The sequence below is a fragment of the Manis javanica genome, chromosome 7 (genome assembly GCF_040802235.1).
Source record: "Manis javanica isolate MJ-LG chromosome 7, MJ_LKY, whole genome shotgun sequence".
NCBI lineage: Eukaryota > Metazoa > Chordata > Mammalia > Pholidota > Manidae > Manis > Manis javanica.
Genome location: NC_133162.1, coordinates 31,908,978 through 32,485,128, shown reverse-complemented (window position 1 = coordinate 32,485,128; position 576,151 = coordinate 31,908,978). Strand labels below are relative to the sequence as shown.

Here is a 576,151-nt window from a genome sequence, read left to right as displayed (position 1 = left end):
ATGATTTGCATGGTGCCTAGGTCAACTAAGTATAAATTATGTTTCAGATTCTAAGTAGGTCATCTTACAAGGTTTTTTTCTTGGAGATAAAAAGTTTGGAGCTTAAACCTAATTGTTACCTACCATTGTGACTATCCTCGTATATTACCTTTGATAGGATTTTCACAAAAAGCCCCTTTAATCCATTTCTCCATCCTTTCATGGCCTTGTACCTTGTAATGATCATTTGACATTCCCAGATACCAGGTTTCTGTAGAGGTTTCTCTGGCCAGTTGGTTCCGCTACCCCTACTTCCTATTGAAACCACAACCACGCTGCTGTGCATGACTGGTGTCTGGGACGTAATCATTTCAAGGACTGAATAAAGAACAAAGCACAGAGAAAGTAGAACCAGTTCATACAGTATTTGGGTCAAACCCTTGCTGTTACACAGCAGATGGATTGTGTTCTCAGGAGGTGGAGACACTGAAGCCTTTCTTTGGGCACCAGTTAAGGATAGAGTTAGGTGCAAATACCGAGATACTGGGGCTCAGGCTCTATCCTGAAAGTCTTATTTGTCTCAAGGCAGAGAGGTTCCCTCCCCAGAGTTCTGAAATGACAGAAGCAATGTTTCACCTGGGTCTAAACCACTCATTCCAATCCTTGAGAATTATGCTTTTTTTTTGGTATCATTAATCTACAATTATAGGAACATTATGTTTACTAGACTCCCCCCTTCAAGTCCTGCCCACAAACCCCATTTCAGTCACTGTCCATCAGCATAGTAAGATGCTGTAGAATCACTACGTGTTTTCTCAGTTGCACAGTCCTCCCTGTGCATCCCCACATTACACATGCTAATCTTAATGGCCCCTTTTTTCTTCCCCCTTATCCCTCCCTTCCCACCCATCCTCCCCAGTCCCTTTCCCTTTGGTAACTATTAGTCCATTCTTGGGTTCTGTGATTCTGATGCTGTTTTGTTCCTTCAATTTTTTTTCTTATACTCCACATGAATGAAATCATTTGGTACTCTTCTTTCTCCACCTGGCTTATTTCACTGAGCATAATACCCTCCAGCTCCATCCATGTTGTTGTGAATGGTAGGATTTGTTTTCTTCTTATGGCTGAATAATATTCCATTGTGTGTATGTACCACATCTTTATCCATTCATCTACTGATGGGCACTTAGGTTGCTTCCATTTCTTGACTTTGTAAATAGTGCTGAGATAAACATAGGGGTGTATCTGTTTTTCAAACTGGGCTGCTGCATTCTTAGGGTAAATTCCTAGAAGTGGAATTCCTGGGTCAAATGGTATTTCTATTTTGAGCTTTTTGAGGAACCTCCATACTGCTTTCCACAATGGTTGAACTAATTCACATTCCTACCAGCAGTGTAGTAGGGTTCCCCTTTATCCACAACCTTTCCAACATTTGTTACCCTTTTGGATGGTGGAGAAGGATGCATTTTAAGGGCATACAACATGAGTTTTGACAAATATATATACCTATAAACCTGCTGTATTAGATGGCTGTATAACTACAAATACATATCTTTTTTATCCCTGATACAATACAGATATAATTTGTTACTTACTCCAAAAAGTTTACTTAATGTCAAACCCTATCTGACCTCTAGCCCTAGGCAACCCCTGATATGTTTTTGCCATAATAGATGGGATTATCAGTGGTTGATTTCACCTGCCAGAGAACACGTGGCAAGATCTGCAGACATAATTGGTTGTCACAATCTGGGAGGGGAGAATGTTACTAGAATCTAGTATGTAAAAGCTAGGGTTAATGCTAACCATCCCACAGTGCATTGGACAGCCCCTCATAAAAAACTATGGTCCTCCTCAATGGTTGGAAAACATGTGAACACCGGAAGGTAGGGATTACGGGCTAACTCAAATTTGTCAGCACATGACCCATTTTCCATTCCCTTCTCTTTCTAATGATAGAACTTTTGAATGTATCCTACATATCTTTGGTTCTCTACTTTCATCTTTCATTGTTTTTGGTGGTGAGTCTTTTTCCATTGATCTGTCTTTGAGTTTGTTTATCTTCTGTGTCCAGTGTGCTGCTAAAATCCATTCAAGGATTTCCTAATTTCAGATACTTCACTGTCTAGTTCTAGAATTCTTATTTCTTTTAGTATCTGTTGAAATTCTCCATCTTTTAATCCATTTCCCTCTTAAAACCATGAGGAGCTGATACCTTCAATCAGGGCTCATGGTAGACTGGGTTGGGTTGCAATGTTAGTAAGACTCAACTCACCTCTAGTTTATCACTTTCTTATGGGCATGGCTCTCCCTGGCTTGATTCACACTCTGTAAAATGATGTGCCCTTCAGAGGTTTTGATCTTAGTTCTTGAACCTTTGGTTGCCTTTCAGCTTCTAAATCTGCAGATGTCTTGAGGTGGAGGCCTGTGTATGTTTGATGATGAAGTCCTCTTTTAGCAGGACCTTATTTTCTTCTCTTGAGATTATAAGAAATTTCACTTTGCCTTCTAGAGATCCCAAATTTACCCTCACCTTTCCATTTGCAGCCCCAGAAATTCAACAAATGTCCCGTGGAGAAAACTGGATATATATTTGGTATTTGTAAAGTTTCCAATCTGCCAAGAACCTTGTTTATTCTTCTTTCCCCTTGTAAAGTTCTGTGTAAGCCAAGCCTGATTTCAGTGTGCACCAAAAATTAGTAAATGTTTCAGGGAGAAATATGGTTAGTGCTTTTCTTATTACCTCCAGACTTTCTCTGGAATTCTAGTTCTCATTTTTCCAGTTTCCTGGTGTCTAAAACATGACATATAATTTATCTGGCTGTTTCTGGTTTTTGGGGCAGGAGCATTGGGCTGCTACAACCTACATCTTCCTTGAAAGGAGAAATCCCACCAGTTTTACTTTTTTACAATATAGGGTTGCCATGTAGAAAAGAATTGACATAGTGGTCCTGAGACTGCCCATCCCTACAAAGACCTGCTTACAAGGTTGGTCATTGGCTAGTTTCTGGGAACTTAATTGGTAAACAGTTCTCTACAGAGATATAAAACATTTCCTGAATGTTAAGAGTGGCTCACATGCCTAAACTGTTTGTACATGCACTGTGATTTGTGGTGAATACCCACTTCCTTTCTGAGTGTGTACATGACCAGCTGCCAATAAAAACCTTGGGCACTGACTCACTAATGAATGTCCCTGGTAGACTTCATTTGCAGATGTCACAGCTCATTGCTGATGGGATTAAGTGCATCCTGTGCAACTCTTTTTGGAAAAGATTCTGGTAAGCTTGTGCCTACTTTCCCCCAGACTTTGCCCATTTGTTGATTTTGTTTTGTATAATTTCACTGCAATAGTTCTTAGCTGTTGACTATGCTGAATCCATTGAGTCCTCGTGAGTCACAGAAGTTGGGGCCAGTCTTGGGAACTTTAAACACAGTTCTCAAGATGTATGGTATAAATATATATCCCCTCCTTCTTCTGTGGTGCAAACTCTGTGGGTTTAATTTCACATGGGTGACCTTTTTCTCCCAGCAGAAGGCCCTGGACCAACAGTAAAATACTTCACTTTAATAGGTTGGTGGACATTTATTTTAATCCTTTTTTATAGAGTGAAGAACATGGAAGTTTTATATAGGTGTTTCAAAATTGAGTGCTCCGTTTTGAGGCTGTAACTGTCCTTGGGCTTATGAGTCAACTCTATATTCTACTCCTTTTTGTCTTTTGGTTTGGCTCCTGAATACTTGCCTTTCTTTCCTTTGAGTTTGGCTATGTATAAAGAAATTTATTTTTGGAATGTTTTATGCAACATTTATATGTGTTCATAGTTGATGGGGACTGTTTCATATGTCTGCCGTGTTTCTTTGGGTTTATCTTTATGTTTCTGTTTTCTGATTATTCAAGTTGAATAGTTATTTTTTAAATTCATTTTATTATCATTAATCTACAATTATATGAAGAACATTATGGTTACTAGATTCCCCCCTTCAGCAAGTCCCCCCCACCACAAACCCCATTACACTCACTGTCCATCAGCGTAGTAAGATGCTGTAGACTCACTACTTGTCTTCTCTGTGTTGCACAGCCCTCCCTATGCTCCCCCACAATATACATGCTAATCGTAAGGCCCCCTTTTTTTTCCTTGCCCTTATCCCTCCCTTCCCACCCCTCCTGCCCAGTCCCTGTCCCTTTGGTAACCGTTAGTCCATTCTTGGGTTCTGTGATTCTGCTGCTGTTTTGTTCCTTCAGTTTTTCCTTTGTTCTTATACTCCTCAAATGAGTGAAATCATTTGGTATTTCTCTTTCTCTGCTTGGCTTATTTCACTGAGCATAATACCCTCCAGGTCCATCCATGTTGCTGCAAATGGTTGGATTTTTCCACTTCTTATGGCTGAGTAGTATTCCATTGTGTATATGTACCACATCTTCTTTATCCATTCATCTACTGATGGACATTTAGGTTGCTTCCAATTCTTGGCTATTGTAAATAGTGCTGCGATAAACATAGGGGTGCATCTGTCTTTCTCAAACTTGATTGCTGCGTTCTTAGGGTAAACTCCTAGGAGTGGAATTCCTGGGTCAAATGGTACGTCTGTTTTGAGCATTTTGATGCACCTCCATACTGCTTTCCACAATGGTTGAACTAATTTACATTCCCACCAGCAGTGTAGGAGGGTTCCCCTTTCTCCACAGCCTCGCCAACATTTGTTGTTGTTTGTCTTTTGGATGGCAGCCATCCTTACTGGTGTGAGGTGATACCTCATTGTAGTTTTAATTTGCATTTCTCTGATAATTAGCGATGTGGAGCATCTTTTCATGTGTCTCTTGGCCATCTGTATTTCTTTTTTAGAGAACTGTTCAGTTCCTCTGCCCATTTTTTAATTGGGTTATTTGTTTTTTGTTTGTTGAGGTGTGTGAGCTCTTTATATATTCTGGATGTCAAGCCTTTATCTGATCTGTCATTTTCAAATATATTCTCCCATACTGTAGGGTTCCTTTTTGTTCTATTGATGGTGTCTTTCGCTGTACAGATGCTTTCAGCTTAATGTAGTCCCACTTGCTCATTTTTGCTGTTGTTTTCCTTGCCCGGGGAGATATGTTCAAGAAGAGGTCACTCATGTTTATGTCTAAGAGGTTTTTGCCTATGTTTTTTTCCAAGAGTTTAATGGTTTCATGACTTACATTCAAGTCTTTGATCCATTTTGAGTTTACCTTTGTAGATGGGGTTAGACAATGGTCCAGTTTCATTCTCCTACATGTAGCTGTCCAGTTTTGCCAGCACCATCTGTTGAAGAGACTGTCATTTTGCCATTGTATGTCCATGGCTCCTTTATCAAATATTAATTGACCATATATGTTTGGGTTAATTTCTGGAGTCTCTAATCTGTTCCACTGGTCTGTGGCTCTATTCTTGTGCCAGTACCAAATTGTCTTGATTACTATGGCTTTGTAGTAGAGCTTGAAGTTAGGGAGTAAGATCCCCCCTACTTTATTCTTCTTTTTCAGGATTGCTTTGGCTATTCGGGGTCTTTGGTGTTTCCATATGAATTTTTGAATTATTTGTTCCAAGTCATTGAAGAATGTTGCTGGTAATTTGAGAGGGATTGCATCAAATCTGTATATTGCTTTGGGCAGGATGGCCATTTTGACGATATTAATTCTTCCTAGCCATGAGCATGGGATGAGATCCATTTATTAGTGTCCCCTTTAATTTCTCTTAAGAGTGACTTGTAGTTTTCAGAGTATAAGTCTTTCACTTCTTTGGTTAGGTTTATTCCTAGGTATTTTATTCTTTTTGATGCAATGGTAAATGGAATTGTTTTCCTGATTTCTCTTTCTATTGATTCATTGTTAGTGTATAGGAAAGCTACAGATTTCTGTGTGTTAATTTTGTATCCTGCAACTTTGCTGTATTCTAATATCAGTACTAGTAGTTTTGGAGTGGAGTCTTTAGGGTTTTTTATGTACAGTATCATATCATCTGCAAATAGTGACAGTTTAACTTCTTCTTTACCAATCTGGATTCCTTGTATTTCTTTGTTTTGTCTGATTGCCGTGGCTAGGACCTCCAGTACTATGTTAAATAACAGTGGGGAGAGTGGGCATCCCTGTCTTGTTCCCGATCTCAGAGGAAATGCTTTCAGCTTCTCGCTGTTCAGTATAATGCTGGCTGTCGGTTTATCATATATGGCCTTTAATATGTTGAGGTACTTGCCCTCTATTCCCATTTTGCTGAGAGTTTTTATCATGAATGGATATTCAATTTTGTCAAATGCTTTTTCAGCATCTATGGAGATGATCATGTGGTTTTTGTCTTTCTTTTTGTTGATGTGGTGGATGATGTTGATGGATTTTCGAATGTTGTACCATCCTTGCATCCCTGGGATGAATCCCACTTGGTCATGGTGTATGATCCTTTTGATATATTGTTGAATTCTGTTTGCTAATATTTTATTGAGTATTTTTGCATCTACATTCATCAGGGATATTTGTCTGTAATTTTCTTTTTTGGTGGGGTCTTTGCCTGGTTTTGGTATTAGGGTGATGTTGTCTTCATAGAATGAGTTTGGGAGTATTCCCTCTTCTTCTATTTTTTGGAACACTTTAGGGAGAATGGGTATTATGTCTTCTCTGTGTGTCTGATAAAATTCCGAGGTAAATCCATCCGGCCCCGGGGTTTTGTTCTTTGGTAGTTTTTTGATTACCGTTTCAATTTCTTTGCTCATAATTGGTTTGTTTAACTTTTGTTTCTTCCTTGGTCAGTCTTGTGAGGTTGTATTTTTCTAGGAAGTTGTCCATTTCTTCTAGGTTTTACAGCTTGTTGGCATATAGGTTTTCATAGTTGTCTTTAATAATTCTTTGTATTTCTGTGAAGTCTGCCGTGATTTTTCCATTCTCATTTCGGATTCTGTTGATTTGTGTTGATTCTCTTTTTCTCTTATTAAGTTTGGCTAGAGGCCTATCTATTTTGTTTATTTTCTCAAAGAACCAGCTCTTGGTTTCATTGATTTTTGCTATTGTTTTATTCTTCTCAATTTTGTTTATTTCTTCTCTGATCTTTATTATGTCCCTCCTTCTGCTGACTTTAGGCCTCATTTATTCTTCTTTTTCCAATTTCGATAATTGTGATGTTAGACTATTCATTTGGGATTGTTCTTCCTTCTTCAAGTGTGCCTGGATTGCTATATACTTTCCTCTTAAGAGTGCTTTCGCTGCGTCCCACAGAAGTTGGGGCTTTGTGGTGTTGTTGTCATTTGTTTCTATATATTCCTTGATCTCTATTTTGATTTGTTCATTGATCCATTGATTATTTAGTAGCATGTTGTTAAGCCTCCATGTGTTTGTGAGCCTTTTTGTTTTCTTTGTAGAATTTATTTCTACTTTCATACCTTTGTGGTCTGAAAAATTGGTTGGTAGAATTTCAATATTTTGGAATTTACTGAGGCTCTTTTTGTGAGCTAGTATGTGGTCTATTCTGGAGAATGTTCCATGTGCACTTGAGAAGAATGTATATCCTGTTGCTTTTGGATGTAGAGTTCTATAGATGTCTATTAGGTCCATCTGTTCTAGTGTGTTGTTCAGTGCCTGTGTGTCCTTACTTATTTTCTGCCCGGTGGATCTATCGTTTGGGGTGAGTGGTGTGTTGAAGTCTCCTAAAATGAATGCATTGCAGTCTGTTTCCCTCTTTAGTTCTGTTAGTATTTGTTTCACATATTCTGGTGCTCCTGTATTGGGTACATATATATTTAGAATGGTTATATCCTCTTGTTGGACTGAGCCCTTTATCATTATGTAGTATCCTTCTTTATCTCTTGTTACTTTCTTTGTTTTGAAGTGTATTTTGTCTGATATTAGTACTGCAACCCCTGCTTTCTTCTCACTGTTATTTGCCTGAAATATGTTTTTCCATCCCTTGACTTTTAGTCTATGCTTGTCTTTGGGTTTAAGGTGTGTTTCTTGTAAGCAGCATACAGATGGGTCTTGCTTTTTTATCCATTCTATTACTCTGTGTCTTTTGATTGGTGCATTAAGTCCATTTACATTTAGGGTGACTATTGAGAGATATGTACTTATTGCCATTGCAGGCTTTAGATTCCTGGTTACCAAAGGTTCAAGGTTAGCTTCTTTAGTATCTTACTGCCTAACTTAGCTCGCTTATTGAGCTGTTATATACACACTGTCTGGAGATTCTTTTCTTCTCTCCCTTCTTATTCCTCCTACTCCATTCTTCATATGTTGTGTGTTTTGTTCTGTGCTCTTTTTAGGGGTGCTCCCATCTAGAGCAGTCCCTGTAGGATGCCCTGTAGGGGTGGTTTGTGGGAAGCAAATTCCCTCAGCTTTTGCATGTCTGGGAATTGTTTAATCCCGCCATCATATTTAAATGATAGTCGTGCTGGATACAGTATCCTTGGTTCAAGGCCCTTCTGTTTCATTGCATTAAATATATCATGCCATTCTCTTCTGGCCTGTAGGGTTTCTGTCGAGAAGTCTGATGTTATCCTGATGGGTTTTCCTTTATAGGTGACCTTTTTCTCTCTAGCTGCCTTTAAAACTCTTTCCTTGTCCTTGATCCTTGCCATTTTAATTACTATGTGTCTTGGTGTTGTCCTCCTTGGATCCTTTCTGTTGGGGGTTCTGTGTAATTCCATGGTCTGTTCGATTATTTCCTCCCCCAGTTTGGGGAAGTTTTCGTCAATTATTTCTTCAAAGAGACTTTCTATCCCTTTTCCTCTTTCTTCTTCTCCTGGTACCCCTATAATATGAATATTATTCCTTTTGGATTGGTCACATAGTTCTCTCAGTGTTGTTTCATTCCTGGAGATCCTTTTATCTCTCTCTATGTCAGCTTCTATACGTTCCTGTCCTCTGGCTTCTATTCCTTCAATGGCATCTTGCATCTTATCCATTCTGCTTATAAATCCTTCCAGGGATTGTTTCACTTCTGTGATCTCCTTCCTGACATCTGTGATCTCCCTCCAGACTTCATCCCATTGCTCTTGCATTTTTCTCTGCATCTCATCCCATTGCTCTTGCATTTTTCTCTGCATCTCTGTCAGCATGTTCATGATTTTTATTTTGAATTCTTTTTCAGAAGGACTGGTTAGGTCTGTCTCCTTCTCAGGGGTTGTCTCTGTGATCTTTGTCTGCCTGTAGTTTTCATGGTGATAGAGATAGTTTGCAGAGCTGGTACGAGTGACAGCTGGAAGAGCTTCCCTTCTTGTTGGTTTGTGGCCTTCCTCTCCTGGGAGAATAGCGACCTCTAGTGGCTTATGCTTGTCAGCTGTGCGCAGACAGGGCTTCTGCTACCTGCCTGTTTGCTATGGAGTTTATCTCGGCTCTTACTATGGGCGTGGCCTGGCTGGGGCTGCTCCTCCAAAGTGGTGGAGCCCTGTTGGAGGGGGAGCAGCCGGGAGGCTATTTATCTCTGTAATGGGCCTCTGTGCTCCCTGTTGCCCTGCGGGTTAGAGTGCCCAGAGATCCCCAGATTCCCTGCCTCTGGTCTAAGTGTCCTGCCCTGCCCCTTTAAGACTTCCAAAAAGCACTCTCCAAACCAAAACAACAGCAGCAACAATGAGAGTGGGAACAGAAAAAAAAAAAAAGGAAAAAACGCGATTTTTTTTGTCCTCAGGCGCCAGTCCCAGCCACTCGCTCACCGGTCCTGCTGCTCTGCCTCCCTAGCACCGGGGTCCCTGTCCCTTTAAGGCTTCCAAAAAGCACTCGCCAAAAAGAGAAAAAAGAAGGGGAAAAACGCGCGATTTCCTCCGTCCTCAGGCGCCGGTCTCAGGCACCCGCCCACCGGTCCCATAGGGAAAAACGCGCGATATTCTTTGTCCTCAGGTGCCGGTCCGAGGCACCCGCTCACTAGTCCTGCTGCTCTGCCTCCCTAGCACCGGGGTCCCTGTCCCTTTAAGGCTTCCAAAAAGCACTCGACATAAAGAGAAAAAAAAAGGGGAAAAAACGTGCAATTTCCTGTGTCCTCAGGCGCCGGTCTCGGGCACCCGCTCACCAGTCCCATAGGGAAAAACGCGCGATATTCTTTGTCCTCAGGCGCCGGTCCCAGGCACCCACTCACCGGTCCCTCCGCGCTGCCTCCCTAGCAACGGGGTCCCTGTCCCTTTAAGGCTTCCAAAAAGCACTCGCCAAAAAGAGAAAAAAGACTGGGAAAAATGCGCGATTTCCTCCGTCCTCAGGTGCCGGTCTCAGGCACCCGCCCACCGGTCTCATAGGGAAAAACGCGCAATATTCTTTTTCCTCAGGCGCCAGTCCCAGGCACCTGCTCACTGGTCCTGCTGCTCTGCCTCCCTAGCAACGGGGTCCCTGTCCCTTTAAGGCTTCCAAAAAGCACTCGCCAAAAAGAGAAAAAAGAAGGGGAAAAACGCGCGATTTCCTCCGTCCTCAGGCGCCGGTCTCAGGCACCCGCCCACCGGTCCCGTAGGGAAAAACGCGTGATATTCTTTGTCCTCAGGTGCCGATCCGAGGCACCCGCTCACTAGTCCTGCTGCTCTGCCTCCCTAGCACTGGGGTCCCTGTCCCTTTAAGGCTTCCAAAAAGCACTCGACATAAAGAGGAAAAAAAGGGGGAAAAAACGCGCGATTTCCCGTGTTTTCAGGCACCGGTCTCGGGCACCCGCTCACCGGTCCCGTAGGGAAAAACGCGCGATATTCTTTGTCCTCAGGCGCCGGTCCCAGGCACCCACTCACTGGTCCCTCCGTGCTGCCTCCCTAGCAACGGGGTCCCTGTCCCTTTAAGGCTTCCAAAAAGCACTCGCCAAAAAAAAAAAAAAAAAAAGAAAAACCGCTCCAGTTTCTTTCCACCCGCCGGGAGCCGGGGGGAGGGGCGCTTGGGTCCCGCTGGGCCAGGGCTTGTATCTTAGCCCCTTCACAATGCGCTGGGTTCTTGCAGGTGTGGATGTGGTCTGGATGTTGTCCTGTGTCCTCTGGTCTCTATTTTAGGAAGAGTTTTCTTTGTTATATTTTCATAGCTCTATGTGTTTTTGGGAGGAGATTTCCACTGCTCTACTCACGCTGCCATCCTGGCTCTGCCCTGATGATTTTTATTTTGAACTCCCTTTCAGGAATTGTCATGAAGTCCATATCATTTAAATCTTTCTCGGGAGTTGTATTAATAATTTTACTCTGGACAAGGTTCCTTTGGCGTTTCATGTTTGTATATGGCGCCCTCTAGTGTCCAGAAGCTCTATTCTTGAGCTGCTCAGCCCCTGAAACAATGTTGGGGGTCGCAGGAGAGCACTATTGGTGCCTGGGGGGAGGAAAGAGCTGTTCCCTGCTTCCCGGCTGCTGTGCCTGTCTCCACTGCCTGAACCGGTGGGCCGAGCACACAGGTATAAGTTTTTGTCCCAGAGCAGCCGGATATGGATCCCGGCTTTCCACAAGCAGCTGGAATCCCAGTCTCCCCAGGAATTCTGCCTGTATTAACTTTCCAACCCGGTAGTCATACGAGTCTCATGAAAGCACCATGAAATTTAGGTTCGTGCTCCCAGAGCCGATCTCCAGAGCTAGGTATTCAGCCGTCCCAAGCCTTCCACTCCCTCCCTAATCAGTTTCTCTTCCTCCTGCTGGTGAGCTAGGGTGGGGGAAGGGCTTGGGTCCTGTGGAGCCACAGCTGTGGTATGTTACCCCATTCAGTGAGGTCTGCTCTTTTCTCCAGGCGTGCGCAGTCTGACGCCGTCCTCTTTCCTGTTGCTCTCTCAGGATTAGTTGCGCCAACTATATTTTCTAATTACATCCAGTTTTAGGAGGAAGCCTCTGTCTGTCCTCTCACGCCGCCATCTTTAATCCATAGTGAATTTGTTTACTTGTAATCCACTGTATATATTAATAAACACAGGGACTTATAAATAAATATTATAAATATAAATGTTGAGATTCACTTATAAACAGTTAGGATTTCAATGTAAACATCTTTTCACTCCTACAGTTATTTAGATGTTTTAAAATGTTTTGAAGTGTCATCAAATGATGTGTGAAAATCTTTTTTTTGCTAGACCTAAAAAATTGAACTCTATTTTTATTGTTTTGTGATTAGTGAATATTGCCTGAATAATATCTGCTTTTGATGGTTCAATAATATTTTCTTTGTGGCCTTGACCTAATATTCTTTTTTTTTTCTTTTTGAGAGGGCATCTCTCATATTTATTGATCAAATGGTTGTTAACAACAATAAAATTCTGTATAGGGGGGTCAATGCTCAATGCACAATCATTAATCCATCTCAAGCCTAATTCTCGTCAGTCTCCAATCTTCTGAAGCATAACGAACAAGTTCTTACATGGTGAACGAATTCTTACACAGTGAATAAGTTCTTACATGGTGAACAGTACAAGGGCATTCATCACAGAAACTTTCGGTTTTGATCACGCTTTATGAACTATAAACAATCAGGTCAAATATGAATATTCATTTGATTTTTATACTTGATTTATATGTGGATCCCACATTTCTCCCTTTATTATTATTATTTTTATTTTTAATAAAATGCTGAAGTGGTAGGTAGATGCAAGATAAAGGTAGAAAACATAGTTTAGTGTTGTAAGAGAGCAATTGTAGATGACCATGTGTGTGCCTGTAGACTATGTGCTAATCCGAGCTAGACAAGGGCAATAAAACATCCACGGATGCAGAGGCTTTCTCTCAAAACGGGGGGAGTGAGGTTCTAAGCTTCACCACTGTTGTTCCCCAATTTCTCACCTGATGGCCCCCCTGCGACTGTGCCTGTCTTAGGTTGTTCCTCCCTTGAGGAATCTTACCCGTCTCTGGCTAACCAGTCATCTTCCGAGGTGTGGCTTAATATTCTTACTTAATTTTTAAGAACTTGTGTTTATAATTTCTGTTAGTTGGGTACAATGACATATTTATAATTCATATATATATATGTATACACACACACAAGTTCAAGTTATATATTTTTATTCATTATAGAAACTCAATTTTTCAGGATCCTTTAAAATATTATCATGAATGTGGATTTATATAGTTTTTGTTCATATTGTCTTTCAGTTTTCTGTTTAACCCATGCTGTTAGATGCTTAAAGGCTCATGACTATTATATAATCTAATTTAAAAATAATTTCTAGCTATATAAATTCTCTCCCACAGGCATGATCATTATTCATCCTGAATTCTAATTTGCTTAACATGAATATTGCTATTTTATTTTCATTTTTTTAGCTCCTACCAGAAATATATATTTCCATCTCTTAAGTTACAATACTTTTGTGTCATTTTGTTTAGCTACATCCCTCAAAAACAGTATTATTTCAGCTTTAACTAGAAGGTTTATAGATTCCTTTGCTTCCGACTATATATTGTATCCTGATTTTCACTCTTTTATAGTTCAGGTTTTCATTCTGTTGAAGATATATCAGATGTTTCTTCATACCCTTTAATCCATTTTTATTTTAAATTAAGATGGTTTTGATTGGAAGTAAAATAAATCCCAACTGGTTTTAAAAATAAGATAATTTATTACCTCATATTATAGAAGTCCACATTTGGTCATGCTTCAGACTTGGTTGACTCAGTGATGTAAAGCAGGTCATTTCTAGCTCTCATCTTGGACTTCCTATGTGACAGCTTCACTCTCAGACTGGAGGCAATATGTCTGACACATTTCTAAGCTTCAGACCAGACACAATCACATCAGAGAATGAAGAGAGACTGTATCTTCCTGTGGTGGGCTCCAAGGAGCCAGAGTACTTTCCTTCAAAGTCTCCCAATCATATTTCCCCTTATAAGTCCTTGACTACATTGTCAAATTCCTGAGGCAATCACTGACAATATAGGCAAAAATTATACTTTGTTACTCCTCAGATCTAAAATTGAATCAGCTGCCTCTAAGGCACTTGGCTGTGTGGGGGAGGGGGTGGATAACTATACTACATTGTCATACTCTCTTAGGAAAGAAAAATGGGAGGGAGAGAATGTTGAATAAGCCAGAAAACAGTGCCCACTGTAAATGTTCAAGGATTTTCCTTTCATTTATTTATTCACTGGGTCCTTCAAAACCTCAAGAAATTCTGTTAGTTGAATTTCTTACTGATTCCTTCCTTGTGCATATTAGAAAACAAAAATCCTATAAATAAAATGAAGTGAAATTTATAAAAAATGTTTTTCTTCACATATTTGATAAGTCTTGGGGTTCATATTTGTAGATGAGGATCTAGATTCAGTAGTGTTTGTACCTGCAGTATGTTTCCTCAGCCTTGAGCACCAGATAATGTGTGTATAAATTATTTTAGAGTCTGAGCCAGTCATTGGGCAAGGGTAGAGGATGCGTGGTGTATGGTGGGCTTTTTTCTGTGTTAATGATTTATAGGCTCCCTCTCCTTTATGGCAGCCATATGCTGCCTGTGGCATCATCTTGTCTTTTTGGCTCCAGGGTCTTTGGGGTAGGTTGTATTCCCATTTGCGAGTGCTCCCCTAGCAGCTTTGTCCTGGAACAGATGCTAGGGTCAGCTGTTCTAAAAGCTGACAAGTTTGGCTTAGCTGTTACATTCATTAATTAATGAGGAAGTTGACTCTCTGTGCCCTACAAATTCTCCCTGCTTCCTCTGATTTGGAGAGTTACATGATTCTTTGTGAAAACTCTTTTTAATAACTATCTTTCTTTTCATGTCTGATGTTTTTTGAGGATTCTAAACTTGGTTGTGTTTTGTTGGCATTCTATTTCCATGTGCTTGGTCTTCTAGGAGTCTCTCAATTTTATCTGTTACTCTCAATTTTCAGTGTTGCTATGGGTCAATTTTTACACTTTGTCACTTAAATTGGGAGGGAGAAGAAGTACAAGGGTATTCACTCAGCTATCTTGAACTCGAAGACTTATTTTGTAAATCAGAATAGTAAAGGTCATTTTATTGCCTAAGAAGCTGAAACCTGAATAAAGTAAGCAAAATGCCTTGTGATGGTAATTATAGAATGTATTAGTTAGCTATTGAATGTATTCAATATATAGAATGTATTTAAAATACAGAATGTATTATTAGCTATTGCTGGGTATAAATTCACCCTCAACAACTCAGCAGATTAAAATATTTAATATTCCTCAGGATTCTGTGGGTTCGCTGGGGGTTAACTAGTCTAGAAGGGATTGGCAGGTTGGTTAAACTGGTTTTGGCTGGACTCACACACCTGTGGCCAACTGGTAATGAATCAATCAAGGCTCAGCAGGGTTGAGGAGACTTGGCTGAGAAGTATTTCTCATCCTTCTGGCACCAAAGAGCTAATCAAGATATGATTAGACAATGGCAGAAGCACAAAAGGGCAAGCATAATTTGGTAAGTACATTTTAAACCTCTACTTGCACCTCATCTAACTTCCCATCAGCCAGAGAAGGTCACTCAGGCAAATCCAGACTCATAGAAGGTATTGTCTATGAAAATACAAAGTCACCTTGAAATAGCGTGTTTTTTTCTGAGCCAAATTGAGGACATAAGCCCAGGAGACAAAACTTTTAGGAGGGGGTGAAAGAATGTTCTCAGGGGCTACAGTCATATAAAGGTTTTATATCCTTGAGGAGTCAGGCAAAACAGACTTCAAAGAGGTGTGTTTCATTTACATAAGATACGCAATGCTAAAAAAAAAAAGGTCAGGGGTGATATGCAGCCTGGCACCAAGGGCAGATGTTTTTACTTTGATGCTGATCGGAATGTTGAGCCTGTGTCTTTTTTACTTTTTTTTTTAACAGCACTGCAAAGTTACATGGCAAAGCTGGGTACAGAGAGGGGTGAGGCATTTACGCAAACTACCATCCAGAATTATTTCTTGCTCTAAAATGCAAGGTATTATAAAACCAGTTGAGGATAGCTGAAGTCATTTTTGGAAGCATTGTGGTACTTTGTTCTATCCATTCTTCAACACTTGGTTCAAATACCAACTTTTCCATTAATCTTTTCTGATTCTCACAATAGGAAGTATTTTCACCCCTTTCAGATTTCTACAGACCTTTCTGCTTTTTTTTAAGATACCTATTAATTCAGTACCTTGTAACTCCAAAAATATGCACTATATTCTTGACTAGAGAATAATATCCCAGAGGACCATTTTTTTCATGAATATTTTCCTTAATTCCTACCTCATGTGCAGGTATTGTCCAAGAAATATTTACTAAATAAACACAGGAATTGAACAAATGAAAGAAAGAGCGAGTAACCCTTCCAAGAGGGTTTTCAGACGTAAAATCACTAAATCCTGGGGGGAAAGTCTTTATATATTTATTTTCTATAAACGAAATGCCCAATTTCCATTAAGGCTTTTTTTTCCCTAGTAAGGTTTATTTAAAATTGATCTTACCTGAAGTATTCATTTAAAGAGAGATGGGTACAAATCATAACCAACATCCCAGTGACAATTCATTTCTCCAAAGATTATCAGGGCTAAGATGCTCACGTTGTATTTTTCTGCAATATAAATGTAGTTGATGGTAAAATTATGAAAGTTAGATTTATAGTAACTAGATAGACTTCTGAAACTAGAGGGTTTTCTTGAATTGTTTGTAAAGTTAATCTTAAAAAAACCTAAAATCTGGTATTTACAAAGTCTATTTCATCATTCAAAAAAGTCTATTTCTATGAAGTTCTAGAAGAGGTTAAACTATGGTACTAGAAATCAGTGGTGGTTGCTTCTGAGAATGGAGATTGACCAGGAAGAGGTGTGAGGGAACTTTCCCAGGGGTTGGGATTGTTCTATAGCTTGATAGGATGTGTTTACTCAGGTGTTGGTTTTTGTTAAAACTGACTATACACTCAGTTCTTATTAGAAGGCCCAGCAACTCCAAAATAAGCAAGATGTTTGAGGCTATTCTCAAAAGGGAAGGTGTTTCAAGTACTTGAAAATAAGCCGTTTGTCATATTCATTCTGATCTAGACTGACTATGTTTATATTTGCCCGTTCAAGGAGCAGCTGGGCTTCTTGCTTTGTATTATAATTACAGTATTAATCTTGATAAAAATGATTTCTGACACTAAATAATAAACTATTAAAGACAAGGCTGGTAAGTGCATATGCAGAAACGCTCCAGTCTTAAAATATGAAACTATCCTTCCCAATAACTTAAGCTGTTTTTTCTTTTTTTCCCTACATTGTTAGATGTTGTGTATTGAAAGTGTTAAAACAATACTTAAAAAAAAAATGACTTACAATTTCACCACCCAGACTAGTGTTGAAAATTAGCAGGCAAATCCCTTCCACATTTTTCTATGTGAACATATATGTGTGTTTACATGTTTTCCTTAAAATGGAAGTTCTCTATATGTTCTTTTACATCATGCCTTTTTGGTTTGGTATATTCTGAACATTTTGCAATCAAGACAGTTTCCTGGCTGTGTAGAAAAGGAATGAAGCTGAACTGGGACCAGGAACAGCAGGGAACGAAGAGTTTGAGGAATGACCTGGTGGCATCTCTGTCACTCTGCCTGTCCTTGCCACTGTCCACTTCTGCAGAGAGGGCTGCATCTCCAGGGATGGGTACCCATGGTTCTTTCAGGCAGTCACGGGAGGAAAAGCTGCCTTTCTATCACAGAATCCTGGCTACACTGACCCACAGGCAGCAAAAAGCGTGTGCACAGGGAGAATCTGCCCACGGTGTTTTTAGCCAGTTTTAATTAAAGCCTTTGTCAGGGAAATATAAAGTGGAGTTTTGAGTCATAGGATGTTATGAACACCCAAGGGATAATATTCTTTAAAGCCACTGTATTGTGTATTACCCTACTTCAGAAAGTTTTTGTCAGAGGCCAGTTGCAGAAAAAAAATTTTTTTTTAATTCTAAAATGTTAGCACAATGATAAAGATAGCTAATACTTTTATAGACCTATTGTGTGCCGGGCATTGTTCCAAGAACATTAATTGCACTAAATCTTTCAATATAAATTGTTACAAGGCCATCTGTTAGGGATAACACCATGTCACAGTTCAAGTTACCAACCAATATGCTTTTTCCCCCTTTAAAAATGTCCAATAACAGCATAACTATTCTCTAATAGATGCTTTTATTTTTCTGTATTTTAGGGAAAGGTACAATATAATTTGGGGCTGTCTCTTGTCAGATTTCTACTATTATCAGTTACTTCCTGGATTTTATTCACTTTATTTTCTGTGGATTTGTCCTTAGCTCTTCTTGTTTTTAAAGAAATTGCATTGGAGCTTACATAATCTGTTAATGCTCTGTTTGGGCCTCCAGGTAGGTTGACTGTCTGTACCCACTATCCCCTCCCAACAATAATGACTTGTAATTACTGTGCCTTCAAGTATCTCACGTGGCTGGGCTGGGCTTGGACAGGGCCACTGAATGGCTCCTTTGGTCAGCTTGGCTTCTGAAGTATCCCTCAGCTCTTTAATTTTCCACCTAACAATGAAGGGAAAGAAATTCCTTAGTGATTCTAGTTTTTCTCTCCAAAGAATATAAAAATTTTGCCACCAACTTAGAATTATGATGTTGCAACTGAGGGGACTTTACTTAGGAATTAATTAGCTAACTCAAAAAAGATTTCCCATTATTGATGGTAGTGACTCTAAATACAAACATTTTATTGATGACTTTTAACAATTTCATTTCACACACAAAGTTTTCTTTGCCTCATGTAAGTGCCATGAAATTTTAGAGGGCCTTTTCAGTGTGCAAGCTGGAGATCAGTCTCAAAAAATAGTTATATAGGGTATTAAAAAGAAAACAAGCCCCAAATGGGGTTACTTATATTAGGAGCCCCACATCAGCAATCCAAGACTTAATACCTAACCTAACTATAGTTTCAACCTTGTTTAGGAATGTAACCTTTAACCAGTCGACCTGGAATTTCCTGGTCAGTACTTGGAAATTTACTGATAGGTCCCTTCTAGTACTCTTAAGAGGGTGACTTTGCCTAAAACAATGCGTTCTTTGCTAATAATTTCCTTTTTTCCCACCTCCTCTCTGCTTTTAAAAACCCTTTTCTGCAGCTCAAAAGAGCTCCTTCCTATTAGCTAGATGGGATGCTGCCTGATTCATAGTTCAATAAAGCCTATTTGGTCTTTTTTTATATTGAAGTATCATAGACATACAATCTTAGGAAGTTTTCACATAAACAGCACTGTGGTTTCAACATTCACCCATATTAACAGGTTTTCACACACACCCTGCCCCTATTGCAGTCACTGTCCATCAGCATAGTAAGATGCTATAGAGTCGTTACTTGTACAATCCCCTTCTCCCTCCCCACCCACCTTCCAGACAATTTGGTCTTTTAAGTTAATCAGTTGAATTTTTTTGTTTGTTTTAACAGATTTGGTGGCAGTGGTGAGATCCAAAGCAAACAACCAGTGGCATTTGGGTGCAACAAGAAACAGATGTGGTATCCCTCAAACCCTTTGAGTTCACTGTCTTTCTCTCTATTTCCATGGGCCATAGGTGAATATAATTTTGTTTTAAATAAAGGCTAGTTGCTAATAGGAATCTTGGAAGTTTTTAAAAAGCCACAAACATTGGTGGGCACTGATCAAACATCTAAAGGCACCCCACCTCAAGAACATCTGTGACAGGATAGGTTGGTCACAGAACAGGTTAGATTGACATTAGGTAACCTGCCAGTCTCCAGGAAAGTTCTGTGAAATGAGATGCACATTTCACATCTCAACCCTGCTACATACATATCCCTTTTCAGTATTACTTTGGCTCTGAGAAACCCAAATGCCTAGCTAAAAGAAATAGAATACTTCAGATATAAAGAGCTAAGCAAGCCATCTTCCAGCACAACTTTTTATTAATATCTAAGACCTATAGTCCTGGAAGCCTCAGATATGTAACAAAATATGCAAAATCTTAACAGCTTCTTGTCTCCTAAAGAACTTGGCTTGGTAACCAGCCATGAGGTTGGGGCTCCAAAATAAGGCCAGGCAGAAATGTAGGTTAAATTCCATTTGTGACTAGGGTTCTACCAAACTGCTACTCACCCTCAAGAGAATTAGAACCTTGAATTACAGTGGCCATTATGAGGAATGCTCCAATTAGTTAAGATCATTTAGGAAGTACACTTAAAAGCAAATGCTTCAAAATTCCAAAATAGCTTTATTGAAAGTATCAATGCAAAAAACTGATATTAAAAATTTAAAAGACACAAGATACTTAATGCAAAAGACTTTAAGACTGATGTAATTCTTAGTACTTCCCTCTGTCCTCCTTTATGTGAATACTCATTTTAACTACCCTCCATCTGACTTGCCTTTACATAACCATAAACATAAGTCTGCCAAGTTAATGACTTTACAGATACCCTCATATCTACCTTAAAAGTAGGGTTCCTTATAAGCCCCTCCCAGAGTTGACAAGGCTCTGAGGGATTTTCTGGTAAACAGCTGCAAATCTTTACAAAATTAGAAATGCAGCTCCAATCTTACTACACTGATGGACAGTGACTGCAATGGTGTGGGGTGGGGGGGGACTTGATAATATGGGTGAATGTAGTAACCACATGTTGCTCATGTGAAGCCTTCATAAGATTGTATATCAATGATACCTTAATTTTAAAAAAATGCAGATCCAGAGGCAATTCAGTTCACCTCTTCCTTTTACCAATCCCAAAACTTCTCCTGTTTCTCTCTCAAAGTTTGTAAGTTTTTGGCCTTCGGAAACAGAACTCCTTTTTGGAAGAACTTGCATTCTTTCCTTGTGCTTTGGAGACAAAAATATTAAAAGTATCAACTCCACAGGAGTAATTCTTATCAAAAGTAGAACAAAAGGGTGGAAGGTCATTTGAAATTTACAGAAATGAAAAATCATGTGTCTTCTCTACAAGTAGTACAAAAAACTTTAGTTATCATAATAGATAACTGTAACTTAATCCACCCACCAGGTGAGGATTTAATAATATGAGTAACTTGATCTAACTATTCTTTTATAAACTAGTGAGTTTTGCGTTATAATGTTTCATAGCTAAAATGTTTGCAAATATAACTATAAAATCTCTGTTTACATGATTATGTGTGACTATAATAGATGTGTGGCATTTTCTACCTCTGGAGAATATTGCTAAAATCAACTTTTTATTGCCAAAATTAACTTTTAAAGACCTCTATTTAATTGGCTTAAAAATAAGAGTTTTTACATCCTGCCCAAAGCAATTTACAGATTCAATGCAATTCCTATCAAAATGCCAATAGCATTTTTCAATGGACTAGAACAAATCATCCTAAAATTCATATGGAACCACAGAAGGCCCCAAATAGCCAAAGCAATCCTGAGAGAGAGGAACAAAGCTGCAGGTATCACACTCCCTGACTTCCAGTTATGCAAAAAAGCTACAGTAATCAAAACAGTATGATACTGGCATAAGAATAGACCCATATATCAATGGAACAGAATAGAGAGGCCAAATATAAACCCATGCATATGTGGTCAATTAATATACAATAAAGGAGCCATGAATACACAGACTCTTCAGTAACTGGGGTTGGAAAAACTGGACAGTAAGAGAATGAAACTGGATTACTGTCTAACTCCATATACAAAAGTAAACTTGAAATGGATCAAAGTCCTGAATGTAAGACATGAAACCAGAAAACTTTTAGAATAAAACAGGCAGAAATCTCTTGAACATAAGCATGAGCAATTTTTTGCTGGACAAGCCTCTTTGGTCAAGGGAAACAAAATAAAAAATGAACAAGTGTGACTATATCAAACTACAAAGCTTCTGTACAGCAAAGGACATGAGAACAAAAAGGCATCCTACAGTATCAGAATACATTCATACATGATTCATCTGATAAGGGGTTAATATCCAAAATATATAAAGAACTCATATACTTCAACACTAAAAAAAGCCAAATAACTTGATTAAAAATGGGCAGAGGACCTGAACAGACATTTCTCCAAGGAAGAAGTACCAGATGGCCAACAGGCACATGAAAAGATGCTCCACATCTCTAATCATCAGGGAAATGCAAATCAAAACCACAATGAGATATCACCTCACACCAGTTAGAAGGGCCACTGTCCAAAAGACAAGAGATTTCAAGTGTTGGCAAGGATGTGGAGAAAAGGGAACCCTCCTACACTGTTTGTGGGAATGAATTGGTGTAACTACTCAGGGAAGCAGTATGGAGGTTCCTGAGAAACTAAAAATAGAATGCCATTCGACTCCCAGTAATTCCATCTCTAATAATTTACCCAAAAAAACAAAATCACTGATTCAACAAGATATATGCAACCCTATATTTATTGCCACATTATTTACAATAGCCAAGATATGGAAGCAACCTAAGTGTCCATCAATATGAGAAGATGCACTACATATACACAATGGAATATTATTCAGCATTAAGACAACAATATGGATGGATCGAGAGGGTATATGCTCAGTGAAATAATCCAGGTGGAGAAAGACAAATATCACATTATTTCACCTACTTGTGGAATATAAAAAAAAGCAAAACAAAATGAACAAAACAGAAGTAGACTCAAACACTGAGAAGTGAGTGGTGGTTACCATGGAGAAAGCATTGGGCTACATGGGTGGGAGTGCAAGGGTGATTAAAAGGCAGAACAATTCTCAATCATGATGTAAGTTGGTCACAGGGATGGTAGTGCAGCATGGAGAATATAGGCAAAGATTCCCTAACATCTTCCTATGTTGACAGATAGTAACTGTGCTAGTGGAGGTGAGGATTTAATAATATGAGTAACTTGTACCACCATGTTGAGTGTTTGAAACCAATGAAAGATTGCATATCAACAATACCTCAATTAAAAAAATAAATAAGTGCTCACTATGAAAAAGAGGGCTTTTAAATTAAGTATTTCTAAATCTCAAAAGTATAATAGAAACTAACCCAAGTGCTTTTCAGGTGTATGTCATCTGGGAAGATATCCAGTATTAAAACTAGTTTTAAGTTTGTTGGTTTAATTAAAATAGACAAGTGTTTAGAGTTATCAACATTAAGTGGGTTTACTAATCAAATAAGTTCTAGGTATCTCTGTTATAAAATTTATCAACAAGAAAAATGACCAACTTTGTCTAAAGTCTCACAAAATTTTTGTGGGTAAAACAATTTTGAGGAGCAAATGATTTAGATATATATGAGATAAAAATTTTTAGTTGAATTTTTTAGCAAAAATTATGTTTTATGATATGTGTACTTAAAAATGAGTTCTAAAATCTTTTTGGTAACCTGAAACTTTGAAGTTTTTCTAAGTGATGAGTTAAGTTAAATTCATTGAATATCCAGATCATTTCTAAATAAGATAAGATACTGAAACATTTGTTACTGAACATAGACTTAATAACTTATTGTTTCTTTTAACAGGGCAACTAAAGATATTTGACTCTATTAATAAATGTGTTTTATGCTACATTAGGAAATTTTCTGTAAAAAAGTATATTTCTAGATATCATAAGAAGTATTTATAAGTCAACCAATTTACAGAATGCTAATGTAAAAGTTCATAATCGTTTACTTCTCTGTTAAAGTCCCTAAGGGTTAAGAATTCTAATTAATATATGTGGTTAAAACTACTAGAAATAAGGGAGACATCTCTAAATACAAGAAAAGTAAGGAGTATACTTTTGGCAAAAGAAGGTGTAAGGAATGTAAATGAGTTTTGTTGAGGAAAAAGAAGGTAATTTTGTCTTAAAGTAAGCTGGTTATTTAAAGAGGGAAAATGTAGGACAAAATATGAATGAGTAAAGTGAATACAAAAGAGAAAGTTGTAGAAGATTTGTGGAAAAGTTTTCATGTGTGGTCAAGCTGTCTAAGATAAAGATAAATTTATTTAAAAATGGGTTTTAATATCAATAATACACTGGTACAAAATTAGAATTTGGTTTTTCTCTCTTTTAAAAGGACATTTTCTTGGACTGTTGGTCTGTTCCTGATGAGATTATAAGAGGAAAGCAAATATTTTGTGTTTTATCTGAATAATTTTCTGTGCTTTATCATGTCTTTGATTACTTAAGTAAACCTAGTCTTCTCTAGTTTAAGAGCTAAGTTTTGCTCAGAACTATGTAGCCTTCTATATTTGCCTGTGGAGTCTTTGTCACTTTGGTTAAATTGATAAATGGTTAAATAAGTAATGTTTCACAGTGACCTGTGATTCTGTTAGACCAAGTGTTTTACAACATTTTTTATGTTTTTTCACAAACTTCCCAAGACCAAATTCTAAGTTAAGTATTTTGATCAGAGATTAACTTTGAAGTTTTACTGAGGGCCCTTGGAATATTTCAAAGGATTTGTTGCCATTCCTTGTAAAAAGAGAGATTTAACAAATTAGGCTTATTTGGTATGTTCAATTACATGGCAAGCATTGCCAAATAGGTGATTCTAAACCTTCTTAGGCTAAATTTATGTGAATATATGATATTAATAGAAGTGTCCCAAATATTGTATGAAATTCCTGGAGATCTGACATGTCCTAATATAATATTGATCCTTGTATTTCTAGTTACTCTCTTAAAATGTATGCCACACAAATAACCAAATTTGCTTGTTGATTCCATTGTAATGAACTCTCATCACATCTTTAACAATGGACACTTTTTCAGTCTTGTCATTTACAGGCAATTATTGTTTTACTCAAATGTTTCACAAAAGTTTCTGAAAATGTGTTTCATCGTCAGAGAAATTAATGGAAAGAAATCTCACAAGTGTTTTAGAATACTTCCTAATGAACTGTGTAAGAATTTTTAAACTAGGGGGAAAACTGGATTCAAACAAAACAAGATTTAATAAGATGGGACTAAACAAACTGAAAGATGATTATAATTTTTATGACTCATTGTTTAAAACATTGCTGGTTCTCCAATGTTTTGTTTTCCCAGAATTTAGGAAGCCTTTTTCTCTTTTCTCTTAAGTTATCCACAATTTGGTGGGCTATACCTTTCTGAACAAAGATGAAACATTTACTTTTTCTCCTACCTGATCCTCCAAGAATTAAAAAACTCTCAAGTTTGTGTTTCATAAAAAAAAAAGTTTTTTATATAAGTTCCATGAGAATCTCTTCTCATTATAATAGGACACAATTTAGAAATAGTAGCTATATTACCAAAATTTTGTCTAGAGTATCATATTTGAAGGAAATTGCATAAACTCAGATATGACCAGACAGTTTTAAGGAACTAAGGTTGACCTACAGAGCCCATAAAGCCCCTTAGGGAAAAAAAAAGTCAACCTGGTAGCTTGCTTACAAGGTTCTAGCAAAGCAGTTTCCAAAAGAGCCTATATAGTTAATCACTATTCACACTGCCCTTATGTAAATCATCAGCCCAAGTTTAATATAAACAAATTAGTTTTACTGTGGTTATTTTGGAGAAAAAAATTGGGGTGATTATAGTGAGAAAAATTATGTTTGCACCTCATGGATAGTAGAGTCTAGTCCTATTCATTGTCACTGAGGTTTTGTTATATATCTAAACTGAGCTGGATACTGAATTTTTCTAGTTTGCTCAAAAATCTGGCTACAACTCTTCAAAATTTCCAGTGTTTTCTTACTCTTCTGATTTGGAGTCAGTAAGAACAAAGACGAGTAAGAAACACCTTTTCTTTCTTAACAGTAAGGAATACCACTGGCATCTCCTCAGAGGGGACTGCTCTGGGTCCTCCTATCTACCTAGACGGTGGCCAAACTACAGAGAGTTCACAGCTGAAGAAGTTTCCAGCTGACATTTTGTTCTATACAAGCTTTGGAAACCTCCAAACCAAACTGACTTGGAAGAGAAGTCGCTTACATCAAAGACAAACTGCTTTCTCCCAAGACACTGGATCAAGACTTTAAGTAAACATGAAACCCTTTCTTATTCCCTTTCTTTCCTTTCCTCTGGCATTTGCGTGGAAAGATAATCCTATCATCTCTATCTCCCAGACTTTTGCTAAGGGGAGTAACCTTTGCCTTTCAGACAACTGGATTTGTCATCAAAAACTCCTAACCCTTAACATTGCCACCTAGAGAAAGTGCTTTATGCCCTAACAGAGTCTGTCTTTGTGTGGTTATCATTCTTCTTGGGCCTATCAAAGTGTAGATAACTGGCACATAGCCAGACAATGCCTTGTAGGTTATTTAACTGTGCCTCAAACTTTTCACAAGTGAAATAAGACATCTCTTGGTTGACTCCTCTGGATTTACACTGTCAAGTTAGGAAAAGCCTACCAGGAGGCATTCATGACTCAGGATTCACTTCCTTTGGCAAGGCTATACTTCCCTGGTTAGGAGTAAACATAAATGAGAATATGATTAGGAACCTCTTCTTAACTTTTGAATATTTATCAGATTCTGTTGCGGAGACAATATTGCCCCAAAAAAGTCATTCTTGATCATTGGCTAGCATTTGATTACCTTTTAGCTGAGCAAGGATGTGTCTGTGCCATAACCTCAATTAACACCACTGGCGAAGTTGAAAGTCATTTACATCTGATCCCTGAACAAACCACTTGGGTTAAAAAGGTGACAACTTCAATGGGATCTTTCTTTGACTTATTTGATTTAATTGATTTGGGTCTTGGGCACCATGGCTTTGAGGTGCGCTCTAAAATAAACATTGGGTATTTTTCAGCTTATAATAATCATAATAATCTCCCTGGTGCATTGTATTCTCTCAAAAGCTTTAAATGCGTATTTGCAGCTGGTAACCACCAAGCAAATGAACTAAGAGTAGATTGTCAAAGAAGAAACAAAGATCTAAAATTCATAGGGAATCACAAAAGACCCTGAATAGCCAAAGCAATCCTGAGAAGGAAGAATAAAGGTGGGAGGATTATGCTCCCCAACTTCAAGCTCTACTACAAAGCCGTAGTAATCAAAACAATTTGGTGCTGGCACAAGAACATACTCATAGATCAATGGAACAGAATGGAGAGCCCAGATATAAACCCACACATACATGGCCAATTAATACATGATAAAGGAACCATGGATATACAATGGGGAAGTGGCAACCTCTTCAACAACTGGTGTTGGGAAAACTGGACTATTGTCTAACTTCATACACAGAAGTAAACTTGAAATGGATCAAAGACCTGAATGTAAGTCAAAACCGTAAAACTCTTAGAGGAAAACATAGGCAAAAATCTCTTCAATATAAATACGAGCAACTTTTTCCTGAACACATCTCCTCGGGCAAGGGAAACAAATTTTGGAAAAATGAACAGATGGGACTACATCAAACTAAAAAGCTTCTGTACATCAAAGGACACCATCAGTAGAACAAAAAGACATCCTACAGTATGAGAGAATATATTCATAAATGATATATCTGATAAGGGGTTAATATCCAAAATATATAAAGAACTCACACACCTCAACACCCAAAAAGCAAATGACCTGATTAAAAAATGGGCAGAGGATCTGGCAGATACTTCTGCAAAGATGAAATTCAGATGGCTGACAGACACATGAAAAGATGTTCCACATCACCAATTATCAGGGAAATGCAATTTAAAACCACAATGAGATATTACCTCATACCAGTTAGGATGGCCAACATCCAAAAGACAAAAAACAGCAAATGTTGGGGAGGATGTGGAGAAAGGGGAACCCTCCTACACTGTTGGTGGAAACGTAAATTAGTTCAACCATTGTGGAGAGCAATATGGAGGTTTCTCAAAAAACTAAAAATAGAAATACCATTTGATCTAGGAATTCAACTCCTAGGAATTTACCCAAAGAAAACAAAATGTCAGATTAGAAAAAACATATACACCCCTTTGTTTATTGCAGCACTATTTACAATAGCCAAAATATGGAAGCAACTTAAGTGTCCATCTGTAGATGAATGGATAAAGAAGAGGTGGTACATATGCACAATGGAATATTATTCAGCCATAAGAAGAAAACAAATCCTACCATTTGCAATAACATGGATAGAGCTGGAGGGTATTATGCTTAGTGAAATAAGCCAGATGGAGAAAGACAAGTACCAAATGATTTCCCTCATTTGTGGAGTATAACAAAGAAAAACTGAAGGAACAAAACAGCAGCAGACTCACAGACTCCAAGAAGGGACTAGCAGTTACCAAAGGGAAGAGGGCGGGGAGGGAGGGAGAAGGGGATTAAGGGGCACTATGATTAGCACACATAATGTAGGTGGGTCATGGGAAATCAGTATAGCATGGAGAAGACAAGTAGTGACTCTCTCTCATCTTACTACACTGATGGACAGTGACTGCAATGGGGTGTGTGTGTGGGACTTGATAATATGGGAGAATGTTGTAACCACAATGTCACTAGTGTGAAAACGTCATCAGTGATACCTTAATAAAAAAATAAAAGTAAAATAAAAAAGGAACAAAGAGAATGAATCACTTAAAGACTGTGAACCTGAAGTGGTGTCCTGTGAATATCCCAGGAGTTAAGCAAAAATGTCATGACCTATGGATACCACACAAAAGGAACAACAAAAGCTGCAAGAACTACAGAGCAGTAGCTTTAGGAGTAGTGCTCATCCCTTACATTTTTATCACATCTCATCTAAGCTGAGAGTCTGATCGAAAGGGGGGAATTGTTAGAAAGAAAATCATAGGTCCAGAATGGAGTCAGTTATTTTAGGAGCCCCATGTCAGCAACCCAAGACTTAATAACTAACTCATTGCAGGTTCAACCCCACCAGAAATGTAACCTTTAACCAGTCAACATGGAATTTTGTGGTTAGCACTTAGAAATTTACTGATAGATCCCTCTGTTCCTCTTAGAAGGGTGACCTTGCCTAAAACAATGCATTTTTTGCTAGTAATTTCCATTTTTTTCCCACTATCTACCTCCTTTTAAAAATCTCTCCTTTTCTGCAACTCAAACAAGCTCTTTTTTATTTGTTACACAGAATGCTGTCCCATTCATGAATTGTTCATTGATTTTTTAAATAACATTATAATAAAAAGGCATTATAAGAGAGGACAACCAAAGACCAATATTTCTCAGGAACATGCATGCAGACATTTGTCAACAGAATAATAACAATTTGAATTCAACAATAAAAAGAATTAAACAGAATGACCAGTTATTAGGATTTATTTCAAGTATGCAACAGTGATTCATCATTTGAAAAATCTAAAGTAAATTATTTTCAACTTGAACTAAAAATTCAATGCAATCCCAGTCAAAAATTTCAGCAAGTTACTTTTCAGACACTGACATTTGATTCTAAGTTTATATGGAGATGCAAAAGACTCAGAATTGCCAACATTATATTGAAGGAGAAGAATAAAGTCAGGGTACTAACAGTATCTGTTTTCAAGACTTACTCTGAAGTTGCAGTAATGAAAACATTGTGGTACTGATGAAAGAATAAACAAATGGATCAGTGGATTGGAAAAGAGAGCCCACACAAATACACTCAATCTTTGACAAAGAAGCAAAGGCTATACAATGGAGAATAGATAGTCTTCTCAACCAATGCTGATGGAACCCTAGGTCACCTACATGCAAAAAAATGAATACACATAGATCGATCTTACACTCTACAAAAGTTAACTCAAAATGGATCATAGAACTAAATGTAGAATATAAAACTTTAAAACTTTTAGAAGATAAACTGGAAAAAATCTAGATGATCTTGAGTTTGGTGATGACTTTTAAAATACATCACTAGAGGCATGCATAATGCATAAAAAAAGAAAATTGATAGGTTGGATTTCATTAAAATTAAAAACTACTTTGAGATGTACTGAGAAGTGAAAAGACAAGTAACAGACTAGGAGTAAGTATTTGCAAAAGACATCTTTGATAAAGGACTGTTACTCATACAAAGAACTCTTAAAACACTCTCAGAAGTATAACAACCCTATTTAAAAATGGGCAATAGATATGAACAGACACCTCAACAAAGGCCATATACAGATGGCAAATGAGCATATGAAAAATGCTCAACATCATATATCCTTAGGGACTTGCAGATAAAAACAGCAATGAGATACCACTTACACATGTATAGAATGGTTAAAATCCAAATCGTTGAAAAACCAAATACTGGCAAGGACATGTCATTAGTAGGAATGCAAAATGGTACAGCCACTTTGGAAGACAGCAATTTCTTAAGAAAAACAAAACATACAGTTTACCATGATCTAGCAACTGCACTCCTTGATATTTATTCAAATGAATTGAAAACTTATTTCCAAAACAAAAACTTGCACATGTTTATAGTTCCCTTATTCATAAACTTAGGTGTTTTTTTATTAAGGTATCAATGATATACACTCTTACGAGGGTTTCACATAAAAAACATTGTGGTATACATTCACCCATATTATCAAGTCCCCCCCCATACCCCATTGAAGTCACTGTCCATCAGTGTAGTAAGATGCCACAGAGTCACTCCTTCTCTGTGCTACACTGTCTTCCCCGTGACCCCCCCTACACCATGTGTACTAATCATAATACCCCTCAATCCCCTTCTCCCTCCCTCCCCACCTGCCCTACCCCACCCCTCCCCTTTGGTAACTGCTAGTCCCTTCTTGGAGTCTGTGAGTCTGCTGCCATTTTGTTCCTTCAGTTTTGCTTCATTGTTACACTCCATAAATGAAGGAAATCATTTGGTACTTGTCTTTCTCCACCTGGCTTATTTCACTGAGCATAATACCCTCCAGCTCCATCCATGATGTTTTCTTCTAACTTATGTTTTTGAATAAACAGAAACATTTGTTACTCATAAACTTAATGTTTATAGTTGCTTTATTTATAACTTTATATCAAAAACTGGAGGCAACCAAAATGTCTTTCAATTGGTGAAAAGATAAACAAACTGTGATATTATTCACTGGCAAAAAGAAATGAGCTATTGAGTCATGAAGAGACATGGAGGAACCATATTCATATTACTGAGTGAAAAAAACTAATGTGAAGACTATATGCTATATAATCCAAATTTAAAACTCTAGAAACAACAAAAAACTATGGAGACAGTAAAACATTGGTGGTTTGCCTGGGGTTTAGGGAGAAGGGATGGATAGATGGAGCACAGGATTTTTAGGGAAATGAAACAGTTTTGTATTGTACTATAATGGATACATGTCATACAATTGTCAAAGTCCGTAGAATGTACAATCTTAAGAGTGAACCCTAATGTAATCTATGGACTTTGGTTTGTATTGTGTCGATACTACTTCATTGCCTGTAACAAATATACAACTGGTGAGGGTGGTTGATTGTGAGAGGCTAGGAGTATGTAGGAGCTATGTAATTTTTGTTTAGTTTTGCTGCTAACATAAAACTGCTCTAAAAAATAAATTCTGCTAATTAAAAAGAAAAGCTCTAATCCTCAACTCTAGCCAAAAATGAAGTTTGCATTAGTCTGTGACAATGGGGAGCATAATGTCGATGCCTTGCTGATCATTTGGACTGTGATGGGAATGCATTTCAATGTGACATGATGTCATTTTCCATGACATCACTGAACCAGGAGGTGGAAAACTGAGATTCTAAGGTGAGGTCTTGCACTGATGCACTGGTGACACTTTATTTCACTGAGTTCATTGCTCATTTGAAAAAATAAAGATAAAACTAGTTCATCCCTTCTACCTTTAAATTATCTTTGATTCTCATTATATAAAAAGAAAGGACCAATCAAGAGCCTTAGCTGAAGGGTGAAGCCCAGCTCAGACACTCATTTCTCAGGCAATAAAATTATTGCTATAAAGAAAGTAACTGAATTTATTTCATGCAAAATAAGCTGGTACAGTTCTTTTAGAGTTAGAGCTAATGTGAGTTAGATAGCAAATTACTGCTTCTCTTTGTCTTGGATGAAATCACCCAAGTCTGGACTCAAGTTAAAAGATTACAAAAGTAAACTTTCCTAACTCCAGTTTTCATCAACAAGTGATGTAATTATTAACTAAATTAATATTAGTCACTGATTGGGAGGAATCACAAAATATTTAATCACAGTACTCATTCAGTAGCCTTGATGACCTCAGTGAGCTTGATGTTTGCTTTAAGGGAATGACTCAGGATGTGAGTTTGTCTCAGCCCTACCACCTGCAGATACCATGTGCTTGGCCCAAGTACTGAATCTCCAAGGTCCAATTTCCAAATCTCCAGAATGGGAATATTTTTAACTTAGGCAAAAGTAATTGAGAGAATCAAAAGAGATATGAGGGGTGTGGAAATTCTCTGCTAATGGTCAAAATCCTGTTAACATGAGGAACAAACTATTTTATAATTAGGTTTTGACAAAAGCTTATTTTTTTATTAATAAAAGAGCTTAGAAAATAACTGCACTAATTAGTTTAGAACAAGTGTGGTATTTTTTTAGAATGCATGTTTTTAAAGTATTATCATTAGTGATCTAGTAAAATATATTATTCCCATGATACTGAGATCCTCACAGCCACTCACTGTCTTCTGCTGTCCAGGTCTGCATGTTGTGGTGGTTCTGTGCTGTGGGTCTGTTTAATCAAGTCCCTGTCTTTCATCCTCCACTGAATCCATGTGTCTAAAATCCATTCTGTCTAAAATCTCCCTTCCTTGCTTTGTATACTTGATCATACTATTTCTGGCAAAGACAGACTCAAAAAGGTGACAGAAGAAGCAGTATTTTCAGGCAGTGAGGAGGTTGGGGAAGACATAGTTTCTTCAAGCCTCCCCACCCCTAAATTCTTTAGATTGGCTCTTCTCTCAAATATGTTGAGTAAGTTTCACTTCTGCAGTGATGGAGATGAGAGGATCCCTTTTATTATTTTTTTTCTCTTTAGAATCTATTACCCTTTTATTCCTGAAGTCAAATATTCAATGTGAAGCCTGTTATTTTATGAACCATGAATGAGTGTATATTCAGAGTTATGTGTTTGGGGGTTTTGTTTTGTTTTTCTAAATTGTTCTTGAAGAGCTATGGTGTGAGTGTATCACAGTGGGCATTAAACCATCTCAGTTTAAATCCTAGTTTTGTCAATTATGAGCTGTGTGACACTGGACAGGTCTCCTGTTCTCCCAGAATCTTCCTTTTCCCCAATTGAAAAATACAAAATAATAATCTCTACTTTCCAGAGTGGTTTTTTGTGGGGGCATGGGAGTGATTTCATGGTCAGAGACATGTAAATGTATTTAACTAATTGTGTTTGTGTGTTTGGTCATTTCAGATTTTGAGTTATAGCTGTTTTATGTATAGGCAGCTGTAATCTTAGTATAGCGTTTTAAAATATTTGAAAATCTTTCACTTTCAAAGACAAAGTATCCTAGTATTACATACAGCGTTACAAATAAACATTTTGTATATATAAGGCATAGAATACACGATTGTACTCAAAATCATAAATCCCCGACTAGTCATTGATTTGAATCCAATTTTGAGCCATTCTGGATTATGAGTTCAGTGTTTCTCAATCCTGGCTGCACATTAGAGCCACCTTTTTGTAAAGAAATAATTATCAGCACCTGGACTTCAAGCCAGTACAATTAAACGGGAATCCCCAGAGTAGTCACTGGATAGAAATAAAATAAGACTAAAGGACACTATCAGTGGGCCAAAGTTCACTCAGAAGAGAGTATAAAGTGGATGCTGTTGACTGGTTCCTGTATATTTTAGAGAGGCACAGGTTGAGGTAGCAGGGACTGCTACAAAAGCTTTAGACCACAGGGTTGTCTAAGAAGAGAAAGCTTCAATGGATGCGGTTGTGGTCCTGGTGCTCTGTCTCTCCTGTTGTCTTCTCCTTTCACTCTGGAAACAGAGCTCTGGAAAAGGGAAGCTTCCACCTGGGCCTACTCCTCTCCCAATTATTGGAAATATCCTACAGTTAGATATTAAGAATACCAGCAAAACCTTAAGCAATGTAAGTATGTTTTATACTTCTCCTGTGGCTTGCAAAGGGTATACAAATTAACCTGTTTTTAAAATGAAATAAATTCCTGGGGGCACACTATTAAAATAGGTCATTGTAAAGTAAATAGTCATTTACCTATGATTTATGATGTTTCCCTTGCCTTTTCCAGTGTGTCACTATCAGAAATAGTGGCATGAAATAATATGTTTTGTGAATAGTGGAACATTTAAGTCTTTCTGTGATAGAATCAGAATAATAAAATGGCAAAAGCTGGGACTGTTGCTTCCCTTTGTTTCACAGCCATTTGCTGATACTTGGCTGAAGGTAAATGATAAGGGAAGTGTTTTGTGATTATAGATTTCATTCCAGGTCATGTATATAAACTGTGTGTTTTGTTTAGATAGCCATGAAAACTGCACTTCTCTAAAGTGCATCAGCGAATTTTGTCTGATGTTGGAAATAGCTCTGGTTCAGGACCAGCATGAGTGAATGAAAATAAGTAGTAATTAGAATCCAATTGGAGGTAACAGCATCCATTTGGACTGTACAAACTGCTTCCATGAGATGTTGTATGTCCTGGCCCTGCCTCTGTGAGGCTCACTTTCCTTCTGTGTTAATAGCAGTGACTCACAAGCTAGGCTGGGCACTAGAGTTACCTGAATTGATTTTTAAAATATGAATTTCTAGTATTTATTACAGAGCTACTGAATCAGAATTCTTATTGGAAGAACTCTGAAGGGTATCTTGAAGCAGTCAGCTGGGTATTGGTCTAAAATGGTCATTAAGGATTGATATATTACTGAAGGATCAGAGATCAAATAAGAAGAGGTTCAAACTTAGGTCTTCTATGCAGTAGCCATGGATGCTGGAAGGGAATTGGATTCTCTGACCTCAGTTTCCTTATTTGCAAATGGAGCAAATAAACCTGATGAAGGTGCTCTTTTGAGGATTAATTGTAATCTGGGTACCAATTATCTGTCCATTGCCAGGCACATGGCAGACTATCCATACATGGCAGCTACAGCAATCAACCTCATATTTATGTACTAAATTCAGAAATATTTTAGGCTATGTGTAGCAGAATAAAAACAAAAATAGGATAATAGCATTCTGAATCAGGCACAGTACATTATGAAATAGTGACTTTTGCTATTATTTGCATCTCCTTTCCATTTCCCAGCTCTCAAAAATATATGGGCCTGTGTTCACTTTGTATTTTGGCATGAGGCCCACTGTGGTGCTCTATGGATATGAAGCAGTGAAGGAAGCTCTGATTGATATGGGAGAGAAGTTTTCTGGAAGAGGCAGTTTTCCAGTGGCTGAAAAAGCTGGTAAAGGACTTGGTAGGTGTATGGGTCTGTGTGCAGCATTGATAACAGGGGTGGGACAATGGAAAATAGGAATTTCACCATCTCAGCAGAGCTTGGCCCATCTGCAAGGCTATGAGTGTCAGCATCCTCCTCCTTGTCTAGAGCTTCCCTTTTATTTTCTGTTTCCCCTCTGGCAGGAATCATTTTCAGCAATGGGAAGGAATGGAGGGAGATCCGGCGCTTCTCCCTGATGACCCTGCGGAATTTCGGGATGGGGAAGAGGAGCATTGAGGATCGCGTTCAAGAGGAAGCCCGCTGCCTTGTGGAGGAGTTGAGAAAAACCAATGGTGGGTGATTGATTCTGTACTCTGTAACTCTGGCCTTAACAGACTATTTTCTAATGATGTGCTTGGAAACATTCAAGGGGTGGTCAAATTTTTCATTAGGGGTAGTGATCGTCAGCTCTGGTGAGAGAGGGAGGGTGTGAAGCAGAGGGCCAAGGCAGCTTTTCTGTATCTGTGCACACAAAAGGTTATTTAATACTATTCTCTCCTGAACTTTGTTTTCAAGTCAGAAATCACAGAGTAGTTTTGAGTCATTTTCTGAATGAGAGAACAATGTATTAACTATAACTTAAATGTGCATTCTCTATTGCACAGCATATGGCCAGGAAATACTTGTCAAGTGGACATGGTAGTAAGGAACTTAGTATCCTTTTATGGAGCATGAAAAAAGTGACATGTGCTTTCACTTAATTGAACTATACTTATATGGTCAGCCTCACGGACATGTCTGAGAGCCATCTATGCTTTCAATCACTTAGACATTATCTTAGTGCAGTTCTCATCAATTATGATTTCTCTGTAAAGACAGCACTATTTTAAAAATATCATTATTATTTCTTGTTACCTAATACTCATAGTATGATTTATATTTTTGAATAAATATGTGCTAATCATAATTCTCCAAAATACACAAATACCAAGTTATAAAATATTTTATTTAACTAGATTTCAACCATAATCAATAACTGCTTACCCTGTCTTCTCAAGTAGAAATTTGGCTCTGTCTCCCATTGCCGGTTGGTTATAAAGAGTCACAAAGATTCTGATTTTCCGCCTGGATTACAAATTTTTAATTTTTAACTCTTTCTTCCAAATTATGTGTAAGACTGAAAACCAGATTTTACCTGTTAGTTACATATGGACAGAGATATCCCCAAGGCTTTCCAAATTACCCTCCACCTATCTAGCTAAAATAAAAGTTCTTTTAAAGTTTAGAGCCCAGGAACATTTAAAGGAGCCTGGCATAGAAGCCACTTACTAAACGTTTCTTTTTATAACATGCCCTATCATTTCTTCTCAACACTTTACAAACATTTATAGTAAAAAAAAAAACCCACATAATATGAGAGAAACAAATTATAAAGTATACATTACAGTATTATTAACTATAATCACATTGTTGTACAGCCTGTCTCTAGAACTCTTCATCTTGCATGACTGATACTCCATACCCATTGAACTGTGACTCCATTTCCCTAGGCATTGGCAGTCAACATTCTACTTTTTGTTTCTTTGAGTTTAACTACTTTAGCTACTTCATATAAGTAGAATCATGCAATATTTGAGCTTCTGTAATCTGCTTATTTCACTTAGCACAGTGTCCTCAAGATTCATCCATGTTGCATTTGACAAGATTTCTTTCATTTTATGGTTGAATGATATTCTAATATATGTAATTACTGTATTTTCTTTATTCATTCATCTTTGATAGGCATTTAAGTTATTGTGAATAATGCTGCAGTGTACTTGAGAGTGCAAATATCTCTTTGAGCTCCTGACTGATTCTTTTGGATAAATATTCAGAAGTGAGATTTTTGGGTCATGTGGCAGTTCTATTTTTATTTTTTTGAGGACCTTACATACTGTTTTCCATAGTAGCTGCACCATTTTACATTCTATCAACTGTGTATAGGAGGTCAATTTCATCATACCCTCACCAGCCCTTGTTATTTCCTTCCTTTCTTTTTTTTATAATGGTCGTCCTCTATATAAGGTGATACCTCATTGCTTTTGATTTGTGTTGCCTAATGGTTAGTGATATTGAGCATCTTTTCATATACCTGTTGATTATTTGTATGTCTTCCTCTTCTTTTTCATGAGCACAATATGTTATTTAACTCATTAATGAGGAAATCAGTTATAACCAGCTGTAACAAGGTGTTGCAATCAGTTCAAAGATGAGGGGGTCAAAGAATAAAAACTTATATAGGGTAAAGGAGTATTGATGTGAATGTGCAATGAAGGCAAAACTAAGAAAGTCAATTGAGCGTCTACTGGATAAAACATAATTTGTATATCTGTAGACAAGAATTACTCTGAATTGCTCTCAGTTATTGGTAATTTACAAAGTGGCAAAGTATCTCCCACAGACTTAGATAAAGCTGAAGTATGAGCTATAGACAGTGCATAGTTTTTTGCTGAAGCGCACATTTTCTTTGCACTGTAGCCTAACTACACCTACATATATAGCTTTTTCAAAACCATGAATTTTCCTGAAAGATGGTGGTCTATACTCAATATTTTCCCCCAGCTTTATTGAGATACAATTGATATATAACAATATGTAAGTTTAAGGTACACAGTATGTTGATTTGATATACTCATATATTGCAGTATGATTACTGTACCATCTAAGAACTCCATCAAGTCACATAATTACCATTTCTTGGAAAACATTTAAGATCTACTCTCAGCAACTTTCAAGTATATAATACAGTGTTGTTAACTATAATTGCAATGCTAGGCACTAGATTCCTAGAACTTACTCATCTTCTAACTGAAATTTTACTCTTTGTGTAGCATTTCCCCATTTTCCCCACACCCCAGCCCCTGATAACCACCTTTGTACTGTCTCGGAGTTCAACTTTTTAGATTCTACATATAAGTGATATTATACAGTATTTGCCTTCCTCTGTCTGACTTATTTCACTTAGCATAATGCCCTTAGGGTCCATCCATGTTGTCATAATGGCAGAATTTCCTTCTTTTTTATGGTTGAATAATACTCCATTTTGTATGTATATATTCTATCTATCTATCTCATATCTTCTTTATATATTATCCATTGATGTTTCCATATCTTGCCTATAGTAATAATGCTGCAATAAACATGGGAGTCCAGACATATCTTCAATACCTGTTTTAATTTCCTTCAGATATATACCAGGGGGTAGTATTACTGGATTATAAGGTAGTTCTATTTTTAATTTTTTGAAGACCTCCATACTTTTTCAAATACTGGCTGTATCAATTTCCTTGCCCACCAATAGTGCACAGGGGTTCCCTTTTCTCCACATCCTTGCCAACACTTGTTATCTTTTGAGTTTTGGTGATAGCCATTCTAACTTGTGAAGTGATAATCTCATTGTGGTTTTGATTTGTATTTCCCAATGATTAGTGATGTTGAACACCTTTTCGTGTACCTGTTGGCCATTTGTATGTCTTCTTTAGAAAATTGTCTATTCAGTTCCTCTGCCTATTTTTAAGTAGATTTTTTTCTATTGAGTTGTATGAGTTCTTTACATATTTTGGATATTAACCCCTTATCAGATATATGGTTTGCAAATATTTTTTCCCATGTTGTAGACTGCCTTTTCATTTGTTGATCATTTGTTTTGCTGTGCAGAAAGCTTTTTAGTTTGGTGTCCCACTTGTGCTTTGGTGTCATATCCAAAAAAATCATTCCTAAGACCAATGTCAAGAATCCTTTTTCTCTCTGTTTTCTTCTGGGACTTTCATGGTTTAAGGTGTTAACATTTAAGTCTTTAATCCATTTCAAGTTAACTTTTGTAAATGCTATAAGATAGGGGACCTGTTTCATCCTTTTGCATATGAATATCCAGTTTTCCCATCACCATTTATTGAAGAGACTGTCCTTTCCACATTGAGTATTCTTGACTCCCTTGTCAAATATTAGTTGATAGTATGTGAGTGGGTTTATTTTTGGGCTGTTGGTTCTACTCCACTGGTCTGTATGTCTGTTTTTATGCCAGTACCAAACTGTTTTGATTTCTCAGCTTTGTGATATAATTTTAAATCAGGAAGTTTAATACTTTCAGCTTTTTTTCTTCTTTCTTGGCATTGCTTTGGAAATTTGGAGTTTTGTGGTTCCATATGAATTTTAGAATTGTTTTTATATTTTAAAAAATTCCATTAGACTTTTTGATAAGGATTGCATTGAATCTAGAGATGACTTTGGGTAATATGGACATTTCTACAATTCTCATACTTTTGATCTGTGAACACTGGATATCTTTCTATTTATTTGTGCCTTCAATTACTTTCATCAGTGTCTTATGAGAGAGATCAGTGTACAGATTTTTTACTTCCTTTGTTACATTTATTCCTAAGTAGTCTGTTGTTTTGTTTATTTGTTGTTTTTTGCTATTTAAAATGGGATTATTATTTTAAATGGGATATTATTACTACATGGATGGACCTAGATGGTATTATGCTAAGTGAAATAAATAAGACAGAAAAAGATGAATATTGTATGATTTCACTTATATGTGGAAGCTAAAAAACAAAGCAAAAGTACAAACAAACAAAACTGAAATAAACTCATAACAAAGAGAACAGACAGGTGGTTACCATGGGTGGTGGGGGGGATGAGTGAAGTAGATGGAAGGGGAAAAAAATTAGTGAGATTGTTTGATGTCTTGATCTGGGCAATGGTTACATGTCAATATTCATCAAGCTGTACGCTAAGATCTGTACACTTTATTGAATGTACCTCAATTTCTTTTAAATGGGATTATTTTCTTTCTTTTTCAGAGAGTTTGTTGTCAGTATATAGAAACACGAATTATTTTTGTATGTTGGTTTCCTATGCTGCAAGGTTTCTGCACAGAAATAGTCCTAACAGTAGTTCTGTTGTATGTGAAAAGTTACTTTTTTCTTCCTCTATCAAAATTCTCTTTGTCTTTTACTTTTGACAATTTCATTATAACGTATTGTGATGTGTTCTTCCACATACAACAACAATTATAGTATTATACCCAGCAGTGATAATCGTATAACTAACTCCTTTTGGGTTTCCAGACCCAATTCCAATTTATATGTGTGTATTTTTTGGGACAGGGTCTTCCCACACATTAACACCAAGCAATTCTTGAACACCAGCAGGGTGTCTGAAAACTCAGTTCTGATGCTATTTGCCCAGAGACAACACCAGATTCCCCAGGTTAAAGGCTCTGTCCTACAAGACTGCACTCCCCCTGCCACTCCAGATGCTGGTCAGAAGCCCCAGGCTATTACGTGTGCTTCTGACCTACTGGCTACAGATTGGAGGTTCCAGTGACCTCCCCTTTAGTTCGATTAATTTGCTAGAGTGGCTCACAGAATTCAGGAAAACACTTATGTTTACCAGTTTAATAAAGGATACCATAAAGGATGTAAGTTAACAGCCAGATGAAGAGATGCATAGGGCAAGATTCCAAATAAAGGAGCTTCTATCCTTGTGGAGCTTGGGGCCTGGCTTGCTGGCATGTGGAGGTGTTCTGGTTCCCCAAGCATGGAAGCTCTTTGACAGGGAAGCAGGATCCAAAAGAGCAATAAGCTCTTCTCAGAGTTCTTTTGTGAGGGGTTCATTGCATAGTCATGATTGACTAAATCTTTGGCCATTGGCTGATTCAGCCCCCAGCCCCTGTCCTTGGGTGGGGTCCAAAAGTCACTCATTAACATGACAAAACACCTCTTTCACCTTTACTACTTGGCAGTGTTTCCAGAACTGTGGATGAAGGCCAAATATCTAGGAAATATATATATTTGGTCATCTAGATGACCAAATATATGTATTTCTTAAAACTCATTATGTCACATGTATCTCAAAGTGGATTTCTTTTGTTCATCTTTGTTATAGCATGTTGGCCTTCTTGAATCTGGGTGTCATTTTTTCCCCCCAGATATGGGAAGTTTTCTGCCATTGCTTTTTCATACAGCTTTCTGCCCCTTTCCCTCTCTCTTCTCCCATAAAGTGTATTTTGACCCATTTGTTGGTATCCTATAAGTCCCTTAGGCTTTCTTCACTCCCTTTCATTTTCCTTTTGTTCTTCTGATTAAATAGTGTCTTTGGGTTTGCTTTCTTCTGCTTGGTCAAGTCTGTTATTGAAGCTTGCTAGCAAATTTTTAGGTAAGTTACTGTGTTCTTCAAGCCCCTAAATTTCTGCTTTTTAGTTCTTTTTCATGTGTTCTGTATCTTTTATCACATTCTCATATGCATCATTTTCTGAGGCTCATGGAGCATCTTTTTTTTTTTAAATTCTTTCTTCAGGTAAGTTATATGAACCCATTTTGTTAGCATATGTTTCTGGAGATTCAGTTTGTACCTTTGTTTGAGTCATGTCTCCTGCTTCTTTATGTGTTTTCATTACTTCATGTTCAGATCTGTGAATCTGAAAAAACTGCCACATTTTCCTGTCTATATGGACTGGATTTTTATAGGGCAAACCCATCCCCAAGCATACTGGCTTGAGACTCTGAGGGCCTGTGAAAACGTTTTCTTTTGGTGGATGAAATTCCTCTGGACCTGTGCATACATTTTCACAATCAGAAACACTTGCTGGTTTCTTTTGCAGGCACTAGTAATCTCTTGCTCCCTTTGTTGTCTATCTATAGCAGTGGAATTTTCTGGTTCAAGAGAAATTAAGTTACTAACTCACCTTTTTCTCAAAATTAGTAAGCTCCCCCTCAGTGCTCCAAGCCATGTGAAACAGATACCATACCCTTGGGTAGTACTCCATAAAGCCAAAATGCCAGATGCATGATCCACTTCTCTCCCTTCCCCTTGAAGAATAAGCCTCAAGTTGTGCAACTTTTTTACATCATGCCAAGCCATGCTGGCCAGGGCATGCCACTAGAAATATTGTCCTTTATTTTTAGTGGTCCTGGGCATCCAGACTATGCCAGTTCTATAAGCATTCCAAGTAGGTAAGGCAGAAACCGGTCCCTCAGGCAACCCATTGAAATGCTGGTGCATTAGATGCAGGCTCCATCCTCTTTCCTATGATGGCATAATCACAACCTGGGGCTTTCACTTCCAGCTTGGGGGAGATGCTGATTCAGGTAAAGTAAAATTACTCTTACTAGTATTATTTTTCCTGAAGGTTTTACATATTGGGTGGGCAGGGTACAGGGAGGTGAGCATTCTTTCTATCAGGAGCTAAACTGTCCCACTGAATAGTCACTGTGTATGCCCATTCTTTTCTTTTTTTTTAAATTGAAGTATAGTATAGAATTTTAGTTGAATGTATTTAATTGAAATACATTATATTGGTTTCAAGTATACAACATAGTGATTCAACAGTTATCTACATTATTAGACATTGACCTCAACTAGTATAGTTATTATCAGTCAACAAAGAAAGCTGTTACAGAATTATTGACCATATTCTCTATGCTATTCTTTCATCATTCTAACTATATTATGATTAATATTATATTTATCTTTAAATATATTATCTTTATCCCCATCACCTCTTTCATCCCCCCACCTCAACCATTCTCCCAAGGTAACCACCAGTCACTTCTCAGTCTCTTTTGCTCATTGTGTTTGATTTTTTATTTTTTTATGAAGATGTTGGATTTTTATTATTAAATTGTTCATATTTTCATGCAAGGCTCTTGCATCACTGTACAAAAATAGCACCAGAAAACATAGTATATTGCAAAATTAAGACAGTATTGTTCAACTGGAAAAAGATGGCGACATGAGAAGTGAGGCAGAAATCTCCTCCCAAAACCACATATAATATGAAAATACAGCAAATACAACTAATTCTAAAAGAGTGACCAGAAGAAAGACAGCAACAGACTGCCCATATCTGGGACAAAAAGAAGAAGATCTCACAGAAAAGGGTAAAGTAACAAAGCCATGATCTGGTGGGACCCAAGCTCTCACCCCACCCTAGCTCACTGGCAGGAGGAAGAGAAACAGAGTGGGGAGGGAGAAGAAGCCCAGGACTGCTAAATATCCAGCCCTGGAGATCTACTCCAGGAGCATGAACCCACATTGCATGGTGCTCTGAAGACTAGAGGGGTTGCAAAGCAAAGACAGGCGGGACACTCAGAGAGACTGAGATTCCAGCTGCTTGTGGAGAACAGATACCTACAACCAGCCACTCTGGGACAAAAGAAAGGCAGGTGCTTTGAAAGACTTCTCAATAGTGAGAGGGTTGCTAAAGGGGGAAAGATTACACAGAGCTTGCTGCTCAGGGGAAGGGACAGGTGGACAAAATCATCCTGGCACACTCAGCCCAGCACATTAGGAAATTTCAGGAGCTTCAGGTGCTCCATCCCCCTGGTTGGCAATGTAGCCCAGAGGACCCCCACCACGATACACAGCATGCCACCCCTTCCTCCAGGCTGGCGCTGGCTCACAAATCTGCTGCCTCTGCCATCGTGCGAGGCCAGCTGGAGGGCAGCTCCACCTATGGCAGCTACAAAGGCATAATACAGAGGCTGTTCCCTGCATGCTCAGCCCAGTGGCCCTGGCATTGGAGGCACTTACTATGGCTAGGAAGCAAGAAAGAGCTCTGTCTCCCAGCAGGCACTGGTGCCACTCACCTGCAACCCCTGCCACTCCTCCAGGCCAGCCAGATGGCAGCCCCACTTGTGGCAGCTATAAGGGTGTATTCAAGAGGCTGCTCCCTGCCTGCTCTGCTCACAGGCTCTGGCAATGAAGGCAGGCACTGCAACTGGGAAATAGGAAAGAGCTCTTTTCTACAAGCAGACACTGGTGCCGATTGCCTGTGACCCCCACCATTACTCCAGGTGCTGGGAAGCTCTGGAGAATAGATATTCTGGGCATTACAGGGCACTGCCTCCACAAAGCTATTATTCCATATTATTCTGTAGGATTATATAAAGGCAGAAGAACCTTGTTCAATCTAAAATCCCTCAAAAACCAGAAAGAGGACTCAGTGAAACTGAAGTCACCAATCTTCCTGATAAAGATTTCAAAATAAAAATCATAAACATCCTAACAGAGCTACATAAAAATATTCAAGATCTCAGGGACAAATTCAAGAGACAGAACCTTCAAAAAATACAATATCTGAAATGAAACATACAATGGAAGGACTTAAAAGTAGACTACAAGAGGTAGGGTGATGGTAAATGGAATAGAAATTAGAGAATAGGAGCACAAAGAAGCTGAGGCAGAGAGAGAAAAAAGGATCTGTAGGAATGAAAGAATAACAAGGCAACTCTGACCAATCCAAACAGAACAATATTCACATTATAGGGGTACCAGAAGAAGAAGAGAGAGAGAAAAGGGGATAGAAAGTGTCTTTGAAGAAATAATTGCTGAAAACTTCCCCAATCTGGGGAAGGAAATAGTCTCTCAGGTCATTGAAGTGCACAGATCTCCCAACACAAGGGACCCAAGGAAGACAACAGATAATAATTAAAATGGCAAAGAACAAGGATAAGGACACAGTATTAAAAGCAGTCAGAGAGAGAAAAAGATCACACACAAAGTAAAACCCACCAGGCTATCATCAGACATCTCAGCAGAAACCTTATAGTCCAGAATGGGAGTGGCATTATATATTTAGTGCAATGAAACTGAAGGGTTTGGACCCAGAATGCTCTACCCAGCAAGATTATCATTTAAATTCAGAGCAGGGGTAAATAATTTCCAGATAAGCAAAAGTTGAGAGAATTTACCTCCCACAAACCATCTCTACAGTGTATTTTGGAGGGACTGCTATAGAAGGGAGTGTTCCTAAGACTAAACAGCTGTCACCAGATAAAATAAAACCACAGTAAAGGAATGAGACCAATTAATTACTAAACAAATGCAAAATTAAGTTAACTACCCTAAAGTTAGTAAAGGGATACACAAAGAGTACAGAATATGATACCTAATATATAAAGAATGGAGGAGGAAGAAAAAGGAGGGAAAAAAAGAACCTTTAGATTGTGTTTGTACTAGCATACTAAGTGAGTTAAGTTGCACTGTTAGATAGTAAAGAGGCTGCCCTTGAACCTTTGGTAATCACAAAGCTAAAGCCTGCAATGGCAATAAGTACATGCCTATCGACAATCACCCTAAATGTAAATGGTCTGAATGCACCAATCAAAAGACGTAGTCACTGAATGGATAAAAAAACAAGACCTGTCTATATGCCTACAAGAGACTCACTTCAAACCCAAAGACATACGCAGACTAAAAGTGAAGGGATGGAAAAAGAAATTTCATGCAACTAATAGGGAGAAAAAAGCAGGAGTTGCAGTACTTGTATCAGACAAGATAGACTTCAAAACAAAGAAAGTAACAAGACATAAAGAAGGACATTACATAATGATAAAGGAGTCAGTCCAACAAGAGGATATAACCATTACAAATAATCTATGCACCCAACATAGGAGCATCCAAATATGTACAACGAATACTAACAGAATTAAAGGGGAAATAGAATGCAATGCATTCATTTTAGCAGACTTCAACACACCACTCACTCCAAAAGACAGATCAACCAGTCAGAAAATAAGTAAGGAGACAGAGGTATGAACTACACATTAGAACAGATGGACCTAACAGATATCTACAGAACTCTCCACCCAAGAGCAGCAGGGTACACATTCTTCTCAAGTGCACATGGAACATTTTCCAGAATAGATCACATACTAGGCCACAAAATGAGCTGCAGTAAATTCAAAACGATTGAAATTATATCAACTAACTTCTCAGACAAAAAGGTATGAAAGAAATACATTGTACAAATAAAACAAAAAAAGCCCACAAACACATGAGGCTTAACAACATGCTCCTAGATAATCAATGGGTCAATGACCAAATTAAAACAGATCAAGCATGGACACAAATGAAAACAACAGCTCAACACCCTAACTTCCTTGGAATGCAGTGAAAGCAGTTCAAAGAGGAAAGTATATAGCAATACAGGCCTATCTCAAGAAAGAAGAACAATCCCACATGAACAATCTAAACTCACAATTAAAACAGCTAGATAAAGAAGAACAAATGAGGCCCAATGTCAGTAGAAGGAGGGACATAATAAAGATCAGAGAAGAAATAAATAAAATGGAGAAGATAAAACAATATAAAGAATTAATGAAAATAAGTGCTGGTTCTTTGAGAAAATAAACAAAATAGATAAACCCCTAGCCAGACTGAGCAAGAAAAAAAGAGAGTCTACACACATAAACAGAATCAGAAGTGAGAAAAGAAAAATCACTATGGATACCACAGAGACCCAAAGAACTATTACAGAATACTATGAAAAATTATATGCTAAGAAATTGGATAATCTAGAAGAAATGGACAACTCTCTAGAAAAATACAACTTTCCAGGACTGACCCAGGAAGAAATAGAAAATACGAACAGACCAATTACCAGCAATAAAATCAAAGTGGTAATCAAAAAACTACCCAAGAACAAAAGTCCTGCATGAGATGGCTTCACTGCTGATTTTTATCAGACATTTAGAGAAGACCTAGTATCCATCCTCCTTAAAGTTTTCCAAAAGGTAGAAGAAGAGGGAATGCTTCCAAACTCATTGTATGAGGCCAGTATCACTGTAATACCAGGCAGAAACACCACACACAAAAAAAGAAAATTAGAGGCCAATATCCCTGATGAACATAGATGCAAAAATACTCAACAAAATATCAGCAAACTGATACAAAAATAATCAAAAAGATCATCCATCATAATCAAGTAGGATTTATTTCAAGGATGCAAGGCTGGTATAATATTCAAAAATCCATCAACATCATACACCACATCAACAAAAAGAAGGACAAAAATAAAATGATCATCTCCATAAATGCTGAAAAAGCATTTGACAAAATTCAACATCCATTCATAATAAAAACTCTCAACAAAATAAGTATAGATTGCAAGCACCTCAACATAAGGAAGACCATTTATGATAAACCGACAGCCAACATCATACTTAACAGCAAAAGGCTGAAAGCTTTTCTTCTAAGATTGGGAACAAGACAAGGATGCCCTCTCTCCCCAATTTTGTTCAACGTAGTACTGGAGGTCCTAGCCAAGGCAATCAGACAACACAAGGAAATAAAAGACATCCAGATTGGTAAGGAAGAAGTTATACTGTCACTGTTTGCAGATGACATGATATTGTACTTAAAAAACCCTAAAGAATCAACCCCAAAACTACTAGACCTAATATCTGAATTCAGCAAAGTTGCAGGATACAAAATTACTCTATAGGAATGCAACAGATTTCTGTATGTTGATTTTGTATCCTGTGTCTTTGCTGAATCAATTTTTTAGTTATAATAGGTTTTTTTGTTGATTGTTTAGTTTTCTATATATAGTATCATGTCATCACCAAATAGTGAGTTTTACTTTTTCCTTACCAATCTAGATGCCTTTTATTTATTTTTCTTGTGTGATTTCTGTGGCTAGGACCTCCAGTACTATGTTGAGTAAAAGTGGTGAGAGTAGGCATCCTTGTCTTATTCCTGATCTTAGAGGAAAATCTTTCAGCTTTTCACTATCAAGTATAATATTAGTTGTGGGTATGTCATATATGACTTTTATTATGTTGTGGTATGTACCCTCTATATCCATTTTGTTAAGAGCTTTATCTTGAATGGATATTGAATTTTGTCAAATGCTTTTTCAGCATCTATTAAGATAACCATACAGTTTTTATTCTTCCTTTTGTTTATGTGGTGTATTACATTGATTGATTTACAAATATTGAACTATCCTTTCATTCCTGAAATAAATCCCACTTGGTCATGGTGGATGATCCTTTTGATGTATTTTTGAATTCAGTTGGTCAATATTTTGTTGAGGATATTGGTCTATAATTTTTTTTTTCTCTCTCTTTTTTTGTAGTGTCTTTGCCTGGTTTTGGCATTAGAGTGATGCTGGCCTCATAGAATGAATTTGGAAGTATTCCCTCATCTTCTATTTTTTAGAATATTTTTAGAAGGATGAGTATTAGCTCTTCTTTAAATGTTTGGTAAAATTCATCTGTGAAACCCTCTGGTTCTGAACTTTTGTTTTTTGGGAGTTTATTTATTCAATTCCACTGGTTGTAATTGGTCTATTTAGATATTGTTTCTTCCTGAGTCTCTTGAAAGATTGTACATTTCTAGGAATTTGTCCATTTCTTCTACACTGTTAGTTTACTGGCAAATAATTTTTCATAGAATTCTCATAATCTTTTGAGTTGCTGTGGTGTCGGTTATAATTTTCCCTTTTTCATTTCTGATTTTATTTGTGTCCTCCTCTTTTCTTAATAAGTCTGGATAGAAGTTTGTCTATTTTGTTTACCTCTGAAAGAACCATCTCCTGGTTTCATTGATTTTTTTTCTATTGTTTTATTATTCTCTATTTTACTTATTTCTGCTCTGATCTTTATTATTTCCCTCATTCTACTAAATTTGGGCATTTTTTGTTATACTTTTTCTAGTTACTTTAGTTTATTTGGGTATGTCCTTGTTTCTTGGGGTAGGCCTGTATTGCTATGTACTTCCCTTAGAACTACTTTTGCTGTATCCCACATATTTTGAACTGTTGCATTTCTGTTTTCATTTGTCTCCATATATTGTTTGATTTCCTCTTTGATTTCTTCCTTGATCCACTGACTATTTAGATGGATGTTTTTTAGCCTCCATGTGTTTGTGGGGTTTTGGTTTCTTCATGTAATGAATTTCTAGTTTCATACCATTATGGTCTGAAAAGTTCAATCCTCCTGAATTTATTAAGGTTTTTGTTTTTGTCCTAATATGTGTCTACTCTGGATAATGTTCCTTGTGCACTTAAGAATGTGTGCCCTATTTTGGGGTGAAATGTTCTGTATATATGTGTAAAGTCTAATGTGTCTTTCAATGCCTCTGTTTCCTTATTTATTTTCTGTCAGGATGATCTACCCATTGATGTTATGGTGGAGGGGGCAGTTATAATCCCTTAAGATGAATGTGTTGCTGTCTGTTTCTCCCTTTAGGTCTGCTAGATATGCTTTATATATTTAGGAGCTCCTATGTTGGGTGCATAGATATTTACAATTGTTATATCCTCTTGTTGGACTGATCTCTTTATGGGTATGTAATGTCCTTGTCTCTTATTACTTTCTTTGTTTCGAAGTCTACTTGGTCTGATGTAAGCACTGTTACTCCTGCTTTTTTCTCCTTTTTATTTGCATGAAATATCTTTTTCTATCCCTTCACACTCAGTCTAAATAAGTCTTTAGGTCTGAAATGTGCCTCTTGCGGGAAGCATGTAGATGGATCTTGCTTCTTTATCCATTCAGTCACCCTATGTCTTTTGATCAGTCCATTTATATTTAAGGTAATTATTGACATGTATGTACTTATTGCTAATTTATTGTTTCCTGGATGTTTTTGTAGTTACTCTCTTCCTTTCTTCTTCTCTGGTACTCTTGTTGATGGTTTTCTTTAGTGTTATTCTTGGATTTTAAAAAATTTTTTATTTATCTATTACAGGCTTTAAGTTTGTGGTTACCATAAGACAGATAGTTTCCTAAGTATATAGCAGTCTATAATAAGTTGATAGTTGCTCGATTTCAAACACAATCTAAAGGTACTACTTTTTCATTTGTCCTCCTCCTCACTTTATATGTATGATGTCATAGCCTACATCTTCTGCATATCCTTTGCCTAATTTTGTGTATGTTTGATTTTAGTACTTTTGTTTTTGAACATCCTACTTGCTTTGTAAGTAATTCATCTACTACTTTTATTGTAGGTTTATTTTCACTGATGAAAAATACCTAAGACTTATGAACATTTCCTTCCAAAGAAGTCCCTTTAGTCTATCCTGTATGGTGGTGATGAATTGGTTCCACCTTCATTTATCTGAGAAGCTTTTAATCTCTCCTTCAATTCTGAATGATAACCTTGATGGATAGAGAATTCTCAGTTGTAGGTTTTTCCCTTTTAATACTTTGAATATTTCATACCACTCCCTTCTTGTCTGTAAAGTTTCTGCCGAGAAGTCTGCTAATAGCTTATGGAGTTTACCTTATAGGTAATTGTCTGCCTTTCTCTTCCTGCTTTTAAAATTCTCTCTTTATCTTTAATCTTTGCCATCTTAATTACTATATATCTTGGTGTTGTCCTCCTGTGGTTTCTCTTGTTAGGGGCTATCTGCACTTCCAGGTCCTGAATGTCTACTTCCTTACCCAGATTGGGGAAGTTTGCAGCTATTACTTCTTCAAATAGACTTTCTACCCCTTTGTCTCTCTCTTCTCTTTCTGGGACCCCTATTATTCAAATATTGTTTCATTGAAAGTTGTCATACAGCTCTCTTAGCGTCTTCTCATTTTTAGAAATTATTTTTTTCTCTTGTTCCTCAGCTTGGTTACTCTGCAGTTCTCTTCCATCATGTTTATTTATTCCTGTGCCTCCTCTATCCTGCTTTTCATTTTGGTTAATGTATACTTCAGCTTTAAATGGTTTTAATATTTTCTGTCTCTTCATTGAAATTCTCTTGGAGCTTCTAAATTGATTTCCCCATTTCATTGAGCATCTTTATGACAGTTAGTTTGAATTCTTTATCAGGAAGATTACTAATCTCACTTTCATTTAAACCTTTATCTGGTGTTTCATCTTGTTGTTTTGTTTTGCTTATATTCCTCTGTCTCCTCATTTTGTCTGGGTCTCTGTGTTTCTTCTGTTGTATTAGATAGATCAGCTATGACTCCTGGTCTTGAAAGTAATGGCATTGTGAAGTGGGTGTCCTGTGATGCCCAGAAGCCCAATACTCTCTGCTCACCAGAGCCTGGTTCTCTTTTGTAGCTGAGCTGTGGTTGCTGTTGGTGGGCTATGGGTGAGACCCACCTTTCTGTCTAACAGCAATGGCTGATCCCCACAGCTAGCCCCTGCATGCCCTTTGTGTGACATGAAGTACTTCTGCTGGGACTCACTGAGAGCAGGGCCAGTCAGCAATGTCAGACTGCTGCTGGGCCAACCATGTAAGGTGGGATGGATATACAGGGGGGTGTTAGGGCTGAGCCACTGGTGTAGGTGTAAAGCCCCAAAGCAGGTTCCTTAAAGCAGCAGGCCACTTGCACTGAGGGAAGGCAAGGAAGTCTAGGAAAGTGTGGTCAGTCTGCCAGTTAGCAAAGTTGGACTGCTGCTGGACTGAGAGGGCCAGGCAGGGCAGGAACTCAGGGAAGCACCTCCATCCAGGGCTGATCTGCATGTGAGGCAGATGGAGAGTTTCAGACTAGCTCCCACAAGTGCCTGACCAATTGGACTGAGGGAGGACTGGCTGGGAAAGTGTCATTTACTTGCTGTTTCTCCTCCAGAGAGAGTTCTCTCTTCTTAACCATTTTAGTGTGGCTCTTCTCAGATTTTTGCTTGTTATGGTACCGTGACTTCTTAACTGGATTCTGGAAGGTTCATTAAGGAATTTTATTCTGTATATCATTGCTAAATCATGGTTTGTATGGGGGAACAAGGGTTGGGTTTTCCTGTTTCACCATCTGTCTGATGTCACTCTGCCATAATACTTTTGATTCAAGCTATCCTTAATTACATCTAAAGATGTGAATTTTGGATCTCAATGATTTTTTGTTGATCACTTGATTACAACAATTCTATTTTATAGATCCTTTGCCAAGAAAGAAAACTTTCCCTAAAACACACTATTTTGTTGATGGTTATACAGAACAATATCCCAAAATCCACACATAGGGCAGCTTTGCCCAAATAAATTGCTTTTTGATGGTGATTGGAAATGATGGACATTAACTTCTTAAGAAGGGAATTTTTTTAAACATTGAAATGAAAAAGAAAACTCCATTTATCAATTTACCTTTTTTGTTTGACTTATCTGGTATCTGTGTATGAAATAAAAATTTCTCATTTTATATTTTAGACAAGAAAAAAATCCATGTTATAATAATTGTTTTTTTCTTCTCATACAACATGGATGCTTCCTATTTTTTACACTTATTCCTTTAAATACATGAATTCATCAACAGTCTCTCTTTAGCTTCTCTCTGAAGGTTCTACACATGATTCTGTCAACCATTCGTTATACAAAAAAAAATGTATATATTTTGAGGTCCTTAACTATTCTCTTTCTTTATCAATGTTTAGTTTTCTATAGGTTTTGCAGGAGATAATATTCAGAACTGATAAATTATTAAGTAATATGAAAATGGCCTCTTTAAATGTTTTCTTCCTTTTTCCCTCCAAATTAATAGGTACCTTAGGTGGAAAAGGTATAAATGAAGTCAGTGGATGTGAATTGAATATTTAAAATATGTATATGTATATATATGTATTACATAACTCACTAGCTTGAAATGGTCTACTCAGGTTAAGATAAAAGGTGATGACTTGATTTTATGCACATTGAATATTTTGCTGTGCAGGGAATTTGTAGGTCAGATATTGTTTTTAAGTTTCTAAAATTATCTTTACCTGTTATCTCAGAGAGACAGTGTTTCACATGCATATTTTAATAGTATTTTTAAATTGTTTCTGATTCTTTAGCTTCACCCTGTGATCCCACTTTTCTCCTGGGCTGTGCTCCCTGCAATGTGATTTGCTCCACTGTTTTCCAGAATCGTTTTGATTACAAAAATCAGAAGTTTCTAAACATAATGGAAAAGTTAAATGAAAACACCCAGATAATGAGCTCTCCATGGATGCAGGTAAGGCCAAGGTAGATTCTTCACAAGGAATCATTTATATTCTTTTCTCCAAGAAGTCCAAATTTCTATGTGCATCAAGCTCTGAAGTATACTGTGAACACCACAAATTCCTGCCTAGAGCTTAACATTATGGAGTGCACATGTGGGAAAGATTGCCAAATCCTTTAATGAGAGACAGTAAATATATGCCCATTATAGTGAACTGAAATTTAATTTTACTCACCCTATCCAGTAGATTTTCTACTAAATCCCAAAGTCCACTTTCCATAGAGTACTTAAGTAACTTCCCAAAAACATGCCCATAGCACTAAATCGACTTCTGGGACCTTTATTGAAAGGCTTCCATTACTCACAAATCTTGTCATCCAGTCAACACTTAGCGACTTCTTCAGCACATCAATTGGCAGAAATACCTGCATTTGGGAAGGAAGAGAAATATCTACTTCAAGGAGGGAGAATGTTAGGCACCATAAATGCTGCCACAGAACACTGACTATGATAAGGGTGTTTCATGCCTCACTTGCATCCTGACAAGGTAATTGTTTTGTAGATGACAAAGTAATTGATTTTATGGTGTAGAAACTATACACAATATCTCAATTTTACCCTGTGCTAAGCTGATATGTTCTGTACTCTGCCTAAGATAATGAATGGCATGTTCTTAGAGAAGTCATTTAGCTGCTCTGGTGCACACTTTATACATAAAAATATACTTTATGTTTCATGGTGTCTTCAGGACCCTCCCAGTTCTAAAATACTGATTCTGTGTTTGAGGCTATTAGAAAGAATTAGAAACAGCAGGGATTAACTTCATGTTGTGTATCAGGTTGCCCAAACTCTCTTAGTTCTGTTTTCACCTAAAATATGTGAATCACAGCATTTTGTGCCATTACATATTTCAAGATTGTAGGGAAGAACTGATGTGAAAATGAGAGATTTGATATGAAGAGGCTTTTATATGCAAGTATAATATAAACATGATGTACAAATACAGAAAAATCATTATCATTTGATTCCCTGGTCAGAATTTTCTCTCTTAAATACACCTATCTGCATAGAAAATTAAGTATTTGTAAAATTAAAATTCACCTCAGAGAGAGACCATATTTTACTAGTATCTATAGTGCAGTTTCTAACCAGGGGTTGGCTGGTGGTATATAAGTCTTAAGTGTTTTTTAATTTAATATTCTTTTCTCTTTTAGCTCTGCAATTGTTTCCCTGTTCTCCTTGATTTTTTCCCAGGGAGTCATAACAAAGTACTTAAAAACGTTGCTGATTTTAACAGTTTTGCTTTGGAGAAAATAAAGGAGCACCAAGCATCCCTGGACATTAACAATCCTCGGGACCTTATCGACAGTTTCCTAATCAAGATGGAGCAGGTGAAATGTTAATGACAGTTCACTTGATTGTTTGTGCATTTTATGGTTCATTGAATAGTTCTGTATTTATAGTCCCAATGGTCAGAGAAGTAATGCTGACAGGCACTTCTACTGCTTATTGTGTGCATGAATCTACCCTAAGCACATGGAAGATAAAATATTAAATTGTTGAATAAGTGGAATACATGGGTCTTGTTCTTTACATACTAATAATCTACCTGAGGAGAAACAGAATGATACTTCATATGAAATGGAAAAAATTACAAATTAGGAAATATATAATATATAAATTATAATAATATGCTATAATATGAAGATGGACATGATCATTGAATATAATGTATAAAAGAATGGAAAAGAATGGCTTAATCTAGTTGGGCTTATGCACATCTAGTGATCACAAGTAAATCTTAACATATTTTCAGTGACAGATAGGGGAAGGGGATTTCAAATGAGTGAATGGTGTATCAGGAGGTGCAGAGGTGGGTGGTGGGAAAGAGTAAATAGATGAAGAGAGAAGCCTTAATTAGGAGTAAAATAAAGTGCATTGGCATAGAAATGGTGTTGGAGGTAGGTGTCTGTAACCATGAATCCTGAGCCCCAAAAGACTATTTTTCCTACACAAATCATCTTGGCACCCTTGTCAAAAAACAATTGACTGAAAATGTGAAGGTTTTTTTTGTATGTGTGATCTCAATTCTATTCCACTAATCTATATAACAGTCCATACTGCCAGTAGCATACTATCTGGTAGTCTTAATAACAAGCTTTGTACTAAGTTTTGAAATTGAGAAGTGTGAGTTCTCCAATTGTTATTTTTCAAGATTGTTTTGGTTATTCTGAGTTCCTTTAGTTTCCATATGAATTTTAGGATAACATTTCTGGAAAGAAGCCAGTGGGGATTTTGAAAGGGAGTTCATTAAATCTGTGGATCAATTCATAGAGTAATGCCATTTTAAAAATTGAGGTGAAATTCACATACCTTACAATTAACCATTTTAAAACATTTTAGTGGTTTTTAGTGCATTCACTGTACAACTGTCAGCTCTGTGTAATTCCAAAACTTTTCTATCACACCATAAAAACATACCATGTGCCTTAAATGATCACTCCCCATTCCTCTTACCCTGTAATGGGCTAACCTGTAATCTGCTTTGTGTCGACTGTGGATGTAGCTTGTAAAAGGATTCGTGGCATTGTCATTTTTATTTCTGGCTTCTTTCTCCTAGTATAATGCTTTAGATGCTCATCTAGGTTGTAATATGTATCAGTACTTTGTTATATTTTTTATGGGTAAATAAGATTCTTTGTTATACACAAAGCATAATTTGCTTGTCCATTAATCCACTGATGGACATTTTTGTTTTGACTCTTATTAATAATGCTACTATAAACATTTGTGTATGAGTTTCTTCATGGACTTGTTTTTATTTTTGTTTGGTATATTCCTAGGGGTGGAATCAATGGGACATATGGTAATTTTGTCTCATGTTTTTGAGGAACAGCTAAACTTTCCCACAGTGACTGAAGCATTTACATTTCCATCAGCAACATACAAGGTTCCTAGTTTGCCCCTATAATTGCCAATACTTACTAATTTTTTATAACTATTAAAGCTATTTTAGTTATTGTGAGGTGGTACCTCATTGTAGTTTTGATTTGTATTTCCTTAATAACCAATGAGGTTGGTCAATGACCAGTTTTCATGTGCCGTTACTCATTTGTATATCTTTGGAGAAATGTCATTCAAGTCCTTTACCCTTTTCTAATTAGATTGCTTGTCTTAGTTGTTGAGCTTTAAGAGTTGTTTATATATTTGGACATTAAACCCTTACATAAACTCTTACAAATGCAAGTATTTTCTCCTATTCTGTAGGTTGTCAATTCATATCCTTGATCATGTCCTTTGAGGCACAAACATTTATTTTGATGAAGTCTAATTTATCTTTTTTTGTTATTGTTGTTAGTGGGTGTCAAATCTAAGAATCTATTGCCAACTCTGAGTTTATGAAGATTTACCTGTTTTCTTCTCACACCATACAATTAAGCATTTTAAAGTTTAGTTTAGTGGTAGTTAGTGCACTCACAATGTTGTGCAAATATCAGCTCTCTGTAATTCTAAAACTTTTCCATCACTCTGCAAACCTTTTTTTATAATTTTATAGGTTTAGCTCTCATCGTTAAACTTTTCATCTACTTTGAGTTATATTTTGTATAGGAAGTGAGGCAAGGTTCCAACTTCATTCATTTCTCTGTGGTTACCAAGTTGTTCTAGAACCATTTATTGAAGGACACTTCTTTTAGATTGAAAGTTATTTAGCACACTTGTTGAAAATAAATTGGCCATAGATGTTTTGGTTTATAAATGGATTTCTGTTCTGTTGGCCTTGTTGTCTATCTTTTTGCAAGTACAATCTGTTTTGATTATGGTAGCTTTGTAGTAAGTTTCCATACTGGGAAGTCAAGTCCTCCTCCTGTAGTTGCATATGAAGATTGAAGATCAGCTTTTCCTTTACTGGAAAAAGACCTTTGGGATTTTGATTGGGATTGTGTTATGTCTTTAGATTGCTTCAGGGAGTACTGTCATTTTTCCAAATTTTTTTTGGAAAATTGATTTTTCCAAATTTAATTGAAGGGATAATAACAGGACATATTTATATAATATAGGGGGATGATTTAGAGAAGTGAAGACACTGTGGACAGGAAGACAAGTAATAAAGTAGTGTCTGCATTTCATGGGAGGTTCTTAACAATATTAAATCTTCAAATACTTGCATAGGGGATGGTTTTCCATTTATTTAAGTATTCATTATTTCTCTTAGCAAAGGCTTTTAGTTTTCAGTGTGAAGCCTTTCACCTTCTGTTAGATGACTAGATATTTATCCTTTTGGATGCTATTGTTAAGGAGACTGTTTCCTTAATATAATGTTCATTGCTGATGTAGAGACATAGTGATTTTTACACTGGTCTTATGTCCTGCAATTGTGTTAAATTCACTTATTATCTCTAGTAAGCTTCTTGTGGAGTCTATGGAATTTTCTGTATATGGAATAGTGTTATCTGCAAATAGACACAGGTTTACTTTTTTCTATCCAAATTAGGTAGCTTTATTAATTTTTCTTGCCTTTATTATTCTGGCTAGTTCTTCCAGTACTATTTAAAAATAAATTTCCCTCAAGCTTTATTGTATTATAATTGACATACAAAATTGTATATAATTAAAGTATACAACATTCTGTTTTGATACATACATTTTGGAGGTTATGCTTAGCAGTTGATAGCAGTTGGGCAGGGCTATAGAATATGCTCTACAGCTGCTGGGCATCTGTAGCCAGACTTCCCAGTGGGGCAGGACTGTGAACTTGCTTGGATTAACTGTAATTCTGGAAAATTAATTTGTCAAATAATTTCTTCAAATCATTTCTAGGAAAAGCACAATCACCACTTTTCTTTAGAAAACCTAACAAATACTGTAGTTGATTTATTTGGAGCTGGCACAGAGACGACGAGCACTACCCTAAGATATGCTCTCCTTCTCCTGCTGAAGCACCCAGAGATCACAGGTATGACAAACATGACAGGCAGGGTGAATTTCAGAAAAGATGTTGGAAAGACACTGCAAGTGCATTCCATCTTGTTTCTCTTGGAGAAGCTTCATTATTTAAATATCTATCCAGATAGTTTGATTTTTCCAAATTTAATTGAAGGGATAATAACAGGACATATTTATATAATATAGGGGGATGATTTAGAGAAGTGAAGACACTGTGGACAGGAAGACAAGTAATAAAGTAGTGTCTGCATTTCATGGGAGGTTCTTTGTGGCAGGCACAGCCGGCAGGAATATGGCTAGAACTGCGTATTGGTTATATTACGAAGGTCACTTTGAACAGGTTCTTTCAGAGATCTCTCCTCATTCTGAAAATGTAGTATTCTAAAGCCAAGATAGGAAAATGGAAACTCTCATTATTGAAGCCTACATGGAAATCCTGGAAAGTTAGTGAGGTTGCCTCAGATAATTTCCATGGTCTGGGAAGTATTCTAAAATTATAGATTCACAAGAAATATGTACTATTCAGGCTTAAGATGAGTGTGAAAAAGAATTTTTATTATTCCAGAAGTCTATTTCCAGTGGTGTTTTGCCAAAATAAGAATTTTGGGAGGGTTAATGATTTTATCTTTTACAAGGAACTTTATGTTAGAAATTTACCTTTTAAGAGTTACAGTTATGCATAGCAGTTTAGAAATATACATCCTTTTTTTTAAAACTGAAGTATTATTTATATACAATCTTATATTGGTTTCAAGTATGCAACACAGTATTCAACAGTTACCCATATTATTAAATCCTCACCCCCACTAGTATGGTTACTATCTTGTGCTGTGTCAGGATTACACTGAAATCACCATAACCTATTACAAATGAGAGTCTTTTAAAGTTGGACAAGAGGAGGTCAGAAACAGCCAACAAACCTTCAACAAATTTCTGAAATATAGAGAGCATATTGAGATGTGATAATGAACTCCGTGGAGACAGTGCAGTTGTAACCTATGTCAGAAGAGGAAATTATAATGAGGAAAAGTCATTTGTGTCCCTATATTGCTGTAAGGTTCAGTACTTGGAAGTACCCGGTGTCAGAGAAGGTGGAGGGAGTAGACTGAACAAGGTAGCTTTCCCTGCCCGTGTCCCTTCAGCAGCTCCTTTGGTTAGTGAACTGTTTTTTTTCCCCCAGTAGGATGAGGGTGTTTTACTCTTTAGAGAAACTGAACTTAAGAGGCCATACACTTAGGAACACTGGGCAGAGACTGGGAAATAATGAGGTGTAGGGATGAAAAGAAAGGTCAGGTAAGAGTCCACTTACCGATTTCTGACACTCAGCTCCTTTGTCCATCCTGCTTCATGAAATCAACCAGACAGATCCTTCAGAGAATGAACAGCCCTAGAGAAAAGACCTCCATATTTTGCCATGTAGATAGAGAATTCTTCCCAAGTGTCCAGCAGAATGAGTGAAATAAAAACATCCACCACCACGTCACATGGTCATGAAACTTCAGAATACCAGGATTAAAGAGAAAGTCATAAAAACTTTCAGGTAGATAGATCAGGTCATACATAAAAGATTAAGATTCAGGACAGCATCAAAAGTCTCAAAAGCAACTATCTAATTGTGTACTAATTAAATTAGGGTTTATTCAGACCTGTCTATTTGACAAAACTTTTATCCTCAGTTTTTTCCCTTTCTCATCCGGATATCTGAAGTCATGGCTGCAGGAATCAGGAGAATGCGTGAATGAAGAAGAAAGTGTTAGGGAGGTTGCTGAACCCCAGGCCTAGGAAACATCCATTTCAAAATGGATTAGGTGGATAAAGTGAGTGCGAAGGGAGACACCAAAAACAAGAGCGGTTTGCTAATAATAGGGAAATTATTTTTAGGAGTTTGAAACATCTACCTCAGTATTTGGAAATAATTCTCAAACTACATATAGAAAAGTATGAATTGAACTACATGGTTAAGTCCAATAAGGTACCAAAAATGAGACATAATCATAGTTGTCTTATCTGAGGCATTGTTTTTGTAGTCGGAATGATGTTAAAATGAATATTTTAACAGCCAAAAATTGTGGTCTAAATATACTGAGGGAAATGAAATAGGAGGAATTGTGTGTGTATGTTTGTGTTTCATATAAGGTGGGGATGGAGATGTAATTCTCACCTCCCATGCCAGGAATATCAGATCTTGTCTAAAATTAGTTAAGAAATAGAAACAGTCATTATGTAGAAATAGAACATAAATTTCAGAAGAAACAGCCAGAATGTTCAAAGTGTTAACATTTGTCAAATTGGAGGACAAAGAGAATACCACTGCAAATTACACACACACACATTACACAAATACATAAAAGCCCATACTATAGATCCATTATAATTTAATTTTTCAAACCACATATTATTTTGATATAAAATACTTGATTTCTGTTTTTCTTTCTGTAAAGGTTATAATTTCTTGAGTATGTTCTGTTTATACATTGAAATATTTCACCATTTCTGTTTGTATTATCATGTATGCTAATATATAGACATGTAGAGATGTATCTTAAGTTTAGCTTTTAGGAGAGTTATATGTCTATATTATGGCAATTACCTATGTCTAGGTGTATTTCTAAGCATGTAAATGATATTTATAATGATTATAATGAAGTTGGGACACCTTCATAATGCTTCATATATCCCTGAATTGGTATGCAAATGTATATGCATTTTTCTCCTTTTCCACCAATCTTGTCTTTTATCAGCTAAAGTCCAGGAAGAGATTAACCATGTGATTGGAGGTCACCGAAGCCCCTGCATGCAAGACAGGAGCCGCATGCCTTACATGGATGCTGTGATACATGAGGTCCAGAGACACCTTAACTTGCTCCCTTTCAACCTACCACATGCAGTGACATGTGATGTTAAATTTAGAAACTACCTCATCCCCAAGGTAAGATTTGTTTCTTATACTGACCTCCGTGGTCTTAAAGCCCTTCTTTTTGTAGTATGGGTCCAATCTGTAAACACAGATGAGGAAGAACAAAAAATTGTATGTGTGGCAGTGTGAAGGATTTTGTGTTATTCACAGTTTAGACTATAAAATTTTACAACAGCTTTTGACGGCTGGCAGTGTAGGTCTTCCAAATTCTACTTCTTGAATATTGTTTGATTTAATGTTGTTTAATATTGTTTAATACTAATAGTTATTAGTGTCAGTTTGTCAATTTACTAAAATAATGTTGGGATTTTTATCAGTGTGACCTCAGGTCAATTTGGAAAGGTATCATGACATGTTCAATCTTTCAATTAGTGGATATGGTATATGCTCCCAATTTGGGGGGGAAGCTTTCTTAATTTTTCTAAGTAACTTTTTTTCAGTGCCTTGGCTTGTTGCAGATCTTTTGTTTTTTCCTAGATGCTTAATATTATTGTTCTTGTTGTAAATTTTTTAAATGCCTTTTTCATTTCTTTTATCTGATATATATAATCAGTTTATCATTTTGATGAACTTACATTTAACAACCTTGCTAAATTTAAAATCATTGATGATAATATGTCTCTGGATTAATTTTCAGCTTCTACATACATTTTCCTGTCTGGGTTAATATCTTTGTTTCATCCTTATTTAATTTCTGATCCGCAGAGTAGAGGTTTAATGTTTCACTATTGAGAAAGATGTTTTATGTACATTTTGGTACATATCTGTTATCAGATGAGGGAAGTTTATCCTCTTATCTCTTATGTGCTTTTTGTCATGAATGTATATATAATTTTTTCATATCGATTTCTGCATCTGTTGGTATAGCTGTATATATTGGCTTTAGTTTTCCCACTAAATATACATATTAGATGTACACACGCAGCTGGATTTGATTTGCTACACCCTGTTCAGGACTTCTGTATTTATATTCATGAGTTTTTTGGCCTATGATTTTTCTTCCTCAAAATTTTCTTGTTGGATTTCTGAAACCAATGCTGGCCTCATAAAACTAAGTGAGAAATGTTCCTTAATGTGGGTTTATGTTTACTGCCTTCTGCTCTGTTCATGTGACCAAGAACAGTTGGTGTCTGTAAAATATCTAATAATTTTTGGTTAAATATTGATTATCATATATGAAAAAAAGCAAAGTTCCAGATGATGTTTACCTTCTTCCAGAAAGGGTTCATCCTTCCTCTACTAGGCAATCAGAATGATGTAACGTCTCCTGTTTTGATTAAAATTTGGACATAGACACAGACTAAAATTAATTTTAGGTGTCACCTTACCTCTCAGAGTTTCTTCCAACTATGGAATTTTGAGACAGATTTTTGTCTTAGTAGATATCCAATGTTCTAACATGATTTTGGTATATATTCAGACTATAAAGTTGGCATGCTACAAGCTATTCTATCCCACTTAATGCCAGGACATATTACTATTAAAACTAAAAAATAATATAACTAAAATTTATATTTTGTTGGAGTTAGAAAAGAATGAGATTAAGGCTGCAAGTACTAATGCCAGTATTTGGAGAAGACAGAATGGATGATTGTACTAAGAGGTTATGGGATTTGCCTCAATGATCCCAGATCACTGGTATCAATCCTTTGGTACAAGGATTAGGACTGAGTCCACTGTTTTTTAACTGAAAGACACAATGAGGAGAAGGCTCTTCTTTTTTAATATCAAAGCCTGAGTGTAATAATTAAGCTTGTTTCTCCTATTATTTCTAAGCAAATGGGAAATAATGCACTAGGAATCAGAATGGGATTGCTCATCTCTCCCATCCACTACATATTTGGGAGCAACCATTCCCAATATGGGGACATCCCAATATGGAAATATACAACACTGGGTGGCTGGTTCTTCCTTCTTACCAATCAGATAAGCTATTTCTTCTTGCAAAGACTGGAGTCATTGAGCTGGGTGGAGATATGGTCTAAGACAGGAGTTGGTTATCTTTCCTGTAATGGGCTAGAGTTAAATATTTCAGACTTTGTGGGCCCTGGAATGTCTGACTACACTATTCAAATCTGCCGTGGTATCATGGATGCAGTCATGAAGCATAATTAAACAATTGAGAATGGCTACATCCCAATTTTTGTGGAAACTGGAATTTAGATGTAATTTTCATGTGTCAAAAAATTTTATTCTTCCTTGATTTTTCAAATTAAAATGCTTAGTTCCTGGGCTATACATAAATAGGTGGTAGGCAGGATTTGCACATGGTTTGTTATTTGTCAATGTCCAAGACTGTCTGTCTAAATAGAACAACTTACAATGATGCAAGGTTGATTTTATGCTTTTTAAAAATATCCTATCTAAAGAATATTTGCCATCACAGGGTCCCAAATACTAACTTTATCTATTTTTTAAATTTTATACTTTTCTTGCTTGTATTTAGATCATTGACCCATTCAGGTGAATTTTTACTTACACTGTGGAGTAATGGTCATGCTTCCTTTATTTCTTTATAAATATCTAATTGTTTAAGCAACATTTGATAAAAACATATTGGCTTTTGTGGGACTTTTTGTATATTAAGACTTTCATATGTTACTTGTTTAAACATATGCAAAGGAGTAATTTTTTAAAATTAAAGTATCATTGATATACAATCTTATGAAGGTTTCACATGAACAACATTGCGGTTTCAACATTCACCCATATTATCAAGTTCCCCCCACCCATTGCAGTCACTGTCCATCAGCGTAGTAAGATGCTATAGAGTCACTATTTGTCTTCTAAAGAAGTAATTTTTAAAATAGAGTTATAGACCTTTTATACAATGAACTTAGGAGATGGAATCTCTCATAACATTGCATTAACATTTTTAAAATCTAAAAACATTAAAAACAAGTATATATATGTAATATATGAATTTTTATATATCTCTACTTTTATATCCATCTATCCACTTGTTAATTTAAAAAATGTAGTGGAAGTACAGTTGGTGTACAATATATATTAGTTTCAGGTATACAACATAGTGCACTGGTTACATACATTGCAAAATGCTCACCCTAAGTATAGTTACCATCTGTCCACATACAAAGTTATTATAATATTATTGCCTATATTCCTTATGCTATACATTTCATTTCTGTGACTTGTTTATTTTATAATAGGAAATTTGTACCTCTTTATCTCCTTAACCTATTTCCTTTATTTGCCCCACCCCAGTTCCCTGTGGCAACCACCAGTTTGTTCTATGCATTTATGAGTCTGTTTCTGTTTTGTTTGTTTGCTTGTTTTTGTTTTTTAGATTTTATATATAAGTGAAATCGTACAGTATTTGTCATCATCTATCTAAATTATTTCACTTAGCATAATGCCCTCTAGATCCATTCATGTTCTCACAAATTGCAAATTTCTTTTTATGACTGAATAATTACCTTTATACTTTAGTAGAACAATGATTTTTGTGTGCACAATAATAGCATTAATAATGAAAAGTCATTGATGCAGTAACATTATCTAATATAAAGCCTATATTAAAATTTTACCCATTTTGCCAGTGTATCCTTTACAGCTTTTGTTTCTTTGCAATTCAGTATCCAGTCAAGGAACAAGCATATAATTTGGTAATCTTTTCCCTTTAGCCTCCTGTTACCAGTTCCCTTTGCTCTGTTTGTTTTCTTTCAGTAAATTTAATTTTATGAAATATTCATCAGGCTAGTTTTGTGTAATTGTTTTCTAGAGATTAGGTTCCAGTTAAAATTTTGGTAAAAATACTATATAGGCACTTTATATGTCCCACTGAAATTTACTCAGAGGTAGAGGCACATAATGTCATTTACTCCATTATAGGAGAATATAAATACATAAATATACTATGTTTGTCACATAATATATCTCCATGGCAAAGATTCTGTTTTTGAACATTAATTAATAAAAATATGTGGCATGACACTTTAGGACTTTGTGAATATAATCCTTCCCAATCATTTGCCCAACAGCTTTAGTGTTAATTGATTTAATTATCCTAAGCATCCTTTCTGTGTTTCTAAGATAGAATTAATCTTTTATGAAATCTTCCCCATATTTTTTTTCTTTTGTTATCATTAATCTACAATTACATGAAGAACATTATGTTTACTAGGCTCCCCCCTTCACCAAGTCCCCCCCACACACCCCATTATGGTCACTGTCCATCAGCGTAGTAAGATGCTGTAGAATCAATTTGTCTTCTCTGTGTTGCACAGCCCTCCCCACGCCCCACCCCTATATTATACATGCTAATCGTAATGCCACCTTTCTTTTTTCCCACTCTTATCCCTCCCTTCCCACCCATCCTCCCTAGTTCTTTTACCTTTGGTAACTGTTAGTCCTTTCTTGGGTTCTGTGATTCTGCTGCTGATTTGTTCCTTCAGTTTTTCTTTGTTTTTATCTCACATATGAGTGAAATCATTTGATACTTGTCTTTCTCCGCCTGGCTTATTTCACTGAGCATAATACCCTCTAACTCCATCCATGTTGTTGCAAATGGTAGGATTTGTTTTCGTCTTATGGCTGAATAATACTCCATTGTGTATATGTACCACATCTTTATCCATTCATCTACTGATGGACACTTTGGTTGCTTCCATTTCTTTGCTATTGTAAATAGTGCTGTGATAAACATAGGGGTGCACCTGTCTTTTTCAAATTGGGCTGCTGCATTCTTAGGGTAAATTCTTAAAAGTGGAATTCCTGAGTCAAATGGTATGTCTATTGTGAGCTTTTTGAGGAACCTCCATACTGCTTTCCACAATGTTGAACTAATTTACATTCCCACCAGCACTGCGGGAGGGTTGCCCTTTCTCCACAACCTCACCAGCATTTGTTGTTGTTTGTCTTTTGGATGGTGGCAATCCTTACTGGTGTGAGGTGATATTTCATAGTGGTTTTAATTTGCATTTCTCTGATGACTAGTAATGTGGAGCATCTTTTCATGTGTCTGTTGGCCATCTGAATTTCTTCTTTGGAGAACTGTCTGTTCAGCTCCTCCGCCCATTTTTTAATTGGATTATTTGCTTTTTGTGTGTTCAGGTGTGTGAGCTCTTTATATATGTTGGATGTCAACCCTTTATCAGATCTGTCATTTATGAATATATTCTCCCAAACTGTAGGGCACCTTTTTGTTCTATTGATGGTGTCCTTTGCTCTACAGAAGCATTTCAGCTTGTTCATTTTTGCTTTTATTTCCCTTGCTCAGGGAGATATGTTCATGAAGAAGTCGCTCATGTTTATGTCCAAGAGATTTTTGCCTATGTTTTTTTCTAAGAGTTTTATGGTTTCATGACATACATTCAGGTCGTTGATCCATTCGAATTTACTTTTGTGTATGGGGTTAGACAGTGTTCCAGTTTCATTCTCTTACATGTAGCTGTCCAGTTTTGCCAGCACCATCTGTTGAAGAGACTGCCGTTTCCCAATTATATGTCCATGCCTCCTTTATCATATATTAATTGGCCATATATATTTGGGTTAATGTCTGGAGTCTATTCTGTTCCACTGGTCTGTGGGTCTGTTCTTGTGCCAGTACCAAATTGTCTTGATTACTGTGGCTTTGTAGTAGAGCTTGAAGTTGGGGAGTGAGATACCTTTATTATTCCTTCTCAGGATTTCTTTGGCGGTTCTGTATGAATTTTTTAACTATTTGTTCCAGTTCATTGAAGAATGCTGTTGGTAATTTGATAGGGATTGCATCAAATCTGTATATTGCTTTGGGCAGGATGGCCATTTTGACGATATTAATTCTTCCTAGCCAGGAGCATGGAATGAGTTTCCATTTGTTAGTGACCTCTTTAATTTCTCTTAAGAGTGTCTTGTAGTTTTCAGGGTATAGGTCTTTCACTTCCTTGGTTAGGTTTATTCCTAGGTATTTCATTCTTTTTGATGCTATTGTGAATGGAATTGTTTTCTTGATTTCTCTTTCTATTAGTTCATTGTTAGTGTATAGGAAAGCTACAGATTTCTGTGTGTTAATTTTGTATTCTGCAACTTTGCTGAATTCCAATATTAGTTCTAGTAGTTTTGGAGTGGCATGTTTAGGGTTTTTTTATGTACAATAACATGTCATCTGCAAATAGTGACAGTTTGACTTCTTTTTTTCCAATCTGGATTCCTTGTATTTTTTTGTTTTGTCTGATTGCCGTGGCTAGGACCTCCAGTACTATGTTGAATAACAGTGGGGAGAGTGGGCATCCCTGTCTTGTACGCAATCTCAGAGGAAAAGCTTTTAGCCTCTAGCTGTACAGTATGATGTTAGCTGTGGGTTTATCATATATGGCCTTTATTATGTTGAGGTACTTGCCCTCTATGCCCATTTTGTTGAGAGTTTTTATCATGAATGGATGTTGAATTTAGTCGAATGCTTTTTCATCAGCTATGGAGATGATCATGTGGTTTTTGTCCTTCTTTTTGTTGATGTGGTGGATGATATTGATGGACTTTTTAATGTTGTACCATCCTTGCATACCTGAGATGAATCCCACTTGGTCATGGTGTATGATCCTCTTGATGTATTTTTGAATTCGGTTTGCTAATACTTTGTTGAGTGTTTTTGCATCTAGGTTCATCAGGGATACTGGCCTGTAATTTTCTTTTTTGGTGGAGTCTTGCCTGGTTTTGGTATTAGGGAAATGTTGGCTTCATAGAATGAGTTTGGGAGTATTCCCTCCTCTTCTATTTTTTTGTAAAGCTTTAAGGAGAATGGGTATTATGTCTTCTCTGTATGTCTGATAAAATTCTGAGGTAAGTCCATCTGGCCCAGGGGTTATGTTCCTGTGTAGTTTTTTTATTACCACTTCAATTTCTTTGCTGGTAATTGGTTTGTTTAGATTTTGTGTTTCTTCCTTGGTCAGTCTTGGAAGGTTGTATTTTTCTAGGAAGTTGTCCATTTCTTCTAGGCTTTCCAGCTTGTTAGCATATAGGTTTTCATTGTATTCTCTAATAATTCTTTGTATTTCTATGGGGTCCATTGTGATTTTCCTTTCTCTTTTCTCATTCTGTTGATGTGTATAGATTCCCTTTTTCTCTTAATAAGTCTGGCTAGAGACTTATCTATTTTGTTTATTTTCTCAAAGAACCACCTCTTGGTTTCACTGATTTTTTCTATTGTTTTATTCTTCTCAGTTTTATTTATTTTTCTTCTCTGATCTTTATTATGTCCCTCCTTCTGCTGACTTTAGGCCTCATTTGTTCTTCTTTTTCCAATTTTGATAATTTTGACATTAGATTATTTATTTGGGATTGATCTTCCTTCTTTAAATATGCTTGGATTACTATATACTTTCTCTTCAAGACTGCTATTGCTGTATCCCACAGTAGTTGGGGCTTTGTGTTGTTGTCGTTTGTTTCCATATATTGCTGGATCTCTATTTTGATTTGGTCGTTGATCCATTGATTATTTAGGAGCATGTTGTTAAGCCTCCATGTGTTTGTGGACCTTTTTGCTTTCTTTGTACAATTTAGTTCTAGTTTTATTCCTTTGTGGCCTGAAAAGTTGGTTGGTAGGATTTCAATCTTTTGGAATTTACTGAGGCTCTTTTTGTGGGCTAGTATGTGGTCTATTCTGGAGAATGTTCATGTGCACTTGAGAAGAATGTGTATCCTGTTGCTTTTGGATGTAGAGTTCTGTAGATGTCTATTAGGTCCATCTGTTCTAGTGTGTTGTTCAGTGCCTCTGTGTCCTTACTTATTTTCTGTATGGTGGATTTATCCTTTGGAGTGAGTGGTGTGTTGAAGTCTCCTAAAATGAATGCATTGCATTCTATTTCCTCCTTTAGTTCTGTTAGTATTTGTTTCACATATGCTGGTGCTCCCGTGTTGGGTGCATATATATTTATAATGGTTATATCCTCTTGTTGGACTGACCCCTTTATCATTATGTAATGTCTTTCTTTATCTCTTGTTACTTTCTTTGTTTTGAAGTCTATTTTGTCTGATACTAGTAGTGCAACACCTGCTTTTTTCTCCCTGTTGTTTGCATGAAACATCTTTTTCCATCCCTTGACTTTTAGTCTGTGCATATCTTTGGGTTTGAGGTGAGTCTCTTGCATATAGATGGGTCTTGCTATTTCATCCATTCTATTACTCTGTGTCTTTTAATTGGTGCATTCTGTCCATTTACATTCAGGGTGATTATTGAAAGATATGTACTTATTGCCATTGCAGGCTTTAGATTCGTGGTTACCAAGGTTCAAGGTTAGCTTCCTTAGTATCTTACTTCCTAACTTAACTCACTTATTGAGCTGTTATATACACTGTCTGGAGATTCTTTATTTCTCTCCCTTCTTATTCCTCCTCCTCCATTCTTTATATGTTGGTTGTTTTATTCTGTGCTCTTTTGTGTTTCCCTTAACTGCTTTTGTGAGTAGTTGATTTTATCTTTTGCCTTTAGTTAGTATTTGGTTGGTCTCCTTTCTTTGCTGTCATTTTATTTTCTCTGGTGACATCTGTTTAGCCTTAGGAGAGCTCCCATCTAGAGCAGTCCCTCTAAAATACCCTGTAGAGGTGGTTTGTAGGAGGCAAGTTCCCTCAACTTTTGTTTGTCTGGAAATTGTTTAATCCCTCCTTCATATTTAAATGATAATCGTGCTGGATATAGTATTCTTGGTTCAAGGCCCTTCTGTTTCATTGCATTAAATATATCATGCCATTCTCTTCTGGCCTGTAAGGTTTCTGTTGAGAATTCTGATGATAGTCTGATGGGTTTTCCTTTGTAGGTGACCTTTTTCCTCTGTCTAGCTGCCTTTAAAACTCTGTCCTTGTCCTTGATCTTTGCCATTTTAATTATTATGTGTCTTGGTGTTGTCCTCCTTGGGTCCCTTCTGTTGGGTGTTCTGTGTACTTCCGTGGTCTGAACGATTATTTCTTCTCCCAGTTTGGGGAAGTTTTCAGCAATTATTTCTTCAAATATACTTTCTATCCCTTTTTCTCTCTTCTTCTTCTTCTGGTACCCCTATAATGTGGACATTGTTCCTTTTGGATTCGTCACACCGTTCTCTTAATATTGTTTAATTCCTGGAGATCCTTTTATCTCTCTCTGCATCAGCTTCTCTGTGTTCCTTTTCTCTGGTTTCCATTCCATCAATGGCCTCTTGCATCTTATCCATTGTGTTTATAAATCCTTCCAGAGATTGTTTCATTTCTGTAGTCTCCTTCCAGACATCCTCCCTTAGCTCTTGCATATTTCTCTGCAGCTCCAGCAGCATGGTTATGACCTTTATTTTGGATTCTTTTTTAGGGAGATTGGTTAGGTCTATCTCCCCGGATTCCTTCTCAGGGGAGGATGTCTGGGTTAGTCTGGTCTGTATCAAATTCTTCTGCCTTTTCATGGCGATAGAGGTATTAGTGGGGAGCTGGCGTGTGTGTTGGCTGAGAGAACGTCCCTTCTTTCTAGTTTGTGACCTTCCTCTCCTGGGAGAATGATGACCCCTAGTAGCTTGTGCTGGGCAGCTGCAAGCAGATGGGGTCTCTGATTCTTGCCTGGCTGCTGTGGAGTTAAGCTTCGCGGTTGCTATGGGTGTGGCCAGCCTCGGTCTGCTGCTCCGATATGGCGGAGCAGCATCAGAGAGGAAACGGGCAGGAGGCTGTTTATCTCCATGAGGGGTGTCTGAGCTGTGCTGCTGCCCAGGGGGTTTGGGCGCCCGGAGTTCCCCGGGATTCCCAGCTGCTAGGCTAAGTGTCTTGGGATGTTTCCATCCAGCTGTAGGGTCCCTGTCACTTTATGTCTTTCAAAAAGCACTCACTTTTCTTTGTCCCAGGGGTGACCGCCATGGGGACCCACTCACAGGCTGTACTGTCCTGTTTCCCTAGTATCCAGCACCCCATGCACTGTGTGTCTGTGCTGTGGTGTGGATGGCTAGGGCTGGGTGTTTAGCAGTCCTGGTCTCCCTCTCCCTCCCTGCTCCGACTCCTCTCCTCCTGCTGGGAGCTGGGTTGAGGGGTGCGCTCGGATCCCACCAGGCTGCGGCTTGTATCTTACCCCCTTCATGAGGTGCTGGGTTCTTGCAGGTGTAGATGTAGCTTGTCTATTGTTCTGTGTCTTCTGGTCTCTCTTTTAGGGATAGTTGTATTTGTTGTATTTTCAAAAATACATATGGTTTTGGGAGGAGATTTCCCCTGCTCTACTCACGCTGCCATCTTGGCTCTGCCCCCTCTCTACTCCATATTGTTTAATTAAGATAATCCACATGGCTATGATAAACACTAATAATTATTACTATATTTGTTGTTAGTATCACCAAAGAGGTTATTTTGCATTAGATCAATACCCATTTACAAAAGCCCTATGAAAAGATATCTGCACATTTCAAGCTCTGATAAGAAACTTATACTTTTAAACCATATCCACATATGAATAAAAATTGAAGTGGTAAAATAAAGCAGCTAGTGGGGACATAAACTAGTGTCCAAATGTGCTGATAAACAGGATGGGTTCAGAAGACCTGGCACCCTAAGACCCATGTGCTCAGTCCTACAAATGCTGTTAAGAGTCCGCTTGAGTAATGTCACTGCCACAGGTCTTAATCTTACCCTTCTTTATTACTTGCTCTGTCTGTAAAAATGCCACTGCCCTTTTTTTGGATCTAGGATTCCTCATCTGTAGATCATAGGATTGGACTAAATGATTTGGAACATTTCTTCTGGCTCCATAACTTCTTTATAATTCAGTTTATTGTCATCTGTTCTTTTCAGGGCACGAACATACTAACATCTCTGACTTCTGTGCTACATGATGACAAAGAATTCCCCAATCCAGAAGTGTTTGACCCTGGCCACTTCCTAGACAAGAGTGGCAACTTTAAGAAGAGTGGCTACTTCATGCCTTTCTCAGCAGGTAATAAAAAACTTATTTTTTTCAGTGATTCAGAGGACAAGATACCTTTTTGGAATCAGTTGGGATAGTACCCCCTCTGGGATTGGTAGATTTGCTCTTTGTTCATGATCGGGACATCAATCTCAATGCCCAGGCTTTACATCCTCAGGATACATCCTCATACAGCTACATGCAAAAGAATGAAACTTTCTTAACTCAGAATGGATTAAAGACTTAAGTATAAGACCTAAAGCCATAAAACTCCTAAAAGAAAACATAGGCAATAAACCTTTGACATCAGCATTAGCAATTTTTTCCCCCTGAATATATATCCCCCTCCCTCCACCCAGGTAAGAGAAACAAGCAAAAATAAACAAGTGGGAATACATCAAACTAAAAAGTTTCTGCATAGCAAAGAAAGCCATCAACAAAACAAAAAAACAAACCTACTGAATGCTGGAAGAGATTTGCAAATGATATATATGATAAGGAGTTAATATCCAAGATATATAAAGAACTCATACAACTCAACACCTAGAAAACCTAAATAATCCGATTTAAAAATGGGGAGAGGACCTGAATAGACACTTTTTCCAAAGACAACATACAGACGACCAACAAACATGTTCAACATAACTAATCCTCAGCGAAATGCAAATAGAAACAACATGACATATCATGTTACACCAGTTGTAATGTCAAGTATTAAAAGGACAAGAAATAACAAGTGTTGGTGATGATATGGAGAAAAAGGGAACACTCTTATACTGTTGGTGGGAATGTAAATTTGTACAGCCACTGTGGAAAGCAGTATGGAGGTTCCTCAAAAAATTAAAAATAGAAAGACCATAAAACCCATTAATTCCACTTACATTTCTGGGAATTTACCTGAAGAAAACAAAATCACTAATTCAAAAAGATATTTGCACCCCTTATGTTTATTACAGCATCATTTACAACAGTCAAGAGATGAAAGCAACCTACATGTCCATTGATAGATGAATAGACAAAGAAGGTATGGTACATATGTATAATGGAATGTTGCTCAGCCATAAAAAGGAATGAAATCTTATCATTTGCAACAACATAGATGGACCTAAAGGGTATTATGTGCTAAGTGAAATAAACCAGAGAAATACAAATACTACTAGATTTCACTTATATGTGGAATCCTAAAAAATAAAACAAATAAACAAACAAAACAGAAATGGACTCAAATGGAAAGAACAAACTGGTGGTTGCCACAAGAGTGGGGTTGAGTTGGGTGAAATAGGTGAAGGAGATAAAGAGGTACAAACTTCCAGTTATAAAACAAATTGGTCACAGGAATGAAATGTACAACATAAGGAATATTAACTTTGTGTGGTGAAAGATGGTAACAATGTGGAGCATCTTTTCATGTGCCTGTTGGCCATTCATATATCTTATTTGAAGAAGAGTCTGTTCAGGTCCTCCACCCATTCTTAATCAGGTTATTTGCTTTTTGGGTGTTGAGGCTTGTGAGTTCTTTATGTATTTTGGATATTAACCCCTTATCAGATGAGTCATTTATGAATATATTCTCCCATACTGTAGGATGCCTTTTTGTTCTCCTGATGGTGTCCTTTGCTGTACAGAAGCTTTTTAGTTTGATGTCCATTTGTTCATTTTTATTTTGTTTCCCTTGCTTGAGGAGATGTGTCCAGGGAAAAGTCACTTGTGTTTATATTCAAGAGATTTTTGCCTATGTTTTCTTCTAAGAGTTTTATGGTTTCATGTCTTACATTCAGGTCTTTGATCCATTTTGAGTTTACTTTTGTGTATGGAGTTAGACAATAATCTAGTTTCATTCTCTTACCTGTAGCTGTCCAGTTTTGCCAACACCAGTTGTTGAAGAGGCTGTCTTTTCCCCATTGTATATTCATGGCTCCTTTATTGTATATTAATTGACCATATATGTATGGGTTTATATCTGGGCTCTCTATTCTATTACATTGATCTATGGGTCTTTTCTTGTGCCAGTACCTAATTATTTTGATTACTGTGGCTTTGTAGTAGACCTTTAAGTCTGGGAGCATAATCTTCCCAGCATTTTTCTTCTTTCTCAGGATTGCTTTGGCTATTTGGGGTCTTTTGTGGTTCCATATGAATTTTAGAACTATTTGTTCTGGTTTATTGAAGAATGCTGTTGGTATTTTGAGAGGGATTGCATTGAATCTGTAATTGCTTTGGGCAGGATGGCCATTTTGACTATTAATTTTTCCTATCCATGAGTGCAGGATAGATTTCCATTTGTTGGTGTCTTCCTTAATTTCTCTCATGAGTGTCTGTCTTAGACCTTTCAGAGTAAAGGTCTTATGCCTCCTTGGTTAGGTTTATTCCTAGTATTTTATTCTTTTTCATGCAATTTTAAATGGAGTTGTTTTCCTGATTTCTCTAATTTGTTGTTAGTATATAGAAATGCAACAGATTTCTGTGTATTAATTCTGTATCCTGCAACTTTGCTGAATTCAGTTATTATTCTAACAGTTTTTAGTGGATTCTTTAGGATTTTCTATGTATCATATCATGTCACCTGCTAATAGTGACAGTTTAATTTCTTCCTTACTAATTTGGATGCCTTTTATCTCTTTACATTGTCTGATTGCTGTGGCTAGGATCTTCAGTACTATGTTGAATAAAAGCAGTGTAGGTGGGTATCCTTGTTTTGTTCCTGATTTTAGAGGAAAATATTTCTGCTTTTCACTATTAAGAATGATGTTGGCTGTGGGTTTGTCATATATGGCCTTTATTATTTTGAGGTACTTGCCCTCTATACTCATTTTGTTAAGAGTTTTTATCATGAATGGATATTGAATTTTGTCAAATGTTTTTTCAGCATCTATTGAGATGATCATGTGATTTTTGTCCTCTTTAATGTGATGTATGGTATTGATTCATTTACAAATATTGTACTATCCTTGCATCCCTCGACTAAATCCTGCTTGGTCATGATGGATGATCTCTTTCATGTATTTTTTAATTCAGTTTGTTAATATTCTGTTGAGGATTTTTTTCATCTATGTTCATCAGGGATACTGGTCTATAATTTTTTTTTTTTTGGTGGTGTCTCTGTCTGACTTTGATATTAGAGTGATTCTGGCCTCATAAATGAGTTTGGAAGTATTCCCTCCTCTTCTACTTCTTGGAATACTTAAAGAAGGATGGGTATTAGCTCTCCTTTAAATGTTTGATAAAATTCAGCCATGAAGCCATCTGAACTGGGAGTCTTGTTTTTAGGTAGGTTTTTTATTACCAATTTGATTTCATTGCTGGTAATTGATCTGTTCAGATTTTCTGTTTCTTCCTGAGCCACTCATGGAAGGATATATTTTTTTAGAAAGTCATTCATTTCTTCTAGGTTGTCCAATTTATTGGCATATACTTTTTCATAATATTCTCTAATAATTCTTTGTATTTCTGTGGTGTCCACTGTGATTATTCCTTCTTTGTTTGATTTTGTTTATGTGTATACACTGTCTTTTTTTCTTGATAAGTCTGGCTAAGGGTTTATCTATTTTGTTTCTTTTCTCAAAGAACCAGCTCCTGCTTTCATTGATTATGTCTGTTGTTTTATTCTTCTCTATTTTGTTTATTTCTGCTCTGATCTTTATTATGTCCCTCCTTCTACTGACTTAGGGCTTCATTTGTTCTTTTTTTCTAGTTGCTTTAATTGTGAGTTTAGACTATTTATTTGGGATTGTTCCTGTTTTTTTGAGGTAAACCTGTATTGCTATGCTACTTTCCTTCTGCCTTTGCTGCTTCCCACAGGTTTTGGCTTGTTGAGTTTTTGTTTTCCTTTATCCCCATATATTGCTTGACCTTTGTTTTAATTTGGTCATTGATCCACTGATTATTTAGAAGGATGTCATTTAGCCACCATATGTTAGTAGGCTTTTTTGTTTCCTTTGTGTAATTTATTTCTAGTTTCATACCACTTTGGTCTGAGAAGCTGCTTGATACAATTTCAATCTTTTTGGATTTATTGAGCCCTTTTTGTGGCCTAGTATGTGATCTATTATGGAAAACATTCCATGTACTCTTGAGAAGAAGTGTATCCTGCTGTTTTTGGGTGGGATGTTCTGTAGATATCTGTTAAGTCCATCTGATCTAGTGTATTCTTCAGTGTCTCTATTTCCTTCCTTATTTTCTGTCTGGTTGATATGTCTGTTGATGAGAGTGGTATGTTAATGTCTCCTAAAATGAATGTGTTGCAGTCTTTTCCCTCTTTAATTCTGTTAGTATTTATTTTACATATTTAGATGCTTCTATATTGGGTGCATATTTATAATGGTTATATCCTCTTGTTGGACTGACCCCTTTATCACTATGTACTGTCCTTCTTTGTCTCTTATTACACTCTTCGTTTTGAAATCTATTTTGTCTGATATAAGTACTGCCACTCCTGCTTTTCTCTATTATTTGCATGAAATATCTTTTTCCATCCCTTCACTTTTAGTCTGTTGTAACTCCAGGGGAAAAAATCCTGTGGCAAAACACCTCACTGCAATCAATCAAAGGGAGAAATAAAGTTAAGAAATCCATTTATTTCTTACAAGCAGTCATCTCATCTCTGTCTTGACAAGGCTGCAGCAGAAGAGAGCTCCACCCAACCTCTACAGTCCAGATAAACCCTTGCACACCCTTGTAATTACCTATTGATATATAGACGGACAAATTCTCTCCACCCCTTAGAAACAGCTATTGATATGCAAATGACCTAAAGCCAGGCGAGAGATTCTGGGAATATTACAATTTTACCCACATCTGTGTAGGTCTTTGGGTTTGAAATGAGTCTCTTATAGGCAGCATATAGATGGGTCTTGTTTTTTCATCAATTCTGCCATTTTATGTCTTTTGATTGGTGCATTCAGTCCATTTACATTTAAGGTGAGTATTGATAGATATGTACTTATTGCCATTTTATTAATTGTCTTATGGTTGTTTTATATCTCCTCTCTGCTCCTTTTTTCCTCTTACAGTCTTCTCTTGTTATTTTATGGATTTCTTTAGTGTTGTGATTAGATTTTCTTACTTTCCTTCCTTCTTTTGTGTGTGTGTATCTATTGCAGGGTTTAGTTTTGTGGTTACCAAAGCTTCAAGGACAACTTCCTTACTTTATAACAGTCTATCTTAAATTGCTGATTACTCTATTTCAAACACAATTTGTGGTATTTTTTTCTTCTTTCTCCTCCACACTTTATGTATTAGGTGTCATATTCCATACTTTTTGTGTATGCCTTGACTGATTTTGTGAGTAGTTGATTTAATTTTGTACTTGCTTGGTAATTAATTGGTCTACTACCTTTACTGTGGGTTTATTTTCACCAGTGAAAGCTATTTGGCCTCAGGAACATTTTCATCTACAGCAGTCCCTTTAACATATCCTATAGGGCTGGCTTAGTGGTGGTGAATTCCTTCAACTTTTGTTTAAAAATTGTTATTCCCTGTTTCAGATTTAAATGATAATCTTGTCAGGTAGAGTATTCTTGGTTGGAGGTCCTTCTGTTTCATTATATTAAATATATCATGTCACTCCCTCTGGCCTGTAAAGTTTCTGCTGTGAAATCTGCTGATAGTCTGATGGAGTTTCCTTTATAAGTAATCTTTTCTCTTTCTCTGACTGTTTTCAGTAGTCTGTCCTTGTCCTTGATCTTTGCCATTTTAATTATTATATGTCTTGGTGTTGTCTTCCTAGGGTTCCTTTTGTTATGGGCACTCTGCACTTCTATGACCTGAGTGTCTATTTCCTTCCTCAACTCGGGGAAGTTTTCAACAATTATTTCCTCAAAGAGACTTTCTATCCCTTTGTCTCCCTCTGCCCCTTCTAGTCCACCTGTTACACTAATATTGTTCCATTTAGATTGGTCACACAGCTCTCTTATTATTCTTTCATTCCTAGAGATCCTTTTTTCTGGTTTTTTTTCCTTCATTGTTTTCTTGTTCCCTAATTTTCATATCATTTACAACTTTTTCAACCCATGAAAGTCTGCTATTAAATCCATCCACTGTATGTTTCATTTCAGATACTGTATTCTTCAGTTCTGGTGACTCTTTTGCAGATCTTCTATTTGTTGATGTCCTCCCTGAGCTCCTGAATATTTTTCTGTAGATACATGAGCATGTTTACGACTTTTACTTTGAAGTCCTATCAAGAATATTGGTGATTTCAGTTTCATTCAGCCCTCTTTCTGGTGTTTCATCTTGTAGTTTTGTTTGGAACATATTCCTCTGCCTCCTCATTTTTGTTTCTGGGTTTCTTCCTATGGAGTAATAGCTTTATGAAGGAGGTGCCCTCTAGTGCCCAGAAGACACTTTACTTTCCAGTGTGGGAGCCCCAGCTGTTGGCATGCAGTGGGCGGGGTCACCTTTCTGTCTGGCTTGTAGTGGTCTGATTCCAGGTTGGCAGTTTGTTTTGGCTGCACCTTTGTGGTCTGCACTCTCTGCTGGAGTTGCTGTGGGCAGAGCCACCCTCTGCCTGGCCTGCAGCAGTGGCAGGGGCTGCAGGGTTAATGGGGTGGGGCTGGCTGGTGTGTGTGTCTGCCCAGGCACAGGATCCGGTATCCCTGGGGAGGAAGGAGCTCCCAGGGGCTGGCTCTCACAGGCACTTCCCCAGCTGGACCAAAAATTAGGCAAGAAAGCTGCAAGGGTTTCCCTCTGCCTGCCCAGCAGCAATGTCAAACACTACTGCCAGGCCAAGTGGACTGTCAGTGGATTACATGCACAGGGAGAAGCCTCGGTGCTGTGCCACTGGAATTGCTATGGGCAGAGCTGCCCTATACTTGGCCTGCAGCAGTGGTGGAGCCTGCATGTGGGCAGGCCCAAAGAAAAGAGCTCCCCAGGCGGGCTCCCGCAGGCACTTCCCAGGGTGGGCAAAACAGGGCCATCAAAACTAGGAGGGTCTCCCTCTGCTTATCCTGCAGCAAAGTCTGACACCACTGCTGGAGCCAAGTGGGCCCTCAACTGGTCATGTGTGCAGGGAGGAGCCTCAGGGCTGCATTGCCAGCAAGGGAGATGGAGTGTCTGGGGTAGAGCACTGTCTAACCCTCACCCCTCTGGCACCCCTCTTGCTGTTCAGAAGTCTTTCAAACTGCTTGCTTTGCTTTTATCTCAGGGGGGGGGCACAGTAGAGCATGCTTATTCTTCATAAGAGGCTGTAATCTCAGCCTCCCCTAGTCTTTGTTGTCCAGCCCCACTAATCACCAGTGCACCATGTAATGTGGGCTTCTGCTCCCAGAGCAGATCTCCAGGGCCAGGTGTTCAGCAATCCTGGGCTCCTACCTGCTTGCCACTCTGCTCCTCTTCCTCCCACCTGTGGGCTGTAGTGGGGGGAAAGCTTAGATCCCACTGGATCTCGGCTTTGCTACTTGGTTTCTGTGAGGTCTTCTTTTCTCTCCCAGATGTAGGTAGGCAGTTCTGCAGTCTTTGGGTTGTTTTTCAGGTTAGGTTGTATTTGCTGTATTTTTGTGTTTTATGTGTTTTTGGAAGAAGGTTTCTGTCTTGCTGTCCTATTCTGCCATCTTTTTTCCCAGGCTCCCCCTAACAATTTGTTTTTGTGTTGATGCTTATTGATTCTTTCTTTCACTTTTAATTGAATTGTGTGGCTTTCTTTAGATTCATATTATTTGGAACTCTCCAGGTTTCCTGGACCTGGATGTCTGATTCCTTTCCTAGGTTAGGGAAGTTTTCAACCATTATTTCTTCAAATAAAGTTTCTGCCCTCCTCTCTCTCCTCCTTCTGTACTTCTATAAGGGGAATGTTATTCTGCTTGATATTGTTTCAGAGGTCCCTTAAGTTATTTTAACTTTTTACTAATATAATTTTCTGCTCTGTCTGGATAAGTTCCATTGCTTGAACTTCCAGCTCACTGATTCATTTTCTACTGCATCCAGTCTGCTATTGACCCCTCTAGTGTATTTTTAAATTCAGTTATTATATTCTTTGGTGCTGACTTCTGTTTGGCACTTTATTTTCTGTCTCAATTCATTATAAGTTTGGTGAGTATATTTTTTACTATGACTTTGAATTCTCCCTTTCCCCCTAGTAGTGCACCATACCTGGAGATACTGCAGTACCAGGTCAGTGTGTGGAGTGATGGAGCAAGCTCCTATTCCATCTCCCTGCTCCAAAAATCCATTTAATACATTGTCCTCACATAGATGATGTATCAGATATGAAACTGGTAGGAATAGGTCCTATACTTGATGTTAGCCAAAAGGCTGAAAAATGATACTTTTAATTCTTTATCAAGTAGATTACTTATCTCTGTATCATTAAGATAGTTCCCTGAAGTTTTGTCTTGTTATTCCATTTGGAACATACTTCTCTGTTTCCTCATTTTGCTTGATATTCTGTGTGTGTTTCTACATATTAGGCCAAATAGCTACCTCTCTGTCTTGAAGGATTGACCTTGTGTAGATTATGAGCCTTCTTGTTCAACCTTGCCCCAGCTATTGGTTGTCTCTTAAACCTTTGTGATTGTCTGCCTGATTTTTTTCTTACTATGTCCCCATTGTTGAGAGTATGCCAAAACCCATCTTGATATGATCCTTTTATCCTTTTTATGGAGAGCAGTTCATCTAATTTTCAGAGCTTTTTCAGAGTGAAATGATCCATTATAGCTTTAGATTTGGTGTGTCTGGGAGGAAGTGAGTTCAGATCTTTCTACACAGCCATTTTGGACTCACTATTCAAAAGAGCAGTTATAGTGTGAGAATCCTTAGTGCTTGGTGTAATGCTGATACTCAATACATATCTTCTGGAAGGATACCTGTTAAGATGAGATGTTAGGTGGATAGCGTGCATGTTACTAAATAACTGCTGCATATTTATTTTTGACAGCCAGAAACACAGTGTTCCAGGAGTACCTATTCTGTTTTGTTCTGTTTTTTTTTTTTTTCAGGAAAACGGTCATGTGTAGGAGAGGGCTTGGCCCACATGGAGCTGTTTTTATTCCTCACTACCATTTTACAAAACTTTACCTTAAAACCTGTAGTTGACCCAAAGGACCTTGACACCACCCCAGTTCGCAGTGGGTTTGCTTCCATGCCACCTTCTTACCAGATCTGCTTCATTCCTTTGGAGTAAAGGCAGACCACTGACTTCTACCATGGTATTGTCTGCAATTCCCTCTCCTCTGGGGCCTCATTCACCTTGTTTCATCTTCATTTCTATGCATTTTATGACCTTTCCTCCCCTCATTACTACATTCTCTCAAGATCCAAAAACATCCAACCTCCATTAAAGGAGAATTTCATGAGTTACACTACACAAATGCATCTGCTGTTCTCCATACTCTGTAACATTTGTATTGGTCATCATATATGCTGATACTTACCTATTGTTGGGTAAGTACTATGTAGCCAGTATGAAATAGAGCCAGATGATTAATATATGCCAATGTAAAGCCATTTCTCCTTTGCATGTTCCAAATAAAAATCATAATTTGATGAGCCAGTTATGAGGCTTTCCTTCCTTTGTGCAAAATGCAGGTAAGAAGTGAAAGAATATTCCAGAGGTCATGCTGGTCCTCATAAAGATAAGCACAGAGAAAGAGGCAATGAGAACAGAATAGCATTCTTGGCTGTGTGTCCCCTAGCATTACTGAGTTTTAAATTTGAATGTGGGAAAAATTGTGTTCAGGAACAGCTTCATCCTATAGGGAAATACTGCGATCAGTGATAGTGAAAAATTAAGTCCAAAGTGAGCTGCAGAAATCATTAAAGAAAAGCCAATGAAACCACAGTTGGCTGTTTGAGAGGTTCAAAAGAATTGATAAACCCATAGCTAAATAGCCCCCCAAAATAGAGAAGACACAAATTACCAAAGTCAGAAGTAAAAGAAAGGCCATTACTTTGATGCCAGACATTAAAAGGATAATAAAGGAATATTGCAAATGATTCTATGCCCACAGACTTGATACCTTAAATGAAACGGGTCAATTCTTTAAGTATACAATCACTGGAACTCACGCAAAAATGACTAGCATCAGAAACATAGAAGAAATTACAGAAGAATTCATAATAGAAAGCCTTGGACACTCCTTCCCCCAGTGGAAACACTGATTCACAGCAACACATGAATAAATTACCTTTGTAAAAAATACAGAAACCAGTTGACAGACTTCTGTACTCTGAATGAATGTGAATCCAGCCATATCCACATCAAAGCCAGTAAGAAAATGTAGACACACTATTGTCATAACTTCCAACCCTGGCAAAGTGTCATATAATTGGGCAAGAACCCCCCACCAGTACCCACCTTCTCCCTGAGGAGTAAAGGAGTTAGACTGCACATCTGGCATTCCAAACTTTCACAACATTTGGGAGAGTTGTATGAGGAACTGGCTTTTGTCTTGCTAGTCTTGGAGTTCTAATGGTACTCAGCACACTCTAGACCAGGCTGCTAGAACAAAAAAGCATGCTGAACTAGCATGCAAGTTTGAGATATTGACAGAATTTATATCCCTGCTAACTGGTGAGGTTTTTCTCCTGTACAAGACTAGCTAATGAAGACTGGTAAAGGTGGCTATTTTAGCTAATATGCAGACAGCAACACAGAGTAAAGGAAAATGAAGAAACAGGGAATATATAATTTACCTGAAAGATAATTCAAAGTAACATTCATACAAATGATCACTGAAGTCAGGAGAAGAATAAATAAAGTAGGGATTTCAACAATTAGACAATTTTAAGTACTAAACAAAAATCACAGAGCTGAAGAATGCAATTAGTGAACTGAAATAGCCAATTAGAGGGTTCAACAGCAGGCTAGACCAAGCAGAAAGGAACAGCAAACTCAAAGATAGGTCATTGGAAATTATTCAGTCAGAGGAGCAAAAAGAAAAGAAAGTATGAGGGACTTATGGAACACCAGGAAGTAGACCAATATATGCATTACAGGGGCCCAAGAAAGGAGAAGAGAGAGAGAAAGGACTAGAATGTTTATTCTAAGTAACAATGGCAGAAAACCCCCAAACTGGGGGAGGAAGTAGACATGCAGATCCAGGAAGTTTAAAGAACCTCAAATAAGGGGCAAAAATCAAAGTAATCTACTTGAAGACAAACTATAGTCAAATTGTCAAAAGACCATGACTGGAAAGCCTGAGATAAAATCTCACCACAAACCCCATGGCTGTTGTGGTGGCCCACAATTGGGAGGGAACTCAAAACCTAGAACATCTCTCTGAGAATGAAGGATTTGAACCCCACATCCGACATAACTAATTTTAAGACCTACACCTGAGATGAGACCTTAAACATCCAACCTCCATTATCTTTGAAAACCAATGGGGCTTGCATCCATAAGACCCACAAGCTGTCATGAACTTCTTAAAGGGCTTGCTTGAATTTGTTAGGGTCCAGGCTTCCGAGGCTTCCCCAGAGAACAAACTACACAGGCATAGAGATGTAAATTCAAGCAAAGTCTTTATTCAGCTAGCTAGCTGAGGTCCAAGTCAGCCCGATGCAGCGGGTCTCAACAAGGACCCCGAGCACTCAAAGCCAAGGGTTTATATAGCATTTTCAAAACACTTAACTCATAGTAATTTTCCACAGCTGCACATTATTCTTGCACGACATACATCCTGGGGTTAGGCAGGAGCAAGATAAGACCACTCCTCAATTGTCAGGGAGGTTCTGCACGATAAGCTTGGTATGTAGGATTAGCTGACCAAGGTTAGCTGACTAAAGGCCACAGCTGCCCACTATCTGGTGTTCATGATTAGCTTGTTTTTCAAGGCCTTACCCAGTTCCAGTTTTTCTTTCTAAGTCACATACTCAGAAAATGGCTTCTAGGCCTTTAAGATGGCTATGCTTATGCTAACCTATTTCTATTCTTACAGAATTCACCTGGTTACTCTCCAGGTCACAAAAGAAGTAGCCAACTGAAATGTGCTCAGTCTTTCTTTTCCCAGGCAGCTGCATCTGGGAAGGTCTCTCCCTGTGCACCAGGTGAAACCACAACCTAGATGGGGGAGCGTTATTGACTCTAAACAAGAAAGCTCAAGCAGGTCGGATGTAAGTAAGGAAGGAATTCATTAAAGGAAGAGTAGAAATGAACGGCAGCAGCCTTGCAGGAAGCTGAGAAGAGGAAAGTGCAGATAGGGCAGATTCCCTTGCCAACTCCTAAAGCCAGAGTCATCTAGCGTCCCGTGTCCACTTGGATCTGCACAATGTGGGGATCAGCCCCTACCACCCCAAGATTTGGAGCCACAGAGCACAGGATGAATTTAGATTATGTTCTGAGAACTTCCCAAAGAAAGATTTTCCAGCAGGCTCTTGCAGCTGCAGTTCCATCCAGGTCACCCAGGCAATGGGAACTCACAGGCCCAAATCAGAGCTCTCAGCAGCCCCTCCCTACTTGTCAGGAGTAAAGTGGAGACTAAGTGGAAACTTAGAAATAAAATGAAATAGCAAAGGAACAAAGACACCACTGGAAGAGCACTGAGACAAAACAGAACTAAGTTGATGTCTTGCCAATGGGTTTCAGCCCCGGGCAAGTTCGCTATGGATTCAGTGTGACCAAAGAAATTGACAGCAAAACGTTCTTTGGGGTGAAAAGGTTTATTACCCACCTTGTTCTCCAGCTGTAGGTCGAGCACTAGTGTCTCTGCCTCCGCCCAGAGCACTGGGCCGAGCTATGTATATAGTGTGATAATAGCTTATTGCCTAAAGGTGTGGAAGCGCAGCTCAGCAACAGGCCAGTTACATCATCAGGTGGTTTAAGTTCAGTGAGGATCATGGCCATAGGAACCCCAACCTCCCCACAGTTGAGCAGTGAGAAAGCTTTATTTAAAAGGTACACGCTTGATAAAGTGTGGGCGTCCTCAGAAAGGAGATGTGCTGAAAGGCTGGGGGTTCTGTCTTTCAAGGATTTTTCCAAGGGCCAGTGGGTATAGACTTGTAAAGTGGTCTCAAAATGCTTATCTCTGGTGAGAGACATTATGTCTCTTCTCCTCTATTATCTGTCCTCCAAGCAATTCTGCAAAACTAACAACACAAGAAATTGGTTGGTTCCTCTCCAGAATAGCGGCTTCCCTCTGGGAACATACCAATCAAGACCACCTGCCCTGCCCCCAAAGTGGGTTGAGTTATTGTCTGTTCACTAAATAATATGTTAGGAATCTTCCTAACTTTCTGGTTTTTAAAATGGAATCTTAGCTTTAAGATGGAATCCTTCCTGTTCTTATAATACTGTTTATATCTCAGCATTTTTCATCATAGGCAGAAAAAGTTAACCATGGTGCTTGTCCTACACCCCTGCCCTACATCATTTCTGTAAAGAGGCTTATTTGCTTACCTTAAAGCTTTGTCCTGAGAGGGAGGCATCTAGAAAACCCACATGCAGGAACCTACTGAGATATTCTCCAAAGACCATGGAGGCCAGCAGCTTGGCCACCACCCTTCCCTCCACCTCACTGCAGGTGCTGGTACCCCTGGCCTGTACACGTCTACTGTCCCTGTTGCCACTGATGCCCAGGGGATGTCCCTTGATTGCCTGATGGCCAATGGGGCTTAAGTTCATGGCTGCTAAAGAACAGTAAGAAGTGGAGAAACCTTTCTTAACCAGCTATCCCCCTAGGGCATAGCAGAGAGGCAGCAGACTCCATAAAAGAGTCTGTTAGCTTATCTTTAAAGCTGCCTAAAGGCCAGACTTCTAATTAAACACACATCCACAGGCCAACTGCATTTCTTTACACACTACAGGTTGAATGCATTGACTTTACCTGGGAAGTGAGTAGGAGCCAATGTTATGCTCTCCCTCTGTACTGCTCCGGGTTACTTGTACAAATGGAGCTTGTGCTCATGTCCAGCACTCTGGTTTTGTGAATGCTGGCCAAGGGTTACATCCCTTGAGAGCCAGGCTCTGCTGGTAACTGGGGCTGTGTTCACAGGTTCACCAGGATGATACCAAAGAAACAGTTCTTAACTTGCTATGCCCTCAGAGCTCAGTGCAGAGGGAGCAGACAAGATGACAATCTCCCCAGTCTTCCCCTGAAAGAGGAGTATGTACACACTTAAAAACCTGATGCATGAGTATCCAGCTTCCACTCAGCCTGAATCTGGGTGCTAAATCAGATTATCCCATTTGGGACAATGATAGGTCTTAACACACCATCAATTACTGGAAGCCACTAAACAAAGACTGCTTGGACAATCACAAAGGTTTCAGTTTGAGCAAAACCTAGGGCAGGGCTGAACAAAAAATTTCATCCTACATGAAGGCATTCCTTCAAGACTGGGAGAGGAAGCTGTTTCATCTAATATGTAAAAATCAACATAGAGTCTCAAGGAAAATGAAGAAACAGGAATATATTAAACAAAAGAACAAGATAAAAAACTCAGGAAAAGACCTTACCGAAACAAAGATAAGTTCTTTATCCATTAAAGAGTTCACAGTAATGGTCATAAAGATGCTCAGGAGAACAACAAATGAACAAACTAAGAATTTCAACAGAGATAGAAAATGTAAATGCCAAGTAGGAGTCACAGAGCTGAAGAATACAATAACTAAGCTTAAAAATACAGTGGAAGGGCTTAACACCAAAGTATATGAAGCACAGAAGTATCAGTGAACTTGAAGATAGCACAGTGGAACTCATCATCAGAGAAGAAAAAAAAAGAATGAAAAACATTTAAGATAACATTAAGGACTTAAAGGACATCATCAAGCTGACCAATATTGATATTATAAGTATCACAGAAGAAAAGACAAAAAGAGGGACAGAAAACTTATTTGAAGAAACAATGGCTGAACACCTTTCTATCCTAGGGAAGGAATCAGATATTCACATCCAGGAATCCCAAAGAATTCCAAATAAGACAAATCTAAAAAGAACCATACCAAGACACATTTTAATGAAAATGTCAGAGGGAATCTTAAAAGCAACAAGAGAAAAGCAACTACTTACGAACAATAGAAACCCCATAAGGCTATCAGCATATTTTTTCAGCAGAAATTTTTCAGACCAGAAGGGCATTGTCATGATAAATTCAAAGTGCTGAAAGCAAAAAGCCTACAGTTAAGTTCATTCAGAACTGAAAGAGCGATAGTTTCTCAAATACAAAAGTTAAAGTGAGTTCAGCAGCACTAAACTGGCCTTATAAGAAAAATTAAAGGACTTCAAGCAGAGAAGGTCATAACTAGAACTAAGAAATTATGGAAGGTAAAATTTCATTGGAAAAAGCAAAAATATAGTAAAGGTTGTAAAGCAGCCACTTAAAAGCTAGTACGAAGTATTAAAAGATAGAAGTAGTAGAATCAATTATATCTAAAAAATTAGTTAGGCAAATCACAAAGTAAAAAGATGTGAAATATGACATATACATGAAATATGGATGAAGGGTAGTAAAAATGAAGTGCTGTTAGAATGCACTCAAACTTAAGTGACCATCAACTTAATATAGACTTCTACATACTTCAAATACTAAGGATTTTTTACTAACATCACAGTAACCAAAAAGAAAAGTGGGCAGTTTTTAAAAGTCTTAAAGGGTCAAAGGCTCAACAGCTGAACAAAATCATCCCAGCACATTCAGCCCAGCAGGCTGGTAATCTTGAGAAACTTTGGGCCCTCTAACCTCCTGGGGGGTAAAGCAGTGCTGAAGCCCCTCACGGTGAACCATTGGTTCCCCCTGGCCAGCGATACAAGCAAACTGGCTGACCCACCACAGCTGCGGAGCAGCTAGAAAGTGGCCTTACCCACAGCAACCACACAGAGTCTCCTCTCAGAGCGCAGCTAAATGGCTTAGGCAGTGGAAGCCATAGCAAGGTCTGGAAGGCACGAAAGGGCACCATTCTCACAAAAAAACACACCAGCATGGCTGCAAGTCCCCTCAGTGCTCTAGGCTAGCCTGAGGGAGGCCCCGCCTACAGCAGCTCAGGAGATTGTCCCAGAGTCAGCTCCTGGGGTGCGGGTAACCGGCACAGGCAGTGGAAGGGAAAGGTGACCAGCTAACAGGAAGGGACTTTGATCTTCCAGCTGACACAAATGCAACCTGCCTGTGACCACTGCTATCGCCATGAAAAGGCAGAAGAATGTGGTCCAGTCAAAAATCCCCCAGACAACCCCAGAGAGAGGGTCTGGTGAGATACATATCCAATCTTCCTGAAAAAGAATTCAAAATAAGAGTCATAACCATGCTGATGGAACTGCAGAGAAATATGCAAGAGCTAGAGGATGAAGTCAGGAGGGAGTTAACAGAAATGAAACAATTGATAGAAGGCTTAAGAGCAGACTGGATGAGGTGCAAGAGACTGTTAATGAAATAGAAATCAGAGAACAGGAATACAGAGAAGCTGAGGCAGAGAGAGATAAAATGATCTCTAGGAATGAAAGAATATTAAGAGACATGTGTGACCAATACAAGCAAAACAATATTCACATTATAAGGGTACCAGAAGAAGAAGAAGAGAGAAAAATGGGTACAGAGTGTCTTTGAAGAAATCATTTCTGAAAACTTCCCAAGTTGGGGAAGGAAATAGTCTCTCAGACCATGGAAGCCCACAGATCTCCCAACACAAGGGACCCAAGGAGGTCAACAGCAAGACATATAATAATTAAAATGACAAAGATCAAAGACAAGGACAGAGTATTAAAGGCAGCCAGAGAGAGAAAAAAGATCACCTACAAAGGAAAACCCATCAGGCTATCATCTGACTTCTCAATAGAAACCTTACAGTCCAGAAGAGAATGGCATGATATATTTAAGGCAATGAAACAGAAGGGCCTTGAACCAAGAGTACTGTATCCAGCACGATTATCATTTAAATATGAAGGAGGGATTAAACAATTCCCAGACAAGCAAAAGTTGAGGGAATTTGCCTCCCACAAACCACCTCTACAGGCTGTTTTAAAGGGACTGCTCTAGATGGAAGCACTCCTAAGTATACATAGATGTTACCAGAGAAAATAAAATCACAGCAAAGAAAGCAGACCAACCAAATACTAACTAAAAGCAAAAAATTAAATCAACTATCCACAAAACCAGTCAAAGGAAACAAAAGAGTACAGAATAAAACTCCTAACATATAAAGAATGGAGGAAGAAGAATAAGAAGGGAGAGAAATAAAGAATCATTATACTGTGTTTATAATAGTAATAAGAGAGTTAAGTTAGATGGTTAGATATTAAAGAAGTTACCCTTGAACCTTTGGTAACTATGAATCCAAAGCCTGCAATGGCAACAAGTACATATCTATCGATAATCACCCTAAATGTAAATGGACTGAATGCACCAATCAAGAGACACAGAGTGATAGAATGGATAAAAAAGCAAGATCCATCTATATGCTGCTTTCAAGAGACTTACCTCAAACCCAAAGATATGCACAGACTAAAAGTGAAGGGTTGGAAAAAGATATTTTATGCAAACAATGGGAAGAAAAAAGCAGGTGTTGCAGTACTAACATCAGACAAAATAGACTTCAAAACAAAGAAAGTTGTGGGGGCCCAGCCTACGGCCGAGGCTGAGCCCCACTCTAGCTGGACAACGCCCTAAAGATGGCGCCTGCTTCCTGCTCACCACCCTTTCCCCTCTTCCCTATTGGGGATTGGCCCAGCAGACTTCCGTACCCGTGCACAGATCATGCTGTCCGCTTAGAGTGGCGCATGACACCTATCCGCTTAAAGGTCACGCACAATACTGTCCCGGATTGGTTGGGTGACTGAATATAAGGGAGGCCGCCGGGAGGGAGAAGAGCTGCCCGACAACTGCTGTAACCACCGTGAGAGATTAGACAATAAAGCCTAGAGAAGAATCAAGACCTTGGGCGTGTTGCTTCGGTCCCTGAAGGGTCGTGACAAAAGTAACAAGAGATAAAGGACATTACATAATGATAAAGGGGGAAGTCCAAAAAGAGGATATAACCATTATAAATATATATGCACCCAACACAGGAGCACCAACATATGTGAAACAAATACTAACAGAATTAAAGGAGGAAATAGAATGTAATGCATTCATTTTGGGAGAGTTCAACACACTACTCACTCCAAAGTACAGATCCACCAGACAGAAAATAAGTAAGGACAAGAGGCACTGAACAACACTCTAGAACAGATGGACCTAATAGACATCTACAGAACTCTCCACACAAAATAAGCAGGATACACATTCTTCTCAAGTGCACATGGAAAATTTTCCAGAATAGACCACATACTAGGCCACAAAAAGAACCTAAGTAAATTCAAAGAGATTGAAATTCTACCAAACAACCTCTCACATTACAAAGGTATAAAAATAGAAATAAGTTGTACAAAGAAAACAAAAAGGCTCACAAACACATGGAGGCTTAACAACATGCTCCTCGATAATCAGTGGATCAATGACCAAAATAAAAGAGAGATTGAGCAATATATGCAGACAAATGACAACAACAGCACAGAGCCCCAACTTCTGTGGGACGCAGTGAAGGCAATTCTAAGAGGAAAGTATACAGCAATCCAGGCCTATTTAAAGAAGGAAGAACAATCCCAAATGAATAGTCTAATGTCACAATAATTGAAACTGGAAAAAGAAGAACAAATGAGGCCCAAAGTCAGCAGAAGGAGGACCATAATAAAGATCAGAGAAGAAATAAATAAAATTGAGAAGAATAAAACAATAGAAAAAAAATCAATGAAATCAAGAGTTGGTTCTTTGAGAAACTGAACAAAATAGATAAGCCTCTAGCCAGACTTATAAAGAGAAAAAGAGATTCTACACACATAAACATAATCATAAATGAGAAAGGAAAAATCATGATGGACCCCACAGAAATACAAAGAATTATTAGAGAATACTATGAAAATCTATATGCTAACAAGCTGGAAAACCTAGAAGAAATGGACAACTTCCTAGAAAAATACAACCTTCCAAGACTGACCAAGGAAGAAACAGAAAAACTAAACAGACCAATCACCAGCAATGAAATTGAATCAGAAATCAAAAAACTACCCAAGAATAAAACCCCCAGGCCAGATGGATACACCACTTAACTTTACCAGACATATAGAGAAGACATAATACCCATTCTCCTTAAAGTTTTGCAAAAAGTAGGAGGGAATACTTCCAAATTCATTCTATGAAGCCAGTATCATTCTAATGCCAATACCAGGAAAAGACCCCACCAAAAAATTACAGACCACTATCCTTGATGAACGTAGATGCAAAAATACTCAACAAAATATTAGCAAACCGAATTCAAAAGTACATCAAGAGGATCATACACCATGACCAAGTGGGATTCATCTCAGGGATGCAAGGATGGTACAACATTAAAAAGCCCATCAATATCATCCACCACATCAACAAAAAGGACAAAAACTACATGATCATCTCCATAGATGCTGTAAAAGCATTTGACAAAATTCAACATCCATTCATGATAAAAACTCTCAACAAAATGGGTATAGAGGGCAAGTACCTCAACATAATAAAGGCCATATATGACAAATCCACAGCCAACATCATACTTAACAGTGAGAAGCTGAAACCTTTTCCTCTGAGATCGGGAAAAAGACAGGGATGCGCACTCTCCCCACTGTCATTCCACATAGTACTATTGTTAGTATTTGCAGATGACATGATATTGTACATAAAAAACCCTAAAGACTCCACTCCAAAACTACTAGAACTAATATCTGAATTCACCAAAATAACAAAATTAATACACAGAAATCTGTTGCTTTCTTATACACTAATGATGAGCTAGCAGAAAGAGAAATCAGGAAAACAATTCCATTCACAACTGCATCAAAAAGAATAAAATACCTAGGAATAAACATAACTAAAGAAGTGAAATACCTATATCCTGAAAACTATAAGACACTCTTAAGAGAAATTAAAGAGGACACTAACAAATGGAAATTCATCCCGTGCTCTTGGCTAGGAAGAATTAATATTGTCAAAATGGCCATCCTGCCTATAGCAATTTACAGATTCAATGCAATCCCTATCAAAATACAGACAGCATTCTTCAATGAACTGGAACAAATAGTTAAAAAATTCATATAGAACCACCAAAGACCCCAAATACCCAAAGCAATCCTGAGAAGGAAGAATAAAGCAGGGGGGATTATGCCTCCTAACTTCAAGTTCTACTACAAAGCCACAGTAATCAAAACAATTTGGTACTGGCACATGAACAGACCCACAGACAAGTGGAACAGAACAGAGAGTCCAGATATGAACCCAAACATATACGGTCAATTAATACACCATAAAGGAGCCATGGAAATACAATGGGGAAATGACAGCCTCTTCAACAGTTGGTATTGGCAAAACAGGACAGCTACATACAAGAAAATGAAACTGGATCACAGTCTAAACCCATACACAAAAGTAAACTCAAAATGGATCAAAGACCTGAATGTAAGTCATGAAACCATAAAACTCTTAGAAAAAAACATAGGCAAAAATCTCTTGGATATAAACATGAGCAACTTCTTCATGAACATATCTCCCCGGGCAAGGGAAACAACAGCAAAGATGAACAAGTGGGACTATACCAAGCTGAAAAGCTTCTGTACAGCAAATGATATCATCAATAGAACAAAAAGGCATCCTACAGTATGGGAGAACATATTCATAAATGACATATCCAAAAAGGCCTGACATCCAAAATATATAAAGAGCTCACACACCTCAACAAACAAAAAGCAAATAATCCAATTAAAAATTGGGCAGAGGAGCTGAACATACAGTTCTCCAAAGAAGAAAATCAGATGGCCAACAGACACATGAAAAGATGCTCCACATCGCTAGGCATCAGAGAAATGCAAATTAAAACCACAATGAGATATCACCTCACACCAGTAAGGATTGCCACCATCCAAAAGACAAACAACAACAAATGTTGGCCAAGTTGTGGAGAAAGGGGAACCCTCCTACACTGCTGGTGGGAATCTAAAATAGTTCAGCTGTTGTGGAAAGCTGTATGGAGGTTCCTCAAAAATCTCAAATAGAAATACCATTTAACCCATGAATTCCACTCCTAGGAATTTATCCTAAGAATGCAGCAGCCCAGTTTGAGAAAGACAGATGCACCCCTATGTTAATCACAGCACTATTCACAATAGCCAAGAAATGGAAGCAACCTAAGTGCCCATCAGTAGATGAATGGATAAAGAAGATGTGGTACATCTTCTTTGTGGTACACAATGGAATATTATTCAGCCATAAGAAGAAAACAAATCCTACCATTTGCAACAACATGGATGGAGCTAGAGGGTATTATGCTCAGTGAAATAAGCCAGGCAAAGAAAGACAAGTACCACATGATTTCAGTCATATGTGGAGTATAAGAACAAAGAAAAAACTGAAGGAACAAAATAGCAGCAGAATCACAGAACCCAAGAATGGACTAACAGTTACCAAAGGGAAAGGGACTGGGGAGGATGGGTGGCAAGGGAGGGATAAGGGGGTGCAGTAAAAAAGAAAGGGGGCATTATGATTAGCATGTATAATGTGGGGGGGGCAGGGGAAGGGCTGTGCAACACAGAGAAGACAAGTAGTGATTCTACAGCATCTTACTATGCTGATGGATAGTGACTGTAATGGGGTTTGTTGGGGGGACTTGGTGATGGGGGAGTCTAGTAAACATAATGTTCATCATGTACTTGTAGATTAATGATACCAAAAAAACAACAAAACACAATGAGATATCACCTCACACCAGTAAGGATCACCACCATCCAAAAGACAAACAATAACAGATATTGGAGAGGATGTGGAGAAAGGGGAACCCTCCTACACTGCTGGTGAGAATGTAAACTATTTCAACCATTGTGGAGAGCAGTATGAAGGTTCCTCAAAAAGCTCAAAATAGAAATACCATTTGACCCAGGAATTCCACTCCTAGGAATTTACCCTAAGAATGCAGGAGCCCAGTTTGAAAAAGACATATGCACCCCTGTGTTTATTACAGCACTATTCACAATAGCCAAGAAATGGAAGCAACCTAAGTGACCATCAGTAGATGAATGGATAAAGAAGATGTGGTACATATACACAATGGAATATTATTCAGCCATAAGAAGAAAACAAATCCTACCATTTGCAACAACATGGATGGAGCTAGAGGGTATTATGCTCGGTGAAATAAGCCAGGTGGAGTAGAACAAGTATCAGATGATTTTACTCATATGTGGAGTATAAGAACAAAGAAAAAAACTGAAGGAACAAAACAACAGCAGACTCACAGAACCCAAGAATGGACTAACAGTTACCAAAGGGAATGGGACTGGGGAGGATGTGCGGAAAGGGAGGGACAAAGGGGGAAAGGGTGCATTACAGTTAGCAGACATAATGTAGGGGGTGGGGGGCACAGAGAAGGCTGTGCAACACAGAGAAGAGAAGTAGTGATTCTATAACATCTTACTATGCTGATGGACAGTGACAGTAACGGGGTATGTGGTGGGGACTTGATGATGGGGGGAGTCTAGTAACCATAATGTCACTCATGTAATTGTAGAATAATGATACCAAATTAAAAAATAAAAAATGAAAGAAACAAAGAACATTATGCAATGATTAAAAACTCAACTAGAAGTTGTAACAGTTGTAAATATCTGTGCATCCAACATAAGAACACCTAAATACATAAAACAAATATTAATAGACATGAAGTGAGAAAAGGACAGTAGTACAATAATAGTACGGGGCTTTACCATCCCATTTACATCAGTGGATAGGACGTCCATATAGAAAATCAATAAGGAAACAGTGGTTTTAAACAGCACATAGACCAAACAGATATAACAGATATATATAGAACATTCCACCAAAAAACAGCAGAATACTCATTATTCTGTAGTCCATGTGGAACATTCTACAGGATATGTCACATGTTAGGCTGCAAAACAAGTCTCAATGAACTTAATAAGACTGAAATCATACCAAGCATCTTTTCTGACTACAACATTATGAACCTGGAAATAAATTACAAAAAAAAAAAAAAAAACTGGAAAAAACACAAACACATGGATGCTAACCAGCATGCTACTTAACAACCAAAAGTCAATGAAGAAATCAAAGAGGAGATAATATATACTTGGAGAATAAAAATAGAAACAAAATAATTCAAAATCTTTGGGGTGTAAAAACAGTTCTAAGAGGGAAGTTGATAGCATTATAGGCCTTGTATCTCATGCATTTCTCATATCTTAAGATATAAGAAAAATATCAATTAAACCATCTAACCCTATACAGAAAGGACCTAGATAAATAACAAGCAAAGCCCAAAGTTAGTAGAAGGAAGGGAATGTTAAAGATCAGAACAGGAATAAATGAAATAGAGACTAAGAAAAAATACAAAAATCAATGAAACTAAGAGCTGGTTCTTTGAAAAGATAAAATTGGCAACCCTTAGCCAGACCCATTAAGAAAAAAAGAGGACTCAAATAAACAAAAATCAGAAATGAAAGAAGTTACAACTGACACCATAGAAATACAATTGTAACAGATAATCATGAAACATTTAGATGGACAACCTAGAAGAAATGCTTAAACTCTTATAAATATGCAATCTCCCAAATGTACCTGGAAAAAGTAGAAAATCTGAACTGACTGATTACTAGCAACAAAATTGAATTGATAATCAACAGACTCCCAACAAGTCCATGGTCAGCTGGCTTCACAGGTGAACTCTATCAGACATTCAAGAAGAATTAATATCTATCCTTCTCAAATCATTCTCTAAAATTGAAGAGGGTGGCAAGCTTCCAAATTTATTCTATGTGGCCAGCATCACCTTGATACCAAACCAGAGAATGACACCAAAAAAGAAAATTACAGACTAATATCCTTAATGAACATAGATGCAAAAATCTTCAAAAAAATATTAACAAACTGGATTAATGAATACATTAAAAGGATCATTTGCCACAAGCAAGTGGGATTTATTCTAGGGAAGCAAGGATGGTTAAATATCCACAAATGTAATGTCATACACCACATTAACAAAACAAAGGATAAAACCACATGTTCATTTCAATGGATGTTAAAAAAAGCATTTGACAACATTCAGCATCTATTCATGATAAAAATTCTCAACAAAGTGGGTATAGAAGGAATATATACCAACATAATAAAGGCCATCTATGACATACCCACAGCTAACATCCTATCAATAGTGAAAAGCTGGAAACTTCTCTAAAATCAGGAACAAGAGAAGGATGCCTGCTCTCACCACTTTTATTCAACATAGTACTGGAAGTCCTAGCCATAGCAATCACAGAAGAAAAAGAAATAAGATGCATCCAAATTGGTAAGGAAGAAGTAAAATTGTCACTATTTGCTAATGACATGACACTACATATAGAAAACCTTAAAGACTCCACCAAAAAATTATTAGAGTTAATAAATGAAGTCAGTGCAGTCACAGAATAAAAAAAATTAATATAAAACAGAGGTACAGCTTGGAGAACATAGCCAATGATTTTGTAACATTTTCCTATGTTGACAGCAGCCACACCAGTGGAGGTGAGGATTTAATAATATGGGTAAATGTTGAACCACTATGTTGTATATTTGAAATCACATTACGATTGTATATCAATGATACTTCAATAAAAAAATCAATACACAGAAATCTGTTGTTTCTATATACAATAACAAACTAACAGAAAGAATACAAGAATACAATCCCATCAATCCCATTTACAACATCTAACCACGGAGGTGAAAGACCTGTACTCTGAAAATTATTATATATTGGTGAAAGAAATTGAAAATGACAAAAATAAATGGAAAGTTATTCCATGCTCATGGATAAGAATTAATATTGTGGAAAAAGCCATACTGCCCAAAGCAATCTACAGATTCAATGTAATCCCTATCAAAATACCATTGCCAATTCAAAGCTAGATAAGTAATCCTAAAATTTGTATGGAACCACAAAAGACAAGGCAATCTTGAGAAAGAAGAACAAAGCTGGGATATTATGCTCCCTGATTTCAAACTCTACTATAAAGTTACAGTAATCAAATGGTATGGTACTGGCACAAGAACAGATACATACACGAATGGAACAGAATAGAGGTCCAGAAATCAACCCATACCTACATGGTCAATTAATCTTTGACAAAGGAAACAATAGGGGAAAGACAGTGTCTTTAATAAATGGTGCTGGGAAAACTGGACAGCTACAAGCAAAAGAATGAAATTGGATCAATGTCTTATACCATACACAAAAGTAAACTCAACAAGGATTAGAGACCTAAATATAAGACCCCAAACCATAAAACTCCTGAAAGAAAACATAGGCAGCAAACTACTGAACATCATCATTAGGAATTATTTTTCTGGGTATGTCTCCCCAGACAAGAGAACAAAAGCAAAAATATTCAAGTGAGACTACATCAAATTAATCTCCTGCACTGCAAAGGAAACCATCAGCAAAACAAAAAGGCAACCTAGTATATGGTAGATTATATTTCCAAATGATATATCCAATAAGAGCCTAATACCCAAAATATATAAAAAACTCACACAACTCAACACCAAACCCACAAATAATCTGTTAAATGGGCAACAACCTGAATAGTTTTCCAGAAAAGACATACAGACGGCCTACAAGACAAATGAGAAGATGCTTAACATAACTAATCATCAGGGAAGTGCAAATAAAACAAAAAAGGAGATATTATCTTTAAACCAGTCAGAGAGGCTAGTCTCAGAAAGACAAGAAATAACAAGAGGTGGCGAGTGTGTGGAGAAAAGGATACCCTTGTGCACTACTGGTGGGACTGTAAGTTGGTGCAGCCACAATGGACAGCAGTATGGGTGTTTCTCAAAAACTGAAAACAAATACAATACAACCCAGTAATTCCACTTATGGGAACTTACCTAAAGAAAATAAAAACACAAATTTGAAAAGATATATGCACCTCCTCTGCTTATCACATTATTTACAATAACCAAGATATATGGAAGCCACCTAAATGTCCACTAATGGCTGAATGGATAAAGAAGAGGTGTTTCTTCTCTGGATACATATGGACACATATATACAAAGGAATATTACTCTGACATAAAAAGGAATAAATCGTTCTATTTGTGACAACATGGATGGATATAGAGGGTATTTTTCTAAGTGAAGTTACGTCAGAGAAAAACAACCATCATATGATTTCACCTATATATGGAATCTAAAAAACAAACCAAATTAACAAAGAAAACAGAAATAGACTCAAACACAAAAAATAGTCTGGTGGTTCCCACAGCGGAGGTCGGTGGGTTGATGGTGAAATAGATGAGAAGGAAAGAACATTAGTGAGAATATCTGATATCTTGATGTGGGTGAAGGTACACAAGTGCATACACATGTCAAAATTCATTGGACTATCACTAAGGTTTGTGCATTTTACGGACCTCGGTATTAAAAAATAATTTAAAAATAAATAAGTACCCTCCTACACTATGGATGGGAATGTAAATTGGTGCAACCATTGTGGAAAGCAATATGGAGGTTCCTCAAAACACTAAAAATAGAAATACCACTTGACCCAGTAATTCCACTCTTAGGAATTACCTGAAGAAAACAAAATTCCTAATTTGAAAAGACATATGCACCCCTATGTTTACTGCAGCACTATTTGCAATAGCCAAGATATGCAAGCAACCTAAATGTCCATCAGCAGATGAATGGATAAAGAAGATGTGGTACATATACACAATGGAATATTATTCATCTATAAAAAGAAGGGAAATCCATTTGCAACAACATGGATGGATCTAGAAGGTATTATGCTCAGTGAAATAAGCCAAGCAGAGAAAGACAAATACCAAATGATTTCACTTATTTGTGGAATATAAAAACAAAGCAAAACAGAAGGAACAAAATAGCAGTAGACCAATAGACACAGAAAAGGAACTAGTGGTTACCAAGGGTAGGGGGAAGAGGATAAAGGGGCACAATAATTTGCAATCTCAATATTAAGTTGGTCACGGGGATGGCAGTACAGCATGGAGAATACAATTAATGTTTCTGTAACATCTTACTAAGTTGATAGTAACTGCACTAGCAGGGTGAAGATTTAATAATATGGGTAACTGTTGAATCACTGTGTTGTATATTCGAAACCAACATAAGGTTGTATATCAATGATACTTTAATAAATAAATAAGTAAAAATTGTCCAACATTTTGGATTCTCAGACTAATGAAAATTATGACTTTTTATCGTATTGCAGTATATATTCTGTGGCTTGTATATAAGAAGTAGTTAATCTGTAATGCCTCAGTAAACACTATCATCCTTTAAAAAATAGACTTTTGAGATGTTTCAATGTACTAAAACTAATGTAACTCACAGCTGCTTAAACATAAAATAACTAATATAACTCATACATCTTGAAGGATCAAACATGTATCTCACAAGTAGTATGTGCTGGTTGACATATTTTTCACCATTAAACCTCCTTCAAAACACTGGAAGGCAGGTATTATTATTTTTTATTTTTCAAATGAGAAAGGAGACTCTGGGAGAAGGGTTAACCTGTCCAGGGTCACAGAGCTGGTTGTTGCCAACCACAGACCCCAGTGCAGACCCAGCGGTAACCACAATAAGTGGCTCCAGTCCCACTCACCTAAGATGACAGATGCAATCCCATCAGCCTGGGGAACCAAACAGAAGATCTTCAACTACTGGAACCACTCTGTAAAAACTAGAATAGGTTTTTACAAAAATGAAACAGAAATAGACTCACAGACAAGAGAGCAGACTGATGGCTGCCATAGGGCTGTGGGGTAGGAGAATAGATGAAGCAGGTGAAGCGGGGAAAAGATGTGAGAAAGTTTGATGTCTTGATCTGGATGATAGTTACATGAACATATACGCATGTCAAAATTCATCAAGTTGCACACTAAGAATTGTGCACTTTATTGTATGTACCTCAATGTAAAAAAGTTTTAAAATAATCTAAATATTCTTGAATAGGGAAATAATTTAAAAATTACTATAGCCATGCAGGAGGCTATTATGAGATACATTAATTTATACTGCTTGTGTAAATATCACCACCAAATCATAACTATATGTACAATTATTTCTGCATGAGTGTGTTCAAATATAAGCATACATACATATTACCTTCCTCTCTTCTCTGCCTTAATGTGTGTGTGTGTGTGTGTGTGTGTGTGTGTGTGTGTGTGTGTGTTTAACCTCTAAGGGACAAGAGGGAGAATACCCTTGGACAGGCCAGCAAATTCAAGTTTTATCTCATGTTACTCCCTATGGCTAGAATGATCTTACCCTGTTTTCTCCCTGCATATATGCATGTATGTATAATGTATACATATATGTATATACATACATATATACACCTATACATAAACATACACAGCACATGCACAATTATTTTTTAATAAACACTGGAAAAAGCATGAAGCATACCTGCTGAACTGTCAAGAGATCACTCCCATGGAGAACACGCCAGGAGTAGGACTGAGTGAATTTCATGTTTTATTTTATTTTTTTAAATTTTAACTCATGGGATAGGTCCATTTTTAATTTTTAATAAAACAAAATATGACATAAGGTACTTCCCATTCAGTATACAGTGCAGATGAGATGTAGCTTAAGATTTCAGGATATAATTTTATCAGAGACAAAACAGTGAGCTTTATTTTATGCAGGAAAACTTGAAATTAATTTTAAAGGATGGAGAGAATTAGAATAGCGAGGTGCTCAGCAACATTCTTCTTGCTGTTGAGTGAAGGTGATAGTGGCTAACACAAGACAGGCTTTTTCATATGAGCCTTAGGAGTCTCACACTGCAATCTGGCCACCTGCCCTTTCTTAAGACAGGAAAGAAACACAACTCACACAGGGTGTTACAGAGCCCATCCCACTGGCAGCTGGGGTGGTGTCAACATCCCTCAGGTCAAGGTAAAATGCTGTAAAATGTGGGTCAGTAGTAAAAGCAGCTCCACAAGAGCCAGGCCTTCTCCTACACAAGTTCTTTTTCCTAAAATGACAAATAAATATATTTTTTAAATCTATATCTGAGTTAGAACACAGGAAGGCTTAAATATGGCATGAATATGTAAGTAAATACAGCTTAAAAAGACTAATTAACCTATGGCTTCTCCTGTCTACACTGAAACCAGGTTTTCTTCATTTCCTCAGCACATATTTATGTGCATACTGTATAAAAAATCTTTTCTGGGAAAGGAGCCAAGATGGCAGCATGAGTAGAGTAGTGGAAATCTCCTCCAAAAACCATATATATTTTTGAAAATTCAACAAATACAACTCTCCCTAAAAGAGAGATCAGAATACACAGGACAACAGCCAGACTACATCCACACCTGCGAGAACCCAGCGCCTCATGAAGGGGGTAAGATACAAGCCACAGCCTAGCGGGACCCGAGCGCTCCTCACCCCAGCTCTCAGAGGGAGGGGAGGAGTCAGAGTGGGGACGGAGAGGGAGCCCAGGACTGCTAAACACCCAGCCCTAGCCATCCGCACCAGAGCGCAGACACACAGTGCGTGTGTGGGGTGCTAGAAACTAGGGAAACAGGACAGTAAAACCTGTGAGTGGGTCCCCACAGCCAGCACCCCCCGGGGACAAAAGAAAGCTAGGGTCCTTTGAAAGTCTTAAAGGGACAGGGGCCTCACAGCTGGATGGAAGTGTCGTGGGACACTCAACCCAGCAGCTGGGAATCCTGAGGACCTCCAGGTGCCCTAACCCCCTGGGCAGCAGCACAGCTTGGAGACCCCTCACAGCAATAAACAGCCTCCCACCCATTCCCCCTCTGGCGCAGCCCCACCATAGCGGAGCAGCAGCCTGAAAGTGGCCACACCAACAGCAACTGCGTGGAGCTCCACAGCGGCCCCAGCAAGAATCAGAGACCCCGTCTGCAGGCAAATGCCCAGCACAAGCCACTACAGGTCGCCGTTCTCCCAGAAGACGAATACGAGGAGGAAGAAGGAAGGGATTTTGTTCTCCCAGTTCACACACACACCATCTGCCCATCACCATGAAAAGGCAGAAGAATTTGATTCAGACCAGAATCACACAGACATCTTCCCCTGAGAGGGAACCTGGAAAGATAGACTTCACCAATCTTCCCAAAAAAGAATTCAAAATAAAGGTCATAAACATGCTGATGGACTTGCAGAGAAATATGCAAGAGCTAAGGAGGGAAAATACAGAAATAAAACAATCTCTGGAAGGACTTAAAAGCAGAATGGATGAGATGCAAGAGGCCATTGATGGAATAGAAATCAGAGAAGAGGAACGCAGAGAAGCTGACACAGGGAGAGATAAAAGGATCTCCAGGAATGAAAGAATATTAAGAGAACTGTGTGACCAATCCAAACAGAACAATATCCACATTATAGGGGTACCAGAAGAAGAAGAGAGAGAAAAAGGGATAGAAAGTGTCTTTGAAGAAATAATTGCTGAAAACCTCCACAAACTGGGGGAGGAAATAGCCTATCAGACCAAGGAAGCCCACAGAACTCTCAACACAAGGGACCAAAGGAGGACAACACCAAGACACATAATAATTAAAATGGCAAAGATCAAAGACAAGGACAGAGTATTAAAGGTAGCCAGAGAGAGAAAAGAGGTCACCTACAAAGGAAAACCCATCAGGTTATCATCAGACTTCTCAACAGAAACCTTACAGGCCAGAAGAGAATGGCATGATATATTTAATGCAATGAAACAGAAGGGCCTTGAACCAAGGATACTGTATCCAGCATGATTATCATTTAAATATGAAGGAGGGATTAAACAATTCCCAGACAAGCAAAAGTTGAGGGAATTTGCCTCCCACAAACCACCTCTAAGGGTACTTTAGAGGGACTGCTCTAGATAGGAGCACTCCCAAGGCTAAATGTCACCAGAGAAAATAAAAACACAGCAAAGAAAGCGGAAAAATCAAATACTAACTAGAGGCAAAAAATAAAATCAACTACCCACAAAAACAGTCAAAGGAAACACAAAAGAGCACACACACACACAAAAAAAACACCTAACATACAAAGAATGTAGGAGGAGGAATAAGAAGGGAGAGAAATAAATAATCATCAGACAGTGTTTATAATAGCTCAATAAGTGAGTTGAGTTAGGCAGTAAGATAGTAAAGAAGCTAACCTTGAACCTTTGGTAACCACAAATCTAAAGCCTGCAATGGCAAAAAGTACATATCTTTCAATAATCACCCTAAATGTAAATGGACTGAATGCACCAATCAAGAGACACAGAGTAATAGAATGGATAAAAAAGCAAGACCCATCTATATGCTGCTTATAAGAGATTCACCTCAAACCCAAAGACATGCACAGACTAAAAGTCAAGGGATGGAAAAAGATATTTCACACAAAGAACAAGGAGAACAAAGCAGGTGTTACAGTACTAGTATCAGACCAAATAGACTTCAAAACAAAGAAAGTAACAAGAGATAAAGAAGGACACTACATAATGATAAAGGGGTCAATCCAACAAGAGGATATATATAACCATTATAGATATATATGCACCCAATACAGGTGCACCAACATATGTGAAACAAATGCTAACAGAATTAAAGGAGGAAATAGGATGCAATGCATTCATTTTAGGAGACTTCAGCATGCCACACACTCCAAAGGACAGATCCACCAGACAGAAAAGAAGTAAGGACAAAGAGGCACTGAACAACACACTACAACAGATGGAACTAACAGACATCTATAGAATTCTACATCCAAAAGCAACAGGATACACATTCTTCTCAAGTGCACATGGAACATTCTCCAGAATAGACCACATATTAGGTCACAAAAAGAGCCTCAGTAAATTCCAAAAGATTGAAATTCTACCAACCAACTTCTCAGACCACAAAGGTATAAAACTAGAAATAAATTGTACAAAGAAAGCAAAAGGCTCACAAACACATGAAGGCTTAACAACATGCTCCTAAATAATCAATGGATCAATGACCAAATCAAAATACAGATCAAGCAATATATGGAAACAAATGACAACAACAACACAAAGCCCCAACTTCTGTGGGATGCAGCAAAAGCAGTCTTAAGAGGAAAGTATATAGCAATCCAGGCATGTTTAAAGAAGGAAGAACAATCCCAAATGAATAGTCTAAAGACACAATTATCAAAATTGGAAAAAGAAGAACAAATGAGGCCTAAAGTCAGCAGAAGGAGGGACATAATAAAGATCAGAGAGGAAATAAATAAAATTGAGATGAATAAAACAATAGAAAAAATCAATGAAACCAAGAGTTGATTCTTTGAGAAAATAAACAACATAGATAAACCCCTAGCTAGACTTATAAAAAAAAGAGAGAATCTACACACACACATCAACAGAATCAGAAATGAGAAAGGAAAAATCATGATGGATTCCACAGAAAGAGAAAGAATTATTGGAGAGTACTACAAAAAAATATATGTTAACAAGCTGGAAAACCTAGGAGACATGGACAACTTCCTAGAAATATACAACCTTCCAAGACTGGCCAAGGAAGAAACAGAAAATCTAAACAGACCAATTACCAGCAAAGAAATGGAAGCGCTAAATCAAAAAACTACCCAAGAGCAAAACTCCCAGGCCAGATGGATTTACCATGGTGTTTTATCAGACATTCAGAGAAGACATAACACCCATTCTCCTTAAAGTCTTCCAAAAAATAGAAGAAGAGGGAATACTTCCAGACTCATTCTATGAAGCCAGCCTCATCCTAATACCAAAACCAAGCAAAGACCCCACCAAAACAGAAAATTACTGACCAATATCGCTGATGAACGTAGATGCAAAAATACTCAACAAAATATTAGCAAACCGAATTCAAAAATACATCAAAAGGATCATACACCATAATCAACTGGGATTCATCCCAGGGATGCAAGGATGGTATAGCATTCGAAAATCCATCAACATCATCCACCACATCAACAAAAAGAAGGACAAAAATCACATGATCATCTCCATAGACACTGAAAAAACATTCAACAAAATTCAACATCCATTCATGATAAAAACTCTCAACAAAATGGGTATAGAGGGCAAGTACCTCAACAAAATAAAGGCCATATTAAGAAACCCACAGCCAACATCATACTGAACAGCGATAAGCTGGAAGCATTTCATCTAAGACCTGGAACAAGACAGGAATGCCCACTCTCCCCACAGACTGGAGGTCTTAGCCACAGCAATTAGACAAAACAAAGAAATACAAGGAATCCAGATCGGTTAAGAAGTCAAACTGTCACTATTTGTAGATGACATGATATTGTACATAAAAAATCCTAAAGACTCCACTCCAAGACTACTAGAACTAATATTGGAATTCAGCAAAGTTGCAGGATACAAAATTAACACACAGAAATCTGTGGCTTTCCTATACACTAACAATGAACTAATAGAAAGAAAAACCAGGAAAACAATTCCATTCACAATTGCATCAAAAAGAATAAAATACCTAGGAATAAACCTAACCAAGGAAGTGAAACACCTATACCCCAAAAACTATAAGACATTCTTAAGATAAATTAAAGAGGACACTAACAAATGGAAACTCATCCAATGTTCTTGGCTAGGAAGAATTAATATTGTCAAAATGGCCATCCTGCCTAAAGCAATCTACAGATTCAATGCAATCCCTATCAAATTACCAACAGCATTCTTCAACGAACTGGAACAAATAGTTCTGAAATTCATATGGAACCACCAAAGACCCCGAATAGCCAAAGCAATCCTGAGAAGGAAGAATAAAGTGGGGGGAGATCTCGCTCCCCAACTTCAAGCTGTACTACAAAGCAACAGTAATCAAGACAATTTGGTAGTGGCACAAGAACAGAGCCACAGACCAGTGGAACAGAATAGAGACTCCAAATATTAATCCAAACACATATGGTCCATTAATATACGATAATGGAGCCATGGACATACAATGGGGAAATTACGGCCCCTTCAACAGCTGGTGTTGGCAAAACTGGACAGCTATATGTAAGAGAATGAAACTGGATCACTGTCTAACCCCATACACAAAAGTAAATTCGAAATGGATCAAAGACCTGAATGTAAGCCATGAAACCATAAAACCCTTAGAAAAAACATAGACAAAAATCTCTTAGACACAAACATGAGCGACCTCTTCATGAACGTATTTCCCTGGGCAAAGGAAACAAAAGCAACAATGAACAAGTGGGACTATATCAAGCTAAGAACCTTCTGTACAGCAAAGGACACCATCAATAGAACAAAAAGGCTTCCTACAGTATGGGAGAATATATTCATAAATGACAGATCCGATAAAGGCTTGACTTCCAAAATATATAAAGAGCTCATGCACCTCAACAAACAAAAAGCAAATAATCCAAATAAAAAATGGGCAGAGGAGCTGAACAGACACTTCTCCAGAGAAGAAATTCAGATGGCCAACAGACACATGAAAAGATGCACCACATCGCTAGTCATCAGGGAAACACAAATTAAAACCACAATGAGATTCACCTCACACCAGTAAGGATCGCCACCATCCAAAAGACAAACAACAACAAATGTTGGCGAGGCTGTGGAGAAAGGAGAACCCTCCTACACTGCTGGTGGGCATGTAAATTAGTTCAACCATTGTGGAAAGCAATATGTAGGTTCCTCAAAAAGCTCAAAATAGAAATACCATTTGACCCAGGAATTCCACTTCTAGGAATTTACCCTAAGAATGCAGCAGCCCAATTTGAAAAGACAGATGCACTGCTATGTTTATTGCAGCACTATTTACAATAGCCAAGAAATGGAAGCAACCTAAGTGTCCATAAGTAGGTGAATGGATAAAGAAGATGTGGTACATATACACAATGGAATACTATTCAGCCATTAGAAGAAAACAAATCCTACCATTTGCAACAACATGGATGGAGCTAGAGGGTATTATGCTCAGTGAAATAAGCCAGGTGGAGAAAGACAAGTACCAAATGATTTCACTCATCTGTGGAGTATAAGAACAAAGGAAAAACTGAAGGAACAAAACAGCAGCAGAATCACAGAACCCAAAAAAGGACTAACAGTTACCAAAGGGAAAGGGACTGGGGAGGATGGGTGAGAAGTGAGGGAGAAGGTGGGGGAAGAAGAAAGGAGGCCTTACGATTAGCATGTATAATGTTGGGGGGGACACAGGGAGGGCTGTGCAACACAGAGAAGACAAGTAGTGATTTTATAGCATCTCACTATGCTGATGGACAGTGACTAATGGGGTATGTGGGGGGGACTTGATGAAGGGGGGAGCCTAGTAAACAATGTTCCTCATGTAATTGTAGATTAATGATACCAAAATAAAAAAATATATATATATATTTTAAAATCTTTTCTGTACACCCACCTCAGAATTGCTTTGCTGAGGCCTGCCAGTGACACCTTTCTACACACTTGCATGCATGCACATACACACACACATGCACCCACTCTCTCTCATCTCAGCTGGCATGGGACACACACTGCAGTTTTCAAGCTATCTCCTACCCAATACTCAACAGTAGATTTATTTCTCCTCATCTGATTCTAAAAGATAATCTTAACTTTATCATGTACCCACTTAAAAAAATGTCAAGAGCTTACTATTGTCAATAAAAAGAAATACCACAAACAAGCCACAAGCATTGCTAACCATTCACTGATCTCCAAACAAAATGGCAATTTCAAATATCTCAGATTCCAATCATTTCTCCAACTGCAGTAGTCTTCCCTCTGTCTGTTGATATTCTCCACATCTTACTAGCTCTAGCTCATATGTCATTTATTCTATGCAAATTTCTTTGATGTGCTCAGGGTACATAATTCACTCCCTCATCTGCTTTCCACAACATTCATTAATGCTTCTAATAAAACATATTTCACATGAAATTATAATTATTCATCCATCTCACAGACTGCAAACATAAGTTCTTAAGGTACAGCTGTAATGATACACACAATGTCAGGGCAAAAACAGGCCTGCAAGCCCTGTGAAATGAACAGAAACTTTGAGCCGTCTCATTACACAATCTAAAATACATGTATCCAAAAAAACAGGGAGGGACATAAGGAAGGGAGGACAGAAGACACTGGGCATTGCACCCAATCTTAAGACAATACCAAGGGCTGCTTCAAAACTATTTTCTTAGATATTCAATCAGGAGCAAATCTTTTCTCATCTCTGTTTCAGTTACTTCTGTAGGAAAGACCCTTCACCCTCTCCCTGTCCCCCTGTTTCTCCTTTGGAGTGTGCTGGATATTCCCCACTTCTCTGTCTTTTCAGATCCGCTCCATGTTTATCTTTTATGCCTGCTCTATGTTCAGGAAGCTGATTTCTATGGACTGCATAAATACAGATGTTTGTTACCTTCTGAGTTCTGAATAAATTCAGAGGATGAGATATTGAAAAGGTCAGAGTATTTATTCTCTCAATCTCACCATTTCAGGCCACAGTTTAGGTAGGCAGTGGCTGTATTCTTCTATCTGTAGATGCATCTCCCTTGAGGCATCTACTCTCTCTTTTCTAAAGGTCTATTTGAGATCTAGTAACACCCTCCCTCCTTCATCCCTTCCAACCTAGGATGCTAATATCTTCCTGCCAAAGCTAATCCCTGAGTACTTGGGCACACCTAGTTACTCCCCTTAATCCTGCCTGTCATCTGTGGTCATACCTGTGACCTCTGGGCACTTCAGCAGGAGCAGGAGTCCATATCCCAGGGTGGTACTTACTGTCTCTGGTCTCACACTAAACACATCCCATACAGTAATGACCAAATCATTCATAGTAAACTCAGATTGTTTATCGCGTTTTTCCTCGCAATGATGTGTTAGAATTATTTGATAAACAAAAGAGCTTTAAATGTAACATAAAATAACTCAAAAGAACATCATTATTTGCTGAATTTGCTTACTTGGCAAATCAAGCCAGACATTCAGGAGTGCTAATAGCTGAAGGTAAAATAAGATGAGTTGTTGGGAGTCCTTCAAACACTGAAAATATAATCAGAGTTACAAACTTCCAACAAGTCCTTTCTCACCCAGTACGGCCAATCAGTTCCTCTATAATTTCTCTGAAGCATAATTTTTATCAAGTCCTCATTGCTACTCACTGTCAGTTCTAGCATCTACTATTTATTTTATCATTCATGTCTCCATCTTTCATTCAAGCCTCGTGAGCTACCTAAACTGCATAACTTTTCCCAGCCTCACCAGTTGTCATACCCATGACACGTCCCCAGTGACAATCAAGATGACCTCTTTAACAATCCTACACACTTGATCACTGTTCTTATCATTCATTGGGCCTATTCTGTCATCTTTGCTAATCTAAGTCAGAGTTTCCTCTAAACCTACCTCATCTGTGAAGATTTCCTGCTTCCAAATGTAATCTTTCTAGGTTCCTATCCATTCTTCTGGGTCCCCTCATTTGTTATGTCTTCCATTCATGGGACATATTTTATAAATGATAATTATTGATTATCATTAATCTTGAATGCTTGTTTGTGTGTATATGTGTATTTCAATCTGCACCCAAAGAACCAACTTTAAATGGTAAATAGAAAATCTTCTAAGTCATTTTCAGTGAGAATTAAAAAATATCTCCAGGTACCCAGTATGGTTTGCACAAGCAGTAGGCTGCAAGCAGTGATGACACCCTCAGGAGAGAGCATGTTTTAATATCCCAGCTTTACTGGGAAGAAGAAAGTTAGTCCATGAGTCACATCACCCACAAAGATGAAGCAGCAAATCAGGGTCACATTGTACCTTTTCCATTTAAATCAGTAAGCAGTCAACAAAGTCTCAATGTTTCTTGAGATCCAGGGATTCTCGGTGTTCTTTTTTTTTTTTTTTACAATAGTATTGTCCGTTTTTATAATACTACAGTATAGGAAAACAATATAATTGCAATGTTTGCCATATTAGCAGAAAACTGGATTTAGACCACATATGTGACTCACGTACATTCTTTTTCCTTAAGTCTTTGGTTTCCTTTCTCTTAGATTTCATGCTGTTGTACAGGGGTCCCTCACTCTATTGTGCTTTTCTTTTTTTTTTTTTTTTTGAGAGGGCATCTCTCATATTCATTGATCAAATGGTTGTTAACAACAATAAAATTCTGTATAGGGGAGTCAATGCTCAATGCACAATCATTAATCCACCCCAAGCCTAATTTTCGTCAGTCTCCAATCTTCTGAAGCATAACGAACAAGTTCTTACATGGTGAACAAGGTCTTACATACTGAATAAGTTCTTACATGGTGAACAGTAAAAGGCCATTCATCACAGAAACTTTCGGTTTTGATCACACATTATGAACTATAAACAATCAGGTCAAATATGAATATTCATTTGATTTTTATACTTGATTTATATGTGGATCTCACATTTCTCCCTTTATTATTATTTTTTTTAAATAAAATGCTGAAGTGGTAGGTAGATGCAAGATTAAGGTAGAAAACATAGTTTAGTGTTGTAAGAGAGCAAATTTAGATGATCAGGTGTGTGCCTGTAGACTAAGTGTGTTAATCCAAGCTAGACAAGGGCAACAAAACATCCACGGATGCAGAAGATTCCTCTCAAAACAGGGGGGTGAGGTTCTAAGCCTCACCTCTGTTGATCCCCAATTTCTCACCTGATGGCCCCCCTACAACCTGATGTGCCTGTCTTAGGTTGTTCCTCCCTTGAGGAATCTTACCCATCTCTGGTTAACCAGTCATTTTCTGGGGCCATACAGGGAAATGTAAAGTTGGTAAGTGAGAGAAAGGCCATATTGTTTGAAAAGGTTAGCTTTTTACTTCTTTGCAGATTTATGCCCTGGGGCTTCTATGCCCAGCATTTGTCTTGAGGTATCTTTACCACTTAGAGGAATTATGATACTCGGTAAATTTGATATGAGGCACGAATTCTATTTAAGGGTTGTAATTAGGAAGGAAGAAGAAAAGCTATAGAAGTAGCAGGTGGAAGAAAACATGGGAAGATTGATTATTTCTTTGACATATCTTCTTGTAGAGTAACTTAAGCATTTATAGGTTTTAAGCTACTAATTAAATTGCGTGCACACATTAACATAATAGGAATACAGTCACATAACCAAAGCAGACCTACAATTACCAGCCATCTCCAGTGAAACCAGAAAACCAGTTAGGCATCCTAGGCATTTGTGAGAATTTATCTATGATACGATGGATATTGTCCAACTGTACTTGAACAGTCTGAGAGAAATCAGACAAATTAAAACAACCCATTCCTGGGAACTGTTCACATCACATATGTTCTTTTAACAGTAGATAGTCTGTAGTTGTAAGATTTTGGAGCGCTACAACTTGCACTTCTCCTAATTCTTGGTTGAGTTCCAACAGTATAGATCCAGTCAAATTTGTTGTTTTACTGTATACACAGGCCAGCTTAGTTATCTCCTTCTTCATTCCCATGGCAAGTCCAGGAACTGGTGGGATGAATGCAGCCACAACTGCAGCAGTGCCTGGATCTTTGTTGAGGTTTTTTGATGATCATCTTCTGGTATGACTCTTCCAGAGAGTGCTGATGTTGGAAGTTCTTCTTCATATCATATCTTCGTTCATTTTCTGGGTAGCCAAATTAGGCTTTGATCCTCTGTATAAACACAAACAGACCCTTTGCCCACACTTTGATATGCCCATTATACCATTGTGTAGAACTCATTGGAGGTCACCACACAGGAACTGCTTTCTTTTTTTTTTTTAAGAGAAAGGAATATTATCAGCAAAGTGTACCTCCATAGCCAATCATCTGACACCCTTTAAGTGATCAAAATTAAGGATATTTAAAGCATGCATTAATCATTGATTTACAGTTAGTTTTATCCTATCAGGGAGTAATCCCCCTTCTCTTTCTTTCTTTTTTTTTTTTGTTATCTTTAATCTACACTTACATGAAGAATATTATATATTATGTTTACAAGGCTCTCTCCTATACCAGGTCCTCCCTATAAACCCCTTTACAGTCACTGTCCATCAGCATAGCAAAATGTTGTAGAATCACTACCTGTCTTCTCTGTGTTGTACAGCCCTCCCATTTCTCCCCCCCACCATGCATGCTAATCTTAATACCCCTCTTCTTCTCCACTCACCCTTATCCCTCCCTACCCACCTATCCTCCCCAGTGCCTTTCCCTTTGGTACCTGTTAGTCCATTCTTGGGTTCTGTGATTTTGCTGCTGTTTCGTTCCTTCAGTTTTTTGTTTGTTCTTATACTCCACAGATGAGTGAAATCATTTGGTATTTCTCTTTCTCTGCTTGGCTTATTTCACTGAGCATAATACCCTCCAGGTCCATCCATGTTGCTGCAAATGGTAGAATTTTCCCTCTTCTTATGGCTGAGTAGTATTCCATTGTGTATATGTACCACATCCACATCTTCTTTATCCATTCATCTACCGATGGACATTTAGGTTGCTTCCAATTCTTGGCTATTGTAAATAGTGCTGCGATAAACATAGGGGTGCATCTGTCTTTCTCAAACTTGATTGCTGCGTTCTTAGGGTAAATTCCTAGGAGTGGAATTCCTGGGTCAAATGGTAAGTCTGTTTTGAGCATTTTGATGAACCTCCATACTGCTTTCCACAATGGTTGAACTAATTTACATTCCCACCAGCAGTGTAGGAGGGTTCCCCTTTCTCCACAGCCTCGCCAACATTTGTTGTTGTTTGTCTTTTGGATGGCAGCCATCCTTACTGGTGCGAGGTGATATCTCATTGTAGTTTAATTTGCATTTCTCTGATAATTAGTGATGTGGAGCATCTTTTCATGTGTCTGTTGGCCATCTGTATTTCTTTTTTGGAGAACTGTCTGTTCAGTTCCTCTGCCCATTTTTTAATTGGGTTATTTGATTTTTGTTTGTTGAGGCATGTGAGCTCTTCATATATTTTGGATGTCAAGCCTTTATCGGATCTACAATTTACAAATATATTCTCCCATACTGTAGGGTTCCTTTTTGTTCTATTGATGGTGGCTTTTGCTGTACAGAAGCTTTTCAGCTTAACATAGTACCACTTGTTCATTTTTGCTGTTGTTTTCCTTGCCCGGGGAGATATGTTCAAGAAGAGGTCACTCATGTTTATGTCTAAGAGGATTTTGCCTATGTTTTTTTCCAAGAGTTTAATGGTTTCATGACTTGCATTCAGGTCTTTGATCCATTTTGAGTTTACTTTTATATATGGGGTTAGACAATGGTCCAGTTTCATTCTCCTATATGTAGCTGTCCAGTTTTGCCAGCACCATCTGTTGAAGAGACTGTCATTTCGCCATTGTATGTCCATATATGTCTGGGTTAATGTCTGGAGTCTCTAGTCTGTTCCACTGGTCTGTGGCTCTGTTCTTGTGCCAGTACCAAATTGTCTTGATTACTATGGCTTTATAGTAGAGCTTGAAGTTGGGGATTGAGATCCCCCCTACTTTATTCTTCCTTCTCAGGATTGTGTTGGCTATTCGGGGTCTTTGGTGTTTCCATATGAATTTTTGAATTATTTGTTCCAGTTCATTGAAGAATGTTGCTGGTACTTTGATAGGGATTGCATCAAATTTGTATATTGCTTTGGGCAGGATGGGCATTTTGATGATATTAATTCTTCCTAGCCATGAGCATGGGATGAGTTTCCATTTGTTAGTGTCCCCTTTAATTTCTCTTAAGAGTGACTTGTAGTTTTCAGAGTATAAGTCTTTCACTTCTTTGGTTAGGTTTATTCCTAGGTATTTTATTCTTTTTGATGCAATTGTGAATGGAGTTGTTTTCCTGATTTCTCTTTCTGTTGGTTCATTGTTAGTGTATAGGAAAGCCACAGATTTCTGTGTGTTAATTTTGTATCCTGCAAGTTTGCTGTATTCTGATATCAGTTCTAGTAGTTTTGGGGTGGAGTCTTTAGGGTTTTTTATGTACAATATCATTTCATCTTCAAATAATGACAGTTTAACTTCTTCTTTACCGATCTGGATTCCTTGTATTTCTTTGTTTTGTCTAATTGCCATGGCTAGGACCTCCAGTACTATGTTAAATAACAGTGGGGAGAGTGGGCATCCCTGTCTAGTTCCCGATCTCAGAGGAAAAGCTTTCAGCTTCTCGCTGTTCAGTATAATGTTGGCTGTGGGTTTATCATAAATGGCCTTTATTATGTTGAGGTACTTGCCCTCTATTCCCATTTTGCTGAGAGTTTTTATCATGAATGGATGTTGAATTTTGTCGAATGCTTTTTCAGCATCTATGTAGATGATCATGTGGTTTTTGTCTTTCTTTTGGTTGATGTGGTGGATGATGTTGATGGATTTTCGAATGTTGTACCATCCTTGCATCCCTAGGATGAATCCCACTTGGTCATGGTGTATGGTCCTTTTGATGTGTTTTTGAATTCGGTTTGCTAATATTTTGTTGAGTATCTTTGCATCTACGTTCATCAGGGATATTGGTCTGTACTTTTCTTTTTTGGTGGGGTCTTTGCCTGGTTTTGGTATTAGGGTGATATTGGCTTCATAGAATGAGTTTGGGAGTATTCCCTCCTCTTCTATTTTTTGGAAAACTTTAAGGAGAATGGGTATTATGTCTTCCCTATATGTCTGATAAAATTCTGAGGTGAATCCATCTGGCCCGGGGGTTTTGTTCTTGGGTAGTTTTTTGATTACTGCTTCAATTTCGTGGCTGGTAATTGGTCTGTTTAGATTTTCTGTTTCTTTCTTTGTCAGTCTTGGAAGGTTGTATTTTTCTAGGAAGTTGTCCATTTCCCCTAGGTTTCCCAGCTTGTTTGCATATAGGTTTTCATAGTACTCTCTAATAATTCTTTGTATTTCTGTGGGGTCCATCGTGATTTTTCCTTTCTCGTTTCTGATTCTGTTGATGTGTGTTGACTCTCTTTTCCTCTTAATAAGTCTGGCTAGAGGCTTATCTATTTTGTTTATTTTCTCAAAGAACCAGCTCTTGGCTTCATTGATTTTTGCTATTGTTTTATTCTTCTCAATTTTATTTATTTCTTCTCTGATCTTTATTATGTCCCTCCTTCTGGTGACCTTAGGCCTCATTTGTTCTTCTTTTTCCAGTTTCGATAATTGTGACATTAGACCATTTATTTCTGATTGTTCTTCCTTCTTTAAATATGCCTGGATTGCTATATACTTTCCTCTTAAGACTGCTTCTGCTGTATCCCACAGTAGTTGGGCTTTGTGTTGTTGTTGTCGTTTGTTTCCATATATTGCTGGATCTCCATTTTGATTTGGTCATTGATCCATTGATTATTTAGGAGCATGTTGTTAAGCCTCCATGTGTTTGTGAGCTTTTTTGCTTTCTTTGTACCGTTTATTTCTAGTTTTATGCCTTTGTGGTCTGAAAAGTTGGTTGGTAGGATTTCAATCTTTTGGAATTTACTGAGGCTCTTTTTGGGGCCTAGTATGTGGTCTATTCTGGAGAATGTTCCATGTGCACTTGAGAAGAATGTGTATCCTGTTGCTTTTGGATGTAGAGTTCTGTAGATGTCTATTAGGTCTTTCTGTTCTAGTGTGTTGTTCAGTGCCTCTGTGTCCTTACTTATTTTCTGTCTGGTGGATCTGTCCTTTGGAGTGAGTGGTGTGTTAAAATCTCCCAGAATGAATGCATTGCATTCTATTTCCACGTTTAGTTCTGTTAGTATTTGTTTCACATATGCTGGTGCTCCTGTGTTGGATGTATATATATTTATAATGGTTATATCCTCTTGTTGGACTGAGCCCTTTATCATTATGTAATGTCCTTCTTTATCTTTTGTTACTTTCTTTATTTTGAAGTCTGTTTTGTCTGATACTAGAATTGCAACACCTGCTTTTTTCTCCCTGCTGTTTGCATGAAATATCTTTTTCCATCCCTTGACTTTAAGTCTGTGCATGTCTTTGGGTTTAAGGTGAGTCTCTTGTAAGCAGCATATGGATGGGTCTTGCTTTTTTATCCATTCCATTACTCTGTGTCTTTTGATTGGTGCATTAAGTCCATTTACATTTAGGGTGATTATTGAAAGGTATGTACTTATTGCCATTGCAGGCCTTAAGTTTGTGGTTACCAAAGGTTCAGGGTTAGCTTCTTTACTATCTTACTGTCTAACTTAACTCGCTTGTTGAACTATTATAAACATGGTCTGATGATTCTTTATTTCCCTCCCTTCTTATTCCTCCTCCTCCCTTCTTCATATGTTGGGTGTTTTGTTCTGTGCTCTTTTTAGGAGTGCTCCCAACTAGAGCAGTCCCTGTAAGATGCCCTGTAGAGGTGGTTTGTGGGAGGCAAATTCCCTCAACTTTTGCTTGTCTGGGAAATGTTTAATCCCTCCTTCATATTTAAATGTTAATCGTGCTGGATACAGTAGTCTTGGTTCGAGGCCCTTCTGTTTCATTGCATTAAGTATATCATGCCATTCTCTTCTGGCCTGTAGGGTTTCTGTTGAAAAGTCTGATGATAGCCTGATGGGTTTTCCTTTGTAGGTAACCTTTTTCTTCTCTCTGGCTGCCTTTAATACTTTGTCCTTGTCTTTGATCTTTGCCATTTTAATTATTATGTGTCTTGGTGTTGCCCTCCTTGGATCCCTTGTCATGGGAGTTCTGTGTACCTCTGTGGTCTGAGAGGCCATTTCTTCCCCTAGTTTGGGGAAGTTTTCAGCAATTATTTCTTCAAAGACACTTTCTATCCCTTTTTCTCTCTCTTCGTCTTCTGGTACCCCTATAATGCGGATATTGTTCTGTTTCAATGGTCACTCAGCTCTCTTAGAATTCTTATTTCCTGGAGGTCCTTTTATCTCTCTCTGCATCAGCTTCTCTGCATTCCTGTTCTCTGTTTTCTAGTCCATTAATGGTCTCTTGCATTGTCCATTCTGTTTTGAAGTCCTTCCAGAGCTTGTTTTATTTCTGTATTCTTCTTCCTTAGTTCTTGCATATTTCTCTGCAAGTCCATCAGGATGGTTATGACTTTTGTTTTGAATTCTTTTTCAGGAAGACTGGTTAAATCTATCTCCCCAGGTTCCTTCTCAGGGGAAGATGTAGCAGATGTCGAAGTTGTCTGGGTTAGTCTTGTCTGGATCATATTTTTTTGCCTTTTCATGTTGATAGGTGCTATTGACTGTCAGCCGGGGTGGCCAAACTTTCCACTAGCTCCTGGCCTTTCTTTACTGGGACAACTGCGCCCCCTAGTGGCTTGTGTTGGGCAATTGCATGTAGATTGGGTCTCTGTATCTTGCCCAGCCAGTATGGAGGAAGCTCCCTTTCTGAGGGTGTGGCCAGCCTTAGGCTGCTTCTTTGCTTTTGCCACGTCCCGGAGGGGTAATGGACAGGGGGCTGTTTGGCTGTTTACCTCTGTGAGGGGTCTCAGAGCTGTTGCCCAGGGGGTTAGTGTGCCCGGTTTTCCCTGTAATTTCCAGCTACTGGACTGTGACCTGTGTTGTTTCCATCCAGCTGTTGCGTCCCTGTCCCTTTAAGACTTTCAAAAAGCACTCGCTTTTCTTTGTCACAGGGGCATCAGCTTCGGGACCCACTCACTGGTCCTGCTGCCCTGTTTCCCTAGTATCCAGGACCCCACGCATGCACTGTGTCTGCGCTCTGGTGCGGATCACTAGGGCTGGCTGTTTAGCAGTCCTGGGCTCCCTCTTCCTCCCGGCTCCGACTCCTCTCCTCCCGCCGGGAGCTGGGGTGAGGTGTGCTCAGGTCCCGCCGGGCCAGGGCTTGTATCTTACCCCTTTCACCAGGCGCTGGGCTCTCGCATGTGTGGATGTAGTCTGGCTGTTGTCCTGTTTCTTCTGGTCTCTCTTTTAAGATTAGTTGTATTTGTTGTATTTTCAAAAATATATATGTTTTTCGGAGGAGATTCCCATTGTCCTACTCACGCCGCCATGTTGGCTCCACCTCTCTCTCGGTGTTCTTTTATCTTCTCCAAAATAAAACTTTTGTTGGTCTGCAGTGTTTTTAAATAATGCATATGACTTCTGGAGAGACAATATATTAAAGAAGGGAAAGTGGCATAGAGCAGAAAGAGGAAAGAATCATCCACTAATTCACTCAGCAGATTTCCACAGGCCCTGTTATGTATCAGACACTTTGCTACATGCCGAGTAGATGAAGGTGAATAAGGCATGCTTCCTGCACTAGCACATGGTTGGAATTTGATGGAGAGGGAACTGAGAACATGGCGAGAGTTGTAGTATGGGCGACTTACAAAGCAATTTCAAAACTATTTAAATTCTCCTAACCATAGCTCTCTGAAGAAATTCAGGAGCATACCACCTCTTTCTAAATGAGGTTTAGAAAGGTTAGCCAACCAATCTAAGAAATCAAACTAATAGACCTGATAAAACTAGAACCCAGTGTTCACCTGTTTACCACACACATATTTCTATGGTCACTGGAAAAGTTTGCTGGGCTCATACCCTTTTTCTGTAATGAATAAACTGCATCAGAAAGATTAAGAAAATGCCCAAATTACCTAGCTGGTTTTTATTTAGGCATTTATACCCTCAGGAATGTGCACATTGCCCTACTCAGCCCTGGACTTCACTGACTCTGCTTTACACAGTGTACCCTCAGGACTTAACCCCCATGGGAGGTAATGAAGAGGTTTATTCAGGCTGGTAGCTTGTATCAAACTGGTTAGAGAATTGAGAAATCTAGAGTCTAGGCTTAGCTCATTTGTTGTCTTAGCTAGGCCACTTTGGAAAATATGCTTAATATCTCTGGATGGCAGTTTCCTCTTCCAAAAAATGAGGTGTAGACTGTTTGTTCTCTAGGGTTCTTCCCAGGTGGAACACATCATGACCTTATGATCCACAGAGAATTTTAGTTGTTAATGATTGTACAACATAGGTTACTCACATTTTCTGACAGTATACCATAGTAAGAAATATATTTTACATCATTACCCTCTTTATCTATAGATATAAAAATCAAGTAAAAAGGTTTCTCAAAAAAATACCTTGCTATAATTGATGCACTACATTTTTCTGTTACTATATTTCATGTTTTAAATTTCATTTCAACACATTAAACTAACAACTCACTAACTGGTTACAAGTGATAGTTTGATAAACATTACCGAAGCCACTTTGAAATGCAGCAAAAGGATGGAGTAAGCATGAGCAACAGATTAGCTAGAAAACTGTTTCCCATTTAAAGTGAACTTTGGCCCTACCTTTATCCAGGAGGAGCCTGAAATTCTGAAGTTTTCATGAAAACACTTTACCAAGGTTAGCAATTTATCATCATTATACTCAAAACAAGTGTGGAAGATAAGAAGCAGATCACACTGCAGGGCTCACAGCCCAGAAGGAGAGTAGGATCATAAAGATGCTAAAAACAATGTAAGTTAAAAGTTAAAGCACCACTTTCATGTAAATCTTAAATTGTTCAAAATAATTGAGGATTGACTTCTAAGATTTTTTAAGTATAGGAACTACCTGGACATGCCATTATCACTATAAACTCAACATAAACATAAAGATGTGTTTCTCCCCTAAAAAAAACTGTTAAACCCAGCCTAATTTATTTATTAATTGTCCCCTCAAGGGGACATCATTATCCATGTAAGGGCCACAAGATAATTCACGAGATGGAAGTAATTAAAAAATATCTTTAAAAATGGGAAATTGAGCTCTCACTGTTACATACCCACTTCATGATGCCCACAGGAAACTGAGCAACCTAAGAAGAAAATCAGGAGAATGAGGAGACTTGAAGTGATATTTTAAAAAATACAGTTGAAAAATGTTGGGTGTGTTGCTCCTGTAGAAGAGTAGAGTGATGAGGGAAATTGGAGTTACATTCATATATTTGAACAACTATAGTGTTGGAAACAGGATTCCTACACATAGTGTTTGTGGACAGTTTTTAAGCCTCACCTTTTCTTCTTCTATTCGCATCTAGATAAACTGATTTAAAAAAAGCTCAAGTCCCCTCCTTTGGCACAAGTGAAATGTTTAACCCACACAAGCCGTGGCCTATGCAGAGGAACCCACCCAACCCCCAACTATCACAGAAACTTCAAGCCAGTTTGCTTTCCCTGTTCTCTCAAGCCACTTTTGGATTTGCTTAAGTGCCACCCTGCCCTCCACAGAAAGCCTGGTTCTATGAGTAAAAAAACTTTTCATATCTGATCCGGGTGTATAAGGCACCATCAATCTCAACATCTAAACCAAATTTTCAATGGGAGGTCCATCCTGTCTCTGAGGTGATGACAGACACAACACTGTAAGTCCAAAAGGGAAACACAGGAGGGATCAAAAAGTAGATGTTACAAAGGAAAAGGTTCTGCTCAACATATGAAAGACTTTCAACAGAGCTAACCAGTGACGAAGTGGGCTACCCAGGAGTATGAGGTCCCCACAGCCAGGTGGGGTCAAGCAGGGTCTGGGTGATCCTAGGTCAGGAGGCTGAGAGAAGGTCATATCACTACAGGAAAAGTTGGACCAGTTAATCATAAGATATGCTTGAAATATAAATTAAGTGCATAAAATCACCTCCCAGGTAATATGCATCAAAACCCAACATTCATTGACTGACTTATTCCATTTCTAAATTTAAAAGACAGATTAACATAAGACAAAAATAAAAGATTAAATAAACTATAGTATATCAAAAATAATGGAATACTGTACTATTTCATTAATTATGTTCTTTATAAACATTTAAAAATTAAACATGAAAACATTTCATATATTAAATTTAAACGTAAGTTTATAAAGCAATATACTCAATATAAGCCTCACGTTACCCCCTCCCCTTCTGCCTGGTTTCCCACCCATTCCTAGGTAATAAGTACCAAAGGTCCAAATGATGTTCACTGACACTTTACTGCCATTTCCAGAAATTTATTCTAAGGAAGAAATCAGAATCATTCAAATCTTTATAATAATTGCATCTTTTATATTAAAAGCAGCAAAAAAGGTGGGGGGAAACAACCTATCTGGACAATAAATTAACATTAGTTAAAAATATGATGGCAACTCACCACTAGAATATAGTATTATTGTTAATAATGTTCTTAGAAAATATTTAGGTTTTGAGGTTTAAAAACTCATGTGTCTTATGCTGCTCTTCTTCCTTCCCTGCAAGTCTCCTGCCCACCCCTTTCTCTCCCACCCCGTCCCAGTCCCACATGTGCAAACACACATATATGCGCTGCGCGGGTCTGTGCTGCTGCGGCCCCTCCCTTCACAGCCACTCCTCCATGAGGGCTGTAATGCAGCCGTCCACAGTGAGGACTTGGCCTGAATTATACCACTGAACCACCAGGGCTGTTTTTGATTTTGTTTTATTGAGATGTAATTGACAGACAGCACTGTACAAGTTTAAGGTGCAGAGCATAATAACTTGACATACATATATTGCAAAATGTTTGTGACATTTCTCAAAAAATTACTAGAGAAGTTACTTCAGTTTTCAACTTACTGTTGCCCAAACTACTAGCTGATTACCAAAATCCATGTTCTCGTATTTTTTCGTGCACACAGATAGCCACACTTCCTGGTTCCTTAGAGTCAGGTGTGGCCCTGTGATTGCGGGGTGGCCCATGGAATGGGAAAGAAGTTTGTGGGCCACTGCTGTATCCAGCCTGTCAAAAACCCTATTGCTCTTTGCCTTGGTGTTCGCTATTTTCGTTGCACTGTGGAGATGAATCCTGGGTGACACTGGAAGTCACATGGTAAATTTACCAAAGCTCCTGTCAACCTTGTGCCTGAAAAGGCTGTTGCGCCAGCCACTTCACCCTTAGTTCTGTTATGTGAGCAAAAAGAAAGCTTTTGCTGTACTTGAGCCAACATCTCTCTCTGTAGTCCGTTTGTAACAGCATTTATTCCACCCAAACTATTACCGCGAATTACATAAAGAAATACACACCACTGAGTTGTTTTTTTTAATGCTTCCACCAGACCCGCAGCTCCTCTTGAATTCTGTCTCCTATACTCTTCACCTCCATCCCCGTATTCTGCAAAGCCATGAGGGAGAAATGCCAGGCTTCCTTCCATTTTTCTCCTCTGCTGAAAACAATTCCTATCATCAGAAAAAAACGTGTAAGAATAACCTCCATTGTCATGAATTCTAGGTGAGAGTCTTTTCCTCAGGAAATGATAATGATGCTTAATATGTTGGTGCCAGCCTAAGGGATTCCCACAGAGCCCTGCTTCTCCTGCCTCCTCTCTAACCCCGCCTGGTATCTTACTATCAAGACTCTTGGTTTTACATCTTTCTAACCTTTTTTTCATCCATTAGCTCCTCTAAACCTCAAAATAACTCTGTGAGCCAAGTGTTTTGCTCCCATTTTATAGAGAGGGATGCTGAAGATCACAGAGACAGAATGTGTGCTGTATGATCACTCAGTGACTAAATCAAGGTGAGTCCAAGTCACAGGTCACATTTTCATTGCTGACTTTTGTGCACCATAAGTGCACATGTAGGAGAAACAGCAGAAAGAATCGTTCTCAAGAGAAGGAGGAAGAGCACTTACGCTTTGGCAGGAAGCTCATGAAAATGTATTCCTCAGATACGGAACACAGCCACAGCCCTTCTCATTTTAATATTTCCCTCTATTTGTTAAATCTTTTACTTGAAACGTGCTCTTCCCACCAAGGAAGTTCAATATCAGACTTCCAGAGCCAAGGGAAACTCAGGGGGAAAAACAGTGCTCATAGGAAACTTATCTGGAAAGACCTTAAAGAACAATGTAAAGGAGGAAACGACCCCATGCGGGCCTTATCTTTATTTGCAGGGACCCAGTGACCCACCAGTGGACTCAACAGTTGGAGGCCAGCTCCAACAAGAAATGCAAAATAGTTCAAGTACTTAATTAAAAAAACTCTAATATCAATTCCAATCCATACTTACTATGTGTTTCTCCATGATCCTCTTTTCAGAGCATATCTGTGCTTTATGCTTTATATTCTATTGGATTCAAACATTTTTACACTATTTTAGAAGAATAGAAGATTGAAAGCAAGGTTGGAAATTGTCCCGTCCAGCGGGACTTAGTTATTCGTGGGGACGAGGGGGATCCGACCTGAAAGAAAATGGGGGCGAGAGAAGAGCGAAGGCAAGACAGTATTCTGATCAAGCCTTCAAATTTTATTGTAAGACGGGGGTAGATATACACCAGTGTTCAGGGGCAGAGTGGGCCATAGGATACTTGTAGGCAGGGGATTGGCTGCATAGCAGGGGTGGCGCAGCGAGTTACATTCTGATTGGTATATGACAATGGGGAAGGAGGGGGAGAAGAGTATCTCTTGGCGCGCGCGGGCTTCCTTGTTGGCGCGCGCGGGCTCGTAGCTAATCTCCAAGAAGTGAAGCAGGAACCTCATGAACTGTGGCCATCTTGTTGTCTTTGTGTGGCTCCCAACATCTCCTCTCTTTCTATTTATTTTAGAAAGGTGGGCCTTAATCGAGTGAGGGAATAGAGGCCTGGCTCCTCCAGCAGGGTAACATTCTGCAAATGCTCTCGGTATCTTTTAGGGAGGAGAGGCAGAGCTGAAAGCCAAATTGACCTTAATATATCAAGGCTTTATGTACATATGGATACCAACCTCTATGCAAGCCAGGCGTATTCTCAGGGAGGACCAGAGAGGTTCTAGGAAGAACCCTCCCTTGCGGTACTTTGTCTCGCACTCATCTCGATGCCCATACCCTCATAGTTAGGGGTATGTCTGGCTCTGGCTGACCAGCATATGGGCCACATTAAGTACGGTGCCAGAATCGATGGTACCATGGTTGAGACGCCTGTAAAGTTGAAAACCGGAGACCGGGAGCATTGGTTGGCTCGGTGTAAGACTCTTCATCACAGGCCGTAAGTCTGTGATAATGAACAGCAACCGCTGGCTTGACGAGCTGGTCAACTTGCTCTCGAATAAAAACTGTCAGTTTTCTTAAGGCCCAAGGGCCAAGAGACACTAAAAGGAAGAATCCTGCCAAGGGTCCAAGGATGGTGGGGATCAGAGTAGTTAACCAAGGGGTGGCAGAGGTCCAGTTTTTATACCAGGCCTCATCCTTTTCTCTTTGTTTTTGCCTGGCTTCTAGGTTTTTCTTAACTTTATCAATGCTATCTTGCACTAACCCTGTTTTGTCTTTATAGAAGCAACATTCTTCTTTAAGAGCAGCGCAGAGGCCTCCTTCTTTCAGGAAAAGGAGGTCTAACCCTCGGCGATTTTGGAGCACTACCTCAGAGAGAGAGACAACAGATTCTTTCAGGCTGTCTAAACCCTCTTGCAGATTTTGTATGTCTTTATCAATAGCTTGACTAAGAGCATAATATTGTTGTTTAGAAGTAATTATGGAGGCAATGCCTGTTCCAGCCCCAGCTGCTCCTAGTCCTAATAATACAGATAAGGTAATGGCGGTTACTGGCTCACGCTTAGTGCGAGTAGAGCCCGAGTAATATGGAAGGAGGTCTTCGGTGGGATGTATGAAAATCTTGGGCATGAGCATGACTAAAACACAATATTCATTGTTAGATATTAATAAGCGCGGGTTAACAGAGGGCGTTATGCCAAAGGAACAAGCAAAATAAGTACCGTTGGGCGCGACAAGGAATTCATAGGACAGCGGGGGTGAGAAGGAGCTGTTACAAATGGGTACTAGCTGAGGGGGTAGACGCAAGAGGGGGCTATGTATACAGAGGCCTATTCCCGAAAGCTGCGTCAATGTGAGACCCGGAGAGGTCTCTGAAAAACGGGAGGGGTCTGACCAGCGAGTCTTGCTGGAGTCATTGGTAAGTATGAGGTCTGCTGAGGTGTTTACTAAAACTGCTATCCCTTCGTAAAACGGGGGAACGGGGGAGAAACATAACCAGCACTCGCTATATCCAGTGGAGTTAAGGGATTTTGCAGTCATATTAGCCAGGCCTTTAAGGATTTCGCCTGTGGAGGGTAAAACCGGGGGGAGCAAGGCCTGGAAAACAGTACTAGTAGACAGGGGAGAAGGGTTAGAAGGTCTTGGGTCTCTTGCCTTAGGGGCAATAGGGCCAAGGACAACGTGCTTGTTGGCGTTTGGAATGGATCGAATTAATTTGATTTTAAAAGTGAGCCCAGGGTCCTTTCCTGAAACATAAAGCCTTAGCCCCCATTCATGTCCCCTGAGCCATCCATCAATAGGGGCCCTTTTTCCCTTGTCAGTAAAGGTAATGGAGAGCGGTGTACATCGCCCTCTTGTGGATTGGGTGCTTTGACATTCTGGGGTAACAGTTGAGTTAGGCTTGGGATTCCAAGCCCTACTTACAGTTATATAATCCCAGGTGGAGCTAGGCTTCCAACTAGCATCTCCCGTAGTCTCACACCCCCAGGAGTCACAGAAATAGGAGTCTCTATATCCACATTTATAGTTAAGGGCTCGATCTCTATGAGCTCCCGGGCAGACATAAAATTCTGTTTCTCTGAGGTAGGTTCTCCTAGGGGTGTTGTTACACCCAGGAGAAGTGGTAGATTGTCCCTCAGGGTAGGTCTCAGGGGAGGTGGAAAAAGGAAAGTAAATGTCTGGGGTCCCCCAGGCCGTAGAAGCTCCAGCGGCCAAGTCACAGAGATCAGGGGCAAGAACAGGCCATGGGGGGGTACTTGCTAAGGTGGAAGAACTGAAAACGACGTCTCCTGCTTCATTGGTGACTGTCCAGGTGAAGTTGGAAATCTGATGGGTCCAAACGGGGCGAAAGGTCATGACGAGGGTCAATAGTGTACATATCTTCATTTTTGCCTCCTGAAAATAAACAGAAAGGGAAGGCTTCTCAGGGGTTAATATGCCCTGGACTGGAATTATTATTGTTTTTGCCTCTATTTGTGTCTAGGAGTTTAATGAGCCTATCTGGGAGCCATCGGGCATTTTGTGCCTTAGCATCATATATACAAGCATGTCCTTTCCCCCATATGAGCACAGGGTCAGGCCCGTGCCATGTGTTGGTCATCGGATCTCTCCACATAGCCTGTGCATAATTATCTGCCGTGGAGGGATGCCAAAGGCGATCAGCAGCGGTTTTACCCGCGGAGTCATAAGTAAGGAAATTGAGAACAAACAGTGCATGATTTAGGAGTGTCTTTGCATTACCTGTTCTCGGATAGAGTACTTCTCCCCCCGACTGAAGTTTGAATAACATGTTTTTAAGGGTTAAGTGGGCTCTTTCAACAATGCCTTGGCCTTGGGGATTATAGGGAATTCCTGTTACGTGCTTAATATCTAACTGCGCACAGAACTGTTTAAAGCTAGAGCTGGCGTATCCAGGCCCATTGTCAGTTTTTAAGATTTTAGGTTGTGGTAGATATGCCAGGCATGAGAGAACATGGGTAATAACATTTTTAGTTGCCTCTCCCGTTTGCAAGGATGCACATAGGAAACCACTACATGTGTCAATAGACACATGGATATATTTTAATTTACCAAAGGGAGGGTAATGAGTGACATCCATTTGCCATATCTCTCCTGGGACTATCCCCCGGGGGTTGATTCCGTTATGAGGCTCTGGGAGGAGAGTTAGACATCCTTGACATTGTCGAACTATTTGGCGGGCCTGTTCTCGGGTGATTGAAAATTTGAGTCTAAGAGTGTGAGCATTGAGATGATGTAGTTCATGAGCCCGTTGGGCTGCAGCCAAGGGTGAGTCTGGCGTGACAGAGGCTACTAATTGAGTCGCCAGATCAACCCTGTCATTGCCTTTGGCAAGCGGCCCTGGAAGGCCAGTGTGAGCGCGTATGTGCCCGATGAAAAAAGGGGCATCGCGGCTTAAAATTAATTTTTGCAATTTTGCGAATAGGGGGGAAGCATTTGTAGAGGGACGTATGTAAGGCACTGTCTCTAATAGGGGAACAGAGGTTGCTACATAGGCACTATCAGTGTAAAGGTTAAAGGGGGCATCTATTAAAAGCTCAAAAACCTTGATTATTGCAGTTAGTTCAACAAGCTGTGCAGAAGAGAGGTCTGTCTGTATTCGAGTAACTTGCCCATTAATACTGAAAGCGGCTATGCCGGAGGAGGACCCATCAGAGAACACCATTACGGCCCCAGCAATTGGCGTGGTTTTAGTCCTTTTGGGAAAGACAACCGGGGTCTTTTGAAGGAACTGGACTAATCTGTCTGCAGGGTAATGATTGTCTATTGTCCCCTGGAAGGAGGTGCAGCTAATTGCCCAATCATCATCATGTTGAATAAGCCATTGTAATTGAGATGTATTGTATGGGAGGGTTATAACTTCAGGGTCTCTCCCAAACAACTTGAGAGCTGCCTCTCGGCCTAAACGTAAGAGGGCAGCAACTAATTGAGGATAGGTAGCTAAGACTCTAGGGGGGGAGGCTGGCAAATGAACCCAAAATAGTGGATGGTTTTGCCAAAGGACTCCTGTAGGGGAGAAGGGGGTAGGGAAAATGAGCAGCCACAAACTTAGATGTGGAGAGAAGTAGCTAATGGTCTGTTCAGAAATAGCCCGCTCTACAATGGTTAATGCCCTTTGTGCTTCTGATGAGAGCGAGCGGGGGGAGGAAGGATCAGGGTCTCCACGTAGGACATCAAACAAAGGCTTTAACTCTCCGGTGGTCAGCTTTAAATAAGGCCTGAGCCAGTTGATGTCTCCTAGCAGACGCTGAAAATCATTAAGAGTGTTTAAGGAGCTTCTCTTTAACTGAATTTTTTGAGTGAGGATTTTATTAGAAAATAATTCAAAGCCTAAAAATAGTTGGGGGGGGTGGACCTGGACCTTTTCTGGGGAAATTTGTAGTCCTCGATCTCGGAGGGCAGTGACTAGCTGTTGACTGGCCGCATAGAGCTGTTGCTGGTCAGGACCGGCAAGAAGAATATCGTCCATATAATGGATAATATACAAAGTGGGGAAGAGCAACCTAAAGGGGTCTATAGTCTGGGCTACAAACTTTTGGCAAAGAGTAGGGCTGTTGGCCATTCCTTGTGGGAGAACTCTCCACTGAAACCGGGGAGAAGGCCCTACACAATTGGTAATGGGTATACTAAAGGCAAAACGTTTGCAATCATCAGGATGCAAAGGTATGGAGAAAAAGCAATCTTTTAGATCAATTACTAATTTGACATACCCTTTAGGAATGGCTATTGGAGAGGGAATTCCCGGTTGTAATGCGCCCATAGGGACCATGGTCTTATTGACCGCCCTGAGGTCTTGTAGGAGCCTCCACTTGCCTGATTTCTTTTGAATTACAAAGATTGGGGTGTTCCAAGGGGATGTAGAAGGTTCAATATGTCCAGCAGCCAGCTGTTCCTGCACTAACTCTATGGCTGCATTTAATTTTGTAGTGGTAAGGGGCCATTGATCGATCCAGACAGGAACATCACTTTTCCAAGTAATCTTGTCTGCCTGGAGTGCAGGAGGAGCAACGGCCCTTACGAAAAATGTTTTTCAAACCCTAAACCTGAGCGGTCTATCTTAGGCGTGGCCAGTATCGGGTTGGGATCTCCCTGTTTTAGTTTGCCCAACCCCTGACCAGGGAGGTAACCCTGTGAGAGCATCTGCTGTGTTACAACTTCATTAGGGCTACACATGATGACTTTCATTTGAGAAAGGATATCTCTTCCCCAAAGATTTACTGGCAACCCAGGAACTACGAAGGGTTGAATGAATCCGGTATTTCCTTCTTCATCTTCCCAGTTTAGTAACTGTGAGCTCTGTAAGGTGTTTCTTGACTGCCCAATTCCTTGTAGATGGGTCAAGGAAGCGTGTAAGGGCCAGCTGGAGGGCCATGAAGCCTGAGATATGACCGTAGAGTCGGCCCCCGAATCTAAAATTCCTTCAAATACTTTTCCTTGGATTTTAAGCTTAAGAGTGGGGCGTTCTTTAGTAATAGCTTGGATCCAATATAAGTCTGAAGAACCTGGGGTAGAGGAGCCTCGCTTCTTATGAATAGCAGGGTGAGATGTACTTAAAGGGAGGGGGAGTGCCTGCGCAAGGCGCTGACCTTTCATAATGCTGACAGGGCACTGGGGAGCACTAGCAAGAATTTTTATTTCTCCAGTATAGTCATTGTCAACTAAGGAAGGGTGGACAATAAGGCCGTTTATTGTGGTGGAAGCTCGCCCTAAAATTAGAAAATAAGTATCTTTGGGAGGTGGGCCATAAATTCCTGTGGAAATAATTGTAACTCCCTCTTCAGGCGTTAATATTGTTGAGGAGGAGGCACAGAGGTCAAGTCCTGCACTCCCGGGTGTGGCCCGATAGAGGGCGGGAGTGCTACAGCTAGGCTGTTCCCCGAGGCCGGCTGAAATGGAATTGGCTGGGGGGCCCGGGGCTGGCCCCTCAGCCCGTTTCCCTGAAAAGGGGGGGTGAAAGGATTTGTGGTACTATAAAAAGGATTTGTTGGATTGTTACGGCACTCTTTGGCCCAGTGCCGCCCCTTATGGCAGCGAGGGCAAATACCGGGGACTGACCCAACTCTAGGAGGAGGAGCTGAGGTAGGGCATTGGCGAGCGAAATGGCCTGGCTGTCCACATTTAAAGCAGTTACGCATAGGCGGTGCGCCCCTGGGGAAGGAAGGAGGATAAGAAGCCGGGGGAGTCTGAACAGCGGCACCTACAGCTAAAAGGGCTTGGACTTTGGATGTAAAAGGATCGACATCTCTACACATTCTCAGCATTTCATCAAGAGTTTTGTCTCGAGTCTTACCGCGGAGGACGGCTCGACATGCCGAATTGGCGTTTTCATAGGCTAGCTGTTTTACAATCTTATCATTGGCAGCCGCGGAACCAAGGGTCCTTTCGGCGGCCTCTAACAATCTGCTAACAAATTCGCTATAGTCTTCTTGCGAGCTTTGAGTGATCTTAGTTAGAGGAGTGTTAGCAGTCCCGGAAGCAGGGAGTGATATCCAAGCGCCCAAAGCGGCATCTTTCACTTGAGATAAAAGACCAAGGGGAAGGCGCTGCTGCCTGGTTTCAGAGATATATCTGCCCTGTCCCGTAAGCTTATCAAACGTCCAGGACGCTGTTGGGGAATGAGGGTCTTTTACATTGGCAGCAGCGATGGTCTGACAGCGGTCAGCAAAATCTGCCTTCCAAGTTAAAAACTGACCACGGGTAAGCACAGCCTGGACTATACGCAGCCATTCACCTGGGAGTAAATGTCCTCCTCGAGACAGCGAATCAAGAACAGAAAGGGTAAAAGGGGCATTGGGGCCATAAGCTTTAACGGCTGCGTTCAGCTCTTTTAAGCTTTTGAAATGGATTTTGTGAAATTCTCTAGGGCCATCGGCAGGTTCGGCCGGCTCTGGCTCAGCCTGCTCTTCCCCCTCACTTTCTAATTCCTGAGCAGCAGGGGCGTCTTCACCATCGCTTTCAAGATCGCCCTCTTCCGGGCTACGTGTTGTGGAGGTGGGGCCAGAGCGGGCGGAGGCCCGGGTAAGAACAGGAAAGAGCAGTTTTTTAGGTTTTGTGGCTGTAAGCGGTTTCTTAGAGAGGCTCCTTTGCGAAGATAATGAGGGACGAACTGGTTGGGAGACTACCAATTTTTGGAGATGGCAAATTATTCTTTGTTCTACTATCTGTGCTATTAGGTCTTCAGTGCTGGTAGGGGGGCTAACAGGACCGGGAGCCGGAGGGGGTAGCGGAGGGGCCGACGGGGGCAAAAAGGCCGGGGCGCAAACATTGGGAGGCCGAATAGGGGGAGTGTAAGAAGGGGGGTTAAGCGACGGGGCGGCAAGGGGCCAATCTGGGTTGTGATACCTGGCCGCCTCGTCTTCTAGTTCGGCCGCGTCTCCCGGATCTAAAGGTTCGCTATTTTGGCTCTTAGTCACGACCGGAAAAACCTTTTGTGTATCGACAAAGTCCGAATTTCGAGGGAGAGGCGGATAAATGCAACATTTGGGAGGGGTATCATGGAGGGCACCGAGCAAAGATGGTGTCAGGCTAGGGGAGGGGGATTTAGCTGATTTTGGAGCAGGGGGATCACTCGAAAGAGACGATTTTGAGGCCGCCCGAGATAGGGGGCGGAGGCAATATTCTGCCACTGACAAGAGTTGACGTTTATCAGGGTCAGTATTTTCAACAATATCTCTGATAAGACTCCAATAGGAAAATACTGAAACAGGAACAGAGTCAGGGCCGTTTTTGATAAGATAATCATTTAAATCTCTACCTACTTTCTGCCATTTTTTAGGATGAATTTCGGGGCCATTAACAATAAACCACGGACAGACTTCATCAACAAAAATAAAAAACTTTACCAAGTCTTTCTTTTTAACTCGAACTCCTCTCTCCCTAAGCGAACTTTTTAGGTCTCTTATGAAGACCGCTTCTTTACTTAATCTAGTTCCCATTTTCTTATAAGGCGGCCGGTACTCACCAGGGACGACGACCTCCGTGAGCGGCGAAAGGCGTCTCCTATTGTTTCATCAAGAAGGGGTCTGGCCAGACGATATCTTACTCGGGGGTCCGCCTGCGAAGGATCCGCGCCTCTGGCCCCACGTTGGGCGCCACTTGTCCCGTCCAGCGGGACTTAGTTATTCGTGGGGACGAGGGGGATCCGACCTGAAAGAAAATGGGGGCGAGAGAAGAGCGAAGGCAAGACAGTATTCTGATCAAGCCTTCAAATTTTATTGTAAGACGGGGGTAGATATACACCAGTGTTCAGGGGCAGAGTGGGCCATAGGATACTTGTAGGCAGGGGATTGGCTGCATAGCAGGGGTGGCGCAGCGAGTTACATTCTGATTGGTATATGACAATGGGGAAGGAGGGGGAGAAGAGTATCTCTTGGCGCGCGCGGGCTTCCTTGTTGGCGCGCGCGGGCTCGTAGCTAATCTCCAAGAAGTGAAGCAGGAACCTCATGAACTGTGGCCATCTTGTTGTCTTTGTGTGGCTCCCAACAGGAAATATTCCAAACCTCTGCTGGTTCTATGCATACTGGGTTAGCTTCCTAAAATAGTCTCTTGGCAACCATGACAGACTGGAAAGAAAAACATCTGGTGACTAGGATAATTTAGTCACTTTCCTCTCTTCTCCTTTTCTTTCCCACTATCTGAACTGGCCATAATTTTAAATGAATGTGGCTCAGTCACAGATTCACTGAATGTCAGTTGTCAGATGTTTGCTTCCTCTGCATTTGATGCTTCATAGAAACACTATGTCACCTTCACACCTTAAAACATGAATTAATGATCCTTTATAGAAAAATGCTGGAACTATGATGTTTTCATACAATCCTCTAAAATAACTTAAAATTTCTCAATTCCTTAGCCTTGTTGGAGTCTTTGAAACTTACAAGCCCAGACACATCCCCCCAAACTGGAGCACCCCTGATCCCTGGATGACTGCACCCCAGGAAACTGCCTCCGCCAGGTCAGCCAGGGCTCCCTTCATTGCGTCGTGTCCACACAGCACCACAGCGGGCTCTGTGTCGAAATCCACAGTGAACACAGGGCCATGAACTTCTGCTCGCTGGAAAAGGGACAGGAGGGGCAAGAATAGTAAGGATTTCAAAACTAAAAATGTAGGTAAGTGGGGGAAATATTTTTTAAGTTTACCAAAGAGAACTTTTAATATTCATTCACCCATTATAAAACATTTCAACTTCTAGAACCAGTAATTTAACAAGATATCACATTATTTAAATGGTCATTATCATTATATTATGAATACTATTGCTGTGATTATCACCTTCAATAGCTCTCCTTTATTCAGCTCCTGCTATGTGACAGACTTCAGTCATATTATTTTGAATTTTTTTCTGCCAAAACTATAATTGTACCAAATTTCTCCTTCTTTCCTAATTACTATAAATGATGTGTTTCCCCTCCTATTTAAGGGAAATTTCTCCATCTTACCCCATGTATAGACTAATAACCATTCCTCATTCTCACATCTTGTTAGGGCCAGAGACTGCTAAATTTTGACGATACATAAGGACATGGTAACATAGTCACGATACTGCCCAGCTTCCCACGTGTGTAGCCAGCCATGTGATTAAGTTTTCATGAACCAATGTTACCAGAAATGATGTGTGCGAACCCTGAACTATTGCATAAATGGTAATTGTATACCCTCTATTTTTTCCACCACCCACGGGCTGAAAGGACAGCCTGAAGATGGCTCCACTGTGACCATGCAAATAAGAACAATAGTCTAGGGACACAGGATGGTAGACCGTTAAGACTGAGAAAAGTGGTTCTCTGAATGACTGCATAGAAGAGAGGCAGCCCACCAGCACTCATCTCTCTTATCGTTATGCAAGAGAGAAATAAACTTCTGCCCTCTGTAAACCATTGTATTACGAGGGTCCTTCTGTGATGGCAGCTTATTTGGCATACTAAATGATACAGGACTTATGCTTTCAACTTATCCAGTGTTGGAGTCCTGCTACGTTGCAATTCAGTCTCCATAAAGTAACCAGAGTGATCTTTTCACAAGGCAAATATTAACATGACAGTCCTTTAAGCACATCAATGGGATCACATTGCTCTTATGCTAATGACCAATATTCTTAAAATCATTGTAGACCTGCATGCCCTGGCCCCTGTTTACCTCCCCAATTTCATCTCATATTATGCTTTTACTTAATCTCTGGGCTGTAACCAAATTGGTCCTCTTCCAGAGATTCCAACAGTCCTCCTCCAGATTAAAGGAAAAAAACAAACTTTTTTCTGCATTTTTATCTGGTTAACACATAACCATTCTTTAGATCTCAGCTCTAACTTTCTGACTTCAGAGAGCCCTTTTTTGGCTGCTCCTCCCACCCCTAGTCCTCCAAGCGACACGGCCTCTTTCTACTGTGTCCCTGTTACATAGTTTGTAACCATACACTTATTTGCATGTTTATCTCATAATATGTGCCTTCTCCCTAGAGGGTAAGTTCCATAATGCTAGGGTCGTTTTTTTCCCTTCACCGCTGAAAATCCTCAGCATCTAACACAGTGCCTAATACAAAGTAGCCATTCAATATCTTGTTGAATATGTGATATACTCAAGGAAACTATGCAAAATATTATTCATATTTTTTAAATGGAAATTGAAGCTCAGAGACATTTTAAGAACTTGCTCGAGGCTTTGACTTAAGAAGTGGATAAGTTGGGGTACCAGTGCAAATCCAGAGCCCAAAACACAGGAAGAAGGAGCTTCCAGGCTCTGGTAACTAGCTCTCTGCGGGAAAAGAGATTTCAGATAATTCTGTCAAGATATAGGGAACTACTGCTATATAAATAGCTAGGAGCAGAGCAATTATTCACTCATTCATTGAGCAAATATAGAACTGTGAAAGTTCTTGAATTTTTGCTAGTCCCTAACTTTAAATCAATGTGTACTTTTAGATTTTAGTGTTGTGACTCTGTAAAATCAGTAGCAAAACTTTTTAAAATTGAAAGCAGTTTTATTGCCATTATATAGTTCACCAAAGAATAATTACGGAAAAGGTGCCCTGATCACGGTATGGACAGGGAATTCCTACTTCGGCGATTTTAACGATCTCCCACAGATCTCGCCCTTCTGACAGCCTTCCAGCGGGATACCATTTAAAAATCATGTCTGGGCGTCCAATGGACACTTCCATTTAAAACCACTTCCTTAAAGCATGGTGTCTGCGAGCGTATTTTAATTAGATAGAGGGATGTTATATTTACTCACTGCAAACAACTGGAAAAAAAATAAACGTACACCTTGGTTATGGATTTCTTGATGTTCTTACTATTTATCTGTAGTATATTTCCAGTGACTGGGAGAGGAGTGGGGCCAGGTGGCAGCTTCCTTTTGGCACAGCTTTGATTCTGTAGAAAAAGGGGAATCACACAAGAAGGTCAAATGACCAGGACTCTGAAAAGACTCATTGATGTGCTTTGCATAAATGCAATTAAAAGCTTGGAACCCAAGGATTCTATAAATACTAAATACTAGCTGATCAGCAAACATGCACTAAGTCTTTGTTTTTGGGAAAATAATGTTTTATCTTCAGTGCATGCTGGACTACTGATAGATAATATTAAAACAGAAACAATCACCTTAGTATTGATAAATATTAAGTTTTCAGTGGAAATGTCAACCAGAAAATAACTCTTACTTCTTCAGAGACAGCCATATTTTATTTATTTATTTATTTTTTTTTTTTTGAGAGGGCATCTCTCATATTTATTGATCAAATGGTTGTTAACAACAATAAAATTCTGTATAGGGGACTCAATGCACAATCATCAATCAACCCCAAGCCTAATTCTCAACAGTCTCCTATCTTCTGAAGCATAACGAACAAGTTCTTATATGGTGAACAAGTTCTTACATAGTGAATAAGTTCTTACATGGTGAACAGTGCAAGGGCAGTCATATCACAGGAACTTTTGGTTTTGATCACCTGATAAACAATCAGGTCAGATATGATTACTCGTTTGATTTTTATACTTGATTTATATGTGAATCCCACATTTCTCCCTTGTTTTTTTTTTTTACTAAAATGCTGAAGTGGTAGGTAGATGCAAGACAAAGGTAGAAAACATAATTTAGTGCTGTAAGAGGGCAAATGTAGATGATCAGGTGTGTGCCTATAGACTAAGTATTAATCCAAGCTAGACAAGGGCAACAAAACATCCACGGATGCAGAAGATTTCTCTCAAAACAGGGGGGGTGAGGTTCTAAGCCTCACCTCTGTTGATCCCCAATTTCTCACCTGATGGCCCCCCTGCGACTGTGCCTGTCTTAGGTTGTTCCTCCCTTGAGGAATCTTACCCGCAGAGACAGCCATATTTTAATAGTGAAATTGAAAGTTATCAGATTTTCAAAGGGCTGGAACTCAAGATCTTGACAAATGAAAGAGGGAAATTCATGCTCTTGACAAGTGAAAAACAAATGTCTCTTGTCAAAATTCATCAGATGAGCAAAAGAAAGAAGCACTCTCTTAGTTCCTTTTCCCAGAAGACCCAGGAAAGGCCAGAATCAGAGACAAAGAAGGCAGCAGGGTGAAAAATAAGAATATAGAGAGTTAGTCTTGTCTTAGAGCAGATCATATATAATCCAAGGCTCCCGACAGAGCCCTTTTCTATAGGTTAGGAGCCCTGACACCACGTATTCCCAGAGGGGAGGCAGGGCGCACAGACACTGGGCGGAGACAGGACTCTACCACGTCAAGGAACAAAATTACTCAAACACAACTGTGGAAAATTCTTTGGCTGCAGATCACGCACCCCTACCCCCTGCACACCCATTTCCTATAAGGGTCCTGTACTGCAGCTACACTGCCTTGCCCTCACTTGGCTGAGGAAATGTGCTCTAGCATTCAATCCTGTAAAAATTTGAAAGGTTCAGAAACTCACACATGAACAAAACTTCAAGACTCAAGATGATATTTGAGGAAATCCAACAATATGACAAATATCAAACTTAAAAATCAGAATACAACCCCCTGAAGACGTTAGAGAAAACAGAAAAAATGTTAAATATAGTATCATCAGATAAATTTAGCCATATAAAAAGAGCATGTTACATGTTTAATTTTAGTAAAAGTAACCATGAGCATTTTAAAAGGGTTAGTATTCTGCAGATGAGTGATTTTCGGGGGGGGGGGGTCTTTTTATTTATTTACTTGTTTGTTTGTTTGTTTGTTTGTTTGTTGGTATCATTAATCTACAATTACATGATGAACATTATGATTACTAGGCTCCCCCCTTCACCAAGTCCCCCCCACATACCCCTTCACAGTCACTGTCCATCAGCGTAGTAAGATGCTGTAAAATCACTACTTGTCTTCTCTGTGTTGCACAGCCCTCCCCATGCCCCCCACGCACTATACATGCTAATTGTAATGCCCCTTTTATTTTTCCCCGCCCTTGTCCCTCCCTTCCCACCCATCCTCCCCAGTCCCTTTCCCTTTGGTAACTATTAGTCCATTCTTGGATTCTGTGATTCTGCTGCTGTTTTGTTCCTTCAGTTTTCCTTTGTTCTTATACTCCACATATGAGTGAAGTCATTTGGTACTTGTCCTTCTCTGCTTGGCTTATTTCACTGAGCATAATACCCTCTAGCTCCATCCATGTTGTTGCGAATGGTAGGATCTGTTTTTTTCTTATGGCTGCATAATATTCCATTGTGTATATGTACCACATCTTCTTTATCCATTCATCTACTGATGGACATTTAGGTTGCTTCCATATCTTGGCTATTGTAAACAGTGCAGCGATAAACATAGGGGTGCATCTGTCTTTTTCAAACTGGAGTGCTGCATTCTTAGGGTAAATTCCTAGAAGTGGAATTCCTGGGTCAAATGGTATTTCTATTTTGAGCATTCTGAGGAACCTCCATACTGCTTTCCACAATGGTTGAACTAATTTACATTCCCACCAGCAGTGTAGGAGGATTCCCCTTTCTCCACAACCTCGCCAACATTTGTTGTTGTTTGTCTTTTTGATGTCTTACTGGTGTGAGGTGATATCTCATTGTGGTTTTAATTTGCATTTCTCTGATGATTAGCGATGTGGAGCATCTTTTCATGTGCCTGTTGGCCATCTGGATTTCTTCTTTAGAGAAGTGTCTGTTCAGATCCTCTGCCCATTTTTTAATTGGATTATTTGCTTTTTGTTTGTTGAGGCGTATGAGCTCTTTGTATATTTTGGATGTCAATCCTTTATCGGATCTGTCATTTATTAATATGTTCTCCCATACTGTAGGATACCTTTTTGTTCTATTGATGGTGTCCTTTGCTGTACAGAAGCTTTTTAGCTTGATATAGTACCACTTGCTCATTTTTGCTTTTGTTTCCCTTGCCTGGAGAGATATGTTCATGAAGAAGTCACTCATGTTTATGTCCATGAGATTTTTGCCTATGTTTTTTTCTAAGAGTTTTATGGTTTCATGACTTACATTCAGGTCTTTGATCCATTTTGAGTTTACTTTTGTGTATGGGGTTAGGCAGTGATCCAGTTTCATTCTCTTACATGTAGCTGTCCAGTTTTGCCAGCTCCAACTGTTCAAGAGACTTTCATTTCCCCATTGTATGTCCATGGCTCCTTTATCAAATATTAATTGGCCATATATGTTTGAGTTAATGTCTGGAGTCTCTATTCTGTTCCACTGGTCTGTGGCTCTGTTATTGTGCCACTACCAAATTGTCTTGATTACTGTGGCTTTGTAGTACAGCTTGAAGTTGGGGAGCGAGATTCCCCCCACTTTATTCTTCCTTCTCAGGATTGCGTTGGCTATTCGGGGTCTTTGACGGTTCCATATGAATTTTTGAACTATTTGTTCCAGTTCATTGAAGAATGCTGTTGGTAATTTGATAGGGATTGCATCAAATCTGTATATTGCTTTGGGCAGGATGGCCATTTTGACGATATTAATTCTTCCTAGCCAGGAGCATGGGATGAGTTTCCATTTGTTAGTGACCTCTTTAATTTCTCTTAAGAGTGTCTTATAGTTTTCAGGGTATAGGTCTTTCACTTCCTTGGTTAGGTTTATTCCTAGGTATTTTATTCTTTTTGATGCTTTTGTGAATTGAATTGTTTTCCTGATTTCTCTTTCTATTAGTTCATTGTTAGTGTATAGGAAAGCCAGAGATTTCTGGGTGTTAATTTTGTATCCTGCAACTTTGCTGAATTCCAGTATTAGTTCTAGTAGTCTTGGAGTGGAGTCTTTAGGGTTTTTTATGTATAATATCATGTCATCTGCAAATAGTGACAGTTTGACTTCTTCTTTACCTATCTGGATTCCTTGTATTTCTTTGTTTTGTCTCATTGCCGTGGCTAGGACCTCCAGTACTATGTTGAATAACAGTGGGGAGAGTGGGCATCCCTGTCTTGTTCCTGATCTCAGAGGAAAAGCTTTCAGCCTCTTGTTCTTCAGTATGATGGTAGCTGTGGGTTTATCATATATGGCCTTTATTATGTTGAGGTACTTGCCCTTTATACCCATTTTGTTGAGAGTTTTTATCATGAATGGATGTTGAATTTTGTTGAATGCTTTTTCAGCATCTATGGAGATGATATGTGGTTGATGTGGTGGATGATGTTGATGGATTTTCGAATGTTGTACCATCCTTGCATCCTGAAATGAATCCCACTTGGTCATGGTGTATGATCCTCTTGATGTGTTTTTGAATTCGATTTGCTAATAGTTTGTTGAGTATTTTTTCATCTATGTTCATCAGGGATATTGGTCTGTGGTTTTCTTTTTTGGTGGGATCTTTTCCTGGTTTTGGTATTAGAGTGATGTTGGCTTTGTAGAATGAGTTTGGGAGTATTCCCTCCTTTTCTATTTTTTGGAAAACTTTAAGGAGAATGGGTATTATGTCTTCTCTGTATGTGTGATAAAATTCCAAGGTAAATCCATCGGCCCGGGGGTTTTGTTCTTGGGTAGTTTTTTGATTACCGCTTCAATTTCGTTGCTGGTAATTGGTCTGTTTAGATTTTCTGTTTCTTTCTCAGTCAGTCTTGGAAGGTTGTATTTTTCTAGGAAGTTGTCCATTTCTCCTAGGTTTTCTAGCTTGTTAGCATATTTCATAGTATTCTCTAATAATTCTTTGTATATCTGTGGGGTCCGTCGTGGTTTTTCCTTTCTTGTTTCTGATTCTGTTGATGTGTGTTGACTCTCTTTTCCTCTTAATAAGTCTGGCTACAGGCTTATCTGTTTTGTTTATTTTCTCAAAGAACAAGCTCTTGGTTTCATTGATTTTTTTCTATTGTTTTATTCTTCTCAATTTTATTTATTTCTTCTCTGATCTTTATTATGTCCCTCCATCTGCTGACTTTAGGCCTCATTTGTTCTTCTTTTTCCAATTTCGATAATTGTGACATTAGACTCTTCATTTGGGATTGTTCTTCTTTCTTTAAATATGCCTGGATTGCTATATACTTTCCTCTTAAGACTGCTTCTGCTGTGCCCCACAGAAGTTGGGGCTTTGTATTGTTGTTATTTGTTTCCATATATTGCTGGATCTCCATTTTAATTTGGTCATTGATCCATTGATTATTTAGGAACATGTTGTTAAGCCTCCATGTGTTTGTGAGCCTTTTTGCTTTCTTTTTACAATTTATTTCTAGTTTTATACCTTTGTGGTCTGAAAAGTTGGTTGGTTGGATTTCAATCTTTTGGAATTTACTGAGGCTCTTTTTGTGAGCTAGTATGTGGTCTATTCTGGAGAATGTTCCATGTGCACTTGAGAAGAATGTGTATCCTGTTGCTTTTGGATGTAGAGTTCTGTAGATGTCTATTAGGTCTTTCTGTTCTAGTGTGTTGTTCAGTGCCTCTGTGTCCTTACTTATTTTCTGTCTGGTGGATCTGTCCTTTGGAGTGAGTGGTGTGTTAAAGTCTCCCATAATGAATGCATTGCATTCTATTTCCTCCTTTAATTCTGTTAGTATTTGTTTCACATATATTGGAGCTCCTGTATTGGGTGCATAATGTTTATAATGGTTATGTCCTATTGTTGGACTGAGCACTTTATCATTATGTAGTGGCCTTCTTTATCTCTTGTTACTTTCTTTGTTTTGGAGTCTATTTTGTCTGATGCTAGTATTGCAACACCTGCTTTTTTCTCCCTGTTGTTTGCATGAAATATCTTTTTCCATCCCTTGACTTTTAATCTGTGTATATCTTTGGGTTTGAGGTGAGTCTCTTGTAAGCAGCATATAGATGGATCTTACTTTTTTATCTATTCTATTACTCTGTGTCTTTTAATTGGTGCATTCAGTCCATTTACATTCAGGGTGATTATTGAAAGATATGTACTTATTGCCATTGCAGGCTTTAGAATCATGGTTATCAAAGGTTCAAGGTTAGCTTCTTTAGTATCTTACTGCCTAACTTAACTCGCTTATTGAGCTAGTATAAACACAGTCTGATGATTATTTCTCTCCCTTCTTATTCCTCCTCCTCCATTCTTCATATGTTGGGCGTTTTGTTCTGTGCTCTTTTTAGGAGTGTTCCCATCTAGAGCAGTTCCTCTAAAATACCCTGTAGAGGTGGTTTGTGGGAGGCAAATTCCCTCAACTTTTGCTTGTCTGGGATTGTTTAATCCCTCCTTCATATTAAATGATAATCGTGCTGGTTACAGTATCCTTGGTTCAAGGTCCTTCTGCTTCATTGCATTAAATATATCATGCCATTCTCTTCTGGCCTGTAAGGTTTCTGTTGAGAAGTCTGATGATAGCCTGATGAGTTTTCCTTTGTAGGTGACCTTTTTTCCTCTCTCTGGCTGCCTTTAATACTCTGTCCTTGCCCTTGATCTTTGCCATTTTAATTATTATGTGTCTTGGTGTTGTCCTCTTTGGGTCCCTTCTGTTGGTATTTCTGTGTAGTTCCATAGTCTGAGTAACTATTTCCTCCCCCAGTTTGGGGAAGTTCTCAGCAATTATTTCTTCAAAGACACTGTCTATCCCTTTTTCTCTCTTCTTCTTCGTCTTCTGGTATCCCTATAATGTGGATATTATTCCTTTTGGATTGATCACACAGTTCTCTTAATATTGTTTCATTCCTGGAGATCCTTTTATCTCTCTCTGTGTCAGCTTCTATGCGTTTCTGTTCTCTGGTTTCTATTCCATCAATGGCCTCTTGCATCTTATCCATTCTGCCTATAAATTCTTCCAGAGATTGTTTCACTTTTGTAATCTCCCTCCACACGTCATCCCTTAGCTCTTGTATATTTCTCTGCAGCTCCGTCAGCATGTTTATGATTTTTATTTTGAATTATTTTACAGGAATACTGGTTAGGTTTATCTCCTTCTCAGGGGTTGTGATTTTGGTCTGTATCAAATTTTTCTGCCTTTTCATGGCGATAGAGATAGTTTGCGGAGCTGGCGCAAGTGATGGCTAGGAGAATGTCCCTTCTTGTTGGTTTGTGGCCTTCCTCTCCTTGCAGAACAGTGACCTCTAGTGGCTTTTGTTGGGCAGGTGCATAGAGACAGGGCCTCTGATTCTTGCCCTGCCGCTATGGAGTTTATCTCCGCATTTGCCGTGGGTGTGGCCTGCCTCGGGCTGCTGCTCGGATATGACGCGGCTGTGTTGGAGTGGAAATGGCTGGGAGGCTGTTTATTTCCGTGAGGGGCCTCCAAGCTGCCCTGCTGCCCAGGGGGTTAGAGTGCCCAGAGTTCCCCGGGATTCCCAGCTGCTGGGCTAAGTGTCCTGGGATGCTTCTGTCCAGCTGTGGGGTCCCTGTCCCTTTAAGACTTTCAAAAAGCACTCACTTTTCTTTGTCCCAGGGGTGCCGGCTGCGGGGACCTGCTCACAGGTCTTGCTGTCCTGCTTCCCTAGTATCCAGGACCCCACGCATGCACTGTCTGCACTGTGGTGTGGATGGCTAGGGCTGGGTGTTTAGCAGTCCTGGGCTCCCTCTCCCTCCCCGCTCTGACTCCTCCCACCAGTTGCTGGGGTGAGGGGCGCTCGGGTCCCACCGGGCTGGGGCTTGTATCTTACCCCCTTCACGAGGCACTGGGTTCTCACAGGTGTGGATGTAGTCTGGCTGTTGTCCTGTCTTCTGGTCTTTCAGAAAGAGTTGTATTTGTTGTATTTTCAAAAATATATGTGGTTTTGGGAGGAGATTTCTGCTGCTCTACTCACACCGCCATCTTGGCTCCCTTTCCAGTTGAGTGATTTTATACACAAACATATACTAGGATGTTATTCCTGTTATTCAAATTTTCTGTATCCTTATTCACTTTCTTTTAAAATGTCTTTGTTTCATTTCTGAACAAAGTATGTTGAAACTTCCCATTCCGAGTATGGATTTCCCTATTTCTCCTTGGAGTTCAGCCATTTTTGCTTAGTTTAATTAAAGATGATGCTATCACATTTAAAAAAAAGTTCTTGGTACTTAAGAATATGCTTATAAAAACATATTTTGAATAAACAGATATGCTGGGTAATAAAACAGATTTAGTGACAGTTCTAGTTAATTAGCAGGAAGATCTTGGGAATCAAGAGTTTCCCCAAGAACAGAGCACAAAGTAGTGATGATGAGAACTATAAAGTGATGTGGACAACTGTTCTAGAAGTTCTAGTAAATTTATAATAGAAGTTTCAAGGTGAGAGGAAAAAAACAGCTTAATTCAAAAAGAATAATTCTTTTTATTTGTAGAATTCTGTGAAGAATTCTGTGAAGTTCGTAAAGTACTTTTGTGAATGTCTTACTAGAAATTCATAATCAACCCATGAAACAGATTATTTTTTTTTATCCATTTTATAGATGAGGAAAATGAGAATCAGAGCTGAAGGGATTTACCCAAATTTTCATTTCAAATCAGGGTAAAGATTCCAGCTCTGTTTTCCAACTTGTGAACTCTCCATTGGGAAGTATTTCAACTCAATTACATTCCACAAACATCTGTTGAGTAATCAGTATATTGTAAGTCTCCCTTTGGGATTAAACAGTTTGTTTAAAATTAAACTGTTTCTGGGTTAATAATTTTACCATGGGTAAATAAAAATGAGTTCAGAAAAGTTTGTCCCTTTGTAATCTTTAGACCTTCAGCAAGCTGGGATTCAAAGATTCAAAAAACTTGACTTCAGAGCAATGCTGCTATTAGCTGTCCAATCCCTAATCTAATATATATTGCCTCCGGACATTTCTGGTCCTGGAAGGAGAACAGATTTTAAAATAATTCTCTCCTCTCCCTCTCTTCTCTCTGGAGGGTGTGCAGCCAGGAGAGAGCACACTGGCAGCCAGGGTCCTGCTGCCTGTGGGCCCAGATTGGCCCCGTCTTCTTTACTAGCCTGCGTCATCCCGTGCACCTGCAGCTAGCTGCTCCAGCACACCCCACCTCACCCCATCTCTGACCTTCACGGCAGCACACGTGGCTGGAGGAAGAATGTGCAGCCACAGGAGGGCAGGCCAACGGCCAGGGCGCCCGCAGCTGCCAGGGTACCCTTAGTTGGCCTGATCCTTGCTACCTACCCTTGCTAAGTGAAATAAATCAGTTACAGAAGGACAAATACTGCATGATTCGACTTCAGTGAAGTATCTAACGTAGACTCCTAGAAAGAGAGAGTAGATGGTCTTTGCAAGGGTCTTAGGGGAGGAGGAAATAGGAAGTTGCTGTTCAGAGGGTGAAGAGTTTCAGTTATACAAGATAAAAATTTCTAGAGATCTGCTGTACAACATTGTGCCTGCAGTTAACAATATTGTATTGTACACATAAAAACTGAAGAGGTTATATCTCATGTTAAGTGTTCTTACCACATTATAAATGAATGAATGAATATTAGCTACAGTCAAGTAACCAGTTGCAGAAATGAGGACTATATTAAGATGAATAACTACATATTGCTATGAATATGTTTATATAGTATGCAGATTTATATATGTATATATAATTTTTATTGTCTTCATTTCCTTAACCTGTTCTCATATAATATGTTATAATAGTTAATTTTACATCACAATATTTAAGTTACAGGATATCAAGGAGAGGAGTAAACATTACCCAAGAACTTTGCATCTTCTTGGTAGAGGGTTAGTTCATTTTCCTTGTAAGCAGGATAGTTGCAACTTGTTGGGCAGAAGTGTGACTTTGTCATTTCTTTATCTGGAGATTAAGTACGGTTTCAGGAGATGTGTATGTATGCCAAGTTTACAAGGGATGAACTGTGAGCCTATCATATTAACTTGACTAGGCAATAGTACTAAGTCATTTAATCAAATACCAATCTAGGTGTTGCTATGAAGGTAATTTGGAGAGGTGGTTAACATCTATAACCAGCTGACTTCAGGCTGACACACTGATTCATTCTACACACATAAAACCCCAATGAAGTAAGTACTGTAGCAATTCATTATCCTTAACACATGAATACATGGAGTTCCCCAGACTAACAGACATGCTCTATATCACAGGGTTAGTAAGCCCCAGAGCTAGGATTTAAATTGACAGACTGGCCCCAAGGTCTGATTTCTTGCCCACCACTATGCTGCCTCTGAATGAGGCAGGTTCTGTAAACTGATGTAGAATAGTTTCCAAGTTATCCCGGTAACTCAAAAACCAGGGTGCAGATCAGGAGGTATAATGCACCAACATTTATGATCAAAGCTATCTAATTTAATTTGATAATTATTTTCCCCAAATTTTATAAAGACATGGCTATACTGTTCGCTGGTGTCCAGTGTTGCTCCTGTACATTCTGAAAGCATTCTGACTCCAAACTCTTAATTATCTTTTATCTTAATTTTTTTTTTTACATTCTTAAACATTACAACTTGGGAGTGCCACATCTAGTGGGTAGAGGCCAGGAATGCTGCTAAACATCCTACTATGCACAGAACAGCCTCCAGGTTACAAAGACTGATCTAAAACATGAACAGCAGTGAGGCTGAGAACGCCTACTCTGGCAAACATCCCATCTCATATGGGAACCAGCACCACTGACTACAAAGGGCAGTGGAAACGTGGGAGGGGCAACAACTATGAATGCAGAATTTCACCCTGCTGTACTGCTGAGCTCCATGTATGCCCTGGCTTCTTTGATAGCTGGTACTTCCAAATGCCAAGCCTCTCAAGGGTTCTGTGCAGGTCATTTGACTTCCTTCTCACTGGTAAACCTCCTCTGCAGACATTTAGATGGTAAATTTCTTCACTCTGCTAAATTAGTTACTGTTCCTCCATCTGCATTTTTTGCCTCTCACAAACAGATTGAAATCTTTTATTGGCAAATCCTGCTAAGTCCTCCAACTACTTTCTTTGAAGATCAGTACTTGTTTTTAATTCCCTTGTAGTCATTGAGTTACAGATGTGTACATTCAGTCTGTCCTATTTCACCAGCATTCCTTTAAAGATGAAATTTATAGAAAAGTTATTCATGAATTAGTGAAATACTTACTCAGACATTTTCAGCCTGGGCTCACCTTTCTGGACACAGTTTCCCTGGATAGTACATTTCTTTCAGCTGCATCTTTTGTCATAGCAATTCCCCTCCCCTGAATCTAATTCTTTAGAATGCTTCTCAGACTGCACAGTCATCTGAGACCACTTCCCAAAATATTTAGAACTCATTTCATTCTTCAGTAATGGAGAGTGAAGTATTCATCTTCCCAACTCCAGCACTGGAATACTACTATGAATGCTTTCACTATGAAGAATGAACTCTGAAAGAATGCACACTGCTCAGCAAAGTGGCCACCTCTTAAGGAAAAAATTAACTCATACTTAAGGAAGATGACTCAAGCTGGCTGCGCTTGCCCCAAATTACTCCCAGGAAACTGGGTTCTGCAAATAGTTGGGAGAATTAGGTTATACTTCAGAATGGAATTGGGGAGACAGTCACCAGTACATTCGGATACCAGAGGGCTCGGAGCCCTCCTTATCTGGAGTCATGAGGAGGCTTCACAGCACCCATGACACCCCTTGACATGTGCACAAAAGACAAAGTGCTGCATGCAAGTGAATTCTTCTGGAAAGGTGGCTATACTTTCTGTGACCTCCTTAGGAAAGGAGAAAGCAGAAACTGGAAGAAATTTGCTTCCTACAGTTCCTTAAACCATGTTTGACCAAATCTCTGCACCTCATCCAGACCACATGACACTGGTGGTTCAGACTAAATGCCACAGAAAATTCTATGAACTTCACTCCTTCTGGCCTTAGACTCTACCCATTCTGGTCCAAGATCCTGCCCACCAACCAATCTCTATTTTCACCCAGTATAACAGAAAATAGTTGGTTAAAGAACTACCAGAAGAAGAAATGTCCTGCCATCCCCAAGCAGCTCTTCTCCAAATGTTGCCTCTCCCATTTCAGTGGAAAATTTGCACCCACACTAACGTCCGTGTAAGTGCCTTTATTCCTTCCCACACAATTATCCCACCTGACCCACCACCATTTAAATCCAACATCCAGATGTTCCCAAGTAGCACCTCTCCCTCCCCACCATCTGCTTCCTACTAACCTACTAACCTACTCTCTGGTTAGGGCCCACTGCCGAACCCTCTTACCCAGTCCAGAGGCCACTCAACATCTCATCTATTCTTTCTTTTTAGTTCTCCTTCTCCTTTGGCTTCCTTAGAGCTGCCCAACTGATTATCTTCCTACATCCATGAGAATGCATAAAGAGAGATGATCTTCATGTAATTTTGACTCCTTTTCTCATCAAACTTCCCCATAATTCCATGGCTATAATGATTATCCACACTCTCATAGTGCTAAGTCTAGAAAACAGATCTCCAGCAGGCCCTTGAACTTGATCCTCGCTGTATTCCAAAACACTTCAGAAAACTTTTGCATAATTTCCCTCAAATATCATCTGCAATCACATCTTTATCACATTTTTGTTCTTGCTAAATTTCTATCTATCAAATAAAAAATTTCAAACTCAGTATTCAGATCACTTCATAAATACCAAACTCCAACTCCTTGTCAGTCCAAAGCTGGATTTCACTAACCCATTTAAAGCCTCCCAGCTCCATTACCCAGATTTGGGGCCTATCTTCACCCCATCTGAAACCCCTCCCCACCTCTCAGGGCCAGCACTTCTTTCAAGTGTACTATGTTCAGTCATCAATTACAGCTTCATTTTAGAGCCTGGTGGTTTGTGTGTGCTGCTTCTTAAAAACTATGATAATTTCATCCGAGATGTACATTCTGCCTTTCTTCAGTTAGATCTTTACCATTTACAAAACAGTTACCACGTTGGGAATGTAAATTGGTACAACCATTGTGGAAAGCAATATGGAGGTTTCTCAAAAAAAACTAAAAATAAAAACACCATTTGACCCGGGATTCCACTCCTAGGAATTTACCTGAAGAAAACAAGATCCCCGATTCCAAAAGACAGATGCACCCCTATGTTTATCACAGCACTGTTTACAATAGCCAAGATATGGAAGGAACCTAAGTGTCCATCAGTAGATGAATGGAAAAAGAAGATGTGGTACATATACACAATGGAATATTATTCAGCCATAAGAAGAAAAGAAATCCTGCCATTTGCAACAACATGGATGGAGCTGGAGGATATCATGCTCAGTGAAATAAGCCAGGTGGAGAGAGACAAATACCAAATGATTTCACTCATTTGTGGAGTATAAGAACAAAGAAAAACAGAAGGAACAGAATAGCAGTAGACTCATAGACACTGAGAAGGGGCTAGTGGTTATCAAGACGGAGGGGTTGGGGAGGGCAGGTGGGAAGGGAGAAGAGGATTAAGGGGCACTGTAATTCACAATCACAATATAGGTAGGTCATGGGGATGGTAGTAGAGCAACTACTTTATAACATCTTACTATGTGATAAGACAGTGACGACCGGGAGGGGGTGAGGACTTGATAATATGGGTGAAAGTTGAACCACTGTGTTGTATATTTGAAACCATCATAAGATTGTGTATCAATGATACTTTAATTAAAAAAATAATTAAAGCCAAAAAAAACCCAAAAGTTACATTTTATAAATTTTAACATTATAAAATTGAAAGCCACGATGATGCTAAGTGTAGGTCCATGTGCACAGCAGCTGCTTCAAGTGCTTGCCAAGTGCTGTTTGCCCAGCCACCTAAATTCCTCCAAAAAGAACAAAATGATAAACCTCATAACCCAGTTCACATTTTTCCAGTTTCATTTTGACCAGACACAGTCAAAGCAGTTCCAATGGTTGTTAGTGGCCACGAATTCTTGGTATTCCTTCACTTGCTCCAAAACGAAACTGTTTAAATCAGCAGCATTGTTAAATAACATATTCTGGCTTCCCTGGATAGAATGAATGAGAGAAGGGAAAGTATGTAAGCTTAATAGGGGAAGCTTAGTTTATCTTACCCCTGTGCCCAGCACTGCCTGAGGCTTCAGGACCACTGAGATAAATATGACATAGTCCCTATATTGGAGATGAAGCTTACTGTGCATATAAAATAATTTCCTGGATTAGAACTCAGAAAGAAACAGGAAAAAACTGACTATAATTAAAGACAGCAATCAGCAATCATTCTTTACACTCATATATCATTTTGCTGTTTATAGTCAATTCACATTCTTTCACCTTTTAAATCAGTTCTTCACAGAATCCTGAGATACTAAGTATCAAGAATCACTATGATGCACAGTTTGCAGATGAGGAGAGAGTTTAAGGAAGATTTGGACAACTCTACATAGCACACAGCTGGTCACTGCTCTTTTCCCTTCTATGAGCTGACTCTGGAAATTGTAGAAATGGGCAAGTTGCTAAGATATGAAATCCCAACCTAGCTGAAGTAACCATGGACCTCAGTCAGGAAATGACATCTCTAAGATCACTCCAGTACAAAGCAGAGTACAAAGCATGTCAGGTCAGCACCTGATAAAACTGTGACATGTGCCTCTGATCCAAACACATCCAGTCATTTTAGCACCCCCAACCCAGATACATGGAGGATGCCAAGGCCCTACTGGAGCCCCAGCCCCAGCCCCAGTCAGTGTGTTCCTGGCACTATCTCTCCCTCCAGTCTCCCCATCTCTTAAACCCAAGCATCTTCTCTTCCACGGTGGTGCTTCCTGCTCCCCAAGGTAAGGTCAGCTAAGTAATTTGAGGACTGGGTCTCCGAAGTGTTGATGGAGGGCAACTTCATGGCAATGGAGGCATTTCTGCAAGGTTTTCGAACCACTCCTGACTCATGTGGGCAGTCCTTTGAAAATCCCAGAACGCCTTGGAGACCCAGCTTCGGAATAGAGTGGAAAACCCCTTGTCCAGAGCCCAGGTAGGACTGAGTAATCCCCAGGATCTTTCCCAGATGGATAACTCTGCGCTCCGGGCAGGAATTTGTTTGTGTCAAAACATTAGATGTCACAGATTGGTCTGGATACATTTCAGACTCGGAAGGGACAAGAACATGAATGATTGCTCAGGAAGGAAGTATCTTGGCCTTACTTGGATCTGTGGTGACTCAGAATCCTGATGTTTTCAATTAATTTCTCCAAGTTAATAAAATTCTGATCTTTATAATCAAAATGTTTCTGAAAAATACAGAAGCAGATCACATTGCAAGTGTCAGTCCAGGGAAAAGAGTAGTACCAAAGGGTGAGGTACATAGTGGAAATTATCTTTTTAAAGGAATAAAGCATACATTATAGTGCTGTCTTTCAGATCAAAGTCAAATTAGCTTGTAAAAGCTCTGTGGAAATGTACACTGAAAGAGCCCGGTATCACCAAAAAGTCAACACATATAAAATCAAACATATTACTTTTCCCCCAAAAGTCAATCTACTGCTCCATCTTAGCTTGTGGAATAATGGTCTTCCAAATACCCATTCACACACCCTACCTTTATTTACACTATTCTGTAACCAAAACTGAAGGGTCCCCACCAGCAAGATGGCAAACTTCCGGCTTCTCTTCGGGGTCCTCAGTTCCCGCCGGCGCCACCTGAAGCCCAATCACCTCTCGCCCCCCTCCCAATCCCAGCACCTAGCCAACAGCCACCAGCCCCGTAGAAGTGACACCTCAATCAATTCATGCCCCCTCCTATATAACCCAGCACCTTTCCCTAATAAAGCGGAACTCTCTGGTGAATTGCTGCTATGTGTCACTCCTTTCCTTTCATTGGTGCCGAAACCCGGGAGACGGGACACCCCAACTGGGCCCCGTCTTCCCCCGACACCAGCAGCAGCTTGCCCTTGTCCTCTTTTTCCAGCGCTGGCTCATCACACTCACCACTCCTCTCTGGCCTTTAGGTAAGTTTTCCCCCCGGAGTGGGCCACTCTTCCCCGAGCTATCGCAGTGCCATTGACCGTGATCGTCCGGCAAGGCCCTGACGCTCGGGGATGAGGGGGGAACGCTCCCCGCCTCAGGCCTTCACGGCTGCGGCGGACCCTCAGGCCCCTCCTCCGACAGTCATAAATCCCCGCCTCAGGCCTTCACGGCTGCGGCCGACTCTCAGGCACCCCCCTCCAACAGCCATAAACGAGGTGACTCCTTTGTGGATGAGAACGCTCCCTTTTCCCCCCTCCTCCTTCTGCTCCATCCGCCGAAAACGCCTAGCGCTAGGTACCTCGTGACTCCGGCACTCTGCCTTCTTAGGGAAGTCTGGGTGATGACCCACACTTCCCAAGAAATTCCGACTCGTATACGAGTTTCCGCAGACCACCAAGGATCATCGGGGACGCCCTTTGTCTCCTTGTGGTCTGCTTCCAGTCCGAGGATCTCCGTTCGTCTTCCCCTGTTTGTCTCCTTCTCTGTCCTTTACCATGGGAGCCTCCTCATCCCTCCCTGAAAGTTCACCTCTTGAATGCCTGCTTAAGCATCTGGCTACCCTCTCCCTGACGCCTGATATAAAACCAAAACTTCTCCGTAAATATTGCTCCCAAGATTGGCCGACATACCCCCTAGACAATAAAAACCAATGGCCCACAGGGGGAACTCTTGATCCAAACATCACTCGCGATCTTTTTAACTACTGCCAGCGCCTGAAAAAATGGAAGGAGATTCCCTATATCGAAGCTTTCCGCCTCCTCCTCTCCCCACCCCCTCCCAAGTTCTCCTAGCCTGCAAGCCGCCGCCCCAGCAGAAGCCTTCCGTTCACTCCCTTCCCCTTCTTCTCCTACAACAGCCCTTCTCCCTTCCTCCCCAACCATCTCCTCCCCCATCTCACCTCCTCCACCTTCATTCCCTGCAGATTAAGCCTGAGCCTTTCAGCTCCCCCTTTAACTAGGTCCCAGGGGCCTCCTCCGTCTTTGCCCTCATCACCTGTTTCTCCCCTGTTAGGGACAGCCTTTGTCTTCTCACATGTTTGTAGAGAGAATGGGAAAGCACCTCCCCCCATGTCTGAACGCAGCATGGGAAAGCACAAGCTAGAGAACAACCGGTGCAGTCCTTAGAAGTTATCTGTCCACAAAAACATATCTTGCCAAGACTCCTCACTCTGAAAATAGGGAGACCTTGAAGATGTGTAGAAACACCGCCCCTGCTTCTAGCTATGCCCTTAACCCACTTGCGATGTGGCAGGAATAGAAAACAACGCATTCCATAAGCAATTAACTGGAGCCCTGCTGTAGCTCAGTAGAGCATGGGACTCTTAACCTCAGAGTCATAAGTTCAAGCCCAACTAAAGCAGCAGAGGCAAGCAGCTGGGCTGCTAGCTGGTGACATGTGGGTCCGATTCTATCTTTATTTTCTTTGCCCCCCTTCTGCACTTCAGGACCTGCTCGACTAGGCACGGCTAGACTGCATCACTCCCCCACAGACTGAGCCAGAACCCTTCAGTCCCCCTCAGACTCAGTCCCGAGAGCCTCCCAAAATTATCGCCCCCCTCCCGGAAGTAGCAGGATCCGAAAGCATCGTGCGCGTTCACGTCCCTTTCTCCTTAAGAGATTTAGCCCAACTAGAGAAACACCTAAGTTCCTTTTCCACTGATCCCATGACATACATCAGGGAGTTTCAATAGACCCTCCAGTCTTACAGCCTCACGCATCATGACATTTTCATGCTCCTGGCCAATACCCTCCTCCCTGAAGAGCGTAGACGAGTTTAGGACTTCGCCCAAATGCAGGCTACTGAAACCCACAGGACTGACCCCACCTATCCCCCTGGCCCCACTGCTGTCCCCGAACAAGACCCACACTGAAATTATAACACCGCCATGAGTCTCCGCTTATGAGATATTTTTGCCTCCTGCTTAATAGCAGGTCTGAAAAAGGGCAGCTTGTAAAGTAGTCAATTTTCAAAAGCTCCAAGACATAATTCAAAAGAGAGATGAAATCCCCTCTGAGTTCTTAGACAGAGTCACTCAAGCCCTATTACAGTATGCCAGCCTGGACCCAGAAACACCTGAAGGAAGACATGTCCTTATGACATACTTCCTAGCTCAAAGCTACCCTGACATTAAAGCTAAACTCAAAAAGTTAGAACAGGGCCCCGCTACCCCACAGACTGAGATCCTAACAGTGGCCTTTAAAGTCTTCCATAAGCGGGAGGAGGAGAAAGAATGCCGTAAACAAAAGGCTGATCAGGCCAATTTCCAGATGTTGGCCCAGCTGATAAAACCACAACCTGGGCGCCCCTCTACAAACAAGCCCCCCCAAGAGCTTGTTTCAAGTGCAGAAAAGAGGGACATTGGTCAAGGGCGTGCCCCTCCCCCAGATCTCCTACCACCCCATGCCCCAGATGCCACAAAAAGGGCCACTGGGGGTCTGATTGCCCAACCACCCGAAGGGGAGGCTGGACGAACAACCCCCATCCTAAGCCCGCCGTAGTGGGGCTGGCAGAAGAAGATTGATGGGGCCCGGGGGCTTCTCGCCCGACCATTTCCATCACCAAACAGGAGCCCAGGGTTACTTTAACAGTAGACGGTCACCCCATCTCCTTCCTCCTAGATACAGGAGCCACCTTCTCAGTCTTGTGAGAATACCGGGGCCCTACCACGCCAGCCATTACTCCTATAGTCAGAGTAGGAGGTAAACAGATTTTCCCATTAAACCCCCCACCCACCCTTTTATGCACAATCCAAGACAATCCCATACCTTTCTCCCACTCCTTCCTGGTTATGCCCCAGTGTCCCATCCCTTTACTAGGACGAGACATCCTTTCCCTCCTCCACGTTTCCATAACTATATCCACTCCCACAGCCCCCAGTACTCCCTTTCTGATGGCCCTCATAGCCGACGACCCCCCTCTACCCAATGAAAGCTCCGGTTCTGCCCTCATACACCCTGTAAATCCCAAAGTTTGGGACATTACAAGCCCCTCCGTGGCCCTATGTCCCCCTGCCTCTATCAAATTATGTGACCCCTCTCAGTATATCTGTCAGGCCCAATACCCCCTAACCACTTCAGCCCTCATAGGCCTCCAACCCATCATTCAAGCAGACCCACTCACTCCCCATTTAATACCCCCATATTAGCTGTTAAAAAAACCAACGGATCTTTCCGCCTTGTCCAAGACCTTCGCCTCATCAACATAGCCATTGTCCCTATCCATCCCTTAGTTACAAATCCATACAGCCTCAGCATCCCACTTCTCAGTCCTAGATCTCAAAGACATACCCCCATATTAGCTGTTAAAAAAACCAACAGATCTTTCCGCCTTGTCCAAGACCTTTGCCTCATCAACATAGCCATTGTCCCTATCCATCCCTTAGTTACAAATCCATACAGCCTCAGCATCCCACTTCTCAGTCCTAGATCTCAAAGACCCATTTTTCTATCCCTCTAGACCCCTGCTCCCAAGATTTTTTCATCTTCACCTGGACGGACCCATACACAAGACATTCTAAACAACTCACTTGGTCAGTTTTGCCACAAAGCTTCCGAGATAGTTCCCATATTTTTAGACAGGTCCTAGCTCAGGACCTCAAGCAGTTTCATCATGATCACTCCAAGTCCACCTTATAATACATAGACAATCTTCTACTCTGCAGTCTCTCGTGGGAACAGTCTCAACTTGACACTGCCTCCCTACTTAACCTTCTAGCTTCCAGAAGTTACCGAGTATCCCCCGTCAAAGCTCAAATCTCTTCCCCTCCTGTCACTTACCTCAGATTCCTTCTATCTCAACAAAGAAAGTCCATTACCTTAGACAGAAAATGGCTCCTCTCTGACCTGCCCATTCCCAAAACCAAGACAAAAATCCTTTCCTTTCTAGGCCCTTTCTAAGCCTAGCTAGATATTTTAGAACGTAGATCCCTAACTTCTCCCTGCACCCTGTTGGCAAGACCCCTATACAACCTCAGCAAGAGCCCCCCTAAAAAACCATTATCCTCCTCACCCCGACACTCCTTCATTAAGCTCCGTCAAGCCCTTGTGGAAGCCCCAGCTCTCCATCTTCCTGATTTGTCGAAGCCCTTCTCATTATGCATTCATGAGAGGTCCAGTCAAGCTCTAAGAGTCCTAGGCCAATATGCTTTGCCCCAGTAGCTTATATCTCCAAGCAATTAGACCCCACAGTTCAGGGATGGGCCCCCTGCCTACGAGCATTAGCCACTAGACAGTTCTTGCAGAAAGAAGCTCATAAACTGACATTCAGGGCACCCCTTACCATTCTGTCCCCACATCACCTAAAAGATCTCTTAACCTACAAAAGTTTACAGACTCTCCCTCCCTCCAGACTCCTGACCTTACTGTCCTCTTTCCTCCAAAATCCCATTCACCCCCTTTGCCATCCATACCCGAATCATGACTTTTTCCTCCTTTACTGCTCTCTCGCTTTTTTTCCTCATTCCTATTGTCTTCCCCACCACCCCAGCCTCCTTTGTATGGCGATTCAAAGTCAGACAGACTTACACACAGCATCAAACAAAAGTTACTGCCCTCATTGCCACACCAGACTGCCCTCTGAAAAGCTGCTCTGAGCCTTTATACCTCCACTTTCCTCCCTCCACTGAAGTGTTCACTAGCAGCTACCCTTATTCTCCCTACCTCTGCTTCCTCTAGGACCAAAAACAAGCCTATTGCAGGCGATGGCCAGACACCTACAGGAAATGTCCCTACTGGTCTTGCGCCATTCACTGCATGGGTAACTTCCAGTACCCACAGTATTACTCCTCCAACCGTTTCATGAAATATCCCAACGGCTCATTCTCCTTATCAATCCCAGATCCCTGGGACTCTCGATGGGCTGCCAGAGTCACAGCCTCAGTTTACTATGGGGGGTCCTCGACCCTCCACAGTACCCTTCATATCTCTTCAAAGTATGTTCCCTCTCATTCCCAGATCTCTCAAGTTGCATCAGATAGCAGACATTCCGAATAAGTCATTATCCAAACTCTTGACGGCGCCTCTTCATCTTCTTATCCCCACCCCTCTTCCCATTTCTCCTACTCTTCATTACAGCTCATTCAGGACACCACCATCTTTCTCAACCACACCCTCAACACCGCCAATTGTTTCTTCTGCGCATCACTAGAGCGCCCACTGCTGGCCGCCATGCCCCTTAATATTTCCAACTACTCCTTCCATGCAGAAAGACAACCCCTCTGCCCCCTGGCAGACATACCCCTATGGGAACCAGAATACGCAGATAATCTCACCATCCACCACTGTGTAGGCCCAACTCCACCCCCTTCCAGCGCACTTCACTGCCTCTCTATCTACACCCCTACCTCCGGCTCTAAGACTTTTACGCAACCGGGACACTTCTTTTAGTGTAATAGCAGTCTTTTCAACTCACTGCCTCTCAACTCCGATACACCCTGCATTCTCGTCACCCTAATCCCACAGTTAACACTTTACAGCATGGCAGAATTCCTTGAGCTCCAACCTCCCTTGCCCTCGCGCACAAAAAGAGCTGCTTTCCTTGCCATCATGGTCAGTAGCTCTTTGATCACCTCAGCCATTGGGGCAGGGTTTTCGAGAGAAGCCTTGGGTCACTCTCTATAGGCAATTAGAGATCTCAACGCCAAACTTGAGGGAGCCCTGACATCCACTGCCGATTCCCTAGCCTCGCTCCAAAGACAGGTCACTTCGCTAGCTAAAGTCACCCTTCAAAACCGGCAGGCCCTAGATCTGCTTACAGCCGAGAAGGGTGGCACCTGCGTCTTCCTCTGGGAAGAGTGCTGCTATTACATCAACGAATCCGGCATTGTAGAAACTGACATTACCAAACTCACCAACCTTGCCTCCAGTCTCCACTCTGCTTCCAATTCCAACCCATTCTCGTCAATACTAACAAACCCCCTCCTCACCTGGCTCTGGCCCATTGCAGGCCCCATAATAATCATTCTTCTCGCCTGTCTCTTCTTACCCTGTATAATAAAGTTCATCAAATCCCAAGTCAGAAAAATCTCTAATCAAGCTTTCAACCAGCTTTTACTCAGGAACTACCAGCTTCTGGCCACAGAAGATCCCTCACCCTCACGTGACCTCCTCACCACACGCTGAGATGGACCCCTCTCTCCGCTGGAAACTGTTCCTGATAACAATAGCCGCAGACGCCTGGCTCCTGACACCCATATCCTCTTGGCCAACCTATAGTTACAGGGAACCTTCATTGATTTCCAAACCTGAAGAAGTCCACATCTACTCGTCCTTACTGCGGGGAGTCCTATCAACCCTTTCCTCCCAATCCTCAAGCCCTCACTCCCTTCTCCGCCCCTGTTCAGCAGGAAGCAGCCAGAGAGAAAGCAACGTCCACAAACCCATAGAGGAGAAAGGGGGGAATGAAGGGTCCCCACCAGCAAGATGGCAAACTTCCGGCTTCTCTTCGGGGTCCTCAGTTCCCGCCGGCGCCACCTGAAGCCCAATCACCTCTCGCCCCCCTCCCAATCCCAGCACCTAGCCAACAGCCACCAGCCCCGTAGAAGTGACACCTCAATCAATTCATGCCCCCTCCTATATAACCCAGCACCTTTCCCTAATAAAGCGGAACTCTCCGGTGAATTGCTGCTATGTGTCACTCCTTTCCTTTCAAAAACTATCTGCAAGGCAAAAGAAAAATATTAAGAGGTTACTCTCTTAAATGCTCACACCTAGACATCACAGCTATCACCACAGACTCAGCTGTCTGCTCAGATACTCTGGGTAGTTAAGCGTTGATAAAAGAACAGGAGAGTTAAGAACCATGAAACCATTTTATATATCAAGAAGTTGAAATAACTGAGTATAGGCCCAGAGAGGAGAGGAGTAGAGGGAGGAAAAATGAAGTCAACTGTCTGTCTGAAAGATTACAAGTAGCACAGAAGTTGTCCATATTGCTCTAGAAGAAAAATTAAGAAAAGTGAGTAGAAATTACTAAAAAGTTAATTTTTATTTTCATTTTTTGAAAGTAAAATAAAATTTATTTGTTTTCAAACTACAAGCATAGAAAAGGAACAGACGGGGAGGAAGTACCGCTGTTTCAGTGAAGCAAAAAGCAAATTGGCTTTCTAGGAAGGTGTCCTGGCATGCCCCAAATTCTGCTTTAATAGGGGAGCACCATCTTGTGGAATTTTAGGATATTGCCACATAGAGCCATTACCAGACCATGGAGTTTACATGACTATAATTTAGCTCAATTTCCTTATTTATAGATGAATTTAGAAGGAAAACAGAAGTTCTTTTGGAGAAGAACACCTGTAAAGTAAGACCATTATAATAGCCTAAAAACTAATTCTCACTCTCCATTCATTTAAAGGATAAGAAAAAAAGGTGGGGGGGGGGGGTAGAAAAAAGTGAAGGGACAATTTGGAACACAAAACATCAATTAGAGCCATTGTGTGAGTCCAGCCAGGCCCTGGCCTGTGGGCAAGCACCATGGAAGTCATTACAGTTGTCAGTGAGGGTTACATCATTACCACCAAGTTTTAACCCATTATCCAATTTAAGATGAACAATCCTGAGACTAGAACCAAATTTTGACAGAGAACAAAGTGGAAGCAGTGATCATTGAACATACACATTTATACCCTGGTATTTGTATATGTTCCAGAATTGTTCTGTGGTGTATCTTTCCTTAAGATATATACAACAAAACAATAATGAGTGAGTAATTTAAAAAGTTGATGTTGTTTTTTATTTAAAGAGAAACCACACTTGATAAGGTTTGTCCTAATAGGTACCTGGACAACAAAACCCCTTCAAAAGCACTCTAAGTGGTCTGATACCAAATCACCACAGGCCTGGACCCAGCAAGAAACAAGAACATACATGCATGGCCATACAGATACAATCCTATTAAGTAGTTAATGTGTATATGCTTGTTTTCTGCTCCACAGGGTTGAGATATCATTCCAACGACTTCCTCATAAAGTATTTGCAGATATCTAACACCCAACCGTCCTGTAAGAAAACCTTGCCCTGTAACTGATGGTAACACTGCATTCACAATGTTATACCTTCATGACAGTCTGTTGAAACTTTAGAAACTGATTTTGGGGGAAAGATACTTGGGTCAGAATGGGAGTAAAATGTGAAGTTCCGTTGTTTAAATGGTAGGTGTCACTAAAGACCATTGTTCCCCTACTAACATCAAGAAAACACTCGATATTTACCTAACGGTGAGTTGAGGCTGCAACTTCATTCCAGAGGAGGACAAACTCTTCCTGGATGAGACATTTTCCCCCTAGTGAGTAAGAAGCAGCTGGCTGAATTTTGAATGAGTGGGCTAGAGTGATGGGTGGTAATCTGGAGGAAGCCTAGACAGAAAGCTAAGCTAGTCCTCACTGCCAGACAATTCCCTGCCACCAGACTTTCACCAAGCCTGGTAGAATGGAGGACCCTGGTTTCGGGTGGGCGGGTGGCTGCGGGAAGAGGAGATCTGAACTGGCAAGCAAAGAGTTCGTATTTTCAGGTGTTTAGATTGCAAACCGTGCTGCAGAAAGGGGCTTAACCATACTCTCGAGAAAATGAAATGAATAGTTAACGGACACTAACTCAACCTGAATCTTAACCCCAGGACAGCCAACTTACAATAACTGCCAAGACTTTAGCTCTTCATTCCGCCCCATAGAGGAAAGGGTGCTGCTTTTTCTGGGGCAAACTCAGAGAAGGAAGGTTACTGGGATAAATGACAGTCCCTGCCGAGGATGGCATGAAGCTGTAACTCATCAGCTCCCGTCTCACTATCCACTCTAGATTCCCTTCACCCTCAACTAGCTCCTCAGCATACAAGTGGCTTACCTGGTGGTATCACCCAGATCAGCACCCCTGTGGGTCCCCAGCCCTTGTCAGGCCCTGGCTGTTCTATTTGCCATCAAAATTAGACAAGGGACTACCAAGAGGTGCCCGAATTTATCATTTAGGTGTCAAAATATTCCTCCCCATACTCAACGAATACCAGCCACAGCCCCAAGTCCTCTGGCGACCAGGGTCCGTGATCCCGCGAGGACAGCGACTCTTCTCGCCCGATGCTTCTCTGGCGTGAGAAGCCTGAAGTACCCGGACGGCAGCTGTAGCTTACAGTGCATGGGACTTGAGCTGTTTCCCTGTGAAGTGTTCTCCCTTTGAGAACCCAAATCTCAAATCCCGCAGGGTCCAGATGTACAGGTGTAAAAAGCACAAATTCCCCAAGTGGGTCCCTGGGAGTGAGATTAGGCAGAGACTCTTCTGCTTCTGCCCCTCAACCTGGGCTGACGTCTTCCACCCCTTAGAGACAGGACACAGTACCACATAAAATTCGTTTAAACTGGGAGAAGACTGCCCACACCCACAAGCTGTCACGTCTGAACTGGCGCGTCAACTCTGCCTTCAGGCCTCTCCAGCTCTCAGGCTGGCAGCTTCCGGGAGCGGCAGTACTCCAGGCTGAGGGCCCGGGGCTGCCCCTCCTTTGCTGTCCCAAGGTCAGGGCCTATAGGTCAGAGTGGTGTGCCGAGCCCTGCAGACAACAAGGGCACGCCCAGATCCGGAATCTCTACTTGCCAAAAGAAATCACTGTGCTTTCCACAATGGGAATGATCTAATGTAGTCAGCCTGCCACCAAGTGGCTACTTGGTCTCTGCAAAAGACAGTGCTCTTCAACTGGCCTTGCGTTTTTTGAAAAGGTTAGACGTTTGGCCGCAGCCACAGCTGGATCAGCACTGGTAACAGAAGCCATCTGTGGGCTCATGCACAGCCCGCATCCTGCCGCCCCAGCTACTCCCTCTGTGCACCCGTGCTGCCATTACAGGGGCAGCCAGCAACAGGCGGGTGACGTCAGCCGGCTACTGTCAGCCTGGCTGCGTGGTCCCTCCTCCATGGCTGATGTTCTCTAGTGAGTGTTAACGAACACCCACCCACCTTCCTCTATCCCAGCCCTCCTCCTTGCCCTTATCTAATCTTCCCCCTTTCAGTCCTCCAAGCAGCCAGCCAAGCCATTTGCCACTGTCAGAGTCAAGCCACATTTAAACTTGGGGCACTCCTTCCCAATGAAGTGGACCATAAGCTGCCCCACCCGAGCTCTGTGCCCAGGATGATGCCTCCCACAGGGCTGCGGGCCCGCCGTGGTGCAGCCTCCATCTGCGTCAGTGCCCCTGCCATGGCAGCGCGTGCCTGGACCAGGCTGGGGTTCTTCCACCCCAGCCGTCACACGGGACCCGCCGTGAGCCGGGGGGCACTTCTGCCACCTCCCCGAACAACCTGGTGGCTTGGCGCCACTGCCCACATTCCCAAGCTCGCTTCCTTCACAAAGGAGAGGGCTTATACGGCAGCAACCAACCTGGACAGGGACTTATTAGAGGATATTTTAAGGCCAAGTGGAAAAACTCCTGATCTCTCATTTGGAAAGCATTCATTGCCTCAGATAAGCCCCAGAGCAGCCAGATGTAAAGAAAACATTGTTTCAATACAACATAACTAAGTATTTTATGTCAGCATCAGAGAAAGATAATTTGGAGCAAGCTTCCAAGAAATACAAGAACATGACTCATCAGATGCCCATTTTCTCACACCTGCAGGAAAAAGCCTGCAAATCTCAGAGGAGTGGGAGCCCCAAAACAAGAGGAGATGCCTCAGAAATCTCACCTGGCTTGAGACAGGAAACAGGACACATGGTCAGATGACAGACACCACACTGCCTTCGAGTCTGTACATTTATTGAGTAAAAATGAAATCAGTGTCAGACATACTAATTCTGGTTTGTTTCAAATTTAGCTGATGTCCAAGTGCAGCAGAGATGAACTGAGAAGAGAAGATACAGTGACACTGTGGTGAGGACAGTGACCGGTCTTCTGCTCATCGTAAAGTGGGCATCACACAGCCAGTGTGTCAGTTAGCAAAGGCAGGGACGCGTTTTGTGAGCACGATGCAGCCAAAGTCAGCAAGAACTCTGAGGAGAGGAGAGGGGAGGGGAGGGCCAGAGCATTCAGAGGCCAGCAGCGACAGGGTGGACCTGCCGGCTCACTTGGGGAACACAGTGACCACATCGTAGCCCTCAGGTGGAGTGACCCGCTCCCGGGCATGCTTTTCACAGTAGATTTGATCCTCCACAAAGAAATGGCCCTTCTGCTTCAGGTTGGTGCCACAGTCGGTACACACGTAACACTCAGGGTGGCGGTGACGGTCACGCAGCTTCACAAACACGCCACTGCAGGAGGAGGAAGGAAAAGGGCCCCGTTAGTGCTGAGCATTGAGAAGGTGTGACATCCAGCCCTTTTCCGAGGCCGCGGCTCACCCAGCCTGCAGGGGTGGCCAATACTCACACGATGCCGGTGCCACATTTATCACACATGGGCAACTTCTGGGCATTTCCGATCGATGCAGCCACTTTGGTGACTGGAGCCTTAACACTTCTGAATCCCGAGGGCTTGTTGGGATCCCCTAAAATGAGGAAAACACCTGGGTTGGCCAGGAAGGGCAGGATTGCTTAAGGATCATTTATCTTTTTCAGAGTCACTTACACAGAAGTTCCAGCAAGGTCACAGGCAGGGGCCAAACTGCCCTGCCTCTGCTGTGTGATCCCGCCAAGTCACTTTGGTTTTGTCTTAAATTTTTACTTTACTGAGGTACATAACATAAAATGCACAAATCTTAGTGTACAGCTCGATGAATTCTGACGTGTGCAAAACTCACGTAACCATCATCCAGGTCAAACATTCTCACAATTTTTTCCCCTACTCTTATTTCCCCCATTCCCCCCACTCCCCTCCCCCATGGCAACCACCAGTCTGTTCTCTGTGTTTACGAGTCTACTTCTGTTTGTTCGTTTGTTTTGCTTTTTAGGTTCCACATATAAGTGAAATAATACGATATTTGTCTCTCTGCCAGGTTTATTTCACTCAGCATAATACCCTCTGGGTCCATCCATGTTGTCACAAATGGCAAAATGCCCTTCTTCTTTTTTATGGCTGAGTACCATTCCATTGTATATATGTGCCACTTCTTCTTTACCCATTTGTCTATTGGTGGACACTTAGGTGGCTTCCATATCTTGGCTGTTGTAAATAGTGCTGCAATAAACATAGGGGTGCTTATATCTTTTCAAAATAGTGATTTTCTTTTCTTCAGGTAAATACCCAGACATAGCATTACTGGCTCATATGGTATTTCTATTTTTAGTTTTTTGAGAAACCTCCAGACTGCTTTCCACAGTATGTGTTTACACTCCCACCGTAGTGCAGGAGGGCTCCCTTTCCCCACATCCTCGCCAGCAGTTGTTATTTTTTGTCTTGTTGACATCAGCCACTCTGGTGGGGATGATATCTCACTGTGGTTTTGATCTGCATTTTGCTGATGATCCGTGGTGCTGAGCATCTTTTCATGTGTCTGATGGCCATCTGTAAATCTTTTTTTGGAAAAATGTCATTCAGGTCCTCTGCCTGGGCAAATTACTTAACCTCTCTGGTCCCCAGTTTTCTTTTCTATAAAACAGGAGATGATTTTTCCTTCCCAGTGACACCAAAAAATTAAAAAGTACACATACGGCCCTCCTGAGTACCTGGCACATGGTCAGCCCTCAAAACACAAATCACATTACATTCTGATTAAATCCATGCAAATGCTGATATGAGAACTTAAAAATGCCTTACATGGATGGAATAAATAAAAACATCTGATAATGAAAAGACTGTGTTTAGATGCCAAAAGAAACCTACATCACAAAGTCACTACAGCAGAGCATGCCACAGGCAGCTGAGAATCACGTGCTTCAGAGCACAGCGAGCAGCCTTCATGCAGGTGGTTCTGTGAGCACAAAATGGGCTCCCAATTGCTGGGTGCTGAAGTGCCTACGGCCCCACTCATCCCATCTTCAGAGCCCTGCATCATGGTAGCTACTAATAACAGTAACTCACTAACATTACTATTATTGCTATATATTCAGCTGGCTATGTGTCCACATCACCTGTTTTTTTACTGTGATGTGACCTAGCAATATTGTTAACACTTGTCAGCTATTTACATACACCTCTCTGACTGGACTGCAAATCACCAGAGCACCAGAACCTGTAAGACTTTTCAGTACTCCACAGAGCCTAGCCCAGGGCTTAGCAAATAACAGCAGCTCAATAAATACACAGAAAGGGATGATGAAATACTAAGACAAATGCATGATGGTTCCTACCTTAGTCCAACATGCTTTGGCCACGAAGCTAGAGAAGTCTCTACACCAGTTCTGAACAGGCATTGTGAGCATCCCAGGTACCAGGAGAGATTTTATAAAATTCACAGACCAACCTCTACCCCAGGTCTGCTGAGTGTGTGTCCCCAGATGCTGAGGCCCCAGGAGATCCTGTTTTATACCCCCAGTTAACACTCACTCTAAAGCAGCTTGCCTCAAACTTAACTGCACATCAGAATCATCCGGAGGGATTATTAAAACACCCCCTCTTACAAATTAAAACCACAATGAGATATCACCTCACACCAGTTAGGATGCCCACCATTCAAAAGACAAACAACAACAAATGTTGGCGAGATTGTGGAAAAAAGGGAACCCTCCTACACTGCTTGTGGGAATGTAAACTAATTCAACCATTGTAGAAAGCAGTATGGAGGTTCCTCAAAAAGCTCAAAATAGAAATACCATTTGACCCAGGAATTCCACTCCTAGGAATTTACCCTAAGAATGCAGCAGCCCAGTTTGAAAGACATATGCACCCCTATGTTTATTGCAGCAGTATTTGCAATAGCCAAGATATGGAAACAACCTAAGTGTCCACCAGTAGATGAATGGATAAAGAAGATGTGGTACATATACACAATGGAATATTATTTAGCCATAAGAAAACAAATCCTACCATTTACAACAACATGGATGGAGCTAGAGGGTATTATGCTCAGTGAAATATGCCAGGCAGAGAAAGACAAGTACCAAATGATTTCACTCATTTGTGGAGCATAAGAACAAAGAAAAAATTGAAGGAACAAAACAGCAGCAGAATCACAGAACACAAGAATGGACTAACAGTTACCAAAGGGAAAGGGACTAGGGAGGATGGGTGGGAGGGGAGGGATAAGGGGGAAAAAGGGGCATTACGATTAGCATACATAATGTAGTGGGGGAGGGGGGCACGGGGAAGACAGTACAACACAGAGAAGACAAGTAGTGATTCTACAGCATCTTACTACACTGATGGACAATGACTGTAATGGGGTAAGGTGGTGGGGACTTGATAATAGGGGGAGTCTAGTAACCATAATGTTGCTCATATAATTGTACATTAATGATACCAAAAAAAAAGCACCCACTCCTGGAGTTTCTAATTCAGCAGGCCTGGGCAGGACCCAAGAATCTGCATTTTCTAGTAAGTCCTCGGTTGCTGCTGCCAGTCCAGGAACCATGCTTGGTGAACCAGAGAAGAGCAGGAAAATGGCTTTCTGTGTAAGATGAGGGGTGACGAGAGGGTCATCCCATAACTGCAGCCATGCTGGGCAGCCCCGGGGCTGACAAGAGGGCCCTGGCTCTCCTCTCCCTTTAGGAGGTGAATCCCCTTATGTTGGCCTGTGCTTCTAAGCCAAAAACTGAGGTGTGTTCAAATAAGGGGCATTTATAATTGGCTGGGCGTGGTGACCGCATTTTGTCCACAACTACCCCACCCTTCGGCCCTTGCCATGCATCCCACTAGGTCAGGGATTCTCTCCTGGGGTGATTTTGTGCCCTAGAGAACAGCTGTAATTGTCAGAACTGGAGGGTATGCTATTGGCACCAAGTGGGTACAGGCCAGAGATACTGCTAAATGTCTTAAAATACACAGGACAGCCCCCGCACAAGGACTTCTCAGGCCCCAGCTGTCACCAGCAGGACGGCCGAGAAACTCCACTCATGGTGTAGTGTGCCTCTCCCGCCCACAGACTTTGGACTTGGCCATGGGACTTGCTTTGGCCAATGGAAGACTAGCAGATGTGCGCCCTGTGGGCACCTGTGTGGTTTGGTCCCGGCGCCCTGAGCTTCCCCTCTGCCCGGGAGACTGGCGCCTCCTTCTGCCGGATTCCTGGAATGAGACGATTCACGGAGGCAGGCCCGGTCCCGCCAAACCCGGCCGAGCCACAGCTGACCAGCAGCCCTCGAATAGGCAAGAAATGCATTTGATGCCACAACCCACTGCTGACTAATAAAACGTGAGAGCTAGACTCGGATGCTCTGCTGCCCTATGGAGGACAGCAGGAGGGAATTTTTAAAAGCAGGTTGGGGCTGTCAATGGCCCTATCACAGGTGTTTATGGGACAGTCTCTCAGGTTTCCGCCATCAGTGCTGGGAACCAATGAACACATGTCCATCTGGCAACATGCGAGTCGGGGCAGAGACGGGGAGGCTCCAGGGGTTCCAGCGTTTGGCTATAAGCTCCACAGACAGGCTTGGGAAGGCCTGGGAGGGCCCCATTCGCAGGCGCACATAGGGGACCCACCCTGGTGCTTCCTCCCTGAGCCCACGGCACAGGCAGACCTCATTTTGTTGCCCTTCATTTCACTGAACTTCATAAATACTGCATTTTTTTTACAAATTGAAGGCTTGTGGCAACCCTGCATTGTACAAGTCTACTGGCGCCATTTTTCCAACAGCATTTGCTCACTTCGTGTTTCTGTGTCACATTTTGTTAGTACTCACAGTATTTCACACTTTTTCATTATTATTATATTTGTTACAGTGATCTGTGATCAGTGCTTGACTCACTGAAAGCCTTTTTTAAGCAATAAAGTATTTTTTAATTAAGGTGTGTTCACTGTCTTTTAGACATAATGCTACTACACACTTAACAGACTACAAGAGAGCATAAACATAACTGTCATATGCACTAGGAAACCAAAAAAATGCATTTGGCTTGCTTTACTGTGATACTCACTTTATTGCTGTGGTCTGAAAATGAATCCCCAATACCTCTGGGGCCTGCATGTACCATCTTGCCTTCCCAACCCTTCTTCCCTTCTTCGGCCACAGTCCTGACTTTGTTCATTACAGATTTTTTTTTGCATTAATTTTGATTAACGAAATATTTCATTAAAGCATCGTTTTTACCTTGGCAATTGAGATTTTTTTGTGTCCCCTTTAATTTTGCACCCAAGGCAAACGTCTCTCTCACCTCACCCTAATCCTGGCCGGGCAGGGATCTCAGAAGGGCCAGGACGGGCAGCTCCATGCCTCTAAGCATCCCAGACAGCGCTCTCATTTTCTGGCTGCCTCCCGGCCCTGACCGGGGGATGGCAGCACCTCTGCACACCTGGACCGCCTGGAAAGAACCTGTGCTGAGGGGGCCAACCCCGTGAAGTCAGTCTTTCAGGCGATGGGTCTGTTTTTAACATAACTTACGCACACAGGAGAAAAGTTACCAGGAAGAAGGGGGAAATCATGAGCCCCATTGGGAGAAGAATCCACATCCCTTTGGGGAATAAAGAGAAGTAAACTCAACAGGCCGGCACGGAGCAGAGGAGGCCGTGAGCCGGATAAAGCCGTCCTCGCTGCGGCTTGTTCGGCCCTGCAGCGCCACCTGCTGGCTCCATTTTCATCCTGCACTTACTCGGCCAATACCGCAAACTCAAAAGAAATTCCTCTTCCTCCTTTCCCCTTGACGAGCTTCCAGTAAAACTATTAGCTCACTTGGCCTCTGGACAACCACAAAAATTTCCAAATTGCTTTCTTCCAGCGAACCTTGCATCTCAACACTTTCTCCAAAAAAAGTGAAGATGAGTTGAGTAAAGCCTATCTTTTTTTCTCCCCATTTCACTGCTCAACAGCCCTCCACAGCTCTATACTCCCTACAGAATCAAATTCATGGCCTTTAACCCAGCACCTGGTGGCCCCCCATGATCTGACTCCAGACCAGGGGAGGGGTCCCCTGAACCCCAGGCACCAGCCAAAATGAGCCTCGACACCTCCCGAGCAAGGTGCCTGAGCTTTCTGACCTCGGAGCCCCTGGCCCCCACTGTATTTTCAGCCCAGGCTGCCTCCTGCCAAGTCGCCTCTCACTAAACGCTGTAAGTCTCCTTCAACGGACAGACGTGGTATACTCATATTACAGATTATTCAGCCTTAAAAATGAAGAGCTGACACGCGCTACAACATGGATGAACCTTGAGGAGACACTATGCTGAGTGAAATTAGCCAGCCACAAAAGCACAAAAACCACAGGATTCCACTCACATGCAGTTCTTGAAGCAGTCAAATTCACAGAAAGAGAAAGTAGAATGGTGGCTTCCACGGGCTGAGGGAGGAGGCAATGAGTCAGTGTTTCATGGGTACAAGGTCTCAATTTTGCAAGATGAAGAGTCCTGTGGATGGATGGTCGCGACTGTAGCACAAGAATATGAATGTACCCAATGCCACAGAAGTCTACACTTAAAAACAGTGAAGTGCATTTCACCACAATTGAAAAATAAAGCCTCCCTCTCCCTGCAAATGTTAGAATTTGATACAGAGCAAGATGAAGTGTGAGGAACCCAGGACCCTTTCTCCTAGTCCCAAAGCTGTATTTCCCCAATAATGAGAAGACGCACACTGCGTCTTTGGAAGTTTATCAGCAAACCCTGCTGCAGCCAACCTCCCGCGGGGGCCTCGCTGTGAGCCTGGCACTGCACACACCCATTCCCCTTAACGCTTGAAACTGCCTGGGAAGCAGCCATTGTTGGCCTCCCTGGGTGTGGGCAGAAACAGGGAATGAGACTCTCCCAGGGTCTCACGGGGGTGACAGGCAGCTCTTGGGGGCTGGGGTGGGTAGTGCGGCACGCTCTCCCTGATGACAGTGACCCTCGGTGAGTGCCTCACTATGCACCAGCGCCTGCACCGGCCTTAGCCCCTTCACCTCCACCAGGACCAGGCCTCGAGCTCCCTCCAGAGGGTCTTCTGCATGTGGTGGATGTTTGTATGGTATCCATGCTGTTTCACTCAGTGAAAACTTAATGTAAGCACCTATTAAGCGGTATGGGAGAGACTATAAGATCCATTGTCTCCCACTTCCTTTTTAGCAGAATTTTCCATTTCTTTGGGGCAAGAAGATATCCAGCCCAGCAGGGAAAGAACTATACATCTCAGACTCTCTTCCAACTAAGTACAACCATGTGACTGAATTCTAGTCAAAACGTAAATGGAGTAATAGTTCTGGACTTCTGGGAAAGAGAAAGCCAGCCCACCTGAAAGGGGACCCCCCGGTTAGCCATTTCTGCCTCATCCCTCCAGGTGCCTAGAAGAGGGCAGATGGCTGCAGCACCTGCCACCCACCAGGCCCAGGAGATGGTCTTGAAAATAGAAGTCAAAGCTTGGCAGACGGAGCCCAGGATGGAAGCAGTCCAGAGCCTGCTGAGCGTGGAGCCGCTGCCTCAGGGCAGCCCAGCGATCCTGAGCTTCGGGTCCTTCCCGTGACATGGGGGCATCTGACTGCATGAGCTCTGCTCAGTGTCTGACCCTAGTTGGGGCTGCAATGGACTGACTTCACCTCTCATAATTGAAGGGTTTTTCACCCCCTTACTCAGAGTAGAGTAAGTTGTAGTGTCTCACATGTTATGACAGAATTGTTATCCTCTAGGGTTGCTCCCCAAGTCATTTATCATTTGGGCCCAATAATGGAACTCAATGGAGAATATGACTCCTTCCAAACTGCACAGGTACTCCAAGCAAAGGGGGAAACTGATGGTAGAACAATATCCTTTTAGCATAGAGAACTTTTTTCCTAATTTCCTGTGCCTGAAAATTGCCAATTTCTCTAAAGAACCCCCAAGTGGGGAGGAAGCCCAGGTGCTGGGTGTAATGGGTAGGAAACTTTCAGCTCAGGAAGGATTCCAGGACGCCAAACCTGCAGCTGGGGGCTTTGAGGAGGAACGTTACCCTTCGAGTGGGCACTCAGCTCTGCTGCCCACTGGCTGCCCTGAGCCCACAGGCCGATCGCTCCAGAGCAGGGCTAAAGCAGGTCTCACTGTCAGAATCAGCGTCCCTCCCAGGAACACCAGGTCTTTCTTCACAGGGGGGCCCGCTGGGAGAGGCGGAGAGCAGAAAGCAGGCCTCCGGTGGGCCTACCTGAGCCCCAAAGACAGGGACAAAGGCAGAGCTTGGAGGGCTGGGCATCACAGAGGCCAGGAAGGGATGCAAAATCCAGCTCTCCAGAGAAGGCTTTCCTAGCCGGGCTGCTAGGGAGGGGCAGAGGCACTTATGCGTAGCACCTGGGGAGGTGGGTGGCCCTGAGGGCTGGGTTCACTGGCCACCTCTGTGACAATGAGGAAAGAGCATCCCTTCCTCAACACAGCCATCTGTCCAACATTTCTCAGAATGTTCTGTCATTAAATCAAGAAAACTTTACTGCTACCCACTTGAAAAACGATCATAAAACACAGTAAATGATGTCACAATGGGAAGACCATCTCCCGAGACCACAGGGTCATACAAGGTGGCCCCAGGCGCCCCAGGCAGCAGAACTCACTCTGTGGACATGCCATGGCTGGCCTGGAACCTCTTGATGAGGTTTCACATTTCATAGTATTTATGAAGCACCTACTGCCAGTCATGGCAACAGGTGTTTTGTACAATTTATGACATCTGATCCTCACACCAACCTTAGAGGAATGGATTTTTACCCTCAATTGACAGATGAGAAGAAAAATGCCTGGAAAGGTTCAGAGAATTGCCTAAGGTCACACAGAGAGGATGTGGCCCAACTGGGGGTTCTCAAGAACAAACATATAGCCCCAAAGTGAAAGCCAGTGCCTGGCCTCGCTGCACCATTTCCTTTTCTTTCTGCTTGTTGTGGCCTGTGGCCTTTGCCCACTCACACATGCCAACCACCACAGAGGTGTGGAATGTGGGTTCAAACCAAACAAATGGCCATGCGACAGTCTGACACAACCCCACGACAGCCCAGCGCACCCCGACCTCAGCCTCCCAATGCTCAGCCCCCAAGACAGCTAGCCGGGGGGTGGGGGGCGGAGCTCATTCACATTCATTTTCTTGTTCTCCCTCTGTCTCTGTCTCTGTCTAAGAAGAGCTTTCAGCACTGTGAAGCTGTGCCTTGCATGCACCCCATGCCCTTCCCACGTCCTGGGCCAGCCGTGTCGTCCATACTGCAGCAGGGACTGGCCCTCACCCCAGGCCTCGAACAGGCCCAGCTAATTACCTTTCTCCTCAGACTCCAGGATTTCCTGCAAAACGAGGAACGAAGTGGACTGTTTCGGGGGCTCGTTTAATTCCTGTTTCTCCTGCAGCATCTTGTAAACTTCAGATTCTTTGTCAACAACCAGTCCGCTGGGGGACTGAGGATGATCTAAGCTGTAAAGAATGTTTGGAAATTCATTACAACACATCAGAGGTCAGAAAAAATTCACCAGGCACCCCTTCCGAGGGAGGACACCCTGAATCAAAGAGTGGGTGGAAATTATCTTAGTGGACAAAGCTCTCTCTGAACTCAGCCGCAGAGCTCCTGCCAATATTGTGAGGTGTCTGTAGTCTGGCTGCTGCGTCCATGCACTAAGAGGCTATTTTTTTAAACACTTTCAGTAATTTAATTACTTTTTGGCCTATTCCCATGGAATAAGAATGCTGTGCTTCTATCTAAGTTGCATAAACAACATCATGTCAAAAGAAAGTTTAGAAGAGGGAAAACGTCAACCACAACCTGACCACTAAAAATTCAGCTGGGTCCCCTCAGTCAGGGCCACACGCGTTTGCTCCACAGAGCAGAAATGGCAGTGGCTCCTCAATCCTGCTGACATTAAAGGGCTTCTCTGTCTCTAAGCTTCGTAACTCTCATGCCAAGAGCACTGGTCTCCCCACCTACAGCACGGGGGTAACAGTCTCTGGCCTGCCTTGTTCATAGGCCTGGTGGCAAGGATGAAGATGCAAGTGTTTTTGTAAACAGTTTCCAAAGCAAACTGGGCCAAGGCCTCTGCTCAGGCCCAGGGACTGGGCAGGCCAGGCCTTGCCTCCCATACCTTCTGCCATTCTGGGGTCCTTGGAACAGGACGAGCCAGGCAAGCTGGGGGCCTCTTCCCCAGAGAGCCCACTTTCAGGGGAGGGGCACTTGCTGCCTGGTCTCAGAGGAAGAGAGTGAAAGGGCTGTATGGGTCCCTGTCCCTGGCCAGCCAGCTGTATGCAGAGCCTGTCCCAAATGCCACCCCTTCTCAACACCTCTCCCGTGTGCCGCCAGGCCACACCATTGCCTCACAGCACAGCCGACCAGCTCTGTGACTTGCCCCTCTTCTGCCATTCTCAGCCCCGGGAGAGTCTTATTTTCAAACAGAGGCCAGAGTGATACTTTAAACACAAGAATCAGACTGTGTTGTGATGTGCCTCAAAGTGTTCTCATCTATCTTAGAACCAAATATTTACTGCTTTAATAACAAAATGCAAGTTTAATCAAATTCGTCTCCTTTGGAATAAATATTCATTATAAAAAGTAGAAAGGCCCTAAAAGATGCAACACTGCTTCCCTCTCCAAACACACCACCTGGTCTGCTCTAGTCAGATCTGCCTTTGGGCTCTAGTCCCAGCAGCCTCAGGGCCTTTGCCCTTCCCACTCTCCTGGCGTGGACTGCTCTGCCCCCTTGCTGCACCCTCTCCCTGTTTCTTCAGGGCTACAGGGGATGTCTCGGCAGCAAGACCTCGCAGGACTATGCCAGGGAAACGGACAGCCCAGATTACCTCCTGCCTCTCAGCCTCTGCTGCTTTTCAGAAGCTGCCACCCCCTAGGGAAGAGGGACAGTGTGCCCAGTGGGGCTGAAAAGCAAATAGTAGACGGCCACGTAATGATGCAGACGGATCGGTTTGTATGTAAACAAGTTGTAATTTGTGAGTGATGAAGCTATATGCCATCCAGCCCACCAGGCTGCCTCCCAGGATTAAGGACGCAGGCAGTGTCTGCTGACAGTTTTTCAGCAAATCTAACCACTTTGTCTTTAGGGCTTAAGCCACTTTTACAAGTGCAAATGACCTACACCAGTTACAGTTACCCATTCCCCAGCCAGCCACTGTGTAATTTGTTCACATTCCATTTTAAAAAGAAAACAAGGGTGCCATAAGGTATGTCTTCCCTCAGTAATTCTCCTGTTACCTTTCCCTCTCCTTCTCTCTCTCTCTGCCAATCAGCCTCCTGGGGCACTTATACTTTCAAGTCCCTGGCCGAAGCAGAGATGCTCACATCAGTGACGTACCAGGTTACCCCTCTGACTATAGCCAGGTCCTCGCCCTCAAAGGGTGACACGCTTGGCTGCTGCCAGGGAAGGTCGAAATTTAAGTACAAAGACTCATCAGCTGGTCCCTTGAGCCGGCAGCGGTAGGGGGAGGGTGGCCAGCCACCCCTGGCCTGTCCATGTCTGCTGGTCCCTGCCTTGGTCTCTCTCCCTCCCACCCACAGGGAACTGCGGGAGCCTCTGCCCCCAGCAGGCACTGGCCACCATGAAGAGTGGTTCTGACCAAGGACCCTGGCCCTGCTGGGGCCCACCTTTCAGCCCTGCCGTGAGCGGTAGATGCCCCCTTCTTTTATTGGGTCTTGAGTTCTGAGCTTACCTTATAATAAATGTATTACGTATTTTTGATGATCTTTTTTTCTATTATCTTAGAAGTATTTTAAAATCAAGATCAGACATGGAATGTTCTCACGGAGAGTTTTTCCCCTTCTTTGGGGTATGTTGTTCTGTCTGGAAGCCACCAAGGGACACTAAAGATGACAGAACCCAAACCACCAGGGCATCACATATTCTTCCAGCAAAGTCTTATAAAGAATTTCCATGATTAAATTAAACAATTTACTAGTTATTCTCAAATAACAATTATATGATTCTACCAACTTGGTAATTTATAAAGCACTTCCGGTATCCATTACCTTATTTGAAGGATTGATACGCCTAATCCAAAAATAATATCCTAAGACACAGAGGCTAAGCCTTAGACATTAGACGATATTGACAAATGACACTGTAACATCTTTAAAAAACCTAGGGCAAAAACATGGATAACCAATGGACAAAAAAAGTTTTCTCATATGTAGTAAGAGAAATGAAAGAAAAATTTCTACAGTGATAAAGTTTCAAAAAATATACATGCCAGAGTCACCAGGGGAAAAAGTGGTGAGGACGGGACAATGGAAGTAACCACATTCTTCTGAAGCCATCAGCACAATTTTAATAACAAAATATAAGCGTTCAGTCACATTTAACCCCTTTGGGGAACTATACATTACGCTCTGTCTCCCATGTTCTGGTCTGGGTCTGGGTCACCCCTGGTGCTGACTCTACACCAAGTATCTGAATGTTTAGTATGTTCTGCCCACAGGCCTGTCTCCCTGTTAAGAGTCAGGCCCCTCCCAGCCTGGCAAGGTGGCTGACATAGACAGGCATTTGAGGATGCCAGCGGTCTTTGGAATGGAAGACGAAAGGCCCCCTCAGCTCATCTTCCAGAGGAGGATTTCGGAGGCTGAGCCTCCAGACCTTAGGTGACACACAGGCCTGCGCCCCTTGAGCAGCTCGGGGGGAGTCAGAAGGTCCAGGGGGACAGACAATAGCACACTCCCTGCTCTGGATGGCTCAGCAGCCCCGGGATGAAAGTCTACTCCAGCGAAGGAACGAAATGACCAGAGTGGGCACATAAGGGGCTCTTTAATTTTTGTTTAACTTGAGCTATCACCTGTGGCAGAGACTTAATAATCTGTACATAATTCCCAGCTGACAGGGAGGCCATAAGGAAAAATTCCCACAGCTGATACAACCTTAATGGCATCATTTTCTCACCTAGTTAAGTCAATTTTGGTTCTTCACTAAAACTGCATGTATGTGAGACAAAGTCTGAGACAAAAGGGGGATTACTTGAATTATAAGCAGCAGCCAGACAGGGGAAGTTTTTTCTTCATAAAAATCTTTTCCCATCTGGGAAGATGGAGTAGAAACACTTTTTCCTGTTCTACCCACTAGGTACAACTAAAATCCCTGGACTTCATATATAGACTGAACATAAAAGGATTTGGGGAGGAGGACAGAAAGCCCACCAGCTGGAGGCCCTGGGACCCGAGGAATGACAGGCTGGCGAAGTCCCCGAGTTTGCTTTTGCCTCACACCCCAGAAGTGGGGCGGAAGAAGACAGCAACCCACACGGGGCACTGAGTACAAACAGAACAAGTCCCGAGGAAGGTCTCTTCTCTTTACCAAAGGATCAAGGAAGGGGCTGCCAGCATGGCCCAGCTTGGAAGCAACCACCACTTTTCTGCAGCCAAATGCCAGGGACAGCCAATGGGGACTCCGGACTTCCACCCCTGCCAGGCAAAGGGAGGTGGCCCAATGACCTCCCTGGGCGGCAACAGGGAAGGCCCGGGGGGAGCCCTTACTCCGTCTCCACTCGGCTAGAATGAAGCAGCCTAGTGGAAGGTGACACCTTGTCCACCCCTCAGCAGTTACAAAGCCACCACTCACCCCCCGTGGTGTCAGTGGGGGCCAGGTGGGTAGCCAGAACTCCCACTCCTGCCCAGCAGGAACGAGAAGCCCCCAACAACCTCCAGCATCAACAGGGGGAGAGTGGGGAACCTGGGCTTTGCCCCCCCCCAACCTTGCTTAAAATCGCTTCTCCTGCCTGATGGAGGACGGGAGGCTCCCACAGGTCCGTGAGGGTGGGAGGGAGAGAGACCAAGGCAGGGACCAGCAGACGTGGACAGGCCAGGGGTGGCTGGCCTCCCTCCCCACACTGCAGCTGGCTCAGGGCACCAGCTGATGAGTCTTTGTACTTTAATTTCGACCTTCCCTGGCAGCGGCAAAGCATGTCATTCTTTGTGCTCCACTGACGTAACTGACTCTGCTTCCAGAGGGGTCACTGAGTACCTCAAGTGCCTCAGGAAGCTACCCAGGAAAGAGAAAGAGATGGGAGAGGGAGAGGTAACAGAATTATTAAGGGAAAATACACCTCAGTTTTCTTTTTAAAATGGAATGTGAAATTACACAGTGGGTGGGTGAGGAATGGGTGAGTAAGTGTAACTGGTATAACTCAATTGCCCTTGGTAAAAGTGACTCAGCCCTAAAGACAAAGTGTTAGATCTGCAGAGAAAAACTTAGCAGCCACTGCCTTAATCCTGAGAGGCAGCCTGGTGGGCTGGATGGCATGTAGCTTTATCACTGACAGATTACAACCTGCTTACGTACAAACCTATCTGTCTGTATTGTTACATGGCACCACCATCTGCTATTTGCTCTTTGGCCCCATTGGGCACACTGTGCCTCTTCCCTAGGGGGTGGCAGCTTCTGAAAAAGCAGCCAAGGCTAAAAGGCCAGCAAACGACTAGAGGATATACTGATGGCAAATAAGCAGAGGAAAAAATGTTCAACATCATTACGTACTAGGGAAGTACAAATTAAAACCACCATGAGATACTGTTATTATTTGCCTATGAAAACAGCTAAGATAAAAAATAGTTACAACACCAAAGGCTGGAGAGGGTATGGAAAAACTGGATCATTCAGACATTGTGGGTAGGAATGCAAAATGATACACTCTGCAAAACAGTCTGGCAGTATCCATAAAATTACACATATAACTACCTTAGGGCACAGCAAATGCACTCTTGGGCATTTATCCCAGAGACGAAAATTCACGGTTGCACAAAAACCTGTTCACAAATGTTTACAGTGGCTTTCTTCGTAACAGCTGGAAATAAGACTCAACCCAGATGTCCATCAATGGGTGAGTGGTTAAACAAATTGTGGTACATTCATACCACGGAATAAAAAGGAACAAAGTAGAAGAGGACAACCAGACAGAAGATTAATAACGAAACAGAGGTACTGAACAACACTACAGACCAACTGGGCCTCAAGACATACACAGAGCACTACAGCCAAGAGCAGATCATACATTCTTAAGTTCACATGAAACATTCTATTTCTAAGACAGATTAACATGTTAGGCCACAAAACAAGTCTTCACAAATTTAAAAAGATTGAAATCACCAAGTTATCTTTTCTGACCATAATGGAATGACACCTGAAATCAATAGCAAAAGGAAAACTGGAAAATTCACAAAATATGGAAATTAAACAATACATTCTTTTGTTGTTGTTTAGAAATCTTTTATCATTAGGGCATTTTATACCTTTTTCAGAACAAGGATAATTTACAGAAATCATACAAGGCTACTTTTAAAAATCAAATAATATTTAGCAATGTTTTGTTTAGCTGAAATGTTATTTCAATTAAACAATACATTCTTGAAAAACTAATGGGACAGAGAAGAAATTACAAGGGAAATTAGAAAATGTTTTGTGACAAATGAGAAAAAAAGAAAAAGAAAGCATGACAAAATTCATGGGAAGCAGCAAAAGCTAACAGGGAATTAATTTAAAAAGAAGAAAGATCTCAAATAAGCAAATTTTATGATCAAGGAACAAAAGAAAGAACAGCAAATTAAACCCAGAGTTAGCAGAAAGAAAAAATAATAATAAAGACGAGCAGAAATAAACAAAATAGAGAGGAGAAATAAAGTAGGAAAAAAGGTTAATAAAAATAAAAGCTTGGTTTTATGAAAATATCAAAAAAAATTGACAAACCCTTAACTAGACTAAGAAAAAAAAGAAGACTCAAATAACAAAAAATCAGAAATGAAAGAGGAGATAGTACAGTGGATATCACAGATATAAAAAGGATCAAAAGAGACGTTATGAACAATTATACACAACAATTATATACCAGATAATCTAGAAGAAATATAAAGTCCTAGAAGTATGTAATTTACCAAATCTGAATCATGAAGGGAAAAAAGTCTGAATCAGCCCTACAATAAATAACAACCTTGAATCAGTAATAAAAAATCTCCCAAAACAAAAATTCCAGGTCCAGGTGGCTTTGCTGGAGAATTCTATCAAACATTTAAAGAATTAATACTGGTCATTCTCAAAGTCTTCCAAAAAGCTGAAGAAGAGAGAACACTTTCAAACTCATTCTATGAGACCAGCATTACTCTGATACCAAAACCAGACAAAGATACTACGGGAAAAGAAAACCAAACCACACACTAATATCCCTGGTGAACAATGATGCAAAAATGCTCAGCAAACTCAATTCAACAGCACATTACAATGATTATACAGCTTGAGTAAATTGAAATTTATTCCTGGAATGCAAAGATGGCTCAACATGTAAAACTTACTCAATGTACTACACTATGTTAACAGTGTAAAAGACAAAAAACACATAACATAATCTTCTCAACTGATTCAGAAAAAGCATTTGACAAAATTCAACATGCTCTGAATGATAAAAACACTAAACACACTAGGAATAGAAGGAAATCACTTCAACATAATAAAGGTCATGTATGACAAAATCTACAGCTAACATCTTACTCAATGGTGAAAAAATTAAAGTTCTTCCTCTCAGATCAAGAACAAGACAGGGGAGGGATGTCCACTCTCACCGCTTCTATTCAACACAGTATTGGAAATTCTAGCCAGAGCAATAAGGTAAGAAAAGGAAATAAAAGGCATCCTAAATGGAAAGAAGAAAATTATCTTTGTTCACAGATAACATGACCTTTTGTATAGAAAATCCTAAAGATTGCACATACACACAAAAAAGTCGCAGGACACAAAATCAATGCACAAAAATCTATTATTTTTACACATAATCCAAAAAGGAAATTAAGAAGAAAATCCTATTTATAATAGTATCAAAAGAATAAGATAGTTGAGAATGAACTAAGGAGGCAAAAGACTTGTACACTGAAAAGTATAAAAAAGAAATTAAAGATGACACAAATAACTGGAAAGACATCCATGTCCATGGATTGGAAGAATTAATATTGTTAAAATTCCCATACTACCCAAAGTGATCTGCAGAATCAATGCAACCCCTATCAAAATCCCAAGGTATTTTTTGCAGAAATAGAAAAATAATCCTAAAATTCATATGGAATCTCAAAGGATTCCAAGTAGCCAAAACAATCTTAAGAAACACAAAACTAGAGGCATTGTAATTCCCAACATCAAAACATACTACAAAGCCACAGTAATTAAAGCAGTATGGTACTTAAATACAGACATATAGACCAATGGACAGAATACAGGCCCAGAAATAAACCCTGGCATATACTGTCAAATGAGTTTCAATAAAGGTGGTATGAATACACAATGCAGAAAGAAGTCTCTTCAATAAATGGCATTGAGAAAACTGGGTATCGATATAAGAAAGAGTAAGATCAGAACTTTATCTCACTATACAAAAAAAATCAACTAAAAAAAGATTAAAAACTTAATGTATGACCTGAAACCATAGAATTCCTAGAAGAAAACAGGAGTAAACCAAAATTGGACAAGTGGGACCACATCAAACTAAAAAGCTTCTATGTAGCAAAGGAAACAAATAATAGAGAAAAATGGCAATCTGTAGAATGGGAGAAAATATTGCAAATCATCTATTTCATAAGAGACTAATATCCAGAGTATATAATGAACTTCTACAACTCCATAACAAAAGCAAATAACCTGATTTTAAAAATGAGCAAAGGACTTAGACATTTCTCCAAAAAGATACGCAATGGCTAACAACCATATAAAAAGATGCTCAACATTACTAATCATCAGGGAAATGCAAAAGAAAACCAAATGAGGTAACATTTCACACCCATTAGGACAGCCATTACCAAAAACAAAAACAAAACAGAAAGTAACAACTGTTGGTGAGCATGGAGAACCTGGAACCCTGTTCGCTGTTGTGGGAATATAAATTGGTGCAGCCACTATGGAAAATACCATAGAGGGTCCTCAAAAAATAAAAAATAGAATTACTATATATATCCAGCAATCGTACTTCTGGATATATACCCAAAAGACTGAAAATCAGAATCTCAAAGAGATACCTGCATACCCATGTTCTTTTCATTATTATTCACAAGAGTTGAGAGGTAGGAGCAACCTAAATGTCCACTGATAGATGAATGGGTGAAGAAAATGTAGCATATAAAGATGGTGGACTATTATTCAGCCTTGAAAAAGAAAGGAAATCCTATTACATGTTGCAACATGGACGAACCTTGAGGACATTATAAGCAAAATAAACCAGTCACAGAAAGACACATGCTGCATGATTCCACTGACATAATTTATCTAAAGTATTCACTCTTAGAAACAGAAAATAGAATGGTGGTTGCCAAGAGCACGAGGGAGAGGAAAGGGAAGTTGTTCAGTGGGTACAGAGTTTCAGTTCTGTAGATGAAGGTTCCAGGAATCTTTTGTGCAACAATGTGAATATAGCTGTCACCACTGTACTGTACATTTAAAACTGATTAAGTGATATATTTTATGCTGTGTTTTTTACCACAATGCAAAAAAATGACAACTCCTTAAAACAGAAAAAAATAAGGAACTATAGATACATAAAATGACCTGAATAAATAAAATTAATCTCCAGTGATTCACTGAGTAAAAAAAGCCAATCCCAAAAGTTATACACTATATGAATCTATTAGTATAACATTCTTGAAACAGCAAAGTTATAGAAATGGGGAGCAGATTATGGGTGGCCAGGAGCTCAGGAGGGTGTGGAACAGGAGGGAAGTGGGCGTGGCTATAAAAGGGCAACAGGAGGAATCCTTGAAGGGATGGAAATGTGCATCTTGGCCATATCAGTGTCAATATTCTAGTTTTGATATTGTGAATAGTTTTCAAGATGTTACCATTGAGGGAAACTGGGTTAAAAGTCGAGGGACCCTCTCTGTATTATTTCCTGTAACTGCATATGAAATTTACAATTCTCTCAAAATAAAAAGTTTCGTTAGGTTTCAGAAATCTTTTCCCCAAATGAATTGGAAATGGATAGGAGATTTTAATACTTGATTTTTATATAAGTGTGGATAAAGGATATAGGCTGACTCAGAAAAACTCTTCATATCTGAGATACCCCAGCCTGGTTACCCAAAAATGAAATTCTGAGAAACCCAATATAATCATTTTTAGGAGAACCTAGCCAGCACGCTCCAAGGTTTTGGTCTTCAAAGGCCAGGATGCTGGACCTACACCAGGAAATCAGAGGAGCAGAGTCATGGTCACCAGGAGAAGGGGGATGAGGAGCCAGGCCTCTGGGCAATGTGGAGTTGGAGCTAGAGGGGCAAGCAGCCCCCTTAGTGATAGAGGTTTTTCCTGATCCAGCTCTGAATGAGTTGGGGCTAACAGAGTCCCCCTGGTATCATTTAAATATAGAACAATGCATCCCTTTGTTTCCCCTGTACCTGCTTAGAAATCTGCCTTATGAGTAATATGGAGGGATCGCCTGAAACCACACTTTGTAAGAGCTAGTATTTGAGGACTATAACAATAAGGGAGAACACCTATTATTCTACAAAGCAGCCACCGCTCCATCAGGAAGGTAACTGTGGGCTGAACTTAAGCTACAAAGCTGGGAAGCAAAGAAGTTTACCATTAAGTCATAGCAAACTCTTCTTCGTGACATTTGTCTATATGCTTCTGCCCTTCTGGAGCCCCTCGTACTCAGAAGTAATGGGATGGAGTTCCTTGTGGGCAGTGAGATGGGTAATAACTGGCATTAACTGAGTGCCTACCAGAGGCCAGGCCCTGCTCTGGGTGCTTCTGCACATCTCACTGCGTTCTCTAAGTAACCTGGAAGGCAGGCAGTTAGTATTATCTGCATGTAAGAACTGAGGAAACTGAGTTTCAGTGCAGTTATGTGGTTTGCCCAAGGTCACACAGCTACTAAGAGGCAAAGCTAGAATTCAGATCCAGGCCCTCCTATCTACAAAGCCTGTACCTTTAGGAAAGTATCAAGAAGCATTACAGACATAATGAAATCAGACCCCAAATCAACAGAAAATGACCAGAGGCCCTAAAATCAGCTGAGAGAGGTCAGAGGGCAGGAGAAAGCTTTCTGCTGAACAGAGCAACGTTTTCTCCACGCACCTGCTATGCAGGAGGCCCTCAATAAATGGCCATGAAGGTGAACTGACCCAGAGGTCCCCCACTCGGCCGTGTGCATGCTGGAGGGACAGGAGGCAGACGGTACTCTCTCACCTGCCTGCCTCCCAGTTTTTTGGAACTGGCAACGCTGTCCATGCTCTTCTGATGGGGACACAACCCTGGGAAGTCCTAGAAGACAGACAGCCGCACACACACTAGGCTGCTCTGAAGTGCAGGGACAAAGGAACTCAGAAGGAGCCCCAGGGAATTGGTGATGACCTCAGACGCAAAGCATGAAGTGAGCCAAGTCTGGAGCCTCAGAGAATTTTACAGACTAAACAGCGGGGGTGAGTTAGTGACCGGGACCTCCGCTGACCCGAGAGAGCAAGGCGACCTGGCGGCTGCTGGGCTTGCAGGGATCCTTCCTTTGCCAAGAATGCACAAGTGGCCGCTCCAGGGAGAGACCGTGAGCAGAGATCCCCACACAGGCAGCACAGCCCGTTAGGGCACCGCCTTGGCCACAAGCTGCAGTATTCCCACTGTTTCTGGATTTACCCTCCTGGAGCTGAGGGTGCAGCAGAAGCTGGGCCCCCTCTGCTGAGAAAATCTGGACAGAGACTTTGATAAAGACTAGGAGGCTGCTGCAGCCAAAAAGTCTGCAACAGGAGGGGACAACGGGCTGGAGGAAAGGCTTGCAGTGTCCAGTAAGTTTCAGACTTAATTGTTGCAGATTGGAGGGAGGCAACAGGAGGGGAGCATGAGAGAAGAAAGGAGACATTAAGAAGGAAGACCCGCCAAGGCCATACTAAAAATACTTCCCAGGCACATATTTCTCCCCATGCATAGCAGCTCTTTCAATTAAGGATGTGTCATTTCCTGGGTTATTAAATCCAGATAATGGAACATTCCACCCTGGGACAGTAAGACAGGGTCACGTTCTCAGCCTCTCCTAGCACCAAAGCAGCAAAGAACAGGGACCACGGCCTTCTGTGTTCTGTGTTTCCACTCAGCACCCTGCTGGGCTGCTAGAGAGACAGCTTCCCTTCAGGATGCCTACAGAAAGCCCAGGGTGCCCAGCATGGCACTCCTCGGGTACCTGCATGCAGTGGGTGCCCCAAGGACATCTGTCTCCCTTTTGGGTGGCAGAGGAACTACATGCACATGAGGTGGCAATTCACGACCTCATCCGTCCCCTTCTCACCCACAGATAACTGGTCCCATCTCTTACTCTCCATCTTCAGACCAGTCCCTCTGCCATGGGCTGTGGTATTCCCTGTGTTTCTGGATTCATCTTCAAAGATTGGGATGGAGCAGACACGGGCTCCCCTCTGCTGGGAAGAGGATAGTTTGGATAAAGACTTAGAGGCAGCTGTGGCCAAACGGGTGGTGACAGGAGGGGACAGGCATTCCCAATCCTGAGTAAGATGCTTCTTTAGACCTCCGCATGAGCCCACCTCTGCCTCCAGATCAGAACCTGTTCCGACAGACACACATTTACATCAGGAGACACACAGACTCCTATTATTTCCACTGGGCCATCGGGGAAAAAAGCAAGCACCGTTTCACTAAAAATTACACCATGAAGTACTTCTCCCTTGCTCAGATCAGATGGTGAACACAAGCAGAAACCCCAAACTATGAATGCCTGAAAGATTTCTCAGGAAGCAACAAGGCTTTCAAGGAAGGAACATAGGCACTTAGAAGATGACAATGACCACAGAAATCAGGGCAATAGTACCACAGGTCTCGGTAAATAATCTGGTTTGTGCCAGACACAGTACTGGGCCTTTTACATGTTACTCTTATTTTTTCCATAATCCTACGAAGCAGGTGGTATTACCCCCTTTGGGACATGAGGAAAATGAATGCAGAAAAAACTGCTAAAGCAGACATTTCTCTCACTGGGTGAGTGGTTCAGCCTTTTTCCGCCTGCCTGGGCAAACCTGGTCCTGATGTGAGGAGCCTTTTCCAAGACTGCCCTGGAGAAAAATTCATGGGCCTACTTACACTCTGCCGTTCGTCTCCTGCCCACTGGCTGCTGCCTTGGACTCCAAGGCGCTGTTGAAGTTGGAGATATTTTCAGAGGAATAGAGGCCAGCTGGGTTGTTGTACTGGTTCGTGATGACCCTGGGAGTGGAGCTGGTGGCAGCTGAGGCGGTGAAGGGCATGGCACTCCGGTTGTGGGCGCTTCCTATGTGTGGGACCTCCTGCAGGCAGAGAGCAGAGGAGAAACCAAGGGCGGTGTTCAACGTATACCCTTCCATGGACAGTGCAGGCTGAGTGCCAGCAAAAGAGGTGTTCCAGTGAGCTACACGGCCCTGGCTCAACACCAAACTTCAGCTGAGGGCCTCCGAGATACCCACATTCAGGCAGCACCAAGGAGGTCTCACGAGATGGGCACATGGTCAGGTTCACGTGGCAGCCCTGCCCCATGGTTGTTCCCGGAGGCCCAGTGAGGTCTGCTCTTCTGCTGAGCACCTCTGGGCAGAACACCCCTAGATGCCTTAGGCTGTGAGGATCCCAGCCAGAGTGGAAACAGCCTTTCCGGGCACATTCCAAAGAGATTATAGTACTGGGAGGGAAAGGCCGTCTCACTCAGTCAGCACAGAGCAGGAGACGATAAGAGGTGGAGATAAATTCCCCAGAACTGAGGTTAGACAAGCAAGAGAAGACGGCCATGGGGCCACCAGGTGAAGCACTGCTGACCTGGCCAGACAGTGATGGCTCCATGCCCCCCAGCAGGGGGAAAGGGTCTCCAGACCTGCTGTTTCTGTGGGAGAAGGACAAGACTGATTGATGGAAGGCTAGGGGACACCTGTTATGGGTGGTGCTCAGGGGAGCTGCCAGAGAGGACTTGAAATGAGAAATGAGTTCCTCCTGAGCTCACTCCCCTCTTTGTGTGTTCCGGGGAGTTCTTCCCGCCCATGGCTACGGGGCGCAGCCAGCTCTGGGCAGCCTGTGAGGCTCAGCACACGGCCTGTCTTCTGTGTCCTCCAGAAGCCCTTCTGAACCCTGTTCTCTTTTTAAACACCCACACCCTGAACAACTACCACAGAAAGAGTTCCTGTCCCCTTCTGCTCTTCTGTTCTCTTCTTTTTTTCCCCTAATCTTCAAGTCTTTCATGCTTTGTTTAGAAAACATGATGATGAAAAGTAACAGCTTAACTCACTATGTACTGATTGAAAATAAGTTATGAAAATATTTTTATGATTAATATTTCTTTTTCACTATTCAGACTAGCTTCCTCTTCAACAAGTCAGAATCAGTGAGGTTTTAAAATGTATAAATTATGTTGACTTTGTCCACATTAAACAAAAGCTAAGTACACACAGACCATTCACAAAAGGGAAAGTATAGTTAGTTGAGAAAATAATGTTAGCAGTAATTAAAGCCTGGTTAAGTAAATGTTATGGCACAACCACCCCAAGTAATAATATTTAATAATCAGTAACGGCAGCAGACTTGCAAATGGGTGACCTGGGACTGTGGTGCACATCAGCAGCTATACGACAGCAGGGTGGGTCAGACACACAGCTGCAGCCAGGATTGCAGTTCTCTCCACCTCTCTCTCTCCTTGTCCACAGCAATTCCTAGGAGCTGTGCAGGATGCTGGGCACCAAGGAAGATCCTTTATTTTTCTATCTTGGTTCAGTTTTCCCCCTGCTGTTTCCTGTTTGGCTTTGAGCCAGTTATACCTCTCAGAGCCCCTTTCTCATCTTTAAAATGAAGGAAAACACAGCCTTCTTTCACAAGAACTTGGGGTGACATATCAGTGTGCCAAACACAGTGCCTGGACATGCCCTTCTCCCTCCACAGAAACCCATTTTCAGTTAGAATGGAATATCCAATAGAAAATTCAGTTTGCAAATTCTGATTTTTCACTTTATAGAGAATCTTCCAAAAATATATCTGCTTTGTACATAAAAGGAGTATCTCTAGCCCCATGTGAATACCGGTCTTTCCAGAAGTCAGGCGGTTAATTTAGGGCCTGCCTTTTGGAAGGGATGATGTAATTGTTTGGGCTTTATATTTATCAGTATCCAAGGAAACTCAATAATGAGGAAATATAAACTAGGTGTGTAACTACCCTGACCTCAGATAAGCTGGGGTGTTGGCTGGCATTACATGACCTAACAGATCTTTTAATTATAGATGAACTTTGCTCTTACTCATTTCTCTACTTTAGAATGACTGGAAGTAGAAGATTTTGGGAAAATGAGAGGTGGGAAGTTTGTCATAAGAACAAAGAATTACTGGAATCAAAAGAAAAATAGACTCAGGTTAGATGTTAAAGTATTTGAGATTTCTTTTTTAATCTGAAGAGAACTACCTTCAAAATATTAATAAAGGTAGTCAGATTATATGTTTAAGGTGAAAATTCAGGTATAATACATATAAGAAGTGTAACTGAAATTTTAGTACTACCTTATTTTACTGAAAACTAGGACTTTAGATAGACCAAATTAAAATAGAACCATTCCTTGTGTATGATAAAGCACATGAGAACTTAACACATTAAAATTTAACATTTATAGTAAATGTAATGACGTGGCTGAGAACGCCCTGGAAATTGGAATTAACTGTGGCATCTTTTAGAGTAGTTTGTACAACTGCCAGTTTATACACTGAGTGCCACTTTATGAACTTTACTTGTAAGAGCTGTACAGAATAATAGGTTCATGTCAGTTTTGAAAGGGCGGATGCAAAATGATTCTTAATGTGACTCTTAGGATTCTTAAATATGACTTTTATTACGTTAAAGGAAAAAAATTGTGATTGCATTCCTGACATTTTAATGGATGCCATTTGAAAAAATAGGACTTAGATACACCCACTCAATTTACCCACACCAGGTTACCCAGGGAGTTCATCTTCATACAGATTTGTTTTATGTATAAAAAATAGCTAGCAATGTCCACTATTTACAATAGCCAAGATATGCAAGCAATCTAAGTGTCCGTCAATAGCTGAATGGCTAAAGAAAATGTGGTACAAATATACAATGGAATACTATTCAGCCACAAAAAGAAAAGAAATCCTGTCATTTGCAACAACATGGATGGAGCTAGAGGGTACTATGCTCAATGAAATAAGCCAGGCGGAGAAAGACAAATACCAAATCATTTCCCTCATTTGTGGGGTATAACAATGAAGCAAAATTGAAGGAACAAAATAGCAGCAGACTCACAGACACTGAGAAAGGACTAGTGGTTACCAAAGGGGAGGGGTTGGGGAGGGTGGGTGGGGAGGGAGAAGAAGATTAAGGGGCACTATAATTGTCATTCACAACATAGGCAGGTCACAGGGAAGGCAGTACAGCACGGAGAATATAATGAATGACTCTGTAATGTTTTACTATGCTGATAGACAGTGACTGCAATGGAGAGGGTGAGGACTTGATAATATGGGTGAATGTTGTAACCACTGTGTGGTTTATGTGAAACCATCATAGGATTATATTTCAATGATACTTTAATTAAAAAAAGATAGCTAGCAATGTGTTATATTTCTGTTCTATTTTGATTCACCATAAAAACAAGTGTCCTAAATTTAGAAAAAAAACTAAAGTTCAAATCTTCAATTGAGGTTAAATGTATAATAACCACAAACGGGTCTAAAAGATGTTTTCAAAAGCCATTTCAATTTACTTATTAACATCTTAACAATTCATTAATTTATCCAACAGACACATACTTTGTGAAAAGTAGCATGTCAGACATGAGGAATTTTACAAAAGTGTTCTAAACCTTCTTAAGTTTCTCCCCTTATTTCAAAAGAATACCCACTCATTGTTGATAATTTAGTTGTAACAAGGAAGAAAGAAATAAAATCACCTATAATCTAACTACTGAGACATTTATTTACAAATATGGGATCTCAGGACAGTCTACTATTCTAGGAAATTCTATTTGGCTGACAAATTGCACACTGACCCCCTACCACATTTTTCAGTATGAATTACCTACTTTATTTTAGTAATTTTAAGGTCTCACTAGGTCTCTAAAGAAAATAGAGGTTTTCACCCTAAGGCTCACAAAAGCCAGAGAGTGGGATACTGGGGAAGAAGAAAGTTTGCAGGACCTTAGGACCCTCTTATCTTCATTTCTGGTATGTTCATGTGTATCTGAAATTCTTCAAGAGCTGAGTCAGCCTCCTTTATTTCACTACGATCCTACTGCCCTATTCTGCATAGGAAGGTTTCCGCCCGCTTCCCATATTGCCTTCCCACCCCTTGTGCAGCCCCGGCCAGTACGTCACTGCTGTGGGATTTTCCAGCTCTTTCTTTCCGCTGTTCCTTTACGGGAACAACTGAACAAGAGCCATGTCCCAGCAGTGTCTGTGGAGGGCTCTGCCTGCCCTCTGATCCCCAGGCCTCCAGGGCAGGAAGAATGGGAGTGTGCTGAGCTCTCAAGAGCAGAGCAGCCGCCAGGAGGGAAGGGGAGTGGCAAGGATGAGCAAGCACTTACTTGGGGTTCAGAAGCTAAATTCATCTTGTATGGATGACGCTTCCCTTCCTCTGTCACCAAGGGAGACCAGACTTTATGTTCAGATCTGCAACAGATCGACAAAGCTGTTGTTTCATTCATGCTAAGTAAATTACATGAAAAAAAGACTGGGAAAATGCCCCCTTTTGACTGACTATTGGCCTCTGAACTAGCACTCTGCCACCTGCCTTCCTCTCCGTTTTGCCACCTGGTGGTCTTTCAAAAGCACCCATTAGATGATACTATGTTCAATGTCTGCCCAGGCTCTGCCCCAAGCGTCTTCCCAAGCGGCCAGGACTCCCCCTGGCCTTGTCCTCCCTCAGTACACTCTGTGTCGCTGCCGCCCAGCCCCACTAGCCTGCTCCCTGCCCCACAGCAAGCCTCCTGCTGCCCCATGCTGCTCAGGACAGAAGGGGCTTCTCCTCTGTCTCTCCCAGCATTCTCGATCCAGACCAGATAGCCAGCTGGTTATTTGTGAAGCATCGCACAATAAAAGTGATGTGTCCTGTCTTGAGTATGTGAAAGATTTCATTGTACCAATCGCACAGCAACAATCTCAATCCAGTCCCAGTTTTCATGAGTGTGGTTTTTCCTTTCTTACAAGTAGAGAATATTTGTACTTATCCTTGTATTGTCGGAGTGCCTAGCACAGTGTCCAATATATTACAAGATATACCTGTTGTATTTGTTGGTAAATGAATCAAAAACTCAATTAACCAATAAATAAATAAATGAATATCTTGAACTTGGGCTTGAAGAAGATAATTTGGACTGAGACAGAAATGAAGATGAGGGGTCAATGTGTAATTAATACAGTAACAATATGTAATTATTGTCATAAAATGTACACGTCCCATGGAGGTTAGGCTCTGAAGTGTACAAAGTATTCTGACATCTTGCCCTACATGCGGTCCTCCAGCCAGAGCTGCACATGTCACAGACAGGGACCTGGAAAGGGCTCGTGATGAAGAGCGGTGGAAGCTCGGGTTAATGACACCGAATAGCAGGTTCCCAGAAAACCAGAATGGAGAATGTGAACTTGATCCAGCAGGACACAAGGAGCCAGTAAAGGTTAAACCAAGTCACTGCTGAAATCACACCCTTGCAGACGAAACAGAAGAATGGGAAGTTTACCCCAATTACAACTCCCAATGCTCTCTCCTCACTCATCAACCTGTGGAGAACATTCAAACCTTTCTTGTAGCACAGTTATACTTAGTAGTCAGCACTACCTCTAATCTGTACCTCTTTCTCCCTTACTGTGATGTCCTGGGGCAGTACCCACTGCTCAGGGTATGGCAGGAACAGCATCCTTGGTCCATTCTCAATGGCTTCCGGGCAGAAACTTCCCTTTCATTACACTTGACAATACTTAACTGATTTTACTTCTTCAGAATGTTGGCTGGTTGTGTGGGATCAAATGAAAACACAGAGCTCTTAGACAAAGGCGCCCACACTCTAGGCTCGGTGAAAATTAAAGGAAAACGAGCCACCTGAAACTCCTCACCTGCAGACCTGTCGGCCGGGCTGCAGTGCGCCTGGCCCTGAGCTGGGCCTGCCTGGGATCCCAGACAGGTGAGGCAGTCCCTGCCTGCGGCAGCTTCCAGGCACTCGGAAACGAGTAGGCGCTTCCCTGGGCTTACCTGGCTACCGTGAGAGTCATGTTGTCTGCACAGGCCTTGATTTTGTTCTGAGCTTCCAAGTGTGTCATATTACTGGTGTTTTCCCCATCGATGGCTGTGATGACATCTCCAATACATAAATTAGCTATTGCGGCCTTGCTTCCGGGGGTGACCTGAGAAAAAGGAAAGAGCAGACTAGTTACCACTCATCTCCAAGGAGACCACTAAGTTACCACAGGGTTAGGTATACTCACCGATGTGGATCGAAGCATTTAAGAAAGAAAAAGGGCTGAAATTGTAAGTTTCGATAATAATAATCTTTTATACTTATGTAATACATTATTGTTTACAAAGTCTTTTCCATCTTTTCATTTTCTATGTACCATCTTATTGGATCTTTGTAACAACCTTGTAAAAAAGGAGGACAAATATGAGTCCCATTTGAGAGACCAAGAAACAGAGGCTTAGAAAGATGTGACTTACCCAGGATCACTGAGTGTATTACTCTACGACTAGTCATCCCACTAGTGTATTTACAGAGCCAGGACTCAAACCCTGAAACCAGACTTAATATTCTTCCCACTGAACCTTATTGCTTCCTTAAAAGAAGTTACCAATCACATTAAAAACACATACACACTTAGAGAACATTATGTACAGTAATATCCTATTTCTATAAAAATCTTACTAGTATGTTATTCATATGCAGAAAAAAATTAGAACACTGCACACCAAATTGTTCACTGTTACACATTTCTGTAATGTTTTTGGTTTTTACAATGAGCTTGAAAATTACTTTTGTAATTTAAAAAAAGGCAATAAAGAATATCTTCAAATACTTTCCAATCAGGTAGTGCGCATTTCCACCGGTTCATTTCCTCCCACCCAGAAGCGGACTGTGATCAGGGTCCCCCTACAGGTGACTGGCTCCCTGCACGCCAATACTTCCGAACAGTGGTTCCAAGTTTATGGGCCACCAATGCTTGGGGGAAGCTGGCAATTAACAGCAATGGGTTATCAAATCTACCTGCCTACTGAGCATTACATGTGGACTGAAAGAGTATCACATCTCCACACAGATGCACCACTATTTTCAAGCAAATTACGGATGCAGTTGTGTTGAATAAAGTACAAACTCACTTTGAAATAGTCCTAACCTCAGAGTAATTTTTTGCTGTTAGGTATTTTCCAAACCAAGGTGTTCTAAAAATATTATTGTCATCCCAGGGTCAGTCCATGACTTGGACCTTAGAAAACCTTCCTTGATGGGAATTCCAATCCCTCCAGCAGCAGAGTGGGGGTAATACAGGCAGACGCCCCAGTGCCCACAGGGCTCTACCCTCCCCTAGGAGAAGGCCCTGGACTCCTGGGAGCCAACTGAAGATCTTATGAACACCTGGATGTCTCCACAGGCTGAACCACAAGTAAGAGGCCCTTTAAGGCACCAAACCGGGACAAAGTTTTCTGGCCTAAGCCTCTGTGTCAGATGCAGTTTTCAGTAGCCACTGTTTCCAGTCAGCCCTCCCCAAGCGGAAAACGCTGACCTTTCTGAGGTGGCCCCTGTGCTACTGCTGTCATGGTCCCCCCCTGGAATTAGCACTCTGACCCCATAAAGTATGGGGTGGATTACTTGATCTTTGAGGTCCCTTCCGGTTCAAACAAGCCATGCCTTTATCAGGCAAAACTCTCCTGGAATGTAGCAGGATGTGGAAACCAGTGCAGAGATCTTGACCTCCTAACCTTCCTTTCTGGCTTTCCCATCATCCATTTACCAAGGATCGGACTTTGAAAAAATGAAAACCCTGATCTAAAGTTTTGTCCTTCTTCTCATCCTGCCACTGGGAGAAGAGCACACACAGGCAAGCACAGGTGGCTGCCCTTGCAGTCGGCTTCATGGAGTTAGTCGCTGGCTGGCCCAGTACACGCAGGAAAAACAAATTCCTCTCATTTTCTGCCTGTCTTCCTGAGAAGACTGATCTGGTGTGACTTCACGTATATTTTACTTTTTTCTGAAGAATAATACAGATCCCTTGTTTTAAAAATCGCCCTAAGCATCACTTAATTTGGGATTGGCAGTGGTTCTGGGTTGACAAACTCTCTCAAGAGAGAGCAGCTTGACTGAACCCACATATCATGACCAAATCCAAGAGTGTTAAGGACCAGTCCCTCTAAAAATAAAATCCACCAAAATCGTTAATGATGTCCCTAAGGTCCACACCTCCCTCCTAGCCCTCACAGTGCCATTCTGCCACTGAGCTCTGGCTTCAAGGGCGTGCCTGCCTTCCTGCCTCCCTCAGGGCCTTGGCACCTGCTACAACCTCAGCCTAATTAACTTCTCATCCTTTAGGTCTCCACTTAAAATGAGCCTCTAGGAGAGGCCTTTCTGGGCCTTTAATCTAAGTTAGATCCCCCTGCCATCCTTTCAATACACTCTGTTCTTTACAGCACTTGTTTATTAGGTTTATAAATAAATTTTGTGGGTTTAGTTATTTAACATCTGAGGGCCTACTGAACAGCACAGTGTGTGAGGGCAGGAGTCTGCCTTGTTGCCATGGTAACCCAGTGCCTGGCACATAGTAGGTGTCCCAAAATTATTTGTCCAATGAATGACTGAGTCTCAAATATCTAGTGCTACTAAATATGTAATCTGGCTGTCCCATTTTGTCCTTTTAAAAAAATGTCTATTTTAAAATAAATCAAATAGCTATTTCCCCCTGACATCACTACCCTGGAATATTACCACCCACAAAACTAAAATGATGACACTGGAATGGGGTAGGAGGGAAGTCTTGAGAAAATGAAAATAGACGTTTCTTTTTACTTTCATCTGCTCAACTGCTGAGAACTCTGGAATTTCCAGCATTTGGTTCAAATTGTCTTGCAGAGGGGGGAGGGGAGGGGGTTCTGCTAAGTACATGGGACAAGCCCTGGACAAGCCAGAACCAGTGTTAAGAGTCCTGAGCCTGGGTAATCAAAGCCTGGCCATCCTATCTTTTGCTCTTTTTTTTTTTTTTAAGCCAAAACTGATGGGAAACCATAGGAGATCTTGGAAAGTTACAAGATATCACAATCAGATGGGACGAGGATGGAATCATACATAAACAGATTAGGTTCACATTCTTTTATGAGGTACTTTTGAAAACAAAAAAGGACTTAAACAAATCAAGGGATTTGCCTTTTACAAGACCTTTCACATACAATTTCCTGTTTGAGATAATATTAATGATGACCTCACCACCCACATAAGAGATAACTTTATAGATGAAGAAACTGAGACTCACAGAAGCTGAGACTGATACAAGTTCACACAGCTAAAGGCTCACACCTGAACTAGAAACCAAGCCCCCCCCTCACCCCTCCATCATTCCAAATTCCATTCCCTTTCTGCTTCACCATGATGCCATCAAATAGATGCTAATTTGGAGCAAATAGAAATCCAGAATTAAGACAACTCTTCTGCTGTGGCTTTTACACAAAGAACTGGAGTGTCACAGACTCCTGCCCCTGCCACAGGACAATCATCTCAACTGCTCTGCACAGAGCTGAGGCCTAGTCACCCAATCCTTATAAAATACCCAAATCAGAACACAGAACTGAAAAGGGCCTCAGAAAGAAGACCCACATTGCCAACATCTTCAATAGTAGACTCCAATCTTTACTACACACTAACTGCTGATCATAAACAATAATCATCAGCTAATGAGCGCTTATTCTGTGCCAAGCACAGTTTAAGTATTCAGCAAAAGTTAATTACCAATCCTCTTGCAATACTTTCAGGTTTGCCTCATTATAGATAAGGAAATGGAAGGAGCAGGGTTAAGTAGTTTGTCTCAGGTTACACAGCTGGTGAGTGGCAGGCTGTGGGGCTCCAGAGTCTATCCACTTAACCCAGGATGCCACCCCGTCTATTCTAATTTCCTCCTGACCATCAAATTCTATCAGAACCAGCTCATTGGAGACCCATTAGTTCAATGGATAGCCTCAAAAACCCTCTTCCAGCTTCCTTTCCCAGAGACCATACAACTCAACCACACAGTTCTTGCTATATAATAACTGGGTTTAGGTACAGCCATTTCCACTAATGAACAAACTGCCATTTCCTGCAGAATTCGCTCATGTCTCCCTCTCCCTTTGCCTCCCACAACCTCCAGGCAGACACTCTGATCAGAGGCCAACTTGTACAGTTGCCCTATAATGCAAATTCCTAATGCATCTATAAGAGCCTGTGCACTGCTGCTAGACTCCTGGGCACATAAGGTTTTTGAAGAGTTTAATTTCCCTGCTAAATGGTGCAGAATAGGACTATGATGTAGCTCTCCTGCTTTCTTCAATTAACATCTAAGTAAGAAAATACTGTTGTTATACGGAGCAGATGCATACTCTCGGGCCATGACAGGTGAAAAGGTAACCTCCCTCCTCTGTGATAATGGCATGTTTCTGTTTTATCCCTCATGTGTTCCTCCTCCTCTTTCTCATTCATTCATCAGTCAATTCCTTAAGTACATTCTGAAAGAGTGTAGCTTCGATAGTCACAAGGCCAAGGTGGAAGTCCTGTCTCTGCCACTTAGGAGCTAAGTGTCCTTGGGAGGGATATCCCAGCTCTGTACCTCATTCTCCTCACCTGTGACACAGGGCTGGTAACAGCCCTCACACCAGAAGGCTGTTAGGAAGATTACATGGAATGATTCAGGCAGAGCATGCAGTCGAGCTCTAGGAATGTGAGCTATCATTTGTAGATTCTGGGACGCACAGAAGGTGCTGAATTACAGATGTGAATGGATGGTGCCTGCCACCAAGGAGCTCACAATCTCCCAGGGCAGCCAGGCATGTACAACAGCTGGTGAGTGCTGTGCTGGAAGCAAACCAGGAGGCAGGGGAAGCCTACAGGTGGAATCAGGGAAGACTCCCTAGAGAAGGTGTTGTTTACAATTGCAACAAGGCACTACAGGAGGTGGGAAAGAGCACGCCAAGTCACAGGAACAGCATGTGCATGGGCATGGATGAAACACAGGAAGTGAAGGGAGAGGAAGGGGATGAGGCTGGAGATGGAAACACAGACCAGACTGTCAGAGCCCTGTTATTTTCTAAGAAGATTGTACTTTTTCTAAAAAACAATGGGAACCATAAAGGAATATAAACAGAGCTTCTGACTAGACTGCCCAGTTACTGCCAAGAAACAACCTCTGGGTCTTTGCTCTGCTGAGTTTAAGGTGACTGTATTTGACAGACACTCTCTAACGGCAGTCTGAAGCAGCAGGCCCACTGAAGAGGTCATCCATCCAGCCTCTCAGAAGGCCGTGCCACTTAAAATTACACGTTCTGTTGACAACTAGATGGGGTTCCTTTAACACCTAAGGCTCAAGATAGAAAGCTGGAGGGCCTTGAAATGAATCCAGCCCACAGTCTTGGTTTTTATTTTCATTTAAGTTACTTGCCAATATTTACATATGGGTAAATTTCAAACAAAACCTAGATTCCCAGCTCCCTGTGAAAATCTGGCGATCCTGGACCTATGTTCCAATATAGTAACAATCAGCACAGCCCAGGAGCCTCTGCCCTCCCGAGATGAAGCATATGCTATTTAGCCACAGCCAAAATGCCCCTACCACACTCTACAGCCCCCCACCACAGAAACCTTGTCCCAGTTGCCATTTATCATCATTCTTCAAGCTATTAAGTCAAAACTCATTTATGTTGCCTACTGACCCCTTCATGCAAATGTGTTTGTGACCACTGGCTTAGTTAAAAAGTTACATGAAGCAACATTATATGTAGAAACATTCTATGACTAAGATTATGAGATACCTTCCTTTGCCCAGGACAGCAACCTGTTCTCCCAGCTTAATGATCAGAAGCACCCTATTCTGCCTTCAACAGTGTTTCAGTCTGGATGAGACACTGTATTGCCTCCCTTTTGACAAAGAGGAGGGTTTTAACCAAATATTTGTTAAATAGCTTAAATAGTTTTCATGCAGAGCTTTTTATTTTCCCCTAAGCAAAAAATTATCTCTATGCAGAAGGTTGTTTCCCTTGGGCCGGTGGATAGGAATACAGGCCAATTTTCTGAATGTTCACAGAACAGTTGTTAACCTTGCCCCCAAGAATTGGCATCTAAACCTCATGCCAGAAATTGACTAGGCTCACTAAGAACTCAGGGGAAAGCACGGACATTTCCAAGGATGAGGCAACAGTTCCCCAACTAAGTCAGTCATCAGATCCCTTGGGGGTTTTATAAGTATAAACAGATCTCTGCACCCCACCTCGGACCTACTGAAGAAGGTTTATACAGTAGGACCCAAGATCTATGTATCTTTACAAGCTTCCCAAAAATTCTGATGCCGACCAGGTTTGGAAACACCAAGGGGCATGCTGACTGTTCCCGTGCAGCTCTCCCTTCATGAATTTATCAGGTAAACAAAACATACAGAGGCCCTAACATCTCAGCTCTTCCAGAAACAACTTCAAGTGCTTACACTCTTGTGGAATTACTCCCCTAAAGAAACATCCATTAGAATAGTATTTCTCTCTTACCAAAAGAGTAAAAAATATATATATATGGCCCCTATAATGCTGCTTAACATTCTTGAAGGTGCTATGCAAAGGTGAACAAGTCACTTCATTCCAGATGTCTAAATAACATGGTTCCTATTTTGCCTTCGCCAGAAAACACACAGCTAAATATAGCATGCAATCACAGAAATCACCTGATTGAAAGTTTCCGGCACATGTCTTTCCTCTTCTATGTTCCAATTCTTTAGTTAAATCTTATCATAGGTGTTCTGGTGTTCGAAATATTGTAAATATGTGTTTTGGTGCTGTAAATTACCTAAATCCTTCTTACAAGTAGGTGAGATAGCATAAATAATGAGTCATAGTTCAGCATTATACAAAATAAGACTGGAATAAAGAAACTTGGAATTCAAGTTCACTTGCAGTGCCACATAGGGTCAATCTCCATTGATCTAATGAGATACCTAAATACTTAGGTATAAATTTAACACATTCTGACCTGGGTGACAAAGCAGGACCCAACTGCACATTATGCCATTTCAGTGTGGAATTTGAACTCTCTTGAGTCAGACCTCTGACTCAATTTGTTTGTGGGCTCAGGCTAAGCACAGACTTTGAAGCCACATTACAGCCACAGAAGCTGTATGAGCTTATGTAGGTTGGCCTCAAAACCCCGAGAATGTCTCAGTATATTCTTGGTTACTCTATGACCATCTTCTCAAGAAAATGAGGCCACAAAGTGGGGTTCAGGCACTTGTACCTGAGCTTTGCCTTAATGTAGCTTCACTTCATGCTCAGTGTAAAAGGAAGCTATTCAAGATGATGCTAAGCAATGGTGGTTCAAACAGACTCACTGCTCTCTGAGTCTGCAGACCAACCATCACTTCTTAGGTAGGAATATAATTAAAAAGCAGTTAGAAAAATAGAATACCTAATTTAACAAGAACTCATTAAGTCCCTCAAAAGTCTCCAAATCCCATGTATGTTCAAATAGCTCCAGTAACTACCACCCATAACCTAAAGCCTAACCAACCATTCACTAAACACATACCTTTGATAAGTTACTCGATACTTCAGTTCTTCATTTACCCAATGAAATTTATAATAGTATCAACCTCATTAGGTCGTTGGATTTGATATTACTTTTGTAAACAGTTTAGAACAATCCCTGGCACATAATAAACATTCAGTATACAACAGCTACCATTAATGCTTTAGTCTAAAGTACCACTGTATGGTGGTGATGCCTTCTCCCCATTACCGTAGTGCTAGGCTCCCTCTGTACATCATTGCAATCCTCACCACAACTTCTGAAGACAAGTCCTACTACTCCCACTTTACAAAAGAGGGCCCTGAGACTTCCAGGGCCAACTCTGCCCAAACACAGGCTAATAAATAGACAATAAATAGGTTAGGACCCAGAGCATACTGTACCAAGCCTGCATTTTCCCCCCACATCCAGGAGTCTTTAATTCTTGATATGCTGCAGCAAAAATAAGGCAGAAAGTACAAAGCAATGACATCTAAATAGTTCACCGTGATTTGGTAATTTGATTTTAAAAATGCAACGTGAATGGAGAGAAGTCCAGAAAATCCTGCAGCAAACTGTGAACAGTGTTTACCTCTGGGAAGTATGACTGAGAAAGGGTGTAGGGAAGGCTCTTAACACTTTCACATTCTTATATTAGTTGATCTTTTATAACAAGTGCAAGGGTTTTTACATAAACTTTTTATTGGCATATAACACAGACAGAAAAATGCATAAATCATAAATATATTCTCACAGAGAGCACACCCATGGAACCAGCACCAGATAAAGAAATAGGACATTACCTGAACTTCTGAAGCCCCTCGGGCCTCCTTCCCATCACTAACCTCTGACCCTGACTTCTAACACTATAGATTAGTTTTACCTAATGAATCACACAGTATTTACCCTTTTTTGTATGGCTTCCTTCTCTCAACATTGTGTGCTCGTGTTTGCCTCATCCATGTCACTGTACATAGCTGCAATCCTGCATTCTCACTGCTGTGGCATTTTACATCATATAACCACACCATCATTTATTTATTCATTCTATTGTTGTTAGGCATTTAAACTGTTCTGAGTTTGGAGCTACTATGAATCGTGCTGCTTTGAAATTCTTTACATGTCTTTTGGTGCCCATGTGGACACATTTCTATTGAGTATTTAACTAGGGAAATTTTTGGGTCATATGGTATCAGTATGTTCAGCTTTAGGAGCATAAGTATTTTTTAATAACTTTTTAAAAAAAGAAATGGATATAAATCATTACTGTGTCATGTGCATTTAACCTACCTGTATGCACTTAGGTATCTTTATCTTAAATAAGTCATACCTTATTTCTTATTTGATATATGAGTCATCCTATCTATAAAATTTAGGCCCGGAGTCCTTAGTCAAGAATTGGGGCTCCTACAAGACCATAGCGTTCTTCAGAAAATCATTTTTAACATTTATGGCATTTACCAAGAAGGCAGGGTACTGCGTATGAGAAAGCACACCACAGGCCTCAGTCATGGATGAGCAGCCCAGTTCCCCCACGATGAGGCTAATGGCATCATCAACAATCACAGAGCACTTGAAGTGCCATGTGGGCATCACCTTTGTGTCTTAGGTTTTCATGGGTACATTTTGGACTTGGCTTGGCCGCCACTTCCCAGGCCTGTCATTGGCTGGGCAAGGTGGATCTGTCCACAGCTGGTCATCTTCACTTGACAGAGAAACTGCCCCCAAATCCCCTCCTAGCCATCTGGGCAAGCTTTTCTCTGGCCAGTCCTTCAAGTCCTCTGCTGGTCTGTCCATTACTGTCCACGTGGGCAAGGAATCCCACAGGTGGACTGTTATTTCTCCCAGGTGGGGCCATGGCTTCCAGCTTTTCAAGAGGATCAGTGAGGGGAGGTGCTGCTGTCCGGGATGCTCTGAGCTCTAGAGAGCTCGGGCTGAGGCCACAAGGCAGTGCAAGGCCACCCAGCCAGCCCTCATGGATGAAAGAGGCTCTGCGGTGGGGAACTCAACAGGGTCCTCCTCCTTGTGTTAATGCCTGCACCACCATTAGTGTTTCTCAGAGCTGTATGTCAAGATATTATTACCAATGATATATTGACAGTTATGGCTTACCAGAAGGCAGAATACAGTTGGTTAAAAATGGCCTGGGGGTCAGCCTGACTGGCTTGAAGTCCAGCTCTTCAGAATACTGTGTGTCCTGTGTCCCTGTGTCAGGGGTTATGGGGAGCACAGGAGATAATGCAAGTGCACACACAGTAGGCATTCAAGAAATGTTAGCTGCCATTAAGATATTATTATAATATGGTGATTAAGGCCATGGGCTTTGGGGAGATCCCTTGGCCAAATTCCAGCTTTATAATTCAATACTGCATAATGCAAAGTACTTTGCCTCAGTTTCCACACCTCAGTTGCCTCTTCTGTAAAATGGGTATCTTAATTGTATCTGCCTCACCAGATACTTGTAAGCATTACTGAGAGGATATATTAAGCATTTAGAACAGTGCCTGGCATAAAACTATGTACATTTTAACTATTGTCATTATCACAAACCAGTCTCACTCGAACCTTCCAAGTATAAATGGAGGTTCTTGTGATTAACACAAGAGTCATCTGGACACAGATATCCACAGATGAGTAACACAACACAAATTCACCCAGAAACTGCGGTGGGAAACTCAACAGGGTCCTCCTCCTTGTGTTAATGCCTGCACCACCATTAGTGTTTACCTCCTGGTAAGTCATAACTGTCAATTTCTGAGTTCATAATATGCTTCCTCAATCACCACCTGGTTGAAGGTGTAACAAATACCATATGGGAGACTGGGACACTTTTTAATAAAAAAGCAATCCCTCATATTCTAAGGATACAAAACCACTGGCTTTGAGTGTTTATTATTTTATTTTATCTTTAGAAGAACTCGCCTCAAAGTGTGCAACCTGCTGGGGGTCACCCAGTGTGGTGCTCGGGACTGGAGGTTCAGCTTGAGTCCCTACTCTGGACTCTTTACCAGGCACCATGTAAAAGTTCTGGCAGCTTCCCCAGGCTTTCCCGAGACACACTGGAAGTCAAATTATCCTTTAAAAATTAATTTTTCTGACACAGCCACTTTTGCTCACTCTTAACCAGTCTCTACCCTTTCCTTTACAAGGAAGTTAAGAAGTAGTTCAATCAATGCAACTCTTTGTAAATTCAAATTACCTCACCCATGGGCACCTGAGCATCCCCTCTGGAAAAGGCAAAGCATACCAGCTCTCCTCTCCTCGGAGGAGCATCGGCACAGCCTGGGGAATGAGCACAGCTTGGAAGCCTGTCCTAGCCTCGTCCTAGCACAAGAGCAATTGGTGCTTTTCCCAGTCCTGATCAGCCTAGGAGAATGTGACCTCAGTGCTACATAATAATCTCCTCTCAGTCATCTGCCTGCTACAATACCTTAAAGCCATTTTTCTCCCCTCTCTCCACCTCAGACAAACGTCAGCATCCAGGAGGTTGGGTAAGGGGAGGGTTTTTAGCCATAATACAGCTTCGGCTTTGTGAATTTCATGCCTTGTAGGCTCAAGCATTCACTTAAAAGCTAGTCCCTTTGACTCATCTGTTCTTTCTCTCTCCTTAGATCAGCTGTGATCAGCTGGAGCAGCTAATATGTCCCAGGTGGTCAATTTCATGGACTGAGGGGTGCGGAGCAAGGGTTATTAATGCATAATGAGCATTTATGGATATTTCTTGCTTTCAAAGTCTGACAGACAAGCCCTTCTCTTTCCACCTTTAGAAGGTAATGTAAACCTGAGTCGGGAAATTACACTCTTAAAAATCAGAAAAGACTCTCTGGCTACCGAGTATCCATTATTAAGCATCCTTTCCCATACTTGAGCAAAGCACACAGCATTCCCCACCAAAACTCACAGCTCTTAGCAAAGGCTTTCCCGGGACTCAGGAGGCAAATGAGCAGCCCCTCCCACCAAGAGCATCTCCTTATCTCTGGCCCCACCCCTTCCTGTCTTTTGTCAGTTGCTGGGAAAGAACAGTCAACATAAACTGAGTAGCAATTTTTTGGCCTCCGTGTGTAGATTCTCTGAAGGCTTCCCTTGAAAGCAACTAGAGGAAATAAGAAACTGACATGAAAAAAAAAGTCTAGGAGTAGACAACAGTAGATTAGGAGCAGGAACTGACAAAGAAGAAATCTCAGGGGACAGTGGCAAGTGTGTGGCTGGATCATCAGGGAGTACAAGGCAGGACCCTTACATTGGAAACTGGGAAAAGAAGAAAGCTAGTTTATGTCCATTTAAAGTTGAAAATCTGGATTGAAATATTACGTCCATCACAATGACATAGATGAAAACACTGAGGAGTAAGCAAAAGGGGCTATTTGCACAGGCAAAAGAAAGAAAAACATTCTGTATAATTCTGTTCAGAAATAGGAAAAATGAAGTGGTAGTGTTGAGCAAGCATATTTCAGTAATAAAACTATAAAGAAAAACAAGATGATTACCACAGGCCAGGATAGGGTTATGTGTAGTAAGCTTCTGGGGTGCTAGCAATGTTCTATTTTTTGACCTGGGTGGTTGGTGATACAGGTATTTACTGTATAATCATTTGCTATGCATTTCTACTTTATGGCCTTTTATTTCACAATAAAAATAAATTAAAAAAGAAACACTTCAAAGTACACAAGATTTCAAAGTTATATTCAGAAGCTTTAGCAGTTCTGTTAACAAAAGACTTGAGCCAATACCAGAATAATTCATGCAAGAAAAAGCAAATATAGTTATCTAAATAAAAGGCACTCCTGTCTCAGCCTCATCTTATGGTTTGTTTTGGTGTGGAGACTCAAAGTCGACATACACAAAACCAAAGCAGCAAACTGTATCTGGCCAGGATGGTAAATGCAGCACACCTATCGACCAGGTGCATCAGACCCTTTGTCAGCGCTCCCATCTCCTCGCTGCTGTCCTTTGCTAAAGAGCAGTCTTGCCCCTCGTGCAGCTCGAGCAGGAAGAACCCTGACCAGCATCGGATCTCAGATGGCCACCTCCAGGTCCCTTCGACAATGACTTTCCCATTCCCAGGAGTTGAGGAGGCCCACGTTTTTTCAGTGCAAAATGAGATGAGGAAACAGGTTACTGTCCGCGTGGGAATGTCACCTCCTCTGAGCCACTTTCATTTTTCAATTAAAGCACCTGCCAAGGGCATTAAAAGATTAGCTCCCCTGGCTAGATCATGAACTTGAGAATGGAGCTGTGTCCTCCTTCCCCTATCTGGGATCCAGGGCTTTGCACGGCTTCTGGAATATGGTATATGCTCATTAAACACGTGCTAATAAATGAATGAATTAGTGAATGAAGAAATGAATATCTGAAGGTACAAACTAATGAATTTACAGCGTTGTTTACCATCCCATATTGTCACTGCTGTACAGTGCTTCTTGTATTAAGATTTTTTAGATCAGTTAAAATGATGGGCAATGACTGCCCTTTTAACAGATCACCAATATATCCTCCAGTTCTTAAAAAAAAGTTTCATGTCACGCATAAATTCAGAAGTGGAAAGGGCTGACAAGTTAATTATAGACACAAAGAGAAAGGACAAATGGACTATGAGGTAAGTGAGTCTAAATGTGCCTTCCCAGGAAGAGCATTTATTCATAAGCCTGCAAAGATTTACTGGGCGCGGCCAGGTTCAACTCTGTGCCAGGCTTGCGGGCAGGGTCCAGGTTCAGGGAAGCCACTGTTTCTGTGCTTGAGGAATTCAGTGATGGCTGCAAAGACAAGCATGTACTATCAAGACTAATCAGAGGTTCCCTCAGGACAGCAGGTGGAAGCTAGGGTCTAAACACTGCCGAACCTACCCCTTTTGGGAGAGGATGGGCAGAGACCTACTCACTCCACTAGACCCACCGGGAGCACAGTATGGGTAAGGTTGTGCCTGGCAAAGAAAGCCAGAGGAGGCCCCTAATTCTTTTCCTCCTGCACCTCCCACCATACTCCTTCAGCTGCAACAGGTAGGGGCTTCAGTCAGAAAGACCCATCTGGAACTTCCCCTTCCCTCCTCACCTCCCCCCAAGAAAAAAGAGGGATGTTCAGATGGCTAGAGAGGCAAGTTTCGGGTCAGCCTCCGCAAGCGGTGGGGCCTAAGAACGGAAGGCCGGGCCTCCCGGGCACCAGAGTGTGCTTTTGGTCTCTTTTGTCGTTCAGTCAAACAATATTTATTGGCTGCCTTCTAGGTGCGGGCATTGAATGCGGCAACCCTCCTGGGACTGGCCCATTCTAAGTGACCGAAGCCTGGAACCCGAACCCGGGGTGTGGGTCTCCCTGCAGTTTCTGCTTCACTTGGCGGTGATGGGTCTGCTGGTCCCCAACTGAACCTGGGCCTTTCAAAGACTCGAGGCCCCTCTAGTAAGTTTTCAAGCCCGAACCTCCCCCGACCCGACCCGCCCCCCCCCACACTGTGGGAAGAAACGCCACCCCAGTATTTCTAGGGGAAAACGGCTGACCAGTTGAATCTGGGAATGCCAGGCAGAAATACGGCATGGCCACCTCCGCAGGGGGAGGGGAATGTTCTGGAGGGTTTATCCAGGTTTGTTTCCCGAACTCCGCCTTTTCTTCAAACCGCATGAGAGAGGTAAGACCTGACCGCAGATCAAGTACGAAACGTGGAAAACTCGCTGTTTCGGTTGCTGTTTTTCAAGTTAGTCGCGCCCGTCCCCGGGGAACCCGCGCCCACCCCGCCTCCCTCCTCGGTGCTCCTGCTGCTCTCCGCCGCGCTGCGCCTTGCTGGAACCGCGCTGGGATCTCCCGGCGTGCGGGCTGCCCGGCGCCCCGCGGCCCTGGCGGGTTGACAGAGCGCGTCCGCGGCGAGGGCACCCAGCGCCCCTCCTTCCTCGCGGACGGGTAGGTGCGCCCCGCCGCCGGCTGGCCGGGGAGCGCAGCGTGGGCAAGCGGCTGCCCCGCGCCCGGCGCACCTGGCCGCGCCCGGCGGCCCCGGCTCCGGCCCGGCTCCCGAAGCGCCGTCTCCGAGAGCGCCCCAGCCCCCAGGTCCGCTCCGCGCGCGCCCAGGCTGCTCTTACCCGGGAAATGGCGAGAGGCTGCTCGAAGTCCTTGCCCCCCACGAGGCGGAAGCCCCACGGCCCGGGGCCCTGGAGGACTATCTGCTGGGTGGTCATGGCGCGGCGACGGCTGGCGGCACCCGCGGGGACGGACGGGCAGGACTCGGCGCGGCGCGCTGGGCTCCGCGGCAGCTGCCGAAGAAAGAGGGCGGCGCGCGGCGGGGCGGCTCCGCCCAGACCGCGTCGCAGCCCCGGCCCCGCCCGGCCCCCGCCCCCGCAGCCGCTCCCCGCGCGGCGCCGGCCGAGGGTCCCGGCTGGGTCGGCCCAAGAGATCCCGGGTCGGGTCTGGGGCTCCGGTCCTCCGCAGCTCCGCCCGGCCCCAAGCACGCCCTCCCCGCGGCCCGCCCCTGCTCCCGGCGCCGCCGCGGCCGCCAGGTGAGAGGGAAGCAGGTTCCGACCGACAGCGGGGAAGACGAACGCGGGCTGGGCGCTTTTTAGCGTGCTGTGCAAAGTCAAGCCTCTGAGGTCAGCTTCATTTTCACATTTGCTTTTCGTAAACGATAATAATATTTAAAAGGTGCTTTCAAATGGTCTGATTTGATGCTGTGAAGCAGTCAGGGCATTTATCCCATTTTACAGATGAAGTAACTGAGGCAACCTGAAGTTGGAGAACTTTGCCCCGGGCCACACAGCTCTTTGTAACTTAGTGTACCACTGCCCAGCTCCCTGTGTTAGAGAAACCATTCTGGAACTTTTCTAACGTAACAAGACCACCGCACGGTGTTGGATTTGGATTTCAGGGCCTTCCTAGTAAACTTTCTTCCAGGCTGGAATTCGCTGTAGCTCTTCACCTTCCCAACAGTTCAGGCCTCAAGTCTGCGGCAGGCCAAGGGCTGAAGGCAAGGACAGGACACTGGGTTGGGCACACAACCTGAGTTCCCAGCCTGCCACTAGCCTTTTAACTGGGCTCCCTGCCACACTCGCTTTGGAGGGCATTCTCCCCGCTGGACCAGATCATGTCTCATGCTATCCACTGCGTCTGCGCTTCTCTTCCAGCAAAGCCAAAATCCTTAAATGCTTATAGGGCCACCCACAGAATGGCCCCGACTCTCTCTGACCTCATATCCTGCTGCCCCATCACTGGCCTCCTTGCTCCTGTCTCAGGGCCTTGCACAGCAGGGCCTCTGTCTGGAATGCTGCCCTCCAAGCAGTCCCATGGCTCTCTCTTTGTTCAAATATCATCACCTCAGTGAGGCCATCTCTGAACTCTGAAACCTCCTCTCTGGATGGCCCTGTCGCCTTCCCCTGCTTTATTTTCTATTTTTCACGATCTGACATACTCAGTATTTTACTTATTTGTCTTACTCCTACCCCTAACCATTAGTTCCGGGGGGGAGTAGGAGTTTTTAATCTGTTTTGATCACTGCTATATCCTAGTGCCTGGAATAGTGGGTGACACGTTGTATTGACCACTTCCCCTCTCTGGGGCCCAGGTTCTTCATAGTTTTCTTGGTATTCATTCATTCTGGCACCTGGGCCCCAGCATTTAACTCACTGCATTTGTTAAAGCATGGCTCTGTCTCCATGTGGTACTGGCCTACCTACCAAGGAGCACTGTGTACAGATTTGCACATAAAAGGATCATCTTCCTTGTCTAATTGTGTCACAGCACAAATGCCAGTGTTTGGGAAGGCTTTATTGTTTTTAGAAATCAAAGTGGATTTATGTTACCTTTACATCCCTCTCACACCCTTGCATTCTGATATTCTTTCTTGAATCTGAGCACAAGGGATGGAGTTACAGCCAGGAACCAGCCACCTACTTCATCAAAGCCAAAAACCACCTTCTCTGATTAAGATTCTGTTGACTAGAAAACATGCTGGTGTTTCAGGTCCCTGCAGAATTTCAGGGCATCATCAGATTCTGAGTCTGCCCTTAACACTTGTAGTAGTTTTGAAACTTTGTTTCCTAGGAGGAGAAAAAGGTTGAAAAGCACAGACAGCATCAGGGCTCCCCAAGGGTGCAAACTGTCTCTCATTCATCCCCAGGTGTCCTGCTAGCGTGGACCTGATACATTGTAGGTGCCAATAAGTGTTTATTCTATACAGTATTCCTTACAGATATAGGACACTACTACTTTTGTGAGGGCTTGTGAGTCCTCAGTTGCTTCATTTAGTTGCTAAATGTTCTCCATGGCTCTACATACCCAGAGCTATAAAACTGTCGACACTTTGACCGAGTCATCCCCTTTCTAGGTACTGATTCCAAGGACATAATTTAAAAGAAGTAAAAAGCTATGTGTACAAAATATTTATAGCTGCATTATTTATAATAATAAAAGACTGGAATCAACCAGCAACAGTAAGTGGCTAAATAGGGTATGGCCATATGAGGGAGTAGTATGCAGCATAAAAATGATAAGCATGAAGACTATGAGGGGGCAGGGAAATGTTTCCAAAACATGTGAAAAAGAGTGGAACAAAATTATTTGTACACCAAATATTATTGTAAACAAAATCATTTGTAAATTTTATGTTAAAAAAATAAAAACTATGTCTACTGATAGCTAAAAATTAGGAGAAAGTACAAAAACAAACTTTGTATTGTGAGATGGAATTGGGAACTTTTTCTTTTTATAATTTCCCCTAATGGTGGTGTAAAGTTTTCAAAATAAAAATCAATAAAATGGTCTCATTTCCTGGTATGGAGACTAAATGCTAGTCTTTCTTGGGGGTACAGACCTCATCTTCTCTTTGAACTCCCTTCCCTTACTCCAGAAACTGGCTCTGAGCTGGGCACCCAGTATGTACTCAGAAAATACCCAGTGACGGATTGACAGCTCTGACTCCCAAACACAGCGATCTTGTCTTATCTTAAACACCGTTACTTATTTATCTACTCTCTGCTTCCCTCAGACCCTTGACTCCTGCTGAGTGCTAGTTCAGGCGCCTTAAGCAACCTCTCAGAACTTCACTTGCCTTACTATTATTATTATTATGAATTCCATAGAAGTTTGTTGACCTGAATGAACAGCCTCCATTAAATAACTGTGTATGGTGCGTGCGTGCCTGCGTGTGTGTGTGTGTGTGTGTGTGTGTGTGTACGTTTGTGTAAGTGCATGCAGGAGAATGCCAGAGAAATGAAAACAAGGAGGGCAGGCACAGGACAGGAGTAGAGGCTAGCTGGTCTTTTCAGCTCAGTCCAGTTTTGCACTATGGACAGATTGGGAGCTGTTTGCTGGCACTGTCCCAGTCTGGCTGGCTTCTGCAGAGCGGGCAGCCCCTACACGTGGGGGGCCATTGCCAGAACCCTACAGAGCTGCTACGTGGAGATTTTGCTTCCTGGAACAACAGCTCCCTTTCTTAAGGACAGTGAGTCTAGCACAGTGCTAGACTTTATGGTTTTATTTACTGTCCAGGACAATTCCTGGACTGGCCCAGGAGACCGCAGAGGTCCCGTTCCTGGAGAGCGACTCCAGGACCCCTCCTCTGGGGCCGAGCATTTCTGTCTATGGCCTGAGAGGAAACGTACATAGGTGACTCTCAGACTCTACCCCTCCGTGGGAACCTGAGGCTGGCTCTATCCAGGGGCGAGAGAAGCCCGTAGCTTTAGTCCTTCGGCCGCCCCGCACGGAAGGCAGCGGCTCCGCCCTCCCGGAACCGGCGCACCTGCCCAGGCGCCTTGGTCCAATGACATCAGAGCATCTTGCTTTTTTTTTTTACTCTAAAAAGAGCCGAAACCCAATCCCAGAGGCTCGAAAATCAAAGGCATCTTTTCCCAACTGGGCCTATCCCGCCTGCCTAGTCCCCGTTACCCGCAACCCCTCTCCCAGGGTCAGCGCGTTCTTTACTGGGATCCCCGCGAGGCTCGTCCCCGCGCTGCTCCAGGACAGCCAGCGGCGGGATTGGCTGCGGGAGGCGCCCGCAGCTGCGCCAGGGACTGGGATCCCAACTCTTGCCCTTCTCCCGCATCCGGCCCCACCCCGAGGGAAATCCTGAAGTGGCCACCCGGGACTGGGTGCCTCTCAGATTCCAGTCGGCATGGAGCATGCTCCGTGGCGCGCTGCACCTGGCTGGAGTCCACTCAGGGCTAGAAGGGGTGTGGACGGATGAGCTGGCCTGTGCGAGGCTGGCCTTGCATCTAGCAGACCAGCAGCTATTTTGGCTCCCTACCTCCTGGCTCCCAGGACAGGTGATGCAAAAATAATCAAGACACAGAAAGGCTTGACCATTACCGTTTCTCAAGCATCCATGAATTTTAAAAGAAGACATTCCAAAACAGGATCGTAGATAAATGTTAATATGGGAGAAGTTAAGGCAAAAACACCAATGCCATGTAATAATGTTCACAAGATAATTAGCAGAGTTGTAAAAAAATGTAATTTATCTGCTAATGGGACCTGAATTTAAAGTTGTATGATGAACACATTTCATTGTCATTATTGGATTTCTATATCATCCCACCTAGAGTCTAAATATGAGTCTTTAGCTCACAAGGAACCACCTCTTAGCCCCCTCCCGAAAGAGGAAAGGTGACTTGGAGTCAGTTACCCAACAGACTCAGGCAATAAACATTGTCCTCATTACTAAACAATGACTCTGAGTCAGACTGTGTGCTAGGAACTTGACATATATTGTTGCATTTCCTCAGGACAAGAGTCCAGTGGAGTGTCATGCCGCCATTAGTAATAATGACAAGTGGAAGCTGAGGCACTTATGCACCGCTCAGATGCCCGTGCATGCAAGCACCTGTAGTTGTTGAGGGGAGGACTGTCTTCAGGTTTTCGCCCCTTCAGGCACTGCCTCCTCTTCAAAGGGCAAACCTGCCCAAGAACACACCTTTCCCTGGGCTGCCTGCACTCAGTGACTGACCTGGGTGGGAATAATGGAATCGCCATTTTAATCCAACATGGGACAACTCTAATGGGTCATTTTGGCTCCAGAGCTTCCTATAGAATGGGCCAAGGTGGTCAACTTCTCCTTCTGCCCAATCCAGCTCCCCCACTTCTCCCTTCCACAGGCAGCGGCCCAAGGGCCCATCCTGCAAGCTGCACTCTGTCTCTGGGACCAGGGAACCTAGCCTGCAATGGGCCCAGATAGGTTAAGAGACTTCCCTAAAATCACTCAGTAACCAAGCCCCAGGGTGAAGTCTGGGGAGGCAGAGAAAGAGGACTTTGTAACAGAAGAGGGAGGGGCAGGAGGGGTTTTTCAAAGGTTCCTAGGATCCCAGAAGATGCCCCCCAGATCCACATTCCCAGAGGTCCCCATGGGCCAGATCTTCCTACTCGGCTGGCAGGGAAACCCACAGCAGAGCCCAATGTCAGCCACTCAACTAGACCAGCTCCATTTGCGAATGGCTTTTTGGACTTCCTCAGAGGAAGTGGAATTTGAGATAAGCTTTAAAAGTATAAGCAAATATGGAGGCAGACATCATAATTGGCAGCAGAAACAGAACAAGGTAGGAGGAGGAATGGGGGATGGCCCTGCTGGAATGAAATTGTTGGACAATAGGCTGGAACATTCTGTGGGACGGGCCCTAGATGCCAGTGATCTGATTGTGGTATGCAGTGGGGATAGGAAAGGCTTTCCCTTAGCCTTGTCTCATTCCACCCATTCCACCCATTTACGCTCTCTCTGACATCCTCCCCTAAAACCCGTTTCCTCTCAGGGTCAGCTTGTGCCGGTCCGGTCTGGCCAGGGCTGATACTGGAACCAGCTATTTATAGCATCTGAGGACAGATGGAGTGGCAGGGCCAGTTTCCATGATGCCAGGGCTCTTAGAGGGTAGCTTCCTGTCTGCTGGGTCCCCACCTGCCCTCTCTAGGTCTGTCTTCTCTCCCGTTACCTCTTTCACTCTACCTCCATGTGGTGGGCGCATGGGCTGCTCCTGCAGGAGAAGAGAGGCCAGGGATAGTGCTGCTCCAAGTTTCACCACCTGTCCCCCTACTCTCTACACTAAACCACATTCCAGGTGGAGGAGGCCTCAGCCATCGCCATTGCATGATGTGGCGCTAGGGTCTTTTCCCACTCCCAGGCCTAGCCACCCAGCCTCTGCCTTCAGCTCCCACCCACCTGACCACCTCAGGTTATGAATCCCAGAGGGTAGGAGGAGAGAATATGCACAACAGAGTCCTGGGGGTAAAAGAGGTCAGACAAAAATAAGGTGTGACAATGAAACCATCTGCTGTCCTAGTCAGACATTAGCTCCTATTGGGTTTTCAAGGCACGATAAAGAGACAGTTCTGCCATTTGTCAGCTGTGAGGGTTTGGCAAGTAACTGAGCCTGTTGGGCTGTTTCTTTCTTCTCTTTTAGTCAAAAACTACTATTTGAACACTTTTCATTTGCTACACACTGTTCTATGCATTAGAAAATCAACAGCAAACAAAACAGACAAAAATGTCCTCCCTCGTGAAGCTTATATTTTAGCATAATGGATGAACAACAAAATACATAGTAAACTATATGATATGCTTTGTGTATGTATGCTTACATAGGTATATGTATTTAAATAAGTTTGTGTATGTCTGTGTATATTTGCATGCATATGTTTTCCTGCCAAAAAGGCCTAGAAGCAAAAATACTTGCAAGCAATGAGTACACCTGGTATCCTGACCTTGGTTTCTAAATACCACAAAAGGAATCAGCTTCTCAAGGAAATCCTAGGACTGTGGCAGATGGGTACAAGATAAGCCTGGAATAGCTTGTTAAACTGAAACCAAAAATGTGCTTGAAAAAGCAATGGGGGGCATGTTTAAGGACACAGAAGCCCACTTAACAGGGCTCCCACTAACCAAATTAGGGACAATTTAGGCATTAAAATAATAAGGAATTCTAGCTCATGGAGAAAAAATCTACAACTCAACACAGTAGATACACAAATGACAGATATAGACAGACACTCAAGATAGATAGGGGAAGGGGGGAGAGAGGGAGGGAGGAAGGAAGGGGAAAGGAGAGTTTCTGCTTGCAGTAGCATTCTGAATGCCAGTTAGTAAATGCAGAGGGAGTACAGAAGTTGAAAACCATCATTTTGCAAGTATCATGGGAAAGATTAATTCAGACAAGAATCATCAGTGGATGCAAAATCTAGGGTGAGAGTTTGATAAAGAGCAGGATGTGTGTAGTCTTATTTTCTCATAGATCACTTACCAGATACAAAGGAAAAAAATAACAATACATGGAAAATCCAACACCACCGTACCAGGTGGTCAAAATTAACATTACCAGTGAGGGGGCAAAAGATCAGTGTGACTAAAATATGACATCTTGGGAAGGACGCACATCACTTAGATAACATTCCAGTCTGGAATGTGTAACCTGAGTCCAATTCCAAGGGCACATCAGACAACCCCTACTAAATAAAAGGGGGTGGAGGAGAGACTATATTCTTCAAAAGTGGCAATGTCATAAAAGACAAAGAAAGGTTGTGGAAATGTTGCAGATTGAAGGATAGGAAAGAGTCAGACAATCCAAATGCAATATATGTGAGAGCAGATTCCACCCTGTACTGGAGGGAAAAAATAGATACAGATGGCAGGTTAGGAAAAAAAAGTATTGCATCGATGTTACAACTCACTGGTTGATAACTAGATCATGGTTGTGTAAGATTATACCCCCATCTTTTGGAAGGCACACTGAAGTATTTAGAGATAAAGGGACACATATATGTAACATTCTTACATGGTCCAGAAAAGCTTTGTGTATGTGAGTGTGTGTGTGTGTGTGTGTGAAGAGAGAGAGAACGGGAGAGCGTGCAAGTGAAGTAAATGGGATAAAGTGTTAACAGTAGGTCAATCTTGGTAAAGGATGTATGGATGTTCTTTGTACTATCCCTATTCTGGTAACTTTTCTGTGATCTTGAACTTATCTCAAATGAAATTTTTTTTTAAAAGGAAAAAATATGGCATGCTATATAGTGTTGTATTCTATGGAGGAAAAAAAAGGGGTTGCAGATGTCAATAATAAAAGTGATGGGGAAGACTTGTCCAGGAAAGTGATTTGAGGTGAGACCTGAGCAGGTGAGTGAGCAGTGCACATGGCTATCTGGGGAAGAACATTCCAGGTGGAGGAAATAGTAAGTTCAAAGATGGGAACAAGCCTGGCTCCTTCATCAGCAAGGAGGCCAGCGGCCAGAGCTGCATGCATGAGGGAGGAACAGGAGATGAGGTAAGAGAAATAAGAGTCTCACTGGGCAGCGCCTTGTGGGGCATTTGAGAACCCCGGGCAGTCAGAGAGGTCAGGAGGACTTTGCGCAGAGGATTAACATGGTCTGCCTCTTGTTTGCAGCACTCTGCCTGCTGTGTTGAAACAGGTGGAAGAGGAGGCAAGAGCCGGAGGGGGAGCAGTAAGTGGGTTGTTGTAATAATCCAGACAAGAGATGATCAGTTGGGATGCAGGGTGGGAGGAGTCGTCTGCGTGCAGTGTTTGGATTCAGGCTATTTTAAAGCATTTTCTGATGGACAGGAGAGGTGTCAAGAATGACTTAGGTGTTTTGGCCTGAACAGCAGCTACAAGGTTGGAAGTGCCAGTAACTGAAACAGGGGAGCCAGTGCAGATAGCAGCTTTGGGGGTACACTAATTCCATTCTGGACATATTTTCAAACACCGATTATTAGATATTCCAGTGGAGATACAGAACAGGCAGTTGTATATAGGAGCCTGGAGTCCATGGAAGAGGCCCAGGCAAAGATGGGCATAGAGAGGATTTTCAAAATTCCAAGAATGGCTGAGGGCATCGGGGAGTAGGAAGAGGCAAGCGCCAAAGGCCGGGGCTGAGAACACCCACTGTAAGACGTTCACCAGGGAAATGAGGAGGAACTTCGCAAAGGAGACTGGGAAGGAGCCTCCAGCAAGGCAGGACAAGAACCAAGGCAGGGCCGTGTCCTGGCAGCCAAAGGAAGAGAGTGTTTTGAGGAGAAAGGAGTGATCAGGTGGGTCAAATGCTGCTAGAGAGTCCAGGGAGTTGAGAATTGAGAACTAGCCATGGGATTAATGCTGTAAGTCACTGAGGGGCCCAACAGAAAGGGTTCCTGACTGAAAGGGGTTCAGGAGGGAGGAAGAGGGGAGGAAGGTGAGACAGCAAGTACTGACAGCTCTTTTGAGGTGTTTTGCTGTAAAGGGCAGGAGGGAAAGCAGACAGCAGCAGGGGAGGAACAGGGTCAAGATGGGCTTTTCCTTAACTGAAAAGGGGGTAAGGCCTTCTTTACAGCGTCATGGAAAGGCTGTTGTGTCCAAGGGACCTCACTGTTGCCAGGTAAAGGAGACACTATTGTTACTCTCTTGCTGGCCTGACCCTGCTAAGGGTTGACCCTCTAATGCCCCCTGAATTAAAGCTTAATTTCCTGTCATGTTTCTTTATGTTGCTCTTCTTGAAAGCTCTGGTCTCTCTCTTCCTGGAGCCCCCATTTCTGTCTCATCGGGCCTGCTTCTCCCATCATTTCCTAGAAGTGCCCTCTAGTTTTGCGCTACCTGCTCTGGTCCTCCCCCTTATGATGGTTGCCTTCCTTGACTCCGGATGCCCTGGGTCAAGGAGCCCAGTTTTAATTCTTAGGAAATTTTTCAAAAATACTGAGGACGGTTCATCTACAGTTGGGTTCCCAAGCTGAAGGTGATGAGGGCACCTCTACACCCACAGTCATTTTGTGGGCAGGAAGCATTTTTTCATAGAAGAAGAGATTTCAGGAAATAGTATCATTTGAGGAAGGATGTAAAATAATGAATTCTCAGCGACAGAGAGGAAAGAACAAATCCAAGATATGTTGCATGGAAGAACTGACAGGCCCTGTCAACACTTGTGTGGCAATACATATGTGGCAAAAGACTTAAACACAGTATACCCTTTGATCAAATAATTCCACTTCTAGGAATTGATCTAGAGAAAAAGTAGGCATCTAAGGTACTAAGAGTATGTAAAAGGTTGTTCAGCACAAAATTGTCCACAATTGCAAAATATTGGCACCATCCTAAGTATCAATGATAGAAGGCGACTAGATATACCATGGCACACTTATACCGTGGAATACCCTGTACTCATTAATGATGTAGGGATGAATATGAATTGTCAAGAAAGGTGTTTATGACAAGTGACGAGAGCACATATAGGTGTAGAACACTTAAATTGTATCTCAGTATATGGCAACTCAGTAATGAATGAAGCTGTCTAACTTCAATAACTGTATTGTTTAAAAAGTAGAAAAAAGTAACTAGTAGAAAAAAGGGGTGATAGTTAAAATTAGGAGAATGACAAACTGACTGGCCAACAGATTATAGAAGCATCCACACTGAAGGGGTGAGGACAGGATGAGAAGCCAGGAAAGAACTCAAAGACTTAAACTGTGAAGGGAAGGCAGGAAGACCTCAGGGAAGTCAAAGAAAAAGAGAGCTTGCTTGTCTTACTCACCAGTGGTTGGCTACCCGAAGCCATTCCCAACCTTCTGCCTTGCCACGCCCTTTGGCGTTGTCTCTACCGCTAGGAGTAACCACGTGATCCGCTCCAGCCAACGAGGGGTGGGAGGATGTCTGCTGGGGTCTTTGGGACGAGATTTGTCTACCCAGTGGGGAAGCATGCACAGAGGAGACCTCTGTCCTGTGCCGCCCCCTGCTTCCTGCCTTCAGTGGTATGAGGATGTGATGCTTGGAGCTGCCAAGGTAGCCAGCTTGTAATTGTGAGAGCAAGAGAGTCAGAAATTCTAACCCAGAGCCTGTCTTCTTTTCAATGAGATGAGACACATCTGCCACATAAACTGTCACTTGTTGGACCACCTGCTGTTCCAGCTGAAGTCATTCTTAACTGATACAGAAAATATGGAGGAATACAAAGTTTTTGGTGGGCTTGGAGGTGTGCAGGTCTGTAACACTAACAGGGGAGCCACTGAGCAGCTGCCGGAGGGCTAGTGTGGTGGTGAGTGGGTACAGGTGGCAAGGCTGGGCCGCACTTCTAAGAGGCTTGTGAATGGTAAAGAGTAAGATGACATGGTATCAGCAGGGGTACATGAGGACTTCTATGTCACTGCTGTCACCTTAGCTCTGGCAGAAGACTGAGGAGCACATAGACTTCTTAGTGAACTTTCGACATCCAAGCACCTAGTAGGTGCTCATCAAACGGTCACTGCTTTACCATTCCATGAGATCACTCTTAGACATATTATACTCTGGGTAAATGTTGGATGTTCTGGAGCTTACTGTTCTGCAGACATATCCCAGCTGTCTGTCCCTTGGAGGTAAGCAGAGCGATCAATGGAAAGGACATCGGCTTTGGAGTCAGACTGAATCCACTTACTTGCTGTATATACTTGAGGCGAACTCCTGAGTATCAGGATCCTCTCCTGTAAATGGATCTAAGAATACCTACTTCACAAGGTAGATATGGAGGTAAATAATACATGAAAATGCTGGTATGCAGCAGGCCCCAGAGTAACAAGAGAGCTTGTGGCGGTCACTGCAAGTTGCCTTTCAAACATCAATCTTCTCTTTCCTAGTAGAGCCCCACTTTAGTCCAGGGGTGTCCTCCTCTGAAATGAGGAAACCCAGGCTCAGAGAGCTGAAGTGGCATTTCTGAAGTCCAACCACCTAAGAATCAGAGGCAGCACTTGAACACAGGTCTTTGGGTTCCCAACCCATTCTTCTAATACCCCTCCTTTTTGGAGGAATTAGCACATTTAGCCAGCATAACAACTAGTATTTATAAATTCTAAAATGTAGTCTGCTTTTCCCCACAGAGACAGAAGCCACGGTAGCTTTTCTGACCTAGACTTGGAAGTGACCTACCATCCATACATGACATATTCTACTGGTCACACTGGCCAACCCTAAAAGAATGCAGAGGGGTACCCCACAAGGCTCTGCAGTACTGGGAAGTGAGGCTCACTGAAGACATTCTTGGAAGCTGGCTACCACAGCAGCCATCTTAACATTATGATGAAAATAGTTTTGACTTTATCATCTTCCAAAAGGGTTTGGAAACCCTGTGGGGTCCAGGGACCATGATTTGAGATCCACTGACCTCAAAAATCTAAGCTCTCATCAGTGTACATAATTTATGCTGAATTATTTTGAGGATGATTCTCAGATCTTTCTCTTCTGCAGATTTATCTGACTTTGTCCGATCTCACTTTAAAAACAACTAAGCCAGAAGGGGGCCAGACCCAGTATTTCCTGTCTATGATGCGAGTGTGGTGAGGGGAGAGCAGAGCAGGTGTTCTGCAGGGTGGACCTCGTGTCTCACTCAAAATAGCTCATCAAGGACTTTGGCATTTATGTGTTCATCTTAAATTTTCCTCAGTATTTTCAGTCTGAATCACCTTCTTGGCTAGTCCTTTCCACAAAGTACCTGTATCAAGTAGTAACTTCTCTCCTTTGTCCTAAAGGCCTCCACTGAGCATTCCTGAGATGGGCTTGATTTCTACACGCTGAGACTTGGCAAATACACCCATGTACAATTCGTCCAAACACTCTTCAAGACTTTTGCGATGCTAATCTTTGTTGCTTCAGAAGAGTCCTGATATTTTTAGTATGTGACATAATTGTGCTACACCCCTGTGGTCACATTGATCCCCTCGTCTGGGTGGATGTCCTCCTGCACTGTTTTCTTCTCAAGCATGGAGAGCAGAGCTTGAGCACATAGCCTGCATTCAGCTACACTGAAGTTTGTACTGGGGAAGGGCAGAAGGGTTCCATTTTCCTGTTTGTCACAGTATCAAAGTCCAGTTTTCACAGTGGATCATAGTCATTTATCCAGCTGCCTCCTTAGAGAAATATGCCCCCTCCCTTGGCCCTTTCCTCCCCGCTTCCATGAGGCTGTGGTGGGGCTGTCATACTCCACCCCTTTGGCCAAAGTGACTAGTCAAAGAGTAAATATCCAGGTTGGGCCTGCCAGGGCCTGGGAATACTTTCAGGGAAGGCAAACAGGAAGGCCCTATTGCCTAGTCTAGAGTCAGACTGGAAGCAGCAGCCTGGAACTACCCACAGCAGTGTTTTCTATCCCCACTTTCAGTAGACGAAAATGTAGCCAAATAAGACAAACAATGCCAAGAATAAGACAAATATAGAGGTTAAGAATCTGGATTCACTCCAGCCTGAGGCTAGTTCCAACTTCCTTCTTCCCAGTGATGACTCAAGAACGGCCAGTAGATTTAGGTTTCCACCACTTACCAGTGAAAGGAGCCCTCATACTTTTTAGGCCAAATTATATCGCAGGGATCTGCTCCCTACAGGAGCATGTTAGAAGAAAATGAGCCGAGAGAGCGCAGCGACCATCTAGAAAGAGAAGGGGCTGGCCAGACAGAACCCGGGTAAGCATTTCATGGCAACACATAATTGGGTGCCAGGGAAAGACACTCCCATGGACTTGGTGGGAGTGCAAATGGGTGCACTTTTTGGGACGGCAGTCTGGCAATACCTCAAGATTTGAAATGTTCCTGATCTTTGGGCCAAAAATTCTCTCACTGCAACAGTTTGTTGTGGTAAATAGTTGGCAATGACCTCAATGTTAGCATCAATAGGGGATTGGTAATTGTGGAAACACGTCCAACTTTTGTTAAGGGGAGAAAAGTTATAGAAAGCATTTTATAGATGTGTTTAGTGTGTGCAAAGCTTGGATGATCACACATTGAATAGTCAGCAGTGGTGATCTCTATGGGGAGGACAGCAATTACAGAAAACTCACTGTATGAGCTTAGAATAATTTTGAGATTGTTTCTGAAGCTGTAAGAAAATGGCATGGTGTTTCCCTTTCACTCCTAGTACCAAGATTTGTTTTCTCTGAGTTTTAGGATCTCTGGCCCCAGGGGTTGGTTTACTTATTACTTTGCTCATTTACTTGAACAAGGATTGAGTGATTGAGTACCAGCTATGTTAGGCACTCTTCCTCTAAATCGAATTAAATCGGCTATGATCTCTTGCTGTGGTGGGTAAAAACGCAGTCTGTCCTTTCCTTCCCTCCCACGCCAAGTGTGCCAAGGCTGTGGCACCAGGTGTCCAGGCTCCCCTGGCATCCCCATCTCAGCTTGGGATGGGGCCTGCTGCCACATGCGGTGGGCATATAACAGCGAAACAGAGTAATTACACTCACGGATCTTATGACTGCAAAAATATGAAAAGTCTCGGAAGGTGAGAGTGCTACAGAGCATAGTGGAAAAGCAGGGGAGAGAGTACGGGGGTGGTGACGGTACGATCCTATTATATATAAAGTGGCCGGGCAAAGCCTCATTGAGAAGGCTTTCTTTAAGAGACCCAAGGGGCAGGAGAAAGCAAGCCATGCAGCTCTCGGGGAAAGGGTCTTCCAGGCGCAGGGAGGTAGTCTGCTAAGACCCTTGAGCTGAAGCATGCTTGATGAATTTGAGGCCGTAAGGACTATGGAGCTGGACCAGGCAATGAGAGATGACGCCAGAGATAAGGGAGAGGGGTGGGGCAGCATGCCGGTGAGAAGTCATTAGAGGGTTTTGGACCAAATTTAAGATGACTACTCTGGTTGCTCTGCTAAGACCAAATAGAGGGCAGAAGGGTAGAAGCAGAAGACACCAGTTCAAAAGTGATTACAGTGATGCAGGTGAAAGAAAATGGCTTGGACTGTGATGGTAGAAGTGGTTGGGCTTTAACGTGTTCTGACAGTACAGCTGATGGATTTGCTGGACAGGATGGGGAGCATGAAAGTAGTGCCTATGACTCAGGACCCAGTGTGGAGGTTCTCAGACCCCTGGAAAACAACTCTTCTCCCAGGACTGAGGTCTGAGCCCACTGAGAGGGATTCCAGAGTCACCCCAAAGAGGCACCAGTGCAAACTAGTGCTTTGAATTGAAGGAGGTAGAGAAGGACAGAACCAGGGTAGAGAGGGTGGATTAGGGGTTTTCTGTTACAGGGCAGACCCGTGCCCCGTGTGCAGCAGGCCCTATCCCAAGCCGAGATGGGGATGGCCCAGCCAGGCAGCCAGGGGAGCCTGGATGCCTGGTGTCTGCCACAGCCTTGACACACTTGGCTTGGGAGGGAAAAAAAGATGAAAGACTCATAGCCAGATATAATTCGATTTAGAAAAACTAAATGTTATTTCCTGTATTTATGTCTTGTGAAGCAAATCAAGACATATCATACACATTTTACAATGTTTCACTTTTGCTTTTAAAGACATATGCATTATTTTTGTAATTAGAATAAAAACATTCTAGAAAGAATGGTGAAATGGTCAACAGTAATCAGTTAATTTAGAGAGGGTGATGGAGTTAGACTGTTGAAAACAAGTGGTGTCTTCAAAGAGCGGGATGGAAGCCAGATGGCAAGTGATTAAGAACAGAAAAAGAGGGTATGCAGAAGGGAAGCAGTAAACACCAGCAAATGCTCATTTGAGAAACTTGGCAAAGGAAGGAAAGAAATCAACGAATGGGAAGAACAAACATGCCACGCAATTCTGAATAATGTTTATTAAATAATATGTACAGCAAATGTGTAATTCAACACATCTCTTTATCAAATCAACCCACTGCAAAAAGAAAAATAAATGAGCAGAAAAATCTGTGTCTGCACAGTACATGCTCTTGGTGTGTAATTTAAATGGCAATACTTTAAATTAATTGGTTATATATAATTCAGTTACTTTTCTTTCAGAATATAATCTTTGTAGTAACCCATTCTAGCAACAGAACTTAATGCTACTGTAGATAAATAGGACTACAAAAAAAAAAATCAAAAACAAAATAAAAAAACTGTAGCTGAGATATCAGTTACCTCCTCTCCCAGGAAGAATACTTAAAATTTTAACACTTTACAGTGGCTATTTTTGTGCTAAAAATCTGTAGGTGAGTTATTTGGAATTCCTTCATTTAAATAAAAATGCAAAAAACTTCATGACTTCCTTTTTTTACCCCACTTAAGTTCAAATTTTTAAAATTACTTTTTCTATACAAAGTAGGTACATGGGCTATACAAAGTTAAATATACATATTTACAGTCCCACTTCTTAAGCATGTGATTTTTTTTTTCTTTCACTGATCCCAGAGAGACTGCAAAAGATAAGTAGTTTGGGGCTTGCCTTGACCCAGAAGCATGGCAAATATATCAAAATGTGTTGCAAATCATGGTGCCAGTTAGTTGCATTTGCTATTAATAAACCTGTATAAACATCTCAGCATAAAAATAGGTATTTTATATTACTAAATGTCTGAAGACAAAAGAGCATTTGGAAACCTTTGTTTCTTGTTTTCTAATACATAGGAAGCTGAAGTTTAATGCAAGTTTTTATTAAAGACGGGCAAATTGGTGAGGCATACCTGGGTTTCTGAAGATATACAAATGCGTGAGGCTGGCATCATATGCAAATGTGGCTTTACAAATTGGTTTTATTTTCTAGCTGTATTTAAAGAGGTGTTCAAAATTACCTACTTAATCAAGAAGCACCCCTCAAAAAACTATTAGATAAGATTGTGTTCCTAATAGTTTGCATCTAAGAAAGACCAAGAAACACATTAGCCAATACAAGAATTACATTCCAAAGTGGGTGAAATGCTGCTGTGCAAAACGCACATGCAAATGTACTTGGAGTATATGCCCTCAGAGAGAGAGAGTGTGAATCAAAAAACCAGTGCCTTAAATGGTGAAGTGGACTTTCGAAGGCAATGAGTCTTATTCTAAGGGACAATAAGAAGGCCCTTGCTATTCAGGAAGCTCCTCCACCCCGACCTCTACCCTACACCACACCCAAGTTCCTCAGCCTTTTTTTCCCTTGGGATTAAGGCTCTGCTCTGTCCTAATTAAAAACAAATGTCTTCTTATGGTCACTTCAGTGTGAAGGGCTCAGTGGCAGTTTCTTTCCTGAGAGCAGGATTTGAAAGCAGGACAGGGAGAGAGTGAGGGTACTCTGGCTGGCTGATGGCGGGTGGGCAGCAGATTGGATACTAAGAGTAGCAGGGGACAGAAGCTGACTCACTGAAGACAAACTATGCCTACTTATAATAACTCCAGACTTTGGGACAGTAGTCCTAGGGCAATTCTGAGCTAATGTAAAGCCAGGGATCTTGAACACACCCTACTACCTAGGATTGCTACTCTTGTTTTTGTGACCTTGGCTGTATATTTGTGGGGAGGATGAAAGTTTAAACATTCTGGAAACAGTTCCAAGTATCTCCAGCCATAAACCACTACCCTTGGATAAAGGTTCTTCCAGCACCATCATTGTTCAGAAGTGAGCTAATGGAGACAGAAATATGACAATGCTTTCTAGGATCCCTCCAGGGGAAATTCATCTCTTCCTCTCTCACGCCCTTCTTAGCACGTATCACAGTCTCTCTTGATTCAGTATTTTTTTGGGTGTCTGCCTCCCCAATCACTAGAGTCCCCAGCAAGCAGGGAACAGGTCATTTCTATCTTTATTTCCCCAAAGAGTCTAACCAAGAGGCTGAGAAACATCCTGGAACTGGAGAGAGCTGTGCCTGAACACTCCAGGTGTCAAAGGGGCCTCCCTCCTCAGATCTGGGACCCACGAAAAAGACCTCTAGGGAGTGGCAGAATCAATGCCTCCCGCTTAGGGCCGCTGCTGCTGCCTCTTCCGCTCTGAAGAGATGCCTCCCCAGGGGCATCAGGATCCATAACCCTGGGTGACTATATTTTGAGCGGTCCTTGAACTCCTATGGGGAGTAAAAATGGAGACATGGAGGGTACCTCCTAAGGCTTGGAGTACGTCTTGCTCATCGGTAGGCCTGGCCTCTGTGTATGTCAGTGTATGGTAAATAAATCACTGAACACTACTCTTGGTTCTCAGTGAGAATAGACCTACCAAACCCAAACTACCCTGGTCAAAAACAGTCCAGGAAAGAAAGGTTAACAGTGGCATTCTGATAAATGAAACTGCTGCCCCGAAGGCGACTTGCTAAAAGCCAGCGATGTGGAAAAGGACCATACTGCACATGACCTCCAGAGGCACAGGATCCCCGGGAACCACAATGAACTATCTGCCTGGCCATCCTGCTGCCATGGCAAACCTTGTGTGCTTCTCTGGCAGAAGTGAATGCAGAGGGCACCTAAGTCTTGCCTCCATTTCCCCATGTACCTCAGCGGGACAAGTGAGGGACTTGGTCTTGGGTAGTTTGGGAGCCTCCACCACTGTCTAGGGATGGCCTGGCAGCCCAGACTGATCTCCAGCAGTTTTTGGGGGGTCAGCAGGCTCCAGGGTGGCTGGGGATCTGCCTGGCACTCCGAGGGTGGATTCATGCTAAACGTTCTGGAGCCACAGCTGGTCAAGGCTGGGGCAGCAAGAAGCATTTCTGGCCTAACTGCTCCTGGGCTGTGCTGCAGGTCAGATTACCCAAGAGGGGAGAGGAGGGCAAGGCTGGAGTGGCTCCCAGAAGCACTAAGTAAATACAGATTTGCCTCATTCCTTTGTGCTCAGCACATGGTTCAGCCCTGTCTGACACACAGCAAGCTTAGGCAGGCTCAGGTTTTAGACACAACACTTCTCTGTCCCTTTCTTTTGCTTCTTATTGTATCCACTGCATTAGTTTTCCTACTGACTCAACATTTAAATAAAGAGACTGGTTTGTGAATTCTGCTCCATCCTCCAGTAGAAATAATCTGTTTTTCACTCTTCTTACAGATATAAAGGCTTTACATAGTTGCCTGGAAAAGTACCAAACTGCCTTGTCCTTCTTGAAGTACCTATAAAAAAAAAACACATGCAAAATGAGAAGACTCACTGTGTGAGCTGAGAGAGAGCCCTTGATAGCGCTCCTGCAGTCTGTAGAGTAACATGCGGTTTCCAAAGCACTTTCCCCTCTTATCTCATTTAGGCTGCAAAAATAAAGCTAGGTGAAAGCAAGGCAGGCATTTTTATTACTTCTGCTTTTTTCAGATGAGGAAACCTACTTTCAAAGAGTGTAAGTGACACTGCTGAGGTCCCACAGCTTAAAGAGCCTCAGAAGCAGACTGTGAACCCAGGTCTTTTGATTCCCAGCCAGCTACTCTTTCCAACACATCTGTTTTGTGGAGGAATGAGCACATTTATCCAACACAAGATACTTGGTATATAAAATTTCTAAACTGTAAGATTTCTAAAAGCCCATTAGATATGACCACATATCAAAAGGAAATTCCTCCCAGAAACCTGTGCCTGAGCCCCAAACTGACTGCCATCTTTGCTCCCAACCGTGTCAGGGTTCCTGCTGAGCCAGGAACACTGAACTATCTCGGACAAAGTCCTCCCTGGGCTGCTCCATACCCAGCCTTGCTGGATCCCTAAGCTGGTCCCTTCCCTTGGAATTCCCTCACTAAAGCCGGAGGCCGAGGGTGGGTGGCGGGTATATGTTGCGTCATCGTTACCCTCTCATTAGCAGACGTCATAATTTCGTCAGTGAATCCCTCTCCCAGCTGTCTTGGCCATGGCTTCCAAATTCTGTTGAATGCATTTCAAGCAGCCACTCCCAGTGGGCTGCAGTGGTTGCCCAAAGTAAAACTTATTAAAAGAATGTGTCAAGGCTAAAGATATCTAAAGACATTTGGAATAACTAGTTGAACCCTAGTAGGGAGGGATAAGGGGGTTGTAGAGAACTGAGATGGGAAGGCCCAGAAATGTGCTCATTTAACTGGTTAGCACATTTTCTTATGGATGAGAAAAATCAGGAATTAAGGAGTATTTCCTTTACTAGCTTCTGGGAATGCCCTTAGAGAACTGGTGTCCCTCACCCTACCTTAAGCTCTCATAGAAAAGCTCACTGCATCTAAGAGAGTTTAACAGTTAATATATCCTAGAGCTGTGCTCACTAACAGAGTGGCTACTTGTGGCTACTGAGCACTTGAAACATGGCTATTCTGAATTGAGCTATATTGTAATTATAAAACATACATCAGATTTCTAAGACAGTGTGAAAACAATGTAAAAATGTCTCACTAAAATTTTTTACACTTATTTCATGTTCAAATGATATTTTGACTGCATTAGCTTTAATAAAGCACATCATTAATTTTACTGGTTTTGTTTTACTGTTTTCAAGTGGCTTCCAGAAAATTTTAAGTTTCATATGTTTGCAGTGGGCTGCACTGCACTAGAGCATTGCTGACTTCTTGGATCTTGTTTCCCTCTGAACAGAACTCAAGGCAGTGAGGGCCACAGGCTTCTGGGAACCTTGGGAGTACAGCAGAACTTTCTAAGAGGCTGGTGAGGCCAAGGCCAATCTCTCTGGCCTCCCACTGATGATGCCGAGGCCTTGCTGTTCTGACCACCCAGCCCTGATATGACTTGACTTTAGCAAAGCTTTTCCAGAGAGATCAGGAAAGAGCTGGCCTTCAGAAAGATGATAAAGTAAGGCCATTTGAACAAGGGGAAAAGTGAGGCAAAGTGTCAGTGCCTCCCAACATCATATTCATGCCTGAGCAGAAACAGCAGAGGCCTGTGGAGAAATGGACCTGAGTTCAAATCCTGATCCCACTATCTGTTACCTCAGTGACCTTGAGCTACTTAACCTCTTTGAGATTCTTAGTTTCTGAATCTGTGAAATGAGGATAATTCTTGTCTTACTGGCTGTTTGTTGAGAGAATTTCAATAAGGAAGTGTACCAAGTGTCTACTTGGTAACAGAAACTCAATAAATGTCAATCATCCTTCTCCCCTCTTCTATAAAGGTGAATCCTTTAAATAGGTTGCTTTAAGTAAAATGATTAGGATCCTAGAGTAAATAAGTCTTTGGAATGTCTACATATATGCTTGAGTTTCATGGTAGAGACCTAGGCTCACTCAAATTTTGTGTTGTTTCATTAACAGTTTTAGAAAATAAAACTTCCAAATGCAGAACAGATATATGCATGACAGAAATACAAACAGAACTTAGTTAATGAATCTGACATTTGTCCTTTCATTGGCCTATTTGTTTTTCAGTCTAACATTAAGTCTTGAGAGCAAACACACCGGGTACCGAGCATCCCTCATGGTGGAATAGCAGTCAGCTCTTCTTTCTGTGCAGAGAATGTTGCTTTTTGCATGGCTCATCATTCCTAGTCATTCCTTCAATAAGCCACGAGTAAGAAAGGTGCGAGGAGATCACTTACCAACAAACCACCCATCATCACATTTTTCCATGACATCAACAATATCTCCATCTCGAAGTTCCAACTCATCATCATTCTGCGGCATATAGCTATATAATGCTTGGTAACTAAATCTGTAGGTGAGAAAAATGAGTGTTAATAAGTGACTCAAATACTGATAGGATTAAATAATGAGTTTTAAAAGCCCATTAAGTTAAATCAACATTTAGTATTTCCTACTCATCAGGGGGAGACAAATATTTTATTGGCTATTTCTCTAATAACTTAGCTTTGGGGGTGATCCACTCAGCATATAATGAGTCAATTAAGACTGACAGGGATGGGAGTCATCAGTGTTTTTACTTAGTTTCATTTGGTTCCCATAGCTAGGCATTTTGTGCAGAAGTGCCCTTCCACCCCTTTAAAGCTAACCAAGGCTTTTTCCTAACATAGGATAATATATGTAGTTTGTCAAGGATAATCAAAAGTTACCTTCATGCAGAGATAGACATTATATCCTGGTCTTATACACTGGAGAGCCTAAGACAATTGTCATATATATATATATATACACACATATATATATATATACACACACACACATATAATATAATTGTCATATTTATATAAAGATATAAAAAAATACATTCTAATTGCCCATTTAGCAAAACTACCTTGAGTTTCTTAATGTGCTGATATACATTTCATTAACTGCTGTTAAACGTAGATGTCATTTTTCCTGAAACTCTTGAAAGCTTTTTGCTTTTTTTCTATCCTAGGGATGTTTGGGGTTAAGGTTTTTATTTCCTTGCTTTCTGGCCTAAGGCAATTTGGTCTGTGCTGCTCTGCCTGTTGGAACAGCTGCCTCTGGAGAAAGTTGGACTACTTGTGAAATCTGGTATCTGCTTTGGCAACAAAGAAACGTTTGTTTTCATTTATTCCGTTGACAAATACTTAAGATCTTAACATCTACTGTGCACCAGTTCACAATTCTGTTTACTCACTATTTTGAGAAACAATAGCAGGTAAATTTGCAAATGAGCCAATCATCTACCATTTTAGTACATATCAGTGAATTCCAGCATGTGGGCAAGAGAGACTAGGAACAAGTAAGTGGAGTCCATTCCCAAAGGCAAGAGGTTCATTCTCCCCTGCTGAAACCAAAGGGACAAGTTAATTTTATATATTTATCCAGTGTGACTGATATTTTGGTAGATGGATCTGTCTGCCAGAAGGTCAGTCTCTAATGAGGCATTAAGAGATGAAGACAGATTTCCAGTTAGTAAATACAGTTTTGATATTTCTGTATTTGCCTGCTGTTTCCTACCCAATTTGGACCTCTCAGAATGCCTTATTCCCTTAACTTCCACCAGGGCAGCTTTGCTAGCTTCAGCTCTGAGGACCGGCTCAATACCTGCCTGTGTTCTCCCTCTTGGACGGTGGGGACCAGCAGAAGTCCCATTATCTTGCTGCTTGGGTTCCCCCAGTCAGTGCTAATTTTGAATTGGCTTCACGCTGCTCAGGATACTGTCCTGTTGAGTCCTTTCCCTACCTTCTCTGCCAATTACGGGGTGCCATTCTCAGGAGAAGGCTCTTCACTCCACCCCATTTACTGAGATGCAGCTTGCTGCGGGTAGCACTTTAATTTTCCTCCCTTCCAGGTTCAAGCCTCTGTACCTCCCCTCTTCCACACGCCCACCCACTCAGCCCTGTTGCCACGTGTGAGGGTGGGTACCTTCTCCTGGCTATGCGGAACGCTCTTTCCTGGGCACTTTTCTTAACTTGCATCTTTTTAAATCTTCTGACTCTGTCAACTCTTTTCCTTCTACAAAAAATACGCTAAGTCTCTGTACCTAAAAAAATCACCTCCCCCATCCCTTTACTCCCTTGATCTATAGCCTCCACTCCTTCAACTCACTATCAAAGCGACCCATTAACCTTTCTAACTTACCCTCTACCTCTGCCTCTCTAACACCTGTTTCAGAGGTCGCCAGTGGTTTTCCCAGGTGCCCAGCAGAACATCTGAGGACGTTTCTCACTCCCTCCCTCCCTCAGCCTCTCTAATGCAGGTGCTGTGCTGACCTAGCGCTTCTTGCTCTGTTCCCCACAGGTAAGTGCCCCCGGGCCCTCTCCTTCATCCCACACTATTCCTGCTCCATCTCCTTTGTTGGGTACCCCTTTGTTGCCTTAAAAGTTGATTCCCCAAGGATCTATCCTCATTTCTCTTCTCCCTTTACCTCTGTCTCCTTGGTACTCTTACAGCTTCCACGGTCACAAAGTGTCCACTCTGTCCTAGCTCAAAGGCCCTCATCCCGTCTTTGCTGGATTAGTATCTCCTAACCAGGATCTTTGTCTCTGAAATCCACCCTTCACTATGTTGCCAGAGTTGCCTCCCTAAAACAGAATAGAATATATTCCTCATTTCACAATCCTCTAGTGGCTCTTGAGTACCTACAGAAGAAAATGCAGACTTATTTCAGTTGCATTCTGGATTCTGCAATCTGGTTCTAACCTACTTCTGGAGCTTCCTCTCTGCTTCCTCCGTGAACTGTATACTTTGGCCACATGGACCTTCTCCAAGTTCTCCAAACATACCACCTATCCTAAGCCTTTGCACATGTGGTTTCCTCAACGGAGGACCTTTCAACTCCCTGTTCTAGCCCTCAAACCCAATTTGTCCTTCAATACTCATTCCAAATCTCCTTTTGTCTGTGAACAAAGTTTACTACTGTGTGCTTAAACTATAGGAGACATCTAACAATTCTTTTCTTGAATGAATGGATCCACCCTATCCATGCATCTCCAGTCAGAATGAACCACTCCTGCCTCCATATTCCCACAACACCTGGACAAAGACCAGTCAGCACAGCTCTCATTTGCTCTTGTCTGGCAGTTAATTCTTCACCTGCCTTCATGACCTCTTTCATTTACCCACCGCCTGTTTTCACACTCACTGATGGAAAATCCTAGAGAAGTTGCGAGTGACTGGTTCACTCCCCCAAGTAGGTGCCCCCATAGTCAGTCAATGATCTACTTCTAAAGCCAGCAGTTTGCAAAGAATGCGATTTGCCAAAGTGTACTTACAAATCTTGTGAGGTTTGACTCCTGTCTGGGGTGACTCTTCGCTGCTGGGCTTGAGGTTGCTGAGAAATGATTAAAGATGATTTATTGTCAGAAGGGGATACCTTGTGATGGAAGTCAAGGGGATGAGAAACAGTGCTGCAGTAATGAACAGATTTTTCGGCAATGTTTATGATCTCATTGCAAACTGCTTCCTGTGAGATGGCCCCGAGATATCCAGAAACCCCCATAAAACAGTCAACATGGGGACAAAAAAAAGAAAGAAAGGAAGAGATGTAACATTCCAGACGAAGCACGTAAGTCCAGGGAAACAACAGAGTTGAAGATCCAGGTTAAAAAAATAGATATTCCAGTAGAGGAGTGCAGGAGGGATCCAGGTGTAAGCATGGAAAAAACAGGTAAGATACAGAAGAATTTGGAATTTAGTACAAATATTAAAAAAAAAAAAAGGCAGCACCATAAAAGCCTGTAATTAGTGAGTGACTGTTACAAATGGAATAATTTCAGGATAGAAATGCAAGTATGTATCCCCAGTCATGCACTAATATATTAATTTAATCCCACATGTAGGCAGAGTAGAAGTATTCTCTAAATTCCTCTGCTTTTTTTTTTTTTGAGAGGTAAGGGGGTGGCCTGACATTTCTCTTCTACTACAACAGCCACATAATTCTTGTAAATAATGGATCTGGGTCAACCAGGCATTACTCCAGTTTGGACTCTAGAAGTCAGTAAGAATTCCCTTTAGAAAAGCTACAGTCTTATTCAACAGGCATCTTACCACATAGCTCTTTTCAGATTCTGTGAGATCAGGTCCTGCTCTCAATGAATGATGAGAAGGCTGTGATCACCAAGCAAATTATAAGGAGACATTTTAGCAGATGTCACATTGGAAACGGATTCAAAATAAAAGTGTGAGCAAATACACATACCACACCATCACACTCAATGACACCGGATACTCGCGGCCTACGGCCACCGAGTTTCCACAACAACGGTGGGTGCACAGGAGAAAATGCAATGTAGAGAGTTAGAAGCAAGCTTCCAGGCAATGAAATGGGAAGGTGGGAACATGGTTGCAGTGAGGTGAGAATGAACAACACAGGGTCCCCAGGCTGGCAGGAGACCCATAAGGGCTGACTTAGGAAAAGCTGTGTCCCTCCATAACTATACACATTGGTCCCCTCGCTCTCAGCAAGCATTTATGAACCGGATGCTGTACCAAAAGCCAGTTTCAGTTGTCTTGTTGATGGGGAGCCTCCTCTGTCAAAGCAGGTTCATAAAACTATCAGGTATGCTATATTTTGGTACTTACAAAAACTGGAAAAGAGTAATGCTTTTAAAAAACTCCTTGGTAATAGCTGAAGTATCAAACAAGACTGTTCTGCTGGGAAAATGTGCACATGATACACTCTGGCTAAGTATGAGGTGAGTTCAAATATCTCACAGGCAGAGCTTACTTCCAGAAATAGAGCTGTGTGTCCTGACACAGTTATTGAAATGAAACCCTCACTTTTCACTCACCAGCTCAGGTACCACATGCTGACAAGGAAACACAGGTGCCATTATGGTCAAGCAGATCTGTCCTTCAGTGGGGCTCCCATAGGAGAAGCCAGGCCTTCAGTGGAAGAGTGTTTAGAATCGTTTCCCCCAGAGAGGATCCAATTCCAAGCTCTAAGAAGTTTCCCTAAATTAATATTTGAGGAGCTGTCCTTGGAGAAACCCTTGGGTAACATGCAGTAACAGCAACAAGGGACCTTCAAGAAGGGCATTCAGAGATCTTCTGGGTCTGACCCACTTAATGCACAGACAGGAGGGCAAGGGCCTCCCCTGAGGTCACACAGTGGGTTAGGGGTAGACCTGATGCACCTCCTGTCCCACCTGTACCTTCTTTTTCATCCTTGGACCATTTTCTGCATTATGATGTGTGCTCACTGATGTTATTTGCAAGCAGTCCCACAGAAAATGGAGGTAGGCAGGGCAGGATTTGTCATCTTTTCTTCTTTTAAAACCCAAGAAGCTGATGCTCAGAGAGGCTTAGTGCATTCCCCAATGTCACACAGCTAGCAAGAGGTAAAGCTGCTAGGCTGCCCTTTCACTCCACACCATGCCCTCCTGGTCCATCTCCGCCAATGCCCTCATCACTTATCATGCCCTGCAGGTCTACTGTGCATCCTGGGCATCACCTCTACACCCTTGTCCTTTTGGAAAACCTCTTCAGGTTCTCTGAACACCTTCCAACTGCAATCACGTAGACCAGTTCCCCTCGGACTCTAGCAGAGTAAAGGAAGAGACAGAACTACAAGGATCCTTCCACAATGTCTCAGGACCAGCAGGCCTCTGCCAGGTGACCGGGACCTGACTCGGAGAAGCCCTCCTCACCACCCATCCAGCTTCTGAATCAAGGCTTCTGTGTAGCAAAGGAAGGTAGTGACATTTTCAAGCATCCACTAAGTGGGCTTTCATGTGGCAGAAGAATGAAATTTCTTCTGGGGACCTTGAATAGGTGAAATCTACAGACAGATTTTGACTTGACAGAAGGGAACATTTTCTAAAAGTGAGGCTGTCCAATAGACGGGGCTGCCTTGAGAGGAAACCTGGCAGCTGTTCAAGCCAAGGCTGCCATATTACCAGCTGGGATATTGTAGAGCATGACTTGTCTAACTTTCATGTATGTCAAAGTCTCCTGGGATCCTGTTTAAATGCAGACTCCGATTTGACACATCTGGGGTGCATCCTGAGACTGTGCACTTCTATTTGGTGATGCCCATGGTCCACAGACCAGCTCTGGGGAGCAAGACTGTAAAGTCCTCAGTTATCTGACATTGAGGTTCTTTGGCTACACTGTGCCGAGACTGGTCTGTCTGGGTCACACCTCATGAAAATAAAAATTCTCATAAAAACCAAGATATTTCGAAACTCCAGCTGATAGCCTGATGACCTCAGGTCTAAGGCAGCATAAAGGATATGGACAATCTCTTGACGATCTCCACAGCTTACAAACGCCTCCTAGCGTCATTAAATCAACTTAATCCTAAAGAAGTGATTAGAATTGATCAGCTAGCAAATACTAGTTGCTTAAATGAGGTTGGAAGAATGAGGTATAGTGAAAAAGGACCTGATATTTATTATCCTTTCTTTTGTAAAGCACTTTTTTTTTAAAAGCAGCTATCAAAGCACATATAGGTCCATTACCTCATCTGACTTTTATAACAACCCTTTGACTTAGGGAGAGCAGAAAAGGAAATTTTAAGTCTCAGGAAGTTCTGGAGATGTGCACAAGGTAGGAAAGCCCCTGAGTACTGAGACCCTCAGTGCCCAACTGCCACATACCACCCCCTTCTTGAGTCCCGATGGGATAGTCAGCAGAATGATGATGGCAACACCAGCGTCTGCTGCTTCTGGAAATGGGCACTGTAACTTCTTGAATCCTTTTTCTTTATGGACAAGGTACAGTGTGCAGTAATAGATACCATCCAATCAAGGACCCACAGTACTGGAGGGAACACTGACCCAGCTAATAACTTTCTTGGTCTCAGGTCATATCCAAATCAGAGGACAATCATCACAGACTTGAACATCTGGACAGACTTAGCATCTAGTATAAACTTAACTCATCTCCAAGAGGTAGAGATGACTTGGTTCCTTATTTAAAATTTGTGGAATGAAGGCAAGATAAACATTTATCTTATTAGCTAAGATTAATTTTCTCTGTACGTGAAGTGCATTCCTTAGATTTAAATCAAATATCTCATATTGCTGAAATGTAAACCAGTGTGTTTCGTGGGGCAGTGGGGGTGTGGCATGTAGACCCTCAGTGGAGATGGGACCATTGACTTCCATCACAGAGATCTGCCCTTCACTTCAAAGGCTATTCCTCTTTTTTTCTTCTACGCATATGTTTTTTCTTTCCCTGGCCCCATTTTCTACTTGCGTGTCGCTTTATATATCTCTTCCTCTAAACCTCTGCTGTCCAAAATGGTAGGCGGTAGCCATGTGTATCCCCTGAACGCTTGAGATACAGCTGGTATGAAATGCGCTGTGTGAAAATACACACTGGATTTCAAAAACTTAGTACAAAAACAAAGGACATAAAATGTTTCATTAATAGTTATTATATTGATTATATGTTAAAATACTATTTTAGATGTGTAGGGTTAAACTATATTATTAAAATTAATTTCACCTGTTCCATTCTTCTACCAGAAAATTTAAGATGACATATGTGACTCATTGCATTCCTACTGGACAATGCTACTCTGAACCCTCCCTGGGTCCTCAGAGTCTGCCCTTATTTAAGGCTAAAAGTAGACAAAGCTCTAACCAGGACTTCATCCAGGATAGAGAATAAAGGGTGTACTACCTCACGTTAAGAACAGTTTGGACTCTCAGAGATGCATTCCACTTCCTCACATGTTTAGAAGAACAGTCACCAGCCAACATGTGAGCACGCACGCGCTACTCCACCCCCCTTCCAATCAACTGTAAGCAGGTGATAGTTACTGATCCAGAAACTGCTTTTCTTCTGTATTTGCATATATTCACACAGGTGGCCCTCCCTGGCCTACAGCACTTGTTTCATTCTCCCCCAGTGAGGAATCCTGCATGCTTCCGGGCTCTATTGCCCTTCTATCTTCAGTTCTTAGAAGTCCCTCAGAAATCTAGCCTCCCTGGGGCTATTAATCCCTCTGGATCCACAAACACCCGGTGCACCTACAAGTTAACTAAGCATCCTGTTCCAGCTTTGGGTGTCTGCCAAGCCCAAAATAAATTGTCCACAGGGTCAAGAGCAGCAGGAAGTCCTGGAGAGGTGGAAACAGAGAAACTCAACTTCAGTGTGGCTACAAGCCCCTCTTAGAAATACACGCTCCCCTAACCTGCTCTGCTCTCAGAGAGCATTCCTCTGCTCATCTCGCATCTCAGATCTTCTCAGCTCTTCATACCCCACCACACTGGCCTCCAGGTGGTGGGGGAACAGTGGCCCGGAAGTGTGGAAATCTGGGTTCCAGGCCAGGCTTTCACATTAATTTATTGTCTTTTGAGCAAATGTTTAACTTCTCTGGACTTCAAGTTCTTAGTAAAACAAGAGGATCGGATGTGATTTACATAAATGTCCTTTCTGGCTCTAATGTTCTAACACAATAATTGGAGTGTGCGCACCCTGAGAAGTGAGAGCTAGGACTGGGAAGGGCTGGCCTGGCTGCGAGGGGCCGCGCTCCCTCACTGCCCACCGAAGACTGCGGGAGGAGGGCTTGTGCCTGTAGCCTCCAGATGCGGACGGAGAGCCCACTTTCACAGTGTGGGGGGTGAGGGGCTGCCCCGGATGGAGCGAGGAGATCTGCAGCCACTGGAACCCATGAGCAAACTTCCCCAGAGAAGCTGGAGAAACGGAATGACTTGGGCTCCTGCGTTTCAGCTCTAGAAAACCTCCACAAGACCCTCAAAATAGTCTGACTCTCCTTATGAGTTTATTAAGAAAAAGATCCCAGCTTAAATATCAAACTAATTACAATTAGTTCAACAGTTTACCACCTAGACTTAATCTCCTTGCAGATTACTCCACAGATAGCACATTAGCTTTGCTGAAATTTGAATCTGATTACTACACAAACCAGCCTTCGCATCATAGTCTGCAGTGCCTCTCCTCAAACAACCAGAGAGCAACGGCCAATGTGCATCCATGCACAGGAAACAAAAAGCTTTTCCAGAGGATGCCTTTGCACTCAAGGTGAAAGAAAATAAGGAGAAGCACTGATTTACAGAGCGGAATTCTAGATTTGCTAAATTCTGGCTGTGTGTAGCCCGAAGAAAAGGATTCTTTTGGCTTCTATTTTCTTCTTTTTCCTCCCCATCTTCCTCCCTGGGTGGAATGGGATAAGGAAGATAAAGGAAACTACTTTTGTATCTTTTCTGTTATCTCCGTCTCACACAGCAGGTATTTACTGGGTCCAACTACATGCTCTGTGCTAGGTGCGTTCATCTCCATGATATCTCATTTCATCCTCGTGATAACTGTATAAGGTGTTATTTACCTCACTTTACGAAATGAAGACCCAACGTGGCTGAGCTGGGAATTGAAGAGCCAGGACTAGAACCCCAGTCTAACTCCAAATCCTGTGCGTTCTACTGCACCCTGATTTTCGGGGCTTGTGCTGTGCCAGAGGAAGAGAGCAGAACAGCTGGAGAGAGGTGCTGATAAGAGGTTACCTTAAGAGTTCCTCTGCTGCTGGCATTAGGATTTCTATTGATACCTAGTATTTTTTCCTAACACCTTTCTGGGGGTGGACACTTCATCTATAGGTCTTAGTTCCCTACCTTTGGTGTTAAAGACCTGCAGCTTATTTTTGTTAAGAACTGCCACCAGTGACTCTCCCCATCCTGTAAATTGTTAAACACCCCCTCTGTGTATATTTAGAGATTTCCCCTCTGAGTGAGTCAAAGGAAAATGTTTCCCATTTTTAGTTGAGCATCATAACATTTTTAATTTCCTTTTTGTTCTTGCAAGTTGCATCACATGCCTTTCCTTCTATTTCTGATTTCCATGCTCAAAGCAGACCTATGCCTTTGTTCTTAGCTTTCTGGGAACTGACATAACTTCCACACAGCAAGGGACGTTCCCTCTGAGCTCACCAAAGCACACCTTTCCTGTCACCAGTTGAGGGGCTGCCCTCCTCGCCTTTCTCTAAGGCTGTAGTTTGTTATTGTGCTTCTCAGATGCTTTGAGAAAACCCAGCATTCCTGAATACTTTTAAATTTCATGCCCTTCAGTGTCATTGTGGATTGGCTTCCTTCTCTTCAAGACCCAAACTGACCTCACCAAAGTTTTGCCACTTCTCATAGGCCTCAGCTTTCTCAGCTCATCATAAAATACATTGGGGGTTCTTAGCCTAGGGGCCCACAGACTCCTAGGGGGCTTCTCAGAAGGACTCAAGTGTGAAAGTCTTGAAACTTTATGTAAAATTATGTGTGTGTCCCTCTTTTCTCCAAACTACTGGCCTACAGTCCTTGGCTGACCTCGGATTCTCATATGTTCTAGGATCCCCAAAAGGTACGAGTCACTGGAGTAGGTATTCTTTAAAGATTTTTTTAAATTCAGATATTCTAAGGGGATCTCTCATACCACTTACAGGAACTCTTGAAAACCAAGGCTGGATGCCTGTCAGCAAACAGTGCTTCTATCTTAGGGAAGCTCCGTAAATATTTGATGATGCTAATGATGGGGTATTTCCAAGATGACCTTCCCCTTTACTTTCTTGACTGTCCTAAAACTTGGCCAAAATGACACCCAACAAAACCCAAGACCTTGTTCGATAATTCTGAAGTTTTAGGCATTCTGTATGTGTTTGTGTGTATGTTTTTATTCCTCAAAATTAGATAAGTTATCCTTCAACCAGATGGTAACTATATTTATCACGAGGAGCATTTTAATAACATACATAACTGATGAATCACTAAGTTGTTCATCTGAAACCAATATAATATTGTACATAAATATTTCAATAAAAATGTTAAGAAAAAAAGGTTGTCCCTCAAAAAAAAAAAAAAGGAAAATTTTTCCTTTCTCAATTGTGAAGGTTTGCAGGTCTAGAATAAACCCCCTACTTCAAATTTTGTATTTGTCTTTTTATCCTTTCAACTGAAATTCACACAGGATATTTTTAGCTAATCATAGAATAGCAAAGTAAAAAGAAGTTTAGTTTTTTGTCTGAATCTTTTGTTTATGGTCAAGGAAGCTGCCAGAGAAGGGAAGTAATTCATCCAGAGACACACAGCAGGCCAACGGCACCGCTGCAGCTGGAGCCGGGGTATCTGACTTCAGTGCAGCGCTCTTCCCACCCATCCCTATTTCCCCTAAACACTCCTGCACTTCATTCACTCCTTCGGTTGTTCAGAGAAAATACACCTACAAACACAAGTGACCAAGCCAAGGTGATCTGAGAGCACAGAGGAGGGAAGATGTCAAGCCCTCTCACAAGAAGTGTCTGCACATCTGCAGAGCTGGGGGCGGTAGGGCGACCTGGACAGGCAACTAAAGGGAAGGAAAGCAGCACAGCAGGGACACAGCACCCGCAGGGAAGTGTGACCCCCCGTCGTGAGGTCACACGACTATGAGGGGGCCGGGACACACTGTGAGGAGGTGCTAACCAGCAGCCACAGGCCGCACCAACAAGCCCTCCAAGCTCTGCTCCCAGCTGTGTCCAGCTTCCCCCTTCCAGCCACCTGCAGGCACTCCAAGCCTCACCCAAACCAGCTCACAATTCCCCAGGCCCCCCTTCATGTTCCCACCTCTGCGCCATGGCTGGGCTATTTGCTTGCCCTGAACGCTGCTGTCTTGCTGTTCACCTACCACAAAACTCCCTGTTCTTCAAGGTCTAGATCCAATGTCACCTTTCTCATGAAGTCTTTCCAGACTGCCACCTTCCCTCTCTTCTTGTTTATTATTTCTCTCCGCCTTGAGCTTTCAGAGTGAACTATTTATGACTCTCCTTCCCCATCGGCATTATAATTATTATATAAATATTATACTTCTTGTGAACATGTCTTATGCCCCTAATGAAGGCCACACACTCCTTTAGCTGGGTCATTTTTTATCTTTTCTTTTGCTCAACAAATATCTACTCAGCTCCTCCCACATATCAAATATCATGGTCCCTGGCCTCAGGGTGCTAATAATACTCTAATGGTAACACAATGAAGGATGAATACAATAGAGCTGAGACCAGCCCCTTCAGGTCAGGAATGTGTGTGTGGAGCACAAAGTCAGAGCATTCAATCCAGTCTTGCAAGGGTGGGGGAAACTGTCAGGAAAAGCCTTCCTGAAAGAAGTAACACCTGAGCGGAGAAGTGGACAGTCCGAATTGTCCAGGCAAACAAGCACAGGAGGGCTTGGAAGATGAGGCTGGCTTACTGTCTACACAGCCAGATCACACGCGGCCTTCTAAACCCCGGAGCAACGAGAAGCCCCTCATGATGTATATCCTTCTCTATCTCTTGCAGCATTTAGCACAGTGCCTGGAACATCCTAGATGCTTGAATGAAAGAGTAAATGATCACCACATTTCACAATGTCTTTTCACTCAAGACTTTTGGGTAAAATTCACTCTATTTACTGGTCAGATACTCAACCTTGCTTCCCAACAACTATAATAAAATTGGACTTTTAGTTTGGCTCCCAGCAGCAAGAATAGCGGCTGGCATTTTCCTGATATCACAACTTGGCCTGGAATGCATCTATCCAAGTAAGTGATACAGTCTGAGGTCACATCATGCCAATGGGTCACCAGAGAACAGCTGTCATTTCAGTCCTTTCCATCTTTAGCTCTGTCACAAAGAGGAACCCTCTTTCCCGATCTGCCAGCTCCTGCTCCCAGTCACAGGAGGGGACAGTGAAGGAGGGTTGCAGGGAGGAGTGTGGGGAGGAACCCTTCTCACACAGTCCCAAGCCCTCGACAGGGAGCAAGGCCTGGCCTACAGCCTCCTAGGCACACCCGCAGGCAAGGGGCTTGTGCTGAGAGAGCAGGAGAGAGGGAGGGGACAGGAAGTGGTACACTTGGGGTCTGGAGACCCACAAGAAAGGAAAACCGGTTTTCAATATGGCTGCTTTCTGTGCTGTCAGCTCCTTCCCTCCTATCCTCTGTTAGAAAGCGGCAAGTGTGCACCCCTAACCTCACTTGGCACTCCCGTACCACGCACACTTCCTGTATACACTGGGTCCTGCAATCAGATGACTCACTGCCAACAAGAGGTCTCCAGGCACTGGGGGCCGACTTACGCTGTTTACAAAATTGTCCCTGTGCCAGAGACCTTGAATTCTTTCTGACTAGTGACTTCTCCCCCAACGAACTGTCCTTTCCTTAACTGGACACAGCTCTTTCTTCCCCCTAGAACACACAGCCCAGGAGCATCTGCTCAGGGGCCTGGCAGAGCCTCCCAGGCCCCACACCCACCTCAGTTAATCCTTACAACTACCCTCTGAGGGAGGGACTACCTTCGATCCTACTTGGAGCGTGAGAAAACCATGGCTGGGTGAGGTTCAGTGGCTTGCTACTAAGAGGCTGACCTGATTGTTTATCATTATCATACACGACCCTTCTCCCCACAGCAGCAGCCCCTCACTCCCAGCGGTTAGGCTGGAGCTGGAGGTCTGGCCTCATCTGTGCCCTAGGCCTCTGCTGCCCCGCCAGCCTCCACACGTGTGTCTCACCCGGCAGTTCTGACTCTGCTGTGTCCTCCAGTTTCTCTGGAGCATGGGCTCCTCAAGGGCAGGGTTGTGATGACCCCTGTATCCTGTTCAGATGCTTGTGCTACAGGTCTTGAATAAATATTTGAGTGAATAAATGAGACTTTAAAAGGAAACCAGGACTGCAGGTCTAAGGATCCAGCATACTTTACCAGACACTGTACATAGCAGATAACAAATGGTTTGGAGACATTGTCAAGAATTTCATCCGGCTCTAAAAACGTTCTAGAATGCTCTCAGTTCCAGATCACCCAAAATGGATAGCTTCCATTTCCAAAGTGCTGGGCATGTCCTGTTCCCAGGCCTTGTGCTTAGCACTTCACATGTGTCACTTCACGGAATCCTGTCACCCACTCTATAAGGTAGGTGTTATCTCCATTTACAGACAAGGAGGCTCAGAGAGGGGAGGTGACTCCCAAGTCACTAGACAGAAGAGATGAGCAGACATTCAAACTTGGCTACTTTGGAGAAGCTGTCCAAAGCCTGACTTTTGGGGTATTAAACAACACAGCCAAAATGAGAATCATTACTTAATTGCCAACTTCATCTCCCCTAAAAGGTTTTTATTTCTCAAAATACCCTAAGGCCACCTTCGTCTAAAAGCTGAAATCTCTGTAGCTGACCCATGGAGAAAAGGGCACGGCCACCTAAACACCTGGCTTGCCCGTCCGAGGGCCCCACACCACCCAGGCCCCAGTGCTGGGCCGGCATGCTCCTCCCACAGCCAAGACACACTTGTCCCTCAGCAAACACAGGCCCCACGCTCCACACAAACAGTGACGGGACGAAGACCTGATGGAGCTGGCCCTGGCGCTGGTAGAGGGCCACGGGTTATGGAAACAACGTGCATCTCACACAACCAAACCACACGGAGCCAAACCAGAGCCTGGTGTTCTCAGCTGTGTTAGAGCAAACTGCGGACCATCTCCAAGGCACGACTGGGGCGTGAGGAAGCCTTCCATCTGGTGGGCTTTTGTGCCAGGCCAGGAGGTGCCCAAAGTGGGGGTGACTTCTGAATCACCTCACGAGGCCGGAATACAGCATGTCCTTTGCCTCCAACTGCCCCGTGCCCTGGTACCTTGACGACCCCTCCATTCCCTCCTGGGTAATAGTTTTGCTCCCAAAGCAAGCAAATGGGTCTCACTGGCATCCACTCCACCTCGGTAGGTGGTCCACCCTGCCAGCTGAGACGCCAAGGCACACACAGTCATGCTGCAGGCCTACCTGGCTCATCCCACTCCGAGCGGCCTTCCTGTCAGCCTGCTCGCCACCTCTATGCAGCTCTGTCTGCTCAGCCTCCCTTCCCGGAAAAGGGCTACCCTGGGGCTTGCTGGGCCGGCTCTCCTCGAGGGTGTGGAGATCTGAGAGTCTCTGTTCAGTGCTCAGGCACCTGACCACGTCTGAAGGTTTCAGGCAGCTCTTCTTAGAGATGTTGGGTCCACCAGGGCATCTCTCACCTGCCTCCCTCTCTGCTTTCCTCTCATACTGTCCACTCTCTTCTCGCCATGGCTGCTGCCTACCCTGGCTGCTAAAGGCATCATTAAGCTCTGAGATGACCCTGTCAGAGCTCCCGAGCAGCGGCTGGGAGAAGCTATCCTGGAGGCCTCCCGAAGATGGCACGCGGACACTGCGGTCTCCGTTGATGTGAAGAGAGGCCTGCACACTGGGTGCCAGGCAGTAGGCTTTGTCGGGGGGAGGCAAGGCCAGTGGGGTAACTCCCGAACGGGGGATGGAACGATCCGACCAACTCAGATGGGGGAGCCTGAGGGGCTGGGAGGGCCTGGGCTGCGCCAACAAGGCCGTGTGGTCAGTGTTACAGATAGAAGCCCCCGGCAGAGGAGGCAAGGGTGGGGGCAGGGCCAGAGAACGCCTGCGTGGGATCCCCACGGTCAGCGAGATCCACTCTGAGGTGACAGCATCCATCTCGGGGGACAGTGCTCGGCGGGGGTGGGGCAGAGACAAGGGGGCTGCCATGATAAGCTTGCTGTGACTGGGAGACTTAAAAAGGAGAGAGAGGAAAACAAAAGAAGAAGCAAAAGGTACAAGTGTCAGCATGAAGAACAGAGGAGGAACATGACCACAGGAGTATACGAAGAGGAATGAAATGGAGAGGACAACAGGGCATTTGGTGCCCAAAAGGAAATCCTTCGCTTAGATCTGGAGTGAAATGAGTGTGGGTGGGTGCGTGCCTATGTGCACACGTGTGAGTGCCAGCAGGGGAGGATGGAAGAAGTGGCACGGCAAGGGGAGAAAGCGTCCCATCCACACAGCCACAGGTGATGTCAGCCTGTCTGCAGAACCAGACTCTCGGAGGGACACACTGGAAGCTCCCACCCCACCTGACCCCCTCTGCATCCGGAGCTCCCAAAAAAAACTGCAAGGGGAAAAAGGTGATCCACCACTGCCCTGACCCTTTCTTGGGCCTTTTCTTCTCTCTAGGGGGTCAGCAAAGTGCCCTCCCAAACAGGGGTAGGAGCAATGTAGTCCTTCTTGTTCTATAATTGTTTGTGCTTGACTATGGTCAAGAGAAAACTAGATGAGTTCCCTATATTATCACAAAGCAGAATGCCTGGGGCCAATCTTGCACCTTGATTCTCCAGATCACAGGACATGGATCTCATGTGCAGGAAGCCCTGGGTCAGCCCACCTAATTCTGTCTGCCAAGAACCATCTCTTGGGGTCAGCGACAGGCAGGTGGAAGAGCAGGAAATGAGAAGAGGATGAGAGAAAAGAGGCACCAGCCAAGTGCCACCCTGGGTCCCCAGGGGCCTGCTGTCATGCCTCTGGCCCCCTCCCTGCACCTCACCACTGGGGTGTGGCCAGTCGGTTTCACAGGAAGTCACTCCACTATGCTTCTCCTGAGGCCAAGGTCCTAAGCCCTTTCTGGGATTTGGAAAAATGGGGATGGGTCTGGAATAATTTATAATTTAAAACAAAGTTGCTCATAATTAATGTTCAGGGAGGCAAATGTCTTACTATGTATATAAACTTACTTCCTTTCAGCCCAGCACACACAGAGATGCTATAGGTCTTTCACCAACCCAGTTCTTGTTTGCAAAGAACACTCTGGATCTGTTCTGTATGTCTGAGGAGGAGACTGTGAAATTCTTTCTTTTAACCTTGGTCTTCTGCAGGCCAATGCTGATCAGTAAGATGACTAGGAGAACCATCCTGGCATGTGTGGGACAGCAGTGGTGCCCAGACAACCAGCTTCACCCAGGGAGGGATGCTCCCCTGCACCAACTTATAAAGGCTATTATTTCTCTTTCCTTAATTATCTTATCCCAAGAACGATTACCTTAAGTTCTTCCTTTTCCCCGAGATAAGATTTCTCCCCACAAGTTCTCAAAAAATGCCTTTTGTATGCATGGAAACAAACCCTGGTGTGTATACAGTGCACTGCTGAAGATGGTTCTTAAATCACAGTGTTGAAGAACCCCCCCCACGCTCCCCAAAAGGGCTGTGTGCCATCAGGGTTTGCCTTGCTGAGAGAGAAAACCAGTGATGAGAAGGTTAGGTACCTGTGGGCTTGCAGTAGCACTACGACTTGGGGAGGAGGAGAAAGGCAGGTCGATGTAATCCATGGGGTTTTTCACCAGTGGCCGTTTGAGCACATCCACATAGGTGATGGGGAAGATGCCTTGCCGGGATGTCCCTGGGATCCTCCCTTCATACCAGTTCTCATCCACCTGTCGGAGCAGCGTGATCCTCTCTCCCTGTAAGACATGGCAGGGCAAAGGTCCTGTCCCACCATGCCTCCCCATGCTGAGGCCCCTGCTAGCGTCCTGTGCTGTTCTGCATTACGTTACCATGTTCTTTGCTCAGAAAAACCTTCCTTGCTAGACCTGGAAGGAGATGCTAACAGCAGTAAAGCTACCTGGAATTGGGAAGCTAGCTTGGTCTTTCTATATTTCAGTAAAGGAGGTCAGATTTATTCCCCAAGCTAGCAAGATAGTGTAGTGTTTCCGACTCATTTGATGCAAAATAGATATCCAATCTTCTTCCCTAAAGCAAAGGTTTTGGGGGAGGGGGGTGTCCTTTCTTAACTTTCTTCCCCTGAATCATTATAGAAAAATGAAAGCACAAACATAAAGCAGAAAATAATCACTACCCATAATATCACTTGGGGGTACTATATTTTGAGGTATGTATTTCCCAGATTTAATTCTATGCATGTGAATTAGACTTGCACATATTCTTTCTTCCAAAAATTGAGTATGCCCTGGACATCCCTTTTCCAACCTTCTTTTTTATACTTAGTAACATATGGTGGACCTCCTCCTTTATCAAGAAATAAAATTCCACATTTTTTAACAGTGTTGGCCAGCTTAAGGATTCACTGTAAGGTATTATATTGTACACGCGTATGATTTAATTACTGGTCTCCTGATGTTGGGGAATTAGACTGCTTGCGCTGCTTCTCATTCTAGAAGGTGGCTCTTCTTTTTCCAAGGCATGAGCTCACTTCCCCCAATCCTCAATGATGTCAGTAACTTTAACAACTTTAGCAACCCAGAGAATTCTGACATGTAAAGTGTGTGTCTGAATTCCTGGTTAGAGTATCTCTGCACAGCCTAATTGTGCTCACATGTTGAGATCCTTGAAGGCAGTGATGATGATATGGCCTTTCCTGCTTACTGAGCACCAACTGGACGCCACATGACATGCTGTCAATGTCAATCCTCTTACAGCAGCTCTAATAGCAGACTATTTATCTTCATTTTACATATGAGGAAATGGTAGCTCGGAAATATTATTTAACTCCCCAAGGGCTGCATGGCTGATAACCTGTGACTTCTGTCTTTAAAGTTTTCCACACTTCTCCTGGTTTCAAAGGATTCGCTTTTCTCCAGTAGGCCACATTAATATGTCATAAAACCTAGTCACCAACACAGTACTTCCCACATCAGTAGGTGCTCAATAAATGTTGGTTGAATAGTTTATACAAGATGCCTAAGAGTCCAGAAATACTGCCTTTAGTCAGTGAACTCCATGTACTTAAACTTTGACAAGCCTAGGGTTTATTTTTTAAATACCTCACCTCAGAAAATTCTCTAGGTGCCCTCAATGCAGCCTTTGACTGGGCACAGCCCTTGGGTGCAGCAACAGCGCCAGACTGGCACCCACTGCACAGCCACATCCCCATAACAGTGCCATCCAACAGTGCCCAGAGCACTGGGAGAGAGGCTGCCTTACCTTTCTGAAGGACATTTCTACTTGTGTATCACCATTAAAGGTAAACTTTGCAACAGCTTCTCCATATTCCAAAACCTGCACTGGTGTCAACTTCTTGGGCTGAGCCTTCTCAGCAGGAGGAAGAAGCTGAGAAAGGAAAAGTAGCCAAGGAGAATGGAAAAAAGGAGAAAGCGGAGAGGTGAGAGGAAGGGGGAAACAAAACAGAAGTCATCGGTGAATACATGGTGCTCTGGGCACAAGCAGGCCCTTCTTTATAAAGACGAGGAGCTACAGTACCTCGATGTAGGTGCGTGGGAAGATCCCCACCCGGCCGTGGTGCTCTCCTTCGTACCAGTTCTGATCGATCTGCTTATAAATGTAAACGATGTCTCCCTTCTGCAGAGGAAGCTCCCTGTGGACAGAGGGCCATGGAATATGAGCAGATGTCTCAATATGTGTAAGATTAAGGCACTCCATTTTTTAGCAAAAGGAGCTTCAAGTGAGGTCACAAATGACAGAAGAGGTGGCTCCATATTTAGAAGCGAGAACCTTACTGTTCAGGAAATTGTATCGCATTTGGCATTTTCCCAGTCTTTTGGGGGATGGATGTTAACTTTTAAACTGACTACTACTGCAAAGTGCTCAGAGGCCTTATCAGTTTGTTGTTTTGTTAGTGTGTGTTTTTGTGAATGCCACCTTATGCTCAGAATATTTATGTAACACATAGTTACACACCTAGGAATCTTAAGCAATGTTCATGAAATGATAAAAATGTCCCCTTCTAGATACTTTCACTGCCTTCCCTACCCTCTTCTAGGCCCTGGCATAGCATGCCTTCATTACTTTAGGTTACCCCCAAATCATTTGTGTTATGCTGATACCCTTTTATCATTCCATCCATTTAGTCATCTGTCCACCCACCCACCCAGTACATTCCAGGTAGTAGAAAGGCTCTGAAATGAGGCAGATCTGGGTTCAAAACCCAGTTATACCATTTACCAGCTCCGGAACCTTGGGCAAGATACTTACTCTCTGAGACTCTCTATCTGAAAACAGGAGCTAACTCAGAGATTTTGGAGAATTCAGCAACAAACTATAAATAAAACACCTAAAATGGTGCCTGTTAAATAGTTAACACTAAGTAAATGCTAATTCACTTCCTTTTCAACATGGAAAAGGTATCTCGGAAAGAAAAGTGGATTTCCTTCAAATGTTCTTTATGCCTCTTTCAGCTATGCCTCTTTGCTGCAGTAATGATGATGCTGGGGCAGCTCACACCCCTGCACATGCTCAGGCGCCATGAGCCCCCATCACTGGGCCCCAGCCCTGGGTCTCCAGCTGTGCACGAGGCAAGATACTGAGGTGCAGCTTGGAAAACTGGGATGCCCAAACCAGACACAAACATGGAGAAGTGCTTTGGAGAGCTGTACCAAACCTTTGCTGCATATGTGCGGGAAACAGCTAGACCGCGAGACCAAGAAGACCTCCTGGCCAATGCAGTCAGTGAATACGCTTCTACAGAGACCCCCATATGTAAAGTGGGGCCTAACACACTTTGCTGATGAATTTGCCCAACTTCAGGATTATCGACAACCAGAGGTTGAAAAGACTTGAAGCTAAAGTAGTTGAACCTTTGAAAGCTTATGGAAACCTCATGAAAATGAAACGCGATGACCTCAAAGCAACATTAACAGCAAGGAATAGAGAAGCTCAACAACTCGGAGAGCACACGTCAGCGAAACCCATCTGGACGTGGTGTTTGGTGGCAGAATCTGAACTGCAGAGCTACAATGGATGCGACCTGAACAACTCTCATCTAGCAGAAACTGACAATTTTGAAAAGCAGAAAATAAAGGCTATAAAGACTATATTATGTATGTTCAGAATTTATCACTAGCAAAATGTTATTTCAAGGCAAAGCTGTAGAGGTCTATATTGCTATCAAAATACACAAAAGATTGATGAAGATGTAGAGGTTTCCTGAGATTCTCTGTATCCACCAGATGACTCATGTAGCTATCCTAAGAGCAAATTCAAAGTCGCCTCTTCAGAGATCACTGTCAGCGAAGTATCTGGAAGATGACGGGTATCCACCTGTTTGACTAAGAAAGGGTCAACTAGCAGAAGATGATGAAAAGGATGAAGACACAGATGTTACAGAAGAAGAATATTAATTTTTTTAAGTAAACTTCACATGTCCATTTTCATCTTAAATGACGGGGAATTGAGAATTACTAAATTGTAAACCTTTATCCTGGCTTGATACATTAAACCTAAAAATGAAATCCCGCTGCAAATAGAAAATAATTAAAGGAAATTTATGCTGCCCCAAAATGAAGGTTTTAAAAAATATTACAAACCCCAGCCATTTCAACATCCTATCTAGCATTAATCTTTTTGTATAGGTTCCTTTTCAAAGAAATTATGTTTTCAAAAGTATTTCATATTAGTGCACCATACCTAGCTGAGGTTTTAATGTAAGTACATGACAGAAAACAAAGGTTCTAATAATTCCACTCATGGTTAAGATACCAGGCTTTCATCACCAGAAAAGGGTCCTAGATAGTTCTGATTAAATAGAAATTCTATTCCATAAAGCCTTAATCAAAAAAGTTTTTTCCTTTACTTTTTTCCCCCACTTTTACTACAACTTGAAATTTCATTTGATACATAAACTTACTTTTCAACAAGAGTGTAATCACTCTTGAGTAAAGGTAATGATAGGACACAATGATATCAGTGTCTTACAACTATATATAAAGCATAAATTTTAGTTATAAAAAGAAAGTCACATTCAGAGTATAAGAACAAAGGAAAAACTGAAGGAACAAAACAGCAGCAGACTCACAGAACCTAAGAATGGAATAACAGTTACCAAAGGGAAAGGGACTGGGGAGGATGGGTGGGAAAGGAGGCATAAGGGTGGGGAAAACAGGGCATTACGATTAGCACACATAATGTAGTTGGTGGGGGGGGGCACAGGAAAGGCAGTACAACACGGAGATGACAAGTAGTGACTCTATAGCATCTTACTACACTGATGGACAGTGACTGCAATGGGTATGTGGGGGTGACTTGATAATAGGAGGAGTCTAGTAACCATAATGTTGTTTAAGCAATTGTACATTAATGATACCAAAATAAAAAAAAAGAAAGCCACATTCAACATTCAGCCCGATTTTGGTTTTAAAACAAAAATGCTGTCATATTAAAGCATTATACATGGTACTACAACTTTTGGAAAGCTCCGGTTTGGTGGAATGTTGCCTAGGACAACATTATGGAAAACCATAAGTCATTAACAGTTCTATAAAAACTTTACCAAGCTACCATTTAATTAATAAGAGTATATAGTCACTTTTATTTCTGAAAATAAGATAAATCAGAGAGCCTTTCCGTTTATCTGATGCTTTTGTTTCTTTGGGTTGGGAATTGTACCTTTGCTATTTTATGGATCTGAGTCAGGCACATAAAAATTGTAAAATTTATAGAATCAGTTGGGATTCCTACAAAAACCAATTATTTATTAACAGAAAAAACTTTCTAGAAAGCTTTAAAAAATAATGACATTAATCTCTAGCAAGAAATTCTTAAAATAAAAATGAGACAAAGAGGTAAATTATAAACAAAATGGAAACTTAAAAGAACAAAACTGGTTACTTGAAATTTTATTCAAAAAAAAAAAAAAAAGACCTAGATCTTTTCTATTTGCATCAAACCAATAGCATGGAAAGAAAGGTCTCTGATTGCAATTTGGAGGGGGTGTGGCTGCTCTGCAGTGTGCCAGGAAGTCCCACAGTACATGAGGGATGCTGGCTAAACAATGAGTGCACATCTGGAAAGCTTTACACAAAGTCAGCAGTGTGCTGAGGGAAAGAAAAGGCGGCCTCTGTGGGTCTCGCACTGGTAGACAGGATTGTAATCCTAAAGGGGCCTGGGAAGGGGATCCAGGGCATTTGTCTCTGTGTGAGAGAATGACTTTGGCCCCATTTCTGCCATAGCCCTCCTCGGGAGTATTCTGAATCCCCTCCTCTCCTGAACCACACAATGTGCAGGACCCTCAGCATATCCACCCCTGAGGAAGATCTGCAGGCTCCAAACTCTGCCAACCCAAAGTGATGTGCAGCTGCAGGAGGACAGCCTATGTAAGATGGAGGGGTCAGTAGTCATGGTCAAAGGATATGTATCTCGGGGTCCTTGGGGCTGCTGTCCTTGCTGCATGCAGACCACACTCTCACCTCCCAAATACCCATGTGACAAGGGCTGGTAGGAACAAGGTTTGAGCAATGATAACATACACATGAGATCTTTTCTGGAGTGTCACCATGTACGTTAGCATAGTACAGGCTTGGAGAAGTCCTGTCGGAAGACATCTGTTTAACTGTTAAATCAAGCATTCCTATCCAATACTCTTTTGAGTAACGTACTATAGGGGAAAACAGAACCCAGTGATGAAAGATGCTGAAAGGACTCAAGTCTGTGGAGCTGTCATTTACTCTTCTTCAAAAGTTTGATTGACTCTTTTGGGAGGCACATGGTGTGGGAAAGTGAACTCGGTAGGAAAGCAGGCCTCTCCTGCGTCAGCAACACCGATGCACAGGGACACAGCCTGTCTACCTCAGCTTTCTCACCTGCTCTGTTTGACAGTGCTGCTCTAAAGGAAAAACTGTTCTCAGACTTTTTAAAAATGAAGTCTAGGTGGATATAACATTATCACAACACCATTCAGTGATTACACAGACCTTTCCCAATTCAGAGAAAAGGCAAAGGTATTGTCTGATTAAACTAAAAATTAATTTAGTTATCTGTTATCCTCTCACTGGTTAAGAGACAGAGAACTCTTTTATCCTCTCTGGTTGAAAATGGGGAGGATCCTGAACTTTGCTACATTTTGTAAAATGTCTGACAAGTATTACCTTGCTGCCCTACAAGAGAGGCATTTTTACACCCATTTCACAGATGAGGGTATTTGAGGTGGAGAGGACAGGGATGTGCTCCCGGTCACAGGAACAGTGAGTGGCAGAGTCAGCATTCAAGCCCAGGACTTCCTGACTCTAGGCCCATCATCTTCCACACACTATGCTGCCAAGCCTTGTAGCTGGTGAGCAAAAGGACCAGAACAACTACAAATAAACCCAAGGACAAGATCTGTGCCCATGTTCTGGGAACTGTGGCGGGGTCCCTCATTCTGTGGCACAGGAGATGAGAATCATGCTGACAGCCTGCACACAGCATTTCCCAGCACACCAGGACGGGCTCTTTTCCTCTCAGCACCAGACACAGGGCCTCCCATTGGCAGGACAGCAGGATGGCCACTGGCCACTGCTGACAATGGAAACTCATGGCCCTTTTAATCCAGAATTAGATATGAGATGAGCAGGTTCCTTTTGGAACCCAGTCTTCTGGTAGCATCCCAAATTCCGTTCCATGGAAAACAAAGGCTTCCTGGTAATCTAAATTTAGATCACACTGGGTTGAATAAGTTAATCAGGTTTCTTCATTGCAAACTTCTAGAGCCATTAAACAGCAGTGTCCCTTCAAGGTGGGGTGGGAAGTATAGACATGGCACACAGTGGTTCCCAGGCTCCTTTATGTGATGGGATACTCTTTTTGAGAAATAATTTACAGGGCTAGCACTCTGAGGAACATTATGTAAAAGAAACGCTGGCATCCTGTGGGTTCCTACAAGCCTTTACTCTCTTGGGATATTATAACAAACCTAGTAAAGTTATTTCCTAGAAGGGTGGTTCTGGTTCCTTCCATAGAAAGAATGGGTAAGATGGAGCTACCACTTAATCAAGCCAACTATAGAAGGTGGCAGGGTGGCAGAGTGGTAAGAGTCCAGGTTCTGGCACCAGGTTGCCTGGGTTTGAATCCCAACTCCAGCATGCCCAGCTTGAGTAGGTTCCTTAACCTTACAGTCCCTTAGTTTCCCCATCGGTACAAGGGGAATAATAAGAGCACCAGCCCCACAGGGCCACAGTGAGGGCTGAAGGAGTTGACGTATATGAAGTGCTTTGAAGGGTACTTGGCACATAGAAAACTTGGTAAACTACTGTGTGGGTTTTTAAAAAGTTTTATCATGGCTGTTTCTTAATTCTTCTTTACAAGTGAACTTCTGTGTCTCAAAGAGGCAGTTAAAAATAACAAAAATGATGGGTGGCACTTACTTTAGTGTCTGAGCCTTAAAGTCAAATTTGGCTCTGGCAGGTCTCATCTAAACACAAGAAACAATCACAAGTTAAGATCACAATTCATGTACAACAAAAAGGACACATTTTCACAAGTTTCTAGAAAGCAAAGCAGAAAAATTCACTCTAACCAGTTTGTTCTAATGCAGAAATCTGGGCAAAATTCTACTTGTCTGCCTTAGCAGAACATGAGATGGCTGTCTGGTCCTGTAGGTCATGTATGAGAAGCTCCCTAAGGAGGGCCAGATTTGGGGAAGAGATGGCTAGTAAAGTCCCAAAGCTGAAGTGCTGATTCTCCAAAGCTGACCATGTGTACAGAAAAAACAAAAACAAAAACAAAAACAGCTAGAAGACCTTCTTTATCTACCCCTTTACTCTTTGGAGGACGTCTATTTGCCTGGCTTAAATCATGACCTGCAAGTAGACAAAACTCTGATTTACTTCTCATGTCATCTCAAACTCCATCTATTTCTCACAGTCTGACAGAGCATCCAAAAAGCTGGATAAAGTGAGCCCTGAGCCCATTCTTTCTCCAAGGCTTCCACTCCTGTTGGGTAGGGCTCTCCCTCCAGACCCCCAGGACTAAAGGTCATCCTCAGCCCCAGTCTCCACTTCGTCAAGTCTGTCGTTCAGTCATGCCAACCCTCCCGTTGTCCCTCCACAACTCTGCTCAGGTCTGACCTCTAGTTCCTACAGGCACAAAGCTTCCTTTGACTTTACATTCTCTTCGCTCTAATCTCCTGTCACTCAGGAGCACAAATGACATTCCGCAAATACCTCCATCACATCACTTCCTTGCTTTGAAGTTGGCTGAGGCTCTCAACTGTCCCTCAGATCAAATCTCATTCCCTGACATGGGTTAAGGCCTTTGGGTAATTTTTCCCCATTCCTCCCTAACTGCCTGTATCTCTTACTACACTCTTCCTGCCCCAGGCAGGCAAATCTATTTGCTACATCTTGTCTAGAACTCCTTCTCTGGAATTTATTTCCAATTTCAGCAAAAAGAGAAAAGGTTCATCTTAACTTACTTATTTGCACATCTTTCTTCCCCACTGTTATTTTAACTAATAGTTATCTTAACTATTTTAACTAAGAGCAGTTATTTTAACTTTTTTTTTTTTTTTAAAGAAAGTGGGTAAAATCATGTGAGCGAGCAAGCTGTTGATGGTTGCCAGTATAAATCTAACCCTAGCCATGAGCATCTCCACCCTCTTCTACTGCTATGACTTTCCGGTCTTGGGACACAATGGGATGAAAATTAAATTACATACTTCCTCTTCAAAATTGGAGGGCATAGACAAAATGGAGGGGAAATGGGAGACTTGAGGTGAGAAAAAGTTGGTATGTAAAAGCTTCATTAAACTTAGTTTTAGATCCTGATCCCTCAGTGATATGCCCTGTATTTCCAAGTTCCTCAAGCTGAGATTTTCTAACAGACGGATCTTAAGGGCCATGACTTCTCCACAAGAATGTTTTATTTTTGCATTTTCATGCTGAAGTTTTCATCCATCTATCTATCCACATATTAGAGGGCAACTGAATGACTACCTTATAAGCAATGCCACACACCTTCAATGTGTGCACCTGTGTCTGTCTGTGACCACAGAGTAATTTAACAGTTGTAAGCAAATAAGACTGGATGTGGAGTTGATCAGTGACAAATTCACAAGAAAAAGCCAAATGACCAACACTGTAAAGACAAAAATTTCATAGTGATTCCAATAAAAAAAAAAAGTGGGGGTCACAGCATGACAGCCAGTTGTAGAGCTGTGTGAACTTTATAAGGTTTATACCCAAACAGTACCATATCCATACTCTGAATTCAGGCAAAATGACCTATCAATTAAGTTATAAAAACTGTATAGGTGTGTGGTTTACTATTCATTTCTTGAATTGGCCTAAGTCAATACTGGGGAGTTGGTGAAAATTTTTTTTCATTAAAGAGAATCCATACATCACTCAAGGTTGAGAAACACTGATTCCAGTGAACTCTTTAGACATATTATGAGAGCCATCATTGCTTATAAAAGGCATCATCACCCTCTCCTGAGGCTAAACCCATCTTTCCCTCTTCCAGCTCCTTCAGTAATGTATTACTCACTACAACAGAGAAAACTGCTATGAAGCTGACCCTTCCTTCCACTGGACAACCAGCTTCCTAAGGGTCAGGCTAAGATCTGTTTCTGTCTTCCCACAGGGTCTCACACAGAATTAGCAGACACCCAAATTCTACTAAATGGAACTGAAATACATCTACACAGCCCAGTGCATATTTTCTCATGTCTGTCAGTCAACATTGAGGGCAGTAATTCTCAAAGTATGGTCCCTAAACTGGTATCATCAACATCATCTGGGAACTGTTTGGAAATGCAGATTATTGGCCCCACTCCAGAATCAGAAACTTTGTGGACTGGGCCCAGCAATCTGTATTCTAACAAGCTCCTAGGATGTCCTGATGAGCATGCTAGTCTGTGAATCACTACTCTAGAAGGGAGGCGGGGGCAGGGGCTCAGGCAGTTTGCCCGCCTCTGTGCATGGTTATTATGCCTCATCTACATGAAAGTATGCAGCCCTAGAGTGCCATTGCATGCTCCCGTCTTCTCCATCACGTGCAAGCAGCTAGGCCTGTGACTGAGGGCAGTCCATCCCCAGCCTCCAGAACTCAAGGAGCTGGAACGCCAAGGGCTGTCTTTCCCTTGCCTCTGAGTGAACTTGCCAACACTTGCCTCTTCCTAACTGCACTCTCTTTTCTTCATCACCTTAGAGTCTCTTTCTCCTTCCTAGCTTTCCTTCCTTTAGCCTCATTCCCTCTTTTCTGTCAAACACTTTCTACTTCTTTAAAAAACAAAAAACAAACACCTGATGGACAGCCAGTGGCACCTCTGTTACTCAAAAGATAGAAATGTGAATATTAATCTATGATGATGAAAGATTATAAGTGTGCATATACTTGAGTGTCAGTTGCCCACTTTCCTACCCACCCCAAACCCCAGACATGCTCCCTTCCCCAGAGGGGCTACTCCACAGCAGGACAAACTGACACAGGGCACAGCATCTGGCCGGCAGGAGGATGTCAGCATGTTGCCTTTCATGCAGCAGGCCAGGCCCGGATAAAAATCACTTCAGAGGTTTAGGCTCCTTTGTTCCTTTTGTAATACTAAGTTTCACAATCAGATGAGGAATGTCAAAATTAAGGGAACAAATGAAATTTACTCTCCATGGGCTTCTCCTAACTGTACAACTCTTTGGGTTTCAAAGTTTTCAGTGAGGTTCCAGCACTCCTCAACACTTTTATTATACAATGAGCTCACTGTATAATACTGAGCAGCAGTATTGTTCTCTGCTATTTCAACATTAATGACATTAAACTTGGGGGGGTCTGTGTAAATAATGTACCATTAGCAAACTTTTTAAATATAAGTTTCACTACACCATCTCTTCAATTTTGCATTTTCTCTTTTCTGTGGTAATTGTCCCCACCATAGCTACTAATGCATACAGATGAAGATACAAGGTTTCTAAGCAGAATGCATAGGCAACACTGTATCATGATAAAATGCAGATGGAGAGGACTGGACTCCTGAAGGCAGCCGATGCTCTAAGGCATGCATTAGAGATGTGATGTGTCCCAGCAGATCCCGGTCCCACAGCCAGGCATGCTTGAGCATACAGAGCACAGGACACGATGGGAATCATGTCCACTGACGAGCTGCGGAAGAGCCAAAGCAAGCCTAAGGGAAGCCAGGATGACAGATACTGTTTGGAGAGCTAATCTGGCCTACAGAGGGCAATGCTGAGGGAGGCAATATTGCTTTGGGTCTCAAGCAGCAGATCGAGGTGACCAAAACAGACCTCTGACCCAGATTTCCTTTTTGCCGTATCGTCTATATTGAGGAGGTCCCCAAAGCGCTCATTAGTGATAAATTGATGGTGCGTCGGAATGACGCCCGTGTGGCGTCGAGCTGCGATATCGGCCTCTTCTTGCTCGCGCTTAAGTCGTCTCTGGTCCGCTAAAAGTTTCTGCCATGAAATTGCATAAAATGGGCAGTGAATCATCTGGTCCAGGGTATTGGAAAACTGCCAAGAACACAACTAAGGAAAAAGGCTGGAGGGTCAACAGGAGGAAATTTTAAGGGTCAGATGTTGGAGGGGTTTTATGGCCTCAACCACTACGTTCCCACTGTACTGTAACCACCCCCACCCACGTTCTGTGTAGGAAGAAGGCAGCCCTGCATGGGAGAAACCTGGGGAAGGTAGGACACGGGAGGATGAATTCCATATAGTTACACCATCTAGCAAACTATCCCCCAGCTCAGCCAAAAGCTCCCTGCCTCCTGATACATGGCAGCAAAGTCAGTCACCGGAGGCACATGTGTAGTATTCACAAGCATGCTGGGCCGGGGGGTGAAGTGCTGGGAGGGCTGGCCTCACCTTGCTTAGTGACGGGTCCCCACAGTGTGTTCCCAGGGCGGGACAGGGCTGGCTGATTCCTCCGGCCCCATTCAGGGCTATGAAGCCTGCTAAGGGCTTTTACTATGTGAAGGGTGACAACCAGGTAACTTGTATTTCCTATGATCGTTACTCCAGTATATGCTCAACAGAGAATGGATGCCTATTTCAAAAAATATGTCACCCCTTCTCCTAGGCCAGCCAACCCTTCCAGCCAGGCACAATTTTTCACGAGGCCTGAGAGTGCATTCGCCAAGGTCCATATGTGATTGACAACAAATCATTAGTTATTTTCTTACTGTAGTTTTTACTTAACTATTTCTTCATAGAGGAAATGAAACTGAGTTGAAAGGAATCATGTAGAATATAAATACAAAAAGAATTAGTTAACTATTTCTATTTTTAAAGGCCTTTAAAAATAATTAAACAATGTTGCATTTTACCAAATGTCCTCATTGCCTATTGAAATGATCCTATGGAATAGAATTTTAATGTGTTTTCTTATCCCATACCAATCATAGATGTCTGGGATTAACATTCCTTGTGGGAAAGCATTAATTAGAACTGGTAATTCCTAGCATTCTCAATAAAATGTTAGTCTTTTTCCAGCAGGCAAGTAAATGCATCAAGTGACACCTAGCCCCAGAGGATGGTGGGCCTGATTTTTTAAATTTTATCCAGGGTCTACAAATAATAAAGTAACAACTTATCAAATGGCTGTGGGATGTCCTGCATTCAGGTAAGCTGCAGTAAAGAGTAAATGAGAAAATAAATGAGAAAGTGCTTTGCAAAGCACTGCGCCATAGAAAGGGCCCAGGCCCAGGATCAGAAGCCCTGGTTTCCAGCTCTGCTTCTGGTGTATGTTAACCTGCTATGTCACCCTGTGTAAGCTACTGTCTTGTTGCAGACGTTTCTTGGATAAAACAAGAGGATTGGCTAGATGACTACTAATAATCCTTCAGGACTGACATATTCTCATCTTCTGAAATGCCACTGTGATCAGTATTAGTAATAAAATATTTACCTAGAAAAATACCAGACTGACACTCCAGTACCTGGGAAATGTGAGTTGTTTCTGTAGCGATGGCCATGGACTGATGCTTAAGGCTGCCACATGTCTGGTGCTCTGGCCAAAGTTATGTGTAATCCGTCAAAGTGGACAGTGAATGGAGCAAAGCGCCTAACCCAGTGCTTGACTCTGACCTCAAGAAATCCATCATTCCCTTAAGCCAAAAACCATGGATAAAGACACAACATTTTTAAGGAGCCAGTCTATTCAGGAAACAAACTGCTTCCCTTCTGAATGCACCTTTTAATGCATCAATTGCTAACCCAAGTAAATTATGCCTCCCATGTGGTAAGCAAGGATTCTATTATGAAGCCTTCTGTGCTGGATGCTAGGGTTACACTACTAAAACAGAATGTCATCTTTCACCCTAGCAGCGCAGGCTGATGCAGGTGGGAATCTTGTATCTCAGTGATTAGAAATGATTCTGTTCTGTGGCCTGACAGACACTCATTATGAGTTTTCCACCTCGTTTTTAAAAATAATTCTCTATATCAAATGCTTCATCTTGTTTCTCTCCACTGACAGGTGCAGATACCTTACTGAATGACCATTGTATTATTCCTCAAGAGGGAGAGAGCGGTTGCCTTTTTTGTCTCTTGTCATCTGCCATCAACAACTATCACCATCCATCCCTTTGCAAAGTCAGCCTTACCTAAATCCTTTAGGAAAATCCACTGCAACCCAAAACCACTCAACAAAACACAACAATCAGCTTCAGACTTTACAGGTAAAGGGCCAGAGTTGTGTATACCTGAACACCCTCCCCCTACTGCCACCAGGTTCAAAGCAATTCTTCCATCTCTTAATTCACTACAGGGAAACAGTTATCAAAGCTGCTTGATCTCCAGACCCCTTCCTTCTGGAAATCCAAAGTCCAAAAAGTATGCCTTGCAACAGCACTGTATTGCCACAGAAGCTTGTGATTTTGCCCATTTCACTAACATGTAGAACTAGCTCTTCTGAAACCCCAAGGGCATGTGCTCCTTTCCTGGCCCTGTCAGTCCTACCACTGCCATCCAGACATTTCAGGAGCTACAAGAAAGGGCCCATATTCTGAAGCTCTGGTGGGAGTTTAGCAGCATTTACTGGGGTACCTTTCTTCAGCTAAGTTAAAGACAATTTCTTCAAATTGTTTTATAAAATGTATTGTGGTCATTATTTTTCAGTTTCCCTTTTTTCCTACTGCATCCTTCCCAATATGAACTATGCTTTGGGCCAACAGAGGAGTGGGCAGTACTGGAGAAATATGTGGGTGGACTTCCCTAGAGAATGACAAGGCAGGGGTTAGGGACAGGGATGACAGAGCAAAGCAAATTCGGGGTTCCCTCACAAGGCACTGAATGCGTTGGTGGGCATCCTCTTTCTGAACCTCCTGAAGCAGGGCTAGCTGGACCTGGCATTTAGGAAATAGTGCCTGTGGGGAAATTGGTCCTACTTTTTGGAAAAGTGGAGAGACTGAGCTTATGTCACATAAAAAGTCATTTGTGAAAACATCAACCTTTGCATCCAATTGCTAGGCCATGTCACCTCTCTGACAGACGTCTAGAATGTCTACTTCCTTCACATTTTTATCTGCTCAAAAGCTAAGAGATTTTTAAATATGGCATTTACCTCTTTATCATCGTGACGTCTCCGAATGAATTCTTCTGTGGACTCCAGATAATCGGTTGGTATAAAATGTCTTGGTGATTCTGAATCTTCAGAACAACAAAGTAGAATTAAAACAGGCAAAGATTTAGTGGGGAACCAGACTGGGAAAAGATTTCACCTTTCATCCATTATAAATATCAAGTTTCCAGAGTCACTGATTAGTGATCAACAGTCAAATTCTGAAGGAAAAAATCCCCAAACCCTCCCTTCCCACCTTTTGGAATTACTTATAGTTAATGCTAGAAAACTAATCAGAGGGCAAAAGGTGAGAGTGAGGACCTTCTTTGCAAAGTGTCACTGTGAAGAGCCATGCAGGACCTCACAGGGACACACTGCACACTCACACACACACACACACGCACAGGGCCACTGAGAGAGGCTGCCTCCCGAAACACCACAGGCTGAACTGGGCTTGATGTAAACTGCAAGGGGCTTGAGAGTTCAAATGAACAAATTTCTCAGATGAGCTAAACGGCCAATTTTTCTTTCGAAACAGAGTTTGGTGGTTAGTCTACATGACATGGGGGCTTTGTTTTTAAAGAGGTGCAGCCACTACAAGCCAGGATTAATTGCCAAGCAAAACAAACAGAAAACAAAGGACAGACCAGAAAATGAGCACCAAAGGCACATGGGAAAAGGGGACAAAGCAAGCAAAGTGGAGAGACGGGTGAGGCGAGACGGGGGCAAATACACAAAACGCCACCTCCGAGGCACGCTCCCACTTCACTGTGTGGATTGTTGTTCCTGTCCAGGCCGTGGTCTGAATAGGGCACAGAATTCCCATTATTAAAGGCCCCCAGGCAGTCCTCTGAGACCGAGGGTCTCTCCCGTGGGGGCTCTGAGATGCGGCTCAGCCTGGCCATGGTGTGACGGGAGGACAGGCGTTTGGGAACCGAGGGCTTCCGCCCCGGCGGGGGCCAGTCCCGACAGGGCTGACTGGGGAGGTCTGGCTTCTGGCCCCCCAGGGGGCCGGAGAGGTCACTGGGAGAAGGCTGCCTGGGGTGGTGCTGGAGGGGCTTTTTCAACCGGAAGGGGAGGGGGCTCATCAGGTAGATGTTCCTGAGGAGCGCGTTCTTGTCCCCCCTGGGATCCGGGCGCCAGTCGGGCTGTCTGCAGGCCTGCTGCTCGTGCTTCCGGATGGTGGTGAAGCGGGTGTAGGAGGCCGGGCAGGCGCCCTTGCACTTGCTGAGGCGGTGTCTGGGGAAGTCTCCGTGAGTGCTGCCACTGCTGCCCTCCCTGCTGTCACTGGACGTGTTCGAGCAGTGGTCAAGCTCGTCAGAGCAGGCAGAGAGGGGCTCAGAAGGTGCCAGGCCCCTAAAGCCCAGGATGGAGTCTGCCACATCACTGCAAGTTGGGGAGGCACAGACGCCCCTGGGGTCCATCCTGTCCATCACCCTGGGCCGGAGTTTGGTTGACTCCAGGAGGGACTCGGCTGAGCGGGCCGAGGTCAGGCCACTCCGGGACAGCACGGGCGTGGGGGACTTGCTCAGCCTCCCAGACAGGTCTAGGGACGGCATGGACCGGGACCGCTGAATCAGCTGCTCAAAAGCTGTAATGCGGGAGGAGACCGTATGCTTGGGGATGTGCTCTGAGCCCTCTGGGCTGGGGCCCAGCTCACCCCTGGCCAATGCCAGGCTGCTCCTTTCAAAGTGGGAGGCAAGGTCCCGCACACTCGAGGAGGAGACGGATCCCAGGAAGAGGCCAGAGCGGTTGATTTGGTGCATGTCCCGGTAGAACATGGAGAACTGTGTCCCAGCCTTTCCCACGAGAGGGCAGGGCCTCCCTGCGCTGTTGACGGACTCCTGCAGGCTCATGGTGCTGCTCCGCTTGCTGTCAAAATCCCGCCGGGGGCGCCCTAGCAGATTCTCCACGCTCCCCCCAACTTGGAGGGGGAGGCTTCTTTTGGTATCATTCAAAGAAACCGAAACACAAAGGTTCTCACAGCTCTGAGCCTTTTCTGATGGCAACAGGACTCCCTTTTTTTCCTGCAAAAGAGCGCTGGGAGCAGAGAGCCTGGGTTTGAATTTGGACGGAAGGATTTCTGAAATGCAGGCTTTCGCAGCAGACAGGGGTTTCTTGTGCTTACAGCCAGGGCCTAACGCATTGCTATAGTTAACTGTTCGGCTATGAGCTGAAGATGAAGAAATCATGTGAGCATTCCCACCTTTACGATCCACTGGAAAGCATGCAGAATAAAATAAACAGACCCATTAGGTTAAAGCTGAAAGCTGCTAAAAAAAGGGTGAGGTAACATGCTCATTTGTCATAAGGGTTTTTTTGGTTTTGTTTTTTAAAAATTTCCAGTTGATGTCCAGAAGCAAAGTAATCTGTGCTGCGAAGCAGGTGCAAAGATGCAAAGAAAAATGGCCACCCTGCTGGAGTCAGGAAAGGTAAAAGCTCAGCTAATTTCTAAGATAAGGGAGCAAAAAAGAGAAGAGAGATGCTTCAGGGAGAGCAAGGTTGGGGTTTGAAGGAAGAGGAATATTAACACCCGAAAGAAAAATGGCCGGTGAGAAATGAGGGAGGGAATGAGGAGGGCTCAGAGGCCTGGAAATCATCTGCCATGGCAGAGCTTCTCCCAGTAGCTGCCATCAGGCCTGTAACAGGTGTGGCCGGGCGAGAGGCCTGCAGGCTCCGCCCAGTTACCTTTAGTGGAGGCTGAGCTGGATGGTCGCTTGAGCCCGCTCAGGCCCTGGAGAGGGATGTCACCACCTTCCAGGACGCTTTTATAAATCTGCCTCTCATTCTCCAAGCTAGCGAGATCCCCGGGAGCCCCATCTGATTCCCTCTTCACTGCGTGGAAGTTGGAAGAATATATACTAAGAACAATGTAATTTTAGAAGAGAAGAGAAGAGAAAAACATTTAAAATTGGAATTAGTATTTTTAACATTTTTCTAAAAAGCACATTACAAGCTGAGGGCAAGAAATACACTTTCTGGCACCCTAATCAACCACCATCCTTTCTAAAGAGCATTCTCATTTAAACATAGCGTTCCTACAGACCAGACAGGCCCATGGGGGAAGCCGAATGCTCAGCAGTTGTGTCCAAACAGCAGAGTGCTCTGCGATGACGGCATCTGTGCTCTAAAAGAGTGACTCTGAGAAACACTGCTAGGGAGGAAGGGTGGGGGGAGGACAGGAGGGAGCCCAGGAAGATGGAGGGGTGCAGGCTGAAGGGTACTAGGGCCCGGGGCTGCACGCAACATGGGGCAGGTCAGTGGAGTCTCTGATGTGTTACCAGCCAGAGTTGGTGGCTTCAAGCTCACTACTTGGGTTATTTTTCCAGGTTATTCTTCAAAAGCATTAAAACAAACGATGATAGGACAAGGCCCAGCTGTCCTGGGGCTGCAGGAAAATCAGCCACCAAGTGAAAGTGGAACCTGACATTCTGTATTTGCCAGACACATTTTGTCCCTACTTCTTTCAAAATTTGTATTCAGAACCTTATGACATGTAAGTATAAGCTACTGCTCATTTATATAGCCTTCATTTACTGTTATCTTGCTGAAATTCTAGGTATTTTTGCAAGTTACCACAAATCCTTTTTGGAATGAGGTGGAGCGCAGAAAAAATTATGAGCACTTACTCATCCCTCCTTCCCCTAATCCGTTTTTAATGCCCTCACTCACTGACGCCAGTAACACGTGGAGACACACACACACATACTCTATCTCACTCTCATCAGTGGAAGACCCCTTTCTCACAAAGTACTCAGGCTTCCTCTAGACTGATTTTCAAACCTACTGAATAAACCTAACTTCAGTTTACTGGTAACAATATGGATTTCAGCTCTGAAAATGTAAGCAGCCTAACAGGATTTCTCCATCCCAATATTTTATTATGAATATTGTTGAATATACAGAAAAGCTTAAGTATTATAATAGCGAACACCCATATGTCCCTCCCCGATTCTACAAGGAACACTGGGCTGCATTTGCTTTATTACACATCTACCCATCTCCTTCCCTCTACCTATCCATCAGTGATGGTATTATTTCTACATTTTATGCAGCCTCTGGGTCCCCAGGGTCACAGACGATGACAACAATAACAACTCTCCACAATTTGGTAAGATGGCCTTTGTGGCAGGTACTGTGCTAAGTGCTTGATGATCATTCTCTTTAATCTTCACAAACAATGTATTTTTTTCATTTTCAGAATTGGAAATGAGGCACTGAGAGGTTGGGCACTTGTCCAAGCAGGGAGTTAGTGGCATGGCAGGGCTAGAACTCAAGCCATTTCATCAGGCGCCACACAGATAATATTCTCAGCTACCGCTTTGTGTGGACTGTTTCTCTAGGACCTGAAGGAGGTAATGCCTCCCAAGAACGCAGGCTTGCATACCACAGGATGCTCAAACTCCACCATGGCTGGGTGTCACCTGCCATGAAGGTACCACAGGGTCACGTGGTGTCAGAAACTCTGTGGCAAGACAGGCAGGTCCCACCTTGAATAGTTAAGTTCCCTGGACAATACCCCTGCTTCTAGCACAGGTGACACCCCTCCCAGTCTTGGCCACTCCTGGGCCTTTATCTTTTGCCCACCACCGGCTTTCAGTGCGTTATGTGCTCTACTTCAGGGGACTATCCAAGGGGTCAGTGTTGTGCCAGGAACCTCCTCAATCTCTCTGGCCTTGGTCAGGGGATCCAATACTTTTCCCCTTTCAGAAGAACATCACAGGGAATCTAGAGGGTTGGAGGACCCTGAAAGGTAACTGGCAAGGTTGTGTGGCACTATGTCAATTTAAGTAAATGTAAGCTCACCACAACTGGCTTTACCTTTGAAATTTCATAATTAAAAATAAATCTGCACCTTTTCTAAATATCCCTTTCACAATCCATCCTCTCCTTTTGGGTTGCATTTTCTGGTTTTGCCCTTCAGTTTAACCCTGTGTTTCTCCTTTTTTGTACAACACCGACTGCAAAACAACTCATGCACAGATGTCCTCTAGCCTTGGCAGCCGACAGCTGTGATGACAGAGGTCTGCCCTGCTCGGCTCTGGGGAGCAGCTCTGGCAGTGGCCTCCACCCTGCTGTCCTGTTTGCCTCAGCTTCAATCAGAGCACCCCACTCCGTCTTCCTTGGCTCCTTCTGACCCTCAACCATGACCAGCGTGCCTGCACTCATACCTTCTCTACCTCACCAGCTGTCAGACCTCACCTCACCCACAGCCACTTCACCACTGGCTGTATTCCACCCATTGTCGCCATTTCTTCCTGCTTCCCACCAGAACGACAAACCAGCACTCCGGAAACCTCTCAGAATGGATGTGCTGTAGCCAATTGTTTTCTTTCTGATACCAAAGCCACATGTTTTTTCCAGATGTATATATGACATGCTTGCGGCTGAGGCCCTCCTTAGTTAAAAACAGTATCTGAAAGCTCTGGAACAATGGTTTCAAATGTCACCTCTCCATCCAATCTCCTAATGCTGGAAAGACAGACCTCATTTGTCCCACTGTACCAAAGGGGAAACTGAGGCTCAGAGTTGAGAAGGCATTTGTGGAAGGTCAGAGTCATTGGGTCTTTGTTGTGTTCCAATAGGTCAGAAAGGATGAGAAAAGCGGGTGGGCTGACTGAGAAAGGCCCAGTCAGCCTTGACAGCTACCAAGGACTTGACAAAACAAGCCAAGTTCAGAAGCTCAGCTCTCAGCAGCCTGGGCTGAGCCAGTTTTCAGTTCAGAAGAGCAAGCCAGGAGACAGTGTGGGAATGTGCCCTCTGGCTAAGATGCAGAGCTGGCTGCTAAGATTCAAGGGGATTCAACCAACACACACTCACTGGAAGAATAAAGAGAGAACTGAACAAGCATTTCAGGGCCAACTGTTTCCAGTTGCGCCAACTGCAGGCGGCTCTGGAGGAGGCGGGCGGGGTCCTGGCAGGGTGTGATTCCAGCCCAACTTCAAGGTGTGATCAGCTGAGGCAAAGCTGCCCTGTTGAAAAACTCAGAAACAATCTGTTTCTCTCAACCTCCGTTTCTTTCATCTGCAAAACTAATAGGCATGAAGAGACTGTGCAAGAAACTTACCTTCAAATCTGTTATTTGTATAGACTTTGTTTTGAGCTCCTGACACATACATTCATTCAACTGCCTTCTAGCTATGTCCACCAGGACGCTCCTCAGGCATCTTAAACCCAATGTGTCCCAAACCAAACCCAGCTCTGTTCCTCCATCTCCCATCATCACCCAAGCCAGAAAGCCCAGGGAATTCAACACCCTTCTCCCTGTCCTGCTCCCCAAACCTGACCAGTCACCATGCCCTGCTTACTTCCTGTCCTTGACAGAGCTCTGGGCAATCCCATCCTGCTCCACCTCCCCAGCCACCGCATCCCCACTGCCCCCCACTATGCCTGTGCAGCAAGCCCACCACCACTCCGCCAGTCTGTGGCCCTGACTCCCTCCCCTCGTCTTTGTGAATCACTGCTAATGACATTTCTAGAAAAGATCTCAATGTTATTCCGCTGCTCCTTTTATTCATTCAACAAATATTTACTGAGCACCTACTAACTGCCAATCACTCTCTGAGGTGGAGATTCTTCAAGGAACAAAACAATTCCAGCCTCGTAGAATTCACTGTTCAACACCAATTGGTTTTTTTCAGGAAGAGAAAAATGTAACTTTTTAACTGTAGGTTTTTGGGAGGGACTCTAGACAATCTCGGGAGGGCAGTTTTATCTTACAGCCTTTGTAATCAAAATTTTTATTTTTTATAATGTTAACGTTACTTACTTTTTATTTGCTTCTCTTCTATAAAGCTGTCCTTCCCTCTCCCACAAAACAGAGATGCTCATTCCCTGGCGGGTCCTGTCACTGTGTTCACAACACTGGATTCTGTTTGTTATTTACAGGTCTGTCACTCCATTACACTCTGAGCCACTTAAGGGCAGGCAGTTTATTTTATTAATTTTTGCATGCCTGGTGCCTAGCACTGCTGTTCAATAAGTATTAGTGGAATAAATAATTCTATAAAATTAAATGATTACATACACAGAGGTTTCTGGCAGATTTTTAAGGCCCAGGAGAGTCTCTGATGTTTCATATAGTTCTTTGGGTAAAGATTTGTATTTGGATCTTAAGTCACATAGAGGGAAAAAAGTTTTCTTTAGCAAAGAGCAGCTTGTTCTTGAGTGCCACCTTCTGGCCAAATAGAGTAAAGCTCTTTAGGCAAAGAATATTACTGCTCATCAATGCTGAAATGCTAAGCACTGATGAAAATGCGTAGTTTACACTGATTTATAGATCTGATAACTCTAGGGAAATACAATACAAAATTGGACATACTCTGATCACAAATACAAGAAATATTGTTTTTGAAAGGAATCACTGGTAGTTGTACTAGGCTATTGGGACTACGGGTGAATTTCCTTGTTTCCAGATTCTTTTAGTATTGTAATATGTAATCATAGTAATAAAATTCTAAACTGAAGTCTGTCCAAAATATGAAAGTGGATTTAAAACAACACCATCACTTCTCCAGTGACCACATTTTCTGACCCTGAGCCATCTGTGACTCCTCTCTATTCAGTCCTTGGGTTAAAATGCAAGTCTTGCCAATGTTTAGCACATCATTCCCACCCACCCAGTGAAAAGGGTCAGGTTCAGCCTGCAGGCTGCCTGCCTTGGTGCTAAATGAGATGGAGTCTAGTGAATTAAGCCTTACAGATGCATTTGTTTATCCAGTAAACATTTATCATGTGCTTTCCTATGTGTCAGGTACTGCACTAAGGCTGGCTCCTGGCTGATTCCAAACTCAGGAAAACCTTGCTTATTTGAACAAACTGGGAGAAAACCAAATCTGACTTACTGAAAAATCCCCAAGTGGTAGAACAGCAGGAAGAAGAAAACTCATTTATTCCTGCCAAGTATTTGAGAGGTAGGCTACGGCTGAAAAACAGCTCTTTGGAACCCTATTTCAATGACATAAATAAGAGTGCTTGGCAAATTAACACATCAGATATATTTATGTACACAGTGCTCAGTGTGCCTGAAAGCAATCTGCTCTTTTAAGCAGTTTGCATTAGTCCCCTCCAACCCTGCTAACACAGTATTGCAAATAGTTGCTTAAACTATTTTTTTAATCACTCAAAAACAGTGTATGTAACATGCTTTCTGTTAGTTTACTGTCTGATTTTGAATCAGTACAGGGCAGGTGAGAATTTACTGCTGACACCAGTCCCCTGGCCTAGAAACTCATTGTTCCTACTATCAGTATAGCTCTGCCAGGGACAAGCTGTGGAGTCCTGTGTGTGCCTTTATGTGCCTGTTTCCTCACCTATAAAATGGGGATTAAAAATAACACTTCAGCCTGGAATGTTAGGACTAATATTAGGTAAAGTATAGAAGATACTGAGCATAGGGCCTGGCATAAAATAAATGCTCAGTAAGTTGCTAGAATTACTTCATTCAAAACCTGTGCTCCTAACTTTGATGGCCCATGGACAGTTTTCCCTTGTGAATAATTTTAATCCCTATAAACTACTTCAGTCATTTGCCACTTTGCCCTATTTACTAACATTTAATTTTTTGGTGTGTTTTGTCCCCCAAACTATTAAGGGAATATATCTTACTCTCCTAGCGTAACACCGAGCACAGTGCCTTAGAACCAGGAGGAACTGGTACGCTGCCAGCCACCTGACACAGCCTTTTCTGTCTTGTGCATTTCAGGGAGATGGGGCTGGAGAGGGAGAGGTGCAAGCCCAGGCAGCAGGACTGCCACTGGGCAATCCTGAGAGCAGCAGGAGCAGGCAGAGCCCTGTGTGATGAGGCACTGAGCAGCCCAGGCTGTCAAACTGACAACGTTTGTCATCTTGACAAACAAGCGGCCTCAGGTACCAAGGAGAGTTTGCTGGGAGCTATGGCCTCAAAGAAGCCCTCCATCATCTGGTGGGCTTCATCCTAGCAAGCACAGCTCTGGGACCTAGAGGACCCTTGACTTGTCCTCCTTGGAGCTGAAGGCACAGTTCAACTTGCTTCTTGAAGAGTGAGCCTCAGAGCCCAGGGTGGAGGCAGAATGGGAAGGGGGACCTGATGCTGCGTCTGCGCTTTGATGCCTCTCTGGCATGTCGCTGGCCTGAGCGCTGATCCCACAGTGGATGCAAGAGACTTTATACTAGGCCTTTTCCTGCCCTCTAGGGCAGGTAAATTTCCTCTAGCTACGGTACATCTTCTCAACTTCTTAAGTTCTGGGGTATATTCACCATAATCATTAATAGACACAGTTATAGAAGAAAAATTAACAGAATGGGTCTAGCTGGAGATTTGGTCACTGTGTAAAAGAATTAAGTTTTTTGTCAATATTCAGAAATACCTAACTGCAGCTGATTTGACTGTCAAATGAAGAATGAAGCCACTCCTACCAAATGGCTTATTTGGCCAGGGAGGTAGGACATGCCCAAGCGACTATAATATTTGCCCCCCAAATCCATAAACTCAGCATTCAGATTAAATCAGGCTTCTATCTGAACACATGAACTTCGCTCATTGTGGATTCACCCAACCCAAATGGAGAAGGTCATCACTGTGCCTTTACTCTGTGTCATAGTTCAAAGAATCAGATACAAACATCGTGGTGCTAAGGTGGGGAGCTGCTCCTAACAGAACAATGCCCCAATCTACTGGGTGAACCAGGCACTATGGAGGTGCAGTACTCACCTTCAAGGACTGTCTGACTTATTAGCAGATGTAAAACTACATGAGCATAACTCAGGTACGCAGTACAGGTGAGAGCCATAAGAGGGGCTACCATGAGATCGGGTGGAGGAAGGCTCTGTTAGGGTCTACTTATACAAATACATGCTTGCTATTTACTGTGTACGTGATGGGGGGCAGCACCCAAACATTTTCAGCCGGGATAATAACCACATGGCAAAACACTGAGAAAAGGAATCCTGTAGAGGACCCAGGATGGTTTGGGGGAGATGGGAAGGAGGCTGCTGGTTACCCCATGAAGAAGCTGATGGGGGGTGCATGCATCACCCAGGCAGAGTCCTAAGCATTGGTATGAGGAAATAAATCCACATCTTTCAGAATCAGATGAATTAGCTCCCTCGGCCCCATCTTACCCTGTGCCAGGGCCAGCCAAGCACCCACCCCCTCCCAACCTTTATACCAGATTCCAGTCACACCCCCACCTCCAACAAGCAGCAAATGGGGTACACTTGGACTCTCAACTCAGACAAATTAACTCATATTCTAAAGGTAAAGAGGCCAACACAGGAAAAGCTTATCAAAGGCAATGTAAATCACCCCACAATTTGGAAGAGGAAAAACAAGAAAAAAAAAAACTTGCAGACAGTAATTTAATTGCTGCGTGCCACCAAGCGGTCCATCATTCAAAGCCACTAGACTGATACAAATAAAACACACTTGGGTCCCATTTCTGACATCCAGCAATGCATGAAGCCATGTGAACGGTGGCAACTTACTATCCAGGAGACTCTGAAGAAATTTCTGGAGTGGGGCTGACTGCTGAGATCTGTAAATGTAAAAAAACAAACAAAACAAAACAGAATGTAGACAATTTATTTTGACTCAGATGTTTCAAGCCAAGGGGAAAAAGAGAGTGGTTCCTTTCCTTTCCTAACTTAGACGTGGACACCGGGAGACAGCGAGTCCGGCTGGAAGGGACTCAGTGCAGGTGGAGGGCAGTGCTCTTTCCTGGGAGAAGGATTTCTGGGCGGGGGGTGCTCTCACTCTCTGGTCTTTTGCCCCCCAGTGGCTGCAGCCAAGATTCTCTGGTGGGACTGGAGGTGGCTTCCTGGCTTACGGTCATCTTCTGTCGCAGGCCCTCTAGGCAGATGGCCACCACCTGGCCAACATGCATTAGCACATCCAGCTTTTCCCAGCCCCCCAACTCTGCCCCCCCTAGTACCCTGCCTCCCACCAAGCCCACCACAGACTACTTCATGCGCCCCAGAAGCCACATCCAGAGAGAGGGTCACCCAACACTTTAGGTACAGAATGTACACAAATGCAAGTAAAAAGATCACACTGTATTTAGAGATTTATGCACCCCTGCAGATTTAGCAGTGTGGAAATGGGGAGAAATGCAGTCCCACAAAACCTATTAATAACCATTTCAGCCTGAGTAGGGGAAAATTTTATAAAATCATAGGCTACTATGCAAACAGAAGAAAACAATGAACCCAGAGCTACATGCAGAGAAAAAGCAATATAGTTATGTAGTTTAGGGTGTCTTTGTTATCTTAGAAAAAGCAGAATCCAATATATTTGTTTTAAAAATAATGTGGTAGTTGAATCATTGAAAAAGTCAACTTTTAAAGATACTCCTGTCTCTAAGAATGACTACTTCAAGGAGAGCAAGCTCACTGGAGGAGAGGAGGCATGTGGGGAAAGGAGAGGAACACCAGGACAAAGGAAAGGATGGGCAAGAGTGAAAGAGGGGAAGAAACCCTCATCAGGTGCTCACCCACCCAGCCCTCTGCCCCCTATCCTGCACGGTCCTGTCATTTCTGAGGGCACCTCTGCCCCCAGTTGAGGACTCTGGCCCTCATTCCCCACTGTTCCTCAGAGACGGTGCCACTCTGGACCCCCACAACCATCCCGCTGGCCCTTCTGCCTGCACTGGTCTCTCCTGCCTAGAGTCCCCCACCTTGGCACCTGTCCCACCCTGGGCCTTCACCCACCTTTGAGGATGCTGCCCTTGTCTCCATCTGGGAACCCTTTTGTATAACCATGCTGAGTCCTCTGCGACCACCCCTCTTCCTTCCTTCCATGATCAAAGCTAGCTTCCGATCAGTGCTTCCCAATTCTTTACCACTCCAGCTTCCATCAACTACTCCCCCAGTGACCTCCCAACTTCCTAGAAACCTCTTGCTCATCCCATCTGTCGCCCTTCCCCTCGGAGGGCCTCTCTGGGGTACTGGGTGATTCTCACACTTGCTCCCGTTGCTCCACCACCCACTTTTCCTCCTACTTTCTAAACTGTTTTCTATGAGCCTCCCCTTCTCCTGTTCAGGGGCATCCAGCATCCCAGTGGGTAGCTGTTGGTCTCCCATCCTCTTAACATGAGTTATACATCTCCCTTCAACCTTTCACCTGTTCCCAGGGCTTCACCCAGCACTCACTGACTGTGTAAGGCCCTGCCTCTCTCATGAGATCTAGTGTTATGTTTCCAACTGTCTACGGGACATTCCCTATGTGATACCCAAACATCACCTCAAAATAAGTTACTTAAAACCAACTCCTGCATCCTATCTCTGCACTGATTTCCTCTCCACCTTTCTTATAACATACTGATGTCTCCCTTCTTCAAGCTTCCTGGCCCAAACCCTAGAGTTGTCTTTTGTCTCTATCCCATCCCCCAGTTCTTTGTTCTTCACACCAATTAGTTAAAAGCACCCACTGCCATTTCTTCGGTGACCTCCCCACACCCACCCCGCCCTCCCTCATGCTGGAGCCACTGCAGTACGGGCTCCCGCTACTACGTGCCTGGACTACTGCAGTAGCCTCCTGGCCCTGTCCACTTCTGGACCACCTTCAATTCAGCCTTTCTAGAGTGATTAACTCTCCTGAGACATTTCTCAAATCACACCATTGGTCTGAGGGCACAATCAATGATCTCCTTAGCCATATTCTCTGTGCCTCTACAGTCCAGCCCAACCATCTTTTCCAAACCTATCTCCCACTGTTACCACCCCAACTCTTCTATTTCAGCTGAATTTGTCTAGTTTACTCCTTGAATACATCCTTACCATGTTCACTTCTGTGCTCTTTGCCATGCCTCAAATGGACAGCTCTACTTTTACCATGTTCCTAAGTTCCATCCATCCTTTAAGATCTCAGCTAACTGCTCTGACACTTAGAGCCTACACCATTCACTTAGCTCTTAGCGGGCTCTGCTGTGTCCTGCTGGAGATCTTTTATTCATGAGTGTGACTAAACTGCCATGTTCCTGAAGGCAAAGTCCATTCGCTGTGCTGACTAGACCCCTTGCTCCCTCAGGGTGCCTTACCTATGCTGGGGACCGATGGGGGGACGGGACACTGGGCCAGCGTGAGGCTGGTCCCTCCTGCTTCTCTGTGCTCTCCTGCCCTGGGTGGGGCGCCTCCTCTGTTTCCAGGGAGGCTGCAGCTCGTCTGCTCAATCCCCCACAGCCTTCCATCCTCCCATGTATCACAGAACCGCTCTTATTTTCAGCTACCTTGAAAAGTGCCTGATTCATTTTTGGCTGACCTATAGCCTCAGCACTCCCATCCTGCCCCAGCCTCCCGCCAGGACTTACCTGCGGGCACTCCGCACTCTAGAACTAGCTAAAATCTTCAGTCCCATAGTGGGTATACCTGGTTCTGATCTCCACCCTGCCCTGGTTGGAAACTTGGCCCCCCTTTCCCACCCTGTCACCCGCCTGCCTGGGTCGTGTGCACTGAGGTTCACCTTCCATGCCTCCTCCCAGTTCTGAAGAGGGGCCAGGGCCTAACCGGTGGCCCTTGCTGGCTTCCTCACCCTTCGGTAGCAATGGATTCCCAAGCCCCACTGCCCTGATCTGCTTGCAGCCCCTGGCTTCTGACCGTCTTATCCCAAGACCCCTTGGCCGCTACCATAATTGCCTGGTGTCTTTACCCCATTCCCTGCTTTGAGTCTCTGGTGCTCAGAGGCTGGTGGTCTGAGTTGACTTATCTTAGTTCTGCTTAAAGTATAACATTAGCATTTTCTACTTTTCCTGCCATAGTTTGTGGTACTTCCTGGCCTCTTCAGCAGTGTCTGCATTCCTTTTTTATTTTCTGTAAATACACCCTTTCCTTGTAAGACTCTCTTCTGTTTTGTCACGGAGACCTGGGAGCAGTTCTCCAAACATTTGGTATTTTTCTTCCCTTTGGAAATCCATTTACCTTGGACTCTCTCTCTGACATATCTTTTAATGAACCATATTTTGACATGGCTCTCTAAAAATATCAATGCAGGTTGAGTTTCAAATGCTTGTTTGTGGCCTCTAGACTGCATTTTTTCATTGCGAACTTTCTGACCTTTCAAGTTACCAACACTACTCAGAACCACGCATGTAAGAGGCACTCAAATCACCCCTGCTGTGATTTTGAGAATGATCTCTGAGGTTGGTATCTCTCAGGGCTGCACAAAAGACAAGGAGGCTCCCTGAAAATTCAGGGAAGGTGTGTCAAGGTGAGAAAGGTAGGTAACAGGGTCACCTCCTGAAAGCAGAGGAAGAAAATGATGGGGGTGTGGGCGGGGGAGCCATTTAAATCACCAGCCACCCTGCATTCTTTGGAAAATCCCCTTTAAGGAAGATGCCAAGCTCAAAAGAAATCCAAGCAAAAATTAGTTGGGGGAGAGGAATTGAAAATAGGGGTCAGAAAGCCATGCAGCTTAAAATTAACCAGCATAACCATCCATCACCTCAACTACATAAAAAACCATGGAACAGAGAACAAAACAAAACAGCCTGAAAAGAAACTAATGGCGTGAGAAAAACTCAGAAATACCTGTGACAGGTTTGCACTGGGTGTTTTATTAAGCGTCTCCATTTTTTCTAAATCTGCCTCTAACTCTGTCTGGCAGAGGTTGGGATCTTTTTCTAGATTAGTCTGGTTCAAGAAAGAAAAGATAGGAAAGACTGTTTTAGTTTAGAGGAAAGGCAGAAAGAGTAGACGGTTAAGTACGAAAAATGAATTTGTTTAGTGACATACTTTAATAAGGCAGAGATGGCATGACTAAAATATACAAGAGCTCACTAGACATTAGTTAAGACATGAAAATAGAGAATGCAACATGAGGCATACAAAATATAAATCCTAAAGTAATCAGAGCTTCAAAATTCTGTTCTACTTGCTAAAGAGAAGAACTACAAATACCACAAAAAACCTACCTTTAAAGAAAATACCTATTTTTCCTCTTTTTAGAGTATGGGCACTGTGACAAGCACTATGTCAGAAGAATAAGTCGTTGCTGTAAAAACCTCTCTATGTTAGTACAAGTCTTAGAGACTTTGTTAAATAGTTTTATCACTAAGCCAAAAATAAAAAAGGTTATCAAGTTAAAGAAAAAAAAGGGGGATTTAATAAAAGAAAAGGCCCCACGACACACTCACACTAACCAGGCTAGAGCGCACACACAGCCCACGGAGGAGGCACAGCAGATTTACCTTTCTATCCTCTCTAGGAAGGATAGAGCAGTCTCCAGGAGTATAATCCCATATCTTTTTGGGAGGCTGACGGGAAGCAGAGGAGGAAATGAAGAAATGAGCATAAAGACATAAAGACAAACATGGGGACTGGCTCAAACAAAGAGGGGCACACTGGGAGAACTCTATCAGCACAGAGAAGGGAACTAAAGGCAGAGGGACCATGCACTCTGCCTCCTAAGGAGGCCACTGTGGGACACAGGGCTGTCCAAGGAGGGATCCTGCAGAACCTGGGAGCTGGAAACATTAACCGGGAAGTTTGTTTCTGTACCTATGTCTAAGACTAACTCCCTGTGGGACTCTAAGTATTGAAAACTGAAAATAAGAAAAACAAAAGGGTGGGAAAAAAGCATCAACACTGATTTGAACAAAAATAGTAAGTTTGAAAATTCCTTATTTTTCTTTTCAAATGAAGATTGACACTGAGATTCTCCATTTCTGAAGCCGCCTGTCTTCTCTGCTGTAAAATTCTGTTAGTAAATGTGTGGATTTGGAGATGTGGCCAATGGGAGGTAAGCTTAACTAAATGTGATTTCTGCGGTTTATGCAATGAAATCCATTTACAAAATGGGCATTACATATTGCACTATATCTAGACAACTCCACTGAACAACTCCAAAATCTGTTACAACTAGACTTTGATAACACTGCTGGTGGTAAAGTCCTATCTTCCACCTCCCTTAGAGAAACTAGTTTATATTTGGAATTTAAACAGACTAGAAGGTTATTTTTGTTTTCCCTTTTAAGACTTCAAGTCAGAATTAGAGTTGCATTCTCAAAACAGAAATCTGCCAGGAGAACTCTACGTTTAACAAAGGAGGAGTTTGGAGGGTAGAATCTGGAAGTTACAAGTCATTTCTCAACTCTGGAACCTTTTTATGCCTACTAACGACTTGAAATTTCTTACACAATGACCTCTGAGGAGATGGAATCATTAATAATGCTCCTGGTATTTGGTGCAAATTTCATTGTAAGCAACTGTATGGAAGCATCCAAAGTGGTTTACATTGTGACATTTTGCGTTGAGCTTAGTTATAGATCACATTAATTTCTATAGAAATTAGAGGGAAAAAAAGAAGAACGAGCTGACAATACCCAGGCATTTAGTAATGAATCTGCAAACTCATCTGTAAAGTAACGGATTTCAAGGTGCACACCCCTGACAGCACCAGGTCAGTAATGTGACTCTCTGTGTGTATATTCTACAATGTATAAAGTAAGTTTTATTAGCAATTGTTTATCTTTAAGCACTTAATATACTTGTATTGTTCATCTGAGGAAACAGGCTTTTTAAAGTTACTTATGACACCCTACTCATTTCTTTATTTACTGGGGGATAAAAAAGACAGTGCTTACAAATGAAATTGGTTTTATATAATCCTCTCCAAAGTGGTCCCTGGGGTGAATGTGTAGTGTCAAAGTTCTGGCAGGCTTTTCTCAGGCTAGGGGAAGTGGTCCTGAGTGGGTGTGAAATAAAAAACAGAAATGATGATCCACCCAATTTCCTAGGAGTTTTCATTTTATTCTGCTTCTGAAAGACTGAAAAACCTTCCAAAATAGCTTCCATGGTTCACACCACTTTTACTTAGGTCTCTTACCCATTTATGATCCACAGTGATTGGGGTAGGAGAGAAGTGAACAGAAAATATTTCTCCCCACCATACCTTCCCAAACCCTGGGAGTAATATCCAGCTTGGTTCAACCAGATAATAAACCCATGTTTTCAACACTTCAGACCATAATGAACCATTTATCTCAACACCGCTCCTTGGGATACAGGCATTAAGCTATCCTGGCAAGTCTCAACAATAGTATCTTTTATTACTTTAAAAGACTCATACAAAAAGTGGTCCATTTAAGAAGGCCTCTAAGGCCTATGCAAGCAAAGAACACTCTTGGCTTCAGAGAAAATAACAGTTTGGAAAATCATCTCTAAGTTTTTAAATAATGAAGAAGCTGTTAGAACAATAGGATAGGGATACAAGTCATAGGAAGGTGCCAATACACAAATGAACTGTGTTCTCAACAGTTGTTTGTATCGGTTGTGTGGTGCTCAGACCACTGCTTCCAGCAGAAACAATGTTAATTTACCAAGCTATTCACAGAGCCTATTTAATGTATGCTGGGCCTGAAACAAAAATAGAATTATTTGCAATGATAGATTTAGTGAAACAAACCAATTATAATTAATGAGAAAAAATTGTTTCATACCTTTTCTTGAAAATTAATGTTTCAGATAAAACTAGTTATTTGGCAAACAAGGAAGTGGCTAGAAATCTGTGGATTCTAAAAAGGACTTCAAAAATCAATGGCATGGACTCTTTATTACACTTAATTTAAAGCTAATAGCTTTTGCTTTCCTTGGTGAGACTATCGATTATCACATATACCAACCATGGTCTGTTTTTTTTCTTTTTGTGGGAGTGGTGGAGTGGGCAAGCTACACAATTCAAAGGGAGCTTTTTTTGTGAGATAGAGTACATTTTAAGAATAAGAAGAAAAGAAAAAGGATATTGTTAAACATTTGCATGTGGAAAAGATTGCCTGAAGTAGACTTTATTGATGTCTGAATGGTGGATGACAGAGAAAAAAGGCAGGGCAAGGAGAAATGAGGTTTGCACCAAAGCTTTGGGGAAGAGGGAGAGATGGGGCAGATTCCGGGTTCGACGCTGCCCTCTGTGCTAGTCACTAGGTGGCACTGTTTGCCCAGGACCACTTTATTAGGAGACAGCGTCTAGGAGGGGACAAGGCAGAGGAATGCCTGTTCCTACAGGCAGATGTTTGTGCTCCTAACTCAGAAGATGCTGAGACTTAAAAAAAAAAAAAAAACTCAGCATAAAATTAGCAATTTCAAAGCACCAGCTTAATTTGCCTTTGTCTTCACCTTAATGAAAAATATAAACCATCAAATTTAACATTTTACTGAACTATAAATTCCTTTCTACAAATAAAACTAATACTCCAAACCACAATGATTCAAATACTGTATTCAACGCTTAAAGTTTCATAAAAACACCTAATAAAATATTTTATTGTTATACACTTAATCCCTCTGCCTGTAAGTTCTTTTTGCAGTTGTAATATCTAAGGCTTTAAAGTAACTAGAGTTTTAAAGTCAGTTGCCAGTCACGTCCAGTGGAAAATGAGCTCAATTCCCCCTTCTGTTTGATACTCCTTCAGGTGCAGGGCTAAGAAAATCCTCCTTTAAAAGCAAAAATCGATTTGTACCAACTCAGAGATATCACAGGGAAGCTCAACATGAGGGCTAAACACTCAATTTGCTAGAATTCCTAACTCTTACTTCAAATTTGGGGAAATATGATCCTAACTCAAAAATAATTCCTTAAAAGTCATCTGTAATGGGGCTGCATTCGTGAAACACATCTGCACAGAGGAGCTGGGCCCTTTTTGGCAAGTCTCGTGTCTATGTTATGTGCTTTTAGAAATTCTATTTAAAGCAATGACAATGCTGGTCTTCTCAGTGTGTAATGTATTTTCCTGCTTGTCTTCAGCAGGCCATAAAGCTGGTCAAGGAACTGAACCAGCAGCTGAAATAATGCCATCCACGAGGCATGCAATATTTGTTGCTAGTGATGGGAAGTCCTAAGACAAGCAATGATTTAGCCATGTCTCTCTGGGGATCTCCTGGCAAGAAATACTTCCAGAGCTCACTGTCCTTTCTTGGTGAAATAAAGCATGGGAAGCTTACAGGTTATTGTAAGAACAGACAGTCCAACTACTGACCACTGATATAGCTGCTCCCCACTTCCTGAATTCCTTACAAATAGACCTGGTTCTTTAGCCGCAACAGTGCACCAACAGCATTATTTAACAAGGAGTCTTTAACCACTGAAGCTCTTAAACTTACCGGTTTCCCAAACTCCAATTCCGAAAAGAATTTATACCAAGGTTCATTCTTTAAATCTATCTCTTCTGGGCTTATATCCCGACTCTATAGGGGTTGGTGACAGGGAAATGGAAGAGAGAGAAGGATAACATTATGCAAAGATTACACAGGAACAGGCCAGTAGAGATGCAGTGGTTTCCAGGTATCTATAGCAACTGTTTTCAACAGCAGCAGTCATCCATTTACTGACATCAGCAAAAACCAAGGAGCTAAAACAGGTGGGAGAGCATGAGTTAATAAAAACAGAGAAACAGGTAGGGAGCAGTGAGTGAATCACTCTCAGTGCTGCAGCAGAAGGCAAATGGACTACTGATGGAGATTTCTGCATCACACCTCTGCTACCCACAACAAATGCGGGCACATGCTTATTCCACAATAATTGTCCGTATTATGGGAGAAAAGAAAACCCTCATTTCTTCATTACATAGAACTATTAGTTAGGAACAAATAACCTGAGCAAATAATCACACGTTTAGTCATCTATGCCGGGTGAGTAGAGCAAACATTTTTTATAGGCTAGCACAGTTTTAGTACTTATTTGCAAGGCTGCCTTAAGGTTTTCAAAATAAATGCCAATACTGACTTTATAAAAGCCAATTTGTTAATACTGCATCTTTAATGGCACATGAGTAGGTGAGAAACCATGTCCCACACACAGTAAAGTGAAAGATGATATAAGTAAAAACAGAAGACACAAGTGAAGAAAACATTTTAACAAGCACCCGTGGGGGATGGATACAGAAGGAATATACTTAGTGGTCTAACAAATGTTAACTGGAAAAAAATTAAGTGAGGGAAAAGCTGAACAAGACAGACAATAGAACAAGAGGGAAAAAAACTTCTGGGTTATGTTACAAAACAAGTTAAGACTTCTCACTTCATACACCTCTAAGAGGTAGTTCACACTGATCCATGGGCTTGCATGTGTAATCAAATACTTAAAAGTTTTGGTACCTTGCTCTGTGGGATTACATGTATTTCTGGAAATAATTAGGTGGAAAATGAATGCCTGGAAAGCAAATCAGTTTTCTCCTTAGTAAACTGGAGATACATTCACAGCAGACAGAAGTGTTGGAGGCACATGGCTTAATTAAATTCATACATGTATACACGTTTCAAAAAACCCTGGCAGTCCCAAGAGAGATATGGTGATTTTTCTGACAGCAATATGAAATATAAAATATACATTTTCCACCAAGATTGAAACAATATGTAAGAAATGTCGTTCTCTCAGGGCTATAACACATGAGCAGGGAGACTGCCAAGTCCTGCGGGGACATCTTCAATGCAACTCCTTCACAAAGCACCTCCTCCCGGATGCATTTTTCTTCCCATTCCATTAACAGGCCTTTTGCAGCTTTTAGATATGGCTGTAAACTTTCCTAGTGACCTTCATCAGTCCCTTCTTCTAAAATCCTTACTGTTATTTCTACTTCTGCTTCAAACAGAGAAAGATAAGGCAGAGAACTTAACTGAAAAGTTAACTGAAATTCACTGAATATCAGTTAGTTGAAATCAGAGGGAAATGTATATTGAAATAGTCTGTCCTCTTGCATCCAGCTTAAAACCTCCTTCAATTATCTTTAGGGACTTAGGGCTTAAATCTTGAAGGAGAAGATGTGTTCCTTCCCAGTAGATTCTGTAATTATGTAAAAATAATGGATGCTAACTGGATTCTGTATTTAGTCAGTGAAATGGGGTCTAAGATCTACAAGGACACAATTACCCCAAAGGGGCAGTTCAGACACGGGGATATCCTAGATCCTTACCTGAGGGAGTTTTATGAAACCTAGTTCATGTTTATTATGTTTAAAGACTTTTTACAAACTGCCCTCTGGAATTGGGTTAGGTTTTTTTTCTGTTTTGTTTCTTAAATAAAATGTACCAACTCTTTCAGGAAACTGCCCGAATGTTTTGGTACACAGACCTGAAGGAATTCACCAATTTAATTGCTAAAGGTTCTTTGCAGATTGTTTTGCTGCCAAGGTTAACACTGTGCTGAGAACTGAATCCGGGGGCATGTGAACCAGCCTGGGCCTGGAGCAGCTGGCCGCACTCCTTTGAGCGGCCTGGAGAGACAGTTAAAGAGCTAATACCACACAGCACTAACATCTGAATTTGATTTTGCTATTTTAACTCAGCGGCAGATCCAATTATGGAACACACAAATAAAAAACGTCCTTCTGGAGGCAGAGCAAGATCTCTGTGCTGGAAGGCAGGGCAGATTCCACAATACTAGGCTGTTCTCTGCTACCGTGGGCTACTCTTTCCCGGGCATGGCAAATCCTTGGAAAGGGTAGGGGGCTTGCTGGGAAAATGCCTGGGTCTCCTCAAGGATAGTTTTGTTGCTTGGACAGGAGCCAGAGACTGGCTTTAAGTGTTAATTAAATAAATAATCTAAATGTGGTCTATTTATGTGCACAGTTCTTCATGACGTTCACAGTTCTTTTACTCAGATTATCATACTTGATCCTCCTACTCAACACTTCAGTAAGACTGCCAGGCCGGATGATACTTCCATTTTTCAGACTAAAACACTGAGGTTCCAAAACATTAAATGACTTGCCCCCAAACATAAGGTAGGCCCCATATTCCCCACACAATGCAGGAAGGCCCACAAGGTTTACGGTGATGTCCAGCTAAAATGGGGTAAAGTGGCAAACTTGAAAAGCCAAGAAGGAACTCAAAGTGACTGTGATCTGGGAGGAAACCAAGCTAGGTAGAACCTCTACATTTTGCTCCTCTAAACATACATCATGTCTGTCATTACTATTTTAACGCCTATCCTTCCCACTTACCCCAGAGGGTGCAGGGACCCCACCATCTCACCCAGGGCTTGGCATATAAGTTATTATATGCTTGTTAAACTGAGCTGAAGTTCTGTAAGGAACTTTGGATGAAAATAAAAGGAACAAAGCCTGAAAAAGGTCATTTCTGACAAAGCAGGGACGGACCCACAGATCTCCAAACCCAAGGCCAGAGGACACATGGGCTCATGCCATGATCGGGGGGGCCAGGTAGTTACGGAGGACTCCCTATGTGTTTGCAAATAGCTGAGTTAGTCACCAAGGCTGTAGCATTCCTGTGAGGGACTCTGAGGTAATGCAGTGTTTTATCTGTCTGAGATGGGTTGTCTGGGCTCCACGGACAAGATGAGGTCTGAACTGTCTTTAGGGTACTCTCCAGCCCTTCCTGTGAACAACAGATAGCTGGGCCTATGAGATCACAATTTAAATCAGCAGGCCTAAGCTGACATGAATACCTCAAATTGGAGGAAAAAAAGCATCCCCTTTTCCCCCTAAAAAAGGAGTTGTGCATTTCTGAGAGCAAATTTAAATCCTACATCTGTTGATAGTTGGTATACTTATCCACAGTTACCAATAAAAAAAGTATGTATGTGGTGGCTGGCCTGGGGGGTGTCCTCATAACCAGATACTAGATACCAAAAGGCAAGACCAACACAGAAACTCCATTCCAACTTTTCTGTTCATGTGGCAAAATAGCAGAGAAAAAACAAACCGAGGACGTATTCAACTGCTGTAAAGAGTAGACTGAAAAGATGGCAATTTTGCAGTTTCTAAAATGAGAATCTTCTCTTTAAAAGAACAGTGCTAAAAAGAGCAGAAGGCACTAAATTAAATGACTGGGTGGTCAGGTCCCTCCCTGGCCTGCCTTTGGTATGTATGTCCTGCTGCTTGATCGACCTGGATCTTGAGACACACAGGGGTGCCCCCTGGGCAGGAACACCCAGACAGAGCTCTGCAATCCTTGTGCATGGTCACCACAAAAAGAGCTCTATGTGTTCCTTTTCAGGGTTTGTAAAAACAATATAAATGACCCCAAGGACTGTCACATGGAAGATATTTATAACCATTTGGGATCAATGGGAAAAACAAAATGTTATTTTTCCTAGTTCTAAACAGTGGTCAAATTACTAGCCACCAAGGAAAAGGAGGGGGAAACAAAAAAGGATTAAGGGGCAAGCCTGCGATAAAAGAGTGGCCGTCTCTGAACAATGATACCACCCGAACAAAAGCACCAGAAGGACTAGAGAGCCTCCGAAATCAGGACGGGTGCAAATACGGGAAGGTGTTTCTCAAGTGTCAGGAACATGCCCAGTGCACATGACTTTCTCACCAGGAACACCTTTGTGGAAGGTTAACTTCCATTTACTGTCTTCTAATGGGCAGTGAACATCCAGTGAAGGGTGGGGTCAGAAGCAAAACTCTCTGCGCCTCTCTGAACCCTTTGCTTAAAATGACTATGGTGCATAGTAAATGCTGAAGAATGACAACTCTACAGCATTTCTGTGAACTCTTGACCTCTTTTCTAATTAAAATCACTTATCCCTTTGTGCTTTTAAAGATAGCACATTTTTATTTTAGTAAAAGTCAAATTAATTATTCCTTAAAACATGTAGAGCAGAAGAGGTGGAGGGAACATAGTTTGACTTTGCATTTCAGGGGCCTACTTATTCTGTACCCAGTGTGGTAACAGCCTTCTAATAAAACCCAATCCCCAGCATGATAATTCCATCCTGTGGGCATGGCTGGAGGGCTGCAACGTTTATGGAACTTTGGAGAATCCTTTTAATCAAGATCAGAATTCCGAACCAGTTTTTTTCTCATGATGGGTTAGTAAAAGGAAGTGTGGACTGGCAAATATGAAACTCATCAGTTTGTAAAAATTCTTTCCCATTTTACAGAAGAAGCTGTTTTTCCAGGGTGGTCTGCTATGCCTGCACAGGCCATTTCCCCCACTTAACAATTGTGTGGAGGTATGAACTTGTGTAGAGAATCATAAATTAGATTGAATATGAAGTTAATTCTCAACATTGGACTTGTCAGAAAAGGATGACTTAAAAGACATATTCTAACAGGCTAGGACTTTTTTTTCCCAAGTCACAACACACTATTATTTAACTTTTCATGATGTACTAGCAACTTCTACAAAAATTAATGCATATTCAAATTAGTCACTTGAAAAAAGAAAAGTTTAGTCCAGATAGTAATAAGTCTGATAAATTAATGGTTAGATGTTCAAAAAAAAAACAGCAGCAAAATCAACCTCTATGTTAGTAGAAAATTTAAAATGAGTTAAAATCATGCACAAAAAGAGCAACAAAGCCACAATAAAGATCCTTTCAAAGGAGAGTCTCAGGACTTATATGTTATGAACACCTGCAAAAATGAAATGGGTAAAAATACTTCATTTTTTCATTGTCTTCTGAACAAAGCAAGTCTACCTCAAGGGAGAAAGAATGTAATCCAAGTGCACAATGCATCCGGATTTAAGAACATAGGCAGGGTGAGACAAAAGAACTTCAATATGCACATTACCATCTTTTCATTGGTCAGAACGGACGACCTGCCCGGCTGATATTCGTAAATGCTTTTGGGCTCTGCACGGTATTTTCTTGTATCTACCTTCTTATCTGGGGGCTCCCAGTCGTTTCTGTAGAAAGAAAATCCTATTAGAGCTATTTTCATGAAAATTGGCATCCAACAAGGTCTGATTTTGGCTGACTATAGTCAAATCAACAAGGAATTTTTGTATCCAAAGAATAAAATCAGACTCAGTGCAAAGCATTTACTTGTGCTAGGTTCCTTCTCAAAACAACCAGTTAAATCTGCTTGTTCCCCTAGTGGATTGAGGTGTCCTGTACTCAAAACCAGGCACCACGAAGCAGAAAGAAGAGACAGAGAAGAAGGGAGGGAAGCAGCAGGGAAGCTTGCTGTGCTCTCATGAGCTTATAGTTCCCAAAACTGTGCTTCCCACTGTGCCAGTGCGGGGAGAGAGCAGGCAGGTCCTGGAGCCAGCCAGCTGTGGCTTAGCCCTGCTACAGCACCTGCTAGCGAGGTGACCTAGGCCAAGCACTTCACCTCTTGCTACCTTAGTTTCCTCATCTGAAAAATGGGGCTCTTATGGGGATTAAATGAGATGGTACATGTAAATCACTTAGCAGAGCACCCAGGCCCATAGTAATCTTTCAATAAATGTTATTTGCTGTTATAATCGTATTCTTCCCTATTCCACACTCTGCCCCAGTATCACCAAAATCACAGCCTTTGGCATAGATATTTAACTGACCCAGTGATGGGTCTAATCCACTGATAGCTTTCAGAGGATACATGCATCCGTGGAAATTGCAAATTTTTTATTCATGTACATTATTGCATTTTACACTGTGATTTCTTTTTTCCTGCAAGGCCATAGAGCTCTTGAAGGGAGAGACAATGATTTACATGTTTATATTCTCCATAGCATCTGGTTCCATCTGCACACAGAATGCACCCAGTAGGTGCTTGATGAATGCTCTTATAAAGGATTAATGAGTATACCCAGCCCTCCTTTCAAATTAATTGTCAAACTCCTCAGGCAGATGGCACTTATGTATGTGTGAGACTTTTAAAACAGCCATTCATTTGCCTATGAAGGTAGAAAAGGGATGGGGGTGTGAAACTGATAGTGCATTTAGAGGAAAAATAAATAGTTTGGCTGGGCCTTTTTTGTGTTGTGAAATGGTAGAAGATGGGGCTGGAAGATGAATGGGACATCAGTCCAGATGGCATAAGAAGGTTGCTTATGAAGAACTCAATAAAAGAAAATTGGGCCCTTCACTGCAGGAATGAAGAAATGACTAACATCATCATTAGAACCAGTCCAAACCTTATTTCTCATACTATGTGTTGCATAAATAAATGATATTAAAATGGGTGGCTTCACTTTAAAACTGTATTCTCTGCTATGGGCCCTATCCGTGTTAACAGACTATATAAAAACACATGGCAAATCTTACAGTTAAAATTGCTCTTGTGAAAAGGTAAAAAGTGATCATTCTATTCAATAATAGCTGGGCACTATTAGGAATGTTATATGAATTATTTTATTCTTGCAACATTCCGACAAATGTAAAATTTATCCCCATTTTACAGATGAGGACACTGAGATTCATAAAGAATAAGTCACTGCTAATGTGTGACAACAGGGGTTCAAAATCAGGTCTGCTTGGCTCCTAGCACCAGAGCTGTCTAACTCGGCATAGAGAGATCATGCTTTACTGGTAGGCTGTGACAGAGAGCCTGAGATCACAGAACTGACTGCGGACATGGGAGCACTTACCTTTCTGGGCTTGACTTCAGTGAGGAAGAGCGGGCTGGGAGGGGAAGTGTGGCCGACCTCTTAACTACCTTCTCACCATCAATGTAGTTCATCTCACTTTTTGAGCGAGGCACCGAAAGGGGCGATTTTGCTGGAAATGGAAAGTGGGTATGGAAGACGTTTAAAATTGATGAAAGCCAAAAACAGCAAGATGTCTTCCTTCATCCACCACCCTCCATTCCTCCCCTGCAGCCAGGAAATTCTAAGTCACTTACTGTCTTCAGAAAAGGAGTATCGAGGAGAGTACAGATCTGAATCATCATCTATTGAACAAAACAAAATGTGATTAGGAGGCATCCAGCTAAGATGAGAGAACTGAGTGACATGTCCCTCACTTCTACCACCCTGCACCATCATCAGCCACACCGAGGAGCCCAGTGCAGGGAGGAGCCAAGCGCTGGAAGTTACACCACATTTGAGAGGAGCCAGGTTTGTAGAGCCCACCACACCGAACAGCATCTGCAGACCTGTAGTCCAGATGGTATGTTCCTGGTGCCTGAGGAATGACTGTCACCTGACACCAAGAGAAACATGGGAACACGCAGTTCAAGATCCTCCTCAAGAGCATTTCCAGAGGAAAGCGGGAACACAGGGTCCTAGCCAGCTGAGCTGCAAACGGGCAGAGATGGATTCCTGGATGCTCACACCCAGAGTCTCTGGTCTAGCCTGCTGAGTGAGATTCACAGAGTCCCCCAGGCCTGCTACTAGAGAGACAGGGAGGCCCCGGTCGGGTGGTTCCTAGCTCCGTGCCTCCACTATGGCCTGTTTTATATATGCTAAGACTCCAAATACAATATCATTTAACAAAGAGGTTCTGCAGCTAAGAAAACAATTTGAGAAAACTCTCAAAATCACTTGTTTGGATTTATTCTCAACCTGGTTCCTCAAGTACTTCCATCCTTGGCATACAGCGTGCCGTGGCAGATGTGGTTACATGGTTTGCTCTGAAAGGTGCTGCTCAGGCTCAGTGTCTAAACTGTGACTCTGGAACAAATCAAACTCAGATGGGTTCCTGGGTGTGAGATGGTTCTCCAAGGCCATAACACACCTCCCTAACTAAGCTGACCACTGGCACATGAAGACTTGCAGAACTGAGACAAGATCTGAGCCCCTCTCAGAAGTGGCTGTGCTGAACAAGAAACGAGACTGCGCATATACTTACAGAAACTTTTAAAGTGGGACTGTCCTGAAAATGCAGGATATTTTGGTCACTACATCCATGATAATTTCTCCAAAGCATTTCTCCAATGAGTTAGGCTGAAACAGTCCTTTCCCTTTCTCTAATATCTTCCTAGCCTGAATTCAGAATTCACGAATACAGAATGAAGACCCAATCCCTTAAAATCTGTACCAGCCTTAGCAAAGCACATGAACTAACCTGCAAGCACAAGCCAAAGAATCCAACATAAGAATCCTTGTCTCTATGCAAATTATTTTAAGTTTCAGATTAAATTATTTTAAGTTTAGACCAGATTAAATTGTGAAATTTAATAAAACTGATACTGCTATTATTTTGAGTAAAGTATTATTCAAAGACAGCCTCTCTAACTACCACCCCATCTCCCCCCATTTTTACCTGTCCCTGGTCTCCCCAAGCCCACAAAAAGGAAAAGCATCAGCTACCAAGTTATCTTTTCCCCTCTCTCTTCCCCTCACACCTTTGGCTTTAAGGATAAGACTTGGTCATTATAAAGCTGACCAAGGCTAAGGTTCTTCTACCAATATAGCCAAGCCTCTCCCTGCTATAAACTGAGTATGTGAGCTTATTTACATTAAGTGTTAAAAACAGGGCACAACAAAGAGAGAAAATGGAATCCAGAAACATATGTCTTGGAGTATGCTTCTAAAGATTTTGGCATTGCTTGTTTTTATTTTTTAACAGAACTTCTAGTTATACTAATAAAATATCATGGTGCCAAAGGAAAAAAAAATCAGCTTTGATGGAGATTTAATTGGGAAAATGGTGCCTGCCAAGTGAAAAATTAGTTTAGCTGGGAACCAAGATATGTACCTATTAAACTCCAGCCTAGCATTTAGCTCAAAACCATCTCTCTTTCTGAATCATAGAGAAATGACAGCCTATCAGTAGACGGTAAGGTGCAGGTTAATTTGTAACTATTATCTGGCTCTTGAAGTAAGAAGCAAAATTTTTATGGGGGGAAAGATGGTATTTAAATATCCTAGGATATTTTTTAAAAGCCTGAGCTCTTTAAACATATTTTTCTCCCTAGAGCTTTGTAATGTGGAATTTTAGATTTTTTAGAAAAGAATGAGAAACAGTTCTTATAATACGGAAAAAAAAATAACATGGCTTGGGGAGTTAAACAATTTATGTACTTTGTTAAGCAGAAGCAGTAGAAAGATGGGGGTGAGGTAGGGTGGGGGGCTGGTGAAGGCAACAGAGAAGTCTGAATGGGTGTCCTTAAAGCAATTTCTTATTTGGTGTAGGTGGGGGAAAAAAATCTCACCTATCCCGGGTTAACACAGGACAAGAACATATGAGTGAACAAATTTTCAATTCTCACAGTGCCCACAGGATCCAAGCCTGACATGTGGATTTCAGTATGGCTTTTAAGAGGGTACAATGAAGTTGATGGACTCATCTGAATATTAGCTATTAGGATAAGTTCCAGGGGATGTATAATTTATTCTTTTAATTTTTTATGTTGGTCTTATAAATCTAATAGAAGAAAATTTTACCTACACTTATGAATAATAGCTCCCATTAGTAAGTGTAATGTATTACACTATACATATATAATATAATATTAAGTAGCAGATAATTTACTAACATCTAACTTAATCCTAGCAAAAACTCTTGGAGATACATCGATATCTCATCTTACAAATAAATTCTTTGTAATTCCCTTAACCAGGGAGGTTAAGAAAATTTGCTCTCATTCTCACAGTGAGAAAGAGACAACGCAGGAATGGATTCAGGGTCTTCCTGACTCCACGTCCCTTTGCCGCCTCTAGGCTGTGAAAGGGATTGGTGCTTTGTTCCACTGTTCATCCCAGCATCACCTGCCCCATCCTTGAAAAAACTGTAGCTATTCCGTTATAATCTTTATCATGGAATAGGCAGCGGGAGGGTGTTATTCTGAAATGCAAGTCATGCACTACAGCGTTGGCCAGAATGACTTCCAGCCCTTGAAGCCTTTGCTCTGTTTTTCTGCATCATCTCCTCCCTGGTGACACTTAAGCAAGTTGTCTGTTTCCCCACCACATTCCTAGCTTTCCTCTGGCTGGTCGCCACGGAAAATGGGTAAAACTGAGTCACCCCTGCTACATCATCCACCTGCTGCTACTTGCTGCTTCTCCTGGCAGGCTAAATCCACACAGGGTAGGTGGGTGTGAAGTTAGAAATACCAATGATTGGGACAACTGGGTGTCAGGATCACCCTTCTGCATCTCTACACACTAGAGTCAGCCAAATGGAGTGTTTTTAATCACAGTTAAGACATATTAAACAAAACATTTCTCAAGTTGTCTATGAACACAGCCATTGCCTGTGCCCCCAATCCTTCCCTTACTATTTCTCCAAGGGCTCTTTAAAGCTATACCATGGTGGGCACGGCTAAGCCAGGATCTTGTGACTCCTGCTCAGGGCTGACCCACATGATGACGGTATCCCCCGGAGCCCCAGGGAGCGAACATCCAACCTTGGCAACAGCACTCAGAACTTCCTGTGCTGGTGACTTCCATGAAGCTCGAGCACTACGCAGGGGACTCACTCAAGGTGAATAACTTGTTTCTGGGCCGAAGGCCTCTGCGGGGCTTTGCCAATCCGTCCTCGGAGGCTAGATGTGGGGAGAGCTACTCTCCTAAAACTGCCAGGAGGCACATATTGCTTTAAGTGACTCCTAAGTGAACTTTAAGTGAACTTCTAAAAATGACTTTTTCTGGGGTTTTTTTTTTTTGAGAATTTATAGTAACTTTAAAGACACTAGAGAAAATGCTGGTTGAGGCTGGTTATTTTATGAAAAAAATATATAACTGACCAAAATGGGATGATGGACAAAACGCAATATTTGCATAATTATTTGCCTACAGCAATTCAATTTTAATTTTATGCATTTCTTAAGCTTTTAAACTCATAATTATTTTTCTAACATCAATGGTTCACTTTTAACACAATCTTTTCCCACTGCTCAAATTAGTTCCTTCTCCTGATCTGCCCCACACACTTAGGAAGAAAAACAATCAGGGGGTCAAGATGGACACATACATAACACCCCACAAACAAAAACATTTCAAGAAAAAGAGAGATGTATGGAGAAGAGGGTACAAAGTCTAGGTGGGATGGGAGAGGAAGAATAAGCAGAAGGGGCAAGAGGGTGCGGTGGTCAGGAATGGTCCAGGGAGCTTGGAAAGTGCCCCAAGTGGCCTGTGTTCTAGTTAAAGGAAATCACATTTTTCGGAATGAAAAAAAAGATCAATATAGCATGTAGAATAGCTATAGAAGACAAATTTGGGGAAAAAAATAGAATCCGAAGGAGAGGAGAATGAGGCGGAACAGGGAAGGAATGAACAGAGTATAAACTGGGGAGGACCAGCGGGCTGGAGAAGACTCACCGCTCCCATCCGCCCCGGGGTCCTGACAGCACCCTTGAAGGTGGAGAGGGAGTATGTTCTACAGTCTCTCAACTATCCTGCAGGCTCAAGACTTCGGCACTTGTGAGGCAGAGACCTGCTGGGCAGCTCAGTTAGGAGGGCAGAGGTGACTGCTGTGAGCAGCTCAGCTCCTCCTCTGGGCAGTACTAGCTGGCGTTTGGGCAGGAGGCACAGATCCTGGCCAGGCATCTTCACAATGGAGTTATTGCTTGAACTCAAGCAAAATAAGGCTATTTTTAGAAATCCTGTCAGACTGTAGAGAATTACTTTAACTCAAATACAGATTGCTAAGAAAATAAGCTTCCTAAATTCTGCCTGATGGCAGCCTCATCTGGGAATCAGGACAAAGTTCAGTGGGAGAGATCACCATGCACAGGGTGCCACCTCATCCTGGGATGCCTTGAGGTGTCTTAAGTCACTTCACCAGAAGGTGGCAGTGGCTGCCGTCAGCCTGACAGTGGTGGATGAAGCATCCAAAAGCAAGGGGAAAAGCTGGTCTATGGGCTTTCACCCCTGCCTGGTATGACACCCCTTGACCCTGGCATGGCCAAATGGGTTCTTCAGGCCACAGACCATGAAGGAACACACCAGTCACTTAGTTTTGCTGATCTGGAGGCATCGTTTGAAAATATCTTCCATTTTCTTGACATGATGCATGTCAAGAGGGCCAACACCATTTGGCCAGAGGGGAATAGCTGGCTCTTTTGAATCTGGACTTGCCACTCTTGTTCTGTATTCTAATCCCCAAAATTGCACTGATGAGTTCATGTTCTTCCTCTTTTTGGAGGGCAGAAGGGTGGTATTGCTCCATTCTAGTGATTCGCAGTCCTGACCATATGTCAGATCACTTGGGGAGATTTCCTAATCTCGTGTTTCCAGACACCATCTGGGGAGACTCCAGCTCAGCGGAATGCAATATGACTGGATCGGAAGCAAAGCAAACTGGCTGCAAAATTTGGCATCAGAGAGCCCTTGGCAAAGGGACAACCATGAACAGGGTGTACTGGGAGAGGAAAGGTAACAGAGGAGCAGAAGGGACTAAGTAAAAGCCCATGCTTGGGGGCCTCCACAGACCTGGGTTTGAATCTTGGCTTTGCCACTTATTGTGTGATCCTGCACAAATTACTTCAACTTTCTGAGCCTTATACCCCTCATTGATAAAAGGAGGACCTATCTTATGGGGCTGCCAGAAGGAGGAAAGTGAGATAAGAACTGGTATTTGGCGAGGGCTCAATAAATGGCAGTTGCAGCAGTCACTGTGGTGGTTATGCTACAGGCTATGATCGTGAGCTGCTGAGGTGTGAGCTGCCTCACTGCTGTTTCCCAAAGCAGGAGGCAGGGGAAGCGGCTGCAGCAGCACTTCTGAAGCTGCTTCTCCACAGCTGTTCCTCTCCCTCTGCTTCAGGGTGCCTGCAGACCCGCCTAGCAGCCCCTCTGCCATCGGGGAACAGCGCTGGGTGGACCTGCCTCAGTCCCCGACATCACCTAGCCCCACCTCGCGGTCTTTCCCACCTCGCAGCATCCAGACGCTGGGGAAGGCCATTCGCTTTTACAGGAGAGAATGGAGTGTCTTCACATGAGTAGCTTTGGGTCAGAGAGGAAGGAGTAACAGGGAAGAGGGAAGTTTCAAGTAAAGGTTGAAAAAGAGAAAGTAAAGCTCACTTGCTCAGCCTTACTTGACAGTTATTCCCAAGGGATTTCTGGTAAATTATTTTTATTTTTGGTATCCTTTCTAGTGACCAGGGTATATAGTGAAATTATAAGAAGTCTCCTGGATCCATTGTGCTCTTCCTAAGTTTCCTAACCACAATTTTTCCCAACTATCTCATGAAAGAAAGAGCACTTACAGAACACTGCTCCTGCATGGGGTGGTCTCACAGATTGTAAAATGGTTGGAAGTGACTGTTCTTTGTTGGAATTTACAGGTTCCTTTAAAAGTATATTTTTAAATCTCACTGATTAAGATGCTTCTATTTATCTTCTAAAAGTCTGGTCAGAAGTTTTCTTTTTCACTGTAGCTTGGGGAAAAGAAGAAGGTGGCAAAACTGGCATAAATAAGCTTTCACACAGGCCTTTACTATTTAGGAGAATCAGCTTGAGACACACAGAAATATCATTTTTATACTATGTAAACAACTACATTTTAGAGAGTGGCTGCAGCCCTTCGGCTAGGTTTGGATAGGTTTATCGCAAATAATTCTAGTTTCAAGTTCTGAGATCAAACAAAACAAAACAGCTCCGCCTGCCCCCCAGCAGCAGGTCTCCTCCCCCAGGGGACAGACTACAGAATGACAGCACTCACGTCTCAGGGAAACTATTCTTAACGCTCATTAAAATCTATGGGTAGAGCCTTGGTTAGGTGCTAATCTGTCTCTAACCCCTTTCTTTGAAAGGCATAAACCTGTCCCATGTTAGGAAGGGTATGCAGAGGCCAGGGCTCAGGAGGACCCGCTGGAGAGCACAGACATTAAAAAAACAAGCTAGAGCATCTCCTAATACCTAAAAAAAAACTAAAATAAAAATAATACATTTTTAAAGTGATCTAGTGTAAAATGCTTTACTCAGTTATAAAGCGCCTTTAACTGAATACGTCTGTGACCTATGTCTGGCTCTGTCATCTAGGCAGGAGTGGGGGCGAGAGAGAGAATCTACCCTATTTTTAAAACATCTCTGGGGAAGAAGAGTTCTTAGAAACTTGTGTTAAACTCTAATCATCTTGGTTATTATGAATCTTTTGTATCCAATCTAATTTTTTCCTTTTATCTTTTTATTCTTTAAGATAATTTCTTCCTTTCTGGTCTTTGAAAATAAAAAATAATGAGGTCTGCTTCCTAAAATATAAGTGAAGAGTTATCATGTCATCCCTTACTGTTTATGCCTCAAGGCAAAATAACCCCGATTCCCTCTTGGGCCTGGCTTGATGTACGGCACAAAGCAGACGTCACTGTCAGCCAGGGTTGCTGGGTGTGACAGCTGATGACCTGGCAGCTCTGGATGTGAGACCACAAAACCCCGCCTCAGACTAACAGCCAGGCAGACTGTGGAAGCTGGCCCTGCCGGTCACAGGCCTACAGCATTCTTCAGGTCTGACGGGAGTCACTGTTCTTCTCAGTCACAGGACTTCCCCAGGTGGCCTTCCTCTGCCTGTGTCTATAGGATTCTATGCTTCCAGCTGGGTGCTTGTCATCTTCCCTAGAAGGAAACCTATCTTATGAGCAGGTTGGGTTCTCAATTCCAAATAAAGCACAGTCAAAAGCTGCATTTGGTAAAAATTAACCCAAGAAAGATTTCTCCATCATCCACCTTAGTCAGTTGTTTCTTAAGTGATGCTTCTGACTAGACTCGGCAAATAAAGAAAACTATGTTATCTCAACACCAAACAGATTCCTGTTGGTGGAAAGGAGGTCACTGATTCAAATAAAATCACCAGCTTCTAGTTTTTTAAGACTGGGTTTATTTGGGAGATTTTTCTTTTCATTCAAAATAGGTCCCAGGCATGAAATGGAAATCACAGGATGGAGACCCAAAACAGAATACAGTACTTTAACTAAAACTGTATCTAACACATCCCAGAATGTCGTCTATGGTAAGCGATCAACACAAGTTTGGTGAATGACTGAATGGGCCATACAAATGAGGAGGACTGTGTAGGATGGTTTGCTGGGCTCACTGAGGAGCACCATGGTGGCAGCCCTGGGCTTCATCCCTGGAGAAGAACTCTAGTACCAGGGTCCAAAGGCTTCACTCATTAACATTCTCCTGGTATGGACACTAAGGTCCCACTGTGTGCCAGCAAGGTTTTCTGTGGCTTTCTAGACATGTGCTTTGGCAACTGCCATCACACTGGGCTTAGTGTGGTGAAGTGGCCTCGTCTAATTCCCTGCCAGATGGGAACTTTTGAGAACAGAGGACATGTCTTATTTGTGGCACTAACCTGAGTTTCAAGAACAGTGCATGGCACATGCAAGTGCTTAATATATTTGAATGAATGAAGTTCAGAGAGCTCAACATCTCATCCTCGAAGAATATGTAGTGAAATTTCTTCCTGCATATCCCATCCACTCCCTTCTGAGTCACTCATCCAAAATCAGACAATCCCTGGGTCTAGGATTAATTCTAAGGATGTTGCCCTTAATTCACCTTCTAGAACCTTCTTTGACACCTAGTCGAAGTAAAGGCTTGCTCCAGTAAAGACTATCTCCTAGGTACAAGTATGGCCATCCACCCCAATAGGTCCAGGTTCCTAGGTAGCTCTTTAGTGCTTTTAAGCTCAGCCCAAACCCTTATTTTCGAGAGAGAATATCTGCCTCCATGACTGAACCTCATACCTTGATACCTCTTTCGGAATTCCCTATCAAAGATACACACCCTGAGGACCCACAACGGAGGGGCCCAGTGATGAGTTACTTGCACATATAGGAACTGGGTTAAATTTCTGTTGCTGAAAGAAATCTTGCTGCCCGTCAGCCATAAGGACTCTGCCTCCTTGAGTCCCTGCCTAGCCATCAGCACCAGATTCAAAGGCCTGGGTACCTGGCTATGGGTGGCTTTCCCCAGAGCCCCATGTGTTCAAAGCATTATAATTAAGCTATGCTGGCTACCCCATTAATCATGTAAAACTCCAAGGGAATAGGATTAAAATACCATCCATCCAGACTCAGGTCATACAGTCAGCAAGGAGCGAGGCACAACCACAAAACACAAAGTTAGAGGGCAGCAAATGACTGGGAGACGGCCCTGAGCCACTAGGAAAAGCTCCAAGGGGAAAAAGAAAATAACAGCACTGGTACAAAGAGAGCAAATGATTTTCCTTTAATTACCTTCTGATTTAGGACTAGGAGTAGATGCTGGGAACAGGTAGGTAGGAGTATAAGGATTGTCGTCTGTAGCAGAGAAAAGCAGTGGATTTTGAAACTGTCCACCGTGAAGTGGAGGAACTGACAAATCCCCAGTTGACTCTTTTGAATGACTGATTACTTATTTTAGTTTTATTAAAGCACACGGCATCACATTCAAAACGAGATTAATGAATTAGAAAGGACTTAGTCATTTTAACGTAGCACATCATGCAAATGAGTGAAATAAAAATTCCACCAGGCAAAAATGACTATAAAAACAAAATCTAAAAGCCAAATTTTATTCCTACATGGAACTATAAGAATTAATTTAAGGCTAGGACAACAGATACACTGTCTAAGTTTATGGTACCTTCAGAATTTTGCTGGATTTCAGGAAGTTCAGGGAATTTGTACGTAGGGAAATAAGGGTTTTCTTCAGGAGTGTCTAGGCAGAGGAGCAGGTTTGGGAGAGAGAATAGAGGAAGATACAAATGGAGAGAATGAACGAAAAGGAATCCACACACAATACAGGCTCCTTGAATTCTGGAACATACCAAGCTTTACTTGCAATGTGAAAGAAACTGAAACCGCTTTAAAAATCCAGTCCTTTTGCCTGAATTACTGAGACACATCTAAAAGGATAATATCATTTCTCTTCCTGGACAAAAAAATTACACATATACAGACTCTAGTAAGCACAAAGGATTTAGCACAAAGCTTCAAGTTTTCATCTTTTATAGGCAAAAAAATACCAAGTTTGTGAATAAATAAATATGCAATGAAAATACATGATTTTTTTTTTTAAATCAAAGCTTGTGCTGTGGACATTAAAATCCAGGCAAACAAGTGAACTTTAAAATTTGTCAAATACCTCTGTCTACCATCAGGGCAGGTCATTTTGTTTAGAATTTGTTGTAATGTACATTGCGCTAGTAACTATGACAGGGGAGGGCCAATGCTGCCTGTAGGCTGGGGGAAGAATTACACATTTTTCACATGTGCACCTCTGTCTCAGCATTTGGGCTGCCAAAGCCAGGCCTAAAGGTGATAGAGACATAGATGCACATGGAGGAAATGGACTTTGGCTTTACGAAATGACCAGAGGAACTGACAGCATCCAGAGACGCAGCCTTTAGCATCACCACTTTGACGGAGCTCCTCCACCCAACCCTTATGGATGGATTCACTATTGATTTAGAAACATCAAACACTGAGCATCTCAATGTTCAGACAGGCTGAAGAGGGTCACAGCCAGATTCATTCTGAACACCGCAGGAGCTAATTACCAGCGCCGTTAGGTGGCATCCACAGCCGATCAGAGAGGCTGGTTATTTGCAGCTCAGGCCAACGCTGGCCACTACACTTTTTCTTTGCCTTCATGTGTCATCCATGCCAGGCAGCCAGACTGGATTTGGCCCCAGGAAAGGATCTGAGGCTCTGCCCACAGGAGGAGTGGTACCCTTTCCACGGCGCAGCGGCACCCCTGTGGGCAAGCTGACTGCAGCACAGGTGGATGGGAGCGGGTAGGTCGTGAACTGCCCGAGCGCTGGCCTGGGGCTCTCCCACCATGCTGGGTCACCTGCTGACAGCCTAGAGGGCCCAATTTGGAAGTGCTTCTCTTCTAGCTTGAGCAGGCTTTGGTGTATGAGCACTTGACTGACTCTCAGGACTGTCTGCCAAGTGCTGGCTCCCAGCTGAGGAAGATTATTTTTCATATTAATACTGCCTTGCAGGTGCACCATGCATTCTACTTAATAAGGCAGAATTTGCTCTTATGTGGACCCCTCCAACATCCCTTGGAGGAAGGAAGTGGGACAAACATAGATCCGCCCAAGGTCACAGGAGTGCCTGGGAGACTGAATCCAGGTGAGAACAATTTGCTCCTTTTCCAGTTCAGGGCTTTCTCAACTGGGTCCGCCTATGAGGCAGTCATGGGCTGACACAAGGTGGCGCACCTAAAGCTGGAAGCAGGTGGGAGCCGGAGCTGCTCGCGTCCCTGGCAGGCAGACGCTGAAGTGAGGCAGAGGGCTCGGCTCAGCCTGCTGCATCCCATGACACCTGGGAGGGAGGACCTGAGAGCTGACCTCAAACCTCACATGCGAGGCACACAAGTCACTCGCCTCCTTCTCTGCTCTGAAGGTGCGCGGCTGGGCTCAGGCCTGCCAGATGCCGAATGAGGGTGAGCCGCAGAGCCTAGTCTTCTGACATCCTAGCAAAGTGAGCTCAGGCCCTCACTGCAAAGGTCAACAGAGGAGCCCAGCACAGCTTCTACACATGAAAATCAGTACCTCTGTTCAGCTTGTGGATCTGCTTAAACATCGTCTTGTACCAGTCTTTCGATCTCTCAGTGTTCTGGAGAAAAACAAAGGCAAAGAGAAAAATAAAATGGAAATCTTGGCACATTTCAGAACTTCTATGATTATAAAATGCCAATGGAAAGTGACAACATCTTAAGTCCAAACTCCCCTAACTCTCTACATCTCTGTGATCCCACATGTAAATATTTAAAAAAAAAACAAAACAGGAGAAAGAATGAACAAACCAAGAGATTCAGGCCTAAATCTGCAGAGTAGTATTTGGCTAAAAGAATGAAGATTTAGGGGGGCAAAAAAAGAGGGGATAAGATCCACTCAAAATGTGTCTGTTCTTATATAATTTTTTGAAGTTTCACTTTTAAAGAGAATCTCTCTCCATACATGGATGACTAAACTGAAGTAAAGCCTCCTAGGGACATAAGAGATGAAGAATATTTGCTTATCAGGCCATGTCCCCATCCAGGTTATTCTGTAAGTGTATTATTAAGTCACCTTGTATAGGGACAGACTTGGAACACATACATAATGTAACCCATTAATAGCAGCCAATGCCAGAGAGTTCTCATCCTAGCACAAAGCTGGGCTGTTTTTATTTTAAGATAAAAACAAAACAAGAAAGGGGACAGATACTGGGTGGTTAGATCAGATATTTTCACTCCCACTTCACAGATATGGAAATGAGATACAGAAGGTCACACTGAATTGCCTGGGATCACAGAGCTAAGAGGAGGTGAGTGGGAATGCCACCTCACATGACAGTCAGGGGCATGGGCTTGGGAGTTGGACAGACCGCTCCAGCACCCCCAAGTTGTGCAATCCTGGGGAAGTCATGTATCCCACTGAGTCCCTGTCTCCTCACCCAGAAAATGGGAATGATATTAGTAACCATCTTGTAGAATGAAAGATGTTTAAATGAGATGACGCACTCAGCAAATAGTAGCTGCGAATCCTAGTAACAATTCTCTACTTATTATTATAATATATGAATTATTGCTTAGGACCAGACACTGGTTCTTTTGAGGCTTAGCCCACACCACTTCAACTGGTCTCCTCCAAAGGGAAAAAAAAAAACAATCTACTAAGCAGAAACTGTACAGAAACCACAGCTAGTGTTCTGGTGGGCACATGGAGAAGAAAGGAATTCACCCTAATCCAGTTTCAAAAGTCAGGCTTGCCTTGAGTTCTTTAGGGCCTATGAGAGGCCGGCATGCCTGTACAGCGGAGGAGAGCTGGGCATGGCTGCCTCAAGACCCACTCTGTTCCGGAGGCTTTGGCAGGCTGACTCCATTCTTTGGGTCCTATAGAGCCTTCTCTGCACCCCCCCGGATGATGACCCATCCAGGGGAACTGTTCCCTGAGCCTGTAAACAGGGAGCTTGAGGCTCACACTCTCCCAGGATTCTCTAGTCCTGGACCAACACTTTCTGACTGAGCTCCACAGAAGAGCATAGAGACTGGGGAACGCTGCCCACGACATCCACCACTGAACTCACACGTGCTGAAGCCTCTCAGAAGTTATGCTTCAGACAGACCTGTCTGCCTTTGTCCCACTCTGCTTTTCCCCATATTCGAGTAGCCTTTTCTCACAAGGCTTATGGACACCTAACATAAGCTTAAGGGAAAAGCTGCTAAACACTGAGCCCAGCACTCGGGTGGGCTTGGGAGGCTGGCCCACAGCAGGCTTCGAGAGTAGGCGGGGCTGAGAACCTCCTCATGAGGCCTTTGCAACCCACAGATGGAGTTCACATGCACTCAGGGGTGTACACTTCTCACTGGCCTGCAGACTTCTACGTCAGTGTTCGTACCCGGAGTGGGATGCCCACATCATCCATGGACACATCGCTTAGGTCCTGAGCGCTCTTAGCCACCCGCCTGTCATCCTTTGCCCTTTGTTCAGCAGCCCTGCCAGGTGAGGTGGGTTTTTCCTGGGTTGGTGCTGGGACCTGCTCTCCCACTCTTCTTTCTGAGACAGGATCTAAAAGTGAAAAACGATTGTTAGCTAAAGCTCTTCTGATGGCTGCAAGGCAAAAACAGCCTCCCAAACAACGCAGCTGGGGGAAGTGTGTTTGTTAATTCTCAGTTGGCATGAGTTTTGCTTATGGTAGGTGTCAGCAAACTATGCCTGGCCACCTGTTTCTGCAAATAAAGTTTTCTTGCAACACAGTCACACCCACTTGCTCACGTATTATTTATGGATGCTTCTGAGCTACAATGGCAAAGCAGAGTAGCTGTGACAGAAAACATGCGGCCCATGAAGCCTAAAATATTTACCATCTAACCCTTTAAAAAAAATTTGCTGACAGCATTTGAAGTGCCCTGCAGAAGTGTGCAACTGGTGTTGCAGACATCTGAGTAGTTCTGACAGTTCTAGTAATTCAGGGAGCAGGTAAAACCACAAGGAAGTAGCCAAATGCTACTGGGAAGTTGTTTCATCTCCTGGAAGCCACTTAACTTTGAGTGTCTGCATTTTCTCCTCCAAAAATGAGGCTAACACTTCCACTGGCAAACTTGCAGCAATGCTGGATATGAACCTAACCAGATAACTAATGCTGAAGTGCTCAGAAAGCAGTGAGCTGCTAAATGCACAACAGAGTTTAAGTGATTCAGGATGAGAGGTTACAGAGAGCTACTAAACACACCATGCGTGGTCTACAGATTACACAATTACATAGTATAATCTGCTATTCCAAGCCATGTCACTTATTTATGGGAAGGTATTTACTAATAGGCACCTGCTGTGTGCTTTGCATTCACATGCCATGGGGGTAAACCATTCAGAGCGCTGGCCTTCAAGCTGATGTCCCAGTGGGCAGAAAGAGCAAGAAAGTCCGCAGTGAGCATGCAGGGTGACCAGCCATCCAGCTCAGCTGAGGAATGGAGGTTCACGGCCCACCCCTCAGAGGAGGAGTCAGCCAGACAGTCAGAAGTGAAGGGTGTTCTTGGCAGAGGGAACAAACAGAAGCACATGCAAGCAAGACGGCCACCTCTGAACTACTCCGAGCTTATTATGTGCCACTGTGCTAAACTTTTCATTATACGTCATCTCAGTTTATCTTCTCAATAACCCTGTAAGGAGGAAACTATTATCATCCCTCTATTTATTTTTTCTTTTTTAACAGTTGAGGGGACCAAAGCACACGGAAGTTAAAGTAACGGGCCTGAGGTCACATAGCCAGTACATGGCCAAGCTGGGATTTGGACTGGCGGCCCCCTGACTCCAGCAGACTCTGAACCATAGCCTGTCTTGCCTCCTTAAAGATAGTACCACGGTTTTGAGCCTGGCCTCATCCAAACAGAGAAGTCTGGAAAGGGAACTTGTTGGAAGGCAAAGAGAGACGGCTACTTCCATTTAGCCCCGCCACCTTGGAGAAGACAGTGAGACAGTCAAATAGAAGTGCCCTAGAGACCCCCAGAAGAAATGTGGGAGTGCAGCCCAGGCGAGAGGTCCCAGCAAGAGTGCTGTTCTGGGGCCACCAGCACACAAGCAGTGGCTGAAGTCCAGGAAGCGGAAGAGCCCAGAGGAGAAGGAAAGTGGGAACAGAGTCAGGGCTGAATCACACAGTGAGGATGTCACACTTACAGGCTGAAAAGCAAAAAAGGATTTCCAAAAGGATGCTTGAGCCACTGGAGGCAGAGGAGGTGAATCAGAAAGGGAAAGTGAGGTGTCCCCGGTACCACAGAGTGTAGATGCCCTGGAGGTGGGCAGCTAAACACGTCACTCAGTCAGTAAATAAAGCTGAAGCAGAGGAGGAGGCATTAGGTCCGGCAACAGGAGAGTCACAGGACTGCTCTGAGGGAGCAAATTTCAGCGGGCAGTGGGGCAGAGATGTCAGGCTGCAGGGGAAAGAATGAATGTGGGAGCAGGCAGTGGCGTCAGCAGTAGAGAGGGAGGCCGGCACCCAAGGAACAAGATGGCAACCAGAGAGGTCCGAGGATTAGGAGGCAAAAAGGTTTAGGCCAAGGGAGTCTGAAGTCCTACATATAGCCGTATGGTGAGACCGGAAGGGACGGAGATGGGCCCTGGCAAGGAGTGTGAGCTCAGCAGGTGGCCACTGCTTGACGGAGGGGCTCTTCAAGAAAGGAAAAGGTGCGGAGTGCTGGCTAGAGGCCTAAAATCTCGCAAAAAGCAGGGACCCAAGGCTCCATGAACCACTATGCCAAAGTCAGAGATGTGCGTCTGTGTGTGGGGAGGGTGGGGAAGCGGGGACACGCTGTATCAGCTCACTCAGGTTGCATGACTTGCACAGCCGACTTGATGCAGTGACTCCACCCAGGTTTCCAACTAACTCTGGAAATGCATGCTCATTTTTGACTGCAGGACAATTTCTAATCATTCTGTGCGAGACTCAGCTTAGTGAGTGCTTCGGAAACCCTGACCCCAGCCATCATCGCCTTAAGCTTTAAAGGATGTTAAGGCCACACTGGCTTCACGGATGAGTTCTCATGCTCCCAGCAAATTCCAACAGGAGGCCAAGGATTTGGCAGGAAGCCAGAAGTGCAGGGGGGGTTTCAAGTTCTACCCTTCCTATGGCTCTGCTGAGCACCCTCCTCCCACCTGGAGGCTCCTGAGTGTGATCAAGAAGCAGCCAGTGAGGCTGATCTCAGGTTGCCTCACCAGGTGCTTGGAGGTGCTCACACCTTCCTCTTTAACATCATCTCTTACGAAGAGGAGGAGGAAGATCACAGACATGTCATTCTCCAGGTTTCCAGGTCCAGAGAGAAATTTTTTTAAAACTGTTAGGGCAGGTGGCTCCAACACCACCACTGAACTGCAAAACTCAGGCTGACAGTCCATGGAGTTGTTCCAAAGCTGCCAGAATCCCTTTTGATCTACAAAAATTAGTCCTGAATTATTTCACTTTGGAAGCTTGTGATCATATGATTCATAACGAGTGGATTTCAATACTAAGGGCTGAAATGCAGCCTCAAAGAAAAAAGGTTTCTTTATATAGTGAAAACCCAAGTGTGGAGAGAGTAAAGGTTCCTGTGGCCCGGATTCTCACCCCGCCCTGGTCAGCTTGCTCACTACACGTGTGGGTATTATGTTGTTACTGACTCTATATAAAGAGCTCCGCCCAGTGCTCTGGGCGACACGGTGGCACGGCCACATGGCTGCTGCATGGCTGCAGGAGAGCGGAGACTGGAGTGGTGGCAGTGCTGAGGACAGAGACTGAGACGGCTGCAGGGGCAGAGAGGCCCAGAGGCAGAGACCGGCTTGCTGCATGCAGACTCGCTCTGAGTGGAGAGGATTCTAGCGACTAACCTGCCACAATGAGCCTAAAGCTGGGTAATAAATCCTTTCACCCAAGAACATTCCACTGTCATTTTTTCAGTGTCACTGAATCCACTCTGAACTTGTTTGGGGCTGAAACCCTTTGGCAAGACACCAAGTAACACTTTATTGTGCCCTGTAGGTGACAGGACCACCCTCTGACTTTCATGTTACAATGTAGGCTTACTGCTTGTGGGTAAAATTGTAGTATTTTCAGAATATCTCGCCTGGCTTTAGTACATCTGCATGTCAATACGCGGTGAGAGGCAAAAAGAAGTATGGCTTTAGGGCATTTGCATCATTCCTCAGGGGTGAAGAGAAGTTCATCTCAACATCAATGGGTAATTATCTGGGCAAGGAGGGCTCATCTGTACCCCAGAGGTGAGCGGAGGGCTGGTTTTGCTGCTGCAGGAGCAGGAGAGATGGACTGGACTGAAGTTTGTGAGCCATAAATGGGTTTTAAACTTTATTTCTCCCTTTGACTGATTTTGGTTTTTAGAGGTATTTTGCCCCGGGATTTCCTTTCCCCGGATTTATACTGCTGTTCCTCACCAGGCAGATACTGATTCCTCATATGACATCCTAGAGTATTTCCTTCTATTTTTATACTATGCTTTGAAAAGGAAGGTCCTGGGAAGGACCACTAAATAAATGACGATGCTGACAACCTCAGACAGGCCTCAGTGTTCACAGGAGGTGGGAAGCTTCCCTCTTCTTCACACCCAAAGCTCTGTGATGGGGGACTCCCCCAGTGCTAACACTTCCCTCAGGAAGGGAGACATGGCCTCTCTACCCCCTGGGGCAGCCCCTCTATCTTAGCCCTTGTTTTCCTGTCTGTCTACCCAAGGGGACCATGAAGCCAAACATGTGGGCCTCATTCCCGCATGAATCCCATTGAAATCCACTAGGGCGGGGGAGGCTGGTGGTCCTACACTGCCCACGCCACGGGTGCGACACTGAGTGTCACAGGGCACTGAGTGCAGAGCCAGCCCAGCCCGCCCACCCGCTCGCCCCCTTCAGGAGCTTCTCAACAAAATGGTGCTGCCTCTTTTTAAGTGAAGACTAACAAACACTTAGTGAGCACTACTTCATGTCCTGTTCTATCAAACACCAGTAGTGCATCTGTCCCCAAACGAGGATGGAAGCATCAGGCTTATTTTAGAGCCGAGGAAGTGGGGCCTGAGCCTGTCAGCAGGGGCAGAAACCCTGATACTCACACAGCACCATCCAGTGTGTGAGGCACACTGCCCCTTCCTGTTGCGCAGGATCGTCTTGGAGGCAGGGCAAGTATTAGCATCCCCATATGCCCCCCTGGGGAAACTGGCTCAGAGAGGTAATGTTATTCACCCAAGGACAAACAGCTATAAGAGGGCAGGGCCAAGACCCATCTCTGGGTCTCCTAACTTGTGTTAGGGGGCCTCTTTCATCTATTTCACTACTCCTTTCCAAATCCCAAAGGTAGAAAGGGGCCCACAGGAGACACCCACCCTGTTCTCAGCAACCTTGGCTGGAGCCAGGGAGTGAAGTGGACTGGGGTGTGGCAGTGCCAGAGGGGGCAGCGAAGGGCACCTTGTGCTCAACCACAGCCTGTCCAAGCCCTGTGGCCAAGCCCAGATAAAGCTGAGAGGATGAGAGAGCTCCATGTTCATCCCTGCTGGGCCCTCCACAAGTCACAAGGACAGCAGGAGGATGAAGGAACACCGAGATCAGGAGCAGCTGCTCAGAAAACTGTGGCTTTTGTTTTGTAATCCACCAGATCAGGGTTTCTTAACCCTGGAGTTCATGAGTATCTGCAAATCTACCCCATGCATGTTGACACACATGTGGCTTTCTCTAGAGAATGAATCTGCTCTTATTATAGTCTCCAAGTGAGTCCAACCCCCAAAAGTGGCCACAAACCGTCACACCACACCACGAGCAGCTCATGGGCAGCAGTTCCCTGATATGGCCCCAGAGCCTGGCTCAGTGCCTGACATTAAGTCGGCACTCAATAAAATTAGAATTGAATCAGTGGAGGCACCTTCTGATAACAGTCCCTGGCATCTATCAAGCATTTAATAAGTGCCGACGCTCAGTGCTCAGCTGTTTATAGCAGAATCTGTGAAGCACTACCGCATTCACCATTCAACACTTAAAAAGAGTGATCTGTGGTTCAGTTCATTAGTAACCTGCCTAAGATTGCACCATTAGTAAACAGTAGAACCAGGATTCAAAGCAGAATGGCTATAAGCAAGGCATGACGAAATGATTGGACATTCCCATTCCTGGGATTCTTCATGATTTGGACCTACGTGTCTGCCCCTGCCCACCCCGACTTGTCCCAGTCCTGTGCACGCTACCAGGGATGGAGACCTGATATCTGACCACACTTGCAGTCACTCCCCACCATCAGTTCTTGGTGAAACGTGCCACTCCAGCGTGCTCAGTACAGAGGGCAGCATCAGCCTCACTGGGGATCCACTTAGAACTGCAAATTCTCGCCCATACCCACTTAACCCGCACCTCTGGAGCTGCGGCCTGAGAATCTGGGTTTTAACCCACTCTCCAGGAGATTCTGATGCCTGCTCAAGGTCAAGAAGCAGTGCTCTCACACCTGCTTCCAGGCCCACACCTGCGTCCACCACCCCAGGGTTGTTTACCGGCATTATTTGCCACCCAAAAAGAAAAGAACTTGCCCCCATTCCCCAACCCCAACTGGTCACATCATAGAAGGCAGACAGCAGCAACAGAAAGGTGGCTTCTTCAGCAAAGCCTGCCATAAACACTCCATCTAAAGCTTAACTCTTTGTTCTTTTTATTCAGAATATCCTGTTCCTACCCACCAAGACATGCAACACAGCTCTGCAGGGCATGTTTCCCAGTCTGGGTCACTTGTCTCATCTGCCCCCAGCAGCCTACAAGCTGCAGGGAGGCAAGAGCCATGCCTGTTCTCATTGGCTTTGTAGTCCAGCGACAGAGTCCCCAGCATCACAGGAGCTCCTAAGGCTTTGCTGATTGGGAGGTGACCAGAAGGTGGCTTTCACAGGAACAGGGGTTAATGGGTAAATAAATATTTCTCACCTACCTGAAAGGCTACTGAGTCGTTTTTGCTGTTCTGTGATAAAAGAGAAAATACACATTGTAAGATTTACATAGACATGGTGAGACCACACAGTCATAACTCACTAGCAGCCCCATGCCTGTATCCTCAGTGCCCTCTGGGCTTAGATGCCAAAATGCTGTGCAGTCCAAGCTAATAACGTGGCTCCCATTCCCCAGGCGCTACCTCACCACAGATCTGCACCAGGATGCAGGAACTGTCATTGTTTTCTGATTGTTTACATCTGGTCTCAAGATGATCTGATCACTGAAGGAGACCCTCCCAACTCTGCTGGATTCAAGGGAGCAGGACCTTATGCAACGCCAGTCTTGGTACTTTTGAGGGAAATGTAATGATAACCATAGCAGCTACCATCTCCTGAGAGCTTGCTAAATGCCCTTGCATTAACAGCTTTCACACAGTTTTAACCTGTTAACAATAACCGTAGCAAATAAGTCAGGTTTGTTGAGCCACTTCAGATAAGCAGCAAAAACTACTCAAGATGACACAGAAAATGAGGGCTGGGTCTAGAAACTGGATTCCCCGACTCCTGGTCCAGGGCTCCTCCCCATCTCATCACCAGGCCCTGCTGCTCCTTAGAATCAATGTGTCTATTGGCTTCTCATGCTGCTGAACACTCATGGGAAGGGGAGGCCAAAGTCTCCTTTTAGAGAGTTCTGTGTACGTGCTACGGGATGACCACAAAGACGACCTTTACCTTCCACAGCGCTAAATATAAAGCAGCCACACAGATAAAAATAGAACACTTGCCAGCCCATGGGTGCCATCATCATCCCCCTTGGCCACGTCCCCACCCTCCCTCCAGAATCAGTGTGGGCAAGAAGTAAACAGAGTAGCAGAGAAGCTCACACCTGGTGGAAGCAACCGTGTCCACTTCTGGCATGTGAACACGCTCACCCTGGCTGGACCACAGGAGCCTAACAGAGCTCCAGGCTCAGCTCTGCCAGCAACTTGCTAGATGACACTGACCAACTACTTAAACTCTCAGCCCTGGTTTCCTCTCCTGTTAAATCAAAATGCTCACTGGATCTATGGCCCACAAACTCTGGTCTGCAAGCTGCAGACAAGGCCTTCCACAGTTCGCAAAAGCCAATCTATTCAATTTAAGACTATGTTGTTCCCACTTCCGAGGTGTGAATGGCCTTTCTTTCAGAGAATGATGTGTGAAGTAGGTAACAGCAGTTGTTTTTCAGGCATTTTAGCAAAGTAAGAAATTAGCACCCTAGGGGAGTCCCCAGATTGTTTCACATGACCAGGAGATCCAAAAGTCTGGGAGCCCTGGAGCCCGTGCTCTCCAACAGGTCTGTGGACTGCCAACACCTGCAGGCCCTGCTGAGATGCTAGAAAATGCAGAACCTCAGCCCTTCCCCAGACCTCCTGGACCCAAACCTACAAGGTAAGACCACTCTGAAGACTCTACACTGATTGAAGACTGAGGGGCTTTGAGCTGGCGGACCATGCGCCTCTTCCAGTCCTAGTTTTCTGATACAAATCCTCCTTCCCAGACCGATCATAGGTGATTTGTTCTCAGACACACATAATATGAAAGCTCAGGGACGAGGGCAAGGGGCTGTGGAGCACGGACATCTGTGCCAGGCCGGATCTGGAATACCCCTTTATTTGTATGCAGTTGGGGAGCTGGCCTGGAGAAGGCAGGCTATTGTCACACTATGTCTTAGGACGTCTAGGCAAGAAAAAAAGGGAACCTTTCTACGATGACTAAACTAGAATTCTAGTAGTGGAGTAAAGTTCTCATTCTCTCAGGAGACTTTGCAATAGTTAAGAAATTGTTTTTATGGGTACTGCCTATGAGGCAGAGCAGAGCTGCCAGGCTGTGTAAATTCCAAAGCAAATCCAAAAACACATGACCTAAACCCACTGAAAATCAGTAGTTCAGGGCTGGGCCAATGGGGCCCTTCCATTCTCCTAGACTCTTTCTGCCCCACCTTGTTAGGGAATCTGTCGTTTGCTCTTGATGAGAAGCTGCTTTTAATTCCAAAAAGTGCATGCACTTGTACCCTTTACTGAAGGATGTCTGATTCAGGCTGCATAATGCTGGTTCTTAAACCCAAGGGCGGGACTTGGACAAAAGAGAGAGGCAAGGAGCAAAGGCATTTGGGCAAAGAAGAAGAATCCCCTTGTTCAGGGGAAAAGCGAAAGGGAACCACAGGCCTTTCTGTGCTCAGAGACGTCTCTCACTAGGTGTCACCAGAGGGACCTGGAAGCAGCTGCCGCTACACTTGGCATTTGCCAAAACTCAAGTTGCCTTGGGAATAAATCCCATTTTTAGAGAAACTGCCTTTCTTTCTGGGAACTAACTTGCTTCTGTTTGACTGGATTTTTTCAAAAGATGAGTCATCAAGAAGTTCATAGAGAACCCAAATTTCACTTTGTCCCACAGAACAGTCACTTTCTGGGCAGAGAAAGCCCCTGCCAGGAAGGGGTATGGCCCTACTGACAGGGGGCGGGGATGGGGAGGGGGCCGGGGGGTGGATGGGAGATGGGACACCTTTCACCTTGAAAAAACACAGACTCGTGGATGAAAATTAACGTGGGGGCCAAACACAGCAGAAAAAGTAACATTACTGAAATAACTAAGATTTGAGTGGGAAGATTTTAAGTGAGAGAAAATGTTTCATTCACCTCTTTTCAAGTCTGAAGCAGGAAAAAAGAAACTCTATTTAATATGGAAAACAATAAAAAATAGATTCTAGTCCCATTCTCACCCAAATTAATGCAGAGAGAGATGGGTGGGGAAGGGAGGAAAGCTATTAAATAGGTGAGCAGGTGGTCAAGAAAAGGAAGGATTTGGTACCAAGCTTTGAGCTCTATATAAAATAATTAAACCTCTACTATTCTTTGAAATTCAGAATAAAAAGGCCTTTCTACACTAGGAAACAGCTTGAAAACCTTACACTTCACACTGCAAGGGGCTTTTGAGAAAGGTAAGTTTATTCCTCTACTGAATTCCAAAAAGGAAAATTTAGGATTTGGAGTTATCTTCTGTAATTTTAAGGCAGAAGGGTCAACAAATACAATTATTACCTCAGAGCACTTCTGCTTCACCTAACAAGCCCCTTCAGTGACAGGGAAGAACCAATCAGGAGAAGCATTAAGAGAAACTCTAGAGAACAAACATGAACACCCTCAGCAGAGCTGTACGGGGCCACGCTGTGCAAAGGGCAAATGGCCACATGAACCTCGTGTCCCCAGAGGGTACCCTGAATGAGAGCCAAGGGCAGTAACTGCTGGAGAGAATGCAGGCTAGTGACTCACTATGAACAAGTTCAATAGCCTTTGTTTTAGAGGTATAAAACACCTGTTATAGATTAGAAAGGTTTCCATCCACTGCTTTCCTGAAATTTTGCTTTCTAGAAAATTTATAATGTCAAAGAACTAAATGATGTAGGATGTAGGATACCACTTAAAAGAGTTATTACTATACCTAGATTTTCCAAGAAAAGCTCTGATTAGAATTCTCATGAAGAGGAATTAGGGGGCACAGAGTTTTTCCTTTCTTTTCAGTGCTTTTGTGTGGAACATGCGCTGTCATCATCCAACACGTGGAACAGACACCTGTCATCCCACATCGGGACCTCTGCCTGCCTGCTGTGATCCACTCTGTGGGTCGTAGGAGTAAGTAAACTGAGGCAGATGGCCTCAGGGAAGGATGGGGTATTTGAAAAAACTTCTGTGGGGTGGCAGAGTTCTTGCCCCGGATGTCACGGAGTAGCTATGCTGATTCCAGTGAGCTTGGGCAGGGAGGTGGGGGGTGGGGAGAGTGTTTCATGTGAGGCTTGCTTACCTCGATTGTGCTGCAAGAGCACAATAGTAGGGTTGACAATTGTCGTAGAGGGGTAGGCAGATGACGGCTTGCTAACTGGTGCAAAGGTTTGGGAATCAGTTCTAACATGTGAGGAAGAAACTTCATTTAGCAGAGGACCTGAATCCTGGAAAGAAAACAAACACTGTAACTAACTTCAAATAGATGAAGCTTAGAGTTAATGTTTTTTAAAAAGAAGAAATTTAAAATTTCACAAAGACCTTAATTATAAAAAGAAATGTAATTAATGAGACATATCATTAATTCCAGTTAGAAGCTTAATCTGGAATACTTGGGCTCTTTGCTGGTATTAGTAAGGGGAGAAAGGCAAGGTCAAGTGTTACTGACAGTCTCAGCAACGTCATTCATTATTTTACCTGGTAATTACTGTGGATCAATCCGGTTACTGAAAAAGCAAATTTCAATCAAAGAAGAATAACATGCAGAACTCATGCAATTCCAAATGTGATCCGAGAATGAGAGCTAGTTTAATTGAGAAGAACCAGGAAAGTTTAGTACACTTGCTTAAAGAAACATGAGACAAGATGAGGACAAGAAGCCACTGATGAAAGAATGGGGAAGAGCTAAGTACAAGTTGGTGCTTAGAAAGCCACTCTTATCCACACCACTGAGCCACCTCACGTATCCAGTCCTACTCTGAGACTTTTTCACTCCAGTATTGATAGGGATCTCTGAAGGAATAACTTGTGGAAATCCTGATTTTAAAAACCTGAGGTCTCTGCCAGAAATACCAATAGAATTATTACTACTAACATAACCTATGGGATGGAATAATGCCAGTCTTTTTAAAGACATAAAAATAAGACCACAAAATGTAGTAAGGATATGTAGACTTTCCTCTATCACAATTTTAATATTGAAAAGTTTCTGTTTTGGAATTTATAGACCCTAAAGCCAGAATGTCATTCTTAAAGTGTTTGAAGAACAAGACTTTGACAGTTACTCTCCAGATAAAAGTGTGGCTCAAAGCAATTAGTATGTTCCATCAGAGATCAACTGCTCTGCAAATGCCTTTAGGACAAGGGCCATGCCTGCCTCTCCTTTCCTCCTGCAGCTAGCATTGTGCCCTGAAGACAGCAGGTGCTCAATAAATGCCACATGAATGACAGGAACTGCTACCAGCAAAGACGTTTCTGAACTGCTTTTGCAGCAGGAGAACACCTGCCCATCAAAAGAGAGGATGTGGGTGTCAGGATTCAGGACAGCTCCTGAGACACTGCAGGGCTTCCTAAAACACACTGGCTTGGTCGGTCCAAATCTTCTGAAAGTACCCTAATATTACAGCTTATAGTTATAAGCAGTCTCTCAGTTTAGTGAATAAAACTTTTTCCAAAGACTCGAGAAGCACAATATGATCTTTTACAAAAGTGCCTCATCTCAATTTTTTCACAGTAAGTTGAAAACAATTGCACTTTCCTAATTTACTTCCAAAGTGATGTAATAAAAATACGTGACATACAAGGGACAACTCTGCCAAAATGCACTCAAGAAACAAACAAAAAACCAGGCATACGGATTCTTTAAAGTAAAAAATGCCTAAGGATCACATGAGCATGAAGTATTTACAAACTTTACTCTGTGGTGCAGTCTTATTTCTAGAACACATAAATGGTGATCAATTAAAAGAACCTGGATCAATCAACATGACTTTCTTCTTCCCTCTTGCTCTCAAATAGCTGCAGATGGAGTAGGTATCAGCCTTCGGCTTGGCCACCATCCAGGAGGGCTCTTGCTCCTGGTAACTCATTCAGTGCAGGAACCCAAGCAGTTTCCTTTCCCCTCTTACTCTTACCTCAGGCCAAACCAGAAGTTATCAGGCTAGCTGAAGCCCTCCCTGGAAGCGTACACCAGGCTGAGCGGCCAGGCTTAAGAAATGAGGACACTGCTCTCACTGATCTGTCCCTGCACACCTGAGACAAACTCAGTATGAAAATCTAGGTCTACACAAGTGATAAATTATAGGGTATATACCAAAAACACTCACAATGATACTAATACACTAAAAACAAGACTCTAGATGCTACTCTAGGGCAACATTCTGGGCCAAACATACTCTCAAAACAAGAGCAGCTGCTAAATTCACCTGTAAGTTGAGCTGGGGTGAGGAGCATGTATCAAGGAACCAACTAGAACTTTCCTCCAGCAAAGCTAGAAGGATACCTAAGCCCCAGGGCCCTGCGTGGCTGGCTCCCAGCTTAATTGCCTTGTGCTGCATCAAGAGATGTGAGAAGAGGTCTCAGCCCAAGCTGCAGCCATTCCCAGCTTTGCTGTGCCCGGTATTTGACTGCAAATTCTCTTACAAACCAAAAAAAGTTTCCTTCCTGCTTTCTGCAGGACCAGCTTCCGCTGAATGAGCCATCTGAGCCAGTTTTGTAAGCATTCCTCTTTACACAAGGGACGTCAGTGCACTATTAGTTCCATCAGCCAATTGCATGACCCGCTAGATTACTGTATCTCAAAATGTGGCCCAAGGACCCTCAGCACCAGAATCCCCCATAGATGTGTGTCATCAAGTCTGAGCCCTAGGCCATGCCCCAGACCCATTCACTCAGAAACTCTAGGATAACCCAGAGCTAACCACACCTCCCTACTGTAAGGTTCCCATGTATACTACACTTGAGAACTGGTTGATATGCTACCAAAAACCCCTTCAGGAACAAGGTAGTACCCCCAGAACCTAGCAGCATGCCTAGAACATGGTAGGAACTCACCGATCAACTATTAGCCAGTTACTTATTACTGAGGGACTTCCTGCCCCTCTTTGCTAGGGCAAGTTCTCAGCAACATAGGTAATATTTATGTGGGCCTCTCTGTGCCAAGCACGATAACAGGAACTTCTAAAAACTCAGTCCCACCGTACCCTACAGCCCTGTGAGCAGACTCATGCATCCCCACTTCACAACTCACACCGAGGTTCTTAGAGAGTCTCTGGATCCCCAGGGCTCCTGGGGAGAGACCAGCCCAAATACTTTGACTCAGCTTTTTCTCCAAAGCCCTTGAGCTTCCCACCTGTGACAGAGCCTCATGCCTCACAAGGTGGGACCTCAGCAGTCAGGGCCCTTGAGGCTTCAATGACCACTGGGGCACTCTTGTGCCACAAATGCCCCGAGAGCCAATACTTAGGGGCAGCAGAAATTTTCTGCCTTTTGAGGAAACAGTCCTACCATTTGCACAAGGTCTTTATACCCATTTGTTCACTTAAACTCAACTCTCTCATTCTCTTGTGTCGGACCCAGTCTCTGCCATTGCTGCATATAAAAAAGTGTGTTTACATACTAGGTCAACAAAGAGTGACTTTTTGTCCCCTAGAATCTCACTGCTCCCAGGTGGAGAAAATACTGTTGGCTTTTCCACATAAATTCTTCAGCCTTCCTCAGCTCTCAACGTTATATCTGCCTGGCCTGGGAAGAGGATATCTAGCTAAAGGAAAGGCCACAGAGGTTTTCTTTGTGGGAAAACAAAGTTCTTTAACAAAGATGTACATTCCAAACAGGACAGAGAGGAACAGGGACTTGAGACCCCGGGACACACACGGGAGGCATGCACTCCAGTGAAAGCAAACACGGTTCCCATCGCCACGCAAGCACAGTGGCAGCCAACACTTCCCTCAGAACTTAGTACTTCAGTGAGAAAGGGGTTTTTTACTGCCAGGAGCAGACGTTCAGGACAGCCGTGAGGAGGGGATTCCGGCAAGCTTACGGTACTTGGAACAGCTCCCGTGAGGTCAGGCTCCGAGACTCTGCGGAGGCCCTCCGGTCCTGGAGGGACCAGCGGAGGCGGTGGTGAGAAGGATGGTGGTGTCTGGCTAACGGGGGGACGGGGGCCAGGAGCACTGGCTGGCTGGCCGTGGTGGGACCGCCTCTGCAGATGAGGGGGAATGAAATCATCTAGAGTCGGGAAGGTCAGAGGTGAGCTGGCAGAGGTGGGCGCCGGGGCTGGGGGGCCAAGCGGCCCCAGAGATGCTGGAGGTCTGGCAGTGCCTTCTTGCCCTCTGTCGGTATTAACCATGTAGAGAGGGACAACTATTACCTCGGGCTGGGCTGGGCCGGAGGAAGTAGCATCCTGTAGGAAATAAGGGGGTCGTTACGTAAAGGGGTACGGCAGGGAAGAAGGAATTCCATATTTAAACAGTTGAGAGTGGACATGCAGTGATGTACTCTGAGAAATATTTAATCGGTGCCCTTTCCTCAGAGTACATGACAGTCAGTGCTGGCCAGCTGGCCTCCTGACACTCTATGACACAGAGGGAACCCCATCCAAGTTTACTTTCCATCCATCTATTTTTGAATCCTTTTAACACTTCAGAGGGAGAGAAAGAACAACAGAACAGGCAGGCAGGCAGGCTGTGTTTAACCCCCAAACTGCTTGCAGAGCCTAAAGCTTGAGAGTAAAAACAGTTTCTTTGGCATCTTAGGATACAACATAAACACTGTATTTCACCATATCACTCATCGGTGGATTCCACCCTCCAGCATACTTACATATATACGGACAAGAGAGAGACACAGAGAGGACTGTGCTGAGATGTTTAGAGAGGAAAATTCGGGATTCAAGCTGCTGCAGTATTAACGAGGAAAGGGAAGGTAGGGCAGCCCAGAAGACAAAGGAGCTGCTTGCACAAGTTTCAAAAGAGACGGTGTAGAGACACACAAACATTCCTAATTCCTTGCCTTGGCTGGATAACACGGCTGCAAAAGGTAAGGCTCTTTTCTCCTCCGGTTTTCGGGATCAGAGGTAACCTGGGGGCCTAGCACAGGTGGTCTCACTGCGCCTGAGAACGAAGGCCGAGTCCCCAGGGAAGGACTCTCGCCACGGTAAACGGCATCTTTTCGGGTGTCAGAGAATAGCTTGGGAGGGTCAGGAGGAGGAGCAGAGGGTGGCTTTCCTGTGCCAGCTGTGCGGGAGGCAATGCTAGGAGCTGGTGCTCGCGTGCCCGCAGCTTCTGAGGGAACGCCTTTGGCTGGGCCACGTGCAGCGCAAGAGGCGTTTTCCAATGCTACCCGGCAAATGTTATTGGATAAACAAGGTACGTATAAGCTGCTGACCTTCTTATTCCCAACTGCCTCATGACGTGGGTTAGAGCTCACATTCTCACTAGGAACTGTCCTGCTGGCTACACAGTGGCGCTGGGGTTGGGATGAAGCACTGGGGTGCATGGAACCTGGAGGCAAGGACCCAGGATGCACTGCACCTTTGGGAGTTGATCTGGCTGCCAGGGAGACAGAGACGCGCCAGGGTGGTGAGGGGTTCTGCTGGCTGGGGGTGCCAGGCAGGACGTAAGGCTTTGGTGAGCTCATGTAGAGGGAGTCCTTGTTGGTACTATGGGTGGTGGGGGGCTGCCATGCAAAGCAGTTCTCTTTAGGGAGAGGAAGGTGTAGGGGAGAGAGAACCTTCTGCCGTGTTTTCAAAACACAGTATTAAAATGGAGAAAAGAGAAAGAGGGGAAACGGAAAGAAGGACGACCATTAGAAATAGCAGCATAACATGATGTGAAGAAAAAACAATTCTTGACATATTTTTAAGCAAATCCTCAGCTTAGACTCCTCACTGTCCCATTTCTCTTCTGGGTAAAGCCAAGGACTAAATCATACTCACCAGGATAGGCAGGCCTCACTCTCTTCCATCTCAGGGAAGCTGAACTCAGCCCAGGAGAGGCCAAGGGCTAAGTCAGTTTGATACGAATCCTTGGTGACCTGCGCACTTTAGACTTCCTGACTGAGGAAGGGGGCTGCTCAAGGGCTGAAAGAAGTGGAAGAGGACCCGAAGCCCCCCATCTTCTTGTATCTCCTTTCCTCAAAGATCTCTCTCTTTGTGCCTTTAGCTTTAAAAGTTTACTGAAACTCTTGAGTCTTACATTTTTTCCCTTAGGAAATGGAGAAGCGGAAGGGTCATCCTTATCTGTGATCACAAGGGGGGGATGTCTTAATCACTGAGATTTAGCACTCAGTTCCAGAAGCAAAACAAATTAAAGCTCACCAAGAAGAGAAGGCTAAGGACTTAGAATCCATGTGTGCTCTTCACTCAGAGAAAACAATTTGATGGAACTAATTATTAGAAGGAAGACAGGAGTGAGATTAAAAGCATTAGTCTACCATTTTTGATGCTCACAGAACACAAAGGGTCCAGGCAATGAAGGATTTGATTGGCACTTGGGATTGGACTGTGGTTGGTTTATTAAATTCCAGCCCCTTGCCCATTCCCATCCAGCCCACCAGCAGGCGCAGACAATCCTAGAGTGGGGTGATCAGTGCCAGGCTACGGACTTCAGCCACAGTTCCAGGCTCAGAGCTACAGAGCTGTAGTTCTCATCTCATTCCCCTCCCTCAAACACAGCTCCTAGCTCCTCCTTGGGTCTCAGTGGGGCAGAGAATCAAGAAATGGGGTTAATCTCCAGAATGATCCTCATTTCAATGAGAGCCATGTGTCAAAACCTGTGGATCAACAGGATGAGGGAAGTTTATTTTCCTAGTGTTGGAGCCAGAATATGTGTGTCCCCTAAAATTCATATGTTGAACCCCTAACCCCGAGTGATGGTTGTAGGTGGGGTCTGTGAGAGGTAATTAAGGTTAGATGCAGTCACGAGGGTGGAGGTTGGGCCTATTTACAGACTAAACAATGCTCTCTACAAACAAAACACTGGAACTAGCATGCACCAAAGAGACTGCCAGTTAAGTTGGTAATAGTTGTCAATTTTGAGTTAGGCTCAGACTTACTTTGAGCTCAAATGTCCCACATGTGATTCCTTCTTGTCCAAGGATAGAAATCAGTTTCAATGAGTTCTTTGAACTTAATGTGGCTGTGGCACATATGGTGCCAGGGCTGCATGCATCAGCCACAAGCCTTCCCAGGGCTTTGACCCTGTAGAGAAGACGCTTCCCTGAGTGTTGACAATGCACTCAGAGCCAAAGGCATTCCTGTCCTGAGGCTTCATGCAGCCCCAAAGAAGGAGGGGGACAGGCACAGTCACTTTACACAGAAGGAACTGCTTTCTGATTTACTGTACACATTGCAGGAACTACATATGCAGTTTGCATTCCTCCCTACTGGGCTCCTAATGAAATTCCACTTATCTTTATTAGGAGGTGGGGCAGTGGAAAATAGGGTTGTTGAAGAATCTGATATATTCCTAATTTGTAGAGTTCCAGAAACTACCACTTCCCCTGCAGTCCACCATGATGGTGCTGTCAGAAGGAAAGGCAGCCTATGGGAGCATCAGCAGACAGGATCCACTCTGGCCAGTAAGTCCCCTGGACCCAACTGAGTCCTTCTGGGGAGATGCAGGCCTGCAGGGGTCTGAGCTGTCTTCATCAGAAACCAAGCCAGGGCAGCCATCAGCCTGGCCCACCTTGGCTTCATCCAAGCCAGTGTATACATACAGCTCTGGCAATGGCTATATGAACAAGAAGCCATTTTTTTCATTCAGAAAACAAATCCAATAGGTAATGTATGGTCCTTGCAAACTGGATGGCCAATTTTACATTGAATATACAGAATAAAACCTCAGGTCAGCAATTTATTAGATTCCCTTCAAGATATCCCAGTAAAAAGAAAATTCTTGCATAGTGACAAATGAGAAAATACACTATTCATATGCAATATTAGAGGATGTCCACCCTTATTATAAGGCTTACCCTGATGAGCTCTTTGAAGGCCATGATGAACACAGTGGTCTGAACACAACAAATGCTTAATAAAGATGTGGTAAAGAAATGCATTTAAAAGGAATTTGTATTTCCTTCACATACTTTTAAAATTATCTCTTTAGAAGAGCTGTTTAAGAAGCCAAAAGGAATCAGGGCATTACCCTCTGGCACAGTACTGATAGCAGAAGATACACTTCTACACCTGCCTTGATTAATCCATGCTAGTTCCAAATGGGGAGAAAGCCAACTGAACTCATTCTTGAGACAGCTGAGAAGGAAGCATGTCTGCTGTAAGAGCACACTTATCCATCAGGAAAGGTCTTATAAATGGAAAAACTATAGCAAGTCATTTACTGGACAACTGACCTCCCAGGTTCCCATGTCTAATGAGGACTTCAGGAGGCCAGGCGCATTTGCAGCTCCTGGTTCTCAGTGGGGGCCCTGTACGCACATGGCTGTACCCAAGGGAGGCAAGCTACAGTGGGGGGGGAAAGGCTCAGTGGTGCTGCTCAGCATGCAAGGCAGACGATCCAGCGGCCACCTCCAAGCCTGGGGAGACGGGGGTCTGCAGAGAGGAAGGAAGATGTCATCTCTGGCCCAGCTTCATTTCAGGGACCAGGGCACTTTTATGTCCTCAGGAGCCAAGGATCACCAGAAAGCGGGTGGGAACCAGGAAGGCACACGGAATACCCGGCTCCTCCTGAGTTCTGGGAGCACCTTCATAGAAGGCAGGCATAGGGAAGTGCACCACCCAGGAACGCATTTCTGTCATGGTGTCTGAGCAGCACAGCTTCCTTTAAGAGAAAGGCCTGCTCCATTCCACGGATGGTACTCCTCTGTGTGAAAACACTCTTCACAGACTGCCTGAATTAAAACAGGGTGTGTCCCTTTATCAAAACAGCAAGGTAACAACAGTGAGAGGAAGAAAGAAAGATCAGGAAAACAACCTGGAGGAAAGACTTAAGTAGAATTATCCCTACTCCAACTTGAACAACTTCAGGAATTTTCTTCTGCAGGGCAGAGCTCGGAGGGCCAAGCTCCATGGCAGTGCCCTCTGACTTCTGTCTGCTTGCTCCTGGGCGGCTGGACTAGGGTTTGGCTACAGCACCTCATCTGAATCGTAAGGATGGAGTTGGAATTCTTAAAGCCCCAATTCTCACAAATGAGTAGAATAAACACAAGTGTGCACTCTTCTCTTGAACATTATACTCTAAAGAGTTTTTAGCGAACAGGCTGACACCTTTCCCCCTAGTTATTCTAGGCTAAGTGGTTTCTGTCAGAACAGTTCCACATACATTTCAAACCTAGAAGACACTCTGTGGCTTATAGTTCTAACATCCTGGTACACACCAAACTTGTCCCATGCCTGCGCTCCCTTGGTCCCCAGCTGTTCACTGACTCTGATCCTTGCAGAGCTTCTCCAGAGTCGGCCACAAGCACGACTCAGAACCTGGTCCATTACCAACTGGGTAAGCAGGAAGTCCATGTGTAAGCTAAACTACTCCAACCAGTATGACTCCCAGCCCCCACCCCGACCTGGGCAAGTGCCTACCTGCGGCTTGTCAGAAGGAAGACTGGGATGCACACTTCTGTAGCCCTTGGCAGCGAGCGAAGAGGGCTGGGCATTTCCATTGGCATCAGCCTTGGAAGAGAGCCTCCACTCATCTGAGAGAAAGGAAGGAAAAAAAAAGAAACCCCTCACTCAGTGGGAACATCCCCTGGCTTCCTTCTAATTTAAAAGTCCTGGTGGAAGGCAGGAACAGAAAGAATCCAAGGGAAACTGTACCTGCTGAGGAATTCTCAGACTCCAGACCTACATGTGGTGCAGAAAGGATGAAGGCAAGAAGCAAATGGGAAACAGAAATGGTTACATTTGCAGGAAGCAAGCATGTACTGCAGAAGAGATGAAAACCCGGCACCCTGTTGTCTGACACAAAATGCCCTCAGTCACGATGGCCTGATTACCATAGGAACCCACTCTAAATCATGATGTGCTCACAAGCGCTGACCTTTGCAGACACAAGGCTCACATTCACAGGAATGAAGAAACAATTGTTCCTTGACATTCTTATTTTACAGACAAAAAGGCAACAGAACACTCTGTTGTCCGTCCCTACTAACTCTCATTTGCTTTTTCAGTCCAGATGGGGACTTGGAAGGACCTCTCCTCATTAGTAGGCCGGGCTATTTGGCAGACCTTGGGGAGGGAGCAGATGAGCACTTTGTCTGTGGCCGCTGGTGCTGGGCTAGGGGGAGAACATGAATTAAGCCCAGAGGTATCTGCTGTGACAAGGACTTTTTTCTCCCTGCCTGCTTTTCTTTTTTCCATTAAACGAGCCATATAAACATTTCAAAATCTAACCATCCCTTCTGAGTTTTCAACGCACTGTAAGGCAGCCTTGTCTCCCGTCAGCTAGCTACCACCCTGTCCTGCTAGCCATCTCCCAACACATGTCAAGGACCCTAAACCTCTCCTAATTTGACCCACCTAGCACCACAAGGCACTGGACCTCAATTCAGATCCTGGCCCTACGACCAGTGAGCTCTTGTGACACTGGGCAAGTTATAAACCTCATTTTACCCATCAGAAAAATGGGCATAATGATATGCCTGCTTCATAAGTACTGTTATAAGAACTAAATGATATGATGCATGAGAAATGCTTAACACAGTGCCTAGCAGAGCTCAGTAAATGCCTGCTGTTTGTCAGCTTCTGCATCACCTCTTGTCTCTATTCTCCACTTAGCCCAGGGTTCGGCAAACTTTTTCTATAAAGGGCCAGACAGCAAATATTTCAGGCTTTGTGGGCCATGGAGTCACAGTTCAACTATTCAACTCTGCTGCTGTAGCACCACAGAAGCCACAGGTAATATACAAATGAGCAAGCATGGCTGTGTTCCAATAAACCTTTATTTAGACATTGAAATTTTAATTTCATACAATTTCCATGTGGCATATAATACTATTGCTTAGATTTTTCTTTCAGCCATTAGAAAATATAAAGACAGTTCTTAGTTAATGTGCTTTACAAAAATAAACATGGGCCACATTTGGCCCACAGGCCATAGTCTGCTAACCCTGATCGAGCCAATCCCTTAACTTCCTTCTTCTCTGGCTGCCTGCTCTTATCTCACCCTATCCAGAGATACAGAAAGGACTCACAGGGCAGCTCTCACTGCCCAAAACTCCATTTCAGTGTGGGTCCCTCAAAGACCAGAGATGGACTTTCCAATATCAAGTTGAGATTGACAAAAATTTACTGAACATCTACCTGCCAGACACTGTTAGTCACTTTTGTACCTAGTTAGCATTTAACTTAGTACACAACAAGTCTGTGAGGTCATGGACAAAGAGAGGCCAACTGACTTGCCCAAAGCCACAAAATTTGGAAATGACAAAGCAGTGAGCCCAGGTCTCCAGAACCAAGCACAGCACTCCGTCTGCCACCCACAGCCACCAACCCCATCACCAGCCACAAGGGAACACCTACATTCCAGTGGGAGGTGGTGGGAGCCAGAAGTGATTCTGAGTGATCTGCATCCATGCATAGCAGTTCAGCTGCACCAGAATCACTGGGAAGCTGGTTAAAACACAGATTGCTGGGGCCCACCCCTAGAGACTCCAACTCAGTAGATGGCGGGGAAGGCCTGAGAGTGTGCACTGTCAACAGGACTCTACGTGGTACCAGGGCTGCTGGCCCGCATTGAGAACCTGATATAAGGAATACTCAAAAACATCCTTATTCTGGAAAACAACCCATTTTTGTGTATTTATTTTCCCCTCTAAGAGTTTTTATAACATATTTCAGTTGTATATTCCTTTAGCTTATTGCCTGTTCTTTCTGCTACCCCCCTACACACAATTCATGTATTGTTGTCTCTTCCCAGGTACCTCACTGAGAAATTTGCAGGATTTTTACTCATGTCACTGCAATGCACTGGCTTGTGTGACTAAGTGTTATTAATCACTCTAAACTTCATTTTTTTTCACCTATACAATATAATCTTTACCTCACGTTACCTCACCAGGTTGCTGAAGATCAGATCAGGTATCTGAAGTATCCTCAATGTGACCATTGTTAAAACTCACTGCTGCATCCGTCCAGACCCTGGCCCAGAGATTCCCTTGTACCTGGCAGGCCCTCAAATACTAGATGACACATGTGACACTGGTTCTCCCTCCTCCCCTACATCCATCACACTTTTACTGTCCCATCTTCCTAAATTATTCCCTGTTGACCTTTGTCAAGGCACTCTATCAAATTGATTAGAGTTACACATACACTGACTATCAATAGGTACTTGAGAGAGGGGCTACCCAATGAAGGATGTGAGCTTGAACATGGATTTGGGGGTGCATTGTCTTGCCTGTTCTTTGGTTCTTGGTTCAATTTGTTCTATTTAGGTGACACTACCAGATGTACTGTGGGAAGCTGAAATGAATCTGTCCCTCCAGAGCTCTTGGTACCATAGAAGGACTACCATTTTGGCATCAAACTACCTAGTTTGAGCCCTTGCTAAGTGCACATCTTGCAGTAAATGACTTAGCGTCACCTGTGAAATGAGATATTATCTACCTATTACCTATCTCTTTTGAGTCATGAGGACTAAGAAGAAGTATCTGGCATAAAGTAAAATTGGAATCCATGGCATAAGGAAAAAAATTTACCCAGACACAGAAATAAATTAGGGTTGTTGACTTCTGCCATTTGATAGTTTCAAGAAGATAATATCCTTGGGGAATTAACCACTTTCTCTTCTCATTCCAAGTCATTAAAACTGTTCCCCTTACCTTGCCCCAAAAAAGGCAATTCCTAGGATCTCTCTAATTAGAGAGATAGAAGAGAATATTCCTGTCTTCCACATTAAAAGAGAGCCGTATTCCTGACATTTTTATCATTCTTCATCTGTTACCTAGTCTCGTGAACCTTGAAGGTTATAGCAGCCCAGGGCCACTGTGCCTGAGGGTAGCAGGTGAAAGTTCATATATATAGTCATCAATGATTAACTCTCAGTTGAGGAGACTGTCAAAATGCTTCTTCCAATAAATACTACCTCAGAGCTCCTGAGAGGGGAGGAAGGCCTTGGTAAGCTGAATCTAGATAGGTTTCACAGCTCTGAAGAGGAAGAGATTTTCCATGAGAAGGAAAAATTACTCTGCCTTATCTTTTCTTCCATCTGTTCTTTATATACAATCTTTTCTGGCCTGTGGCCACAGCCTCCTGATACCATCTTTTATCTCATTCTGTGCTAATGTCTGTTCTAAAGTTGTTTAGCTGAATAGTTCTTCTTGGGCTCTTAGGATAACTTTCATTAAGTCACATTTTGATGTGTTCTGGAAGAGAACACAAGAGTTAGATGACAGGTGTTAAAAGTGGGTCTAAAAGTATTTCAAATCTCTTTGTGTTTATTTTGCATTCATGTTGTGTGGTAAAGAATTTAACCATACCCAAAAAGAGGTCTAGTCTTTGCCCTCTGGCTTCTGGGAGTTAGTCTCTAAGCCCTCAGAACATCATCCTGATAGGAGTGGCTTTGTGCTAGATCAATAATTTGACTTAGGGCAAGGACTCTGAACCATTATGAGCTCAGTCTCTTACCAGACTGGAGAGTGGGATCAGTCACACGGACAGTGGATAATGCCCACGTAATAGAGTCCCAGTAAAAACTTTGGACACAAACGCTCATGGGAACCTCCTGGTTGGCAATATTCTGAGCATATACTGTTGCACCTCTGTGCTGGGAACTAACACATCCTGACTCCGCAGGAGAGGACAACAGAAGCCCCATGCCTCATTCTTCTCCAGACTCAACCCTATGTGCTTCTCTTCACTGATTTTAATCTGTATCTTCTTCCTGTAATAAAACCATAACCACAAGTAAAATAGCTTTCTGTGAGTTCTTTGGGTCCTTCTAGGAAATTACCAAACCAGAGGGTGGTTTTGGGATCCCGTAAACTTGGTATCGTTAAGTTATTCTTATGTGAGGACTGTCCCCTCAACTTCTCAGATGGCCCTCATTTTCATACAAGCACCTGTAAGAAGGACTGAGTCAATAGGGGTAGGGAGTGTCTTTAACTGTTTCAATGTCAATTTTCTTATAACTTTTTGCTACTTGCATTTCTGGAGAGCAAATGTGAGAGTGAAACCAGAGGTAATGAGCTGATGGTAGACCCAAGAATCTTTACATCCAAAGCTGACATAGTCAAGAAGCAGTCAGGAAGGGCCAAAGCCAACTGGCACAGAGTTAACAAAAGATGAGGGTTGAACTAGATTTTGGCTTGTAAGTCAGAACACAGGTATTGATGGTCTTCAGGCCGTACCAGACAGGAAGCTTGGTATCATGTCTAACAACCTCTTCCTCTGTTTCCTTTTGAGTAGGAACACCCTGACCTGGGGACACAGGTAGAGTCACTCTTAACTAAGGGTGCCAACATGCAGTCTTGGCCAGGCAGTGATACCAGGAAGTAAGGATGAGGTATGCCTATCCCAGGGGCAGAGAGTTCAACCCTAATATCACTGCAGTTCTTTCCAGATGTTCTGATCCAAAAACCAAGATCCACATTCAGAGATTAGGAAGATGGTCAGGGAGCCATGGATAGGAATACAGAGTAAGCTACCCCTGAAGGCAGGCATCTAGAGGGTGGGTTTGCTCTGGGCAACTCCATGAGTCCCATCTGTCACTCTACCTCAGACAGCAGCTGCTTCATCCTCTTGATGTTCCTCTGGATGCAAATGGCTCCCAAATCCACACCCAGACTCCAAATTTTTTTTTAACATTAAAAAATTTTTGGTATCATTAATATACAATCACATGAGCAACACTGTGGTTACTAGATTCCCCCCATTATCAAGTCCCCACCACATACCCCATTATAGTCACTGTCCCCATCAGTGTAGAAAGATGCTATAGAGTCACTACTTGTCTTCTCTGTGCTATACTGCCTTCCCCGTGCCCCCGCTATGTTATGTGTGCTAATTGTAATGCCCCTAATCCCTCCCCAGTCCCTTTCCCTTTGGGAACTGTTAGTCCATTCTTGGGTTCTGTGAGGCTGCTGCTGTTTTGTGCCTTCAGTTTTTCCTTTGTTCTTATACTCCACTTATATCTTTTTACTACTTGCATTTCTGGAGAGAAAATGTGAGAGTGAAATCATTTGGTACTTGTCTTTCTCTGCCTGGCTTATTTAACTGAGCATAAGACCCTCTAGCTCCATCTATGTTGTTGCAAATGGTAGGATTTGTTTTCTTCTTATGGCTGAATAATATTCCATTGTGCATATGTACCACATCTTCTTTAACCATTCATCTACTGATGGACACTTAGGTTGCTTCCATTTCTTGGCTATTGTAAGAAGTGCCGCGATAAACATAGAGGTGCATATGTCTTTTTCAAACTGGGATCCTGCATTCTTAGGGTAAATTCCTAGGAGTGGAATTCCTGGGTCAAAGGGTATTTCTGTTTTTAGTTTTTTGAGGAACCTCCATACTGCTTTCCACAATGGTTGAACTAGTTTACATTCTCACCAGCAGTGCAGGAGGGGTCCCCTTTCTCCACATCCTCGCCAACATTTGTTGTTCCTAGTCTTTTCTATGTTGGCTAACCTAACTGGTGTGAGGTGATATCTCAGTGTGGTTTTAATTTGCATTTCTCTGATAATTAGCGATGTGGAGCATCTTTTCATGTGTCTGTTGGCCATCTGAATTTCTTCTTTGGAGAACTGTCTGCTCATATCCTCCGCCCATTTTTTAATAGGGTCATTTGCTTTTTGGGTGTTGAGGTGTATGAGTTCTTTATATATTTTGGATGTTAATCCCTTGTTGGATATGTCATTTACAAATATATTCTCCCATACTGTGTATAGCAACGCAACAGATTTCTGTGTATTAATTTTGTATCCTGCAACTTTGCTGAATTCATATATTAGATCTAGTAGTTTTGAAGTGGATTCTTTACAGACTCCAAATTTTCAAACACCTATTACAAACTTGCTCCTAGACGCCATTCCCTTGTAATCTCAGTATGTCAGAAAATGGAATTCAACATTAATCCACACCCTTCACTAGCAGAATCCCTCTCACTGAGGAAAAATCCAAGATTGTGCACCATGGCAGGTATAAAGGAACAAGCTGGGTTTGAGTAGAGGGAAATAATACCCATACTGATTAATAAATAGTATCCCCTTCACAAATCTACAGGTTCCATGAATGCCACAATTACTCTCCTAGTCAACCACAGAAGGACCTCCTGGTGGGCACAGAGTGCTATTTCTCTGTGCTCTGTAAACACATGCATCAAGACCTGTCATTTCATTCTTCCAGATACACTTCTGCTCTTGACCCTGCTCTTCATTCCTACTACCACCATGCTGGGCCCAGGTCCTATGGCCTCTAACTGGAATTACTGCAAATCTTTAATAGGCCTCCTGATCTGCGTAACTAGAATGGTTACTATTAAAGAACACCTGCTGCATACCTGGCTCTGTGCAAAATCTTGATATGAAGAGCTCACTGAATCCAAACAACTTTATTAAGATCATCCCCCTTCTTACAGATGGGAAACTGCAAGGATGAGTACTTTGCTCACATCCCAAAGATAGGCAGTGGCAGAGCTGAGCCTCAATAGAGGACTATGTGACTGAAAAACTAGATCATCTCTCACAGGTTGAAGGAGTTGAAGCAAGGATTGGAAATAAGGCACACCTTGAAACGTGGGCATCAAGGGTCATGTAAGGAAGGAACAGGACACAGGCACTGGGCAGTGGTCTAAGACTGGGGCTTCCAGGCAAGGCAAATGATCAGCAACTTGCAGACCTACAGAGAAGAAAGAGAGCAAAGCAGAGAGGAGGCAGGCAGAGGAGTTGGGTGACAGATGCTGGCCCTGGCAATAAGGGAAGGAGCCAAGCCCTACCTGACATTAGCTACCTGCAAAGGCACTGGAGTAGGAAGCATGCCCACCCCTTGGCAAGAGCCACTCACTGCCTCACACATGGGATCCCAGGCTAGATGAGCCTGGCTGCCTGCAAATGCTGCTGAAAACTGTTTTCATGAGACCTGTCAAGGCCCATGGACTCCCAGGCCCTGGGACAGAACTGGTAACTGGTTGGGCCACCAGGTTGTCATGTAGAGGCCCAGATGGATGGAGGAAGCAGGAATGAGAAGAGGGCTAGGGAGCCACAGAGAGCCAGAGACAAGAGCCAGCAGATGGCTGGCCAATGAGCAGCAGAGTAAGAATACAAGATACTCAGCCCTGAAGGTCCCCTCTCTAGAGTCACATCCTTTTTTAACTTCATCCCCAGCGTAAACTCATTCCAGCCTGTTTGGTACTATTACTTGGTTTGGGTATTTTTTCCCTCTATTCAAAGTTGGCTTGCTCTTTTCCCCTAAACTGCCCTGATGTGCAATCGTGAATTTGTCCTCAATGAATGGGATTCTGTTTGTGTCAGCTTAATTCCCAAACTCCCCAAGGTCACAGAGCATTTGAGAACTAGAAAGGCTTGGAAACCACCTTGCCCAAGTCTTTCTTTCTTTATATGGGTTTCATAGGTACGACCTACTTACAGCTGGAAAGCACGGCAGAGGACTAGAGGTCCACACCCGACTTCTGTCGCAGCAGACTGTCTTTGTCCTCACCTGATGCACCCAAATTTACCCTCCCTTTTCCTCTCTTCTCCCCATTGCTCATCACACTTCCCAGTGACTGGCACACAGATGATGCTAAATGAATGTCTGCTGACTTGGGACTCAATGATCTCAACTTACCAGCAGGGAAATAATCTACTGAAATTAATTTACTTAAGGCATGAATGAGTGATAGCTATCCCCTAATTCTTCAGAGTATTTGCACTTTAAAACAAGATCTTCTTTCATCCAAATCAGCTGTCAGAAATTCCTAAGATACAGAATTGTTGGAGGCCTAGAATTTCCAAAAGCGCTCCCATCACTGCATCACTGTACATGCACACCTATGGCAAGGTGAACAGCATCAACTCCATTCTATGTTACTGTCACACTGTAGCCAGCAGGGGGAGCTCAAGGCACCTCTCCTCACGTTCACCTCCAGAGAAAGGGCCTGGTGATGGATAAGGTCATTATATTGGGCCACGAGGCTATATAGGTCCAGTGTTTCTCTCTCAGTCATCCCTTAGGATTATCTTTCTCAAACATAGGATTGGGAGTTGGATCATCCCAGCTAGGCCTGGAAAGGCTGGATTAGGGCAGTCTTAGGAAGAAATCATTTTGACTGTCCTGGCCCCACCTTTCCTGGAGTGGCAAAGTACAGTGGGGCAAGAGTCAGGTGTGGGCTTAGGAAGACAGGACCAAGAAGCTACTTTCAACTTGTAGGGCTGGAGGCCACACATGTCTTTCCTGAGCCTCGGGAAAGAGAAACCTTCCACAGGTACAAACATTACCGGAACAGGGCCTGTGCTCAAACCCTAGCCTGGTTTTCAGCTGTGGGCATCTGCCTTGGCACCAGTTACAGGAGGCTGGGACAGGAACGAAGTCCGCTTCCAGGATGCTGGGCACAGACCATCTCCATCCTATATGATTCTATCGCACTGCACCGCAGTCTGTGCCCTCCTTCCTTTCCTCTCTCGTCCTAAAGGGTGGGTGTCATGCCGGTGCCTTTCCCCCCATTGTTACCTGTGAGACAGACAGAAAACTCCCACCCCCACAGCAGCAGCTCTCAACTGTGGTTCCTGGACCAGCAGCATCAGTACGACAAGGGGAATTGTCAGAAACCTCGACCTTCAAGAGGAAACCATAAATTCTGTGGCCTGGGGCCCAGTTACCTGTTTTTCCTCCAGATGATTCTGACGCAGCTCAGGTGTGGGAAGCCCTCCCTGCAGAGGGCAGAGAACTGTGGAACCATGGAGCCTCAAAGTCAGTGTTCCCCAACTCCCAGAACACTTGCACCATGGAAAACCCTCTCCAGAGAGGCCAAAATACTCCCCATCAGCCTACTAACAGCAGCCCATCTCTAGCCACTCATTCCAGGCCACCAGGCAATGAGCAAACACTTCACAGACTTCACCCTCACAACAGTGCTACGAGGTAGGTGCACCATCAACCCCATTCGACCACGAGGCCACTAGGGTTGAGGGAGTAAAAACCTTGTCCATAGTTGCACTGCCAGTAGGTGCTGGACCAGGAAGTGAACACAGATTGAATGTGTCCTAAAGTCCCAGCTTAAACCTCAATACCACATTCTAAACACCCATGTTTCCAGAGTGGCTCATGAAAGTAGGAGGTGGGCTTCAGATGGGGTTCTTTTGTCTCCCTTTGCTCCTAGTTTGCTCCGGCCTCAGCACTGCTCTTCTGATCCTGCTCCACCAGCCACCAGGTCTGAGCCCAGCCCCACCTCTGCTTTGCTGGGAGCTCATCAGCCAGCCACCTGCACTTCTTCCCCAGACCAGTCCTACCTGGCCGGTCACAGCCAAGCTCCCAAAAGTGGCAATGGGCTCAGAGAAACCTAACCTCTAACCCACTGCCCCACTCCCTCCCAGGCCCCTAAGCCATTGCTGTGCACACAGATGCTGTCAAGAGAACCCCCAGTTCTGTAACAGGCTTTTAGCTCAGCTGTTTGGTCAAAAGCTAAAACAAAGTGGTGGCCACTGCTGTGTCTCTACCCTGTTAGTTCAGGGTTACTGATCACCACCTATCACACAGGGACAAGGAGCTGACTGTCCCAGCAGCTAGAGAATCAGGACGCAGCTGGTGAATTCACTCCCTTCTGAACAAAAAGCACAAGGGGCTGCCTCCCTTCCAACATGGCTTGAGCCCTCCCCCAAGCCCCAGGGGAAGCATACCTGGCTTCCTTTCAGGTTCTGGGGTATCCTGAGGGCTCGTGGGGCTACTGCTCAGGATTCCCCTGGAGGAGGATGAGGCCCGGAGAGTCACAGCTCCTTTTCCAGTGCAGATTTTTGTAGGATCCATGTCTGAAAAGGAGAGACCCAAAAGAGAAGACTGAATTCAAGGCTCCTGAAGGATCAAAGCAATGGTCAGCCAGCAACCATTACAGCTGGGGAATGAGATGAGTCTGCTCACAGCCACACAAAGTCTGGTGGTCAACATGGTGGTCAATGAAAGTTAATTTGTGGGTGATGGAGAGGGATGAAACTCATTTTCAGAGGGTACCACGTGTCATGAGTTTATGGGGGAAGGGGGGCAACAGTGAGTTCTGAGTAAATGTATAAGTTACCATATCAGCTGAAAACATGTCAAAATGAAAGCAGGTTAATTCCTTTTATTAAATGAAGTTTAGGTTGGTGAGCATACTTCTGACCAATTAGTAAGGCACAGTTCAAGAAGGAGTTTATAAAGATTTCTCAGGCTTCCAGACCATCCTTCTTATCAGAGCAAGTCGGCAACCCCAGGACTGAGGCAGTTGCTCTGTGGAGAACCAGGCCCCTTGTGGTTCTCCAGTGGAAAAAGGAAAAGAAAATCTCCTGGTGTCAGCCAGCCAAGACCCTTGCAAGGAGGAGACAGGATGCACTGTCTGGGGACAATGAGCATGGGCGAGAGCCTCGCACCCCAAACTTAATAAAAAAATTCACACCAAAGAAAAGAACCATAAACACTGAGTCCCTCTGTGAACAGTGGTGTTCGCTGCACCCCAAGCTGAACTGTCACCGGGTCCCGACCTCTCCCACAGCTCACAATGGCCTCATGACGGACCTGGGTCACCTGTCAGAATTCCACAAAGAAGGATTTCAAAACAGGCTTCAAAAGATCTGGGTGCTGATCCTCCAGGAAAATAAGTTATGGGGACGTAAGAAACTGAGGCAGATCACAGAGTTCCGGAAGGTACATGGGCTGAAGGTTACTTCCTGTGCAGCTGAACTGAATTCCACAGTTTTTTCAAACTGCTCACAGCATAGCCTGAATCTCTGCCCTAAAACTGTCCAGACTGGGATTATGGGGGAGAGCTTAAGGTGAGCCCTGGGCAGGATGTGGGCTCAGCATCCAGCACATCCCCACTCCTGCCTGTGCCAGGGCACAGACAGAAGCAAGCCTCCCTCCTCCTTCACTCCTTCCCAGCAGCCCCTGTCCGACCACCCAGACAGAACAATCATTAGTGTTACAGAAGGAACAGCTGCTCTGTCAGCATCTCTTCCTGCTGAAAGAGGAAGCACACCACCACAATGTATGGCAGAGGGGGCAGCAGCCTTGGATGGCATCTGACTGGTCCAACCCTATCAAGAGGATAAGTGACAGGTATCACAGAGATAGTGGGAAAACTATCCATGGTCTTTTCAAAAGGATGAGGGGCACACTGAGAAATCCAGCCCTCCATAGGTTCCTGGATGCACAGCCAGATTTGCCAACTCCTTAAGGCACCCCTGGGCTAAAGCACCAGCTCAGCCTTGCTTGTCCAGAAGGAAGCTGGAGCTGACATCTGACCCGCACCCCTCCTTGGAGAGTGACTGCATGTGTGGCTGGGCAGGGGCAGGGGTGCTCTGGGAAATGGCCCTAGGTGTAGCACCTAAGGTAGCTGCTTCAAGTTCAGCCCGGTTCAGAGGTTCCCTATGCAGCCACACTAATTCTTGGGGAGACTAGAATTCAAATAAAGCATTGGGAGCTGGCAGTGTCTAGGGGAAGCTGTGTATTGCATGTACCTCCATGTACCATGTATTGCATGTACCTCAGACCTGTGCCGGAGTGAATGTTTAGCCTTGGACAGAGCCTTCTCTTAAATGGGGGTGGGGAAAGGCATCTGCTGGTTCTTCTCCAGGCTGGCTGGCTCACAGAAGAAAACACACACATCCGCACACAGAGGAGGAAAGGAAGCCAGCCGAGGAAGATTGAGGGAATGGTTCCTAAACATGCAAGGATTAGGCCTCCAAGTCTTTGTTAGAAGGGAAGGGAAACCATGAGCTTCTAATAATTAAAAAAAAAAAAAGAAATGAACCAACCCACGGAGAGATACCTGGAGGGAGAACTAGGCCTGAAGAGTTTTTCACTGTCTTCACAGGAATTATTTTAACAGCAGAAACAGAGCGCGCACGGAAAGGGTCGGCAGTTGCTGAAAACACAAAAGGGTAGATGGTGCACCCAGAAAGAACACTTGGGAAACACTTAGGCCGTGGAGGAACTGGGCGGGGACAACAGGAGGAAGTCGCCCACACAAAAGAACAATTATAAGAGCGGTGGATGCAGTGATTTAAAATAAACTGCTTTCTCTCTTGAGAGTTCTGTGCCAAGAGAGCAGAGAACCCGCCCTCCAACCATCACCCAAATGCCCGCGGCTAGTGTTTATCTGTGCCTCCTGCCACACCAGGAACTTGCCAAGGCACTGGACAAAGAGATTCACAGAGACACAAATGGCCTGGCAAAGAGAGGAGGAGGAGTCATCCTGAGCGACTGCGGAGGTGTCCCTGCCAGCCGGAGGGCTCCCAGGAGGAGAGCTCCGGCCCAGGCCCCAGACAAGTGCGGGAAGGAAAGGAGCACTTTTGAGAGGTGCTCTCAGCCATCACAGCCGCCTCTCCAGAACCCCAACTTCCCTGGGGTCCTGCGCCTGCTCTGACAACCACAGCCCTCTGTCCCCAAGCAAATCAGAAGCCCCATCTGTTGGGCAGCAGATGGTTTTGCTTAAACCCACCCTTTCATGGTCTAAGGTTGCCAAGTGTCCAAGTGCAGGCTCAAGATGCTGGGCAGCACCAAGTACACAGCCCAGGACGCTGAACCCAGCTGGGCTTCGAGAGCTGCCACAGCGGCCTGGAATGCGGCAAGGGCTGCCGCCCTCAAATCCTGGGTGTCCGTGCTTATCTGCCCACCGGCTTCCCTGGGCTCCCTCCCTCCCCAGGTTCTGGAATCTCTATGATGGGTATATCCCCACACCCTCCTTCTCACAAGCCTGTTGTGAGGTTTCCCCTCATCCTGTCTCTCTAACGGCAGCAAACAGAGGGATAAACACTCATGTGCTATGGAGCCAATGTCACCCCAATGAGCAACACCCAGAGGTTGTGCGGCGCCAGAGCCCTGTAGTGACTGGGCTGTTCGGGAAACAAGGCTGACTCTCCTGCAGCAACACTGTACTGGCAACCCTTTCAAGAGGATAGGAAGAAGGGAGGCACCTCGGTGACGGACAGGTCGCCTGCCAGCCAGTGCAGCACCCTGCCGACTCCTAAGGCAGAGGGCAGCCATACGGCATAGGCTGTCAATAACTAAGTTGATAACAGTACTGCATATATACTGAGATACAAACATGCTTTCACAGCAATCCTACTGACTGCTTCTTAGGGACCACCTGGGAGATGGACTGGGTGGGAGATTTTTGTTACCATTTCAGAGCAAGAGGCAGGGGCTCACAGAGCTGTTAAGTCATCCAGCTCTGAAATGACGATGCTAAGATTGGAATCCAGTCTGGGCTTCTGGTTCAATGACCTCACTGTACCGTGACAGTGACCTTCAGGTCACATCTGCCTCCTTTCCAAGCAAAGGTTGAGTCTCACTAAGGAGAGTGGAATTCAACTCCACCTGCCCCTCCCCAACCCCTAAAGCGTTCACAGGGATGGGGTTGATGGCCCCTTGGATTTTAAAAGAACCAAAGCCCCAACCTTTCCCCCTGATCCTCATCGATGCTCCAACTCCCCTGGAACCAGTTGGCAGGTCCCCCCACCAGCATTCCCTAAGAGCACTTCACCAAGACTGTCCAAGGCCTCATCCCACCAACGGCGAGGGGGGCTGGGCAGGGAAACAGGGGGACCAGATGAACAGGACAGCAGCAGGACAGCTCCTGTCACAGAGGGTCCACCCTTCACCCCAGCGGGGGTGCGCTCCCTGCCCCCCACCACTCTGTGCCTTCCCTCTCTGGCTGCTCCTTCTGACTTTATACTTTGCCTATTTCATTCAAAAGGAATATTTGGCTGGCCAGATGGAAATTACAAACAGAAGCCAAACAGGTCAAACTTTCTGAAATGAGTCTTGGAGAGATGGTGACTTTGCCTTTGCCCTCCTGCTCTGATGCTGCAACATTCAGTGGGTGGGCACAGAGAGGGCCCCTGGGACCCAGAATCTGCAGGAGTGCATCCTGCAGATCATCCAAGGCTCGGTCTTCTGGAGCAGGGAACTCATACCCATAAAGACAAGGGCCTCCAGGAGGTCTGCTCACAAGCAGGAGAATCAGGACCTGAGCCCATCTCTCACCCCTCCAACTCACAGCAGACTCCAGAAGCTATTTGGGCAGCCACGCTGCAACCTTCAGGATGAGAGACCGCAGGGGAAACGGCCTCAAAGGTCATCTTATCCATCATTTATTTCACATGTAAATTTTTGTCCTAGATATTTAAAAATAGGAAATAGAGGAAGGACATGAAAATCATTTATTTTCACAATTAAGGCTCTTGCCTCAGGGTCGGGACTGTGAACATGTCAATATTTATTACAGGTGAAGGTGAGATGCTGCATAAGGGAGATTCCAGGCTGATAAACGTCACATGTACCAGGCATGAGGTACTCCTCACCTCAGTCTGTGTATTTGATCTGTTCCCATGTTAGGAACAGTTTTTAATATGTCACCTCACAGTGGGCAACAGCAGTCTCAGACTCAGGAGATGCAAGAACATGCTCAAGATCTCCGAAAGTCAGCATGGGAAACAGGGCTGGCGTTCACGGCCTGGCTGGACCAGTCACTCTCCTCAGCAGGCAGGGGCCCAGGCCTGACATACTCCGCTCCTCCGCGAAGGCTTGCCAGTATTCAGCCAGGCTTCCCTTCAAGGGCCTTACCTTTGTCCTGCCCGTTGCTACCTGGTGCCAACCCGTTCACCACAGCTTTAGAAGCACTGACATCACACTCTGCAAGAGAAAAAGAACACGAGGCTTTTGATTATGTCTCCCGGCATTTCTCGAGTCTCGCTTGGTATGAGGTGCTGGGGACATGCAGGCTCTCTCAGGCCTGGGGCTGGGTCCCCTCAGTTGCCTTGGGAGAATTCTGAGAGTTGTGTAGCTTGAGCCAGGAAAGGAGCTTCTGCAGCTATTCAGGAAAGCAAAGTTTGTGGTAGGAGATCAAAACCCTCCTTCCTCCTTGCTGTGGCTTTGTTTCTCATGTTTTCAAAGGATCTGCTCAGTTCTCTCAAAATAGCAGCTCCTGCCTGACATTCAAAGGCTGGCTCCAACACACCCCTGTGCCACCAGAGTGAGAGCTGTCGGACAAGCGAAAGCCTAGGCTGACACTTCCCTCCACCCCACCCCACATCTGCTGTCACCAAGGTCATGCTGTTCCTCCAGTAAATGTCTCCAGACACTGCCCCTCCTCAGCAGCCCACTGGCCCTACCGGAGGCCTCATGTGTGCGTCCCAGAGAGGGCACGGCTTCCTGAGCACTGCAGATCATCCAAGGCCCTGTCTTCGAGAGCAAGGAACTCACACCCATAAAGACAAGAGCCTCCAGGGTGTCTGCTCACGGGCAGGAGAATCAGGACTTGAACCCATCTCTCACCCCTCCAACTCACAGCAGACCCCAGAAGCTATTTGGACAGCCACGCTGCAGACTTCAGGATGAGATCACAGGGGAAAGGCCTCAAAGGTCATCTTATCCACCATTTATTTCACACGTCTTCTGTACCCCACCCCTCAGAGCACTTTCTAGAGCCTGCCCTCCCTAGGTTACAAAGCCCTTGGATGCAGGACAGATAAAGGCAAAATGGGACCATGCAGTACAATTTTCTAAAACTTCTCTTTAGTAAATATACTGTAATTCACCTCTGTTCAAAAGAAAAATATTAAAGTTTATTCTAGGAATTTAAACATTTATACTACCATTTCCACAGGGTGAAAAATGTATTCCAAGTTCCCAAAAATATATAAATGATTTCTGGAATATAATTTTTTTTTACTAAGTGGGATGACCTGTATCTTGGCATAGCTGCTTATACTTAAGTTAACTGACCTGGAAAATGGAAACCTAATAAGCCCTGGTGGTCAGCAGCTATCTAGCCACTCCCAACACTGGCCCCACAGATCCTGCCCTGTTCACACCCTCAGTCCACCTAGAGATGAAGGCTAATTCTCCCAGAGGCCAGAGCCTCCCCTGTACCCACACTGCTGGGTGGACGGAAGGGCCAGAAATCCAAGCAGAGACATCACGGGTCCATCACCCATCTGTTCTTCGACTATCCCTTCCCCAGGCACCGACCCTACTTCCTCTTGACCACCTCCTTTCTGTCACTGTGGGCCTTGCTTCAGGCCTCCCCAAGCTGGCACTGGGGCAGCCTCTGAGCTTCCACCAGGCCCAGTACCATGTATTTCCTTTGTCTTTTTTCTTTTAACAAAACATAGTTAAATTTGAAGGAATTTTGAAAATCTATCATCTCAGACCCATACCACTGCAGCCGAGTGTTGGTGTCCAAGGGTCTGGGTTTGCCTCCGTACCTCTACACGCTAGCCAGGTGATCCCAGACAAACAACTGACCCCTCAGGGCCTCAGCTTCCCCCTTTACAGCATGGGAGTGGTAAACCATGCCCATCTTTGCAGATTTGCCAGGAAAATGAAACCACACAAGCCTAGCACATCCCTCAGCAACTGGCAGTCCAGTCCAAATGAGGAATAAAACGAACGCATCATTTTCATGATGCTCTTTCCACCAAAGTTTAAAACAAATGTTTCCTATGTAGCTGCTTTCTTCCTACTGATCGCTTTTAATAGTGGCATAATATTCCATCAAGTAAATAAATGCAATGAACCTCCTCATTCCCCAACTTCGGGGAGGTTTTCTTTTGTTTCCTTTGAATTAAGATACAAATTCCCAAAAGTAGGATCATCAGGTCAAGGGTCCAGATTTTTTGGACTCTTCTTACGAAATGCCTTTTCCAGCCCCAGGCCTGGGAGAGCCCCACAGGCCTTCCTGCACCCTTAGCCTTCTGCCAGGCCCCTCCCCTTCTTACTTTTCCACCCCTACATTCATGCCAGGAGTGGCAGTGCCCCCACAGGCTAATTCTGATATGAGAACAAAAAACTTTAGGCTGCAGAGCAGAAGTTTAAAAAAAGAAATTAAAAAGCCCTGTCCTGTTTTAAATGACAGGAAAAGCAAAAGCCAAACAAACAAATAAACAAACAAACAAAATGAGCTATAAAAGCAGGAGCTACTGGCAGTACTTGAGTCCACCTGAAGGAAAAGAAGGCCCATAGCCTCCTCACACTCGGAAAAGTGCTCAAGGATCAGGGACACGCCAACCCCTCTCCTTGCAAGGAAGAAAGCTGAGCTGGTGACCCAGGGATGGGACCCCAGGCATGCCCTAGGCATGAAGTCAGGACTTCAGAAGCACTGTCTCACTTAATCCTCACAAAACCCCAATGAGTCAGTCGCGCTTACGTTTTCCATTTACGGAGGAGAATGCAGGGAGGGGTCCACCACTGGTGCAGGGCTACACAGCTGGCGGGTGAGGATGCCAAGCTACAGCCCGGAGCTGTCCCACCCGGAGCCCTCCTTGGTCACAGAAGCACACTGTCCTGCACAGTTTAGGATCTGGCTAACAGGGCGCTGTGTGTAAATAAATACTGGAGAGGTTTGTTTTTTTAATTTACGGAGGTTTCTGATAACCGCCTGGAGAGCCTGAAGGACTGGGAGACCCCTGAATGAGCTGCCCACTTGGTCCTCCACACAGCCTGCATGTCACCGGATGCTCCAGGGCACACGGAGTGGCCAAGGCAGGCCTCAACCTCCAGAGGGCAACTGCTCTGAATTCTGGGCTGGAAAGCTGACAGCTCTTCACTGCACAACGAACAGGGGCCTCTTCCCTTCTCTGTCTTCCCTAGCCCACGCTTTCCACTCCAGCTCTAAACTAAAATTGGTCAAAACTGGCCATTTGTTTAGGTCTCGGTTTTTACTATCGAAGGCGTAGCAAAAGGGTGAGCAAACTGCTCTACCAGCCTGGATGAAGGAAGTGTTAGATTAGTTTGCATCCTGGAACAATTATGCTCAATCTGTTTACTTTTGCTGGTCCCTCAGATTAAGAAATGCCTCTGAAATTTTATAAAAATTTATGAAATTGTATACTTAAAATATCTATAGTTTATTTTATGCCAATTATATCTCAATAAAGTTATTAAAAAATAGAGGGAAGGGATATATAAAGATTAGGACATGGTATATGTAAAGCAGACAGCACAGTTCTTAATACATGGTAAGTACTCAATAAGTCATTATTAATAAAGATGCTGATGGTGATAATGATGCTTTACGGCAAAGTTTGGCACTTACCCAGCTCTCAAAAAATAAAAAATGAAATGCAGTTAGAGCCTTCAGAGCAAGTGGAAAATCTGGGTAAACTCCCCAGTTTTATAGATATGTCAAGAAGAGAAAGACAAGGCTTAAAATGACTTACCAGAGCTCATGGTGGTGACAGGTCAAGTCTTCTGCAACTGGAACTCTGGACTGCTCTGTAGAAAAACAAACACCCCACAATGGAATTCATGGATGGAAGGTTCAAGAAAAATCCCTCAGGTCTGAATTAAAAATGCAAACACCTCCTATAACCCTTGATAAAACAGAACAGAACCAGGAGTCCCATGACAAGGCTTCTCGTTCTTAGTCGCCTACTACCAACATGCTGTCGGGCACATCACTTACCTCCTTGGCCTCAATTTTGTCATTCTTACCTGGTTCAGATTCTATCCAGGATCTCTCCCAGCTCTAACATTTCATTAAAAACCTCAAGTTACATGAGTGCACATGGGACGAGGAGTACCAGAAAGAACAAAATTTTGGGAGAAAGAAGTAAAATCACAACACAAACTGATTATTGGAGGCTACTAATAAGTTATCCTCCACAAAAAAGTATTCTCACAAAAAAGTATTTTAGATGCTTTAAACATATTAACTCATTTGATCCTCACAATGACCCTACAAGGTAAACACTCACATTGTGTCAGTTTACACAGATGAGGAAACCGAGGCACACAGAGGGAAACAGCCTGCAGGTGTGACAGAGGTGGTAGTGGAACCCAGAGAGCCTGACTTGAAGGCCCAGGTTCTACCACCTTGAGGTGGGAACGCATTCCACTTACCACTGATGAATTCAAGTGTGACCCTCTCATGCAGCCTGGTCTCATCCCCAGCAACCACTGATCTGGTTTCTGTCACTGTAGTTCTACCTTTTGTAGAATTTTATACAAATGGTATCTTAGTGTATCTTTTGAACCAAGCTTCTTTCACTTAGCATAACACAATTTAGCACATATACCTGGACTTTATTCTATTCCATTGATCTGTCTTTATCCAATAACTTAATGTCTTGATTACTATAGCTTTATAATAAGTCTTGAAATCAAGTAGTGTGAGTTTTCCAAATCTATTCTGCTTTAAAATTGTTTCAGCCCTTCTAGGCCCTTTGTACTTTCACATAAAGCTTAGAATCATCGTATTAATTTCTACCAAAAAACAGAAACAAAAATTTTGTTGGAATTTTAATTGGGATTGTGTTGAGTGTATATATCAGCCTGGGGAAAGATAATATTTTAACAATATTAAATCTTTCAATTCATGAGCATGAACTATCCCTCTATGAGAATTGTCTTAAATTTTTCTCTGCAATGTTTTACAGTTTTCAAAGTACAGTCTTGTACATATTTTGAACAGCAAGGTCTAGTCGAACACATCTGAAGGACAATCTGAAAAGTGCGTCTTCAGAATATGTAGAACCTTGCTATTTACAGCACAGTCCCAGACTAGTGCACTGGATTCAGCTGGGAGCTTATAAAAATACAGAAACTCAGACTCAACCCCACACCCACTGAATCAGAATCTGCATTTTAATAAGATCCCCAGCTGGTCCCTATGCACTTTAAAGCATGAGAAGCAATGATATAGGAAATCAACTCCTTGGGTTCATGAATTCTTTAATAAAAAGGTCACGGTATGGTCTGACGGGCTGCTCAAGGAGACATGCTTTGGTTTCCTTGCAACACACTGAAGCCAGGCACTGGCTTCCTTGCTGGGCAGCTGCCTTGCTTGCTGTCCTTGGAACTGACTGAGTAAAGTGCTAGGGGCAAAAAGGGTATCACTCTAAGTTCTTCTCTGCAGCCCAGGTCAGTAGTAATGTTGCCCCCGTCACTGTCAAATACACCTGGGACTACCGGTGACCTTCAACAGTCCCTCAGATCGTTCTCTTAGCTGTGGAAACATTCCTTCTTTTAAGGAATACGACCTGCTCTGTGTTCTGTATGCCCAAGTGGTTTCCAATACTGGTTTCATGATATGTCAGTTTGCCTCCCAGAACCAAAGGGCTGTCATGATGTCATCCAAATGCTTTTAGGTCTAAAATAATTTTAATAATTGTATTATATTAAGGTTTTATTTATTCAACTTTTAAAGCACAACTGAAGAAATGTTTTTGATTGAAGCACGAAGCTATCCTAATAGTATTTTTCTTTCTTTATAGCCCCTTCTTACCTTTATCTATTTTCATAAATAGTATTTATAGTTGTAAACATAATGTCTAGACAGCTTTGTGTTCCAATTTTCTTTTTCTTTCTTTTTTTTATTAAGTGGTCCAATTTTCAAATCAATTATTTCGTGACTATTTTTATGGATTTTTATAGTCACCATATCCATCATTTTAATGGCTCTATAATATTTCATTGTAATAACACTCCATAATTCATTTACCAATGCTCTCTGTATAGCTGAGTTTAATTCATCTTAATTTTAAAAATAAGGATATAGCACAACAGCATTCTTAGGCAGGGAAATAGAAGAATGGAAATGCCTTATGAACCAAACAAAAAGCATTCCTCAACTCACACAAGAGCAATCACTGTCTGCCCTAAGTGGGTAGCCCTTTGCCCATTTCTGTATTTCTCAATACAGATACTAATAATTTCTAAGTGTCACTTGGTTAGGGATAATACCCAAAATATTAACTATCGTTTTGCCACAACTGTCCACCAATGGGAGTCCATGCCAGGTGTTAACCATTTAGTGACTGGACGGTACAAACAAGGAAGGCGTACACGGCTCGGGGTGGTAGGACACTATTTAAATGTGTCAGGAACTGGGACAACAGCAGCAGTGCGGTGACAACACATAGGTGAGCACCAGCTCTGCACACACAGGCTTTTTGGATGGCATGTTTGTGGTGTGCTTTCACTCAGCTGTTTGAATCTGCAGGTGACACAAAGAACCAGGGGGCAGTTTAAAACAAACTGCAGCAAACGTGGCAGTGACAGCTGTGCCTAGGACAGCACCTGGTGTCCAGTACTTACCACTGGTTCCAGTCTGGATAGGATGTTTTTCTGGCTGTAATTCCATCCAACTCAGACTCCTTGAGTTCCTGCCCCAGTTCTCAGTGCAATTCTCCAGTCTCCCAGGAACTCTGAACTACCCAAGATCTTGCCAATAAATCCCTTTTCAGTCTGACTTAACCAGAGGTGGTTTCTGGTAATTTGCAACCCAGGAATCTTGACCAGCACAAGATGAAGGGGAGAAGAGAGTCCCACAGGTTTTATTTGGAGAAGAGAACCTCCCTTCCTCTCTCCCGAGGTAAGGCCAGCCAAACCTGAATCCCAAGCGGCTCACTGAATGGTTTTGCCTCTACAAGCTGAAGAGCTCTGCATCAGGGCGGCAAGGATGTGACCAGGAAACTGCACAGACGCAGGCTGAGCAGGACACTGAAAGCTTTGGCAGTCATAGTCTAGTCCCTGAAGATTTTTGAGAGTACAAAAAGCTATTACAATCACATGTAGAATGTGAGAGTTTATTTTACATAAAAACTTTTGACACTTAATATTTATTTAGAACTAAGCTATAAAGACTTTGATTTGTTAAGACCATGAGGGCATGTCACTGGAATTTCTCCCACTAATCCCTACAAACGCAGCAGGCGCCTCTGGGTAAAAGCCAAAAAGATGAACAGTGCCATCTAGTGGCAACACCAGACAGCTGCAAGCAGCAGCTATCTACCAATGGGTTGTGGGAATCTGAAAGTGTCGGGGCTTGGGCGGGCCAGCAAGGGTCAAGCCATCACTTCACCCTCAGAGCTATCGGGACCTGCGGCACTTGGTAAAAGCTCCGCAGCATCAACACAGACATTCCACCAGAAGAACAAGATGTGAAGTAGCCAGATTTGTTAAGACTACATTTGGATAATTAATGGTTCTCTGTGATTCCTCCCCAGTTCCACGATCCTATAATTCTGAGATAAGTCTTGATAACACGGAGTGAATAATTACTAAAAAGCAAAAGTTATACTCATGCTTCCAGCTGAAATAGAACCCAGTAACTAAATATGGGTTGTTTACTGGGGAAGGAAAAAAGGTCCTTCCTTTTATGGATGGTTCAGAGACATATGATGAGGGAAAAATTGAGTTAGTCTGTAAAAATGAATTCACAGTCCAGCAAAGGTTCCTGGAAGAGAATGTGCCCTGGCTGACCTCTCACTAGGCATGCTCCAGCGTCTCCTATGCCCTGTGGTGCTTTGCCTCCATGGCTTCCCCCATATTCATTTACAAACAGGACCGTAAGTTTTCAGAGAAGAGACTGTCAACCTTAGGACTGAGCAGACAGTGGATGCTCAGTTATGAACTTTGTCCTTGTCTCTATTTCGCCTTCAGAACCTAATGTTGGAGTCTTACCTGCAAGGCAACCAGGACCCTCAGCTCTACTGCAGCTGCCTAAAGAGAAGCAACCTTCCCATTCCAACCAAACCATGATTATACTCTAGCTTTGAAATCCAAACTGAGACTTGACTTGATATATTTGCAGCCACTTCCAATGGCCTGAAAAGATCAGGAACAGCTCACAAAGCCCCAGAATAAAACGCTTGGTCTACTGCTGATCCATCAGTGAAGCCATGTTTCCTCAGTTTTTCAATAGCTCATCTTCTTCTCAATCTCTATTAATGTCATTTCTCTTCAAATGTACTCTCTACATTGTTGGTGAGGGTGCAGAAGGCTCTGCAGAAAGCCAGAATGGGTAAACACCGAGTCGCTGATGCTTCCTTTCAAGGGGAGGAAGTTAGGATAAACTTGACCCTGACATTAATTTCAGTCTGGAATCCCATGACACAGCTGGGTGCTCAGAACACAATCAGCACCAGGTTTCTGTGAAAAGACCGATGCTTCTGAAGAGGGACTAATAGGAAAACACATCAGAAAAGCAGTCCCCCACGTCCTCCCATTTCCTCCTGGAGACTCTCCAACACAGTTTCCGTTCTAACCAATTATCTGAAACGGCCTTTAGATAGGTTGCCAGCGCACACACATGGCCAAGCCCAACACTGGTTTCTGCACTGGTCAGGCCTCACTGACCTTTCTCCTGAATTTAAAACAGTTAACTCCTTCCTCCTCCCACAAACACTTCTGGTCCTGACTTCTAAGTGTCACTGTGGACTGGTTTACATGGGGCCATGAGGATCTTCCTTCTAGAACAGGGCTTCTATAGTTCTCCTAGAGCTAAAAAGCTTGAGGACCCTGCACTGGGCCCTTACTGCTTTCCAACTACCCAGAGGACTCCATCTGTAATGCTGGAACCAGAAGGCTCCGAGGTTTCCACCTGCTGTGGAAGGAGTTCCCATGAGCCCTTCAGGCCACAGTACGGGCACCCACTCACCATCCACCCACCTTTCACTTCCACCAGGGCAGTTGTGGTTTTATCCATTTCATTCATTTATGCTTCCTGAGCTTTCCTTGGACAAATGGGTTCTGTGGCTACAAAAAATGTTCGTAAACCAGAAATCTAATCCATCCCCTTATTATTTGGGTGCAAAAACTGAGATTCAGAAGAAGTTCCCCTTTGTCTTGCTTTCTACCCCTTCCACTAAGCCCACTTTCCCTCCTATCCCTCCTCCTCAGACCACCTTCAGCCTGAGGCCTCTTGGAATGGGTACTGAATTCAGATGAGAATCGGCCCTCTGTAGCTAACACACATACTGGACAGTGTCACTACCCCCTTTAGAACTTTTGGTATCACCCCATTACTCACTGAACAATGCAAAGTCCTGATAATCAAGCTCTGAGGACCAGCAAGTCCATCACTCATCTTTGCCCACTTTGCCTTCCTGGTCTCCAATCAGGCCACATACACCAAGCCCACTGAAAAGTGGATACCTTCCGGCAAAGCCGGGTCGTGCTCATCTCTGTGTCCTAACACCTAGTATGGTGCCTGGCACAGAGCAAGCACCCAGTTAATATTGGTGGAGTGCATGAATATCTGTCCCTCACACACATCTGACTTCACGGTTTTCTCCTCTTCCCTTCGCCACTCCCCTCTGCCCTGCACCTGATGTGCTGCGGTGTCCAGTCAGTTCTTCCACCTCTGTGACTCATGTACCAACACCGCTGCTTTTCCATTCTCACACTCACCATTCTGTTCCCTCGCCTCATTCCTAGACCACCACAGAGGCCTAATAAGCCTCAGAGTCACCCGCCAGGCCGTGTACTGCCACTTCTGATGAGCAGTGAGAGTTCCTGGGTTGAATTTCAATGAGGAAAAAAAATCCACGGGACCACTATCAGCTCAGAGGCTGAGCAGTACAAGGCAAAAGGGAAAAACAGCAGTGAACTGCCTAGGAAATAATAATGTATCTAAAACATTGGCCAGAAGAGACCAACATGAACCAGACAGTTCCTCTCTTTGAAGCCATCACAGAGTTGCAGAGTGACAGACAAATTTATAATATGATGGGTGACCCTTCTGCTAGCAATGTGACCTGAGTGTTACAGGAACACATAAAGAAAAAGAAAAAATTTTGCATGGGGGAGAGAACCAAGGAATGAACACTAAAGTTTTCAAATGTTCAATGACATACCTTCTAAAATTACTTCTAATGCCACGCTTTGGGAAACACTGCTCTAAAAATTCAAGTCCAAATTCCTTAACATATCATAAGGCCCTGTAAGTGAAGGTCACAATTACTTTTCCAGTCTCATCTCCCCCATGCACTTAAGCCCTCAGTGCCACATGTACTGTATTTGTCATTCCTACTAAATCCTGAACAAGGGTTTCCTATTTCCAAGTCTTCAATCCCATTATTTCCCATTAATGTCCTTTCCTTCACTTCCCCAGACTTTAAGGCTAATCCCAGTAGCCTGTGGCCCAACAAAAACTAAAGGTTTTCATTTCAGATTAGTTATGTTTTCAATCCCTATTAAAAGTCATGATGAGGAGGAATCCATTTTAATTAGGCCCATTTATAATCACAGAACTCAGAGACCTCACACCCAAGCTCCGACTAAAATCATCACACTCCTTCCAGGCCCTTGTCAGAGATGGTCAGATCTGGAGCTAGAAAGTTAGCTATCAATTAATCTGCAATTATGTTTTACCTTTTATGCTTAAATGAAGTCTTTAAATAAACATACAAAGTTGATTCTGCAAACAAAATTGCCAATAAACGAAATACAGCCAAGAAGTAGTTTCAAGGCTTATAAATGCAGTATTATTTGGGCTTCAGACAATAGAACTTAGAAGATAACTTGTAATCATGCTTTAGATTATCTACGTATTCAAATGCATAGTTTACAACAAGCATGACAGAGGGTTAATATCCTTATTTTCTAAGTGCAATCATACTTACTGCCAAGAAAAAAAAAAGCGTGAAGAATTAATTCCCAAGAGAAAAAATACAAATACACAAGAAAATGTTCATTCAACCTGATTAGTGTTTATAAAAAAAAAGATTCAAATAATAACTAACCATTTTTTCTCCTTCTTTACTCAGTCTGCAAATTTAAAAACACTAGTACTCGGTGTGGACAAATGCAAAGACACTGACATTCCTACACAGCAGTGACACTATAACTTACTACCAAATACATTATCAGCATAACATATCAAGAGTTATACACCTCATTCCTTTGTGCTTTAGGAGAATCCAGCCCAAAGAAAAAAACCCCAAATGACAATAAAGCTACGTAGACAGATGTTCAAAGTAGCTTTATTAATAATAGTAAAAAACCTAGCAACACTCTGGTGTTGAATGACAGGGGATCAGTTACATGGCCACACACCCTTGGGTGGATTATTGAACAGTAATGAAAATAATGGTTATGTAGACCACACACCATGGGAAAATGATCTTTTTATAAGATCAGGTGAATAAAGCAGTGTATAGGTCTATAGTACATCTGTGATTATAATTATATAAAAACCAAACACATGCATATATTTGAAAGGAAATGTGCCCAAATTCTAATAATGATGTGGTAGCATGAACTACAGGTAACTTTTTCTTTTTCATTTCTATTTTCCAAATTGTTTATAATGTGGTTATAACACATTTCTTTTTTAATGAAAGTAGTTTTTTTTTTAGTTCATACTAACACTTGAGAGGTAACCGCATAATCTTTAGAACTTTTAAGAGAAAATTCTAGGAGATAAGCTAAAAAAATGCCACTAACAGTACTGTCCGTTGGAACATGGCAGCTTCAGAAAATGCAGTCTTCCACAGGACTAAAAGCAAATACCCCAAATGTGGAATTCTAACAATTAACTGCCAGTGATTGTTTTTATTTAATGAAGCCAAACTATTCCCATTTAGTTCCTTAAGAGGACAAAGGGGGCAACAAAATGACTAGAATGTTCAGCCAGATTTCCTAAAGAAGAAATTGCACCAAAATGTTTCATCTTAAATTAGTCAGCAAGGGCTGCCAGGTGATAACACAGCCAGTACCCCACTGCTCCCAGGCCTTCTCACTGCCAACTCCCTGCTCCAAACCTGATTCCATGGCATTCCAGAGCCCTGAGCTCCTTCTCAAACTCTTTATATGTACAACTTTGGGCACATTAAGTTTCTTAAACATGCATTGTTAACTAAGACAACTCTTAAACACAAAAAGTGGCCCATTTGTGTTTCCCAAATATGGTTGTGTCTACAGAATCAAAACAAAGCTGTCTAACTGCAGTACCCAGTACTTGAAACCCTCTACTTGAACAATCTAGATAATTCAAACAAGGGCAAATTCCCAAATTCATTCAATAAAAGCAAAACATCTTAACTCTGTTTAAATGAATATAAAACATCAAACTAATTAAGGTTTGAGCCATAAGAATTTACTGTGTGTGGCTGAAAAAAATCTTAAAAAGCTGAAAAGGGGTCTGTGGGAGCTTGAGAATGAGAAAGAAGGGAGAGTGCGATATGGCAGGAAAGGTGTGCACTCTTAAGATAATCCATACCTTCCTCTCAACTTTTCTTCCAAACCACAAAATTCCTAAGGCTATGTATTTACCACATCATATATCATACAGACATCTGCAGTACAGGCCCATACCATGCTCAGGAATGAGGGGACAGAAGTTCCATTCAGTAAAAAAAGACTCTGGGTCTTTTGCAAATACATAACTTAAATACGTCAATTCATAACACAGGCTTATTCAGGAATTGCTTGTTTTCCTTAAGAAGTTTTTAAATTTTCTAGCAAAAAGCCAATATGACACACTGAAAACAGTATCGTTTCTGAGAAAACCTCTCTTCTCAAGGGCATCTATTTAATAACGGAGGTGGAACACATATAGACAGGCCAGGAATCCATAATTCCTGAACTCAGGCCCTGTAGGCTGAGGACTGCAGATCTTTACTGCCTAACTCAATAAAAGTGAGACCCCAACTTCCATTAATCACACAATGAGTTATATTAGATTAGCTATTTTTCTCTATTCTCTTAATTTTATTTTGTGCTACTTTAAAGCAATTTTTTAATATATGAAGTATAAAAGCTCCATCCAAGCATTTGAGAATACAATGCAAATCTCCAAAATGGGTTTTCTTCAAACTAAGCTAAAACTACTAAAATATTCAAGATAGGGCCAAGTTCACAGCAAACATTCCATAAAAGTATTTACTTTTATTTTTTATTAAGGTATCATTGATATATACTCTCATGAAGGTTTCACATGAAAAACATAGTGGTTACTACATTCACCCATATTATCAATTCCCCTCCATACCCTATTGAAGTCACTGTCTGTCAGTGTAGTAAGATGCCACAGAGTCACAACTTCTCTTCTCTGGGCTGCACTGTCTTTTCCATGAACCCCCACACACCATGTGTACAACCATAATACCCCGCAATCCCATTCTCCCTCCCTTCCCACTCACCCTCCCCCATCCCTGCCCTTTGGTAACCACTAGTCCCTTCTTGAAGTCTGTCAGTCTGCTGCTGTTTTGTTCCTTCGGTTTTCCTTCACTGTTACACTCCACAAGTGAGGGAAATCATTTGGTACTTGTCTTTCTCCACCTGGTATATTTCACTGAGCATAATACCCTCTAGCTCCATCCACGTTGTTGCAAATGGTAGCATTTGTTTTCTTCTCGTGGCTGAATAGTATTCCATTGTGTATATGTACCACATCTTCTTTATCCATTCATCTACTGATGGACACTTAGATTGCTTCCATATCTTGGCTACTGTAAATACTGCTGCAATAAACATAGGGGTGCATATATCTTTTTGAATCTGAGATCTTGTATTCTTCGGATAAATTCGTAGGAGTGGAATTCCTGGATCAAATGGTATTTCTATTTTTAGTTTTTTAAGGAACCTCCATATTGCTTTCCACAATGGTTGAACTAATTTACATTCCCCCAGCAGTGTAGGAGGGTTCCCCCCTTTCTCCGCATTCTTGTCAGCACTTGTTTTTGCTTGTATTTTGGATGTTGGCCATCCTAACTAGTGAGAGGCGATATCTCCTTGTGGTTTTAATTTGCATTTCCCTGATAATTAGTGATGTGGAACATCTTTTCATGTGTCTGTTGGCCATCTGAATTTCTTCTTTGGAGAATTGTCTGTTCATATCCTCCACCCATTTTTTAATAGGGTTATTTACTTTTTGGGTGTTGAAGTGTGTGAGTTCTTTATATATTTTGTATGTCAACCACTTCTCAGATATGTCATTTACAAAAATATTATCCCATACTGTAGCATGCCTTTCTGTTATACTGATGGTGTCCTTTACTGTACAGAAGCTTTTCAGCTTGATATAGTGCCATCTGTTCATTTTTGCTTTGTTTCCTTGCCTGAGGAGATGTGTTCAGGAAAAAGTTGCTCATGTTTATATTCAAGAGATTTTTTGCCTATGTTTTCTTCTAAGACTTTTATGGTTTTATGACTTACATTCATGTCTTTGATCCATTTCGAATTTACTTTTGTATATGGGGTTAGACAATAATCCAGTTTCATTCTCCTGCATGTAGCTGTCCAGTTTTGCCAACACCAGTTGTTAAAAAGGCTGTCATATCCCCATTGTATATCCATGGCTCCTTTATCATATATTAATTGACCATACATGCTTGGGTTTATATCTGGGCTCTCTATTCTGTTCCATTGATCTATGGGTCTGTTCTTGTGTCAGTACCAAATTGTCTTGATTACTGTGGCTTCGTAGTAGAGCTTGAAGTTGGGGAGTGTAATCCCCCAGGTATGTTCTTCCTTCTCAGGATTGCTTTGGCTATTCAGGTTCTTTTGTGGTTCCATATGAATTTTAGAACAATTTGCTCTAGTTTGTTGAAGAATGCCATTGGTATTTTGATGGGGATTGCACTGAATCTGTCATTTCTTTAGGCAGGATGGCCATTTTGACAATATCAATTCTTCCTATCCATGAGCATGGGATGTATTTCCATTTATTGGTATTTTCTTTAATTTCTCTCATGAGTGTCTTGTAGTTTTCAGGGTACAGGTTTTTCACTTCCTTGGTTAGGTTGACTCCTAGGTATTTATTGTTTTGATCCAATTGTGAATGGAATTGTTTTCCTGATTTCTCTTTCTGCTAGTTCATTAGAATATAGGAATGTAACAGATTTCTGTGTATTGACTTTGTATCCTGCAACTTTGCTGAATTCAGTTATTAGTTCTAGTAGTTTTGGGGTGGATTCTTTAGGGTTTTTTATGTACAATATCATGTCATCTGAAAATAGTGACAGTTTACTTCTTCCTTACCAATGTGGATGCCTTTTATTTCTTTTTGTTGTCTGATTGCCATGGCTAGGACCTCCAGAACTATGTTGAATAAAACTGGGGAGAGTAGGCATCCTTGTCATGTTCCCAATATTAAAGGAAAAACTTTCAGCTTTTCACTGTTAAGTATGATGTTGGCTGTGGGTCTGTCATATATGGCCCTTATTATGTTGAGGTACTTGCCTGCTATACCCATTTTGTTGAGAGTTTTATCATGAATGGATGCTAAATTTTGTCGAATGCTTTTTCAGCATCTATGGAGATGATCATGGAGTTTTTGTCCTTTTTGTTGATGTGGTGTATGATGTTGGTGGATTTTCAAATATGGTACCATCTTTGTATCCCTGGAATAAATCCTACTTGACCATGATGGAAGATCTTTTTAATGTATTTTTTAATTCGATTTGCTAATATTTTGTTGAGTATTTTTGCATCTATGTTCACCAGGGATATTGGACTGTAATTTTCTTTTTTTGGGTTGTCTTTGCCTGGTTTTGGTATTAGAGTGATGCTGGCCTCATAGAATAAGTTTGGAAGTATTCCCTCCTCTTCTATTTTTTGGAAAACTTTAAGGAGGATGGGTATATGTCTTCACTAAATATTTGACGAAATTCAGTGGTGAAGCAATCTGGTATATGGCTTTTGCTCTTGGGTAGTTTTTTGATTACCAATTCAATTTCGTTGCTAGTAATTAGTCCATTCAGATTTTTTGTTTCTTCCTGGATCAGCCTTGGAAGGTTATATTTTTCTAGAAAGCTGTCCATTTCTTCTAGGTTATCCAGTTTGTTAGCATATAATTTTTCATAGTATTCTCTCATAATTCTTTGTATTTCTGTGGTGTCCGTAGTGATTTTTCCTTTCTGATTTCTGACTGTTTATGTGTGTACACTCTCTTTTTTTCTTGATAAGTCTGGCTAGGGGTTTATCTATTTTGTTTATTTTCTCAAAGAACCAGCTCCTGGTTTCATTGATTCTTTCTATTGTTTCATGATTCTCAATTTTATTTATTTATTCTCTGATCTTTGTTATATCCCTCCCTTTACTGAATTTGAGCCTCATTTGTTATTCTTTTTCTAGTTTCATCAATTGTTGAGTTCAGACTGTTCATATGGGATCATTCTTCTTTCCTGAGGTAGGCCTGTATTGCAATATACTTCCCTCTTAACACGGCCTTCGCTGTGTCCCATAGATTTTGCAATGTTGAGTTATTGTTGTCATTGGTCTCCGCACGTTGTTTGATCTCTGTTTTTTTTTGGACACTGATGCACTGATTATTTAGGAGCATGTTGTTAAGCCTCCATGTGTTTGTGGGCTTTTTTTGTGTGTGTGTGTAATATATTTCTAGTTTCTTACCTTTGTGGTCTGCAAAGCTGGTTGGTACAATTTCAATCTTTTTGAATTTACTGAGGCTCTTTTTGTGGTCTTGTATATGATCTATTCTTGAAAATGTTCCATGTGCACTTGAGAAGAATGTCTACCCTGCTGCTTTTGGGTGAAGTGTTCTGTAGATGTCTTTTAGGTCTCTCTGTTCTAATGTGTTGTTCAGTGCCGCTGTCTCTTTACTTATTGATCTGTCCTTTGGAGTGAGTGGTGTGTTGAAGTCTCCTAAAATGAATGCATTGCATTCTATTTCCCCCTTCAATTCTGTTAGTATTTGTTTCACAAATGTAGGTGCTCCTATGTTGGGAGCATAGATCCTATTGTTGGACTTACCCCTTTATCATTATGTAATATCATTCTTTGTCTCTTGTTACTTTCTTTGTTTTGAAGTCTATTTTGTCTGATACAAGTACTTCAACTCCTGCTTTTTTTCCCTATTAATTGCATGAAATATTTTTTTCCAACCCTTCACTTTGTCTGTATATGTCTTTGGGTTTGAAGTGAGTCTCTTGTAGGCAGCATATAAACGGGTCTTGTTTTTTTATCCATTCAGTGACTCTGTGTCTTTTGATTAATGCATTCAGACCAGTTACCTTTAGGGTGATTATCAACAGGTATGTACTTATTGCCATTGCAGGCTTTAGATTCGTGGTTACCAAAGGTTCAAGGGTAACTTCCTTACTATCCAGCAATCTAACTTAACTCATTTAGTATGCTATTAGAAACACAATCTAAAGGTTCTCTTTTCTTTTTTCCTTTTTCTTCCTCCTCCATTCTTTATGTATTAGGTATCATATTCTGTACTCTGTCTATCCCTTGACTAACTTTGGGGGTAGTTGATTTGATTTTGCATCTGCTTAGCAATTAATTGGTCTACATTCTTTACTGTCATTTTATTTCCTCTGGTGACAGCTACTTAGCCTTAGGAACACTTCCATCTATAGCAGTCCCTCCAAAATACACTGTAGAGTTGGCTTGTGGGAGGTAAATTCTCTCAACTTTTGTTTATTTGGAAATTGTTTAATCCCCATTCAAATTTAAATAATAATCTTGCCACATAGAGTATTCTTGGTTCAAGGCCCTTCTGTTTCATTGCATTTTTACATATACCATGCCATTCTCTTCTGGCCTGTAAGGTTTCTGTTGAGAAGTGTGAGATAGCCTGATGGGTTTTCCTTTGTATGTGATCTTTTTTCCCTCTCTGGCTGCTTTCAATACTCTGACCTTGATCTTTGCCATTTTAATTATTATATGTCTTGATTTTGTCTTCCCTGGGTCCTTTGTGTTGGGAGATCTGTGCACCACCATGGCCTGAGGGACTATCTACTTCCCCAGTTTGGGGAAGTTCTCAGCAATTACTTCCTCAAAGATACTTTCTATCCCTTTTTCTCTCTCTTCATTTTCTGGTACCCCTATAATGCAAATATTGTTCTGTTTAAATAGATAACACAGGTCTCTTAATATTCTTTCATCCTAGAGATCCTTTTTTCTCTCTGTGCCTCAGCTTGTTTATATTCCTGTTCTCTAATTTCTATTTCATTTACTCTCTCCTCTATCTAATCTGCTTTTAAATCCCTCCATTTATGTTTCATTTCGGATACTGTATTTTTTAACATTGATATCCCATTCCTGAATTCCTCCCTGAGCTCCTGAATATTTTTCTGTAGCTCCATAAGCATGTTTATGATTTTTATTTTTAAATCTTTTTCTGGAAGATTGATGAGTTCAGTTTCACTTGGCCCTCTTTCTAGTGTTTTTGCAGTTTTGGTTTGAACCAGGTTCATATTTGTAGGTGGCACCCCCTAGTGCCCAGAAGCTCTACTCTCTGGAGCTGCTCAGCCCCTGGAGTGATGGCTGGGATTCCAGGTGAGCGGTGCTGGTGCCTTTTGGGAGGAAAGAGTTCTTTTCTGCTTCCCGGCTGTAGCGCCTGCCTCCACTGCCAGGACTAGTGTGCTGAGTATATAGGGAGAAGCTCTATACATTGCACTTGTAGCTGCCATAGGTGTAACCACCCTCTGGCTGGCCTGGTGCAATGGCAGGGGCAACCAGCTTGCAAGCTGGTGCCAGCCAGGAGGAAGGCACAGCAGGCTGCATATTGCAGTGGGGCACCTTGTAGCTGCATAGGCAGCCAGGGGGATGGAGCACCTGAAGCTCCTGAAAGTTCCCAACCTGCTGGACCGAGTGTGCCCAGACAATTTTGTCTACCTGTCCTTTCTCTTAAGCAGCACGCTCTGTGCAGTCCTTGCCCCTTTAGCAGCCCTCTCACTGTTAGGAAGTCTCTCAGAGTGGCCAGTTGTGGATATGTATTTTCCACAAGTGGCTGGAATCTCAGTCTCTCCAAGTATTCTGCCTGTCTTAGCTTTCCAACCCCACTAATCTCCAGAGCACCATGTAATTGTAGGTTCGTGCTCCCAGAGCAGATCTCCAGGGCAGGCTGTTCAGCAGTCTGAGGCCTCCACCCTCTCCTGGTTCCATTTCTCTTCTTTCCTCCAGTGAGCTAGGGTAGGGAAAGGGCTTGGATCCCTCCAGATCATGGCTCTGGTACTTTACCCTTTTCCTTGAGGTGTGCTGTTTTCCCCAGGTGTAGGCAGTCTGCCATAGCCTTCTTTTCTGTTGCTCTTTCAGAATTAGATGTATTTGCTATATTTCCATATTATATCTGGTTCTGGGAGGTTTCTGTCTCACCTCTCACGTTGACATCTTTAATCCCAGTGCCTGTAAAAAGTATTTTATAAAATCTGTTCTCTTTCTGCCCAGACTACCTGGAAAAAGGTTGGCATCTATTATATACATTTATGTATTTAAAAATAAATATTTTATATATATATACATACAGACAGACAGACACACACACACTTCTGCCTTCATTGCTTTATGTGAATCCAACAGGACCAATAATTACTTTGAATGTCAATGGTCTAAATGCACCCACCCATCAGAAGACAGAGATTGTCAGAATGGATCAAAATGCAAGACCCAACTGTTTGCCATCTATAAGAAACCTCCTTTACTATAAAGACACATATAGATTAAAAGTAAATAGATGGAAAAAATTTACCATGCTAACAGTTGCTGTATGTCCTCAGCAGCTGTGAGAGTGCAACAGCAAAGAACTAGGGTCAGAGACCAAGTTTGAATCCAAGCTCCACTGGGGCTGTGGAAATTGGAAAGTCCTTTAGTCTCTCAGCCTCAATTTATTCCTCTTTAAAAGGCAAGTAATAATACTTAGTTTCATAAGATGTTTCTAAGATTAAATTTTAAAATATCTATGAAACATTGTAAATTACTGTTATAAAAGCTAAGTATTCTAGCAAAGAAGGTGCCAGTCTGATTTAAGAGACTGACATATATGATCATTATGTACCTTATTGTGAGGTTAACATTATCAATACTTACCTGTATAAAACATAGGCTTTACAAACCTACTGAAGAAGCATCTAAGAGCTAAGAAATATGTCCCTGGCTCTGCCTTCCTATGTAAAGACAGGCGATAAAGGACACTTTTGAAAAAAGCACCATGTTTTAAGGCACTTCAAGGTTGTTTTCTCTTTAAGGTCAGGTCTCAAGGAACCAAAACATTATCAAGACTCATTTGTTGTACATATATTCTAGGCAAGGCCCTGTGCCCCTTCTTCAGGATAGATGAACCCTCTATGTCCTAAGCGCCAACTGTGAACCAGCTACTTTACATATGTCATCTCTAATCTTGAGAATGCCTTGTAATGTTGCTACACCCATTTTGCAAGTAGAGAAACTGGGCCACTTGAAAGACTCATTGTAGAAGCAAGTAGGAAAGCTGAAATACAGATCCTGGTGCTGGCTCCCAAGCCCGGGCTCTTTCTATTCCACAATGTGGCCTCACACAAAGAGGCACAACACAGTCTCTGCCTGAAACAAGATGCTGCTGTATGAACTTTATTCAAAGAATACACAGGCCTTAAAAAAAAGAAAGAGATGGATAATCTTAGGGGGCATTTTTATCCAGCCATGGTAATAATCAAATTTATCAACCAAGATAAGAGAAGGTGTCTGCCCTCAGAGACCTCATATTCTAGTTGTGGACATAAGACTAATAGTAGCCTTGAAGCTTAATGAATCACTAAAGACAACACAGAAGAGTGTCTATGGACTGCCTTCCATTCTAGGAATATGCCAGCTAAGACTCACCTGGGAAAGACCTTGGGACAGAGAAGCTGACAAAAGCCCCCTTTTCTGTATGTTTAAAATACTCTGTAGTTCTTAGAATACTAGCTTCTCCAAAGACAGTGTTCACCGGGGTCATACACAGCATTTTTCTAGTACCCTTCAGGAAGCAATGACACCCTAACAGCCCCCTTACCCACACACACCTTTAGAAACATGTAGAGGAACTCCAAAGTAAGTATAACCTGGATTTCAGTTGCTATTCTGTCACTTACTAGATGCATGATCTGACCTTAGTCAGTTAACCTTGCTAAGCCTCAGTTCCTTCATCTACAAAACAGAACAACAGCCATAGATCTCAGAGCGTTATGGTGAGCATTAAATGCAGTCCAGCACATCAGTGCCTACCACAGCGTGCGAAGTGCTGGTAAACTGTGGCTGCTTGCAGCATGATCACCAACAGATTCTGAGGGTGAGGCTCAAAACCACGCTCTCCTCGGCTGGTTCTCTGAGCAGTAGTAAATGTCCTTTTTCAACAACAGGGAAGGTGGTATCTTCAAACTAATTAAAAGGACAGTCTGAGTCAGCTCTCCTTTCAAGAGCTTACAGCACCTACTTCCTCTCCCGCTTGAAGTTACATGGCCTCTCAGTGACCACACAATCCTCTCTATCACTCAGCTTTCATAAGCAGCAAAGTAACTAGTCCATTCTTTCTCCGAATAGCTAATTCTCATTCATGGATGTTGTGTTGCCAGCTAGGCATCACTGACTGACATTTAAAGCTTACCGTCTTCTGTGTCTTTTGCTATTAACAAGCTGCTCTCCTTACAAAGTGTCTGAGCTGGAGACCCCAGATAGGCTCCACACAGGTGTTTAGGTCACAGCACAGAGTGTACAAGGAATAGACCCAAGTCCAGTCCAGTTGCAGGGAAGGAATTGTATGGAAGAGTACATGGAATTAACACCAGGTAGATGGTGTGCACAGATCACAAAATGGCCTTGAATGCCAGACTATGGCATTTGTGTCTGCCTCTGTCAGGCCACAGAACCCAATGTAAATTCTTCATGAGTTTCCTAATTCAAGATTAGTCTGATAGAGGCACATAGGATGAACAGACATTGGGGGCACTGGGACAGGGAAAGCATGAGAGAAGGAGGCACTGACTTCTAGTGCTTTTTATCAGATACCCCCTCCTTCCAAATTGTCCTACAGCCACATATGCCCTCTCTGCCCATGAAAGCAGCTCCAGAAAATGTCCCACCCTCTTGGCTATGAGAAGCTCCACAGAGGCTGTGATTACAGCAACCACAGGTGACAATTCCTACATCTGTCTTGTCTTGCTTATTTGTAATGAAAACTGCTGCTCAGAGAGAATTTGATTTTCTGAGCTTACTCCTTAAATCTATTCTGCCACTTTCATCCAAAGCAAATCTTTTTTTCTGCCCAACTGTCTTGGTAGCTGAAATGTAAAATTATCAGAAAATAAAAAATGTCAAAAAATTCTATAGAATTCAAAGAAGCTTACTAACTAGAGACACTGCATTAGCAACCAACTAAAACAGAATAGAAGGTGGCAGTGAGGGATGCTGAAGAGATCATTTTCAAACCAATGCTAAAGTGAACAGTTCTCAACGTACAATTACCTTGTTTTCAAAATTCTCCACTTATATAAATATAATATAAAATGCTGGAAAAAGAGAACTCTGTATTCAATTACGGTTCAGTGTAGGATTGGTGGGGAGAATGGGGTGATAACACTGAGATCCGGATTAAGAGTATATTAAGCCTCTCACACCCGACTCTCAGCAAAGAGTTCTAGGTATTTAGGCACTGACTCTGGCTGTGAACTTCAGTTTCCCCCACATGCAAAACAGGGATTAAAAAACAGCACTAACATCCCTGCTGTAAGGACTAACGGGGCCAAATGTTAGCCATGTAGCACAGTGCTCGGCACACGGTAAACTCAACAAATGGCCACTGACATAACTGGCTTATTTACCAATTATTCATAATTAGCTTATTCTCATTCTAATTCCAAAAATGAGTGGAGTCAGAGGTGCGTAGAAATCCTGGTTAATAAAAGGCTCTAGTTAGTCGCTGTTTTACTCTTAACAACGCTTTGCTGGAATTCCGCTGGAAGGAGGTGAAGGCACTGCCAGGAATGGAAGGCTTTTTGCCTGGTGCAGAGAAAACACAAAACCTGTGGTGGCCCGACCCAGCACCCCACATTTGTACAGAACTTTGCAAGGTAAAGAAGAGCAGTGCCCTTGGCTGTCTGCAAAACATGTTGGTAAGTGAGTTCAATCTGAAAAAAAAAAAAAGGAAAAGGAAAAGAAATGCAATACGGTCTGTCTTTCAGGTTTCCTGTGGCCAATGGACTGAGAGCATCACAGAATTTCAAGGCTGAAAGACCCACAATTTCCAAATGTTACACATCCTCTCTGAGGCCGCATGGGCCCCCACCCTGCCAAGCCCTTCCAACAGGACAGGGGGAAAAGCCAAGTCAGCAACAGATGTGCCTGGGCTCCCGCTGCATTTTCTAGAAGCTAAACTCCCTGAAGACAGGCATCTGTGAACATATGGATCTGTAAGTCACAAAGGCATTGAAATATTATTTTAAACTGCTTTTAAATTTTTCATCATGGCATTCTCTTCTCTCTTAAAAAAAGTGGCAGAAAATTCAAATCTAAGGTTTCATAACATTTATAGGAAGTCTAAATGTCTTTAAAACTAAGGCCTAAAATCTTATATACAAGAACAGAGTTTGAAAATAAACGGCTTTCTCCTTTTTAAAAATAAATCATTAAGGCAAGTCCACAGTCAAATTCAAGTTGGTGCTTCTGGACCCATTAATTCATTCAGTAAAAGTTCACCGAATGTGAGGCATAGTGAGTGGTTCTTCTGATTATTTAAATTTATGGTACATCTTCCATGTCTGGAACTCAACCCGCCAAAAATTCTAACAGAGGGCATTTTAAGAAGACTGCAGAGATGGGGAAAGGATAAAGACCCTATACAAAATCTCCCCCGCCCTTCAAGTAGGCAACAGAAATCTTTCATACAGATGTAACTTTAGAATTCTTGGACTGGCTCCCAATCTCCTTAAAGGGAGTTTCGGTATTTGTGGAGTTTGGTGAATATATTATACTTGTGGAGGAAATCCAGTTTAAGAAGCATATAATTATACTTTCTTCCTGTTTAATAATGAGAGTACAAAAATAAGTTTTTTCTTATGTAAAAATGTAAAGTCTAAGTAAATACACTATTATAAAAGGAAAATAAGTAAAACATGAGCTGAAACACTTGAAAACAGAAATGAAAACTACTTGAACTCTCAGTACGGTAATGAAGATTTTCAAATTCCCATCTGCTAATATCACAGCTCTAAAAACTGACCAGCAAATTTAAATGCAGAGATTCAGGAGCAGCAGAGCCATGGGGAGCACGGAATCTGGGATGGCTACACAGAGTCTGCCACTGGGCTCTGCTGAATGGTCATGTCCAAACACTGAATAGGGACAGGAAATCCCAAGACTCCAGAAGTCACATATACCTGTGATTTAAAATACTCACGTGTCTACTTCACTGCTGGTTACAGCAAAGTCCAAAGAGAAGGGAGGGAGGAGTTGGCAGGCCCAGGAATGTGCCCTAGACACTGACCAGAGGAGAGGCTGGAAAGGCCCTTTCTTGGTCACCCAGCAGTCGGCATTTACTCATTTAACATTTAACACGCACAAGCGGCTGAGGTCGCCTGGGGGGTGCCAGATGGGGGAAACCCTTCGCTGGCCACTCCAGCTCCCGCACTAAATTCAGAGTGAAACCAGCTGCCGGGAAATTCAGGGTAACCCAGCCATGGCTCTGGAAATTCCTCGCAAAGAAAACAGATCGAGTGCCAGGGTCATGGGAGCTCATAGATCAACAGTGCTCAAAGGGAGATTTCAGGCAACTGTAAGGAAGATAAGGAAATCATCCTCAGAGTGTTGCTCTGCTCCTGGCTGGAAAGAATGTACACTTTCTCTAATGTGTTGGGTCCACCCTGCAGTTCCCTTGGCCCTACTGCCACCAGGGAGAGAGCTCAGGAGGAGGAAGAAATAGGCAGCAGGGAGGGAGTCCCCGAAGACCCGAAAACAGTGGGAATGAATAGGAGACAAACTTGAATAATATTTCAACAAGAAAAAGATCAATTCTTTATAAGAATTATTAAAATTATATGGATAAATACATATAAAAGTCTTCATTAAACAGAGGTTAAAAAGTTTTTAAACCTTATTTTATTCATTTCTTCTATCACTGAAATCTATGCAAATGACATAAAAATATTTAAATATAGATGTTGTATGAAATCATTTTTAAAGTCAAAGAAATTTAAGATAAAGTGATTGTTTCTCTCAGCTCTGGATTTTTTCTCCCTTAAAAGATAAGGATATAATGCAAACTAGTTCAACCACTGTGGAAAGCAGTATGGAGGTTCCTCAAGAAACTCAAAATAGAAATACCATTTGACCCAGGAATTCCACTCCTAGGAATTCACCCTAAGAATGCAGCACTCCAGTTTGAAAAAGACATATGCACCCCTATGTTTATCACAGCACTATTTACAATAGCCAAGAAATGGAAGCAACCTAAGTATCCATCAGTAGATGAATGGTTAAAGAAGATGTGGTACATATACACAATGGAATATTATTCAGCCATAAGAAGAAAACAAATCCTACCATTTGTAACAAAATGGATGGAGCTACAGGGTATTATGCTCAGTGAAATAAGCCAGGCAGAGAAAGACAAGTACCAAATCATTTCACTTATTTGTGGAGTATAAGAACAAAGAAAAAACTGAAGGAACAAATCAGCAGCAGACTCACAGAACCCAAGAATGGACTAACAGTTACCAAGGGGAAAGGGACTGGGGAGAATGGGTGGGAAGGAAGGGAGAAGGGGGAAAATGGGGCATTATGATTAGCACACATAATGTAGCAGGGGAGACATGGGAAAGGCAGTATATACTGAGAAGACAAGTAATGATTCTACACTGATGGACAGTGACTGTAATGGGGTATGTGGGGGGGACTTGATAATGGGGGGAGTCTAGTAACCATAATGTTCAAGTAATTGTACATTAATATCAAAACTAAAAAATTAAAAAAATATATTATATATAGATAGATGATAGATAGATAGATAGATAGATAGATAGACAGACAGACAGATAGATAGATAGGGACATATCCAAAATACAAAGTACGGGGAGATACAAACTGACCTCACTGGCTTTAGTTTCACTACTGAAAGCCAAAAATGCTACTTCGTGTAAACTATGTGGTTAGAGGACCCTAATAAAACCATCACTGTCTTTGTAGAGAACTGGCTATTATCTTTACTTTTACCCTCAAATAAATTAAATATTGGTTTTTAAACCCTTCATATGACATAAGATTGGGTCTTTCTTTTCATCTCTTTTTAAGTCATTTTTCACAAATGACTTAAAATCAGTGATTTTCTCAAATGGAAGTTTCCTTGTGGATGCTGATAAAGTATTTTAAAGCACTGTTTGCAATGCTGTTCATAGTTAACTCTGATGAATTAATTGGAGAATTCAGAAAAGAACAGGAGCATTCTTAAAAGTATTCTCACGTGTGTCCTGCCAACTAAGCATTTAACTTGTACTTCGATTTTCATTATAATATAAATTTGAATTCTCTGGATTCAAAAATATTTTCAATTCAGATAACGACTAAAATAATCTTTGCAAAATGTTTCTGCTGTACCAAAGGGTCTTAAAAACTCAAACACTGATCACCTAGGGAGGCACTTGTTTTAAAATGCAAATTACAGGTTCTGCTCCTAAACATGCTGACTGAGAAGTTTCAAGAGGGCCCTAGAATCTGCATGTCTCACAGAAATGGTTTAAGGCCATGCTTTGAGAAACACTGCCAGTATGACCAAGTTACTGCAGCACCAAGTACTGCATGCCCATTACCCACCACAATGCTTTACACAAAGCTGGAAATGGTCATGAATTTGTTTCATACTTTTGAATTTATGATTTATCATTTACACTGATTGTGCCAGAATCTCATTTAAGCAGGGAGACAGTTTTTTGCGGTACTCTGAAAAATGTTCACAGTGAATAAAACAATGTGCAAATGTAATTCCACTTGCAAAGCCTGCCAGGCATGACTGTTGCCCCATCTGCACACAGTCCAGCACAAGGTTTCCAAACAAGAAACTTACTAAGAATGCTTGTCTATTAGCCTAAATACTTCTAGACTTGAGGTATGAGAAAGCAAAGAATTCAAAATTAGGACTATTTCACATAATCCATAAAGTGACTATAACCTTAAAAAAAAGGATATATTTTGACACATCTGAGGCCATCTAAAGAGCAAATATTTTTTTATTGAAGTATCATTGATATACAATCTTATGTTGGTTTCAAATATACAACAGAGTGGTTCAATATTCACCCTCATTATCAAGTCCTCATCCCCTCCAGTGCGGTCACTGTCCATCAACATACTGAGATGTTACAGAACCATTAACTGTATTCTCTGTGCTGTAGTACCGTCCCCCCCATGACCTACCTATATTGTGAATGTGAATTATTGTGCCCTTTAATCCCCTTCCCCCTCCTACACTCTCCAACTGCTCCCCTTTCGTGACCACTAGTTCCATCTCAGTGTCTATGAGTTACTGCTATTTTGTTCCTTCCATTTTACTTCGTTTTTATACTCCACAAATAAGTGAAATGATCTGGTACTTATCTTTCTCCACCTGGCTTATTTCACTGAGCCTAATACCCTTTAGATCCACCTATGTTATTGCAAATGGGAGAATTTCTTTTCTTTTTATCACAGTAATATTCCATTGTGTACACATACCATATCTTGTTTATCCATTCATCTATTGATGGACACTTAGATTGCTTCCATATCTTGGCTACTGCAAACAGTGCAGCAATAAACAAACATAGGGTGAATATGTCTTTTCAAATCAGGGATTTTGTTTTCTTCCCAAATGTTTGTTTTTTAATTACATAGATTTTGATTTCTAATAGCCCATTAATACTCTTTCCTAGCATATCATTGTAAGGGGAAAGTTTTCATTTTCTATAAAACTCCAAAGCTCCTAAATTCTCAACTTGTTTCCACTAGATATAAAATGTGGTTGTTCAAATATTAAGCTTCTTTAGAAGAATCCCATTTTCATCTCATTTTAAGAGCATTTTTTAAAGACTTAACAAGCTTTCACAGTGAGCTATCACCTCACACCAGTCAGAATGGCCACTATCCAAAAGACAAGAAATAACAAGTGTTGGCGAGGATATGGAGACGAGGGAACCCTCCTACACTGCTGGTGGGAAAGTCAATTGGTGCAGCCACTGTGGAAAGCAGTATGGAGGTTCCTCAATAAACTAAAAATAGAAATACCATTTGACCCAGTAATTCCAATTCTAGGAATTAACCCAAAGAAAACAAAATCCCTGATTTAAAAAGATATATGCATCCCTATGTTTACTGCTGCATTATTTACAATAGCCAAGATATGGAAGCAACATAAATGTCTATCAATAAATGAATAGATAGGTGGTATATGTACATAATGGAATATTATTTAGCCATAAAAAAATAAAGAAATCCTGTCATGTACAACAACATGGATGGACATAGAGGGAATTATGCTCAGTGAAATAAGCCAGGTGGAGGAAGACAAGTACCATATGATTGCATGTATTCGTGAAATCTAAAAACAAAATGGAACAAAATGAATAAAATAGCAGTAGACTCACAGACACTGAGAAGTGACTAGTGGTTACCAACGGGAAGGACTGGGATGGGTGGGTGGGGAAATAAAGCAATAAAGGGCCACAAAACCTCAATCATAATATAAGTTACTCACTGGGATGGTAGTACAGCATGGAGAATATAGAAATTGGTTCTGTAACATCTTCCTGTGTTGACAGAGAGTAACTACTAGTTGGGTTGAATATTTAATAATGTGGGTAACTGGTGAACCACTGTGTTGTATACTTAAAACTAATATAAAATTGTATAACAACTATACTTTAATAAGAAAAGATTAAACAGGTCTTATTTTTTAAAACATTTTTAAAAAACATCTATAAAAGAAATGTCACATTACATTTATAAAAGAAATACAAGCACAAAACGAAATATTTAAAAATTAAAGAAGATCCATAATGTCACCAGCCTAATACAACCTAATCTGGTGGACCAAACTTCCACAAATGCTGTGAAAGGCTCAGAGTGAACAATGTGAAGAGTCTGATCCAGGTAAATTGCAAACGATTCAGGATTATACCACTCTGCAACATGTAAACTTTTTAATTGGAGGTGAGAAGCACATACTGATGTTCTGTCTCCCATTTCTTTTGAAAGGTAGCCAAATCTCATTTTTTTTTTTTGCCTAGCAATAAATAAAATACAACTATCATCATCAAAAGCCTCCCTGCTTTTCAGAACAGGCACTAGGCTTAGCATGTTACATACAATATCTCATTTAATCCTAAAAACCTTATGATGTACATACTGCTGCTACCAATTCAGAAAGGAGGCAATCATTCAGTGTCTTTTCCAGAGTCACACAATCATGACGTAGTGGAATTGTGACACTTATATCTGCTTACAGGCCTCAGTCCAAGATTCCACAAATCTGCCCAACCTGCATGAAGTGTCTGCTCAGTGCCACACGCTGTGCCCGCTGCTAGCTACTGAGGTGAACACTATCACTGCCCTCAAGGGGCTTACAATCCAAGCTGCGGAGAGGGCTTCAAGGCAGGACAATGGCATTCTGTTTTGTTTTGTTAAAGCCATGTGATGCTTGGCCATTGTCCACCACTGGCAAGTTACAGTGAACAGAAGCTTGGACTGAGGCCTGTAAGCAGATATGACTCCCTTTGGCCCATGAAAGGATCTGAAAGCTAGTTAGACTCTTCACATTGTTCAGTCTGAGCCTTCCACAGCAAATTCCAAACTATATTTTTTAGTTCTGCAAATGGAAATATTAAAAGGGAAACATTTGTTTGAAGTAAAATCAAGTTTCGGAAAATTTTAAAAAAACCTTTTTTAAACCTTCTCATAGTTCTGCTGTTGGGGTCGCCTTCCAATCCCAAGTGAGTCCAACTGTTCACTCCCTTGAATTGACGTTTGTCAACTAAAGTGACAAAGAAATCCCAAGCTCCAGTAAACCCACAGCTCTTTTTAGCACTGGCAGGAGTGATGCAAGGGAGCTGAAAGGGGGTTTTTGGCCAAGCTGGGGCTACAGTCCTAACAGAGAGGCAGTACTCCCCAGGGGCCAGCAGCCAAGATGAGAGAACCTAATAGGTCCCTGCAGCTGGCTCACAGTCACGAATGTCTCCGTCTTCTTCCATCACTAACTCTTGGCAAATCCATGCCTTCCTTTAATGAGAGAGGCCTGCTGCCCCTCTCACCCGAGGCCCTCACCTTCCCTTAGAGGCACTGAGATTAAGAATGTAGGCTCTATGTATGAATTATCAGCTCCACCACTTACTAGCTGTGTGACCTGGAGCAAGTTACCTCTGTTTCCTCATTTGTAAAATGGAGTAATCACAGCATCCCTCTCAGGTGGCTGATGCAAGGCTTGGCAGGGATCAGTACAGGTAAAGAACTGGGGAGCACGTGGCACAAAGCTGGGCTTAGTACAGTGTCTATGACAGCTGGCATTCACTGGCAGTCCACTCTTTGTCCCAGATATGGGACAGTTCCTGCATCATTTATTTTCTGTAAACCAGGGATAATTATGTGAAGTGGGGGCCAAGGATGCTACACATTCTGGCATCTCTCTGCTCTTTGCAGTGACCTACTCCTGCAGGATGGTCAATAGATGTTTGGGGTTTTTGTTTATTTAGCTGTGAAGGACCTTTAAAAACTCCCAGAAGTAGAGGTTCTCTTACATTTACTTGGAGCTATCTCAGTAACTTACATAGTGGAAAGTATTACATAAAAATCAATGTTGAATTTATTTTGTTATGAAGGACTTTAGAAATAATGTAAGGTCTTTGGATTGACACCTTTCCTGCTCACAGGAGAAAACACTCCAGCTGGGGAAGAAGAAGCCTGCCCACAAAGTCAGAGTGAGCTTGTGACCTGGAGAGGAATGAAACAAGGTCTTTAACTCTCAGTTCAGCACTGCTTCCCCCTGAGGATACTGCTCTGATGCAGGACACAGCTGGCTGGCTTTACCTTTCTATAGACCAAATGGTAAAGAGAACGTCATGCTCATGTCATATTTCAAGAGGAGCAAAATTCTTTACTTGTTGCAAATATTCTTTCTGAATTTTTACATGGTGCCTTGGATGTAGTAAAGGGGCAATACATATTTTGTTGATTTGACTTTGCATAAAAAGGCAAATGATACTAAAAAATATTCCTTCACTATGAAAAATTCTTTGGGATACTAACTTTCCATCCATATACAAAGAAATCATGGAATGTTCTAGATAATGAAATACACTGGTTGTGACTGTCTGAATCAATGTTTGTGTATCCTCAAAATTCTTATGGTAAAAACCTAATGCTCAAGGTACTAGAGTTAGGAGGTGGATAGGTCATGAGAGCAGAGCCTTCACGAATGGAATCAGTGCCCCTAGAAAAGAGGCCCCAGAGAGATAGATGCCTTACCCTTCCACCATGTGGGGATATAAAAAGAAATCTGCAACCTGGAAGAGCGTCCTCACCAGAATGTGATCATGCTGGTGCCTTGACCTTGAAATTCACCTCTGGAAGTGTGAGAAATGGATTTCTGTGGCATATAAGCCACCCAGGCTATAGTACTTTGTTATAGCAGCCTGAAAAGACTAAGACACTGTCTGATTTCTGAAGAGTGAGAAAATCATAATGAAATATACTAGCCTCTTTAATACTGCTTATTCTTTGTATGGGCCAAACAGCATCTAGAAAGCATCGCTTCAGGAATCAGTGACCAAGATTCTGTGTTGTACCACATATCCCAGGTATTAGGACCATCCCAAATTCAAATTTTCTATCTCTTTGAAACAAGAAATAATTTAAAGTTCTCCCCAAATTCCAGTTTTTCAGAAACTAAAAACTGGATAAGTCAAGTTAATAAGCACTGTAACTAAAAAAAAACAGACAGACACAACAGACTAAAAATCCATTAACAGAAGGCTCACAGGCCTAACCCCGAGAAACATAAAAATGAAACAGAACTCAATGCATCTACAGCCACAGATATGACACGTATTTATCAAAAAGCCCCCACTGGGAAGCCAATGTAAGAGCGGACACAGCTTGAGCAGTGATGCAAATTCGGCAACCAGATGCTTTACCCATTTCATAAGAAGCAAATGGCAAGAAAGGTGGATATTGCAGATTTCTAAACAACAAAAAGCTCACAATTTTCTAGGAATGTTTTGAAATCAGGTAACACTGAATGCTAGCTCCTATACTTTATATATTATTGGGCTGAACCATAGCAAACTGCCTTGAGTCAAAAGCAGTCAAATATTGGAATATCACATTGTCCAAATTAACATACAGTGAGCATTATGAGAGAACGTAAAGCCTCTCTCATGGAAGACAGCCTCAAGCAGGGTTTCAGGAAAATCATCCCTATTTCATAATGATTTTCTTCAATGAGTTCAATGGAAAAAGCAGGAGGATTTGAGGTTAACAGTTGTCTAAGTTGCCAGATTCTCTGTTACTTTATTTTCTAAGCATTCCTATTAAAATTTTACTGCAGAATAATTTATGAGATGTCTGAGGCACATTGTGAAAAATGTCTGACATTTAAGACTGTTTTAAAACATCTCTTGTTAAAAGAGTTGGAGGTGTGGCAGGTTTGGGCCCTGCTCGTGCCCAGGGGCAGAGCTGAAGTTTTTAAGCACTTTGGGGCAGGGACCTGGCCCCACTTCAAAGCCCCCAGGCCCAGGAGGGCTCTCCACACCTTGGGGTGCCCGTGGGCATAGCCGGCATCTCAGTTCCTATCTGGGGCCTCAGCACTCTGTTTGCCCTTCAAGGCTCCCTGCTGCCTAAGAAAACATGCGAAATATTTCTGTAAGGGACTGCTGTGTGGAAGCAACAGGAAATAAGGGCTGACTCCAGTGGCTCCCCACTAATAAAGAGGCGGGGGTCGCATCTGAGAATCACAGTTTTCTAAGCGACTTGTTATTTTTCCCAGATGTTTGCAAAGGCAGGTCTTGTACACAGTACTTGAGAGGTGTTTTTGTTTTCTGGAATAAAGAGGACTTGACCACAAGATATACTCTAATTCAGCATTAAAAGTCAATCTAACATGAAAATGACACAGGGGAAAGAGACCTCCCCAGAAACATGACTTTTCAATTCTCTTACAGCATAAGAGAAATCACCCACTCATATACTCTGAAACCTGCTCAAGGAAGTAAAATCCATGCTCTTAGAAAATTCAAATTTTACTGTCCTCTAAACAAAGGTGTTCGGCTACAGAGGCTTCACTGGACCAATGTGGCCCCGGTAGGGAAACAAGTCACAAGCACCCTCAGAGCCTATCATGACCTTTCTTTTCACAACTGCTTGCCCACCTCCCACCACCAGCAACATCTCTGTTTGGCTAAGGCACCTATGAATAGAGCACCCTTTCATTCTACTCCCACAGCCAAGCCGTCCCAAGCTGTGCCATATGTCAGAAAAATTTCCCTCTACCTCTTCTCCTACCCCTACAAGTGAAGCTGCCTCATCCACGCCCTCCAATGGCTCCTATAGCCTCCAAAAATATTTTCTAGAATGGGACAGATCCCCCAAAAGGATGGATGACAGTTTTCCACAGCCCTGACCCACCTAGACATGGAAACTGCAGGTGTACAATCTTTCTCTCTTCCCATGTATGTAATCTGCATGTTTTTATTGTTAATTTATATATCAGCCTGATGTGCTATTTTCTCCTGTCTACTGATTATTACTCATAGCAACATACCTAGCTGACAACATGAGCTTCTAGAGAGCAGTGTTTTCAGCCTTGTCACATGGAGAAATCTGGAGGAAGAGAGGATGTTCCACCTACAGGAACACGTGGTGAAAGCACAGGGCTGAGAGTCTAACAGAGCAGCCTGAATTTTGCCTCCGTTCTGCAGCTACTATCTCAAAGTAATCTGTGGTGCCTCTTTGAACTTCACTTTCCTCTTCTGCAAAGAGTGAAATAACAAAATTGATCTCTGGGATAATTGTTAGGACTGACTGTGATACATGTAAAACTTTGCATATATGAGAAATTCAAGTCCTGCATCAACCATTATTCCTTTCCCCAAACTCAGCCTACACCTTTTATAAATAGCTACTTGATTTAAATCTCCTTAAATTACCTGATTTGAATATGATCTATGTTCGCTGCCAGGGCTCCCATACACTCAGTAAATGACACTTTGCTTAACTCACCTTCCCCACCTCTCCCGTTGCTTTAAAAAATATAACCCTATATTCTTCTATGTTTAATTACTTGCATATCATCTCAATGATCAAGTTATTGTATAAGTCTGGTTTACCCAAATTATAAATTCTGTCATTGTATCTATTTAATCTGTATTTTAAAGTTTCTGAATTTTCTCCCTGATTTACAGGGCCAGAAAATCTCAAGCCTCAAAGTACCCTTACAGATCACCCAGGCCAGCATCTCCCAAAAGGCGTTCCATGAAACACTGTTGCCAGGAAAGTTAGCAGGTATGTGGCAGAAAGGGTGCTCTAGAAACTAACAAGTTTGTAATGTCTTTCCACGGAGACTCTGAGCAACACTCAGTGACGTATGCAGGTATCTGGAAGTCTTTGCATAAAGAATCCTGTTGAAATACACTAAAGCAGCATTTTGCTAACTAATCTGGCCACAGAACCCTTTGCCCATCCCTACACCTTTTGGGCACCTAGTAACATCCCACACAACAGATTTTTTCAAAACACCCCTGAAAAGGGAGAGAAGAAAAAAAAACTCACTTTCCTAAAGTCAGTTAGTAAATGGCACAGCTGACTTCAAATCTAGGCCTCTCAGACTCCTAAACCCCTCCTCTCACTATACCAGAAGTTTTCTGAACTCACTGTGTGCAGCATCACCAGGAGTGCCCGTTAAACGGCAGGATGCTGACTGCCACCCCTAGACTCTCCAATTCAGTGGGTTTGGTGCATACTTCTAACTAGTTCTCGGGTGACAGCTGCTATTGCTGCTAGGAAGCACACTTCGGGAACTGCTGCATGACACCCTTCTGCAGGTGTACGAGCTGGACGGCACCTCAGCCTTAAGAGTAAAGGCCTAGTGGGGAGGCCCAGGTACAAACATGGGAAAAAGCCTAAGTGACAACAGGGTGAGTAACAAACAGTCCAACACATGACTAATAGCCTGTCAAATGGCACAGAGTCAAAGAATTACAAACGCTGTATAGGGGAAATTGACCTAAGTGTTAAAGGATAGGAAAGCCTGAGTAAAAAAGAGAAAAATGAAGAAGAGCATTTCAAGCCACAACAATGGTTCCTATACCCAAATATTTGTTTGTAGATACAGCTTTGTGGCTGGAAGGGACCTCGCCTGCACATCCTTGGAGAGCTCCGGTTCTTACAGTTGAATATGGGCGTGACTGCTATTTCAAAAATTCACAGCAAAACACTTAATGCAAAATAGAGGAGCTCCTCTCCAAATAAGTGATTTGGACAATCCAGCAAAGGTCCTGCTCCCTTTCCAGCCGTACCTTTCCTTCCCCTGCTCACCCTCTCTGCTTACCCAGGTAGCCCACCTCTCAGACATTAAACCAACAACCACACACAGCTGGCCACGAAGTCTACAAGCCAACTGGCTCATGCTTTTCTTGGGAAGTGGAGGTAAAACAGTCAAAGCAGGCCCCCTGCAAGTGCTGTTCTAATGGAGCTTGGATGAAATGGAAGTTTCTAGACATTCCCTCCACTCCTAACCCCTCAGAAAAAGAATAGATGGGAAAATAATCTTCACAAGTAGGCAGCAGCAAATTTCCTCAAAGGAATAACCAAGAATGAAAATACCACTCTCTATGATCAATTCAGGGCTCCCACAGCTCACCGTGGCCCCTAATCCCAACCTTGCAACTGCAGCTGCTAGCTACTGCTTTCAAAGGAATGGCACTGAGCTCCCTGTGGGAGGGAAATGCAAGTCGGCCCCTCACTCACTCACTGAACATTTGGTTAACATAAGGTAGGAGGCAAATGACAACAACCAGGACCTAAACTGCCCTCCCAGTTAAGGCAGAGAGAGCACATTTGTAGATCGCAAGCAACTCCAGAGGAGAGCAGGCGTGAGGGGGACTGGAGTTTCATGGGGGGAACGTCACTTCCAGGGGACCGGGGTAGTGGCAGGAGGAAGTAGGACACAGGAGAGGGACGATGATAAGAACTGACGGTTCACGAGCACCTGCTCTGTGCTCCTTCATATACTGTCCCTGTCATCCTCATACAGTCCTGTGAGGTAGATCAGTTTGGACTATTTGTTTAAAATGACTACCACTGACAATATATTTTACACCTTTGAAAGGGTTTGGACACCTGAATATAGTGGCAAAATCCAGGATGTTACGAAAAAGCAACAAGGAAATAGGAGCAGGGAGAATGAAAACATGGCATTTAGGTACATTTAGGAAAGATACAACCCACAGGCTCAAATAGCTGTATTATGACTTCTAAAAGCCATTGAGAGTGGTTTAGAAACATGCAGAGATAAAGGCACTTTAGGTGCCTTTCCACATCAGGTGTTTCCACAACACACAAAATAATACCAGTAAATACAGACAGACCACCTACATTACCTGGCACTGGGGTTTATAAGCTTTATATGGACTAGTGCTTTTTTTTAGCTGTTTTTTTTTTTTTTGAGAGGGCATCTCTCATATTTATTGATCAAATGGTTGTTAACAACAATAAAATTCAGTATAGGGGGGTCAACGCTCAATGTACCATCATTAATCCATCTCAAGCCTAATTCTTGTCAGTCTCCAATCTTCTGAAGCATAACGAACAAGTTCTTACATGGTGAACGAATTCTTACAGAGTGAATAAATTCTTACATGGTGAACAGTACAAGGGCAGTCATCACAGAAACTTTTGGTTTTGATCATGCATTATGACCTATAAACAATCAGGTCAAATATGAATATTCGTTTGATTTTTGTACTTGATTTATATGTTGATCCCACATTTCTCCTATTATTATTATTATTATTTTTATTTTTAATAAAATGCTGAAGTGGTAGGTAGATGCAAGATAAAGGTAGAAAACATAGTTTAGTGCTGTAAGAGGGCAAATGTAGATGATCAGGTGTGTGCCTATGGACTAAGTATTAATCCAGGCTAGACAAGGGCAGCAAGACATCCACGTATGCAGAAGATTTCTCTCAAAGCAGGGGGGGTGAGGTTCTGAGCCTCACCTCTGTTGATCCCCAAATTCTCACCTGATGGCCCCCCTGCGACTGTGCCTGTCTTAGGTTGTTCCTCCCTTGAGGAATCTTACCCGTCTCTGGCTAACCAGTCATCTTCCGGGGCCATACAGGGAAATGTAAAGTTGGTAAGTGAGAGAGAAGCCATATTGTTTGCAAAGGTTAGCTTTTTACTTCTTTGCAGATTTATGCCCTGTGGCTTCTATGCCCAGCACTTGTCTCGAGGTATCTTTACCACCTGGAGGAATTATGATACTCGGTAAATTCGATATGAGGCACGAATTCTATTTAAGGGTTGTAATTAGGAAGGAAGAAGAAAAGCTATAGATGTAGCATATGAAGGAAACATGGGAGGATTGATTATTTCTTTGACATATCTTCTTGTAGAGTACCTTAAGTATGTATAGGTTTTAAACTACTAACTAATTTGCACACACATATTAACATAATAGGAATACGGTGACATAAACAAAGCAAATCTATAATTACCATCCATCTCCAGTGAAGCCAAGAAAACCATTTAGGCACCCTAGGCATTTGTGAAAATTTATCTATGATATGATGGATATTGTCCAACTGTACTTGAACCATCAGACAAATTAAAGCAGCCCATTTCTGGGATCTGTTCACATCCCATATGTTCTTTTAACCATAGATAGTCTATAGTCATGAGATTTTGGAGTGCTACAACTTGCACCCCTCCCAACTCCTGGTTGAGTTCCAACAGTACAGATCCGGTCAAATTCGTTGTCTCACTGTATGCACATGCCAGCCTAGACATCTCCCTCCTCATTCCTGTGGCAAGTCCAGGAGACGGTGGGCTGGATGCAGCCACAACCGCAGCATCGTCCGGATACCTGTGGAGGCTTTTTGATGATCATCCCCCGGCACAAGTCCTCCAGAGAGTGCTGATGCCGGAAGCTCCTCCTCATATCGTATCTTAGTTCATTTTCTGGGTATCCAAGCTAGGCCTTGATCTTCTGCATAGAAACAAACAGACCCTTTGCCCACACTTTGACATGCCCTCTATACCACTGTGCAGAACTCATTGGAGGTCAGCACACAGTAACTGCTTTTTTTTTTTTTTAAATTAAGAGAAAGGAATATTATCAGAAAAGAGTACCTCCATAGCTGATCATCTGACACCCTTTCAGTGATCAACATTAAGGATATTTAAAGCATGAGTTGATCTTTGATTTACCAATAGTTTTATCCTGTCAAGGAGTAATCCCCCTTTTCTTTCTTTCTTTCTTTTTTTTTTTTTTTTTAATTTTTAATCTACACTTACATGAAGAATACTATGTTTACTATGCTCTCCCCTATATCAGGTCCCCCCTAACAACCACATTACGGTTACTTGGACTAGTGCTTTTAATCATCACATCCTACTTACAAAATAAATACTATCTTAGAAATGAGGAAACTGAGGCACAGAGAGATTAAGTAATGGCCAAGATCATATAGTTCAATAGTAAATGGAGAAACTAGCATAAACTCACTTCACTGGGCTCCAAAACCCACACTTATGACCACTAAGCCAGACTGTCTATCCTATGGCAGCTGTACAAGATTAACATTCTACTGTGATTTTAGCAGCAAAAGAATAAAACGGCCTAAATACCATTCATAGACAATTGTTTATGTGTTATGACAGATCTGCTCAGCAGAAACAACAAAAACATTAGAGCCCATGAGGCAGCTCATGATGTGAGATGCAATGATTTCTAAGATTATGGTTAAATGGAAAAGCCAAGTTCAAAAACACAGTGAATAGTATGATGTCATCTGTGTGGGGAAAATACATCTACACATTTATAAACTCAGAGAAAATCTCTGGAACGGTACAAGAAGCTGGTGCCCTGGATTGCGTCTGATGAGAAAACAAGGTACCTGCATATAGGAGAAATGGAAGATTTACTCTTCACTACAAATATTTTTCTAACTTTTGAATTCTGAATGTGGTCGTGTATCACCTATTTATTTAAAGAAAATTCAAAAAACAAAAATCATTTGATGAAAATTGTGGTGAAATGTCTTCCGACCTAATTCACAGTAGGAAGGCAAGTAGGAGAGGAGCAATCAGAAAGGTCTGGCAATTCTCTTCTCATTCCACAGAGGACAGTGAATAACTTACTGCAATTTTTAACAGCAGATTCTGAAATGCTTAGAACTAAAAAAGAAAAAAAGATTATGCCATCCACTTTCTTCAATTCAGACGCTCGTTTCTATAAAATACAGTGGACAGATAACATGACTGAATTCCCGTGTAAATGGTAGTAAGAGGTAATTTGTTTTGTTTTTCAAAGAGGTGCTTCAATATCTGTGCATAGGATATGCATGAGAGAGAACAAATCCTTAAACAAAATAAAGATAGCAGGTAATGACCCAGCATAACCACTCTGTGGCTAAAAATAGAAATGGGTATGTCACCTCCATGCCACTAAAGGAATGGAGTCTCTCATGTCCTACAAAATATGCAAGGCATCTTGCCTTGACAAATTTAAATGGGGACATTATTTTTAAGTTACTATATTTAGCTCCCATTTGTCTATGAATCAGCCTTTATGAGGCGATTGCATCTAAGCCCCATCAGATGAAACCTGAGGCGACATCATCTCTGTTTATTATTTTGAAAAGAAAGAGAGGGTGCCAAGTTTCCTGCAACACCCAATTCAAACACCGAAATTTGGAGGACAGAATGTCCTGTTGTCCACGTTTGAAGATAGGACTTTATTTTCATCTAATACATCAGCCCCAGGTTCAGCTGGCAACAGGAAGGAACTAAATTCCAGAGCTCAAAAATAGGACTTAAATACTAAAGCACCTTTCATTGCTCATATAGGATAATATTTATATTTTAACTCCTTATATTGCAGCATTTTAAGTGCCCATATTTATGAAGATGAAATTATTTTATTTTTTTTAATTGAAGTTTAGCTAATATACAGTATTATATTGGTTTCAAGTATACAACATAGTGGTTCCAGTTATCTGCATTATTAAATGCTCACCCCAACTAGCATAGTTACTGTCAACACAGAAAGATTTACAGTATTGACTATATGAAAACATTTTAATCTGAAGATATCTACTTAAGCAACAAGAGATCAGCAAATGCAAGTATTTTAAAGCTCCTTTTACATTCCCTGATATTCAGTTTTCATAGGTAAGTTTCTCACAAGGTATGAAGAGTTTCAACACCAAATATAAAGGCAGGTTGGAGGAGGGGGAAGCAGCATTTCTCTTTAGCCTGGGCTTCTCCTGAATGAATGAGCTCCTCTAAGGGGCTCTTCAGGTATGTGAATACAATGGACTCTTTTGGTCTCCAAAGGGAGGCCAGCCAGATAACTAGGCAGTTAGAATCTAGGAGTTTAAACTAGGAAGTGGTTTAAACTGCAACCCTGGTGAGACCCAGTTGGACTGTACAAGCTCAATGCTGTAATTCACACATACTGCTAACAGGAGAACATGAGTTAGCAGTATGCCAGAGGATTACCACCCATCTGTGTGAGGGCAGTGGGTACAGAACAGGGAAATACAGTAAAGCTGGAGACAAGTGTATAGTGTATCAAAGCCTTAATATTTTTGTGTGCACACATATGTGTCCTTGAGAAAGGAATTTAGGTGCACACATGTATCTTCTTTTACAGCAAATAACCATGAGTTCTGGTCCCAGTTTCAACATTTACAAGCGAGGTTCCCTTCAGCAAGCCATTTCAACCCATCAGAGCCTCATTTTTCCCTGTCAAATATAACAAAACAACAACAAAAAATAGGGGACAAGAGAGCAATCCTGCCCTCACAGGAATTCTGTAAGAAACAAAATGAAAGAAGAGTTCCATCGTTTTAAAATTTAGCAACATGTATATAATAACACTTGTGCAGGTATGAGGTTCTATGTAAGTTTTACTCTTTTTTTTTTAAGATACATATGTATACATCATTTAGATACACATGAATACATATCAGAAAAGGGAAAATGAAGGCCGGTAAGGTTAAAAATAAGATCTGAGATTATACCGGAATTTTAACTGAAAGCTGAGGCCCAAACAATAGCTTTACTTTGCCAAAATCCCAGGCAGCAGCTATGCCTAGAATGTGTCATGCTACCTCCCCCACATCACTTTGGAAAACTCAGAGACTCATGTACGATTTTTACTTTCAAGAACCTTCTGATAGAGGTACTATTATTACCCTGTTACATAGATAAGAAAACTAAAGCCCAGAGAGGCTCAATAACTCGCTCAAGGTTACACAACTATGAAGTGGGATTTGAACGTGGACAATCTAACTCCAGAGTATGTGCCATTATACACTATACTATGTGGCCTATCATCGTAACAATTACCATGTTATGACCTATTATAATAAACCTATCACATTAACCCCAATTCCACAAATGAGGAAAATGAGGCTCACAGGTTAAATTACTAGCAAGCTAACATCAGAAAGCAAGCGCATGGCAGAGAGAATTTGAAATTCAAGTCTATGTGATTCTGGACTCTGCACTTTTAACTGCAAAGTTAATAAAACTTTGATCCACAAATATTTACTCTGTACCTACTGTGCTCTGGAACATTTTTAAAAGGTAAGGAGGTGCTGTCATATCACCTCGAAGTTAAATCAGCCCCACTGGTATTAAGGAGCCCTGCACACAGCAGGCGCCCAGTGGCAGCTGATGCAAATAAGGATGATGACAACAGAAGTATTTTAAATGTTGGGATATAGTTTCCGAAGAGAATCAGACTGCCCAACTTGGAGGCGGAACAGCCCTACAGGGCAGAATGCTGACAGTTTTTAAAACAATGTGAACAGGTGTGGCCTACCTCAACAGGTGGAACATTTTAGGTACTTTATTAATTTTCACTAACCTTTCAGCTCCTGAGGGTGACCAGCTCATCTTGGCTCTCCCTAGACATTTCCAGTAGTTTCATGTCCCAGGAAACCCCTCGGTTTAAGGTTAAGTTACAAGCAAGTCACCAGAGGGCAAATATTAAGTTTTATACCCTTGACCTGCTACCCTACCCCCTGGTTCTAGCACAGTGCCTTGCAAAGAGAAGGCTCTCAACAAATCCTAATTGGTTAGATGGATGGAAGGAGCAATATTTTATCATTTCCCAAGTACACGTATTTTCACTATTCAAATGTTGCCAAGCTGCAATCAATGCACTGGGAAAATGACTATGTGAGAATCATTTTAATTAGCATTTTCCTTGTTTGTATGTCAATGTAAATTCCTAAAGTGGGTCCTTTAAAAGAGTTCCCTAAATCAACATCCCTCACTGAGAAATTTCTCAGCTAATCTTTGTCCACAGACAATAAAGAGGTAAATTTCAACCCAGCCTGAGTCACAATGATCCTTGATCTGTAATGCTGGAGTTCTTTTTTAAAAAATAGGAATAGCAAGTGTAAAATGAGGAAATGTGAGCAACTTCCAGGTGCCAGGGTAGAGCTGCTCCTTGACATACCCCCAAATAGGATGGGCGGCTCTGAGAGGGCACCCTCCCAATGGCGAGCTCCTCTTGCAGAAAAGTGGGCTGCTCCGATGCCTGGGTGCCTCTGAGTCCTCAGAGTTTGGCAAGCAAACTTCCCAAACTCCCCACTTCTCCCTTCCCTTATCCTGCTTCCAGCTCAGGCAGCCTGTTCTCTCTGCTGGCCTGTTCATCCCTGGCCTGTTCCCTTCCTTTGGCTCTTTGACCGAGAGGCTGGGCGGCCTTGGTCCTGTGCCTCAGTTCAGGGAGAGGCCCAGATGCTGCCTGAGAATTTAACCCCTGGGAGAGGTATCGGTGGACCCAGCCCCACTCCACCCCACCCTGCCCGGGGTGAGAGTTCCCAAGAGTTGGTCTCTTGGGGAGTGAGGGTGGGAATAAAAGTTCTGGGTGGTCAGCATGGCTGAATCCTGTCCTGAGTCACTAATTCAGCCCTGCATAGTTAGGCCAGGCAGTCCAGTCAGTCAGTCATGACTTGAAATTAGTGAGAACATGACGACAAGAAGTGAAGTTCTCAGAAGGACAAACAGGGAGGCAGAGGTTATCTGAGCTTGGAGAGAAACTCTTGAGGTCCAAAGAGGTGGGGAGGACTGGAGCCAGGAAAGCCCTGGAAGTCCCTTAAATGGCTGCAGAGCACTCCCAGCATGAGAATCCTCTACTGGCAGGTCTGGGCCCCGGAGGAGGGGACAGAGTTGAGATGAGCAAAGGACAGTAGTATTTGTCAGTCAGAAAGAAGAAAGTACAAAAGGCTAATGTCTGGGATATGTTAAAACCTATGAGAAATTAACCATCAGGGGTAGGTTTTTGGTTTGTTTTTTTAAGGTCTGATCAGAGCCAGAAGCAAAGCAAAGAAGCAATAGGTGTGCTTGGAGAAGCCAGGGCAATGTTACAGCCAGCAGAGAGAGAAATGGCTCCTAGTCTGTGCTGTTTCCAGTCCCTCCCTCTGAGAGAAGGTTCTTCACACTGGAAAAGGCAACTCTGGTAAGAGGCGAGTGAAGTTGAAGACAGATGTGGAGCTGGGAGGAGAGCCACAGCCACTTTAAGTCAAGTCAGGTTTGCAGGCTCAGATGAATCACTTCTACAGATAGCCAGACAGGAGCAGGCGTCACAGATGACTCACTGTCAGTGATCCTTCAAGAACCTCAAAGAGTGGAAATGGTGTTGAAACGTGAGGAACTAAATAAATAAAAGAAGGTTCTAGAAATATATGCCAAGAAGCTTGGCATTAGTGTCCAGAAAAATTCTAACCTAGCATTAGGTGGATTGAATTCCAAGGAAAAAAAGGGATGATCACTAAAAACAGGTTCAGTATGAAGAAGTACCAAAATAACCAATTCCCTTTGTTATTAGATTTATTAGACCAATAGTTCAGATGAGTGTAATTTTACTCGAGCCAGGCTTTAACAAAGAGTTTCATGATATTCTTGTGAATGTGATGAAAGGAACATGAGCAATTAGGCAGATTTATATATAGATGATTGGGCCACCAGGCTGCAGGCATGTGGATTTAGCCTGTCCCGTACATTTGGGTCAACAACTTATGTCTAAAGGTGATGCAAATGAGGGAGGGATCACGACCTTGTTAGATTACAAAAGATGGATTTTAAAAGCTTTCATAGGTTACAAAAAGAATCAAATCTAACATGATGAAATTTAAGGTACATACAAGTCTATGTTTCTCTGGGGGAAACCAGCTAGGCGGTAATACTTTGGTTGGCCACATGCTTCTCATGAACCAAGAGCCTGAAGTGGTTACTGAAAAGTGTGGTCAGATCTGGGCTGTACTGGTTTCCTATGATGATCCCCAGAGAGCTTCTGAAATGGATCCTAACACAGCTCTGGAACCACCACAGAGCCCCTTCCAATGCTCTCATTCATAACCAGTTTTCTGGCACCACACAGAAACACCACACATATGTGGAGGAGAGCTCTGGGTTAGGCTCAAGAAAGGCCACCTCTTAGGATATACCTTCAGGTCACAGCCCAGCAGTGTGATGGCTGACACTTTAGAAATACTTTCTGGTCAACAGCTGCTACAATCAAAGCTGGTTCTGTCTCATGATTGCCATTCTCAAAACTAGCCAGCATAAGATGCTGGTTTATACTACTTACATAGCTTGTACTGCTGTGGGGTGGGTCAGGAAGAAGTGGGTATCAGGAGCATTTTAAATTTGGTGGCACACCTTCTCACCCAGTGACCTGACGACTGACAAGCCAAGATCCCTGAATGGAAAAGCCTAGTTGGAACACCTTCTTAGCTCATCAGACAAGCATCTTTGCAGTTATTTTGTCCAAGGAAGGGGACGTCCCTGAAGGAAATGAGTAGATGCCAAACAGAGAATATAACAAACCAAAATACTTCCTGACACAATTCAGACCCTTCGCTGATGTATTTCCATCTGGATACCTGGAACTCAAGACCAGCCCAGGGAGAATCAAACAGGCTCCCAAGTGACTGGATGGGAACCAGAAGATCCAAAGTGGCTTCAGAAACCCCTAAGAGCAAAGACATTGAGCTTGTCTAAGCAATGAGAATTCAAAGCCAAAGGAAGGAGGGGCAATGGACATCATCTAGTTCTAACTTTTAAAAAAACTGAGAGGAATATGCAAGTGCTAACGAAGGGGAAGCGGTGTTGCAGAGCTCCCTAAAGTAATGAAGAATTTGAAGATCCCAGTCTCCAGAGTACTTTCCGATAGTTGGCATTTTTTGCCACATACTGTTTCGCTAACAGAAGAGCCTGAAGGTACAAACCAGTCACCCCAGGCCCAGTGCTCACCAAGTGAACTTTCTAGTCTGAGAACTGACCCTAAGGTACTTCGGACCCAGGGTGGGCAGACTCAGATGATCCGCAGTGAACAGGAACCAACCTGCGTCATTCATGCACTGGCAATAAGGACACTAGCCCCACCCCACCCTGTCATGCTGAGAACTGAACACTGAACAGAACACTCTAAACATCAGATGGCATCCAAAAGCTCAGATCAAGTTTTGGAGATAGAAAATACGTGAACAAATAATTCTTGACACACACCTTGGATCCCATTCTCCAAGGAGGGTCTGGAAACCAATACACTTTTTTTTTAACTGTACAAGTGATTCAGACAAATCCCCACTTTCTCTCTCCTAAGGCTTCCGTTTTTCAGGGCTGTCAGCTCTTCTGCTTGCTCCCAGAAGGAAACTTCCATCGTGCACTACCAGCCTTTAGTGCATGCTAACTCAGGGCGATCCGGAGTCAGGAGCAGCAAGGACAGCAGTCAGACGGGGACAGGCCGAGGCACAGAGCATTGCGTGTTGGGAACTACAATTCCTGAATCTGCAGTTCCTCTATTTACTTAGAAACAGTTGCTGATGCTTACTTACCCCAACCAAAGATAAACTAGGACAAACCCGGAAAAGGAAGGGGAAGCAGTGAGGTAAGGGCTGTTGTAAACCTGGCACGGTGCAGAGGAAAAGTTCCTCTGGCTGTTGGGACACGGTTTCCCTCCCTACAAGAAGTGAGATAACACCTCACTATGACTACTGACATTAGGCTGTAACTAGGTGTGAGGCAGAGGCAGGAGCTTGCCAGCTTCACACACTGGGGAGTCATTCACACACCTGGAGTCTGCTGTGGTGCAGGGGAAAGAACATGGCATTTGGAGTCAAAGGGGGTGAATTTTGAGTCCTGGCTGCCTCCAGCAAGCTGTGTGACATCAGACCAGGAACTCTACCTCTCTGAGTTTCAGTTCTCTATGACCTATAAAATGAATAAGTTGGACTAGCTGATCTCATAGTTTTCTTCCAGTTCTAACATTCTGTTGTTTTACTAATACTGCAGCAAAGCCATTATGTCCCCACTCAGCAAGAAACTGCCGAACACCTACTGAATGTCAGGACTCTGCAGGGTACCAGAACAGTCTGGCACTCAGGGAACTAATCAATCCACATATGCCAGCAGCCTGTAAACAAGCTTCCAGAGTACAGTGGGAGAGAGGTGTGGCAGAGCAGAGGGCCAGTGGACCCAACAGAGAATGCAGCAGAGGGCAGTCAGGAACAGCTTCCCTGGTGATGCCTGGGCCAACACTTGAATAGGAGGCAATTAGGCCGAGGGATTTCTATGTACAAAAGCATACAGGGAAGCCCAAAAGGGCATGCACACTGGGAAGAATTCAGAGCTAAGGGCCTTAATAAGCCATGCTAGAAGAGCTATTGCCCAGCACCCCAGGACCCCTTCCTTCCCTGCTATTCACCTCAACATCTCTCTGTACAGCCATACCTCAACTTCTTCCTGGCTGGCATATGCCAATACTAGGTTAGCCACCAAGCAACCATCCAATCCCTGCTGCCAGCTTCTCCTTTGTCCCCAAGTCACAGAGCCAAGTCACACCTGCTGCCACTAGAGTCCTCCTCCCAGTCACTCAGCACGCCTGCTTTCAGCTCTTGCTCATCCCCTGTACCCAACGCGTGGCAGCTGTTCCAAATAGTTTCCATCTTCCTCAGAGCCACAGCCACACCCACCCATCCTGCTCATGCTCAGTAGGTGATTTCCACCTCCTCTGCTCCTGGGTGGGATTGTTCAAGTGCAGCTCCCACAGCAGCCCTTCTGCTCACCTGCCCCAAGTTCCTTCCTAAATAGACCAGGCCAAGCTGTGGGCAAAACTGCTCACAAGACAAAAAAAAGTAAAGGGTATCTATTAAATAGAAACCACAGTCACCACCAGTGCAAGCTGTTGCCTGAGAGTTTCAGGCCCAGGCAAGTTCACTATGGATTTGGTGAGACCAAGAAATGACAATGGAACGTTCTTGGGGTAAAAGAGTTTGTAACCTGGCTTTATTCTCATGGTGGTAGGTTGAGCGTAGGATCATGTCTGCATCCAGTGGTCTGCAGGTCTATAATCCACCGCCATCTCTGCCTCCACCCAGAGCACTGAGCGGAGCTCTTTATATAGTGACTCAGTCAATAATAGCTTATTGCCTAGGGTGTGGAAGCAGTAGCCTAGCAATAGGCCAATTACATCATCAAGTAGTTTAGGGTCAGGTGAGGATCCTGGCCATAGGAACTTCCACTTTCCCCACACCAAGCATCTGACCAAGCTCTGTAACAAGCACCTTTAAGTGGGATAAGTTACAGGGATGCATTCCACATGCCAAAGGCTTCATGTGAATATTAGCTACTCCATAACTGTTGGCTGAATAAATAAATGACTAAACAAATCAATAAAGCTTATGTCAAAGAAGAAATCTAAAGAGTTGCAACATAGTATCTTCAGGCATGTAAACTAAGAATACAGCCTAGAATTCTATCAAGATCCTTTTAAGATGATCCTTTGCGAGCCTCATCATTGGTCCCTGCTTTGCTCCCACACACACAGCTCAATTAAAGCCAACATGCAATTAAAGCCTGAATCATTTTAGTGCCATTTATTTCTGAAATGAGTTTCCTAAAACACATACCATATATTTAATATAAAATCCATACACAATAGGTTTAATATATTTACATACATATTTATTCATACTGTGGGTGTGTGTATGTGTATATTTTTGCCTGCTCCAGTAAGTGCCATTACAAGCTCTCAGCCAATGAAAAGAAGCACACTCAGCCAACTGCAGACACAAGGCCATTACAAAACACCCTTAGCAGCCTCTATGGCACCACCCTGCATTGAGCATGCTCTACAGTATGCATTATTTACTCTACTAAAGCCTGTCTGCTACTTATTTTTTGTTCTGGTCAACAATTTTGACTTATAACAGCCAAGAGATAGTATGCAACTGGTACTGGACCTGTCACAAAATAATAAAAGTATTACTCAGGGTTATAACCATCAACTGTCAGAGTCATCCAACCAGTGCAGCTGCACCTAGAAGCACCAATGGGCAGAAATATTCTATAGAATGCCAGGAAAATTTTTAAAAATCTTTCTGCCTAGGTCACCTCTGCCTCATCCACAAGTAGAGCCCGGAGTTCTCTCCCAGTGCAGTGAGGCCAGGGTTATGCCATGAGCTTGTGAGTACCGGACTCATCATACCTGAGTTTCTCCATGTTTATTACAGGCAACCATGAGGAATAAATGATGACATTAGGAACCTTTCTCCACTGGGACTCTGCTCATCTGACCCCACAGAACTTGTTATTGTTATATGGCCAGTACTCCTGAGTTTTCTAGAATTCATGCCCAGCACTGTGTGTGTGCTGCATGTTGACAGAACAAGAGAATTCTAGACTGTTAGCATTTGGATGAAACCCAAATATGATCTCCTTTTATATAAGAAACAAACAGAGCTCAGGGAGAGTAGGCTGCTCAAGAAGTAGGTGACAAGTCAGGGCCCAGCAGGTGGTGTAGGGAGGGAGTCCCATTTCCTCATCCCTCCATCCAGAATGCCAAGAGGCTACGATGAGCTTTCACCCTAAAACCAAAGAGCTAAAAGGACAGAGATGCAGTCTCCATCCTGGCCAGCATTTAGTTTTCAAAAAGTTTGTAAGAACAATTTGAGGAGGAAAAAGGCATTATTAGAAGAAATAAATTGTTGATTGCAATAGCTCATAGAATGGGAGTAATTAAGATTAAACCACATGTATATTCAAGTTTTAAGTTGACTTATTAGCTTTGTCTTGTTTATGTGAAGTTTCTTTCTTGTAATCTACTGCATACTCTGGAAGGTACCAGGGCCCCCAAAACTAACAACTCTGTTTCATTAGAACACTGGTGACTTCTGTCGTCCAGTTTTATATTTTTGTCTGCTTACTGTAAAAAGAAAAAAACTAAGCACCTCAGTATGCAGTTCTATTTCAAAGAAAAAAACCCCCAGCAAATGTAATTAGATTTATATAAATGTTCCCAACATGATAATTTTATGAACAAACCATATTATACAGAGTACATGTTTCAATATACTGATTTGATATTAGTAAAGAACACTGCAGAAATTATATTACTGCTTTCTTTCCTTCCCCTCTTATTTAAAAATGCACAAATCTCTTTTGAAGAAAAATACTATTTCACTATTCTCCTGACCAACTATTTTTCTCCCTATCATTTTAAATTTAGTTTCCATTATATAATAAAGAGGCTACCAAAACAATGTTTTGCTAAACCTTTGCTTTTAATATTTTAAACTGAAACTCTAAGTCAGGAGTTATAAAACCAAAAGCCTGAGAGGGCCAAACAGGAAACAAATGGGTGGTATAGGGACTGCAGCAAACTGGGACTCCCGTGCCCCCACAAGAGGGGACAGTCACTGCCTCCGCACCAGCCCATGCTGTTCCATGCAAGAATATGGCCCGGCTTGCTAGATAGTCTCATTGCCAAGAGTAGTTAGAAACCAAATTAGGTGAAACTTACTGACTTTTAAAATTCTGGCTGTTTCAAAGACTTTCAAAACACTGGTGTTTTCTGGCCTAGTTTGCAACCTAACGCAAAGGACAAAATGCTATAAATAAGATTAACTCAGAGAACAAATTGAACACAAATTTTGTTTGCAAATGAAGGTTGATCTCTATATCCTTTTATTTTAAATCTATAATCCCCCATAACAACTTTTCTCTTGGCCCGGGGAGAGAGGAAGGGGGAACAAATGCCCTTAAATGAATTCAGCTGTCAGAAAGCAAAAAGGGTAAAGGTATCTCTACTACTTCCTATTTTAAAAAATTAAAATAATAATAATTCACATAACAGCATTCCCAACTTTTGAGTCCATGTTGGAACAACTCCACAAGTTAGAAACTTCACTGAAGTTAGGCTGCCATGAACATAGCTATCTTCCCTAAACTTTCTCTGTGTAATAGAAATAACATCCTAGAGTGGGTACCTGTCACTCAGAGCCATCCAGATGCAAGGCCACTTGTATAATGGTATGCTAACGGTTCGTACAACTAAGTCACAAGGCCTGATTCCTGGGTGGGGAAGTATCACCTCCTGAAATTCCAAGTGTCATACGTGCAAATTGTGCAAGAGACTGTGTGCCTTAGAGGGGTTCTTAACCCCTCCCCACAAAAAAGGCTAAGAACCAGCATCTAACTGATTAATATAGTGGAAGTTCAATTGTACAAATTCAAGCACGAATAATACAGTCTTTTTTCTTTTTCAAGCATACCTCTGCAGGAACCATTTTTTAAATTTAATCTGCCATAATCAGCAGAGCAGAGCAAATCTCTGAGTGAGGAAAACAGAGTGCGGTATCTTCAGGCTGATAAGGAGCCACACGATGAGGGCACTGCTGCGCAGGAGGCATCGGATGGTGCCTTGCCCGAATCAGTCAGCGAGCAATCAGAACGGTTTCTTCCCAAATGTTCAGGAACCATTGGAGATGATGGTGATCTCCTCGTCTGAGTGACTACACCAAGTATGATCGAATGTTTACTTCCCCAATCCAGGGGCCAAAGGAGAGACAGATGTATTTCACTTTCTATTCGTAGTTGGTAGATGGAAAAGGAGAAAATATCTTGTTTTTACGAGTGGCTGGCAAGTGTGACACAACTTCCTACTTGCTGAAAAAGTACAAAATTAAATGTGTAAATCTCAGAGAAACACCAACACCTAAAAGGTATCCCTGCTGCACAAAATGGGTACCAACACTTTGTAGGACACAATAACTTCAGGCGGAAAGTGGCCCTGAACCTCTGGTGACATAAACCAATACAGCAGCCCTGGAAGGTATTTCAGACAACAACCCCTACAGAAGTGCCCCCAAAGCACACACTCCAAATGGCAGTGTGACCAGTGGCACTGGTCCTGGCCACTGAATTCCAGCCTTCACTTTGAGAAAGGTGACAACTTACGTAAATTCCCTTTTAAGCATTTTCCCTCAGTAGCTGAGATTCCTAAGATGAGAACAAAATGAATTTGGGTTGCTTTTAAATCTGACTGACTCTGGGGTTAGAAATTACCAGGCACAATGGTTTTCAAACCCCATGTCCTGTGGCACATGCAGTAAGACTTTGCTCTAAAGGGCAGTAGAGATGGCCATAATTTGTGGCTCAACTCATGACAAGTACACTTCATTTCAAATCTATATTTGTCTAAAGCTGAATAAATATCCCTATACATGCAAATATCTGAAATACAGGTTAGAGAAGCCTAGCTACAAGCTGCTTATGAACATGAAGCCTCAGAACAAATAAAGGCAACTGACACTGAGCAGGCACATGACCTCAACCAAAACATACATCAAGCAAAAGCACTTACAAAACCAAGTAGTAAAGGAACTTAAGTTTTTCTAAATCATGTATTAAACCTAAAAGAGATCCTATTATGCTTTTTCAAACTAATAAATACCATACAAAAAAACTTCAGCTATTGTTAAAAGACAAAATTCAACTGAGTAAATTTAAGGACTTACTGGCTTTACTCAACGATTCATGAAACAGGCAGCATGCCATCTAGCAGATGAAAGGTGCTCTGAGGAGTGTGCAACACAGAAGGCTTTTACAGACAGGCGGAAGCAGGGCAAGTAAATTATTCTAGCAAAGAATGGATTCAGACAAGGTCACCTTCCACTGGGGGAAGGCAGGGGTCTATCAGGCCAGACTACCCATTAGTGCTGATCAGGTAATTCCAGATTGACTGGTTAAAGGCTCCACTCCTGGGAGAGGCTGAAATTGCTATCAGGCTAGATATTAAGTCTTGGCTTGCAGACGCAGGGTTTAAGCACCAGTGACTCCATTTTGGGCCCATTTCTTTTTTTCAAATAAATACAAAAGGGTATAGAGGGAAAAGTCTCCTTCCTACACCATACTGGCCTTCCCACAAGGCTACTCATCTCTGGCCGCGCCTCCTGAGGTGGTCTACACATAAACAAGCACTAAAGCACCTTCTGCTTTTTAACTCCAGGTGGAGCCCCCCCTATTTTTAACACTCAACTACCTCTGAGTTTGCAGGGGTACTGGAAGATACCATCCTTTTTCCCCCTAAAATCACTTACTAAGAAGGAAACAGAGAGAAGTCCTCCCCCATGATTCCCAGTAAACGTCACTTTTTTATCTTAATTTAGGTTCCACTCTGTGAAAAGAAAACAAATGAAACCCAGAGTAGATGTCAATCATCATGAAAGCTGTTCTGCTGAAACCCTCCTCCTACCATAAACAGTGGCTACAGATGCGGAATGTCGCACAATCGGTGCTTTTCAGAGATTAGACGCTCCAGAGGTCCCACGGAGGCTATTTTCACAGAAAAATGAAGGTCTTGAAATACATATAAAAGCAAGTCAGGGCTGCCCATAGCCCAAGGAATCTGAAGCCGCACAGTGTAGAAGGCAGTGCGATGGGCAGCACTCAATAGCTGCCCTGGCTTCCCATTCTTTGTCATTGCCACAAAAGGTTGGAAAATACCAGACCTGGGGGAAAAGGAAAAATGCTTTCAAAGAAGGAAGGGAATCTTGAGAACATTCAAAAGCCTCTGGAGAAGGCCGATTGAGAGGCTCACCAGGGAGGGCAGAGATGGGTGGGGCGTGAAGCCCTGGGCACGGTGGTGGAGGAGGCAGGTAGGCTTCGAGCTGGTTGGAGACTGTGCGAAGGGAGCAAAAAAATCAATGGCCCTGGGCTTGGAGATAAAGAGACTAAAGAGAGTCTACAGGTAACCTAAAAATGGAAAAACTAAGAAGCCCAAGAGAATATGCAGGAAGCTCAGTGGGGTGATTTTTCCTTGGGAAATGGTCAAAACCAATATGGAGCAGCTGCACTTTGTGCCAGAAGCCCATAAATAGATGAGAATGTGTATGATTCAGGACTGATTTTCTCCTATCAGTCAATGTGGTTGAGGGAGATGGCCGGTACCATACATCTCCCAAAACCATAGTGGTATACTTTTGCTTTGTATCTTAGAGTATGTATTTTTGATATTTCAGTGATGTCCTAAGTATTTCCTAGATTCTCATCATGGTGCCTGTTTGGGCTTTTCATAGAATTTTATCACATCTGGCTTACATTGCAAAATTACTGATTTTCAGGCATTATTTTTCACTTACTGAACTTCCATTTAATGAACTTTTGGATGACATGACTGAAGGATGAAAACATCTGAAATGTAGTAACAGTAAATTAAGCTTAGTCACCAAAATGGCTTGTAAAAGTTCTAGTGCATATAAAAAACAATGTAGTTTATTGGCTATTATTGGCAAAGGGTACTGGATATTTCTGTTTCCCAGCCAAAAGCACAGCCATGTGCTAACTGCATAAATGCAGTTTGTAATTCACTCATCTGACCACAGTTAAAATAATGCAATTCTAAAACTAATTTTCTTGATTTGGGGATGGGGGTAGTAATAATATTTCAAATATTCTACATTTATATTATCTCACTTGAATCATTTATACTGCATTATATGAAATCACCATATTCATTAGCATGTGTCTTCATTTACTTCTTAGGGATTTTATATGGAAGATCCACCACCGGCCTTTCTTCTTTTCTCTGTCCAAATGCTACCTATCCCTCCTTTCTCTCCCTAAATGATCTCATCCAATCTCACAGTTTTAAATAACATTTACATGGTGATGACTATCAAAAGTACCATTTCTGGCCCTAGCCAACTCTAAATCTCTATAAGAATATCAAATGAGCACCTCAATTTCAATAGAAGTCTCAGTGCCCCCCTTGCCCCACTCAAAATTCCCTCTTTGTTCCCCATTTCAGTAAATAGCAACATCATCCACCCAGACAAAAAAACACACTGGATTCATCCTTCACTGTCTTCTTGCGCACACCCCTCCACCCAGTCCAGTAGGCTCTACCTTCAGAACATACCCTGAGCTCGCCCACAGACACCACTCTGTAATCACCAGGCTAATCCAAGCCATGCCCTTACCTCTTGCCTGGACCACTGGAAGGGCCCCCTCCAGGTTGCACTGATTCTACTCTAGCCTCCTAGGTCTGTTCTTCTATCCTCCACTCAGGACCCAGAGTAATAACTTTGAAGCACAAAGAAGATCAATCCTCTACTCTCACTTCTCCAACGGTATCCAATCATACTCAGGGTAAAATCCAAACTCGTTCTCATGGCCACAAGATGTGGCTCCCACCTACCACTGATGTCACATCATATCACAGCACTCCCCTGCCCTATAACTACCGTCCGGCTCAAGGCCAGCCAGCCTGGCTGCCGCCTGCTCTTCTCCCACCCAAGCTCAGCTTACATCAAAGGCCTTTCTTTTTGCCTCAACACTCCTCCCCAGATCCCTTCACTCCATTCAGATCTCTGCACAAAATTTCTGCCTCTTTCACACACAGCAGTCTTCTCAGAAGAGAAAAGAAGACTCTTTCAAAAACAGCTCCCCAGCCCATTTTTGTTTTTTTTCCCATCGCACTTATTACTACTTGAAATTATCTATTTATTTACTTCATTCACAAAACAACGTTTAGTGAGCACCCATCAGTCTGTGCGCAAGGTGCTCTTCTAAGAGCTGGGGATACAGTAGTGAACGAGATCAGCAAAGATCTCCGCCCTCATGGAGCGCACGCTCTTGACTGTCACCCCACGGAAGTATGGACACTGTCTTGGGACCACCGACTCCCCAGCGCCAAGATCAGCGCCTTGGTACAGAGTAGGCATTAATACACACTTGCTGAATGGGAAAAATGTCCCACTCCCCTGAGACCATCTGCCTCTTGGAGGACTCCCACCACAGAGCTCTTCTTGTTTACCAGGTGGCTATAGGACCCAGAATGCCCACTGTGTCCCCTTAGAAACAGCAATCCAGACAGTGAGCTCCCATGCCTGAGCTGGGTCTCTAACCTTGGCCTGCTTGTCCTGACTGACCTCAGTTCCCGCTCCAACCCCCAGCCCCCTGCAAGTTCCCCCGGTGGCCATGCAATTGCTCTCTCTCTCCCTGGGTCATAAAAGCACCTGGTCCACATGATGGGAGCTGGCCAGGCAGCCAGCATCGAAGCAGTCAGCTTTTCTCAACAAAGAGTAGCTGTAGTCAGAATGCATGGGTCACACTGCCTCCCTGGTCCTGCCCTTAAATAGCTCACATGAGACCTTTAATATCAGCTACCTTGCATGCCTCCAAGAATCTCACCTCAGCATTGGACACACTGTTGTTAAATACATATTTTGCCACTTTCAACTGCCATAGAAGCAAGACGTTTACCTGCTGTGATGAGTAATTAAGTTTCTTTCAAGAAAGGAAGAAGATTGTTAACTGTGAAATTATCTAATCTCAAATAAAAATGAAGGTAACTGTGAAATGCAATGAATTCATCTTTTAAGAAAACTGCAGCTGTAGTGGTAGGAAGGAAAAAAGGAAATGCTAATCTCTTATGAACTACTCTGGAAGACTCAGAAAAAAGGTATTTAAAATCCGTATTTCAAACATATGAGTTCACATTTGAATTTATTTGTTAGCTTAGAATTGCCCAGCTCTGCATCTCAAGAGCCAAATGGGATTGCTTTATATTTGCCCACCACTTTATTCCCTTGGAAGCATTCTCACTTATCTCTTTTAGTAGAGCAGGAGTCATTTCTCTGCTAGCAGCCCAGAGAGGTCAAACAATTCACCAAAGATCCCACAGTAACGTGGCAGAATCAAGCAGGTACCAGAAACCAGATATGACTAGGTGCAGCCCAGTGTTTTCCTTCTTTAACAGAAAGGACAATGTGGTGGTTGTCTGGAAATCCCATTCTATAGTCTACTGAAAATATGTCCTTTCACTGCAGCAGAAGAAGCAAAACAAAACAAAGCACATATTCACCAGTGGTTTAAGGTGGTGGAAAGATGCATTGGTCCTGGAACTCCAAGCAGAGAGGGTTGCACAAAGTCTTCCAACAAATGCCAACTCCTGCAGTGACAAATGTACAAAACACAGCGTGAAACAGGCACCCTGTGACCTCTTCCCAAGAAGGCCATCCAAACACCAATTGCCAGGCAACCTGTTTAGACTCAAAGTCTCCATGTTCTTCTTCCAGCCCCACTCCCTTCCCACCCTGACTTCCCCAAGTAAAACAAGAATCTTTAGTCTACTAACTGAAATGGTCCCCATTAGAATGGATGAGTCTTGGGAAGAAAGCAGCTTTAGAGATCATCTATAACAGGGATCACAAACTGAAAGTCCAGTGGGTCACACCTACCCTACAGAGGTGGTATACCAATCTGTAAGACATGTTCAGAAAATCTGAGCCAAACCTTAAAAACCAGAGATATCACATAAAAACCCAGACTTTCTGGTTTCTCTTTAAAAAAGAAAAAAAATCAGAGGATCTGTCAACATGGCCTGTGTTCATGATTATCTGGTGCTAAGTATCAGCTACTCTTCAAAGGCAGGCTTGGCTACTCTACTATGCCACAGTCTCTACCACTCCCTACTGTCTCAACACAAAGAGCTGTGGCTATCACTGTTCTAGCCTTTTTTTTTTTTTCGGTGGTACAGAAATAATTCCCTCATCCTCAGATTCTAACATAAGTGGGAATACAAAAGAGAATGGGGCTGAGCTCCAAGAGATAAAAAATGGTAGAGCAAATACAAGTTAAGTTAGTAACCTCACTCCTGTAGATATTTGCAACCCCTGAACAAGTACAATACTCCTACTTTATACAATTAAGTGCAAGCAGGACCCTGACATGCCCATACCCAAAGTTAGAGGCAAAACTAATTCTAGAACCTAAGTCTCTTGATTGCCAATCCATGACTCTTTCACTATGCCCCACTGCATAGTAGTTGTATATTATGAAGCAAAAAATATTATTACACACACACACATGTATGTGTGGATTTCTCAAAGCTAACACTAAATTCACAGAAATGTAGTTGAAGTATACAACCCACTCTGGGCTAAAATGCTTGCCATACCTTCATTTGTAAAAGAATATAAGAATAAGTTCTATCAGGTACCCTAACGGTTTGTTTCTAATGTGACACTTTCAGTAGTCTTGCTGTTTTAAGTACAAAAAGTTCTCACAAATACAATGCATCTACTATTTCAAAAGTGCTCAATTAATGTCCCATGCTGTCTAAAGTGGTCTTCTAAAGAACTCTTACAGGTCTTCACCTATAAGATCTTAGTAGGAGTTATTTATATCATCCCTTGAAAGAATGTATTGATTCATCCACTCAGCAGGTATTTGCTGAACCCTATTACATACCAGGCACTGCGCAATGTGATGAGACACGAAGATGAACGAGACCCAGTCCTTGCCCTTAAGTTGCTCTGTTTGGGTAAAAGACAGATCAGACATTCAAAAAGAATTCTAAAAAACAATGGTTAAATAAATGTAAAGTCTGGATAGGCACAGGTGTTCTGGGAACACTGAGCAGGCACTCCACATTCCTAATGTAACTGAGGTAAACAGATGCTTCCCAGCACAGACAGAGGCCCAAGAAAATCCTAAAACAGGCATGGGTGTAAAGCAGGCAGGGGGAGAATGGAGGGCATGGTGGGACCTGAGCCAAGGAACAACATATGCAAAAGTAAGGAGTGAGGAAAGAGCCTCCCATTTGGTCTTGTCCAGATCCTGTATTACTTACTGAGTCTTAAACACCTCTGCCTGTGCCACCCAACCGGACATCCGCTGAGACTGGATGTGAAGCCCTGCATGTACACTCTTGGAAATTCATCTAACCAACTCCCACGTCAAGAAGACCACTGATTCAGCCCTGCTTCCTGGTGACGTGCAACTCTGACTCCCTGAGGGCGAATGATGCTGCCCCAGGGTCTACAGGACCCAGTATTTCCAGTACTTCCATGATGTCTCTGGGAAGACAGTTAATAGACTTTTTTTTACCTTAGGGCCTGGATTTCTATGGCCAGAATCTACTACGCAGTCCAGCTTCAAGCAGAAACTTTGAAAAAATGTCCCAGAACATGTGCCCATCAAAACCCCCGGCTGGAGTTCTTTTTGCTTCATAGATAAGAAAGGGATGATCTGCCAGCCTTGATCCACGCTGAGTCTAAGCCAGGGGTAGCATCCCAAAAGACAAGCTTTTGGAAAGGAGTTAAAAAGGAACCAAGACCAAATATGCAGCTATGGTTAGGGTTCCAACTCAAATGGAGGAGACAAGGAGGCAAAATTCACCTCAAAGGCGGGGAAGAGTTTGGACCTGCAACTGGTGGGTGGGTTCCCAAATCTGGCTGAAGAGCAGAATCACCAGGAAAACTAAGAAATATTTTCCTGGGTCCCAGGCCCAGTAAATCAGAATCTCTGATTTCGAGGCCCAGGAAATATTCAGATGATTCTACTCCCAGACTCTGATACCCATTTGGAAAAGGGTATCTTTCACCCTGAGGTTTCAGGAGCTCCAAAATAATCTCCTGAATTATAATAAGGTCATTATAATTCAGCATCCTCCAGACAGGATTCAAGGATCCAGGCTTTGGGGAGGCTGCACATTCTTACTATGTTTACCCACTCCCTACATCACATTATGGCAACCATCCCTTAACTCCTTTTTATTTTAAATAAATAAAAAAAACACAGACACCTGCAGCCAGGATGACAATTGGGTAAATGAAGGCGGCTTCCCTCTTGGCCCCAGTCCCTGACCACATGCCAGTGCCTCCAGTGAAACTACTGGAGTTGTCCAGTCTCAGCAATCTGAAGCTTCACACACCTGTGTAGGCTCACCCTTGAAGAGTGTCTGGGAGCAGCCAGTTATCACGGTGGCCCTCGAGGAACAGCTCCAAGGCACAGAGCACTCTGTCCCACTAAAGAGCAGGCCACTGCAGAAATCAGTGCAATGCCTAGAAACCTGCCAAGCCAGCTGAGCACTTGTCTTCCCAGATTTCCATTCCTCCAGTGAAACTACTGGAGTTGTCCAGTCTCAGCAATCTGAAGCTTCACACACCTGTGTAGGCTCACCCTTGAAGAGTGTCTGGGAGCAGCCAGTTATCACGGTGGCCCTCGAGGAACAGCTCCAAGGTACAGAGCACTCTGTCCCACCAAAGAGCAGGCCACTGCAGAAATCAGTGCAATGCCTAGAAACCTGCCAAGCCAGCTGAGCACTTGTCTTCCCAGATTTCCATTCTGTGGTCAAGTAACTGCCTGAGCAATCTCAAGCCAAGGATGGCAGAGTAAATGCTATGTACCACAATCATGACAGCTCGGAATAAGCTGGTTCGCTGAATGAACTAGCCTAGAGAGATCTCTTCCCCAATATCACTAGATGCTAGCAGGTGACCTTCAGGCAGCCCAGCACCACAGAAACCCACAGCCGGCCAAGGTCAGACTTCTGGACTGCAAGGCCCAACAGTAGTCCAGTTTCCCTCACAACAACTGGGCAACTCTCAGGCATCCCCTTGACTTGAGCCATAATGCAAATTTAGAAGAGCACAGGTGGGGCAGAAAGTCTAAGAAAAAGCTCAAGATAACTAATTTGCCCCTTTCGGTGGTCCTCGATTTTTAGACAATCCATTATTTCCACGGTGCCATTATGTCTGCCCAAAAGGAGACCTTTCTCTGACACATCTCCAAAAAATCACAAGAGCTGCTCCACACCCTGCAAAACACCTTGAACCATCACCTCTCTCATCAACATCCTCATCTCTACCCCATCCCAAGAATACAGAATAATACTGGATGTTGTGACCATCATGTTAGTCACCGTAGTTCCTACCAAATATCAATCCAGGCCATTGATCAGCTCTGGACCAATGGAAGTCTCTTGGGTTAAATATTCTCATAGCACCATGCATCCTTCCTAGCACAAGCATTTATTTGTGCTTGGCTTTTTGTTGTTCCGTTTTAAGGGGTCTTGTGACTGGCTAATCATCATATCCCAAGAGTGCCTTCAAACCCTCCAGGTTCCTTCAAGATACACATCAAGTTCATGTCTCCCAGCTAAAAGATGATCAAGATAACCCATCCCCCATCTGCTCAATCTTGCCACTGACCTTTAAAATCTAGGCAGCCACTAATTAGTCCACCTCTTGGAAGGCTTGTCTACAACTGGAGAAAACCCCCACTGGCCTTAAGGCTGACCAAATTGGGAAGGAAACAATTCATAATTCTGTTTATTTCTTTGGTTGCAGTGTTTTTTAAAATCACACTGCACTTATCATTAAGATGACTCTCTAATATACGCAAAATAAATTCCTTTTTTGACCCTGGACAGCACTCCCCTGTTTTCCAGAGCAAATTCCACTGGTGCTATGCCCTGTGCCACATCCTCAGGACCTGAATGCCACCGAGCTTCCAAGACGCTGAATGCCAAGGCGGCTCAGACATGGTCTCCCGCCTCTGGGCCACTGCCCGGCTGGCCTCCCTCTACAACCCCCAGCAAAGGCAGGTGGGCTTGGGTGAGCTTTTTAAAGTTCTTCCACCTACTCCACAGATTTAGCAGGAGGGAGAACAAAGGTTTCCAAGTTCTCTGAATGACACAAAGCTCACAAAGTAGAATAAAATTAGTTGAAAAATAGCAAAATGATTTTTAGCTCTCCTTAAAAAAAAAGCACGCCTACTTTATGATTCATAGTGACTTCATCTGTCTTCCACTGGGACATGCTGTTTTCCTCCCAAAGGCAGTGGTTCCCTCCCCTCCCCTCTCCCTGCCACTCCTAGGCCCAGACACCTCCATGAGATAGTTTGTCAGACTTGCCCTCCCACCTCAACAATCCTGACAAAGATGAGCAGCCCTGGCAGCGGTCCCCAGGCTCCTTCCCCTCAGGGTCTCTGTGTTCCCCCTACTCTCTGCCTGCAAAGCTCTTCCCTTCTCTTGCCAAGGCTGGGGTAGTCTCACCTTTGGGAGCTCAAATCAAATACCTCTTGACGAAGGCCAGCCCAGACTACCTAACCTCAGCCCCACCACCAAAAGCTACTGTCTCAGGAAGCATCATTGGGTTCTTACTAATCCATGCTTCCATCCAGTGGGCAGGAATCTTGCTTGACTTGTTCACTGCCATAATCCCAGCACCACGACAGTTCCTGGCACAAAGCAAGTGCTCAAGAAATCACTGCTGAGTGAGAGGACAAGGAGGCAGAGGCAAGCCGGTGGGCCCAGGACTGAGAACCTCCCAAAGACATGCTCGGGTGTGACTGCACTATGGCAGCCTCCGGAACGCTCTCCCGGTCTCTCCTGCCTTCATCTTCCAAACCGTGTCACCACTCAGACACCGATGCTCCCGCTGCTCTGTCCGCACAGCCCACCCCAACTGCTCAGCCCTGGGCTTTCCTAGACACTCAGTTTCCAAGTTTGGCTTCTGCTGCTCTGCTTTCTGTCAGCCTTCCTCGGCTTGAAAAATTCAGACATCCATAGGGTATCTGACCTGCGCTGAACTAGGCACTTTGAAATTGTGAATTTGTGTTACATGAATTTTAATCAAGAATTTTAAAAAAGAAAAGGGTTAGACTAGAACAGAGGTTGAAACTGGAAGCTCAACAAGCCACACAGGGTCTATAGCACACTCTTTAGATCTAAACAGGGGTTTTTGATACATCTGTACAAACAATTTCAAAGCCAAAGCCTTTCCTGGTTGTGGTGGCATTGACATCAACCTGCACGGGACAAAACCGCACGGCACACACGTGCCTGAGTTCATGTGCACAGTGAGTGCATGTACAAACTGGTGACATCTGAACAAGGACTGTTGTGCATGGCTAGGGCCATGTGATGGTTTTGAGGCTGTACTGTAGTTACATAAGACATTACCACTGGGGGGACCAGAGGACAGCACACACTGGACCCCTGTACTTCTCTTTGCAACTTCTATTATGAGTCTTTATTTCCAGATTTTAAATGATCTTAAAAGAAAAAAAAAAGCCAAAGTTTGTGGCTTCTCCTTAAAAATATCAAGATCTGAAAACACTGGGCCTCAAGGACAACAGCTGGATGGAGCTGGGTAGCAGCTATTTCCCCTTAGGTGGGTTTTGTCTCCCAAAACACCAAAGCCGAGTGTCAGTTGCCATTTATCATGGTGTTTGCACTGCTTTTTCTATTAAACAGAAATTTTTCTCTATCAGCAGTAGGAAAATGAAAGACAAAGAGGGTCTTGTATTTCCATGAAAAAAAAAGGGAGACTGCAACATTTTTGTGAACATGAATAACATTCCTATGAGTTTGATCTGAAGTCTCCCCACCCTCACTTACCTGCCTGACCTCTGTGGCATTTGAGGTTTGGGCCCCTGGATTATAAATAACTCTGTAGGACCAAATTTCTTATGCTAAATCAGCAAATAAATTTAAACCCAAACCACTAGAAAAGAACACAGCTTAAGCCCTCAGTGTCCCATTCTCCCTTAATATTCTGGTTCTTTCATCTCACGTTTCCTGCTCTCAGCCACCAAAAGGCAAGTTCCACCCCTTAAGCATGACAACAACCAGATAAATAAGCAGGATTTCTTTTTTCCATTGAAACTGCCCTTCATAGTAGAGGAGGAAAAAGGCGCTCAGGACATGCATACCCCCACCTTTCCCATCATTCCCCGGTCCTCCCAGAATGGGCTTGGAATGCACGTGTCCCTGAAAAGGGGGTGGGGCATAGTCTCAGAACCCAGAGAAATGGCCCAGTGAACATTTTTTAGGGCGTTTATTTCCAGTTAGGCTACAAAGAAGCATCACCTGGTGGAGGAATTGTTAACACCATCCTCCTCGGGTGACCCTGATGTGGACTGCCCAGCACTGATTCATCCTGTGGCATTTGGAAACCATTAATTTAGAAACTTGTGACCCCTTGCTACCCTGGGCAGCTGGATAGGACACACTTCTCCAGTCAAGAGATGCTAGGGCTCTGTCCTGAAAGGCAGCCACTAGCCACATGTGGCCACCGAGCCCCTGAAACATGGCTGGAGTGACTTCAGATGTACTCTAAGAGTACCATACACATTGGATTTTGAAGACTTAGTACAGAAAAAGAAAACTTAGAATATTTTATTGAATTGTACTGATTACATATTGAAATGATTATTTTAGATATACTGGGTTAAAGGAAGTATGTAATTAAACTAATTTCACTTATTTCTTTTTACCTTTTTAGTGTGGCTACCAAAAAATCTTAATTGCATATGTGGCTTGTTTCATACTTTTATTGCATGGCCATGCTCCAGAAGACACTCAACATTCTAGTGTGGGGATTACAATCATAATGGAATAAATGAGGCCAGTGTCAAGCCTGGACTCCACCTACCAACATCATGCCCTCTGACATCCAGTTTCCTGTACACGGGGGCATGACAACATTCAGGGGAAATAGAAGTGTAAGTAGAAGTCCCAGGGATGGCATCTTCCCACAGCTGGTGCACACTTCTGCCCCAACCTACTTAAGGCTGTTAATTTTGAACCCAGGATCTCCTGGCATTACGTTTACTAACCATAACCCCCAGTTCTGCATGGTGACTACAGATGGCACAGTGGTTCTCCACCCAGAGGGCACAAAGAAATCGCCTGGGGAATCTCAGCCCTGCAAATACCCTGCCTCTGCCCACTTGGCACAGGCCCAGATACAGATGCTACACACAAGAACACTGGAGCATCCTGAAGCCCGTGATCTAGGGGTCCCTGTGAGAAATACTGACATAGCTAGGTACTGGGACCAGTACCATCTCAGGGCTGCCTCAGGACTTGGTCAGCACACAGTCTGACAGGCCAGACTGATGAGATGGGTGTGGCCCATGTGGACACCAGAAATTGCCCAGGGCCTTCCCCTAGCAAAGGGCTGCTAGTCTGACATCTTTTAAAGCTAGATGGGAAATGACTCTCTGCCCTGGACATTGTTTCAAATACCAGAACATAGCTGACACTTCCTGCCCTTACACAAGGCCCCTTAAGAGGATCAAAAAATATAGACAATTTCAAGACACCAAAGACTTTGGCAACTGAGCTTACAAAGACTGGTGCTTAGCACTCCCATAGGCAACATGTAAGAGGGGCCAGTGCAGATCCTCTTTCTGTTTTGCCTGGTACCCCAAAGCACAACGTCTGCCTGAACTTTCTAGATGTCATGCCAACCTTTCAAGCTTCTGCAGAAGTGTTTCTCCTAGGAGCCCAAAGGGGCCAGGACTTCCAGGCCATCACAGACCTGCCAGTTCTAGCAGCCTATTTGTTCTGGGGCCATCAGCCACGGCAAGAAGTCATCTTACTGAACGTGAGTCCTGGGCAGGCAGGGCCCACAGATCCACTGGGCCCCCAGGAGGCCGAGCAGCAGAAGCAAGCACTCTCTTTATCTAAACCAGTCACTGTCCTTCCCTCGGTTTAAAGACCTTCTCTGTGCTAAGCCCCTTCCCACCTCCAACCAGTACAAAAGAGCAGTTCCTTGGAGAACAAATACCCCTCCCCAATAATACTTCGGTCAGTAGAATACAGCTGAGAAACTCAACCTTTTTCTTCTTCTTAGGGCAAATTTCCTCTCTATGAAAAAAATTACACCGTGAATGAATCACTTTGTTTTCCCCCACTAAGTCTGAACGGCCTCAAATCAAATTTTTTTTTGGAAATAGGGTGCAAAGTGAATAAGCACCGAATCTGAGAAGTATGACATACTTCTTTATTTTTAATGCAGGAAAATGATCTGGGATTGTTCAGTGTAGTAATACAACCTACACGCCAACTCTGGCACATCCACCCTGTACCCCTAACACAGCACACCTCCCCACATCGTTCACCACCCCCCACCCAGGTGGCCTTTTCTCTCATGTTCTTGTGCCCCACAGTCAGCCTCTGTCTCCCAGACAGAACACACCAGTGTAGTGTGAACATAACCAGGGGCTCCATGTAGCCCAATCCACTCGGTAGCCATGCAAACAAACAATCCAGCCCAAACATCATAAAGATTAATTCCGAATGTTACTGGATCTCTTGTTGAACACCATCGGGAGGGAATTAGGGGCTTAATACTCAGAGAACTGTCTTTAAAATCCTTCCTTTCTCTACCATTTGGTACCCCATATGCAGCCAGCAGCTATTCCTCTAAGAACCATCCTCCGCTCTTCACCTCCTAAGTCTCCCCAAACCCCAGCTCACTGATGTTTTTCCTTTTCCTTCCCTTTAGCCTGCATGCTTTCTTCTCTCACACAAATATTTGGGCCTTTTCAGATATAAATAAAGCCCCTCCTTACACACACACACACACACACACACCACCCCTACCTCCCCTCTGACTCACACACACACACACACACACACACACACACACACACACACACACCACCCCTACCTCCCCTCTGACTCACACACACACACACACACACACACACACACACACACACACACCACCCCTACCTCCCCTCTGACTCAGCCTTTACTTATTGCCCCAACTCTGTGTGTAAAAGGCTCTGGAACACACATGAAAAGATGTTCAACATTAACTAATCATCAGGAAAATGCAAAGAAAACCATATCACCTTGCACCTGTTAGAATGACTATTACCAAAAAGACAAGAAATAATAAATGTTGGAAGATGTGGAGAAAAAGGAACCCTCTATATTGTTGATGGGTATATAAGTTGGTGCAGCCACCAATGGAGAACAGTATGGAGGCCCCTCAAAAAGTTAAAAATAGAATTACCATACAACCTAGCCATTCCACTTCTGGGTATTTACCTGAGGAAAATGAAGACACTAATTTGAAAAGATACATCCACTCCTAAGTTTTCTGCAGCATTATTTACAATAGCCAAGACATGGAAGCAACTAAGTGTCCATTGGTAGATGAATGGATAAGAAAGATGTGGTGCATACAGACAAACATACACACACATACACAAAATGGAACTTTACTCAGACATTAACAAAATGAAATCCTGCCACTCATGACAACACAGATGGACCCTGAGGGTATTATGTTAAGTGAAGTAAGTCAGACAAAGATAAATACCATATGATTGAGTTTATAGATGGAATCTAAAAACAAAAACAAAACAGAAAATCCAGGAACAGATTCATACATACAGAGAACTGGTGATTGCTGGAGGGGTGGGATAGGGGATGGTGAAACAGGTGGAAAGGATAAAGTACAAAACTTCCAATTATAAAATAAGTAAGTCACAGGGATGAGAAATAAAGCACAGGGAATATAGACAATAACGTAGTAACTTCATGTGGTAACAGATGGTAACCAGTTACTGAGGTGGGCACTTCACTATGTTTACATGCTGGATTACCAAGCTGTACACCTGAAACTAACATATGTCAACTATACTTCAATAAAAAAAATTTTTAAAGAGGCCCAGGAACTGAGCTAACCAAGATACACAGCTGAATAATAGACAGCAGAATTCTGTTTAGCAGAGAGAAAAGCCAGCCCAGAGACATTCACAGAGCAGGGAGCAGGTAGTAGTGAGTGCTGTGTTAACTCCCAGTAGGCTGAATGTCACCTCTAAGATCAGATGGTCCAGCTTCAGAAAAGATGCTCTTTATGTCCAGGATCAAGAACTCAAGCAGAGACATTAATAAACTACACCAGCTTGGTTTCCAAAAGATTCTGGTAACACAGTGACTAGGTATATCCATCTCTACATTAATAAGGATAAAGGAGTATATGCAGAGGGGTATTTCCCTGGTCTGTCTACAGCAGAGATTCCTCCTGGTGCTTTGAGAAGTTACAATGATCCGAATGTGTGGAACTGTGGGCTCCAAGGTGGCTCTGCTTATGCAAATAGCTTTGTTCCTTCATTCACCACACACTGAGGCTGCGTGGGAGGCAGTGAGGAGGAAAGGGGAGAAACAGTGATGAGAGTAACAGTGGCTCTACTTTCAAGGAAGCAAGTAGAGGGATGAGAGCCATATAAGGTAAAACCCGATGAAGACATGGGTCTAGTTGTGGAGTGAATCGAGAGAATAGATAAGGGACAGCAACAAGGCACAAGTGAAAGAATGCTAACCTAAGCTCTGGCTCTGCCACGGATTAGCTGTGTGGCCTTGGGCAAGACCCTACACCTCTCTGAGCCTATTTCCCTTACTGCAAAATGAGAAGGCTGGCCATAGGTGATCAGAGCTCCTTCCAGTGCTGACATTCCACAGCTTTGAGATTTTAAGGATACCTGTTGTGGGGTTCATGGAAATAGATGGAGAATAAAAAAGTGGACAAGAGGAAGAGTATAAACTATTCCAAAATCTTAATAATTATAGTCACTGATTGTCACTCTATGAAAGTACTCATTGTACCTTCTAAAGCTATAAGTTGTCAAGCATGGTCAGTGGGCACAGGTCAGTTTCTGGGCCCATCAATCTTAACAGAGCAGTGCATACACCATACTTGGAGGAGGCAGTTTGCTTATGGGCTGCACTGAAGACATGTTAATGGTAGTGCTTCCTCTCACAGGGTGAGACCCTCTCCATCCTAATAAAAATCAGAGTTCATATTCCTTGGTTTGCAGATGGACAGACAGGCTCAGAGAGTCTGAATGACTCCCCAAGTCCCACAGCTTGGAAAGGCAGAACCAGGAGAGAAGCCCAAATTGTCTGACTCCCCACCTACCATGAAAGGCCAATTAGATAACTGTGCAGATCCCTGCACAGCTTGAACATTTAAACACCCACACAGGATTAATGACGTGGATAACTATGAACCACTGTGTTGTATACTTGAAATCAATCTAAGATTGTATATCCATGATACTTCAGTTAGAAAAATTAAAAATTAAAAATAATAAAAAATATAAATATAAATATAAAAGCCCCACACAGATGTACCTAACTGTCCAAATGGATGCGAAGATTCTGCAAAAGGCAGCCAAGAGCAGCCTTTCCTTCCTCTACCACCTTGATAAGCAGGTTGATGAGCAGCTGTGATACCTGGACTTGGTATCTACCTACCATCCTGTTATACACACAAACTTCCATCTTTAAGCAATACAGGTGGTAGCATGTACTCTAGAACCGAGGTACTCAAGGTCCTGGGGTCCAACTGCAGTCATATGCAAAGATTACCACTTTTTAAAAATTGAAGTATAGTTGACATACAATCTTACATTGGTTCCAGGTATACAGCGCAGTGGTTCAACAGTTACCCATACTATTAAATACTTACCCCAATTAGTACAGTTACTATCTGTCAACATAGGAAGATATTTCAGGATCACTGACTATATTCTCCATGCTGTAGGACCATCCCCATGACCAACTTACATTATGATTGAGAATTTTTGTGCTCCTTTATCCAACTCACCCTCCCTACCTACCCATCCCAACCTCTCCCCCATGGTAACCACCAGTCACTTCTTAGTGTCTATGAGTCTACTGTTATTTTATTCATTTTGTTTTGTTTTGTTTTTAGATTCCATAAATATGTGAAATCATATGGTATTTGTCTTTCTCCACCTGGCTTGTTTCACTTAGCATAGTGCTCCCTAGGTCCATCCATTTTGTTGTAAATAACAGGATTTCTTTTTTTTAATGGCTGAATAATATTTCATTGTGTTTATGTACCACCTCTTCTTTATCCATTCATCTATTCATGGACACTTACGTTGCTTCTATACCTTGGCTACTGTAAATAATGCAGTGATAAATGTAGGGGTGCATATATCTTTTCAAGTCAGGGATTTTGTTTTCTTCAGGTAAATTCCTAGAAATGTAATTACTGGGTTGTATGTTCTTTCTATTTTTAGTTTTTTAAAGACCCTCCACAAATATTGCTTTACACTGTGGCTGCACCAATTTACATTTCCACCAACAGTATAGGAGGGTTCCCATTTCTCCACATCCTTGCCAACACTTGTTATTTCTTTTCTTTTGGATAGTGGTCATTCTAAATGGTGTGAGGTGGTATCTTATTGTGGTTTTTATCTGCATTTCCCTAATGATTAGCAATGTGGAGCATCTTTTCATGTGCCTGCTGGTCATCTGTATTTCTTCTTTGGAAAAATGTTCAAGTCCTCCACCCATTCTTTAATCAGGTTATTTGTTTTTTGGTGTTGAGTCCTATGAGTTCTTTATCAGGCTACTACTTTCTAAATGCAAATCCACTGGCAAGTTATTTAACATCAATACCTCAGTTTCCTCTTCTGCAGAACAGGGATAGCAATAGTGCCTACACCTCACAGGGTTATGATGAGGATTAAAGGAGATAGTATATGTAAGTGCTCGGCATAATACCTACATTTTAGTAATTGTTACTACAGGTTTTCTGGGAAAGAGTTCAAAGCTTTCGTCAGATTCTCAAAGGGGTGCACAACTCAGTAAGTATCAAAAACCTCTGTTATACACACTATCCTTAGAATGGAATTGAGGTTGTCCTGTGGGAAGGGAAGTACCTCCGCTAGCTTCCTCACCTTTCCAAAAGAAAGGGGGTTGAGGCTTTCTATGCTCCCTACTCTCTAGAAGGCAGAAGAAGCACCCACGAAATACACTGGAGGTGCTGGTCATTTCTGTGGCTGGGAAACAGCTCCTCAGACCCCTTAAGGCCCCAAGCTAAAAGAGAGAGATCAGAAAGGAGAGAGCCAAATCCCAACTCCAGTTCCCACATCCTGGAGAATAAAACAACTCTGTTCTGACCCATGCGGTACAAGAGGGAGAGCTTCTGGCACGGTGGCCCCCTTCCATTCCAGGTGTCTGGCCACCCTTTCTGCCCCTCCTGCAGAGGAACTGGGAAAAGAGAGTCAACTAACTCCACATACAAAAGAAGGCGATGCACTGGGATGTGAAGACGACCCAAAGCTGAAGTCCTGGTCCCGAAAGAGCCGATTAAGAAGGAAAGGGTTTAGATAAGAGAAAGAGTACAGAAGGTGTAAGAGATGGGAGGCAATTTAAAACCGGTTTTGCTGCTGTTTGCCCTCATGACCTTGGACCAATTCCTAAGCCTCTCTGAGCCTGCTTCACAGAGGAGTTATGAAGATCAAATAAGATCTACAGAGGCACTCAGCACGGTGGCTGACGCACTGAGCACTCACTCACCTGAGGCCAGCTATTACTAGCGTTGTGAGGATTAGAATGAGAAAGAAGGCGGAAGCAGACAAAGGTCAGCATGGTCATGAAGCCTTACTCTATTAGTGCTGTGGGGCTAAAAACAAAATCAAGGCAGGTTTGTGGGGAGAAATATCAGAGCCAGAGGAAACAGAAAATAGTGGGTCCGAAACACAGAAGAGCTCTAAGTGAGGACCCCGACCTTAGGTCCTCAGCTTAGAAAGTCCCACCTAGGTGGCGATGAAGGTGGAGAACATAGCTGAGTGCCAACTCAAACACGGCATGCCTCTACTCTTAGTCTGTCTGTGTGGAGCAGCATCGACTCCATAAAGTCACCTGGCCAACATTCTAAAGGACAGTTACAGTTTACCTTTGATTGATCAACTATGGAGGAATTACTACTTGGTAAACACAATGTTGGGTAAGATAAAATTGTTCCAAGAAAGGGACATTTATAAAAAATGAAAGTATAAAAATAAAAATAAAAGAGGCATCTTTGACGGTAAAAATCATAGAGACAACAGTTCCCATGGCAGCACGGTCTCCTCATGTCCCTAGGTCTCAATCTATTACTCCTCCTATATTCTCCACCTCATCAACTAATTGGCAACTAGGAACAATTTTCTCTAAAAGTAATAATGTTTATCATAGAAAGCTGAGAAAACAAAGGAAGTCTCAAAGGAAACACAATTGTCCAACCTCCAATGTTAACATGTTGATTTACTGCTTCCAGTTTCTCTTTAAGGCAGACCATTTTTATTTAAATAATATCAAAGGTTTCTTAATATGGTAAGCTTTTCTGAAGAATCAGTAAGAGCAGTAAGTATGAAAAGTTCAAAACTGACTGACAAAAGGGAGACACACACACACACTCAATGTGCAGGCCTTGATTCCCAGAGGGCTCTTAGACTCACAATACAGGATGGTCCCTGTGGCTGTCCCTGAACTAAGAAGGTTAAACTTAGAGGATCAAAAAAGAACTCCACCCATTAAAACAATGCTCTTTTAAGTGTCAAAAAGTCTAGCATTTCAAACAAGCATTTTTGAAAACACATTTTTAAAAATCCCAAACCTATGGTGTATTCCTTGGCATGAATCTGGGTTGATTCCTGGTGGGGTTCTAGGATAGAATTTCAAAAGGTATTGCAATATTCCTCATGTCACTGATACTGTTCTATCAGACTCAAATAAATCAAAATCCTAATGAAAAAGAAAAACAAACCTGAATCTCTCTGGCAACACACTTGGTGCTTAGAAAACATGAGTTTTTACCATCTTTACAACTGCCTCTTAAAACCATTTTTATTACTGATTATGCTAGAGTAATAGAAAAAGTAATTTGTGTACTAGTTTTGACAAACTTCAAGGCTCCTTCATTTGCTTAGTGAATAGAAGTCCCAGACAAGGATGTCATTTCATCAGGAAAGAACTTTCCAATGAGATGAGCCACCCAACATTAGAAAGAGTGGCTCCTGGAGAAATGAGTTCCTTACTGCTGGAGGTGTGCAAGCAAGAGTTATACAAACCATATGGATTCCAAGGTCCCTTACAACTTTAAGATTCCGAGTCTTATGCACCCCTATATTTACTGTGGCATTATTTACAATAGCCAAGATACGGAAGCAACCAAAGTATCCATCAATAAATGAATGGATAAAGAAGATGTGAATGGAATATACAGAATGGAATATTATTCAGCCATAAAAAAAGAAATTCTGATTTGCAACAACATGGATAGACTTAGAGGGTATTATGCTAAATGAAATAAGCCAGGTGGAGAAAGATAAATACCGTATGATTTCACTTATGGATGGAATTCCACTTATTTAGACTTGTAAAATCTAAAAACAAAACAAAATGAACAAAATAGCAATAGACTCAGACACTGAGAAGTGACTGGTGGTTACCATGGGGGAGGAGTTGGGATGGGGAGTCAGGAGGGTGAAAGGGATAAAGGGACACAAAAATGTCAATTACAAATTGATCATGGGGATAGTGTACAGCATGGAGAATATAGCCAATGATTCTGTAACATCTTCCTGTGTTGACAGATGCTAACTGCACTAGTTGGGGTAAGGATTTAATAATGTGTGTAACTGACAAACCACTGTGTTGTATACTTGAAACCAATATAATATTGTATATCAACTATATGGCAATAAAAAAAATTCAGTCTTTTTTTCTTATAGTGGAAGTCACAAGGGAATTCATCACCCTATTGCCTTCTCTCATTCCTCACTAATTAAAGAGACAAAAAAGATCACTGCTGCAAGTCCCAGTGAAGTCTCTTCCAGAACTCAGAAGGACCATACATAGAGGCAAAGGGCAGGAACGTATGAGGTGGAAGTCACTCATGAGCCTAGAGGAAACAGGTAGCCTGAGGAATGGCCTCTAGAATTGGACAAAGAATTCAGTTGTCTGTGGGGGGGAGGGGAAGCTTTGATAACAAAGTGAAACTCAGAATCACAGTAGAGTCCACATGATCTACCCTGAGAGTGGACTATAGCAGCTTTTCTGGAAAACGTGGCATTTTTAGGACTTCATACAAATCCCTCTCGGTCCCCAGGACATCACCAGTCAAATATAAACAGAAGCCAGCTCCCTGAGAGTACCCTGCAACTGAGAGCTCAAGAACAGTACCCTCTAGGGCCCCCCACCCCTGCTCCAAGATAACCAAGTTCAGCAAGCAATGGCCCACAATTAACTAGGATGGCGTATTTTCACTCTACTCTCACGATGGAAGCAAAGGATAACAAAACAAGTATATATTTGGTCCAACAAACAATATCAGGAGATGCCTTAATTCAATCCAGATTCTGACAGGTCTTTGGTTTGGGCTGGTCCATGGAGTTAATAACAACACAGGGCCCAATTCAAACCTGGAACTTAGAATTTTGGACACTTTAAAAGTCTTATTGGCAAGATCCAAATGATCAAAAGATGTGCATGTTACGCCATGTAAAGAACCTTTGTCCCTCCTACAATAAGGCATGACACTCATGGAATTTAGAGAAGAGAGTATTTTTTTTCCTCCTGAGACAAAGAGGGGTGGTACACAGGGAGGAGAGAAGAGCTAACTGCTCATCTTACATGGTGAAGAGTCAACAGATACTGCCCAAAAGTAACAAAACAAGTTATTGAAATATGTGGAAGTAAATAATGAGAAGCAGCTAAGAGTTTTAAATGACTGCCACTGGGGAGTGCGGGATAGAGGTGAAGGAGGCAGAGACTGTGTCCTTAAAACTATTTGATTCTTGAAACTATGTGCATGTGTAACTTATAAAAACTACAAACTTTAAAAACAAGGAAGAAAAAGGACTAGAATACCTTTGTTGCATGTATTTCCCAATTTAAGTCATAAAAACTAAATACTTTAGATAAGTGGTAATATTTAAATATTATTTCTCCATGTTTTCTATAGTGTATTTTTTTATTAAGGTATCATTGATTCTAGAGTATATTTTAATAACTTTTTTCTTGATTAATACTGTTCATTGAAAATTAGAAAACAATCCTCCCTCCAAAACAGGGGAGAAAAAGTTTTAAAATCACCATCCAAAGATGACAGCTGGATAATCTGGAGGTAGTTCCCTTTTAGATATGTGCGTATATGTATATACATTTATCAACATAAATATTAAGAATTACCTTGAATTCTTTGGGCTCATCCAATGAACACAAGGGTGTGCTTTATTTTGAGGAAGAAGGAATATTTGAATATGAAAAGTATTAAATAAATTAGACTTTTACTTCTTATACCACGAGTCTATATTAAGATTTCATTCTATAAGGATAGGCATATGTCAGGCTATCATATCGTGACTATATGATGCATTTACAAAAAAAAACAAACTCTTTTTGGGCAGTGATACAGTAATTTTCTCAGAATTCCTAGATATAATTTTACAGCAATTGGTTTCACCACAACTCCTGTTGTTCTCTGATGCCTTGCTTGTTTCTTCCTACATAAGTCTCTGCTTCTCTCTCTCCGCCCACCTGTCACTAGCTTGCCTCCCCACCCCACCCCACTTTCCTGTTTTACTCCTTCTCTCATACCTTCTCCCTGCCACCCTTAACCTGATACATTATGGAACTGAAGTCATATTCTTAATATTTTTTGCATCTGCAGAGCAGAATAGTCTTTAAAACAGGGATACACAGCATTTCATTTATTCATTTTGTAAAGTCCATCTTCCTTCCTACCTCCTTCCTTCCTTTTTAAAAAAGGCAGATGTGGGCCTAGGGCCCAACTAGCTGACTAGGAAACCCTTGGAAATAGAAAGAGCTCTGACCCCTGCCTGGAAAAGCCAAGTGCAGACATGGAAAAGGCCTTGTATGGGCAAGGGAGTGGTTTCGCAGAGAGGCCAGGTTGGAGGACTAATGTCAAAGCCAACTTACGCTGCACTCAGGCATCTACAGCATGATGAGTCAGCACCCGCCAGCATCACCCACTGGAGGGGAGTCACTAGGCCCAGACGGTAAACCTAAAACGCTCAGGGCATTCAGGGAAAGAACGACTTACTCTCCCATCCCTCTAAGAAGGCCCTGCTTCTTTTTCTGATCATCCAAAATGCCTGAATCTTTTTTCCACAAGGGCTTCTGTTAAAATCAGGTCACCCCCATGCTATACATACAAGATAAATGGTAACCCAGATACTGGACACATCTTAAAAGAGTTTTCCAGGTCCTGATCACCCTTTGAAAGGTAAGCTCTCTCTCCCAGCCCATGTGAAGAGACCTGCACACCTCACATGGCTGCCTTCTATGGCTCCAAATGTCTGATAAAAAAGTACTGACCAGGACAGGCCTGGGCACTGTCCTGCTCTGCCACAGGGGCCTCCGCACAGAGCATGCAAATCTGATCTGGCAGGCAGCCAGCAGGGAAGATGCCTGCAGCCTTACCAGCCCTCACCCCAATTTTAGCCACAGGTTCCTAATGGGATTCTTCCCATGGGATGTTTCACTGTGATCAGCACGTACAGTACTATTTCTACTGAACATCCTTGAATCCATGTCAAAAAAGCAGTTAAGATCCATTTGATGGGCCTGGGCTCCAGGAACCACTACTGTATTCTCCTCAGTACCTGCTCCCAAGCCACCTCCATGGGAAGATTCTTGAAAAACTTAAACGAGGGAAGGAGAAAGGAGACCACAAATGAGGCAGTTTTGCTTTCCCCAAGTATTTCCTGAAGAAAGTCAGGCCATCGCTCCAGTTCTGAGAAATAAACCAGTCAATTCCCACATAGTGATTTATCTACAAATGATGTAGGCAACTGGGGGAGGACATGAGGAGGGGCGAAGAAAAGGGATGGATCAGTTCTCCTCAAAGAGCAGAAAAGGAGACAAGTTTTTGTACAGTGGCAAATGTTCCTTTGGACTTGCTTCAAACCTGTGTGTGGGCCGAGTCTCCAAAACAAACAAAATTCTCTTGTGTAACAAAGGTTATGGGGTGACTGAGCGGGTGAGGATTCTGACAGAAAAATCACCCACACATCGCCCCTAAGTGAGGCCAGCTGTGCCTGCACTGGGTCCTGACTCAGGGGACCCTGACCAGGGATGTGGGGCCACATCAAAGAGTGTGCGCACGCTGGATAGGTGGGCATGAGCTCCAGCGTAAAGGCAACGACAACCTGGATACTTTCAGGGCACGGAAACGCCCTGTTCCACCCAGCAAGGAGCTGGAATGCCAGCCCTGGCTTCAATCTGCTCCCATACGCTGAGGGAGCCATAATGTCCTGAACAACAGTTGGCTGAGCACGTGTGAGGGGGTGCAGCTGCCCAGCCTTCATGTTTACCAGGAAGAAAGGCTGTTGATTTCGCAGATTTCTGATAATGCTTTCATAGCCAGTGTTATTTCCAACCCATTTTAAAATGCAGTCTAAACCACACCTCTTTCCTCATCAGGATCCCTGAACTCAAATGGTTCCGTCAACCTCATCAGCCCTGAAAACCCTTCTCTCTGTACAGGCCACACCTGAGTCTCGCCATGCACAGGAGCCGAGGAAAACCAGGACCTCCATAAGGGCAGCATGGGATGGGGACAAGAGTATTAAATTGGGCGCAGGACTGCTGGGCTTAGGACCCTGGCTCCAAGCAGCTGCAAGACCTCTGTGGGCCAGCCAGAATCATCTAGGAGGGGCTCTTGCCGCTCTGTCTCTGGGTCTGTGGTGGTACCAAAATGATTCCATGTTCCCGTTGTAAATTTAGTAACCCAAATGCAATGAGCCATGAAAATTAAAAAGGACTAGAGTGAACTAAGAAGTTACTTTAGACAGCAAAGACTGGGCAGAGCAACCAGCAATCTTGCCAGAGGGATCTGGCATGCCACCACGAGAGGATCCAGGCTAGAAAGAGCCATTTACAAAATGCTGAGAATCTGCCCAGGCCCTTTTGAAAATTGGGTTCTTGGGTTGTTTCCTGAATTCCACCCCCAAATCTTGAACATTGACTATTATGTAGAAAAAAGAAACATTAAAAGGGACAAAAATATATCCTTGGGAGACAGGGAAAGAATGCCGTTTGAAATAAGGACCTTTTCTGTCTCTCTCTCACACACAACGCACAAAGCGACATACACACTCAACTACCCTTGTGGGCAACCCACTGCCACGGCTGATGCCCAGCTAGCGCCTCTGTCCCAGATGGCACCTCTGTCCCAGCACAGCCTGCCCCAGCTAGCAGCCTCTGCCAACCACTGATGCAATGGGATATAGTTGTCTGAACAGCTCTCTTTCTGATGCTTGTCTGTTTTTGGTGAAAACCTTAGGTTTTGGTTAGGGTTCCGATTTGCCTGGGGCTTCCCCCTTGGAAATACTATTTGATGACAGTAATCCTCAAGGGCTTATACTAAAAATGACATTCCATCTAGGAGACACTGGAGATCAAGCCAGGTCTAGACCCTTATTGCCATGCTTTTGAGATGCGTGCTGGGATCAAGCAGTGGCTATTCCAACCCAGAAACATGCTGGTGAATCTACCTATCCTGCCACTGATTAGACAGTGGTATGCTTAGCACCATGTTGATATCATAACTTCCATGATGCTCTACAGTATAATTTCAGAGATTAAAAGAAAAAAAAAATCGGCCTGTGCTGGTCAGCCAGCCATAGAAAGCAAAGAAAAAGATAAATTAAAACACATCATTTGTCCTAAGAAGGTGTGAGAATGGATGATGTGTGGGCTGCAAAGGCCACCCAAACTTTGCACTGGGCCCTAGGCAGTAGTTTATACAAGTACAATTCAGGTAAAAGACCTCATTAGAAGCCAAAACCTATAAACCCCAAGGCATTCTTCTCAGAAAAACCAATGGCTAGATCATCTGTGGGCTAACCAAGCAACCATTAAAGAGACACCCCCACCCACGCTCACCCCTAACCAGCTCCATGGCTTTGTGTCTCAGCTATGCAATAAACTCGGAACTGGCAGACACTAAGGACAGATGCCACGTAGGGGCTCCCACACGGCTAGACTATAAGCTATCCACCACATGCTGGCAAAACGGAAAGCAAGTCAGACTATCTTTAGTTTATCTCCCTAAGTGTGGTTCTCAGCTCCCTATATCAGAATCCCTAGAATCTCTCCAGACCTGAGAAATTGAAATCTTTGAGGGTGTGGCCAGGGAATCTGTTCTTAACAAGCTACTCAGTATGATCCCCAAAGTGTGAGATTACTACCAGCCTGTTCCAGCCTGTCCTCTTCTGCCACTGGGGTAAAGAAGACGTTGGGTGTCTCAATGAGGAAAGAGATGTAAGGAGAAACCACATTTGTGGTGTAGAGAGGGAGGAACACGGCCGGAGGGATAAATCACCCAGCCAGCCCCACAATGAGACTCTCCTGCTCCTGCCACCAACCTTGGAACATCATTAGAAAGGGATTTCTTTACGGGAGGCATACAGGACTTGAGTTTGGGTGGTTCTGAGCCCGGTTCAAAGATGGAGGAGTTCACCAATATGGATGGGACTGTCCAAGTTTGGCCCATAGCACCTTGCAAGAGGTATCTTCTACCCCAAACACCACAACCCTAAGAAGTGGTGAATAACAGAGGCCACCCCAAGCCCTGCAGGGCCCAAAGAAACAGTGAAGCTGCTTCCACCCAACACTAGACATCAAAGCCACTGACCTAAGGTCGCCAGTGCCCACTCAGCACTGTCTGGCTACAGCATGGCCCTGAGTTGCCATCTGCACTCTCCATTTCCCAAGGGTCAGTGGGTTTCGTCTGTCACCCTCTGGGCCTGAAGCAGTGGTGGGGCCCAGTGGCTCAGGCCCAAGTGGTGTGTGGTCACCAGCCCAAGAGCAACAGTATCACATGGGAACAGGTCATAAATAAAAATCCTCTGGCCCCACTTTAGAGCTACTGACAAAGAACTTCTGGAAGAGGAGCCCAGCAATCTGTGGTTTAACACACCCTCCAAGTGATTCTGATACAGGTAAAGTCTGAGAACCAGTGTTATGCTATTAACAATAATATGAACCATAACAGTAAATCAAAAAAAGCAGCATCCATTTAGATAGGCCTACAAAACACTTTGAAACACATCACCTTAGGGATACCTTGATCTAATCCTAAAGGTCCTATACTTCATTTGAATCTCAAATAATGCTGAGGTAGATCAAGCAGCATTATTATCCCATTTTATAGGTGAGGAAATTGAGGCTCAGAGACATGAAGCAACACAGGTTACCCACACCTAGAGCCCACTTATTGACAAGCCACAGGAGTCACTGAGACTTAACTCTAGGTGATTAAACGCTACCAGCCTACACCAATTTCTTCTACCCCCTGTGGCCCACAGGGATACTGCTGGCAGCAAGACTGAAACTGATGTGCCTTCTTTTATCTGGCCCATTGTTACTCACCTCAAGTGACTATTTCTAAGACAGTCCTCCAATAATTTTCATTTTGAACTGAAAAAGTGGTTTTGAAAACCACTGTGAGACAGATCCACTTAGTCTCAATGCTGACCTGACAGACAACAACCCTCAACTGATAAATGGGCCATGTGTCAAAAGTGCATTTATAAGTTGAAGAGCTGAAATCAGATTCAGTTTTCTTATGGACACAACATGGAGATGGTGGTTGGAGCCCCAGGTCAAGCCACAAAAATCCATCAGCAAGAGCGAGAGGCAGAGGGCCAGGGCAGGCTTGGCAGTGGGCCAAAAGGTTTGAATCCCAGCTTTCCTGTCATTAACCGACAAGAAACAGAGTCCAAGTCAGCTCTTCTGAGCCTCATTTTTTTTTTTTTTACTTGGAAATCATAGTACTTACCTTACAGGGCTGAGAATACCAAATGACAGTGTATGGATGGGGCCTGCCACACAGTAGCCATTCAACAATGTGACAGTTTATTTTGTTTAACTTCCAAAGTAGCAGCACACTGTACTTTTGCCCCGAAAACTATGCAATTTTAAAGAGTAGCAAACATTGAAATTACGAAAGGACTGACTGCAGGAGGACTTACCTCCAAAAAAAAACAAAGAAAAAGAGGAAGGGTGGCAGGCTCAGGCCATGGCACAAAAGGTCAAGTCACCCACTTCCCTCCCCCCGTGGCCTTTCAGGTCTCAGCTCAATTGTGACTTATTTGGGAACCCTCCTTGGCCTCCCAGACTAGGTCAAATCTCTCTAGTGTATGCCCCAAAGCCCCGAGTACTTCTTCATAGCCTCAGAGTGACTATACTTTGACCCTTATTTGTTTACTATCTAACTTCCCCACAGCCCCACAAGCTCCATGGAGTCAAGGCCTGGGTCTGTTTATGCCCTCCCATGTATCCTTGCCCTGTATCTGACACACAGTAGGCATTCAAATATTTGGAGAATGAGTCACACCAGGGCAGCTGGGCAGGAACGGCTAAAGTGAACATGAGGTTATGTGCAGCCTGCTACACAGATGTGCGGATAGCTCTAAGACTTCAGGGTTACCTGGAGAAGCATACGACTCTTTCTCTGCCCCAGTAGAATCATTCTGCCTCTGCCATATCACTCAGCCACTGAAGGATGATTATTAAGCCCACAGGCATCCTCTTCCAAGTGGGCTCACATTCCCCAGGCCTTGGTCTGCTCACAGGGCAAGTTCTAAATGAAGTGAAGATGGTACAGGAATCCAGGCAGGTTTCAAATCTGTTGTAGTTCTCCCTACCTCAGAATCAGTGATAAAGGAGGGAAGACTCCAGCCTCACCCCAGCTTGAACTCTGAAGCACAGCATGGAAAACAATGCTGCTTAGCCACACTGGACTGAAAGTCTGTATGTACCAGGGAACAGTCTAGAGTGATCCTTGAAACCTAATGAGGTGGGTGTGGTTCCCATTGTACAGATGAGAAGACTGAGGCTCCAGAAAATTTGGAACACAGTCATGATACCGATTGCAAAGCGTATGCTCTTAGCCATACTCAGCTACCTATCCCCATCCTGATACAGTGTAAGTTTTTCCAGACAGAAGGATGTACAAACCTCCATGAGACAATGCAGTGGTGTCAAATACACTGCAGAAAGCAGACAATTCCAAGCCAGGTCCTCCACTACTATGTGACCCAGGGTAAGTCATTTTACCTCCCTGGATCACAGGGAGGCTTCCTTCCCAGTAATGCACAAGTGTGGACCAATGACTGTTAAGAGACCCAGTGCTACTGAGCACATAAAAACACCAGCCAGTCAAACCTCTCCTGAAATCGGCTGGCCCTCACCCAGGATTCTGCCACACTGCTGCTCAGCTCTCCCTCTGAGAGTCCTGGTAGGAATGGAAGGAATGACAGAGGCTGCTGCCTTTACTATAGGCCCCCTGAAACAGGCTTGGAATGAACCAAGGATAAGCATCAGGAGAAAGGAGACTGTTTACCATATATGTTTAATTAAACTCAACTCTCCCTTCCTGCAGCAGGAAAATGAAAAAAATATCACATGCTGTGAAAGAAGGTGTCTATCCCCAAGTTTCTCTTGGGCTCATGCCCATCAGCTTCCATGTGGCACCAGCTCCCACTGGGATGTGTTCAACATATACCCAGAGCCAACTGCAGGAAGAGCCTCCAGAGAGCAGCCACGGCCACCCGTCCAAGCAAAGGTTCCTAGCATTGGCCCTGCATGCTGTACAGAGTGATCTGGAATTTACGGTCTCTTCTACAAAGCCTTACAAGGTCAAAAATGTTCAAGTTGTATAATTCCTATGATGAAAAGGCTGTGGAACAGCACAGACTAAATGACCAATACAAACGATACTTCAGGAGCCAAACACGATAGCCAAAATACAGACTCAGCAACAGGCCCAGGGGAGTCAAGGAGCCTGGTGCTCAAGCCTGTACTGCCCACCACCTCCTTCTGCCAGTCCCCGCCAAGGGTGAGCAGTCAACCCAGCTCCAAAATAGACTTTGCAAATAGTTGATATCCATTTTTGGGAAGGCTGCTGACCCCTGAGCCATCGCACTTTTTGCAAAACCCACACAGACTTTTTTTTTACATGTACGGAAAGGCATGCAGAAATGGCCAAAGTTGTTTTTAAAGTGTTCATCAAAATAAAGGCAGCAGGAGAGGGAGTGGAGAAACAAACAGAACCCCCCCTTTACCATAAGCCTAGGTGTACTAAATCTAAATCTAGCAACATATGCAACGTAATATACTTTAGGAGCAGAGAAAGCAGATGGGGAGAACAAGAAACAAAGGAGAAAGTTAAATAAAGAGAGGACCATGGGGTTAAAGAGGACGCCCAGCACCAAGTTGCACTACCTGTAGCCGCCTGGGTAGCCTTGGTCTTGTTCCCCAAGTCCTGCTTCCCCAGGCTATTCAGGAGGGACATCTGTGATCCCACGCAAACAACAGAAAAAAACAGCAAATCCAATGTACTACGTCAAGCACCCAATCTCCGGCAAAATAAGAAAAAGAAAAGCAAACTAACAACCGTTAAGTGGACCCTCCACAAAGTAAAATACCACCCGCAGAATCTGAAGGCATTTCTATCTTCTAAAATAAGCTCCCAAATGCCTAAATACACTTACACAAATCCTTTACAATTAAATGATAAAATTTTTATTTTCTAAAGGTTTATTTTTAGTTATTTAAAAATAAAGGAAGCATCATGTTTAGGGCATAAGAAAAAAAAAAACTACCAGGATTTTGTAATAAATGATGGGCGGTTTAAGAGCCTACAGTAAGACTGAGAATAGATCTAATCTATCGGATCTAAAGCTCTAGTTCTACAAATTAGGGTAAAGGGCATGAGCAGTTAAACCAAGACCAAAACATTTTCATTCTCTTTAAAATGTGTTAAAATGGACATTTGTACAAAAAAATAAAAGTAGTTTTTATATATTAACCTGAGTACTCTAAATACCATCTCTACTGTTCAGATATTAAAAAGACACAAGTACAAAGGATGGTTCCAGTTGTAACTGTGCCCTGAATTGAACATAATTACCACAGATGGGTCCTGTCCTGGACAACGGGACAAAAGAGTGTTAATTAAATATATATTGCATGCCCGACCTCAGAGATAAGGTCCCACATTTGCCTGACCCCTCATCTTCTCAGTCCCCAAACAGACCTTCCGTTCCATTTTATTTCAGGTAAAAAATGGAGAAAAAGGATGGAAGGTCAAAGCAGGCCTTCAGATACAGCTGGTATTTAACAGCTGGCAGAGGTGACCAGCACACACAGAGCTCAGTGCTCCACGTAACAGAGGAATATGTCAGTCCTAAATAGAGATGATTTTTTCATCTTAAAAGGCCAAATGTAGACTGGTTAAGTCTTTCATCATCCTTCTGAGACTCTGTGACTTCTGAGCCAATCTTCCCGCCACTCAGGCCCCCCTGATTTAGAACTTTCTTCAATATTCTCTCATTTCTGGTCACCAATGAGTCAATGTGGGATTCAGCCGGACTTCAGAGCGGTAAAGTGAAGGCTGAGGCTGTCCCGGAACAAGTATGAAGTCACACGACTGACTTCAAGAGGACAAGTTTGCCAGGCCCTCTAAAGCTCAGTCAGGTCCCCATGCAGTTATTAGAGACAAAGCTTTTCCACAGTCGCAAGACCAACACAGAGGGGCCTCCTCTCCTCCCTTTCCTTCTTCCCGTTGCTGATTATTCCCCTTTTGTTTTTCTAATCAACAAATACTTCTTGCACCCTTAACATGGACATGTTTCCCACTGTGACACAGCCTTCATCAGTGCACTGCACCTGTATGCAGGGCCTGACATTTCACGAAGACCATGCTTGGCAGGTCCTGTAGAAAGTCTCTTTGTGAAAAACGATCTCTGAAGTGAAATTTCACCAAATGGTATTTTGTTGCTGGACCACAACCGCCCCCAGCACCCCATACTGCACCAACTTCCTGTCAATATTAACCATGGGCCCAAAGTACTAATAATGAATGCAGGGCCAGAGTTCTTTCTGCATGACCACGTATAACATACACATGGCTCCAACACTCATTCCAATAGTAATGATGAATAAGAGCAATCACGAAGTATTGAGCACCTGTTCGCAGGTTAAGCCTCAGCCTGGTGCTCACATATAACTTCACTTGGCTCAATCCTTACAACTGCTGAGGTCAATTTTATCACCCCAATTTAAAGACCTTCACAGTAACACAGCAAATAAGAGGCAAAGTCAAAATCTGGACCCAGGACAGCCTGATAACTCTTCTCCTCTCCCCAGTGGTGGAGAGAGGAATCAGACAGGACTCAGAATGTCTATGGCACTCGTGGCAAGACACTCCCCAGTTCTGGGTGCCCCTCTGTTCCGTGTATGGCTATGGCCAGCAGAAATGAATGCTGAAGAGGGGAAATTATGTGCCAGAAATATCATAGTCCATGGCAGTACATCCCACATCCCTATCTGTTTTCAGGATTTTGAAGTGAGGGAAGGGGGAATGGAAAAACATTCCTATGCCCCCAGTAATGTCATTTACCTCCTAAACCATATTTCAAACTTCTGCACTTGAACATTTTGAAAATAAGTCTCTTGCTACATCAAAGACTTCAATACAGAGACACAAGGTCTGAGATGATCAGGCTGGCTTGCATAGAAGCAATCTGTATTGTCGTAATCAAGTTACAATGAAGATTTGTCTAGAACTTTCAGATTTCAAAGCTAATACTAAATTACTTCCAGGGATCTAGGCTATCAGATCATTATCAGCATCTCTACTTCAACCTCAGGTACCACTGATGGAAATGACAGGGTGCAGAGCGTTTACAGCCTGGCTCCAAGCCCCTGGCCCTCTGACCCTACAACATGCCCGCAGCCAAACTCTGCAACCCTGAGTCACTGGACGGGGAGCACATCTGCAGTGTTACAAAAAACGCCAACAAGAGGCAATGCTCCCACTCAGAAAACCAGAAAAAATGAAACCACACTCACCAGCATGCCTACCACAGTAGTACGTGGGGACTTTTCCTTACAGTTTTTTCATATACATTTAGCACATGGTTTTGAGTATAGCTTATATGCAATTCTGTTCCCTGTACCCCTAACTCCTGTTTGATTATCAAGAGCCACCTACCTGTTCTATGGAGCCTTTCCTAGACACCCCTTGCCCAGATGAAACTGACCCCTTTCTCCTCTCTGCTTCCACTCTCCTCTAAATACACTTGAATCATGCTCCTCTCAAACTTCACTAATTAGCTTATATATCAGGCTTCACATATAAACCACAGCCCTTCCAAAACGGTCTTACAATAAGCTTTGAGTTATGTTTCACAGAGTTGGGAGAAATGACACCAAAATGTTAACAGGGGCCGAGTTGGAGTGGGGTGCCATGACTGATTGGTTTCAGCATTCCTTCCACTGTTTGACGTGGTTCCAGATTTTCTTTAGACAACATATAATTTCTTGCCTGTATATTTAAATAACCATAAAAGCTTCTTAGAACTACAACTGATCACCTTCAAAAATCACACAAAGGAGAAAGAGGTCTGACAGCATGAGACATGGGCGAATGTCCTGATTTTTTTAAAGTAGGAAAGTGGACAATCCCGACATCTACAAATACATAAGCCCTGGTAAATTACAAACCAGTTAATGGCTGCTGGCAAAATTATCAAGCTAATGGTTTGGGGACATTTAGAAAAGAATGTGAACACTGGGGAAAGGCAGTGTGGGCACATGACAACCAAGTCATGGCAAAATGCGGCCAATCTTTTCTTGATAGGATTGCCAAGTTGGCAGACCAAGTGAAATGCGACAGAGACAATGTATCTTGACTTCAGCAAAGCATCTAAAGACTCCCATGATTCACTTGTAGATAAAGTGCTGAGGTAGTTAAGCAGCTTGTACTAGTTAGTGTTTAACTACTAGCCAGTAACAACCACCCCCACAGAACATGCTTTGCTCTCTCCCCTTGGGTCATCACTTTACTTGGTACAAACCCCACTCGTAGCACTTATTAAACCTGACTGAGCTACTAGTCTGTCTCCCTACTAGATCGGGGTCAGCACACTATGGCCCGTATGCCAAATCCAGCCCACCAGCTGTTTCTGTACCATTTAACTGGGACAGTCATGTTACTCATTTACACGTTGTCTATGGCCAAGTTTTAGTGCTACAAGGGCAGAGTTGAGTATTTGCAACAGTGACTGTAAGGCCCACAAAGCTGAGAATATTTACTATCTGGTTCTTTAAAGAAAGAGTTCTCCAACCTCTACAGCAGATGACTATTATCTCTTCTCAGGCAGGAAGGATGCCTTATCCTCTGTGCACCCTCAGCACTAGCATAGTGCCTGGCAAATAACAGGTACACAGTCAGCATGTGGTGAGTAAATGCATAGGCTGGTGTTGTCATGGCTTGATGACAAGCCAGGGAAAGGTTACTGACAGCATGACATGCTGTTCAGTTCTTGGCCACACCCTGTCCAATATCTTAACAATGGCTTGACTCGACAGACCCGGGAGGCAGGCTCATCAAAGTCCCAGATGGCACAAAACTGGGAAGGATGGCTAATGCTGCAGGTGACAGAACCAAGGTGCAAGCAATTCAGACAGCCGAGCCTCCTAGGCCAAACACAATGCTGGTCGTGCAAGTAAAGGCTGGGGACAGTTCTAACTTCCTCTAGGCCTTGAAACCTGCCCTGGCCACCACTCACATGCAACAGAGCTGGGCGCCATAGCTGGCAACAAGGCTCACCCAAGCCCAGTGCCAGAGTGACACAGTCTTAAACAGCATCAGAAGTACAACAATGTTTAATCCCAGAAAAATGGTAATATTCCCACTGTACCTTACAGCAGGCCATTGGTAGCAGATTCAGCTCAGAGTGTCACACATTTTTAAATGAAATTTTTTTAATGGTTACCATCACAGAATATAAAAAGCACTCAACCATTTATAGGTAAAAGTCCTTACTCCACCCTGTCTCCTCAGAGGCAAATAACAGTACCATTTCTTTTGCACCCTTCCACAGGTATGGTATGCAGACACAAGCAGATAAACACACTGTCTTCTCCTTTATTTTGCACAGATGGTTAACACACCACATATGCAGTTCCACATTCAGCTTTTTTTCACTTAAAAAATAGACCCTATTGAGTCTCACACCAGTACGTGAGGAGCAGCCTCATTCTTCCCTGTGGCTGCACAGGTGTCAACAGAAAACCCAGAGCTACCACAAGGATGTTCAGTCCTCATTCACTCACCATCTGCCGGAAGCATCCTGGAGGACTTACACTCATCTGCCTGTTATGACAGCCCTGAGGGATCATCATTTTCATTCTCACTATGCAGATAAGGAGATAAGGCCAGCGCCCTCTGGCCAAAAGCCACAGAGATGTCAGAGTGCAGAGCCGGAACTCAAACCAAACCAGGCAGCTCCACAGTCTATGCTCCTCGCCCTCCCACCATGGTCCCCTAGCCCCGGCTGCACATTCTGATCTAAACTGCCAGGGCCCAGCAGGCACAGGTTTAAAAGCCCTGCTGTCTCAGGTGTCTCCACTGTGCAGTCAATGCTGAGAACTACTGCTCTCACTTGCAGCAGTAATTCTCCAACTAGAGCAGCCCTCAGAATCACCGGGAGCCCTTGTGAAACCATTTTCAGGTCCTAGCCTGAGCTCCTGAGTCAGTAGGTCTGGGGTGATGCTGAGCTGCAGTTCCAGCAGGTACCCAGGTGACACTGATGATGCTGGCCCAGGGTCCACACTTTTGAGAACTGCTCCTCTAGAAGCAAGAGCTACTACCCCTCTTAGTGACATAAAGCAATAAACCTTTATGACGTACATCACCCCAGTGGACTTCACTGCTTTGCGAGGTCTAACAGGATGACGTCCTCTGTTAAACAAAGTGAAAACAGATACTCAAGTGTCTTAGCCAAGTTCACACAGGTTGCAAGTGGTCCAAATCATTTTTTTCTTTTTTAAGTAAATTTCTTTGGCTTGTACTCAGGTCTTCTGGTCTCTACTCCCACCATTACACTAACACCAGACTCCACGTTCCAGGAGGCAAGAGCCATGTCTATCTTGTTTACTCTTATTTCTCCCAAACCCAAAACCTAGCTGGTGCTCAACACATATGCCTGAATGAATGAATCATGATGTGAAAATATAGTGAGACATGTGTCCTAAAGGAGAAAATGGTAAGACAAGGTGATAGCTCATATTAAAGAATTCCAATACATAATTAGAAGCGTTCAAAAATAAAATGAACTGCCTCAGTGAACAGTGAGCTCCCTGTCCTTGAAGAGACAACAGCAAAAGTCAACAGCCAGTGAAAGAAATGTCACTAACCAGCTATATACTCCAAAGCGACTTCCTTCACCTCTAGCAGTTTTGCAAAGCTGAATTTTAAGTGTATATTCCAACAGAAAGGACATACTAAATTCGTCTTGATTATTGGTCAACGAGCCTGCCAACAGCTTCACTATGCAAATTTAGACTCCTTACTGCACTGCTGCGCCTCAGTTTCCCTGGATACAAAATGAAGGGTTTTGTCAATCAGTCTCTGAGATTGTCCAACAAAATGACTGGCAAATAATAAACACCTAACAGATACACCCAAGTACTTAAAATGCATACCACATCTGCCTGTTCTCCTCTCTGCCATTCTGCACTGCAGCTAATCCTGCACCTAATGGATATTTCCAAGAAAATTAAACTGAAGGAAGAACCAAGGGCAAATTCAAAATTGCACTGATCCAGCCTCTGAATTCCATGCCTTTTCCAGTTTACTTACTGGTTTATCATTTTTAACATCCAGTCTTTCATCAGCTACATATTGGGCACCCACCATAGGCAGAGAATATACAAGAGCCTTGAGGACCATGGAAGTCATGCCAGATCTGCCTTCATGGGCACAGATCTCCATCCACCAGTTTCACTGTTTAAAGACAGCTTTGGAGTTCTCCCACCTGGGTAACATCTAAGGGTTCATCAGAATTGACTAGTGTAGAAGTCTGTATTGGCAGATTTATTTCAATAAGGAAAACCACAGTGCAGAATAACAGAACCAGAAGTGAACCAAGATCCAGAAGAAACACCTTCAATTTCAAGATATAGAGGCCAAGATTTCATCTTCACGATGGGCCAGAATACAGCAACATGCCTGGTCCAGCCCTTACCCAAGACAAATGCATTCACACCTGAATATTAGGAAGGAGCCCAGTTGAGAGCGGGTCTGAGGCAACAGCTTGTCAAAGTCACCAGCACTGTGGGTACCACGGCTCTTGGGAGATTTCCGAGGAAGAGAAGAAACCGGGGAGGCTCCCAGGCAACTATATACAGCCCTTACTCACTTATTGGGAACACTAAAACCTGTGTTTTCAGACACAGTATCAGCTATTAAAACACTGTGAACCTCCCTTAACAACCTCACGAAGATGATCAGAGGGGAACCAAAGCCGAGATGCTATTTGTCAAAGATGGAACTTTTGGCTCCCTGTTAGATAATGCAAATGAGCTCGTCAGGATGCAGGAGGTCAAGGGAGCATGACTCAGAAAAGGGAAGCCGGCAAACGCCGCAAAGCCAGAGATGAAAAGGCTGAGGTGCGTGTTTATTGTAATGATTCAGCTCATACAGATTCTGACAGTCACATTCAGGTGCATGTTAACAAGGCCCTTCCTCCTTAAGGAATATCAAAACTGGCCTGCAGAATGTTCTGTTCACAAGCACACCCAGTCAAGGTTCAGGATGCCTACATTATGGAGCAGTTTGCTGAAGGCATCACTGCAAGGATAAAACATCAAGAAAGGTAACAGTTTATTTTTCCAGTTCCTGTGGACATATATATATATATATATATGTCTGAGGAGATTAGGGCTGAAAGGAAAAGAGGCTGGAATCATGCAGCCCATGTAGCCAACTCTAAGATGTCTAGGAATCAACAGGAGTGCCTAGTAAATGCATAATCCTGGGCCCTGCTCCCAAGCCTCTGGCTGTAGGAATTGGAGGGAATACTACTACCCCAGAGGGGCTCCATATGTGTGGATAAAATGAAAGTTTGTGTGGCCAGGATTCTCACCTGGCCCTGGTTGGCCAGCTCACTACACATATGTGGGCAATACATTGCTATTGACTCTATATAAAGAGCTCCACCCAGTGCTCTGGATGACATGGTGGCACAGCTGCAGGAGAGCAGAGCAGAGGCTGGAGTGGTGGCAGCACTGAGGACAGAGGCCCAGAGGATGGCTGTGCGAGATGGCTGTGCGGGCAGAGAGGCCCAGAGGACGGCTGTGCAGGTAGAGGGGCCCAGAGGACAACTGTGCGGGCAGAGGGGCCCAGAGGATGGCTGTGGGGGCAGAGGGGCCCAGAGGATTGCTGTGCGGGGCAGAGGGGCCCAGAGGATGGCTGTGCAGACAGAGGGGCCCAGAGGCAGAGACCAGCTTGCTGCATGCAGACTCGCTCTGAGTGAACCAAATTTTAATGATTGACCTGCCACCGTGGGAATAAAGTTGGGCATAACCCTTTCACCCCAAGAATGTTCTACTGTCATTTCTTTGGTCACATTGAATCCATACTGAACTTGCCCGGGGCTGAAACTGACTGTCAAGACAGTATGTCAGCAAGACCTCATGCTGTTCTAAGGTAGGCCTTACACCGCTGTTTGAGAAACACTGACCTGGTCCAACAGCCTTTTTTTCCGTAAGTGAGAAAAATGAAATCCAGAGAGGTGAGGTGCCATGCCTTGCCCAACCGCAACTTCCTAAATAAATGCCTTGCAGTATAGCCCATACTGTTGAAGGGTTCAGGTCAACCCTGAGGGCAGCAGACAGCAAGCAAGCTTCTTAAACAGAGCCTCTCAGCAATGAAAGACCTGCAAACAGGGCCCATGACAAGCAAATATCAGTAATTGAGTAAAGAAAGGCCCCCATGTTTTCGTGGGACTCTGTCCACACTCCAGTCACACTGTCACTTGCTATTCACCTCTGACTGTAAGCACCTGCAGGGCAGGGCCTAGGTCCCTTCCATCTCTGCATCACTACTATCACACAGCAGGCTTTCACGAACTTTTTTATTGTCAGATGAAAGCTATTACCACCCTCTGCCTAGAATCCCTTCCAAGAGGCTGGTCGACCTGGCACATTCCCCTCTGGGCCTTGAGCCCCAGCTCAGGTGTCACCTCCTCTGAGAAATAACTGTCCCTCCTACCTCTCCCTGAGGACCATGTACCTACCTGTTAGTACTAATACACAGCTTTGTAATGGTCCTATTTATCTCTAGACTCCTCCTCAAGGACAATGATTTTGGTCTTTGAAACCTCAGCACCCAGCTCAGCTTTTCATTCAGAAACAGAAGGTGGTCCTTAAATGGGAAGAGGGAAGGAAAGATAGAAAGGAAAAACCAATCTTAAGCATTTTGCTACAGGCTCAAAACCCTACAATGTTGCTGATGTGGTTCAAAGGGGAAAAAAACAATCCCTATTATTTCCTCTGTTCATATTTGAAAAGTTAAGCCGCCATCTCTCCAGCACTACCATGAATCAGAGTGTGCTGGCTGTGCTTGAAAAGGGTCTCACCTGTCAGTGCCCACACACACACACACAAACACACCCGTGGTCCACCCCTTAACACACATTGTCAGCTCCATCCTCCCAGAGCTGCCTGAGTCCCCAGGGTCCTCCCACAGCAGCCATGGTCTGTACCTTCTGTACTGAGCACGGGGCACTTCTCTCTGCCCACTCTGTACTACTGTTATCTCCCTCTAGGCATCTGTGGACAATACGCCCTGAGGCACAGGCCAGGCAAAACGCCAAAGGAGGAACTCCAAACAGTCAGAGTTAAAAGGGGCTTCTCAAAGCTGACTTCTCCTTAAGATGAGGCTGAAGCCAAACATGCATCTGCCCTCTGCCAGCCCCAACACACCTCTGCCAGGCAACTAACTGCTCACTACCAGGTGGAGCTGAACTAAGTTTTAAAACTGAGGTGTCAACTCTGTGACTTATGCCTTGATGACTCACCTTTGCAAAGCCCTGTACGGCTGGCTGGCAAGGCTTGCTCCACCCTTTACCTCTCTGCTCCTTCTGCCCACTGAGCTACCAGCCAGGACCCCATTTCATACATGTGGATGTTGCTCTGAAAGGCTGTGAGTTGCCCAAGGTCACAAAACTCAGTTGCCCAAGCTCAAAGAACTAGGGGAAAGCAAGGCTTTCAGATTATTCACCGAGCACTCATTGCTGCCACACTGCCCACCATTTATCGGTTGTCTCTTGGCCCCAGTGTGGTTTTTCTACTCTCTCAAACGGGGCGTTCCATTTTCAAATCCAACAAACCTATGGCTTCTGTGAGAGTTTTTTCTAGTCATATTTTAGCTGCTTTGTAACAAATCACAGATTTCCTGTTTCTTTCTTGTGTTTATTATATTCAGGATATTTTTCCTAGTGCCCTGAGAATTATTTCCATAGGAAAGACTTGGCCGCTTTGGAACTTTGACACTAAAACCTCTGGGAACCTTCCTTCAGGACAAACAGAGGCTGGCAGCTGCTGTTAAGCCTCGGTGTGGAGTCGGAAGCGGCAGCAACCGGCCCGGCTCCCTCACACTGCGCTTGCTACCACCACAGTGAGCTTCCTTCTGAGACGGTTTCCCCAGCCATAAAATACAGATAATAAAATTGGACTTAATAGGTGCTTGCCAGGATTTAAGACGATGTATGCAGTATACACCCAGCACAGAAGCTGACATGGGGAGCCCCCAAAACGGGAGCTGATATTATTTCAACTGCTTTTGTGTGCAGTCAATATGGAGATGGGGAGCACAACACATATTGTTCCTCCTGCCCTGAGAATTTTTCCCATAGGAAACACAGAGGATGGCCTCGTGCCATGAATAATTGCAGTCATGGAGGAAAAATCCAAAATCAGAAATGAAGGGCACTGCTTTGACACCTCAGGCAGGTAAAAATAAATGTAATTTTAAAAAGGATAATTACTCTACAACCGCTAAAAAAAAAAAAAAGACCTCTCAAATACCCCAGTTCCCTCCTTTCCGACCCCCACAACCTACAAGCATGTTATCTGCAAGTCACTGAAGCTCAATGAGTCTCATTTCCTCATCTGCACGACAGAGATAACCTCACCAACACCCCCGACTGTTCAGGATGACGTGAGGCAGTGTTTCTTGGCATGCGGTCCACACACCACCTGTGCGCTGGGTCTGAGCGGTTGCCTTCCCAGCCCCTAGTCCCTGCCCCTTTCTTTACAGTGCCACCATTTTCTGGTACCAGCATCGCCATGTGACTCCAGAGGGTGATCATCTTCCTCACAGTGTGGCTCAGGGTGGACATGTGACCCCCTCCAGCCAAGGAAGAATCCAGAGAGTGCGGAGTGCCTCAGGAAGCTCCCTGGCAGTGAGAGTGAGCCAGAAGTCCATCTCTACCCCTCTTCTCCCTCTGGATGCAGTTGTGTCTTAAGATGTGTGGAAATGCTTCCATGGTCTGATTCCCAGCCTGCAGATGCAGCTAACACCAGAATGGCAGAGATGGAAAGAATCTGGGGCCTTGACATTACTGAGCCACTGGAACAATCAACCCAAGGCCTGCCCCACCTTGAATTCAGACTCAAAATACTGCACGACGACAGGGGCACGGTTCACACTGCAGCCCACATGAACAGGGGTCTTGGGAGTTTCCAATGCACCACTCCTGTTTGAGAGCTTGAGTTTTGCAATTGTTAGCCAATCTGAGTTGAACCTTGTTATTGCAGCTGAAAATATCTGGATAATAACCTGCATAAACTACAGAACATGTTAAAAATACAGATACTTGGGTCCCACCAGGGAGAAGTTTGCATTTTTAACAAGTACACCCTGGTGATTCTAATGCTCCTCAAAGTTCAAGGAGCACGGTGGGCTCCCATGGAATGTGAAGACGCCCAGTGCAGTGCTGGGCACACAGCCAATGCTCGCAGCATCCCTCCAAAATGCACTTACCAGGGTAACACCATCCCACCTTCCTGCATCCTGTGAAAAGCTATGCAGAAAGGATGGATGAGGGCAAGACAGCAGAGCGTGAGCTGTCAAACAAATCTCGCCTCTTACTACAAAAAGCTGCTATGAAGTTTCAGGAAAATGTCTGCTAACGTTCAGCCAAAACCCTCTTCCACAACAAGCCTGCTGCTGGTTCCCTCAGCAGCTGCAGCTAGAGGCGCCACCTGGAGCCTCCTCAGGACCGACCACAGTGCACAGCACAGTGGCTGGAGGCCACACGTCTGGCCATCCCCAGTGGCCCTTTCAACTTTATTAAAAGGTCATTTTTCTGGCCTGGCTATTTCTTCTCCTGGACAGATCACCCATTGTGGCACCAGGAAACTGCAAGGGAAGCTGGATTTATTAGAATAAGATAAAAGGAGCAGTCTGAGCCACCGGGCTGACTCCCAAAATCATTGTTTTTGAATTGTCAGAGTTACGGTGTCCTGAGGGGATGTACTCCACCCACCTCATTCTAAGAGAGAAACCAAGACCAGAGAGGGATGGAGGGTCTTGGGGTTCCCATTCCCACAACTTCTTCTTTCCAGCATTAGTTAGAGTCAGGAGGCTTCTGGCCGTGACAACGGTCATGGATGGAGGCAGGGAACAGAGCTGCTTAGCCTGGAAAGGGAGACTGAGGGGAGGGCAGGCACCAACTTAGAGGGGTCTCCAAGGGTAACATTTGCTCCCTAGACAAACCATGAAAGCCAAGGACAGCAAAGAACATCTCACCTGCTCTTTCTGATGTTAAGATCCTTAAGGCTTGGTCTATTTACTTAATTTGGACTTTTTTTCCCATTCAATAAATATTTGAGTGGCAATAAATGCAGAGCATTACCTACGTGCCATGGCAGGGGAAGGGGCCAGAGCTGAGGACCACAAGAAGGGTGTCAGCTTCACAGTGATGGGAAGGCAAGTACTTCAAGAGAGACACAAGTCCCATTAGAGGAAGTGTCTTCAGTAAAGCTGCCGACTATGCCAAGCACAGCAGCACTTGGGCACCTCTGATCTGGGCTTCCTCCACAACCCGCTCGCGACACTGTCACGGCGGCCCGCACTGCACTGGGCCTGCCCACTCACTCACCTGCCCCTCTCTACCCCCTACGGCAAGGGGCTCATCATCTCTACCTCATCACAGGTCCTGGCACAAGGAAGACTCCACCGGTGAACGCTGGTTGCTGAAATGGATACACAGATGGCTGGGTGGACAATGGATGTGTGAGTCGATGGATGGGATGCCGAAGAATTCTGGCCAGGGAAAGGGAATCAGGGAAGGCTTCCTGAAGGGCTGCGGCATCTGAGCTGGATTTTGAGGCACTCAGACAAGTGGAGATGAAGGCAAGACCCACCTCATCTAAAGTGCCCAGCACCATCTTAGGCAGAACAATGGCGCCTAATAAATGCTTCCTGGATGAGTTTACTACCGAACTGGCTCTCCTAAGTGAAGGAAGCTGGCTTCATTTCCCACAGCCTTTTGTTTCTCCCTCCATAAACAGAAGCAGCTTCTAAATGGGAGGTAAATTATTAAATCAAGGGAACAGCAACTGCCTGCCAATCTCTCCGAACACTACTACCAGAGATAGTCCAGCAGAATGACAGCAGTCCATTTCCACCAAGATGATGTTTCCAGGAGATAATGTTAAGCAACAAAGGCAAAGTCACTTAGTCACCCCCACTTACCTAAGTTATCTGCCTGGAGAAATATTGGAAGGATATGTAAGAAACTAATAAAAGTGATTACCTATGTGTAGAGGAATATATTATTTATCACCTAAACTGGGACACCTTTTCTCACTTTTGAAAATAAGAGAGGGTGTTTACTGATCATGCCCTGGGACAAAGAACACAAGCCAGGACTGTCGTGGGCAAACCAGAATCTATGTTCAGCCCAACTAATGAGGGCCAGGTTGAGGACGGAGTAACGTGGACACCACAGGGATGAGAATGAAGATTCTCAATGCTTACCTTTTCACAGTGTTTTGAACTTCTGAAGCATGTGTATGTGCCAAATATTCTTAAATGTAACAATCTTTTTTAATGAGAAGAGAAAAAGCCCAAGAATTTGGTCTTCCAATTCTCTTAGACAAAGGGAGCTCATCGGGGGCATCACTCAGCCCTCCGAAGGCTCTCTTAGAAACAAATGAATTCCCCACTCACAGCACCACCCTTCTGCTGTGCACAAGAGAACAGCTCCGAGAGGAGAGAGCTGTGCATGGCCTAAAAAGGCTGTGACTCGGTGCGGGGCCATCTGAGATGGGAAACTCGGGGGGAGTATAAACACTGTGAGACAGACAGAAAACAGTTCAGGTTTTACACAATCATGGCAACAAAGTGAGATTGATTCCGGACTGAATTAAGCTCTTTATATTGTTTCTACTTAAAAAGGAAATGTATTGACTACAGTCCTCCTCACAGATTTATCTTCTCTGACATCAAGCACATTCATAACCTATTTTAAATTCCAAGAACAATGCCAGGGTTTAGGAAAATGAATACCAGTGTGCTTCACCAGAACATTTTGGAGGCTGGGGAGAAGCTTCCCTGACTTCTAATTGCTCAGGAAACAGGCACAACGTGGATTTTTTTCTTATCAGTCATCACTTCAATAGAAAAATGCTTATCCAGGCTGCCTGCAGTTGAGGCTGGTCTAACTCCGGAAGAGACGCTCTGGGGCCACCTTCAGGGCCATGCTGGTGTCACCTTGGCCTCCAGCCTCCGGGAACCATCTCCTCCCTTCAGATGCTACTACTACTTCTCGGGCTCAGGCGTGCATTACCTGGACTAGGACATGGCTCACCTCCTGCCTCAGGCTCCACCAAGCACTGCAGGCACTGTCCTTCCCATGCCAGCCCGGCCATAGCCCACGGCGGAACCTCTGCGGGCTCCACACGGCCTTTGGGGCTACAGGACCATATAATCGATCATCCAAACAGGAACACTTGAGAATGAAAGGGGGTACTATTACTAACCACACTAGGACAACAGGCAAAGACACCCTGGGAAACTGGAAGGTGAAATCATCCTACTGCAGGATAAATCCACTCCCTTTAACAAAGCTGAAATTCAAGACTCTCTGCCACCTGGCCCCAACTCACCTTTCCAGTCAGTCTTTTTGATCCTGACCATATCCATGGTCCGATCACAATTACCCAGTTACCCAGCATGCCCTGGGCCTTTCTATGCCTGTGCATTTGCTCACACCTCCTCTCCCTCCTGCCTCCCCCAATGCCCATCCCTGGCCAGTCCCCCTCCCCCTCCCCCATCTACACAGGCCTAACTCCTACTCTTCCTTCACAACCCAAGTTATATGGTGCCATTCTTTACTACATTCATTCAACAAGTATTTGCTGACTACTCATTATATGTAGTCACTATGTGTTAGGCACATAGTGAACAACACTGGAAAAATTCCGCCTCTTAGAGAATTTTAATTTGGCTGTGGGTGTGTGTACAATTGTGATAACTGATAGGCAGAAGGACACACTGGGAAGTCTACTCTGTTATGGTTTTGCCATACCCACCCCCACACAAGGCTGTGAACTCCTTGAAGGCAAAGCCTAAGAGACCCCATCTCACAGCCCTGCTGAACCTGTCTCACCCTTGGTTATAGCCAACACTGCACATACATTTGATAAGTAAAGAAATAATTTTAAGAAGCTTACTTATTTGATCTAAAGACAGTTTGCTAACAACCAGTTCTGAGTCCTCCATGAATCTGTATGGTGTCAAAGGGAAACTGAGTTTCTACTGACCTTAGAGAGAGAAACACCCAGCTGTGACTCTCCCTCAACACTGATACTGGGAGGGAACTACGTCGCCTTGTTCAACCTGGTTCAACCTTATACAGCTTCTCCAGAGGTTAAGTGACTCATCCAAGTAAGCTGACTCACACAGCTGGTTAGTTTCTGAGCTGCCAGGAAGGTCAGAAGGCGACACAGGAAGACGAGAGTTTACTGCCTGGATAAATGACCAAAGGAGCCACTGGAGAAAAGGGCATCTGGAGAAGCGAGGTGAGCCTGGTAGCTGGTGTGGCCAGAGCTTCATGAACGAGGCCTCAGGGCAGGGCTCAGGAGATGGAAAGGAAGTGGGGGATCATTCCTGTCGGCGGGGCCGGCAGTTGGCCAGGGAGGGCCCACTGCTGGGCAAGAGTCTTACCTGGTGATGCACAGCACCCAAGAGAAGGGCACAGACACACCTTTTCCCTTCTGACCTGGAAGAGGGGCCTGAAGTAAGAGCAGCTGCGCTCTCCTGAGGCCTGCCCAGGCAGTGCCCTCTCAGGAGAGGGGGCTGCTCCCTGCGAACTCCTGTGCTCCTGTAATGCCACCTGGAGAAGCTCTCAAGTGAAGGCCAAGGGTCCTGAGCTTCCCCAAATTTGTCTGGTGTTCTGCTCTGAGGAGCACGGAGCACACTAGAGTTAGTTGAAGCAGTAACTAGTAACAAAGGAGTCTGGCAAGCAGCAAGACACCACCCAAGACATGGCGCTCGCCAAACTCCAGCGGAGAGCAGTCATAGCAATAATAAAGGCATATTGAAAAAAATTAGGCAACTGGATCTGAGTTCTTGTTTCATACACAGCCAATCAGTGCTCAGCAGCCCAGCCCGGCGCACCTACTTCTCACCTGAGGCTTATCCGCAGCCCAGGGCGACCCCGGCGTCCACCCGCCACACTGGCCCCTCAGGGCTCAGTCAGTGAGGAGATCAGACTTCAAACATTTATTAAGACCCAACTCAGTCCCTGAAGGTAAGGGAACAACTCAAGTTCTTCAAATGGGCTTTCCAGATGGCCACCGCTAGCCCTGTGCTCAGGTTCCGAAAGGGCAGAGTTCCTCAGCCTCGGCACACTGACCTTTTGGGTGGGATTCCTCCTTGCTGTGGGGCTGCCCTGTGTACGGTAAGATGTTTAGGAGCACACTGGCCTCTACCCACGTGATGCTGGCAGCACTCTCTAGATATGCTAAATATCCAGAGGGATAAAACTGCCCTTAACAGAGAACCATTGCCAAAGGGTGACCTCCCTAAATGTGCTCTTTTATACATCTCCAAACGCTCAAGCACAAGGAGCTCCTGCACAAAGGCTCAGGCGCTAAAGGCAGAGCTTTGGATTGAGGGGAGCTGGGTTAGAGCTCTGTCTCTACGTCTTACTAACTCTATGACTTAAGGTAGGTCACATAGCCTCTCTGAGGCTCAGTTTCTTTAGCTGTAAAATGGGAACAATAAAACAGCACCTACTTCATGGGGAGGCCATGGCTGTTGCATAAAACAACACATAAAAGATTGCCTGGCCCAGTGAGTATTCAATAAACATTAGCAATTACTTATGGGCCTGGAAAATTTCTTTTAGCCAAGTCTAGAATTTAGTTTTCTATTTCTGTGGCTTCTGATCTTCCCCTTTCTTCTTAGGCTCTTTCCACCTGTTAAATGCCTTTGGTCTTAAGGAATCCTTCCTGTTGGTTCAAAGGCATCTGACGTTAAAGTGAAGGAAAGAACACACACACACACACACACACACACACGAACTTTCAGATCCAACCCTGCTCTTTCCACCTGTTAAATGCCTTTGGTCTTAAGGAATCCTTCCTGTTGGTTCAAAGGCATCTGACGTTAAAGTGAAGGAAAGAACACACACACACACACACACACACACACACGAACTTTCAGATCCAACCCTGCCCAGATCAACACTCCAGACAAAGGTTTCCATTGTTGTCTAAAAACAAACTTTTCCACTGGGAGACCTTAGAAGCGTCACAGAAGTCTGAACATCTCCAGACTCTTCTAGTTCTCATCCCTATTTTGCCCCTGACCTCAGCATATCCCTTCTCCTTTGTGGGCCTCAGTTTTCTGATCTGTAAAAGAAGGGTCTCAACCCTGACGAGCTCTACGTGCCTCCCACAACTATTCTCCAAGACACTGTGCTGTATGGAATGCTGCAGCTGGATGGCAGCTGGATCCACAGTTTAAGTAACTGCTTAACTGGGAGTAAGGGTCACAAAGACAAATCATTCTCTTTTTCCTACATTCCCCTGAGAGCCAAAATAATAGAGTATTTGCAAAATACAGAAAAGTTATTTATTGCCACTGGAGTCAGAGATCTGAGTAAAATCCTGTGCTACCACTAAGACCTTGAGCAAATTAGTTCAACTCTTTAATACTGTTGCCCTATCTGTAAAATGGGATAATAACAGAGGTACAAATGATGTAAAGGTTACGAGACAGGTGATGAAAGCATCTAGAACATAGCTGGTATACACACATTACGTATTCAAAAAATGTATGCCTTCCTTTCTAGACTCTCTGTGTTAAATTCTATAATATAACTATATCATTCTCCTCTAGAAAGTCCTTCCCTCCCTCCTCTCCTAAGGTTCTGTTCAAGTCCTCCTCTGCCAGGAAGCCTTCTCTGCATGGACTCGGTTTCTAAAGGTCCAAAGCCTTAAGTTTCCCAAAGATTGGCTTAGGGAAGGGAGCAGGGGAGGGCAAGGAGTTCACTAACAACCAGTTCCCTGCCTGTAGAACTCCCTTTCTGTGAATTCAGGAAGACTGAGCCCTCCCCTGCCCTTCCCCAGAATGGTGCAGTGGCCTCAACATCTGTATAGGCTTAGGGTTCCTACACTCACTCTGTCAGTTTCACAGCACCCTGAGATGGGCAGCCTGAGTCAGGTCAGCACCCTCTGCCCCGCAGCTCCCCGTGCAGCTCCAGAGACCTTCTCCATGTTCCCTGCCCACTCCAAGAAGACAAGGAATAGAATTATGTGATTTTTTTTTCTCCCCGCCATGGGATAGCCTCCAAATCTCCAGCCCAGACCTTTCCCCTTGCCAGAGACCTAGGACTATAAGGACTCTATTGTCTCAGATGAACTTAACTACTAGGCAGAGATGCCTACTGACCATAAATGGAGTTCAGGAGATGAAGAAACTGGCCACAGGTCCTCAGCTGGTTTGGAGGCAGGGCTACATTAGAACCCAGATCTCTAGGCTCTAGACACACCAAGCCTCTGCCCACACCCTCTCTCCCAGCTGCCCCCATCCTGTGTCAGGTGTCACCATTCTCCAGACTGGGAAGCTTGCAGTCACACCTGCCTCTCCCCTGGCCGTATTTCTCTCATCCTACCACCAAGGCCAATAGCCTTTCAGTGATAAGGACTGCAGATGGCCCCACCCTTCCAAGCCTACTCCCAAACCAGGTCCCCATCACAAGGAACCCAGGCTGAACTCCCCAGAAGCCCATTCTACCCACCAGCACCAGATTCCTCTTCCCTCAATATACCTTTTCACTGCCAATCTCCTGTTTCACAACCTGCCATGGCTTCTCTATCCCACTGGATCAGAGCTCTCCTGCCCAGCATGAGCAACCCCGAGAACCAATTTCACTCCAGCCCACCTGGTTTTGCCCTGCTCCCCCACGTGCCCCCTCCCATCTCTCCTGGATGACCCCATCCCGGCTCCCTCTCTAGACCTTTCCCATATCATTCCCCTTCTCTGGCAAGTCTTTCTCTTCCTATTGGTCCCTCCAGGCTCTGTCCAAAGCCCCCTCCACAAGATACCTCCCCCTGACCACGACAGCCCACAGCCATCTGATCCTCTGCACACACTCACCACCACAGACCTGAGGGCTTAGCTGAGGGCCTAAGCCCACTTTTGTCACTGTACTGCCTGAACTGTATGAGTTTTACCTCCTCACCAAACCCCACCCAACAGTTTGGCCATGTTCTTTCTGCTTTCAACCTCAGCCCAGCATTCATTCCACAAATTTTATCTGCATGCCTCTAATGTGCCAGAAAGTTCTTGTCCTTATCCTTGAAACCATCCCTGCCCTTCAAGGCACATCGTAAATGCCAAGTGCTCTGTGAATCCTCCCCCACCCCCAGGAGTCTTCATCTCTCCATCTTAGCACCTCAAGCCCATGTGCCCCCAGTGACCTTCTTTTCCTTACTCATGGCTTGGCCTCCTGCAACAGCTTATGCCAAGGACATGCTCAGTGAATGGCTTCACAGTGAACTGAGTGAAAACAGAATCTGTCTAATTCTCAGGCCAATCTGGGCTCCTAGGTGGCCTCAAGCGTTGTATATCCAGGTGACCTCTTACTGTTCTTCCAAGACTGGATGTGGGCCCAGACTGAGTCAAATGACCTCTTATCATTCTTCCAAAATTAGGCTCTCCTCTTTAATTACACCTTATCTAGAGTACTCTATGTGGATTCTAATTACATAATTACCTCAAGCCCTGGGACTTGAAAACAAAGAAAGAAACGGAAGGCCTATGATCACACTGGTCAGTAAACACAGCAACTGTGCATATTTATATATACCATATGCTATTTCCTTGTCCATATACAAATTTTGTGACCCAGGGAATATAGCCCATCTAAATCACCGAAATAAAAATCTCAGCAGGTAGGAGAAGATGAAGGACAACTGCGCAGAAAAGCCTAATCCTGAAATGGGCTCTGAAAGAGGCTTGAAGTCAGTCTCCAGCCCTCTCCCTTTCCCCTTCTGCAATAAAGAGAGGGGGCCATGTGACCTTGAGTGTGGTAGATGTTCAAAGCATGACCAGGCCTGATCCCTCCTAACCAAAATATCCACCCTCTTGTGAATTCCAGGTACTCCCTGTGCTATCTCCCTACTAAGCACATATGCACAATTCTCTCCCCCACCAGACTATATCCTTCCTGCAGGCAGGGGCCCAGTCTTACCCATTTTGGTATTCCCAATTCTCAGTCCCTTCTGATACCAGTAGAAGCATGTAGCAGGCCCTCCTCTAGCCTTATTAAAGTATTTGCCCTTCTCCCAATGCACCCTACCTTTGCACGTGCTGGTCCTTTTTATCAGAAACGCACCCCTCCAGCCCCACTCCTGGGTGGCCCCCACCACACCCTGTACTTGTTCTAAATTAGTGCTTATCATACTTTGGCACAAAAACTCTTTCATGTGCCTCCCTCTCCCTTCAAAGGTCAAACTTGATGATCATGCCTTTCTATTAGTAAAATAGCTTTGAGCATATTTACTTATAAGTTAATTATAAAATCTGTACTACTATAAATAGGAAAGCTCCATCTTTCTTATATTTGAGTTAAAGAGTAAACAAAACGTTAACTGATAACGTTTCCTTCCCGCTCCTTAATGGATATCTTGAGAGCTTGCCCACTGCTCTAGGCGAGGAACGTGAGGACAGCAGGGGTGTTTCATTCCTAGTATTCCCAGAGTCCTATACAAAATCAAAAATTTAATAAATTGATTTAGTCCATAGACAGCTAGCACCTCCTGGAGGCTAGGTACACCTAAGCCTTCTGGGGCTGGAATGGTGATGAGAAACAGCCCTGGCCACTGTCAGCATGGAGTCAGCAGGCTGATGGGATGGGCAGAGAGACAATGATTTTCCAAACAAGTGTTAACAAAGCAGCTGAGATACGCTGTGAAGAATGTTCTATCCAGACCACAGAACCATGAGCGCCTCAAACAGCAGGGCTTAACCTGCTCCAGAGGATTAGAAAAAGCTTCATCAAGAAGCTACTTCAGGTAACATCAGAGGGATGGACAGAACTACCAGGTGAAGGGGGGACAGCACTCCAGGCTACAGAAACCGCACAGGCAAAGTCCTGAGGCTAGACAGAGGGGCACGAGTGCCAGGGACCAGCAGACTACTACAGCAAAATGTACGAACAAGCCCTAAAAGGTGGCAGTTCTCCCCCTCCCCTTTTCTCTTCTCAACTTAGCAAAACAGACCATAACTTCCAATCTCTGAAGGTGTAGTACGGTCCTGCTACTGCCCAGCCTCTGGGCCAAGCATGGCAGGCAGGCTCTCCGCCTCCCAGCAATCCTCTCAGGGGAGGCCCCCATCCCTTCCGAGGAGTCCAAAAGCCCAGGGAAGACACTTTTGGGAAGCATGCATGTTGCCATGAGCACCACCAGTCAGAGGCTCCGAAGCAGTTTAATTTTTTTTTGAGGTGAGTGTTAAATACTTTACATCTTCTAACAGCACTGTTTCTTCCTTGCCCACAATGGGAAGAAATGCCCTGTACTCCCTGAATTAAGGACTTATTGCGAAACAAACGCAAGTCTGCTGGACAGCCCTTGGAGGGTCCACCCTGCCGTCGGGAGGCCCAACAGACTTCCTGGCTGCTCAGGTGTATGTTCCCTGGGGGAGCCTGGGGAATCCGGAAGTGCAGCCATGAGCCCGCCTCTACTGGAGCACCTATGACCCTGGGAGGCAAAATTATGCACAGAGATGCTTCAGTAAAGTATTTAAATAGCCCATGACTTTAAGACAAACCCAGACCACAGACTCTAAGGCAGGCTGGCAGGCTGTGGGCCACTCCTGAAGCAGCTGTTGGGAAAAGAAGCCACAGCCATTGATCAGGGCTCACGCATGACTACAATTTCCCGGGTCCTGGGGGGCCTTGCCCCTCACACCTGCCAGGGCTGTCTCACTAGTGTACCACGTCCAACATAAGGCCCCACAAAGCAAGCACAAAATAGCCCTGAAAGGCCTGAGACTGTCTTTGCCCAGGCGGGTGGGCCTGGCAATCTGATCTTCAGCAGCCACCATCAGACCTTGCTTCAGCCCTCCGCTCTCCTAGTCGAGGCTCTCTCCAGCTCTCTTTCCTGCCCTGTTGGGATTCTGCTTTCTCCAAAGCCTCTACTCATTCAGTCTTGCTTCAGGTTCCTACTTTGGCCTTGGCCTCCCCATCCAGGCCCCTGGCCCACGCTCACGCCAACTGCCCCAGGGGCAGTGCCTCCTGTCTCCCACTCCAGTTCCTGCCTTTCTTACCTCTTCCCTGGCTCCTGGCTCCTGCCCAGTCTCCTCTCACCAGCCTCCTGTGTGCACTCTCTGTAAAGAGAGGCCCAAGCAGGGAAGAGTCAGCAGAGTTCACTACAGCAGCCTTGAGACTCCCTAACATTGACACACCACAAATATGTCACCATTTTCCCCAGACGGTTTGTCATAAGCAATTACATTCTGATCATCATGCTGAGCTCACAGGAAACGGTCACCCAACACTCGATCTGCCCCAACTAAAAACAAACTTTACACAGAGAAGAACAATCTGCAAGTGAATTTTCTATTTACGCGTCAGACTAGCAAACTGTTCATATGCACAACTACCAGGTTCCACACAAATTCCAGGCAGTAATCGAAACTGTTGGGATTTCAAAAGGTATGTCCTAGGGACCCTTCATACTGGGAAACCAAGCTCAAAGGTTGGCCTGCAGGCTGATGTTAATAATCAATGCATAGAGCACTATATAAATGAATAATGAGTTTTCGAGTTGACACGTACACCAACAGGCAATTCAATTCCAGGATCTTTTAAGCACCCATTCCTGTTACAGATGAGCTAGAACACCACCGGCGATGATGGAAAGCCACGGCCCAAAGGCAAATAAGACTGGGCAGAGCCAGTTACAGGTCAAGGTACAAGCACTCCACACTCCTCATCACTGGTAGGCAGGTAGTATTTTTTATACCACCTTGAGAATCCAGATTGCTAGGAACAGTCTCCTCACAGGTCAGTCCTGGGTCCACCATTACTAGACACCTGTCTTCAGGTGATGGGTGACCTCTCTCTACACCTGCCCTGTGTACCTCACTTGGGTGAGGCAAGATGCCACACTGGTTATGCATGCCAGAGTGCCCTCACCCCCCACCTCCCCGTCCCCCACCCCCCACACACACACACGTGCTTCGTCATTCTAAAACCTTCCTACCTCAAAACCTGAAACATAATATTGACTGCTTGCTGGGGAAGACAAGAACCCAGCCTTCTCCATGTTAATAAGAAAATAAACCCCAGGAGGGCAGGGCCTATGTCTACATATTCACCAACATCTGTTTAATGAACGAGACTGTGGCTATGAAAGCAGGGATCCACCTATCGAAGGGGCCTCCCATCCCTGCGGTTAACATCACAGCTCTTTCTCCTCATCCAGCAAAACGGGCATTTCTAGAACACCATGCTACATCAGGTGAACTGGCATGCAAGGCTGAGCAATGGTGGGAATGCAAGTCACCAAGCAATAGGAAGCTCGAAGACAGGCCCAGGATCCAACTACTAAACCTCCTGGGCTTCTGCCCCTGCTCTCTCCCGCACTCCCTTGGCACATCCCTCAGCTCCACCAGGATGATGGTAAATGTCTGTGACTCCATGGTGGAGAGGTAGTGAGGGGAGAAAGAATGCTTGGGGACAGGAGGAAGGGCTGTGGGTATAGGCAGACCAGAAGGAAGAAGGCATCAAAGGGATCCTTGCTCAGAGGACCAGTGACCAGTACTGAGATGCAGAGCACTTCAGGAACATGCTGGCTTCTTACATTGGCTCACGTGCCTGCAGCAGCCCCTGGTTTAGAAACACTCAGTTATGTGTCCCTCTCTAGGTGGCCGGTCAGCTCTGCAAACACGGTCTTGGCACCAACATTCTCTTCCCACTCCAGAGTCTCCTGTTTGAAAATGCCTCTTTGACTCTATGAGTAACTTCTGTCCACTTCACTTTCTCAACGTAGCAACCAGCATTACTACAAGTTAGACACAGTTCTGAAGATCTGCATTACTGGATCGCCTACAGTCCTGTGAGGTAGGCGCTATGATAGTCTCCATTTTACAGGTGGTGCAACTGAGGCCTAGACTGGTAACTTGCCCTAGGTAGCAGCAGAGCCAGGGTATGAACCCAGGCAGCTGAGCACAGAAGCCATACTGTTAGTCACTCTACTCCCCTCTCTGACTCAAGGTGAGGAGAGCCACACTCAAGCTAAGAGATCTGTTCCCAGCACAGGCCCGTCCAGCCACACGACCTTAAATCAATAGCTTTTCTTTGCCTCAGTTGCCACAACTGGGAAACAAACCTAATCACAGATGCCTGGTCTAGAAATACAGAATCTTAGCTCTGCTGTCCAGCGCAGGCTGCCTTAGAGAACCTCCTGGGATTACAGACACGTTCCCTATCTGTGCGGTCCATATGGCAGCCAATACTCAGGTACTTCCTGAGCACTTGAAATGTGGCTTGTGTAAATGAACACTTAAATTCTGAATTTTAAATTATATGTCATTTTAATTAATTTAAACTTATATATAACATACAACAAGTGACAGCCATTTTGGAAAGTTTAACCTTAGTCTTTAAATTCCAGGATGACAGGTGCCATTTCTCTTTCGTTACCACTAAATTGCCAGGGCCCAGCCCAGACCCCAGTGTACAGCTGGTGCTCAATAGTTATTAGGTGAACAAATCAAAATCAAAGGACTTTTCAGGTGCTCTGATGTGACTTCATCCTCCACACGGGCATTGAGCTCTAGGTTCCCAGGGAGCATCTAACCTTGGCGTGACAAGGAGCTCAGGGCCTCCCACAGCAGTACAGCAGGAATAGCTCTCAAGATGAAAAGCTCTTAAATCTATCCCCCTGAAACTTCTACTAACTAGCCCTGGAACATGAGCTCACAGGTTTGGAAAAACAAAAATAAGTTATGAAGAAGCACTTAAACACCTATATACACTATAAACATAGGATTATATCTATAATTCACTTTCTTGGTTAAAATGAATCTTATCTTAACTCTTAACAGTGTGAGGCCCATGAAACAAACACACTGTCGATCTGTTTGAAGGGAAACAATCCTCAGGTGTCAGGGCAGTGGTCCAGGCTGCTATCTCTTCTGACTTTAGTATTAATGCATTTGAGCCCCCAGCTCCATAGGGGACCCAGGAAGCATGCAGCTGGGCTCCCAAAAAGCAAGGCATTGTTCTCCAGACAGGGTCTGAGGATCTAGAGGAGCAACTCATGTTTTCACATTTCCTCAATGTACTTTTTCTAATTGGAAAAACATTTAGCATTAGCCTTCTATGCACGAAGAGTCATTGCAGACACAGGAGATACAAGGATGACTATGATGTGGCCGTCACAGGGAGCCCAGAGCCCACAGTCTAGAAAGAACAAGAGGTTAAATTTGCATAGTACTGACTATGAACTACATAGCACTGAAGTACAATCAGGAGTAAAACATTACAAACCAAACAATCAATTCAGGGTAACACATGTCATAACAGATGTCTATATAAAATACTGAGAAGAGATGCCAGGAAGGACCCTAACACCATGCCGTGAGCACAGCAGGTACTCAGTAATATAGTGGACTGAATCAAATCTTGAACTACAGCTCATTTTAAGGCTGAAGAACCCAACACCCAGAGAGGTTAAGTGACTTCCCAAGGCGATCCAGGTAGTTAGTAATGGGGCTGAAGATGGCACCTGGGCCTCATTACCCACCAGCACTCGATGTTCTTATCCAACCCTGCATGCAGAGAATGGCAGGATTTACTGCCTGTTAGTATGTCTATCTCAGAACAAACAGTGGATTTTTGTAAGATTTTATGTCTGGGGCTCTCTTGAAATTTGATGACTAACTGTATGCATACCATCTTAGAAACATGCATTCAATCATTTAACAAACATTTCTTGGGGATATACTGTGTATCAGGCACCAGTTTAAGGGCTTGGAGAAAGAGATGAAAGAAACTTCTGGTCAAATCAGAGAGCTGAATACCCATATTTATCTCTGCTCTCTCCCAGAACCCCACTAAAAAGACAGTCAAGGAATTTGATTTTTAATGGAAAGTAGACAACAGCAGACAGGACATGTTAACAGAACAGAACTCCAGAGAGGGAGAGCTGGCCACGTGCAATCACTGATTCAGGTTTCTGCTTCATCTGCTCTGCTAAGTGCTCGCAGGGGACAAAACCACCAAGCAAGTGGCAACTGAAGCCTCAGAAATGGGAAGAAGGCAGCGACGACTGGGAGGGCAGAAGCAGGAGGGGGCTAAAAGGAGGACAGTCTGCTAAAAGTCTGTCCCTCCTTCACTCTGCTCAGTCTAGTTACTTCCCTCCCTCAGCCTGCAGGAGGTAGAGGTGCACTGTTTAGACAAATTCCACCAAGAATCTCTGGATTCAGACACTGTTGAGGAAGGGACAGAAGGAGGCATCTTTCAGAAAACTGGGTGAAAGTCTGCAAACCAAACAGGGTACCCAACTTCCTTTTCCCTTCGAGGCTCCCAGACTACAGGACAACTAGACTGTTATAGCCCCAGGCAAAATCCTTCCCAGGAAAACCAGCATCCCTGGAGAAAAGATCTAAAGGCACTAACAACTACCTGCGTCACTTTCCTAATGGAAAAAAAGGGAGGCTCTTTGATGGATCAGCCTTCAACCAAGTCAACAATCCCCTTGTCCCACTGATGCCCAATAGGCATTTTGGTGTCCACTCTTAAAATGTACATGGACAATCAAGGAGAAGCAAAAATTGAAGGATGGGTCCAATGGTAAATACAATAACCAGAATAAGCAGAGAAAGGGACTTGAAGGAAAGAAAGACAATGCAGGGAGTGGCAGAAAAATGCGCTGCACCCCCCACCCCCAAAAATCCACCCTATTATAAGTGAATTTATTGAACCCATGAAACAAAAACAAGATACTATTTTTAAAAAAAGAAAAGTGAGCATTCAGAGAACTAGGGAGTTCTAGAAAGTAAAACATGAAAGTATGTTTCATGCAAAACCATGAAAGCATAAATTTAAAAATTCAAAAGGGTTAAAGATAAAGGATGTCTCTCAAAAAGTAAAACAAAACTAACATGGTAAACAAGAAATAAAAGATTTTAAAATTACAAACTTGGCCCAGAAAGTCTAATACCCAAACTAACAGGAGGTCCAAAGACAAAATAAAGAAAATGGAGAAAAGGAAATGAAGATTTCCCCAAACTGAAGGATGTCAGCCTTCAGATCAAAAGAGCACTCCAAGGGCCCAGCAAGAAAATGTCAGATACAGAGGAGGAAGGTAGATCCTAAAACTTTCAGGGAGAAAAAGCAGGTTACCTGTAAATTATCAAGAATCAGAATGTTATCTGAATTTTCTTATCAACATTGGAACCAAGAAGACACAGAGCAATAACTTCAAAATCCTAAGGGACATTATTTTTTAATTAAAAAACTGTAATAAATGACTACAGAAAGTTTGAAGGAAAAAAAATCCTACGGGACAATAGCTTTCAACCTAAAATTCTAGGCAAATCAAACCACCAATCAAGTGTGAATGGAGAATAAGAACATTTCACACATGCAAGTTTGAAGTGATGGACTTCCTCAGACCTTCTCTTAGAGACTCCTGAAGGAATAAACCTAGAAAGAATAAACAGAGGACCCAACCCAGGAGAAGGTGAAGGAATCCCCAGAAGGAATCACACCACAGCCCCGGGGGTCAGTCAGCCCAGAATAGAGAAGAGGGGTGGAGCCTCTAGGAGCTCGATCTCCAAGGGAAAAGAAGTTGTAATAATATAAAAAGGAATCCACGCTATAAACAGAAATGTTTTCAAATACTGTCAGAGACTTTAGAAATTAGTATTAAGTACATAGAAAATTAAATAAATAGAAAAAAGAAGGCAATTATTAACTAAAAAAAAGATGCATATGAAAAGAAATATCGTTATAGCACAACTATATGGTTCAGCCATGAACACTATTTACACAGTTAAAATAATGTGCTCATTGAATACTGATGTAACCCAGAGTTGTGATCTTGGGAAAACAGGGAGGAAGGGAAGTATGTGGGGAGGAGATGTGGGAAGAGGGGAATAAGAGCTTCTCTAATCCATAATAGGACATCAAGAAATAACATCTAAAATGAACAGTCAGGAGATGGTACTGTAAGCAGGTAACTAGCAACTGTGATAGTAGTAACAGGAGACACAGGTAAAAGGATTGGAAGTGACTGGTAGGCAAAACAACAGCCCCTCAGAGATGATGATGTCCATATCCTAATCCCAGAACCTGTAGATGTGTTGCATGGCAAAGGTGTATTAAGGTTGCAAATGGGATTAACATTGCTAAGCAACTGAATATAAAATAGGGAGACTGCCCTAGATTATCCAGGTGAACCCAGAGTATTCACAAGGGTCCGCAAAGTGGAGAAGGGAAGGGAATCAGAGGAAGATAGACTATGTTAGACAGTCTGAGCAGCGCAATGGGAGAAGGACTCAACCAGCCATTGCTGGCTTTGAAGCTGGAGGAAGGGGGCCCCGAGCCAAGGGATGCAGGGGGCCTCTGGAAGCTGGAAGATACAAGGAACAGATCCTTCCTCAGAAAGGAATGAAGCCCTGCTACCACCCTGACGTTAGCCCAGTGAGAACCTTCTCACACTTCTAACCCACAAAACTGTAATATAAATGTGGGCTGCTTGAAGCCACTCCACTGGTGGCCATTTGTTACTGCAGCAATACAATGATCACGCTCGGTGACTGACTTTGAGGGGATCGCCAGGACCAGGAAGGGTGACAAGCCTTGCAGTGCTATTTCACTTTTAAAACTACATGTACATATATGACTTGGATACAAGTTAAAATTTAATTTAAAAAGGGATGAAACTGATTCTTCCCAGCCAGATCTCACAATCTGGTGGAGAAAACAGACAATTCAGCCCCGCTACTGCTGAAGGCCAAATGCGGGAAGAAAAGCGGGTCTTTCAGATGTGAGGGGTATGAAAAGAGACACAGGCATCAGCGAGGCTAAGCAGAAGAGGCTGCCGCTGAGGGAGAGCCTGATCTTTGCGGTCAGAGAGGAGTTCCAAATGTCCGGGACACCCTGGGTCTGGCAGAACCAGTGGGAAAGGCAGAGGGCAGCTCTCCACATCACCAGGTCTGGTGCCAGCCCCAAGGGCTTCTCCACACCTGCGCCGATGCAAGGCGGGCATGGGCAGGAGAAGGCCCAAGATGAACACATCACTGTTCAGGAGTATCACTTGTCCTCAACAAGAAAGCACTTTAAATACTTTTATACTAAAATCAGCACAGACATATATAGAGTAGAACACAAAACTCATGAATTTCTAACATAAAAACTGGAGATTTCAAGGCGACCTCTTGCTTTTGAGGCCCACTTTACACAATAAAGTATCCGCTGATCACTGGGCACCAAGACTCCCATTTTCTCCGTAATTAATCCAAGTCAGAGGATCACTCAGAAGCTCTACAGCATATATCCATCAAACCTCTGGGACTTCACACCAGTAACCGGCCAGTGACTGCCTCCCTGTGTCACAAGACACCCCTTGTGTCTCAACCAACGTGAATCAGAAAGCTGAGAGGCATCTCACTCTTTACCAAAGGGGTCTGGGTTCTGCCACTGTCTAGAGTTAGCTCAGCCTGGGGAAAATAAAGAAAAACCATCTCACTGAATTCTTCTCAGATGTACTCTCTTGGCCACAAGCTTGCCTACCTCCCTGACACTAAGCATTGCCAGAATCACCAACAACAGCCCCATCTCCACCATCAGCACCCTCAATCCTTCAAAACACAGGCTTCTGTAAGAGATTTTATTGCAGACACTCTCCATGGAAGGAAGTCAAGAAATAGGGCACATCTCTTGGGAAACGGTGTCCCTTGTGTCCACAATACAGGGGTGGAAACTTTTTCTATTGTTGTAGCTGTTTGCAGCTGTTACAAAAACAATTATATCCACATGACAGTGAGCTGGGAATTTTTTTCTATAAGAGCCACTACTGACCACAGAAGAAGGGGGCAGGGAGCTGGGGGGAATCACTGCAAGGACAGAGAAGTAAAAAGCAATTTAATTGGGTTTGGTTTGGTTTGTGTGTGTAACACATTCAAAAAGAGTGAACTCAACTGTTTTTAAATTAACTGAGAAGATGAAATTTTAATAGTAAATACATTAAATACACTAAAAAGCTATATTAATGACAGTAAAAAGGAGATGGGGAGGAGGATAAGGAGATAGATATAACAGGAGAGAAAGATGGATGGTGCAGGGGGATGCGGAAGCAAGATACAGAGACAGGCACATATGCCCAACCACACACAAAAAGGAGCCACCGAAGGATCTGCAGAAACACTTCCCAGGCCTGAAGGGTTAGCGAAAGTAAAGCACGTTGTTCATAGCCAGCTGTTGGTGTGGACCATGGACTTCAAAGCAGTATCAGCTTTTATCCTCACCTTTGATTGGTTCCTGAGCTGGTTAACCACTGTTCACAGCTCTTGAATGGCTCATTCAAACACTCTGACGCTTAGCTCAGGTCTTGGGCCAGAAACTTCCCCCAAATGAGCTATAGTTCAGTATATCAGTCATCTCCAAATATCTCCTCTGAAAAGGGAGTACATGAAACACTGTCTGATAAAACGTCCAAAACACCAATGAAAATGGAGGAAATGCTGCTTGAGTCGAAAAGAAATTCCACGGAAAACTCTTTTGGTTTGCACTAAAAAACAAACCGTGGGACTGGAGCAGAACCGGGCCCCACCTCAGCATTCTCCAGCACCACCATCAGCACACCCGACTTCCCACCCGTCCGGGTTCTGCGCACCCCAGTGGCTTCAAAGGCTTCAGGAGGCCCTGCATGAAGCAGCGGCCACGATCCTCTGCACTCTGAGGGCCGACAGGAGGGCCCAAGGAGACACCGAGTTAGTCCCAGCCCCACACTGGCCTCTCAGTACCCAGTCCTTGTCCAGGCCAAAGCCCTTCTTACTTTCCTCACTCTCAGGGCTGGAGAAATCTGCCATTTCACAGCTGATAGAAGCTCCCTTTTCAACTCCATCCCTTTCTCCTCCAGGCTTAGCATCTGTGTTTTTCTCCTCCCCACCTGAGCTGCACCCAACCTCCTACCCAGGCTGTCTCTCCAACCATTCCTTTCTTCAGCCCCTAATTCGTCCTCACTTTTCTTTACCCCATCTTAGAATCATTTCTCCCAGAGGAGGAGGGGGCTTAAAAGATACATCTAGAACACAGGACCTGGAATCTATCCACTGGGGCTCCTACCCCAGCTCTGCATCTTGCAGGCTGTGTGACCTTGGACAATCACCAAATCTCCCACCCCACAAATTCTTCGGTGAGGGAGATTGAACCTGGCAGTCACAGAGGCACCTTTCAACTCTCATGTTCTAAATATCTAAACATTCACCTGTACAACCCATAAATAAAGCAGTGAGTTAACCATACACAGGAAGAGAGACTGAATTACAGAAATGCCCTTTCCTCAGCATTAAGGCATCCAACGTTTCCCCAGCCAACCATCCATGCTGAGGGTCTGTGTCTCTCACCCTGGGCCAGTCTAGCTCTGGATTATTTACATACAGTAAAAACCTCATGAATTGCACTAATCAAGGAAAGGGTGAGTCTGAATCCTTCAGAAGCCTGAGTCCTAGAATGCTTCTTTCATGCCATTAAGTAATACTGTGAACTTAACATCCATTTAGCAAATAGGAAACAATCTAAAAATGCCCTCACAAGCTGTACTTGTGAATTTAAGAACAGTAATGTTGTCAGGAACCCTGGAAAATGGTCTGCTCCAAACCCGTCCACTTTACCAACAAGGACACAGGCCCAGAGAGCAGAAGCCACTAGCCCAAAGCAGGCTGGTGTCCAGGATCAAAGCTAGTTGTCCAGCCTCTGGCCCAGAACTCCTCCAAAGCTTTTTGAGACAATCCATTTCCTTTTTCATAGAGATTAAATCCCAAACTACCAATGAGTGCCCTCTACAGCAAATCTATTTCCATGTCCAGGGAAGGATCTAGAGCTAAGACTGGATGACCAGATGATTACCAATGTTGCCTAACAAGAGCTTTCTTTCCTTACCCTCGCCCATTCGTTCTCGGCAAAGAAAACCCAGACTCTGCTATCTACACTGAACTCTATTCTGAAAAGAGAGAGGAAAAGAAGAGAGCTGAACAGCTCTTCGATCTGCCAGTAAGAGGCATCTGTTCATCCTTTCCCCTAATTCCTACCTCATGCCCCATTATTTCCAATCCCTTCAGAAAAGTTCACGGAAACTCTACAACCAGAATAAAAGAAGGCAGGTAAAGGGTCAGCAGGGGGTCGGTGTCACATGGAGGATGACAGTACCTTCCCATCTCTTCCCCACTGGGGTAGCAAGCATTTCTTTTCAGTTGCTAATACCCCACAGGGAAGTCACCCTAGCTAGTTCCACTGGGGGCCTTCTTGTTGAGAAATGAGTTCCCAGCAACCCCTGAGGAACTAACCCTTTCCTAACTACCACTCATCCACTCAAACAGTGCCCAGGGCAAAGGTGCCACAGACCAACGCGTCCCTGCTGTCCCCTCAGGCCAAAAGTCTGAGCCACCAGAGCTTGACTGGCAAGGAGCTATTTAAGCATCAAGAGGGTGGGGCAGAAAATTTCTGGCAGCATCCTCCTCCTCCACCCCATCCTTACAGCCAAGTCACACACACACACACCCTCACTCTACAGACAGTCATCTATGTCACCTACGTCTCTAAAGGCTGAAGATCTGGAACCCCCAAATGTCCACATGTGCTTTCTGCTACTAAGGCTGCTGTCTCCATCTGCCGCCCACCCCACTTTTAATCCACCCCCTTCTCTTCACTCACCACCAAGCCACCTTTCCACCCCAAAACACAAAATTGAATCTAAATAGAGGTGCTCAAAAATAAGGAGGGAAATGCAGACAGATAAGCCTCCACTTATGAGAGGGAAAAGGGCGTGGGGTGGGAGGGTGATGTCAGAGGCCTGACTGCCCGAAAGGTTCCATTAGGTCTCTACATGAACCTCCCTGCTATTGACGGTGAAATCAATTCAGGCAATTTCCGCAGGTCGGCCCTGTGACAACAGGAACACCCCAGCGCTCGGTTTAAAACACAAAACCAAAGGTTCAGCCAGAACATTCTGGGAAAACCCAGGATCTGCAAAAAATGAGCCACGCTCATTGGGGTCCCTTCTGCTTTTATGTAGCAATGTAATAGCGTAATGAATTTTATCTGCCTGAATTAAGCATGCACTGGTGAATTTCAAAGCCATCCTACGACAGAGGATGCACAGGGATGCAGAATTCGACGGTATATTTCCCCACGAAAGGAACATAATGACTTCAAGCCTCTTTCCTCTTCTATCTTGAATGGCGCTAACCGCTTATCAAGGAAGCCAGGTGGGAAAGCAGGGATGTCCGGGAAATTCGTAGAAAAGAGTAGCTTTCTGTCCATCACGGTGATGAGCTGCCTAAGATGCTGCTCGTCACTATGGGGCATGAAGGAGCATGGGCGGACGGGCATGTACAGTCTCTCCGGACACACACGTACCCGCTCATTCAGGCGGTCCTAGGCCAGACTTGTCCTAGCGCTCCTCCCGCCGCCCTCTCCTCCAGGGGATGCTGATGAATGAACACACCTGAGATGTCTCCATCCTGACGCTTGCTCCCTCCTTCCTCCTCTGGCTGCTGCAGAGGGGCCCCTCCTTGGTAGTTTCACTTTACAGCGCAAACCCACCCGGGCTTTGATGTCTCCTCCCACCCACCCATATTGCAGCCAGCCTGAAGCCGGCGGACGTTCTCTCCTAGCACAGGCCATGATCACACGTACCCAAATCCACCAAAAAATAAAAATAAAAAGCCCGGAACCCCCGGAATCCCCACACAAAGACCGGGAATACACCAAGCAGGCAGGAAGGAGGCTTCGGCCGAATGGGCACACGGTTTGCCCCGTGACCACGGGGGATGCTCTGGGGGAGGGGGCCCCCAAGTCCTTCCAACAGCTGGCCCTTTAAACGCGCCTCCTCCGAGCGCGGAACAAAGGCACCGCCCGCAGGGGCCGGGCAGGCTCACGCCCCCGGAGCCGCCGCGGCCACCCCGGCGAGCGCCGGCAGGCGGGCGGGTGGCTGGCGCGGGCTTACCTTGCAGGTCTCCGGGCGGACGGCAAGCAGACTGCACGAGTCCTACCCGACTCGCACTACACGCTGCAGTTGGCTCCGCTCTGTTTTTCTGGGACTCGGCACTGACTTCACCGACACTCCACGGCTAGCCAATGGGCTTCGACGGCCACCCCCTCATTAGCATGCGTCTGGAACCGTCCACTCCGGCTGCGCCCGGGCGGTGGGCGGTGTCCGGGGGCGGGGCCAGGCCCGGCCGTGACAGGAAAGAGGGTATGCACCAATGGAAGGCCGTTAGGCACCCGGCCACCCCGCCTCGTGGCATTGTGAGCCGGGAGCGCGAGCCCGCGGATATCAGGGAGATAACGGGCGCGCGCGCGCGCACGCGGTCCCTATCACCCTTCGTCCAGGCAGGTGGCGGGCGGCGGGCGGCGGGCGGCGGGCGGCGGGCGGCAGGCTGCGGGTTGGGTGGGAGGCTCGGCCTGCTCTCCCGCTGCTCCCTAGAGGGGTCGTCCACGGGGAGCTGGGAAGAAACCATGGATAAAAATAACAGCGAACGTGTCCTAAAATCTGTACCCCAGTTTGCTCATCTGTAAAATGGCATAATAGTAGGATGTTGCGAGATTAATATAGTTAACGTATGCAAAGCATTTAGATCAGTACCTGGCCATTGTGCACATGTTTGCTACTATTTTTATTATACTTTATACCAGCCCAGTGTGCTGAATGCTTCCTGGATATTTTTTCATTTCATCCTCATAGCTTATAAGAGAGGCAGTGTTTGTAATTCCTACTTTTCAACTGGGAAAACTGAGACGTGGTTTAAGTGGCTTGCTCAAGGTCACACAGCAATGAAACCAGGATTTGTACCCAGGTGCTGAGATTTCATTCATGCAACACACATTTATTCAGGAGCTCCAATGAAGGAACGTGCTGGGCCCTTTATTGCAGAAAAACAGAGGCAAGGTCCCTCCCCTCATGAAGCTTCCATTTTAGTGAGGGAGACAGGCAAACAATGGAATAAATAAATATCTGCAATGTGAAAAACAGAGTGAATGAAAACAGTAATGGGCAAGTGGAGAGAAGAATATTATACTTTGTTAAGTCGGGTTCAGTGCTATACCGTCCTGACTTCCTCCAGTCCCTTTCAGCATTACAGAAAAGGAATCAGAAGGGAATCTGCTTGCACAAGATCACAAGGCCAGCAAGTGGCCAGCCTGCAACATGTACCCTCCACACCTAGCTTCCCACATCTCTGGGACATCCCTGAAGGTAGGGTAGTCGTTCATTTGGCTGAACACAACTGCCTTGGAAAGAATCTTCAGACAGACAGCACATTCCCAGTTAACAGGCTGTGTGTGGTGAGGTGAAGACAGGCTTTGATGACTGCACAGGCCGATGGGAAACACAACCACTAAGGTTCTTGGACATCAGGGAACAGTGACAAGTCTTTGCTGAGCACCTGCTGTCTTCTGCTATGTAAAGAAAAAAAAATAGAATGCTCCTAGCTGCCTGGAAGTTTACTCTGTCCACTACTGAGAAGACAAGACACAGCTAGAAAACTACTCAATCTAGGAAGCCCCCAGCCCATGCCTCCTACTTGCACCTCATACTGCTTTGCAAAGAACACTGGACTAGGAATCAGACTTCCAGGCTCTGCTATTAACTTACTCCATGATTTAGCCAAGACGGTTCCTTCTAGGCTTGTAATGTAATAAAATGGCCTTTATCAAGCACATCTAGCCTGCTACACACTATTCTGTATTTGTGCTAAAAGCTTTATGTGCATTAACTCACTGACACCACACAACAAACCCAGCAGGGAGTACTGAGGTTATCCATAGTGGAGGAAAATAACAGGTAGAGAAACTAAGTAAGTCGCCTACATGATAAATTCGGGACAACACTGTTCAGAATAGCAACAAACTTTCACAATTCCAATGTCCAATTTGAGTGGATTGGATAAGAAAATTATAGTACCAGCATGTGACAAAGTACCATACACAGTCGTGAAAAATGAAAAAGTATGGTGGCACTGACTAACACATAAAGATGCTCCTAATATATTATTTAATGGAAAAGTAGGTTGGAAACTTGTTTTACATTGCAATTGCATTAAGACTATGTCTTATTAGATTATGAGATTATTTTTTGTCTATATTTTTCTGACTTTTTTTCCTCATAAGCATCTATCAAATTGTTCATTGAAAATAAAATAATTTTAAAATGGAAAACTGGACTCTGTCCATGGAGGCAAGTCCTTCCCTATGAGTGGGAAACTGCTTTGAAGAATCATAAGTGAGGCCTAATTATCCAAGTTATTCCTCGAATGTGGAACTCCTCTGCTGGTTCCAGGCTGTGTGTTATTAGGTTTCTGAGATAAATGGAAAAATACTGAAAGGATAGGAGAGAAGGGAAGAGGAGAAAAGAGAAAACAGAGAGAAAGAAAAATCCTACTATCCTTCAAGATTCCGTTCAAACGTCTCCTCCAGGAAGTGTTCAGCATCATGCCGGTCTAATATTTAATGCTGAAAGAAGCCCACGAAATCATCTGGCAAAGCCATGTCTAGTCTTTCTTGTCTCCAATCATGTACTGGTTCATGTGAGTAGCAGGCGCTGTGCTCGGTGCTGGTGGGCCTGGCTCTCTGCCTCCCTGATGTAGCCCCTGAGGAAGCAGAGGCCCAGGGAAGGCCAGTTCCATGGGCACGCAACCTGTGCTGAGAAGGGCTTCACGCTTGCCTTATCGCTCCATTTTCACCACCTTGAAATTCTTCATTTTTAACAAGGGACCCCACAGTTTCATCTTTTACTGGGCCCTGTAAAGTATGTGGCCTCTCCTGGGGAGGCAAAGCACCAAGACCTTATCAGTATATCAGTGACCAAGGCTGGAGAAAAGCTCAGGACTTTCTACTCTTCCTCCCAACCATTCTCTTATATCACATGGTCTCATTCCTGGTTCCCCAGGGAAATCTGAGCATTCCAGCTTTCCAGCCCCATTTCATTTATTCCTTCCTCATGGAATTTACCATATTTGGCATGAATTCTTGTATACATGTGTGTAGTCTTATTCCTCATCCTCTCTCCCCAGCAGATTGTAAATTCCATGAGGTCCTGGCTTGTGTCTGCTCATCTCAAATGGTGCTTATTACTGTGCTTTATACACTGTTAAAAATGTGCTTAAATTTAATTTAATCTTATTAGTAACTCCTGGTTTTCTCTTCACGTGCATTAGATTATTCCCAGCAATCCTTCAGCTATTGGAGAGAAATAAAAATATCAGGCAGAGAGCTGAACACACAAACCAGGAACATAAATATGCTATAGGAAGCATCCTCCAAACAGGCCCTAAATGTGAGGAATTAGGAGAAGAGGCAGCAGGATTTTTCAGGGGGCAGCCCAGAGTTGTTAGTCTTTTCTTTTTTTTGAATGCAACTAGTTTATTAAGTAGTTCAATTACCATCTAAATATGGAATGGTTTTATTTTTTCCAGTAATTGCTGTCAACTATGGCCTATCAGATCTTCCCTTTCTCCTTGAATAACAAATTCATTTAATGATATTGTGATTTGTTTCCTCAACTATTCAATCCCTTTCATTCATTTAGAGTTTTATTTCAGGTTCTTGAAACTCAATCTGGTTTATTTTCTAAACTTGTTTTGAAATGTCAGTTCTAAAATGTTTTAAAGATAATACAAAGAATTTGTGTATACCCTATAACCAGCTTTGCCTAATAACTATGGTATATTTATAAAAGCAAAGAAATTAACATTTATGCAATGCTATTAATTAAATTACAGAACTTACTTAGATTTCTCCAGATTTCCTACCTATGTCCTTCTTCTGTTCTAGGATTCAATCCAGGATACAGTGTTACATTTAGTGAACATGTCTCTTCAGTGTACTCTGACAGTTTCTCTGTCTTTCCTTGTTTTTTATGACTTGGACGCTTTGAAAAGTGGGCTATTTTGTGGAATATTCCTCAATTTGGGTTTGTCTGAATTTTTCTCATAATTAGTTTGGGGTTACTGATTGGAGGAAGAATACCACAGAGATGAAGTGCTCTTTTCAACACAATGTCAGGGTTACATGATATCAACATGACTAATCACTGGTGATAGTAACTTTGATCATTTGGTTTGTTAGCCTTCTCTCCATCTACAAGGTCATGCAGACCACAAGGGAAGGGAATAAACAAGATGATCTAGAGATGGCGGTGAGCGTAGTGGTTAGGCCTGTGGGCAGAATCCTAGTTCCAGCACCTAACACACACCTCTTGTGTAAGCTCTTGGGCCCCTCATCTGCCACGTGAAGAAAACAGAACCATGCTTCCGTTTCCTTGTGAGCTGTAGAGGACAGCACCCAAGTAAAGTGCATAAAGTCTGCCTACCACATAAGCACTCAGTAAGTGGATATTATTACTAATAGCACTAGGAGGCCAAGTTGTGAAAGATGCTTTCTTAAGATGAGTAGATTTTGGTAACTTGTTCCCCAGTCGCCCAAAAGATTGACCAGTCAGTCATTTTCAGCCATATCAGGTAGAGACTGCCAGGAGTGAAGAACAAAATAGGATGTAACGTCCTGAAGAAAATGAAGCAAGTAGTGGAAAGAGCAAAGAACCAGTTCTCTTGTTTCTTACTAATTATTGAGAAAAAGCAAATCTGTACTTTTGTGCCTGAGGGCACAGAACTGATTTGAAGACCTTAAAATATCAGATCCAAGAATTTCACATACTTCAGAGGTCAGTGCCAGCAGGTGCCGCTTTAGGGAAGCATGGTGAGATGAGTGCAGGTTGATCAGGAGGAGTCCCTGGGCCAGGCAGGAAGGAGAGGAGGCAGGGAGACCACGGTGCTTGGGAAGCAGGGCAGAGATGAGCATGGATCAGTAATCCCAGGAGTCTGGTCATGGCTTCCATTTGCCAATCTAAACACACTTGATCTGATGTATCTTGTGTTGGCACTTGGATGAAAACTTATGTATGTAATAGAATCTCAGTTCTATGCAATTGTATTGTATTTGACCAAGTGCAAAAGGTTTGACTTTGAAATTGTTTTACGCTATTAGTCAAAGTAAGACATTTAAAATGGTGACCTGGCTCGACCTCTGAGAACACACTTCTATCTACTTCCACTGTATTAATGGAAAGGCCTGTCCCAGGCCAGGGGTTTTGGAGGGGGACAGGAGAAATGGGCTGTCTGAAGGCAGCTGCTGGGAGATTCATTTTCTCAGGCTGAGCAGGGGATTCATTGATTAGAATATGCCCAGTTCACTTTAGAAGGCTCACTGCTGTGAAGTAATTTAGTTAATGTAAGTATTTACTTGAGAAATCCATTTCTAGGGTTGATGCATGCAGCTGAGAATTCTGAGAGACATTCTGACTGAGATCAGACAGATGAAGGGAGGAATAAGAAGGGAAAAGAGGGTGGCACAGGGAATGCAGGAGAGCAAAAGAAACTGAGAGAGATGACGACAGAGGAAGAGAGACCATTAAATGGCCTGAGGGAAAAAATACAACTTTAGAAATGGGGCAGCTAGCCTCACTAAACTAATGTAATCTTAACAAGGTTAAAAAATCAACAACAATGGTGTTAAGGGAATAAGTGACATTCTGGAAGCTGTTGGAAGCTTGTCAGAGGCGATCGGGAGAGTTCATTCATTACACAGGGCCAAATTGAGTCCCATGGGTGCCGGGGAAGGTTAATAACACTTTGTCAGCATTCATCAAGAGAAGATGCCAAGCACAGTGTGGGGAAAGGCAGAAGGGAAGGTGGCAGGAGTGCCTCTCTGGTATCAGCCCCATCTCCATTACCTCAGCAAGTCTGTCCTGTCCCCAAACTTGCTTGCCCTGCCTCCGAAACCTCTCCCAAACCTCTAATTACCTCGACCCACTTCTGTGAACAGCAATTCAGTGACCATCTCTAGTCACTGCTCTGTGCCTCCTTCTCCACCTGGCTGAACCAACTGATTCATCCAGGCATGATGCAGAGGAAGTCTGGGAAAGCCACCTATTTCCAGTGGTATTTGGAGCCCTCTTCAAATTGGCAATCTAAGCAGTGCTTACATGGCCTACCAGTTTTTCTGGCTCTGTTTGTAAGGAGATAATCAGAAAGAATCATGTCCTACAGCCAAAGAAGTGAGGGCAACCAGACTTTGTATGAGGGAGAAGAGGACAAAGATACTTATATCCTCCTTTGGGCCCAAAGAACCAAGGACCTCTTCATTTGACTCTGACTAGAAGTAGAGAACCAGGAAGCATGCTAGAACCAGGTTCCCAAAATATGTTACACCCCAGGCAGTCACCCCCCAGGAAGGAGGGTTATTCGCAACAGCAGCGAGCCCTCCAACAGGAAGAAACTAGGGACCCCTGAGGGGCCAGTGGCAGCCCCTTTGTTCCACTCAGTGTGACCCCTGCACAAGGCTCAGTGGTGTTACACAATGTGATTCAAACCACAGGCAGTTCCACTCTTAAACCACACCTGGACTGAGGCTTCTAACACTCAGAGAGTTCACGGAGGTGGGGAGCACAGCCAGCCAGGCAGCCCCAGGAGAGTGGGAAGAGAGCACTCAGATCACCTAATTACCCAGTGTCATGTCTGCTCTGTTCCAGGTCCTCTACTCAGTGCTGGCAAACCAGAGAACAAGACAGGACCTTATCCTTAAGATGCTCTCAATCTGGTGAGAGAACCCAACAAATGCATAGGCAATTATAATGCAGGAGGATAGACACACTTTTTTAAAATTGAGATATAATTCACGTAATAAAACATTTACCCTATTAAAGTGCACAGTCCAGTGGTTTTCAGTATATTCATAAGGTTGTGCAACATCATCACAATCTAATTTCAGAACATTTTTATCACTGCAAAAAGAAACCCTGTGCCTATTATCACCCCGCACTTCCCCTCTTGCCCCAGCCCCTGGCAATCACTAATCCACTTTCTGTCTCTATAGATTTGTCTCTTCTGTACAACTCCTGTAAATGGAATTGTATAATATGTGGCCTTTTGTGTCTTGAATCTTTCACTTAACATGTCTTCAAGGTTCATCCTTGCTGTAGCATGTATCAGTACCTTATTCCTTTTTATGACTAACATTCCATTTTACATATTACCACAATTTGTTTATCCATTCATCAGTTAATAGACATTTTGTCTTGTGGTCATTTTTTTGCTATTATGAATAATGCTGCTACGACACTTGTGTACAAGTTTCTGTGTGGACATATGTTTTCATTTCTCTTGGGCACATAGCTAGTGGTGGAGTTTCTGGATCATATGACAACTCTATGTTTAACTTTTTGAGGACCAGTTGGAGTTCAGTGGCAGGTTAACTGGAAGGGCAGATATATCTTGTTGAATGAAAAACATGGGCCACTTTAGTTTTCATGTCTTTATTATTATTTTCTGTATTATAATAAGAATTTCTTAAGGATGAATATACTACTAATCATTTTAGAAAATTCTGAAAATACAGAAAGGTTTAAGAGGAAACAGAATCACCCATATCCCTGACTACCCAAAGCTACCACCACCCCCATGTGGCTCTTTTCCTCTTAACCCTTTGTTTTCTCTGTATATCTTTTATAGGGCAATGTCATAGTGAATATATTCAGTTTTATTTTTTGCATTTCTCTCTCGTCATTATATTGTAGGTAGCTCAACATTCAGTGTGTTTTATAAACTAGTGTTGAAATTTATTTTATATTTTTAAAATGTCATCTTTATTTTCTTACTTTTGAAGAGGGGACTAAGGTGACAGGCGACGGGAGCTGGGGGTGGGGAGGTCTGGAGAAAGAGGAGGGAGATACCAAGGAGAATACATGAGAAAAAAAAAGAAAGGGAGTGGAGATGACCGTGTTTGCTTCCCTCTAGGTCCCTATTTTATCCCATCTGGTTACAGAAAAGATGTAAGGCACTTTGTCTTTGTGGCCTTAGAATAGCTCCCCATCTCTTTTTCTGGTGCCAGTGACTGTGGAGGCCGCTCTGTTTCCTGTGCCTTTGACCCTGAGGCTGAGCCAGAGCCGGCTTCCAGGCTGTGATTCAAGATGGCCAATTTGCGATCTTAGCAGAATCAATCTATTGGGAACTAATGAGGCACAAATGGTTCGTGCACTTTGAAGCATATCTGCCAAATGAAATAAACTGGGCTCAATCAGCAGGGAAAATCAGTGATGCAAAAATGCATTTCAGCCAAGCGTTATTTCCCCCTGGGATGCCCACGACATCAAATTCTATTGTTTTGATGCTTCTGTGCCAATTCTTGTCTAAGCTTCTGTAGTCCAGGCCAGGAGAACTCCCCATTCAGGGATTCATGTACCCAGGGGCTGGTAAATACCAAGATTTGGTGGTTGCAACAGAGATGCTGGGGCCGCCAATGTGCATGAAAAGTGAGGACTTCTAGTTTTGTAAACAAATACTGACCTCCATGTTTCCAAACCACACTCTGTAACAGGTGATGTAATTAGCAAGGAACACAATTGTGAACTTTCTGAGAAAGCAAATTACAAAAGTATTGTGTTACTAATTCACATTAATAGAGTTTTTAATATCCTATCAGTTTTTGTGTCACTAAATTTATTTTCTTTTAAATATTCTACTAGTAAGATACCATTGCGAAAAACTGAGAAACTAAGAATCATCAAAAAGAAAATTTAAGTCATCTCTATTAAATTTTATTTATGTGCCAAATTTCTCTGTACAGAATTCTTTTTTTAAAAAAAGACCATGTAACCCACGTTGTTCTATAACCTACTTTTAAAAAAATTGTGATATACTGGAGTTGTTTCTAAACTGGCCTTTCCACAGTGTCATGATGTTGCCTGGGAAGGTCAGGTCTCCACTAATGCCATGTCTTTCTGGAAGCCCACTTGGTTCCTGAGAGTCCTGGCTGGAATGGTTGGACTCAGGGAGGTGGAGAAGGGACTAGTTAACAAAGGGCTTGATCCTAGATACAGGGTGTCCTGCAGGAACTGGGGCCCTGGCAAGGAGCTGAGTCCTATAGACCTGGCCATTTGGCTAGCTCTGAGGCATCATTATGGATAAACAACAGCTTAATTTCTCCTGTGGGGTCAGCAGGGATTATACCCAAGGCCAGAAAACCAAGTCCACAGACTAAGACTCCAGGCCCAGTCTGACTAAAGGCACTCAGGGGGAGGCTATTCAAGGGTCCTGGAGAACCTGTGGGTACCCTGAAGTAGCTGACTCTCCTTGAGAGCAAGGACTGGATCAACTTGTGCCCATCAGAGTGGAAATTCAGTGAGTATTTATTAAATAAAGCAATGATGGCTCTACTTCCTAACCATGCTTCTAGTCTTAGCTTAGATATTATCTCCTCTGGAGAACAGACAGAAATGAGCATGCCAGTCTGGGCTAAGGGAATGGCCTGAGGATAGTCCTGGAGATGGTCAAGCACAGGGTGTGAGAGACAACAGGGGGTTTAGGTATGTGAGTAGTTTTAGGCACAAGGCTGGAGATGTATGGGGCTAGAGTGCATGGCCTTAAGAGCTAAGGCCATGATTTTGAATGATGTCTGGTAGCCAGAGAGGAGTGACCAAAAGTTCTTAACCAAGGGAGTGTGTCACGGAGGTGTCATGAAAGGACAAGGTGTTTACTGGCAGCAGCAGGATGAATTAGAGCTGAAAGGCCAGAGGCAGGACAACCAGTTGAGAGGTTGCTATGATAGTCTCGGTATGAAGTAATAGGGCTGGAACTAGGGAGGTAACCATGGGGAATGGAAAGGAAGGGACATTTCATTCATCCACTCATTCATTCATTCAACAAATATTTACTAGTCATTGAGAACCAAGAACTGTGATAGTTCCTGAGACAAAACTCATTAAAGAAGACATGGCAAGATGTGCTTTCTGGAGTATGTGGTGCTCAGCAGAAGATGACCAAAGATGACCCCCTGGATGACCAGGATCATGATGTGCCATTAAGAGAAATAAAGAAGTCAGGAGAAAGACCTAGTTTAGGCATCTAAGAAAAATTGTGAATTTAGTGTGACGATACAGGAGGATAGGAAGATGAAATTATGTGGCAGGCAGGTAGAAATACAGGACTTGGGCTAAAGAGCAAGTCAAGGCAGAAGGTGGATTTGAGGAGAGGAGCTTCAGATCCACAGGAGTGCTACGACTTACAGAGGTCTGAGCCAACCTAACTGAGCTTCATTCCAAGCTCATTGCAGGGAAATAACAACATAGACTTAGTACAAACCTGATGCCTCTTTCCTCTGACTTCTGACACTGTGGTCCCATCAAACATGCTGAGATGAGTTCTCAGAAGTTGATTATCCCTCCAATCTGACTCCTGTTTCACCTCTACCTTGTATACTGCTCTTTCCCCTTTCAGCTAAGAAAGGGTGTACTGCAGCCAGATGGTAAACTGTGAACAGAAATAAACCCTCTTCACATGTAGTGAGTATATTTATATCCAATCCTATAATATCACTGCAAGAATAATTATAGCCAATCCTGTAATTGCATTGCGGGTGGGTATCAGACACCAAAAATCAAACACATGTCCCATGGAGACCAGGAAAATATGGCTGTTGGGACAGGGAGCTGCAGGGCCAGCTGCTGCCCCTGTGAGGTGAGTGGGTGAAGTAGAGCAGGGCTGGTTACAGGTTATTCAGGGCCTCTGCCAACAGAGGTGGAGGGAGGTAAGCCTTCTGTGGGATGCACAGCTTAAACTCCTGTCTCAGCAGGACTGCATACTTACCTTTAAAAAATTATAATGTCAATGTTTATTCATTGCAGGAGGTTTAGGAAATACAGAAAATTACCCACAATCTCACAATCCAAAAATAGCATTGTTAGTTTTTCTACATTTGTCATTGTCACTTTTTATTTTATATGTATGTTTTGTGGCATACTGTAAATAACATTTTATACCTTCTTTTTCTTATTTAATATCACAAGTACTTCTCTATCATTAAGATGTATCCAAAAGCATTATTTAAGAACTTTTAAAAACAAAATCCCTGGTCCAGATGGCTTCATGGCTGAATTTATCAAACATTTAAAGAAGAGTTAATGTCTATCCTTTGTAAAGTATTCCAAAAAGTAGAAAAGCACCTCATTCTATGAGGCCAGCATCACTTTAATACCAAAACCAGACATAGACACCACAAAAAAAGAAAATTATAATGTCCGTGATGAATATAGATGAAAAAATCCTCAGAAAATATTAGCAAACCAAATTCAAAAATACATCAAAAAGATCATCCATCATGCCAAGTGGGATTTATTCCAGGGATGCAAGAATGCTATGATATTCATAAATCAATCAATATCATACATCACATCCACAAAAAGGACAAAAATCACATGATCATCTCAATAGATGTTGAAAATCATTTGAAAAAATTCAACATCCATTCATGATAAAAACTCTTAATAAAATGGGTATACAGGGCATGTACCTCAACATCGTAAAGGCCATATATGACAAACCCACAGCCAACATCCTACTTATTAGTGAAAAGCTAAAAGCTTTTCCTCTAAGATGGGGAACAATATAAGGATGCCCACTCTCACCACTTTTATTCAACATAGTACTGGAGGTCCTAGGCATGGCAATCAGACAACACAAAGAGATAAAAGGCATCCAAATCGGTAAGGAAGAAGTTAAACTATAAGTATTTGCAGATGACATAATATTATGCATAGAAAACCCTAAAGACTCCACCAAAAAACTATTAGACCTAATAAAAGAATTTGGCAAAGTTGCAGGATACAAAATTAATACACAGATCTGTTGCATTCTTATATACTAACAAAGAATTAGCAGAAAGAGAAATCAAGAAAACAACTCCATTTACAATGCATCAAAAATAATAAAATACCTAGGAATAAACCCAACCAAGGAGGTGAAAGAGCTTTACTCTGAAAACTACAAGACACTCAGGAGAGAAATTGAAGAAGACACCAATAAATGGAAATACATCCCATGCTCATGGATAGGAAGAATTACTATTGTCAAAATGGTCCTCCTGCCCAAAGCAATTTACAGATTCAATGCAATCCCTATCAAAATATCAACAGTATTCTTCAATGAACTAGAACAAGTAGTTCTAAAATTCATATGGAACTACAAAAGACCCCAAATAGCCAAAGCAATCCTGAGAAAGAAAAACAAAGCTGGGGGGATTATGCTCCCTGACTTCAAGCTCTACTACAAAGCCACAGTAATCAAAACAATTTGGTAATGGCACAAGAACAGAACCACAGACCAGTGGAACAGAATAAAGAGTCCAGATATAAACCCATGCATTTATGGGCAATTAATATATGATAAAGGAGTCATGGACATACAATGGGGAAATGACAGCCTCTTCAACAACTGGTGTTGGCAAAACTGGACAGCTACATGTAAGAGAATGAAACTGGATTACTGTCTAACTCCATACACAAAAGTAAACTCAAAATGCATCAAAGATCTGAATGTAAGTCATGAAACCATAAAACGCCTAGAAGAAAACATAGGCAAAAATCTCTTGAATATAAACATGAGCAACTTTTTCTTGAACATATCTCCTCAGGCAAGGGAAACAAAATAAAAATGAACAAGTGGGACTACATCAAACTAAAAAGCTTCTGTACATAAAAGGACACCATCAGCAGAACAAAAAGGCATCCTACAGTATGGGAGAATATATTCATAAACAATTAATCTGATAAGGGATTAACAGCCAAAATATAAAAAGAACTAATATGCCTCAACACCCAAAAAACAAATAACCTGATTAAAAAATGGGTGGAGGACCTGGACACTTCTCCAAAGGAGAAATACAGATGGCCAACAGGCACATGAAAAGATGCTCCACATTGCTAACAATCACACAAATGCAAATGAAAAGCACAATGAGATATCACTTCACACCAGTTAAGATGGCCACTATCCAAAAGACAGGAAACAACCAATGCTGGAGAGGATGCGGAGATAGGTGAACCCTCCTACAGTGTTGGTGGGAATGTAAACTGATGCAATCACTTTGGAAAGCAGCATGGAGGCTCCTCAAAAAACTAAAAATAGAAATACCACTTGACCCAGTAATTCCACTCCTAGTAATTTACCTGAAGAAAACAAGGTCCTTGATTCAAAAAGACATATGCACCCCTATGTTTATCACAGCACTATTTACAATAGCCAAGATATGGTAGCAACCTAAGTGTCCATCAGTAGATGAATGGATAAAGAAGATGTGGTACAAATATACAATGGAATATTATTCAGCCATAAAAAGAAAACAAATCCTCCCATTTTCAACAACATGAATGGAGCTAAAGTGTATTATGCTCAGTGAAATAAGCCAGGCGGAAAAAGACAAACACCAAATGATTTCACTTGTTTGTGGAGTATAAAAACAAAGCAAAACAGGAGACACAACATAGCAGTAGACTCATAGACACCAAGAAGGGACTAGTGGCAACCAAAGGGGAGGGGTTGGGTGAAGGGGGAGGAGGAGGGAGAAGGGAATTCAGGGGCACAAGAATTTGGAATCACAATATAGGTTGGTCACAGGGATAGTAGTACAGCAGGGAGAAGAGAGTTAATAACTCTACAACATCTTACCATGTTGATGGACAGTGACAGCACTGGAGGGGTGAGGACTTGATAATATGGATGGATGCTGAACCACTGTGTTGTGTATCTGAAACCATCATAAGATTGTATAGTAATGATACTTTAATTTAAAAAAACCTTCATTGTGCTCTAGTCATATGATGCAATTATATAGCAGTTAAGATGAATAAATTAAGAGCCTCAGATATCAACGTAAATAATTCTTAGGCTTAATGAAAAGATAATTTTCAGAGTCAGATACATAATTCAATTTTGTGCAGTGAAAAATCAAAAATAATGTCATATCTTGTTAATATCCGATATGTAAAAAGTATAGACAAATGGGTGGAAGGAATTTTCTCTGGGAAGGAAGAAAAGAGGTTGAAATTTGGAAAGGATAGAAAGAGGTTTTGTTTCTATAATTTGTTATTTGTTTTAAAATAACCTAAAACAAATATTAGGTAAAATCTTAAGCTTATTAAATCTATGCAGTGAATAAATATGTGTTTATTATATTCTCTTTATTTCTTTACATGTTTGAAATATTATAGAATAGATTATTATTTTTTAAATTAATCGACTTTATTTCTTAGGGCAGTTTTACATTTATAGAAAAGTTGAGCAGAAAATGCAGGAAGTTCCCATATATCTTCTCACCCTGCCCCTCACATACGCACACAGAGTGTCCGCTATTACTAATAGCTTACCTTACTGTGGTACATTTGTACAAATGAACAAATACTAATACATTATTATTAACTAAAGTCCATAGTTTATACAAGAGTGCATTCTTTGCATTGTATATTCTACAGGTTTTGACAAATGTGTAATAACATGTATCCATCACTACAATACCATAGAGAATAGTTTCACTGCCCTAGAAATCCTGTTTCTACCTATTCATTCCTTACTCCTCCCTCTACACAAACCCATGGCAACCACTGATCTTTTTACTGTCTCCACAGTTTTGCCTTTTCCAGAGTGCTATATTGTTGGAATCATACAGTATACAGTCTTTGCAGATAGGCTTTTGAATAAATTATTTTTAAATCAAACACTTAGAGCCAACCATAATAAAGAAAACAAAAAGCACCAGAAATTACACTATTTTGAGATAATCACTGTTAACCATGAACACGATATGTCTTTTTTAATGTAAATGGAATCATAGTATGCAAAGTGCTGTGCTTTTTTTTTTTTTATCTTCACAAACAATATATTATGGAACCCATAGGATTCAGAGTTCTTTTTAAGGCCTTCAGGAATGTTTTGTGGTGTGGAATATTCTACGGTGAAGTAACCAATCCTCTACTAAGGGACATTCAGACTGTTTTCACTTGTGGTAGGACTCTGCTGGCCTTGGAGAGCCCTTCAAACTAGAAAAGGCCCTTGAAGTCCCCAGAGAACTGGGAATAGCCAGCCTTCTAGATATGTGTCCCCTGGACAACACGCTTGGTATCAGCTGAGTTGCCTACAGTCAAAGACATTGTTTACCGCTTTTCCTCCTCTCACTGTAAACACAGTGTGTAATACAAAGCAAGTGCTTGGTGACCATGGACTGGATGGATCTGAAGTGCCCCTAATCAAGGTACTTTGGGATCATCTCTAAGGACATTCCCAAACCACTGAGGGGGCTGACTTCACAAGCTTGTTCACTAGGAACCCAGGGAAGAAATCAGGGAGCCCTGTTTTGTAGAGCAGAGCTAGATGGGTGCCATGAAGGACTGGGACACTGGGACTGGGTGGGAACAGAGCGCAGTGGGTATGTATGCCAAGGGGCTCCGGCAGGTGGGACAGTAAGAACCTGTTCCACTGTCCTGGGGCTCAACAGCCAAGACTGGAGTGACTGGGGTTCTGTGTAGGCAGAGGAAGTGCTCAGGCTTCCGTGAGAGCATTTCCTTTTTTTCAGTCAGTTTGATCATACTGGTTGAGAACCTGGAGTCTGATATGGGACTTCTGGTTCAAATCCCAACTCAGCCATTCTCAGACTATTTGATTCATGGCAAGTAGCTAAGTCATGATGGCCTCAACTCCAAAAGGGGAATACAAGAGCACCACTTCAAAGAGTTAAATGAGATTATATAAGCAAAGAGCTGTGCAAAGTGCCTGGCACTTAAGAAGTGCTCAGTAAATATTAGCAATAACAACAATAACAGCTTAGTATCTGCTCTTTTAAAAAGCAAAGTGATCAACTCAGCAAGAGCATGAGATAGCAAAGCCAAGGTCAACAGACACTTTCTTCCTAGAGAAAAGCCAGCACATTTTGCAATCCCAGGTATGACGAGGATTCAAGTGGGTGGGGACCTATAGGAGCAGAAAATGGAAACACGCTATCAGGTAACTCAAAAGGAATTTAGGCTACTTAAATGATTTTTGCAAGCTATCTGCCAGTCTATGTATATTCCTTGTGTATTCATGTTTATTCTCATATGCAGCCATCTCTAGTTCCTATCTTTTGATGCTAAATCAAGCCCTTGCAGATATATTTTCAAGTGGATATGGCCTTTGAAGTCACATAGTTCTACTTCCCACTCAATGAGGGGATATCTATCCATAATTTCCCTACATGTCCTCATCTAATCTAGAGGACATTCTGGATTCTTCTCTTTTTCTCTGTCGTTTTCAAGCAAACCTTGTCAATTCCATCTTCGAAACTGATCTTAAATCTCTCCTCTTCCTGCTATTACTAATGCCCCCCTCCTAGAGCAAGCTTCCTTCATCCCCCTCCTAGACTACCAGCCCCTAACTGGGTCCTTACTTCCGCACTTCCAAGCCTATAGTCTGTTCTCCCCCAGGAACCAGGGTGCCTTTTGAAAAGTAAGTCAGATCACGACTCTATCTTAGGTCAAGTTCCCCAGAAGCCGACCCCAGGACAAAGATTCACGAGCAAGTGTTTTCATTAAAAAGTACCCCGAGAGAAACTAGTACAGACATGGGGGAAGCTGGACAGGGAAGCAGAAGGCACCAAGCAAGGAAGAAGGCTGGAGGCTGGACTGCACCCAAAACTTTGTTCCTTACTCCTAGTGATGAGGATTCCCGCCCTATGGGCTGAGGAGGGTCAGGAGGACGCTCTGTGCATGCAGGCAACAAGCACCGGCGGCCCAAGGGCTGTTCTTGGAGTGAAAGTGCCGAGCAGCTGGAGGACGGCACCCAGAAACCACAATAGGGGGCCTGGATGGAGCACCGACAGGTCCACGCCACTTTCTCCTGTTAGTTCTTATCTCAGGCCCTTGCTCCTTTCATGACACGTCATGATTTACAAATAGTTTTTATATTCATTTGTCTCTGTGCTTGTTTACTGTATGTTGTCCCCACTGAAATGAAGTCTGCAAGACTGTGGTGAGCCCATTTGTCTTGCTGAGTATTCTACCCCAGTCCCTAGAATAGAGATGGCACACTGTGGTTCTCCACAAAAATGTGTATGAGTGGACAGATGAACAATGGAGACTTGGTTTGGACTCATTCAGGAATGGGGAGCTTCTACAGCATGAAGCTGCTTATCCCTCCTTCAGAGCTTGAACGGAAAGCCTGGCCCAAGAGGAACTGTATTCTGGCACATCAACTGGTCTCCTCTCTGGACCCGCTCAAGAGACGACAGCTCCTTTCATGTCGGTCCCTCAAATACCCAATGTCCCACCTTTCTCTCTTCCAGACTGATAAAGCCCACTCGTCCAGAGCTTCCTCATTTGACATGGATTTTAGAGTACTGGCATCCATAATTTCACCAGTCTGAGAACATTCTTTTTACCTGCCTACACAAAGCATAGTAATCCCTCCCATGCCATGCTGAATACACCCAATCTTGGAAGGTAAACTGGCCCAAGCCAGATAAGAATTTGGAGGAGAGAAGCTGAAGATTCCCCAGCCAGGGCTTAGAGTTAGCTGACCCAGCTTGAATCCCAGATTCAATTATTGTTAAATGACTGATCTTGGGCAAATACTTAATTTCTGTTAAGTCCCAGGTTTTTCATCTGTATAATGGGAAAAAATAAGAGCACCTACATAATAGAGTTGGTATAAGGGTTGAATTAAATAAGGCAATGGATATAAGTCACTTAGCAGAGTGCCTGGCACATATTTAAGGATTTGGAGCTCCCCCAGGCTTCACCTCTGACCTAATGGCTCTCCGTGCCCCTGCAAGCCACTGTTCCCACGTCAAATCCTCCTGCTGACCCAGCTCCACCTCAGACACCTCCACATTCCTTCAGTCATGATAAATCTTTCCGGTCACGCATCCAGATGTTTTCCTGGCTATTCTTTCTTCCCATTTTCTCATCTTCACTGTACATCAGGATTGCACTTCTATCCTACACTTTGCTGCTCATCCTATATCCACCGTCTATCCATTCCCTCTTCTCTTTTACTTGTCCTTCTTGTTCATCTAATTCTTCCTTGCTTTTTGTTTTTCTCCTCCTGTCTTTCTTTATATCATGGCAACTCTAACCAGTTGAGTTATTGAGAGAAATTCTTTTTTTTTTAATTTTTGTTTTCTATTTTTGCCTCCAAAGAGCCAAGAGGAAATAGTCAACCTGGTTAACCATAAAATCAGTAAATACTCTTAATCAGTAAATCTCGCTACATTAAGTTACAGGCCATTTTCCATCTGCTCCTTGCCAGACTGAGTGGTAAAAAATCAAGGTCAAAAGGGGAGCCGACAGCAGTGAGGACAGAGGAGAAACAGGAAGCCCTCTTTCTCTCTCACTTGTGTGTATGTTTCTCATTCGTTTTCTTGCCTATTGCATCAGTACATCACCATGATAGTTGTCTGTCTTGTTTCTGACTTTAATGGAAATGCCTCTAATATTTTGCCATTAATTATGATTTTTTTCCCCTTAGGTTTCATGCTAAATATTCTTTATCCAAAGGGGGAGTTTTCTTCTATGTCTAGTTTGCTAAACTTTTGTAATATGGAGCTGTGGTCATTAGGCTTGAGTTTCTAGGTTGGAAGCAGAACTTCTAGGGAAGCAGGTGATAAGCAGGTTGATTTGGGAGGTATCCAGGGAATATCAGAAGAAAGAATTGAGGGCAGGCAGGCTGGGGGATGATGGAGCATCCTGTCCAGAGGGACTGTCACAGTAGTACTGATAGTCACTCCCCATAATCTGTTCTTAAGCTAACTGTTGTATTGTGATTCAAAGAGTCTCTTGGACCCTTGAGGCCGGCAATGCCAAAACTTGGGTCTGTTATAGTTCTTGTTTTTTCTTTTACTAATTTAAATAAGCAGTTCTGGATTTTCAAGAAGCTTTTGGAGCTATTTGAATTGGAGCAGATAACTGAAACTCCATCCTTTTTCACGTGAAAGCTTTTGGAAGCGGATCTGATCCTGGCTCTCTATTCCAATCAGCTTCTATGAAAGCCACTTCTTGTTCTTGTTGTGGGCAGATCAAGCCTTGTTTTCTCTCTGATGGAAATTCAGGAAGGAAACTAAATAATTCCCAACAGAGACAAGAGTTGACCACAGTGCCATCCAAAAGGGCTTTTAAGGTTTTCAGGCTTGTATGTGAGAACGTTGGCATCGAGGTTGGTTGCTCGATCTACATTGCCAGCTTGACAGAAGGCTCGAGAGATGTGGTTCTGCCATTTTGACAGGAGAATCTTTTTTGATGGAGAAGAGGTTGCAGTTGAAGCACTGCTCATGTGTGCTTCAACACTGGGAAATCTCAGTAGAAGTGTTTGTGACAAGCATCTAAAATAAAGTACTGAACACTCATTTATGGATATTTCTCAACAAGCCAAGCTGTACATACTGTGGAACTGATGAAAGGAAGAGATATTCTAACACCAAAACTACCCAGTGTGGCATCTATTGCTTGCTATTCTACTCATGCTATATGCTGTCTTTGAGGTTTTTTGTTTATTTCTGGCCAGTTGATGGGAAATTGGCCAACCTGCCTCCAGATATCCAAGAGTTGATTGTGCTTGACTTCTTTAATTAGTTCCACTCTTGATTGAAGGGGGGTAAAAGAAAATAAGTGCTAAACAACCTGTCATAATGGGGAAATTTCAACAAACTGGTAATGTGTCAGGCAGCTCTGAAGAGTCTCAGAAGTTGGCAAGTAAATAAGATCTATAAGGAAAAACTGGAGGTACTATCATAGCACAGCCTTTAAAAGAGGTCACAGGCTTATAGAGTGACTGTAAACTAGATTATCTACGTACTCCAAAAACACCTCCTATGCTCAGTTGAGGGTGGTGCATTAGAAGACGCAGTGGTGTGAGCTTAGGAGAAGTAAGCTCCAGGCCCACCTCTGCCAGTGGGTGACCTTGGCAGAATCCCTGTCTACCTGTTTCCACCTCTGTAAAATTAAAAAGTTACACCACTTTGGGGTTCCCATCAAGACTTCCTTTAAGGTACCACAAAAGAAGAAATGTTAGGACATTTCAAAGCACTCCAAAGACAGTACTTTTCAATTATTACATAATAAATGCATTTATTTAGTGACTAAAATCATTCAAACACGGAGCTTCCTAGGAAAAAGAATAATAAAAGAGGTGCTCAGTAATAGAATTTGGGAGCCAGGCTGTAAGACACTCTCTACAGGAGGGATGGTACCTGCTGCTGCACCTCAGAGACCTTAGCATTCAGCAGGGCACCTCTTCAGGCGCACATTAAAGTTTTAAACATATGCAAATGCAGAGATAACACACAATAAACTACCATGCCCACCACGCAGCTCCAAGAATCATCCCTCATGTGTAATCTAGCTTTTCTATGCTCCCACCCAACTGACTTCTAAACCTTCTCACAGATGCCTTTGAAGCAAGTCCCAGAGGTCATATAATTTCACCCACAAACATTTCAAAGCTTTGCTCTGAAACATTAGTATTTGTAAATACAGTATCATCACACCTAAAAAATGAACAATACTTCTTTAAATATCATACAATGTCAATTTGTTGTTCAAATTTCCCTAATTGTGTCTTAAAAATATTTTTGTAGAGTTTGTTTAAATTAAGATCTAAAAACTGCAATTGGGTGAAATATATATTGTTTTGTTTAATCTAGAGTCTCCCCCCTTCCCACACATACTCCAAGTGATCTATTTGTTGAAGGTACCAGGTTTCTTGTCCTAGAGTTTCCCACGGTGTGGATATTGCTCATGCGTCTCCATGGTATCATTCAACATGCACCTTGTATTTCCTACAAACTGGTAGGTAGACCAAAAGACTTGATAGGGTTCATAGGTAGTTTTTTGTGTTTCCATCAGGAAATACATAATGCATATAATGCCCGGTTATCTCTTTTTGATATTAGCAGCCATTGGTGGTCATTGTCTAGATCCATTATTTCATTAAGAGTTGCAAAATGTTGATATGCTAACTTCATTTCTTAGCTTTATTTCTTCACTTCTTTTTATCAAGAAAAACTATATTTACATCTAGCATATTTCTATAAAGAAAAATTTCCCTTAATCAACTATTTTGTTATTCTGACACTGTTGGAAAAGGAACAGCAGAATAAATGCCATTTCTTTCCCTTTATTTACTAGTTTTCAAAGTGATAGGTTGAGTTCCTAGCATCTTTTAAAGGACAGCGAGTGAGAGTTTCTATAAAAGCACTGCCATGAATTCATGGGTTTAAATATATTTCAGGAGTTTGAATTCAGTGCAATTACAATTCTTATTGATTATCCCATCATTGGCCAGTGGGATTTGAAGAAGCTTCTGATCTGCTCTTGAGTTCATTTGGACTAACTCCAGTGTTGTTTGATAGGTTTTACTTTCTGTGGACTCAACTTCTGAGATAATCTCTAAGGCCTTTCTTAGCATCACCTTCAGACCCAGGAAAGAAAAGCCTCTGTACTTGGCCTCACATATAACATACATTAAAAAACAAAGTGTTTTTTCTTCTTTTCAGATCTCATAGAAAGTTTTCTGAAAGGTAGGTGACCGGTTGAGTCAAAGGGAGAGGGGATGTGTGGGGGCTCAACTGGCCCCTCCGACCAGAGGAGGAAGGTTGAGGCTGCTGGTGAGTCAGGGGAGGAGGGGAAGGGTGTAGAACGGGAAACAAAGTCACAGCTTCTGCTCGAGGATATCAGGGAAAGAGTGCCTACTCCATTTAAAGTTGGCCCTTCAGATCAACCCACATAGGTGCCTTGACAGAACTGATTCCTGTATTACCACCTTCCTGCCCAGTTCCTCTGCCCTACTCCCTGCTGCTTGGCTGGGTGGTGCAGTTTCAGGAGGCACCCAGGACTGCCTGGCCTCTTGAGTTGGAAAAGTAAGGCCCAGAGAGGTAACCTGCCCACTCTAACACTTGACTGGGTCAGTCCCTATCCTGGGATTGAGTGCATCTAGCCACCTGGGTCCAGCCTCTGCCCTGCCCTAGCACCTTCAGCTCAGGTGTCCAGATGGCAGGAACAACCCAGGGAGAACCTGGGCCCTTTAGCTTCCAAGCCTCAAAGTGCACTGTGGGTGGAGAGAAGGGCTTGGTTGGGAGCATGGGACAGAGTGGGTGTAGCTTGATTTATAGCTTCTAAATATTTAGACATATGGTACGTGGAGCAATATTTGCACTTTTGTAAATGTTGGGGTGACTCTGATCCTTCTGGCTAGAATTTTCCAAGTCACTGTATGGATGTCCTATGTAAGATATAGACTTCATAGCTCAGTCTAGACCCTTGCCCCACTGTTCTTCCTTTCCCAGTCATCATGGAAAACACACCGTCTTTGGCATTACTGAATCCTCAGCATGCTTAGAATTTGGCTTGGAGCAGCTGCTTTTTATTTAAAGTCAGTGGAAACCTGTTGCTTTGGAAGAGCATGGTGGGAGCATGAGGCACATTTTGGGTTGACCATGGTTCTTCCTTTTCTCAGAAGGGTCCTGATAACCAAGGGTGACTCTTCTCAAGTTGCCACATCTGTACAACCCTGACCCTTGGCCATGGCTGACCCACACTCTCCCAGCTGAGAACTCCAAACCAGAGATGCAGAGGGTGAGCATTTCTGAAACAGTAATGTTAGTGGCATGAGATCCACGGCTGCTGGCTGCTGAGGCATCTGAAGTTGCCCTAATTCCTGCCTTTCCTTAATCTTAATTTCTTCCCTTAATTCAGTGACACACTCAATAGCTTTCAAAAAACTGTTTTTTGTTTATTAGTTTGAGCTAACTTAAGTCAGTTTCTATGGCCGGCACACACACACACACCCTTTAATTAACACCATTGTTGGAAGGAGCTCTGGATGAAGAGCCAAAGCACTGGATTCATCTCTTTTCCTCTGACACCACCATCCTTATCACCATATAAATCCCAGACTTTGCATTCTTCTCTGCCTAGAACCAGAGCTGAAGCAGTAAGGTGAAATAAAAATAATAATGATAAAAAATGATAATAATAATACCAATCATTTTGGGGGCACTTTTTAAATACCATGAACTGTGTTATGTGCTTTACATAATTTTTGAGTCTAATTCCCAAGAATAATCCTGGTTTTGTTAGGATGCTTTTGACTTCATGTAAGAGACATCCCCAAATCAAAATAGCATTAATATCAGAAAATTAGTTATTTTATATGGAACAAGAAGTCCCTGGCAAAGGCAGTTTCAGAGTTGGTTACATTAGAGGCTTGAAGATGTCATCAGGGACCTAAGTTCTTTCTATCTCTTTGCTAAGTTCTTTCTATCTCCAGGCTAGCACCCCTCATGACTGCAAAATAGCTGTTGAATTTCAGGCAACACATCAAACATGACAATGCTTAGCAGAGGTATGTTCTCTTCCTTGTATCTCTTTTTTAAGTACAAGAAAAGCTTCCCAAGAAGCCTCCAGATAATCACCCCTCTCACCTCAGTGGCCATAACTGGGCCATACATACATGCCTAATTCAACTATTGACCAGGGAGTCACATTACTGTGACAGGCCTAGACCAAGTGTGATTTACCCCTGAGTTGAGAAGAGAAGAGAAGAGAAGAGATGATACACTCTGGGGGAAAAAATGAGGCGATTTCTAGCAAAGAAGGGGGGAAACTGTTGAGTAGTTAACCAACAGTGGTATCTGCTACAAACCTCACGAGATACATAGGGACATCAAGTGCCTGGTGCAAGGCCAAAACACCAGTTAATGGCAGATATGGGATATGAATCCAGAATGGTCTGTCTCTAAAACCTGATCTCTTAACTTACACTCTGGGAGGTGGTTAGTCCTTACTAAGCTCTTTGTCCTTGAGGAGCTCATCACTAAGGCTATCCTGGGTGTTTCATGAGAAGAACTGGTATGGAGCTACCAGCCAGTCAGATTCAAAAGACCAGCAAACTCATCTCCTTAGTCCAACACTTCATTCAATCTGTTCTTCCATGGCTCACTCAATTCTCCTCAGCCACAGTGGAGAGGATACGTAGAACAGGTAAACTTAGCCAATAATAGGCTTCGTCCCAGATTTCTGGCTTTCTGAATATCATAAATTAACAAATATTCCCTTCCATGGCCTTCCATTTTTCTTCTTAATCTGCTGTTTCCCCCTCTGGGGAATTCCTTCTCCTAAACTTCAGTCATTTGGTTCTGGAGGGAACTTTCAATGACAGTGCCACGTGGTGACATCAAAATAGTTGACTACTGGGAAAGCACAGACACCACCCAATGAGCAGGGACACTGGCGGCCGTAGTAAAGAAACATCCTGGAGGTTCCCTGACTGGGTCAACAATTGGCTCTTTGGAGTTGGATATGGGGATGTCCAAAATGTCCCGTGGAGGGCCAGATGGCCCTGGAGATGAAGGACAGCAAACTCAGGAGGCTTGGGTTGGTAGGCATTTACCAACTGGCATGGAAGTATTTCACTTAACAAGTTCTTAATTTAATATATTGCATTTACCAGTTTTAGAATGTCTATTTGATTCTTTTTTTTAAGTAGAGTTGAGATACAATATTATATTGGTTTCAAGTATAGAACAGAGTATTCCACAGTTACCCACATTATTAAATTCTCATCCCAACTAATGCAGTTACCATCTGTCAACATAGAAAGATGCTAAAGAACCACCCCTGTACTTCCATCCCTGTGACCAACTTATATTGTGATTGAGAATTTTTGTGCCCCTTTATCCCCTCAACCCACACTTACCCACCCCAACCCCTCCTCCATGGTAACCACCAGTCACTTCTCAGTGTCTATGAGTCTGCTGCTATTTTATTCATTTTGTTTTATTTTGCTTTTAGATTCCACAAATATATAAAATCATGTGGTGTTTGTCTCTCCACCTGGCTTATTTCACTGAGCATAATACCCTCTAGATCATCCATGTTATCACAAATAGGCAGGATTTCTTTCTTTTTTATGGCTGAATAATATTCCATTGTGTATAGGTACCACCTCTTCTTTATCCATTCATCTATTGATGGATACTTAGTTGCTTCCGTATCTTGGCTATTGTAAATAATGTGGCAGTAAACATAGGGGTGCATAAATCTTTTTGAATCAGAGATTTTATTTTCTTCAGGTAAATTCCTACTTGATTCTTTATAGATTTTCTAGATTCCAATTTTCTCTTAAAATTCTTTATCTTTACATATATTGTGTTCTTTTCCTCTATTGTCCTGAACATGTTTCTAATACTTATTAAAGTACTTGTCTGTTAACTCAGATATCAGAATCATTTATGGATCTACTTTCATTGTCTGCTTTTTCTCTTAATTATCAGTCATATTTCCTCATTCTTTGCCAAGTCTTATAATTGTATAAAAGAACCAAATAGATAATGGATGATGCTATTTTCTTCCAGTGGCAATTCTCTTTCTCTTCTGTTAGCAGATGGGGTGAGGGACTGATCATCTCAAGGAGCCAGGGAGTCAGCTGTGTTGGGGTGGGACTGAAGTTTTACTAGGTCCAGTCTTTGTTCTCTTTTACCTTGGAGGGAGCCCAGTCAAGCTTCTGACTGATAGCCTAGCAGGTCTCTGTCTTCCCAACCCTGAACTCTTCCACCGTTCTGTTTTTAGGAGCTTAGGCACTTTGATTTCTTGTCCCACAGTTTCAAAATTTAGCAAACATCTTAAGGGGGTCCCCCATCTTATGTTTGGTACAGTCCTCCTCCCTCTAATAGGACTATTTTTTTTTGTCTTGAGAAAGCAATTTATTTATAATTATTATTTTTGGTATCCTTAATCTACAATTACATGAAGAACATTATGTTTACTAGGCTCCCCCCTTCACCAAGTCCCCTCCACATACCTCTTCACAGTCACTGTCCATCTGCGTAGTGAGATGCTGTAAAATCACTGCTCGTCTTCTCTGTGTTGCACAGCCCTCCCCGTGCCCCCCACGCACTATACATGCTAATCGTAATGCCCTCTTTCTTTTTCCCTGCCCTTATCCCTCCCTTCCCACCCATCCTCCCCAGTCGCTTTTCCTTTGGTAACTGTTAATCCATTCTTGGGTTCTGTGAGTCTGCTGCTGTTTCGTTCCTTCAGTTTTCCTTTGTTCTTATACTACACATATGAGTGAAATCATTTTGGTACTTGTCTTTCTCCACCTGGCTTATTTCACTGAGCATAATACCCTCTAGCTCCATCCATGTTGTTGCGACTGGTAGGATCCGTTTTTTTCTTATGGCTGAGTAATATTCCATTGTGTATATGTACCACATCTTCTTTATCCATTCATCTACTGATGGACACTTAGGTTGCTTCCATTTCTTGGCTATTGTAAATAGTGCTACGATAAACATAGGGGTGCATCTGTCTTTTTCAAACTGGAGTGCTGCATTCTTAGGGTAAATTCCTAGAAGTGGAATTCCTGGGTCAAATGGTATTTCTTCTAATAGCACTTTGTTTCCTTCTTACTGCAAGTCTGTGGGAAATTACCCTCTGCTTGTAGACACTTCTAGCCCAGCCTCTGATGCTCCATCCTAGAATTTAGCAAATGCCCCATGGGGAAAACTGGCCATGGGTTTAGAGTTCCTCTAGATTCCAGTGTTATGCTCAGCTAGATCACAGTGATCAACCTGTTTCCCTTTGCTCCAGCTAAGATCTTATGCCTGGGCCATGCTCTACCTTTAGCCTGTGCCCAGTTTTGGCAAAATACTCGCAAGGAGGAAAATGGTCAGTGATAATTAGCTCATTTCTTTCCTCTCCAGAATGTTTGTTCATTAGTCCCTGTCGCTGCTGCAACTCTTCAATATCTATAAAAATATGAGTGTTATTAAGTTACCCATTTTTTTCCAGTTGTTTCAGCAGAAAAATTGGATTCTTACTATATACTACATCCTATCCAGAAGAGGAAGTCCTATGAAATTATTTCAAGATTTAAGCATGGTATGGTCATATGGGCATTACGGCTGAATCACAGCAGAGCATGCCACGGCCCCTCCTCCACCTCCATTACAGCAAGGAAGGTGGCCCACGGAGACCAACCAGAGTTCTTCTGCACTGGAGCTGGGAGCCAAGAGTCATTCATTTTTTCAGTGGGTGAAAGCTTTGGGGACAAAGCTGTGAGAATAAATCTAGAAGCTTCTGCTGGTTATGTCCCATGCTCATGGAAGGAGCCAGACTTCAGTAGAAAGAAATGAAGCTCTCACACAGAAAGGGGAGGCATAGAAGCATCCGGGGGATGTTGGAATCCCCTATCCCAGTTACTCTGCTTGCTGTGGTTTACTTAATGAGCTACAAATTTTTCTTTTTTGTCTGAGTCTTGAGAGATTGTGTTAGTTCTGTTTTTATTTACTTTTGCCCTTGGGCTTTATGAGGCACCCTGTGTCCATATAACACATTATCCTTTACTTCTTAAGCACGGTGGAGGTAGTTTAGGTCCACCTGTATCTCAGAGTCTTAACTAAGACTGCTTCTTTGATGACGGGCAGGTTTAGAAGGGTCTGGTGAAAGGTATCTCCTTCACCGCATGGAAGGAAGAAGGGGGGATGCATAGTGATACTGTTGAGACCTCAGGTTTGAATTGTAAATCCCAACCCCAAGGAGAGGCAGATGCTTCTGGATTCTGGATACCCAATCCACCGTGGGAGGAACTTCAGACTTGTGTAAGAAGTCATCCAAATCTGTCTGCCAAAGCCATGCTATTTAGTGTTAATCCAAGTGGGAGACTGCATTATCCCCCTCAACTGTATTCAAAGATGGAAGGGGATGGAAACAGGGAGATGCCTGTGTTTGCACAGTTGGCCTGCTCCTGAGGCTCCTGACATGCAGAGGAGCCTGAAGTTTACACCAGACAGTAAACAAGATAGCTATTTGGCCATCTCACCCCACTTTGCCAGTTTCCGTCCTCTTGAATTATTTACATCTAATTGTCTGCATTGAAACAGAATCTGGAAACACAGAGTCAGAGATGTAGCCTTTTTTGTGAGTTAGAGAAGGAAAACTAGAGTCCAGTGACGTACTTGGAGCAGAAACACTTCATGGCTTTCTGAAGTCAGGGGGTGGGGAGGGACCAGCACAGCAACACACAGATGAGAGCACGGGGTGGTGGCGCCCGGTAACTAACTAGTTCAGTGTCTCCTATGAGGCTACAATCCCCCTGCAGGACAGAGGCCCAGCTTCCAGCCTGGACTTACCCATTGAGCCTTGATTTCTTGTTGGTAAAAGACAGACTGCAAAGGGGGATGGGATAGAGAAATCAGTCTCTCTTTAAATTTTAAAGATTAAAAGATTATTATCACAAACTTTCTTTTCACCATTGTACCAATAATTTCTCATAGGAATAAATATTAATAGCTATGAAAACAAGAAAAATATTCTAAAAGTGATTCAAGCAGTAAAATAGAAACTGAAAAACAGAAAAGAATAATGACAAAACTCACTAGTAGTCTCAGTAAAAATCACTCGTATTTTGATACATATTCTTTCAGTCTTTTTTCTAACCAAATATATATATATATATAATATCATTGGGAAATTTTAATTAAACTGTTTTATAGCCTAGTTTTTTTATTTGACATTTTATAGTAAGTCTCTTCCTCATGTCAGTAAGTATTCTTCAAAAATAAGACTTTTAATGGCTGCTTTCAAACAGTTCACTGTCAAGAGATGCATGAATAAAGTATTATTAATTAGGATTCAATGGATTCTGCTTCATTTCACATTAAAATCTTGTCCAAGCATGCTGACAACAATAGAGTCACAGACTAGACAGGATCAGAAACAGACCTGGAAACAATTCTTCCCCAGCAGGACAATTTCAGGCTGCACAGTGACCCCACACTATGGGACCCTGAACTGGAAGTGCGAGAAAGGAAGTGACTGGTGGGTGGTCAAGGTGAGGGGTATCTGTGGGCACTCAGGTGAGGGTGTGTGAGTTGGGAGCAGATTCAAGAAAACCCCTGACCCTAATCATTGAACTTATTAATAACTGCTATTATATTATTATTCCATATGCTATTTTATGGCCTAAAAACTATAGCCCAAGTGCCACCTTTATATTCACACTTCTTTCCAATCTTTTTTCTAAGCACAGCTTTTTTCCCTTTACATAGTTGAAATCTATAGTATGAATATTTTTGTAACCTGTTGATTTTTTTTTTCATTTATACAAACTCAGTCTTTAGATTTGACTTGTATAAGCTTAGAATGGAGGAAAAGGAACTGGAATCAATAGAAAAAGACAATTTATCCATTTATCAGTTAGAATCCTATTTACACCATCAGTTTCCACTCAAATCAACATGACTTTGAAAGTTGAAAAGAAAATGGTCCTCTTCTTAAAAATAATCTTCGGGACAGAGAAGAAAGGAGGTAGACACATACAGGCTGTGGAGAAGGCTGATGCCTTCTTTCCCTCATGGGCAATTAGGGGGAGTGGAAAGGGGTAAGTAAAGGCATGTTGAGGAAAGTTGGAGAAGCATCCACACCTGCTCTTTATATCAAGTATCTAGAGACTCTCTAAATAATTCAGGTGCAATCAGCTCCCTCTCCGGGCAGGTGTTGAGGAGAGCTTCCAGACAAGCATCTCCTCTTGCAAAACTGGAGCAGACCTAGGATCTGATTACTTGAAAAGGGGTGCAGTTAGTAGCTATGGCAACCTCCTTCTTCAGCCTTACAACTTGCCCTGTGCTGAGGTATGAGAAGCTTCTGAGAAAATACTACTGCTACAGCCCACTGTGGTAAAGACTTTGAAGCCCAGCTGTCTGGATTCTAACCTAGGTTCTACCACTGCCTGTGTGACTTTGGGCAATTTACTCAACTTCTCTTATCCTCAGTTTCTGTATCTATAAAATAGAGATAACAATCCCCCCATCCAGATTGTGTGGCATCACATGTAAAGCTTCTACTGCAGTGCCTGGTTCATAGCAGATATCGCCTAAGTGAGTCCCCACCTCGTTTCCTAGGAAGAGATATTTGGACTTGAAAAAAAGAGCAGTGTCCAGAAGTAAGAGAAAGCTATTCCTTGGGACAAAATAAGTTATCACAGCTAACAATTATTGAAGGTTTACCATAGACTGGATATTGTGCTGAGTGCTTTATATATAATCCCAGGAAACCCATTTATGGTGAAGTATTATCAAAGTTCTAGAAGTTCAGATACTTTCCCCAGATCAAACAGTTAGAAAGTGATGGAATAAAGGTCCAAATCTGTTCTACCGCTTATCCAAAAAAAAGCCTGTGTACTTACCCTCTACGCAAACTGGTGTCTGGAAGTCTTTGATGGTGTCAGCACCTCCAGGTGACCAGTCTGAGGATGGCGGTGGGATACAGTTGAGCAGGACTTTTGAAGAGAGCAGAGCTCCTTAGGTCCGTGGGGTCAGACTGCCCCCTAGCGTTAGAAAATTCTTAGGGCCAATGGAATAAAGAGCATTGCTCTTTCTGAGGTGGTAGTGAGACTTCCTGCCTTCCAGCCTGGAGCAGATCTGTCTAGTTTGGTGCCTACTTATTGGCCAAAGGGTTTCTCCTAAAAATAGGGGAAAAAAAGAGTTGGTAAAGCATGGGAGTTAAGAACTATCTGGGGGTGGAGCAGTAGTTCTCAGATTAAGCAAGCTTTGGTCCATTGTGTAGGGGGAATATCTCTTATTCCTAGCACATAATAGATGCTCACTGAATATTGAATGAAGTATTAATTCTCATTTTCCCTAAAAGTAGAGTTCTTCCAGCAAGAGAGATTGTAAAGTTATTCACTGATTTTTTCCAGAAGCACTAGCAGAAAAGACATTGTAACATGTGACCCACTTTCCACTCTAATAGACCCCAAGGGCAGGCTCACATTCACAACTAGGTGAGAATGATGACCCACCTCAGTTGTTCAGAAATTAATTGGGGTCAGCAAAGGCATATGATCATTTTTAGGCTGCCACCTCACACCAGTGTCCCTAATGGTCCATGGATCTCAGAGAAGATCCCCCTCCACCTCCATAACTCCGTCCACGAAGTCCATTCACTCAGTGGTTAGTGAGCACCTGTATGCATTGCTCCCAGCTGGGCTAGTGAGGAATACAGAGACAGATATACCAGGTGGGGCTTTATGGCTAACTGTGGCTAATGCTGGTACAGCTTCTTCTATGAGCTGGGTGACCACTCTATTACCAGAATCTCTTCTGATGGGTAAATTATTAGTCCTCTACTTTTTCCAAATAAAGAAATTGAGGCTCATTTCAGTAAAGATAACTGCCAAGTTCACACAATTTATATGGCAAGGCAGGTCAGTATGACTCCCAAATGTAAGTTCTTTCTACCATGTCACTGTGGCTAATTCCTTGGAATAACAAGACTCCTTACTTTTGTATTTTTCTAAAACGCAAGAACCTCCAAGTGAATTACCTCCATTGCGCCACCAATTTTCAGATGGCTCTTCTCTGGTGGTCTAGCATCTCCAGCCTAATCTCCTCAGTCTGTACCCTTCACCTAGGACAAGTCTAAACTCACTCCCTCTTCTCCAGAACTGCCCAGGAACTCACCTTTTCTCCACCTCTTTCAGAATAATTCAGCTTCCCCCTGTCCCACCACAAAAACTGATTTATGAAACCCATCAATGAGCTCCAGGGGATGAAAGAGGCTTCCAAGAAAATCCACCCTTTGGAGAGGCCTTAGGATAACTGTGGCAAACAGTGCTAGCAACTTACCCAGTACCTTTCTTCTTTTCTTCACTATAAAGAGCCCAATTTTTGTTCGAGCAGGAATTTGCCCAGCTGTAAAACTTTCTTTCCCTGCCTCTCTTGCAGCTAGAGCTACCCATGTGGTCACATGAAACAATTCCTCCTTAATAGCCATGTTGTTCAAGTGAATGGACCCCACTCCCAGCTCCATGAATCAATTGGGATAATTGTCTTCCCCTATCCAATTCCCTCTCTCCTTTACCAATAGATTCCTACCTCTGGGAGTTGCAATGTGCCCTGGTAGAAAAGCTACACTTTCTAGATCCCTTGTAGATGGGAAGAGATAGGGGCATGGGCTGGTTCTGACTAAGCCATTGGATGGGCCTTCCTAGAAGTTACATAGAAGAGGCAGCAGCGTGTACCCTTTGCCCATGGTTCTTCCTCCTTCTGGGTGTCAGGATTGCCATCCTGATGGTTGGGGTACCACTGTTGCATGGACAAGGGCCTCACCCTAGAATGTAAGAGCAGAAACCAAAGAAGCCCAAGTGCCTGGTGACACGGAAATCTCACCTCAGCCCTAGGATGCCAACTTCCAGACCTCTTTTTACATGAGACAAAAATGAACTCACACCATGTTCAAGCCTTACTTGTTTGGATTTCCTGTGTACCACACTGGAGGTTTTCAGCTCTGGGCAAGTTCACTCTGAATTTGGTGAGACTGAATAATGACAATGGAACATTGTGGGTGTAAGGTCCAAGCTTTATTCTCATGGTGGCAGGTCAAGCACTAGAATCATGTCTGTATCCGGCAAGTCCTCAATCCGTCTCAGCCTCCACCAGCCAAGTAGTGCACTGAGAGGAGCTCTGTACGATAATGGCTCGTTGCCAACACATGCGTAAGCATTAGCCTATACAGTAGGGCAACTACATCACAGTGGGCAAGTAGACAGGGTCAGGTGAGCATCCCAGCCATGGGAACTTCCATTTTTCCTACACTGTGACATGCAATTCAACTCAGTTTTGGCATTTCTTACAGTGACTGAGTCAGGACAGTTTAGTGGAGCTTAGGATTTGTTTGATGGTGGTGGGGAGGAACACAACTTTTTTGACCATACCCCACCATCCAACCCACCCTGTAGAGGTTGTGACTGGCAGACAGCTGTGGCACTCAAAGTGTGGTTTCTGGATTCGTGGTGTCAGAAGCATCTATTGGAAACTTCCTAGAAATGCAAATTCTCAGCCCCTATCCCAGATCTACTGAATCAGCGATTTGTTTTAATAATCCTGCAGGTGATTCTGAGAGACTAAACTTCACAAATCACTGATTTATAGATACATAGAGGAACAGGGCCACAGCCCTGATCCAACCATGCCTGAACTACACCTCTGGACTTCCTCAGTTATGTGAGCATACAAATTCCCTTTCTTTCTGTTAAAACTAGTTTGAGCTGGAGTTTCTATTACCAGAAAACATTCCCATAGTTGCTGTCTCATGGATACTATTCACACAGGGCACAAAATAACTATCCAGAAATATTTTGTTCCATGTATATTTGAAAGACAAATGTGAATAGCAATGACATCACCACCACCAGCTCCTGAGTAGAAAAAGAGACTTGATTAGCAGATGTAAAGCCTTAGCCAGGCAAGATTTCCAAATGATTCATCTAAACAGGCAAAATTTTTGTTTGCTTGAAGATTTAAAAATGAGCCTCTAATGCAGAAAAGCACACACCCTGCATGCATTTTATACTGTACTACTGTGCTCACAGGTAAGTACAGTATCTAGAAACCCGAAGGCTCTTGCTTTGCTCCCACCCGCTGCATACAGCAGGAGGGCTCAGCCAAACCAGGATCATCTCTTCCTCAGGCAGAGCATGATGTTCACTGGGACACACCTTCTCCTTCCCAGGCCCAAAACAGAGCCTCTACTGCTCATGCCCTTCTCAGTAGCAGCTGCCCACACACTCCAGGTGCTTAAATGTTTGATCAGACTCAGTGTTCCTCCCTGCTCATGTGGAGAGCGAGGTTGGGCTTCTGGTGACCAGATGAAACTGGGGTGGGAAAATCTGGCTTCTGAAAACTGCCTCATGAGATAGAGAAAAAAATGATGGTTTCTTGTGGCACGCAATGCCAAGCATACAGCCAGGCGCCTGAAAAATCACAGCAATTGACCATCTCTTGCTTATTGAGTGCTGGGCCAAGTATTTACATTACCACTTAGGATGTAGATGTCAATCTTCCCATGAGGAAATTAACATTTACAGAACCTAAATTACTCAGTCACTCATTTAATAAATGGCAGAGACTTGAACCCAGGTCTTTTTTTTATTGTATTACCCAAGGTCTTTTAAGATGGAAGGGATAGAAATCCAACTCAAAGTAGCTCAGGTGAAAAAAAGGGAAATTATTGAATTGAGTCCAGTGGTGGATTGCAGGCGCAGATGGAACCAGGTGGGCCATCTCCGTATATCCCCCTGGCTTCCTTCCTACTTCTTATACGGGCTCTATGTGGTAGTAAGGATGCACACTATCAGTTTTAGACCTCCTTGAGACTTAAGAGAGTTTATAACTCCAGAGGAAAAGAATTTTTCCTAATTAACTGCATAAAATTCAGTTCTACCAGTATGCTGTTTGGGCAGCTTATATACCCAGCCCTGAGGCAATCACTAGAAGTAGGGGAACAGGGCACTCTGACTTATCAGGCCCGAGTTACGGAGCTCCCACAAAACTAGTGAGGTAGGAGAAGGTCAACATCCCTTCCCTGAATCACAGAGACCAGGCAGGATTACTGCAAAGTGGGGGTAGTGATGGTTTCATAAAATAAGGGATCTAGAGCAGGCAAGTAACACTTATGATCTAGTCCTTGGTTCCCCACCTTTCTTTCCATTCAAATAATGGTGCAAATACCCCCATAATGTATGTGTAACCTAAACCCAAGTAAACTTGGCTTGATGAATAATAACACTTGTTATCTTCCATACCCCATAGGGTTTTGATTCCTCGCAGAGGGGGAGGCAGCACCTTCAGTACTGGTTGGTCCAGCAGTCTGTGTTGTCAGGAGTTGGTGGCCAGGAGGGGTTTCAGAATGAAAAGCCCTCTTCCTAGAGCTGACATGAACCAGTAAGGACTGCAAGACTGCAGAGTGGGGCACGGGTGAGGCTCTGGCTGCCTCCTGGCCATCTTTTGGGAGTCTCTTTGCTTTGGAAGAAAGAATGCTGGTAGTACAAGATCTCTGTAGCAATGGGCTAAGGCTGAGGTTGCAACGAAGGGGAAATGGCCTGGCTGGATAACTGAGCTTTACCTTTTTTCTGGACCAAAACCCATGTCCACCCCATGCCTTAAGAAGGGCAGCTCCCATCTGGGATGTAAGACTTTCCTGTTTACCCTCATGAACTTCTGCCCAAACTGGCATATTCACTGCTCCCCAGGCTGTGTTCCATGCCCCCTCTGGATTCTTGCTTGCACTAGCCCCTTGCCTGAATGCTCCATCCACTCGTTCCTCCTATGACTCACCCTTCTCAGGGCCCAGATCCAGGCCAGCCTCCGCTGCAGAGTCTTCCCCAAGGGCCCCAGCCTTCTTGGGTCACTTTCTATTTTTGACTCCAGGGGTACTTGTTGTTTGGTTGGGAGCTGATTGTGGTATTTGCCATACAGTTTAAGGCAGGACTTTATTGCCTTTTCAGGCAAGCTATGCCAGAATTCCCCCTTCAGAGAGCAGGTCAGGCCGGGTGACTTGCCAGACCATGTACGGGTCTAGATGAGAGGTAGACTTTGGAGCCAGCCTGGGAACATGTTCTACACGACACAATTCTTGTGCTCGTAAAACATCCTCAGAGGATAAGAAGCATGTAAGCGAGTGCTTATTTCTTTGGGATGGCCCCCATGGGACAAGAAATCCTTCAACTGCAGACTGTCAGGCACCAGGGACCCTAAGAACAGGAGCTAGGAGGAGGGAGGGAGGTGAGGGGTGAGAGCTGCCAAGGGGACACCGGGCGTGAGGCCACGGGCCTGGCGGGCCTGTCACCGAAGCGGACTACAGACGCCAGTGGGGCTCTGGCCGTCCGAGCAGATGCTGTGGGCACTGGCTGGCACTCACTGACTCCAGACCATCGCCACGCTTCTGGTCCTTAAGCTCCGGGGGCCCCCTCCTGTCTCAGGCTGGGTCCTCTGGGGACCTGCCTGTGCCGCCCCCGACACTGCTGCAGCAGGCGGCCTCTCTGCCCGGCCAACTTCCAGAGAAAGCGGGCTGTGGGGGCCACCAAGGAGGCCAGAGAAGACGGGGGCAAACGGCAGATGAGGGAGAAGATGGTATCAAGCACACAGGCTTTTCCTAAGAACTTTATTTCTCAAAAAGGGGTAAGAATACAAAGTATTAAAATATTCCTCTAGTTTTTGTTTTGGAGGGAAAGGACAGGCTGACAAAATAATCCATATACAACTTCCGAGCATAACTGCTGTAGCTACTGCGTCCTGGAACGTGCACCTCCTGTGTGCATCTACAGGGCCCAGCGGCACTGTGGGCACGCCAGCTCTCCTGAGTCCGCAGAGGCTGTGAGCACCTGGATGCTTATTTATGCGAACTCCACACACACACACACACACACATATACACACACAAAAGGTCAATCCTCTCAGGGGGAACGATTCCATTTGGCGACTGTTTCTGATGAGAATCCTGAAAAGAGCTGCCCCTCTTCTAAATTCCAAACCTTTCCTTTTCAGAGATGACTATGAGTGAGAAGAAATGAAATGTGGAAAGACCTATGCGATGGCTGTAGTACCATCCAAATGCCAGGGAGACAACCTCACTGAGGTGATAAAAAGGTGAAAAGCAGTCATGATTTTTCCATTGCTGTTTATGTGGAGAAGCTGCATCTTTCTGTTTCTATCAGTGGAGGGAACTGGACTGGGAAGCAAAGTCCCTATCGGTAGCAATTAAGCAAAGTTCCTATCCATTACAATGATTTTCTAACTTAAAAAAAAAAGAAAAGAAAAAGAAAAGAGAAAGGGTGAGCTGGAATACACACATTGGCCAGGCTGATGTTGCCAACAGCCCAGAGCAGCATGTAGGTGCACTTCCCCAACAGGCAGAACCTGCCAGAAAGTGGGAGACAAGACCTGGCTCATCTCCTGAGATGCTTAAGACAAGTTAACTGAAGACCTCTCAGAATATTCCCGGCTCTTCTCTGAGTGCTTTCAGTTGGTGGTTCTCTGAGGAACAGGGAGGTTCTCGTGAAGGTACTTTAAACTTCCGTGCTCTGAGAAATCTGAGACCACGTGGTCCTGCCCACGCAGCAGCCACTTGGTAGTGAGGAGGCCCTCAAGTCCTACTGGTCCCCGGGCGTGAATGCGCGATGTACTGATTCCCACTTCAGCTCCTGAGGAAAAGCATGGATGAGTATGTGGCTCTTCCCAGCCCCTGCTTCCTGTCCGCCAGTGGAACCCACTTCTCCCCATTCTCCTCCCTCAGCACCGCCTTTCCTTGCCCACTTCTGACCCACCCTCCCCAGGCCAGCTCCGTTCCCCTGGCCCTGCAGATGCACTCTCCAGCTGCTATAAATCGCGACGAGCCCAGTTCTTCTAGTGAAACAGTATGTGGGCCTCTCTTTGGTACTTTATCTCCAGTGCACTTTGACAACATCGGAAGTGCTGTCTCTGACATCTGTTCAGTGTCTGGACTGTATACCATAATTTGACATTTGGGCATTTTTGAGATGTACAACAATTTACAAGGTTTTATCTCTCCAAGCATTCTTTAAGTCTGGACAGTACAGAACAGTCTCAGTATCCCCTGGAATTCTTAGCACGGAGGCACTCATGAGACAGTTACTGAATACATGAATGGGTCCTGTTCATTTCCCTTCCCTCTTGCTCCAGCCTCAGAACTGGTGTTCTCTGGGGTCTGGCTCACTGTTCTACCATTCAGTGGAAGCAGGCTTCCCTTGTTCATCACAAATTTACTGAGCATATACTAGTACCAAGCACTGTGCCGGGCCCTGGGATAAAGAGGTGCATAACGGAATGCAAGGCCCTGTTTTCATGGAGCTTATATTCTTACAGGCAAGGCAGCCAAAGAAGAGTTGAGCCCAGAATTCCATGTGGTGATGGAGTGCAGAGAAGGGTGCTGTGGCAGAGACCAGTGGGGGCGGTGCCACTGGGAGAGCCTCCCTGAGGAGGTGCTTTCCTGCTGCACTGTGAGCAACGAAAGGGAACCAGCTGGGGAGGACGGGTGGGGAGGTGCTGCAAGCAGACAGAAGAGCATGCACAGAGGCCCAGCAGGGACGGCCTGGGGATGGCTGGCCAGGAGAGTGTGGCCAGCGGGTTCAGAGTCTGCTTTGATGTGTAGACACCACGTGACTTTGGGCACGTTGCCTAACCATCTCTCCTCCTTCAGTTTTTTCACTTGGAAAGTAAGGACAAGAATAGAATCCACTATGTAGAACTAAGTATAATAGTGCATGTGATGCACTTGGTACAGTGCTGGGAATATAATAAATACTCAGAAAATATCATCTGTCACTATTATTAATGCATTCCGCAGGAACTAAACTCGACAAGAGTTTGAGCTTGTGCTCTGAGAGGGCGACGGAAAGACAGTGGAGTGGGTTTTCGCTTGGACGTGCACTGGGAAGCTGGGCACCTCGGCTCTTAAGACTGTGCTGCTACTCCTCCTCCAAGAGCATGGGAGACAAAGACAGTGCAAGTGATGTGATAACCAAATCAAAGCCCAACATAGCAGAAACAGGAACTAAAAATAAGAGAGTCTAATGACTAAGAATAACTGAGTAAAATTCCCTTTAATAATCTTTAACAATTCAGTGAGAACTATTTCTCTAGGTACATTATCTAATCAAAAGTTCAGAGGAATTTTCAGTGGTTGAAATAATTCTCAGATGTGTCATAAATGCCTTCTTGGAGCTCTGCATAATGTAACCCCTGAAAACCAGAGACTGTCTGAAAATTCCCTATACCACAGGCAGATGGAGATTATATTACTACTGATAAAAGGGGAGAAGGGTGTTTTTCTGAAGCTTTTTATTTCAAAGTCTGCTTTAGAAGGAAGCTTTGCACATCTGGGCTTACCTGTTTGTTTTTGATGCTGATACTTAAGCCCAACGTAGGTACTAACCCCTTTTTTTGTCCTGTCTTCATGGGGAATTTGTAGCTCTGAGGCAACATGTCTGTGTCTCTCTGCAGAAATAAGTCTGCAATGGCAGTGCTCTTGAGGGACCTTGGCACGTACACCTGTCACAGCCTGAGCGTGAAGATGCGCTGTGGTCTACCCGTGCTGTGCCGGGCATTACCTAGGCTTTGGATTTGCACAAGACTAGGTCTGAATGCCAGCTGCATGACTTCAGGTAAGGCACTTCTTTGACACTCAGTTTCCTGATCTATGGAAAAGAGAATACAAGCACCTACCTTCTTAACATGTGAACTACCTAGAGCTCAGGACTGCTACCTGCTCACAGTAGTTATTCTTCTTCTCTCATGAGCCCACCCTCACACCCAGCATTAAAGGAAGAGAGGTGTCTCCTCCCCCCATGTTCCACAAGCGATCCTTTCTCTCCTGATCACAGTCTTTCTTACCCAGTCCAAAGCGGTAGCCATCAGAGAAGCGAGTGCTGGCGTTCCAGAACACACAGGCACTATCTACGTGCTGGAGGAAGAACTCTGCTGTTTTCTCTGCAGCGTAAGTAAGAGAAGAAACAGTTAGGGGGACTCACGCAGAACATCCCTGCTCCCAGCCACTCACTGATGACTGACGGGGGCAGGGCCCAAACGCAGAGCTTTCCCAGGTAGTAAATATGCACACTTCTGAAAAACCTAAAAGGAAAAAGGCAAAGCAGCACATCAGGCCCTGTGGTGGAAAGAGTAGCTGCCTGGGGAGACTGGGCTTGGGATCCCCAGATCTTTCCCTGCAGACATACCCTCGGTGCTGCACTGACCTGTCCACACTGCCTGTTTACAGGCCCTGGAGCCAGGATGCCTCAGTGAAACGGGGACTAGTAATACTACCTCACTCCACTGGCCGTGGAGAGGACAAAATGAACTGACATCCATAGAGCAGTCATCCCAGAGCCTGGAAAGAGCTCAGTGAATATTAGCTGTTACTACTGGTGGTGGTGTGATTCCTCAATAAATGACCATCAAGTTCCTGGGGGGGGGGGGGCACACTGGCTTCTTTTGCCCCTGGGTTTCCATGCCTGACACCCAGGCGTGTCTCTCAGTACACATCTGTGGAGTGAATGACTGCGGAGTAGATCTGCCCTTATCTACTTGGTGCTGTACTTCACCTCCTGGGCCTAGGTTTCCTTGGCTGTCAAATAGGTTTATTTCAATAACCTGACAGATTGTTGGATTAAACAATAGCAACTCTGACACAGAGCGCGTCCTCTTTAGAGTGGAGCTAATCATCTCTTCCCTGCCTCCTCCCACGGGGTCACTGTGACAATATCATGAGGTGACAGGCGGGAAAGCACTCAGCAGACCGGCACCAGGCATTACCAGGAGTCTATTCAGGTTAGGTCTCCCCGCAGGCCACCTAGAGCTGATAGGGGCTGGACCACCTTGGCAGTCAAGGCAGAAAAAGCGGACACCATATGCCCGAAGCATCTGTACACTGACCGTTCTCAGTGACGATGACATCTGTGTGGGAGCTGCCGTACTTGTGGATGTGCTCGATGGCCTCCTGGACGCTGTCCACCACTTCGATGCACAATTCCAGGTCCCCATACTCAGTTCGCAGGGACTTTACTTCGGAAGGGCTGAAGGTCAGATAGGAGGCGAACTTGGGACCTGCGTGAATTTTCACCTGGACAGAGGAAGTCCGGGGCAACAATATAAACACAGCAGAAATACGCAAGCTCACACTTCCTCCTCCAGGATCACGAGCAAGATGAGCCGCGAGATGACGAGCCCGTGGCTGCTGTGGCCCGCACAGCTCAACTAGTCCCTGCCTCCTCTGGAAGGGAGCCTCCCACCCCGCGGGTGCTCAGCTTTTGAAAATGCTGACTGGCCACTTGCCAGCAGTGGGCCCTCAGTAATACTGAAGCAGGGATTTACACAGGGAGCCTTTGAATGTTAAGAACATGCAAGGCATTTAACAGGCTAGTGACATAAGCCCTTGACTGCTGGCATCTTATTAAAAGGAACACTTGACTGTAAAACTCAATTCCTGCATATGAGACCTAGACACTGACTCATATGGGAAGAGGGAGGTGTCACGCATGCACCTCTGCTCCTCACCTAGGAGAAGCCCTAGGTGCACTGTAGTGGGAAACAGTACTTGGCTGGTAACCCCTTCAAGCTAGGGCTTCTGGTCAGACCTCAGACTCTGTCAGTGTCGTCCCATCTCTAGGTCCAGCTCAGCTCCAGACTCTGGGCTAATCCTGCTCCTGGCTGGAGGAATTTAAGGATCCTGAGGCTGTCACTGAGGGCCCCAGACACAAGCTTGGTCCCCTGCAGGCCTTGTTCTCTGAGGCAGCTGTCCCCAGGGCAGCATTCACACCCTGGCTCTTTGGGACTAAGCTCTTATCTTTGCCCAAGTTATAACAAGTGTTCCTGGGGCCCTGTGTGGCTTCTTACCTGGGATCCCACTTCCTCGAGACCTGGGGACACACCACGTTCCTCAAGGGCCAGAATCCCACCCCTGAGCCCAGCTCTGTGAAAGTCACTCTGCTGGCTGCTCCCTACAGCACAAAGGCGCTGCCTGAAGTACACAAGGACTCATTTTGATTTGAGGAACTTCAAGGTGATCCTCCTGATGACCGAGGACGTTGTGGGTTGTCTGAATCAGAACTGGGAGTTTTATCCCTGGCTAAGACAGCTTTCCTCCTGTCCAGTCCATCTAGTGTGCTGTTTGGTGTATACAGGTGCCCAGTCAACAGGCCTTTAGTGTAAAGTAAGGCCCCAAACATGAATGATCGTGTTAGTTTGTGGGTGCATTTTCACTTTCAAATATATATAATCCCTTCAGGCTCTCCCCGGGAGCACGTCATTTGTAAGCTGACTGGAGCCTTCCTTTCCCACAAGAAGCGTGGAGGCGAAGGGGCGCATGCTCAGGATAAAGCGCCCAAGGCCAGCAGTCACTTTCTGTCCTGCTGTGTACGCTGCTGGGCTAGCTTATATAATTCTGAAAGGGTACCGTGCCATCAAATATTAAAGCTTAAAATGCATCCTGACAGCAAATTTAAGACTGTCCATTTTTGCCTAAAGAGCATCTGTTTTCCTGCAGTGAGGAATTTAGGATAAAGCCTACATTCACATTTGAAACCTACTGGTACTGGTTGTTGATAACCTTAGTGACAAGGTAAAAAAACAATCCAAGGAGGACACTGTACAAACTGCTGACTCCTAAAAATCAATGTATTAAGTACATTAATACTTATAATCAGACATTTGTGGAGGGGCAGATGCCTATGCATTTTTGGTTTGGAAAGATTTCTGCACAATCTTTTCAAATCATACCCAAATAAGAATGTGTTCTTAGAAAAACAACTTTAAACTATAACACCTGAATAAAAGGGTTCCAGAAATAGTCCATTCAGTGAGCTGCCATGTGATCCATATTATCTTTGGCCCCTCTTAGCACTTAGCACATTCCACTTTGCCATGGGGCTACCTGTGTACGGGTTTCTTCCATGTGCCAGACTGTCAGAAGGCAGGGGCACGGCCATCTCATCTCTGTGTACTTAGCACAGCACTTTGTACATAGCAGATGCTCAAAAATATTACTTCTTAAATTGCTGTAAATGGCATGGCAGCTGCTCCTGGTCTAACCCCACAGGCTTCTAAGTCTCCAAATGGAAGACAGAAAGTGATAGACAAATCCTGTGGACTTGTTTTACCTGCTCTACTCTCAGCATATCAATGATCTGGTCAAATAATGGTGTTCTCAGCAGATCTCGGTGGATTAACAGGGTCTCCAAAGCATTACAGGCAGCTGGGTATTCACATTTAGAGTCTCTCACTGAAAGAAAGAGGACAAAGCATTTTGTCACACAGAATCTGACAAATATTTTGCCTGAATAAAGCAGGGGACCCTATCCAGCTCACCTAGTCTGGTGACTTTATCGACACTGGCCTCTGAGTCCACGTACATGTGGCAGATGCCTTCACTGTGCCCCATCACTGGAATCCCCTTTGCAGCTTTCTGGATGTTTCTGACCAACTGTGAAGAACCACGTGGAATGATCAGATCTATCATTTTGTCGAGGCGGCAAAGATCTTCCACCTCCTCTCTGGTATTCACCTGAAGAGGCAGAGAATAAAAGGATAAAGATGACATCTTCCGACCACACAGAATATCAAAGCAGCAGCATCTCTTTTACAGATAATGCCTGCTCCTCCTGAGAACTCAATCAGGCACTGGGAAAACTTACTCCAAAAACAAGACGAAGTTCCTGATCATGGGAATCCAAAGGACATCCAGCAAGTGCTGAGCAAGCACTACACAGCATGTAGGGCACATCCCTGCCCTCAAAGCGCTCACAGTGTAATGGAGAAGACAGGGCTAGCACACAACTTGCCATAACTCAGGGCAGATAATTTTCAAAATGCCAGAAGAGGGGCCAAGTGCTACCCCTGCAGGCTGGAGCTGGTACAGATGATACCAGGCCATGAGGACGACAGAAGGAAGCAGCTGTTCTGCGGTTTCCAAATCACAGCTTTAACGACTTGATGGGCCTTGTGAAGGAGTCACAGTTCTCCCCAGTTCTGCGGCTGACAACTCTACCCTGGGATGCTGCTGGACAGACTAAAGTGCTTGTGTTGGATGCAGTGATTATGGGCCTTTTTCTCTCTCCTCTTGATTTTTAATTTCCCCCCCAGATGGTCATGTTACTTACAACAGAAATACAAATGTACATGTGCAAGGATGTTTCAAGCAACTTGATTCTGCATAGTCAGAAGAAATAAATTCTGGGAACAGCCCAAATGTTCATCAACAGAAGAAAGGATAAACTGCAGGACACATATGTAAGGGGAACACTGCATGGCAACAGAAGGAGAAAACCGCTTGGATGCAGCAATGTCGGTGGGTCTCACGGACAGAATGATGAACAACAGATACAACATAGAAGAGTGTCCTGTGTAGGATTCCACTTCCATTAAGTTCAAGAATAAGCAAAGAAACTGAACATGTAGGAAGTAAACAGAAGTGGCTGCCTGGGGGTGGGGGTGGGGGCAGGGCAACCTGACTACAGGGGCAGAGGAGCCTCCTGGGGGTGGGAAGGCCCTGGCCTCACTGGCTGGTGGTCATGCGTGCATGTTCTATACACGTGGACAAAAGCTGGGTGGTTCACGTGAGCCTTGCATGCTTTACTGCGTGTGTTATACACCAATAGCAAGAAGGGCTGGGAGGAAACCTGTCCAGTTAAGCTACGATGCACTACAGCTGGCATTTGGGTTCCTAAAACCTGTGCTTTTCCCATCCACTATGCTGCCATAAGAAAAGGCCTGATTCTTGTCAGTGAGCACCAGACACTATCCCTGCAGCCAACAGGATCCAGGAACGTGGGGCAAGCAGGCCTCAAGGGTGAGAGGAGGATGTGGAGCTAACCCAGGCCCACACCTAAATCTACCACAGATGGTGTGATTTTAGGTGAGTTAGTTACCTGTGAGCCTGTATTTCCCATCTATGAAATACATCCAACAGTAAATGGAATTTCCTCATAGGGTTGCTGTGAGGATTACATGGGATCAGGATGGAAAGCACTTTGCCCCGAGGAGGCCCACAGTAACTTGTAGCTAATCCTACTTAGTTCAGAAACTCCATTTGACAGTTAAGGAGAGTGAAACAATGGAAAAATAATGGCCATAATAATAGTGGTGAAAATAGCATGCTCATACATACATATCTCATCTGACTTGCCCTAAATCACTCTGCCAATGTGCCGAACCCAGGCCTTACATCTAGCTTTGGTATTTGCTGCCCTGTGACCCAGAGGAAAAACAGCTAACAGGCATTCTTGTAAATCAATAGTGCCACAACACAGTTGTAGGATAGTGGCCTTTACCCCTGAAGACCCATCTCATTTGCACTGTCCAAAGTTAGCACTCACACAGGACCTGCCGCCGCTCCAGTCAAGGCTCCCTGTAGAAGTGACTTGGGTTTCATGGCCTAAGCTTTGCTTCAGACAGCTAAAGAGCTTACCCGGCCCGTTGGGTCCTGACCTGGCTTATTGCCAGGAACTTACCAGTTGTACAGCTTCCTTGACTCCATGGATGGAGAGTGCCTCCTGGGTCAGGAGGTGAAGGATCCGGTTGCTCTGAGAGGCTTCCTTCCCTCCTTTGAGTAACAAGCCATTACCAGTTGCAATGGCCAAGGCCGCCACCTGCAGATCCAAGGGGGGAGTGGTGGGCCAAAGAGACAGCGTGATGAACTGACAGCACGTTACCATCACCGAGCACAGTGTGAAGCACTTTATAGGGCCTGACCTGTTTAATCCTTACAACATTCCAGTGAATTAAATTCCTGTTTTATCCTCCACTTTACAGAGAAGGACATTGAAGACCAGAGAAGTTACCAAAGTCACACAGCCTGTAAGTGGGAGGGCTGAGAACCAAACCACGGAATCTTAGGAACTTAACCAAAAGCTTCCTTAGCACCATTAACAAAGTTACCGGAGTTAGGTGGTCAGGGTCACATGCCCCCCTCACCCCCACCTTGAACCTTGGCCACGGTGGAGATCAGGGTTCTCAGCTACCTTCTCACGCAGGAGCTCGCTCCACCTGACTCAGGCTGAGGCTGGGCGGCATCTCTGGCCACATCCTACTCTGGCCCTGTAATTGTTCCAAGAGCTCCAAATGCCTGTCCTAAGAACCTGGGGAAGATCAGAGCTCCTGCCAGCCTCTGGACAGCTGCGGCAGAGGCTGCTCCGAAGGGTACAAGCCTGTTTGGGGAAGAAAAGTAGGTCATCCAGGAGGAGGGTTAATCACCCTCTTAGGGCAAAGAGCTAATGACACTGACCTGGTCATCCAAGGCCTCGAGTTAACCTTCTGAATGCTCTTGGGATGAATGAGAACTTTCCCATTTGTATAATGTAGTGGAAGAAACACTATTAAATAATCTTGCCTAAACTAGTCTACAGACTAGTGGTTCTTAATTGATTGTTTACTTTTATTGCTCATGGACTCCTTATAAAAGTTATGTACACTTTCTCCAGATAAACGCACAAACACACAAAATTCTGGAGACAACTTCCAGGAGTCATGGATTCTGTGATGCCATTCAGGGTTAAAACCTCAAGTGAGGAGCTTAGCTGCAGCTGGCTAAAGAAGAAATCTTCCTTCTTGTGAAGTATCAGCTTGTTACTAGCAGAGAAACTGCACAGACCCACTCCTACTAGCAGATAAAGAGTTTTCATTGGGGCATTTCTGTGAACAGGTATGCAGCCAGAAGGGGGCGGTGTGCCAGCACGGGCTGGGGCTGAGGCTAGCCCTCAATGGCATGGGTATTCCATGGTGAATGAGCTGGTTTTAAGCAGTGTCAGGGGAGTATCCTCCACAAAGTGCTCTGAACCACCATGCTCACCTATGCACTATAGTAAAGAGGTGTTGGGTTTTTGTTTTTAGATAGAATTTCTCTTTGAGACTTTGGGCTAGAGCAAAGTAACAGCTGGTATTATACTACTGGACAGTCCAGGGGGAAAGAGTCCTAGATATGTGGGAGTGTTTGGGGCAGCAAGGGAGGCCACCTTCTAAGGTCACCTTGTATATCAGGGCATGGCTGCTTGGTGAGACCTTTTAACACATAGTTTCTCAACATCAGCCCATGATATGTCAAATTCCTTAAAGAGGGTTGCATTCTTGTTTCCACAACTACTGAAAGTTCCTTTTCCTGAGAGATGTACCCACAGGAGGCCATCTGTGATGCTGATAATAAAGGGCCTTTTTGACATGGACAAAACCATCTATTATGAATGACCCTGCAGGACTGGCAGGGACTCTGCAGTCAGGCAAAAAGTGCCCCAGTGAGTGAAGATACATGGAAATGCATTCCTGTGTCATGGCACGAGAGATTTATCTGGGCTCAAGGCCCAGCTCTGCCCTTACAAGTGTGATAGGAATATTACTAACTTCTGTAAGCCTCAGTTTCTTCAACTGTAAACTGGATATATGAATACCTACGTTAGAATTACTGGAAGAATAACATGAATTACCTTAAGAACAACCTGAGAATCAAGCCTCAAACATTACCTTTGGGGAATAAAAAAAAAGGTAAGATTTTTCTCACCAAAACAAGAAAAAGAAAATCTTTGGGAGATTTATTGCAAGTCCTGAAAATATATTCTTCATCCACTTCCCTCACTCCAGTGGGCAGGCGTTAGTCACATACCTGGGGTAAACAGTCAGGGCGAGATTCAAAGATGACCAGCAGAACTCCAATTGGGACAGTCACTTGTTCTAGTTCCAAGTTTTTGGCAATTCGGGTCCGGCGCAGAACGCGCCCCACGCTGTCCTGTGAGGAGACTGCAATCTGCCGCAGACCAATGGCCAGGCTGTTCAATTTAGACGTGGAGAGGCTCAAACGTTTCAGCAGAGGAGCTGGAAGTCTCCCTGAAGAAGTGTGAGGAATGCACAATAAAGTAATAGATCTGGGCAGGCCACAGCTGTTTTACTGAACACATGGCACTGTGTTAGGAAGACACGGAATTGAAGGGGTCTGGGGAAGACAATGACATGCCATTTATACAACTTCTCTCGGGGGGCTGTTTAGCAGCGTATATCATCATCTAAAGATGATACACCAATACCCTTTGTGACAGCAATTTCAGTTCCAGAAATTTATCATTTACATGAATAAACTTGCATGTAATAAGGGTACTTGTTATAGCATTTTTTTTCACAGTAAGAAACTAAATTCTACCTAAAAATTCAGACAATGGGCTACAATGCAGTCATCATAAATAACATTATGTGCTGACATGGAAAGCTATCCAGGATATAGTTTGAAAAAGGCAAACTATAAAACAGCACTTACGGTATGACACTATTTATCAAATATTGCATATATACACATGCGCAGGGGATGTCTGGAAGGTACCAAGAATAGTGATGTGCATTATTTTAATTTTTTATAGCAAGTGAGTTATTTTTATAATCAGAAGCAGTAAAGATGTTTTCTTTTGAAATAAAAACAAATAGAATTACAGTAAGTGCATATACAGAATCATCTTTAAATTTAAATACAACAGTATACATGGTGTGATTCTCTTTCTATACACACACACACACACACACACACACACACACACACACACACACACACACACACACATTCACATACACAGATGTATATGTACTCAGGAAAGCTATTTGGAATCACATATCACAAGTCCTAAGTACAGTAACTGTTGAGAAGAGATGGTAAAAATTTTTCCCTTTTTTGTATCATCACACCCACAAAGATAAAATAATAATGTTTCTCCTTTGGAGGGCAGGAACCAACGTTATATTAAGAAAAAAATTAAATCATCATTCTATCAACCAATGATATCAATTAATTAATGTTCTTTATTTTTCTACATGTGTTAAAAAGTTTTAAACATAGTGCATGTTAAACATGTTAAAGTTTTTCACTTCACAACACATGTATGTTTTTCCAGGTTGCAAAAATTATTTTTAATTCATCCTAAGTGTTCCACTGAGTTGATGCAGCTCAGTGCACTTAACCACACCTACGTTACTAGACCCGCTGTTTCAAGTTTTCAGTGTGATAAATAATCCTGCTCTAAGAATCTTTACATGCAAAGTCATTTTCTCTTATTGAAATATTTTCTTAGAATAAATTTCCTGATATAGGTTTACCAAATCAAAAGGGATTACTATGCTTGTGTATATGCAGGACTTCATTCTCAAACCACTGTGTGTCCTTGTGAATTTCCAAAGAGATGTGACCGGGATCAGAAGTCAGTTTGTCAACTAGTTATGTGTCCTTGAATGACAACTTTAACCTCTGTGTGTCTTAATCCTTTTACTTTAAAGAATTGGGTAACATCATAGATTTCTCCCATTTCTGAAAATCTATTTTATTATTTTCTAATACTGCAAAAATTCAAAAGACGAGATGTAAACTTTAAAGGAAGTTCCAAAGCATTAGCTCAAAGAAGTTTTAAGGAATGAAAAGAATGTTGATGAGCCTGGCAAGGCATCTTTGAAGGGAATACCACTAATTTGGATGCTTAATTTAAGGCACATTTATTGAAAAGGAAATTCAAAACCCCATTAAATTAGCCTCCATTTTTTAGGGTGGGAAAGATAGAGTTAGGAAAAGGGAGCGAATCCCTGACTCTGTCTATTTAGGTGTTTGTGCATAAGTTCAGTCGTTTCACTCTAATACCCTTAGCACCTCAAGGGCATTTCTAGATGGCACCTGCTGTTGACTCTGGGCAGACTACACACTGGTTAATTTACTAGGAGATAAGCTATCTTTTATCACAGGGTGCACAAACTACTTCTGCAACTGTTTTATATGCATAGTCCATATAGGTTTGAATCCTGGATCTGTCCCAGGCCACTTGGTTTTAGGCATGTGACAATTTCTCCGTGCTTCTGTTTCTTCTTGTGTAAACAGTGATAGTAAGTAGTAGCTACATCAAAGGTACAATGTTATAAAGATAAAATGAGACCATATCTGTAAAGCCGTGAGCACAATGCCTGGCAACAGAGAAAGACCTCAATAAATGTTAGGTCATCTTAGCTGAATGTCTATCAAGTAGTGGGGTCCTCAATCTTTTTCATTTTTGTCCTGAAACTGCCATAGTAGCCATGGCTTGTGTCCTGTGTGGCATGGAAAAGCTCCTTTGGAGGATGTACTAGGCAATTTGGGAAAGGGGTGGAGGTAGTGGGTATAGTTTGAGGAAGCCCAACAAATGCTAGCCAATTACCCTCAATAAAATGATGCGTAATGTACAATTTCTTCTACAACTACCTTGTCTTTGGGCAGACTATCATATAAGAATCACCAGTAAAACAAAGACAAAAACCAAAACAAAACCCTCCATACTACTGACTCCTAATCTCCTGGTCCCTTACCCTCTGCCTCTTCCAAGTCTTTTTTGTTGGCTAAGAGGATCTCATCACGTTGGTCTGTCAACAGGTCAGCCAGCTGATAAATAATCTCTGCTCTCTAGGAAGAAAGGTAAACTGTTAAACAAGCAAGCAAATATGTTAATCCAAGAATAATGTACACCATACTTTAACTGTATTCTCTGGAGTGTGCCAGGCCTCGATCCTATATCTAAGGTCACTATTGATGGAAATCTCCTTACTTCGTATCACTCGTTCCCACCACTGCATCCCTCATTTTTCCTTCCTCTCACTACTAATTTTCACCTATTTCTTCTTACTTTTCTTCCTCTTTTACTACTTCTGATGATTAGGATTAACAAACCATAGCCCAGCATTGGGGGAAGGGCATGACAAATCACACCATTTACCCAGGAGACAGCACTGCAAAGCAGCATGATATGCACAGCTCCACGTATTTAATGTCACTAGCTGTATAGTTTTTTTCCCAAGTAAGTTTTTGTTCTAGTTTTTCTTTTTTGACAATGATTTATTTAAGGAATTCAGTCAAAGCAGAAAAACCTTGTCCTGGATGGTTAAGGAGACCCTAATCCTTACCCACCTAAATCAGGAAATGTGGTAAATCAGTATGGCAGCTACTGAAGGAGTAAAGGGAAGTGGTTTAAGAGAAACAAGCCCATCTCTTCCTTTGCTCTCCTTTCTCTGCTTGAGGTTATTTCTAATTCTCTTCTCCTTCTCCAGGAGTTCTCCCCATTAGACACCTGTACAATCACTCTCAAATCTACCCTTAACAGTACCTCCCCCGGAAAGCCAGCCCCCAGATTCCATCTGAGCTCCTTGCATTTCCATTGCTGCTTCAACTGACTCATTCACTGTGGACAGGGAAGGGCTGTGACTAGGGAGCAGGTTCTTGAGCGTCCACCTAAGGGACAGGTCAGGTGATTTGGATGGGCTGAGATAAGGAATTTCCCCACATTTCCTGCCCAGTATGTGGCAGGATTAGGGAGCCTCCCTGGTCTCATCATTTTCATAATGTTTTTGATCAAAACATTACAGCAAAGAAAAGTTGCCTTAGGCCTCAGCCTATGAAATGCAAAAGGAAAAGTAAAATTTAGAAAAAGAAAAAAGGCAGAGCAAATCCGAATCAGACTTATAACTTGGATAACTATGCTAAGGGGCCAAGGAATAAAGGGGGAGACAGCAGGCCTGATGTGCACTAAACCTCACAGCATGAGTTGCTCTGGAAATGAACTGTCAGCTGGGTTATTACCTGCTCTGGTTCCAAGGTGGCCAACATCCTTCCTCCTGCACGAGCCATTTCTCCCTGCTGCTCAACAGTAGGGCCTGCAAGAACAATGGCAAACACCAGGTCCCGGGCAGCTCTGCTCCCTCTCACTCTCCTGGCACATGCACAGGCTCATCACATGCACAGAACAGATGCCTAGGGTCTTGGTGTGCCTGTCTCACACAGAGATCACTCTGACCAATAAAATGGCAAAAGAATATACCAGATTAACTCAGGCTTATTACAGGAAACTTGTCTGTATTTCTGGGGTATACAATATAATTATGTCTTCTGGAGTTCTTTTCAATTCCACTTTGGCTTATGTTTTCTAATGTGTTTGCATTTCTGAATGTAGTATTATAAAGCAATTCTATCTTCATGAACACTGGAGAGCACATTCCCTATCTTATGCATCTTTGTACCTTTACTGTTTATTAGTACGTGGCCTCCAGCATGGGCCTAGTATATGTTTCTTGAGAAAATGGATACTCATATTCTTTAACTTAGTGATTTTAGAGAGAATAGGAGGCCTAGTTAGGCAGGTTAGATAAATTTTACAAAAGCAAAACAAAATTCAATTTTGCAGATAGCGTCAAAACAAATACTGTATTTCATACTATTGGTACATCAATTTTGTGACCTCTATGCTCAGGAGAGCTCAGTCTTCAGTCCTACCTAGGTCATGGCATCACCAACTATCATCCACAGACCATGGGACTCTATGGAGACTACTTACCTGCAGGTTTTACCTCGGAAAAGAAGGTGCCAACTTTCTTTCCCTCCACGATGTCAGTGATGACGTGCCCAGACACCTTCGGGTGGGTCCCATTGGCAATGACCACAGAAGTGCCACCTTGCAAAGCCCAAAGGGCAGCTTTCACCTGATGGGAGAGGTCAGATCCAAACCTCTGCAGGGTCTAGTCACCCACATTTTAAACTTGTAAACAGATGTAAAACACAATGTGATACTGAACAATTTAAGTACATGCAGGAATGTTTTGAATAGCTTAAAAGCTCTGAAAACATGCTTGGCCCGGACACTCTTTCCAGCCCGACTTTGGCATGTGTTGCCTAAATATGAACCAACCTGCCCTTTGTGCTCAGCATGTTCTAAGACTCTATAGAAACTGGGACGACTCAAAACGTCTAATTTGACTTACTGTGCCTCAGCTTAGTGCCCAGCTTGGGGTGCTGGACCAGAGTCTGACCCTGAGTTCTTTCAGCTTTTCTAAGTGGGACTCTTGTCCTCTTTGCTGCTGTTGATGTGTGTGATGCTGTACCTTAAGGGTACAACTTCTTAGAACAATTAATTTTTCAAAGATTTCATCAAGAAATATTTGAACTGATAACATTATGAAAATAAATAGACTCTGCCCTTGAATTTATAGTATGAACACACTATGTATTAATAAAAGGAATACATGCTAAATATGTATTGGCTAAAGGTATACAATATGCATTGAACCTGTATTTAGAGATGTGCATATTTAAATGTGTATATGCCTAGTATCTGAGCCATTAGCCCCCCGAATAATTACAAAATTAAAAAGGAAAAAATACTGTTTTGGTTTTGTAATTGTTACAGGCATAAAGGCACCAGATTCTTACCTTGGCTTCCATGCCACCCATCCCCACTCTCGACTTGGTTCCGAATGTCACAGATTGCTGATCTCCAGGATAAAATATGTCAATGAGCTTTGCATCATCTGACCCCGGGGGGCTATCAAAGAGGCCTACAAAGTTGATAAGAGTCGACAATACCGAAGGAAGTGAGTACCCTGCAAGCCAGACTCCCCTCCCCCAGGCACCACAAACCACTTTGTACTTGACTTATCCAGCTGATTCTGTTGTTCTACCAGCTCTAACCAGGAAAGAGAACAAAGGATCTGTGGAGTTTGCCCACACTGAAAAACAGCTCCTAGAGGATCACTTAAGCACTTCTATAACCTGGCTTAATACATGAATGTTTGCCGGCATCAGAGTATGGCCGTTATCCTTGGCCCAAAATTGATTAGCTCTGCTCATAGTCCACTGCAAAGTTGTCCTCACCTCTACCATTGCTACTTGTGATGCTGAACCTTAAGGATGTAACTGGAAAAGATGAGTGGCTACTGCAGAAACAGCAGAGCAGCCATATACTGTTTCATGTGACTATTTCCCAAGTGGGATGAAAAGTGAAACAGGTTCTCATTAACTCTTGCAGAGGTCCTGTTTGAAACCAGTCAGTAATCAAACTCCTCATGTTATGGGTAAGCCATTGTGAAGGTTAGGCTGAGTCAGCAGGACAGCACATGACTCTCGGCATTCAGTCTGGGTTTATTACCACAAAGCCTATGTTCCTTCTGTAACTGAGCAGAGTGACATGAAATAAGAGTTAAATGAAATATAATATGCATACAATCCAAGATTAAAAACCCTCACAATTTGCTTGGAAAAAGAGCAAGTCAGAGCCCTAGAAGCAGAAAAGTAGGGACTGAGAAAATGAAGTCATATCAAGGCAAGTCAACAGAGACAGGGGATAGATTAGAGGTTGCCTAGGGCCATAGAGTTTGGGGAGAATGAGGAGTGACTTTTAACAGATATAGGATTTCTTACTGGGTGAATAAAATGTTCTAAAATTGTGGTGAGGGTTGAACAATGTATATGAATATTTTAAAATCACTGAACTGTAAACTTTAAATAGGTGAATTACATTGTATGTGAGTATCTTCTTAAAGTTGTTATACAAAAAACAAAATGAAAAGTGCCTGGAAATGACAGCATTTCAGCATTCAAGCCATATCTCCCAGACTCCCCCACCTTTTTTAGAGCCATAAAAAACTCCCTGTAGACCATATGGCTCAGAAAATAATGGTCCATAGTAAAAAAAAAAATCAGAATGGCTCAAATGAAGAGGGGAACTCATGTGCTCACACATGTAATGTTTAAAACAAAGGCTGGATAAAAAGGAAAGACATCACTTCATACCTTCTACATCCGAAAGCACGATCAAAAGGTCAGTTTTCATTTCCACAGCTAGACGGGCAGCCAGGCTATCATTATCTTTAACACTAATAACCTGGAATGCAGGTAAAAAGTTGTGAGTGAGCGAGCGAGCTATGCAGTTCAAAAAGGTCATAGAAGCACTCGGCTAAGCTCTGGCAGGCCACAGTAATGACCCTGAGCATGAGGATGACAGCTCTCACAGGCCCCTCCGCAAAACGCCATGCTTACTGCCAACCCCCTTTCCAAACATGCAGCCTTCCATCCACTGACAGACACAAGCCATACTCATAGCACCTCCGGACCCACTGGAGCACCTCACGCTGTTGAACCCGACTTCAGAAGGGCCTTTGCAGCCACTGCTCCATGATGCCAGCTCCTCTCCCCATTTCTCCATCTTGTTTATGTTAAACTTCCCATGTTAGTACATGCAGCATAGCGCGGTGTTAGTGTTTCCAGCATGCTTAACCCTTAAGAATAGTTTACCCACATTTACCCCCTGGAGATCACTATTGGGTTCAGCTGGGGGGACAACAGCATCGTTTGTGTTGACAATGGGGACAATGTTCATTCGGAGGAGCTCATGAAGTGTGCCATTGAGGTTCCGGCGTTTCTGCTCATCGTGGAAATCCAAGTTGGTCACCAAAATCTAAAGGGATTCAACAGAAAATGCAAGAGGGAGGAAAACGATGAACTTCCCAGGAATAGCATACAAAAGATGCTAAGAGTAGAGGAGCAAAAGTGCAGGCTTCTGGGAATCCCAGACAGATTGGAATGGCACCTACATCCTTGGATGCTTATCCAATTCCTTTAGAGATGGGAAATAGGTTAGAATCACTTAGAAGATTTACTTAGGATGCTTACAACTTCCTGCAAAAGTACTTTAATCCTCACCTACCAAATCCCATACTTTACAAAATTAAGAAAGGAATGTATCAATTTTGGAGGGATACACTTTGGAAAGTGGAAAGTATCCATTAATTTCTGAAGTATCTCTGTGTCCTGGCATCTGATTCAGGGTCTGGCTGTAGTAGGTGCTGAAACGTTTGGTCAATGAGTGAATGAATGGTTTACACTGCTTAGAAAAGTGTATTAGACAAAATGGAATAGGGCTGCTTTACTTTTCTTGCTCTACAGCCAACCACTACTGGAGTTAGCAAAGCTGTGTCTGAGAATGAGGGCTTAGTTCTGGAAGGCTTATGGAGGTGAGTCTTTGATCACAAACTGAAAGAAGGGCTGGACATGACTTAGTTCAGGGGAGGGATGGGTGCCAGGGCTGGTCAACAGCGCTGCCGCTGTGCTTGCCTGCTTGTATTAGGCCATATAAAGTCAGCAGGGGAGAAGGTAAATGGGGGCAAGAGCAAGAAACTAAATGGTAACAAACCCTGAAGCTCATGAATAAAAGTTTCAGCAAAATCCTTCCGACACTTAATCAAGAGGGTTCTTGCAACACACGGAAGGATGAAGAAGAAGGGCTGGAGAAAGATGTTCAAGGAAGGTACTGAAACAAAGTGGGAATGCTTAAGCCCTGAACTAGGGTCTGGTTACGGCAACTGAGAAGATAACAGCAGCCTTGCTATATAAAATGTGGGTGATAAAGACAAAATAGTAACATGCCTAAGGGAAATAATTCACTCACTCATTCAATAAAAAACTTACGCAGTACACATCTGAAATGCCAGGCCCCAAACCAGCTGTTGGGAAGAAGAAGAATGCTGCTGACTGGGGGAAGACCAAGTGGGGCACATTCTTTTCAGTAAAGTTTAGTCCTGCAGGAAGCAGGACTGGGTCAGGGGTGAACATACAGATTCCAGTCACGGGGGTGAAAGATCAAACAATAAAAGTAAACACATGTGTTAGGAGAGGCAAGAAGGAATAAAGGCCAGTGAAAATACCTGTTGCTCAAACAGTTTAACAAGTAAGAAGTAGGAGTCAAGAGCCCTAAGCAAGAAAAGTATGAGCTTGGAGAAGAGCAATCAGTTAAGATGAAAATCAGTTTCATGTCTAAAAATAAAAAATGAGACGCTTTGCTTGTTTAGCCTGACAACTTACTGGAGATTTCCAAAGGTGCTGATAATGTTTTTCAAAACATGGAGCCACAGACAAGGTGCAAAGAGCAAAGAGTTCTTGTAGGTCAGATCACCACCAAAGGCAAAGGAGTGAGAGAGAGGCCCGTGGGGAGATGCCTGTGGCACCTGGGGGGCAGAGCTCCTTCAGCCAATGCTGATGGAAACAAACGTTAATGTGCAGTGACTTTTCATGCTACTTCCCTTAGAACAAACAAACCAAAGAACTGCAAAAAGCATCATACCTGAGGAAAAAGCAAAACAGAAAAATAGTTCCTGGGACTTAGTTTCTTCAGTTGGCTTCAGGCACTTTAAAAAAAATTAAAGACTCAGAGTGTCACTGAATTGTGGAGACGAAGACAGCTCATAATAAGGAGTGACAGAAATAGAGATTTCTATTGTATTTACGCTAACAGAAAAAAAACCCTACAATCACAGAGAGTGGGGTCTCCAGCCACGGGCAGCAGGTGGGCGAGCCCATGCCCTTCTGTTTCAGTTCCCTTATTCAAGGACACGCTGCCCAAATCCAGAACATACCAGAGAATGCGCTGTGAAAATGATGGAGACACAGGAAATGAAAGAGCAAAACCTGGCAGGATGTATATATAAGAACAGCACCTGTGGGAAATAAGGCCTGTGTAATGGCAGGACTAGAGGCAATGAGAGAGTTTGAAAATAACCTGGGGAGTGAGGTTTTTCCAGTTGTCTTGTGAAGCAGCTGTTCAGTTGTTTTGTGATGTATAGACAGATGTTCCTATTTAGTGTATAGCTGTATAGATGATTGAAAGTGCAATTGAAAAAATACTCTGGAAAATTAAGTAAAAAATAACGGGGAAAGAAGGTTCTAGAACACTCAGGGGCAGCCACATAAACTGTTTAAGTTCCATGAGGACTGAACCATGGCTGATTTCTTTTTTACATTAAGGTATCATTGATATACAATCTTATGAAGGTTTCACATGAGCAACATTGTGGTTACTACATTCACCCATATTATCAAGTCCCCCCCTATGCACTGCAATCACTGTCCATCAGCATAGTAAGATGCTATAGTCACTACTTGCCTTCTCTGTGCTATACTGCCTTCCCCATGACCCCCCTTTATATGTGCTACTCATAATGCCCCTTAATCCCCTTCTCCCTCCCTCCCCACCCACCCTCTCCAACCCCTTCTCTTTAGAAACTGCTAGTTCCCTCTTGGAGTCTGTCAGTCTGCTGCTGTTTTGTTCCTTCAGTTTTATTTTGTTGTTATACTCCACAAATAAGGGAAATCATTTGGTACTTGTCTTTCTCTGCCTGGCTGATTTTTTCACCACAGTATCCCCAATGTCGAACATACTCCTTGGTACACCAGAGGTGTTCAGTACAGCTTTGCTGAATGAACGAAAACCAACCAACCACAAGGATTTCTTCTCTCCTTCAATGCTTTGTAGATCATCTATTCTATAAAGCAACCAGGTACAAAGAGAAGCAAGCCACCTGAAGTCAAAGCCACCAATGAAATAAAGACATCTAAATTTGCTGTTTGCAGGAGTGTAAACACCTGTAGCATTCCTAGGAGTTATTAGTTTAATAATAAGAGCTGGTACTGAAAATGTACTGTGTACCAGGTACTATATTAAGTGCTTTTCATATATTCCTCATTGAACTTTTCTAACATCCCTGAGATAGGCAGATGAGGCCACTGAAGCACAGAAGGGTTAGACCTAAAGACTTTCTCCTGATCTCCCAACTAACAGTGGTGAAGCCTAGACTGTATCCTGGTATTCTGGCCCCAGAGCCCAGCTCCTAATTCCCTTGCTCCACAGGGCCCACATCCCTTGCAAAGGTCAGCCTCTCACCTGGGCAGCACAGATGCTGTACTGAGTAAACATGGCCTCGTACAAGGCCATCAGCCCACTCTGCCCGGCGGCTGCACAGGCTCGTGCTTCTAAGACTGGAATTGCCTGTAACATACCAATTGACAAGATGTGGTTGGAACGAGGGAAGGGGGCCCAAGGACCCCGTTACGGGGGGTGGGGAAGCAGCACTCACCATCTCTTTGAGCTGGTTCTGCCCCGAGTGCAGGGCCTGCCGCACGCTCTGAGACAGAAGGATCTCATGGCGCAAGCGCTGCTTGCCAAAGGCAACGGCTCCACTGGTCACCAGCATCATCTCTCGGCCTTGATTCTGTAGCACTGACACCTAACATTGAGGAAGGAGAAGGCTCCACAGGTCACTGTACATCCATGTCCTCTCTTCACAAGAGACTCAGGTAGGGCGGACAACTGAGTGGGTCCCAGATGTGTGACCCAAATTTATGGACCAGCGCCGGGCTGGTTCTGGAAGAATCAAACACCTTGTTTGGTAAAAATATGAATTCCTACATGCTACCTCAAATCTGATAAGTAAATAGCAGATAGCAATCATAAGTTTTTAATAAGGAGATTTTGGTTTGCATCCAGAGGACTTGGTGTTGGGAGTCTGCAATGCAGAAGGCATCATTAACTATTTGGTGGCCTTGGCACACAGTTTGTGTATCAAAGGCAGGACAGATGTGTGTCTCTTTCCCTTAATTTACTACTTTTCAGAGTAAAAAGTAATTCATTAGCACCCTCCTGAATGCCCAGTGAGCTTTCTAAAGTATCATTATGAATTCATGGATTTAAACTATTTCATGTGTTTAAATTTATTGCACTAAATATCTTTATTGATGCTCAGATCTTATTTTTGGCCAGTGGAAGCCACTTTAAGTTGGCTCCTGAGTCTGTCTAACATGATCAGATGCTTTGGACAAGATAATCAACTCTACATGTTGCCCTGATGTGGAAAGCCCTTCCAGGAGGTCCACGTGGATCCCTAGAAGGGAGCTGGTGACCTAAGCAAATCACTACAAGTCTCCCCACTGTTTTCAACAGGTTTATCCTCAGCTCAAAATTTTCAATCTGCTTTCAAGCTTGGACCCCAATTCCTCTATGTGACTTCAAAGCCTTGCCTAATGGAATGATCCTTTTATTTCTCATTCTCCCTGATGAGAACACCACTTCTTTCAAGATTACCTCCTCCCTGGCCCATCAGCATGCCACACTCCTTCCTGGGTCCTCATCTGGAACCCATTCATAGAGCCTTTGCTTCCCAGCACAAGTCCGGGGCACCACCCCTACTGTGTATGCAGCAGCAGCATGGAACACCCTCCCTCTGATGGCTCATAGAGGCCCAGGTTGAGCCCCAGCTCTCCCAGGAAGCCTCCAGGCTTTCCTGTCTCTGGACCCATCAGTCACTGCCATTGGGGTCCACTCATTTGGTTATTTACTATGTGAGCAATCACCTAATTATTTTGGGAATCTCAGTTCTGGATCCCCAAGGACAGAGATAGCAGTTAGATGTCTGACAAGCTCCTCATAAGGTAGCCCTTTGATAAATACTTGTTAAACTGAATTGATCTGATGTACCCAATCTGGAAGGCAGATTTGATAAAACTGCCTGTTACAGAATCTATAAGAAAATTCTATCAAGTTCCAGGTTTGTAGTCTCCTAATAGCAACTCCTCAGAAAAACTGCTTTTTAAGAACTGAGAATATGGTTATGGAGGACAGAGTTGAGTAACAGCTAGTATGGAAAAGATGGACCATTTACCCCCACCTCCATGATGCCTGGATGTCAGGTCTTTGATTCTCGGTCAGGGGTTGGCAAACTGTGACCTAGAGGTCAAATATGACCTGCACCTTTTATAAATGGTTTTACTGGAGCACTGCCATGTTTATTTGTTTACATACTGTCTACGGTTGCTTTTGTCTTACAACGGTGGAGATGAGTAGTTGAGACAGAGACTGTATGGCCTACAAAGCCTAAAATATTTGTACCTGGCCTTTTACAGAAAAAGGTAGCTGATATTTGCTTCCGGCAAAACAAGGGTAGTGGGATTTATGATGTGACAGTTAAACTCTAAGACTCTCATGGTGACCCCCAAGGTTTCTTTACTGATAGTCTGCAATCCGCCTGGCTTAACTGCATGGCCAGTGGGGCGTAAAATCCCCACTGAAACTTCTGCTTCAAGCCCTTCCAAAGCCAAGATTTCTTGCATAGATCTCTAGGTGATTCAATCTGGAAACAGAGTATGGGCCTTGTGCAAATAAAGACCTGTGCAGAGACTGTCTCTCAGACCCCCATGCTTGCTTCCACTCTGTCTCCTGCTGCCTTGTATGCATGGGTCTTCCCCATGTGCCACAGTCTAGTGAGTCCTTTCAACTACCTGAACTTGGAAATCTTTGCAGTGACAACTCATATTTATTTCAAGATTACTGGGCTAATTAAAAAAAAAAGAAAGTCTAACAAAACAGGAAAAAAAACATCTCCCATCCACTAGGGTACTCAGCCCTGACTACATATTAGAGTCATACAGGGAACTTAAACAACACAGGCACTTGAGCTCCATCCCAGAGATACATATTAAAACGGCTGAGTGTGAAGCATCTCCAGGCCCCTCAGATGATTAAATGTGCAGCCAGGATTAAGAATCACTGATGTACACAGCTCTTCATTACTAAGAAACCGGAAGGTCGAGCTGCAGGAAATCAATTCTATTCCTTGGCATCCTCTGTTTGCCCTGGGATCTCCCTCTGGCACCTTCACTGGGAAAGGGAGTTAGTTGTCAGATTGGGTTACATTTTTGCACTCAAATCAAGATTATTTTTACAAGCTGATAAACCTGAGCGGACGGTTTAAAAACCCTATTTTATTTAAGTTCAGCAGAACTGTCCACTGTGGCAATTACCTGCTCAACAATAGACGCTAGGCGCCCCAGGGCCAGGCCACATTCGTCCCCTCGGGTCACGACAGCACTTCCGAGTTTCACCACGATTCTCTTGGCATGCTTCAGCTCACTGCGGTGGGCAAAAGACTTGCCATGTGTGCGACTGAGGGGAACAGTGATAAAGGGGATGTTGCTCCAAGCACGAACATGTCTGATGGCTGAAGGCTGGACACGATCTGTAGCCCCCAAAGTCAAATGCAAGAAAAAAAAATACACAATGTGATTTCTCATTAAAAAGATGCATGCCCAATATTAACCAGTTTAGCTTCCAAAAAATAGCTTTATCATTCTTAACTGAGTATAACCAGTTCAAAAGTTCTATCTAGCATCAAAAGTTTTAGTGTTGTATGGAGTTTACATCCAGTAGACAGGAGACAGGTATATGCAGGCACTAGTGGTGGAGAGTTTAAATTAAAACCATCTTTCCTGAAGACATGTTGGTTTAATATATCAAACCCTTAATAATGTTCACATCTTTTGATCCAGCAAGTCCACGTTAAGAAATTTATTCTAAGGAAATAATCAGCAATTTAGACAAAGATTTATCAGAAGGCTGCTCATTAGTGTTATTTATAATAGGAAAAATCAGAAGCAGGGTAAATGTCCAAAAAAAGGGCAGTAGGATTAATTAACACTTTCAGAATTTTTAATAACACAAAAATGCTCATGATGTTCACTTGATATGCATGTCTAAATGCAGGGAAAAGATGAAAATAAATCAAAGTATTAATATTTTATCTCCTGATGGGATTACTGGTGATTTTTTCTTCCTTATACTTCCCTATGTTTTTCAAATTTATGCAGTAAAAATGCACTGTTTTCATCATCAGAGAAGTGTGTGCTTGTAAAGAAACTAGACACTATAAAAAGAGAGTGAGTCTGATTAGCAAAGATAATAAAGAGCAAAGTGACTGGTATGAATAGTAAAAAACTGTAACTAATCCACCTATAAATTTTCTCCCTGACAAGGCAGCAGGAACCCAGATGCCCGTGACAGTGTAAGGGAACCGCAGAGCTTTCTGAAGGAGACGTAATGCTGGAGTCAGATACTTTCTATACCTTTGGACACCTGCTCCTAAGCAATCCTTTCCTGGTTCTTTTTTCTTGCAATGCTGTATAAGATTTCTAAAGAGCAAAAACAAAAGCAAAAAACAATCTTGACTGAACAGCTGAAAATGTATCTGCATAAAGCCAAAAGTAAAGCACTAAGAGCCGACTACCAGGCATTTACCACCTCACGACTTCCTGTGCATCCAGCTTGTCCTTCCGGCTGCTTCCTGATAACGTTAGCCCTTCCTCTCACAAATGAAGAGATTTTTGGCTGATGACACTGCCACCAAAGATTGTGTTTCCTGCTCAGCTAGACATGGCTATTTGACTAGGTTCTGGGTAAAAAGAACGTGAAAATGTTATATAGGACTTTTGGAATTTCTTAAAAAAGAGAAGTGAGGTGCTTCCTCCTTCCCTTCATCCATCCTTCTGTTTGAAACAGGGGTATGAAGGCTGGAGCTCAAATATCCATGTCAGACTACAAGAAAATACATTAGGAATGTGAGGCAGCAAGAAAGGAGGTGCCGGGAAGCCTGATGATTTCACAGAGCTACTTTGGAGGCGCTGGGCTGTCTCCCTTCTTTTAGGACCCTAAGCTCCTCAGGAGAGAGAGAAATAGAAGTCTACCCTGATTCAGTGATTGTTTTGGTTCTTTTACATACACTGACTTATCTGTATAAGTGATACAGGAGGGGTAGATGCACAGGCAGAGGAGCAGGTGAGGCCTGGACAGGAGAGGAAAAGCCAACTGTGGACATCCCTTGACAGATGGCCTCACCCACAGCAAATGGACCTTCCCTGGGTAGGATTCCCAGATTGCAAGAAGTAAGACAATACAGGTAACATAGGTTCTCAGCAGGACTAAATTTTAGGTATATTCCCCTATGTGTCATTACAGGCAATTAAAATACTTTAATGAATTACTAAAGTAATTATTCCAAGCCAACTTTTGTACCATTCTTCTATAATTGCACTATTCAGGAGTAACTTCCTTCACTGAATCAACTATTATCACCTCCCTTTTTCGACAGATCTACAGATTTCTATACCCACTGCCTGTATCTCTTCACCACTAACCCCTCTACCTATAACCTAGCTTCTATAGCTATTCCTTGTGCTATGGCAATGGTGGGTAAGGCAGGCAGTCTTATTCTTGTGGCCCAGAAAAATCACTACGTGTTGTTCTCCCTCTCTCTGCCTCGTGCACACACAAATGTTAGAAAAAGCATTCTTAATGAAGTATTAAGGAGTCCTTTCTTTCCTCTCTTAAACAACCTTTTTCTTAAAGTGATCACATTTCAGGTTTGTGTAGAGATACAAGACAGTATGGTTTTTATTGACAACAGGACTGCAGTTCTGTTGCTGGCAGAAAGTTGCTCAGGAAGCCCATCATCTAGGATAGAACCGGAGCTTGGCACCCTTGCAAGACCCACAGGTGGGTTGTCTCTGTCTGCTGGGAGAGTGCCAGGGACTAAGGGACTGGTTTGCTGTCGGGGCTCAGTTCTGGGGAGAGCTCCTTTTCTTCACTAATTTCATCAGTGTAAGTGTCCTAGCTCAGTCTTCAGGGATATTGTCCTAAGCAATATATACACCTAAGTCTAAGCTTAGAAGTTGTACATGTAATAGTTCTGATCTCACTGACCTGACAGAAAGAGGGATGGTAAAGCCCCTGGGGTGTGGACCTGGGCTCATCTGTAGCTGTTTGCAGAGCTTGGAGCTAAGCCCAAGTATCACATATCCCTTTGACAGTTGTCAGGACGAGGCCTGCTGGCCATTTTTCTCTCCTGTCCACTGCAGGGCTTGTTCTGTCCTGGAAGGGTGCTGGCATGGGTGGGGCAGTGTAAGAGTGCACCTCAGGGACACAGGCATGGCAAGGATGTCAGTGCAGGTGACTGAATGGCAGAGAGGAATCAGAAGCTACAGGCCAGGTAGGCATGAGTGAGACTCCTGACACCCAGTCTGTGCCAGCAGAGGAGGGTGGCAAGGCGCAGTGCCAGGCAGTCAAAGGTCATTCTGGCTGCAGAAAACTGGGTCATAGCAGATCTGGGCTGTGAAGGTTCAAGAGGAGAAAACAATTACAAACTAGATCTTAAGCAAGTAAAAGCTCAGTCATGTCTAGTGGGTTTTAGCACCAAGGAGAGCTGGGATCTAGGGCTTTTCAGGTTTCCTGTTCAACAATGCTTTTATCCTCCCAGACTGACCCTATCTTTTTTTTTTGGTATCATTAATCTACAATTACATGAGCAACATTATGGCTACTAGACTCCCCCCATAATCAAGTCCCCACCACATACCTCATTAGTCACTGTCCATCATAGTAGTAAGATACTATACAATCACTGCTTGTCTTCTCTGTGTTGTACAGCCCTCACCATGCCACACCCCCTACATTATGTCTGCTAATCCTAATGACCCTTTTCCCCCCTTATCCCTCCCTTCCCACACAACCTCCCCAGTCCCTTTCCCTTTGGTAACTGTTAGTCCATTCTTGGGTTCTGTGAGTCTGCTGCTGTTTTGTGCCTTCAGTTTTTTCTTTGTTCTTATACTCCACAGATATGTGAAATCATCGGATACTTGTTTTTTTCTGCCTGGCTTATTTCACTGAGCATAATACCCTCTAGCTCCATCCATGTTGTTGCAAATGGTAGAATTTGTTTTCTTCTTATGGCTGAATAATATTCCATTGTGTATATGTACCACATCTTCTTTATCCATTCATCTACTGATGGACACTTAGGTTGCTTTCATTTCTTGGCTAATGTAAATAGTGCGGTGATAAACACAGGGGTGCATATGTCTTTTTCAAACTGGGCTGCTGCATTCTTAGGGTAAATTCCCAGGAGTGAAATTCCTGTGTCAAATGGTATTTCTATTTTGAGTTTTTTGAGGAACCTCCATACTGCTTTCCACAATGGTTGAAATAGCTTACATTCCCACCAGCAGTGTAGGAGGGTTTCCCTTTCTCCACAACCTTGCCAACATTTGTTGTTGTTTGTCTTTTGGATGGTGGCCATCCTTACTGGTGTGAGGTGATATCTCACTGTGGTTTTAATCCGCATCTCTCTGATGACTAGCAATGTGGAGCATCTTTTCATGTGTCTGTTGGCCATCTGAATTTCTTCTTTGGAGAAGTATCTGTTCAGTTCTTCTGACCATTTTTTAATTGGATTATTTGCTTTTTGTTTGTTGAGGTGTGTGAGCTCTTTATATATTTTGGATGTCAACCCTTTATCAGATCTGTCATTTATGAATATATTCTCCCATACTGTAAGATGCCTTTTTGTTCTATTGATGGTGTCCTTTGCTGTACAGAAGCTTTTCAGCTTGATATAGTCCCACTTGTTCATTTTTGCTTTTGTTTTCCTTGCCTTGGGAGATATGTTCATGAAGAAGTTGCTCATGCTTATGTCCAAGAGATTTTTGCCTGCTTTTTTCTAAAAGTTTTATGGTTTCATAATTTACATTCAGGTCTTTGATCGATTTCAAATTTACTTTTGTGTATTGGCTTAGACAATAATCCAGTTTCATTCTCTTGCATGTAGCTGTCCAGTTTTGCCAACACCAGCTGTTGAAGAGGCTGTCATTTCCCCATTGTATATCCATGGCTCCTTTACTGTATATTAATTGACCATATATGTTTGGGCTAATATCTGGACTTTCTACTCTGTTCCACTGGTCTGTGGGTCTGTTCTTGATTATTGTGGTTTTGTAGTAGAGCTTGAAGTTGGGAAGTGAGATCCCCCCTGCTTTATTCTTCCTTCTCAGGATTACTTTGGGTATTCAGGGTCTTGGTGGTTCCATATGAATTTTAGAACTACTTGTTCTAGTTCATTGAAGAATGCTATTGGTATTTTGATAGGGATTGCATTGAATCTATAGATTTCTTTTGGGCAGGATGGCCATTTTGACAATATTAATTCTTCCTTCCCATGAGCATGGGATGAGTTTCCATTTGTTAGTGTCCTCTTTAATTTCTCTTAAGAGTGTCTTGTAGTTTTCAGAGTATAGGTCTTTCACTTCCTTGGTTAGGTTTATTCCTAGGCATTTTATTCTTTTTGATGCTATTGTGAATGGAATTGTTTTCCTGATTTCTATCTCTGCTAGTTCATCATTAGTGTATAGGAAAGCAACAAATTTCTGTGTATTAATTTTGTATCCTGCAACTTTGCTGAATTCTGATATTAGTTCTAGTAGTTTTGGAGTGGAGTCTTTAGGGTTTTTTTATGTATAGTATCATGTCATCTGCAAATAGTGGCAGTTTGGCTTCTTCCTTACCAATCTGGATGCCTTGTCTCTCTGTTTTGTCTGATTGCTGTGGCTAGGACCTCCAGTACTATGTTGAATAACAGTGGGGAGAGTGGTCATTCCTGTCTTGTTCCCGATCTTAGGTGAAAAGCTTTCAGCTTCTTGCTGTTAAGTATGATGTTGGCTGTGGGTTTTTCATAAATGGCCTTTATTATGTTGAGGTACTTGCCCTCTATATCCATTTTGTTGAGTTTTTATCATGAATGGATGTTGAATTTTGTCAAATGCTTCTTCAGCATCTATGGAGATCATCATGTGGTTTTTATCCTTCTTTTTGTTGATGTGGTGGATGATGTTGATGGATTTTCAAATGTTGTACCATCCTTGCATCCCTGAAATGAATCCCACTTGATCATGGTATCTGATCCTCTTGATGTATTTTTGAATTCAGTTTGCTAGTGACCCTATCTTTTTTGGGAGCATTTTTTAATGTTCTGCGATGTATTATACTTGTTAGGGTCCATATTGAAGACTGAGAAGGCCTTGATTATTTAGGAAAGATCCAAAGCTTCTGGATGGGTATTCTTTCCCATCTTTTAAGGAAACTTTAGGCTCTAAGTCCCAATTACCGTCTCCTCCACAATTAAGTATGAGGGGATACCAAGGCATATGTGTGTGCCTACATGTGGGGGAGGGATAGAGTGAGGGATTGTTCATATGCCTCAAAGTGCCACGGATCATACTCCAAGGGAGGAGAAGCCCTTTACCCTTTTAGCACCAGAGTCCTTATGTTCAGCAAAGAGGCTGCATTCCAGGCCTGAGCAAGAAGGGACCCTGACATGATTTCTGTCTCCCTTCTGGCCTTCTGCTTGCTTCCATGTTTGTGTCTACTGCTTTCCCATTTTTCCCTCCTTCTTTTCTGCTCTCATCCTTGCCATGGTTGGAGAACACAGGGCTCCAGAAAAGTCTGGATAGAAAAAGTGAAAAATCTAGAGACAAGACCAGAAAATGCCTTCTTCTATGAACGAAGCTAAGGAGAATAAACAATATCAACAAAAAAAATATTGATGTGAATGCTTCACATATTAGGAACTATGTTAAGTATTCATACACCTTTTACAGAGTCAGAGGGTATATAAAAGGACAAGTATAGACTCTGAAGCCAGACTGCCTGGGTTGGAATGTCAACCCTTCCACTTACTTGCTTTTACCTTACCTGTCTCACTTTGAGCTGCTGTAGGGGATCAAATGAGTTACAACATGAACAAGGATTGGCACAAAATAAAACACTCAATAAATATTAGCTGGTATTATAAAAAAGTGTTAGCTATTGTTATCATCATCATACTGCATTCTCATGAATTAAGCCTCATGAGTTAGGTATTGTTATGAGTTAGTTATTACTACTGAGAAATTGGGTAACTTGCAAACATACCAGATTGCAGCAATGGTTACAATACTTTGAAGCTTCTCCCATTAACAGGTGGAATCTATTTTCCCACTCCTTGAATCTGGGCCTGGCCCTGTGACTTGCTTTGACCACTACAATGTCGCAGAAGTAACAATGCATAAATTCTGACCTTAGGCCACAAGAGACTTGTGGCTTCCATGCATGCTGTTCTTGGGAACCTTGCAGGCATCTGGTGCAGAAAGCACGGATAGCTTGCTGGAGGATGAGAGACCATGTGGAACAGAGACCATGGCCCTCAACAATCAGCCCCAAACAACATGATAGTTGACAAAGACACCGAGCCTGGTCCAAAATGCCAACCCATAACATTGTGACCTAAATCCACAGTTGCTATTTTAAATCACTAAGTTACTTAGTAGGTAAACGACAGAGCTAGTTTTCAGACCCAGGGAGCCTGGCTCCAGATGCTGACCTTTCATCCCTTAATTTCTTCTTTCCATGAAAAAGAAACAGATTTTTTTTTCCTGTATGATGAGCAACTTGATTAGTTGATAAGCAAGTTCTCTGCTGTAAGGTCTGGAGACCAGACTGTTGATAGGATTTAGATAATAGCAAGGAAACAGCTAACCCCAAACATGATAAACTGCCTTTCTACAAACTGTGTTGGAACAACTAGACATCTGTAGGCAAAAAAATGAACTTTAATCTAAACCTCAACCTTATACAAAAATTAACTCAAAATATATCATGGACTTAAATGTAAAACTATAAAATTTACAGAGAAAAAACAGGAGAAAATTTTCATGATCTAGGGCTACATAAAGAGTTCTTAGACCTGACCTCAAAAGTACAATCTATAAAAGGAAAAACTGATAAAATGAACCTTATCAAAATAAAAGATGTGTGAAAGATCCTGTTAAAGGAATGACATGACAAGCTACAAATTGGGAGAAAATACTTTCAAACTATAAATCTCATAAAAGACTAGTATCTAGGAAGAACTATCAAAACTCAACAGTAAAAAAGCCAAACAATCTGATCAAAAAAGGCAAGAGAGTTCATGGAAGGACATATAAATGACAAATAAGCACACGAGGAGAAAGATGTTTGACATCAGTAGCCATTAAGGAAAAGCAAGTTAAAATCACAATGAGGTATCATTACACACCTATCAAGGAGGCTAAAATCGAAGAGTGACAATATCAAATGCTGGTGAGGATCTAAAGAAAGTGGACCACTGATACAGTATTGCTGTGAATATAAAAAGGTACAGCCACTCTGTAAAAAGTTTGGTATTTTCTTATAAAATTAAACATGCAACTACCGCATGACCCAGCAAGTGAACTCTTATTTATCCCAGAGGAATGACAACTATGTTCACACGAAGTCCTCTGTGAACGTCCGTTCATAAGAGTCAAAAATTGGAAAAAAACAGATATCCCTCAATGGGTGAGTGGTTACACTAACTGAGCTATACCCATGCCATTAAATATTTACCACTCAGTAATAAAAAAGAACCACTGATACACATAGCCTGCATCCAGAGAATTATGCTGAATTAAAAAATCATCCCATAAGGTCATATACTGTATGATTCCATTGATGTAACATTCTTGAAATGACAAAAAACATAGAAATGGAAAGCAGATTAGTGGTTGCCAGAGGTTAGGGATGGGGAAGTGAAAGATGGCCATAGAGAAACCTGAGGATTTGTAATGATGGAAATGTTCTTATCTTGACTGTGTCCATGTCAATATCCAGGCTGAGGTATTGAAAGAACTGTGTAAAGGGCATACAGGCTCTCTCTCGATGAAATCTTACAATGGCACCCGAAACTATATTTCAAAATTAACAATTACAAAAGAAGGCAATGAAAAAAAAAAAAGCCTGTAAAAAGTTTTGGTAGAATGAATATAGGTAACACTTTATTTTAAAAATTTATTTACTTGACATATAAAATCTGTACAAAACGAATGTATACAACTTGATGAGTTTGGATGTAAGTATACAACCATCACCAAAATCTATACCATAAACTGATCACCTCCAAGTTTCACTTTATTCATAAATACAAACACTTAGAACATTTCATCAATAGTCTGCTTCCTTGTTACTGTTTTTGTGCAAGTCTATCAAATTTTATTTCTCTCTTAAAACCTTGTTTCAAACTTCCCACATACTGAAAAGTTTCCTGTGGTACGTACGAGATCTGGAGAGAGTGGTGGACTGGACCCAGGGCAGGAGTCGCTGGCTGAAGGGCTGGAACCCAGAGCGGTAGACTTGACTCAGCATGCTGGGACGTGGTCACTGATCAAAGTTATCTACAGACTGCACTGAAAATAAATGAATAATGAAAAATTAATTCTATGTTCCTCCAATTCCTCATATTCTCAGTATAAATCTTGATGCTTCTGCTTCGAACTCCTCTATATCAGGGAAACTCCACCTCCTCTGTATATAAAGAAAGGAGAAAGAATAAATGGCTCCTTCCCAAGCCCTGCCTTCTTTCCTTCCTTCCCTAAGACTGCGTTAGCTTTTATGTGAGCAAATGGCAATTAAAGATAATTGATATTTTAGGTGACGAAAGTGCCTTTAAGGTGCAGTATTTATATATTGACATTAAAATCTTCACCGCAATTCCTATACCATTAGGGAGGCCCCAACAGATCAAAAACAGATCCAATATCCAATAATCAGCCATCTCCACCTTCCTGCTATCACCTCCCAACAGAACTCTGAGAGCCACATAACTGAAATGTCCACTTGATTCCTTTCTGACATAAGGCGAGGGAGGAAAGGCCGAGGCTGCTTCCACATCTTTCTTCCTGCCACCCGCTTGAATTTACAGCACTGTCTTGATTACGGGGGAAGCAATACAGCAAATGGCCGGCACCTTAAATGACTGTGAACCCATCCTGAGGAGGTTGAGTACATGGCCAAAACCCTCAGAGTTGAGAACAGCGTGGTGACAGGCCTTTGCCACTCTGGGTCAAACTTGAGGCTATAGACAAAGAACAGTTTATTTCACAAAAAGGGAAGGGGCTCCTTCCTGTACATTCATACACATACACACACACGTATATATATAAAATAAGTCATTCATTATTGCAGCTCCTATGCTACAGGGACATTGCTGTTTTCACAAGATAAGCGAAATACTGCACTTTCTTTTCCTGCAAGCCTTCTTTTAAATTCTGCCCTATGAACTGGTAGGTAGAGTCCAACCCTCTTAACCGTGCCTCAAAAGACTAGCATTTAGTCTCATAGTGAAGAGAAACAAGGAGTGTATATTGCTCTTCAATTTATACTGCACAAAGACACAGAAAGGAGAGAGAAGAAATTGGCAGAATACATCTGCTGTAAAAGGCATGGCATCTAACAGTGCATGCTGTCTTTGTTGACATACATCAGTGTTCGTGACAGTCTGGAAGATCCCAAGAGAAACTTACTTGCATAACAAGGAAGGATAACATAAGCCCATGATCTGTGACTGCTGCCTATGTAAATTCCTTCAGTGACTGTTGCTAAATAGTTATTTACATGTGAATTCCCTGAAATACCCATAAAGAGAGCCAAAGGGGCAAAAAAAAGTGACACAAAGTCTAGTTCTAGCTCCTTTATGAAACCTTCCTCAGCAACTCAAGCATTCAAAATCGGATATAATTCTACAGGTTAGCTTTTACCTGGTTCATCTCTTACTGTTGCTTTTCCCAACTGGATTCTCCACTTCCCACTGACAGCATGGTAAACTGGAGAGGGAACACAGACTTTGGAGTTGGGAAGATCTGGGTTTGAGCTCTGCACTTGCTAGCTGTGTGCCTTTTGTAAGGTTACTTTATCTTCCTAAGCCTCTGTTTCCTCATTTGTAAATCAGGAACAATAACAGCAAGGACCTCATGGGATTATTATGAAAACTAAGTAAAACAGTGCATGGAATGCCTGTGTACAACAGATGCTCAATAAATGTCAGTTTTTCTCTTTCTGTCGTTTAGGCACTAATGCTATCTTACTTTTATTTCCTTAGGGACCTATCACTGGCACAAAGAACTCAATGAATAATCTATGGTGGATATAATCACAAATTATTCTTACTGTTTACCTCTCTCTTATCTAAGAGCAACTGACAGGTCTGAAGGTTTAAGATTACTAGTTTTATTAGACTGAAGACTGACCTAGATACTAAGAGCCCTTGCCTCTCTGTACTGCCCCACCTCCGGACTGACCCTTCCCTCACTGCGGGTAGTTTGTCCTGCCAGAGTTTATTATGCCCTCAAAAAGCAGACGGCTGATTCCAGGGGGCAAAGGGTATGTGTGTCTGTGTGTTCGTCTAGACTCAATGTCATCAGCTGAAAAGTTCCATGTTTTGACTAAGGTACATTTCTCAAGTATCTCTCTAAACAGAAAACCCTTATCTTACTGATTTGGAGAGAACAGAACTTGAGTCCCAGCAAATTTCACCCAGAAACACAGACTTGGTATATATACGGCTCACCACCTAAAGACAAAAACCCGATAAATCCCGCCGCCTCAGAGAACAGGAGATAATGATGGGCGGGGGACTATACACAGACCACACGCCGACTGCAAAAGATGGTCGTGGGCGAACTCTTCACGAAAGCCCGGCTGGGCCTCGGGAGACTGCACACACAGGCCGGTGAGAGTCGGCGCGTCTACTTAGTTTACGAAGGTAAAACGCCGCTGCGGATGCAGGTGCACTGCAAGCTGCTTCCAGATTCCCGGACCGAGAAGGGGTCCGCCTTGTCGCCAAGCCTCCACCTGGCCCAGTTCCTCCATTTGCGCATACCCAAGAGCGGCCAGGGTGGTCGGGTGCCGGACCACCCCGCAGAGCCTAGGGCCTCTGCGCGCGGGCATATGGCACCACGCCGGGGCCGTACAGCGTGTCCCGGGAGGCCCAGCTCGCCGCCATCCGTCCGCGCGCGGGCCCTATCCCGGGCCACCCGTTACCCGGGCGGCGCCCCCGCAGGCTCCCCGGTCGCCCGTGGCCCGGCGAGCACACCTCCCCGCGCCTTGGCGGGAGCAGAGCATCAGCCGCTGCAGAGGCACCGGCGCCCCGCCATACCTGCCGCCATCTCGCCGCTCGCGGCATACCTGCCTCGCCGCCACGACCCGCCCGGCCGCCCGCCTGCACTCCACGCCGGGCCGATTTGGGCGACGGCTTTCTGTCCTTTTTCTTCCGTCCACGTTCCGCAAGATGACGTTACGTCAGCGGCGTTGGAGTAAACCCGGCCGCCAGGCCCCCGCTGTTCACGCGCGGCTAAGGGCCGGCTGGGAGCTGCGCCGCGGTAACTGCGTAGACGCCTTCCGAGAATCCGCCCTGCGCTCCACGTGGCGGGCCCCGCCCTCCGAGGACCGAGCAGACGCCGGGAGGCGGGGCTCCACCTCTCCGGGTGGACGTCCACGTCCTACGACGGGCCGGGGGCCAAAAAGCGTGTCCGGGTGTCTGAGAGCCGCCCCTCGGGCCTTTCAGGGAGGCAGAAAAGATGCCAGGATCCTTCACTGCTGGTAGATTCCATAAGGTGTTCCAGGGACACCTTCGACATAGGTTGGATCAGTATACACAAATTTTTGGAACCCATACTCCCGGCAAGCTTTTGCTGTTTGAATGGGAAATTTTTGGCAATGCGATACAATTATATGCCTTCTAGACGTCTGGAGGTTTCCCCCAAAGTCCCAGCCCAATTCTTCAGCAAGGGCATTAGTGAGAATACTGCATTTAAAAATAGTTGCGTTAAATAATAAATAAAAAGTTGTGTTTAATTCCTGACAATGGGAGCTCTTCAAAGGCGAATGCAGACCCACCCTTAAAATCAGAGCTCAGAGTCTTTTCTTCTTTCCTACTTGCTGTGTTTTCCTAAAGGGCATGTTCCCGCATAGGCAAAGACATAGTGCTGGGCAGGGGTTAGGGAGTGGGGGAGGGCACAGCACTGGAGCTGAGGTTTGTGACAAGGACCGCGTCTTATCCCTTCTGTAGTAGTCTCTGAGAACATTGCTGAGCCTATTCATTCCTTCCGTCAATCATTAAACATTGGCTACTTTATGGGCCAGGCATTCCCTAGATGTGCAGGAAGCCTTTTTTCCCTTCAGACATGAGTTCACAGCCGTATGTGAGTGAATGATTACAACACAATGTGATTAATGCACAGGGATTCAGGCAAGGCTTGAAAAAGAGTAGACATTCCAACTGTGCCTTGAAGAACAACTAGTAAGTAGTTCACCTATAAGAGCAGGGCAGGATCCTATAAGGAAGAGGGAATGGAATATGCAGAGGCATGAGACACGGAGCATGAGAAAAGGCTGCATGTGGAACAGGACAGGAGAGGTGTTTGGTTGGGAGGCTACCCTGCAAAAGGATTTCTGTGCTGTGCTAAAGATTTCGAATTTTATCTTCCTCAGAGATCGGGACCCATGATTTTTAAAGTACTGGAATAGACCAATGAGATTTGTGTGTCTGAAATGGGTTGAGAGCCATAAAAGGTAGGAAGTTGGTTAGCTTATTGCAAAAGGCCAGGTAAGAAATGATGGCTGGGAAAAAGGTTCCAGCAGAGGCCATGGGGCACTTTAAAAGGAGGGAGTGCTGACAACAGTTACTTCTTCAAAGTGGGAGGGTGAGAGAAGAGGAGGGGTACTTGGCAAATGTGATGGTGCTGCAAATACAGTGAATTGAAACATTTGATGAGAGCAGTTCTTAGGGGTGAGGGATGAGGACAAAGATATTGTTTTGAGCACTTTGGGTTTGAAGTAGAGTTGGGGATATAAAAGAATAAAACTGTCCTCCAGTTAAGTTTCATGTGGTACTTCAATTTTTAAGTCTCTCACGGTGGACCTGGAACAGATTAGGTGATTGTGGGTATAGCTAAAGCCATAAGGAACAGAGGCCTTCTCCACTGAGGAAATGCTGTTCTAGTTCTCTTAAATCACACAGCACCTTAAGGTAATTGCTTGTCTGCCTTCCCTGCTACAAGATAAGCTCCTGAAAGCAGGGAAGTATATTCCTGGCATGTAATAGACATACACTAAATATTTGATAAGTGAATGAATTTAACTTCTTTGGGCTTAGTTTTCTCAAATAAGAAATGGGCTAATAACACTGTAGCTGTCTATTCCATAAGGTTGTTAAAAGGATCAAATATGGAAATCCTTTAAGATTGTACAAATATTTTATTATTATTACAAATAAGGTTTTTTACAAAAAATTAAAGTATCATTGATATACAATCTTATGTTGGTTTCAAATGCACAACATAGTGGTTCAATATTTACCCATAGTATCAAGGCCTCACCTGCTCCAGTTCGGTCACTGTCCATCAATGTAGTAAGATGTTACAGAATCACTAACTGTCTTCTCTGTGCTGTACTACCGTCCCAGTGGCCAACCTATGCTGTGACTGCGAATTATTGTGCCCCTTAATCCCCTTCTCCTTCCTCCTCCAACCTCCCCAACCCCTCCCTCTTGGTAACCACTAGTCCCTTCTCGTGCCTATGAGTCTACTGCAAAAAAATAACAGCTTTTGAATTACTATTTTACTATTAATTTATTCTACTTTACCAATGAGAAAGGAATGGGATAGCTGAGTATGGATTAGGATAAAATCAAATACCAGAAATGTAAGCTAGTTTGCCCCTTCACAGAAATCAGGGAAATAATTCAGCCATGTTATCTTCCCTGCATATGATTTTTAAAACCTGATTTTTTTTTTATTTGAGTTATTTAGCTTTTGTGTTAGGCAAATGGATATGGGGCTGGGCATGAACAGAAAGCCACACAGGAAGCAGACTATTTAGAATTGGTCTCTACGAATGGAGGATTGAGGACTGCTTTTTTACATGCTATAGAGTACTAGATTTAAGTTATCTTGGTCTCAAGTTAATTATTAATTAACAAGGCAATTTGTTCGGAGTAACTTACAGTCTCCAAGAGCAGGAGGTAAAACTGGATCTTATAATAGGTGGGTACAAGGAACTGGAAGTGGAGAACCAAGACTATCCCTTGTCTTTGGGTCTCTTATTTATATTCTGCCCATCTGCTTCTTTTCCCCCCCTTTAAGATAGACTTCATTTGTGTACATCTTGGTGGAAAACAGCTTTCTCAGCCCTACAGTGCCCTCAGTTAGTGCCTACTCCTGATGACTTCTAGTCTTGGTCTCAGTTCCAAATTTCTAGAAGAGAACATATTAGCGGTCTAACGTGGGCCATCTGTGGCAGGGAGAGGAGGGGTCATGCAGGTAACAGGAACCGGGAGGCTGGGCCCACCCCTTCAGCAGAGCTCTGAGTGATGGGAATTCTTGACAGGGAATGGCTAGCTTGGTACATGCATTGGCAATGACAGGACTTAAACGAAAGCAGTTTCATCCATACTATGCAACATCACTCTGTAGTTTCACAAACAAGGCTGCCCATCAGAAGTACCAGGAAAGCTTTTAAAAAATACAGACTCTTAGAGACTTTTCTTCCCACCAGTAAATCATAATCCCTAGGGGTAGGGCCCAATCAGTATTTTTATGAATTCCCACAGAAGATGATGACATGACTGGTATTTAGAACCTCTACTTTAAAAGACAGGCCCAGCATGATAAACAAATACCTCAATAGAAAAACAGGGAGGTTCTTTACAGAGAGCAAATAGTTTCTTTAAAATGTAGTTTTATTTTCTCGGTAAAAATCAGAAATGCTTTAAAAAAAATCACCATTTTTGACATGTTAGACTTCCAGACCTTTTGTCTGCCAGTACACATGTATAAACATTTTTTGTTTAACAAAAATAGGATCACAGAGTATATGCCTTATCTTGTAGTCTGTTTTGTTCACTTAAAAATAGATCACGAATGTTATCCTATGGCAATAAAGGCAGGTCTACTCAATTTTCAGTGGTTGTACAAAATTGCAATCTATAGACATATTTATTTAACTAATCTCCTTTTGTTGGACATTCTTCCCCCTGGCCCACTGGACAATGTCTACTGAGCAGAATTGCTGGGTCAAAGTTCATGAGCATTTTTAAGGCTTCAAATACATGTTATTACATAGCTACCTGCCCTTCTCTCCAAGTTTCTACCAGTTTGTATTCCCATTAAAATATTTGAGAGTACCTCTGTCCACACCTGCCGTGGGCTGGCTGGGATTTTAACTCAGTTTTATCCAAATTGTACATACCCCTTTACAGTAAAATTTGCTCTTAAACTGAATACATGAATACAATAGAGGCCTTTTATGTACTAAGTTAAGTTACCTGTATAAATAAAGGAAGGGAGCTAAGAAGACTGCATTACTCTATAGATGTTTAAAAATGTTTTGAAAGTTTGTTACAAAGACAGTGACTAGAGATTAAGTCGATCATAAAATCTTACCTAAGGTATGTTAACTAGCTGTGTAACTGGAAACTAGGTTTATAGGCTAATGAAATTAGCAGAGGGATAGAGAGGAAAAGAACCCTTGAGGTATTCCTGCCTTGGAGGAACAGATGCGCTGTTTTCTGATGTAAGATCTCACACAGTACAGTTTATAAAGGCCTGGTAGATCATAATGAGGTATCATTCATACCCACTAGGATGACTAACATAAAAAAGGACAATCAAGTGTTCACAAGGAGGTAGTGACATTAGAACCCTCACACACTGCTGGTGGGACTGTAAAACTGTGCAGCCTCTGTGGGAAGTTAGTTTGGCAGTTTCTCAATAAATGAAATACAGAGTTACCGTATCACTTAGCAATTCTACTCCTAGGTATATATTCAAGAGAAATAAAAATGTAAGTCCACGCACATAAAAAATGAAGTACTGATATATACAACATGGATGAACCTTGAAAATACCATGCTAAGTGAAAGAAGCTAGACACAGAAGGCCACATACTGTATAATTCCATTTACATGAGATATCCCGAATGGGCAAATTAAGAGACAGAAAGTAGATTAGTGACTGCTAGGAACTAGGAGAAGGGAAATGGGAAGTGACTGCTAATTGGTATGGCATTTCTTTTTAGGGTAACGAAAGTGTTCTGGGATGAGTGGTGATGGGTGTGTAGCTCTGAATATACTCAATTACTGAACTGTATACTTCATAAGGATGAATTTTATGGTATGTAAATTATATTTGAGGTTCAACTTTTTGGTAAAGGTATAGAATGGTTTTCTAGCTCTTGGGCATGGAAATAAGCATTTGAATAAAGGAGTAGAAGGACCAGATTCTGGAAAGGACTCAGGCTGTTGGGAGTGGTTGAGATGTCTCCTACTCTTTAATTTAGGATAAGCTGTCATGTAAGTTTATTTCCCATTAGGAATCCCAAGACAGAGAACCTAAATACTCTAACAGCTTTATGGTCTGTTTTAATGTCTCCTTGGAGGCAGGGTTGCTGAACTGTAATGTCTATGTAACAGACCAGCGGGAACTGTGCATCAGTTTCCGAGCTTCCAACTCCTCTTGGGCAGTCTCCCTGGTACATAAGCACTTCCTCCTAGTTTAGTAGTAACTGCTACAAGAACTTTACCACTTTCTTTCAGGTTTTGTTGAGGTACTTTGGAATGGGGCAAAATGATAAGCCTATCAGAAATGGCATTTACAATCATTATTTTCTGCTCATAAAGCAGGGTTTATTGTAACTAAGCACATGCTTTATTAAAAGACAATTTTAGATTCAGATCATTAATGTGTTATGGAAAAAAACAGACTATCTCCCAATTCTATTTGCCTGGCTTTCAAGTCCCCATATGATGAACTCCCATCTTATTTATCCCATTTTAGCACCTGTCCTGCCCATTCAGTATTTTTTACTACAGTCACTTCAATCTCCCAACCCTTTGTCCACACAAGCCCCCGAGACTTCACTCAGATGTCTTTGGCTCCTGGGACTACCTCATCCTTCCCATTCCCTCTCCCAATCCTACCCATCCTGCCACATTCAGCTCCAATCCCAACACCTCCTCAAAGGTTGCCCCTCACTAATCTAGGCTACACTGATTGTTTCTCTGAACCAATGCGTCCCCTGTATTATATGTCAGTCTTCCCCCACTACGTCAGCTTGCTGAAGGGCCATACCTTACAATTCTGTGTTTCACAGAGTATGTGATCAATACTATTTTTACTAGAACTAAATATCCTATTATATCCTGTTTTTAATAAAGGGGACTTAAAAGTTTAAGACAATTAGATATGATGCATCTTCCATCAAAATTTCTTAGTTACAAGGAGAGCATAATTCTGCCCTAGGCCTAAACCTTTTTATGCTACCTGTTTGCCAAGTTTTCTATCATAATTCATAACCCTCCACCCAAGAATGATAATAGGAAATTACCTTTTTAAGTAGTCTTCTCTGCAAGACAGAAGCACTGAGTTGGCCATGCTGGTAGGGGTCAAGATGCGTACAAGCACTGCCTTTGGCTAAGAAACAGATCTCATGCTGGTGACTCAAGTCAGTGCCACAGAACAGAGGTCTTCAGGGAGTGTGATTTCCCAGGAAAAGAACTCAAGGCCCTTGATTTGAATGCTATTATACTGTGCATGAAAAGTTTTCACTTTTTAAAAAAAACCTCGCACACACACAGAAATAATCATGAGGCAGACCACATGTTAACTTCTGTGTGCTGCTGGAATTAGTACCATAAAGCTCTATTTAATTTTTCTTTACCACAAAGGAGTGAGGAAAGAGCAGAAATGAATGGTAGAGCCACCTGCTGGTAGAAAAGGGGGCTGGGTTCCACATTCATTTGGAAGTTGAGTAGAAAGAATTGTTCTGCACCCTCACACCTGGACAGAGGGAGTAGGGAGGAGCCAGACAAAATGTAAAGCCAGCAGTTTTCTGTCAGCCCCTCATGTCCAGTGGGCAGCAGTCCCTGAGTTCTCCTGGGGGCAGCTGGAATATGTTCCTTTTGTTGCTGGGCCCAAGTGTGCCTGTGAGCAGATGGATGAAGATCTTGCAAACTTTTATTCAGGCAAAACACCCCTGAAAGGCTTGAGGAAGCTTCTTTACATTCTTTGCTGCTCAAGGAGGGAACCTTAATGGGTATCTGGCGGTCTGCACAGTCCTATGATGAATAAGATATTTTTATTGCTTTTCTAAAATCCATTTCCTATGCAAAGATTCCTCAGTTAGGTTCTCTGTTATCCCAATTGTGCTCCTCTGGTCATGAGGGGGTAAGGACCTATTTAGCCAAGGTAAGTAGGCTGCCTCAGAACTTCCCATAGGGAACACTGAAATCTGATTCTTCTTTTTTCACTTAGTCTCTAGGTTGAGAACTCTAAGAAGTAAGAGACACAGGATAAGGATGGGAGAGACTGAGCCTTTTTGAGACTCCACTCCTCTGCTGAGTGCCACTTTGAAGGGAAAGAAGAAGTCGAATGGCAATTTCCAGCCCATTCTGGGTTGGCCTCTTGGAGGCTCTGGCTTCCGGGTAACGTCCACAAAGGTCACAGCAGTTGTCAAAGATACTTCTGTTACTTGTTGGAAATCCTGCAGGAATAAAGTCTGTAACAGGTCAGGATTTGGTACCCATTCAGAGCCCTCCAACTTGACTGTTATCACTACTTTCTCTGAAAAAATACCAAAACCAAATTGTTTAAGCAAGATAATACCTTTTTCGCATATAGGTTCTATGTAGTTCTCCTTCTCTGATACACAAGGAAAGAATTTCTTAGCAGCAGTCCATGACAGTGAAACTATGAACAAGTATACCTATCTAAAGGCTGACTCTAGCTGCCCCACATCAGGGAGCTGCCTGATATCAGCGGCCAAATGGCAAAACTGCTGCTGCTACATGCTTAGCAGCTTTACCTTGTCAAGCCCAGAAGGCTCTGGGCTCTGAAACAGTACACATATACCAGTGGAAGCAGCAGTGGCAATTCTATTCCTTCTTCAATTACAGAAAAAAAATGTGAAACTTCATGGAAAAAACAAAAATTTCAGCAATGTAGATTTAAAAAACCCATCAGATCCACAGACTCTAAGACTTAGAAAGGATACTCCCAACCGTCCATCAATTCAAGCCAAATAAAAACAGATGCTCCCAGAAGAAGAGACCTTGTCAAGCAGACTCATGTATCTGATCTAATAGACATAGGTTTTGGTAAATATTGTTGTAGCTGGATGGCTGGAACATGTTTATCTAAAATGAATTCCTTTTGTTCTAACTCTGTGCTTACCAAGCACACTTCTGATTATGATTTTACAGTAAATAAAATCAAAATAAAATCAAAATATCTTGAACCAGAAATGAAGATTTTCTCCATTCACCTCCTTTACTCTGATGCCACATACAATCTGTGTAGTCTTTGACAACAGTCAATACCAGGCTCTGGAATATAATTTTGCCTGGAATAATCTTTCTAGATATATTTTTTTTAAGTGGGTCTGGGGCCAATGTTGTAATAATCTTGCATGTCTTATTAACTCTGGACCTTTTTTTTTTTTTTTGAAACAGTGAAGCTCATGAGAGACTTGGAAAGAATATAACTTCTGAGGAACTGAAAGAACCACATTCATTCCAAGGACAGCCAGCTTAGGCTGAAGCTGCCAAGGGAATCCTGTTTCCAGCCAGACATGAAGACTGGCTGAAACAAAAGTGGGCAAGATTTAACTTACAAAATGATTTATTGTTAGGTCTCTAATTTTTCCCTTTGGGGAGAGAATATATACTCAATTTTGGGGGTAAATCTTTGCAGTTGACATTATTGATGCATATTAATAGTGTTATTTAATCTCATTACAGAATGCCTGGTGAGCTGCATTGGCTGGAATTGACAGAAATATTTTGGGATGGGCAACAGGGAATGAATTTTTAGCCTCAGGTTCAGTGTTGGCTAGGAGTTGATTTAATTAATATGTGGTTCTGATTTGTCTCCTGGGGAGAAGGCACATTTTAAATTGCCTGCTAGCAGTCCTAGGAGGATATCCAAATGAGCTGTGGTTGGAATTGGGATGGTGGGCTCATGACAGAAGAACAGTTTTATATTAGGAAGCCCACGGCTGCATACCCAAGTCACATCCACCTACCTAATGTTTATTAGTAATAACGCTGATTATTATTTTTTAAATCTCTGTCTTTTAATTGGTTTCAAATTCAGGTAGGAAAAAGAGGAATGTTATTGGCTCCTTCAAACTCAAAGATCAGGCAAAGTTTGGAGGCTTGAGGTGAGCTTGTACCCAGAATTAACCTCTAAGATACCTATGAGCCCAAGAAGGCAATTTTTAGACCCATGTCTACTCAAATATAAATACATATGTATGTACATATGTGTGTGTGTATTTTTTTAAGTATACGGTGGTGTTTTAATGGCTGGGAAACCCTACATGATAAAGCTCCTTTTGAACTGAATTGTTTTTTGACTCACCCAGAATATAGGCTTATCAAGAGCTACTCCTGATTTGATTTTAAGTTGGCAATGTAAAGATGTCTCTTCCTTCTGTATCTCAAAAACCACTCCAACTCAGTAAGAAACAGATACAAAAACTCCATCTTCACTGAAATGGAGAAACATCACAATATGTGAATTTAGAAAGCAGACGGAAATAAAGTTTCACGAAGGAAATGAATTCCGAACCTAAAAGCCTTCAGAGACAAAACAGCATTTCTCTGCAGGGCCCTGAGGCTCAGTGACAGGGTACACAGGGAGGCGGGGTGGAGTGAGAACCTAAACGGCTACTGAATGATACTCCCTCAGTACAAACAGGCAAGTGCCCTGTCCCTACTTCAACAAGACACTGGGCAATTTAAACCAGAGAATTTTGGATTTAGGGACATTGGGTGTAAAGAAGGGCAGAATGAGGTATGTGACTAAAAATAAGGAAAATATTCTGTACAATGAAGTGTGTGTGTGTGTGTGTGTGTGTGTGTGTGTGTGTGTGATTATTAAGCATGTGATAACAATTGAAATTTCTCAGAACCGAGTTTACAAAATAAAAAACACCATAGATTGTTTGGTATAATGAATAAGAAAAGACCTACTCAAGGCATAATGTTGTGGAAGTTTCAGAGTACTAGAACCAAAAAGATCTTAAAATAGCTTCTGAACAGCACTATTGGAAACCAGAAGACAATGGAATGATGTCTTCAAATTGTGAATGAAAATCATTTTCAACCTAGAAAGTTCTCCCTACCCAAATGATAAATCAATATCATGATGATGGTGGTTGAATGAAGTTTTATCTAAACATAACTAAAGAAAAAAGGGTACTTTACATGTACCTTTTTTCCCCCAAAGAGGTTATTAGAATTTGAACTCCACCAAAACAAGAGAGTAACCAAGAGAAAGGAAAAAGGAGCATCCAATAAACAGTGACTGTGACACATGTAAGACACAAGAGGAATTCCCAAGGTGACAGCCAAGTTCTATAATGGGTGCTGAGCAGTGACCAGCCCATACTACGTCAGGTGATGGCGGTCTCCACGAAGAAGACATGCAGGACAAAGTACAACCAATAACACTGTACAGCAAGTTCAACCATTTGGAAAACTTATTTGAGAGTAATTCTACAGAGCTATCAGAAAGCATGATAAGTCTTAGCCTTTAGCTCAAAGAAAAGTGAAGAAATGAAATGAGATCATTATTCACTTCAGGAAGAATAAAAATTTTTATAAAAATTTAACTACTTGGCTCAGCATACTTACATAAACATAATAATGAAACACTGGATACTGATTTAATGAAATATTTTGATGTAAACACATTGGGAGAGTGGTGGGAGGGGTATAGGAGGAGAATAATAGAGCTAAATTACCTACCAAAATAGGGAGTCAACAGATGACCTATAAACTCATGACTGAACAGGTAACAGCACAGTATTGCTTAGAAATCGAGGTACTACCAAAGAAACAGAAGAGTTAAAAAGGTAATTCGGTAAAAGCAGGATGGTGACAGAGGATAGAGGACTTTATATTTTGTTAAAAGATCCTCTTTTCTGGCATTTAAAAAATTTCAAAAACCATGTTTAAAAAAAATAAATTACACAATTATTAATTAGCTTGATAAATTATACCTTTATCTAGTACTGGATTAACTTGTCAAGTAACTCTGAAATATAAAATAGGCTTCACAATCCCAATAACTTGTGTTGTCCCAGCGCAAGGGAAAGGAATGGGGTTTTCATAATCCTGTGCCCTTGGCTCACTGGCTGAGGGCCATCTGGGAGATGGCACAGTTCCAAGCACTTTATAGACAAATTGGGTTCTAGTAGTTTGAGGGCAGCCTTCCAAAACAGATACAACAAAACGTAAGGGGAAGAAAACCTCAGGCACACCCACCAAATCGGAAAAAAAAAAAAAAGGGTGTGTGTGTGTGTGTATGTGAAAAATACCTTTGTAGGTTACTACAGAAAAGCAAAATCACATTTGGTAATCAGCAGGGTATCTATCACATATAAGATAAAAAAGAACTGAATGTATTGCCCGAACTAAAAACCTATCCATTATTCTTGACTAATTCACCCTCAACTTCCATGTCCAAGCAATGAAGTCCTACCTATGACAACCTTAAGTCTCTGAACTCTGCCACTTCCTGCAGCTGGCACAGCCCTCACCTGGGCTCAGGCTATGAGAATTCCCTGGTGAATTTCTTTAACAGTATTTTCAACTTCACCTCGATATTTTCCCTCATGTTCCATGATGGCATGGACAATGTCTATCTTGTATACCATGCTATACCCAGCACCAAGCATGGTACTTGGCATAGAGTAGGCATTTAATATTCTTTTTTTGACAAAGGAGGTATTTTTGGAGACAGGGAACTAATATAAAGTAACAAGAGATAATAAGTCACAAGGCAGAAAGTATTCCACAGCTGTTTAACTCAGCAATTACAGATCACTTTGACCCATTGTCCTTCCCATCACACTAACTAGGATTCCTAAAGGTTGTTTCATTCATTCACTCATATTTTTATTTATTAAATAACATTTCAAATGAAATGCTTATTCTTTGTATATTAAAGATATTGCCTCAATAATTGTGTGGATGTTTGGGACAAATGCAGTCTAGCAGATAATCCATTAATTAAAAAGAACCTGAATGCACTTGCCAGGTCACTGGTTAACATTGAATGCTATTAGCCCATTTTAGAATCTGTTTTATTATCACATGAAGAACAAGGTCTTTAAGTTCAGTGTGTTATATATGAATTCTGAAGTCTAAAGTTTTTCTATTTGCATTTAAGTTACATATAATCAAAATTAGAAAATTCACTGTTTAGCATGTGTAGCAAGAACACTGGTGAGAAAAAAAACCCCTCATCTCATTTCTTTTCTCAAGACACATAGCCAAAAGGCACATAGCCAAGTCAGCACATTTCTTTACTATGGATCCAGTTCCGTTATGTGTGGCTGATTTATTTCTACCTTAAACTATAATATTTTATATTTACTTCAGAGATTACTGCTTTATTACTTTTAACACTATGAAGTTTAAAGAATTTATCTGTATCAATTCTGTTTACATGCAGCAAAATCCTTTGTCCCCAAGTAAGATTTACTTTGTAACAACATGAAAAGTTTGGCTTAGGTTTTGTTTGTGTTTGGTAATAAGAAGTACACCTTATATATTGCTGTATTACATCTTTATCATCAATTTTTAAACCATTATATGTTAATCCTTTATGTCAAATCATTACAAAAGAAACCTATCATTATTAGGGAAAAAGCTTAGGTATATATTTTTTAGCTACATATTTCAGACTGAACTAGAACAAATTCATATTTGGTTCAAGTACGTAACACATAACTGAGCTTTAAGAGTTCTTTATTCTACATATGAAAACTTTGTCAGTACATGTATTGCAAATACTTTCCCCTAGGCAGTTGCTTTTTTTTCTTTCATGTTTCTGAAGTATCTGTTTCAATTTTTTATGGAGGTATAATTGATATATAAAATACATACATCTTAAGTATTCAGTTTTATGAGTTTTGACAAATTCTCTATGCTATGTAGCTAATGCCCAATACAAGAATTTGGAATATGTCCATTCCAGAGTTCTTTGTGCTTCTTTCCAGTCTATTCCCTGTTCTTCTCCCAGAAGCAATCACTTTCTAACTTTTATCATTAAAGATTAGTTGCTTGTTCTTATACTTCATATAAACAGAACCTTACATTAGATAATGTGTATGTTTGGCTTCTTTCACTTAAGACAAATGTTTTAGAGATTTATCCATATTGTTTTGTGTACTAGAAATTCATTGCTTTATTGTGGAATATTCCATTGTATGAATATACCATAATCTGCCCATTCTGATGATGATGGATATTTGGGTTTTCCCCACTTTTATGCTATTATAAATAAGGTTGCTATGAACATTCCGGTATGAGTCTTGTTTTAGACATATATTTTAATTTCCTTTGGTTAAATGCCCAAGAGTACATTTGCTGGGTCAAACAGAAAATGAATCTATAAACACCTGATTGTACCATATTTCATAGCAATTCTCATTCATGGCAATGTATGAGAACTCCAGTTGTTGTACATTCTTGAAAGTTCATGTTATCAGGCATTTTGATTTTAGCTATTTTAGTGAATATTCTATTTGAATATTCTGGTGAATGGTATCTCACAGCTTTAATTTGCATATCCCTAATGACTAATGATGTTGATCACCTTTTCCCATTTACTGGCCATGTGTTTATATCTTTTTGTGTATTATCTGTTCAAATCTTTTGTCCATTTTTAGTTTTGTTGTTCTTGCATTATTTATTTGTAGGTATTCTTTTTATATTCTTTTGCCAGACAATGCAAAGATATGAATCTTTTGCCAGACAATGCATTGCAAAATATTTTCTCCCAAGCTCTAGCCTTTTTCATTTTCATAATGCTATCATTTGATGAGCAGATATTTAAAATTTCGATAAAGTCCAATTTATTAAATTTTTAGTTTTACGGTTGATGATTTTGTTTCTTGTTCAAGAAATCTTTGCTTGCTTCAAATTTGCAAGGATATTCTCCTATCTGCCTTTTATAAGCTTTATGACTCTAGAGTTCATGTATAAGCTTATGATCTTGGCATAAGTATCTCTTGTGAGGGAGTTAGTGCATTTTCCCCTGATAAGTTAACCTAGTACTTCCAGTTTTATCCAACTGTTTTAGCGCTGTTTTTAAAACAATCTTTTCCCCCTTGAAATGATTGTGGATCTAATTTTGGACTATTTTGTCTTTTGGTTTACTTGTCTATCCTTATACTAGCACCATACTATGAGATTTAGAGTAAATCTTGAAGTAGAGTAAGTCCTCCAACTCTGTTCTTCCCTTCTAAATTGTTTTTGGCTATTCTAAGTTGTTTGCATTTTTCATGTGAATTTTAAAATCATGTCAGTTTCCACAGAAATACCTTTAGGGTCTTTTGGGTTTGCATTAATTCTATAGGTCCATTTAGGGACTGATATCTTTTTTTTAAATATTTTTTATTAAGGTATTATTGATATACACTCTTATGAAGGTTTCACATGAAAAAACAATGTGGTTACTACATTTACCCATATTATCAAGTCCCTACCCATTCCCCAATGCAGTCATTGTTCATCAGTGTAGTAAGATGCCACAGATTCACTATTTGCCTTCTCTCTGCTACACTGTTTTTAGGGACTGATATCTTAATGTTGAGTTTTCTCTATGAACATGGTATATTTATTCGGGTCCATTTATTCGGGTCTGCTGTAATTTTTCTCAGTAATGTTTTATAGTGAAGAGGTCTTGTACTCTTTTTGCTAAATTTGTTCCTAAGTATTTTATGTTTTTTCATGCTATTGTAAGTGAAACTGAATAAATTAATCTTAAAAATAATACCTCTTTATGCTTAGATATTTTCTTAGTGATTTTAAGGAAGTTTAATTATTATAAAAGCAGTAAATCATATTGTAAAAAGTTACAGAATATTGCTAAGTAAACATAAATAAAATGCCATATTTCCTTCACTAATAGCATTTGTATCTTTACTATATGGACACTGATATATGCATTTTTAACCACATGAGATCATACCATATAGGCTGTTTGGTAATCTACTTCTAACAAAATGAACCTCTAACTTTTCATGTTATTAACATTTCTTTCTACCTAAAATATAGTCCATGTTCAAGTTTCCCCAATTATCTATATATGCGCTTTACAACTGTTTGTCCAAATCAGAATCCAATACAAAAACGTAAATGCAAGAAGTGCATCTATCTGTTACATCCATGAGTCTCTTAATCTAACACAATCAGATACGGTGATTTCTATTATGATGGTTAGAACTTTATAAAGCATATCATAAAGGCCAATATAAAGATGAATTTTCTGCATTTAAGTACATGATTTTTAAGGACAAGGTATCTGGCATTAACACTATGATTTTAGGAGAACTAGTGATATAAATTAAAGTGAAATTAAGAAGAATAATTTCTGAAAAATAATGAATTATTTACATATAAAATTCTTCTAGATAATGTATACACTATTCCTCCATATTTTCTTAGGGACAAACATATTCGAAGCAGAAGCCAATGAAAAAATTTTAATTCCCTCATTTATTTTAAAGACATCAATGAAATTATCAGGATTTTCAAATATGCCAAAGAGAATTAATACGTTAAAGAATCAATAAGGTTAATTGTCATATGTCAGAGAGAGATCTCAAGTGGTTATAGGTTTTAAGCAAATTGAACAAGAATATAACTTTAAAAAGTTCTTAAGAAAAAAGAGGTAATAAGAAAACCACCTAGTGAATTAGGTATAGTTCTTCTATACAGGCTATTAAGAACTGTAGAAGGGGGCAAACTATTTCTATATTCTAATCATTCATTAAAAGATAGAGGCAAACAGTGGTTGACTGTCCTTGAAAAAAATACTTTAGTGACAGAAACTTTACTGTTACAGTGATCAGGTCCACTGGTACTGTGGTCCATTCTTAGAAGAGAGGTCACATTGGTATTCTCCATGACATCAATAGAAAAGAGAAATACAACTCTTTTTCTCACTAATCCAGCAAGTTCCTAGCTTTTTCTTTTGTAGCAGTTATTTTTAAAATCTATGTTGAATTATTCTTTGTTTAGTGTTATCTTTCCTAGTATACTGCCTGTTTAATAATGAGAATATGGCTTGGTTTCAAGAAATCAATAAACCCCTTGAAATTATGTAAAAATACATGTATTTGTGCATTTTTCTAGTAAGTGAACAACTTTCAACAGATTCTCAGTGGGGTCCACAAAATTAAGAACCACTAAGACTGGCAGCTAGATTGACAGTTTTCCTAATACATTTAATTGACTGAGGCATAAAGTACTGTCAACTTTCAATTATAATGAAGAAAAGGCACTTAACTAAATGAAACAATATAATTCACTTTGAAATGTAGAGATGTATTCTCTAAAAGTGTTCTTCAAATTGCAAAAATTGTGACCCATCTGTATTTAGCATTAAAAAAAACCACAATAGAATAAACAATATCACAGAGTACATTTCATAAAGATATTGTTTTATAAAACTTTTACTTCAGGTTTATATGTGTGTTTCTTAACTTGGGTCATGATGTAAAATATATTTCTTATCATGGGTGATAGCCAAAAAGGTTGAAAAACACTGCTCTAAAGCCTGTTGATGTCTTTTGTGTTTTGCTTTAAACCTTCTTAATATGCTACTTCTATGGAAACTTGGAACCGAAAAAGTTATGATGATAAAATAATGATATTATTTTAAATGTTGGCACAGATTTGAAAAACAAAACTCTTCAGGGGCCAAACAAGTCTAAAGGCTAAACACAGACCACAGGCTGCTGGTTTGCCATCCAGCTTTAAGTTTATGCCAGACACACTAAGACACCCTAAGCTGAATGACACAGCCTAGGTGAAACCTTTATTAACTACAACCTTAGAAAGGCTGGTCAGTGGCATATGGAGAAGAATCTCAGCAGATACACCTTTAGCAAATGTAACTCCTCCCCTTTTTACTTTAGAAGCTTTGGAACATGTACACTAGCTTTCTCTGAATAGGTTCTTGTTATTCTGAGAAAAAAATTTCACAGGAAGTCCTGGGAGATAAGCCTGTATGGGTTAGGCAAGTGATTTAAAGGACAAATAATCAGTATAAACAAATAAGGAAGAAGTGAGTACGTTTATGTGACTTCAGGAGAAAATTGCCATTCAAGATTGAAGGAGTAAAAAGAATCTGCAGTACAGATGACAAAATTTTTATTTATTTCTTTATTATAGAAAGAAACATTCTGTGGTATGACACAACTGTCTTACAACTCCTTTTACAGGGGCATGGCATCTTTGATCAAGGTGAGATCTCAAGTCAGCTCTTAAAGTGAAAATTTGTGTATAGTCAAATTACCTTTGAAAACCCTGTAAATCACCCTAAGGCAGATGATTTTGTATATCATGTACTACTGCTCCATAAGTTCAACACAGTTAATTTTTGGTCCATTATTGGAATAGATACTGTGTCTTCAGTTATGCATTGAATCACAGCTGAAATTCTCAACTGTCAACCATTTAGGCCAGTTAGATATGAATGAAAAGTGTGATTTTGTCAAGGGGCAAACTAACCTAAGAGTTAGCCCTAGAAAAAGTAATGAATAAAATATCTAGAGAAGAAAGAGGCACTGGTCAGTTTCAGTGCTTAAGAAGATTAGAGATTCAGGAAAGTAAAAAGGACAGTCCTGTGGTTATCTTCCCAAACTACACAGGTACTCACAAACGGTTTAGAAAAATAAAACAAAAGATTTAATGCAGGATCTGTAACAGACTAAATGAGTCTTATAGAAATAGCTCTGTTTTATTCAGTAAAGCAACACAGAGAATGGAATGTTCTTATTAACACAGTTTCTTGTAGCCCAAGTTTTAAACCTACTTACAGGGATAGACAGCTAAGGTGCTCATCCCTGCTGTGGGGAGCAGCTACAGGTATTTTACTCCTCACCTACCTGTAGCTTTTAGTTTCTTTCTTTTCTGGGACGTAAATGCAATGGCTTATAGGTAATAATTTCAACTGTTTTTAATTTTCATTAGAAGTTAAGAAACTGGTATCAATTCACCAGGACCTAATCATTTCTGTTTTTGAACTTCTAAAACTGAGGATTAGGTTCTAAAACGAAGGCAGATGCTAAAGCTGTCTTATGGCATATAATAAGCAACACATGCATTTTTACTACAGACTATGATTATGTTTTTAATGGAACACAATCAACCAAGAACTGATGACTGGAGATTAGCCACAGCAGTAACTGTAAGAGCAACCAACAGGCTCAGACGCTCTGTTAAGTGTGCGACTGTCACACTGAATGTATACTTAGACAAAATGTTTTCTGTGGTTGAGTCATCAGTATGGAAATACTGGTAAAATAATTTAGAAGAAACTGACCTATGCTAAAGTCTGAGTTCAGGAAATTAAAAAAAATAACTGGGGCAAAAATGGATAGAGATTGTATTCACTATGAAAACACATAATTTCAATAACCAGGCAGGGAGGAACGATTTGAAAGTTAATTGTGTCAGCTCACTCTAACCAAACATTGGCTGGTGGCATAAACTGGCTCTCAAATGTTAAAAAATGATCTGGTCATCCAATGGTTGTTAGGACAATCTAAGCTTTGCAAGACTTAGTGGTCCTGTATGACTTACCGGTATGGACTGGCATTGGTACAGGAATCGGGCTCCTGCCACATGAGCTTGTGGGTTGGACTGGAGGCCTATATATGCCCACAATACCTGGATCTCCAGGGAAACTGGTAGGACACAGCAGGACACACAGTGTGCAGCCTGCAGAAGGGTAGAGAAACATCTGCTTGAATTGTTGATGGTTGCCTGTAGTCAGTCACTATGCATTAAGTAGCCATTATTTCCTAAAAATTATACAGTAACAGAGAAGGCAATGTGGCTTAGAGAAAGAACACAAAAATTCACAACGGACCACATTATTGTCCTTGATCTTAAAAATATTAATATTACTAACAGAGATTAGAAAAATGTGAGCCTATGAACAATGGTTACAGAAGTGCTCAGTAAGTGGTGCACTGTCAGTGTTGTGGAATGCTAGAATTAAAAAACAGTCATTTCTGGCGAAGGCTCCATGGAACTTGGATGAGTAACACATGACTGGAAGAAACAGTGATTAAAGGAAAATTCAGGTAAAGGGATGGCATATAAAAAGATGTGCAACCGGAACAGCACACAATGCCATGGAGGGACAGTCACTGATTAATCTAAATAATAGTTACTGAGTGTCTCGTAGGTGCCAGGCATATTTGAGGCACTGGCCTTGAGCAGACCACTTGACAAAAAAGGATTTGTATGCTGGGGCAGAGAAAGGTTAAGGAAGAAGACATTTCAGGGTTAGATCATAAATTTAAACCAAGTAGTTTGACTCTAGGAGGATTTATTACAAGATGCAACAAGGACTGATGGCAATGAGGACATCAATCAGGAGGTTACTGTAACTCAGCAGATGGTAACTATCCTCAACATGCTTTTCTACCTTCATATTCTTTTATAGTAACAGAGAATTCTTTTACGGTAAGGCACAGACATAGGCAATAACATGTATAAACAAGGAATAGGGGAAGGCAGACCATATTTACGTTTAATTTATTAAGGAATTGTCAAACTGTTTCCCAAAGGGGGTGCACCATTTTGTAGTTCCACCAACAATGTCTGAAGATTCCAATTTCTCCACATCCTTGCCAACACTTGTTATTTTCCATCTTTTAAACTACAGCCATCCTAGTGGGTGTGAGGTGGTATTTTCAGTGTAGTTTTGCATTTCCTTAATGGCTCATGATATTGAACATCTTTTCATGTGTTTGTTTCAAATACTCTTAAGCTCTTTTCATTTATTCTACATTAGGAATACTATTCCATGCTGTCAAATGTGCTTTGAAAATGTGGCTTAAAAATGTAAATAGTAGATTTAAGAATAACAATGAGTAGTTCCACAATAATCTCAACCCTTGCCACTAACCATCCCATTCCTGTACTCAGCCATGTGTCACCGAAAACCATACTCCATCAGCATAGCTATATTTGAAGTTTAAGAGAACTCAATTTAATTTCAGTTGCCCAAAGGCTGGATCAGGTACTTGTGCTTACTTATCCCCTCAAGTCTCCTAAATATTCAAGGAATAAATTCATAATAATGCTGAAAAAGGAAAATAATCTCTAAGAGGAAAGGGCTTTCAAAGTCTGAACCAACACCCAAAGATAAAACAAAACAGAAAGACTGATAAATTTCACTATATAAAAATTAATTTCTACATGGTAAAAAAACACTATATACAAAGTTAAAAGACAAATGACAAATGGGGGAAAAAATCTGCTAATCAAACCACAAAAAAGAGCCAATTTTTTAAATACACAAAGATTTCCTACAACTCATAAGACAAGTAATTCAATAAAAATGGGCAAGGGACATAAACAGATCATAGTGGAGAAAACACAAATTGCTCAAGTGAAGAAAACACAAATTGCTCAACTGTATTTTTAGATACTCAACCTTATTCATAGTAAGAGAAAAATAAAACTACACTGGAATGCTATTTTTTCACTTATCAGATGAACAAAGATTAAGAAGTTTGATAACCATGTTGATGAAGGTATGGAGTAATAAGCAGTTTCACAGATGGATGTCGGGACTGTAAATTGGTACAACTGGTACGGAGAATAAATTGAAAGTACTAAAGCTTTACAATTATACCCTTTGATCTAGTAATTCTACTTCTAGGATTTATCTCATAGGTTTATTCTCACATGTAGGAAAAGGTGCCCAAATCAAAATGCTGTACTGTGTGTAATAGTAAAAAACTGAAAACAACTTGAATGTCCACCAGTAAGATTGGTTAAATAAATTATGCTTCATCCATACAAAGGAACACTATGCAACTATATTATGCAAAGGATAAAGAAGTTGATTGGGTACTGATATGGAAGAAACTTTCAGATCAAGTGAAAAAAGCAAGATGCAGAGCAGTGTTAATGATGTTAGTCATTCGGATAACAGAATCTAAGTATTTACTTGTGGGAGCGTGCAATTATCTCTGGAAGGAAGAAACGAGTAACTTTGGTTGCCTCTGTGGAAGGGAAGAGTTGTCTGGGAGAGAGATTTTTATTTTGTACATTTTGAATTTTGAGTCAAGTAGATGTATTACTTATAAAGAAAAATGAAGTTTTAAATTTTAAATGAAAAGAAATAAAATTAAAGGTACAGCCAACTCAAGTGAGGAGGGGGTAGGCAAAAGAGGAAGAAGATAGACTAGCACAGCAGATTTCCTTATTTTACTTAGACTGGAGTCAAGAGTTACACCTGCTGTGCAATGATCTAGTGGGCCACCAGAAAAAGTAAAAACAGAAACAGCTAACAAGGTTACTTCTGGGGTGGGGGGTGGGGGGTGTTGAGGTTTTTACTTTTTATTTCATACCAGTCTACCTGGTTTTAATTTTTAACCTGCTAATGTGTTTTTATTAAATGAAAACATTAAAATGTAAATTTTGGTAACAGAACAATTTCAACCCCAAAGAATCTGTGCTGACTAAATACTCAAGGATATAAGAGAGCATTTGAAATATATATGATACATGTTTATTTTTCTTTTATTATGAGTAAACTTGATTTTGAACCACAGAGCAATCTCTTGATTTCCTACCTTCAAATTTTTCTCCAAGTAAGGAATATAAGGTTAGGTACAAACCTAATCTGAAATAATGACTTCAATTGGGCATGATTTCTTGTATTCTTCCTTTTAGACAACTATGTCATCTATAGAACAGGGCTGGTTTTAATTTTAATATCCCTAATTTACAAACAAAAAAGGAAAGTGAGTCTTGGTCAGACTGTGAGTTTCTGTGCTTACTGAAACACTGCAGTTCCTGCTGAGGAGCTTGGTCCACGCTCCCTTCTGGGCTGGAGTAGCATTACCAAACACGGCAACATACTCTGGTCTGGGCCTTCCATGAAGAATCTGATAAATCTCCTGCTGTAAGTGGCTGCAGTTCATCTCTTTCAGCCTGAAATTAAATAGCATGGAAGTGGAGTCTAATGCTAAGTAATAATGTAACCATATAAAAATATTAATTCAAACATTTGAAATAATATTATAAAACAGAAGAAATAATTTCTTAGTAGGTATAAAGGACTGTCAGTAATATTAAAATTATTTAGATTATAAGACTATTCCAAGTATTCTCTGAACTCTCATTCAAGATATGACAGTAGCCCTATCGACATATTCTCTACAGACAGATACAGACTGTGGGTAATAATGTGGAAGCAAAGAATTACCTGAGTGTGCATCCAGATATTGTATTCACTCCAAATTGTATTTCGTGTCTCTTAGCAGAACAAGTTCCATCACCCTGGCTCTGCAAGAGGGTCATCTGAGGTAGGAGGCAATGGTTAAGGAGATCATGACAGAAAAAGAAAGAGGCAGACTGGAATATCTACGCTCTTGTTTCCTTAACACCATTTACATATTTTATTAATATCATGATATTGTCAAGTCAAAAACTTGTGTTTTTTTTTTAGTAATTAAAAAATGCATAGACAATTACTGTTCTTCCAAAAATGGTTAACCACACACCAGCATATAACTATCTCATTAAAACAAACAAAAATCAGACATATTCCTTACCTTTGGCCAGTCTAAACATAAATTTTAAAGGCTTTGGTAGCATCAACATTTGAGAACATAATGGATTAATGGGTGGGTACAGGAAGTCTTGAATACCTAAAAAATAGGGGGACCTCAGAACTGGAAAATACCAAAAGATCCACAGGGCAGCTTTACTCATTAGGCTGCAACAGACCACCTTGTTTTAATATCCCTAATTTTAATATCCCACCCAGCTCCAAAAAGGATACTGAGTGACTTGTATCACCTGTTAGAGCCAAGAGTGGCTTCCCAACAAGATAGCCAGGATTGCCACTTCTAGGACTGGTGAGAGAGGCAGCTGTGCTCTGTTGAAAAGCCTGCAGAAACAGGGAAGAGAAGTTACTCATTAAGAAAAGTACGTTCTCGCATCTTCCACTGCCTGGCTTCACACCCTTCTTTAAGGAGCAGTAAGCTAGCTGTACCAAGCAATCTGACATTTTCCACAGTGTAACATTTTGCAGAAATTTCTACTCCAATGTCTTTTACTTCTTTTTACTCACTAATATAAATCCTGAGTGATCTGAATATTGAAATTCACTACATGCTACTTTTACCAAGGATTACAGCCAAGAATCTATCAGTCCTGTTTCTCAAAAATTACTATTAATTTGGGGCTATATTCAGACTGACTGAAATGAGAGGAATTTAAATGTAATTTAGAAATATATTTTAATTAAGTATAGTTATGCCGGAGATGAACTCTGAAACGCATGAGACTTGGTTGATCACTGAGGGTCAGTTGAGAAAAAATCTGACTCTGCTAAGTGAAAAAGAAAACATAGAAGAAAGCGTTCTTGGTGAACAAGACTGGAAATTTAGATTAACTGAGAAATGAATAAAACACTGAATACCATCACATTATATTTTTACATGTTCATAAATACACATAGACAAAAATTCATGCTCACTATAAGCATGTAAGCTCAAATAGTACAGAAATAGAGTAAAAGTAGCAAAAAAAAAAAAAAAAAACCCCACAAAACCCACCAAATGCCCAGACTAGAAATATGAGAAAAGCTAATCAAAGAATTTCTGTGGGATGTTAGCTAAACTTATGAAAATGGCCATTTATAAAACCAGTTTGGGTTTGAGATTGAAGTCTTGCTTTGTTGGGGGCCAGATAGAGAATCAGAGAAAATGTTAAAAAACACTGTTGAATTCCCATCACTAGTTAATGGTGGAATATTTAATGCTGAGGCCACAACTGACAGACTGAAATAGGCCTTCATTATTCTATTTAGCATGTGTGACAGAAGCGGAGGCACTATTTCTAACCTGACATTTCTTCCCCTCACAATCCCTGACAGAAGGGCCCTCACCTTGAAGCGAATGATGAACTGTTGCTGTAAGGAAGTGCCTGGCTCAACAGTCAGATTGGTTTGTCCAAAACTGACAGAAACTTTCTGGACTCCAAAAGTTCCATTGGTCTCTACCTCATAGATGACCTGAAATACAAAAGGAGAATCAATTAAGAAATTATTTAGTGGGCCAATTATGGTTAGGACAGAAGATTTTCTGTTTTTAAGGGTTTTGTTATAACTGAATAAGGGTACACAGCACAGTATACTATAGCTAAACATAGGGTATTGTATATTTGAAAGTTGCTAAGAGTATAGATTTTACAAGTTCTCATTGCAAGAAAAAAATTTTGTAACTGTAGGGCAATGGTTGTTAAATAAACTTGTGGTAATCATTTCATATTATATACATTTATCAAATCATTATGTTGTACACTTAAAACTAATGTTATATGTCAATTATATCTTGATTAAAAAAAAAACTGATTGAGGGAGACTAAATAATCTTAAAAATGCCAAACATACATACCATGAAAAGATAACACTGACTTCATATTATGTCTATACACGAAAAAAAAGACTGGATAGAACTATTAGAAAGGGTTCACAGGAAAGGTAAGTTTACATTAAGAATTAAAAAGGAAGGAAGATAAGTTTCGATTGTGCTCAGAGGAAGGTGAGTAGGGGCAGACATGAGCGTGGAATGGAAGCCTGGTTTACTTGGCTCTCCCAGTGTCTGAGGATGAATAAAGATAGTAGCTGGAAATGGAAGTCATTAAGCAAGTGAAGGTAACCTTACGTTTCTGAGCATAGTCTTTAAAATGGTGTTTTGTTTTGTTTTTTTACTCCTGTAGGTTGATTAGAAGTGAGAGAACAGAGGAAAATAAGTTGACTAGTCTATTTCAGATTTTAAGATGATACTGACTTTGTCAAAGAAGAAGATGTGGTAAGAACTGTAACAAACACCATGTGGGCAAAACAAGAGGAGTGAGAAATAATCTTATTGTTCTGGATATGAAAAACCAAAGGATGACAGCAATGGAAACAAACGACTGAAATATGGTATGGTGGAAGGTGATGGACTCAATTCTTGACATGTTAAGTTTCAGGTAATGCACAGTAAGTCATGTGGGGTTGGTCGGGTACTTAATGGATGATGGAGGCGCTGCTGATAAAGCTGATCAACATACACCAGTTCAGAATCCGAGGTCTGTGTCCCTACCTGGGAAACAACATTCTGACAAGTGTTTTCAGCCAACAGAGGAGAACCAGCCTGTGAGACAAGTGTTACAGGAACCTGGAGCTAGCAAGGGAAAGAGGCATATAACTCAAATTGAAAGCAGCATTTTCTCTTCCAGCTACATATCATGCTGAATTGAGTATAATCATTATTTTTTAAATTTTGGTATCATTAATCTACAATTACATGAAGAACATTATGATTACTAGGCTCCCCCCTTCACCAAGTCCCCCCTACATACCCCTTCACAGTCACTGTCCATCAGCATAGTAAGATGCTGTAAAATCACTACTTGTCTTCTCTGTGTTGCACAGCCCTCCCCGTGCCCCCCACAACACTATACATGCTAATCGTAAGGCCCCCTTTCTTTTTCCCCACCCTTGTCCCTCCCTTCCCACCCATCTTCCCCAGTCCCTTTCCCTTTGGTAACTATTAGTCCATTCTTGGGTTCTGTGAGTCTGCTGCTGTTTTGTTCCTTCAGTTTTTTCTTTGTTCTTATACTCCACATATGAGTGAAATCATTTGGTACTTGTCTTTCTCCATCTGGCTTATTTCACTGAGCATAATACCCTCTAGCTCCATCCATGTTGTTGCAAATGGTAGGATCTGTTTTTTTCTTATGGCTGAGTAATATTCCATTGTGTGTATGTACCACATCTTCTTTATCCATTCATCTACTGATGGACATTTAGGTTGCTTCCATGTCTTGGCTATTGTAAATAGTGCAGCGATAAACATAGGGGTGCATCTGTCATTTTCAAACTGGAGTGCTGCGTTCTTAGGGTAAATTCCTAGAAGCGGAATTCCTGGGTCAAATGGTATTTCTATTTTGAGTATAATCATTTTTAACCATTATCTTTCTCTCTCCTTCCATTGCCAGCCTACAACTGAGGTTCAGAAATCATTCTAAATCAATCAGCACTTCTCAAAACATTTTTTCCCAGACATTAATTCTATCAGATATAAAATAAAGGTTTCATGATCACATAAGTTTTAGGAATACCATATTTAATATTCCCACTTAGAGATTAACAAGGCCTTATAGCATATTCTAGCATATTAAGGACTCCAAGAAGTACACCTTAGCTATAGTGCTTAACTTTATTTAACTCAATGTTTCTCAAACTTACCTTACACCTTATGAATTCTTATTTCATGATGGTTATTACTCACAGAACACACATGGGAAAACACTGTTTTAGATTCATAATTAACAGTCTGATCTATCATACATACAATTTCTTTCACCACTACAATCTAGACTCAAATTGCCTCAGATAAATGCAAAGGGACCAAATATTCCCTTCCCTTTTTCCTGATAAACAGCATCATACCTTTATATTCTGCAGATCAGTCATACTTCTTGGAACCTAGAATAAGAGAACAGCAAGAACATGAGTGTGCATATACTTAAGGGAAAATCTCCAGGAGCTTATGGTTTTACATTTGGAGGTAAAAAAAAAAAGCAACACATTAGATGGTAGGAATGTACATGGGTGCAGCCACTATGGAAAGCAGTATGGCAATTTCTCAAAAAACTAAAAATACCATGTGACCCAGTAATCCACTTGCAGGAATTTACCTCAAGGATGCAAAATCACTAAGTTGAAAAGTTCTCCCCACCCCTGTTTATTGCAGCATTATTTACAGTAGCTGAGATAGGGAAGCAACCTAAGTGTCTACTGATAAATGAATTGATAAGGAAGATACATAGACACAGTGCAATACTACTCAGCCATAAAAAAGAAATGCAATCTTGCCATTTGTGAAAATACGAAGTGGACCTAGAGAGTATTATGCTAAGTGAAATAACTCAGAGAAAGACAAATACCACATGATTTCACTTACATGTGACACCTAAAAACAAAACAGAAAGACTCATAAACACAGGGAACAGACTGGTGGCTGCCATAGGAAGCAAGGTGAGGGAAAGGGCAAAATAGGTGAAGGAGATTAAGAGGTAAAAAACTTCCAATTATAAAATAAATTATTCACAGGGAATGAAAGTACAGAATAGGGAATACAGTCAATAATATTTTAATATCTTTGTTGACAGAAGGTAACATTTATTGTGGTGAGCATTTAGTAATGCATATAATTGTTGAATCACTATGTTGTACAACCGAAACCACTATAATATTGTATATCACCTATTTTCAATAAAAAAAGTTGCTTAACCTAAAAAAAAATTCACATACTAGAATGTTCACTTCCTCTCTTCTACTTGATTCTTCTTTATACTAAAATGCTGAAAGGAAAGTGGAGGGGAGGTTGGATGGTCTGTGACGTCCACTGACTCTGAGCAGACCTCTACTGAACAGCAGAATCAAGAGGTTTTGGTGACAGTGAAATGTCACCCCCTCCCACCCTGCGAAGCCCATCCCACTGGCCAGGAGGGTGAGAATCTCTCACCCTGGCTATTCAGATGACAGGGTTTCCAGGCCCCCTGCCTCTCATGTGGCTATTGGGCATTCTGACTTCCAGTTCTGTGCTTTCTCCATAACCGAACACTGGGAAGCATGTTGACATTAAACCAGTGGTGACAGTGGGGAAAGAAAGGACACCCACCTTCAAGACTGTGAAGTTATAGTAAGAGGCAGCATTGAGGGCTGGGTCCAAGGTGCAGCTATTTGCTAAGTTCTTGAAGAAACGAGCACAGGTTGTACTTTTACTCTCTAGGAAACCTTAGAACACAAGGAATTAAGGAAGTGGTAAATGAGAAAGCCTATTTTAAATTGGACAAAAAGGTTGGCACTTCTGCTCTGGACTCACCTGCAGGATTGCTTTCGGCACAGAGCCCCCCAGCTCCAACTCCTGCAGGCTGCATCAGAAAGCTTATCACAGACCACTTGGGGAAGTAAGTCAAAATGGGATCCCCAGCCTATACAAAATACAGCAGAAATTTATTCATAGTGAGATTGTACTGAAATCCACCAGAAAAGAAAAAGTAGAAACAAAAACTGACTCAACAGTTTGTTAATGTGGACACCACTCCAAAAGCCTTTCAAAAGAGCTGACGACGGTTTACCTTTTTGCAGTGGTGTACCTCAAAGATACCTGGTCAATTGTCAGCTATGAGGGAAAAACCAAATCAAACAATCCCATCCCAATCCAATCCCTGGCTCACCCTGTAAAAAGGCTGCGGTGACTGGGTTTGGAATGTTGAAGTGAATGATTCACCTCCAAATTCTGTAGCCAGGACCTGGAAGTTGGTTGCATTGACCTTTTGGAGTTTCTGGAAATAGTTTAATTTTGCTAAAATGTTTTTAAAAAGAAAAGGGATTTAGATAAAAGAAAAACATTAAAAAATATCTGGCATACCAAGTAACTAATTTTTAAAGATATTGTTATTGAACATGATATATACACAATAAATAAGCAAATACACCAATCTTAGGTATAGATTCAAAAGAACTTTTACAAATTTATATACAATTACTACTACTCAGATTGAGTTATAGAACGTTTTCTCAGAAGATTTCCAATCAGTACTCCATCTTCAGAGATATGACTTTGATTTCTATCACCTTCTAATTTACTTATAATCTGTTAAATGAATTATTGTTTTAGTATTAAAATCTGAGATAAGAATGTGGCCAATGAATGCCAGTCATTCCCAGTTTCTAATGCCAGGAATGTATAAGATTAGCAATTTGTGATGAAAATGGGAGGCTCCTATACCAGATGAGTCTCTAGTGCAATAAAATAGTGTCTTCTTTGGAACATGGAAAGTTGGTGGCCATATTTTATTTTTCCTCTCCAAATCTTTCTGTTTCCTCTAAACTTCAATGGCCAGTCCTAATAATGTTTCTCTCTCTCAAGTACATGGACTTTCATGTTTTATTCCTTTCACCTTATAATTTCTACATTCAAAATTTCAGACATCTTAAAGGGGTATTTTCTGTAACAACTCTATAATTTATATTCTAACATTGTATAATGTATAAATCTATCCAAGCTCCTGCAGCCATCAACTTACAGCACTTCAGAACCTGGACAGAGATGTAGGAAAAGGCCTCTAGCGTTGCCCCCTATTCAGAGGGTGGCTGGTGATGGACAACTCTGCTTTGCCACCCAAGTCCTTTGCTAATTTGGAAAATGAATGTAACAGAAAATGCCCCATGCTAATAAGTCCTTTCATTCTGCATATAATTATGGTCATTTGGACAGATTCAAAAGGTATCAAGATCTGTATCAGGACTCCACATTACAAAAGCTAGAACTTTATCCTCTGCAATCACAAAGTCATATTAATTATTTGACATTTCATCTTTCTGAAAGAGTATGAAATTAACACAACTCTCAATTCTGGGGACTTTCAGACTACTCACTCTCTTCATATCTCCGAGAGCTTTGCTACTCAAACTGTGGTGCACAGACAGGCAGCCGCTGCATCACCTGGTAGTCTGTCAGAAACTCAGACTCTAAAGTCACTCCCCAGAACTAATGAGTCAGAACCTGCATGTTCACAAGTGCTTCAGGTAATGTGCATGCCTGTTAAGAGTTTTAAAAGCCCTGCTCTGGAACACATGATGCTGGCGTTGCTGGTCTGCAGACCACTTTCTTTTGTTCTGAGGTCTTTAAACTTTAAAGCTTCCAGGAACTATTTAACATTTCTTTCAGAACTCATACCCTGAAAACCACATGGAAGAAATACTTACCTCATGTGAAATGTAGTTATTTCTATCCTTTTAGATGAAAGAAAAGTTAAAATAAGCTGAGAAAGGAGGTGAGATGGCAAATAACCATCTGGCTATTTTTTCATGGCTTAAAAGAGTAAGGGAAAGCTAACATTTTGCCTCTCACTTTAGCACAGGGATATTGGTGGGAAGCAGGGATGCTACAGATAAGGAGCATATAGGCTAAGGATAATAGAATTTCTGCCTAAACTTCTGCAATCATGCATGGTGAATATTACACCTAACAGAACTTAAAGGTATTTAGACTTAGACGGATTCAATTTCAGATGTGGAAGAAAGTCTAGTGACTATCTGGCCTGATCCCATCAGAAACTCTGGATCCTGAGAGGTAAATGAACTGCAACAGGCCACAGAGCCATCTGGCAGAGTCAGGAATAGATCAAAGATCTCCTGATTCCTGGTCTAGGGCTCTTCCCATTCCATCATGCTGTATAGACTTTTGATCATTATCAGCAAATACTAAGCACTGTGGGCAAACAAAGATATAGTCCATCTTCTCTAGGTGCTGACAATTTATCTGGGGAGACATAATGTTCATATAAACTGATAATAATTCAAAATATCCTATAGTGTTCAAGAGAGTAACTCAGGTGTTGTTGGCGAAGTTCAGAACCACTGATCCAAAAGCAGTGGCAGGATGGTTTGGGAGGCAAGGTGGGGAGTAAAAGCAGGGAGCACCAATTAGACACTATTGCAATAGGGCTGGAGCTAGAAGGCGTGGAAGATTTGGAAAGGATAGGGTAGCCATTGTGAGTCCCCCCAAACCAAAAATGGGTGTTTCATGAAACAAATACAGTTTGGAGATTCTTTTCTAACAGTCAGATGAAATCAGGATGAGTTGAAGTTTAGGGTGTAAGGGACATTTAAGTCTGTTTTGTGTGAGAACATATTTTGCTTCTTAGAAGCGAAAAAAAAGATAAATTAGCTTCATATCTTCAGAAATGTTATAGCTCTCACTGGCAAATTTCTAAGCCCATTAAAAAACCTTAATAATAACCACCCCACATTTTTTTTTTTTGCTCTTCACAGTTATAGTGCCCTTTCACATTCAGGGCTAGTGATATTCTCATTCTGCAGTTGAAGAAGTGAGACTGAAAATGCTAAGGGATTTGTCTGAGTCTGTGTAGATGGTAAGTAAATGGCAGGGCTGAAATTCAAGTCTAATGATCTTTCTCCAATGCTATTGCCTCAGGGAATAAAAACAAGGTTGGTATAGACTTATTTGTCAAAGACATTGATTCTAGTATTATTTGGTGCCTCCTATATTTCAGGCACTGAGTGCCTTCATGGAGATTGTAGCAAGTTGGGGAATACAGTCTGTAATTTTCTGAGCTGACAGGGATGACTGAAATAAAAATTCTGTATGGGTTTTCCGACCCAAAACCAATAGGGTGTAAGCTGAAAATGTTCACTAATATGAGAAAAAAATGGGGAAGGTGGAGATGTAGAAGGACAGGGAAATGATATTCAAAAGACAAAAAAAAAAAGTTTAAAAAGAAAGAAAAGGAATAAAAGGCCGGAGACAAAGCTAACTTTCAGCAAGCGTTAGGCAGTAAGAACAAACAACATGTATTTACTCACGGTTGTTCACATGGACACAAAACTGCCTAACTCCATTTGTACCCATGAAGACTCTTGAAGGAAATGGGGAATTACTTCTGAAGATAAGAGAGTTGTCCACACACACCCAACTTGAAGCCCTGTGAGGAAATAGAATGGAGAATAAATACATTTAGAAGCAGAGATTTAGGTCCAAAGAAGAGTGCCTTGTGAATGTCAGTGAAATGCAGAAGAGAGGATTCCTCGGACAGCCACAGGACAACACAAAGGTCCTATGCTGTCGGGCAGCCCTGCTCTAGAGAATCCGAAGAGTAGCGTCACTCCTGGGAAAAACCAGAGGGGATGTGCGGTGGAAAGCAGGAGGGCTAACTCTTCCTATTTCTAAATATTACCTATTCTAGGGTCCCAGTCCCCTCTAGGATTCATGCGTGCCGCAGCTCACCTCACGCTGCCTGGAAGACAGAAGGAGAAAACTGTCCTCGGATGGGGAAGATAGCAGTCCTTGTCGCAGCAGCAATTTATATCGCAGGTACCAGGAGTCAAGTCACAGATACAGATCGGTAAGACTATGAAGGTACAACATAAATCAGAGAGAATGGGGTGAGGATCCCCAAATTCTTCCAAGTGCGAATTTCCCTCTTCCGACAACCCCACTTCTCGCTCTGTGGCAATTCATTTTGTTCACAGAATTTTAGGTCTAAGTCAGTTGCTCCTTCCCACATCTTCTCCCCTCACCTGGGAAGAGGTCCACGGTCCTATTCCCCGGGGCGGAAGGGGTCACGACAGTAGCAAAGGTTCCAGGCACAGCCCCCGGAGATTCAGAACCCTCCGAGGAGGACTGAGGGGTCGCCCCCTGAGACCCTAGCCCCAAGTCCGAAGGGGTGGGCACTGCCTCTGACTGGGAGGAAAACGACTGAGGCCCGACGCCCTCGGGAACCATAAGGAGGAACAGCTGCAGAAGCACGAGCTGCGAGGTGCACATGGAGCCGCCGAGAGCTCCCCAAGAGCTTAAACGTGCGTTTCGGGGATAGCCAGACGCGGACCAAGTGGGCGGGTGGGAGCAGTCTCATAGTGTCTGACGTCATCCGTATACCTCAATTCATTGGCTCATGGCGATGGTGGAGAGCTCTTCAGCCAATAGAAAGGGGCGTTGTTACAGCTCTTTCGGCATCTTTTCATAGGCGCCCTCCTCCTTATGCTTGGCCCCGCACAGCTTCCGTAGCCTGGCAACCGCCAAACCAGCGAAGGAGCCCTTGCTCCTTCCTTCCGCTAGGTGACAGTACAAGTTCAGCGGACCTGAGCCCTTTCTGGGTAAAGGAAAACTCGAGGCTGGAACTAAGGTTACATGTTTTCCACCTCGGATTCTAACGGTGACAAACCCTTTCTGCGGAAAGATAATGATCTCAGGGAGAAAAACCGGAGATCACGTACCTTAAAAATTCTCATCTAAATACTGTACTTTTTTGGAAACAGAAAAAATTTAAAATTTAAAACTTCAATACATGCATCAAATCATGAAACGTTGCAGAGTTACTAGAAAAAAGTGAGAGAAGTGGGGTGAGAAATGGGGTAGGGAAACGTGAAAAGAGGGAAAGGGAGTAAAGAAAGGAGAGAGATTTTCTGGGAGATGAGAAAATAAGCTGCAGGAACAGAAATAGCTAAGGGACAGAGAATAAAACTTGTTTGTTGCTATTATAGTCACCACTTTTTGTAACCCTCTTTAGGAAGTTTTGTTTTTCCCAGGAGTGGTGTACCTCCTTGGATTCTCTAGAACAGCACTGTCCAAAACAAATTTCTGCGATGTTGGGAATATCCTACAGCTGCATTGCTCCATATGGCAGCCACACTACATGTGGCTACTGCACACTTGAATGTGACTAGTGTGACTAAGGAAGTGAATTTAAAATTTTTAATTAATTCAACGTGAAATGACAATGTGTGACTAGTAGTTGCCATATTGGACAGTTGATCACAACTCTTGGTGATCAAAATTTTGCTTCTCCTATACCCAGTGTTGTCCTCAGTCTGCATAGTTCTGACATCTAGGTTATTTCAGTAGCTTGGTATGGGTATATAACTGAAGATCTGTTAAAGAGTTATCTAAAATCTAGTACTTACCTAAATTCTAGCCAAGATGTCCTTTTTCAAGTGAATCACTTAGGCAGATATATTTGAGGATACCTGACCTTACATTCTCTGACAAGGCATTTCTAATGTATTATTTTGACATCAGGAGCTAAATGTATCTCTGTGTTATAAATGTGCTCAAATTTTTATATGATTGTGTGATGGGCTGCTATAAAAGATACTGTATTTGTTTTGGGGTATAAAACATTTATCTACTTTATTAATAATTTCAAAAAGAAAAGACCAAGTTCAGATGATTAAAGTTGTGTGTATTCACTAGAATGTAAACTCCACAAAACAGGGATTTTTGTTTGTTTTGTTCACTGATATATGTCATGCCTGGAACAGTGCCTAGGACATACATTAAATATTTTTTACAAGATTATTTTGTTGAATTCTTTAGATTTAACTTAAAAATATTTAGAGCTTATATTATTTCAGGATTACATTTCTTTATATAAAATTTCTATTGTGCAACCAATTGGAGATTTTAGATTTTAAAAGTTTGGAATGTACTCACTAATTTTCAATCTATGGTTTATCAGTGACAATTCCTAAATTTATTAGTGTTGGTAAAAGCATTTGTTGATTGAAGAACTTTATGGTTGAGTGTAGGGAAATAATATTTTAGGGTCTCCCTGCGTTTCTTTGCTCAGTTTTGAAATTTTAGTACTTTATAATTTTCTAGAATACTTTTAATCCCTACTTTTTGTTAGAGTTGAGCAAAAATATTATTCATATTATTGTTGTTCCATGTTTTCAGGAATCTAATACAAAAATCAATTCTTTTGAGATCTAATATTAAAATCTGAAAGATAATTTTGAGGAAGGAGAATGAAATGTATTCACATAGGTCATGCAGATGCTAGCTTTAACATGAGGACCAAGTGCTAAATTGAAAGAGCTTAATATGACATCAGCTTAGAAGCAGAAATTTCCAAATTAAATCATATGATACTAGCAGCTGTCTGTGCTTGGTATTAAAGGAGTTTAATATGTGCTTAGAAATTTAGCTGAGACTGAGTGAAAATGAAAATAAGTTTTAGCCTCTTCCCTCTCTCCAAAATCTCTAAAAATTATAGAAAAGTTACATGAAAACACACAGTCATGTGCATCCATGCACAAACCTTGATATTGAAAAATCTGAAGGGGTGCTTTCAGTGGGCCAGACATGAGAACGCTGAAAAATAGAAGGCAGATGGTATTGCACTGAAAGTGGACAAGCAGAAATTACATAATAGAGGCTAAATATAAAAGTGGGAGTAGCTTTTGGGGATCTTCTAATCACACAGAAAGAGGTTACTGGTATCACTAGGGCCCTTGGACAATTGTGTGCATTATTGATTAAGTCACCACTGTAGGAAGAGCCAGGTAGGCCAGCCTCTTAACCTTATTCCAAGTTGTGTGTGCTGTGGGTAGCAGAAGAATTTTTTCCTAAAAGGAGCAAAGTCCATGTAGGCATTTTTGCTGAAAAGCTCTGAATGGCTTTTGAGGTCTGGGAGGAGGAGAGAGATCACACATCTTGGAGACTGGGGTATAAAACATCCTCTTCTTGTCAAGGCACTACCTCTTCTTCTCAAGCTGCATATCCAAGTCCCTCCTCCCCAGATCCTGGAAGCAGAATACAAAGAGAAAAATCTACAAAAAGCATAGGTTAAAAAGACATATTACCTTTAAAAGAACAACAGTAAGACTCACAACTGACTTTTTAACAGAAGTAAGGAAAGCTATAAAAAGTAGAATGTCTTAAAGAAGGTAACCTAGAAATCTATACCCAGCAAAATATCCTTCAAAACTGAAGATAAGATAAAAATGTGTTTAGAAAGTAAAAACAGAAAAAAATCACCACCAACAGACCCACACAATGAATTGCTAAGTTATTCAGGCTACTGGAGAAATTATCCAGATGGATGCACAGAAGCAGGAATACATTAAGAGCAATGGAAAGGATAAATACAAAATCAGTATATAAAAATTGTATTCCTAAACTGTAACAATAATAAATTAGAAAATTTAAAGTTTTAGATGATAAAATATATAATAATATGAAACATTAAACACCTGGGAATAAATCTAAATTACTACAAGATCTCTACATATCAAACTATATAATATTTCTGAGAGGAATGAAAGAAAACCTAAATAAATGGAGGGCTAACCAAATTGATGGCTAGGAAGACTTATTAATGAAAATATGTCAGTTCTTCCCAAATTGATCTGTAGATTCAGCTCACTCCATGTAAAAATTTCAGCATATTTGGTAAAAATTGACAAGTTGATTTCAAATTTTATATGTAACTGCAAAGGGCCACGAATAGCCAAGAGAATCTTGAAGAATGAAGTTGTAGGGCCTATACCTACTATGTATCACCTCTGATTATTAAGGTAAAATAATTAGTAGATACAATGGTATAGCTTTGTCTCCAAAATAGACAAATAGACCAATAGAAAAGAATGGAGTCTATCCACTGACAGCCCTAGCAATCAGGCTACGACCCAGCCCACCTTGAGGACAGGGCAGGTGATGCAAGTCCACACCCCTAAGTTTTTTCACGTTCTCGAAAAATTCTCAACTGCCTATAAAACCCCCTAGACAATGCACCACTATGGACTCTCTTGTCCCCTCCTGGCGTGAGCCAGGAGCTCTTCCCTCTCACTTTATTTCTGAATAAAAGCCTGTACCTTGCTCTCCTAGCTTGACTGTTTATGAAGCTCATTCTTTGGCTTCGTGAACAAGAACCTCGGCATCAATGGCTTTTGCCAAGAAAACAAAGGCACAGAGTGGACATGGAAATTGGCAGTGCATGTCAACAAACATCCAGGATAGGGTCAGCCCAACCACACTCAGTAGATATCACTGACCTGGGACACAAGGATTCAACCAATGATCTGGTGGTGGACACCAACACAGCAAGGAACATGTGCCAGGGGAGACCCCCACCCAACCATGCCATGCATCACCTGAGTTTCTCATATGCCAATGGCCATTCTGGGAGAGAGGAGAGGAAAGGTTAGAAAATCAGAAATTCCGAGCACTTACCTGGAAGAGATTGACACAAAAAAAGGAGGCTGCCTTTCCCAGCACAGACAGGGGGCTTGAGGTGATCTGATACATGGGCACATACAGAAAATAGCCTCTGGACTGAATAGCAAATAGAATCTCCCTCACCTTACAATAACACTCACTGCCAAAGCTTTGACAATACTGGAAAATAGGGGGTGTTTCCATGTTATTCCTCAACTACTAACATAGCCTGCAGACTCAGAGGTTTCAAACTAGTTGAGAAAATCAGATCAACCAATATTTCAGATATGAATGATTAATGTACTAGAGTATCATTATGAGCATTTTGTTTGCATGCCTAACATTCCAAAAGCTGCTTGCTTGTACATTTTATATAAACTATGACTTATAAAACTATAAAAATAAAAAAAGAAAGAAAAGAAAAGAATGGAGTCCAGAAACAAATTTATACATATATAGTCAATTGATTTAGGACAAAAGCAATACTGCAGTGCAGTGAAGAAAGGGTGAAATAGTCAATAAATTATTGTGCTGGGTCAATTGGATATTCACATGGATAACAGTATCTTGACTCCTAGCTACACATACCCAAACATCAATTTCACACAGACTGTAGACTTAGGTAAAACAGTAAAAGCTAATAGAAGATAACACGAGAGAATATCCTCATGATCTTGGGGTTGGCAAATATTTCTTAAACCGGCAGGAAAAAATCACTGACCATAAAGAAAAAGATTGATAAAATGTATCTCATTAAAATCAATAACTTCTTTTAATGAAAAAGACACCATTTAAGAGAGTAAAAAACTTCTCAATGTTTTTTTTTTCCTTTTAAAAAAGTAAGCTATCAATACATGTTGTCATTTTCATCAACTGATACTTTTAATTCAAATTAAAATTTTGTGGTAAGTGTAGATTCACATGAAGTTGTAGAACATAATACAGAGAGATCCTGTGTATCCTCTAAAGGTAACACCTTGCAAAATTATGGTACACACAACCAGAATATTGGCATTGATGCAGATGGCCCATCTGATTCAGATTTTTCCAGTTTTACGCATGTGTGCCCATCCATGTACCTAGTTGTATTTAATTTTATTACATGTGTCTACCACAGAGCAGTTCCATCACCAAAAAGTTCCTTCCTGTTGTCTTTCCATAACCATTCCCACTTTCTCTCCCATTTCCCCTCCCCAGGGGGCATTTTTTTACACCATCATTAATAACCATGATTAAAATAACTATGTAATTTAAATGGTGGTTCATAAGCATTTATCCAAGCAAATCAATCTCTGTGTTGGCACCTATTGATTATCTTTTTCATTAATTTGTGATCTTCCTGGTTATTGGTATGATTAATGATTTTTAACTCAAAATCTGGACATTCTGGATATTATGTTATTCACACCTTCTGTTTTAGCTAGCTTACTCTGACACTGCTCTGGTAGTAGAAGGGTGGCCCTACCTCATCACTGCTAGAGGGCAATAGAAGTGCAGTTAAAAAAAAAAGCCCAGTTCTTCACTTGGCCTCTGTTGACCCCCAAGGGTACAGCGCTGCTTGTTACTGTTGGTTCGGGGTGGAAACAGCTTCCCTCAAGTCTGGGATATATGAGGCAAAAAGAAAATGCAGAGAACTCACCATTGTGTCATTTCTAAGCCCCCAAGATCCCTAACCTGCCTGCTTTCTCTCCACTTTTTAGAGTCCTCATTTTATTTCTTATGTAGATAATGTCCAGAGTTTTTAGTTGTATTTACTAACATGAATATGGAAAAATATATCTACTCCATCTTTCTTGCAGTGGAAGTAGATACTTACTTTACGACAGAGAATTGCCAACTCCCTTATGCTGCCATAACAAGAAATCCTTCTTTCTACTTTTGTCTCTGAAACTTTTTTCCTTCCCTCCACTCTCACATTTCTATATCACTAGTATAATTAATAATCAGGCCCAGTGATCTAAGTTTAAAAATGAAGTATACTGTACTGAAAGCATTGTCGTTATCTATTGGTATGTAACAAACAATCCCCAAATTTTGTGTTATGAAATGACAACTATTTTGTTATATGAATTCTCTGGATCAAGAATTTGGACAAGATACAGGAGAGATGACTTAACGATGTCTAGGGCCTCAGCTGGCAAGCCTTGGACAGCTGGGGGAGACCTTGATGGTGGGAGTCCAGAGTCATCTGTAGGTTTCTTTACTTACATGTCTTGGTGTCTGGGCTGCGAATACTTGAAGGCTATGTTTGGCTGGGACTATTAACTGGAATGCCTAAATGTGGTCTCTTCTTATGGCTTAGGCTTCCTCACGGTATGGCAGCCTTAAGCTAGATGGACTTTTAATATAGGTTTAACAGAAACTTCAGGACTTCAGGAAGGTATGTCCTAGTGAACAAGGCAGAAGCCACATGGCCTTTTCTGATCTAGCCATACAGAAGTATAGTATTGCTTCCACTGTACTCTATTGGTTGAAGCAGTTACAAGTCCACTCAGAGAGTATGTGGACCCTTCCCCCACCACTTCTCTATGGGAGATATGTCAAAACATTTGAGACCGATATTAAAAAGTGCCACAAAAGTATACAAAATTTTATAAAGTATATAAAAGTAAACTTAAAATTTTTTAATGCCATGTCTTTAAAAAGCATTTTTCTCTTAGTATATTCAAAATGATCTGCTAAATTCAAAGGTTAAACATAAATCACAACAATGAAAATCAAAATTTAAATTAAACTTATTTAAATATAGCTGAAAAAATTTAATTCAATTTTTTTAAAGGTAATTAGGTCTTATTACCTATTTCTATAAACCTAAAACTATTCATAACTGTAGTTGACAATGTGAAGAATAGTTGTTGTTTCATATATATTATGATACTATTGTTTAATATTGCAGAATTGTTTCTCAGCGGCCATGTGCAATTGTAAAAACTGCTCAATTGTCTTAGCGGGTATTAAGAGTACAAGAAAACAAACACTGTTCTACTGGCAAAAATTTCACTATTCAAAAATCTATTACCATCATGGCATTTGAGAGGAAAGATACCTAATGTATCAAATCAACAAATCAAATCTCATGTTTCTTTTTCATACCTAAGTGTTTCTCCAACTCAATCTTCTTCATACTCTGAAGCAATGTCCATTTCTGATATTAGTAGTGCCACCAGCCTCAATTCCTCATTTGGATACAGTCATCTTTCCCTTTACGGCTGCCAGTCAAGGGATGGGGCAGAGCATCGCCCGAAGGACATGAATCGCAGCAGCAGCTGTGTAGGATTGTGAGGTGCCCAGCACCATTGCTGAGCACTAGGTTCTGAGTGACAGAAGTGTCTATTTTTACCAAATCTGCCATTTGTGGGCTCTGGTTTCCTGGGTCACTCTAAGGTCCAGGACTAGAGTAGGGGCCCCTTGCCTGGCTTTGAAGGTGGTACCCCTTCTCTGGGATCATGAACATGCAAACTTTGTCTGCCTGGTTGTGCTCCCTGCTAGCTCTAGCTCAGAGCTTATAATTCAGGGAGCTTCCAAGAACATGGAAGTTCCTTTAACAGGGTCTCTGCAGTAAATTTTGCCCCATCTCAGGTTCAGAAGTTAATGAGATGCCAATTTATCTCACACTGCTTTGTCCAAGGACTCCAGTCAAATTGTGGGGTGTTTGGGCAATACATGCTATTGAATTTTTTAAATGTTTACCTTTACTTTTATGTATTTTGTATAAAAAATACTCAAATTTTGTATACTTTCTGCGGTGGTTTATAAAATCTGGAGATGTGATCACACTTGTTACTCACGTTTCCTGACCTTTAGATTTGAGTCATAGTTTTGGTACATTGAATATTCTTATTTATTTGAGGGGGAAAAAAGGACTCATTTAATTTAGAGAAACTCTTGTATTAACAAGCCTGGACAACTTCCAAAACGAAATGCCTCCATTTGTATTTATTCTCTGGAAATTTCTCCTCCAAATCTGATCAGAATTTGGTCTAGAGATGACTTCAAGGTATCTGCCTTCTGTTTGTAAGCTGTCAGGTAATTTCTCTGGATAACCAGTGTGCATAGCATACTTCATAATCCTAAGGGTTTAGTTTAATTAATACCCATTTCTTTGTGGGAACATTCTCTCAATAGCCAACAAGCCATAGGAAGAACTTAAAATGTATTGTGGGACAGCACAATCTCTCTACATCCTTTCTCACCATTTATTGGTCAGCTCAATCTTTATAATTTATATCACTATCAATATTTGTATTTAATTCAATATAAATACATCAATATTTAATTCACTCAAATGCAGGCATTTTCTTCTTTTTCAAAATTGTAAGTGGTATCTGTTGTTACTTTTCTCAAGGCTACTTGTAACTAATTGTAAAGTAAAATAATTTGTCCACAGTTAAAGAAATCTAAGATATTAGCAGGGAGTTGGCAGAGATATTTTTATTATGGCTGGGGTCTCCTAACAGCACCCTAAAAATAACACTGAAATAATATTATCTGTCTTCATTACTCACAGCAGTTAATGCCAAAACCCAAACCAACCGAAAATTTCCATATTTGGAGCAATAGTTGTGTAAACATCAGAGTATTCACATAAACATTCTATGTAAATTAAATTATTTGAGTATCCCTTCAGTCCAAAACATTTTTGAAAATACTAATATAAGTTCATTATTTTAGGTATTACAAATTAGAGCAATCTTTAGTAAGTTTAGGAATAAAAAAAACAGCTCATTAACCAGTAAAAATATTTCATTTTACTCAAATTCTTAATTCTCCAATATTACTTTTCTTTTTTTTTTAAATGCAGATCAGATATGCTAGAATTTGAAGTGGAGTTTCTATCAATTATATTCAAGAAACACAAACATGGTATAACTCTGGGGGAAAAATATTTTCCCACCCTGGGGCAAAATACCTTTGAAACTGAAATCAGTCAAAGGGAGAAATAAAGTGGGAAAAACCTGTTTATTGCTTACAAGCAGTCATCCACTTCTGCTTGCTACCTGGCTGCAGAAAAGGGGACCCCACCCAACCTCTCCCGTCCAGATAGGCCCTCGCTCCCCCTTGTAATTACCTATTCATATGGAGATGCTACTTTTCTCCACCCCTTGGAAACACCTACTGATGTGGAGATGCACAAGGCCAGGTGAGAGATTCTGGAAATACTGCAATATTACCCATATATGAACAGTGAAAATTACCTACATGAAAATGGCTTTTATTTCATAGAAATTTTTAAAAGTCATTTCTTTTAGCCTTATTGAAAGGAAGGTCTATGCAAAACTTTCCTTTCTGGAGTAGTCAGTCCTTAGCTTCCGTTAAGCTTTTTACCAAAGTTCGGGAGGGCAATATCTGTTTCCTCAGGATGGTGTGATGATAATGGGGTATTGCAATGTTCTTGAAGCAAAGCGATAACAGTCAGAAAGCTAATTAAAATTGGGTAGCCTTGCTTTAAGGAAAAGGGCAAAGCCTTTTCCTTCCCTACACTTAAATCTTCCTGCTCCCACCCACCACAGAGACTTGAAACAACAGTCAGCCATGAGAATGACATCTTTTTGATCACTCTTATGAAATATTTTGTTTCCTTAATGTTTTTGTCTCCACCTTCCTCTACATTGTTATGGATGGGTAAGAACTGACAAATACTTATTTCCTAGTGGTGGTACATTTAGAAACAAGCCATCTCCCCTCCCCCAAGTTCCTTTTGAAACTGTAGGCAAGCCAAATGAATGACTATACACGTTGGGATGTTAAGGCAGTACTGCCTTTTGTTTCACAGATTTCTCTGGGCTAACAATATCCTTATTCCTGATGTTTAGCAAGGCAGAAACTCTGCAATCTCAATTTAGGAACAGTAATTACAATTTTATTAATTCTTGAATTAATTGAAATAGGTGTTCTGCCCAGTATTTCTTACTATAGTCTAATGGTGCCTCCATAATCATCAGGCTTATTTTCTACATTAAAAGGGAAGTGAAAGAGAAAGAACAAAGAATCATGGTCTTGGTTGGCCATAATTACTGGATCATCAGAAATATCGAAGCACATAAGGATAAAAGAAGAAGTGGTTAACAGAGTGAGCTTACTGTCAAAATAACTAGAGAAAAAATGACTGTGGCAATTTATTAGAAACTGATATGTAGTTAGTTGAATGCAGATCTTTTTGGTGGGGGATTATTGTAAGAAAATAATTATATGTAAATACATGTTATTTACTTGTACTAGTCTCATTTAAAAGATTTTTATGGTGCTAGATATTCATGTAAATGTCTTCCAAGTTGAAAAAACACAATAAAACAAAATAGTGACTTTTCCTTCCTGAATGTGTTTGAAAGTGGCGTTGCTTCACATCTTTCTGGAAAAGTGAGGGTATACTAATACCTCACAGTTGTACTTATAATAACCTTTGTAACTACAGAGCATTTTGTATTCTTTTGATTTTCATAATGGCTTCCTAGGTCAATTGGATCTTGCCCTATAATTAAGATAAGGAAATGTTTTGTTAAGGCCTGAATTGTTAAGTGACTTGCCCAAAGTGGCATTATTCCTAACGATTAGAGCCAGAACTAGAGCTTCAGTCCCCTCCCTCTCCTTTAGGTAGCGCTCATTCTACTGCTGGGACTCACAGATAGGTTTTCCAAGGTCCTTCCCAGTCACAAGTTTCTTTGGTTTTTCTGAATATATAAATAAATCACAATATTTATATTATATAGTCAAACAGTGCTGAGATTTTAAATATAGAAATTTGAAAACAACAGAAGGGGGATGTGCTGGATACTCTCTCTCTGCTCCACAGATTCACTGTTCACCCTCCTCCACCCTGTTCTGTATCCTGGGAGGTCATCCAGAGTGAACAGCATCCATGGGCTTCGGTTAGGTTCATCAGGTGATTGCTCGGGAGTAAGGTTGTATATTTATTCCTCATCTCTTTCCATGCTGGGCCACAGATTGGCAGTAGGCATACTCCCTACCTGAAGTTGTAAGAGACACTGTGGGCCCCCACCTATTCATCCCCAGTTCTTATCATTCATTATCCACAGTGGTGGCTCTTTGCTGTGTAACCAGCTGCCAGGGACCTTTCTCTGGCCATGGAAGCATGGCCACCCTATTTGCAGGCTGGGTCAGGGGTGCTGGACAGTTGATATTGAAAGGGTATCGCGCCGCGACCCTCCTTACCCCAGAATGACTTAGGAGACACGGGCCCACACAAGAGATTTTTTTATCTGAAAGAGAAAATGGCTGCCCCCAGAGAGAGGGAGCAGCAGCTCGTGGGTGAGGAAGCGCGTTTTTAAGGAGTAGGGGTAGGGTGTGCTCTGCGTTGGTGATTGGATCTTAAGGGGTGGGTGACCATCTGGTTGTTGGTGATTGGGTCTTATGGGGTGGGGATCTTACAGTGCCAGAATTTGCCTTCAGATATCCCCTTAACCAGTGATGTTTGGGAATTGAAAACACCCCCATTTCCTTTCTCCTAGATTGGGACAATGCTGAGCAGTATTCTTTACTACCTCCAGAGGTCCCTATCAACACTGAGCCCCAACTGCACTCAGTAGTAATCTGCTTATCAACGTACCCTGTATTGGCATTTTTCCCTGCCTGTCTCACTTAACCACCCCTTTCTAGTGCCTCCTGTGATCGTCTCCTAAATAAACTACTTGTGCTGAAATCTTAGCTTCAGGGTAGTCTTCTGGGGGATCACAGCCCAAGACAGAAGCCATAATTCTTGTCAGGCAGCTCCTATAGCCATAGCTTCCTCTGTGGGTTCCAACAACCTCTTCCTGCCTCTCCTTGTCCCTTCAGGCCAGGTGTAGTCATGGATACCCATGTTGCTAAGCCCCAGGGTTATTCATCATCCCCTGTACACACAGCTGCAAGACAAGCTAGGCAATGAAGTCCTTATGTTGGGTAGTTAAACAATAGGAATTAGGAAGAAAATGAGGATAAGAGGAGTGAACATCTAGCAGTCTTTGACAAAGAGGCTCACTTCAAATTCTAGGAATTTTTTGAGCTATAAGATAATTAAAAGACTGAAAGCAACACATACCAGGCCAGCAATGATTACAATGCAGTCGCCACCATGTCAACCGAAGTGTAAAGGTTTTCTATGGGTGGCTCTTCAGGATGGTTGCCATTTGAAAGGAGCTGGTTCTGCCTTGGTTGTGCTCTTCCTGGAGGCAGAATTCTTGCAATTTCTCTAGTAGGGCCAATCTGATAACATGCTAAACTCGTGCTTCCCCACACCCAGCTGCCCCACACCCAGCTGCCTGATACGCTTTGTTTCATGGCTCAGGCATTGCTGTGACAATATTGTACTCAATTGTAGCAAAAATAATTCTTTTTTACATATCAATACAAATTTAGAGGGACTATGGGGAGGGATCTGATTTCTTAAGCACAGTGGCTGAGAATTCCCTTAGGTAGTTTAGAGGATAAAAAATGAATAATAAAGAGTCCCTTCCCACCAGAACTCCAAGTCTGGTAGTGGTGGAGGGTGGTGTGAAGGCTGAAGGGACATTTGGGGTGGGAAGAAATGCGAACACAAATGTAGGTGGCAGACTACTTTGTTAAGATGTTAATAATTGTGGGTTCCCAATGCTATGCTGGCTTGTTGAAATTACACAGGGTGCTCTGAAGCAATAGGGTTATAAAGAATAAATAAAGGGGTACCTTTGAGTGGAAATTCTGAGTGGAAAGAGTGGAAATTCTGGAACACTAGGAAAGGGATGGAGGTTGGCGGGCCATGGGTAGTGGGGACCCTTACTTGTTCCGTGGTCACGTCCCAGTTAGTAATGCCTCAGAAAGGATGGCTGTACGGTACTTCAGGAAGGCTCCGTTCTAGGCACCAGAGCTTCTAGCTGAGGGAAAGCCTTCTCCTGATTCTCCTCCATCTTACCTCAGCAGTGGAACAAAAACCCACTTACATTTCAAGATTGGGCAGTGGGAATATCAGAAGGGATCAAGGTAGGTGAGAGATTAGAAGTCCTTTCTCCATTTTTTGATATATGCACTTCTCTCAGATTCTGGTGTAAATGAGAGAGGTAAGGGGACTCCAATAATGGTTCTGACTGACTTTCTTGCCACCTCAGAGAGAGTTGAGGTTGCTTTAAGTAGACAAAAAGAAAACAAAGATAACAAAATTTCTTGGACATCTGAATGTGGTAGTTTAAGATTCATTTCTTCTGCTCCATGAATAAATAACTGAGGCAAAAAGCAGTGTGTGACAAGGGCTCTGTAGGAGGTCTAGCAGTGTAGCATAGCTGTAACAAATCAATCGTGGCGTATTACTGGCTGTTTGGGAACACTGCAGTCTCCTCACAAAGCTTTTAGGGTTAGGGCAGTTAAACAGAGGAGGAGGAAGAAATTGTTTTCCTCACTGATTCTCTTCTAGCTTATTCCTGTTTCATAACTCAAAGCATAGTAATAACTAATTGTACCTGTGGTAAATATTTATATGTTGGTCAAGTACTAATGAAAACTTTTCTGGTAATTCCTTTTAGTTTCTGCTCATCATATGTCACACTTGAGCATATTATGTAAAGTCATGTTGTCCATCTCTGGATTATGGAGGCAGGAAAGACATTGCCTATTCTGCAAGGCATATGGCACAGAGTGCCAGTCCCTGGGCCCCACATCTCTCCCACCCAGACACCGTTCTCAACTGGCAGCTTTCTTCCATCATTCCAGAGACTTCAGAGTAGAGACCTCTATGCAATTTCTGTTTTTCCTGGAAATTATGGCAAGCAGTTGAGTGGGCAGGCTTAGAAGTAGTTTCTACATATTGTCTGTATATCCTTGATTCTGAAACACTTGATAAAAACAGATTTTTAATGTTTTTAAATTCATAATGCGTTTTGCAATAACTGTCAAGAGAAATCTGTCTGTTTCCAGGTACAACTGTAAATTATGCTGTTTGTCATTGTACATGAGCATGCTTGGTGTTGTGTGGAAGACAGCTTTTCATTTGATCACCATACAGATGAGTTATTTGTAACAGTACTTAATGCAGGTAAATTTTATTTATAAAAATTTTTCTAATTAAATAATTTTTATTTTATGTTTTACCAGAGGTACTCACATTTTTCTTCTTACCTTTTGACTTCCTTCACCAATTTCTCTCACTCCCTACCTGTGGTAACCACCAATCTTTTCTCTGTATTATGAGCTTGGTTTTTTGTTTTGTTTTTAGATTCCACTTATAAGAGAGATCATATGATATCTGTCTTTCTCTGTCTGACTTATTTCATTTAGCCTGGGGGGGTCCATCCATGTTGCAAATGGCAAGATTCCCTCCTCTTTTTTTGCTGGCCTGATTAGTGTTTCTTTCAATCTTTTAATTATCTTGCAATTTGTCTCACTAGAAGCCCTGGTGCCTAGAGCAGAGCTTCCTTCAGGCACCATATAGCCATCCTTCCAGAGGTATTACTGACAAGGATACGACCATGGAGTAATATGTATATGTATCTATATATGCGTATACATAATGTGTGTGTGTTTATATATATATGTATTATATACACACACATATACATATATATGAAATATATATTTATACATACACACATATATATACACTATGTATGTATACATATATACATATATACTAACCATATCTTCTTTATATGGTTTGGATATTAACCCCTTTTCAGATATGTTGTTTGCAAATATATCTTCTCATACAGTAGTTGCCTTTTCATTTTGTTGATGGTGTCCTTTGCTGTGCTTTCTTAGTTTGATGTAGTCAACTTACTCATTTTTGCATTTGTTTCCCTTCCTGGGGGAGACATATCCAGAAAAAATTTCTAATGTTGATGTTCAAGAGTTTATTGCCTGTTTTCTTCTAGTAGTTTCATGGTCTCAGGTCTCATATTTAGGTCTTTCAGTTTTGTGAATGGTGTAAGATCCATTTTCATTTTTTTCCGCATAGCTGTCCACTCTTGTTACATAATGTAATAGCCATTTTGACTGGTGTGAGATCGTATCTCACTGTGGGTTCGATATGCATTTCTCTGATGATTAATGAGTGCTTGTTCATGAATCTGTTGGCTATCTGTATGTCTTCTTTGAAAAACATCTATCAGGTCCTCTGTCAACTTTTAAATTGTCCTCTCTGCTCCTCCCCATCCTTTCACATTTATCTCACTTAAAACAATGTGATAATATTTGCAAGGTTGCATTTTCTGACTATCTGGCCCCACTTTTTTCCTGGCCCACATCAGGGTAAGATGTAAAAGGGGATCATTGGAAAGGTGGTAAAAAGTGGTGAAGATCTTGTGATAGAACAGGAAGGAGGTCTATAAATATGAAAGGAGGTCATATTGGCAGGAGAAAAGTTTGCTTATGAATGTATCATACTGAGGTACCTGGAGGGTCTGAATCCCACCACAACTACCACTCTGTAAGAGGAAAACCTGGTGGAGAACTCATCAGCTAAGGCCTGGGACCTCCAGGACAGGGTGAGAGGGAAAGGAGTGCAGAGGAAGGAGACCAGAAAGAATGCGAAATCCCTGACGCCCAGAGCAGTCCTTGACACGTGGCTGGTGTTCAATACATATTTGCTGAGTAAAAGAACACATGAACGATACTCATCAGGGTAAACTGCTGAACTCATCAGCACCTCATAAGGAAAAGCAAAGTGCTGTTTTGCATCAGACCCTGGACGACTCTCTATGTGACATGACAGTTTAATGATTAGAAGTTTTTCTGATGGGGGAAGTGTCAGATATGAGTGAGGTAGGAGAGTAGGCAAATCTAGGGTTCAGGCAGGGGTGAGTGCTGGCACTGAGTGTCCAGGGCTGGGTGCACTGTCTGTCCAGAGGCTCAGATACCATCATCCTCCTGCATCAAAACCAGAGGCCGTGGTCAGCTGGCTGGGAACCAAGGAGCCCTGCGACCAGAGTCCTGACAGACACTTTTGGCCAAGGAAATTGCATTTTCCTTTTGGCGATGGAGAGAAGACCTATTTCTTCTCTCCTCGAACCAAGTCTTACCATCAGCAGACTAGACATAATCTTGGAGACCTCTTGGTTATTTTGAGTGGCTAACCAGAAGGGTAAGACATGATAAAAATCTGGTGTACACATAATGTTTCTTATGGCAATTTGAGGGAGATTGGAATAGCCAATCAAGATAAGCTATTTAGCAAACACATAGGCAAAACATGGACTAAGGGCTATGAGATATGGAAGGAAGTGCGTGGGGAGGAGAGAAAAAGAATTTGCAGGCAGATTTAAGAATCTGTATATACGAGATATATTATACATGAAAAGAAGCTAGCATTGCAACTCATTAAGTGCCAAATTCCTTGGCACTTGTGAAAGGCTATTTATGCTCTCAGAATTTGGATGAGGAAGGGTTAGCTGAAAGACTTTAAAGATTTAAGGTTTGAACTAGAGCTTGAAGGATGAGCTGGGATAACTACTGAGGCTAAGTAAAGCCCTCAAAAGTCAGAAAATCACTATTATCTTTTCCTGTTTTCCTATTTCTTCAGGCCCCTAACAGATGTAGAAGAGAGCAGGGTGCCTGACTCTGGCATTGTCTCCAGGGTTTGTCACCCCTGGCTGATCTCTGCAGAGGCGGAGGCATTAACAGTAACATGCGAGCTTCCTGCTGTAGACTGGCCTGGTATTGTGGGCTATTATTGTCTTTAAAAACTGGGTGTGTGAGACATGCTGTTAAGGTCTTGAGCATAAAATTATAGAGGTCATGTATTCTTTATTTTTAAAATTAAGGCATCATTGATACTCAATCTTATGAAGGTTTCACATGAGCAACATTGTGGTTTCAACATTCACCCACAGTATCAAGTCTCCTCCACCCCATTGCAGTCACTGTCCATCAGCATAGCAAGATGCTATAGAGTCATTACTTATCTTCTCCCTGCTATACTGCCTTCCCTGTGAAGGGAATACATGTATTCTTTAAAACTTTCCCCTGCTTCCTAGGACCATCAGTGTCTGGATTTCTGCCCTTTGGAATCTTGATTGCATAGCAAGTACAATCCTGGGCACTCAGGGTCAGTTAAGTGTAGTAAATTTTTCTTAACCCCAACTTTTCTCCATTTCAGAGCCACTTTAAGTTCTCTGGCAGTATTCCCATACAAGGGTGGCCTTCTGCAGAAGCGTAGGCATTTTCCTTCCTTTTATTATTTTTTTCAAGTTTTGGAACTAGCAGTTGTTACCCCTTCCTGCCCTCCCCTGGCCCCAGATTTTCTGACTTCTCCCTAGATACACTTACTTGGAAACTTTTTGAGCCAGTGAAGAATCAACTTAGAGGGTATTTTTTTTCTTTTAGGCCAATGGGAATATTGTGTGTCATAGATGGAAAGATTTGAACACTACAATTATCACATTGAGTCTATATAACAAGGCCATTTCCAAGTCTTGGCACACAGCCCGAGTTAACTTTGTTTTGCTGGGTGTAGATACAATGAATTCTGTTTGAACAAGAAATCATGTGTAACAATGCTTTTGCAAAGCCATGTCCATTCAGCAGTTACTTTCATAAAGATGTCCTTCAACAAGGAGTTGCAGTACAAATGATGCATTTAAACACCTGTACAATGTTTAACTTAACATTTATAAAAATAAATTTTGTATTTTAGAATAGTTTTTGATTAACAGAAATGTTGTGAAGATAATACAGAAAGTTTTCATATCTTCCATGGCTAGTTTTCCCTATTAATATTTCCTTAGTTTTTACCCAATGTCCTTTTTCTATTCTGGAATCCCATTCAGGACCCTGGATTACATTTAATCCTCATGTCTTCTTAGGATCCTCTTGGATGTGACATTTTTCTCAGACTTTCCTTGTTTTCGATAACCTTGACAGTTTTGAGAAATACTGATCAGGTATTTTTGTAGAACATCCTTCGGTTGAAATTTGTCTGATGTCTTTGTCATGATTACACTGGAGTTATATGTATTTTTTGGAGGAAGACCACAGAGGTAAAGTGCCATTTATAACACATTATACGAAGGGTTCATACTGTCAACATGACTTATCATTGATGATGTTGATCTTGATCACCTGGCTGAAGTAGAGTTTATTGGGTTTCTCTGATGTAAAATCATTTCTTCTTCCTCCCTTCCCATACTGTACCCTTTGGAAGGTAGTAATTATGTGCAGCCTACATTTAAAGGATGTTAAACTCCACCTCCCAGTGGGTGGAGTATCTACATACATTATTTGGAATTCTTCTCTACAGGAGATTTGTCTCTTCTTCCTCACTCATACATTCAATAATTTATTTATATCAGTATAGACTCATAGATATTTATTTTATATTTTGGGTCATAACTGAATTTTATTTTGTTTTGTTGCTCAACTATTTTATTTTGTTGCTCAGCTTGTTCCAGTTTTAGCTATTGGGAGCTTATATACAGATGGCTAAATATAACAGAATTTATAGTTGTGTGTATAGTTGGCTCCTGCATCAGTCTGATATACCCCATCATTGTGGGGTTTTCTGATTACTTCCTTACTTTCTGGCACTATGAGGTGCACCAGTCTTACCTCGTATACTTCCTGCCCTAGTCCTAGAATCAGCCATTTCTCCAGGGAGTTCTGATTCCTTTTATCGGAGAAATGGTTTTAGACACAAAGATCTGGGGGGTTAGGTATGCTTACTGCTACTTAGGTATCCTTGCTTAGGGACCCTCTTGGCTCACAGAGCGAGGAAATATACATACATTCTAAACATTGTACAACTATAAATTCTGTTATATTTAGCCATCTGTATATTAAACTACACATGAGTTCATACTGAGTCTCCAATTATAATCCATTACCACATGGATCACTTTAGCCTTCATCTCCCCTTGGCCCTGTGTAACCTTCCACTCCAACATTGAGGACACTGGCTCCTACTGTCATCCGCTTACTGAATTGCTTGATCCCAGTGTAAACATATAGTGGTCTCAGAATGATGAACTTATGTCCTCATAGGGAACAGCTTTATCAAGTAATGTGCTTTTGTGCAGTTCCTTTTGCCTTTAGTCTTAGAAACTTAACTCATTTCCAAAGTTACTGAGGTCAGCATCCCTTTCCCCTGCCCCCTTCAGTAAGGTTGTTTCATACATGTGCAGTACAGTTAGATTCTTTTTTCACAATCTACATTCCATTCTGCTATCCCTTTATCTCCTGAATGAGTTTCTAAAAATTTATGTACATTCAAGCTCCTTCTTTGTTGTCTAAAGTTCTATAGGTTTTGACAAATATTTATTGTCATGTATCCACCATTACAGTATCATACAAAATAGTTTCACCACCCTGAAAAATCCCTTGCTTCAGGTATTCAACCCTTTCTCCACCCCATTGAATATCTGGCAATCACTGATCTGTTTACTATCTCTATTTAAATTTAACATTAAAAAAATATTTAATTAAAAAAACTTTTTTTTAGTTGGAGTTTTATAAATTGATAGGAGTTTTATAGCTAGTGAGTACTTTTTTGGAAATGAACATCTTTGGCCTTAAAGAAGTGAGAGCTGTCATCAGTTATCATACCTGCAACTCATGGATTTGGGGCCTGCATTTTGAAGTAGCAATAAAATATTACCATTTTAATGAAGAGACAGTTCACTCATTATCTCTACAGACCCTGAGATGTTTAAATAAATTAGGGCACTTGGGGTGGGGGTGGGGGTAGGATGTAGGAGGTAAAGAAGATGTTTCAACAGAAAATGTAAGAGATTTCAGCTCATACAGGGGAAGAGAGGGTAACTGTAGCTGAAATAAGAGTGGTTATGAATCAGTTGTGAAATACCTAATGCAAACTAAGCTAGTGCCTGCTCCACACAGACTTCATCCACTACTGAGCTCAGGTTAAATGTTTACCTGTAGTTTAGGATCTTCATTTCAATTGTGCAAACTCCTTATTGAGGTCTGCTCTGCCTGAAGCTGCTGTGCTGTGGGCTCCAGGCCTGCCTTCTGGTGCCACGGTTTGGTCACATGCTTTTCTTTTGGAAGAGCTGGCCAGTCTGCAACATTCAAGGACTTCCCCTAGCTCAGAGTTCGGGGCATTCTTCCCCGACAACCAAGGCCACTCACTGGCTTATCCTGGAAACACAAAGACAGAGGTGACCCGAGGTCATACTTGCCTCCTCACTTCCCTCTCTCAACATAGCCCAGTCCACAGTTGCTGTTGAATATACAGGATCACTTTAAATTTTGGGAAGGAGGATGGAGAGAGAATTTGTGCTGTAAGAAGGGACTTCTGCTCTCATTCTCCTCAGTACCTCCTGGGGTTACTTCTGAAAAGTAAATGGAAGATACTGGAGGCGGGGAAAGTAAGAGACACAGAAGAGAAGGCAGTATTTTGTTTAATCTGAATGTAGATCTAGCATATAAGCAAATAGGAAAGTAACTCACTCACTGAGTGACAGCTATATGCTAGGGTCTCTGTTGGGAGTTCTTACAGTTTTATTCTCCTTTTCTCCTACAATGACTCTGTGAAGTAGATTTTTAAAAAATAATATTTATTTTACAGATAAAGAAACTGAGGTTCAGAGAGGCCCACTAGCTTATCTAGGATCATATAGTAAGGATTCAAAGAAAGAGCTACTTAACTCAAAAGCCCTAGCAGCGCATTGTAAAAAACTGGGCCCTTAAAAAACCTTGCCTGAGTCCTACTCCAGAGCAAATTAAATCCCAATCTCTGAGGTTGGAGATGGGTATATTAACACTTTTTAAGTGCCCCATGTGATTATAATGTGCAGCCACCATGGCTCTGCTCTGATTGACAGTGTCTCTTATACTTTTCTGCTAAAAAAGGGGAAGGGGCATTTTCTGAATCAATGTGAGTTCTAAATACCCTCAGCACTTTCAGATCCAACCCTTCCCCCTATTTCCTGCCCTTCACAGGGGGTCTTATCTGGATACCTATAAGCCAACAGATGAGGCAGGGGCAGAATTTGTCACTGATAGCTCAGAAGCAAAAATTTAATCTGCGTAAGATAGGTATGTATAATGCTGATAGATGGTCAAATGGTGTCAAGAAAATTTGATATGCTTTTCAAAATGTCCTGGCAAATTTCCTTTGTTGAATATTTACACACCAACACGTAATAATACTGATTTAGTACCTTGGTTTACAAGGAGAGTAAGAAGATGGGGGTTAGGTCTATTGCTGGTGGGAAAAAATATGAATTCGTGAGATTAGATTTGTCAATTGCCATATAACATAACACTTTACCTCATGATGCTTTAAGTATTATGATTTATCATGCCTATGGCATTCTTATCAACTATAAAAGCTCTTTGTTTACAGTCTCCTTTTAGCCTTGCAGCCAACCATGAGCAAGGACTGTTTAAAAAATATCATAAGGACATAACATTTTGAACACTGTCGAATATTATGAAGAACATTTTAGGATATTCAAGTATAATAAAACTGAATGGGTAAATATAGGCATTTTTGGAATTGGCAAAACATATTATTTTGTACAATAGTTATCCTGGGCATTTATTTTAAAATACATAAACCCAGAGTATCTCCTTTCATGAATTTTAAATCGAATACCCATGAACCCATCATCCATTTTCAACAATTATCCCCCATCTTCCTTTATGATGCCTCACCTACTACTTTTTCTGAAGCTAATTTCAGATTTCTTCAGTACATATTTCAGTGTATATCTCCAAAAGATAATGACTTCTGAAAAATTATAGCCACAATACTATTACACACCTGAAAAAATGAATAGTTCATTAATATTATAAAATATTATCAAATCAATGTTTAAATATATTTGTCTTGAAATTTCTTTTAAATTGGTTTGAATTGAATCAGGTCCAGACACTTCATTTGGGTGGTATATATTTTAAATCTCTTTAAGTCTATAGGTACCTCATCTTCTTTTTCCTTGCCTGCAATTTATTTGTTAAAAAACCGAATTTTTTAGGGTTTCCACCTGACTAAATTTTACTGAATGTATTCCTGTAGTGTCTTCTAACATGGTTTTCTGGGTGCTGTATTTCCTGCAAACTGGTAGTTAGATCTAGAGGCTTCAATTTTTTGGCAAGTTGATGTCAGAGGGTGTGGTGTGTGCTTCCACCAGAAGGTCCATATGAATGCTATACCTCTTTTTGTGATGTACGCAGTCATCGATGATTAGTGAGGGCTTAGTTTCATTACTTTATTAAGTGTTTGTGCAATGGTGATATTTTAATGGTATCAATTTTATTCATTTATTATCTGAAATACTTAAAGGAGAAATTTTCCCTCATCAGCTATTGGGTTGTCTAGGGTACAGTGTTATGTTTGTGGGGGCGGGGAGCAAAAAAGAATCAGGCAAAGCTTCACAGAGGACTCGTCATGAAGGACATGAAGGTGGACCAGGTGAACAAGAGGGGAAAGAGCTTTCTGAGTAGAGGGGAAACTTGTGTAAATGCAGTCATGAAAGAACTACGGTTTAGAACTATAATTTGTTTTTGGAGTGCACAAACTTGTGTAAATGCAGTCATGAAAGAATTACGGTTTAGAACTATAATTTGTTTTTGGAGTGCACAGACCTATGTCAAGAAATGAGTGTGGAGCAGTAGTGTGATACCTTATGTATTCCATGATAGGAATTTGAATTTTATTTTATGGATGATAAGGAGAGTAGAACTTTTTAAGCCTGGTAATGATATTATCAGGTATACACTTCAGAAACATTATCTGGGCAGTATGGTGAGAGAGACTGAAAGTATAGAAAAAATGAAACTTCAATCATTCTGAGAATTTATCAAAGACCATTTTATCATTAAAAGGAAGATGAGTATCTTCACCCTTCTCAAAAATTCTTTTCATCTCTCTGAGTGCAGTTTCTATTTTGTACTTCCTATTTCAAATAACAGTAATTTAAAAAATGAGTTTTTTTTGTTCAGAAACAGGATTTATTTTTAAGGATAAATTCTCAGGTCTCTTTTGTAATTATTCTTGGATGAATGAGAGATAATATTTAGCAAAGTATAGTGTTTTCATGATGCCAAGGAGGGTGTGAACACAGGAAATATTTTTGAATTGTACCACAGAGCATGTTATCACAAAAAGCAGTAAATATCAAAGGGTTCACATAATAATGAGTTAAGGGCTAAAACTATTTCCATTACTACATATTGATGAACTTCAAATGTTTGTGAAGTGTTACTTATTATAATGGGATCTGACCTCTTCTTGTTGAACCAAAAGTTGGTTACTTTACTCTATATAGCTTCTCTCTGTGATGAAATCAAAACAGAATGAGTCAGTTGTTGAAGTAACCTTTGGTCAACAATGTGACGTCCAAGTAGACATGATAGGAGTTGCTTTGAATTTTAGTCTTTTTTGCAATAGAGAATCTTTGCCATAGTGCTCACAGTGGGGCGCTCTCCTTGACATATTTAGGTGCTTGTCTGTTTTGCCCAGCTCACACCTCACTTACTCTGGATCTTCGCCTTGATCATTCTCTCCTCTTTCTAGCTTTGATGGTCTGTTTTCCATTCTGTGGTTCACAGGATGTTTTGTAGGATTTGCTCTTTTTCAAATTTTTCTCCAAAACAATGATGCCAAGACAGTCATAAATTCATTATTAAAATAGCTAATGTTTACAAATATCCCATATTACTTAAAAACAATTTTACCACAATAGGACAAATATCAATCTAGTATTTTTGTTAGAGATGGAGTCCAAAATGGCTCTGAAGAAGGCATTCATTGGATTTTTCATTCAGGATAATTAGTTTTCATTATAAATGGAAAATACATTTAGTAAGATAAGGAAGGAACTTTGTACAGACCCAGATTTATTAAAGCATAAAACATTTATTGAGCACATGCTATATGCCAGGCACTCACTGTTCAAAAGTAACAGACACCTAAACTAAAAAATTGTCCTTGTCCTTATTAAAGTATGATTGAAAGTATAATGGACAACATATTTTCTATATAGAGTAAAAAAACCATCTGTGATGGTCACAAGTTAAATAATGAT

The 576,151-nt window shown here is 42.5% G+C and overlaps 6 protein-coding genes, 2 long non-coding RNA genes, 1 other non-coding gene and 1 pseudogene across 80 annotated transcripts; 3 read left to right on the top strand and 7 right to left on the bottom strand.

Annotated features, from left to right (window-relative positions):
* Positions 1–33,393: 33,393 nt before the first annotated feature.
* LOC108409895 (cytochrome P450 2C9-like) lies at positions 33,394–80,877 on the top strand. Of its 2 annotated transcripts, none has more exons than XM_073240654.1 (9): positions 33,394–33,705; positions 34,877–35,039; positions 35,204–35,353; positions 52,542–52,702; positions 53,905–54,081; positions 57,509–57,644; positions 60,376–60,563; positions 71,280–71,421; positions 72,348–72,388. In XM_073240654.1, exons 1-9 carry the CDS (start codon positions 33,538–33,540, stop codon positions 72,371–72,373), a joined length of 1,311 nt encoding a protein of 436 aa, XP_073096755.1. In that variant the 5' UTR covers positions 33,394–33,537; the 3' UTR covers positions 72,374–72,388. The 2 variants fall into 2 exon arrangements, with proteins under 2 accessions (XP_073096755.1, XP_017536176.3); XM_017680687.3 differs by lacking the exon at positions 72,348–72,388 and adding an exon at positions 80,322–80,877 and having other exon boundaries at positions 33,398–33,705.
* On the bottom strand, positions 79,461–79,650 carry LOC118971920 (U2 spliceosomal RNA). The gene has a single exon (XR_005060669.1). It is a non-coding gene; the product is annotated as a U2 spliceosomal RNA (small nuclear RNA).
* A 39,297-nt stretch (positions 80,878–120,174) lies between the features above and the next one.
* Positions 120,175–146,482, bottom strand: LOC108409274 (cytochrome P450 2C21-like). 6 transcript variants are annotated; one of them, XM_037015655.2, is made up of 4 exons: positions 145,092–146,482; positions 133,942–134,049; positions 131,611–131,731; positions 120,175–121,374 (listed from the first exon to the last, which is right to left on the bottom strand). In XM_037015655.2, exons 1-4 carry the CDS (start codon positions 145,146–145,148, stop codon positions 121,238–121,240), a joined length of 423 nt encoding a protein of 140 aa, XP_036871550.2. In that variant the 5' UTR covers positions 145,149–146,482; the 3' UTR covers positions 120,175–121,237. The 6 variants fall into 6 exon arrangements, 1 of the variants encoding a protein (XP_036871550.2); XR_001856180.3 differs by having other exon boundaries at positions 120,177–121,374; positions 131,556–131,731; positions 133,940–134,049; positions 145,067–146,167; XR_012133119.1 differs by lacking the exon at positions 145,092–146,482 and adding an exon at positions 143,677–145,046 and having other exon boundaries at positions 120,177–121,374; positions 131,556–131,731; positions 133,940–134,049.
* Positions 146,483–160,601: 14,119 nt separating this feature from the next.
* PDLIM1 (PDZ and LIM domain 1) lies at positions 160,602–203,720 on the bottom strand. The gene is made up of 7 exons (XM_037015756.2): positions 203,521–203,720; positions 188,941–189,092; positions 187,280–187,364; positions 182,820–183,019; positions 170,054–170,205; positions 161,225–161,342; positions 160,602–161,109 (listed from the first exon to the last, which is right to left on the bottom strand). The coding sequence occupies exons 1-7, from the start codon at positions 203,614–203,616 to the stop codon at positions 160,923–160,925; spliced, it is 990 nt and encodes a 329-aa protein (XP_036871651.1). The 5' UTR covers positions 203,617–203,720; the 3' UTR covers positions 160,602–160,922.
* LOC118971908 (uncharacterized) lies at positions 201,855–203,511 on the bottom strand. The gene is made up of 2 exons (XR_005060656.2): positions 202,948–203,511; positions 201,855–202,212 (listed from the first exon to the last, which is right to left on the bottom strand). It is a non-coding gene; the product is annotated as an uncharacterized lncRNA (long non-coding RNA).
* A 15,164-nt stretch (positions 203,721–218,884) lies between the features above and the next one.
* SORBS1 (sorbin and SH3 domain containing 1) lies at positions 218,885–447,448 on the bottom strand. 50 transcript variants are annotated; one of them, XM_073240625.1, is made up of 35 exons: positions 447,293–447,383; positions 388,564–388,628; positions 387,176–387,262; positions 334,512–334,566; positions 330,916–330,984; positions 328,118–328,213; positions 325,998–326,126; positions 315,748–315,860; positions 311,223–311,945; positions 310,252–310,614; positions 306,514–306,658; positions 302,673–302,702; positions 296,142–296,311; positions 294,311–294,374; positions 292,393–292,467; positions 292,005–292,067; positions 282,786–282,833; positions 282,532–282,661; positions 280,749–280,863; positions 275,371–275,454; positions 271,464–271,529; positions 270,805–270,906; positions 266,770–266,819; positions 258,994–259,166; positions 256,309–256,394; positions 253,032–253,199; positions 249,159–249,205; positions 243,286–243,400; positions 243,010–243,135; positions 241,335–241,529; positions 239,038–239,811; positions 228,355–228,414; positions 227,580–227,770; positions 224,517–224,629; positions 218,885–222,135 (listed from the first exon to the last, which is right to left on the bottom strand). In XM_073240625.1, the coding sequence occupies exons 4-35, from the start codon at positions 334,519–334,521 to the stop codon at positions 222,068–222,070; spliced, it is 4,761 nt and encodes a 1,586-aa protein (XP_073096726.1). In that variant the 5' UTR covers positions 334,522–334,566; positions 387,176–387,262; positions 388,564–388,628; positions 447,293–447,383; the 3' UTR covers positions 218,885–222,067. The 50 variants fall into 50 exon arrangements, with proteins under 50 accessions (XP_073096726.1, XP_073096725.1, XP_073096724.1 ...); XM_073240624.1 differs by lacking the exon at positions 388,564–388,628 and having other exon boundaries at positions 447,293–447,423; XM_073240623.1 differs by lacking the exons at positions 387,176–387,262; positions 388,564–388,628 and having other exon boundaries at positions 447,293–447,447.
* Positions 244,158–249,149, top strand: LOC108386790 (CBY1-interacting BAR domain-containing protein 1 pseudogene; annotated as a pseudogene).
* On the top strand, positions 310,622–383,819 carry LOC118971905 (uncharacterized). Of its 5 annotated transcripts, none has more exons than XR_012133116.1 (5): positions 310,622–311,249; positions 353,961–354,188; positions 361,665–361,839; positions 365,193–365,292; positions 383,478–383,819. It is a non-coding gene; the product is annotated as an uncharacterized lncRNA (long non-coding RNA). The 5 variants fall into 5 exon arrangements; XR_012133114.1 differs by having other exon boundaries at positions 381,577–383,557; XR_012133115.1 differs by lacking the exon at positions 361,665–361,839 and having other exon boundaries at positions 381,577–383,557.
* A 35,671-nt stretch (positions 447,449–483,119) lies between the features above and the next one.
* On the bottom strand, positions 483,120–519,992 carry ALDH18A1 (aldehyde dehydrogenase 18 family member A1). 7 transcript variants are annotated; one of them, XM_037015742.2, is made up of 19 exons: positions 519,736–519,991; positions 517,549–517,656; positions 516,860–516,988; positions 507,911–508,125; positions 505,192–505,341; positions 504,999–505,103; positions 501,582–501,740; positions 501,077–501,167; positions 499,718–499,842; positions 498,846–498,990; positions 498,095–498,168; positions 496,831–496,924; positions 494,132–494,352; positions 491,991–492,128; positions 489,850–490,045; positions 489,642–489,763; positions 487,420–487,606; positions 486,382–486,477; positions 483,120–484,172 (listed from the first exon to the last, which is right to left on the bottom strand). In XM_037015742.2, the coding sequence occupies exons 3-19, from the start codon at positions 516,945–516,947 to the stop codon at positions 483,991–483,993; spliced, it is 2,388 nt and encodes a 795-aa protein (XP_036871637.2). In that variant the 5' UTR covers positions 516,948–516,988; positions 517,549–517,656; positions 519,736–519,991; the 3' UTR covers positions 483,120–483,990. The 7 variants fall into 7 exon arrangements, with proteins under 7 accessions (XP_036871637.2, XP_036871636.2, XP_017512320.3 ...); XM_037015741.2 differs by having other exon boundaries at positions 519,765–519,991; XM_017656831.3 differs by lacking the exon at positions 517,549–517,656 and having other exon boundaries at positions 501,588–501,740; positions 519,765–519,992.
* A 3,307-nt stretch (positions 519,993–523,299) lies between these two features.
* Positions 523,300–552,154, bottom strand: TCTN3 (tectonic family member 3). Of its 7 annotated transcripts, none has more exons than XM_037015757.2 (14): positions 551,792–552,151; positions 551,499–551,622; positions 551,078–551,196; positions 547,924–548,051; positions 547,569–547,677; positions 547,365–547,480; positions 546,131–546,166; positions 544,779–544,859; positions 543,578–543,703; positions 542,468–542,575; positions 541,889–541,983; positions 541,461–541,614; positions 538,240–538,377; positions 523,300–526,692 (listed from the first exon to the last, which is right to left on the bottom strand). In XM_037015757.2, exons 1-14 carry the CDS (start codon positions 552,036–552,038, stop codon positions 526,261–526,263), a joined length of 2,013 nt encoding a protein of 670 aa, XP_036871652.1. In that variant the 5' UTR covers positions 552,039–552,151; the 3' UTR covers positions 523,300–526,260. The 7 variants fall into 7 exon arrangements, with proteins under 7 accessions (XP_036871652.1, XP_036871654.1, XP_017512314.2 ...); XM_017656825.3 differs by having other exon boundaries at positions 526,471–527,132; positions 538,240–538,399; positions 551,792–552,154; XM_017656827.3 differs by having other exon boundaries at positions 526,471–527,117; positions 538,240–538,399; positions 551,792–552,153.
* Positions 552,155–576,151: the final 23,997 nt, after the last annotated feature.

Excerpts from the sequence above, each read along its gene's own strand:
- SORBS1 (XM_073240623.1), bottom strand. Across the intron at positions 306,659-310,251 it reads CGGGAGCTGTTCCAAGTACC|GATTCAGGTCCTCTGCTAAA; the intron begins GTAAGCTTGCCG and ends TTTTCTTTCCAG. Across the intron at positions 271,530-275,370 it reads AATTGGAGTTTGGGAAACCG|CCTCCCAAAAAGATATGGGA; the intron begins GTAAGTTTAAGA and ends GCTTCCCGTCAG.
- LOC108409895 (XM_017680687.3), top strand. The coding sequence starts at position 33,538 with ATGGATGCGGTTGTGGTCCTGGTGCTCTGTCTCTCCTGTTGTCTTCTC. Across the intron at positions 33,706-34,876 it reads CCAGCAAAACCTTAAGCAAT|CTCTCAAAAATATATGGGCC; the intron begins GTAAGTATGTTT and ends TCCATTTCCCAG. Across the intron at positions 35,040-35,203 it reads AAAAGCTGGTAAAGGACTTG|GAATCATTTTCAGCAATGGG; the intron begins GTAGGTGTATGG and ends CCCCTCTGGCAG.
- ALDH18A1 (XM_037015742.2), bottom strand. The coding sequence starts at position 516,947 with ATGCTGAGTCAAGTCTACCGCTCTGGGTTCCAGCCCTTCAGCCAGCGA. Across the intron at positions 505,342-507,910 it reads TAGCGTCTATTGTTGAGCAG|GTGTCAGTGCTACAGAATCA; the intron begins GTAATTGCCACA and ends CCTCAATGTTAG. Across the intron at positions 490,046-491,990 it reads TCAAGGAAGCTGTACAACTG|GTGAATACCAGAGAGGAGGT; the intron begins GTAAGTTCCTGG and ends CTGCCTCTTCAG.
- PDLIM1 (XM_037015756.2), bottom strand. The coding sequence starts at position 203,616 with ATGACCACCCAGCAGATAGTCCTCCAGGGCCCCGGGCCGTGGGGCTTC. Across the intron at positions 187,365-188,940 it reads ATGACTCTCACGGTAGCCAG|ATCTGAACATAAAGTCTGGT; the intron begins GTAAGCCCAGGG and ends GATCTGTTGCAG. Across the intron at positions 161,343-170,053 it reads CCTGGAGTCTGAGGAGAAAG|GGGATCCCAACAAGCCCTCG; the intron begins GTAATTAGCTGG and ends TCCTCATTTTAG.
- LOC108409274 (XM_037015655.2), bottom strand. The coding sequence starts at position 145,148 with ATGACAAAAGATGCAGCTGAAAGAAATGTACTATCCAGGGAAACTGTG. Across the intron at positions 134,050-145,091 it reads GGGAAACTGTGTCCAGAAAG|AATCAAAGCTGTGCCAAAAG; the intron begins GTGAGCCCAGGC and ends CTTTTTCTACAG. Across the intron at positions 121,375-131,610 it reads GGCGGAGGCAGTTTCCTGGG|GAATTGTTTTCAGCAGAGGA; the intron begins GTGCAGTCATCC and ends TTCTGATGATAG.
- TCTN3 (XM_037015757.2), bottom strand. The coding sequence starts at position 552,038 with ATGTGCACCTCGCAGCTCGTGCTTCTGCAGCTGTTCCTCCTTATGGTT. Across the intron at positions 547,678-547,923 it reads CACCGCAGCCTTTTTACAGG|GCTGGGGATCCCATTTTGAC; the intron begins GTGAGCCAGGGA and ends TATTTTGTATAG. Across the intron at positions 544,860-546,130 it reads CTGATCTGCAGAATATAAAG|CTCCAGGTTCCTGTAACACT; the intron begins GTATGATGCTGT and ends TTCCCTTGCTAG.